Consider the following 576,716-nt stretch of genomic DNA (forward strand, 5'->3'; position numbering starts at 1 on the left):
AACTTTTTAGCTGGACATGTGCACCCAAAATAAAGACTACATTTCCCAGCCTTCCTTGCATCCACGGGTAACCATCCATTTAAATACTGGACAAATGGTATAGATACATTAACACTATATGGCAGCTTCTGGGAACATCAAGAGATATTGTACATGGACCTTTTGCCTTTTCTGCTTTGTCCTTTTTTCCATCCTGCTCCTAGGTAAGAGATGCCACTATGGACAATGTGGTTGAGGCCATGCATGGTGGTGATGGTGCTCAGGGCAAGCTACCCCAGGAGGCACCTCTCTGGTATGCGGATTATTTCGAGCTGAAGACAATAAGGACTCAGAGAACTCAGGAAGAATATTTGAGTTTCCCCTCCCAAACTGCCTAAAGAATTTAAAACAAAAGATCTGTTTCAAGAAAGAGTTGTTAATCATGATGGCTGTAAAGATAATGTAGGATAGAGGTTACAATAGGAAAGGCACCAAGCCTCTTTTATCAAAAACTCTGTCTCTCTCTGACCCACATTATCTATAGATGACCCTGAAAAGAAGTGTCTTCCTGCCCTCTGAAGTCCCAGGCCACTACCCACCCCCAACATGCTCCTCGCCTTTAGCTGCAATACTTAAGCAAGCAGCTTAGAGAGAGGGACGAGTTGCTCATTCCTGAGTTTCTCCCATGTATACATGTTAATAAACTTGGTATTATTTTCTCCTGCTAACCTGTCTTGTTGATTATTTGGCCAGCCATAAGAACCTTAAGGAAAAGGGCAGAGGGAGATTCTCCCTCTTCCCCCGACAATTTTGGCGTAGTCGCCAGGAGCCACACTGGCTGGCAAGTTGCCTTCTCTGGCTGGAAGACCTGCCTTCTCCCTGGACTACTGCAGATGATGAGATACGGGAACGCCTGACGAAAGCCGGCAAAAGGTAAGACTTCTTACCACGTCAGCCTCCCGGAATCTCTATCTGCGGAGTCTGGCGGAAGGAAGTGGTGCGAATTTTTTCTCTTTCCAAATTTAGATTGGCAGGAGACAATATTTGGGAAACTAGTTTCTTGTGATTTTAGTGACTCTTGGTTTGAATTTGGTAGAGTACTCTTGGTTTTGATCTTGATCCCTTTTCCTCCCAGAGTAATCTCTGTCTTGTTCTGTGTCCTGAGAAAACTTGGCTTTGTGACCAGTGAGAATCTTCTCCTTGGTCTCCACCATACGGAAGGTGCATTTACCAGAGTGCACCTTGGTGGACAGTCGAGTAGACTGGGGTTCCAAACTGTCTCTTTGTCCGGCTGTGCCAAGCTCTCAGGGGATTTTGTCATAAAGGGCCCAGTCTATAAGGGCTTTTGTCATCTTAACTTTTGTTGCTTGTTAGTGCTGGAAAAATCCCATTCCCGTTATCGCCTGCCCGGTGCCACAGATTAGCGGGTCTGTGACTGGAGGCGTCCCACACTATTGTGGGAGACCGGAGACACCATCCTTACCGCCTGTGCAACAAAGGTCTTTACTTTCTCTGAATACCTTTGGGAGTGAATTCTGTGGATCATGGGGGCTACATCATCTGCACCCTCACCAGGGACGCCTCTTGCGTCCACGGTAAAAATTTATTCTAAGCATGGAAAGTTACCTCCGGGTCTTTCCTTAAAAAGGCTTATTGGATTGAGTCACTATTGGAATAAATATACAAATGAAGATCCTACACGTCAATGGCCCGACGACAGATCCTTTGAATTGGGAAAATTTCTAAATTGGGGGAAAAAAATATTTTTGAGAGCTCTCACACAATTGTTTAATTGGTACCTAAAAAAAGGCCAGAAAAAGAAGGGAAAATTTTAAATAGCCTTAAGACCTTGACTCAGGTTACTATTGAATTGAGAACATGTAAAAGTGTAAGTGTTGATAAGATTATAAAGGTTAGAATGTTGGAGCTAATTTTATATAAAGAGGTTACATCAACTTTGCCTGAGTATGTTTTAAAATGTCTGACTGGGAACGCTTCCCTTGTCCAAAATTAGAAGACCAACACCTATTGATAAAAATCTTAATGATAACTGTGTTTAAAGGTATAAGAGGTGATGAAATTTACATGAACTTTTGTAGAAAAAAATGATGTTATTTCTATTACAGAACTGGTTAACAAAAATAGTAATTTAAATGATGGCTAATTTTATCTGAAGTCTCATGAAGTCTTGTAGGTAATCTAAATAATTATTGGGAATAAGTAACTAAATAGTTGTGAAAAAGATGAATGTTGGGTGAACTTTAAACAATAATTATGTGTTATGGTGGTTACAGCCTCCAAACTCTTTTTGGTGACTTAAAACTTTAGAGTTTTGCTAAATTTTATGATAAAAATTCAATTGAGTATCTAGATCATTTCCAAATAACATAAGATATTAGACATTGATTGCTAAATGTACATTTGTCTACTTTTCGCTTTTCATTACAGGAAAACTAAAAAGTGTTTTGGGTCTATTGGTAAACATGTGTTTTATTAAAATATTGTACTATAAAGTAACATATTTCTAGAAGTTATGAAGTGTTTATAAATTTTCCAAGCCACAAGATACTAATGTAAAAGAAAGTTTATAATTGTTTACTTAGTTTTTACTTACAAATTGGGGTTTCTAAGAGTTAAAATTTCTAACTAGTATATGTGATTGAAGCTACTAAATATTAAGAAAAATATGTCTGTGTACAAGGAAAGTAAGATGTATAAAGAAGGAACAAAGAATGGAAATATTTTGTTTGATTGATTAAGAAAGATAAATTTGTCCTCAAGTACTAGGAGGGAAAAGAAAGACATGGGACAAATTCTGAATGTAAAAAGAAAGTTATAGGTTTGTGGAAGAGAAATTCTGGAAAAGGAGTTTTTGCATGGTCAAGTTGGCTAAGATTGAAATGAATTTAATTAAGTAAATGAGTTTTAATATCAGAAGTAAGCTCGTACAAAATTATAATTTGGTCTTATTTCTCTTAAAAGGATAATTTTCTTGAACTTGATAAAGAGGTTATAAAAGATTTTTCTTTACCTTTGGGTAAGTCTACCTAAAAGACAGAAAAAAAAAACCAAAACTGTTAAAATAATTTCCTGTGTTCAAAAGACTGAGGTCTCTCTATTAAGGCTTTTTGGACTGTTAATGCTCTGTTTGCTTTAACTTTTTATATTTTTGACAAGCTCCCCAAAATTCATATCTTAAATAAAGTCTTTTTTTCACTTTTTTTCTTTGGGAATTTTCAAAGGGCCCTGAAACTTCTCAAAGAAATTTGCTCCCTTCCTATAAGGAGGAAGATACTAAACTTATTAGGCTTATTCAGTATGTTAAACTACATGGGAAGCATTGTCAGACAAGTGATGATAAACCTTCTTAGGTGGTATTATGTGGGCAAATGTTATTGACATAGGTGTTTTAAAATTGTATAACATTACTGAAATTCTGATCTGTCCTGGTTATCAGTCATAATTCTGGTTATTATTATTTTAAAGTGTTGTATGTCACAAAATTAACCAAATTTCTTTGTCAGTTGCCATTTTGAGGTCTTGTTGTTTACAGACTTATTTCTTTGCTCTAATGCTTTTGCAAAATATGTTTCAACTTCAGAAAAATTCATGGAAAGGACTCTGACATTTACACTGGAGTACAGGTTTCTGACAAACTTTCTGATCATAAAACTGAGCTTGGTAAGAAATTACAGAAATCTGGTGGAGAAACCAATGACTTCATGAAGCTGCTAACAAAAAGATTGGGATCAAGAATGGATTACACAGGACTAAATGAACTGATAAGGATGATTATAATTTTTATGATTTTTCATTTGAAGTATTGCTGAATTTTTAATGTTTTGTTTTTTCAGATTTAAGGAAAACTTTTTCTCTTTTCTCCAGAGCTAGCTATGACTTATAACAATTTGGCAAATGATGCTTTTGTAAGTAAAATTAAAATATTTATCTTTTTCTCTCTATCTGATCCCTCGAATTTGGAAACTCTTAGTGAGTGAGTATTGTTGTTTTCATGGCAATATAGTTATTTGCATAAGTTCAATAAGAATCTGTTCTCCTTATAACAGGACACAATTGGAAACACTGGTTATATTACCAAGGCTGTGACTGGAACATCATATTTGTGATATAACTATACAGCTTTTGAGGAATGAAGATTGGACATTATGGAATAAAGCCACGTGGAAATATTGGCCTGGTACCTTATGTTCCAAGCAGCACTTACCAGGATAAGTAAAGAATGTCACTTATCTGGCAAACACAAGGAACCTTGAAATATTTTGGGGGAACCTCGGAAAAGAGGAATTCACCCAAATCTGTAGGTATTGCAGGCAACGTCTGATGACAAAATCCTTGGCTTGGCTTTCCTGGCCTTGAGAGGCCTTTAAAGTTCAATGTGAGATTCCTTATAAAAAGTTCCAGCAAAGCAGATTTAAAAGAGCCTATGTGATCAATTGCTATTCTTGCTGTACTTATGTAAATAATTGGGCCAACTCTATTGGAACTAGACTTATTTTGCAAACTAGTTAGTTTTAACGTGGCTATCTTAATAAAAATGAGGGTGATTTTAGAGAGAAAAATTATATTTCAGTAAAAACTATAGTATACATTTGCGGATATTAGATCCTAGTTTTGTTAATTGTCTCTTGAGGTTTTTGTTTTATATCTGTTGACTGGACTGGATCCTGATTTCTTCTAGTCTCCTGAAATATCTGGCTACAGATGTCCAAACTAATGTTTTTGATTTTTTTTCCATCATTTTCATTTGGAATCACTGAAAACTGAACCTGCCCTTTTTCCTGAAGCCTTACAAACTGAAGCTGATGGACTTGATATAAACTTGAGATTACCCGATGACATCATCAGAGACATTTTAAACTGCAAAAGATGCTTTGACGCTGACATCTAAAAATCTTCTTAACTGGCTGTCCTCTGAACTCAGAAACTGCTTTACAACTTGCTCCAACCATTAACCTTGTTTTTCTTTTGTTTACATAGAAATGCTTCTATTAAATACTTGATTGCTTGCTTCCACAATATAGGCGTAACCTTGAGAGCCCACCTGCATCACCACCTTCTAAAATGAACTTAATTGAACTGATCTATTATCAGGACTAAGAAATGTGTTCAGTGAGATGAAACAATCTACCAACTCAGCTTCTGGACTATGAAACTTCTTTAAGTTTCAAAAGGACTGTGAAACTTCTAGGGAAGTTTCAGAGGAGGGAACTGATGGTGCTCAGGGCAAGCTACCCCAGGAGGCACCACTCTGGTATGCGGATTAATTCGAGCTGAAGACAATAAGGACTCAGAGAACTCAGGAAGAATATTTGAGTTTCCCCTCCCAAACTGCCTAAAGAATTTAAAACAAACGATCTGTTTCAAGAAAGAGTTGTTATCATGATGGCTGTAAAGATAATGTAGGATAGAGGTTACAGTAGGAAAGGCACCAAGCCTCTTTTATCAAAAACTCTCTCTCTCTGACCACATTATCTATAGATGACCCTGAAAAGAAGTGTCTTCCTGCCCTCTGAAGTCCCAGGCCACTACCCACCCCCAACATGCTCCTCGCCTTTAGCTGCAATACTTAAGCAAGCAGCTTAGAGAGAGGGACGAGTTGCTCATTCCTGAGTTTCTCCCATGTATACATGTTAATAAACATGGTATTATTTTCTCCTGCTAACCTGTCTTGTTGATTATTTGGCCAGCCATAAGAACCTTAAGGAAAAGGGCAGAGGGAGATTCTCCCTCTTCCCCCAACAGTGGAACAAGAAGATAGGAGGATCGTGGGTCCCAGCGACATATCCCTGGAAACCCTACTTAAACTTTCATGTAAGAGAGAAATAAACTTTCTTATTTAAGCCAGTTTTATTGGGCTTTCTGTCACACAGGAGACCTTAATTACAACTAACTAAATAAGCAATGACCTCGGGGAAGAGGAGAATATGGCATATAGCAGGAGCTGAAAGGAGATCAATATGGCTGGAGTAGAATAGGCTGGAGACTGTGGAAAGTGTTTCAAGATGAGGTAGGTATCATGTTATATAGAGCCCCCTAGGCTATGCTTAAAAATTGAACATGATCCTAGGAGCAATGTGAAGATATTAAAGAGTTTTAAGCACAGGAGGGACAGGATAAAAATGTATATTTTAAAAAGATCTCTCTAGCTATGGTGCAAAGAAAGGGTTGCCTGGGTGTCAGGAGTAAATGTAGTGAGCCTAGTTGGGAAGTCATTGAAGTCATCCATGAAAGAGATGTTTTAGCTTAGACTCAGGAGGTGGGAATGGAGATGGAGAGAAATAGGCTGATTTGAAGGCTATTTAGAGATTAGAAAGAAAAGCACTGGTAATGGATTGGGTATAGATGGCTGGTGAGAATGAGGAATCAAGCATGATGCTCATGTTTCTGACTTGAGTGACTGGGTAAATCACTATGTGCTAAATTAGGAAATCCTGAAGGAAGAGTAGATATGGAATATGTTGCCACTTTAGAATATGTTGACCTTCACAATCCCATGAAAGATAACAAGGGAAAATGTCAAGTAAATAATATTAAATTGGATACATTCTTTTGGAGACTTATAAAGGGGAAAATTGATGGAGGTTGTAAAGTTGGAAGTCATTGATTAAAGATAATGAGTGAAGTCATGAGAGAAAATGATGTGGACCTTCATTCTCTTAGTCCCAGTGACCTAGGAGTCTCCTCATTTCTTCAGGACAGCATAATAGGATGTTTATAAAAATATCACATTTTATATATAATTTATAATTGTGGTATATTCTTTTGCTTAGGCAAACCTCCTAATAAAATTTCTCTGAATTTAACTTATTTCATTGAGTTAAAGCTAAATCATTATCCACAAAAATTTTTGATATAAATTCCACTCTAGATATTTTATGAGATAGATTTTACCTTGCTACTGCAGTCAGATTTCTGGTGCCCGGAGTGGACAGCACCAGGCAAGCAAACCCCTTTCATAGAATTGTATGTTACATTTTACAGAAAATATAAAAATTTGGGAATTATCACTTGCTTTAAAAATATTTATAACTAAATCTAGTACATAACAATAAATATTCTGGCTGTTTGAAATAGAAAGAGTTTCATAAGTATAAAAAACAGATATTTATGATTTAAGCCCCCACGTTTTTGATTAATGTTTAATGCTCTGGAAAGATTTGGTTTGACAAGGGAAGTGGTAAATTGGAAAGAGTCTAGGATTTGGAATCAGAGAATTCTGAGTTTAAATCCTGGCTTTGTTACTTAATAATTCTATGACTGAATAATTTATTTAATTTCCCTGAACCTGTTTCTCATTAATATTTATTCTTATAAATATTGATACTTATCTCAAAGGAATATTGTAAAACTTATAAATCCAGTATGGTGCCTAGTATTTAATAGACGCTTAATAAAAGATAGCTAAAATTTTCATTTATTTGCTTCCTGGATAATTTTAAGAGTAAACATTATATTTTCCACAATATATCTTTTGTAGTTACTCTTAATCTGTTCATGGTGAGTCTCTAAAGTCAGACTAGATTCCATTATCAGCTTAATTAATCACAGAATCTCAGAATTGGAAAAAAACTTAACTATCTCATGAAGAACTCTTTCCCGAAATAAAACCACAGACAAATGTAATCTGAAAATTATGCTCTGTGTATTTGTCCAAATATGTAAACTGAATACAAAACAGCCTTAGATTAACATCAATAAGCAAAAAGGGATCATAGAAAGTCAAATAATTATTTCAGGTCTTAAGTGTAGTTCCATATGAAAGATAACTTTTTGTTATTTTAAATAAAAACCAGTGCGTAAATGTATCAGTAAGGGCCAGTCCTGTGGCTTAGCGGTTAAGTTCGCGCGCTCCGCTACTGGCCACCCCGTTCGACCCAGGGCGCGCACCTACGCACCGCTTCTCCGGCCATGCTGAGGCTGAATCCCACATACAGCAACTAGAAGGATGTGCAACTATGACATACAACTATCTACTGGAGCTTTGGGGGGAAAAAAAAAAGGAGGATTGGCAATAGATGTTAGCTCAGAGCCAGTCTTCCTCAGCAAAAAGAGGAGGATTAGCATGGATGTTAGCTCAGGGCTGATCTTCCTCACACACACACACACAAAAGAAATGTATCAGTAATTGTGCTGAAATGTTATTTTTTCAGCATTCTTGTGACAAATGTGGACTTTTACATGCAGAAGAGAGGACTGAGACGTAGTTACGTTCAAACCTCTTTTTTAACAGAGAGATAAACGGAGACCTTGAAAGTTAGGGGCTCAGACACAGGGGTGAAGTGTGTGGACTCTGGACCCAAATGGCTTGGGTTCATGTCTAGACTCCACTCTTGCAGGTGGCTGATCTTTGTCAAGTTACTCTACTCTGAGGTCCAGTTTCCTCATTTCTAAAATGGGAAAAATTAAAATACTTCACTAATGGTAGTTCTCTGAACACTAAACAAAGTAATATACATAAAGAACTTGGAGCAGTATCTGACACCTAAGTGCTTAATAAATGTCAGCTATTATTACTCGTTATGTTATCAGTTGTTGGTGTTATAAACAAAAATGAGAGACTCATCCTTTTATCATCACTCAAATCTTCCCCAAAGTGTGTTTCTCAGAACTCTGCTTCTATAGAATGGTAACAGGCATTACAGGACAAAAATATTCATATTAAAAAGAGATCCATAGACAAGTATGGCAGAGAAACAGCATTTAAGCAAAGTTAAACAGATTTTTCCTAAGCAGAAATTCTTGGAGCCTTTCATAAGTGGATGTATGTTACTCTCTAAGAGATGGAAACAGTATTTAGAAATTTCCAAACCAATTTGAAAAAGAAACCCTATTTTCACCGGAGAATCATACAGGACAAATATCTGATGAAACACACTCTGAAAATACTATAGGGTCCCACACCACTTCAGACCCTGAAGCACACACTCTCTCTCACTGATGTGTAGAATGGGCTTAAATACCCTTATTAAAACAAATGATGGTATGAATATTAATCTTACTCTACTTAATTAACATAGTAATAGAATAGCTCTTCACCTTTCCTCTTATACGTATATTACCCTCCAACCTGATCATTTTTCATTTCTCAAAAATGTAAAGAATGTTAATTACTTGTAGCAAAGATGTAGTCTTTTCTTTTTATATTAACTCCCACAATTGAAGTCACAGTTAAACCTCTGTATTTAAACAAAGTATATATTGTCTTCAGACAGAGTAAAACAGTAAGGACATATTTAAACGAAAGAAAAAAAGAATTTTGAAATTTAAAATTATAGAATATAGTGTGTGGATTTGTAGCTTTGAAGCTGTTCCTAGCCACAGAGAAACTCTTATTTGTTAAAACCACATTTAGATCAGATTTGATAGAATATGTTTGTTTCAAGTAACTTTCCTTAAAAAATTCCAACTTCAAGTATTTTTTTCAACACAGTGAAACGATAATTGAGAAAAATGGTTCCATTGCTGAGTTCAGTGTAGGAGGGAAGAGAGGAAACCTATATTGTAGATGCTTTGGGACATTTTCTAACTGAATTGTGATATGTAATCAGTAGAGGCAGTGCATTTGAAAAGTTAGATTTAATCTCATTACGTTCAAAGTTGATAGGAAGTAAAGACTGCTGCATTATTCTTGTAATTAGTAAATTAAAACTCTACCCAGGCTGTGTTTTGCTGATTATATGAGATAAGCTGGCTGATGAAATTATGGAGAAATAGCCCAGTTCCTTAGTTTATATCTAAAAATCAGACATTGCAGTCAAGCTACAAATAAAAACAGATTGTCTTCCATTTTTCCCTCTTGAGAGAGTTTAGTACTAAAACCATGGGTTTGTGAGAACCTGAAAAACTATTGCCCAGTTCAGAAGGACCTAAGTCATCTTTGCTTCATCCTTGAGCAGGTCCTCGTTAATAGAAAATTTAATATGTGGCTGCATCAAATGACCACCTCTTTACAAATACGAAAATCCATTTAATGGAACCAGCATATAATGGAACCTTGACCTGTATGCTTATGAAAACCCACATATCTGAACCAGTAATTTGAATTTACAAAATATCTCGATGAAAATTCCATTGTTTTGCAGAAAAATTTGTTTTGTATATGAACAGGCATATTGTTATTTACTAATGGTTTTAACAATTGTCAAATGGCCACAAGCAAGTTTGAAAATTTTTACACATATATATATATATTTCACTTACTCTGATAACTTCTTTACAAAAGTTGTCCCCAATTGGCCTTTATTTCATCCTATACTTTTAGAGTTAGAAGGAACCTTAGACAACATCTAATCCAACTCTATCTTTTATAATCGATAAAATCAAAGACAGAGAAAATTGCATAACTTGTCCACCCTAGAATGCAGGATGCCCAAATGTCAGTCCCATTTTCCACATCTGTAATTTAGACTAATTTGTCTCTTTTTTTAAAATCCCCTGCTACCCTCTATTGTACTTAAGCTGTTAGAGAAAGAGAAATACTGATGGGTTGCTCAAAAATATGTTTGCAACTTATACTTCACTATAAGCTCAGGGTCCTGTCCTTAGTTTCCAGATTTAAATAGTCAGGGTTTTAGACCACCCAGGGGCCACCTGTTCAGAGGGAGCTTCCTTTCTTCTAATGGAAAGCAGTCCTCCCCTACCAGCAATACCTCCCAAGACACTCTCTATCCTTTTGCCCGTACTTGTTTTTTTTTTTTTTTTAGATTTTATTTATTTATTTTTTTCCCCCCAAAGCCCCAGTAGATAGTTGTACGTCATAGCTGCACATCCTTCTAGCTGCTGTATGTGGGACGCAGCCTCAGCATGGCCGGAGAAGCGGTGCGTCGGTGCGCGCCCGGGATCCGAACCCGGGCCGCCAGCAGCGGAGCGCTCACACTTAACCGCTAAGCCACGGGGCCGGCCCCCTACTTGGTTTTTTTCAGAGCATTTATCAGTATGGAAATTTTATTACTCAAAAGGCTATTCTGAGCATTTTTGTAAATGTCTCTTGATGCACATGTTCATGAGTTTCTCTAGTTAAGAATCCCTAATATAAAGTATCATAATTACTGTTTTGTACAATGTTTGTTTAGATTCTCTCACAGCTTTATCATTTTCTTTGCTCACCATTCCTCTCTGCAGTTCAATGTTCCTTCCGAGATTAGTTTCCTTATTCTTGAAATACATTCTATAGATATTCTTTTAGGAAGGATCTCTTACAAATAAAGGTTCCCACTGTTTGAAAACATTATTTCATCTTCCTTTTTGAAAAAAAATTTACCAGGAATAGAATGCTAGAATGACAATTTTCTCTTAGCATTTTGAAGATAATTTGCCTGGCTTTCTCGATTACATTATTCTTTGTTGTTATTGAGAAATTACCCGTCAGTCTAATTGTAGTTTCCTTATAAATAAATTCATTTTCTCCCTATTTTTAATATTTGTTCTTTGTCTCTGGTATTCTCTATTTTCACTATGTTGGTTCTAGGTGTGGATTTCTGTTATTTATCCTACTTGAGATGTTTTCAGGGCATAGTGCTTCTTGAATCTGGGACTAGGTGTCTTTCATCATTTTTGGAAAATTTTTAGCCATTACTCTGTTTAACTACAACTCCTTCCATTGCCTCTCTTATCTTCTCCTGAAAATTTAAGTAGCTGTGTGGTGGTACATCTCTCTCCATGAAATGTTTCAGTTACATTTTCTCTAATTTCTTCAGATCTGTCTCCTGTTTACCACTTCTTCCGATTTTGTCTAATTGCTGTTTATGATGTCTCTATATTTTATTTCTAATACAAATCAGGCTTTTTTTAATTCTAAATGTTCCAGTTGGTTCTTTTTCAAACCAGACTTGTCAAATTGGACTATCAGAATTGATAGTTTAAAAAATTTCCCCTTTTACTCCAAGCAATAACCACTATGTAAATTTAATTTTAAAAAATTTATTAATAATTCAGATAGTGGTTATATTTAATAGCAAATATAAGTCTTTCCTTCTTCATAATTTCAATGTATCTCTATTTTTAGGATAGTAAATACTTCAAATTTTGTATGTGATAATTTCCACATCAGCAGTCTTGATAGTTTGATTCCACAGTTTATTGTTTCTAATGACTCTCATTGATAGTATTTATTTCCTTGTATGTTTGGTGACTTTTTTCTTTTTTTTTGTGAAGGAGATTGGCCATGAGCTAACACCTGTGCCCATCTTCCTCTATTTTGTATATGGGACACTGCCACAGCATGGCTTGATGACTGGTGCATAGGTCTGTGCCCAGGATCCAAAACTGTGAACCTGGGCTGCTGAAGCGGAACGCACGATCTTAACTGCTATCCCACCTGTCCAGTCCCTGTTTGGGGATTTTTGATGGTGAGCCCATATTCTTTAGAAATTTATCTGTGGGGCTGGCGCCGTGGCTTAGTGGTTAAGTGCGCGTGCTCCGCTGCTGGTGGCCCGGGTTCAGATCCCAGGCACACACCGACACACTGCTTCTCCGGCCATGCTGAGGCCACGTCCCACATACAGCAACTAGAAGGATGTGCAGCTATGACATACAACTATCTACTGGGGCGTTGGGGGGAAAATATATAAATAAAATCTTAAAAAAAAAAAACAGAAAGAAAGAAATTTATCTGTGGAAATTCTTTGCTTTTAAAGTGCATCCCTTCAGAGAGAGTTTGCTTTTCTTCTGCCAGTTTCCTCGCCCCATGACAAGACAAGACAGGCAAATATCTCTTCTATCTCTGAAAAAATATTTAATTCCTCTACAGATGGTGTCACTCTTTGAGTTTCCTGTCTTTTTACAAGGTTGTCTGTGCCAAGTGTCTACCTTCTTTGCTCCAAGATTTGTCCCCTGAACTTTGAATAATTAGCCCTTTAAATCTAGATTCTACAGATTCCAGAACATGGGAAACCCTACAAGACTAACAATCTGGTTTCTCCAACAAATAAATTACATGGAAAATAGAGTAAGATAATCTTCGTGGTTTATAAAAGATATATCAATCAATGATAATTTGGATTTTATTTGGATTCTAATTTAAAAACAGAAAACAAAAAAAGCTAGACCATTGAAAAAATTCGAACACTGACTGGATATTGTTGATAATGTTGTGTTCATTTTTCAAGTGTGAAAATGGTAATTATGGCTATGTTTAAATCACGAATCCTTATCTTTTAGAATAAAAAACTAAAATATTTACAGATGAAATAATATAATGTCTTGGATTTGCTTCCAAAAAATCCCATGTAGGGAGGGGGGATAGTGGATAGAGATATAAATAAAATCAAATGAATCATGAGTTGCTAATTGGTCATCCTGGATAATTGATTCATGGGGTTCATTATACCTTTCTCTCAACTTTTGTGTATGTTTGAAAGGTTTTGATTAAAAAGAAGAAAAGAAAGATAAAGAAAAAAAGGAAGCCAGGCTCTAAGCATCTAGGAATTGGCCAATATACCTAAATAGCCAAATCTCAAAAACTGGTTTACACCCTGTAGATTTATTCTTTCCTTTTGTTCATGGCCTCTGAAGAGCTTCTTTACTTTCAAACCAGATCATCCATAGGCTTAACCAAATATTTCTTGTATTATACCCAGCACTTCCAGGTATGATGTCCTTAGCAGCATCTCACTTACTGTCTGGTCTGCCTTATTTCAGGAAACAAATGTCTCAAAAACAGTTCTTGACAGCAACCATCTTCAGTTGCTTAACTAGAATCTTGAGACCCTGACTTGGCATCTTCTCTCTCTCATTCTTCCTTCTATCACCGACCATGTCCTGCAAATTCTACTTCCTAAATTTTTCCCTTGTTTGTGCCCTTCAATCTGGAGATGGACACTATCACCACTCTAGTCCAATTCCTTGTCTTCTCTCACTGCCACCATTGCAAGTCCTCTCACCAGTCTTCCCTCATCCATTCTGGTCCACTCTAATCCATTCTTTACGAAGCAACTTGATTCATCTTTTGGTGAAAGAAAATTACATCATATCACTCCCCTGCTTAAAACTATTTGCCTTTCGCTGACCTGATCATAAATTCTAAAATCCTTAAATGACCCCTGAGGCCCTGCATAAGCTCACCTCTAGCCAAAAACTCCAGTTTCATCCTGGACTACTCTCCCTATGTTTATTCTCTAAGATCCAGTCAGATGAGCTTTGGTTTTATTCTTTGTGCTAAGCTCCTCCAAGGCTCAGGAGGAGGCTGAGCCCCTGTAAGTTGAGCTCTTTGCATGTGCTATCTTATGCCTGGAACATCTCTTCCTTTTCCATATCAACAAGCTACCACCTTATTATTTTGGTCACAACTTAACATCACTTCCTTAAAGAAAGATTTCCCTAACCCCACATTCATAGCACACCTATAGCACATTTCTATAGCATTGGAGCCTCATCTCAAGTAAAATCATTTGATCAATATCCATCTTTCTCACTAATTTGTAAGATTCAAGAAGGTAGGGACTACAATTTTCTTGTTAACTACTCCATCTCTAGTATCTAGGACAACGATATCATATTACACATGCTCAACAAAGGTTTAGATTGAATAAATGTCAAGCATTATGCTACTTGCTACAAATAGAATGGTGACCAATATAAACACAATCCTACCTTCAGGGAGCTTACAATAAGTGTGGCAAGCAATATGATAAAGGGAATATAGTGTGCAATACTTTTTTTTTTTTAACTTTGTCAACTTCTTTCTGGGGCCAGTGAGGCAACTGGTTTGCATCACTGTATGAATTAACAGTAATGACAATCATTAGAGTTGACCCCAAAATGTTTGAACGTTAATATTATTAAATCACGTGTTACCTTTTCTATTTGAGATTGCTCTCACCTCCACACTCTATGCGAGTGTTGTATATGTGACACTCCAACCACACAATAGACAGAATTAACTGGTCTCACCATTGATGACATCTAGGCAATAACATTACTGATGGGGATGTTACAGAGGCAAGTTATAGAGCTTAAGAAAAGCCTGTGGTTGGTGTCCACATGGAAGATTAATATTCATTCAGTTGCTTCCATAGTTTTTATATCTTCAATTTGATTGAAAATTTGCTCACTTTGCCACGACTGGCATATATTAGTGACCTAATTAATATCTGTTGAATAGATGGATTGAAGTTCTATTAATTTCATAGTGTGACTACCTCCCAAGAACTGAATTCAGTTCTTCTCTGTTATTAATCTCTCCATCAACAAAGAGTGTGCTGCCTGAATAGCATAATTTGGAAAGTGTTTAATCCCATATTGTTGGCACACTACTTTGTGTTCCAGTACTTGTGTTCTTCAAGCAAGCTTAAAATCAATAGTAGGAGGGTTAATTCTGGAAACTTCTCAGTCTTTAAACCAAAGATGACTGCTCTGTGATGAAAAATGTCACCTTTGTCTATTTATTTACCTTTTAGGGAACAATGTTTGAGAGTTTGTATTTTGTGTGTACAATGTCTATAAAATTTAAAACCATAGGCTCAGGACTTTTGTTTTTCTTCCTTCGTGGCACTGTTTAGAATACTGAGGACGTTTCCCATGATAAGAGGATTCCAACAAGGACTTGTCATAAGCAATTGCATGCAATTTGGTTGAGTATGAGGTTGTGGGTGTGGATTTTCTCCTTGACATAGCGTCTCTGCTAAATTACTAACAGTAGTCTGTGGCTGTTCTGACTGTTCAAGAATATCAAACCCTGAAATCTATTATACTCTTCTTTTTGATGTCTAGGGCACCCACAGGAGATGCAGTATACACTTTCTAACTTATTCTTTCCCTTTCAGACCCATTTCTTGTCTCATGTCATCTCTGTTATTTCCTTTCTCATCTCTCTGTTTCTTATTTTCTGCCTTAACTGTACTTCCTTCCCCAAAAGGAAAGAAGATTTTTCCCTTCATGTTTTTCATTTGTGATTCCACAAAGAACAAGTACTATGAGATAATATTTTCCAAGAATGATCTAAGAATGATTCCATGGTTAAACTGATTTGAACCAGGTAGCCCCATCCCTCTTGTCTTCTTTTATGTGAGCTTCAATGGATGGTTTCCTCTGGAAATCTCGTATATTTTCCTGACATTTTTCTGGAACTCCTTCAGTGTTAAAATGAATATGTCTAATAATAATATACATAATAATTACAACTTATCTTTTTCCTAAAATTTTAACAGAAATTATCTGACTTAGGTAAGCACACGTGCATACATACCTTTGACACTTTAAACACAATTTGTATCTTTTCTTAGTTTTATGAATAACTGGCCTTTTAAAAATATTTGCATAGCTCTTTCCTAACTTCAGAATTAGTTTTCATAATACTTGCTAGACCAATACTTATCAAACTGTAAGGTGCATATGAATCACCTAGAGATCTTGTTAAAATACAGATTCTGATTCAGTAGGTCTGAGGAAGTCCTGAGATTTTGGATTTTTAACAAGATCCCAGGGATGCAGATGCTACTAGTATGTAGTGCTCCTTGAATGGCAGAGTGCTAGATAGTAACAGCTACAAAAGGGCAAAGCCTTTGACTTCCTGTTCACCATTACATCTGTTTTATCTACTGTAGTGTCTATTACATGCTTAATTTGCAAGAAATACTTATGAAGAGAATAATCAGCTCCCTGAATCATTCTCACAGCACTGTGAGAGATTCATGGCAAACTATTGTTCCCATTTTACAGAAGTTTCAAAAACTAAAGTGATTTACCTATGGATTATATAATAGCAGAAGTATGGCTTAATCTGATTCTCCAGTTTCCGTTAACGAAGGATAGTAACTGCTCCATTTCCCAATGTCTGCTCACTTATTTTTCTCTTGAAGATGCCAGAGGGTTCCAGTGATTTTCGTGTGTGTAACTGCGTTTGACTTCCAGGAGTTTCAGATGAAGTTGTCCAGGAGGAAGCAAATTTATCTTTGAAGTGCTTCTATATCCCCTCATGTGGTCATATATAAATGCCCTTCTAAAACTCTGTGCTTTTCCCAGAGACCAGTGGACCAATTGTTCTTTGGATAGTAAAATTTGGGAATATGGTTTAGGAGGAAAGAAAATTTAAGATTCCAAATAAAAAACAGCATCACCATATCACTCATCCTAAAAAAAATCACAAAGTACCAAAATTCAAGCATGTAATCACCTTGTTAAATTTGGAATCGCAAAGACAGTGTAATCAGGAAAGAACATGAAGCTGTTCTGTCAAGATTGTGAGTTAGGAGCTGCTATTAGTAGTTTCTTAAGTAGTGGGAGTAAATCATTTTCAGATGTTGGAAGCCAATTAACTGTAATGAAATATAGTTGAATAACAATTAGTAATTCTACTTCAAAGTATAGTGATGGATAGAAAATAAACTTTCCAAAGAAGCACATTCATTGTGCAATTTTTTAAAAAACCACTTTAATTGTCACGTCCCTTTTGAGTCAAGGTGTTCTAAATCATATTTTAGCAGGAATTCTGACAGCTAGGGAAAAGCCACCTGCTGAGTTACTACCTTTTAATTACCCAAATAAAGAAGAAAGCATGACAAACTTGAATAAAAAAGATGAATTTAAAGTTAAGAAAGATATTACTCATGCATTCTAAGATTAATTTAACTCTCCCATGGATGAGAGAAGTAAACACGTTTATTATTTAAAACTCTCTTTACCCCTTTTACTTAACTCTAAGGAGAATAGATCTTAAGGAAACTCATTTGCCCTGCTGAGTAGAGTGGCAAGTAAAGATAATTTTGGAGAATGCAGGGGAGAAGGGAGGCAAGAAGAGAAATTAGCCATTGCTAAATTGTTCCAAATAAGAAAAGGAAGTGTAGCCCAGAAGAGGAAGGGTGGGGCTGACTGGAGATTTAAGTTGTGGAAATAGACATGACAGCTGCCAGACAGAGAGTAGAGGTAATTAAAATGGATTTTAAGAAAGTTTTACAAGGCGATAGGTCTTGTAAGCCCGATTTTCACCCAATCCAGGGTTTCTCAACCTGAGCATATTGACATTTGGGACTGGATAGCTCTTCATTGCGGGACATTCCAATGCATTCCAGGAAGTTTAGAAGCAGGTGCTGGCCACTAGAGACAATAGCACTCCTCCCCTAACTGTGACAACCAAAAATGTCTCCGAACATTGCCAAATGTCTCCCTGGGGGCAAAAGCACCCTCACCTGAGAACTACTGATCTAATCTCAAAACTCATGATAAAGGTCTACGTTAGTTATCTGTGCTTTCTGAGTTCAGTAGGTATATGTGTGTAATGTTTTAATTTACTTCAGTGTTCTTATTTGTTTGTTTCCTTAAATGTGCAAATTGGTCTCAGTGCAACCCAAGGCAAGGGAAGAGGTTTCCAAGTGGGTCCAATTATATTCACATAACCCTTGAGGGTTTCTGTCTAGAATGTTTGCCCTAAAATACAGGTCCATCTGCACTCAGTTTGAATTATCAACTTAGAATTGAGTCAAAATGGCATCCCTCTAATGACTGTGAGGGGCAAGTCAGTAGACATTGAACTGACAAAAGGTGTGATGACAGACCTCATCAAATTAAAATAAGATTGTGGAAAATGCCCTCAATCACTCTTTCAGCTTTTGACAGGTAAAAGAGTTAAGGTAGTGTTTAAGACTGGCCATTTCTATTGAAAACACAGATGGTCACAATGCTATAAAAGCTTACTCTAATGAAATAATCCAACAGAATCCATGTGAAATCCTAGACTGGAAATTGCAGTTTAACTCAACCTTTCCATACATGATGTGTCTTAGTAAATCATGTTATTTTCTGGAAAAGAAAGATCAAAGAGAGATCAAGTATAAGCAGATGTGTGCTGGTAAGTATCTAACAAAGGCTATCAAAAGAAAAAAAAAGAAAAGCACTCATTTGTAACATACAATTGCGGATTTCTCTGGTGCAAATACTCCCACCATGGCCAATTTCAACACTGATGTTGTCACTGACATAATGTCACTGAAGGCAGGGCTGGAAATAGTTGCACACAATTGATTTTCTTGAGTCACTAGCTGCAGGCCCAGCACAACACTGGGTATGAAGCATACATGTTTGAACTGGTTCAGAGCCTCGCTCTGCTTCACCTGAGCAAAAGTTACCCTTTGGAGAGAAAAATGTGTGGAGGCTGTGGGTATACTACCAAGTAAGTTTTGAAAACACTGATCCACCAGCCTCCTTGCCATTTCAAACTCTTTCCCTTTCGTGTCTCTTATCTTTTATTTTGTAGAATATTTTAGCCACCTTTATCACTGAAATCTCTGGGGATGTTATTATCTGGCACAGACTGACTAGAAATGTCGGGGCTTGGGCAAATATTTATTTTAGGTATGCAACATTTATATTTACACACTTAAAACACTGAAACCTGAAAATACACACATCCATGGGATGTTGCCTTCTGAATCATGATTGGAACAGGCCCCTGAGTATTATGTTGGTGTATATCAAGCCTCACAAATAGACAAGTAACAGAGATGACCTAGGAGTTTATAGGATTGCAGTACTATAATTATATGGGAACTCAGAGCCTCAAAACTCTATGTCTCTAGAAGAACATTGCACTTCATTCAAAAGAGCTTAAGGAAAGATGGAGAGACGTGTAGATTCTTTTTATAAGTATATGTAAACATTAGAGAGAGATTTTTCCTGAAGGGTTTTTGTAGCGAGATTTGGAAGTTTGTGTGGAGTACAGTTTGAAGAATTGGAAATGACTGGAACAAGTCAAAATGAACAACGTATGAGCACATTGGCACAAGTAACTGAAAAAGCCTAGGATTCCCCAGAGCCCATACAACTCTTGCAAATGGGGGAAGTCAAATCAGAGAGAAGAGGGAGAAAAGGCGGCGTTTGCCCTGTCGGCCTGAAGAAATACGGACAGTGTGTGAAGCCCCGGGCAGCGAGCCGGTGTAGGCCTGCCTCTGCCACGGAGGAAGTTGGCTTCTTGACCACTGAGGTCTCCAGGAAGGAGACTCAGTTTCCAACCCCAACCCAAGGGCTCCTCAGAGCCAGCCAGGGCCCTCAAATCTGCATGAAATGTGGTGAAGTATGAGGCAACAAGATCACCACGATCACCGAGGCACTGTTCACCTAGAACCAGACCACAAGGCCGAAAGGAAGAGTTTAAGAGTAACCCGATATGCCCAACCTTTGGGAGATGGAAATCCTCCCAGGCTTCATTGTCAGAAAGTAACTCTGAGAAATATCATCGGATCCCTATTGAAGACATGGGTGGAGCTAAGAGCTCAAGCGGGCAGTTATTACACTCAGTCCCGTTGAAATTCTAATCCCAATGGATTTGCCTGAGTCCCAAGGTCAGTCTGTGCCACATAATAACATCCCCCGAGGTTGCAGTGATAAAGTGGGGAGCGGTTAGACCATTTGTCAGAGTAAATAGTGCAACCCAGTGTAAGGAAGATTAAGGAGTTTTTTTTCACTGAGGAAAATATGATGAAAAATATTTGTTTCACCCTTAAAATCAAAATACATTTTATGCAATTTAATATAAACACACACAATTGTAGCAACAGTTTTACAAAGCAAAACTTACTTATTTTTCTGATCTATTTTATTTCAATGCAAAAACACTGGTCTTACCCACTACATTAATTTCAAGATGCATTAATGGATGAATATCCACATTTTAGAAACTATATTGTATAAAACCTCCTGTTTCTAGACGAATTGACCTTAAGGCTAGATATTTCTACATAATAAAACATTAGAGATACCCAAATAGAAAGATTTTGAAAGGTCAAGGAGACTGGTGGATCAACACTAGAAATGGGGAGAAAGAATCAGGAAAATTGAATAGAGAGAGAGCAGAGAGGTGGATGATGTAACATCTACCAGATTAAGAGGCACTTTGAGAAAAGAACAGATTTTTAAAATGGATTTAAAGAAAGTTTTACCATATTAGGAGAACTTCAAAGCCATCCTTCCTCTAGAGAATAATATGGAGTAAAATTCCATCTTATTCTTTACTGCTTTTTAAATTAGATATTTTGCACCATAAAATCAATTTATTGGGCCACAGCCAACATTTTGAAAAATATAATAGAAGAGGGGCTGGCCTGGTGGTGTAGGGTTTAAGTTTGCATGCTTGGCTTCAGCAGCCTAGGGTTCGCGGGTTCAGATCCCAGGTGCAGACCTGCACATCGTTCATTAAGCCACACTGTGGCGGCATCCCACGTACAAAATGGAGGAAGACTGGCACAGATGTTAGCTCAGGGCTGATCTTCCTCAAGCAGAAAAAGAGGAAGATTGGCAAAAGATGTTAACTCAGGGCCAATCTTCCTTAAAAAGAAAAAAATTGAAAAGAAAATATCAGTGTACATTGCAGGTAATATTATTCTGTAAAAATATTTTTTACTTATGTGTGCATATATATGTGTGGGTGTTTGCATGTGTACTGTACTACAATGTAAAATGACTTCTTCTCTAGGGGTTGGAGTCAAGAGAGTTTGAAAGCCACTGCCCTAGAATATTCGAACATATATCCCAAGAGACGCAAATGTTGATAGTAGCATTATAACTTTAAAAAATTAGCAAAACTGAACATCCTTAGACAGAAAAATGGATAAACTGTGGTATTTTCATGTCATGGAATACTAAACTGCAGGGGAAATGAATGCATTACAGCAATGCAAAATAGCACGGATGAATCTCAAAAACATAATGTCAAATCAAAAAAATGCTCACGGAAGAGCATATACAGAATTATTCCACTTATATAAAGTTCCAAGATAGTCAAAATAAAGAATATACAGTTTGGAAATACACAAATGAGTGATAAATACAACAGAGTAATGATTATATCCTGGAGGAAGAAATTACACGAAGGGCATTCAGGAACTGTGCTTGTTCTGTTTCTTAAGCTGATGTGGAGTGTATGAGAGTTTGTTTTTTGTTTTACTTTAAACTATATATACAGGTTGCATGCACTCTTTTGTATGAATGATATATTTCATAATAAAAATTTTTATAATGAAATTAGTGCTATTGGAGCAACATCTTTCTAATTAATAATGGAAGAATTCTTGGTTTTGAATATTTATTTTATGTCCAAGATCTTAAAGAATACCACAAAATTGGAAGAGATTTTCAGCTAATTTGGGGTGGGATGTAATTCTAGTTATATAGTCGTATCATCTACAGATAATAATCTTGTTTCCTTCTTTTTGCTGTACTTCTTTTTGTTGTTGTTGTTTTATGTCAAATTGTTTTGTCTAGGAATTCCAGAAAAATTAAAAACAAAAGACATTTTTTGAAATAAAAAATAAAGTATTTTCTTTTATTCTACGTGTAAATGATATTTCACAACTAAGTGTAATGCAGGTTATTCCTCTAGGAAAATGTTATTTGTTATAGGATGGTGTTATGGGCTGAATTGTGTCTGTCCAAAATTCATATGTTGAAGTCCTTACTCTAGTACCTGAGAATGTAACTTCATTTGGAGATAGAGCCTGTAAAGAGATGATTAAGGTAAAATGAGGTCTTACGGGTGGGCCCTAATCCACTATTACTGGTGTCCTTATAAGAAGAGGAGATTAGGACACAGACATGCAGGCACAGAGGAAAGGCCATGTGAGGACACAGTGAGAAGGCAACCATCTGCAAGGCACGGAGAGATGCCTCAGAAGCCAAACTGCCAACACATTGATCTTGGATTTCCAGCCTCCAGGACTGTGAGAAAATACTTCTCTGTTGCCCAAGTCACCCAGTCTGTGGTATTTTGTTATGGCAGCTAAACAAACTAATACAGATGGTATATCCTTTTGTCATAAAAATCGAGGCTTGAAACTTGGTTCTAGAACAAACTGGCTATGTGACCTTGGCCGTGTTGCTTGAGTTCTCCGATACCTGAGTTTTACAGGATCAATAATAATACCTACTAAAAAGGAGTAATGAGAAAATATGCCTGAAGTACTCATAGGAAATTTAGCTGTTGAATAAAAGTTGTTATAAAAGTTGTTGAATTTTTTGAATGCTATTTCGAAATGTCTCAAAATGCTTAAAAGTATCTCTACGATGAGGTCCAGTAATTTTACCGAACAGAAAAAAAAATGCAGACAAAGATACATACCACAAGACATTGATCACTCTGTGGTTTATATTAACATCGAGTAGAAATAACCTAGGTATTTAAAAATAGGATCATAGTAAGTAAATTATGATATAACTATAGATGGAGTATTGTATAGTTACTAAGAAGCACTGTGATAATATTTATTATAGATTAAGTGAAAACAATAAAACTTTATATTATAGTATGACCTTAACAAAATAAAATATATCTAGGTAAAAGACTAAAAGGAAATGGAGTATGCCAAGATTTTAACAGAGGTTGCCTTTCCCTAAAAGTATAACGGGTGGGATTTTTTTCCATATTTTGGGGGTCTTCTCTATTCTCTAATATCTATACAATGAATACAAACTCCTGTAATATTAAAACATTAAAAAATAATTTCTGGGGCCAGCCTGGTGGCAGCAGTTAAGTTCACGCACTCCGCTTCAGTGGCCCGGGGTTCACGGGTTTGAATCCTGGGCACCAACCTACTCACCGCTCATCAAGCCATGCTGAGGCGGCATCCCACATAGAGCAACTAGAAGGATGTACAACTATGACATACAACTATCTACGGGGGCTTTGGGGAGAAAAAAGGAAAAAAGGAGGAAGATTGACAACAGATGTTAGCTCCGGTCCAATCTTCCTCAAAAAAAAAAAAAGAGTACCTCACTTTAAAAAAAATAATAATTTCTATTACTTTACCATTTTTCTCATTTTATGTATGTATATATAGATATGTATGTATGTAGATATAGATCTATTTATCTTTCTAATCTGTTTTAAAAGGAAATTCAGCGTTACAAACAAAATTCCCAATAAAGGCAATGACATGGTCTCTATGTCCTTCCAACATTTGAAGATGTCAACTTTCCAAAGATGAGCCATATATCTTCGATAATCTCTTTCAATCCTATAGGACTCAGCTCAGTGAAATATACTGAATGGTTGTTAATAAGTGATTGAATATATGAATACGAATATGACTGAATATACGAGTAAACAAGTATTTGTAGTACAGACAGGATAAAGCACTATTGTAAAGGATTCTTATAGCTTGCCTGCCACAGGGAACTGTTAATACAAAGGGGCATGTTTAGAAAAGGGATAGATTTGCATGTATTCCCTAGTCTTTTGAGATTTTAAATAGGACTGTACTAATACAAATTAAAATATTTTCTAAGATTTTTGTAAGATTTATTAATTAGTTCAATGCAGAATATATGTGCACATGTATGAACTTTTTCAAATGTTAAGCTTTTATTATTTTTTTATTTTTCATTTTTTAATTTTTTTTGAGGAAGCTTGGCTCTGAGCTAACATCTGTTGCCAATCTTCCTCTTTTTCTTTTTTTCTCCCCTGAGCCTCAGTATATAGCTGTATATCCTAGTTGTAGGTCCTTCTAGTTCCTCTATGTGGGATGCTGCCTCAGCATGGCTTGATGAGCGGTGAGTAGGTCCACACCCAGGATCCAAACTGGTGAACCCTGGGCCACTGAAGCAGAGCACAAAACTTAACTGCTCTGCCACCAGGCTGGCCCCTCAAATGTTCAGCTTTAAAATGACTGTTTAAGACAGAAATGTACCACTTAACTTTTCTATGTCAGCAACACATTATGCAGTGATAGCAAAGTAAATAGAAGAGAAAAATAAAATATGAAATGAACTGTCATTTTTAAGAAACTGGCACCATTTAGGGTGTGAATTTCATATTAAACTGGTAATAGTGACCAACATGTGATGCATTCTTTTAGTTGATGAGAATGTCATTCTAAAGAGATTGGGGGGGAAATGTATTAAATTCCTCCCTAGATTAGTCAGATTTTCTTTGTTCCATGGCCACAGATTTACTGAGCTCATACACTAACAAACATATGCCATTAGTCACAAGAGGAACTGGGTAAAAATATGTGATAGATATGCTCAGCATCTTTCCCACTACTGGAAAACAATTTAGATTATTAAGCAACCAATGTCTCAAGGAGTATGATAGATTTTAAGGGAAATTCAAAAGAAATCTACAAATTATTTCCTCTTGTTTCTGATTCATGTCTTCTTGCATTGGGTAGAAGGCTTAGATCAATGTCTAAAAAATAATGTTACTATTCAATTGGCAAAGTACCAAAATTTTGATCCACAATTTCTTGGTGATATGGAGAAAAAAGAATCCTTGTATATTGCTAGTCTATGTGTCAAGTGGTGGAATTAAACCTCTGTGGCACTGTGTTCAATTTAAAATGCACATAGCTTTCGACATAGCAATTTTACCTCAGACATTTTGTGTACAGATATATGTGCATGTGTGAAATTATACACACATGAAAACACACATAAATAATCAGGACAGCAGTACTATGGTCTGAATACGTCTCCCTGAAATTCATATTTTGAAACCTAACCCCCACAGTGATGGAATCAGAGGGGGCCTTTGGGAGGTGATTAGGTCAGGAGGATGGAGCCCTCACTAATGGGATTAGTTCCCTTATAAAAGAAGCTGAAGAGAGCTCCCTTGCCCCTTCTGCCATGTGAAGATACAAGGAGAATTCTGCAACCCGGAAGGGGGCCCTCATCCAACCATGCTGGCACCCTGATTTTGGACTTCCAGCCTCCAAAACTGTGAGAAATAAATTTTGTTGTTTATAAGCTACTCAGTCTGCAGTATTTTGTTATAGAAGCTGAGTGGACTAAGACAAGCAGTTTTATAATAAAATATGAAAAACCATTGAAATGTCTCTTAGTATGGGATTAGTTAATACAATATGGCATCCCCATTCAATGGGACACTATGCGGTCATTAAAAGGATGAGGGAACTCTCTATATATTATTATAGATGTAAGATATACTAAAAAAATGATGCAAGCAAAATCTCCTATTTGTATAAATAAAAAGAATACTCATGCTTGCCTGAATTCTGTAGAATAACTCTAAAGACATGCAAGAAACTGATGATAACAAGGATCTCTGGAGAGAGGAACAGAGCAGCTGGGGAGAGAGGTGAGACAGAAACTTGTTTTTCAATGCCTATTCTTTTATACTTTTGACTTCATATCATTTGCATGTATTACCTATCCAAAAACTAAATAAAATTTAACTGTAAATAACTAAAGATGTTAGTGATTATCCTATTTGTATAATATGAAATAGAATTCAGATCTGTTTTGATAAGTCACATGGCATAGAGTGTAAGCACTGTAGGACTTAATAATTTGGAGAAATATTTTACTTCGGGTCAACAAAATTTTATTAGGCACCTATTATGTGATAGACTCTGTTATATACTAAGAATGCTGGAGATGTAGTAGGACTTCATAGGAGAATTATGAATACTCCAGAAAGAGAGAATAGCACAAAAAAAGAGACTTCTCTGTATTAATAGAGTCTAAGAAGCCTACTGTATTATCTACTATGGAAAATATGCTCTATTTTATTACAAGATTCAAACTATCCATAGCCATATTTCTTAAATAATTTCATATGTATCACCCACAAGTTTTTATTAATTCCAATGACTATATAAATGAAAAAGTATTCCTTTATTATTTTTATATCCCCTTCCCTCTCATTACCAATTATTTATAAGATTTATTGTAAATCTTTACCAAGATTTATCATCATGATGTGATGTTAGATCTTATGTAAAAATAAATGAGATCACAATGTAATAGGAAAGACCAAAAGTAAGTAAATTATTTCACACTAAAATTCATGGCAATTTATTAGCATATTAGTACTGAGGCTTTTATGAGTGAGAAATTAATCAGGAGGAATAACATTATTGTTGTTTATTTTTTAAGAGTATAAGAGTAAAAGTTGAATGATGTGAAACTTGTTAGACAGTCATTAAGTACATTACTAATTAAAACTGTTCCACAACTTGTTATATGAATTGAACCAGAATAGAATTGGACTTGGTCCAATTAAGAATTTTTCTTTTTATGCTTCTTCATATATGCATGGTTTTAAAGAACAAAGAATGTGATATACCACAAATTACAAATTATTATTTTAATCATACCAATCTTTGCATAATTGTTAACTGTCTTAGACATATCATTGATAAGAAATGTCAAGGAATGCCTTTTGTTTCCATTTCCTCAATATTTTCAGGTTGCAAAATAGAAAAAGTCACAATAATTGGGATGATTTCTTTCAAGTAATATTTAATGAGTTATGCAGTAAGGACTATGCTAGATGTTAAGTGAATAAAAATAAAAAATTTCTTGCCCTGATGGAGGTGTCATTCTAGTGGGCAAGTCAAACAATATATAAGGGAATAAAAATATGATCAAATTAAAAGTTGTGGTAAGTATTGTAAAGGAAAAAGAGCAGGTGGTAGTGAAATAGAAAAAAGTGACGATAGGCAATCTGTTTAGATGGTAAGAGAAGTCATCTCTGAGAAGAGGATCTTTGAATTGAAACCTGAGGAATAAAAACTTGCCCCAGTGAGGCTGAAGCTTTATGGCCAAGACGTAAAGTACCATGACGAGCTGGCGATGTAGGGAGGGGCAGATCATGCCAGTACTTGGATTTCATCTGAGAGACAATAGGATGTCAATGAAGGCTCCAAGAATGGCGGTGCCGTGATAGAGTTTATATTTTTAATACATTGCTTTCAGCTGCTTTTTGGGAACAGGTTGGAATGGGACAAAAACTGAAGGTAGGGAGAGCAGTAAGGAGGTTCCTCCAGGCGTCCAGGCGAGGTATGATGGTGGCTTGCGTTAGAGTGACAGCCATGGGAATCGAAAGTTCTGAATGTAATATGATTTGAGTTTGCTGATGGATTAGATGTAGAGATAATGAAGAAGAGGCAGAAATCAGGCAAGACTCCACTTACTTAAGCAAGTGGGTAAACGGTGGTGTTAATTACAAAAATTAAGAGGAACAAGCTTTGAGAGCAGAGACTGGAATCAACTGCTCAATGTGAGACGTGTGAAGTTTGATGTGCTGTAAGACAGCCACATGAAGATTCTACATAGGAAGCTGGATACACTAAGAGGAGAAAGTTGAGATATAATTACAGGATCACTTATCATATTTATTCCAAATATCAGCTGACATATCTGTCTTCCTTGCTACCTTGTGAACCATCTGAGGACTGGTATATTTCTTGTTCATCATTGTTCCCCAAATTTCTGATACTCATTATTGAATAAAAGTAAGCATGGATGAATGAGTACTATAAACTTAAACCCCAAGCTTGAGCATACGCATTTCTAATTGTACCATATAAGAATTAATAACCTTAACAAAGTTTAGCCTTTTTTCATGCTGCCAAACAGCTGTGCCAACTCTTAAAATTGAGATTAAGATCTGGAAAATACTTTAGGAATCACCTAATAAAATTCCTCTTTTCACAGGTCAGGAAACTGGGTCGCAGACAAGGAGTTACTCAAGGTTATAGCTGTTACTATCAGAACCAGAACCCAAGTTTTCTTACTGCACAACTGGTGATCATTCTACTACACTACATCCTTTTGATCAAAATCCAGTAAAAATGCTTCAACTAGTTTGCATGGCATAGATACAACTAAAAGTTTCACAGAAGATCACAAACACTGTTTAAATTATAAACTTGCTTATGAAATAAATTCCCCTCAAAAATAAAAAACGTGGAATACTAACACACCACTTTTTAATTTACTCGCTCAAAGGAGTTCATAAATTAAAGAGAAAAACACCCACATACACACTAAATGACTAAATGTTTTTTGGTTTCCAAGGAATTCTCTCACCAGGCCTTAGAGCAGAGACATTTATGATGAAAGATGAAGTCACTGTTAAAAAGAAAACATTGGTTCCTTTGAATATATGGAAAAGCAAATGTGTGTCAATATGCTGCTGAGTCAATCAGACCACAGTAACCATACTAGAATACTCCTCGGTGTTCCCAGGCTTCTGAATACCTATTACATTTTCCCATATTAAGACTATGTCTAAATGATAACAATAAAAATTTGTACAATGTAAACATTGCCACGCTCAAGAGGCACACAACAGGTCCCTTACTTCCAGCAAAGGATTGATGAAACCTGTGTCACAGACTACACAAATTGTCCATGAAAAATGGAACTCTTTAGTCTCACATTGTCATTTATAGATAGCTTTAAAATACCCACTTCTTCCTTCAAGGCCTAAAAACACAACAAATTTGGAAGTCCATGAATGCTTAGAACACACTTAGAAATAGCTAAGCCTTAGAATATTGTCATCATATAGGGTTCTTTCAACAATGCTGGACGCAGTTTCAGAAAACAACATAGGCTCCCTGAAGCTGACCTATGCTTTATATCGACTGTAAATTCAGACATGTGTGGTACATCTGGAAGGGTAGTCCATCCATAGGAGGAAATGAGGAGACTCTCGTGAAAGAATTAATCCAAAGGGAATAGAGTATAGATACACAAGTGTGGTCCCAGAAGGTTAGCAACACCATAAATTCAGAATCTCCAACTTCGACTTGGACCTAAGTAGTGACAAAAATCCTACGTTGTTTCACTCCCCAGAATTCATTCCAATCCTCCACAACAACTGTCGCAAACTCTGCTTTCCTAAAACCTCTAAATCCCTCCCCTCTCCCGTTCTCTCCACAGATGGTTTCACCTCCCACCTCAAAGAGATAATAGAAGCAATCAGATATGAAAACCCTCAACTTCCCGTTACCAAAATCAGGAAACCTATTGAGTTCCAGAGCCATCCTTTTACCCTTTATTGCTGTTTCAGGAGAAATAACATCCTTCTTCCTATCCATTTATCAATTAATTCAACAATAAATCATTGTTGAATGATTTGGATTTCACCTTTCAAAGTTTTTGGAGAAACTCACCCACTGGTTATCTTCTTTATCCTGTATCTTCAGCCTCTCACTCTTTACTGAATCCCTCCCAGCAACATTTAAATAAGTTCAAATTTACCTCCTCTTAAAGGAACAAGTATACAAAAAAATAAAACAATTCACCCTTCACCCTAGCTCCCTCATCTCCCAGCTCCTATCTATTTTTGTCCCTTCTTGCCCAAGCTACTCAAACAAGATGTCTGCACATCTTGTTTATCTCCATTTTCACTCTTCAATTTACTTCTCAACCCACCCCAAATGGCTTTCAGGCCATTTGAAAATGTTCACTTTTATATTATGAACGACTTGTACATAACAGAATCCAAGAGATACTTTTCATTCCTCTCCTGCTTCAAGTATCATCAGCATTCAAAACTGACAGCCACTCCCTTTTCCTGGAAATAATTTGCTCCCTTGGATTCCCTAACTCCATATCCCTCACACACACCATTTTTTGCCTATTTTGATGGCCTCTCCTTCTCAGCCTCTGTTGACAGCACTGCATGGTAATGTCCCTCAGCCCTGAGTCCTAGGCCATCTTTTCTTTCCATCCTGTATACTCTACCTATCAATTTCACCTAATCTTACAAATTTAATTACCTTCCACAGTATATGCTGATGACTTTCAAATTTTATCTCCGTTTCAGAATTCTCTATCGACCATTAGACACATTTCCCATACATACCTGACTTCTCTAGTTAGAGAAAGCAACCCAAATTAGTTTTTCAAAATCTGGATTTATTACCTCCACCCATTCCCAAAGCTGTCACACAATCCTTGTTCCCCACATCAGTAAACAGAAGCACAAGTGACCACGTTACTCAAGCCAGACACTTGAAAGTCACTTGACTCCTTTCCACCCCTCACACTGTCATAGCCAAAGACCATATCCTAAAAATTCTTTCTAAATAGCTCTAGAATCTGTCTACTTTTTTCCCTAATCAAAGTTACAATCATTGTTCAACTACTCTACTGTAATAGCGTCCTAACTGGTCTACCCTTGTGATTGCATTCTCAATACTGTAGCCAGACTGAGCTATTAAAACACAATTTCTACTGCATATCTCCCTGCTTAGAAGCCTTCAATGTTTTTACATTTTTACTACATATATTTGCTTTCACAAATAATAGATACTATTTTACTCATCTTTTTAAATTTTTCATACATGAAATATATACTACATATTCCTTTAGATCTAGCCTTTTTAACTACACATCTTATTTTTAATGTTATCCTCATCAATTCACAAGCTCCAACGCATTTTTTCAGCTGACTAATGGGGTTCCATTGTATGACTAAACCAGGGTTTCTTTATTCATCCCTCTGCTGCGGGCTATTATGTTAGTCCCATTTTTTCACTGCAATGAGCAATGTTGTGATTAAGTTTCTTGAAAATGTCTCTTGTGCACATGTGTGAGAGTTTCTTTAAAATAGATACTTAGAAGACAAATTGCTAGGTCATAGGGATTGCACATTTTGAGCTTCACTAGATACTGCCTCATCACACAGGAATTATAGACTCCAACTTTAGGATAGTGGTTATCTGGAAAGAAAGGGAGGGAGGGAGGAAGAAGGTATGTGGGTCTGGGATTTTCGCTGAAACGAAACATTTTATTTCTTCAAAAAATGTGAATAAATGCAGACTACTAGGCTCAGTGATGACTACAGAGATGTCTAATGTATTATTTTTTACACTATTTTGTACTTCTAGAGTATTTCATACTTTAAAATATTTTTAATAAGGCTCTCAATGGTTTCTCATCATCTTAGAGTAAAGTCCAAATCTTTTACTGTGACTTACAATGCCCCCCTCAATCTGGTTTTCGTTGGTCTTTCCAGCCTCATTGAAGAAGGTTTACTGCTCTTGCCTGACCTCCTCAAACAGGGTTTGCCTTCCGGGAGTGTAGGGTCTTCACATACTTTCCCTTTGCTTGAGGCATCACTGCTTTTTCCCCAATTTCTCCCACAGCCATCTACTTATTTAATTCCTTCCCTTCTCTCAGATCTCAGCCTAGATGTTACTTCCTCAGGAGTCCTCCTTGACCGTCTGAGATTAATTTTCCCTCATTATGTCTTCCCATAGCACTCTTTACTTCCCATTTTGCAGCAACTCTTACATTTGTAATTATTTCTTCAACCTCTGTCTTTAAACAATAATTTATTGATTAATTTACTTATTTGTATCTATTACCCCCATTAGACTCTAAGCCCCTTTAGGGTAGAAACTGTGTCTGTCTTGTCCAAAACTATTTCCAGCACCCACCACAATGCCTAGCACATAGGTGTTCAATAGTCAGTGGAGAATGAAAGTGTCAGAGAAACATTTGTGAATAGTGCTAGGTAGGTTATGCTGGATCCTCGAGTCCAGCTCCCAACCTCCAATAGACCAGTGGAGATCTAGGAGCAGAGGCATGAAATTTTAAAAAATAACAATAAAATTAGGGTCACATTGCCACAGATCCATAAAATACTGAGAGCACAACGCAGCAAGTCGTTGTGGTCAATGTAAATACATTTGGTTCAGGATGATGCTGTCAACTTTCCACATCTGGTGTCACAGTTGGTACCGGATGGAACAGGGACAGGACACAAAATCGTCTGAGCCACAAGCAGGACCAAACAGATCTGGAATCAAACACTAGACTTTTGAGGGACAGGAGACATCACTGGGACAATCAGAGAAGTGACCAGCCTGGTAGAATATCATATCTTAATTAGGAGCTCCCCAATTACAAATTCTTATGAGAAAGTATCAATTTATCAGAGACTAGGTAGGGGCAGAGTCAGAAATGAAGAACTGTTAGTTTTATTGCTGCCCTATCATGCAAATACTTGAGTATTTTGTCACTGGATCACAAAATGAAGACTAGATAAATAAAATATTTTCACAATTCTATGTGAGGTGGCAGAGCTGGAAATCATAGGTATATGTTATTTGTTTCACCTAAAATGCAGAAATGTATGGTGTGTTAGATCTTCAAATTAGGACAGATCTAAGGCAAAGAGAGGTCAAGCTTTGCAAACAATCCATGACTTTTCATAAAAACATTTGTTTTCAACTTTGTCTATACCTTAGCAGCTGCTGCAAGTGTTCTACATCCTAGAAAAATAGTATTTATGCTATGTATATGTGCAGAGCTGAATAAACACATCTATAAATACCTCTCCCCAAAAAGTGTGATCTTAATGAAATGAGTTATTTTGTCTACCTAATCCTAAATCACTGAATTGATTGAATTCCCATATTTTGGCTAGTTGTTGTAGTAACTCTATTAATTACTTTACTGCCAGAACATCATTTTTTGACTATAAATCTGGTAAAGATAATGAAAACACAAGCAGTCTAAAGAGGCAGCTCTTCAAACCCACCAACTCTCTCACTTCCCTTGCTCTTACCCCAGTGCTGGTATAAAACATATTCCTTTCCTGCCCTCCTAAGAAATTTCTTGGGGCCAGTATCCAAGACCTTATAATTCACTCAAAAGCTAAAGTTATTGGCAAGGCAGCAGCTATATCCCCAAGAGTTTCAATAAATAATTCATTGAATTCATTCACTTCTAGAAGATCTGCTCAGCTCTGAACCTGGTTCTTCAAGACAGTGCAAATATTGCCTCAAAATTGAAGAGCTAGTTCAGCTAGGACCAACTGTTGGGAAAGCCAAGGCAGAAAGACAAATTTTAGTATATAAACACGGAAGTAGATTGTAAATGCCTGTTTGCTTGCAAATGTATTGCTGTCTTGCAGAGCACCTTTTGTAAACACAGGGTGGGAGAGGGAGGCAGAGCATCCCCAGACAGGGGAGGGAGTAGAAGTTTGTGGGCCTACAAGCAGGTCCTGGCAATGCCCCAGGGAAGAAGCAGATGACCGTTGCCTCTAGAGAGGTGAGGGAGGTCCAGAATCAGCGTTTCACCCATTTCCTCCTCTCCAGCTGATGTGCATTCACTTTTTCTCTGCAGAGCCTCACTGAATATGAAAGTATCAATTCCAGCGCCTTCTATTGAAACAAGCAGAACTGTAGTCAATTTAATGTTTGTTATGTGAGGAATACTATAACTTTCAGCAAAAATAATAGTCATTTGTGTGGCTTTGGCACACTGCCAGGTTTTCACCAAGCAGCTCCCTCTTCTTGCCACTCCTGCCCATCATCTAAGCTCCGGCATCCACCCTCCCCGGTTACCACAGAAACACACGCTGGACCAGCCCATGTCATCTCTTGGGTCTGGAGACTTCTGCCTCAGTGTCACTACTAGAGTGTGGGAGCCTTCATAAAGGCTAGGAGGCCACGTGCCTAGGATCCTATGTCACTAGGAGCAACACCTAAGCGAAATTTTTGCCTCTTCGTTGAACCTAACATGGTGTCTGTCAAAAGTATCTGATCGATCATTCTTTTCAATGTTCTGCATTTTCTATTTTGAATATAAGCCATATGTGGGAAGAAACTATATCTTTCTTGCTCACTATGTGCCTGAAACATGGTAGTGATTTAAGAAATATTTGTTGAATGAAGAAATGTTTAGGGGATGGATGGATGGATGGATAGACGGATTGATGGGTGATGGGCAGATACTTTCTCATAAGTGTTTGGCTTTCACAAAGCTCAATATTATTTGAAATGAATAATCCCAATATTCCTACAAAATGGCATTAAGGGTAGATGCTAATCACAGAAAGAGGAAGAAAGCCTTGTTAAACCTTCACTTTGACTCTACTAGGTGCAGTTAATGATATAAAAGGAAGGAAGGCCATTTAGGAGCTCTGTGTTTATTAAACTCACTAGGATTCCTAAACTGAGTATTATTCACATTATGTAATCTTAAAATTTTAAATTCTAGTAAATTAATATGTGAGCATGTTGCCAGAGTAAGAGATACTATTTGCGTCTTCACTGGGATCTGCCCTGTCAATCACATCTCTAAATACAATTACAGTAATTAGTGCTTGTAATCAATTTCCAGACCTCTTTGTTCCATAGACTGTAAAGGGCAGTTAAGGCATTTCATGAGTTAGACTATTGCAAAGACTCTTATAAATAATATCTTTTGCAGTGGTGGGCGTGTGCATAAGGAAGGGCAGGGAAGTCACCCTTTTATCAGGCTTTGATATTCTGTCAATGGGGCAGCAACATAATTAGAAGTATGTCTTTGAAAGTCAAAAATATAAAATAGTTCTCTCTCAGATGCCTTAGTGCCGCTACCATATTAGTTTTGTTGGCATTTGGACGGAAAAGAACTTCTGAGGCATTTTATTTTCTGTGAACTTGGGGCTACACATAAACACAATTCTTTTTCTTTTTTGATGAAGAGTCCCTGCTAACACTTAATAATGTGACCCTGTGCTATGAAAATACGTTCCCTGGCTGAAGAATGGACAAAGACAACATTCCAGGGCAGACAAGGCCAAAAAAATTATTATTATTATTATTGTTATTTTACCTCAGTAATACTAGTCTGAGGAAACTAGTTCCGTGGAAAATGTGTGTGGACCCGCACACACATATAAACAGCACCAGAAAACTGTAGAAACACCCACTCAGGGACCAAAGACGAAAACTTCTAGACTAATTAATAATACACCTCTTGGGGTTACTGGTACTCAGGAGACTGGCTATTCTAATGTGTTGGGTCTTGTTACATTTGTCAAAAGTTATACTGAAGATTCTTTCACCTGTATAGAGAAGGGCACAATAAAGAATTAAGAAACAAAATCTGCATTACCACCAGGAAAAAGAAAAAGAAAACTAGTGGTCTGATGAGACATGGTAAAAGAAATCATCTGTAAAACTGGTATTTTGATGAATTTTGGTGGCCACTTTTCCTAAAATGAAATAAAGACTTTAAGGAAATGTGATGTTGCACTTTGACCTTCACCACCCCGAAAGTTCCAGCACACTGAAAAATCTGTTCTCCTAATTTTGATCTTCATCTTTGAGATTGCAATCACCTCCCCGGACTTTCTTTTATGCATACAGTCATTATCCCCTTTTGTATCAGGTCTGTTGTAAATGTTCATTATAATCACTGCTGCTTAATTTAGCAGATGGTTGGAACTGAGCAACTCTTCTCAGAGAAATTAAATATGGTTATGTCATTTCTCAAGTTGATTTAAAAGAAGTAATTTGAGACCAAGGAATGTTTCAGTTTTAGTATTAGTTCAGAATCATTGCCATAGATGGTTTCTTTTCTTTGCTCCCATAATTTTGAATATCTGTGATGAACTGGGTTGGTCTTCCATTTTTTTTAGTTCTTGATGTTCTTCATTAAAGAAATAAAAATGAATAAATCATTGTACCCAAATCCCATGTTTTGCTACAGGATTCATCAGGAGCCCCAAAAGGGATTTTCCTATTATATTTGCACAGCACTGTTTCTCATCTGTTGTCAGCAAATACAAGGTGGATAGAAATTATTTCTTACACCAAACTGCTGGTACATGTTAATTCTACCTCCCATGAATACCTTACACTGCTCTCAAGATATGGGTGATCAAATACAATTAGCATGAAACAGAGAAGCTTCATCTAAAAAAATTCTCAGAATCTCCTACCTACTGAGAATGCCATCTATGGTTTTTGTTCAATGGATATTCAATCGGCAGAGGCCTGTCTTAGCAGGCTCACACATTTTGAAAGACCAGACACTGAAAAAGGAGAGATTGCTCGTAGTTTCAGATCTGTCTCTAAGTAACAGGGTCACTTCTCTCCACTCTAGGGGCTCTTCCAAAAAGGTAGTTATTCTAAACCAAGATGTCACCATTCATGAGGGCTTATTCTTATATGTTATTCAACCTTTTTGAACTTCGCATTTCCATGCTCTCCCAGTCTCTACTGTTCCTGTTGCTCTTGGGACTCCACAGGAAGGAAGGGAGGGGAATGTTTGAGAGTGTGCCTAGATGCTTGATTTAGTCAGGCGAGCTCATTGCTATGCCATTATGTTTTGTCTATAGAAGCTTTCTTCTGAGGAAGTAAAGGATCTTAATTTCAAATAGGAAGTAAGCTTTGCAATTCCCCTGTGAAACTGGAAAATTATATTAAACAGACAGGCATCTTCCAGGGAGTGTTGGGATTGTGATAGAAAGTCACTAGGACTTGGTTTGTGTTTGTGTCTGCCACTTGGCAGCACTTTAGATCCGTCTGTTTTATTATCCTCTTCATAACCACGAATTATGACCATGAAGATTAATGAAATAATGTATGTATATATATATTCATATAAATAAAATAAGGTGCATATATCCCACATATATTTGGAAGTTCTCTATGAATGATAAAAAAACTGTTTGTGTAAAAGATATTTTTAACACTATTATTGTCAGTAAGCTCTCCCCTCTCTGCAGAGAAGTTGAGAAAAAGGAACGATAAGATGCCATCAGCGGGCATCCTTGTGCCTTGCCTCAGACTGTTTTCTCTACTGCTGTTTCCCACTTTGGCAGCCCTCCTAAGGAGATAAAGGAACAGATGTACACACTCCTCCCTGCGCCTGGTCAGCTAAATGCCTTGTATCCCAATCACGAAGATGGCAGCAACCGTGGTGGTGATAAATAGCAGCTAAGCCTGGTGGAAATAGGTTTGCAGCAGGCTTCTCAAGAGAAATGTTCTCTCAGCCTGGCAGAGGGGAAAGAGCATAAGTTTTATAGTCAGACAAACTCATTTTCTAATCATGATTTATCTGCTTATCTATCAGCAGTTGAATCCTGGGCAGTTACTCAATCCTTGTAATTCTTGTAATCTGGGTTCCCTCCTGCTAAATAAGAAAGACTTAAACTATCTTTCAGGATGTGGTAAGGGTTAAGTGAGAAAACTAAGTGAAGTTTCTGACACAGTTTCGATCACGTAGTAGGTCTTTGATACACAGTATATCCTGTCTTTATCCCATCCCAAATGCTTCTATTCTTTTGGCGGCATCCAAGAAGCTATCAAAAACATTCATTGCAGACCCCACCTCTCTGGACTCCCCACCTCACCCCACCAAAACCGGCATCTCCCCTAGAAAAAGTATATTGTTTTTCTTCCTATGATCTTCAATGACATTCATTGGAAAAGTTATCCTTTTGTCATAATTTCATATGATCCAAAGTAGCTTTCCAATTAATTCTTTATTAGAATTATTTGTTTTGCAAAACAGAATGAGGGGATAAAAAGCTAGAGAGCTCCTGTCTTTTTCCTTTACACTGAAGTATTTCTGTTTAAGTTTTTATTTCAAACTTAGTTTCATTTGAAACCAAGGCAAAGCTTTTCATCTGTAACCCCTTCTTTTATAAGGATTTGCAAACTTTTATAGTCAGTTTTGCTGATGGTTTACATTTATTTTACTTTAGTTCCCTAGTGGTTATGCCCAGAATACGATTAGTTGTGTGATTCAGAGATAAAATCTTCGGGGAAACACTCATAGAAGACTAGTGGTTACTAAAATTTCACGTGATAAATGAGTCAATTTAAAGAATCAGAATTTTTGAACCATATGAGACTGTAAAAATCACTTACTTTGATACCTTATTTTTGAACAGCTCTCATTATAGAATATTTTCAAATGTGATGGAGTGTTCTGCTAAATGCATTACATATATTATTTAAATTCCACATTATCTCCATTTAACAGATACAAAAACTGAGGATATGAAAGGTTTAATAAATTTTCCAGGGTCAAGTGGCAGAGAACTACCTAGAGATTGCTGATTCTTAATCTTGGCTTTTTCATTAAGCAGTGATGTGTCGCTTTATGTGCGAGGAAACTGAGACTAAGGGTTCTTCATTGGTTGGAAGAGGGTGATGGAGTAGGAGTGAAACGTTTGGGCTCCCGAAAACCCAGTGCAGTCTTCCTTTTGACCTTATTGCCTGCTAAGATGTTATAAACGGGCTTCTGTCATATTTTTCTTGAGGGATTTCGTTTAATACTGAAGAATTAAACAAAAATACAGTTCCCTGTTTTTTTACTTTGTCTCAATTTTCCATTTGTATTCATGTTTTCTTTTTCAAAATTCTGCACTTCTATTTCCATTGTATCATTTCTTTTCATTACATAGGGCTTTTCAATCTTCCTTCCTTATGGAATAGGTAAGGGATGAATGAATGAATGAATGAATGAATGAATGAATGAATGAATGAAAATGTAAATAGCTCTATAGACAAATGGAAAAAGCACAAATAAAATGAAATAGTTTAGAGCTATGAAAAGTGTGTATCTTAAATACCAGGTGATGCTTCTTGTCCTCTCCACCCCATATGTAACTCTGTCTCGTACTCTGTAGCATCACAGTCCACTGTGTATCCTGGAGAGATACAGCCAGGCTGTGGCCCATGGGAAGTAACCAGGGACACTCTAGGTACTTTTACAGCAATTGTGTGAGCCACCTTGACTTGTTCTGCTGTTTTTACCCACTGTTTAGCTGGATTCAGGTCCTGATTCAGGGGTCTTTTCCCTGGCCTTTGAGTCTACCTCCAGTGCTTGGACTTGATGGCTGAGCAAGGTTGACTCTCTGAACTTGGGTCCTCCCAGCTTTTGACTGGAGCCTTCTGCTCCTTTCTTCTTCAGGATCCATTCTTCTCCTGATACCAAGCCTATCCCGCAGGTCTCAAAATCCTGCTCCCTACCTGATGGAGAACTGCTCAAGACAAGTCTGTACACCTGACTAATCAGACACATTTCCCCATGGCAGTGATGATTTTATCCATGTCTCTCCACCATCACATGGTCTCCTCATGGCAGCAAACATTAACGCACACAAAACACAATTTTAAAAATTCCAGGAGGTCAGAGGGTAAAGAATGTGGCAAAAAGTGAAATAAAAGTCTTGTTTGTATGAGCAGCAATGGTGACATGGGTACAATAGACATAGCTAATCACTTGATCACACAGCATCAGGGATCATCTTGAATTCAAAGGGAAAAGGAGTAGAAGGGTATTGCAACATTTATTTTATCTTCCAAATGCCTATGGTCCGCGCTCCTGCTACACTGCCTTCTCTCTTCCAGCCTACACCTACGGCCTCATGGGGAGTTCCCAATGCTCAGTTGACAGAGGAAGAGATTTGGGCCTGGTTTACAGATAGCTCTGCATGATATGCAGGAACTTCTCAAAAGTGGACAGCTACAGTTGTTACCACACCAGGTCAGTTTTTGCCCGCTGCCCAGAAAGCCAAACGCCAAGATGAAGAGATTGCAGCAGAGAGAGAGAGTTTATTAATCACAAGGCAGCCAAGTGAGGAAACAGGAGAATGAATCTCCAATCCACTTCCCCAAACTTAGGGACTCAGGGATATTTATGAGGTAGGGGACAAGGTGGTCTGAAATGATTGGAGGTGAGGAGAGGTGAGGTAATTGATGATCTGTGCAAGCGTAGTCAGGCTTCATGCCTCTTCGTAGGATGCATGTCCATAGAATAGCAGTGTTAGCATGCCCTGAGAGTGGAGTTTTAGCCTCTTTGACATCAAAAGGTCGCTTATCAGACATATGTCTGCATGGGCCCAGTTGGTGGGTTGGTGGTCTCAATGGGCCTGAAGTGGACAAGGGGTTCCAATTCCTGAAAAAAAATAGCTCAAATACCCATTACCATGGTGACCCAGGTTCCAGGGAGATGTTACCTATAGGAAGCTGGTGGGAGTCAGATAGCATATTGCCTAAACAGCACAGTTAACAATGCGTAAGTTTATCATGCAGATTTAAGTCCTCACCTTCTGTTCTGATAAGTTTCTAGGTAAGGCCATCCCCCACTTCTTCCTGGTACAGGGAAGAAGATACCTTTACAAATAGAGATTTCCTTTACAAATGTAAATGTCTCTTACAATGGGTAACCAGAACTAAGAATGGGTTTAGCAAAGATCCTCCCAGATACCTGGAGATGTCTACAGTGATGGCCTGTTCTGGGCGCAGGCCTCCCATCCCAAACTCTTTTGGTCAGTTAGTGGCGGTGGGGGTCAAAATGTCTTTCAGGCAGACACATATTTTGAGGTGGCCAATTCTGACCAGTTATTAGCTGGTAGTAATTAGCTGCTTAATCATCAGTAGTTATTAGCTGCTTAATCATCAATGGCTAACTGTTTGCCGGTTTCACAGCACTACAGCTCATCTCTGGGACCCCCATGAAGGACAGTCGTGAAGGGAAATCCTCCCAGTGGGCAGAACTTTGGGCAGTGTGCCTGGATGTTCACTTTACTTGGAAGGAGAAATGGTCAGATGTGCATGAATTACATACCAATTCATGGACTGTGGCCAATGGTTGGCTGGATGTTCAAGGACTTGGAAAGGATATGATTGGAAAAATTGATCACAAGGAAATTTGGGAAAGAGGTATGTGGATAGACCTCCCTGAGTGGGCAAAAAAAGTGAAGATATTTGTGTCCCGTATAAATGCTCACCAAAGGGTGACTTCAGCAGAGGAGTATTTTAATAATCAAGTGGAAGATATGACTTGTTCTATGGGTACCAGTCGGCCTCTTTCTCCAGCCACCCCTGTCATCACTCAATAGTCTCATAAACAAGATGGCCATGGTGGCAAGCATGAAGGTTATGCGTGGGCTCAGCAACATGGAATTCTACTTACCAAGGCCAACCTGGCTATGGCCACTGCTGAGTGGCCTATCTGCCAGTAGCAGAGACCAACACTGATTCTCTGACATGGCACCATTCCCCAGGGTGATCATCCAGCTACATTGGCAGGTTGATTACATTGGACTGCTTCCATCACAGAAGGGGCAGTATTTTGTCCTTATTGGAACAGACACTTACTTGGGCTATGGATTTGTCTTCCCTGAAATGCTTCTGCCAAAACTACCATGTGTGGACTTACAGAATGACTTATCCACTGTCACGCTTTACAGTGCTTCCGATCAAGAAAGTCACTTCACAGCAGATGAAGTGTGGCAATGGGACCATGCTCATAAAGTTCACTGGTCTTGCCATGTTTCCCACCATCCTGAGGCCACTGCTTGGATAGAATGGTAGAATGGCCTTTTGAAGACGGTCACAGCAACAGCTAGATGGTAATACCTTGCAGGGTTGGGGGTAGGTTCTCCAGAAGGCTGTATATGCTCAGAATCAGCATGCAATATATGGTGCTTTTTCTCTAATAGCCGGGATTCATGGGTCCAGGAATCAAGAGGTAGAAATGGGAAAGTCATCACGCATTACTACCCCTAACGAACCACTAGCAAAATTTTTGCTTCCTGTTCTCCTAACCTTATGCTCTACCAGCCTAGAGATCGTAGTTCCTGAGGAAGGAATGCTTCCACCAGGAGAAACAACGATTCCACTGAACTGGAAGTTAAACTGCCGCAGGACTACTTTATACTGCTCCTGCCTCTGAATAAACAAACTAAGACAGGAGTTACAGTGTTGACTGGGGTGACTGATCCCAACTACCAAGGGGAACTGGACTACTACTCCACAACAAAGGTAAGGAAGAGTATGTCTGGAATATAGGAGATCCCACAGGGTGTCTCTTGGTATTACCATGCCCTGTGATTCAGGTCAATGGAAACTACAACAGCCCGATCCAGGCAGGACTACTAATGGCCCAGACCCTTCAGGAATGATAGCTTGAGTCACCCCACCTGGTAAAGAATCAAGACCAGCCTAGGTACTCAATGAAGGCAAAGAGAATACAGAATGCGTAGTGGAAGAAGGTGGTTATAAATATCAGCTATGACCACGTGACCAGTTACAGAAACAAGGACTGTAATTGTCATGACTATTTCCTCCTTATTTTGTTATGAATATGTTTGTGTGTGTGTGTATCAAATATCATTATTTTCTTCCTTCTCTGATTCCCTTATCATGTAACATAAGACACATTGACTTTATATCATAGTATTTAAGTATTGTTAATTTACATCATTGTATTTAAGTTATGGGATAGCAAGAAGGAGAGTAAACATCACTTGAGGACTTTACCTCCTCTTCTGGAGAAGGTGCTTGTGCACTTGTGGTTATTTGCAGGATAGTTGTATGATGTTCAGCGGAATTATGACCTTTTTATGTGTCAACTTGACTGGGCCACAGGGTACCCAGACTTTTGGTTAAACACTATTCTGAGTGTGTTTCTGGATGAGATTAATATTTGAATTCATAGACTGAGTAAGCAGAGTGGGTAGGCCTCATCCAATCCATTGAAAGCCTGAACAGAACAAAAGGCTGAGTAAAGGAGAATTTGCTCTCTTGGCCTGTCTTCCAGCTGACACATCATCTTCTCCTGCCTTAGACTCAGACTAGACTGGAACTTGCACCATTGGCTCTCCTGGTTCTCCAGCAGATCCTGGGACTTCTCAGCCTCCATAACCTCATGAGCCAGTACCTTATAATAAATCTCTGTATCTCTCTGTATATATCTCCTACTGGTTCTGGTTCTATTTCCTGGAGAACCCCCTACTAATATACTTGCTTAACATTTCATCACTATTTGTCATTATACAATTATTTGTGACATCATTTATGGTCTGACTACATGTCCCCTGAGTGTGGGGATAGTAAGTAATATCTATTGTTATTATTATTGTATTGTAACAATTACAAAACCATCCACAACAAGAATAATAATATCCAACCCTTGTTTTATTCCAGGCACTGTTTTAAGTACTTTAAATGTACTAATTGATGCAATTCTTACAACAACTTTATGAGTTAGATATTATTATGATCCCAATTTACTAATAAGGAAACTGAGGCACAGAGAGGTTAGTTAATATACTGAAAGTTACATAGTACAACTGCAGCCAGGACTTGAAATCTAGCAGGCTGGACCTAGATCTCCATTATGCAAACTGCATCTTGTGTTATTATGTTTGGAATCCAAGAATGGAGGGCAGGGGTTTTCTTCATACTGTATTCCCTGCACCTAGTGCATCAGAGAAGCAGCTTGAAAGTATGATAGTAAGAAAGTAGGTAGTATCCTGAAACTAGACCTACTGGATAAGAATCCCAGTCCTAACTCAATCATTTTAACTGTGTGATTTGGGGCAACTTACTTAACTCCTCTGTGCCTCAGATTTTTCATTTGTGAAATGGGAATGACAATAGGATTATTGTTAGGATTAAATAAATCAATACTTGTAAAGTGCTTAGACTAGTATCTGGCATTTAGTAAGTACTCAATAAATGCTAACTTTTAGAATGATGCTGGTTTCACTTATCACTTTATCCCCACCCCCTAGAAAAAGCATATCATAGGCACTCAATAAATATCTGATAAACTAAAGAATATATTTGTTATGGTCCACGTTGTACTCTTTTATCTGCAACGGTGCTGCCTCCTTTCCTTCCCTGCATCCCTTCACAACCTATAATGTATGAGGCACTGTGCTAGAGGCTAGAGTGACAGGGGTGAATGAGACATGGTGTTGTCCTTAAGGCATCCAGAGATGAACACATACTCTGACATAACACACATAATATAGTGCATGAATGGAATAACATTCTAACCTCAACATTAGGGGAGAACAGAGAACATATGGAGCATCTAACTCAGGTGGAGGGGAGGTGGGGTGGAGGGGAGGAGGGCGCCACTACTAACAACAATGTAGATGACCTTCTGCTTGAGCTACTTGTAGTAACGAAGGGAAATAAACTATTCTCATAACCATTTCCCCAAATATCAAGATAATGATGCTGGGGACCCTAGATTGTTACAGGTGACTGAACTCAAGTGTGACTTTACCTGTGGAGAGGTTAGATGGCTACGTATTTATTGTGTATTGAAAGACTACCAGGAAGGGTCCTCCGGCCCCCACAACTCTTCTTATATAATTGAGACCAAATAGGTTCTGTGCCTATAGGAAAGAAAGAGGAGGGCATGTCAGTATGGAAGGCATTTGCCTGTAAGTGACTGAATGCCCAATGAAATGTGCTCTCCAGACAAAGATAGCTCTTCTCACATAACAGGAAGTCTGGCGGGTATTGGCCTTGGTTCTGCTGCTTAGCAATTTTATCAGGAACATAGATCCTTTCCTTTCCCCTAGGGTGCTGCCTTTTACTTTTATATTCATCACTCCATGGTTGCAAGATGGCTGCTCTCACATCCAGATTTCACTTTCATATTCAAGACCTGAAGGGGAGTTAAGATGCCAGTCTTTTAATGAAGAAAGCAAAGACTTTCCAGAATTTTTCCTAGCAGATCTCTGCTTGTGTTTCATTGTCACATGGGCAATGCCAGCTGGATTGGAGCCTGGAAAAGCAAGACACAGGAGTATCACGATTGGCTTAGACCAAGGGTCGGCAAACTTTTTCTGTAACAGGCCAGATAGTAAATATTTTAGGCTTTGCAGCCATACGGTCTCTGTTGTAATCACTCAATCCTGCCATTCTAGCACGAAAGCCACCATAGACAATACATAAATGATTGAGGGTTGCTGTATTCCAATAACACTTTATTTATAGACACTGAAATTTGATATAACTCTCATATTATGAAATATTATTCTTTTGATTTTTTCCAACTATTCAAAAATGTATAAACCCATCAGAGCTCTTAGGTCATACAAAAACAGATGGCAGGCCTGGTTTGGTCCATGAGCCCTTAGTTTGCTGACCTCTGGCATGGACCAATGACAACCCATCAACTGAATCTGGGCAACAAGCTATGACAAAGTCGGTGTTCTAGTAGTTTTAACAGTTGTCTCTAAGGGAGAAACAAATACCGGATAGGCAACTAACAATGCTGTGATAAAGGGTAGGTTTAATTTTCTACGTAAAATTGGACATATAAAGTTATTTGGCATATTATCAGGGCATAATATTTTAGTTCCTTTCTCTTTCTTCCACTTTAATCTAGAATCCTTTCTTATTCATAAAAGCCTCTTCTCTGCTTCATTAGAACAGCTGGTACCCAGACTCTGGTTTTTAAGTAATTAACTTAGGAAAGTATTTTGGGGGGTATCTATATTTCAATCAACATGAGATTGATTACCTCCTGATGCCACACTCTAAGAGAAAACTGGAGAGTCTAAAATTATGAATTAGCGACTCTATTCAAGTTTCATAAATGTTTCAAAGTATTCTTCCCGGGCTTCCAGTGGTGAGGGGAATGCAAATGGAATCCCAGCATTGAAAAAGATATTCTGCAGTCTGCTTTGACCTGATCTCATTATACATTCTCCACTTACAAGAGAGAGAAGGAAAAAAAAAGATTTGCAGCAAGCAAAAAACAGACTCCCACTTTATACATTTAATTACAAAGGCAATTTCCTTTATAGCCTCCTTACAGGAATACCTCTTAGCGTGTTGCCAACAGTATCACATCTTGTTTATTCAAAGGTTATGTGTGAATGAGAGCTTTTTGATATTAATCAAGCAATTTGCTAGCAATGCTGGGAAAAGGAAAATATTAGCTCTATCCTGAAAAATGAAATAGCCTATTAATCAAGTTCACTCTATTGAAGACAATTAAGGGGAGAGAGAGGGCAAACAGTCCCTTCAGATAAGAAATTCCTAAACTGATGAAGTTTTTAATAGGGTGTGGCATAGACTTCTGCACCGAAAGTGATTAAGTAAACTAACTTCAATCACCTTACAAATTATGTATATCAGGTATTTATGGATTCAAAGGTTACTGTTTATTATTAATTGAAAAAAATCCTACTGAATGTACCAAATTCAAAAGCAAAATTCTTGCATATGGACTATGCTATTGGTGTTCATTTATTATCTCCAGTTAGAGTTAAAAGGTGAAATAGAATGTGCATGTTCTTAAATATCTGTCTCACTTTTTGGTTCCCTCAGCAGCACACTCTTTGTTGATTTGAGATTGGGTCTCCATCAATCAAAATTAAATTCTGCAATAGGAGGCATTTAAAACTATTTGTATAAATGTAGATGAATGAGATAAGGTTGCAAGATAGGAGATATGAAAAATAACAGTTCTGAGGCAATCTGGTTCCTAAGGAGAGGGTCTTTTTTCTAGCATGATGAATTGCAAAAATCCATTAGTCAAACACCAACAAAGAGTTAAGTTTTATAAGCCAGGCATTATCTGAATTAGTGAATAACATTAAACCTGCATGAGAGAAAAGAGAAAAAAATGTTTCACAATATTGCCTCCTATTTCTCCAATTTATTTGCAAACTTTATTATTATTAAAATTAAAAAATGGTATGATGTTAGCCATCAGGGAAACGCAAATAAATACCACGTGAGATACCACTTCACATACTCTAGGATGGCTATAATAAGAAAAAACACAGGAAATATTAAGTGTTGGTGAGGATATGGAGAAATTGGAACTCTATACACTGCTGGTGGGAAAGTAAAATGGTGCAGCCACTGTGGAAAACAGTTTGGCAATTGCTCAAAAAATTAAACACAGAATTAACCTATGACCCAGCAATTCCACTCCTAGGTATATACCCAAAAGAACTGAAAACATATGTTTACACAAAAACTTGTACACAAATGTTCATAGCAGCACTAGTCAGAATATCCAGCAAGCGGAAAGAACTCAATAACAAAAGTGGTATGATGGAATTTTTAGTTCTAAAGAAATTTTCATATATTTTTGAAATTATAGGTAATCATCATCGAACATTTCTAATACATCTTTATAAGACCACGTAGTGGAGAAAAAAAATATATATATTAACAGCAGATGTCAGAGTCACCTATTAAGGGAGGAACTGTCTGATGAGAGTGGGAATCTTGTACTCAAATGCCTCTAGAGGCCAGGCAGAAGCAGGAGTGGTGGGGACAGTGACATTAAAGAGAGTGAAGTCCTATCTGAATGGAACAGCAACTGCCTATAGAGATGTGGCCCCCAGTTGCCAGATATTTTGTATTTCAAGAAAAGCCAGAAATCTAGTTGTGTGTTTTTTTTTTGGAAGACTCTAGATTCCTAAATATCTGTTCACATTTTTCAAATTCAGCCTGTAGGCTACCAGTTTAAAACTCTGTTTTAGGAAAACTCCTGGATAATCTGCTTTCCATACAGTAGGACAGATCTGGAGGCCTTTGCATAAGAAGGTAACAGGAGTTTTGAGATTGGGGTGAGTGCAGGAGAGAGCACTGCCCAGGAGGGGTCTAAGGCTTGTGGAAATGGGTAACCAGTGAGAAATTCCACTTGTCAGGGGTGGCTAGAGGAATTTTGAGAACAAGGATGATCAATATTCAATTTTAAGTTATTTGATTAAAACCACTCTGCCATCGCAAACCTTTAAAGCCAGCCAGACACACGAAGGCCTGTGGGATGGGTTTTGGGGGGAATCAGCAGATAGTCTGCGTTCTGTGACTGGTGAATGGTGGAGCAAAAGGAAGAAAAAGCCAAGAGAGAACAGCAGAAGCAGGGGCTCAGAGCCTCAGGATGTGAGAGGCAGGTATTCACAAAAGCTGGGGAACAGCACAAACATCCCACAGAAGATGGGGTGGCCAAACACTAGGCTGAGCTCTGCCGACACCTGGATTGCAAGGGAAAGCTTCAAAAGGTACAATATTTTAAATAGAAGCAATTAATACCAAATTCCTAGTACTGACAAAAAAAGAAAGATAACAACGTGGTTGGACAAAGGCTAAATTATTTTTGTGAGCCCATGTAGTCTTACAATTGAGTGATCCTCTCCTCCTTTCCCACTCTGCTCACCACGTAGGCATGTAGTTGGAATCAGTCACCAGTCAGGAGTGGAAGTCTTTCAGATGGAAACACTCATCCATCCTATCTGATCCGCAGAGACTAAAGGAATAAGAATGGGGAGCAGGATGCCCCTAGTGTCTTGATTGTGTCCATACCCCTCAATGCCGGCCCAGGGTTTAGATTAAAGTCATCAGATTAGGAGAAAGACCTGCTTTCCTAGTGAATGTGATCTTGGAGGAGTCACATGGCCATTCTGAGCTTCTCTTCCTCATCTGGAGTTTGGATTTGAGCATAATTATGTTTCTCCTGTCTACTTGCCAAATTGTTTTCAAGAGCTAAATATAAAAAGTATGAAGTCTTTTGAAAACTGTGGAATGCTCTGCATGCAAAAAAATATAATTACAACAGGAACAAAATCTTGAGAGTGAAAGAATGAAATAAAACTCTGTTCATTCAGATTTATATCTTTGGGAAGGGCCCCAATGCCCCGATATTCTAAGGAGCAAGTTGAATGGGGTTGCCAAGTAAAGGGATACAATGTCACCTGGGGAGCTAGGGCTGGAGAAGAAAGGTGATACAATTGGGTGTTCCAGGGGTCACCTCATTTTCATCAGTGCTCACAATCATTGAGTGTGCTGCCTCCAGCATTAGAGAATTTGTATTGCTTGATCATTTGGCTAATTCCTCCAAGACGAAATACATTTAAAACTAAGATATTTAAAGGGCAACTTGCCAATTTTTCTTATCCTGAAAATGGAGAGCTACACATCCACATTTGTCCTATCTTCTCTTTATCTGAGTGCTGTTTCTTTTCCAGAATAAGGAGGGGAATGTGCCCTATATAAGGAGTGATGTGATGAATCACAGTGGCAGCTTGATTGTGACAGGCACAGGAGAGTGTGAAAAGAGATGTGCCAAGGTGTTTATAACAATATCTTAAGAAATGTCTGCTCTCGTCTCCTTTTGACTCTTGCTTGTCTGGATTGAAATCATTCACCTAGGGACAAAAGCTTTGATCTCACTTTACTTCCTCTGCTAATCAAAAACATTTCAAATTATGTCTCATTCCTCTTAATGACTTCCTATCCTAGAGGATCAAATGTACAGATGCTTACGTTTGGACTCATGTTTAGTTCTAGACTTCCCAGCCACATAGTGTGTGTGTGTGTGTGTTTGTGTGTGTGTGTGTCTGCAGGTATGTGTGCGCACACATGTGTGTGTTTGTAACAGACAGAAGGTTGGTGAAAGGGACTCAAATAGATTAGTCAATAACCATAAAGGCCAGCAGCAAATATATTTACTGTTTTTACAATAGGAAAATGACATGCTATTCATACTTTACAATGTTTCTCTGGTCCATAAAGAGCTTTCATCTAGCTACCAAGCTCCAAAAACCTTTAATTTCACATAGAATAGCTTCAGGTAAAATAAAGGAAAAAAAGCTAGCCCATTTCTTCAGGAAAGATCACATCCAATTTGGTTATATCTACTGGAATCTTCTACATTGTACCTGCTGCAATAGGCAAATGAACATTTCATCACTGGTGCATCACAGCCAGGTGAGAAGAAATAACCAAGTAGTGTCATCAGACATCAGGAAAGGATCTTCGGAAATGGTTTAATCTACCCTAACGCTTCTGTATACCACTTTTACTTAAACCAATTGGGTTTGGTTAATATGATACATAAATTTATCCTGAAACTAAGATTTCATGTGTTAAACCAGGGACCAAAACTGAATTGTAGTGAGATAGGAGTTTCAAGTAGTAATATTTTCCACGTATGCAATCCATAAAGAATCCATGATCAAGTCTTTCCTGGTAAGCTTTTTTTTTTAGATATCTTCCCTCTACTCCAGAGAAGAGATGCTTTCACAAACTATGGCTGGTTGGTATTGAGCTGTGCAGGATGTGACCTGCAGCTAGTACTCAACATTTTACCCCCACACTGGATCCACTATGAATGTGTAAGCTTAGCTCCAAACCACAGCTTCTTCATTTGTAAAGCGCAGAAGTCGAATCTAATGTTCTCTCTTCCTCTGTGATGTTAAGATTATGATTTCTACGAGTATCACTTTGCAGCCACTTGAGAAATAGCAGCAGACTGATTCATTTTCTGCATCACCCACAGAGCAAACTTTTGGAGCAAATAAAGTCCAAACAATAATTAGTTTTATAAACAGAAGTGACAACAAATTAACCAATAAAGTTCCTTGACTCACTTTACAGAAAGAGATAAGCTTTGCTGGTATATCTACATTTTATAAATATCATCACCAGGGTAATTGGGAGAGTTAGACCCAATGGGATATAATAAAATATAACATTGATGTACTTTTCCGTATTATATAATGAAAAATTATTCAATTAAACTTTAATAGAATACTATGTAGTAACATCAAAATATTTGGTGACATAAGACAGTTTTTAAAAAAATAAACTTTGAAACATCATAATTCCAGTGAAATTTCCCAAACTGTCATCATCAGGAAGTACAGGAAAAGGCACTTTTACAGAACAGTCGTCTATAACAAAAGAAACAAGATATCCAGACATTAAGCACAACAACATATCTAAAATAACACAAAAAGGATTAAAAATATGAAAACCTATTAAGATTAATTGGTTCTATGTAATTTAATAAGTTGACTAATGCAGAATTAAAAAGCTCATTATTACTAGAGTCAATAGGGTCAGTACTTACTAAATGAGATTAGAAGAAGGGCCCACATTAAAACCAAAGTTAATCACTTGTTTCCACTCTCCACACACATACACTCACCCTTCTCTTCCCTCTCCAATTCTGATTTTATGGTAATAAACGACATTTTACCCTATACGAGAGGAGTGTCCTGTTGAAAAAAAGTATTTTAATTCTTTCACTATATTTTTAGTATTTTTGGAAACAAATTAAATTGCTTGATTTCCCTCTCAATACATTTTTGAAAACTTTCATTATAGTCTCTAGCTGCTCAATGATATTACCAAGAGAAAGTTCTCAGATGAGTTATTTCATTCTGAGTCTTCTGGGATGGAAAAGAAAGAGACATGATAGAAAATTATTAGAAAAAGTGTTTCTAGAAGTCTTGAGCTATTACTTGAAATATAGAACTCTATTCTCTCCATCTGACTGGAGAATGGCTGATCGCTTTGTCTTGAATGCGTGATATTACTGTCAAATCCAAAGGAGGTAGGAGAAAATTAAATATATTTCAGATCAGGATAGCCAGTTCTGGTCTAGACTTCAAATTGGTGAACATTTTTCCAGCCCTCCCATCCTCCTCTCCTGTGGTTGCATTTTCCATTCTCTTACGTGTACAGTTTTCTTCCCCTACATTACAGTGGCCCAATCTTGGCAGATTATTGTGCAAGCAAAAAGGACACAGTCTCAAACTGTTCTAATCAAATCTTCCGCGTCTACAACAGAAATTTAATTATTGCTAACGGCAATTAACAGTCACTTTCCCCTGTGTCTATCATTTCTCTTTCCACTCTGCCTTTCTCCTTTTGGAAATCTCAAGAAACTTCTCCTAAATATCATTGTAGATAATATATTAACTTCTTAGATTCCTATAGGTATTTTTTAATGACCTCATCAAGTTATCTCATATATTTGTAACTTTCTCATTTGATCCAATGATTTTTTCCCTAAACAAAAGCTTTCTTTCCACTCATTGGAAGTAGACAATTAAATAACACTAACATTGGGGAGCGATTTTAAGGAGTTCAGAGAACGTTCTGAGAAACTTAGAAGAAAAACTTCACAGAAATTTCAAGTAAACAAGAAACTTCAAATCCCAGCAGCACTCCAGGGGGAAAAAATACATCTCAAATCGCTATGGAATAACAACAACAGAAAAGGCCAATATGTGGTGAAGTGGCAGATGGAATAAAAGCCAACTCAAAGGCCTCTCTGCTTGCATCCTCCAGGAAGACCACCCAAAATGACACAGTGAGAAGGTTCAAGTCCTGGTACACGTGCACCTTTCTCTACTGCAAAACTCAGCGTAACGGAGTTAGCACAAATGCATTGCCACCTCAGCTTGCTCTCTTCCTACAGTGTGTGGCGGCTCCAGTGCTTAAGCCAAGGTTTCTAGCAGTGCTCCTTCGGTAAACTAAGTTGAGTTTTAAATAGTTGGAAGCAAATTCTATAATATTGAAAATAATATTTAAATTAGGTAATCATATTCCAAAGGTATATACAAATGAATTGGAATTAATATACTTTTGTGCGTGTGTGTGAGGAAGATCAGCCCTGAGCTAATATCCGATGCCAATCCCCCTCTTTTTGCTGAGGAAGATTGGCCCTGGGCCAACATCTGTGCCCGTCTTCCTCTACTTTATGTGGGACGCCGCCACAGCATGGCTCTACAAGCAGTGCGTCGGTCCGAGCCCGGGATCCAAACCTGCAGACCCCAGGCCGCAGAAGCGGAGCATACAAACTTAACTGCTACGCCACCAGGCTGGCCCTGGAATTATTATACTTTTTAAATTATCCACAGAAACCCAGGTACTTTCTTGTAAGGAAAGAATAACCAAGACTTAGGTGCATTTCCTTTCTTTGTACTGGATATTTATACTATGTCAAAACTGTTGTCACTGAGGTGAAAATATCAATGAAAAGAGTCACTGAGTCCACAAATCTCAACTTTTTAGAAAGTGATTTTTAAAAATACCAAGTTGATCGTGAGCAAATAACAGATGTAATTTTCATTTATAGTGTATTTTATGTTCTTGTACTCAATAACAGTGGGCCAGGCTGGAGAAACAATGTCAAAAAAGAAAGACGTGGCCTCTACCTCCACTGGTTTCAGAGTGTCGTGCTGCAACCCGAGTTAAAACTATACCTTGATTTATAAAGAGAATCAATTATGCAATTACTTTCTATAGCAAGACCTCTTAATAACTGACATTTCTATAGCCTATTGTCTAACTGCCACTAACTAGTCTTGCGATCTTGGTTAAATCACTTAACTTGGGGGCCTTACATTCCTACAACGGAAAGTAAATGGGGTTAGCTACAAGTTCACTGCAGTCTTTTTTGGCTCTCACAATCTAAATTTTTTGATGTTTTCCATGCATTACCTCTGTTTTAGTCTGTTCAGGTTGCTATAACAAAATACCACAGACTGGGTAGCTTATAAACAACAGAAATTTATTTCCTACAGTTCCAGAGGCTGGAGGTCTGAGATTAGAGTGCGAGCATGGTCAGATAAGGGCCCTCTTCTGAGTTGCAGACTTCTTATTGTTGCCTCACATGGTGAGGCTCTCTGGAGCCTCTTTCATAAAGGCATTAATCTGATTCATGGGGGCTCTGCCCACTTGACCTAACCACTCTCCTATTCCCCCACCTCCTAATATCATCACCTATGGGCAATTAGATTTTCAACATATGCATTTGGCGGGGACATAAACATTCAGACCACAGCAACCTCCCTTAATCTTCATGATCATCTGCAGTGAGAGAGGTAGAGAATGTGATCTGTGGAAGATAGACTCGCTGGAGAAATGCCAAGGGGGATGAGAAACCTCATCTCCAGACTCCAGTTCAGTGCCTGAGTGCTCACGTGACACAGGACATGTGAGCATAGGACAACATGGGGACAGGCTTGCTGCTTGCTAGCTTTGTGACCTGGACAAGTTATTTCATACCTCTGAGTTCCGGTTTCCCTAACTGTAAAGCTGGAACACAACCTCACACATCCCTAGGATGTTTAGCATAAAATAAAATCTTTATAGCTATATTTTATCCTGTAATAAAGAAATTAGGCCATACATAATCACGTTATAACAACAATTTTAACAGACTATCCAATTCTCCATCTGTCAATTTGCACCTTGTCTAGGATCCAAGGTTTTCTTATAACTGACTCTTGAATGTGCCGCATCCATGTCTCAGCAGAATAGGGTTGCAGCTTTCCTCCAGGACCAAAACTAGAGAATCAGGTCTTCTAACTATGTCCAATGAAGCAGGGAATTGGCCCTACTTAGGAAATTTTTTAACACTTCTCCATAGTTCGTCAATAGAACAAAACAAAAACTGTGTCATCTTTTCTAAACATGGCAAATCTGATGATATTGGCAACCTTTATTATTATAACTACTAAAAATTAATGATCAGTTAATTATTGATTATACATTAGCCAAGATGTGTCTCTATTTAACTCTGAAGCTCTATCTTGTTAAAACTTTCTCCTAGTTCTGTTCAAATCCAAGAGAGGGTAAGTGTTGTTACTGCAGAAGATTTAAAAAAGGCTTATACAACATATTTGTTATCAATGCTTTATTGTTGAAAACAAAATTGAAATTCTCTGGCACATAAAACAATTATTTCTACAAAAGGAAAGCCTACAAATCTTGATAATTTATACAAATAACAGTTTCTCAAAAAATAAAATTTTAATTTAGTAAACTTGTCTTGTGCTCTATATTTTTAGCACTGTCTGCAATAATTCACCATAAATCCCTGAGCAGAGACATTTTTGACGATGTTCTTTAGCGCCCCCAGCCCTCCCCACCCCGAGTTGGTCAGTTACTAAGCCCAGCCCTGTAGTAAAAGATGTCAGGGACATTTCGTTATTAAAGATCCATGCATTTTATGACACAGGCCCAATTATTAATGCTACTTGGGAACTGGGTCAACATGAAGTGCCTCTACTGTGCAATCAGTGAACCTATTAAGAACCAAGTGTTTGAAAGGAAGAACAATAACAATAAAGACATAAAATGTTAAGACTAGGAAGTCATCATAGGTCAATAACTATTTAAATAAATAAAAATGTTAGATATTGAATTCATCTCTATATCCTTATATTAAATTCCTTATTTATTTTTGCAATTGCCAATGCACTAGAAGATGAAAAATACACGTCAACCCATGTTTTTGGTTTGACCATGGGTTTGTTGTTGTTAAATGTTAAATATCATACTGCAAACACAGTGATTTAGTTATAATTTAACTTTTGGCCCTTCAGTGAAATGTTTACAAAATAATATACATATTAGGAAGACCTTCTTATTAATGCCATCAACAAATCTCTCTCACTACATTTGCCCTTCTGACAAAAACACTAATGACATAGGAACACTACTTTAAATTTTTTATCCCGCTGTATTCAGATATGCAGCAAAACATAAAATATGGAGAAAATATTATACGATGTATTTGCACATCCAGCTTCCCTTTAACGGGGACGCTGATCATATATACATGGAGTGTGAAAGGAAAGGAGAAAAAGCTAATTTTCAGTTTCAAAGAACTGGCTTAACGAATCAAGTTTTGTTTTGTTATTTTGCTATGGCAGAATAATAAATAAATAAATATGTAGAATATTGTATAGCTACTTTCTCTAAGAAGTTGAGAGCCAACTGCTGTTTTACAAAGTTAATATTTAGTAGCAAAGTTTGACTGCAAGTCAAAAAAATCTTCAATAAATGTTTTTCTCTACTTCATTTAGTCTGTTACTCGTGAAATGATCATTGAAGTGGTTACTAACAAGTAATGAAATAAAATACCAAATTTGCTAGTGAAAAATGGTTTTCAACTGTGAAAAGCACTTGGCAGAAGATCTAGAAACACACAGGCTAATGTTACACGCTATTGCAGCTTAAAATAATTCATTTTTGATGTCTTTTGGGAAGAGCAAAAAAACTTATCAGCATTGCTGTTTTGGTATCTATCAGAAAATGATTAGCATTTCACACCAACAGTTTCCAAAATATAAAGTCATTGGCAACCATCATTATACACTCCTTTGCGCAGATTTGACTTTTTTGAACAGTAACATCTGGGAAGCACAAGACACCTTCCCTTTTGTCTCACAGCTGCTGGTTAGTTATTAGAACTGGACCACTTTTAAGCTTCTTTTTGATTTAATCCTTACATATGTATGCCCATTAACCAGGAACAGCCATTTTAAAAGGAAATTTCAAAAGCCTAAGAACTAATACAATGAATTTTCCTAGGCAGTTTTGGTGGAAAATGTTGGTGACATTAAAATAAAAAATGCCTGCCTGACACATCTAAGGCCTCCCCAGCCCCTCCTACAACACCAGTGTGAAACATGGTTAGCACTACTCTGCATATCTGCTCCAGAACATGAAAAGCAAATGATGCTCAAAAGAGTGAAGACTGACATAACCAAATCATAAAACGTTACGTGCACTAGTCAGGAAACAACTGTCGATTCTGAAAAATCCTGACACAGTATTAAAAAAATTGTTCTTTCTAAGTTTCACAAATTGAGAAGCAGGCTGTCCGAAAGAGGGAAGACAGCAGCGTCAGGACAACGGCCAGCCCGCTGGGATTCACACCACACTCCCATCACTCCCCATGAACACCTGACCTTAATAGTTTACCATGGCTGAACAGACACTCTGACTTCCTCTCACAGTGTTTAAGGAACAATATAATTTCTAAATTAGCTTTCAAAAACGAACAAAATTTGTAACTTAGCCCCCTCCCCCCTTAAGAATGCCAAAAGATTCCATTTTAAGTGCTCTGGTTTACAGTCTATGGGTAACAATTACATCCTTCAGGAGGTTTCCAATGTTCCCCTTTTTGGTGTTAACGGCTGTGCCAACAGCAAAGTGGATACTCCCAGAAGTGGCAGTGACCTCTGCCTTGGTCTTGAAGTCCAGACTAGCTCGTGTCATAGCACTGCTGGGAAGTTCTGTTCGTTGATGAAGCCAACTTGGAAGTATGGAGGAGGAGGAGGAGGCGTTGCCCTCCTGTGTCAGGTCTTGGAAGTCTTTAAGCCTTGCTTTTCCATGATGTTCCACAGTTTGCGGAGATTGGACTGCGTGATGACGTCATCCGGCTTGAGCTGCAGCGCCCGCAGGTAGTTGGCCTCCGCCTTCTGGAGTCGGCCATTAAGGTGCAGAATGGCCCCCAGGTTCATCAGAGCCGCCGGATACTGGAACCAGAGAGAGGAAGGAAAACGATTAAGAGGCCATTACAAGCTTTCCTTCATGGAAGACAAAAATCTTCATCCACTTATGCAAATGATTCCCTTATGTCTGCAGGCATTTTATGGAAACAATTTAGCAATTTATACAAATAGACAAAGATAACTAGGAAGGAAAAAAGTTTTCAAACAGCTGCTGTGTACTTTGTGCTTTAAATAAGGCAGGCAGCTAGAGAAATAGTATTCTTCTTTAACGAGAAAGCATAGGTTACATACGAAGACCTAGTAACTTAGTCAGACTGTACTTTTGAGAGAAAAGTTAAAAGTGATACAATGTCAGGTGGAAAGTATTAAACTTTTTTTTTCAACTCAATGCCAAGAATTAAAAATTAAGTGGGAAAAGTTGACAAATCTATGTCTACCCACTCTTTTCTTCCTCTCCTTAGCAATATTCCAGGCCATTTATGCAAACATAAATAAATAAAATAGGGCCGGCCCTGTGGCTTAGCGGTTAAGTGCCCGCGCTCGGCTGCTGGTGGCCCGGGTTCGGATCCCGGGCGCGCACCAACGCACCACTTCTCCGGTCATGCGGAGGCCGCGTCCCACGTACAGCAACTAGAAGGATGTGCAGCTATGACATACAACTATCTACTGGGGCTTTGGGGGAAAAAAAATAAATAAATAAAATTTAAAAAAATAAATAAAATATATTGTAAAATTTTAGGGTAAAAACCCTGAAAAAAAATTCAAGTACAACCACTAAAGTCCTTTCCAAATCTAACCCAAGTAGTTTAATGAAACAAAGTCCTTATTTTTAAGTCAAACAGTTTTTAAACTTCTAATGGTGAACGTTTACTGTAAATATAGCAAAATAAAAACACATCAAAATAGGGCCGGCCCCGTGGCTTGGCGTTTAAGTGCGTGCGCTCTGATGCTGGCGGCCCGGGTTCGGATCCTGGGTGCGCACTGACGCACTGCTTCTCCAGCCACGCTGAGGCTGCGTCCCACATACAGCAACTAGAAGAATGTGCAACTATGACATACAACTATCTACTGGGGCTGTGGGGGAAAAATAAATAAATAAATTAATTAAAAAAAAAAAAACACATCAAAATAGATAAAATATGGTACAGAAAAATGTAACCTTCATAAATTTTATATTATTTGTTTAAAAGTAGTTGAGTAATCCTCAAACGGAATTTTCTGTAATGTGTGATAACTGCAATACAAAGTTATCATGTGAAAGGCAAAGTTAAAAAAAAGTATGTTATATATCATTAGTTTAATTACTACAAGGGTTTCCATCCCAAAATTCTCAGACATTAGTTAACAACAACATAAGTCCTTCCCAAAGGAAAAAATATTTTGCTTGCTATCTACAAATAAGAGCTGTTCTGTTCTTGTCTTGTCCCTAGAACTTTCTGGCTAACAGAAAGCAGCTAATATTTGGCAGTTACATAAATGCATACTTCAAGTATCAGATAAAACTAAAAGTGCTTATGCTAAGATTATGTTTTCATTTTATAGACGGTATCAACTATTCACTGTCCTGGCAACCTTATAATACAGCCTAATTCACAATTATTTTTACAATTTAGTAGTTCCACAATTCACACATTTTTTAGCTTAATTCATGTGACTCTACTCTTTACTGTAAAAGAATTATTTCTGAACCAAAAACAATGCTGGGGAGAGGGTTGAATAGTTCAGAATAAACCAACTTGGAAAAAATGATCAGACTAGGATTTTAAGAGATCTGGATTGAGTTCTTGCTCAACAACTGACTGTGACCTTGGTGAGGTCCCCTAACATATCTGTGCCCCAATTATTTCATTTATGAAATATTGAAATAATATCAACTTTTCTGTATGTTAGAAAGATAAAATGAGAAAATTAATAAATGTAGCACAGTACACACACATAGCAGACACTCTACAAACGTCAAGTTCCCTTTTCCTCGTTTCATTTTGCCTGAGGTCTAGCACATGCATGTTTGTGATTTTCATGTTGCTATACAGATTTTATAATTTTTCTTTCAATGGCTACATAATATGTCTCTGGATGCATACCAAAATTCTTCTAAGTCCTCAACTACTGGGCATTATTTTCCAACTTTTCTGCATCCTTTATTCTTTTCCAAAAATAATGTTGCAAATATAAGCTATTCCCGATTTTCAAAAACCTTTTGGTTAGGATGACTCCATAATTATCAAGAAAAATACAGATGGTCAGTTTCTAATTTTAAACACCAATCCAAATAAACATAGCTCTAAATTACATGTGCAGTGAATAGCTGCACACTGGAAACCTAAAATAACACCACCTACTCTGTCTTCCTAAAAGAACTTTTTTATCAGACTGTCCATTATCATCTTGAATTTCTTGATACCTGGACACATTTCTGAATTATGTCTCCTCACAGAGTTTAGCACAACTATCAATAAACAGCTACTAAACTGATGGTGAAGTGTGTTCACAGCCTGAATTACTAGAGATGTTAAGTAGATAAAATGTTCAGACTTCCTGCCATCCTGAGTGGGAAGAGAGGAAATGAGGAGGGAGAACCACAGTTGGAGACCATTCCTTACTAACCAGAAATAGAAGAGGCCCAGCGACGGGGCTGAGAGAAACCAGATGGCTCTGTGGGATAGTCGTTATTTCTTGAATCACTTCATTATCAAAGTGTCTGTATCTAACTATAATTGCAACTCCAGGGGATTATTAAAAACACTCAGAGGTTATGGAGTCACACGCCTAGGTTCCAATGCCAGCTCCACCAAGAGATGTGTGCACTTGAACAAGTTGAGAGAGCCCTCGAGACCCCAGTTTCTTCTAGAAATTGGATAACACTACTTGCTTCATAGGGCTGCTGTTGAGATTAAATTAGAATACAAAATTGTCTTTTTCTCTTCTTTTCCTTCAGTCTCCTCATCTCAAAAACACAAAGCAGAATCTCCTTGTCAGTGTGCCTGAATGACCCCTGAATCCAAATGCTGAGGATCTGTGAATTGGCTCTTATTTTTACGAGCTTTGTAGTCTGTCTTCGGTTAAACCTGGAAGTGATGGATGTGAAAATAGGTGGTGAAGTAGACCAAGCCTATAAATAGGCTTTATTATTGTTACTAAATTGCAGCCTGGGGTTCTTCAATCTTTCAAATACTTTGGAGTCACCTCCCTGCCATCAAATGATGAAAAAATTTTAATATTATTCTAAGAAAACGCAATTAGGAAGTTAAATCTGCCATCAAAATGAGTCTGAATGCTAATCATAATGGCGTTTTTGGAATAACTTTAATTTTGCATTATTCACGCTAGCATGTTATTCATTAAACAAAAATAATCAAAAATTGACATTATGAAGTTAATGTGGGATAATAGATCTCATGGAAGCTCACATAACTCATTAACTGTTCCCTAAAGACTAAAAATCCAACTACACTAAAAATGTGCATATTTAAGAACATCATTCAATATTTTTAAGCAGCTACAGATTTCCATGCTCAGATGTAACATTTTGGTTTAAATGTGTTTATCTTAATAGAGTAAAAAAAGTTTTTTACTTTAATACCTACAAACATACATTATGTAATGCTTTAAAAACATCACTGTAGCTTCTTATTTGAATGAATGGAAACTAATGAAATTTACATACCAGTATGCTCAAATGTGGCATAAGTAACAAATATCATTGCCTTAGGTAACTGCTTTGAAAGTGTCAACAGTTATTTTGACATAAACAATTTCATGTGTGTGTTAAAAATTTATGAATAAAACTAAATATAGATTATTTTTTCTATATGGTTGTTTTCTTTCTTCAAAGCCAAGGGCTTTATTTTTTAAGCCTGCTGTGTTTCCCCTCCACAGCAGTGACTGGGTAGCTTACTGGATGCCCAGTGGACTGAATGCCTTCAGGTCTGCCAGCCTCTACACAAATCGTAGTTCACGGAGTAGCATCAGCATCACTTGGGAGCTTGACAGAAATGCAGAATTTCAGGTGCCAACCACTGAATCAGAAAACGAATTTTAACAAGATCCCCAGGTGCTCTGTATACTCATTAAAATTTAAGAAGCATTGTTCTAGGGGCCATTTCCTGATCTTAGATTACACCGTTTTATATTGTGAGATGACGTTTCCTATAAGAGGATGAAGTTCCTACAGAACAAAGAATGTCAGATCAAATGTCTATCCTCCATAAAGTAGAATTCTCTTGGCCATGCAGTTATTTAAGGTTGAAATAAAACTTTATTAACAGAAGCCATAAATGACTAAATAGGGAATAAAAACCCTTTTCATAATCAAATAAGAGCATGGAAAGGTTTTTAAACAGACTTAAAGATTACCTAGCTATGTAATCAAAATGCAAGAAGTCCAGGTGACTGGCTGATTACATACTGGTGTCATTGCTCTCTGCCAGCTGTGATAATGGGCTGGGGAAGAGAAACCCAACCACAACAGCTGATGTCTTCCCTGACACACATCCTCTTTTATTAAAGACAGCCGATGAAATTTGCAGCATGTTAACAAGGCAGTCAGCAGCTTGTAACCCAGTACCACGGGGTTTGTGGCTCTGTACAACAAATGACACTGCTTCGTACTTCATAGACTAGAAAGGAGAACCAGACCTTTCCTGTTTCCTTGACAAGGACAGATGCTTTACATCAAAGGGGCTGACTGGCAGCCATACTGAGGCAACAAATGATGTCTTTTTCAAGTCTCTAGGGAATTATGCCTTTCTTGTTACTTGACTGTGGTTTTTGGCTTATTTCTCCAACATTGGAGGAAATAAGCAAAATTAAAATAATAGATAAATATTGGGATGGTGTAGAGCAAAAGCAAGATTATGCAGGTGTGAGTCTAGTCTAAGGCCCTTGAGGCTCCCAAAGAACGAAGCTGAGCTCACAGGGTCTTCTGAGCACACGATCGAAAGACAAAGTAATTTTCCTGGCCTTCGCCTATTGTGTAGTCTTGGAAAGATATCTATGGCGGACGAATAATAAGACAATATGGGAATTAGAATTGGGAATTCATGTTTTTATTGGGAAGAGGACTAAAATGTAGAACTTTGAACAGAGGACTTGGGTGAAGCCTAGAAAAAGGAAAAGAAGGTCTTGGTTGAAAGGTTCTTGATTAAGCAACAGCTGGAAACCCACAGAGTAATTGGGTTCTCTGTATCCCATTAGTCCCTGTGACCACTTCCCTTTTGTGAAGGTAAATCAACAGGCAAGAGAAGCTATGAAAGAGAAGATAGAAATAATTGACCACTATTTCTAATTTTATAAATATATTTATTTCTATTCAAAGCGTTCCTGAAATTATCCATATAGTTGTATATTTACTGTTGTATGAACTAAATAACTTTTAAGAGAGAATGTCTGAAGTTAGCCTTACTCAGCTATCACTCAATTAATACACTACACGTTTTTAGGATGTTTTCATGATAACCCCCTTTAACTTCCCTTCTGAATATAATTTGCAAACTTAAATGAGTTTGCACAGTCTGAAGTTTTTAATGGATTCTCACTCTTTTTCAAGTAGTTACCAAATAACTTAATGAAGGCTGCATACTGCCATTGAAATTGCTTACCGAATTTATCAGAGCAGTAACTGTACCATAATGCTTAAAAAATAATGGTATAAACTTTTAAGAAACGTATTCAGGAAAAAGTATTTATGCATAAGTTTAAGGGATCTCTTTATATTTATTGTGCCTTGTACACGGCAGATGTTTAATAAGTAATTACTGAATTAAAGTTTTTAAGATTATGTGCCAGGCTTAGGGAAAAAAGTGTAACGGACTGAGACAAAGTTAGATACCCTATTCCCCTTAGTTCCAATATCACTCCTCCTGCTTTGTCCCATTGGCATGCTGAATGCCAAGCTAGAAATCTGAATAAATTATCTTTGATTTCTTGTCTTCCTCCACACACACATATACAAGCACCCAATTGTTCAGTGTTGGCAACTTCACGCCAAAATCCCCCTTAAATCTGTCTTCTAACTATACACTGCCCTTTTCCCCAACTTGGTTTAAGCCTTAATCATCTTTTCTTGGATTATTTAAATAAAATTATTTTGACAAAAAAGGAGAATAAATGAATGGGTAGCTGAACAGATAGATGGGCACTAGATTAAATGAATGAATAAACACACAAGTAAAGCCATATGCAGGTTTTTTCTTTATTATAAATATCTGAGGCATACAAAAATTTCAGAGACTACAATAAAAACTGTGTGCTTGCCTAACAAATAAAACTTTATAAAGACAATTGAAGCTCCCAAATATCTCTTACTGTCCTACTCTGAACTCACTCCCATCCTCCCAAAACCACTATCCTGAAGTGGGTATTTATCATTCCAGTGTATGTTTTACACTTTATTTTTTGTGCACCCATAACAAATGTATAATCTTACACATCTATAAGTTTTAATTTTATAAACTTGTCATTATCCATCATAGGATGCCATCTTGCCAAGCACCCAGCTGGAATCTGAAGATTTGCTCATCATTTTGTTTTATAGGTTTATCCATGTTGACATATGTAAGGTTTAGTTCTTTCACATGAATTCCATTAAACGACTACCCTTTCTCTTAAGGATGGACTATACACTCTTTAAAACAGGGCTGCCATCAATATTATTGTGAATATCTCTACATATCCTTAAGGGAGAGTTTCTAGGAGTGGCAATGCAGGATCATAGGGGATCTTCAACTTTGCCAGATATTACCAAATTGCTCTTCAGTGCGGTTGTATCAAAATGCATTAGCATCAACATGTAACAGGGGTCCTTTTATTCCACAGCCTTTATAATGCTTGGTATTGTCTGACTTTTTAATTTTTGCAAATTGAAAGTTGTAAAATAGTACCCTATTCTGTTCTCAATTTCTTTTTCCTAATTACTAGAGAGGTTAATAACATTTTCACAGGATTTTTAGCTTTTTACGTTCCCTCCTCAGTGATCTAACTGCTCTTTAACACTTAGTCAGTATAAGTTTTCTAAGAGTTGTCACCTACATGGTGACATTTGAAAGGTAATTACACAGAGCTCACACTACCTCAAAACAACCCCTAACCAGGACCACCTGGCCTGGTGTTTTCCTGCTCAGTCACTTTCCCAAGACTGACAACCAGATAACCACTGTTTCTAAGATGAAAAATCTGTTATACACAAAATGGAAAGTCCTTGATAGAGGTTCACTTTCAATGTGGGTGAGAGGATGATAGAAATCTGGGCAGCCAGATGGTGGGCTGTACAGAGGGGCAGTGCGATCCACAAAAATGTCTCACTGTAACTATGGGGAACCCTGGACCACTGTATGTGGGAGAAGGATGGCAGCTCCTAGCTAGGCAGCAGGCAGAATAGACTTTTCTTTACAGCCTGCTTCTCTGTCTTTATCCAGATCCCTCACTTTCTAGCTTTCTTCTTAGTTCCTTTTCTCAGGAACAACAAGAAAACTTAAGATGAACAATGTGTTTCATATGCTCCCTCATTTTACCAGCCTCCATTTCTACTGGCACCGCCTACCTTAGCATCTCATCCCATTCCTAAACTCTATCAGCCCCCTACTGTTCTCCCCACCTTCAATTTCTTCCTTACTCCAATCTATCTCCCACTTGAACATCTGTCTTTTTTTAAACACAAATGGGATTTTACAGGGTCAACCTGTGCCTACAGAAAGGAATCCAGACGCTTCAGCCCAGTACTAAGAAACCCTTTACAACTTGGCACCCCAAATAAGCCCTCAATATACATTCTGCATGAACCCCATGAAAGCTCTCTTTCTGCTATGTGGTATTCTGAACATTCATTTCTTATCAAACTGCTCCTCTGACAAAGTCCTTCTTCAGAACAAAATTCTGCTCATTTTTAAAATGAGTTTAACAATCTCTTACTCATGGCTTACTTCTCTAGGTTCCCATAGTACTGTCTACATACATTAATTCCAACACTTACCACAAAGAATTATAGCTACTTGTTAGAAGTGTTGTGTTCTTTGCTGGAGGGTGAGAGAGACAGTGAATTTATTTTAACTGTCTTTATAGTGCTAGTGCCAGGCCTGGCGTATGTAAGAAGCTCTCAATGAATGCTTGCTCAAAGAAGAAAAATTTGTATGGTTTAGCAGAAAGAGCTGACCTAGGGGAGGTAAATTCTAGCCCAATCTCAGTTTAATTTAACAAACATTTATTAAGCACCTACTATATGTCAAAGTTGCTGCCAGATACTCTAGATAAGAGGTGAATGAGAACAATATATATTTTTAGTCTGTATGTGGCTTTAGCTAACTTAAATTGCATACTTGGCATTTACCACAAACTATGAGGAGGTATACATTCATCATCTCATTTATGCCCATCAAACTTAGGAGGCAGGTGAAACTGTTATCCATGCCTTGTTCTAAGCACTATAGGGGACTGCACAGATGAAGGGCTGACTGCCCTCAAGGAGTTTACAGTCCAGTGCATGAATACAAATGCTTCTACTCCCAAGAAGAATCAGGCACGTCTATGAGGGAGATACTAAGACCGAGCTGTGGGGCAGAAGGGAGACTACTTCCTTATGGGGATGAGGCTATTAGACAAGATGAATTATCAGGTTGCTTCAAGTCTCGTATTTTTCCAAAATGAGACTGGTATACAAACTTTTGAAATTGGTGGGTCACAGCAAAATGAATTTGTTACTTTTTAAAAGTGTTTTTACAAACTGCTGGGTGCAGAGCGAACAGTGGAGAGAAGCTCTAATAGACAAGAATCTGAATTTCAATTAGTTTGGAGATTAAGGTGTCACTAGTGATATCCATGATGTAACCCTTCTAAGACCAAATCAAAATGGGAAAAAAAATCCTTATTAAAAAATGAAATATTAATACAATAAACTAAAAGATCTTTCACAAAATTCTATGACAAAACAAAAACCCACAAGTAATGCAAAATGAAATGATAGTTCTTTGCAGTCATATTTTGACTACAATCATATTTTGAATAAAGTATCTTTGTGAAAAGATTTACCAAATGGTTCATATGGCAAGGGAAAACAACACAGGAAATCTAGCAATGGTAAGGCAAATTCTGACAGATAATAGAAATGATTCATTCTGATTTTCAGTTTCAACACAATATTTGTGTTCTTGAAATCACTTTGAATAAAACAAAACAGATATAGGTGACAAGCAAGACACAATGCTGTATTAAGGGGGTAGTTTCAATTTGTCAGTGACACATTTTATCCTGTGCACTCAATCCTTTCTCTTACATCTGCCCCATCCCAGCGGGTGCTACAAGAATGTTCATTTAACTTTTATGATGGGTGTGATTGCCACAATGTGGAGTGCTATCCATTTCTATGGCAATCAAAATGCCAACAGCTGTGGTTTGGGGGATAGCAAACAGTGATCATAACAGAGTCATTTCAAAGGTGGTAGTTATTTCTAACAGATTTTAAAGTGCATCTCCTAAATTAAGAATATGATCTCAGAAATTATTCTTCACTGAAGATCATTCTGTTTCAAAGATAGGCTTTCCTGATGTCGTTGATTTCACAGAAACAACTCTCATGTGACCCAAATGAAAAAACCTAGATCCCAGGCCATCTAAGTGTCACTCCTAGCTTTCATAAAATGCAATCAGTGCACAGTTTATCTTGATTTGTAATAAGCATGTAGCTCATCATTTAAAATAAAACTACTAAATAAAAGTTCTACATAAGTGAGAAAATACATGATGACCAAGTGCACGTATATTAGAAAAAGAATAAAAATAAAGAGAATTTATTGAAGGTTAAAAACCTAGAAAGAAAGAAATTTAGAAAAGAATCTGCACAACACACAAATATCATCTATTCTCTATAGCACCAAGCACTGTCTGCCCTTACTAATCTAGAAGCTACTACAAAAACCTGCAGCATCTTCTCCTTTTCTTTGAACCAAATTCCTTGCCTGTTTCTAGTCCAAATGTGATTTAAGCAACATAACTCGCTCTACACTTAATGCATTTCTTTTTAGCATGAAGGGAGGGAGGAACATGTGCATGCTTTCTCAATCATAATCATATTACACAGAAGGATTTCCAGCTGTGCAGGCCATCTAAGTGTGTATGTGTGAAGCGTGAGTTTGAATATATCTAATAAAATGACTGCTCATTCCAAGGAGTTGAAACATGTCACCAGAATAATAATGTTTTTATTTGTTGTTATTAAATGTATTTCAGAGATATATTGGAAGTTGAGATTTGGGCTTATAATATTTAAGAACTCAAATGGCATGGAAGATAGAAGCAAAGAGCTATTTTTATTTTTTGCTGGCCTTTTTTATTGAGCAAATTGATCATCTCATCAAAAAAATACAACACAGCAAGAGGTATAGACATATTACATTGACAAAATCAAAGTTATACTAAACACTCAACAGAACCACGACAATCAAATTCAGGACATTTTTTTAACCAATGTACGTCACTTCTCTAATTGATTTCTATGTTCGTCAATAAACAGCTTTGATCTGATGGAGGTCAACTGAGAGATACTAGTGTGCATATTGTAGAAACGACAGATTTGTCCCTAAATAGAACTTACTGAAAATATTCATTTTTTTAAATTATGGAAATCAGCATGTCAGAGACCTCAAAACAGTGGATTAAAATGAAATTTACATTAGGCATACACACTCTAAAGATGGGTAAGACAATTTTTTTTCTCTCTCACAAAGCAGATGGGGAGCACGGTGTGAACAAGCAGGATTAATGTGAGGGTGACAGTGTCATTCAGAGCAATCACATTTGACCATGACGTTAGAAGGTAACTGTCCACCCGCAGAATGAATATGAAGAAACACGTTTCACTGAGAGAATTCACCACAGGCTTCATGCGTGCAGCAAGTGGAAAGTTTTGCAAATACTCTGAGTTAGGAGGACCAGATCAAACATAACGAGCAGGAGCAAAGCAATTCCTCCAGAAACTATAAATCTTTCCAGGGACTAAAAATAAAATGTAAACACACTATCTGATGCATGACATTCTATTTGCACTTTTATAGGGCCAAGACTTGGTTGATACATGATTGGAAAAATAATGATGCAAGGTCTTCACACATCATTTCAGAACATATTCCATCAGGACACACCAATCAAGGTAAAGTTGTGCTGTACTCCAAGCCATTACACTTGCCAAAGTGTCACACCTGCTGCAAATGTAGAAATAAACACTGCTTGTGTGTATCTAAACTCACGGCAACTGCCACTCACATAGTATAAGCTCACATATCACCCTCAAGATCTCTACTTTCAATTGCACATTTTGCCTTTATTTCTGAAATGTTCATATCTGAAATCGCCACATTCAGACTGCATCAATCATCTCTTAACTTAAAGAGTGTATAGTCAGCACATTATAGGAAGGTTTTAAAGACTGGTTCGATGACATTTTTCTACATAATAGCTTCCAAAATTGTATATAATACAGATTTTGTATTGCCTTGACCTACTCTGCCAATGTCTTATCTCTTCTCTGGGCAACTCTATTTTTGAAAATGCTACACCCTTACTTTCTTGCCTCCCTTCCCTGGTCTACCCTGTTAATATAAAACAAGGAAACAAGCAAGCAAATATCAAGCAATCAATAAAGCAATCGCACAGACCCAGAGTCCAAGCAACTGCTAGCCTCAGATATATTGAATACTTATTCACCCAAACTCACAAATAACAACCAAAACGAGACTTGAAAAGGAAGACAGAACAAAATAAATTATTTCAGACCCAATGATTAATTCTTATATGCCAATTCTGATTTCTTTTAGACTCATCTTCAATACTGAGTTAGGGAACCAGAAAGATTATGTGATACATGTCAAATACGTTTACAAATCACAAAGTAACACATTTTCACTTACTCAAAAAACATAATTTTGTATTGGCAATGCAATAACCTTGAATAGTGATCTGATGTTTGACTACAGGAATTGGCCACATATCACCTCTACCTATGATTCATGTCTGAACATGTAAAACTAAAAGGACTTCTCTAGAAGTAAAAGAAAGGCATGTCTTTTCAATTCTTTCATCTAATAATCTAGAGGCAAGATTATTTTCTGTTATTACATATTAGTTTTTAGTAAAACAAAGTATCTTATAAATACTTCACTAACTAATTAAATTATAGGCCATTTGTCTCATAAATGCTTAATGTCCATTACATATAATAATTAAATCCAATTTCAGTATCTTGAAATGGCTCATAGAAATTAAGCTATGCTCTAATGCCTATAATTTAACACTTTTATTTCCTTCAGTCAAAGACAGAAGTTTAAGAACTGTGTTAACTTCTTTGGTTCATCCCAGAGAACTAAGAATTAAATGGTAATTATAAAGGCAATGTTTTTTGGAAATTAAGTCCTGGATGCTAAGTGAACATGATAACTTACAGTGGCCACAGGAAAGGGCAGCCTCCAGCAGAGAAAGAAGCAGGAATGCACGTGGCTATTCTACAGGACTATTTAACTCCAGAACCTGGAGAACCATGAGAACAGAAAGTATGACCATCCCAAGAAAAGAGGGATCAATGAATTAAGGTATCTCTTACTAAATAAATGAGATTTAGGGAGGATGAAAAGAAAATTTATAACAATTAAATAAAAATGAATATTTTAATAAGAACGTTACTGAAGGAGGCTTTTGTAGGCTGCAAATGGTTAAAATGGTATCTTTCTTGCAGTTCTCAGACTATAATTTCTAAAATAAATTTTGAGTTCTTCAATGATCTCATCCATTATAGCCAATTTTCTTTATCTCCTTTTGAAATGTAATTTGTTCATTCATTCATTCAACATCTAATTATCGAGCACCTACATTGGGGATTTCGCAGTACACAAAACAGTTAAAAGTTCCAGGCCTCATGAAGCTTATATTCTATTTGTAAGACATAGATAATAAACACAAAAAAATAAGTAAAATATATAGCATATTATATTGTGATACATATTAGCATAAAAAATATAGCAAAGGAAGCATTTAAGGACTGTACACGAGGAGAGAGGTCAACAAACTATAGTCTGTGGATCATACCCAGCCCATTGCTGGCCCATTGGGAAAGCTACATTTTTAAATGGTTGAAAACACTCAAACGGAAGAATACATCTAATTTCAATGCCCATAAATAAATTTTGATTGGCACATAGCCATACTCAATCAGGTATGTACCGTCTATGGCTGCTTTCATGCTACACTGGCATAGCTGAGTAGCTGCAACACAGGCCTTATGGCTACAAAGCCTAAAATATTTACCACCTGGCCCATTACAACCAAAGTTTGCTGAATCCTAGTTTACAATATTAAATAGGCAGATATGGAATACCATCTTAGGAGAAGATGGCATCTGAGTGAAGAACTAAAGAAGGTGAGGGAGTAAGCTACACATGGAGCGACATGATCTGACTTTTGTTTTGAATGCTGTGTTGAAAGCAGACTAATGAAGGAGCCAATTTCAGTATTACAGGTCAGCAGTGATGGTGATGTCTGACAATGATAGTAGCAGTGGAAGTTGGTTTATGCAACTAGACGCATGAAGCAATTTACTGCAGTGGGAAAGACCATGAAGGAGAAGGTGTGGGAGGAAGATCACAGCTCAGTTTTGGAGTAGCAGCTTGAGGAGTCTCTACAAGTGGAGATATTAAGTAGGCAGTGGACAGATTAGTCTGGAGTCCAAAGAAGAGATCTCAGCTGGAGCTATAAATTTGGGAGCCATCAGTGTATCAATACCATTTAAAGCTATGAGACAGGATGAGATCTCTGAGAAAGTGAGTATAGAGAGAAGAGAGAAGTGGGTCAAGTAAAAAGGAGAATTTCAAGGTTAAGAGATTGGATGGATAGGAAGGAACCAGCCAAGGGGATGAAGGATAAGAGGGACTAGAGGGAGGGTGTCCTGGAAACCAAGTGAAGAAAATGTTTCCAGAAGGAATGAGTCATCATCTGTACCAAATGCCACTGAAAGGACAAGCAAAATTAGAACTGAGAACAAATGGATTTAATGCTGTTGCGTGTTGTTGTAGCAGTTTTGACAAGAGCAGTTTTGGTGACCTCATTGGAGAAAAATCTTGTTTGGAGTAGGTCTAAATGAAAGTGGAAAGTTCTGTACATGTGGAAAGAGGGAAATGGAGTGGTAGCTAGAGGCAGAAACGGGCTTGAGAAGCTTTTTGTTTTTCAATTTTGGGAGAAATAATAGCATGTTTAAATGCTAATGGGAAAAATCTACTAGAGAGGAAAAATTTGTTAATATGGGAGAGATACAGGGAGACAGAGACAGAGAAACAGAAGGAGAGACAGAGGGAGAGGGGCAGCAACTGCGGGAAAATGTTCTTAAGCAATCAAGAACAGAGGCATCTAGTGAAGAAATAAAGAGGTTGGTTTGAGCTAGAAGTACGGACAGTTTAATCTATAATAACAGGAGAAAAGGTAGCATTTAAAAGCACAGAGGCTAATAGATGGTTAGATGTGATGGAAGCTTGTGGAAGTTCTCTCTGACTTCTATATTCTGAATGAAGGAGGAAGCAAGATCACCAGTTGAGTGTGGTGATGGGAGAATAGATGTTGGAAATTTTAGGTGAGAGAGTAAAGTATAAAGTTATCTAGAAAAATGTCAGAGAGAATGGACTAGAAAACGATAGTATGATTGCCATCCAGCACTGAGGGCTCACTTGAGGTTAGCGATATCGAGTTAAAGCCAGTCGTGTTTTTCTCTAGCTATGTTTAGCTTCAAGATAGACATGGAGTAGGCAGAGATGGATGTAACAATAAGTTGATTTGGCCAAACAAGCATGATGAGGCAAAAAGAAACAAAGGAGTTGAGCTATATGCAAGGAAGTGATTATAATGATTGACCTTGGAATTTAATCTAAATAAGGAGGGCTATGAGAACATTGAAACACTGGCGATTTCCATGCATTGTAGGTCCTGGGTGTGGCTGAAGCATTTGGGAAGTTGGTGCCAGAGCTGGGGAAGGAATCAGGTAGCGGAATGTTTGAAATGAGATCACGGAGGGAGAAAAAACAGCAACCAGGTAAGAAGGCTCTCCTGGGAGACCAAAGGTAGCAAAATATTTCAAGAGTTGGGGAGTGATAGGTGATGCAGGCAAAAGATGGATATACAGAGTTTTATGGGGATTAGATTCTGGGGATGAGGGATGACCCATGAGAAATGGGCCTTTTGAGGTGACTGAGATAGTCCTGATGGTACCAAGGAAGAAAACAACACAACAATTTTATTAACAAATACTAGTAAGAATGGGCTTTAGTTAGGATAACTTTTTTAGTAAAGTTAATGTTTTAAAGATAATCTCCACTTGTTAACACCTAACTTTAAGCACTAAAGCAGTTGTTACTTAAGCTACAGGAACATGTGCCAAGAAGGCAAGCATGGTACCCCAAACATGTCCTAAATGGTTTCTAATAAATAACACATTTCTTTTTCTTTTTTTTTGGTGAGGAAGATTCGCCCTGAGCTAACATCTGTTGCTAATCTTCCTCTTTTTTTGCTTGAGGAAGGTTAGCCCTGTGCAACATCTATGCCAATCTTCCTCTCTTTTGTATGTGGGTCGCCACCACAGTATGGCTTGATGAATGGGGTAGGTCCGCACCTGGGATCCGAACCCGCAAACCTGGGCTGCTGAAGTGGAGTGTGCCAGACTTAACCACTACGCCATGGGGCCAGCCCCCCTTAACACATTTCTTAATTTTATTATTAGATTGCTCTAGCAGCCTTGTAATTCATGTTTTATAATCCTAATTTTCCTTGTACTTCAATGGCTAGCTAAAAACAATATTGATCACGTTTTTATTTGGTGTCCACTCAATAGAATTTAATAAATGTATAAATGAAGCAAATTAAAGAACCATGTATTTAACTTGATAGCTAGTAGTATTATTTTACATATACAAACTAAACTTCAATATTCAGTGTGGTGATTCAAATAGTGATCATCTCTGGTGCGAGGTGGGGCATGGGGATGGGAAAGGGAAGAAGCACATAGGTAGATGAAAGTCACTGGCAAAGGAGTAGATGTTTTCCAGGGTTCTTTAATAAAGGTTGTTAATGGTAATATTTTTCAGTTTTTGATTACGTGTCTTTATTTCACTCTCATTGTTGAGAGATATTCTTAGATGCTGAGAGAGTACAGATTTTTTTCCTTAACACCTTAAAGAGATTATTTCGTTGTCTGTGTCTTTCATGGTTGCTGTTGATTTTATGCGCTCTTGGTCAAATCTGCCTTCCTTCATAGCTAAGTTTCCTTTTCTTTCTGGCTGCATTTAGATTATCATCTTGTCTCTGGTATTCTATAATATCCCCATGCCAGGCATAGGTATAGATTTCCGTTTATTCAGTTTGGGATATATTGTGCTGTGTAGCTTCTAACCATCCTAAAAAATTCTGGGATATTCACTATCCTCTACTTCTGGGGCTATGAATAGATATTAGATCTTCTCATTGTATTCTCCAGTTTTCTTAATTTCTCTTTCATAGTCTTTATTTTCATTTTCTTTGTGGCACCCTAGGTAATTTGCTCACATATATCTTCAATTTCACTGATACTCTCATTTGTAACTAATCTGCTGTTTAATCTAACTACTGAGTTTAGATTTCAATAATTCTTTTCCTTTCAAAATCATTCTATTATCTATTTCTTAAATATTTCATACAATATTCTGTTTCTGACAGATTCTTCTTTTTAATTTTATTGAGATCACATTGGTTTATAACATTCTATAAATTTCAGGTGTACATCATTATATTTTGACTTCTGTATAGACTGCATCGTGTTTACCACCAAAAGTCTAGTTTCTGACAGATTCTATATTCTGTTTCTGATAATCTCAATATTTGTAGTCTTTGAAGGTCTAAATATTTTGTTTCTGCTGACTCTCATTCATGGTGGTTACTTCCTTGTCGTCTTAGTGATCTTTGAGTTTTCTTTAACAACTTGCTTGATCTTAATCTGAGGAATCCGGCAGGCTTGAACTGGGGATGCTTTGCTTCAGAGAAGATTTGCATCTGCCTCTGCAAATTGCCAGAGAACTCTATCAACTTAAAACTACCATATTCGTCCTTGAGGGTCGTGACTCAATTATAGGCTTGGCTTCACCACAATGGCGCAGGCACTAGGTTCATCAGCTGGAAGGCAGGGCTGCTATTGGACTCCAGGCTCAGGATGACCCTGCTTCTACAGGTGACTCACCACTTAGAATCACACACTCCAGTTTGAAGTTGTTTTCTTTTTTTTCTTTCCCCAATCTCATCCCCTCTTTGGAAGAGGAGTTCCTAACTCCCTCTTGAAAGCCCAACAGCACTCTAGAAGGAGAGCATTATTCTACCCTCTACCAGGGGGGAGAATCTCTGTGCTCTGCTGTACCGACAGAAGGAGAAATCATTGTGATTATAAAAGCCATTGAAATTTTGACAGTTTTAAGAGTTGGCTTCAAAATTCAAGGGTGGCATATTACTGAAGAGCTGGTCAACAACAATTATGGAGCCTGCATCCTGTGTATTATGCCATTCCAAGTAACAGGAAGAGTTAAAGGAAAGTGGATCTGGCTCTCAAAATGTTTTCAAACTCAAGGGAAGACAGGACATAGCAAATACAGATAAGTAACAAATACAGATAAGTAACATAAATAAAAGCATACAGACAGCTAACGAGATACCTTGACATCCTCCTGGAATATTATCCACTTTTGGCGGTACTCCACTATGCTTAGCTTACAGCTGAGAACTACTACACAACCCACAGTTTATTTATCAGAAACGTGTAGTGCTTTTCCTATAAGAATACTTATCACATACATGACTGTTTTGCATTTTGACACAACCTCTTTCTTATATTTCAGGGAAATTTCAATTTAATATTATGTTGTCAGCAGAGCACTCCTACCTCTTGCCAAGATAAAGTCTAATTCCATCCCCACAAAATGAGAAGGAAGGAATTTGCTTTCCTTCATCTATTTTTCTCCCTTTATCATTAAGCAGCAAATTAGACTAGCAAGCACTGCTACTTCACAGACCAAAATATTTGTTTCTTTCTTCACTTATAGAAAGAGTAAAAAATAGCATGCTTTCCATGCTGCCAGGACTGATGTTCAGAGGATGGATAAGGGGCCTACTTTCCTTGCTGTCTATTCAAAATCCAACTTTTTCTCATGTGGGCACAAATGCACCCAGAGGCATATGCACCCTAAGGGCGTAAATGTGGCAAAGGTCTACCCAGTTGTAAGGAGCTAATGTCAATATGTAAGCTAGTCATGTATGGATTACTGCCTGTCAACTGCAATATTTTAGAATTATTGAATTATCTTTATAATATTAATTTGTTACCTGCTTTCTACATGTAATTTCCTGAGTGAAGCAGCCTTAGCTGGTTGTTAACCTTAACCATGAAAATCATTTCCATTCTCAGGGCAATCATTTGTTCAACATACATTGTAGGCAAAGCCCCTAGATCTTCTTTATTCTTTAGTCTTAGTATCTTAATGGGTCACAAAGTCTTTCTTGCATTAATTATACTACAGGTACCCTACATTCATTTGCTACTTTTAAAAATTTTTCAAGTATATATGCTTACATGGTCTCATTTGATCCCTGCAACTGACCAGAGAGATCTGGACCCTGAGTAAGTTGTTCAAGGTAACACAACCAGTAATCAGTGCTGCTGGTCCCAAATCAAATTCTCTCCACTCTATTTCCTCTCTCTTTCCACTCTACTATTCCATTTTATTAGGGTGGTAATACAGCGATTTGTTTATTTTGGTAAATACTGGTAGTAATTCACAATATTTGTCACAAGCATTTGGATACAATTGATTGACAATATCCTATTACTATAACTTAAGGGCATAAGGCTAACTGAAAGATGAAGAGAATGAGAGACAGAGGTATTGAGAGATACAGAAAATCTATTTGATCTAACATGAACTTTCTATGATTTTTCTGAAGCACACAAAAACTTATTTGGGGCCTATAAAATTATTCTTACTTTATCGTTTATTTCTTGCTTCATGTACTCTAAGAATGAAAATAAATATCTACTTGAAGAAACACAAAATTTATATTTTATTTATATCTTTATAATGGCCCATTGCTCACAAACAGTATAATACTTAGCTATTTAAAAACACTGCTGGGCCGGCCCCGTGGCTTAGCAGTTAAGTGTGCACGCTCAGCTGCTGGCGGCCCAGGTTCGGATCCCGGGTGTGCACCAACGCACCGGTTCTCCGGCCATGCTGAGGCCGCGTCCCACATACAGCAACTAGATGGATGTGCAGCTATGACATACAACTATCTACTGGGGCTTTGGGAGAAAAAGTAAATAAATCAAAATTTAAAAAAAAAAACATATAAAAAAAAATAAAAACACTGCTGTCCAAGACTACTTAATCACACCAAATATTCTACTGAAGTCTTATCTTTGAATGCAAAATAATGTCATAAGCAATCATGCTAAATGCCTGTTATTGTAATTTACTTGATTTATAAGTTTACTTTTCATTTATCAAGTCCTGTTGAATGAAGACTGATTAAAAATGTGATCAATATTGTTTTCAACTAGCTAAGGAAGTACAAAGAAAACTATGATTATAAAACATGAACTGCACTGCCACTAAAGCAATCCAATAATAAAATAATATGTTAATCAATCAGAAGCATCTAGTATGCGCTGGTAGTGGCACGCTTATTTTCTGGGAGAAAGTTCCAAAGGTTTAGTAATCGTTACTTCAGTGTTTATTAGGTATTATAAGTGTAAAGATTATCTTAATTGCAGCCCATTCTTGCTAGTATTTGTTAGTGGGGGGAAAAAAAAGTAAAATGTAGATTAGCCCCACACACATTATTTGGTTTAGGAAGCATTTCAGTAGTATTTTTTCTCCAAGCTGTTTTATCTATATAATTACATTTTGTTCAGACAGATCATTCTTACTGAAAATAACAATAAGACCTCAGATTATAAAGACCTCAGAAAATAACAGAAAGACCTCAGACCTTACTCCCAAATGAGGAGGAAATGTTTTCAGACAGATATACCAAAACCCTCTCCAAAATGGTACGTGGGAGGAAGTCTGGATTAGCAGTTCTGAATTAAGAAGACCAGGCCTTTAATCCTCACGTTAACATTTACTACCTGTATGCCTTTGGAAAAATTACTCAACATTGTAAAGTCAGTTTCCTAAATGAAAAAAAATTTGCAAAAATAGCTGTTGTTTTCTTTATTAGGTATTATGAGGACTAAGTAATAGAGTAGGTGTCCAAATAATTTGCAAAATTTTAAAACTCTACAGAAATGTAAGATACTATTTTACAGCATGTTACCTAAAGAAAAGCTGTAAAACTTCAGTGGTAATGTGCAAAATTCCAGGTGGTACTTGCTTAATGGAAAAAAAAAAAAAACTAGATCAAGGGTGAAAATACATTATTTATAAGAATAAGGTAGCCCAAAGCTGGAATAAAATCAATCCTTTTTTCCAGTTGAAGAAGAACAATAATAGGCCTTGGAGAATCTCTTAATCTGGCTTACTCTCAAGAGGCATCTGAGGAGACATAAATGTCTGGGCATAGAGCATATATACAAATACATTTCTTTTTCCTTCCAAATGCTGGAGGAATTTTGACTCTGGGAAAACGCAAACTATATTAATAGTAGCACAAGAAAATTCAAACAGCATATGCTTAAACTTTGGCTCTAAATTACAAGTGTACATTTAAAATCCAAAGTGAGGAGACTGAGTGGATATTGTGCACAGTGTGAATTTTATTAGAGAAAAAAATTAAATATACTCATTTGTTTGCCTATGGGGTTGTTTCTATTTAGTTTGGAAAATTTCATTACTATTATAAATCTCTACCATAAATGCCAAAGAATAACACCTACTGTGTAAGAAAAAAGAATGAAATTAAGCTTTTAATCAAGAAATTAGGAGCTCACTGGGAAATAGCTGGGAAAGAATACGTCCTATTTTATTCTTTTGCAAAGTAGAAACTATGAGAAAAGTATTGAACCTTTATAGGAGGATATTGGCATTCAGAAAATCTGATGATTATAAAGAAAAATCACTATATCTCAGCAATAGAAATGGATCTCTTAGTATTACATATTCATTAAGAAGGTTCATTAAAAGATATGACATACTCTAATTTACTCTAAATTCATTAAAAGGTATGACATACTCTAATCTATCCAGCAAGTCTTCTCAGTGGATATTTAGGTTGTTTCTACTTTCTTTACAATTAGAAACAATACTGCAGTACATAGAGGTGATATTTGATCTAGATTTTCCAGGATGAGTTCATGGGGCCAGGAAGATCAGAGCAGGATATTTGGGCAGAGGAATTTCAAAAGACTAGAAGGGCAAAGTGCATGGAATTTCAGAGTATGTTGAGATCATAGATGGCGAGTGGTGCTGGGAGGTTGGGGGGTAATAAGAAGTGACTTGGAGCACTCTGGTTGTATGTATTGAGGGGGGGATGGGCATCCTTGCTAAGAAGAGCTCATCTTTTACATATTTGGTCTCTGATAAAACTTTTTTTAGAAAAATGGTTTTGTTTTCAGCAAAAAAGTGTGAGAAAGGATTGTTATCAGCATGAGAAGTCAAAGTATTTATAATAGTAATCTGAAAGGAATGTGTTTTAGAAAGATGCAGCTCTTGTGACAGGATTGGAGAGTAGATTTGAGGGACCTGAGATTTGAGGCAGAGATAGCAGTTAGAAACCTCTTAAAAATTTCATGCAAGGAATTATGGAACCCTAAGCTAAGGCAGTAAAAAGAAAAATGAAGAAGAAATATAGCAAGCCATTTTTGGTCATTATCTGATAGGATTTGGTGATCTGTTAGTTGATGGTGAGAAAAAAGAAAAGAAAGGTGAAGATAACTCTGAAATTATTAGCTTGGCCACTTGAGTGGAGGGTAAATGTAATAACTATTATGAAGAATCCATGAGGAAGAGATGTTCCAGGATGGAAGGATAGAGTCCATTTTTTTCCAACTCTACCTAGGACCAAACCATCACCCTCTATAGCATGGACTACTGCCATGGCTGACTAAGGCTCTCTCTGCTTCCAGCTTGTCCCAATAATTCATTCTCCACACAGTAGCCCCAGACATCTTTAAAAAATTTAAATAAAATTATTTTACTCTCACACTTAAATCACCCAAGAGGTTTCCTTTAAAATAAAATCAAAGTCATTCCTGTCTACCCCTTCTTATCCCTCCAACCTCAGCTCAGGCCCCTCCCTCTGGCACTCATATGCTCCCTCCACATTGGCTTCCTTCTGTTTCAAGCTTCTTTCCATCTTGTCTTCAGGCCTTTACACAAGGTGTTCTTCTCCACATTTTTGCATGGCTGGCTCCTTGCTATTTCAGTCTCAGATTATATCTTACTTCTTAGAGAAGCTAAAAAGTGATTATCCAATCTAAAGTATGTGCCCCCCAAGCATGTCTTATTTTCTTATGGCTTATGCTTATTTTCCTCATAACATGCATCATTCAATAGTATTTCATATTTTTATGCACCTTCCACTGCCAGAATAAACATGCTTTTTCTAAAAAGAAGGGACTTTATTTACCTCGCTTACTGCTCGTTCCTAATGCATAGAACAGTGTTGACGCTGAACAGATATTCAATAAATATTTGTTAAGTGAACAAATACCGGCTGTCCTTGAAGTGCCCCATAGTACCACCATGTGTAGGTGGGTAGAAAGCAGTTGTGAGCCCAGGGGAAAGATAAAGCCTAGAGAAACAGTGGAGGGATTAGGAATAGTTGTACTACAATTGATTTATATCTTGTAGGCTTAGCTACCACTTGTGTGTGTGTGTGTGTGTGTGTGTGTGTGTGTTTGAGAAGAACAAATTTCCCATAAGAATTATTTGTAAATAACTTCATTATATCCCTTCCAGGACGTAGAAGCAAACTAAAACTCATCTCTCCCTGATTTCTCTTTAGATGATCAGTAGCTTGATTGAAACCTTGGCTCTGTCACTAGTTAGGTGCGTAACATCAGGAGGATCACCTAGCTTCATGTATTCACTCAATGACTATCGATCAAGCACCCAGCATGGACAGACACTGTGCTGGTGTAATGGATGCGATGTCGAACTACATAAACAGAGACTCTGTCCCCATGGAGACTATACTGTGCTGTGAGGGGAATGAACAATCAAATAATCACAGAAGTAAATAAAGATCAACTATGATAGGAACTATAAACATGAAGCAAAGTGTAGGGAGCAGATGCAGTTCAGAGAAGTTTTCCTTAGAAAAAGGATTGCCAAGCTGAGATCAGATGAATGAGCAAAAATTAATAGATGAGGGCAGCAGAGGTACAAGTTCAAAGTCCTGAGTTGGGATTTAAGCATGGCATATTCAAGACTCTGATAGAAAACCAGGTTGACAAGCTCTCAGAGAGTGAAGGAAAGAGAAATGTGAGATGTGATGGCAAAGACTGCCCAAGACCAGATCACGCAGGGCCTGAAGGCCATCTTAAGGACTTTAGTGAATGCAGGAGCCCCTACATGCTGCCTTTCACTGGTAGCTACATAACTCTCACGCTAACACCACACATCCTTTGGTGTATGTCTATGGTAAACTTTCTGAATGTGGCAGAGAACATTTTATTCCAAAGCGTGGCTCTAAAAACTACAACTGTACACTCTGCCAGACATGTACAAGGCATACTTGAACAATCTGGGGAGTACCTGCAAAGCAAATTGAATAAAGGCAACTTGTGCTTGCGTTGGTTCAAAGGGGCACATCTGTGACATCTGCAAGATTTTTCTCTCAGTCACATACATGCTCATGATGTGAAATTTTTATAACAGTAAGAAATCATCAGTTCTGACTTCAGATCTAGCGGCAATCTTCTTCATCTGAGTTTAAATTTCCATTTGTAATATCTAAGAAGAAAGAGCTTGTTAAAGCAAATTAATATTGTGAAGAGTGTTTCCTGGAGGCATATTTAACCTACTTGCAAGGCCAACTACTTTATAATACATGGCTTACATGCAAATGGGAAGCTACTAAATGTAAATTAGTTTGTTCATCACAGTGGTCTACTAAGGCTTAGAAACACATTATCATTAGTTAAGTCACTGTGATAAAGCTATAAAGCTGCATTTTTATTAAATGTCATTCATTCTTTCGTTCTTTCACTCACACACTCAATAAACCTGCTCCTTGAGGAGTCTTCCCCATCTCAGGATATGGCAACTCCATCCTTCTGAAATTTGCTCAGGCCAAAAACCATGGAGTCTTCTTGACTCTTCTTTCTCACACCCCACATCAAATCCATCAGCCAATACTGTAGGCTCCAGCTTAAACACACATGTACGCACAGACACAGACACCAAATACACACACACAATCATCCCACCTCTTGAAGAATTTCTTCTTAGTCACCTTTGTAAACTTCTTTTCTAACTGGCATGAATATGTCAGGTTTGGGAATCACAAAACCTCCTGATATCTTTTCAGAGTCTAGGATTAGAACAGCTATCGTATGTGTTCTCTCTGGGTTTTTTCAATGACTTCAAACCTGTATCTCCAGCCCTGACCTCTCCCCTAATCTTCAGGCTCATATTCAGTTGCCTGATAGGCATCTAGGATATCCAGTAGTCAACTTCAATGCATTATCTTGACCATCAGATACGCTCATCCTTCAGGATTCCCTATTTAAATAACAAGTGCCAGAATCCACTTGGCCATCCTAGCTGCAAACTCCTCTCTCTTCCTTACTTCCTTGCCCCTATTAAGGAATCACCAATACAGCCCATTTCATCTCCTAAATATTTCTCAAATACGTCTCTTCCTCCTTCCCCTACTTACTACTGCCCTAGTTCTGGCGAGCTTATTAGTGTTCTCTTCATTTCCTAGACCTTAATTTACCTCTTCCTTTGTTCAGGCAAGAGGAGCAGGGAGGATAGTTTCCTCTGCAGAGATTTAGCAAGTACAAGCTTAGCCTAAACTCATCTATTGCAATCCCTTGGTACCTTCTAGACCCTCACAGAAACAAACCCAACAATAAGCTGACAGCTTAGTTAATACACAGAAAAAAATTTGAAGCAAGAGTTATAAAAAATATTTTAGTGTCTTTTCTTCCCTGTTTTATATGATACATTTGGGAACTCATTGGGGGTGCTATTTCATTCACTCAACCTGGCAGTTTCAACTCTCAGACACAAAGGAAATGGAAAAGTCTGGAGATGTCTGGAGGGTTGTGTTTTACTTTTTCTTTTCCTTTTCTTCTTCTTTGGTCAAGTTCAGCTAGGGCCGGAAATATAAAAATGTAATATTTAAAATACTGACACTGGCTCAAGACAAGGTTGATGTAAGGGAAGCCACACTGTAGAAAAGAAACCCTATTATAACTTTGAATGACCTCTGACTAACTAACCCAGCTGCATATGCACCCTCCAGGAGATCTAGCTGCTCTGTAGATTTTACAGCCCCTGCTTGTGCATGTACCTCCCAGCTGTGATAAGATGATAACTTTGTTTTGAGTTCCTCAGGAATGTGATGACCCCTGAAGAGAGAGACTATGCTGATAGTCATCATCAATGAAAACTGAAAGATCTAGTGTGGGCACTCCCAGTCTGTAACACCAGAAGGTCAACATTCCTAACCCCCTCTCCCATAACCCACCGGCCTATACAACTGCTGTAAGATTTTGTGCCCCCTTAAGATGGTTCTTTGAGACATTAGTCAGTCATCTTCCCTCTTGCTAGCAAGCTGTAATAAAATGCCCTTTCTCTGCCACTATCTTGCCTCTTGATGATTGGCTTTTGTCTCACAGGGAGCAGATTGTGCCGTTTGTGCGGTAACAATACCACTTACAGACTTGATAACAAGAAATTTAGCTGTGCATCTTATGTTTGCAAGAATTGTCTTCTCTAATGTTTCATTATTGGTTATCTTGTTGAGCTGTTCCACATGCTTCTAAGGTAAAATAGACTCTAATGGAGGAATGTGTGTACACACACACACACACATACAGTGACATCCTAAAAAGGCCAGAGTCACTTGCATTTGTCCCAAGAGATAATGTGGGGATCTCTGAAGCATAGCAATACTTCAATACTGAACACACTATATCTTAAACATGTTGCCCCGCTACCACTATTACATTTCAAACCAGTTTGCAAATACCCATTTGCATAACCATAGAGGGAAGAATGTGTTATGCTTTTATTTAACTTTGCCACTTGTCTGTTTCTCAAGGCAAAGGAAACTCAAGTTTTGCTTCTCTCTTTACAGTTGTAGTAAATACAACTTGATACTATTTGATAGAGGATGACTGATAAAGGACCCATGATAAAAGGTTCATTTTATTCATGGGGACAGCAAGAACATGGATTCTATTTTTATTTCATTGAACTATGTAAAACAACTTATTATAAATAGAAACTTGAATTTAGAAAGATAAGAGTAAACAATGAAAACAATGTAAATAATATGGTGGAGACTGCTGATTGCTCCCCCAGTACAATCTGATTTTCCCTTCTTCCTGGGTGCATGGCTGCCAGCTAGATGCAATATTTCTCACTTTCTCTTGGGACTAGGTTTGGTCATGTAATAAAGTTCTCACGAATGAAATGTGAGCAGAATGGATGTGTGTATTTGGCATAAAAGGAAACCCTTACCCTGAGCTTCCTTTCTTTTGCTCTCCAACACATTAGGACAGAGCCAGGCCTGCAATCAGCTGTGACCATGCAGAAGAGGCTAATGCTCTAAGGGATGGCAGAACAACAGAATGGAAGGAGCCCCTCAAACTCCACTTGAGGCTGGGAGCAGCTGGGTCTGGCCTCGTGTGTAGGAGAGAATACAGCAAAAGTACACCCTTTGGGAGAAGGCAGGATTATCTCTAAAACATAGTGGCTGCCATAAAGACAGTAGGCCAGTTGGGGATGCCCCATGAAAGAAGCATGGCTCTTGAAGGAACACAAATGTAGTTTTCCAAAGAAGGTTCATAATTTCCATTTCTTCCTTCCCGTCCAAACCAATATGTGCATGTTGGTATTTATCCTCTCACACATATCCTTTCATGCCCCTTCCTCTTTGTGTGTATAAGCTGGCAGTGTTGAGCTATAGGGATCAATCTACAACTTGCATTTTCACTAATCACATATGTATTTCCAGACGATATCTTATAAACAGAGTGTGTTCTTAATGGCAGTGCAACATCTCTATACGGACTCCATCCTGACACCTTAAAAAAATTCCATATAAATTAAAGACTAACTTGAACATTAAAAACAAAACAAAACAAAACCTTAGTGTGAGAGCGGCCTTCTTAAGCAAGACAGGAAACTCACATACCATAGTAGAAAAGATAGACATCTTGATATGAAGAAGAAAACTCAGTAGAAAAATGAGGAAAAGATATGTGACAGGCAAGCCTTACAGAAGATGACAGACAAATGATTACTATATAAGCATATGAAAAGATGTGTTATTGCAGTCGTCGTAAGAAAGATGCAACTTGAAACAACAAGATCACAATTTTTATTCTTCAGGTTGATCATAACATAAAAGACGGATGTTATTCAGATCTGGCAATTGTGCTGGTGGGGATGTGAATTGCTATAACTTTTTTGAAAAATAATCTGGCAGCATAGCAACTATTAAAATTTAAAATATTCATCTTCTTTGACTCAGCAATCATATTTTTAGGAATTTATCTTAGAGAAGTAAAAACAAAATGTTTAAGGAAATATGTAAACAGAGCACTGCAGCCCTTTCTATAAGAGCTGTTTACAATAGCCGTTAGAGAGAAAAAACAAAAACAAAAAAGAAACAAGTGAAATGTTCATCAATAGGGTAAAATTTGACAAAATGATGGTAATCCTTCGGTTAAGTTTTTCTCTTCTTTAAAGTGACCTTTGGTTATACTCCAGCATCTTAAAACATTTAATTAAAAGCCAAAGACTAGTGTCACCTGTGCAAAAAGTAGTTGAGGAAGGGAATGTGGGGCAAAGCATGCTGGGAGAAGGGCAGTGAAGGGAGGGCAAACATGACGTGCTGGGCTTTACAACCATGTGAGCTTGGACAGGGAAAGGCTTCTTGCAGTGACTAGGAAACCACCCAGACACTTCTGTAGAACATGGAGCCATTCTTTGGGGGAAACCCTGAAACTATGCAAACGGTTAAGTTCAGTCAATGAAATCTGTATATTAAAGGAAATGTGACTTTATTTGGCCATCACAGTATGTTGAAGTCTTGGGGTATTTGGGTTATATCTGATGACTGAATGTTATTTGCTGATCTACGAACATTTCAATGCAGTAGAGTATAAGAGGAACTCTTGGAGTTCTTAAGCTCTTGCAGTGTTGGGTGCAAGAGGAATCTGACAAGTGTGAACTTCATTCAGGAGAGTCACATGACCAGATTTACATTTTAGAAATATCACTCTGCAGCAACCCAGGAAATGGATCTAAGAAGGAAGCAGATGACTCGTGCAGCGGTAGGATCACAATGAGGGCCTGCACAAGCGCGGTGTCTGCAGACATCGAGAGGGGGAGGACAGATGTGAGAAATGAGAGATGAAATCCCTAGCAAAATGGCAGACATGGGGCTGCTTTCTCTGTCTCTTGCTTCAGTGCCTGGGCAGATGATAGTACCATTCACAGACTCTGAGAATTCACAAGAAAGAGCTGACCTTAGAGAATCATCTTATCCAACAAGGTTAACTTTTTGCAGACACTTGTGATATGTCAGCTGCATGACTCCTTGATGCATAACAATGGAAACAAAATCTTCAATATTAAACTACAGCAAATGAGTTTTCTCTCTAAAGGGCATGAATATGACACTCTTAGCAGGGTATGATGTTAGAATAAAGTACTCTAGTAATTATATTTCATTTGATTTCTCCAACTGTAATTGGTTTCTTTCTTTTCTCCTTCACTCAGCACATGGATTTAAGTAATTTCTTCAAGGCACAGACTAAATCTAGGAAAGTATATCTACATCTAATCTTCTGCTTCTAATGCTTCTGAAAATCAGATATCTTAATGGCACACTTAAAACACCTAAACCATGGTAACAATCTTAAGGTAATTTATGACTGTGCATAGTCTTTCTGACTGAATGATTAAGAATTTGGTGTGAAAATGAAGACATAAAAAATGCTAAATATGGCGACAGGAAGATGCTTTTTCTTTCCACGTCTTCGATCACAGCTCAAGTTTGAACCCATGAGCCCACACTGACTGTAATCCTAGGGTATATGCATTGAACTCTGCAGAATGTAGGGGACAGAAAGAACATGTACAGAAGCACAAAAAATAACATAAAAATCTGCCTTTTAAATTTTACACTATAGGTCGAGCTAACCCTCTGTTTTGCCTTTATCAAGTCAGAGTACACGAATGAAAACCCTAAGAGTCAGCACTACCTATGGAAAGGGCATGACTTATGAGAGGGCAGCACCTAGAGCTCCAAGGAGCTTCTCTTGCTCACCACCATACAATACCTCAAACTGAGATGCTCAGGATGAGACCATAGATGTTAAAGATTTAAAATTTCAGGATTTTATGGCTTATGTTTTGTTCTTACACTTCCTACACAGGCATCATGCTGGCTAGAGAGCAGGCTATTACTATGTGTTTGATTTAGTTTCAGAGAGCTTATTGTGCCCAAGTGATTACTTAGTTTAGCTAAAAGGACATCAAAAATACAAAAATGTGTCTGCTGTGCTGTGAATTAGTTATCTTCTGAAACACTACAGCTAAACATAGCAAGAGTAAAGCTAACAAAAGCAATAATAATTATAGTGACATTAATTGAGTGCTTACCATGTGCCATTCAGGTTTTTCAATTAATTCTCACACCAACTCTATGCAACAGATACGATGAAGAAATCGAGTTAAGTTAATTTGTGCAAGGCAATACAACATTTAAGTGGCTCAATCAGAATAAAGACAAAAGTTTCATTGAATTTTATCATATAGTGAAACCACAAATGGGCAGATATTCCAGAAGAGCACAAGTTAGGAAGTATACATAAAGAAGTAATCTAAAGGCTCATTATTATTGCTTTTATTTTAAAAACTGAGTCGATAATGCTGATGACAGCTAACCTGTATTATGTTTCAGGGCCTATTTTAAATACTTAAAATCCATTAACTCCTTGAAGTCTCAAAACGATTTTATGATTTAAGTACTATTAATGCCCCATTTGACAGAAGAGGAAATTGAAAGACAGAGAGGTTAAGTAACATACCCAAGGTCACAGAGTAAGTGGTTTAGCTGGAACCGGCTGATGGAAGCAAAGCCAATCAAGAACAGAACACTAGCCTTTAAACTAGTGGTCCACAATCATGCTGCACATTAGAATCACCTGGGGAGCTTTAAAAACACGGATGATGGGCTCCCTCTTTTACCAATTAAAATCAGAGGGTCTGGTGAGAGAGACCCAGGGCTCAGTATGTTAGAAAAGCTCCCCAGGCGATTCTAATGCTGAGAGAGCTGAGAACCACTGTATTACACAAAGGAGAGACTATTTGTTTATTCTCAACAAATAACATTTGGGCTCAAGGTCAATGAGAGGAGATAGATTTAAAAATAAGTAGTAAATAAAAGAACCATACCACTAATCCCTTTGCTATGGTAGAAAATTTATTAGCCTTGATTATAAGCAAGAAAATTATAGATAACTTAAAAAGCCCCAGAGTGGATGTAGAATCTTGGGCTTCTTTAATGAATGTCAAAGCCGACTTTCCTATCAGTTTTAATTGGATAGTAAATTTACCCTATTGTTTCCAGAAACAGTTCAGGAATACCATGCAAAGACAGGCCTTGCAGGATCTTTTTTTTAATTGAGCTCAAACAGATGGTTAATTTCTAAAATGTTAATTTCTTTCTGTGGGTTCTATTTTTCATGGCGCTTTTTTTTTTTTTTTGTGAGGAAGATCAGCCCTGAGCTAACATCCATGCCAATCCTCCTCTTCTTGCTGAGGAAGCTAACATCCCTGCCCATCTTCCTCCACTTTATGTGGGATGCTGCCACAGCATGGATCGACAAGCGGTGCATCAGTGCACACCCTGGATCGGAACCGGGCCGCCAGCAGCGGAGGGCGCGCACTTAACCACTATGCCACGGGGCCGGCCCATGGCACTTTATTTTTGATAGACACAGAGGGCAATATTTTCAAGGCATAAAAAATATTCCTTTCAATTCAAGAGAATACACATCACTATTTTCCCACTGTTTAATGACTAGGATTTCAAAAAACAAATGAAGTCCCAAAGAAAATCTAGGACATAAAGTTGTTTATAGCATGATGAAAACTGTCTCTGACCTCAATTAAAAAAACTATAGAGGTTTGAGTTCAAGATGGCGATTTAGGAAGATCCTGAATTCACCTCCTTCTAAAACTACAACTATAGGTGGGAAAAATTTCATCTGAAAAAAAAAAAAACCCTAAAAGCTGGTGGAGTGACTTCTTTACATTGGGCAAATGAAGGGAAACCACCTTGAAACAGGCAGGAAAAGCTGAGACATAATCTCACCATAAACCCCACCCCTGGCGTGGCAACTCACAATCATGAAGGAATTCAAAACCAGAGCTTCTCCCTGAGAAGCAAAGGGTTCATACTCCACATTGGGCACCCCAACTTTTAAGACCAACAAGTGAGAGATAAGCCCCCAAAACATCTGACTTTGAACACCAACAGGGCTTATACCCACAAGACCCATGGAACTATGGTGAACTGAGGAACATCTCTGAAAAGGCCTGTGCACAGACTCACTCACCCCAGGGCCTAGCACAGAAGCGGTCCTTTGAAAGTGCCCAGACTTTATGTGAAAGATTCATTTCCTAATTTTCAAGTGTTGGTCTAACGGGCAGGGGTTTGCTGGGATACTTTCTGGGCATGGAGGCTGGTGGGCGCCATCTTCCTGGTCTCCTTCTGCCTTGCTCAAGCCAGTGGGCGCCATCCTTCTTTTTCTTTCCCTTTTCTCTCCTTCTTTTTTTTCATCCTTTTTCTTTTTTTCCTTTTTTGGGGAAGTACTATCTTTGCACTCCCTCTCTGTCTCTTTCCAGCCAATAGGCGCCATCTTCACACTCTCCCTCCACGCTCCAGAGTGCCAGTATCTCCCAGAGGGGAGCTTCTACACATGTCCAGTGCCCCTGTTTTTACATCTGGTGACCCAGTTTTTGCAGCTGTCACTCAGGGAATGCCCCTTGATTGCCTGGCTCAGGAGGCCAGGGGAGCTTGTGTTTCTGGGTGCCACAAGACTGTAACAATTGGAGAGACAGTTCTTGGCAGACTACCTCTCCCAGTGCATTGCACAGATAGTGGACTGAAACAACCCCATAGTCTTTCTAAGAAAGAGGCCTACTTGCTTGTCCAGGAACTTCGACCTGAGGGACAGGCATCTGGTTTGGCACACTTACAGGGAGCTATGGAGGGGCCCTCAGGGAACAGAGGCTGGTAAAAGCAATCTTTGTCCTCTCCCTCTGCCTCATGCCAGCTCACTGGTATCTCACAGAAAGTAGTTTATACCCTTCTCTGGTGTTCTGATTTTCGCGGCTGCTGCCAGGAGATATCTCTACGTCATCTGGTTCTAATGGCCAACGGGGCTTATACTTGCAGGTCCCACAGGACTGTATATATTTGCATTCTTTAAAAGCTGTTGCCTGAGGGTCTGGCTGCTAATCAGCTTTAATCTAGGTGCTTACTGAGATCCTCCCCATTGGGAAACCGACTTGTCTTAGCACACCCTAAACTATTAGGAGCTATTAATAATAAAATAGGCTGCTTGGACAATCACAAAGGTTTGAGAGACAAACAAGAGCTAGGGCAGGGTTGAACAATAAGTTTCATCTCCTACAGAAGGCCAACGCTTCGAGACTGGGAGAAGTGGCTGTTTCATCTAGTGATAGAAATCAACACAGAGAGTCAAACAAAATGAAAAAAAAAAAAAGACGAATATGTTCCAAATGAAAGAACAAAATAAAATCTCAGAAAAAAAACCTTAACGAAATAGAGATAAGTAAATTATCCGATAAAGAGGTGAAAGTATGGTCATAAAGATGCTCATCAAACTCAAGAGGAGAATGGATGAACACAGTGAAAACTTCAACAAAGAGAGAGAAAATATAAGAAAGTTTCAAACAAATCACAGAACTGAAGAATACCATAACTGAACTGAAAAATACATTAAATGGTTTCAAAAACAGACTAGATGTAGCAGAAGAAAGGGTCAGTGGACTTGAAGACAGAGCAGAGGAACTCACCCAATCAGAGCAGACAAAAAAAAAACAAAGAATGAAAAAAAGTGAAGATAGTTTAAGGGACTTATGGGACAACATCAAGCACACTAATATTCACATTATAGGAGTCCCAGAAGGAGAAAAGAGAGAGAGAGGGGCAGAAAAATTATTTGAAGAAATATGGCTGAAAACTTCCCTAACCTAGGGAAAGAAACAAACATCCAGATAAAGGAAGCCCAGAGAGTTCCAAAATAGATAAACCAAAAAGACCCATTCCAAGACACATTATAATTAAAATGTCAAAAGTTAAAGACAAGGAGAGAATCTTAAAAGCAACAAGAGAAAAACAACTTGTTACATACAAGGGAACCCCCCCATAAGACCATCAGCATATTTTTCAGCAGACACTTTGCAGAACAGAAAGGAATGGCACAATATATTCAAAGTGCTGAAAGAAAAAAATTTCCAACCAAGAATATTCTATCCAGTAAAGTTATCATTCAGAAGTGAAGAAGAGATAAAGATTTTTCCAGACAATCAAAAGCTAAAAGAGTTCATCACAAGAACATACAAGAACATCATAAGTTCATACAAGAAATGGTAAAGGGACTTCTTTAAGCTGAAAAGAAAGGGCACTAATTAATAACAAGAAAACATAAAAGTATACACCTCACTGGTAAAGGTAAAAATATTGTAAAGGTACTGGATTAATCACTTATAAAACTAGTATGAAGATTAAAAGACAAAAGTAGTAAAATTTCTGTAACTACAATAATTAGTTAAGGGAAACACAAGATAAAAAGATGTAAAATGTAACATCAAACACATAAAATGTGGGTGTACGTGAGTAAAAATGACGAGCTTTAGAATGCGTTCAAGCTTAAGTTGTTATCAACTTAAAATAGACTGTTATAAATATAAGTTGTTATATGTAAGCCCTATCATAACTATAAGCAAAAACCTGTAGTAGATACACAAAAGAATATGAGAAAGGAATCTAAGCATACCACTAAAGAAAGTCATCAAACCACAAAGGAAGAGAGCAAGAGAAGAAAGGAACAGAGGAACTACAAAACAGCCAGAAAACAATTAACAAAATGGCAAAAGTACAAATCTACCAATAATTACTTTATATGTAAATGGAATAAATTCTCCAATCAAAAGATACAGAGTAGCTGAACGAATGAAAAAACAAGACCCATCTATACACTGCCTAAAAGAAACTCATTACAGACATAAGGACATACACAGACTAAAAGTAAAGGGATGGAAAAAGATATTCCATGCAAATGGAAGCCAAAAGAAAGCTGGCATAGCTATACTTATATCAGGCAAAACAGACTTTAAAACAAAGACTGTAGTAAGAGACAAAGAAGGGCATTACCTATTGGTAAAGGTGTAAATCCAATAAGATATAACATCTGTAACTATATATGCACCCAACATAGGAGGATATAAATATATAAAGCAAATATTAACAGACCTAAAGGGAGAAATAGACAGCAATACAATAATAGTAGAGGACTTTAATACCCCACTTACATCAATCGATAGATCATCCAGACAGAAAACCAATAAGGAAACATTGGCTTTAAATAAAACATTAGACTAGATGGACTTAACAGATATATACAGAATATGTTATCGAAAGACAACAGAATACACAGTCTTCTCAAGTGCACATAGAACATTCTCCAAGATAGTTCACATGTTAGGCCACAAAACAAGTCTTAACAAATTTAAGAAGACTAAAATCATATCAAGCATCTTTTCTGATCACAATGGTATGAAACTAGAAATCAATAACAGGAAGAAAACTGGAAAATTCACAAATATGTGGAGACTGAACATCATGCTACCAAACAACCAATGGGTCAACAAAGAAATCAAAAGCTAAAAAAAAAAAAAAAAAACCTTGAGACAAACAAAAATGGAAATACATCATATCAAAACATATGGGATGCAGCAAAAGGAGTTTTAAGAGGAAAGTTCATAGCACTAATTGCCTACCTCAAAAAATAAGAAAAATGTCAAATAAAAATCCTAATTTTACACCTCAAAGAACTAGAAAAAGAAAAACAAACAAAACCCAAAGTTAGTAGAAGTAAAGAAATGACAAAGATGAGTGCAGAAATAAATGAAATACAGACTAAAAAGACAACAGAAAAGATCAATGAGGGGCCGGCCCCGTGGCTTAGCTGTTAAGTGCACGCGCTCCGCTGCTGGTGGCCTGGGTTCGGATCCCGGGCGCGCACTGACGCACCGCTTCTCTGGCCATGGTGAGGCCGCATCCCAGATACAGCAACTAGAAGGATGTGCAGCTATGACATACAACTATCTACTGGGGCTTTGGGGGAAAAAATAAATAAATAAATAAAATTATAAAAAAAAAAAAAGATCAATGAAACCAATATCTGGCTCTTTGAAAACATAAACAAAATTGACATTTGTACCTAAGCTCACCAAGAAAAAAAGAGAGAGGGCTCAAATAAATAAAATCAGAAATGAAAAAGGAGACATTACAATTGATATAACAGAAATACAAAAGATCATAAGAGACTACTACGAACAATTACATGCCAACAAATTGAACAACGTGGAAGAATGTATAAATTTCTGGAAACATACAACCTTCCAAAACTGAATCATGAAGAAATAGAAAACCTGAACAGACTGATTACTAGTAAGGAGTTGAATCAGTAATTTAAAAACTACCTACAAACAAAAATCCAGGACCAGATGGCTTCACTACTGAATTCTACCAAACATTCAAAGAAGAATTAATATTAATCCTTCTCAAACGCTTTCAAAAAACAGAAGAAGAGGGAACACTTCCAAACTCATTTTATGAGGTCAGCATTACCTTGATACCAAAATGAGAAAAGGATACCACAAGAAAAGAAAATTACAGGCCAATATCCCTGATGAACGTAGATGCAAAAATCCTCAACAAAATATGAGCAAACCAAAATCAACAACACATTAAAAGGATCACAGACCCTGATAAAGTGGGATTTATTCCAGGGATGCAAGGATGGTTCAACAGCCACAAATCAATCAAGGTGATACACCACGTTAACAAAATGAAGGATAAAAATCATATGATCATCTCCATAGATGAGGAAAAAGCATCTGACAAAATTCAACATCCATTTATGATAAATCTCTCAATAAAGTGGGTATAGAGGCAATGTACCTCAACATAATAAAGACCATATATGACAAGCCCACAGCTAACATACTCGATGGTGAAAAGCTGAAAACTTTTCCTCTAAGATCAGGAATATGACAAGGATGCCCACTATCACCACTTTTATTCAACATAGGATTGGAAGTCCTGGGGGCCGGCCCCGTGGCTTAGCGGTTAAGTGCACGTGCTCCGCTACTGGCGGCCCAGGTTCAGATCCCAGGTGCGCACCGACGCACTGCTTCTCCGGCCATGCTGAGGCGGCATCCCACGTACAGCAACTAGAAGGACGTGCAACTATGACATACAACTATCTACTGGGGCTTTGGGGGGAAAAAAAAAGGAGGAGGATTGGCAATAGATGTTAGCTCAGAGCCGGTCTTCCTCAGCAAAAAAAAGGAGGATTAGCATGGCTGTTAGCTCAGAGCTGATCTTCCTCACAAAAACAAAAAACAAAAAAAGGATTGGAAGTCCTAACCAGAGCAATTAGGCAAGAAAAATAAATAAAAGTCATGGAAATTGAAAAGGAAGAAGCAAAACTGTCACTATTTGCAGATGACATGACACTATATATAGAAAACCCTAAAGACTCCACTAAAAAACTGTTAGAGCTAATAAACAAATTCAGTAAAGTTGCAGGATACAAAATCAATATACAGAAACCTGTGGTGTTTCTATACACCAATAATGAACTATCAGAAAGAGAAATTAAGAAAACAATCCCATTTGCAATTGCATCAAAAAGAATAAAATACTCAGGAATAAATTTAACCAAGGAGGTGAAAGACCTATACACTGAAAATTATAAGACATTAATAAAAGAAACTGAAGAAGACAAAAATAAATGGAAGGATATTCTATGCTCATGCACTGTAAGAATTAATATTATTAAAATGTCCAAAGTAATCTACAGATTCAATGCAACCCCTATCAAAATTCCAATGGCATTTTTCACAGAAATAGAACAAACAATTCTAAAATTTGTATGGAACCATGAAACACTCCGAATAGCCAAAGCAATCTTGATAAAGAAGAACAAACTGGAGGCATCATGGTCCCTGATTTCAAACTCTATGACAAAGCTATAGTAATCAACATAGTAGGGTACTGGCATAAAAACAGACACATAGATCAATGGAACAGAATAGAGAGCCAAGAAATAAACCCATGCATATATGGTCTATTAATTTATGAAAAGGAGCCAAGAATATACAATGGGGAAACAACAGTCTCCTCAATAAATGGTATTGGGAAAACTGGACAGCCACATGCAAGAGAACGAAACTGGACCACTATCTTACACCATACACAAAAATCAACTCAAAATGGATTAAAGACTTGAATTTAAGATCTGAAACCAAAAAACTCCTAGAAGAAAACATAGGTAGTAAGCTCCTTAACAGCGGTCTTGGCGATGACTTTTTGGATTTGACAACAAAAGCAAAGGCAACAAAAGCAAAAATAAACAAGCTGGACGATATCAAAGCAAAAACCTTCTGTACAACAAAGAAAACCATCAATAAAATGAAAAGGCAACCTACCAAATGAGAGAAAATATTTACAAATCATATATCTGATAAGGGGTTAATATCCAAAATATATAAAGAACTCATAGAACTCAACAGCAAAAAAACCCAAACAATCCAATGAAAAAATGAACAGAAGATCTAAATAGACATTTTTCTAAAGAAAACATGCAGATGGGCAACAGACACATGAAAAGATGCTCAACATCACTAATCATTAGCGAAATGCATATCAAAACCACAATGGGATATGATCTCACACCTGTTAGAATGGCTATTTTCAAAAACATAAGAAATAACAAGTGCTGGAGAGGACGTGCAGAAAAGGCAACCCCTGTACACTGTTGGTGGGAATGTAAATTGATACAGCCACTACGGAAAACAGTATGGCTCCTCGTAAAATTAAAAATAGAACTACCACATCATCCAGCAATTCCACTTCTTGCTATTATCCAAAGAAAATGAAAACATGAACTCGAAAAGATATACAGATATACATACACTTATGCTCATTGCAGCGTTATTTACAACAGCCAAGAAATGGAAACAAAGTAAGTATCTATCAACAGATGAATGGATAAAGAAAATGTGCTACACACACACACACAGGAATATTATTCAGCCATAAAAAAGAACGAAATCTTGCCATTTATGACAACATGGATAGACCTTGAGGGCATTATGCTGAGTGAAATAAGTCAGACAGGGAAAGCCAAATACCACATGATATCACTTATATGTAGAAACTACAAAAAGTCAAAAACAAAAAAAATCAAGCTCATAGATACAGAGAATAGATTGGTGGTTGCTAGAGGTGGGGCTTGGGGGTGGGTAAAATGGGTGAAGGGGGTCAAAAGGTACAAATGTCCAGTTATAAAATAAATAAGTCATGGGGATGTAATGTACAGCACGGCAACTACAGTTAATAATACTGTATTGCATACTTGAAAGTTGCTAAGGAAGTAAATGTTAAAAGTTCTCATCACAAGAAAAAAAATTCTGTAAGTATGGATTGTGATGAATGTTAACTAGACTTATTGCGGTGATCATTTCACAACAGAAAAAAATATCGAATCATTATGTTGTACACCTGAAACTAATACAATGTTGTACGTCAGTTATACCTCAATAAAAACAAACAAGAAAACAACTATGCCATCTCTCTCTGGGGCAAATAAAAAGACTATGAGGAAAAGTAAGGTATAAAGGATGATGCTTGGTAAACCTAATCTGTTGAGGGAATGTGAGGAAAAATACTGACTGCATCAAGACATTTTCGCAAAAACATAGTTAAAAAAACGTAACCACATTCCCTGGTTTTTCTCCCCCTTATTTTAGTTTTCTTCAACCAATGGAACTCATGGAAGGACACCAAATGTAGATTGTGCAGGGGGCTAAAACTGAGTGCTCTTTTCCAATGATGGCATGTTGATTCAATGACCCCATTAAAACAAAATATCGCAACCAAACTCCCACATAGGAGGTGTAGTCACCACTCTGGCCCTTGCTTCCTTACCCAATGGACTCACTACTAGCCACACTAGGCAGGAAGAGTCTGGAAAAAGTTAGTCTCCCTGGAAAGCATGCATGCTAGTTTAGCCAATTTGTTGTTTTCATTTTTAAAATTATTTCTTAACCACAGTCAGGTTTCTTAAAGTGCAGGGTATTTCTCTTTTAGAGACTACGGCCTTTCCCTCATTCTTTTGGTTGACAGAAAACCACTGATTCGCAGGGCTGTGGCTTGTCATACTAGGTCTTTGGCACACTTTCCCTCTCAGTATAGGTGCGTCACCAGTTGTTTTTGTCCTCTCTCTCTTCGCTGGTGTTTTCCTCCTATTGTGGCTCCAAATATCAAAATAGGTCATCCACAGACAAGAGTACAGAAAAATAAACTACAAAATCTAGTAACTTTCTGGCTTATTGTTTATATCCTAAATGTTTTCACATACTCTTATTATTTTCAGCATTGAAATATCTGTCATTGTTTTTTAAAAAGAAATCTTATATAGGGTAAATTACCTGTTGAGAGGAGGATGTGCCCTTTAGGGGTTAATCTTTTCAAAACCACTGGCAAGTTTCGATAAAGTCCGAATGGATTTACAAAATCAGCTTCTACCTTATTATTTAGTTTGTGTTTTCCAGAGCAATATGAAGCCTGTAACGTACGCATAGCACATCAGGCCAACCAAAAAAGTTTAAGGGTTACACTGCGTTTCTAGATAATAATAAATGTACCTTCTTTGGAATATACAGCTCTATAGCAGGTGTCCCAAAGGTTTATTTTATTAGATTTGTTGTCACTTCTACCATGGACTGAGTTTCAGAATCTGAATATATGAACTTAGCAAGACACCCAACTATCTGAGTGATTCTGAATTTCATGAGAGTATGAATTCATTTAAAATTAGATAGAGCTCCCAGTTTACTGTGCTCACTGTCTCCTGATATTCAAGTAGACAGACTGAGAGAAGCGAAAGACCCAGGGGTATGCATGTCAGGGGCAGGGAGACAAGATTTCAAGCTTCTACATTCAGAGTTAAAAATCAACACTATCCTTGAAAATCTCTTAAAAATCACTCAAATCGCTCTTGAAGTAAACCACAGTACAGCCTCTCCATCTCCATGTGTTCTTGGCAGTCAGCCTGGCTGCGTTTTGGTTTTATTTCCAGCATTATAAAAGATCACCGTGTTTTGTGCTGAGCAGCCCATGTTGTGGTTGGCTTGCATTTAGAGGCCAAGTTTTACTGGGGAAGAGGAGGATCTACACAACATGTTTAAAACACTAGAGCCACACTCAGTGCTGCAAGATGTCCACACTCCGAAAGGACAGGAAGCTGGCACAGACGGAGGGGACAGAAGCTTCACGTGAATTCCCTCACAATATTGACTGAGCACCTACTGTCTTCCAGGCACCATTCTAGGTGCTAAGTACGGAAAACAAAGTCCCTGCCATCACAGAGCTCACGTCCTAGAGAGCAGAGGCAGATAATACAAATATACAAGGAAATCTGTCGGCTGTAGACAGTGATAAGGCCAAGGAGGAAAAGTACAGCAGGATAAAAGAGGGAGGCACCTTAGGGATTCCGGGCTGTCTCATGTGGGGCAGGAAGGGAAATCCTACTGATATAAGGTGCCATTGGAACAGGTATTTAAGACAGTGCCTAAGCAAGCCATGCTGCTCTCTGGGGTGGAAGCGCGGCAGCAGGAGGGAAGAGCAAGTATACACGCCCTGAGAAAGGAGGCTGCCTGAGCCTGTGACAGGCAACACCCATCTGCTGCTCATGTAACCTGGCAAGTGGACTTGACTACTTTATTTCAAATTATTCTCTCTGTGTTAAGAATATATAGACTGTAACGTAAATAATTCAGCACTGGCTATGGACCTGGCTATGAACCAGGCAGTATTCTAAGTGTTTTGTATGCATTGTTTAATTCCCATAATAAATCCTCTGAGGTAGTTATGATTACCTCCATGTCCAGAGTGAGCAAATGCTGCTCAGGGATGTAAGCAACATGCCCAAGATCTCAGAGACAGAGGTAGGTTAAGCTCGGTTTAGTATCCAAGCCAGTTGATTTCAGAGCCTAAATTGCTGAGCTGTATTGCCTATCAGGGCTTGTGAACGTGACATGATTCCACCGGGAGTTCACTGCATGGACTGCTCTTCCCAAATTGGTGACGTCATTAAAGAATGCTATTTATAGCAACACCTAGTCAACAGACAAATCCTATGTGCTACACATGTCTCTATATACTCAGGAAGGCAAAACCCAAAGTTTTATTGTGAAATACCATGCTGGAAGTAGACACTGTTTTTATTGCTGCTATTATCATGAATGGAATACAGTTTACGCCTAAACGTTTAATAAATTTCAATGCTATTAATGTATACAATATATATTTATGATTAAGATTTATAAATATTTGATATATAGCATATACAGGCTAAACTATAGCTATTCCTAAAAACATATTAAAATAAAAACTTGATATATATTTGAAGATGTTATCTTCACTATATCAAGGATCGTTTAGCATTATGTATTGTGATTTTATCATGACATTTAGTTCAAAATACGCTCTCAAAACTTGCAATAATAAATTGTCCTTTGATTCTCAAACTTCAGCGATGGCGTGTATCACGTTTTCTCAGTACTGCTGCCTTCACTAGGGACCTGACTTGTTCTCAGGCTATTGCCAACACCCATCTGGCAGAGCTTTGGTTATTCCCAGAGCCTAGCATGTTCTAGTACACTTTAAGTGCTACAGCACGCACATGTTTGAGGAGGTAATAAATTTCCATTAAAGCAGAGTTGGAAATTCAAATCAAGTTTTAAAAAGAATTGAGTCGTATAATATCTTCATGCTTTAGTTCCTACTACTTTAACATCTTCACCATACCTAGCAACTTCAGTTTAGATACGTAAGAAAAGTACCAAGATCAGATAAACTAATATTAAGAACTAAAAGATCAACTTGAATTATTCAATAAAAGCTTTTTGCTATAATATTCTACTAATAAAACTTCATTAAATAGTTTAAAAACCTACAATCAATTTAGCACATTTCTAAGTAGATTATTTTTTTTCAAGGAATTTTTTAAAGGAGAATGTATATTGCTTTATTTATATGTAGGGGAATTTTAGACTCCTGTGTATGTAAACATTTTGTACTGGAAGTGAAGTCACAATAGCTTTAATATATGAGCCCTTCCTCAAATTTATCTCCAGATCATAATAAACATATATAGCAGAAATAAAATAAAATCTGATATGATACACCCATATCATTCTACCATAACTCTCATTTAAAGAACACAAATTCAGAGGATGATGTCAGCATCATGACAGAGTGAGTTATTCCCTTCGCCTCTCCTCTCTAAGTTACAACCAGTAGGACATGCATAGACCATCAAAGGACTCTCTGCAGAGCACAGCAGAATGCCTAAGAGATCCATATATCCATCCATCTGAAAGTGAGTGGACTGGACCTCATGGAGGTGATGGCACCAAGGGAGCCATGGCAGCAGCTCCCAAGACCAGGGGTTTCAGGAACTGTGGCCATGCCTATAACCAGAAGCCCCACAAAGTGAGATAACGCCCATTAACAGAGGCCCCAGGAATCCAGACAGCCCACTCTCCCAGAGGTGCCAGGAATCACTGCGGGGCCAGCCACTGGAGGCTCCAGGAAGCACGATGATACCTGTAACCCAGCCCTCTTCCCTGATCCCAGGTGTCCCAGCAGCGGGCGCTAAATCAAAGACCCTGATATCCCCGGCAGCAGTGGCAGTACCTGTGACCTGAGGATCCAGGAGACGTGCCAGCGCCCAAGACCAGAGGCTACAGAAACTACAGCAGCACTTGTGCTTCAGGCCCTTGCTCTCCCCCAGCAGTGGCAGGTGATGCCTACAACCTGAGGCTTCAGGAACCACAGTGGTGCCCACCACCCAGCCCCCAGTGGTGGTGCCCCCACCACTAGCCCTGCCAGCAGCAGTGGCTGCATACAAGATCCTAGGTACACAGCAGTGGTGGTGGTGCTCATGACCTGAGGTTCCAGGAACTGCAGTCACCAAACACCAGAGGCGTCAGGAATCTGGCAGCACTTGTGACCCAGGTACCCCTCTAACTGTGGTGGTGGTGGTATTACCTACGATCCTGGTCAACGTGGCAGTGGTGGCACTCGCAAACCCAGCACCCCTGACAGTGGCACTGCCAGCACCCCCAGAAAACCTGAGAGCAACCGCACAGGTAATACACGGCAGCAGCGCCTGAGCCTGTGGAGAGCCCGCAGAGAGCCAGGTAACAGCAACAGTGGAGCCCATGACTCCTCTCAACTGCAGGGGTGCCTGAAACTTCAGCCACCCCACCAGTAGCAGCGGCATCTGCAGACCCAACAAATCTGGACATGGTGGAGGCGTCTGTGACCCCGGATCTTGCCCTACTCTTCCTTTCTCCACGCTGCAGTGGGGGAACCCAGAACACAGGCAACTGCAGAAGCAGCAGTGGTGCTTGCCAGCCTGGAGACCCAGTGGTGACACCCACGATTGCAGCAACAACATAAGCAGCAAGGCACCAGCAACCTTGAAAGCACAAGCAGCACAAGGAGGGCATTGATGACACCTGTGGCAGCAGCAGTGAAGGGTGGAAAGTGCAGCCTCTCAAACACAACCAGAAGCAGCTCAGAATCACAGGAAACAAAGCCTTACCCAAATAGAAAAGGTGTTTGCTACCACAAATGTGCCAGCAGAGGGACGACTCATCAAGCACCATGAAGAACTTCAGTAACATGGTATCACAAAAAGAAAATGAAAACTCTCAAGAAACCAAACTTGAAGTCATGGAAGACTGCTATTTAACTGACAGAGAATTCAAAACAGCTGTCATGAAGAAACTCAACAATTTACAAGAAAACTCAGAAAGAGAGTTCAAGGAGCTCAGGAATAAAATAAAGGAACAGAAGGGGTATTTCACCAAAGAGAATGGAACTCTACAAAAGAGCCAAACAGAAATTCCAGAGCTGAAGAACATAATAAACGAGATGAAGAACAAAGTAGAAAGCACTGGAAATAGGGCAAACTATATGGAAGAGAGAATTAGCAAGCTCAAACATAGAAATCTAGAAATGACTCAGGTGAGAGGAGAGAGAACTAAGATTTTAAAAAGATGGAGAAATTCTACAAAAATATCTGACTCAATTAGGAAAAGCAACATAAACATAATGGGTATCCCAGAAGGAGAAGAGAGGAAGAAGGATGCAGAGAGCTTTTTTAAAGAAATAATAGCTGAGAACTTCCAAAACTTGGGGAAGGAACTGGATGTACAAGTACATGAAGCTAATAGAACACCTAATTATCTCAATGCAAAAGACCTTCTCCAAGGCACATTATATTAAAACTGTCAAAAGTCAATGACAAAGAAAGAAAATTAAAGGCAGCCTTAGGGAAGAAAATAACTTACAAATGAACCGCCATTAGACTATCAGAGGATTTCTCAGCAGAAACTTTACAGGCCAGGAGAGAGTGGAATGACACACTTAAAATGTTGAAAAAGAAAAACTGTCAGCCACAAATACTCTATCCAGCAAAGTTATCTTTCAAATATGAAGGAGAAATAAAGGCTTTCCCAGACAAACAAAAGCTGAAGGAGTTCATCGCCACTAGACTTGCCTTACAAGAAACCTTGAAAAGAGCTCTCCTTCCTGAAACCAAAAGGCAAAGGTATAAAAAGCTTTAAGCAAGGTGATAAATAGACAGACAGAATCAGAAAATTGCAAGTCTATAACACAACAGGTTAGTAAACACTTAATTATAACATAAAGGATAAAGGGAAAGAAAGCATCAAAAATAACTATAACCACTTCAATTTGGTAACAAACTCACAATACTAAAAGGGATAATTTGACAACAAAACCACAGAGAAGGAAGAGAAAAAGTATGGAACCTGCATAGGGTAGTGGAGATAAGATGCCAGCAGCAGAGAAAAGACTATCTCATCACTGAGCACTTTTAAAAAAACCTCGTGGTAACCACAAAAATAAAATTCAGAGCAGAGTCACAAACATAAAAAAAGAGGAAACTGAGAAACACATCATAGAAAACTATCAAACTGGAATGGCAGACAGAAATACAAAGAAGGAACAATGGAAATACAGAACAACCAGAAAACAAAAGATAAAATGGCAGCATTAAGTCATCATATATCAATAATCACCTAAATGTAAATGGACTGAATTCACCAATCAAAAGACACAGAGTGGCTGGGTGGATTAAAAACAAGACCCAACAATACGTTGCCTCCAGGACGCAATATGCTGCATCTCTGCTCTTAAGACAAACAGGCTTATAATGAAGGGATGTAAGAGGATATTCCAAGCAAATGGTAACCAAAAGAAAGCAGGTATAGCCATACTTATATCAGACAAAATAGATTTCAAGCCAAAAAAGATAATAAGAGACAAAGATGGACATTATATAATGAAAAAGGGGACAATCCGCCAAGAAGACATAACATTTATTAATATATATGCACCTAACATAGGAGCACCAAAATATGTAAAGCAACTATTAACAGATCTAAAGGGAAAAACTGACAGCAAAACACTCATAGTAGGGGACTTTAATACCCCACTAATATCAGTGGATAGACCATCCAGAAACAGTCAACAAGGAAAAATTGGCTTTAAATGGAACACTAGACCAGATGGACTTAATAGAACATTCCATCCAAAAGGAGCAGAAAACATATTCTTCTTAAGTGCATGTGGAACATTCTCAAAAACAGACTATATGTTAGGAAACAAAACAACTCTCAATAAATTTAAGAAGACTGAAATCATATCAAGCATCTTCTCTGACTACCATGGTATGAAACTAGAAGTCAACTATAAGAAGAAGCTGGAAAAGTCATAAACATGTGGAGATTAAACAACATGCTACTGAACAACTATTGAATCAATGAAGAAATCAAAGAAGAAATAAAAAATACCTGGAGACAAATGAAAATGAAAACAAAACATAACAAAACCTATGGGATGCAGCAAAAGAGGTACTAAGAGGGAATTTTATAGGAATGCATGTCTACCTTAAGAAACAAGAAAAATCTCAAATAAATAATCTAACACTATACCTAAAAACACTAGGAAAAGAAGAAAAAATGAGGCCCAAAGTCAGTAGAGGGAAGGAAATAATAAAAATTAGAGCCGAAGTAAATGAAATAGACACTAAAAAGACAATAGAAAGGATCAATGAAACTAGGAGCTGGTTCTTTGAAAAGATAAACTTGACACACTCTTAGCTAGACTCACTAAGAAGAAAAGAGAGAAGGCCCAAATAAATAAAATCAGAGATGAAAGAAGAGAAAATACAATGAATATCACAGAAATACAAAGGATTATAAGAGAACACTATGAAAAGCTATACGCCAATAAATTGGATAACCTAGAAGAAATGGATAAATTCCTAGAATCACACAAACTTCCAAAACTGAATCAAGAAGAAATAGAGAATCTGAATAGACCAATCACAAGTAGAGAGATTGAAACAGTAATCAAAAACCTCACAAAAAATAAAAGCCCAGGACCAGACAACTTCCCTGGTGAATTCTACCAAACATTCAAAGAAGACTTAATACCTATCCTTTTCAAACTCTTCCAAAAAATTTAAGAGGATGGGATGCTTCCTAACTCATTCTATGAGGCCAGCATTACCCTGATACCAAAACCAGACAAGAACAACACAAAAAAGGAAAATTACAGGCCAATATCACTGATGAACATAGATGCAAAATTCCTTAACAAAATATTAGCAAATCGAATACAACAATACATTAAAAGGATCATACATCATGATCAAGTGGGATTTATAATAGGAACACAGGAATGGTTTGACATCCGTATATCAATCAATGTGATACACCGCATTAACAAAATGAAGAATAAAAATCACATGATCATCTCAATAGATGCAGAGAAAGCATTTGACAAGATTCAACATCCATTTATGATAAAAACTGTGAATAAAATGGGTACAGAAGGAAAGTACCTCAACATAATCGAGGTCATATATGACAAACCCACAGCCAACATCATACCCAATGGTGGAAAACTGAAAGCTATTTTTCTAAGGACAGGAAGACAACAAAGATGCCCACTCTTGCCACTCTTATTCACCATAGTATTAGAAGTCGTAGCCAGAGCAATCAGGCAAGAAAAAGAAATAAAAGGGATCCAAATTGGAAAGGAAGAAGTACAACTGTCACTATTAGCTGATGACAAATAGTATATATAACCCTAAAGAATCCACCAAAAAATTATTTGAAATAATGAATACAGTAAAGTTGCAGAGTACAAAATCAACATATAAAAATCAGTTGCAATTCCACATAGTAACAAGGAACTAGCAGAAAAAGAAATCAAGAATACAATCCCATTTACAATCACAGAATAAAATATCTAGGAATAAATCTAACCAAGGAGGTGAAAGACCTGTACACTGAAAACTTAAAGGCACTGTTGAAAGAAATTGAAGAAGACATAAAAAAAAGGAAAGATATTCCGTGCTCATGGATTAGAGAATTAACATAAATTAAAATGTCCATATTACCTAAAGCAATCTACAGATTCAACGTAATCTCAATCAGAATTCCAATGACATTTTTCACAGAAATAGAACAAACAATCCTCAACTTTATATGGAATAACAAAAGACCCCAAATAGCCAAAGCAATCCTGAAAAAAAAGAGCAAAGCTGGAGGAATCACACTCCTTAAACTCAAAATATACTACAAAGCTGTAGTAATCGAAACAGCATGGTCCTGGAACAAAAACAGACACACAGATCAATGGAACAGAATCGAGAGACCAGAAATAAACCCATACATCTACAGACAGCTAATTTTGACAAAAGAGGTGAGAACATACGATGGAGAAAGAAAAATCTCTTTAACAAATGGTGTTGGGAAAACTGGACAGCCAGATGCAAAACAATGAACGTAGACCACTATCTTACACCATACACAAAGATTAACTCAAAATAGATTAAAGACTTGAATGTAAGACCTGAAACCATAAAAATCCTAGAAGAAAACATAGGGAGTATGCTCTTTGACATCAGTCTTAGCAGTATCTTTTTGAATATCATATCTCCTCAGCTAAGAGAAACAGAAGAAAAAATAAACAGATGAGACTACATCAAACTAAAAAGCTTCGGCACAGCAAAGGAAACAATCAACAAAATGAAAACGCAACCTACCAACTGGGAGAAGCTATTTGCAAATCATATATGTGATAAGAGAATAATATCCAAAATATATAAAGAACTCATACAACATAGCAACAACAAAAAAAGCAAACAACCCAATCAAAAAATGGGCAGAGGATATGAACAGACAGTTTTCCAAAGAAGATATACAGATGGCCAACACGACATGAAAAGACGTTCAACATCACTAATTATTAGGGAAATGCAAATCAAAACTACAATGAGATATCACCTCACACCTATCAGAATGGCTACTATTAAAAAGACAAGAAATAACAAGTATTGAAGAGGATGTGGAGAAAAAGGAACCCTCATACACTGCTGGTGGGAATGAAAATTAGTTCAGCCACTATGGAAAACAGTATGGAGAGTCCTTAAAAATTAAAAATAGAACTACTATATGATCCAGTTATTCCACTTCTGGATATTTATCCAAAGACAATGAAAACACTAATTCAAAAAGATATATGCACCCCTATTTTCACTGCATCATTATTCTCAACAGCCAAAACTTGGAAGCAACCTAAGTGCCCATCAATGGATGAATGGATACAGAAGATGTGGTATATAGATACAATGGACTACTACTCAGCCATAAAAAGGATGAAATCTTGCAATTTGCGACAACTTTGGATGGACCTTGAAGATATTAAGTAAAAAAAAGGTCAGACGAAGACAATTACTATATGACTTCACTCATATGTAGAAGATAAACGGAGAACAGATTCGTGGTTACTAGAGGGGAAGGGGGTTGGGGGAGGGCAAAAGGGGTAAAGGAGACTAGACTAGACTAGACAATGCAGTCTATACAGAAGTCTAAATATAATGATGTACACCTGAAATTTATGTAATGTTATAAATCAATGTGACCTCAATAAAAAATAAAGAACACAAATTCAGTAATGGCAAAACTTCCCAAAGAAACTGCCAGGTAAGTAAGAAACTATTGTCCAAATCACGTGGCTTTCCAAATCCTAAACCAACATTTCACTAAATCATTTCGCTTGCTTCAGTTTTCCTAAGGGCTTATTAAAGAGAGGGAAATAAATCATCTTTATGAGAAAATGAGAAGCATGTTTACTGTGATTATATGGGTCAGTCCAGGGCAAAGTAATCAATACATTTCAAGAAATACAAAATAGTTTGCTATGTTTCCTGAAGTCCCTAAAGAGTCTTTGAAGACACAACATGGCAAAGTGATCAAGTTAGTTCATGCATTTTTAGGCATTGTTGTATAAGCTGTGGAAGATGCAAACCTTCAAGACTCACAACCTAGATAAACTGCTCATGAAAAAAATTAAGAAACAATTAAATGCTACGTCTACATCTGCTACACATCTTTGAGAGGGCAGGGATCACAACATCTTTGTTTCTCATTATATCCCCAGTGCCCATTTTAGAAACTGACATATAATAGGCACTCTGCTTCCCTAGCTTTAAAGTCTGTGCCATTTCACTTTTCCAGTGTTTCTCCAACTGGGATCTACAGACCACGGTGGGTAGGGTAGATATACACATATGTTCAAGGGTCTGTGAATCAACCTCAAGAATTTGTTAATCCTGCTAAACAGCTCTTCTCCACAAAATGATTAGTATAAAAACATTCTAGACAATTCAAAGCATCACATTTTAAACAACAACTGTCTCTTGATTTCAGTGCCTCGAGTTTTATTTGTGATCATTATTGATTTTTTGGTAGGTAATCTACAAGAAGCAGGGAGTTCTGAAACCAGACTGCCTGGATTTGCATTCTGGCTGTTCCACTCACTGTGAGATCCCGGACAAGCTACCTTGTCTCAGTTTCTCCATCTGCAAAAACGGAGTAGAATTTAACTTTTAATGTTTAACTAGTGTAGATGTTGTTAGACTGACATTTCCTAATTTTAAAAAAAGACAATTTTCTGGTGCCCAACATTATCCTGTTTATTATTCTACAAGTTATAACGACAAAAATTTGGGGGGGGGTAATAATTCATAATAGACACACACAGAAATGTGGATCTATAATAGTTTTTTGTTTTTGTGCTGAGGAAGACTGGCCCTGGGCTAACATCCATGCCCATCTTCCTCTACTTTGTATGTGGGATGCCTGCCACAGCATGGCTTGGTAAGTGGTGTGTAGGTCTGTGCCCAGGATCCGAACCTGCGAACCCCGGGCCACAGAAGCAGAGTGGATGAACTTAACCACCACGCCACCAGGCCGGCCCTCCATAATAGTTTTCGTCAACTTTCAACACTCTCAATATTATTATTCCCAATTAGGTGAATTCTTTCTTTTTTACACATTAAGTATGTGTGAAAAATGTTCCTAACTTCCAAACATGGAGGCACAATTTATACAAATTCAAACGTAAATAATGGGTTTAAAGCAATGATATGGTACTATAGTATGTAGCGTATAATCCATCATCTGTTTGTCATAAAAGTTCCCTAGAAGTAGGAAATGTTTGGGAGTTACTGTGTCAATCAGCATACTGGAAAATAAAATTATAATGTCATATTACTCAAGGAAGGGAAAACTAAGCATATGCACATGTCTCCAGTAAAGATTTCCGAGACTAAAGTACATAATCCTCCTTGGGTAGCAAAATAATTCCATTCTCAAGACCTGAGGAATCTGTTGCTCTCAATGTTAGCCTAAGAAAACCATATCAAAAATGAGATATTAGAGTGGAGAAAAGTAATTAAATATAAGTGAGAAATTATAAATTCAGAATAGGAATCTCTTTCTGCATAAAAACAATTCATAAATAAACATAGATGTCCATGTATTTTGGGTTTATCGTTTAAGTAAGGTGACCCACAGAAATGCATTTTAAAAATTCTTTGGTCTTTCAATATTTTCATAGGGACTCTTTTTCAGATACAGTTTTTCATAATTTCTGGTATTATTTTAATAATGGATCTAATCATAGATGAAGAAGTATCAATGCATATTATGGATTTATTTATTATTGCTGATAGTTTGATAGATTACTTGTGGTTACAAGTAAAAGCACAGCCAGTTGAAATAGATGAAACCTATGATTACAAAAATTTAACAAATAGTATGACTCTTTGCAAAAAGATAGTTGAACCTTGTTAAGAAAAACGGAAAACCACCATTGGTTTCTTGAATTATAGTGGAAAATGCACTATATATTTAACAGAAATAATTGGTCCCTCAGGAAAACTAAATTAATATATGTTGAAGATTTTTATTTGCTTGTTTTAGTGGGTTTTATTAGACTTTGTATATAAACAACCAGTGAAAATTACAAGTAGAATCAAGAAATAAACTTTAGTACAAGTAAGTAGATTCCATGGGGAAGATCAACTATCTCTTATATGGTTAAACACTTAAGAAGATGAGGACAGAGTAACTTAGATTGGGGAATATGAAAAACAAGTGATTGATAGCAGTAGCAATCTTCTACCTCTATCCATTCTAGAACTTGTTGAGATCTGTCATGTCACACTAAAAAACACAGTTGATTATTTCTACATGGAATTTAAGCAATTAATCTTTTTTAGTTATGAATTGTTGGAAGTAGCTTATATATACATTATTTGGTAAAACATTCTAACAAATCTTTTCAAAATTGCTTCCTTCTTTAAAATTCAGCATTCCTAAGTTGAGCAAGTTACTTTTCAAATGAAACTAATTTAGTGATTGACTGTTTCAAACTCTTTCTTGTCACAAGATCTCTAATGGCACCACATTTGCCCTCTTTAACTTGCCATTTCCTCTTCAAAAGGGCAATGTGCGTTATGTTGTAAAGCAGCATTTCTGGGAGTTATTTCAGTAGAGATTATTTAAGAAAGTGACACAACAAAAAATGAAGATTAAAACCACACAAGAATAATGAGAGTTAGTCGAATATAAATGTCCTATTCTCAAGAAATTAAATTCTCTATAGTTTTAATTTTTGATGTAACCATAATGCAGGTTCAGGATAACTGATAAAAGTCTGAATACCATACCACAGTAGCCATTTGTTAGCATGTGCTATCTAAGGAAATAACAGCTGATTATAAGACAAAGACTGAAAAATTTTGTAGCATACATTTTTTTTCCCTCTCTTAAAGATGTCACTCTTCTCAGCTCTTTTCTAGGGTGTGTTATCAAAGATAATATCTGAGCAATATATTTAAGCAAATTCTTCTCAATTTGATAAACAGCAACTCTTGATTCTGACATTATCTAGTGACAGGAAGTTTATCTAGTGACAAGAAGTTTAATAGTGTAACAATTCAGTCTGGAAAAATAACATCACCCAGGACGACAAAGACTCTCTTTGACCAAAGCAGACAGACTCCGCTGAGCCCTCTTTTTGAATGGGCCTCATTCTTGGGCCTTCTCTTAGGCCTGCCTTGCCCAGCTGGAGCAACAATTCTCCTTAGTCAATTTATGAGAATCCTCCCACCCTTGATATCTGATCACACTGGCCTGCCTTCAGCAAGACTCTTCCTACCCTTGATGTCTCCTCTTAGTAATTTTCCATCCACCAACCGTCCCCAGCTGTCTGCTCTATTCGAGGTTGAACCTGATCTCTCTCCCCTACTGTGACAGTCTTGACACTTATCACATAGTCCTCAATAAAGTCTTCCTTACCATTTTAAAAAGTGTCAGAATAATTTTTCTTTAACAAAAACATAGGACTTTCAAGATAAATTAATCTACCAATCTATTAATTTTTCAGGATCTGCCCAACTTTTACTTGTCTTTAGGGTAAAGAATAATTTTATCTGTTAATATAAGTGAGAGTTCAGATAGATATCAAGGAGTTAGGAATAGAGGAAAGATAAGGAAACAGAAAAAAAGGAGTGGAATGTTACAGGAAAATCAGAAGAGGGAGGAAATGAAGATTTATACATAAACACAGCTTTTGTTGTTTCCATGTATATTTAAAAAAACATGGCCCCATAAGACCAATCAAGGGTCAGAAACATAAATGCCTAAAAGGATACCAGAAATAGAGGAGATCAGCTGTGGAAATAACCAAAAATGACTATAAAGAATGTGGTGACTGCAGGTGGGGGATGGAGGCAGCTCCTAGTCCACCATCGCTGATCCTCCCAGGTAGGAATATGGGCCAGTGTGGTTAGATTAGCTGAGTTTTCAAAAAAGCAGAAACCTAGTCTCCGAGAAGAGACTAAATGTAATTTTAGTGTGTGGTCCCACAATTCAAACAATTATAGCTATAAATCCTTGCAAAGGATACCCCCACAAAGAAATGTGAGTAAAAATAAACACTCTTGGAATCAGAGAACATAATTAAGTGGAATTTCCCCAAAGTTTTGATGTTCCTCAACCTAAAGCACTCAAGCTGATTTTCCTTATAGCCAAGAGCCACTTAAGTTCCTGGCTATGCCTCACAACGGCCATCCTTTTCTGGTTGTGATTCTAAAACACAAACAGTGCATACACACATTTTCAAAACATAATGTTTAGAAATGATTGCATTTGTACTGTGCTATAACAATACTCCAAGAATGGAAAAACTGTAAATTCAGCTTAGTTCAGCCCAACTATCCAATCCTGGTCTAAGCGACAACTAGCCCACAGCAACGGTTAGTAAACAAGTGGATTGTACTAACCATCTTTGTCTTCTAAGCATGAAGCACTTATACAAGATGATAAACAGAAGAAAAACAGTACCCACTTCAGAAATACATTTTTTCTGGTTTATCTAACATTTTCAAAATAGAAGTACAACACAAAGCAACTACAATGTAAGCTGAGAGAAGTGAACGCACCAAAAACTAGACTTTGTAACTTGTTAGAAGAAAAGAGCTGCAACATCTAAATATTTGGAAAGAAGATCTACAGTGGAAAGGAGTTTGCGGACAGATACGGGTGAGATGAGACTAAAATTGATCCTGGAGTAACTGAAGCTTTCAGGGAAGTGAGCATCTATCTTGCTGAAATTAGATGAGAAGAATCAAATATCTGATTTCTACTGATGTGTGCATAAATATACTTATGATGCACACATACTTATATATATGATGAAGCCTATTTATGAACTAAAGTAGAATAAGGGTTTATTGACTTAATTTGGTTATACGTGAATAAGCAATAGTCTTGTTTCAATGATATTTCTGGGCCCATTTAATAAGACCAGGTAAAATGTGGGAGAAAACTCATGGCAATTTCTCTCTTGATTGAAACCTTTTTATTCTGGGTTTGTCAACTTACCTCACTCCATTTTCTAACTGTAAAACATATAGATGTATTTGAACCTAAAATAACCAGTGAGAATGAGAAATATACGTGCAATATTAAGACACATTTTGCTTGTAAAATCAATCTGGTAACTGTGGGATCCATTTACTGTTAATGCCCGAAAGTCAAGAGACACATGGTATGTAATTTTCCCACATCACAGAAGCTTGCGGAAAGTTTTGGAAAAGGCCATATGTTTCTTCCTTCATTTACAAGCAGAAATGTGGTTTAACTGCTTTCCAGACAAATTATTATTAACCCTGTCATTTTTTTCCAACAAAACAACAATCTCAGTAATTTCCCACCCCCCACCAAATCCCTTATATGGTCAAATCTGAATGTCCTATTTAACTTAATTTCATGGTCTCTTGTTCTAATTAAGGTTGAGGAATATCTTTCCCATCAGAAAACAAATATAATTTGGAATATATTCTATCTCTTCCATCAGAACAGCCCATAATTAATTTTTAACTTTTTCCCCCAGATCTCAGTCTTAGTGATTATTTGTACCCCACAGCCATCTCCCCACCCTCCCCTGCTCCATCACCACATTTACCATAAAAAGGATGGTCCACGTTGAAAGGAATACATTGTAGAATACATGTAGAATACATGTAGAATATCTCATAACACAGCTGCACTCTCTTAGAGTAAGCTCATTTCTTTGAATCCCTTATTTCTCATTTTGATCTTTTGCCATATAATCATTGCTAAAGAGCCCAAAGGGATAACATTGGCTTTGATTTTATAATAATGCTCTGAAATAATTTATGTTCTAAGTGCCTGGGAAAGGTATAATGCACATATATAATTTTCTATTGGATAATTTGATCCTTGGAACACATTCCCCTTTAATTCACATATAATCAATGCACATGGAAGAACATTTATAAAATATTATACATATTAGAAATATAAAGGGTGAATACATCTAGCATGAAAGTCAGTGAGCTAAATCAAAGCTAGAAGTAATCTACCAGTGATTTCAGAACTTCATTTAGAATTATCACAAAATGACTAACGGCTTAATGCCATATCCCACATACATACCTCTACTGGCATTTATTTATCACATACAGACACTAGGCCTATATCAAATATTACCTACTGTGTGCGTCAGCACATCCAGCTATTCACAGGTCTTTAACCTCAAATTCTGCCCTTCTTTCCACAGGATCAGCAGATAATCCAATAATTATGGTAGAAGTAATTTACTATCTAAGCTATGTTGCTTCCATTTCTAATTTTGTCTTTCCCTCGTATATTTTCATAGTCTACTTTTTCTTCTTGAGTCTCTGGAGGGGAAACAATCGTTTAAGATCTTCAGTATTTCCTTTGCTCTCTACTTGGACACAATCTTAGTCTCATATTTAAACACACACATTTCTTAATGCCTCTCTTTAATATTTAATAAATATAGACAATACTTCTTTGATATTTCCCTATCTCTTTCATTTACCTCCAAACTTATTTACAGAATATGTTTAGACTCTCTGCTCCCAATTCTCCTTCCTTAACACCTTAAAAACTTCTGCCCACACCACTTGCATGAAACTGAACTCCTAAAGTTAGTCAATATTGTCTTACTCTGAAGTCAGTGGACTTTCTCAGTCCTTGTTTTTCTTTACCCTTTTAGCAGCAGGGGAAACTGCTCGCCAATGTTGATTTCTATGTCCTGCCACTGTCTCATGTCTTCCTTTTCATACATTCCAAATGTAGATATCCCTAGGGGTTTGAAATTGGCTCTCTTCCCTCCCTTTGTGCATTCTCTCCCTCCGTGATCTTATCCATTCCTTTGGTAGTATCTCCTTTCTGCTAATAGACTCCCATATCTCTATCCCTAACTGTGGCCTTTCCCCCAACTGCCCATTTGATAGGAATGTCCCAAAGAAAATGAGAATAGCCCACCTCTCACTCAGACTACGCTCGGTCCAAACTTAACACTTTCTTCTTGAAATAAATACACCCCTCTGGCTGCCCTATTTCTGTTTAGGGTATTTCTTTCCAAGTTACCTAAATTCAGAATTTTGGAACACTCATGGGGCCAACTAATTTTCCTACACACACCTATCAAATAATCTGTTTATTACCCTTGTATATCCTTTTCCATTCCGCTGTGTATCTGTACTTTAGGATCTATTATGCTGTGTGCCTATACTATTACATTGACCTTTTATTTGGTTTTCCTAAGGCTGCATCTCTCATCTCTACTTTCCCAAACTCAAAACATCCTTCATTACATCATATAACAGCCATCCTAAACTACCACTTAACACAATTCTGGAATACAAACTCCTAATTCATAGTATGGTATTCAATGTCTTTCATCTGGTTTTGGCTTAGTTTCCAGTTCTATCTTTCCTTACTCTTCCTCTCTGCCCCCAGCCCTGGCAATATAAACCACATCTGCTTACTGTTTCTTGGGCATAGTTCATGCTTTCTGAGCTCCATGCCGTTGTTCACGCATATGCCTCTACCTGCCAGAATTCTCTCTCTTCTCCTCCTCCTGCTAAAATCTTCACCTATAAACATCCTATCATTTCAAGATTCTCTAAGTTTGCCAACTCTGACTCAGTGCCTTCTAGGATCACTCCAGTTGAAAGTCATTTCTATTCCTTGTGCACTTTTCTAGCACCTAGCTTATATCACTCACAAAGCACTTATTAGCTATTTACTGCTCTGAAGTGTGAAAATTTGGATCCATGTGTTTTCTCTTCCACTCCTTCCCCACATTAGCTAGTACCTTTCTCAAGGTCAAGGTTAATTTTTTATAACTTTGAAATCTCACTGCACTTGACAAAGAGTCCTACATAAAGCTGGAATTTCATAAAACATAAGTTGAACAAATTCAGACTAAAAACAACTACATCTAGTAAAATACAAGATATATAGACCTGATCATTAGTAACTACTCCCTTCTAACTCTAAAGTGTACTAAAAGCCAAGTAAAAGGGGGTGACTTTGTACTATGCAAATTCCCTATTCTTCACATTAAAAATAATTTTTAAGTCCATAAGTTAATGCAAAATTTGGCTTCATTCCCACAGGAGGAACAAAACAGTTTCATTTAAATGTTACCTCTAGTCCTCAAGAGTCAGCGTTTTTTGATGTGCACTAAGTGGGAGAAAAGATAGAGAAGAGTGTTGTCTTTTTAAAGTAACCTCCACAGAAAGATTAATTTTATTTATAAAAATGAAAAACTAAAAGTGGAAAACTTAAAACAGCAATTTTGGTAAAGAGTTTTCCCATTACAGAAATATGTTGTAATATAATATGAGGTTTACTTTTAGAGGAATCACCCCCAAAATCAAATAAATAGGATTAAAAATTTTAATGGTGCCATTTTTGTAATAAATATTTCTCTAATTGTGCACTTTAGTAAATGACAATGTATTGAATAACCCTGATGAAGAGACAATATCAGAATCTAAAACTTAAAATTATATGTGCCTGCTAATTTAGACTTCTTTTATTATTTTAGCATTTTATCAGTGGAATTCTTTGTATATAAAATAATACAGGAAGTTAACAATTTTAAAGTAAATTGTATAGAAAAATATGGCTTTTGTAGAATAGAAAAAATGCAGAAATTCATCATGGAAAATATTGAAGAAATGGAATAGGTACTTTATTAAGAGAGAAATATATCCTACAGAGAATCAACAATCTTTTTAACATGACGATAATAAGTGGTAGCATACAGGGTCGAGACATCTTTTACTGTGTATAGTCATGATCTGACATGAGCATTGCTAAAACATCCAGTGTCCCCCACATACAGCTGCAGACTATTACAGCTGAACATTTAAACAATAGAAAAAAATGCTTTATAAAAAATCAGACTAAGATTAGATTACCATGTAGACAAGAAAAATAGAAAAGAGAGTGAAACTACTTAAATAGGGAATGGGAATTGAGGTCTGTTTACTATTTTCTCATATAAGCAGGTAACTGAAATTTATTAAGTTAAAGCATAGAAATAACACAGAATGTTTTTATGACAGAGAATAAACAGCTATGAGCAAGATAAATGTTAGATGGATGCTCTAATTTAGATCAGGTGCTAACTGTTAATAAATCATTACAGGGGCTATGGTTTAACTAGGTCTCCGTTTCAGAAAAGAAACTTCTGTTATTGCCAAGGTTTGTATTTTATCAGGCATCTTACTTACCTAGATTAGGTACAGAAAACCAAAACACAATTCATAAAACAGACTAGGGAAAGACCACATCTGTTGATCCATCAACTGTAACATCATTTACTTATTGTTAAACACAAACTTTGTATATTATCCAAGTCCATAAAATACATAATTTATTGTTACCAGATAAGGGAAGTATCATTTGAATAAATGCATTTTTCAAAAGTAGTCCTCAGCATGTTTATGAAGAAACTTCTCTGGGGTTTCAGAAAAAAACCTGAGTTGGAGATTAAATATTGATTTTATGATCTGGCTAGTCATTTAAAATAAACAGTATCACAAGTCAGTTTTAAATCTTGTGGTGCCTCAGTGTCTTTTTCATTTTTTGGGTCAGGTCAGATAGCTCAGATAGCTTTTTTCTCACAGATCCATTACTGTGTGCTAAAGAACACCATTTGATCAACCACTTAATAAAAATAAAAGTGATGCTTCAGTAACTGATACTCAATGAATAAAAGTTGAACTTATCATTTATGAGGCATATTAAGAACATTATATTAATGTGAAGGGAACAGATAAAAGAAAAACATAAAACCCTGATTCCTGTCTTCAATGAAGTTAACTTTAAGGCCTCAAATTCAATCCTTTACGTAGAAATGCTATACAAAGATGCCCAACTGGGACATTTACAAAGCTGGGCCTCCTGCCCACCTCCTCGTGCACGTCCTAACTCCCTTTTCCTGCTCCAATATTTTTCTAAGCACTTATCACTGTCTGACATACTATACATACTTTGCTTATTTGCTTTGGCTCCATCTCCTCAGGCTAGATTGTAAGCTCCTAACAGGCAGGCATCTTGTCAATTTTATTCACTGCTGTATATCCAGTGCCTAGAATAGTGCCTGGCACTTAATAGGTACTCAGTAAATATTTATGAATAAATAAATGAGAGGACCATTTATAGACTTCTGGATTGCGTTTCCTCTCTAAGATACAATTGTATTTTTTCCATCAAGCTTTCTCTTATGCACACAGCAGCCTAGTTACAATGTGATTCCACTTACTAGCTGTGATACTGGATGAGTTATTCATTTCTCTGAGCTTCAGCAGAATGGGGATCACAGAAGTATCTGTGGGTTGTTGTGAGAAATGAACGAGGGAATTCACAGAAATACTTCACAGGATGCTTGACATATGATAAGTATTCAATAAATTTTAGCTGTTATTATTCTTACCATTATAACTATTAAATTGTTTTCTTCTGTTGCAAACAGCTCACTAATTCTTGAAGTACCTCATAATTAATGAAACAGGACATTTATATTTAAGGCTAAGGTTACATGTGGTTGAATCTCCTGAAAAAAAAGCTACTTCCTGTGTGAGTTGCTTTCAAGGAGTATTAATCCTCCCTTTGTGCTCCCACAGGACTGTGTATACCTCTGTATGGGAATCGCCACACTGTACTTCAATTAGTTGATTATGTTCAGTCTTCTCTGCTACACTGTGTGGTCTTTTAGGGTATGAAATCTCTGTATCCTATCACAAAGCAGGCAGTCTGTACATGCCTGCCCCATGGATGAGTTACTGTAAAGAATGAGACTGATCCCATTATTTGTAGTCACATCACACGTGCACTTTCATTACTGTTTCAAAATTACATTTCTCAATAGATGGTGTAGATCTAGAGAGCAGGGCAGAGGTTTTAGTGTTGGAGGGTGATGCAGAGAGTGTATGAGAATAAAAGCAACGCACTGGAATTCAGTGATGTGCTGCAAATAAAAAACTGCTTAGAAGACTGATACAAAACCAGTTCTTATTTTTTCATAAATGGTTACTCTATTTCAATAGTAATGATCTAATTTATATCCATCTTACTTTATGGAAGTGTGACTACCCAGGGAAAAATTCTAATAAAAACATACTTGATAAAGTTGAAAAGCACAGTTATTAGAAATGAGGATTGTGGGATAGGAAAGAAGCACACTGCTGAAGGTTTGACTACACGTAAGAATCAAAAAATACTTCCAATGTTAGAAAGTCCTTAGGTATTTAATACTGCAGCAAAAACACTTTCAAGGAACTAATTTTAAAAATCAACCAAATGCAAAGTATTTAATAATGCTAAAACCTGTATTCAAATGATAAAAATTTATGGTGCTCTATGGAGGATAGAAAACAGCCAAGAAGTCTGAGACTGGCAGATGTGATTGTTGAATGAGCCATTTAGTGGATATTCAGAATAAGAGATTGGAGAGAAAAAACCCAGGATCACGAGGCGTCTATGTCTGAAACTATCACGCACTGTGAGTCTACCTCTTTGAGCAACATTTCTCATTAGGAAAGTACTTACATTAGGCCTCAGCTTGGCCGCCAGATCATAATACTTCTCGGCTGCTTCATTGAGGCTAGCCTGTCTATTAAAGAGAAAAAAAAAAAAAATCAAACGGTATCATATTATTTTAAAATTGCAGATAGGTAAACCGAATCATTATGCAACAAAATAATACTAGCTTTTTAAAAATTACAATCACATCAATCAAACAATAAGCTGCCTAAGCAGGAAAAGATCATTAAAAATTGAATGCACGCAATGGGCTTGTCATTGTCTCTAAGGCATTATAAACAGTATTTCAACATAATCCTGTTCGGTAGGTATTATTATCTTATATTTACATATTAGGAATTAGAATGTTATTTTCCTGTTCCAAGCTACCCCAGATAATATGTTACAGGGTTGGGATTCTCCAGCTTCAACATGATGTCCCAGAATAACCTTAATATTTTCAAATACATTGTCAAAATTAATACTTAGTTGCTTTTGGTTTATGAAAATGGTGAACATTGCCATTTTTGCTTTTAATTCTGTATCTACCTAGAAAGCCACTTTCTTTCCGATTCAGGAGGGGAACCTTCCATTGTGTGTAGCCTATTGAAAAAACAAAGGTCAGCTTCTCCCCCTCCTTGCTTTCTGGCCACCAGAGTGGGCAAATGACATAGCCTCAGCTAACTGGATGCTCTTGCTTGGGACGTTCATTTCTAAGTGAGTGACAGAGAGATGAAGGAATGGCTAGAATTCACTCACAGTGGTGGGAGCAACGGGGCTATGTCCCAGCCAGATTTCTCCTGTAAAGAACTGCCATTGGAAATCCTGCTGCTTGATCTCTGGGGCTACCTTGTCTCCTGCTGATTCAAGCTATGTCTTCCAGCCCATAGTGAATTCTGTAGTTCCCACAGCCTTCAAATAGCTAGAGTCATTTTCTCCTGATTACCACCAAATACCGTGAGTGGCACAGTTGACCTATATAAATAAGATGCACACTGAATTTTAAGGCTAAGCATATGCATTGTCTATTCTCGCAATTCACAGCAAACCCCTAGGTTCAGCCAACTAGTTAGTAGAAGAAATAAAATTTCAGGGTCCTGAGGAAGCCCAATCAATTAGCCATCAAAACACAATACATTTTTCCATCATGCCATGCTGCTTCAGAAACCTTCAAATATGGTAGATAATAAGAGCTAGAAGCTCTTGCAGGTTGTGCTGTAATCTGGTAACTATATGTGAGAGGTACAGAATAAACACTACAGAAAAATGTCAAATTCAACTTCAAGATTACATATACAGCACAGTTATAATGTGAACGATAGTCGTAAATGGTTTGGGGTCCTACAGTTAAAATGGAGTAGTGTTCTCTTGAAACTGTGAAGTTAAGAAGCTTTTGAGATGAGAAGATGGCAGAGTGATCAGGAATAAAGAAGAGAAACAAAAATTAACTTTCTCAATTAGAAAATCATATTCAGGTTTTAAAAGAGAAGGCTAACTAGCCACACCTATAAAATTGAATTTGCACTTTGGTCAAGCCCAATAAAAACTATAAAGACATACCCTGTGCAACCATATAAATTATATGAATAACTGAAGATAACATCTCTCTGGAAAGCAGAACATATATTTTTTTTAATTTTTAAAGGAAGAATAATTAGAAACACTATTTTTAATAGGGTTATAGAGAAAGTAAAAACTCTTGACCTCAGGCTCTACTGGACTCACGACATGTTACAACGTGCTGTTGCAATTTATATTCTCATAAATGTTGAAGTTCAATTTCAGTATGTCAAGAAAAGTACTTTAGTCTGGTATGGAACAGTAAAAATTCCCTCGCTAGGGTATTTAATGAAGGTTTCCTCCACCAAATTATAGAATCACTTTGGTTCAGATTCATTTGGAAATATGAACCAGAATACATTAGGTCATGCCCTGGAAGGGTTTTCTCCAGAGAAAAATAAAAGGCCCGGAGGTAGGAAATTAGAGTAACTTAATACTACAAAGAAGTAAGTTACTTTGAAGAAAAGTCGACCAATATATGTCTAATACAGAAAGTATAGCTACCATTAATATTCATCTTTATGGAATTCAAATTCATGAGGTAGATAAGGATCAAAAGAGAAACTGAGGAACTCACTAGATGAAATGCTTTTAAAATAATAATCAACACAATTGAAAAAAGGTTTCTCCCCCTCAAAAATGGTTACTAGTTTTTAAAGTCTTCATTGTCTTCAGAGGTTTAATTCCTAAAGGAAATATCTAGTTTAGAAAACAGTTTCTTAAGCTAGAAGTAGAAGTGACAATATTCAAACGAAATAGAAAAAAGAAGTAGAATTTATTAGATTTGTCATGTAATTGTGAAAATTAATTTTCACTCTAGACTTTGCTTCTACCGTCTTTACTGACTACCAATCAGCAAGCGCTTATGAGAACACGTGGCAAACTGTAGGGAAAAGAGTATGCCACTTCTATCCACTGAATGTTCATTCATATCCTTGTTTTATTCTCTAGACAAGAGAGAAAACTCATGAGGAACTGTCCAACGTCCACTTCACGGTGTAAGCTGCATTTCATACGCCCTTCTGCAAGGAGGGTGCTGGGAGTGCTTAAAAAATCTTAATCGCAAAGATGATTGAATCATTAATAGACATTTGAAAACTGAGGAAATTAGCAATATTTTGCCAGTTGCTTAGGGGATTCTACTAAATATTGTCAAGAACCTCAACCACTGGATTGTTAGAGACTGATTGCAAGACTCAGGTTCCCAGGACTATTAGGACTGAATTACTTAAAGCAGCTGAGAAAATACACTTTTTCTGAATACCCATACCCTTTCTTTCTTCACTTTTTTTTTTTCCAAGAGAGAAAATTTCTAAATCATCTACCTATGTATCACTTATATAAAATACCAGGAATTGATTATTCCATGTTCCAGTTACAACACTACCATGAAGTAACTGCTATCATTAACCACATTTTAAAGATGATTAAAATGAGGCTTAGAGAAGTTGATAATTTACCCAAGGTTACATAGCTGCTAAGTGGTTGAGCTGGGGGTCAAGGATGCTACAGCTAAATAGCTGCACCACAGGATAATGCTGGTATCTTTGTGCATCAACATGTATCTGAGTGACGCGTGATATACTGTTCTGTGGTAGATGACCAGGAAAATTCCTACATCAAATACTAAGAAAGGAAGAAAACACGCTTTTTGATTATTATGTGTAAAAAGCCATGATTAAAATGTAAGAGACGAGATTCGAAAAGGGGAGAATACGGAGAACATTTGCAATTACAGGTTTTACTTCCTGCCCAACTCTACCTCCCAAACTTACAGAAGTGAACTTCACCAGCCCAAATTGTGCAGAGGATAGTTTTAAGAATAAACAGAGTGATGGGTTGTAATTAGTATTTTGGTGGTGAACATGATGTAATCTATGCAGAAATAGAAGTACAATGATGTACACCTGAAATTTTTACAATGTTATAAACCAATGTTACTGCAATAAACAAAAAATTTGAAAAAAATAAAAAAAATAAAAAAATAAAAAAAAAGAATAAACAGAGTGAAATGCACTACTGTGTTTTGCCCCATGTCTCTCACCCTCTCCCCAAAAGGAGGGAAAGGGAGGGACTCAAGGAAAAAGCAAAGAAAAAGGGAATGAGGAAAAGCAAGAACAGTGCTGGATACTCACTTTCTTACCCTTACAATCTCCCATTTTAGGGAGGGGGTCACAATCAGATATGGGCGGGAACCATAAGTTTCCCATATGTCCACATGGGGGACTTAGCAGGTGGGTAAAGGAGGAAGTAGTTGGCTCCGCCAAGAGATCTCCCAGGCCAGATGTTGATAACCTTGTGTTTTGCCCACGATACACTTCACAAAGCCAGGAATGAAATGGTGAGCAAGAAAAATCACTCATACCAGGAAGGTACAATGGGTCTAGACCCAACGACCCCCACCTCACTTACCACCCTGAGTCAACATTAAGTTATGTACCATATCTAGGGAATAAAGATTCAATCACTATGCCAACAACAGACTTATCCAGTGGAGACTTGACTGGAGGCTCCTTTCTCATTACCAACTCCTGCCCATCACATATGTAGGGCCTTCCCCCTTTTTTCACATTATCTGTGGCCTTTCAGGGCCAGGAAAGGTAAGAAGATAGAAAAAGCCTACATGATATTTATAAACTGGACTATGAAGTAAACCTTGAATTCCCAAGAAATCACTGGCTTGAGATGATTATCTTTTAAAAGTCTTTAGATTCAGTTTTTCTGCCATCAGTAGGCTCAGAGTGAAAACAAATAGTAACAAAAGTCACAAACATCATTATTTGATTATAGAATTCCATTTTTTCACATGGGACTACGAAACTTACAGCTGTTAAAAAATATAGAAACATATTTCATATATCTAATTCCTCTCTCTGGTGTTATTTTATGATAGAAAAGTGTCTTTTGGAACACAGGTTTACAGCCCAATATTCTTACAAGAAAAGATGTATAAAAGAAATTTGGGAATCAATTATGTTATGAAATAACAACCTAATACATCCCGTGAAATGTTTGAGGAGAATCTAATTAAAAGAATCACTTACAATTACCTATATTTTTATGTATTCTGTGAGAATTATAAAATTAAAGGTTACTAAATTTAAAACTGCTTCCTTGAAAACATAAAAATATAAAAACTGTAGTAGCATTTAGAAGACTCTCTTTAACTACAATTATTAATAGCCGTAAATTGTTAATTTTGAATTAAAAATTATTTAATATGGATAATAGCCATAGTTTGACTCATACAAAAGACAGTATTTTATTAAAGTCTTGGTGATTATTTTCAAGGATAACTTAGGAGCATTTTTTTTTAAATAGAGAGTTGTTTGTTCCTGTTTGTTCATGAAAATAAAGTGAAATAGTAGCTGAATTTCCCTGGGTTCTTGCCAACTGCTAAACTGACACTTAGCTTTAAGTTACTCAAAGCAGCACTAAATTTTAATTCTAATTGATAAGTTGTACAGTAAGAATAGAAGTAGAACTGAAATAAACAAGGATATAACCAGAGTCACACATATGTAAAAACAATGGAGCAGAAAAGATCCTTGTGATGAAACTCCTAGAATAAATTGTTTATGACCATCAAGCCTTCTTAAATGAAAATCCCTTCTCTGTCAAGACATCAAAAATGGCTTCATAACATATAGATATATGTCTCAGTTCTAAACATAAAGAATGGAGAGGTAAAGCAGAAATGTAGCAATAAGAGAAGAAAAGACTATGCTGATGGTGTAGTTTTACAAAAGATTCCTGAGTTAGAAATTTCTCGATGCCCCATGAGAGTTTGAGCCCATCCTTTCATGACCTCAGATTTCTCAGGACTGCTAAGGTCAGGTTAAGCCTATATTTAGAAAGATTACAAAATGAAATGTACTGAAAAAACTAAAAGGGAGGAAATGTGTATTGGCAATGCCAAACTATACTATTCATATATAGTAAATTACTCTTACGTTCAAGGTGTAATGCTTGGATGAGGAGGAGGAGTTGTGAGGAGTGGAAAGAGGAAATACAAGTTAGAACTTGCCTGCAGGGGTGGTCCAAGAACCAACATCATAAGCATCACTTGGGACTTGTTAAAAGTGTAAAATCTTGGGTACCACCCAAACACACCAAATCAGAATATGCATTTTAACAAGATCCCCAGGTGATTCTCACGCACATTAATGTCGGAGAGGTACTGGTTGGAAGATGCCTACCTTTCAACCTCATCGGCCACTCCCCTTTGCTTTACAATCCATTACAATCTAGTTGAAATAAGCCCTTCTTGACCAAAAGTTGGCAGTAAAGTACAATTTATAAGTGGAAAATCCAATGACTTTCTGAGTGGTCTTTGGTAATTTTGGAAGTGTTAAAGAAGAAAGTATATGGCCTAGAGGGCCTTGGAGATATATACATCTCCAACATCTGACTGCGTGTGTGTGTGTGTGTGTGTGTGTGTGTGTGTGTGTAGTGCCCAATCTGCATTGAGAAAATAATCTGATTTTGTTCCTTTCTTACTTAAGAATTTCAACTTTATATCACTCCCAGTGGAATTTATAAATAAATTAGTACATCTGAATTATATATTTTCAATATACTTAAATTACATAAGATTGTGTTATTTGAGTATAGAAACGAAAGATAATAATTCTTTCTCATATATTCACTCTGCTCTAGAAGTTAGGGAAACAATGGGGACCAGTTGGTACAGCTTTGCTTTCCTTACCTCCTTAGGGAGCAGTGACAACCTGTGCCCCCAGGTCTGGAAAAAAGGTAAGTGCACACCTATCTTACTTTAAGTATGTCCTTTGTCAGACACTACGCCATGACAGTATTTCTAAAACTTAGTATCCCTCTGAGAGTACAAACTTGGAGTTTTCTCTCCTATGACTATAAATTTACTTTCTAAAATTTACCATAAAGGAATACTTTAATAATATTGGAAGGGCTTACGATTTAGGATTTACATATTTGATAATCTGTTACTCTCTATAAGCCTTTTCTCCACCAAGAAATTCAAGAATCACAGCTTCTAGGTAGTCACCCAGTTATAAAGGCACAAGGGAGCCAATGTGACACAGTGAAACAGTATTATCTTGGCCAGAATCCAGTAAGTTTAAATCCCAGCTTTACCAACTGTGGGAAATATTGACTCTCTTTGAGCCTTAACATCTTCATCTGTAAAATGGGGATATTAGTGTCTACTTCATATATGCGCAATTATAACTATGAGGGTGACAGACACAAGATGCAAGATACAGTGCCAGGCAGATAGGAGATATTTGAATAAATGCTATTTTTGTTCCTCCCTTACTCTGTTAAGTGGATTAAAAAAAAAAAAAACTTTCCACCAGAGCCCATGAATGCTGTGAATCAGGTAAAGTTTGTTTTTAGTGCCTCTAGACCTCCTCTCAGGTATCAAATATCTTCATGCTCATTCTATCTTCCAGTTCTGGGAGAACATTGACGAAATCCCTTCACACAAAACGCTTCTAATAGAATAACTGACACAATACTTTCCTCTCATAACTCTATAGACATAACTTTACTGAGTTCTAGTATTTTAAAGTCCTGTGATATTATCTGTTTATGATAACCAACTGCTTTTTTTAATGTTCTCATCTGGAAGCATCCAGTACTTTTTCCATTTTATTTGAGTACTAAAAATGTCAACATGTATAGTTAATGTCCATTGTGTGAGGCCACTCAACATCTGTGATCACCCTATATTTGGTAATTAGCCACAATGTGGATCCCACCTTCCCAAGTAAGGTAGAAGCCAGAAATTCCCTCATCTTCCAACTTTCTTCCAGCCAAGTTTCCAGCACATGACTCAGGTTCCACCAATCAGCTGCAACCTCAAAAGAATCTAAGCCAGAAGGAAGGATAATGGGGAGGCAGCTGTACCCAGAAGAATCATCTTCTAATGAATGCGGCGCTTGCTCTGCGTGGTTCCTTGTGGGTAAAGGTGGCAGAACTCTGGACAGTAGAAACTGCTGAGCCCCAAGGAAAGCTAGGTGGTGGGGTATTGTTTCTGGCTGTGTAGAGCGCTCTCAAGCTCGTGGGCGAGTCTGTGGGCTACAGAATACTCTTTAACAAATCCCTGCTTAAACTGGCCACAGTAGATTCTTTAGTTTGAAACTAAAAACTGTGACCACACATGAAGACAAGTTTAGAAGCAGATCTATTTTCATGAATTTTGCTTTCAGTATAATGATTGAAGGCCTTCATCCTAGCTGGGAAATTTTCTCTATTTGTTGATAATTGCTTCTCTGCTATGTGCTCTCCTTCAGAAATTTTCTATTTATATTAACACACATATACAAAAACAAATATAACTATACATATGTATATATGGTATATATAACTACATACACATATATACAGCATATAATTATATACATATTTATATGTACACAGACAAATAAAACTATATATCACATACTACATATATGCTATATGTATATATATACATACTTACATACTATATATAATTATATAAACATATAATTATGAGTTTGTGTATAATGTTCTCAACCCCATGTCCTCCAATCTATTATCATTTTAGTCATCATTTTCATGTCTTTAGTATTTTCCACTAAGTTCTGGGAAAATACCTATAATTTCTACTTAAATTATCAGCCTATTAATTTTACATTGCCTCCATTGCCGTTATAAATTCAGAGATCCTATTAATCTCTTAGTAATTTTTTCTGATGTCATATTGTTCCTCTTTCCAACTCCCTATTTTATTTTCACAGATATATTTGCTATCAGTTAGGATAGCTTAGGTCACACTGTGCTGGAAAAACACATCCTAAATCTCACTGAATTAAGACAACAAAGTTTATTTCTTACTTATTCGACCTATCCAATGCAGGTGAGAAAGGAAGTTTATCTCCCTTTGGTCATTTCAGGTTCTATTTCCACAATTTCCAAGTCAGAAAAAGGGCAAAGCACTGACTCTTACAGCTTTGGCTCAAAAGTGACATACATCACATTCACACACATACAATGACCCAAATAAGACCCATGAAGGTCTTCAACTTCAAAGAGGGCAGGAAAATGCAATCCTATTGTGTTTCTCAGGGTGGAGAAGGCCAAACATATTTGGTGAATAGCAGTAATACTTCCATAGCACATAGTGTTCTTGTGAATCACCTTGATAACAGGAATTAGAGATGTTCTAAGTGGCTCTTACATTTTTGATGTAAATCTCCCTGCTTCAGTGAGGGCCCTTTACTTGGATACATCTGATTTGTCATTCTTAGCAGAACTTCCAACTTGAAATCATATATTTCAAAACTTTCTGGGTGCTTATTATACAGAGAAAGATATTTTTCCATATTGAGAGCTGAAATGGGTCTGTTAGAAATTTTTCAAATTTTAAGCCTCTTGAAAGGTCCCAATAAGATAAAGATTTGTCCCTTGATGCCTGGCCTCAGGCCTTCACTTCTTCCAATCTAGTCTCATCTAGAAGGAATGATTCTTTTTTTTTTTTTTTTTCCCTGTATTTGGAATGAGCAGTTATTTCCTCATTAATAGATTCTTTGGGTCATTTCATTGGGAATTAGCCAAGAAAAGGGAAGTTAAATGAGTGTGCTCAAACCATATCTTGAACTATAACATTTCCTAAATTGCTGATTTTGGATATTAGGTCAACTATTAATTCAGCTAACCAAGACACAACCAGGGAGACATCTGCCCTTTCCCTCACACCCAATTCATCACCAAAGCTTGCCAAGTTTGCCTCCTAAATATCTTGCAAAAGAACAGAGCTCTTGAAGGAAGAATTAATATCAAACTCAATTTATATCAATTTGACACCTCCAGGGGAAATGTTATATGTAACATTAAATAAGCAAAATCTTGATAGCTAATCATTTTGATAAGGCTGCATTCAAGGGAAACCAATAACCTTTCTTATTCTTTTCAGCAAACGAAGCCCTAAATGTTCTTGATTAATAAGGAAAGAGGTTAGTGTTCAGCTTGCACAGTAAGCACTCAAGAAATACTTGAATTTGACAGAGCCCAAAAACAGAAAAACTAAGTAAAAACATTCATGGGGACTGTCACCAAGTTGAGTACGATATGACCAGGCTGCTGTGGTCATACTTGCAATCAATATAGGAAGGCACTGACTGACTGCAACTTAATGAGGAATGCAGACTGCAGAAAGCTAGAAAGAAGGTTCTAAAAAATAAATCCTAAAGATCTCCACGTCGCCAATGTATAACGAAAACTTTCCACTGGTTTCTAGCACTATGGTAACTAAGGAAAAGTTACAAGTGATATATTTAATAAGGACATTTTTTGTAATGTTCTTATAATGGATTTCCATTGGTAGACCTTGAATTTCAGATACTGATTTCATATGTAGTAAAACGCCTTGTTGATGAAACATCTTATGATTAAGATGAATTATCCTGTAGAAACTTGTGCATTCCCATCCTTGCAAATGGTTTATTGTGACTAAAAGCAGAGTATTTTATTCATGAAGAATAAAAAGTCCTATCCCTATAATAACATCTAACCTTGTCATGCAAATAAAGGTGTCTTGTAAAAATTATCCTTCCATCGAAGATTCTTGCAGATTTATTTTATAAATATACCAATAGTCAATTGAATCCTGATTTCTGTTTGTAGGTATCAGCTTTAGGAAGGCTAAACATTAATGTGGAATGACAGCATTCAACTGAAACCTCACATACACTCTTTCATATCAAATAGACTTTGAATTTCTTATTTAAAACCTATAAAAAGCCAAGTAGAAAGCCACTAAGATACAGTTATAATAACAACCTCAAATTATAAATCCAAAGTAACCTACAAAACTTGCTTTAAATATTGGTTCCTGAGGGACAGAGGTAGGCAGGAGTATGTGGCTACAAAAGGACAACACGAGGGATGCTTGTGGTGATGGAAATAGTCTGTAGTTTGACTGTGGTGATGGATACACGAACCTGTACGTGTGATAAAAGTGTTTAGAACTAAATACACACACACTCACACACACACACACACACGGGTAAAGTAAAACTGGGAAAACCCAATAAGACCAGTGGATTGCATTGATGTCAACATCCTGGTTTTGATATTGCATGGTAGTACTACAAGATATTACCTATGGGGAAATTGAATAAATGATACAGGGGATCTCTTTGTATTATTTCTTACAACTGCATGCAACTCTACAATGATCTCAAAATAAAAAGTAAAAAATAAAGGTTCCTCTACTTTTTTCGAAAGTCCATGTTTTAAAATCATCCAAATGTAAACAATTCCTCTGTTATTTTTCTTCCTTTGTGAGAGTAATCTACATAATTACAAACCTATCCCTAGAAGCTGTGGGGGATCAGAATTGGCCACCCCCAAATATGTCTCTTTACCTTGATTATTTTCTCTGAAAGAAACTTTGACCTCCCCCCTGCCCCCCACTAACTACCTAAAAGAATTTTAAGACAGAAGGCCTCTCCTGGGGATATCTGTGGGGATAACCCACACCCATAGATAACTCTGGGTATAGATAGCCTGAGAGTGTCCTTGCTAAGCCCATTCTTACCAAAGCTCTGAAAACCAAGTAAAAGTAAAGTTACTCTTTGTAAGAAACATTTACCTTCATAAGGGAAATCTCCATTTGTAAAGGTATCTCCTTCTCTACACAGTGAAGAAGGGGGGATGACCTTATCTCTAGAAACTCTTATCCATGCGGAAGGCGAGGACTTAAATCTGCATACTTTTGTTTACTGTGCTTTTCTGGTAATCTCTCATAGCTGACTCTCCCCACCCCCAACATCCTCCTTTATCTTTATCTGAATATGCTATTTAGGATGAGAACCTTCGCCATTTTGTCGAGTTACTCAGTTTCCCTGGTCTCTCCTATGTATACATGTTATAAAGCTTTGTTTGATTTTCTCCTGCTATTCGGTCTCATGTCAAGTTAATTTGTAGCCCAGCCAGAAAGGACCCAGAGTGGGTAGAGGATAGTCTTCCTTCCCTTCAAAGCCAAGCCCAGAGCCCATAGCGTGGATGTCACCTAAGGAAGCATTTAGGTAGAGATTTAATAGAGTGCAATTCAGGTAAGAGTATGGGAGAAGGGGTATACATATTGCTAAAAGAAGAAATGATGCTTTTAAACAACTGTATAAATCATTTGAGTTTCTTAAAACTCAACCTAAAACATCACTTATAGATGCACTGACTTTCTGTTTATATTCACAACAAAAATTGTCGATCTGCCTTTTGTTTTGCTATTATCGTAATTAACCTTCCTAATAAACTTTCTAAAAATAGAAGCACTAAAGGTCTAAAAAGTACATTGTTTCAGGGGCTGGTCCAGTGGTGTAGTGGTTAAGTTCGTGTGCTCTGCTTTGGCGGCCCAGAGTTCACTGGTTTGGATCCCAGGCACAGACCTATGAACTGCTCATCACCCATGCTGTGGTGGCGTCCCAATAAAGTAGAAGATGATGGGAATGGATGTTAGGCCAGGGCCAGTCTTCCTCAGCAAAAAGACGAGGATTGGCAACAGAGTTAGCTCAGGGCTAATCTTCCTCACACACACACACACAAATACATTGTTTCAATACATAGCAATAGTGCTAATTATAAGACCATTCTAAGAATTTGATAGGCCTTAAGTATATTTGTATTTGACAATCTTCTCTACTACCAAACATAATGAAATGTATGCACATGTCACATTCAATATAATTAATATGAAGACACAAATATTGAGATGCAGTTGACTAACTGACACAATGTTTGGTTTTGGAAATATTTAATTAGACAGTTATTAATTTCAATTTTGCAATTTTCTTTTTGTATTTTATGGCCAATAATTTTTGAAGGGAAAGGAAAAGGGGTCTCAGTAATTTTCAGAGTACTGAAAGCTCATATGCCCCACATACTGTGCATATAAACTATAATGAAAAAAATAGTCCTGACTGATGTAGCATCGTTAAACAGCATAATTCACTTTAAGAAGGTGGAATAAGGTGGTACACTAGGGAAATTAGTGTAATTAATTGCTTTCCCAAAGCAACAGTGTTGCTCTTTTAAGGTACAGTAGCAAAAACTAACCTGAGCATGTGGGCAGCATTGAAGACCACATCAAACTCCATGCTGTCGCGTTCGGCCGCTTTTTTTGCCATCTCGGCTGCTTCTACGAGGCGAGCTTCTTCCAGAAGAAACTGACCTGCAAAGTATGAATGCAAGTGAGTTTCAACATGGAAGATAATAATCACATGGAACAATGAAAGCTGTTGTAGAGAAAAATATAAGAACAGCGGCAAAGCTGATATGAAGCTAAGATCTATGTGATTTAAGTAACATGAAAATTACTGAAAGAACATAGCTCAGTTTAGCCTTAACTCACTCTTATTAGATTGACTAATAAACGTGGAAGAAATATTAACATGTTCAGATTTCTGAGATTACTTTCATGTCAGTTTTGCAAGGTTGGAATTATCACAGATAGAGCAACACAACTCTTTAAAATTGCACCTCAAGAACTGTTATATAACGCGATCCCAGAATCATATTGTATTTTAGGCAAAGAAAACAACATAAAAGTTAGGCCTAATTTTAAGGCTGTAAATATGCAAACAGAGAGAATAGGCTGCTTTTTTATAGCTAGGGATTTATTAACAGCAAAAGTAATGATGTGAAGCCTTATTTGATATGGATATTTAAATAAAAACCAAGCCAAGGGATGACAAGATATGTAGAAACTATTCATGCAATTCACAGCCTTATAGACTTGTGGTCTAATGATTATTTCTTTCTGCTTTGGGTTTCCTGTTTGCGTAAAGTTCAAGACTTTAACAATGGAAAAAATGTTATAAAAATGATTTGTAAGTCCTGGGCTGCACATAGAAACAGAAAAACTTTAAAAATGGTAAGGCCTTCCCGGTGGCTGTTGGAAGAGCCCATTGTTTACTGCTTATCTAATAAATATTACAAGTTGTCTTCTAACCCAAAAGGATCAGTTCTTAAAATACAAGGGGAAATTTTCTGTTTTAAGGATTTATAATAAACCACAGCCACTGCTTGTAAACATTTCTAAACTTCAATTGGTAAAGAACGGTGTGTAAAGATAAGCCTAGGTATTCAAGCCTACTTTTCAAAAAGAAGTGACAAACTTTTAAGAGCAGGACTTGGAGACCCCTCAGCTATTTCTACAAAAAGTTTTACATCACTTCCTTAGTTTGTCACTTAACATTCTGCGCCTTTCTTATCTCCCAAAACAAACATAATTGTTGGCTCAGAAAATTATTAAGAAAACAGAGTTGTAAATAGTTACATTTATAGAGAAAAACACATTACTTATGAAATTTATGTATATGCTAACTCTACAAATATGTTGATATGAGATTCAGTTTAAAGTATATGTAGTTTTAAAAAACTAAAATAAGAATTAGACAATCTGTGGCATATTGAATAATTAATATCTCTTCATATATATCTTAGCAAAGGATATCAGGCTAAACCAATTCTTCAGTTAGTTAATGCTTATTACAGATTGTTTTTTAATTAAAACATAATGTTAATTGCTACCTGTCTTCAAGGCATGATATTTACCTAAGTAAATGCATTAATAAATATATTACTTAAGTGATATTTAAACAAAGGATAATGTAGGAATTTATTAATTGTTCTCTTTCCTTTCCAGATAGCTATTACCTCTGAAATGTATTCTGTATTAATAGTTAGGAAAATGCAACAATTAATTTAATAATGAAAGTTATTTTCTTAAAATGCATTACTCCAGACTGTAGAGGGAAAATGAGATATATTAGCTTTGGTAAAAAAAAGAAAGAGAAAAAAAGGAAGTGCTATCTATACTGCCCACATAGAGAGAGGGACAGTGACAAGAAGTCTCTGTGATGAAGATGATACTGATGGCATAGGAGGTCAGTTTATAAGCAATGCCCCAGGGCAAAGTCTTTCAAGTATTCTCAATGCTAAATACATCTTGAATGTTCGACAACAACAAAAAGAAATAACATTAGCTAATTGCGTAAAATCAAATATACAATTTTTATCATAATTTAAAAACATTGCTTATGCTTTAAGTAAGCTTTGCCATGCAACATGCACTTTGTATATAGCTTGCAAAGTCCCAAAACTACATGAAACATATAATTTTTATTATTGTAAATGGTGACAGAAAAATTCCCATATGATCATTTTATAACAGAATTTATTCATCATATTAACATTCAGAAAAACAATATCACAACATATTAGTTAATTATTTGCATAATTCCCCCTATTTTGTTCTTGACAGGCCATCTATCTCAATAGTCCAGCATTACTGTTCTACTATGATAAAGGCATAAAATATTATGGAGTATGAATCATTTGCTATCTTTTTTAACTGAATTAGAAAATCTGAACCAAATTTGAAAGTAAATTATTATACTGCTATGTTATACAATGATCGTTTGAAATATAGCCCAGAATTGATGGAAAATAGAGCAATAAGCATTTAAAATACATAGAACCAACATAAAAAAGGGAAACAAAGACATACTAGGTTTCTTCTTAATAACCATCCAAAGAACCTAAATTGGTATGTTATTGGAGGAATAATAAGGAACAAAATTTGTCCTTACTCCTCTGGAAGACCATCTCAAATCACTCCTCTTCCGTCAGCTTCATCTATTATTGCTCCCACCAGACCCAGCCTCCAGCCTCTCTGAACTACTCACACTTCCCTTAGTGTAACCTGCCGCCTCAGATCTTTATTTGTCCTGAACTCTCGGCCTCTAAGGTTTCTCTGCCTTGTCCCACCCCAATCTCCAGTCCTATTTCGCCTACCTGTTGTAACTGGACATCTTTCATTTTAATGACCTAAAACATTTTCTTCTTAGTGAATCCTCTGACTCCTTTCTAATAGTGTTAGAATTGCTTATGATCTAAATTCATTGTAATATAATTTACCATTTAAAACAGAGTACTTAAAAGAGTAAAAGGGAACGGTACCATTAATTAGGCTAGAGCAAGGGAATATAGACCAGAATTGTCCCAATATGACCACGCTACTTACAGCATATGTGGCAGGATGTGGCGCTCAATCCTCTCATCTTTATCACTATTGGGAAGTGAACCATTTACACAATAAGGCATTGAATCATTGCTAGGGAAAGAGATCAGTACTAGCAAGAGAGACACAGGTGCTCCTCACTGAAGAACGTAAAGGTCTATGGTTGCGCCCACCAACACTGAGCCAGAACCTCAGGCTCGGTGGGTAGGAGAAACTACTGGGGCTCCAAGAGTGAGGGTAGGCTACAAGACAGAGCCAGGACACTACGAGGAGTGAAGAGGCTTAGAAAACGAAAGCAAGAAAACTTGAGGAAGGCAGACACTTCGAGGAGTCCATCCACATTGGTGGATTCTACAAGGCCTGAAAGGTCACCTTTCTGGGTGGTTCTCAAGCTTTAGTGCACATCATAATCACCTGGAGGACTTGACAAAACAGAGAGCTGGGCCCCATCTCCAGAGTTTCAAATTTAGTGGATATAGGGCAGAGCCTGTGATTTGCATTTTTAACAAGTTCCTAGCTGATGCTGATGCTGCTAGTCCAGTGTTCACAGTTTGAAAACTAGTGTCTTAGGGGAAGAACAAAATAAATGTTTTGCACCATACTTGGGACTCCATGTCTGGGATTAGCTACCAGCTAGACTGAGCTCTTCTGGTTAATCAACATCATGTGGCATGCCATTCCTTATCTATGGGCATAATGACCAGGTTACAAATATATGTATAGATAGATACATGTGGATGAAAAAGACATACTCATTAAATATGTTTACTCTTTCAAACTCTTAAGGAGATTTAAGAGTTTTGTCCCTCCTATGCAGAATAAATTTCTGAGAAATCACTTCTCTTTCATATACAGTAGACAAACACATTCTTTGTGTTTGATAATTGAGTAGAATTTCAAATAAAGAAACCACAAAAATCTTAAGTAAAATATATTTTGTTCTCATGGGTGTATTGTGCTACCACATTTTATCATTATTTCTTTGCTTTGTAATTTGTCTTAACCAAGTTAATTATCATCATCTTATTTAATTGTCTCCAATCAGAGGAAGAAAAAAACAAAATGAAAAATTGTAAAGAAAAAAAGACATTTGAGTAGGGAAAAACAGAAGAGGCTATAATAAGAGGAAGCATTCTCTAGAGGTCCACATAAAAAGAGTGTAAGTCTCCCCACAGGCTAAAAGGGAAGAGGGAAAAAGCACTCGACAGTTCTGGATTCAACTGTTTCAGCATTAGAGTTACACCATTTCTTCTCTGGACATTTTTTTAACTGAATCATTTAAATTGCTCGGTAGATTTTCACTAACACTTCAATATGACAAGCCTGTAAAGATCAATCTTTCATTAGTTCCTGGATTTTAAAAGCTGTCTGAAAGGTAGAAATCCATAAAAACGTAAGCTGGCCTTAAGCCATAGGCTCAAATACTGCTTTGTAAAAATTCTACACATAAATTCCCTAGATTAGTTGGGACTGGCATTTCTTACTAAAATATTATGAAAAATTCACTCTTACTATCAATGCAACTAAATTAAGGAGCTAAAACAATCTGTAATAGGTGTCATGATGATACAGTTCTCTTTAGGAAAAGTCATTCACATGTAGCTTTAAAAAATGTTCAAAGGCAAATGAAACTCTTATTTATAAAATAACAACTAGAAAATAGCATTTGCATTAAAATAGTTTCCCTTGGAAGAGGACATCAGATTATCAACATGCATGCAGAATTGTCTTACTTCCTCTGACACTACCCTGTCTCAAGCCATCATCTCACCCTGGATTACAGCAATAACCTTCTAACTGTGTCCATACTTCTGCCCTTGACCCTATAGGGTGTTCTCAACATAGAAGTCAGAGTGATATTGTTAAAATGGAAGTCAGATCCTGTCATTCTACAGCTGACTTAGGGAAAGTGAAAGTCATTACACTGGACTACATAGTCTGATATGACCAGCATGGAGTTCCTCCTCCCACCTCCCTACCTCAGTTCTCTGACTTCATCTCCTTTGTCTCCAACTATTAGCCCTCTTGGTCACTTATTCAATCTATATTGGCCTCTTGCTGTTCATCTAGCATATTGGAGGAGCAAAGACTTCTGCTTCTGAGTCTTTTCATTTGCCATCCCTCCACCTAGAATGCTCTACCCCCAGATATCACAGTGGCTCACTCTCTTATGTCCCAGCACATTGTGGGGATTTAATAAATACATGCACAATGACAGGACTGAATTGACTAATCATATTCCTACCTGACTACTTGCTTCATCTTCAAGAGCAAGCTAGAATCTAGCCAGGAGAGGTCACCAGGCCTATATTGTCTATTCATATGCTCTCACCATACAATGATTTTAGCAGGCTGCAGTGAATGACCACATATCCTGGGCACCGCACAATTTCCAAGAGTGCCATTCACAACGAAGTCTCTGTGAATGGTGTCTCCTGGACTTGAGCAATACAGCAGCCCCCCCCCGGTTTTAGAGCTCTGAATTTCCCTTGGAATACAACCAATTACCCAGACATCAATCATACCTTCAAAGACATCTTAATTCCAGAACAGTTCAAACTAGGCAATTTAGCTAAAATCTATAATATTCCATTGTATTGTGGAATCAATTCAATAGTCTGGGAAAAGAAGAAACTACAGGTTAATGTATCCAATCCAAGATATGTATATTGTGCCTAGTATACACAAGATCTGGTGATAACTGTAGTGGGGAATACAAAGATAAATGCAATGTTTATCCTTGAAACAGTTCCAATCTAGTAGAGGAAGGAGAAAACTATGGAGATGGTTTACCCATAAAATGGGTATAAGTTTGAAAAGGGAAGACGTAAGGTATCACAGGCTAAGTGTATCATTTCTGGATGGAGGTGAATTTTTGTTTGGGTTTGTTCAACTTATAATTAAAGTTAAATATACATAGAGTAAAGGGCACGTGTAAGGGTACCACATGAATTTGTACAAAGTGGCTATGGTCATATAATCAGAAGCCAGATCATGCAAAAGAACATTACTAGCACCCAGAAGCAGGTGTCCATACCCGAGGACTTTTTCAAAGATTCAGATGATAGAACAGGGGAAAAGCCACAGTGGAAGCATTTTGGCTGACTAGTTTTGGTGACATCTCATGGTAACAAGAAGACTGGGTAAAGTGGAGTTGAGATCAGTTGTTCACGAGGTGTGTCTATTAGGGGAGGTGAGTAATGCATTCCTGATAAGACAGGGTAGGTGACAGAGCAACGGTCAGGATTTAGACTAGCTGTTGAAAGGAGATGCTGCTAAAGAGAGGCTACTTGTTAATGTATGCTAATTATGCCTGGGAGAAATAAAAATTTGGAGAGGAATATTCTCTTTTGCTTCTCTGAAGGGAGGCTCGCTAAGTGCCTCTCTTTGCGAGCGTTTCTTGCATTTTAGGTATGCACGCACTCCTTAAAACCAATTTCTCTCTCTTTCCCTTCTACTTGTTTTGTTGCCGTGTTTTTGTGCTCCTGGCAGCCTGAGTTAATAAAAACTCTGGTTTACTGAGACAGACCCAACGCGGTAAATGTACTGAGACAGACCCAACGCGGTAAATGTACCATAGCTCCTGGCCAAGAAAACAGGTGGACCAGGAGAACAAGGAAAGGACACCCAGGAGGTGAGTCTGGACTGCCCGCTTTGAGGTTGGGAGGCCCTGGATCTGCCCCTCAATGAATATGAGACCAGAATTTGCCCTGGATTGGACAGGAGGCATGAAGGTGTCCAGTGCAAAGAAGAGCAGAGGAAGAGCAGGCCAGGGCTCTGGACTCACCGGAAAGGAGTCGAGAAGGCTAGTGTTGCTTTATTGCATTTGTTTCTTCTCTGAATCTTTCCAAAAGGATTATGAGACGCCAGAAAACCATTGAGGGAGTTATGAATACTGTCAGATGGGGAGTGGGAATTAGAGGGGGGCAAGGAGGAGAAGAAGGGAGACTGGGGAGGACTCGAAGAGAAGAGAGAGAAGGGGTAGGGGAAGGGCAAGGAGGCAACACAGTCCCATGATACGTTTAAGTATTATATAGACTCAACAGGGACCAAGTGTGCTTCATCAAGGAAAATAAGTTCATGCTAGGCTTGAACAATCTGAGTTTTACCACCTAAAGATGAAGAGAAAGACCTAACTAGATGAGGGGTGCAACCTAATCAAAGACGCAGAGGTGAGGAGCCTCATTTTGTTCCAGGATATTGTGTCTTCGTAGACAAGAGAGTTGTACGGACAGAGACGAGGTTGACAGAAGGACTCAAACACAGGCGCTGAAGTCACTCAAGAAAGGAGCATGCCTCTGAGACTAAGTTACAGTGGGTGGTAATGAGAACGGAGAGAGGTGGCTCAAAGAGCTTACATCCTCTTCCTAAGAAGAGATCAGTCTTCCCATTGTGCTCCCATACCATCTCAATGGGCTTTTCTGCGGTATTCATTTACAGAGGTGTCCACTGAAGCACAGAGGAGTTAATGGCAGGATATACTAACTTTGGGAATAATGGCTTTAATTAAGGGGAAGGCAGAATGCAAACAAGAATCTCAAAGTGCAATTGCTAAATCAAAATAGCTAAGACAGGAAAAACAGTATCTACAGTCGCACCGCCCCCCCCACAGTTCCCAATTATTTGTTACTTATAATCCTCATTATTCTTGCAAGTAATTATTCCCTTTCTCGCTGTTCTTTCTGTCTGCATGCTGATAAATGAAGATTTCTCCTTTTTATTAATTCCCAGGTTTTTATTTTGTCTCCTTGTCCCCTAATTTCTGTCCATATTTATACACCTTATTCAAAAATTTTTCTATACAATTCATTCATTCTCCAGGATATCAGTATGGTTTCTATTATAATTTTAAAATAATAAATGGCCATTGTTGCAATTTACTGAGCATATATTACATGCTAGTTATTTTATGCAATTGTAAACGAAGCCTCACAACCTGAGGCAGTAGCAAGCATCTCCAGATTAGGAAACCGAGGAGCAGAGAGGCTAGCAGAAGGTAGATCATGCTCAAGGAGACAATCAGCAGTAGGGCTGGGTATGCCTCATTCCAAAATCCATGATCCACTGTCCAAAATCCACTGTACTCCCTACTCCCTAATCCAAAGTTTAATTCAGTTCTTATCATCTTGCTTTTGGAGTTTCTTGAGTCCTATACAAAGACAGATTCAAAAGAATATATGTAAATTGTTGCTATGGTCTGAATGTTTGTGCCTTCCTCCAGCTCATATGTTGAAATCCTAACCCCCATGGCAATGGTATTTGGAGGTGAGGCCTCTGAGATGTGCTTAGGTCATGAGGGTGGAACCCTCATGAATGGGATTAGTGCCCTCATAAAAGAGGCCCCAGAGAGCTCCCTCATTCCTTCCACCATGTGAAGGGGGCCCCCATCTGACCATGCTGGCACTCTGATCTTGGACTTCTGGCCTCCAGAACTGTGAGAAATAAATTTCTGTTGTTTATAAGCCACTCAGTCTGTGGTACTTTGTTTAGCAGCCTGAATGGACTAAGACAGCGGGTCAGAACTGATGTCATCTTAGAACCTCAGAAGCATGGTAATCAGCATTTTACATATGAGGAAATGTGAACTCTGAGAGGTTAAGACACCTGCTTGAAGCTGTATAACTAAAACCGCCATTTGCACGACCATGATGCCATGCTGGGTGACACCTGATTGTTATCACCACAATGAGTCAGTATTTAAATGTGTTTTATGAAAGATGCTTATAGGACTGAAAGTATACACTATATAGGTATTATACACTGACGTATTACATATAGTTACATATGTAAGAGTTTTAGTTTTACAGTGAAAACTAAAATTTTATATAAGGTATATTTATATTTTTTAATTAGTATTTTATATTATTTCATAAGAAGGGTTAGTGGAAATAACTTTCAAAAGGCCAGCAAGTAGCGGATACAAAATAACAAATATTATATGTAGATAATATCCTTTCCAATTCTCCCTTCTCAAAAGAAAATTCAAATAGAACTAAGAATGGAATGGTTATCATAAATGCATGAATTACATAAAGATTTCTCCCTCTTACTTTTAGGTTCTTTATGTCTTCATTACTTTTAGGTTCTTTATGTCTTCAGAATAAAGAGGGAAAAATTATCAGATGAACAAAGATTGCCCATCATTTGATGAACTTTGGACATTAAATGATTTGTCCATGTTTTACAAGATAAACAGAAATAGTCTTCGGCCTCTGAATGCCCCTAATGATAATAAAAGGTGAGTGATTCCCAACTTTCAGTGTATTTGATACATATCGTATTACCTACCAATAGAGCGTCCATGGATGTAAAATACCTGTTCATCTCTTATATTAACATAAGAGACAATGACAGTGCGGTGTAGCAGTCAGGGACGCCCTGGTTCAAATGCTGCCTCTGCTATTAACTGGCACTGAAACCTTGGGTTATTTACCTTACAGCTTGATGACTTCACTTTCCTCATCTGTAAAATGGAGACAGTCAGGTAACCTCCCCACTTGGCTTTTGCGGGGGTTAAATAAGATGCTACATGTGAATTTCTCAGGACACAAAAGTACTCAGTAAACATTTGTACTATTATATTTGATGAACTTGTCATGGAAAAATTGTACTTAATAGAGAAGTCAGGCAAGAAGCCTTTCTTTACTTTTTTTCCCTGTCTCAATTTTTTATTTTTATTTATTTTTTGGTGAGGAAGATTAGCCCTGAGCTAACATCCAATGCCAATCCTCCTCTTTTTGCTGAGGAAGATTGGCCCTGGGCTAACATCCGTGCCCATCTTCCTCTACGTTATATGGGACACCGCCACAGCATGGCTTGAGAAGCAGTGCATCCATCCGTACCCGGCATCCGAACCTGTGAACCCTGGGCCACTGAATCAGAGTGCACGAACTTAACCGCTACGCCACCAGGCTGGCCCCACTCTCACTTAATTTTTACATCTTAAATTTTACATGTTGAGTTCTGTTAAACAATTTGTGGATAATTATTTGGTTACTATAACAACTTTCCTACTATCTTTCCCCAAACTATCTGAACAATAGATTAAGATGCTTGTTCTTTCACATTTTTTAAAGTATATATTCCTTATAAAGTAATGTGCCCATTAAAGAAAATGCAAAATAAATAGAAAACATTAAGCCTGCCAAAAAAAAAAAAAAAAAAAAAATTGGCCACAAAAGTCCAAAAAGCTAATACATCCAATTCTAACATTGCTTTGCTTTGCTTTTTCTTTTTTTTGCAGGGACGGATTTGCCCTGAGCTAACATCTGTTGTAATCTTTCTCTCTTTTTTTTTTCTCTCCCCAAAGCCCCAGTGAATGGTTGTACATCCTAGTTGTAAGTCCTTCTAGTGCTTCTATGTGAGCTGCCGCCACAGCACGGCAACTGACAGGTGGTGTGGTTCTGCGACCGGGAAAGGAACCCAAGCTGCGCCGAAGCAGTGAGAGTGCCGAACTGCCGAACTTTAACCAGTATACCATCAGGGCTGGCTCTGCTTTGCTTTTTTTCCTCTTTTTTTTTTTTTTTTGGTGAGGAAGATTGGCCCTGAGCTAACATCTGTTGCCAATCTTCCTCTTTTTCTTTTTTGGCTTGAGGAAGATTGGCCCTGAGCTAACATCTGCACCAGTCTTCCTCTATTTTATATGTGGGATGCCTCCACAGCACGTCTTGATGAGCAGTGTGTAGGTCCGCGCCTGGGATCTGAACCTGCGAACCCTGGGCTGCCAAAGTGGAGTGTGTGAACTCAACCACTATGCCACCAGGCCGGCCCCTCTGCTTTGCTTTTTTAATGACACCATTATGTTGTAGAATTTAATCATTCTTTATGTACAATAACATAAGTGGTTGTCTCTGTTATTATATATTCTTTATAAATTACTTAAGATTTATAATATTTCATTAAATGGGAATAACCCTAATTTATTTAATCACGTCTCTTTTTCAGGCATTTAAATGCTTTCCCATTTCTGCCTCTAATAAATAGCAATGCTGTTCTCCAATTACTATCTTTGTTAATAATCTTAAACATAGAAAAAATAATATTTCTTAACATATATTATCAGGAGAAGAATTACTGAGAATAAACGCTAGAGCAGCTTAAGGGAATTCATTGTTATTTGAATTTGAATTTCTTTGATTTTTAATGAAATTGTATGTTTACCTATCTTTTAAAACCTGTTGTATTTCCTCTTTTGGAAATTATTTGTTCATATCCTGGGTCTTTGCATTCTGCCTATTTTCCTTGTAGTTTTACAGAGTTTCTCATGTCTTAGGTAGACTTATCTTTTATTTTTCGATTTTATGGAAATTATTTTCTATCACTTTACTGTTTGTTCTTAACTGTACTCCTTTTTTGAAATACAATAATCCTTTAATTTTTCCTTTCTTCTTTGTTTATAAGCTTAGAGAATCCCTTCCTGTTTCTTTCCATTTTATTCACAGGAAAGTTTAAATTCTAAAAGGCTTTGGAAAGTATCTCACATAAAATACACACAGGTATGACGATTAAATGATATTGACACATTGTAATAATAAGGAATTTAAAGAAAAATCGTAGGGAATAAATGAAATAGTTTGGAACAACATTTAGAAAAATCCTACTCTAATTGTGTATCTGTGAACTGCCTATGCTGTGCCTTGGAGCAATACAGGGATATTAAACACTGATATTTTAACAAACTGTGTTGGTCTTAAGCAGTAAACATAATTGTAATCTCAACATGATTTTGCAAGGACTCACCAAAAACGTATTTTCATTTTTAATCAAGAAAATACCATTATTTAGTTCATTATTTAATTTTGAAAATTACTCTTGCAGTTTCTGCAGTTTCTGAAGTGATTCAAAATGAAATGTTATAACACAACCAACTTCAGTTCACTGCTATCTTCTAACTAGTTTTAATTACAAATAATAAAAAATAACCACAGGCCTCTCACCAATTCAACCTTTTACATATTTTCAACCATCTTCTTTTAGCGTTCACTGATTAAAGATCAAACCTAATATTTTAACAATTTCCTTGAGTACCCACTTTTTAAAATGAAATTTAGTAGTTTTAACCATCCTGGAGAAAAACTGACTACAATATTAACGGTAGAAAGTTCTGGACTTGAAAGAGCTGGACTTTTCAAATTCCTCCCCCACTAGGTATGTTGAAATTTCTGATCCAGAGAGTCACTTGAAAATTCTGAAATTCTGAACTTCCATTACTTGAGTCAAATGTAGTTGTGATCCATTTCTACCTCACAGGGGTTAGATGATGATCCAAAAAGATCAGAGTCAAGAAAACACCGGGTAAGATGGTAAAGTGTTTCAAAAATGTAGTTAAGACATATTCAGGATTCTAAAATTGATAGTAGAGCCAAATAATAACAATCTAGATAATTATAGTTTAAAAAAATTCTATACTTCTCTGTGGGCCCAAGAGGAAGAATAATAGAATGACTGATCCTCAGTGTTAGATATGATTTCATGGTTGTCTATACCTTAATGCTTGAATTCTCTCTAATATTCTTATAAACCTACACTAGAAACATCTTCAATGGGTACTTATTTCATAACCTGGCAGCTCTCACTATTTGGATGTTCCTCCTTCTATGGAGCCAGAATGTGTTCCTCATAGCTTCTAGCTAGGGTCCTAGTTCTGTCCCTAAACTATTCCCCAGACAAATGCTGTGCCTCTTGCCTCAAGTATTTTCTCTGCTTTTTTTTCCTCCATCGCAGCCCTTCACTTCTATACTTTGCCTGGCAGGCTTCTACTCAACATTCAAAAACAGCTTACATGTGAGTTCATCAGGCACAGTTCTCCAGTTCCCCAGTCAGGGTCCCCTAATTATACTGTGTTTCCTTTTTAAAAATAATTGTAATTATAATTAAATCATTATTTTTACAATTTTTGCCTCCCTCCCCAGTTTGTAATCTCCATTAGAACCTGTCTTGGCCTTGCTGTGTCCCTACATCTACTATGGTGCTTACTAAATACTGAGCTGGAGGAAAAGGTTCAGGACTCGTCACTATCTAGCTGAACACTTGGAAATGAACGCTATTACCCAGAGACAGTATAATTAGGAAGAAAATGAGGCTAAAACTTTACTCTTAGAAGTCACAGTTAAGAAGTAGACGGGAAAAGAAGAAACCATCCAAGATCTACATAAAAGAATACTTCTCCATAGCACTTATCACAATCTGCTCCCTTTTAACTTTTTATGCTTTTGTCCTTAATATCTAGTGAATTTCCATCTGCCCAGATTTATACATAGTAGGTACCTTGTAACAAATGTGTATTGATTTAAGTTGTTTCCATATACATTAAATTTACTGCTATGCACATAAAGAAAAAATTTATAATACATTCTTTGTAGCAAAATGGTTTTTCTAGTAATTCTCTTAAAAAAAAAAAAATGAAGGGACTTCATGTCTTGGCTTTCATTTTTTTGGCAAAAGCTTCCTATTGGAGCCATAGGGAAAATCCATAGAGAATCCCTTGAATTATAAGCCCACAGGAGACACCAAGGCACCAAATCCTCACCTTTGACATTTATAAACCAAATTCCATCAAGACTTCACATGATTTGTTTCATATTGACATTGGAATACACTGTAAGCTTGATGACATATAAATACAACATTATACTATTACTAATACCACAGTTTGAAACCTATTTTCTACACATTCCTTAAAATTTGTGACGAAAGACCAGTGAGAAATTCAGTATATACTAGAAACAACATGAAATCTGAGTATTGGAAAACATTTTGGAAGCTCACATCAACCCTTTCACACTTTACAGATGAGAAATCTTAATCCCAGAGACTAGAGGTACCACAGAGCCCTACATTTAACCAACTTATCGAACCAATTTTATAAACCTGCCTAGCTTTACTTCTTGTGAGCCAATCTGAAGAAAAAAGGCCAGTCTGCCACGCAATCCCTTTCCCTCAGACATAAAACTAGTGGATTCAAAATACAAATAACTGGTAGTGCTTTTAACTACTGCCTTCTAATTGCCACTGTAGCCAATATAAATTCCCATAATTCCCTCTGTCTAGTCCCAACTGGAAGGTATTTTCCAAGTCACTTGTATCATAACAAGCAAATCAAAAGCACATAATCACCTAGGAGAGTGAATTTCCAATAGAACAAAACTCACCCACTCTGGCATTTTCATTGACATTTGCAAAAGCATTTAAAAAAAGACTCAAACAGCATGTTTATTTCATTTAAACATTTATTTTTAAGCTGACATTTATTATTCATTCAATCTATGGGTATAAATATCTTAAGAATTCCACAACCACGAAGTTGAAGAACTGATATGAGAATCACAGTATGTATTTTCTTGGACAAAAATTAATAAAAATTCTAACAGAACAACCTTTCAGTCAATTTTGGGACCTACATCCAATTCTAAAATGGAGAATATTCCTAACTGAGCTCAAGCAACATTTATTGCACATTACTGTGAGTACAGCAATATGCTAGATCTTGATGGTGCAAAAAAGGACAACAGGTCCTCCCTATTCTTAATTACCTTAGAATTTTATAAAGAAGGTCAATGTATAATTTCAATATAAATATTTTCATTCCCACAACCACTCCCAAGTCCAAGCCACCAACATTTCTTGCCTAAAACACAACAAGACAATTCCTCTAGTTCTACTCTGACCTTTCTCTAATCTTGTCTTCTCCACATGGTCCCTTTGCTCTTAGACTAAAAGGCAAACTCAGCTTGACCCACAAAGCCCCACGGGATCTCAAGCCTCCTCTCCAGTCTCATTTCCCTCCTCTTTCCCATCTGGTTCAACATGCTCCAGTCACATTAGCCTTCTTTCTCTGCTGTGAACACAGGCTTGGCCTTGCTTGTGACCTTTGAACTTTCTGTTTCTTTTGTCTGAAATGCTCTTATCTGGGTTTTGAAACAGCTGGCTTAAGCTTACAGATTTCAAATATCACCTCCTCAAAGATGCTTTATCTGCCTACTTGGTTTCAAGCAGTCCCTCTCTTCCCATCTTGTCACCTTCTAAAAAGGACACCATCCTGTTCATTTCCTACACAGCGCTACTTACTTTCTGAAAACAGAACAGTGCCTTGCACCTATAGATATATCTTATACATATTAAAGTTAATAAAGACCCTTCCCTAAGAAGTTTAAGCTAAGTCATGACTTATATGAATGTGACATTCTAAAACTGTGTACAGAAGGGCCTATTAATCAAAGATATCTATCTACCCACCCACCTACCTTCCTACCTGTCTGTGTATCTACCAATGTTGTGAAAAGAAATGGAATATATAGGAGAAAAAGCAATGACAGTCATCAAGGGACCCACAATTGAGTTACCTACAACTACTATCTACTTATTTGTACAACAGAGAGGTTATACTAGACAATTTTAAATGAACTTTCCAGTTCTAAGTTTTAGGCATTTAAAGTAGATTTCCCCCAAATGAAAAAGCATTAATATTCCTTTAAATGTACACTTGTTTTATAACCTGAGCACAGTGAGACAGAAATACAAGCATTCAATTATAGGCTTTCTGCCTGTTTGTAGATTATTTTGGCTTAACTACTCCTTTTTGATGTCTCATCTTGAGTCCTTTCCATTTCCTACTCCAGAGTGGGGAAAAAATATTGAAACTATTTCATAAAATTATATTGAATTACATAGCATTCCTCCTTTAGAAAACAAATGTACTTCTAATAATGTATGCATGCAAAAAATTTTAAATAACCCAGGGATACTAAGAAGAATCAGTTTTCACACATGCATTTACAGAACATGTGTTACCACTATTTTCCAAATAACACATGCAATAAAGAATTTGTTGCGCTTTCTGTTAAAACTAAATCCAAAAATTTCTCATGAGAGAAATACTCCCTACTCCCACCACTGGGAAAAAAAATGTCAGGGGTATGATGTAATATAAAAATAATAATTAATAAAAAGATAGAAGTGGGTAAAGACAGACAAACCAGAATAACGGGGGGGCTAACTATAATACAATAGTGATTTTTAAAATTTCAATTCCAATGACATAATGATGAAGTTTAAAGGAATTGATTGTGAAAAATCTGGAGAATATAATAAAATTATGGGAAACAAGCTTAGAAGATGCAGTAAGTAGAATTAGTTTGAGGCAAAGGAAATGCAGGCAACAAGATAGGAAAAAAATCCTATTTCATAAAATGCAATACCAAGAGGTCCTTTGGAGGTACTGAGAGGTCCACTCAGAGAAAATGACCAGGGAACTACTTTAATGCACAGTATTTTGGGTACTCCAAAATAGTATGCATGAGAAAATCCTAATTTAAAATACTTCATATAAGAAAACTTGTAAAGATAAAATAAATTCTGCAGCACACGTAAATTAGTTGACTGCTATCTTAATATGGCAATAAAACTGCATTGTGAAACAAAATCAGAAGTGTTTATGCAATAAGTTTTGTGACATTACATGCTGTGTTATGTTGGAAAGATAAAATGTCACAAACCTAGGTTTATAAACAAATACACTCAATGTAAATAACCAAATGGACTTGTGATTGGTGAAGTATCCTCTATTTCACTATTTCTATTCTTTCACACTCGTAGCTTGTCACTGATTTATTTTTACTAGTTGGAAAATGGAAGAAGGAATCACATATTACACAAGCTTATCAGCTTTATTTCCTCAAGATTTAATTTCCATCCACCTTTAAGTTTACTACTTGATAATAACTAACACATCAAAGCCAACAGTGTTCAAAAAACATTTTTTTCCAAGGGATCAGCAAAAGTAAATTCTTTTAGGCTCATTAAAAGCCATTCCAACTGCAAATCTTGTAGAAATAAGCACATTTTACCCAACACCAAACCAGCTACATTACTTTGCCTCGCTTAACACATGACACACTACTAATGACAGAGTGGAGTGTGACAGAGTTATACAAGTTCACTCTGGCCCGATTAAGGCCAAGGCTAAACTGAACGAGAGAGTCATCCCTTACATCCTTTACAGTTTATCCTTGACCCCAATCTCAGCATTTAGAGGCTGGTGTACATCCCTATCTTCCAGAAAGCAAGATTTTGAGGCCAAAATGTAAACCTCTAAAACTTCAAAATGAGCAATACATTATCTTTCAGAGTGAAAAGGGAGCTAATATTTTGATTATATACTATGCATCAGGCCAGGAGTGAGATGCTTTCCCGGATGAGACCTCATTTAAACTCCACATTGAACTTGAAAGAAAACAACTGTGAAAATGCCTTCCCCACTGAAGTCCTAAGAAAATTACTAAAGGAAAATATAATGCATAGCCCTCCTTAATGCGACTGTTTTAAATAAGAAGATAAGACTATAGAATGAGGCTAAATTTGCAACAACAAAGTCAACGTCCTCTCAAAATGTTCTCTGCCAGCAAAACCTAAATCTCACATCAACATTCATAGCAAATGTGGGCGACATGGAAAAAACTATCAACCACTCACCATAATGCATGTAACAGTTTCCTTTGGTGGGATCCAGCTCAATAGCCTTCAAGAAGAACTTTTCAGCCTCACTCTTACGACCCTTGAAAAACAGAGAAAATGGATGATTCAGCAGTGGATCATGAGGGATTCTTCACCTCCTGGGCCCAAATGGAGGAGACTAATGTCTACTTGGTAATCATCATCAAAAAAAGTGTTTTGTTTATATCTAAAGGAAGATGATCAAGGAGAGTAAGTTGAGAAAGAGAACTGAAGTTGGAACCCTGGGAACCACCAAGATTGGAAGAGCAGAGGGTGAGAGTGAGTTCATCCAAGAGATCAAAAAGAAGAGGCCAGGGAAGCAAGAGAAAAAAGGGAAAAAAATGGTTTCACAGAAACCTAAAGGATAAGACAGTTTTAAGGAATGGTGGGAAACATTATCATTTTCTATTTTATTTTCTACCGTCAATTTGTTTCTTCTTCATTCCTTCTTCTTCCTTGTAAAGAATTATGGCCATTTTAGCTTTTGAGATGATGTTGTCCTAATTGCTCACTTTATATATGAAGAAACTAAGTCACAATTTGTTGAATCTCAAAAAACCACTGCTTATCCTTGCTGCTGTCATTCAGGACTAAAACACTGCTAACCGAGGATTTAATCTAAAACTAGATCATCTTCCAAGCTATAGTTCTAAGTAAACATTACCATCACTGTAAGAAAATAAGCAAAAACGCAGGGGGAAAGGCTTACATGTAATAAACTGATTTTTCATGAAACAATATCATAATCCAGAGACAGATCCTAAAACTATACATTCTTCACCTGGTTATTGCTTCTGAACCAAAGCTGCCTACACAGTAACATAAAGGGAGGGCCCGAAGTAGGAGAACAGCCCGAGAAGAATATTCGTGGAGCAGTTCTGTCTCGTCTGGCATGGTCAGAATGAAGATCTATGCCGACCGTGGTGGCAGCAAGGCACTGTGGTGTCCAGAAGCTGTGGTCCACAGTGAAGAAAAATGATCTTATCTGCTTGTTCCTTCTAATTTATACACTATCTACCACATGAACTTCAGGTGATGTTTTTCCTTTCTTCACATATATTTTTAAAACCACTGTTATGGGGATAAATCTTCCAAAGGTAGAGGTGTATAATTAACCTATGAGGCAACTTTGACTCATTTCTCCATAAACCCCTTCCATTTTGTTCATTCATTCATTTAAAAAATTCACTCCATTGCTACCTCCTTTATTCATCCATTCTCCTAGCAGGTAGGACCCGGCCCCCAGCCTCTGCCACCTATAGCCAGTGTTAAGCAAATGACGAGACACTGACGTCCTCATTTCTTCTTTCATTTTAATGATGCCACTCCAGTCACTAACTCCTCTTTAACTCACAAGGCTCATCAAATATCCAATAATTAAAATTTTAACTCCCTGAAATATTTCTCACAGCATTTTACCTTCAAAGGAAAAAAGGAAAGCACAGGCAACATGCTTCCCACACACAGCACACTTTCATGAAGTTAGTAAGAGTTCACAAGAATCTCACGAAGTTAGTGCTCCTTAAATGATCAAATAACTGTAACAAATCAGGCAGTCGAACGTATGAGTTAAGAGCATAGATTCTAGGCAGGCAGAACAGCTCCCACGTTTGTGTAGCTATGTGACCCTTAGAAAACTATTTCATCTCTTAGCTATAATTTTCTCTATTATAAAAAAGAGGAGAGGTGGAGCACAGGGGATTTTTAGAGCAGTGAAATTATTCTGTGTGATATTGTAATAGTAGATACATGTCCTTAAATGTACATTTGTCAAAAACCTATAGACTACACAACACAGAGAGTCAACCCTAACGTAAACTATGGACTTTAATTAATAATAATGTATCAGTATTGGCTCATCAATTGTAACAAATGTTTAACAAATGTTTAATGCAAGTTGATAATAATAGGGAAACTGTGCAGGGTGGTAGGAGGGTGTGGTAGTATATGGGAATTCTCTGTACTTGCGGCTCATTTTTTTTGTAAAACTAATAAAACTGCTCTAAAAATAAAGTGTATTATTTTTTTAAAAAGATAATAAAACCTACTTCATAAGATTATTGAATTGTCTGAGATGATACACATAAAGTAGTTATGTATATATTAGTATATATTAAGTTTGTAATAAATGTTAACTATTATTTTACATACATAAATATACATATATAGTATACAATAGAATACAGAGTTTTGAATGACAAAGAATATGTTTTGTTATATGCACAGCCTCAAAAACACATGGTCAGTCTTTAAATCATCATTGGAAAATGATGCACAAAGAACTGTCAGAAGATGATCATAAAAGAAAGACGCAAAATAAAAACTATCATCGGTAAAAAGTCTGTACAAATGTTACATGCAAAGATAAAAAGGGTCTGTGAACTTCCTTCCGCTTAAGTTTTTCAGGATAGAAGAGAAGAAACTGGCTCATTTATCAATGTCACAGTAAACGGGGTAGTAAAATCCTTGCACATAGTCCATTGGCAAAACAGTAGTATGTAGCATCAAACATATGCATCAGAACTCAAAGGAGAGTGCTCTTTGGCTGCTCAGTAGACCACGTTATTAAAGGCAATGAGTCCCATGATCTCCTAGATGCAAAATAAACACACTGAAGGCCAGAATATTCTTTCTAGGGGGAAGCATCAAACCATCAAGCAAAAACCTATCTTTCTGCTTTGACTACTATTTATTTAGTCAAGAGCCCAATAACGAGGAAAGAAAAATCTTCACAAGAGTATATAAAATTAAGAGTCAACCAAATGAATAAGCCAACCAGAACACACATTACTGGGTCTTAGGAAGTGATTATGGTGGCTGAGAGCTAACACTCTGTTTAATCAAATTTGTTCTTTCACCAGTACTGTTTTAGAGGGATGGCAGTTAAGAAAGCAAAGAAGAAAAAGTCATTTCTCAGCAGGTTTTCTTGGTGTCTTAAATTATGTCAGCATTTTCTACAAACAAGCATTATGGAGTAGCCACCGGTTGCACAAACTCCTCACATCAAGCACCATTACTCATTCTGTATATTGGTTGGGATGTTTGGACACATGTGTGGTGGTTCAGAAACCCAAGAAAAAAAGGACTGTGGTCAGCTGTGACAAATAAGGGAAATGTGAGTGGAGAGGGTTGGTTTCCACTGCCAGCTCTGTGACTTATTTGCTTCTTTCTTTGTTTTTATAGGTTAAAAATTTTTTATTGAACACCTACTATTTACCTTGTACTGTAAGTACTGGGGATATAACCATGACCAACACAGAGGGCTTGGTCTCAAGTCTTGGTTGCAGGAGGCACATAATGAACATACAACACAATAAGTAGGAAATTAGTCAGCGAGCACTGTGGGCAAACAATTAATTTCTCCAATTCTCATTGAGAGAACTGGCCTAGAGACAGACAAGCCTGTGCTTGAATCTTGCTGCCTCTACTTATTTAACTGTGTGACTTTGAGTATCCTTTGTAATGTCTCTGAGTCTCTTTTTCCTCATTTGGAAAAATGAACATAATTAATACCAATTTTGAATGGTTGCTAAGAAATGCACAAATCAAATGGAAACAACCAGCTTCAGATCTGGCATATAAAGCTCTGACATTCTTTGATTTTTCTTCCTTCTAACTCCTCAAAAGAATTCTTCCCTCCAACTTCAATGCCACTATCTGGTTGCCAATTACCAAAATTCAAAAGTCCTTTTCAGAATTTCATGTCAAAGTAGACATTAAATTTCACAATTTCCCTATAAAATGTCTCTCAATCCTAACACTTTCCCCTCAGTCAAATAAAAGCCCTTTCATGTGTAGAGCGCTATAGCAGATTTCAGATTTCCTGACTCACTGAACTCGATTTCATCAGATTAATATTCCTTAAACAGAACTGTTTCTATGTTATGCCCTTGCTCAAAAATATTTTAACAGCTCCTTATTTCCACTCATTCTATTTAATAATCAATCTAATTTTCAAAATCTTCCACAACCTAGCTTCAATCTTCTTGGATAACTTCTATACCATATCAGACCACTTTCCTCACTCGCTTTAACCATGGCTCCAATGTCTTCCCTTAATTATTTCTTCTGGTCTGAAACATTCATTTTTTTTCACTCATTCATATGCATTTTATGCTTTAGACCTCGGTTGAAGTCCCACTTTTTGATAAAGCCCTCTCTGATGGCTCCAACTACCAGTAATTTCCCTTTCCTTTTAATTGTGATGATATGATTATTTTTTAAAGCGTCATTACTACCACACTAGAGTTATACAACTTGAACTCGGAGACACTAGACCAAGTCCTTTCATATATAAATGAAATAAGGTGGTTGGCAAGTGGAATTTTAACTTCTGCAAAAGTATAATTCTAGGTAAGTAGTTACAGTTTTACATGACCGTTCACTGTACCCATACACAAATCAGTTAAAACAGCAAAAACCCAGCATACCGAAGCAAAGAGCAACTGATGGTGCAAAAGATGAGGAGGTCAACAGCATAAAATAGAGCTAAGAAATACTTGGTAAATATTTTTTTTATTTTAACATCAGAACTTTGAGCAATTCTAGATTAGACATTCTCTGCAGTTCGTATGTTAGAGCTGATAAGAAGAATTAACCAGATAGATTTTAAGCAGCACAAATGACGATGGGATCAAGGGGGAGAGCAAGAAAGACGAGAAAAGAAAACTGGCCAGAACAAGGGCAGAAACATTTTCCTGGCCAAAGGCTGCACCAGAACCTAGGGATCGGGGATTTGAGATTATTGATATACTTATATTACACTTATATTAGTATATTATTTGCAGTACTATACTGAGTATTAAAAACATTTACACAAGATAATATTATTTAAACTCAGGAAAAAACTATCCCCAAGCAGGACTAGGCCTTGTCAGGTCCTCTTCTGACTGGCAGCAATAAAACATATACATGTAAGAAAAATATTCGATAAAGTTTATATAGATTGTTCCACATGTGGGATTAGTCTTCAACTAACTTATTTTATTTTCTAATTAAACTGGATGCTACTACCATTGTTCAGAAGCAGGTGCCCACCTGAGTGGGTGTGCAAGGCAAGCAGTATCTCTTCTGATGGCTGATCACACTTTTTTCAACTACAAAATATACAAATATAAAAATAGATACTTATATATTTTTATACACACACATACATTCCCCCCAAACATTCCTAGAGCTCCCACTTAAAAGCATTCAGGAATACTAAATATAAGAGAGAATTACTATTATGACTTCAGCTTGAATTGTTTTATTTTAAAAAGCAAACCATACACCAAATTTTGTACTTATTTTTATTTATTTATTTTTTTTAAAGATTTTATTTATTTTCCCCCAAAGCCCCAGTAGATAGTTGTATGTCCCAGCTGCACATCCTTCCAGTTGCTGTATGTGGGACGCGGCCTCAGCATGGCCAGAGAAGTGGTGCGTTGGTGCGCGCCCAGGATCTGAACCGCACCGCCAGCAGCGGAGCGCGCGCACTTAACCGCTCAGCCACCGGGGCCGGCCCTGTACTTATTTTTAGTAACAAATTACTGATTATAGCAACCATTATATCAACTCATAAGTGTGCCATAGCTCAGAACTGCTATTTTACTGAGTGACACCTGAAAAATCAAGGCTTTGCATTGTATTATGAATATATATAAATGTAATTAGTGTATTAATTGTTTCCTATAAACCAGATTATTCCCATAAGATTTTACCTTTTCTTCTATAGTCATCCAAGTGTTCTGTGTATATAATAACTAGTCAACAAATAAACAGGCTACCACTATTTTCTTTATATAACTTAATAGTTTACAGTTACTCCTTAGTTATTTAGTTCACATGTTCATAGGTTTTCAGTAAAGTACAGAGCTGTGAACAAAGTAGAAATTTCTTCATTTCACCTCTGGAAACTGTCACATGAACTAATAAAAGATTTTACCTTTTCTTCTCAACCAAGTATTTATATCCTAACCAGGGACCACCTGTGTCTTCAGCATTGGTAGGAATACCAATTAGGAATGCAAAGAACAAATGAGAGAATTTCTCTTCTGCAGCCTACTCCTTATTTAGAGGCTGCGGTAAGTTTGGTGTAGGAAGAGTCTCCTTCTGCAGTTGTGTATCTGGCAGCCACTTTCATACATTTAGTGTTTACTCTTTGGGAATGTGTGACAATTGTGAATGTCGGTCATTTTTCACAACCAAAGAAAATCACATCTTCATTTCACATTCAAGTGTATACCCACCCGGACAATAAGTAAGAAAGGGAGGCAGCCAATAAACCAGGTCCAAAAGCTTATGTGTTGTTTGGTAAATGTGTTGTTTAAACATGCGTTACAGTTTAACGAGTGCAAAAGGAAAAACAATTAAACAGATAGTCTTGAAAAATTAATTTGTGAGGACCACCATTTACAAATAAAAGGAATATTATTTGATAGTCTATTTTAACACCACAGTGTTTCTATGTGAAATGTCTTCAGGATATAAAAGTGTTTCCTCTTCAAAAGAAAAAAATCACTAAAAAAAAAACCCTAATAGTTCAACTAATTCTTACAAACCAAGATGATTTACATCAAACCACTTAATTCCAATCTCCCTCCTAGCCATTATATATTATTAACCAGGGTTGACCTTAATTAGAGGCAAAGTGAAGGAACAGGGGCAGTGGTAACTTTCATAATAAAATATTTTATCTCCATACTACCAAAATAATTCGCCTATCAAATTGTCACACTTAAAATTTGACCATGACATTCTTTTTTTTAGGGACAGAATAAAATGCTTCTGGAAAGCTTTAACATAGACTAGAATAAGGGTACCAGATACAAAGACAAATGTGGCCGAACAGTTTACCGATAGTAATTTGTGTTTTTCCTCCCTGAATTGTCCCCCAACTCCCACTTTCCATAAATGTCAGGGCTTCTGTGACCTCTTTTCCTAAACATCCCAAAGCAGAAGCTGCCTGAAAGATACCTGGAATCTACTGTCATAAGGCCTAAATTCATTGAAAAATTATGTCAAGTGACACTAGGGGCAACTACTGGTGACAGGGAGTGCCTCACACTGCTCAGGGGCAGCATCCAGAGTAGGTGTCAAGACCTCAACAGGGAAGGATGGCTCTGCCGTATGCCCAGGGCAAGGCTGAACCCCAGAACCAGGACTCCCCCCTCGGCAACACTTCCCTGAAACCCATCCCATGTGCTACTGCAGAGCCAGCAGACTTCAAGGGGAGGGTATCAGCTTAGACCAAGTTGACTAGGGCAGCCTCCTTCCCAGTTTCGAGCACCATTAAGTCTCCCAGGTTTAGGTGGACTTTTGGGAGGGGAGTGGCCCACAGAATTGGCTGAAATTAAATGGCTGACAAAGTGGGATGAAAGACTGCAGCACACTGGATTTCATTCGAAGGAGATAAAAAAGTAGACCATCCACATGCAGCTGAGTTTCTGGCCTGCAAGTCATATGTGTTACATGAGCAATGAGTACAAATAAGCAGTTTGCAAATACCAAAAAATAATGGCCAATATCCCTATAAAAACATGTTAAATGTATTCAATATTCGACTTACCTAAAATGCAAATAAATACATTGAGATGTTAATATTGATCTATCAATGAAGTTTCCCCCCAAATAAAAAAACTCAATATTACTGAAGCTTCATAAAAATAGGTGCTTAGGGCCGGCCCTGTGGCTTGGTGGTTAAGTGCGTGCGCTGTGATGCTGGTGGCCCGGGTTCGGATCCCGGGTGCGCATCGAGGCACCACTTCTCTGTCCATCCTGAGGCCGAGTCCCACATACAGCAACTATGAAGGGTGTGCAGCTATGACATACAACTATCTACTGGGGCTTTGGGGGCAAAAAATAAAATAAATAAAATCTTTAAAAAAAAAAAAAAAAAAAAATAGGTGCTTATAGGGGCCAGCCCATTGGCACAGTGGTTAAGTTCACGCATTCCGCTTCAGCGGCCTGGGGTTTGCAGGTTTGGATCCCAGGGGCGGACCTACGCACTACTCATCAAACCAGGCTATGGCAGGTGTCCCACGTATAAAGTAGAGGAAGATGGGCACAGATGTTAGCCCAGGGCCAATCTCCCTCAGCAAAAAGAGGAAGATTGGCAACAGATGTTAGCTCATGGCTAATCTTCCCCACCAAAAAAAACAAAAAACAAAAAAAACCAGATGCTTACATAACACATAGCTAAAATATAGTAAAATGTGATAAGATCTTCCTGAGGAGCAATTTGGCATATATCAAAAGCCTTAAATCACAGATACATTTTGGCCAAACAATTCTATTTCTAGGCATTTGTCTGCAGGAAATACCTATAAATATAAAAAGATGCTATTCATTTTCATTGCAGTGTTACTTATAGAAACTCAATGTCCACCAGCATAGACTTGGTTAACCAAATATAATTTCAATGAAATACTATGTATTGATTAGAATGATTTCGTAGAAAATGATTTAAACCACAGGCGATCTTCATGATCCACTGCTAAATGAAATAAGCATTGTAAATTGCAGTTTATGTTCCATAACATTTTTTAAAAACCTGAAAGAATATTTTTAAGAAGAAACTAGCACTAGTTGTATTATTGAATCATTTTACTGCTGGGGTTTGAAAGGTGAATGAGAGGGTTGGTCTCTCGGTATTTCAAGACTGTTGAGGAAAGAAGTACACATCTAGAGTAGATCGTTAAAAAATAGTGCTATGTTAGTGTCAAACTCAGTGTCTTGAGCACACAATATAACTTAGTCTAGTGAAAGGGTAAGAGTAAGCTTCAGAGATGTGACATTTCACTCCACAGAAATGGATCAAGCTTTTGCTACGTAACAGGCTGTGTTCCAGGTCTCTGTAATCAAGACAAAGTTCCCACCCTTCTGTGGTTCACATTCTAGTGGTGGAACGGATAACTTACACACAAGCAGGTGGCACTGTCAGTTAGTCTTAAGTACTTTCGGGAAAAATAGTACAGGCTAAGGGGAGAGAGCAATACACAACTGGGGGTGGGGTGGAGTGGAGTGATGTTTGACAAAGTGGTCAAGAAAGGCCTTTAGTGACATTTCAGAAGTGACCTAAGCAAAAGGAGTGAGCAGACCATTCAAAGATCCGGCATGTTTGGAGTGCTAGGGCCTAACAAGAAAACCAACTTGGCAGCAGTGGAGTAAATCCCACAAAGAAGCACAGGAAATGTGAGAGACTGAAGGGACCAGATAGTGTAGAGCCTAGTAGGCACTGTAAGGAGTTGGAATTAATTTTCCTTTTGTGGTAGTGAAAATCACAGTTTCAATATTGGATGCCACATGTTGCTCTGACTCATATTGCTTCCTTGGTGTTAACCAGCAAAGGGTTGAACTGCCTCTGGGAATTGCACAAAATATGAAAGGCTTCACAAATTTGCGTGTCATCCTTGCACAGGGGCCATGCAAATCCTCTCCGTGTCATTTCAATTTTAGTATATGCGCTGCTGAAGCAAGCACTGGAATTTCTTTTGACTAGGAAGGAACACCATGGAGGATTTTAAATGGAGGTATAACATGATCTCATTTATATTTTTGCAAAAACACTTTAGATTTTGGGTGGAAAACTGACTGTAGGGGGTGCAGAAGAGGAAACAGGGAAACCACTTCGGAGGTTACTAATACTCTACGGCTAAGACTAGAGTGGAAGTGGTAAGATGTGGTTAAATTTGGAATCTCTTGAAGATAGGTGGCTGCTGGACTGGGTATGGTTATAACATAAAAACAAGAGTCAGAGATGACTCCGCAGTTTATGGCTTGTGGTATCTAAGTGAATGCAGGTATCATTTATTCACATGAGAAAGATGTGTGGGAGCAAGTGTTGGTAAGAAGGTGCACGTGTAGTGGAGTAATCAAGTTCTGTTTGATTAACATGCTAGGGCAAGAGATATGGAGGGCTAATTCAGCAAGACTGGCCAAATGTGAGGCTACAGACCAAGCACTGGCAAGGAAGAAGAATACCAGATATCTGGTACCTTGCATGAGAAGAAAGGAAAAGGAAAAGACTGGCAAGAATGCCAAGAGGGGAGGAAAAAAAGTGAGAAAACAAAAAACACAAAAACTCTTACATTTTAATATTTTCAATAAAAGAGAAAAACATTAAAAAGCATTATAAAATATAAACATATAGGACCATTTTAAATAACTATTTAAAGTAAGTAATTTGCCTTTCAGGAGTATTTAAAATTTTGATAATTTAAAAAACTTCAATTATATATTGCTCTCTACATCTAGCTTTAACATTATGAGTAAAAAAGTTAGATTTTAAGATATAAATACAAAATAGCTAATTTCTAAATACTACATAACTGAAAGTGTTTAGCTTATTCACATTTCCTGTTATATTACAAGTTTTCATTTCCTTTCTACATCTGTTCACTTGTATATTTTTTCCTTCAAGCTTAAAGAGGTCGTCCACACATAGTGTAGTAACATTTCAGTGGGAGATAATTAATTGATAAGATACAACCACATCTTAAGCTCCATCTGGGCAAATTGCTTGGGCTGTTACATTGCGTTGCTATACTAAGCTCCAAGTCAAGTTAAAACCAACATCTTACCATAACTCTTCTCCATCCATAAATCAGTTGATGAGAACAGTATTCAGATATTTTATTAAAATGTGTGAGGAAGTTGTGAAGTAAGTAGAAATTTTGTTTGAATCAAACTTATAATTAAATTACAGATAAATATCCTAAAATTTTACTTTAAAATAGGCAAATCATTTTTAAATATTAAAAGTGGCTATTTTTAGACTTTAGAATAATGCAAATAATTTATCTTTGAATCACAAAGATTCAAACAGAAAAATATCTGTTTTTAATTAAAACACGAACTTTTAGTAATTCATTAAATTTATTCATTGATTTCCTTAATTCAACAAATATTTTATTGGGTACCTGTCATGTGCCTCGCACTGTGTTGTTAAGCACTAGGACGAAAACGGTGGAGAAGAACAGACACAACCCCTGCCCCACGATGCTTCGCAAACTGTAGCTGTTATGAGCACGACAGGAGGGCTGTGAGTTTCACTGAAAACAGTTGGTTTGACCTTGTTGAAGTACTCAAGGAAGGTTTCCAAAGGGATTGCTGCTCAATCTAAAAATCTGCAAGACGTGTATGATTAACCAGGTGAAGGGGAGAGAAAAGCATTCTAAGTAGAGGCACAGCAAAGGTTCCTGTGGCAGGAACACAGAAACCCTGCATGGAGCCCAGGGTGAGTGTGACAGAGAGAGGAGTAGAGGTGGGCCAGGGGGAAATGCAGGGACGAGTAGAGCACAACAGGCTCTACAATAGTAGAGCACAAGGTCATGTCTATTTTGTAAATATCACTCTGAGGGCAGTGTGGGTAACAGCTGGAATGGGAAAAGAAGGGATGGAGGTCGATTAGTCCAGGCTTTTAAAAAAGAGTGATGGGGCTGATAATGGAGATGAAGATTAGTGGATACTTAGGTAATAAAGACAGAATTACATGATGGATAGAAGAGTTAGGGGGTGTGATGAGAGAGAAAGAGGTAACAAAGATGACCCCTAGGTTCCTGGAATGTGAAATTGAAGGAAAGCTGGTAAATAATGGAAAAAGACCAGGTTTAGAGAGTAAGCTTATGAGCCTAGTTTTGAGAGTTGTAGAGACTGAGGCACCCATGAAACATCTGAGACGTCCAGAATGCGGTTTGTTAATCAGGCAGAATCAAGAGGCCGGAGGCAAGGTAGAACAGTATTTCAAGAAAATAGCAGCAGTCAATTATGTCAAACGCTGAAAAACATCCACTCAATTTAGTGACACCGAGATCACTGGCAACCTCAGTAAGGTGTGTTTCTATGCAAGTCCTGAAGCCAGAAGGAGTGGGGGGAAGTTTGTGGGGCTGGGGTGAGGAAATGGATACCAGGATTGCAGATAACTGTCAATATATCTGGCTGTGAAGGGGAAGGAGTGACAATGTCAGAGAAGGGGATGAGACACATTGAGTGTTTTGAAAAGAACATGGAAAATCAAAACATAAATCGCAACTGGGCATAAAATGCCTAGGTTTTTTTCTTAGTTTAATTGAAAATTAGAAGTGAAAATATCTCCAAAAATCTATTTTTAGAAGTCTTAAATAACTTTTCAATTGTGGCCATGGCCAAATTAAACCTGCCCAGAATTCTCTAAGCAAGTCTTTTCCTCCTGGGTGTTCTGACAACACTTGATTCCTACTTTTGTTGTGACACTTACCATATGTACTCTAATTACCATTTGTTCTCTTCTCTTCTAATTGTATACCACTTTAGGAGAATTGTTTAATCAACATCGAGCCAAGGGCCAGATGCATAGTAGGTGGTCATAAATGCATGAAAATGTTAAATATCTTGGAAAAGCAAACACTCAAAACACACTTCTTAAATGCATGCTCTCATTGGGAAGTATTGTTGTCTCAGTGATAAATAGCACAGGTTCCACTGGGTAAACCTGATTAAATCTTGAGGCCTGAATGATAGCCAGAACATCATCATCACCCCTACCGTCATTGCTGTCAACACCTACTTTATACAAGGAAAAAAAGAAACCACAATTTTTATCAGCATTCTGTGGGTCATAAGATGGCACCAAAAGTTCATAGAAAATGGTTTCCAATAGGAAACTTTAGTTTAGATGGATAAAGTGGTCAATGTGATCTTGGTTTAGGTAATTAGTGCAATCGGACAGCCCCCAAATCTTAGCTATTAGCAACAACTCCAACCATTCAGCTGGGCCGTTTGTGCAGTGGGTGCTTCCGGTTCATCATGGCCAGCTTCATCAGCGTTCGCTGGATCACTCCATCCCAAACTGTTCAGCAATAAATAGCACGGGAAGTGGCTACGCTGGCTGGCCCCCACAGAGCCAGCCTTGGCTCACAGAGCTCAGAGTTGACATTGGTGCTGTAGAAGTTTAAAGCCCATGGGGGTGGTTAGGAAAGCTGCGTTGTGTGAGTGGAAAAGCAAGAGCCTCAACAACAGCTGCTCTGCAGCTGGGTCACAAAGGAGAGCAAGAAATCCCTCGACACCATAAAAGGTAGCGGATGATGGGAAGGCAATCTCAGTGCCTCCATTTGTCACTGGCAGAGTGCCACCTGCTCTCAAATCCAAATGCTCTCACAAGAGGATAAAGCCAGATGTAAATAATTGTTTAATTTTATACTTTTTTGTAGAAAGTTTCAGCAGTAAAGGATATAGAGCGTTATTTAAGTCATTTAGACACAGAATTCTTTGATGATTTCACCAAGGCACTGAAGAGAGCACGGATTCAGTAACAGAAAGCTCAGTCTGGTCCCGGCACCAAGAGCGTGAACCACCAAGGAAAGCCACTCATCTGAAAGGGTGTCATTTTCCTCCGCTGTCAATCAAAGGACCTGGGTTAAGTGAACTCTACTGGTTATGATTCTCTGTTTTTAAAAAAAAGTAGAATTCAATTCAGGGGAAGTAATCATTGGTTAAAAATTCTGATGAAAGCAAAGTAAAATTCTTAATTCATGTCATCCTTTTTTGCTTCCATTGCTTTCCAGCCCATGATAAGGAAGAGGAATTGGCCCTTTGCCCCCAGATCCAGCCAGCGGACACTGAGATTGGGGAGAGTAGCTGAGACCTAAAATCAACTGTAGTTTATTTTATGTAGTAACACAGGAAACTAAACGAAGTTGGGATAAATGATCCATTCATCTTCTTCTGAAAGTACTTGCAAGGAAAGATGCCCATCAAAGGTAGAATATCCTAGAAAGGTTCGACACCAACCAGGCTACATATATATTGGAAGTGTATGCTGTGCTTGTAAGTAATTCTGGTTTGCCTGAAACTGCTTTGTCTATGCCCACTGTTCCAGGGCAAATATAATAGCACTCCCTCCTGATTTGGACAAATATTCTATAACTATCCTAATTCTCGTTTCTCTCTCACAAGTATTCACCTAAATCAGATGAGTCAAACAATGGCTTTTATGACCCTGCAATGTCCCACCAGATAAAACCACTAGGTTCCACTGGCAGCATCAGTGAGGTCTCACTGTGACCTCAGCTTTCCATCCACCCCCCAACTCCTAACAAAGAAGGCATTAACAAAGGAATCCTTTCACAGCACAAGACCATGTGAGATCTGTCAAGCATAATTAAGTTTCCACTCATCTCTGCTTCCCAAAACACATTTTTCAAGTAGTCTGTTGTTCTAGCACACTGCAATTCTGCTTTCCCTTTGTATGTTATATAACGAGAACAGAAACATTATAGGGCAGATCACTATGTGCCAGGCACTGTTCCAAGTACTTTATGTGTATTGTCACATTAAATCCTCATGACATACCCGAGATACTATTATTATCCATTTTACAAAATAAGAAACTAGGGCACAGAGAGGTAAGTACCTGGCCCAAGGAATATAAGCTTGATTTAGCAGAGCTGGGTTCAAACAGAGAATCTGGCTTCACAGTTTGTGCTATTAGGTTATAGTCTTGGTCCCGAAGTTTACTAAAAGAAATCATCACGCTGTTCAAAGATAAGCTTTATAGAGTAGGGGTCCACTCATAAACTCATGCATCCACCCATCCATCCATTCCTCATCAGACATTTAGAGACGACCTACCATATGCCTAGAACTGTGCCAGGCACTGGATAGATGAAGATAAAATAAGATGACTCCTGCTTTTATAGACTGAGTAATATTGTGGTGACTCTGGATGCAGGCCCTTACCAAATGCAAGATACTACTTAAAAGGGCTCTTTAACTACGTACATGAGGTAAAAACAGAGACCAAGGCATCTATTCTGCCTGAATGAGTCAGGGGAGGTCTCAAAAAGGAGGTGGCATACTTCAGATGGCTCACAGATGGAGGAAAAGTCTGCCAGGCATCAAGACAACTGCCTATCTAGTTAGTCCAAGCGCTGGTGGCTTAAAAGTTCTCTTTACAAGATCCAAATTAAGAAAACTATTTAGAAAGTTAGCCTAATGGAGAAATTTTTCACTGTTTTAACACCATTATAAGGACCTGCAGCTTACAAAGGTTAATTTGATACCAACCAACTCAAAACACATCTATTTGACAAAATAAGGCTATTTAACAACTAAAGTTACCAAATTTCTACCTTCTGTAAGGCCAATGATTCTTGAGCCATCTTCTGTGAATAATAATTATCTGTGACTTACAAGAAAGAAAGATCTATTGAAAACAGCATTGTCTGTTACCAACACTCATTGACTTTCACTTTGAGAGTGTGAATTGGCCAGAGATAGTATAGAAACTTTAAACTGGGTAGAAAGGGGGAAACACACACACATACACACACATGTAGCAAATGGTCAGAGGCTGGCACATTACCAGCAGAACGAGTTTTTATGTATAAATGCATATGACAAGCATATCGTTGAACTGGATCACTCCCAAGTTCTAGCAGTATACTGTGCTAGTTGAAGCACACACACACGAGTTTTGGCATTATTACAAAATAAAATTTTCTTTCTCACTCTCTTTCTTACAGTAAGAGAAAACGTGCAATATCACAAGAAATTGTGGGCCACTAATAGGAAAATTTGAGTACAGAGGTGACACGGAATTGGAGAATAGAAAGCCTGAACCTGTTTGCGTCTAGATAGACAATTTAATAGTAGTTCAGCTCAGGGCTAAATTATCTCTGTCAACATCTCATACCCTGTTGACCTTGGTAGGAAAAACATGCTGTGAAGCCTGCACAGAACGCACTAAATATCAACCTCCCAAACCGTCTTCGTCACATTCTGCAGTTTAATTGACACCTGAGTTGGCAGGTTTATCTGTGAGATCCAAGAGGGACTAAACTGACACTCCCAATCATAAGAGCATTTTTACCAAAGTAATGCAGAGGCATATAGAAGGGCAGTGTAGCCAACTTGACACCATTCCTTGCACAACTGCTACAAATACAGAGCAGGCTTTGGAAGAAACATATTGACTTACTCAACTTCTCAAAATGGAATGCATGTGCACTTTGGGGTATATGGTGTCGTGCCACGAAAAACACAAACATGGCTCTTTGAAGACTTGGGGGAAGATGTAAGCTATTACATTACTAAATCATTTAAAGCAGTTCTTATTTTAAAATAAGCACAGATATGTTATGAAAAGAGGAGCATGGGCATAAAGGAAAGAACACAGGCTTGGGAATCAGATGGATCTGAGTTTGCTCATCTCCTCAAGAACAATCCCTAAAATAGCTGGGCTACGTGGGCAAGTTGTTTAATGACTCCAGAATACATTACAGGGATAAGAATGACGTCTCCTGATAAGGTTTGTAACTGAGACAGTACATGCAAAGCTCTTACAACAGGAATGGCTCATAGTAAGTGCTCAACAAATGTTAGCTATTATGATGTTTGTGTATCGGGGTGGCAGTAACTACCGTGCAATATCTTAAAAGGATTAAATGAGGTAAAATATATCTAAAAAGCATAGCACAGCAACACACGGTGAGCACTCACAAAAACAGTCAGTTCTCTTCTTAACTAGACCTTTTATACCTCAATCCATTTATCGAAAGGTAAGTCATGGAGGCAGATGATTATTTTCATTGATTTAAAATAGCATTCTTGTAACACACCCATGTGAAGAACTTCCCAATCCCAAATACTCATTTATCAACCAAACTGTCTTCTTATTCTGGAATGTCTTAGACTACTGTAGGCAAAATTTGTTTCTGCCATCAGAGAACTTGAAGAAAAGAGAAATCAGGGAGAATACCAAAGCTCGAAACTGAAGTTTCAGTAAAAAGAACTTAGAATCACTTTTGATCAAACTGGAAAACCCATATAAATACTGGTGACAGTTTAAGAATACATTTCCCCCCTTCCAGAAATATGTATTTTCCAAAGGGTTCATTTTCTTTTGAAATGCTGACATGATTTCACAAGTTCAGGTTGAAGCAGTTAGCATGGTTCAAGCTGCTACCAATCTTAGAATAATAAGAAAGGAGGAGAATTATAGTTCACTCTCAATATTGCAACAGTCAGAGACCTGGTACTTCAGAGAAGCAAAACTTCAGTTAACCAAAATACAATTTTATTCAAATCTGCCATATTTCACACTTCCTTTTCAAAGTAAATGGCTATAGATGACCATGTGAATGTTTTTTCATTTTGTTTCTTAAAACATAATAATGAACTAAGAAGTACTGGATAGGCAGTGGAGGGAAAAATAAAAGGAAGTATAGAAAACAGCCACAGAAGACATTGTTTCCAGCAGATAGCTTCTGTATTGAAGGATAAGCAAGAAACAGTAAAAAAGTATGTTTATGATTAACATTAATCACAAATTAATGATCAAATAAAGTTAATAATCAAATGATCAGATTTGATTAATGATCAATAAATGATCAAATGAAGTTAGAAAACTATGAAGAGACTAAGCTATGTGCCTAAACAAGGGTCACTCATTATCTTTAAGAAAAATTTTATACAACAGAACATATTCATTCTTTCAGGAATAGTGACTGTTTTAGTTTTGGGTGGCTTACAATACTACTACTAATCCATTCATTTCACAAATACTTGGATATCTACAATGTCATGAAAAAAAATATTCCTCAGAGTTCCAAATAAAGATTTTTTAAATGTCTTTTAGTACAGTAGTTATTTTAATATTTGTTTCAAATAGAGTAGGTGATATTGTGCTCATTGAAAGTTAATATTTTCTAAGATCACAAATGAACTTCAGCAAAACTATAAAAAGAAAAGCTTGCTTCTTCTATAATCATCGGTGTGAATTCAACCTAATGACTTCCTGTAGAAAATATTTCATAGTGCTCTCCATCTCACCAAATTTATATATCAAATTGATTCTTCAAGTATAATATATAAATATTATGATAATTTCTATAAAAGATAATATTACTCCTGGCTGCCACATATCACATTTAATAAAAGAAAAGAACAGAGGATTATCTGTATTTTATTATACCTGTCAAAAGAACACATATTCATTATCATTACCACCACTGTTCATGAAATTCTACAAATTCCCTCTGAAATAAATGATTTATATTATGCACTCTTCTGAGATTACACTCCAAGGCTATTAGAGCAAAACAGATAGCCAGAAGATCATACTCTACTATGTTATCAAATGGAAAAAAAAATAAAGAAATATATTTAATTTTGTGTTTTTTCATTCCTATCTTTAAATAATGAACAGCATTTCTACATTTATAGGATTATCATATCATTTTTACTGAGACAAAAAGAAGAAATTATTTTACACTCAAAAATGTTGTTATCCAACTATTTGACCCTTTAAACTTACTCTTCAATCACTTTTCAATGCTGAGGATCTTTGACATTTTTAACCAACAGAATGAAACCAAAAATATATGTTCTCATATTTTTTACTTATTTTAACTGACTTAAAACATCATTTTCTTTTCTTTCTAATTACTTGTATAAACCTTCACCTTGAACATTGATCCTTTAAAACTTTTATTTTTCCTTCTCTCACTCTTTCCTTTCACCATGCAACACTTAAATAATTTATTTGTTCAACAAATAATTATTGCTGTACAAGAGTCTCTCTCAGCATCTAAAAAAATGAGTAAGACTGAGCTGATACCCTAGACTAGCTCTCAGTCTAGTGGGGAAGACAGACACAAAACTAGCCAACAATAATAGAAGGTGATGTACCTACTTTCATGGGAGCACAGATAACAGAAGAATTAATTCAGTGGGGAAGGGTAGCCCTGACAGAAAACTTTTATGTGAATGGGGTCAATCTCTGCTTCAGAGTCATTTCACTTACATTTGTTCAATAAATATTTATTGAATACCTACGTGATAAACACCAAGCTAGTAACAGTAGTGCAGAGACAGGGTCTCTATTCTCACCGCCCAAAAAAACAAAACCATAGTAATTAGTATTCAGCTATCATGTAGATATTCATGTGCAATAAGTACCCTGAAAGAGAAGCGCTAAGGCTGCCTGGAAGGATCAGTAACTATTTTATGAAAGAGAGTATTAGAGTTGAGACTGGATGGATGGGTAGAACTTTGCCAAGTGGAGAGACAGGAGAAAGATCTTCAGGCCGAGGCAGCAGCATGCGAGGCAGTAGCATGCTTAGAAAAGACAAATAAAGAACAGACATAACTTACTTAGGGAGCCATCAGAAATTTAATACTGTGGGGGATTATAGCTGCTGAGGCTGAACAAGGAAGGCTGTGGCCAAATAATAAACAATGTTCCATGTCATACAAAGACAAAAATTTTACTGAATAAGAATAACGATATTGTTCTTACTGCTAATGGTTAACATGTAGTGAGCCCTTACAATATGCATACCAGGCAGTGTTCTAAATGCTTTTATATACATGTACAGACTCATTTAACTTCTGAACAACCATCTCAACAAAAAAATATTTTTGCCCTCGTTATACACACAAGTAGAACGAGACAGAGAAAAGTTAAATAACTTGACCAAGATTACAGAGCTAATAAGTGGTGGAACGAGCCAAGCCATCCAGAGTCAGCGTTCCCATAGCTGCACCCCCTCTAAAGTGATAGAGTGCAAATGGAGAAGTGGGGTAAGCTACACAATCAAATACATTTTTCTAAATATCTGTTTCTATACTTTCGAAATACTAAGAAAATATCTACCGAGCTTTACTACATACAATACACCATGCTCTGAGCCATGAGCAAACAAAAATATATAGCACATCCCATCAGCACCTGTAATTTCCAATATATTCAGACATAGATATAGACACAGACAGGGACTGAGGTAAAGAAACAAAAATAGGAATAGAAATAGAGTTACAGCCAAGATCTGCTTATCTGACACAGAAGCCAATGGAGCCATGAACAGGTAGACACACTTAAATGGTAATTTTGACAGCTTGCTAGAGGCTGAGTGTGGGCTAGCTAGAGAGTGAGAAATTCTTGAAGGTCGCAGTCTTTGTAGGGGGCTCCCAACCTTTCATGGTCTTTACTTCTAGGAAACTGACCAGATTCTCACAGTGAAGAACCAAAAAAGATACTCTCCTGGTGAGGGCAGGGGAGAAGAGTAATGCTTGTGAAATATACCCAGAGCCTTCTCAATAGCACAGGCCTACTCTCCAGGATGAAAGATTTTACTAGAGCCTTGTCCTAGATCTGTGGTGGAAGGGCACTCTTCTTACTTCATCCTCTGTAGCCCTTTTGTCTCAGCTAAGGTAGTAGGAGAAGTGGAGCTATATAAGTAGAAAACCTTGTGAAGGTCACGGGACAGAAACACAGGCCAAATCAAAAACTGAGATTTAACTGAATGATTATAGAATGTTCTCCCTCCCTCATACCTTACCACCACCACAACAGGGCTTCACTATAATAACACTGGAGTATACCTAAAAGACATGCACGACATAGAGTCTCTCTCAGAAAGAATACTAAGGGAAACCTAACATCAAGACAGAAGATAAAAACAAGGGGGCCGGCTCCGTGGCTTGGCGGTTGAGTGCGCGCGCTCTGGTGCTGGCGGCCCGGGTTCGGATCCCGGGCACGCCCCAGGGCACCACTTCTCCGTCCAGCGCGAGGCCGAGTCCCACGTACAGCAACTGGAAGGATGTGAACCTATGACATACAACTGTCTACTGGGGCTTTGGGGGGAAAAAAAATGAATAAATAAATAAAAAACAAGGACACTAGATGAATTTGAAGCCTTTAGCACCAATAGCTACAAAAAAAAACTAAACAATGCTGAACTCCTAGCCAGATTAACATAAATCCTCACATTAGAGGCTTATTAATTTGAATTCCTATTACAAATTCAACATGTCCAGCATTCAACAAAAAATTACAAGGCATGCCAAAGGGAAAAAAAAACCATAGTCCAAAAAGACAAAGCAAGCATCAGAACGAGACTCAGATGTTGGAATATGAAATAGATGTTAGAACTGTTAGAAAGGGAACTTAAAATAACTATGATCAATACGTTAACAACTGTAATAGAAGAAGTAGACACCATGCAAGAACAGATGGGTAAGGTGACAAGAGAGAAATTCTAAAAAAGAATTAAAAGGAAAAGCTAGAAATCATAACAGAAATGAAGAATCCATTTGATGGGATCATCAGAAGACTCAACATGGCCAAGGAAAGAATCAATGAGCTTGATGATGGGTCAACATAAACTTCCCAAACTGAAATGCAATGAGAAAAATGAATAAAAAGTACAGAACATCCAAGAACTGTGGAAAAATTTCAAAACATGTAATACATGAGTAACTGGAATATCAGAGGAGGAAGAAAGAACAGAGCAGAAGAAATATTAATAGTAATAAAGATGGAGGACTTTCCAAAATTAATGACAGACATCAAATTATAGGTTCACAAAACTCAGAGAACATCACCAAGATAAATAGCCAAAATAATAAACCTAGCCATATTATATCCAAGCTGTAGAAAATCAAAGACAAAGAGAAAATCTTGAGTAAAGTCAGAGGGGGAAAAAAACACCTTATCTATGGAGGAACAAGGTTAAGAATTACATTGTACTTACCAGAAACCATCAAGCAAGAAGAAAGTAGAGTAAAACATTCAAAATGTTGAAAAAAAAAACCCCACAAATGTAGAATTTTATATTAAGCAAAATGATCCTCAAAAAGTGAAACAGAAATAGAGACTTTCTAGACAAATGAGAACTGAGGGAATTCACATGATCATCTAAATTGATGCAGGAAAAGCGTTTGCCAAAATTCAATATCCTTTCATGGTAAAAAAAAGTGAAAAAACTAGAAACAGGAGGAAATTATGTCAACATAATAAAGGCCATATATGAAAAACCCATAGCTAACATAATACTCAACAGTGAAAAACTGTAAGATTTTCCTCTACAAGATAAGGATGCCCACTCTCACCACTTTTATTCAACATAGTGCTGGAAGTTCTTACCAGAGCAATTAGGCAAGAAAAAGAAATAAAGGCATCCAAATTGTAAAGCAAGAAGTAAAATTATCTCTGTTCCCAGATGACATGATCTTATATGTAGAAAACCCTAAAGATTTCATCAAAAAACTGTGAGAACTAATAAACAAATTCATATAAGTTGCAGGATATAAAACCAACATGCAAAAATCAGGTGTCTTTCCATATGCTAATAATAAATAATCTGAAAAGGAAATTAAGAAAACAATCCCATTTACAATAGCATCAAAAGAATAAAATACTTGGGAATAAACTTAACCTAGGAGGTGAAATCCTTGGACACTGAAAACTATAAAAAATTGCTGAAAGAGATTGAAGAAGACACAAATAAATGTAAAGACATCATGTTCATGGACTGGAAGACTTAATATTGTTAAAATGTCCATACCACCCAACACAACCTACAGATTCAATACAATCCTGATCAAAACCTAAACGGCATTTTTTACAGAAACAACAACAAAAAAACTTACCAAAAAATTCATATGGAATTTCAAAGAACTCCAAATAACCAAAACAATCTTGAGAAAGAAAAACAAAGCTGGAGGTTTCACACTTCCTGATTTTAAAACATATTAAAAAGCTATAGTAGGGGCTGGCCTGGTGGCATAGTGGTTAAGTTCATGCACTCCGCTTCACTGGCCCAGGGTTCATGGCTTCAGATCCCAGGCACAGACCTATGCAGCCCTCAAGCCATGCTGTGGTGGCATCTCATATACAAAAATGGAGGAAGATGGGCACAGATGTTAGCTCAGGGCTAATCTTCTGCAGCAAAACAGAGGAAGATTGGCAATGGGTGTTAGTCAGGGCCGATCTTCCTCAACAACCACCACCACAACAAAAAAAAAAGCTACAGCAATCAAAACAGTGTGATACTGGCATGAAGACAGACATATAGACCAATGGGACAAAATTAAGATCCCAGAAATAAACCCTTATATATATGGCCAAGGCTATGTAATGAGAAAAGAATAAGCCTCTTCAATAAATAGTGCTGGGAAAACTGGATATCCACATGCAAAATAATAAAGTTAGACCCTTACTTTACACCATATACAAAAGTTAACTCAAAATGGATTAGAGACCTAAATGGAGGACCTGAAACTATAAAACTCCTAGAATAAAACATAAGGAAAGAGCTTCATGATAGTGAATTGGGCAATAATCTCTTGGATATGACACCAAAAGAAGAGGCAATAAAAGTAAAAATATACAAATGGGACTACATCAAACTTAAAAACTTCTGTGATGCATGATTCTACCTAAATGAGGTCTCTAAAGTAGTCAAACTCTTAGAGAAGGTAGAATGGTGGTTGCCAGGGGCCGCAGGAACGCAAACTATTGTTCAATGTGTACAGAGTTTCAGTTTTGCAAGATGAAAAAGTTCCAGAGATCAGTTGCACAACAATGTGCATGCACATAGGTAACATTACTGTACTACATACTTACAAAAGGTTATGATGAGAAGTTTTATGTTGTGTGTCTTTTTACTACAATAAAAAAATAAGCAAAATGGGGGAAAAAAAGAGAAGGAAGAAAAAAAAGCCTTTGGTAACAAATAGAAAACAGTTACAAACATGGCTGACATTAATTCAAATATACAAACAACCACTCTAAATGTGAATGGTCTAAAAATACCAATTAAAAGATAGAGATTGTGAGAGTCAATAATAATAATAATAATAATAATAATAATAATAATAATGGAAAGGCCTGATTATATGTGGTCTACAAGAAACCTACTTTAAATGTAAAGACTCTGAAAGGTAAAGCAAAGGGATGGATAAAGATAAACTATGTTAACAGTAATCAAAAGAAAGCTGGAATATTAATTTCAGACAAAGAAGACTTTAGTGCAAAGAAAACTAATACAGATAAACAGGGGCATTTAGGAGGTCAGGGGATACCAAGATAGAATACAGAATGTGACAAAAGAATCATAATACATTACAAATATATGAGACAAGCACACTGAATGGAAGGGAGAACAAGGTGTTGATCTACGTAAATTGGGAAATGAGCAGAATCTGTAAGACAGAAGGCAAAAGAAACTATATATGAGAACAGTCCTCTAGGTGATAAACCTTTTTCCCTTGGGGGTGCAGGTTAAGAATTCTAAAACAACTATACCCAACTACTGGAATATGAACAACTAAGAAACTGTATGGTGGATGGTGGAAGCCAGATTCCTCTCTTGTAACGGGAAACTACACATAAACAAAGGGAGGGGGCTAGAAAGATCCACACGGTAATAGATTAGAGCTGAAGACATCAGTATGAACTTATGGTTAGTTTAATATAGATACAGACAGCTACATAGAGAATATTTATAAATTATAGATACGTGTATATACATTGTTAGTATACAGACATATATGTCCTTGCTCTGTCATCTGAGAGAGCCTAGAAGTAACAGCACCCCAGTAGCAATAAGTACACCTAGAACCCAGATCTTTCTAAACCATTCTGCAATAAAAGGAACTAGGGCTCAATGGAAAACATGTCTGATTCTAGGACTTAGGCAGGAAATATACAAAATGAGCCTGGAGCATCTTACACTGACAGAAAGTAAGAAATTACTCAAAGGAAAACACACGCACACACAATAATGGGAAATATGTCAAGGAGACATAGAAGCCTATGAAAGGGCTCCCATTGGTAAAAGCTGGGCAACAAAACCAATTTGAGACAAAATAAATAAAGTAGTATGTGTTATAATCCAATGTATAAACTAATTATCCTTGAGTCCAAGCTAATATACATAAATTTTTGAATAAATAATTGGGGAGAAGAGATGCAGAAGAATTCCAAACAATTTATGCAGATACTCTGTTCTCAAGGAGAGGGAGCATAACTCCTCACTCCTTAAGTGTGGATGGCACATTGCGACTTCCTTGCAAAGAGTACAATTTGGGAGGGAAATTGTAGGGAGGGAAAAAAGAGTGTCTTCACAATGGAGAAATCTGACAAAAACTACCTCAAGCCAGGTCATCAAAGTTAACATAAATAGTGATAAGTCATATTGATAATATATAACCTTGATATGATGTGATGAGAAGGACACTTCATCGCTGTAGTCCTCCTCTTCAAAAACCCACAATCCCAGTCTAATCATGACAAAACATCAGCCAAACACCAACTGAGGAACATTCTACAAAATAACCAAAAAATTCTCAAAACTATCAAGGTCATCAAAAACAAGTGAAGCCTGAGAAACTGTTATAGCCAAGAGAAGTATAAGGAGAAAAGGTAACTACATTAAATGTGGTAACCTGGATGGGATCCCGGAACAACAACAAAAAACAGGGAAAACTGAAGATTCTGAATAAAATATGACTTTACTTAATAATAATATATCAATATTGGCTCATTAATCATGACAAATGTACCAGACAAAGGTATGTTGTTTATAATAATAGAGGAAACTGGCTGTAGGGCATACTGGAACTCTCTGTACTAATTTCGCGATAATTCTGTAATCTAAAACTAGTTTAAAAGAGAGTTAATTAGAAAATTAATTTCTTAAAAATCTAATGTAAATGCCACAAAATTTTAGCTTTTGTTTTATTTGAGTTAAAAATACATGGGTATCTGTTACCACATTTTCTCTTTTTCTATATGCTTGAAATAGTTCATAACAACAAGTTCATAAGATAACAATTTTTTAAAAACCTATTAGCACTCAAACTGCTTAACAGGAGGGTAAGAGTTTTCCAGGCAAAGGAAAAATCTCAAACAAAATCATAACTACTTCCTCTGATGTATTATTCTTTGTAGGTTATAAGTATTGGCATTTAGTACAGATATGTCACGAAAAGATTTTAAATACTGCAATAATCAAATTCTATTTCTATTTCAGGAATTAAAAAGAAAGATAATTTGCATCTGGTCACAATATAATAAAGTGAATTTCCTCTTTCCAAATTATGGCTGAAATTTAGTGAGCATGAAACAAAGGTGTTTTGTTCTACTAGTGTTCTGGAGATTGCAAACACATTCTCATCACATTATAACATTTTCAACTGTAGTTCAACTCACTTTGGTTTTGGACTAATTTAGAAAATAGCTATTTTTAGGGTAGCTCTAGCTCCAACGTGAATAATAATTTTTTTCTCCTAAAATGTTGACCTTCATGGTACCTCTCTCCTGATTTCCAAGAACTTTCCTCCTATCTCTGTTCACTCATAATAGAGGAAAGCAAGGAACTATACTCATTTTTACTAAATTCTTAGATGTTTAAAACTGAATGACTATTTAAGAAAGAAAGAAATTACTAGGTTAGCAATGGCTCAGATGTTCTGTCTCCAATCCATTTTTCACTTATGTATATTTCTAGAATTTCTGTACTCATTATGCCCCACCCTCTTCCAGTTTGGTATATTATAAAGTTCCTCAGAGTTCATTTGGCAGGACATTTTTTTCTCTGGATGATAAGAGGTGCAACTTGAGGGGCCAGCCTGGTGGCCGGCATGGTTAAGTTCGTGTGCTCCGCTTAGGCAGCCCGGGTTGGATCCCAGGCATGGACCTACACACCATTTATCAAGCCACGCTGTGGCAGGCATCCTACATATAAAAGTAGAGGAAAATGGGCACGGGTGCTAGCCCAGGGCCAATTTTCCTTAGCAAAAAGAGGAGGATTGGCAACAGATGTTAGCTCACAGCTAATCTGCCTCACCAAAGAAAAAAGAGAAGAGGTTTAACTTGAAAAAAGGGCTCCATGATAAATATACTAAATAGGGCTTTAAATGCAAAAAGACTTTCAGAGCCTTTAATAGGTAATATGTATATTAATATATTTTGAGAAGGAAATATAGTATGCAGCTTTCCCCACACTAATTTGACTACTTAATTTTCTTAAGGAACATCTAGACATATTAATGTTTATGGAATACATGTTGGGAATGTATTTTGTACCTATTGGAAATATTGCTTTAATAGAAACTATCAAAGCAACAATGGCAGTGGTAAAATCTTTCTGGCACCCTTAAATTTCACCATATTTGAAATTCCCCATTTTATTACCAAGTAAGAGCAATCCTTGCTATGTAACATTACCATCTGAGTCAGCTTTGTTAACATTTATAGTCAAAAGGTATCAAATTCAATAAGTGCATCACTACATGACCATACAGTTATGCATTGCTAAATGATGGGATATATTCTGAGATAGGTGTCATTAGACGATTTTGTTGTTGTACAAACATCACAGGGTGTACTTAAAAAAACCTAGATGGTCTAGCCTACTACACACGTAGGCTATATGGTACTAATCTTATGGGACCATCTTTGTATACACGGTCCATCATTGACTGAAACATCATTATGGCAGTCCCTGACTACATATGCAGTTATTTATATATATACATAGGTTGAGTACTGTTGAAGCAGTGAGGGGGAGAGGATCCCTCTTCCAGATAAGTGGAAACAGAATGGAGAAGATAATTACCACTTGTGGAGAATGTACACCCTAGATAGAAAAGACAAAAAGACACCTTCAGGAAACTATCTTGAGCCAAAGCAATAGATTTCAACTTAATCCTATACCTCTGCTGAGGTAATTTCTTTGGGATATGCAAAGATATCTTAAAACATGAGACTTCTGATCAGTCATTTTCTGCTTAGAGTGAGTAAATTTCTGATTCAGGCAGATAGAACTTTTGCTATTCTTCTAGCTGTTGCTGCTTCATCCCAAGAAATAGGAAATAGAGCTGTATCGTAGATAATACCTTCAAGTTCTATTTCTCAGGGACAAAAATTCCCCAGACTGACCACTACAACAACTACACTACCTATTTCCCCGTTATATGACATTATAATACACAGCTCTATACAACCATCAGCGCCATCTTAAACCTAACGCCACACGGCTAATGTCAAAGTGACCAAAGGGTCCTATTTATGTGTGAATCCTCCTGCATGTTGCTGTTTTCCACCTAAAGAATTGTCATTACAATGCACACTGAATTGCACTGTAGGCTCAAAAATGTACCTCATTCTGTCACTTTTTACAGAGTCTCAATTATACCTTAGAAATGAGACTCCTGCAATTTTAAGCCTTTTAAAAGAATTATGCTTTCCACTGTGAGAAGAAATAAATTTCTAGGCAGTTAAGTGCTCAGGTGCTCTGGCTCCAACTCAGTGTTTTACCAGTTAAATGTTAACAGGTAAAGGTCAGCGGTCACTTCACTCAGGCCTCTCACCTTGTCCTCCCTTTCAGTTTGGAATATCATGTTTCCTTCAAAACTTAAAATATGAGAGAAACTATATACCATATATGGTATACCATATACACCATATTTGAATTAAAAATTGAACTTCATTATTACTATTTCCTCGTTACTTTACATATATAGGTACCTAAATCCTTTTTAGAATTACCCATGTTAAAATTCCTTTTTTATTTAACAATATAGACAGAAATTGTCTTTTCACTTCAGAATGCATGACAAGAAAATCTAAAAACCGAATGAAGACTTACATTGAAAGTAAATTTTTATGCATTTTGAAGTTAGGCATTCATAAACATGAGGTACTGTTTATGCGTGTTTTGTCTTATAAATAAAAGGCTAGAGAGCAGTTTAAATAATACAGCTTTCAGAAAAACCAAGGGACAGTATAATGCAATAGGCTTTGCACACAGATCTGGATTTAACCTCTGTGAACCTCGGCTTCCTCATCTACAGAGTGGGTATCTAGATCATGGGATTGCGTGAGGAGGTATTGCAACAGCATATAGAAAATGTCTAGCTCATTGTATGATAAAGAGCATGAGCTAATCGTAGGAGGTACTGTGATTGATATGACCACTGAAGAGGCAGGGCAAGAGGCCACCCCATACGTAATATTTAATTCTTTATTGGGTAGGAGGGCAACAGATGAGGATTTATGTCAAAGAAGATAGGAAATGAATGAGAAGTTCAGATGGTCCTAGAAGCTCAGGACTTAGAGAAAAATGAAGTTGAGCTCAGAATTAACTGTTGTTTGGAGGAAGTATAATTTTAATAAAAAGCTAAGATTACAACCTACACCTCTGCAGGCTTCATGCTGCAGGCTGCTGAGGCTCATGGGCCTCAAATGTAACGTGGAAAAATAGAAATGACAATAACCTTATAGGCTCGTGCACATGTTCATGGCTGGGCTGGTTTTGAACCTATTTACAAGGCTGCAAAAATGAAAACTTTCACATCATAGAACAGATGTGGCTTCTTTATATATATGCATGTGTGTGTGTATGTGTATATGGACGTGTGTGTGTGTAAATATATATATCTATATTCAGATGCCACAGGAAAAAAAAAGGCAATCTCCTTTTGTAAGAGTGTTGGTCCAAACACTTAGGAGGAAAGATACTTGCTTTTGAAAACCGATGTCTTCTGTACCACCTTTCCTAAAGGCAAACACGGGCTTAGACCAGGATGCTGTTTTCATAAGGAGCGATACTCAAATTTTCTTCTATTTGATACATTAGAAAACAATTACCAAGCTAGGAAAATATAAAACAGAAATTAAAAACAGAGTTTGACTCATATTAAAATGTTTTCCTGTTCTATTACATGAAAGAAGAGTCAACATGATGTAGCAGAAAGAATAACAAGCTAGAAGTCATGAAGTTAAGTCATGTAGTCTAGTGTATCAATGGGGCTTATCTAACAAATTAAAGGACTCTAAAGCGGGAGGAAAATGCCTACTAACTGGTGTGGGATCTGATGGCTATAAAAAAAAATAAAGAGTAAAGAAATATGATTAAAGTACCTACATAATTGTTCTTTCTGAAACAAAAGTTATTTTCACCAGTCACAAACACGGTAGCCCACAGCTGAAGCTCACGGCTCTTGTTATAAATTTCTCTGAAACAGAATGCATTGAGCCTTCTTAAGGCCAAGGAAACGCCCTACTGGTCTTCGCATCACCACTGTTTATTATAGAGCATGAAGATGGAGTTCAGGCTCAGGAAACGTGTGTCAAATGCAGGTTTTTATAATGGATTGTTTTTCTCGAGTCTTACAGGAAAGCCAAGCTATGTTTAAGAAGCACACCACTTCTCCACTGCCATCCTTCCAATAACATGGAATATCAGAGATGGGGGATTACAAGACCTGAGCCTGCTGGGCTGTTTAAATTGCACTGAATGATCATTACAGACCAAATACAAAAACCAAACAAACAAAAAAACCCAATAAAATGTAAGTTAGTTTAAAAGCAATATAATTTTATTTACTCCTAATAAAAAGCCACCATTTCTTTTCAAACACAGCAGCATATATATGCAGATATAAAGCAGCCAGAATTATTTCATGCGACTTTTAATGCTGAGAATTTAAATATTTTAATTTTTATTATTTCTGAGACTATCTGGCAAAAGAAAATGTCTAACAATAACTTTTACTAAATGATATAAAAAAGCAGAATAAAAGTCTGGGATATTTTGGAGATATCTGGATTGCTATGTCACTTAGTGGCAACAAGTAATTATAAGATTGATGCTAGATAACAAAATGAGTATCTTGGAGTGAGGGGTTGGTTTCTAAAAAATGAACTATCAGATTTATTATGCTTCAGAGGGAAAATAATACAATCGTGACTATATTATCTCCTGAATCTAAATCATAAAATTTAGATGAGGCAACTTCATATAAAAGTGTAGCTGAAGACTGAATTAAACTTTCTTTTATATTTCATCCAATATTTCAGTAGCATGATATAAGTGATATTATCCCTTCTCTTTTCACAGAATAAATTTCACATCTTCAATTGGACATATCCATAATAATCACTCAGAGTCACAGGAAAAATTATTTTTTGTTCTTTCTGTCTTCATTCTGAACATGGCTGTGCAGTGATTATAATAAAACAAACCAATCCAAATATTAGTTAATATGCAAAACGGGAAGAACATTGTTCTACAGAGAACCAAATGAAAAAACAATCTCAGCCCAAAACTATTTATTATAATGATTGCAAAAGACCCAAGGAAACACACAGCACTTTACACTGCCAGATAGACTTCCCCGACACCATGTTAGCCTGGCGTATGGAAATTTTCTAGAGAACCTCAAGTAGTTTCACAACTGGAGTTTTATGTAGCCCAATTAACTTTGGCTAGACACACAAATCTGGCTCAGTGCTTCCAGGCAGTAGCCAAAATAAAGGTTTTTTGTATCAAGAATTACTGTCAGAGTCTCCTATAGCCTTCCTTCTCTCTTACTAACCTAAATCTGGAAAATAAGCTAACAGCCAAGTAGCTTCTACTACAATTTAAGTCAATATTAATTTTACTGGCTCACAAAAACTGCAAAATATTTGGCTTAACTAAATTGAACAGGACAAAAAAAAAAAGGGAGACCAAAAAAAAAAAATCAAAGTAAGGATGTGCACACAACTAGAGAACACACACAGCTTCAGGAACAACTATAAAATCATCTGAAATACCATAATAATGGAAATGTTATTTCTTTCTTTCTCTCTTAACGCATGCCCAATTTTAAATTCATGGCATTAGCCCTAGGTAACAAAGTTCAAACAAGGAATAAATCACGATATTAAAGAGAGCTCGTGTTTAGTATTTTAATTGGACATGACATTGGTATGAAAGTTCCACGTATTTTAAAGAGATATCAACTCTATTTAAGCATGGAGGCTACCAGTGATGCTACGGCAGAACTATTCTCTGTAATACCTTGGAAAACTTGAATTTGAGTTATAACGTAGGATCTAAAAGTGCCAATAGCCAAAAATAGAAGTCCTAAGTTCATGACTTAGGATACCTAATAATAAAAATGTGTTCAACCACTCAAACTAAACTAGTATTTAGAGGTAATGTGTAAAATAAGTTATAAAACACGGGGAGGGAGGAAGTACTGGCTTACTTTCAGATTTTCCAATCAAGTATAAGGAGAAAAAACTTCCACATTTAAAAAATATTTAATATAGAGTGAAAATTAATAATACTCAATTCAGAAAACCTTGAGGTTACATCCTATTCTACTATTTAGTAGCTAAGTAATTCTTGGGGATGTTCCTTAAATCTCTGAAGCTCAGTTTTCTCCTTTATAAAATGAGAATAATACTCATTGTAAGAATTCATGAAATAACACACGTCGAGCACAGGCACTCAAGAGATGTATGACCCTCTTGTGCCCATCTCCCCTTCCAGGGTCTGGGAAGATTACGCTGTATCCACTCTATAATCACACCACTCTCATTCATTTCTTCAGTACATATCATTAGATTAGAGTGAAGCCTAGCATGGCCTAACATCTCAATACATGTGTTGACCAAATGAAGGGATTAATGAGAAAATGAGAATCAGGCTAGGGAAACAAAAATATTAAAAAGTTTATACCCAGCCCTTAAATAACTCAAAAAGAGAAATGTACAAGGAGGGTGTTGGGATAGTCACCAAGATACTGAAATGCCATACAAAGAAGAGAGAAACAGATAAGATATAGTCCCTGCCCCATGTCTAGGATCAAAAGACAGACATAGACTTACGTCTGCCATTCAGTCTTGGAAGTGTTACTATAGAGATACTGAAGTCAGTGCTATGGAAGCTCAGAGAAAGGAAAAAATAACTGCTTGAAAGGCTCAGGCAAGACTTCACAGAGGAAATAAAATTTGAGTGGGGAGAGAGGAAAAGGACACTTTTGGCAGAGGAATAAAAAAGGATTTGATCTATGGAATTTGTCAAGGCATTCTGGGAAACTCTAAATCCCATTGAACTTTTCTAAATACTGTAAATACTACACAAATTCTTAAAGAAAAATTTGTACAAAAAAATGTATTGAGTGAATCATTCCACTGGCTGCAATAAAAGTACCAATAACCAGATTTTTTCTAATTTGTCTTATAAAAATATAATTCCTAAATGAAATCCTACTCTACAGTCTATGTCTAATATAGTTGCATGTCATTTTTACATATTTTTGCCTTTGGTCAGTTTTGACAAAACAGTAAAAACAACAGGCCATTTCTATTCTTCTCTTGAGACTAATAGCCAATTCCATTTTATAATATGTTATATTTAAAGCATTCAGAAGTCAAAATGTGTGGCATTTTCCACCTTGCCAATTCCACATTAAGTCAACGGCATATTACCAACTCAAGAAACCCAAAATTAGACAAAGGCGATCCATTGGGATCAGAAATTTGCCAAATCTCATAATTCAAAAAGAAACTGTTAAAGATGGTTTTGGGGTTTTTGGCACTGTGAGTTTAAACCATTCCATTATAGGGTTTGTATTTCATCTAATCAGCAAGTCGGAAACTGTAAAAGTTTTGCTGGTAGAGGGAGAGGTTAAAATTTGGATTGTAATATGTGAGTTTCTCCTTCCCTTCCATATGTTTCAGTAAACTAAAACTTCTAAATCTTGTTTTTAAAACAAGCTGCCTAAAAAAGTAAGTAGTCTGAAAATCATATTTTTGATACAGGAAACTTAAAATACTCAGGCTTTGAAAAGAAGAAAAAAAAGGGACACGGTTTCTATATCCAAAGTAGTGTCACGGTCTAAGTATATTCAGAATTAAGTACATTTAAGCTTTCAATTTTTTTCTTTTCTACGTGACTTTTTTTTTTGGTAAAATCAAGCATCTGAAACTTCTACAGATATTTTTTGAAGGTGGTCATTTATCAATCTAATTAAAAATGTTTCCATATGAATTCCATAAGAACATTTCAAAGATAATAGTTGGGGCGAGAGGTATATATGAATTCTACTCTTATGTGGGGCTGTGTGAATTATCATCCTATCAGAACAGGAAATGGAAAAGATTTTCATAAGGTAAAACAATTTTTTTCCAACTGATTAAACTCGACACATTATGATCCTATAAATGGCAGAAAGAACAACTTGAACCCTTCAATTCTGAGTAACATTCTCCTTTCCCTTTCTCTATCTGTCGAGCCCCCATCTTGATTTCTTTCATAATTTCTTCTGTCACATTCTTCACTTTCTCATCTTTTTGTTTGTGTATGGAAACATTTCCTCACCTTTATTCTCCTATCCTTCATAAGAAAATTGTTTTGCTACCATATTTTTAATTTCTAAAAGCTCTTTCTCATTTTTTCATTATGTTTTGATGGCGACCTGCTTCATGAAATGCTATGTTAGCATCTCTTTCCAAGGATTTTTTCTTTAATTTTCTTCTTTAATTTCCTTAATTTCTTCTTCAATTTCTTTCTTTAATTTTCTTCTGCTTTCTTTAATTTTCTTCCAGTTTCCTTCTCTTAGTAATTTGTTTCAGTTCCAATCTTTTACATTTGAAGCTTTCCTAATATGACTGATGAACCTGGATGCCCACTGATATTTAAGAGTGAGTGAATAAAAGCTGAATGAAGTCCTTTGGGCAAAGTAGGCTTTCTAAACTGGATAGCTTCACTTTTGTGTGCTGGTATGGGAGCTTGTCATTCATAAGGAACCCCCAAGTATAGGTATATGGAAGTCCTTTCTCTACAGTGATTCAATTTCTCTAGCTAAGAATTCAACAATTTCTTGGGAGGTGGGGCGTGTGTGTGTGTGTGCGCATGCATGTATCTATGTGTATGTGGTGCTGGAGGAGGATAAATTCTGTGTTGCTGGTATTCTGCTTGTGGTAGGCAGGGGTATTGAGAACCTGAGTACTCCACTGTAGGACATTCAAAATCAATCCTCTTTTCAGTCCTGTCTGCATTCCACCTTCAATCGTGCAAGCTGTACCCATGTCCCAGACCTCTTACTCAAGCGCTCCCCCACTATGAGCTTCGAGTGCCTAGCTGCTGGCATTGTATGCATGGGGGAGACACCTAACTGCTCCGTAAGTAGGTTACAACTGATAACCCCATTTTATGCTCTTTCACTCCTGCTCTTCTATGTCAGCTGCCTCCAGGTCTTAAGTCTCTTCAGGTTTCTTTTTGAGTATGCCACCTTTCTTTTCATTGCTATCCCTCCAAAGCTCCTTGAGAGGATGGTTTTCTCTGCTCTGGCAAATCAGTTACAATACATCCAATCCACTTTCTGACTTCCATAAAGCACTTTAAATATCATCTCCTCTCCCATTCTGACTGTTTCTGTGAGATCACTCCTTATTATTTTATTCAGTAAAAGTTTATTCTGATTTACCCACATGATCACCATTTCTTTGTTCACCATTCTTCTCGCAACTCAGTAACTTCTTCTAGATTTAACCGTGTCCTTTTGAAGGACATCTTCAGTACTTTCTTCAGTAAAAGTTTTTAGTGGACTGATTTTTATTTAATTTCTTACCCTAGGAATTCCCTGACTATGCTAGCAAAATAAATTCAAAACCCAAAGCCTGGTAAGGGGAGGATGGCAGTGACAAATTCCCAACACAGACTTCATTCATCCTACGTTCAGATCCCATCCTGAGACAGGCAACCTTCAAGCTGCTTTCACGTATGAGTATACAAACTTATTCTATATTAACCTTTCAATGAGGGTCTGAATTTCCCTGCTTTATTTAGGCATCTAATTCCTAGCCTTCCATTATTCCAAAGCTTTGTCTCTTATCACAGCAAGAATAAAAACAAACAAAAAACCCCTTCCCACTGGTTGCCACAAGAGGTAAAGGATCCCGAATCAGCGGCAGAGTCAGCCTACTGTTTACTGTCCTGGCGTTCAGTTACCATTTCATTCCTAGCCCCTGGGAAATTCTCTTACTACTTTTTGAGCTCAGGTAGGCATTAAGAGCATACCTGTTATATTTTATTAAGCATAGCCAGATGTTTTTTAGTGGGATGTTTTCTGGTTACCTAGTTTGCTTATATAATTTTTTAATAGCATTTTAGTCTTATCTTAGAATGGGTACATAATAATTTTAATTGTTTAGTCTACCATCTTCTGTGGAAAATAAAATGTTCTTACTTTTAAATAATTATAAGATATCTTTTTATGAATTCACTTAGTAATTATTTTCCTGACCATTTGCTCTACGTTTTTCTAGTATTCGTTTATTTTTATTAATATTGGAGAGAATTAGGTGGTATAACTAAAATAACACAGATAACAGATTCATATTAGGACTGAAGGCTAGCTCTACTACTTATTAGGTGAGTGAGCTCAGAAAATTTATTTAAATACTTTGGACAATTCCCTGTTGTGTAAAATAAAAACATTACTACTACTTTGAAACACATGAAATTACAATTTTTGTAAGTCACAATGGTAGGATGTCAGCAATTTCTTATGCTTCAAACTAACACCACTTTTATGGAAATGTTGCTTCCAAGAGTTCTTGTCACATAGTGGGTGGCCAAATGACAGCTTCACTTCTCTTATGTAATGATTTCCAATTAGAAGGAATTCTAGGTGACACTGATTCACACACATGCAAAGTTTTGGCTGTTTGGAAAGAATCATACTTAGTTCTATATTATAGCCAATTTGGGGTTAACATTGGCTTGCAGAACATAATCTTTATACACATATTGTTATTATGACAACTTCATTATGTAATCACATATTTGGGGTTCTCCATTTATATATTTTCATTGAATTATATGAAGGATCATAACATATCACATTTTATCTAAGGCAAACCCCATAGCCAAAGGAACACATTTTTCCATATTTTCTGTACAGGGTCCTAAATTAGTATTACCATCATTATGTCCTAACAATCTGAGTTAACTGGCTAAGAAAGAACCAGTACCTCAAACCCCATCTATGTCAGTCTGCATGGAGAGAACCAATTTCTAAAGGGTGCGGAAGGTAGTTACTCACTGTTAGAGCTAGCAGTTTCCCGTAGGTGAGATGGGCAGGGATGTGGTCAGTCTTGGATCTCAATGACTCCATATACCAATGCTCTGCTTCAGGGAGTTTGCTTAATCGCATGTACGCTTCACCTGGAAAGTGAACCACAAAGCTCAATCGGAGGACACAGGTTTCCAACAGCATTTGCAACAGTATCACATCATCATGTTTATATCCCATGAAATTTCAGACGTTGTGGCAAATAGTTTCATCCATTATCTCATTTGATTCCCCAAAAGTCGTCATCATTTCCATTTTACCGGTGAGGAAACTTGTGTTTGGAGAAATTAAGTGAAATGGCTACAGTTAAAAATTTAGTAAGTGGTAAAGCTCTGATTTTTAATCTAGGCACATCTGATTCCCAAACATAAGCCCTTTGTCACTATTTCTTTTTCTTTTTTTTTTTAAGATAAGTTTCTTCTTTCTTACGTACAATCATTGGTCCTTTTTATTCACATTCATTAATTCCTTTAGAAATTCAAGTATTTATAGAATAACTACTAAGTAGAGAGCATTATGCAGGACCCAGACGAAAGAAGTTTAAGGTCCTACCCTCCAAGGTTTACAACCTTGTTGAGAAAGTAAGATTAATTAAAGGAGTTAAAAATATTTTGGATTAAGCATTGTGCTAGATTTGTTTTTTCAGAAAGAATTTGCATTTTATATTTTAGTAAGTAAATAAAATTTACCAGTTTCATTTTGAAAATCCAGTGAATACATGTCAATTATTTAGCATGCCCAGCATCACGTAAAAAGCTAGTCTGAGGCCTTTCAGTCATCAGTGATTACTTTCAAGCTACACAAATTTTAACTACCAAATAGCATTTCTCTAACAGCCAAGCAAGAGGAAAAAAATTGGAAATAAAGCCAAAAGTATATCAGTTGCCTGCTGATTATCATCCCCCTTTCCCTTACATGCTTATAGTATGGAAGAATATTCACCTGATGGGAAAATTATATTTTAAGATGACTTGTGTACTTAAATTAAATATTGTAGGTTTAATAAGCAATGCAAATGTAGAAGCTACTCAATTTCTGAGACCAGACAACAGACTGGTAACCTGTATTATTTTTCAAGTGGACCTTTATGGCTGAACTAATCATCATTATGATAGCTTTTTCCATTTAGAGACATCACCAGGTTTTCCTAAATGTATAACCCACACTGGTTGTACATCCTTGCTTCAAAAGAAGAGCTAGCTTCCTTTTATTTTAATCATATTCTCCTTGTATTAGCACAGCATTGTCAAAACAAATGTTTGATGAATCGAATTGATTTGAGTCTCCTAACCTTTTGAGTGCCCTTTGCTCACTCAGTTAGGAAAAAATATTGGTGACAAATAACATGTAATATGCACAAAAATGTATGTATCCACTCACACACATCTATGTCTTCCTAGTTCTGAGAACAATCTTTAAACCATACTATCATAAAAATGATAGCTGGAAATTATTTTTTTTCCTAAAGCTTAAAATGTATTGAATTTAAGAAGAATTCATTCAGATTAAATTACATGTTCAGGGTAAGACGTAAGAAATTCTGGAGCAAAGACCAAAGACTGGAATGGAATACAAAAAATGCACAGAGTTGTTAGAATGGTAAGACTAGGCATAGATTTTTTTTAATATTCATAAGTTTCTATAATAACTGCATTGTTTTTATTATAATATCTCTGTAAAAACTGAAACACTGTCAGATGATTTTTTTTTCTTTTTTTTTTTGCTTTGTTGAACTAACAAATGTTTCCAAATAAAGTAAATAGTAATTTTTTGGGGGGAAAGTGAATCACTTCATACTAAAATAAAACTAGACATGATTGATATAACAGAAAAAATGCACAATCACTAAAGTATTGAAAATTTTAAACCAATCCATGATAAATTGTATCCAAATATTTTCTCTAAAATGGATTCTAAAGCCAATAGAAAACACATACTAACTTCAGAATTAGAGATGAAAGATAGGCCTGCATTACGAGTTCTGTTTGGAATCAACCTAAAATTCTTTTTTGGGGTCTTCAAGTGCTTATAGATAAGTTTTCAGAAGTCGTACAATCATTGCATTTAATATAGCTTCTACTTTTCATTTATAAAAAAATTCAACTAAGGGGCTGGCCTGGTGGCGCAAGTGCTTAAGTGCGCGTGCTCCGCTGCGGCGGCCCGGGATCCACCGTTTTGGATCCCGGGCATGCACCGATGCACCGCTTGTTAAGCCATGCTGTGGCAGCGTCCCATATAAAGTAGAGGAAGATGGGCACGGATGTTAGCCCAGGGCCAGTCTTCCTCAGCAAAAAAGAGGAGGATTGGCAGATGTTAGCTCAGGGCTGGTCCTCCTCACACACACACAAAAAATTCAACTAATTTGTAGGATAATAACAGTAGGTTTTCTGTACAGAACAGAGTGTGAGAGAATCCCAATTCCAGAGTGCTCTGGAGACTCAAATCTTCATTATGTTTAAGTTGTTGATGTCTGAAAATCATTTCAGGAAGTGTACTACTTTTTTCTGCCAGAAATCTATCATTATTAAAAGTTATTTTGAAATGAAATGTTGTTAATTTGCTAAATAATTAGTGGCTGGCCCATTTTCTTCTGTAAGAATTCATAAGCAACTTATTAATTTGTAAAGCTTGTGAGACGGGAAAATATCAAAGGGCTATAAATAAGAAATATAATGGAATAATGCATCTTGACAAGTATATGAAAAATGATAAATAACCAGCTTACTTGGGAACTATTCGTTACAACTTAGAAAAACTTCATGTAACCATTCATTGTATATAACAATAATGGCAATGACAATCATTCATTGAAAGTTTATAATTAATTAGGGCAGCAAGCTACCGGGAGCAAATGTCTGATTTATGAGCGCCCGCTCCTCTCATTCTATACCTTTGGGCATGTAGAATGTTTTCTCATTTAGCCCACAAGGAGCCTAACACATTCCCCCATTCAACCACTACCAACTAACTGTGCAGAGTAGGTTTGCAAGATGAACCATATTTTCAATCTCCATATGACTTGCTTTGTATATGTACCTCATTTTTTATTAGGAAATGTCATTACCTGGATTTTACACATGAGGAAATTTAGAAGCAGAGTGGCTAAATAAAACACACAAAGTCATAAATGTAGAAAGTGGTAAAGCTGCAATTCAAACCCGGGACGACCTGACCTCAACGCACATTGCTTTAACAGTTGGCAGAGACTAATCGCAAACTTGCCAACTTGCCAGCTCAGGTGAAAATGATACTCTCTTTCTCACTCCTGGAAAATTGTTTTCTAGCTGTAATACATTGGCCATCAAGTTCATTTCACCTTGCCTTAGGCTTATCTATTGAATTAAAAGAATAAGAAAGAGCAATAATAATCCATGGTTGACCTTTAAAAATGCTTCTGCTGCATACGTTACTAAATTATTAAGAGGGGAATATGTAGCATATAAGATGTACTTTAGTTCTAAGGTTAACCTTAACACAAAAACAATGTATAAAAGCAGTAATAAAATCAAGATGCAAAACCGAAAACGCAAGAAAATGATCATGGATGAATTGAAATGTGTTTAAAAGATAACTCAATAAAGATTTTGGCAATAAACAATACGAGAACAAGTACTTGCTACATCCCTGGCACTGACAAGGCAGGAGCTTCATAATTCTCATTTCTAACTCATAGTAGGGGTCAGAATACTCATGTTATGGATGAGGAGGAAGGCTCAGGAATGATAAGTGACTTGCACGCAAACAGTTAATAATCCTATCCTAGAAGTTTGAATGGCTCTAAAGCCCATGTCTTTTTCCATTGCATCAGACTGCCTAAAGTTTCTTATTTACTAAATACCTACTAAAGTCTTAAATATATTATCTTTACACTTCTACATTATTCCTACACTGTAATCAGTATCAGTCTCATTTTACAAATGAAGTGACTGTGGCTCTCTGAGCCTAACCAACTTGCTCAATGTTCTAAAACAAGCAAATGCCAGACTCAAGATTCAGATTAGAGTTCTCTCTAGCTCAAACTGTACCACATTGATATAAAAAATAATCAGAGAGGGGACACAATAACTGCAAAGAGTGACGTTGGTGGATTCAGTTTTTGGGTACATATATGTAATCCTTCAAGCTTGATTAAAATATTAAAATCATAAAAATTTCATGAAGGAAACGACCACAGGAAAAGAAAGTTCAGTGTGTTCAATAAGGAAGGAAATGAAGATCTTTGGTTGGCAATGGGGTGGAGGGAGGAGGGTTAAGTTAAGTCATCTTCTCTGGTACTGTAATTCTTCTTAACTTATAATAATAGGAAAAAATGTTTATAGTACCCAGGAGGAAAGAAGCAATGATGACAATTTTTCCTTCTCATCCTGCAAAAAATGACATAATAGAGGCACTTTCATAAGAATGAGAAGATTTGCTGTGCAATGATGTAGCGATCAGGTTCATCACCCAGATTTATTTCCGACTCACTCGCAGACAAAAGGGATTTAGATGTCTCCAGGCTGATTTCAGGCACATAGAAACCAGTTTCAGATGCAGAACAAATAATGTCACTCTTCCTCCTTAAAAAGCCCCAGGTCTAAATAACCCAGGCAAAGGCTAACTCCTTAAAGGAAAGAGTGCTGTATTATTGATGATGTAACAGTCCAGATTGCACTGACTCTCATGTTTCAAGTTACCAGCAACTCCAGCTTGCAGTTAAAGAACAGAGCACGTAGTGGGACACGCTACCTATATTTGCCAGTGTTACCTTTCGTTTCTGCTGACCTTGCTCAAGATAGTATATTTCTACATTAAGATTCAGTTTAGATTCCCTATGTTTTTCTTTCAGTTTTATTGAGATATAACGGGCATACACCACTGTATGAGTTTAAGGTGTACAGCATAATGACTTGACTTACATATATGTATTGTGAAATGATTACCTCATTAAGTTTAGTTAACATCCAATCATCTCATATAAATACAAAAAAACATGTGTTTTTCCCTTGTGATGAGAACTTTTAAGATCTACTCTCCTAGCAACTTTCAAATATACCATACAGCAGTGTTGACTAGAGTCATTATGCTCTACATTACATCCCCAGTACTTATTTATTTTATAATTAAAAGTTTGTACCTTTTGACCCCCTTCATCCAATTTCCCCTCCCCACAGATTCCCTTTTGTTTTTCTTTTTGGTTTTTTTTGCTGAGGAAGAGTCACCCTTAGCTTACACCTATGCCAATCTTTCTCTATTTTGTATGTGGGTCATCACCACAGCATGGTCACTGACGAGTGGTGTAGGTCCATGCCTGGGAACCGAACCAGGGGTGCTGAAGTAGAGCACGCCAAACTTAACCACTAGGTCACAGGGGCTGGCCTCTCGCTATTTTTTTTTTTTAAACTATTGTGATTCACCATACTAAAAGTGATCACCTCTTACCCAACTCTTACAGTAATTGTTAAAGGTCTTTTTTTAATTCTTGAATATATATCTTGCATATCAGTTAAGGTTAACCAACATGGATAATGCATATGATGGTTAACATAAAGGTTAATGAGATATCATTCATTCATTCCTTCAAGGTACTTACAATCTAGCGACAAAGAAATCTCTTTATCAGTTATTTTCCAAAGTTTGATTTTTAGGTGCACATGAAACAACATGAAAACTTTTTAAAAATTTAGTACTTATAAATTTCATTTAATCTGTGTTAAGAAATGTGATTTCATTGATCTCACGGTTTAGAATGAAGAAAAATATTAAGTTAACAATAATAATAGAGCAAAATCACCACAGCAGAACACAAGTGAATGTGGTGTGGACGACACCGAACTGTATATATCGACCTATAATTCAAGGAAGTATAAAAGTTTCAGGAGTGTGTAAAAAACTGCTACACCAGCACACTGGGGAGAAAACCTATCTTTGTAAAAGGGCTCACAGAAGTAATAGCATTCTTTCTGGCCTCTAAAGAATGGAGGCACTCACAAAATGACCCCACGTGATTTCCAGCATGCTTCCTGCTGCCAACACAGTGAAAGTGTCGCATTACCAATACTGTGAATTTTAGAATACTTCGCCTGAAGGACAGACATTCTATCATAATCTATCTAATTTCTAAATTTTCCAAGTTTGAGGATTTGGCTGGTCACAAGGGTAATTACCCATTTTTAAGAAATGCTTATCTTTCAGGTTTATCTTGGTGGTTTTTATACTTAGTGTTTCTTATGTGCTGGTCATTTTTCTTTTTATGAGCACTTTACCAATTTCCAAACTTGTTATGATTATTTACTTTTTATATGTTACTTTTAATTCTTTTCTTAGGAACTAATTTTGCCACATAATTTTAAAATGAAATAAATATATTTTAATTAATTAATTAATTGATTAATTTGATTTGTTTCATCTACCTGTTGAAATTATCTACAATTATGATGCAGCATTGAATTACGAATTATATACAAAAATAATAGTTAGAGGCTGGGTTTCAAATGTTACTTTGCCATTAAACAGTTGTATGGTTGTGGACAAGTAAGTTATTTGACAGGGCCTTACGTTTTATCATCTACAAAATGAGAGGCTAAGAATAAATAAGTCCTTAATCCCCAAAATGATATAGATAATCATTTGTAGATTCACTACTGTCTAGTAGTTTATACCTAGTCATTTCACAAACCAGTGATGATATCCTAGTTAGTATAAAAAGGAAGTATCCTATTCATGGATTCTCTAGATGGTCCATTCCATACTAACTATATCTAGACCAAGTCCTGATATTCCTTCTTTAAAATTTTTAATATTTATATATTTGTTATCTAATTATAAACATATCTTCTCATTGTAGAAAGTCTGAAAGATCTTAATTTTATTAAATTGAATGCATTCATCATCCATAGATAGCAACTACTAAAATTTTAGTGTTTTTCCAGAATTTATTTTACATACAGAAAACAAATCAATTAAAAATAATAAGTAAAATATTTTGCTTGTTTGAAGTATTTAGGTTCCTTCCAGTGTTCTACTATATTAAATAAAAATATGATGATTTTTCCAAAATTCAATTTTCTCATTCAAGATCAACATTCAATTTTTTGTTTATTCAAATTTCCCTCCAAACTTGTTATGCAAGTACTGCACCTACCTCAGCAATTCTCATCCTGTTTTGTAATTATCTTCTTTTTTCACATATCTCTTATTATTGCTTTAGAATACATATACAGCAGTGGAATTCTTGAACCAGAAAGCATTAGCAGATTTAATGTTCAGGATGCAGATTATCAAATTAGCCCATCTACTGGCCCTCATATACTACTTGCAGAAGTGAAGTTGGTACAGTAGAGTGAGTCTCACCCAATATTCTTCTCTAAACCTTCTTGATCTATTTTCTTGTCAAGTCTATCAGAAGAACTTTAGAATCATTTTGTCAAATTTTTGATAAAATTCTTTTTGGAATGTTTATTGCTATTGAATTATAATCTATGAATCGATTTAAGAAGGGAATTTTTACAAAACTGAGTTTCCCTATTCAAGATTCATTTATTCAAACTCCCCCTTTCTATGTACTTATAGGACCTACCTCACCAGTTACAATCTTCTTGATCTCAAACTAGACTATGAGTTATGTAGAGCCAGACATAAAATCCTTCATCTCGTTATCTGTCCTCCAACCTAAGTTCAGTAGCCTCTGGTTCCAATCTTGATAAATATCTGATAAATAATTGACCATATTATGCAGCAACTTGGATTTACATTTTTACCCAGAATGTCATTGCAAAGAAATTTCCAAGTAATTCCTTTTTCCAGAATCTGTTGTCTCACAGAAGCATATGACATCAGGAGCCTACTCTATCAAGAGTTTAACTCGCTGTGATTTTAATTCCCACTTTTTACTTCACAGTGTTAGTATCAACATACAAACATTAGGAGTCTGGCTTTCTTTCTTTCTTTATGCCATAAACTTGTTATAACTGCCGGCTGTCAAATTTTGTGAATCTCTTGTATTCCATCCTAACAATTTCCTCAGCCTTATCTTATCCTTATAAAAATAACACTGTCCAGTTGCCTCAGATATATCAGTTTTGGTTAGAAATCCTCAAGAGCTACTGTACAGAGCAGGAAGAGACAAAGGAAAAATAATATGATTAGAGAAATTAAATAAGCTACAGAGTATCTGATGACAGACTTCAACAATTATAACTTTTTTCATTGGGGAAGTAAAATGAAATATAATCCAAGTCTTAAATTGAGGAGGGTTAGGAAAAGGTTCAATATGTAACTCTTCATCTAGTCCTATAGAGTCAAACTTAATGGGAAACTCTTGAAGTCTGAAAGGGTAGTTTTAAAGCAAACAGAGGAAATGCAGGGGAAAAAAATGAATAAGTGTTTCACTAAGAAAAAACACTAATCATCAAGAAAGAGGTTAAACTTAAATATTCCTAATTTCTAGTGTGAAGTTATATACAGGAAACATCTGATGTGCCATCAAAATTTAACTTGGAAAAAAGCCAGGAGCCTGTGTCAGTTATTTCTGTACTTGCAACTGGGGATCCTGAAGTTCTCCAGACTAATCAATTCCCTTCATGTTTTCAAGGAAATGCATCACTAAAAAAAATCAATCAACAGGGGCCAGCCCCATGGCGTAGCAGTTAAGTGCACGCACTCTGCTGCTGGTGGCCCGGGGTTTGGATCCTGGGCGCGCACCGACGCACCGCTTGTCAGGCCATGCTGTGGCGGCATCCCACATAAAGTGAAGGAAGATCACCATCGATGTTAGATCAGGGCCAGTCTTCCTCAGCAAAAAGAGGAGGATTGGCACAGATGTTAGCTCAGGGCTGATCTTCCCCACAAAAATAGTAATAATAATAATCAATCAACAAATGCTGGAGTGAATCCTATTAAGTGCTCAGAATTTTCCAAAAAAGAGAAAGTGAGACCGTGTGTGTCTGTGTTCATGTGCATGTTGGAGGAGGTGATGATCGTCTCCCAAAAAATATAATACTGTCCTCAAGAGAATTACAATGGAGTATATAAAATGGCTTAATATAACTGAAATAATCAGGGAACACCAGAAATATGCAAGGAAGTGCTAAATTGTGTTAAAAAAAAAAAAAACAAGGTTTACACCAGAGAAAAAGAAAAAAAGAATGAGTAAATGTTGTACTAGCTTGAAAAGAATTAATGACAATAACAGTATTCAGAGAAATAGGACACGAATATTTGCAGGAAAATGTCAGAAGTGTTTAATAAAAGCATTTTCAGTTTTATACACTTCTTAGGAATACATTTCATATGTATCCCCAGATCAAGCAATATGCTTCTATAATATGCAATGAATAATTTATTTTACGCTATAAACTTTTATACTAAAGTTAATTACTAAAGTATATCAGAAATTTAAAAATACATCCTATTTTTAATGAATACTTGAAAATAAGATTCTACAAGAGCTCACAAAATCTCACGCCCATAATTAACATGTTGACAAAAAAGACATGTATTCTGGAACAAAACTTTGCATGCTCTATTTTAATTCTTTACTCAATTTGAATATGACAATAGCTTCTATCAGTGTAGATAAAATTAAAACTAAATAACAGCTCACTTGAGGAGTTAAATGGGATTATTATGTAGAAAACAACCTTTCCCTACCTATTAGGAAAAACAGATATAAATACACACAGAGCCAAGTACATACAATTAGTAATGTGTTTCATTTTTAACTTTATTCGTATTACTTGCCTATTTCAAATATGAGCAACAATAACTTATTTCCTTGATGCTGATTTTCAAGATTGTATCCTTCATACAAGATTTTCTTCTTCCTCATGATTATGTCCATGTCATCTAAATGTCATTGAAATTGGCATCTTTTAAGAATGCCAGATTTTGAAATCTAGTTAATTAATTTCCGAAGTACAACATAACATCATCTTAATTTTTTAAGAACAATCCAACCCATAAGTATTTACTACTGAGTAAAAGATTCACTCCATGGATACTGCCCATAAAAGAGTAAAATATATATTCTTTTCTCATTTATTTCTACTGAAGCCTCAGAAAACAGATTTTTCAAGCAGAACATATTGAAACTATTTGGGAACAAGAGAATAAGGATATAATTAGGTATTAATTTGAGTATATTCATTTCCTTATAACTCAATTTCAAAATAGTTTTTAAGCTTCGATCTTTTCCTTTACCACTAAACTGGCAAAATTATGAATTAATGTAACAGGTGGGCTCATGTGGTTTTAATAGCAATGAAATATAATCAACTGTCTCATATCATATTTCCAGGAAAGCAAGCGACATCTAGACCTAAGCATGATCCTTAGGCAACCCTACTATTGGCATAAGAGTATTCAAACTCCCCATAGGGACCATATATCCTCTGGTCCTGAGTTTAATTGAAACTTTAAACAAAATATATTACCTATTTAATGCAGCTGAACTGGATGCTGGCTTTTGTAGTATATAGACTAATGCCTAGCAAATTAATGTCTGTAACCATAGTACATAATGTAGGATTTATATCAAGCGTGAATGGTAAAAAGAAAAAAATTAAATCACTGCAGTTTTATAATGAGAAATGCAGTTTTAAAATGAGAAATTTTTAGGAGAAAATTTTATATATTTTGTGCATGAACTTTATATATTTATTCATTTTGATACACAGCCAAAAGTTCATATTTCCTTATCTTTTTGGCTCCATATATTACAAAGTGAACTTCTCACATCTCCCAAATTTATGTTTTACTTTTCTGGACTCGTGACCTACACACCTGGCACTGGTCTCCTGGTCTTGTCTTTTTTGATGACAGAAAAATGCAAGTGCAATGAATAGATTTATCTTAAAAATTGGAAGTTAACATTCTTTTTGGAGATACATCGATCAATGGCTAATCCGGTTACACGGTCATATTCATATTTGTAGGGCTGACTCACTGATTTTCAAGAGTACCATTGGAAGCAATCACAGGAAAATCACCAGAACTCAAAATACGGGAAGCAGGTGGTATGAAAAGCTTAACACTACTGGAGTGTTAATGCTTCCACACTTGAAAGATGTGAAGTTCAAATCTCACACAGTTAAAAGCCATCTCTTTCACAGTCAGTGTGGTAAATGCCTTCAGCAATCCACTTAAGAACCACCAATCAGAGGAGAAAACATTAAGCATGAAAACCATCAGGTCAAAAATTTACTCTGACAATCTCTCTTCTAAATATATTCTGGAACAAGGTGAGGTACACACACACACACACACACACAAGAATAATCCAACAAAAATAAATGATTTAGCTAAAAACCAGCCACACAGAAGGCTGAGAGAAAAACAGACTTCTTTTACATTCTACCAACTGAATTGAGCATATAGTGTACAAACTTCCAGTAGAGTTAGGATAAATTTACAAGTGAGAATTTCTGCATTTTGTTTTCAGGACGAGCAGTTGACATCTTGTTTGTCAGTTCTTCTACCTAAATAATAGTAAGGGATTTAGAGATCACTAGTAGCCATTTATGACTCTTAACTCTTTCATTCTATAAGTTTCTTTCTCAAAAATACAATTCTAAAATTTAGACAAGTTTTTTACTCTAAAAATTGCTCTAATAAATTCATTGTATTTCCTATTCATTAGTTCTTTCCCCATTCTCTCTGAATAACTCAGTAAAATTGTGGAACTCTCACAATTAAAGAGCTGTTTGCACGACACTGAAAATTAAATCAAAAGTTCCCTCCCTTCTTATTAGAGAATATGAGGAGAAAACATCTTTTTAGTTTCAAACCTGTGTCAGTAAAAGATTTGTTAGTTGCAGGCTAATGGAGGAAAATATATTTTCCAATACTGAGCTAGGATTTTATAAGTAATATGGATGTGTATAAAAAAACAAACTGGGAGGGCCGGCCCCGTGGCTTAGCGGTTAAGTGCGCGCGCTCCGCTGCTGGCGGCCCGGGTTCGGATCCCGGGCGCGCACTGACGCACTGCTTCTCCGGCCATGCTGAGGCCGCGTCCCACATACAGCAACTAGAAGGTTGTGCAGCTATGACATACAACTATCTGCTGGGGCTTTGGCGGGGAAAATAAATAAATAAAAAAAAAAAAAAAAAAAAAAACTTTAAAAAAACAAACTGGGAAGTATCAGGAATAAGAGAATCAAAGCAGTATGACCAAAATTAAGGCAAATAAGGCAATAAGTAGCAATGGATCATTATTATGCAGTTCCCCTGCAAGAAGAATCTAATCTCTCCCTAAAATAAGAGCATGTTACCCATTGTAAACACATATTTTTTAAAGAACAGGAAAATACGAATATGTTGCAAATAGTGACATTAGTGTCATATTAGAAATAAAAAAGTTTGAGATTTCTCCTGTTTTTTTTGGTTTGGTTTGTTTGGTCCATTCAACATAGCACAGCCTACATAGTTATAAAATATTCTCAAGGTTAGAGCAATAAAATTTTCCATTTTATTTATAGGCATTTACTCATTAAGGAAAGGTACTACAGAGCTCCAGACCAACTGTGAAATCACCTAGCAAGTTCCATGAAAGCAGGAAACCTATGGACTATTTCCATTTCACACCACCACCACCTCTATACCCGCTGCTGAGCACTTGTGACTTAAAAAAAACTTTTTTTGCCCCCAGAGGTTATTCTAAACACAGTCATGATAGGAGGCAATGACAAGACCGTAACTCCAGATTCTCTCTTACTTCATGTTCTCAAGATATATGACCAAGATGAAATGGACTAAATTGCTTACATAATTAAACTCAACAATTACTTTGTATTGAGAAAGCTGAGTAATTTTATTTTAAATAGCAAATAGGCTTAAAATGACCTTTGGGATTAGAAGGGCTCAAACTGATAAAAGTAATTGAAAGTTATGGGCTAATTTAGTTTCCTATAATCTCTTAGGATTATTCAAAAGCAATGCTTAAGTATACATAGTAAGGGAAATACAGAATTATAGAGAAAAAAGAGAAAAATTGAGGGTGGTTAAAGATTATCCTACATTAAAAAAAATTTTAATATCCTGCATATTTCATGCATCTGTGATGAAGCCACAATTTTCCAGGTGTTTTATTCTTTTTAGTTAAGATGAAGAGGTTTTTAATATATATTTGGACAAAAAATAAGATATAGGACAAAAGATAAGATATATATAGATATACGTAGATACATATATTGCTGATTTTTAAATGGGTAAAGAAAAGCTATCTTGACATAGTAAATATGCCAGTTTCAGTGACAGAAGAAGGCTAAAATAGAAAAAGCATTTGAATTTAAGTCAGAAAACTACACTTCTGGTTCTAACACAAACTGTGTAATCCTAAACAGATCAATTCAACTTTTTGGGTGTTAATTTCTATCTCATAAAATAAAAAAGATCACGTTAGGAGGATTTTTAAGATATGAATCTTCCATCTCTAACATTCTATGATTCTAAAATACACCTATTATTTGAGAAGAAAAGAAGAGAAATTGAGATTGAATAAAGGCCCATGAAGGACATCAGAATAAAGAATAATTTTGACTAAGTCTAGGGGGAAAACATGTCATGACAGGAAAAGGAGAAGAAACTCTAACCTAAATTGCCAATATGACAATTTTAACTTAGAGGGAGTGAACTGAGTATTAACTGAGCATGCTGCTTCATTTTTGGTTAACACAGTTAATGACAAAAGGATTTTGACTGCAGTTGCTGAGAGACAAGGGGAAATAGACTTCGAGAGAAAATACAGCAATTCTAGACGGGACAGAACTTAACAGAAACCCTGCTGAATGTCAGTGACTGCAAGGCGATCACTATGACAAAATCTTATTTATAGAGAAATCATATTTATATTGGTAAATACAAAAAAACTGATAAAGAATACAACCATTGACTTTTGGAGCTTAAAGGCCCACAGAAATGATAATGATCACAGTGAAAGGTAGTACTATGCAACACTTACTGGTTGGGCATATGGTCCAATATGCTTTACCTTCATCATCTCAATCAATTCTCAAACATACACTACTATTACAGCCATCTTATGGATGGGGAAATTGAGGCTTCAGTTAATTAATTTGCCCAAGACCACTCAGCTAGTAAGTGCCAAAGCCACAATTTGAACCTGGGCTACCTGACTTCATACTACACGGAATCTCCATTTAATACAACCTATTCTCTCAAGAGGAAACGGAGGCCCACAGAAATAAGTCATACAACTGGCTAGGAGCAATTTTGATAGTTATTTTTGTGATTTGGTCTCTTAATATATCATGTATTCTCATTCTTGCTAATTACAACCACCACTTAGATGAAAGTTTAATTTTTGTTTATAAAATAATTTTTAGAATCTGTCATATTATTTATATATGTTTGTAATTCACATAATTTTGGATGGAATGATACTCCTCAAGTGTTGTTACTCAATCATCTTGGTCCTATGAAACCAAAGAGAATAACGAGAGTATATTTTTAAAGTTTTTTTTTAAAGTTTACTTATGAAGTGCCAGAGTAAAAATTAACAGTCTTAGGGGGCCGGCCCGGTGGCGCACAGGTTAAGTGCGTGCGCTCCACTTCAGAGGCCCAGGGTTCGCAGGTTCGATCCCGAGTGCGCACTGACGCACCGCTCATCAAGCCATGCTGTGGCGGCGTCCCATATAAAGTAGAGGAAGATGGGCACAGATGTCAGCCCAGGGCCGATCTTCCTTGGCAAACGGAGGAGGATTGGCATCGGATGTTAGCTCAGGGCTGATCTTCCTCACACACACACACAAAATTAACAGGATAAAATATAGAAAAATTTAAGTTGGGAAGTAAATTAATAAAACATGTTATTTTCTATTAATACACAAATGGGAAAAATATGCTCATCTGGTGTTCAGGATAAGTCAACTACTAGCATGTAGCATCGAGTAATATAAGTTTTTCATAAAAGGTTCAAGGGAAGGGAAGATGCAAAGGACTAGAGTCTTTTATTAAAAAAAACAACTACAATGAATTGAGTTATTAAATAATAATAACATTAAAACACAACTGTATTTTTTTCACACATATTCCTTTATTTCTCCTAACTTCCAAATAAAAGAAAAAATAGGATGAAAAAAATAACGTTTGTATATATACACACAAGTGCTTGGGGGTAGTGGTCGTGAAGTAATAAATGAATGAGCCATGAGAAAAATGAATACTTACGAGCTAAATCTAGCCAGACATTATAATCCATCACTGATCCCTAAAGGGCACTAATAATATGTAAATGTGTGAATTAGAAAACACATTCAAGGCTGCTGATAAACTTGATAGGATAATCAGCACATGCTGACAGACTAATGAAACTGATGAACTGATAGGGCAGCTTATCTCCTGGGCCATTTTTTTTCTTGTCAAATGGAGGCTAATCAAAATGTATTAGGAGTTAAAGCAAACACTCAGAGGATTTCACCCATTTCATTAGAAGGTGAACTCACTCTCAGAAAATTATAGTTTCATGAACAATTGAAACTACAAAACCTGGTCAGCCTACAGACCTTCACATAAAATTAAACAGAAGGCAGCCACCATAATTATGAAAGAAATCTGGAATTTTAAATTATATTGGGATTCTCCCCCTCGCAAATTGTTAGCATGCTTTTCAGAGCCTGGGCAAAGCGACTACTTCCTTCTATAATGGAAAATAAGACAAAGGACTAAGCAATAACCCCAGGGACACACTTATCTTTTGCTGCCTGTGTGTGCTCAGCATCTGTGCAACCATATGAGACAGATCCCGAGGTACCAGCTGAATTTTCAATCAAATTTATTTACATAAAATAATTGAATGAACTTTCTGAAATCACTAACTATAGTGAATACCACATTCCTATTAACAATAAAGATGCCATATGCAGTCTGTTGCCCAGGGTCTTGGAGTCCTTTCCTAATTTAAAGAAAGATGTCTTATTTGATAATTGAGGAGAACTGGAAAGAATGCCTTCCCAGGCATCAGCATTACGAATAAAACCAGAAACTAAAATCATTGTGCCTCTTCAGACAAAGCTAGAAAACTGATCTTTTCGGTGTTCATTTTGACATGAATAACCATCCAGTATTGATATAGAAAAGTTATTCAACTGATAAATCTACATACTCTAGGCACACACTTTATGGACATGTACGTTTCACCTGGGTGGATAGATTGATGGTAAAACGCTGGATAGTAAAAGGCACTGTTTTAATTCATAGGAGTTTAAGAGCAAAAGTACATTCAGTGAAGGTAGATTTTATCTTTTAGCAATTATACCAAAAAGAAAAAGAAACAGAAAGTAAAAATACTCCAGTGTCCTCTTTAATATGCTCATTAATCATTCTACTGGGGCACAGGCTAACTGGGGGTGAGATTCCCAGAGACATGGAATGAATATATTAACCTCTTCCAAATCATAATTTTTTTCTGTTTACTGACTTGTGTCTCATTCTATCTCTAAACTATTTCTACAATTTCTGTCATTTAGAAAAAACAGAAAGTGAGTATCCTTGCCAGGTATGTATTCTCTAGTTTGGGAGGGTTTGGGATATTTTTAGGTGTGCCTGAGCCGTACTGCTAGTATCAAATTTCTCAAATCATAGAATATAGAAGCATAAAATAATCCTAGAGATCACATAAGTCTCATTTATTTTATATACACGAGGGAGGTCTAGAAATATTAAACAACTTAACCAAGTTTAATGAAAGGGAAAATTTTCATGATTTGTGTTTTGGAGAAAAAGAAATATTTGATTTGAGGACAAAAGCAACCCCTTCTCTTCTATCCCTTATCTTGAAACAGCAAAGTTAATCAATCAGCCAACCATCTTACACTTTAGGGATTCTTTTCCAAAAGCCACATATGAATAGGCAGTTTTCCGTTGTGTCCACCATCAAACAGCTGTGCCAACAATTTACTATAAGGCAGTCATGGATCAATGGCAGGTGATAGGTAAATATTTTATTAGAAATTCTAGTTCTTGACGTCTTGTACCTAGAAAAATCCATGTCCTGGTGTATGTACTTTCTTTTTTTTTTTTTTTTTTTTTTTTTAAGATTTTATTTATTTTTTTTTTATTTTTTCCCCCCAAAGCCCCATTGGATAGTTGTGTGTCGTAGCTGCACATCCTTCTAGTTGCTGTATGTGGGACTCGGCCTCAGGATGAACGGAGAAGTGGTGCCTCGATGCGCACCCGGGATCCGAACCCGGGCCACCAGCATCGCAGCGCGCGCACTTAACCACCAAGCCACAGGGCCGGCCCTGTACTTTCTGACTAATATGAGAATTAAGTAATTATTCCATGTAGAAAAAGGAATAACTGTAGTAGCACTTTTACACTCTTCACACTATCATTTTTACTCTAAAATACTACTCTGAAAAAAACTTGCTGCGATCCAAGGCCCAATGAAAACCATACAAGTTGGCTCAGTTATTCCCATCTTTTATAAACATCAAAATCACGAATCTCTACATCATAGCATGTTTACTTTTGAAGATCTTCTAACTAAGAAAAAAAATAATTAAAAATTATCATGAATTTGATAAATGCATTAAAATACACATGTACTTTATTCATCTTTTTCAAACTCTAGAGTCTAGCAATAGTCGATACCCAAATGGGTTTGGGAGCCCCTTGCAACAACTCTGGGATCTGGCCAATTTGTTGCGAATCACTATGCTAATGCACTTCATTGCTCTTGTCAGAATAAGTGTGCTTTGTGAAGATTTGAATGTGACACCCAATTGTGAAAGAGATTTTTTGTGTGTGTAAGGATAAATGATGGGATTTATTAGAATTTCATTTAACAGAAGCACAGGTTTTAATTTCTCCACAGATCCCTGAAACATCAATTAAAATACTAATATTTTACTCACCCATCATGTTGTACAAACTCTGTGGGGCAAACTGCCTGGGCATCTTCTGAATTGCTTCCTTATATACACTCAGGGCATCCTAATTTAAGAAACAAAAAAAAGTAAATAAAGTACAGGGATATTTACTGAAAATAAAATAATAACATCCTTCCAAAATTAAAACCTCCCATTGTTGTTTCTAAGTAGTTCGGTAGAGGAAAATAATTGAGCCATCCTTTGATGTCATACTCAATGTATGAATGAAAATATTCAACCCGACCAGTGAAGAAGGCCAGATAAAAATTTAGTTTAACAAGGAGTCGAATGTTACCTATGCTCTTTTATTTTAATATAAATTGTTCAGTTCACATAGATTATTCAATAAAAAAATTAGAAAAATTCATATTTGGAAGTCACCCATAGTCATCTAAAATCTCTACTTGCTTTTCAGGCAACCAAGTAGAATCTAAATAAAATATCAACTAGCAAATATTCTAGCTGACACTCACAGAGATTATTAAATGCAATTACTTTAAAGGTTGTATCTTTATCCTTATTTTGCAGTCTTTTATTTATTTATTTTTTGTGAGGAAGATCAGCCCTGATCTAACATCCATGCTAATCCTCTTCTTTTTGCTGAGGAAGACCAGCTCCGAGCTAACATCTATTGCCAATCCTCCTCCTTTTTTTCCCCAAAGCCCCAGTAGATAGTTGTATGTCATAGCTGCACATCCTTCTAGTACTGTATGTGGGACGTGGCCATGAAGCAGTGCGTTGGTGTGCGCTGGGATCTGAACCCGGGCCGCCAGTAGCAGAGCGCGTGCACTTAACTGCTAAGCCACGGGGCCGGCCCCTTGTTTTGCAGTCTTAATCCATCATGTAAGAGTAGGGGGGGTGCCGCTGCGAGAGAGCGAATGGGAGGAGCAATATTGAACGTCAGAGAAGAAACCCAGACAGGCATGCTTCGAGTGAGACAAAGCGGGGACAAGCCCAGGTAAACCTCCACTTGTTGTACAAGGCCTGTCTCCATCACTTTTCCTCTCTCCTCAATAAAAAAAAAACAAAATTAATTTTCATTTTTGTTTTAAAAAGAACTAAAAGAAATGAGTAGGATTTACATCAAATCACTTCTTCCATACTCAGGGCACAAACAATGTACTTTTTAACCTCAAACACTGGGTATATGACAAAAACTATAACGTGTCTTGGATCATAAAAGCAAAAAGATGGTGAGCAAATAAGCTAGAGAAGCAATGCACGTTATTTCCCTTTCTTGAAGAGTCACAATTGCTCTGAGAAATTCACAATAAAGAAATCTGTTAAGTTTTGTTTAGCAGAGGTTTTTCCAAACGCATTTAACCATAAAACTCTTTTAATAAAAACATGTATTAGCTTTTTCAATGATCCAGTGTCTCTGCAATGAGATCATTGGGTAGAAGGAAAGGGCAGAGCGGTGCTGGCTGACCTCGTAGTGGCCCTGCTCATGATAAAGTTTTCCCAGGTTGTACAGGCAGCTGGTGACCGAGCTCTTATGTGCATGAGGGTCCTTTAGGTTTTCATCAGGGATCTCGGAACACTTGAGGAACGTGCGCCGGGCTTCTTCAGTTTTTCCTTGGTTCATTAGAATAATACCGGTGTTTAGATAGGCAGCTGAGAGAAAAAAGTGGAAATATAAATGTGAGAAGATAATGTGCACTGTGGATACAATAAAGTTATCTTTACTTTAGTTTAGCTGATATGGATTATTTCTGATTTTAAAAGAAAACCAAGAAATAAATACTGAGGGAACAAATATATATGGGAACAATAATGTATTAAGAAGTACAGGTGTCACTGAAAAATATACAAAGTAGTCTCTGCCCTCAAGGAGCTCAAAATACTTTGAGCTTAAAATATAGATGAATAAAAATTATATTTATCTTAATATATTACAAAATGATAAACAGATATCAAAGTATGTCTAAATTGAGAGAGATGTCATTGTTAGAGGCTCATAATTTGATTGGCAAGTATTGAGAAATAGGAGTGCCATGGTTTTTTCTCTGTGAGACTATAAGTCACCAAGATAAGTTTCATAGATAAAGAAGGATGGAAAAAAAGTATTTTAAAAGAACTTGAATATTACTTACAAGCCAGTGTAGGCCTGCTCCCAATTGCCAATTTATAATAATGCAGTGCTTCTGCAAACCTGCTGTTCTCCTGTAGAAGCAAGCCTCTGCAAGAAGAAAACAGAAATTTGGAGACAGGACTGTATTACTATACATAAAACCACAAATTTTTATTTTATATTTCAAAAATAAAAATGGTTAACGGGGCCATAAAAATGCTGACCGGGTACTATAAAAATAAATTCTAAATGGAAGGAAATGATTCCTCAGGAGAGAAAATACTGGAGAGGTATCAGTTCCATTTATACTGCATTAGAAAGTATTAAGAAGTATTTTCAAAAAGCCCTTTCCCCCCACTGAACCTTCCCCCTTCCAGCTGTCTTTTCTCTCCCACTAGAATTACAAACCACCTGGATTTCTCCTTGGAGCATGTACATTTTTTCATCACTTCAGAAAGAAAACTTATCTAAGGCAGTGAGATATATATACTTAAATATGAGATGCCTCTCTCATTAGCCATATTGCTGGGGAAATATTGGTCCATGACTGCCCCAAAGGCAACAGTAATCTGAGTCAACAGGATAAAGAGAATCAGAATTTAATCAGATACAATAAAGGAACAAAGAAAAAGACTGAATGTTATTCACATTGTTATTTCCTTAATTTTTGGATTTGGTCAAATAACCTTGAACTCAGAACATTGGGCAAATTTCAGTTCACTCTTGTGAGACACGCTTTTGCCCACAGAACCTCAGATTCCATGGGGGCTCCTCAGGCAGTGGTCACATGGATTATCCCAGCCATTCTAGACCCCATACCTTGTGACCTAAATCCATTATAATCATGTTTATGAAAATATGGTGTCCGGGAATTGGACTCACAGAGAGCTGTTTGGTCTGTCCCTATTCTTTTGTAATCAGCAAGTATCTCACAAACATTTGGCACCTCTATTGGGCCTGACTACAGTAGTCTCCCCTTATCCGTGGGGGATACGTTCCAAGACCCCCAGCGGACGCCTGAAACTGTACCAAACCCTGCATATACTACGTTTTTTCCTATATTACACATACCAATGATAAAGTTTAATTTATAAATTAGGCACCAAGATTAACTAAAAGAGCTAATAATAAAATAGAACAATTATAACAATATACTACAATAAATAAAATATAAAATAAAATATAAAAAAATTATAACAATATACAATAAATAAAATATAAAATAAAATGTAATATAATAAAAGTTACCATAGATCTTAGCAATCTCAGCATACGATTTTTTTTTTTTCCCTTATTTAGTCGAGAACTTTTACCTTTTCACTTAAAGGAAGCACTTGACGGCTTCTCTTTGGCATACGCAAATTACCAGCACCACTACTCTCGCACTTTGAGGCCATTACTAAGTAAACTAAGGCTTACCTGAACCCAAGCACTGCCATACTGCGGACAGTCATCTGATAACTGAGATGGCTACTAAGTGACTAATGGGTGGGTAGGGTGTACTGGGTGATATGTTGGATAAAGGGATGCTTCACGTCCCGAGCAGGACGGAGTGGGACAGTGTGAGATTTCATCACACTACTCACAATGGTGCACAATTTAAAACTTATGAATTGTTTATTTCTGGAATTTTCCATTTAATATTTCTGAATCGCAGTTGACTGTGGGTAACTGAAATCTTGGAAAGCGAAACCTCAGAAAGGGGGGACTACTGTATTGCTATTATTAATCTCAAGTTGCAGATTCAACTTGCCAGCTCCTGAGGCCTCTGAAAGTCTGGTAAAACAGAGGTTTGTGAAACGAGAAGCCTACTAATAAAAACTTATCATTTTGTAGGGTATTTCAAAATACTCAGCTTATTATTTAACAAGCATTAGTGAAAAAATATCTGAAGAAAATCATTTTGACAAAATATGCTCACTTGTGTCACCAACATATATTAACCTTATTATTTCTAATATTTGTAAAAAAGTCATTTGAGGGCCAGCCCCGGTGGCCTAGTGGTTAAGTTCGGCGTGCTCTGCTTCAGTGGCCCAGGTTCGGTTCCCAGGCATAGACCTACACCACTCTGTTAACGGCCATGCTGTGCAGGCAGCCCATATACTAAAAAATAGAGAAAGATTGGCACGGATGGTAGCTCAGGGCAAATTTTCCTCAGCAAAGAAAAAAAGTCATTTGAATAGATCAAACAATTCCAAAACACATTAACATCACTTTCATATATACATAAATATATATTTCTATGAAAAATTTTGAGCAACAATTAATTTGATCATGAAATTGATACGCTTTGCTGGTAAATGTACTTTTCAGTTGCTGGGAACAAGGAAGAACAAAGTTTCCTGCAGTATTCAAGAGTTTGTGAAAATATTTAATTGTCTTTAAAAGTAGGTAAAACTGAGGTGCTGGCCTGGTGGTGTATTGGTTAAGTGTGCGCGCTCCACTTCGGCGGCCAGGCTTCTCAGGTTCGGATCCCGGGCGCGCACCGACGCACCACTTGTCAAGCCATGCTGTGGCGGCGTCCCATGGAAAGTAGAGGAAGATGGGCATGGATGTTAGCCCAGGGCCAATCTTCCTCAGCAAAAAAGAGGAGGATTTGCATCAGATGTTAGCTCAGGGCTAGTCTTCCTCACACACACACACAAAAAAAGTAGGTAAAACTGATCAAGAGAAAAAACACACACTTTTCAAAAAGGAAATATATTCCTTATAACAATAATTTTTTTGACAAAATGCTTCCCAGTCAACTAAGCTCATATACATAATCTCATTTCAGAAACTTTTCTACAACCTTAATTATCTTTATCACTTTCCTTTGTGATTCAAATAAAGAGGTGTTTCTCCTTTGATACAAGGCTAATGGCACCAGAGGAGAAATATCATCCAGATATTTAATCCTATTCTTTCTATCTTCTTTTTTTTTTTTAAAGATTTTATTTATTCAGTTTTTTCCCCCCAAAGCCCCAGTAGATAGCTGCATGTCATAGGTTCGCATCCTTCCAGTTGCTGTACGTGGGACTCGGCCTCGGGCTGGACGGAGAAGTGGTGCCTTGGGGCGCGCCCGGGATCCGAACCCGGGCCGCCAGCATCAGAGCGCGTGCACTTAACGGCCAAGCCACGGAGCCGGCCCATCTTTCTATCTTCTTTAGGAATTAAAATCCTTCCATAAGCCCATCTTTATCCAATATCTTCAATCTCTTTCCCCATTACAGTTTCCTTTCCCTTAAGACTTCAAAAATGTTCACGTGTCTCTTAGCATAGAGGGAAAGAAAAAACCCTTCAAACTGTATTCCTTCCTGCATGTGCCTCTAATCACTGCTTATTACTGTTCTTCCCTTCAAGGTCCAATTTCCTTTAAGAATGGCCCAAATCCCATTTACCCCTAAATCCAGTTTAGGCTTTTCCCCAGAATTCCCCTGAAATGTCATAATCAAATTTCTACTAATTATCCAATCCCCCAAATAGCGTGCTTATGTGAACCGCCCACGCCACTGCAGCACTCGTGACTTTTGAGCTCATCTTCCTTCCTGAAACTCTGTATTTCCTTGGCTTCTGGGAAACCAATCTTCCCTAGTTCTTTTCTCTTCCTGGGACCATCCTACAGAGAACGAAGAAAGTATCTCTTCATATACTCCTTTAAAGGAAGTTGATGTTTCACAGGACTGTCTTTTTCTCTTGTCTTGATTAAGTTCTCTCTCTGCATCCATGACATCATGCATACACAGAGCTCATGTATATGCTCACTGTTCTCAGTTCTGAAATAGTGATCTCTCTCCTGACATCCAGCTCTAATTTTCAACAGCTTAGTGAGCCACGTCAATCCAGGTGCTCCCCAAAATTTCAAAATCAACATATCCAAAAATTGAAAACAATATGTCTCACTCAAAAATAAATAACGAGATAAACAAAAGAAGAAGAAAAATCTCCTCAGCCATCAGCACCATCACTCACTGCAGTTGCTAAAATCAGAAGCCTGGTTATCATTGTTGACTTTTCACTTATTCTCCTGATTCCATGTTTTATAAAGTTGCCAAAGCCCACCAATTCTTATTTTCTAAGACTCTACTCTGCCCCTCAACGATCATCTTCATGGCTTTGTCAGTGCACTTACCTTTTCTGTCACCTAACTAATGCAATAGCCCGCTAACTAGTCTCCAGTAATTACATTTTTAAAGGGCAAACATGCTCTTAGGCTAGACAGAAAGAACCTGAGGGGATGAGCACACATCTTTGACAATGTTCCTAAAGCCCATAAACCTTGAAAACTGATGTATTCAGCCTCATGGGCTCCTCAATGCTTATGTATTCTATTCCTGTCATTTTTTAATTCATAAAAAATACAAAGAAGAGAAAATGACAAATAGCATGATAGCCACACCTAGACAATCCTGCCCGGCCTGCCTTATTTTTTGGAGGAATCTATTCACATGGAGTGATGCAGCAGGCAGGTCTCCAGGATTATATATAATGTGGCTCTTTGAATGAGACGGTATCACCTTCTGCATCATCTGAATAAAGTTAGCAATGGAGCAAGTCCAAGTTAGATGGCTATTGTCACGGATTTCTCATGGCTAAGGATTTAACTGAGCATCAACTATGCCCTAGTGTGCATGTTACAAATGTGAACAAGACAGAGATGCACTCGCCTGTGGATGCACCATCTACTGGGGGAGAAAAATAAGAAAATAAATGGTGTGGAAAATTACTACGATAGAGGACAGAGGACCAACACCACTCCAGCTCAGGAATGGACAAGGGAAGCTTTACAGAGTCAAAGTAACATTGGCAGGGGCTTGAAAATAAGCAGCAACAAAACATGTTATCATCAGCACCATGTTGCATAGGAAGACAGGGCCACAAAGAATTTACTGACTAACTGTAGGTTTTATGATTAATAAGAGGTAAAGCCAGGATTGAAACACAGTTTCTCTGATACTAAATACCATGCTCTTTCTAGAAGACAAAGAGAAGAGGAAAGACATAAAATAATTCAATTCTAGATACATGTGTACTAGGCTATATTTCCTTTTGCTCTAAAACTCTCTATATTTTGTATCACACTAAGAGCACTGACATTCTTAAAAGGAATCAAGGCCATTTTGGCAGCTCAGGATGAATTTGATTCGATTCTAGCACTGTAACAATCGAGCTTCTATTATTGCTGTTTTCCACATTCACAGAACCCATTCTTTATTTTACTGAAGATATGACAGAGGGATAGGAACCTCTCACATCGTAATACTTATGGTAATAATGATAGCTGAACTTATTCAGCACTTACATGTCAAGCACTTTACATATATTAACTTATTTATTACTCAACAATAATCTTATTAGCTTGGCTATTATTACTAGCTCCATTTTACACATGATGAATCTCGGGCAAGAAAAAGTTCAGCAAATGCCAAAGGTCATAGAACCAGTAAGAAGTGTGCTACGATTCAAGCTTGGCAGTCTGATTATAAAGGAGGATCTGTATTTTAATAAATCGTTCATATCAAAGGCTTTTCTATGATTATTCAAAACTGATGACATAGTTCGTTTACATGCTGATTATGTCAATAGAATCTTCAGGTTTCTATGTATATTAAAAACAAGAACACATTTTAATAGACCATCAAGCCAGAATCTAATGAGAAATGATTATATTTATATTATGTCAAGCTGTCTTACAATTAAGGAAAGTTGCCGATGCTATACATTAATACGAAGTTAATGTGCCTTTGGGGGATAAATTGAAAAAATGTTACTGATTTCTAAATAATGAGTGGTAGAGTCACTTTTATATATCTGTCTGTAGGTGGATATACAGTATTTTTGTGTGTGTGTGAGGAATATCAGCCCTGAGCTAACATCTGCCAATCCTCCTCTTTTTGCTGAGGAAGACTGGCGTTGGGCTAACATCCATGCCCATCTTCCTCCACTTTATGTGGGACACCGCCACAGCATGGCCTGACAAGCAGTGCCTCGGTGAGTGCCTGGGATCCGAACCTGGGCCGCCGGCAGCTGAGCGCGTGCACTTAACCGCTATGCCATGGGGCCGGCCCCCAGTATTTTTTAATAGAAGAAAATATTTTACTTCTCATATGCCTCCTCCAATAATTTATCTTTCAGAACAACAATCACTGAAATTAAGCAGCCAGTGAAAGAAGAATACAAATTGGGGAAACAGAAAGAATAAATACTTGCTTTAGTCCAAGGAAGAAAACACATCTGGATATATAAAGTACTATTTACTCTAACACTTACATTCTAGAAGGCCACTTCACTTCAAGAAAAAAACAACAAAATGCCCTCGCTTAAATCCTTTCAGCTTTTTCAACTGATTTTGATCATATGTTCTAGGAATTACCATTGAGTGTGTAGAATTTCCTTTTCCTATGAAAGTTTTGCCCATCTTTACCCCAGTCTCCCTGAACAACCCTGCCTTTGTCTAAAATACCATTTTTTTTTTTTTAATCACCATGATCTAGACACTTGATAAATGAAAACCAGTCAAACCCATGATAACAGCGGTTTGGACAGAGTTAAATGCAAACATTAAATGTACAGAGGCATACAAATCCCCAGCTGATTCTAAATATTGACAATGGCAGAAAGAGAACATTTATTTAGCAGACTGTTCCTTAACCAGGGTGACTTTGCCCCCCAGGAGACACTGGGCAATGTCTGGAGATATTTATGCTTGTCACAACGGAGTGGATGCTACTGGCATCTAGTGGGTGCAGGCCAGGGATGCCGTTAAATATGTAAACATGTTAGAAGACACAAGACAGCCCCACAATGCCAAGAATTATCTGCCCCGAAATGTCAATAGTGCTGAGGTTAAGAAATCACATTTAGTATTCCATATGTACTAATTGCAACACATTTCTTCAGAAAGTAAGATCCTCGTGTCCCTGCCAATCACATATATGAACTATGTAAAGAATAAGTAATATAAAAAAGCAAACTATAGGGATTAAATTATTTTTCAATAAAAATCTAATCTATCATCATTCCTACTGACTGTTTTCATTAAAAAAGGCAAAAGAGAAATGAAATTTTCTAAAAATTAAAAAGAAAAAGCATACCCTTCCCCACCTCTGTCAGTATATCTGAACAAATTGTCAGTGGCTATAATAAGATTGTTCTCTATACAGAACTGTCGAAAACATGCAAATCTTCAAGTAAACCTACTTTTTCCTCAGGTTCTAACAAAGATCTTTAAAAATGGTTGAAATCTGAGATATTCAAAAGTTAGTATTAATAAAGCATATTAGTAGATGAAAAGTATACTTTTCAAGAATACATATTGCAGTAACTAAGGTGACATTTACATAGAATGCAAGTGAAACAGGATGTGGTTTACATAGTCAGGCACCTTTAAAACTAGGGAAATACTAAAGGATAATAGCTTTCCTTCTTTTTTTGATTTCATTGAAGCTCCTACAACATATTAAACATTGAAAGTAAGATTACCAGACAATGAATAAACAGTTTTTGAATGAACTGTCTCATGATGAAGATAGTCAAGCAAGCAACCACAATACAGTGCAAATAAAGCATAAAGTATTTTGAGAACCCAGGAAAGGGATGCCTTCCCAAGATGACAGGTCTGGTGGGGTTCCTAGAGACGTCAAGAACACAGGATATGGAGTTCCAGACAGACCAAGCCGTGCACATGAAAAATCAAAGTTACAGAGGATAGCATTTTAATCTACCAATAGCAATAATGACAGGCTTCATGGGCATTAAATGACAATCTATGTAGGAAGCATTTTGGAAACTGAAAAGCTAAGACAACTTGAAATTAAGATTATTTTACTGAGAATATTTCAGTAATAAATAGTTTGGCTAGTCCCTGGGCAAAAATACTTAGTAACTAAAATAAATCAGATGACTTAATGTTTACAGGCAATGGTTCACAAAATAATATATAATCCCTAAGGCCCAATTATCAACAAAAATATCATGTTCATCTTAAATTGAGACATTTTTCTGAATTTCATTCTGTTTGATTATCTCGTAACACATGTAGGTGCTTTGAAACAGATTTTTTTTCCTCAGAGAAGAAATACTACGAATTTTAGATGTTAATTTTTTTCCTAAGGTATTTATACACTTGAAGTTTCCCAACTGGCATTAATTAGCATTGATTTGGAGTCATATTTGAACTTTGCATTAATCCAAAGTTCCTAATTGAATTTGCTAATTTAGCTAATGGCTCTAACAATGAGATTTTATATAATTTAACTGTGAAATGGCATTACAGTCTTCTGTTATTTCAAGATTTATGGTTAGTTTTAGACTATGGTTATAATAAGATACTTAGAAAAATAAATCTTTAATCTCTATTATCAAGCAGAATTAATAATAGCATATCATACTCACAACACACAAATGCTCCCAAATCTTTCTTGATAAAATAGATATCAAGCAAAAATCTCAAGTGATTATACCAGTAGTACATGGAATTAAACTCAAAGTCCTTTTTAAAAACAGACATTTCAAATAAAATGAGTAAGTTAGTACTACTTGAATCAATTGCAGTAATTCCAAGGTTTAGGTGACATAAGAGCTTAGAAATTAAAAACATAATATGCCACTGAACACATGAAAAGAACCATGATCCATCAGGCAGCCAGACCTGGTCATGTGATTAAACTCTGTCCAATGAGATGAAGGCACAGCAGCCTGTGTACCTCTAAGAAACGTCCTTGAAGTGGAAGGAGCATGTTCTCTCCTCCCCTCCTCTGTCCTGCTGGCTAGAAGGGGAAAGCTCTGTTCTGAGGATGGTGGAGAGCAACCTAAAAGAAGCCCAAGAAACTGAGCCCTTCAGGCAACTGCCCTACGACCCCAGGCCTGCACACCTCTGGACTTCTTTTTGTAAGACAGAGAATGAAATTGCAACTAGTTTAAACTAATGCTATTTTGGGTTTCCTATCACTTGCAAACCAGTCTTCCCAACTTATAAAATGTCACATGCATTGTTTTATTTTTGTTTGTTTTTTAACAATATAAGGCCATAAAATACGTAACATCAAGTATGGCTCTCATAGAGAATTTTAAGGAAAATTTCTTTTAACTACATTTGAATGAACACAAAGCATGAGTTGCCTGGTTTTGAGTGATAACCAGACTAGGCAATTGCCAAGTATAAAAACTGCAATTAAAATATTTCATTAAAATTATAAAATTTAAGAGCGTAATGGGTACATGAAATTATAACTCTTAAATTAAGCTCCTAGACATCAGAGTGGTTGGAGTTATTACTCTTTGCCCAAAAGGGTAATGATATTAGTAGTATTTTTTCTTAAAAGCATTTTAATTAATCCTCTCAATCCCCAAATAACTAGAAAGAAGGAAACTCATGGGAATTATCAAGGGAAATAGAAATAGGTAGGATTTTCATCTCAGAAAAAAGATTCAGTGAGATATAACTGATTGAATTCGAGCTCCAAGGGAGATATCAGAGACAAGGTTATATACATATTTTCAGGTCTCACTCGGCACCTCTGTGGCCTTCAGGTCACCCTAGGATAATAGACTTTGTATTTGAGGACCAAGCAAAATAATTCTCTCTACTCATATTTTTTTTTTCTCAAATCACCTACTCAACTTTCTTTCTCTTTCTTTTTTTAATTAAACTATTTCAATTTAATAGGTAAAAATGACATTTTTACGAAGATGGCTTTGGGCAGAAAAGCACTAATAGAGAAAGTGAATGTAAATGGTTAACTTTTTTACTTAAAACACATAACTTCAACTTACAAGAATAATACTTCACGTGCAACAAAAAGCATAATTTAATTGGATACTTATTTTAAACTACTGCTATGTTAGAATATACCATATAATATATGTACTATATATTCCATATGTACTGTGAACAAAATAAAAAGATGTCCCTTCTTGAAAAGGTTAAATTCTACTGGGAAGAATAACGAGCAGGTTGTTTCCCTGCTCTGTACTCTTACTGCATGAAGAAGAATGGAAACGGAAGTGGAGAAAAAGACAACAACCAGGTGATATGAACTAGACAGATGTGCACACATGATTCTATTACACAGCACCCAAAGCTGAAACCTGTTTCACAGGGTGCCACTTCTAAGTGTCACATAACTGCCAAGCAGGTTACAGAAAATACAGTTAAGCCTCCTCTCTGGTATCTTTCTTTTGACACAGACCTGTTTATTTGTTCTAAATTGGCTTTTGTTTAAACTTTGACAACTAAATAAAGTACAATAATGACATCCTATCTCATAAAAGAATTTTTTTATTCTAACCCGTCAAATATGGAGCAGTAGGCATCCAATCAAAATGATTTTTTTATGTGAGGAAGATTGCCCTGAGTTAGCATCTGTTGCCAATCTTCTTCTTTTTGCTGAGGAAGATTGGCTCTGAGCTAACATCTGTGCCCATCTTCCTCACTTTTGTATGAGGGACACCGCCACAGCATGGGTTGACAAGCGGTGCGTCAGTCTGCACATGGGATTCGAACCTGTGAACCTTGGGCTGCCAAAGTGGAGCATGCGAAATCAACCACTACGCCACTGGGCCAGCCCCCAAAATGATTTTTTTTTAATATTTCAAATCCATTACCAAAAACTTCATCAATTAATACTAGGGGAAAAAATGAACAAGTTGTAGCTATTTTTTTTTTAAATTTTAAAATTAGTTTTTGCTTAGAGTCTAAAGAAAGAGAAATGTATTCTCACTATAGTACCATGTCTTTAAAATATGTGAAGTCTCAATTAAATGGAACATTCATTACAAAGTTAGAATTTGGACTATGACATCTAAATAAGCCTTTATGGCCTATATAAGTTCATTTCTACTCTGTGACATGTTCTAAACAATTATTTCACAATTACTATCTTGTGTAATTCTCAAAAAACCCATAAAAGTATAACCCCCGTTTTACAAATAAGGACCCCCAAAATCAGAATGGTTACTCAACTTAAATCCACATAGCTAATTATTGTTGGATCTAGGATTCACAGAACTATATTGTACATTAATATATGCATAATTCGCTTTATACTTGTCTTCTGAATACATAATGAAGGCTATATTTTCCTCTACACATCAAAAAATAATAATAGGTGTGAATATACTATCCTAGTTAAAAAATATTACTTAATAGGAAGTAAGAAAGAGAATTAATACTAGATGGCTTTATGATAGTGTTTTCCATATTATTTCTTTTCACCCTTAAAATTAGCAGTATAAACTATCATTCCTCTTCTCACTTTAGAAATATGAAAACATCAGGGAAAGAAGTTAAACAACTTGCCCATGATAACACAACTGGAAAGTCTCAAGATGAGATTCAAATCCAGAGCTGCCAGTCTTTGAATCACACTGTCTTCCCATTACCCAACGGAACATGTGCCCATTGTCAGTTCAAGCATTAGTAATCACCCTCTCTCTCTGGCGCACACACCCAGTGCTTCTTCATTGTCTATATCAATAAATTTCTTTTCTTTATTTCCTTATTTATACATGCCCATCACAATACATAAACATCTTGGATTTGCTTCAAATGTGGGCAAACTACAGCCTCCAATACCAACCAACTTCTGTGTCATAACCAATATGCTTATGTGATAGCTAATTTTATGTGTCAACTTCACTGGATCATAGGATGCCCAGAAATCTGGTTAAACATTATTTCTGAGTGTGTCTGCGAGGATGTTTCAAGAAGAGATTAGCATTTTATTCAGTAGACTGAGTAAAGCAGATGCCTTCCCCAATGTGGGTGGGCATCATCCAATCTGTTGAGAGCCTGAATAGAACAAAAAGGAGAATGGGAAGATTTGCTTTCTCTCTATCTGAGCCGGGCCACTGATCTTCTTCCCTCAGACCTCCTGTTCTCAGGACTTCAGACTCGGTGGAATTTACACCAGGCTTTCAGGCCTTAGAACTACAGCACCATCCTTCCTGGGTCTCCAGCTCGCAGAAGGCAGATCTTGGGACTTCTCAACCTTCCTAATCATATGAGTCAATACTTTATAATAAATCTTTTTATTATATACAAATACTATTGGTTCCATTTCTCTGGGTAACCCTGACTAACACAACTTATAACAGGGTTTCCTTGAGTTACTCTTGTTCTCAGGACCAACTCCTCCTCATGGAAATGTTTACCAGTGAGTGTAGGCATAGCTCCACAAAGGCATAGCTGTGAACAGTTAGAAATAGAATAAAATTAACAGCTAACAAACTCTTTAGCCTTTATTATATAATTATATCAAGTTTCCAGGCACTTTAATCCTTGCGTCCACACTAGGAGATATCATAACCCATTTTTGCAGATGAAGAATGAGGATTAGCAATTTGACCAAGGGCAGTCACAAGACCAATAAAGGGGAGATTTGAATCCAAGTCTGTTTGATGCTAGAGCCCAGGCTGCCTCCATGATGCAAAAGTGGCAAAGAGTTAAATTTTTTAAAAAGGAAACTTTTCCCTCTCCCCCACTCCTTTCCTCCCATGAAAACAAATACTTTTCTGGTAGGCCTATATATATTTTCTGGGATCACAGTCAAATCTCTTTCAAATATTTCCTCATCCTCTAACAGAATTTTGTGATTTAAAACAAACAAAATTAAAAACTAAAAAGCACCTAACACGTTAAAGGCACTAACCACCAATGATTAAACTTGAAACCTACATACAGATTTGCTATTTATTCTTTGCTATTTACAGGGGCTATCCAACATGGATGACTAATTATTACATAATTTCTAAAAAAGAGAAACGTTTATCAGTTGGACGGGGTGCAATCACTGTGGAGGAACCCCTAAGCTGCATACAGGCATAGGCCACAGCCTGCCCTGCTCAGTAAAAGCCAGTGTAATTAGACTGCTGATTTTCCATTCATTCATTCAAAATATATTTTGAAAGTGCCATTATAAAGACTTAATGACTAGCAGAAAAGAGAGAGAATTTAAAAAGCAGTAACAAAGTTGTGTACAGGGCACTATGATACAGTATAATGCCCTGTGGAAGTCCATAGAAGAAAACCTAACTAACTAGTTTGTTCAGGCAAGGGGGGAAAAAACAAAAAGAACATTTGTGAATTCTACAGGAATCAACACACTCAAAAACATATTACCCAAAAAAAAAAAAAAAAGCTTCAGGGCCTGATTCCATCATAGATATGGTTATAATTTGGGTTACAGATGTTCCCATGGGCACGCAGTGATTTAGTGCAATGTACTCACTTTAAACATAAACGTTCAACAAAGTGGGTGTTTTCTTTGTCCCTTAGCAGCAGTGCTCTAACAAAAGTCTGCTGTTGAAGCAATAAATTATGAAAGAGGAAAAGGTATCATGTATCTCACAGACCACTAGGAATAGGTGTTAGGTCATACAAGCAGTTTCTAACTTAAGAACAAGCAAGATGCGTTCCAAAAATGAAAGTTTTGAGTCTCTCTTCTTTTTGCTTGGAATAGATTTTGCAACCTAAAAACAATTCACTCACAGGCTTATCCCAAAGTATTTGAAGAAATTAAGGAAAACATCATTTATAACAATGTTCCTAAAACCGCCCTTGCAGATTTAATTTTGGTGCTGAGAAGTGATGTCCCTTCACCCAACTCAGAGGTGAAAGAGAGCAAGGATCTCTTCGTGGCAGTAGTCATCATTTACAGGTCCTAGCAGTGAGAGCAGGAGGCAAATTGGTGGCTAAGGCTGGAGACAGGGAAGAAGAGCTGGAGGGGAGCCAAAAGATGTGAATGGAATGATGGAAGGTTGGGGATTAAGGGGCTAACTGAAGAGAAAATCGGAGAATACTTTCAGCAGCATTTGCTTCTATTTTCTTATCTTTTCTATTCACTCCATCCTCGTGTTTTACAAAGGTACTGGCCTTGCCCCAGAGAAACTTTTCAGCCCTGAATGTTTCCCATTACTGTTTTTTTTTTTTTTTTGTAGAACAGTGCCTAGAAATTGGCCAACTTGCTTGTCTTTGCTTGCTATCAGTCGCTGCTTTTGATTAAAGTTGCACTCTCTTCTCTAACCCTAAGTTTCAGGAGACTGAGGAGGACACGTTTTGCACCCCAGGTTTGCGCCCATGCCTAAATCTGGTCTTTGAAGATTTAGAGATTTTTCTAAAGATTTTTACTTCAAGCAGGCAAAGATACAGGGGATACACATACACACACACACAATCATTAAAACAAACTGAAGGCTATTCACAGGATATAAATGGTATTAAAAATCAGTCTAACTTTAGACTTCGGGATAACGCCCATCATTACCCGAACCTGGAATTTCTATTCTCTAAGAAAGTGCCTGCCTGTCATTTTGAGTCTGATGAGGAGATGTGGTCATACTGACCAGGCTGGATCTGGTTCTTCTCTAGATGATTGGCCAGCATTTCCTCACAGTGTTCTCCTTATTATCAAAACAGCAACAAAAAGATGGGATCACTCCTCCTCTTGCCTCTCATCCAAGCCCCATCTAGTCATCTCCAACTACAAGGGTCCCTAGGGGCAGAGTAAATTTGGGGGCCTCTAATGAAGAGCAATGAAGGAGTAAAGCAAAGGGGCATTCTTAGGTTTTTGATTCTGCAGAGGTAAACAGGAACAGAGGAAGAAAAAGAAAGTTTCTAAAATAAACCATGATCGGCCCGCCCCTTGGCGCAGCAGTTAAGTGCACTGGCTCCGCTGCTGGCAGCCCGGGTCGGATCCCGGACGCGCACTGATGTACCTCTTGTCAGGCCATGCTGTGGCAGCATCCCACATAAAGTGGAGGAAGATGGGCACAGGTGTTAGCCCAGCGCCAGTCTTCCTCAGCAAAAAGCGGAGGATTGGCAGATGTTAGCTCAGGGCTCATCTTCCTCACAAAAAATAAATAAATAAAATAAAATAAACCATGATATACCCTTCATGCACGAAGAGTTTAAGGACAATGTATGTACCTAAATCATGGGCAGCATGTATAAATACACATCCAACAAATGTTTATTGAGTTTGTACTGTGAGCTGAGCACTCTCGTAGCCATTTCGGATATCTACAAAATCTCTACCTTCATGGAGATTGCATTTTAGCAACATACTGAATAAACTATAAATCTGCATTTACTTTAATATGACTATATAGAGTTAGGAAATTATATGGTTTGCTAGAAGGTGATGAACGCAATGTAAAAAAAAGGAATCAAGTGGAGGAAGATAAGAGTGTGAGAGTAGGGGGTGGGCTGTAGTTTAAGTAGGGTCAGCTGGAAGGCCTCATGCACTTTGAAGCAAAGTATTAAAAGAAGTGACTGGTATGAGATAATTTAGCCACAGAAATAATTTAATATACTATTTATATAAATAACATATAAGAGAAAAATAAGCAGATGACAAGATGTTAATTTTTTAAATTCATCATCTTAATATCCAAATGTCCTCCACCTTCTATTACTTTAAGCAACTTCTCCAACATATAGGCAAATCTTGGTTAGGTTTTGTATAACAGAAAAAATAAATTAAATGGAAGACAATATTGCTATATTTCCTGGTGTGTCTAGGAAATAATTCTTAAGTCACAGTAATTGGAAATCTGCAGAGGACTGATTGGAACGACACAAATACCAAATTTACATCTGTTCATTTTTCTTCAGGAGCAGAAGAAACAAGACACTTCTTTTTCATAAGGCAAAACCTCCTTCTGAGAAAGCTGAAATTAATTTACTTGAAATTCTGCTGCATATCAGCCCACACTTTGCATGTGAGCATAATTTTAGGAACAACAACAAAAAATGCTTCTGGCCATTTAAGCAACTGTCAATCAACTTTAAAGTTAAACCAAACAAAAGGCATTAAAACAGGATGTGATTATGAACTTCTCTATAAACTTCTTTTATGGGCTTTCTAATACATGTCCTCAAATTTACCTACAGTGTTTTGGATAAAAGTGACTATAAAATTAAAGTCCATTTTAATGAGATTTCACAAAAATGCCTTTCATCATTTTTCCAACATGGAAAATAGTTTTACTCTCTCTACATAGCTAATCTTGAATGAATATTTCTTCATGGAAAAGCATGACCCACACAGTGCCATTTTAAAACTACATTTGTAATAGAAAACCTATAAAACAAATGACCACAGGAATGATTCAGTATTCTGCCTTCTCTTGCCAGCCTCCAATTTCTAAAAGAATTCAATCTCCCCCAATTTTACTTTGGGTTAGGGTGGGGAGGACAAGGCTTAACAGTTAGTTCCAGCAGGCAATCCTAGACACCAATACTACAATGTGTAGTTTCCATCGCTATAAAAGAAATGAGTGTGAAATAATAAGTGGTTTGATTCAGTTCTATTCAAAAGCATTTGTTGAGTACCAAGGAGGTGTCAAGAACTTCAAGACATGCTAAAAACAAAGACATAAATAATCTACATCTCCAGCCCCCAAGGAGTTCCTAGTGTGAATTTCAGTTCTTTGGTCATTGTGTATATGCATTTTATAGGATAAAATTATTCTCGGGGACAGCCTGATGCTATTCTCTACTACATTCAGAAGACGTGAATAATACTTCCAAGTTTCTAGACCATGATTGATGCTACTATCTTTTTTTTCCAGGGGGACATAAAAGCCCCACAGAAATATTTGACTTCTCTACAGTGTATGATCTTCTGACCATTTTCTCCCTTCTTACTGCCCTATCCATCAGCTTCAATGACATCAAACACTTCAGTCTTCTTTCCTCCTTGAGCATACTTTATGGTTCCACTTTCTCTACCAAGCTCCTCAAATGTTGATATTCCCCAGGATTAAATCCATGATCCTTCTTTCATTTATCCGTACACATATTACACACACACACACACACTATTTACAGTTATTTCAATTTACCTCCTTAGATAATTACAACTCCAAAATCTACACCTTCTATCTCAGAATGCTCTCATGAACTGTAGAAAGACATTCCAGGTGCCTAGTGGAAGCCCAATAGTCATCTGAAACCAAACAATTTTTCACCCAAACCACCTCATTCATTTGTCTTTCTAGTGTGACTCCTCTTTTCTTTTTCTTTATTATTTTTCCTTTTTCTCCAGGCTGAGTTAGGTCTCTTTGTCTACATTCTAATAACAATATAAGCATATCTCTTAGAAACGATATTACTTTATTACTTAGATATTTTAAATCCAAACTTCAAGCTACTTGAAGGCAGAAATTATACTCTTTGTCAGCTTGTTCCCACCATCAAATACAATAACTGTGACTCTGAAGGCACTCATTTGTTGAATGAATTAATGAATCCTTATTTCCAACACTTGAATTTGCAAATGTGTTGCTCGTATTTATAAATGTACTCAGAAGACATAATCAGTACTAATCAGACTTTAAAATTGCTCATTCTTTCTCAGAAATTATGTGAAAATTAGTGCTGTTTGACAGAAGTATTACAAGAATTGGGGATTTTACAGTGGCAAGAAAGGAGATTTCACTTTGAGAGCTAAACGGTAAAATCGACTCACAATGAATCAGAGAACAGGTGTGCAAAATGAACCATGGAAAGAAGATGGCTCCAAAACCAGCAGGTCTGGAGTGTTAACTTATCTAACTATATTAACACAACAACTGAGTATAAAATGTGCAAGTGTGCATGAAGAACAGGTGTTATGACTTTAAAGAAAGCTCTGTAAATTGGGACTTACAGAGGCAAACGACAACAGCACTTCTTTCAGCTCTTTCCAGGAAAGGAGGAGCTTTTGCTAAAGGATTTTATAGTATCAGGCTCTCTTAGACTAATGTCATTATAGGTTAATTCATCCAATACTCCTTAGCCTGATCCTCTTATAAAGTGAATGTTTTCAACACACGGATAGGTATGCTCACCAAACAAACTTGTGATTCCCATTTAGACTTGACTGGACTTTGATTCTTTCTAGTACTTACGACAACATGGTGAGGGAAATCCCATGAAAACACTAGCACCCAGGGTCTTTCTTATCTGTCTGTGTGTTTCTATTAAATAAGTAGGTCTCTCTGGGACGGATCACTCCAGGCAACTAAGTACCAGGCATCTGAACAGGTCTGGTTTCTTCCCTCTGACCCTTGCGGAAACTTACTGAATACTACTGAATGCTGCAAGATGAGCTTTCGTGTTACATACAATTTGTAATTTTAACTAATAATCACATATGATGCTTAACACCACAAAACCTACAGTAGAAAATGTTTCATCGTGTGCTTTTTTTTTTTATTGACCTGGATGTATTCTAACTGTAGCTTCTCCATGAAATCACTTCTGACTTCCTCTTTATCATCCTGCAGACGTCCAGGTCATTATACAGTAATTCTCTTGCCTCAATCTATTCTGGCATCTTGACAAGACAGAAATTGGCCAAATTTCTTTAATATAGTATATCATGGCCAAAACTCAAGAATAGATAATCTAATGCTAAAGTATATTCAAGAATTTACAGGCCTGCATGTAATAAGCATGGTTATTTGCCCTAGTTTCAAATAATCACTAATTTTTACTTTCAAAAATATTCTCAATAAAGGCTAGACTTATATTCTTAGCTGATTTATTTGTCCTACAGAGATGGCTAATATTACACTAAGTCTACAAAATTAGAACTGAAAATTACTGCAAGACAAATTTAAATAATGTGTTTCTATGAACAAAAGTTAATTGTACAGCCACTTGTATCTCAAGTAGGATTTTCAAGGGGCTATTAATATTTTAATAACCATGAAACATCTTACCCCATTTTTAATAAGTCAGAATAGAATTATATACTTCATTATTTACTATTTAATTTTTTCTGATTAACAAATGGAAATATCAGATTTTGTTTTGTTGAAATGTCCCTTGGCTGATTATTCAGTTAAGTAACACATCCATTATTTTCTCTACTGATTCTGAAAAAAAGTTTGTTTTCAATATGTTTGTAATAATGAAAATATTTCCAGGGTTTGGTGGGAGGAATAGAAAGAGAACTCAAGCCTTGACCCTAGATGATATATTCCAGAATCTTTATCTCACATCAGTACGTATACAATAACCATAGTCTCTGTGAGTAAATTTTACTACTCTTATGTGTTTTGGACAGTGACTATTTTCATAGATATATATGATAGAAAAAAAGTTGTGGAATAAATCAATATGAAGAGTCAGATAAGTGAACACGGCCAGTAACATGAGCTGGGAAAGAAGCAGATCAGCCAAGAATAAGGGGCAGGACATGGAATTGTTGTCCAATAAACTTAAACTTCATCGATTTATTTTCATTCATTAGTTTATTCATTAGTTTATTAACCAACCATTTATTAATTTATTCATTAGTGTATTAATCAATATATCCAAAATTTAACTCATTCATTAGCTTATTAGTCAACATATACATAATTTCAAGCCCATGTGCCTAGCACTATGCTCAGCAATGAGGATAGAATGGTACTTGAGCCTCCCCTGGATTTAAAGAGATGACACTGTAATTAAGGGGAACATAGTATCACAAATATAACTATGATCCAGACTAAAAAGAGACAAGCATTAGTTGCTCTGGTGAGATCTGGGAGGGATACCTATCTTCCAACTCTGAAAATAGGAGTAGTATCAAGAAATCTTCCCAGGGAAGTGTCACTTAAGCTCAAATAAAAAGAATGTATTGGTATCAGCCAGGAAAAAGTATGAGGAGTAGGGTGGAAAGAGGTCAGAAGGGGAGAAAACGGTGAAGAATTCTGCAGACAAACGAATAGTATGTGTAGAGGTCTCCTAGCAAGGAAGAATATGACATATTTGGGAAAACTCCAAGAAAGAAACTTCAACTAAAAATCAGATATCATAGAGCAAAAATAACAACAAAAGCTTGTAACCAGGCTTATTTAGAAAAAATAAAATCTGAACAATCAGGAATAACCAGTTTAAATGTAATGAGGGGAAAAAAAGGATCCAATTTGTATTAGCAAAAATATTTTTTTAGAAACATTAAGAATAAATCAACCTCGGGCCGGCCCCGTGGCTTAGCAGTTAGGTGCGCACGCTCCGCTACTGGCGGCCTGGGTTCGGATCCCGGGCGCGCACCGAGGCACCGCTTGTCTGGCCATGCTGAGGCCGCATCCCACATACAGCAACTAGAAGGATGTGCAACTATGACATACAACTATCTACTGGGGCTTTGGGGGGAAAAAAAGGAGGAGGATTGGCAATAGATGTTAGCTCAGAGCTGGTCTTCCTCAGCAAAAAGAGGAGGATTGGCATGGATGTTAGCTCAGGGCTGATCTGCCTCACAAAAAAAAAAAAAAAAAAAAGAATAAATCAACCTCAAATTTGTGAACAAAAATATAAAATTTTAATAAAGGGAAATTTAAAAATTGAAATGAATGTAGAAATACATATATCTGGAGGGGAAACTTCAGGAGCAGAACAACATAAGTTCCCCTCACTTTAATATATAATCACTGCATAACAACAAACAGCCCAACTGGACTTCTAAAGCTATTTAACAAGGCTATAATCAAGTTCACATTAAAGATAAAACACATAGCGGGCTGGCTCCGTGGCTTAGTGGTTAAGTGCGCGCGCTCTGATGCTGGCGGCCCGGGTTCGGATCCCGGGAGCGCCCCGAGGCACCACTTCTCCGTCCAACGTGAGGCCGGGTCCCACGTACAGCAACTAGAAGGATGTGAACCTATGACATACAACTATCTACTGGGGCTTTGGGGGGAAAAAACTGAATAAATAAAATCTTTAAAAAAAAAAAGAAAAAAAAAAAAAAGATAAAACACATAAAAATAATCAAGAAGTACCTGAAAACAAATAATAAGAACAGAAAACTTTCCCTTTGACTATAAAATATAGTAGAAGTTATAATAAATAAAACAGAAATAAAGTCCATAACATTGATCCATGTTTACATATGAATTTAGCCTAGGTGACAGGCAACTACTCAACAAATTATTATGGGGATATTAGTTTTCATTTGGGAAAAAAAAATTATGCCTTAATACAAAAAAATATATATATCCAGGGTAGATTAAGGACCTAAACAAAAAAATGAAAATAATTCTAAAAATATTCAAAAAATAAACAATAATTTTAAAAAAAATATTAGCCTGTGAATGGTCTTCATGGAGATACAAAATACAAAAGCTAGATATGAAAGGACTTGTGGATTATTTTTCCACATAGAAATTCAAGTTATGTACAATAAAGAATATCACAGTAAAGAAAAAAGACATGCAAAAACTAGGAGAAAATATTTGCAAAACAAATGTTTGTGTACATACATATAAGCCCATGGGGGCATTTTACCTAAACCTCAATAATCAATATGAAAAACTTCACCCAAGGAAAACTAGGCAAAAAATATAAATAATTAATTCCCAGGAAAATTACAAAAAGCCAATAAATATAAGAAAAATTACTCAACTCCACTTGTAATTAGGGAAATGGAGAACGATGCAACGTAGTTTTGAAACCATCCCATTGGACATTTATTAACGCTGTCTACGTAAGAGCCCCAATAGAAACAATTTGATGTTAATCAAAATGAGGGTGGTCATGCAAACTATGACACATCTGCACACACACATAAAAGTAAAAAATCAATGGTGATGCATATATGTGGGGAAAAAAGTTAAAAGTATGTCTGCATAACTACACGTCTAACTACATGTGTAAATGCTCACAAAAAACTGAAAGGACATGTGGTAGAGGAAGGGAACATGATGTAAGGCATGCAGTAAGAAGAACTTTGTGCAGGGCTGGCCCCGTGGCTTAGCGGTTAAGTGCTTGCCCTACGCTACTGGCGGCCCGGGTTCGGATCCCGGGCGCGCACCGACGCACCGCTTCTCCGGCCATGCTGAGGCCGCGTCCCACATACAGCAACTAGAAGGATGTGCAACTATGACATACAACTATCTACTGGGGCTTTGGGGAGAAAAAGGGAAAAAAAAGGAGGAGGATTGGCATGGATATTAGCTCAGGGCTGATCTCCTCACAAAAAAAAAAAAAAAAAAAGAACTTTGTGCTTTACTCTCTATTTTTCAGTACTGTTTGAATGTCTTACAAGATTATATTCGTGTATTAATTGTGTGGTGAAAATTATCAATTAATACAAAATAAAAGTATGTAATACGTGTTAGGCCCTGCTCTTACCATATGAACAGGTGGGTACCAGCACGCTGCCTCACCTCATTCCAGGAATCAGAAAAGGGCCAGGTGAGCCCTACTGACCCCAAGCCAGTGGACTTTCACCAAAATCTCTCAGTTCCATTCACTTTATATCAGACATGCCAAGCACTTCTGAGTACTACTCTTTGGTAGCCTTTCCTGAATTCTCTATTTTGGGAGACCAGTCTGCTTACCTGATATCCCCTGGACACCTCCCTCTGTCCCTACCACACACACACACACACACACACACACACACACATACATATCCAGAGAACCTGGCAGGAAACCCTGTCCTGAAGTAACTTGGCCAAAGGTTACTTTCCCCCTCGTTTCCACCAGTCTTCCCTTCTATGGGCTTCTCCTGCCTTGTTGTCAACGGAGCTCAAGGAAGGCCTCAGCTCCACGTCGGGTAGTAGCACTCTTCCATTCTGTAATCTCTGACGCTTCTAACCTCTCAAGGGTTCTCAAAACCTGGCCCTGAATAAACAAATAAATCTCTCATTAGAATTGGATCTACAGTGACCACATTTCCCCCACTGCTGTATCCTCCTAAGTTATTTCCTCCTAGGACAGAGTTCTTGGCATCATGAGATATATAAGCTTGCCGAAATTCTGTGCCAAATTTTGGCTTCATAAAGGAGTCTTTTACTCGACACCTTCCCTCATTAAAAACCACTGTCTGGGCTCTATCTCTCTTAAACTGAAGCTCCCAATAGGCAGCTGTTACTGGTTGAATTGTGTCTCTCTAAAAAAAGATATATTGAAGTCCTAACCCCAGTACCTCAGAATATGACCTATTAGGAAATAGGACCACTGCAGATATAATTTAAGTTAACATGGGTGGGCCCTTAATCCAATAAGACTGGTATTCTTATAAGCGGTTGTGAAGACAGAGACACACAGGGAGAACACCATGTGATGACAAAGACAGAGATTGGAGTCATACAGCTGCAAGCCAAGGAACCAAAGAATGCCAGCAAACCACAGGAAAGAGGCAAGGAAGGACTCCCATACAGGTTTCAGAGGGAGTATGGCCCTGGGGCATCTTGATTTCAGACTGCTTACCTCCAGAACTGTGACACAATAAATCCCTATTGTTTTCAGCCACCTAGTTTGTGGTACTTTGTTATGGCAGCCCTAGCAAATTAATACACAAACGAATCCTAATATAAATGTGTTTGTTTCTGAAATTGCAAGAAAATGCAACTCTAGATGTCAATAGCTTTAAGAAGGCTCTTTATAACCCAAAACTGTTTAGTGATAACGATCAAAATATACTTAACACAATTCAAAGAACGTGGTTTTTAATACCCATTACTAATCTTATCACTTACATCGATAAATGGGATCTTCTCTGCTCTGACATAGATTTCATAATTCATTTATAAAATCAAACACAGGTGGAACTCCTCTAAGTATGGGGAGATAAATGACCAATAAGAAATTGCCACTACCTCAAGAAGCTGAGTGTGAATGGAAATGACCACTGTGCGTCAATATTAAATATGGTATTGCTATTAAATTTAGACACATATTCTTTATCTTACAGAAGTATTTACTTATTCCTAGTTTATTTATAAGTCTTGTTCTCTGAGGTAGATGTGCATCAAAATCGTTCTTGGCATTTCCAGAGATGATCATATTCTTTTCCTCTTCTGATCTTTTAAATTGAAAGTGTATAGTAATTGAATTGTAATATTGAATACTCCACCACGAATCTTGGAATAAACCTCATCTGATAGTGGTGTTTTAATCTTTAATATGCTGCTGCATCCACTGTATTAATTTTAAGACATGTCTACATTTATATTCATAAGTCTAATTGGCCTCTTGTGGTTCTGTCACTTTCTTCTTGCTTGTTGGCTTAATGTTTTGTTTTTTGGGTTTTGGGTGCTTTTGATGCTGTTATTATTCTCTTTTGTTTTTTGGAATTAAATATAGTCAGACCTTTTGCTATCAGTTTTATCTAGCTGCACAAAAATGATAAGCATAACTAGTGCAAGAAATATCACTTTATTGAAGATTTGATAGAACTAATGAAATGACTTAATTTGGTTTCTTGTGGAGAAAACATTTTAATACGGTTTTCAAATCTTTTCCAAAGATTTTGATTCAGATTGCCTCCTCTTCTTGGGCCAATGTTGGTCACTTATATTTTCCCAGAAAAGCATTCATATATATATTTCATATCTATAACTAAGATTTTCATATACATAACTAATGTTTTCTTATTTTAAGCTTCCATCTATCTAGTTGAAGCCCCTTTCTCATTTCCAATGTTGTGTATTTGAGGTTTTCTATTTTGTCCTATATTGCCATTGCCAGAAATTGTTGATCTTTTAAAGAAGCAGCTCTTATATTTATTCATTACTTCCTACTGTTTCTCCATATTCTTCTTTATTGATATTTTCTTTTTACTTCCCCTAAATTAGCTTATTTTATTGCTTCTTTCTAGCTTCTCAGATTGGATGATTACTTAGATTCTTACAACACAGAACAAAAATGACAACTAACTTACGGTAGCAAAATCTCTATTATCCACAGAAATGATCCCCTCTATTATGTAAGATAATCAAGAATTGATTAAACCACATTAAATTTATGATCTGCATTCTGAAATCTAATGCCTAATGAAATATTCAATGTTCTATTGAATTACCTGTTTAAATACCTTTGGAACAGACTGACGGGGACAAATCTATAACAACAATGAAAGAACATCGACTGAGTATTTTTCAGCCTAGAAATCAATTATGTTTCAGATGGCAGTGAGTGGTGCAGTTAAAAGGTTGAAAGTCGACTATGTACTTATAAAATCTGACAGTGTGAATCACTGAACAATAGTCCATCTGCTTTGTCCTGGAAATTTATTATACTTGAAAAGAAAAACCAACATCATAATGCAGATCTGTTAAATCTGGTCTCAAAAAAGTTAACTAGTGTCAAGTACTGGATTTTAATAAACTTGGCAAGATAAATAAAAGGCTAAAATATAAGGCTATACAATAAGTATACTACATCTATTGCTATTAAGAGTAGAATTAAGTACTGTTTTAAATTTAACATTATATGACTATTACATAAGCATGGATTGAAGTGATATCAAAACAATATTATAATTAATGGATTTAGATAATTAAAAATGCTTTCTGCAGCACTTTCTTCTTGAAAGCGACTCAGCTCAGTTTTACAAATCCACTGATGATCTAACAAAATTCTACAGCATGAGTTCAGTAAATTCAGCAAATCTCATAAAAAAATTAACTTACAGTCTCTATTAGATTTAATTCCAACTATTTTATTTCTACATATAAAGGTGATTTCAATTAAATTTTTTTCTGAATTTGTAAGATATGTATTGAGGTTTTTTTTCCACACTCTTAGTTTATTTCTGCCAGCTTGAGCAGAAATACTATTGTTTCGTGGATGTAGCGTCAGAGCATCTTAAGTTCAAATACTGACTCCTCTACTATTTGTATGACCTTATACAAATTACCTCTGAGTTTCATTTTCCCCATTTTGTAGTCTTCATCTGAAGACAAACTGGGATAATATGTGTAAAGAACTAGGAAGAGTGCTTGGCATTTCGAAGTAATTCAAGTAATTTCTACCAAAGAATGAAAAAAAATTAAAATTATTCCATTATTTTATAAACAGGATATATAATTATTTGTATGTACCTCTCAGATATATTTGATATTAATCCTCCAAAAAATTATCCTCAAAGTTTTAAAATCTTGTAAGGCAATCTTCCCTAAACTTCAGATATAACCACATACCATTTGTACCATTGTTTACTTAGTGTTTTCCCAAATCATTCTTTTTTTCTCTATCTTCACCTAGAACAATAGATATGCTATTTAGATATGCCAGTTATATTTTTTAAATATATACATAAAAATAAAATTATCAGGATTAATTTAAGGATTATCTCTGACCTAGAATCATCCTGTATCTGGCCAGCGGTGGTGTACTTCACTTTTTAATGATTACTGTTTTGAAGTTACATAATAATGTATGCCTCCAGATTATTTTCCTAATAAAATGTCTAACAATATCAAATTTTTGCAATGATTTACAAAGCAAGTAGGTTTACCAACAGCGAATGTGTTCAAAAAATCTAGGTTATTGATTAAAAGTTAAGTAGAGGATCTAACAGGAGCTTATGCTCCCCCCAAGCTTCTAAAATTCATTAATAAATTAACGCCTGCTACTGCCACAAACGAGTGTTATCAGGTTCAGTTTACTGGTAAGACTGAGCAAGGAATATTCCTTTTCTTTCAGGATTTGAAATAGAACAAGGAACAATTTCTGTATATCACAGAAAATTACGTAATGAAAATAGAATCTACGTCTCAAAAGAAAAATTTTTTATTTGTCTAACAGTCTCTAACTGTTCATGAGAAAACTTGGCCTTTTTCCTACCTATGTAAATAAACAGAAAAAAAGTTTGTTCCTAAGGATATATGATACCAGATATATTTATAATATGTGTTGCAAAAGATCTATCTCGGTGTATTCTACTGATATTTGATTAAAAAATTATTGAAGAATTCACCTATTTTGAAATATAATTATTGAGTATCAGAATTCTGTCAACCACATGGGTTATATAATCCAATATTTCAAATCACTGCCAGTATTTTTTGTGGAATTTAAGTCTCTCCATTTGAGTTAACAGTTAAATGTAGTTTAAAAATCTATCATATTAGTAAAAATATTTTGGAGCTATATATGGCATTTATGACATATCCTATTTCCTACGATTAGGGGAAAAAAACTGAACTTGTTAATAACCACTTCTCCAGCAAGGATTTTTCTTTAGAGTTTGGGGAGGTCTATCCATATACTTTCATAGTGTATATATGCACCCACAGAGAAAGTTTTATAAGATGCAGCTTTTAAATTACATGTAAAGTGGATTTGTCTAATTGAATGAATTTCTCTTCTCAGCAAAGAGTAGGCCAGGATAGACACATTTCATTTTTCTTTCAACCTTGCCCAACAGCTTTCAGTAAGAAGTAGGTAACTTTTTAACCGGTGGCTGTGGGTAAGAGAGACAAAAACAAGTTTAATGAAGAGGTGTGGGTTGTTCAGCTTACTTTCTCCCCTGAAAATGTATGGAGAATGTGCACCAGAAGAAAACTGGCATCCCATATTCAAGGTAAGAAGCCCCTTTTACAATATTGTCAGACGCAAAAAAAATGAAGAACATTTACATAAATTTATCAAACTGATAAGGTTTTTATGAAATAAAAATACTATTAATTAATACTACAGTAACTTCACATTATTTACATGAAGAGGACATGAGGAAAATCCCTTTGTAGAAGTATCTAGATATATTCATTCGAGTAAAGAAAAAGATGCAAATTCAAATTATTTCAAGGTAAAGGATGGTAATATATATGGTGAAGCATGAAACACAGCAGATAGTATCAGGAATTGGGCAAACTGGAGAAAGTATGCTCCATCTGAAAGCATTCCACGTAAAAAAAGAGAAATAAACACTGTGCAGGTCAATACAAAACACAGGCTGACCTAATTTAGACCACAGGCCATGAGATAGGGATCCCAGTGTTAAACTCTAGGACGTTAAAGACAAGGTAAATGTACAAACAGGAAGTTTTCTTAAAAATCTAGAGTTTTTTCTGTGTATTTTTATTCATTTTTTGTATCTATGATTTTAGATTTAGCCAGTACAAAATATTTAGATGTAACCAGAGCACAAATATATATTAAAAATTAAGTATACAAATTAGTTTGAAACTGTCAATATTACATAGCATTCATTAAACACAAGCAGTAGACCACTTATTTTGCCTGGTCCCTTCTTACAGGGAATTGATCCTCCTTTCCATTCCAACTCTGGAGGCACTGTCAATGAAGGTGTCTTACAGCCCCTGCCACACTGCCCAATTTTCATTCAAGAAAGGACACAGGATCCCAGGAGGGTCAGTCAAAGATCTTTTTCCAGAATTAACAGAGACACCAAGACGTTTCCTTCTGAGATTGATAAGAGTCAGGATGCTATATGCATAAAGGTACAGAAGTCACCTTTCCCATTGATATAGACAGAGTCCCACCAAGAATGGAGTGAACCCAGAAGAAACCAGAGCCACAAAAATGGAAACAAATTCCTGCAACATAATAGAGCACCTGGATCTAATTGTGCTGACATCTAGTCAACCCCAGGGATTTTCAGTTACGGGAGTTAATAAATTCTCTTTTGTGTTGAAGCGAGTTTAGACTAGGTTTATATTACTTAAAAACAAAAAAGTGTCATAATATAAGAGACAAAGAAGGGATTTCAGTTTAATTTAAATTTATCCACTCAGATCTCATTGTATCTTCTAGGGCTTTCCATTCAAAGAACAGAAGCAATTTTCCCTCTATATATTTCTCTAACTCAACATATACAAATACTCTAAATTATCTTACTATCCCCACCTAATCATCAGTACCTTTGGAGAGGAGGGATAAAAGAAGAACTATTATCTTATTTGCTAAGTCCCCAGGTTTAGTACATATTCTATATATACTTGGATAAAAGCAATTTTTTAATAGAGGACAAAAATCTATCATTATTAATAATCAAGATATCAATTATATAAAGTATCATACATACCAGGCTTATTTTATGAACCCAACTAAGCATTAATGGAATAAACTTAAAAAAAAAAAACTGAAAGCATTTAAACTAATTTTTATGTTATATAGCATAGTACGTCTAAAAAATTCAGCCATACATCAATACACATGAATATCAATGTGGCCCAAAGCAAAGAAATCACAAATACCATCCACCTACTAGTCTCTAAGGCATGATTAGTGAAAAAACTATTTCAGAAAAACAGCCATCATCATCTCCATTTATAGCAGTTAATTCAATAGTCACTCTCACCACAGGTTTCAAAGATAAACCAAACTAGAGAAAGCAATGCATACTCACAAATTATAAAGCATGTCGGCCATGTTGCTACGGTAGTACAAAGCATTTCTATAGGCGCTTTCAGCTTCAGAAATTTTGCTCTGACTCTTCAGAACATTTCCAAGGTTACCCCATGCTGCCAAGAAGAGAAAGAAGTATTCAGGCTGAGCATCAAAACAATTATACAAGACATAATATCAGGCCGCCAGGAAGTACCCCAGGGAAAGAAAACCTTCATAAAATATTTTTAAGAAGGAAAATTTATTTTCTTTCTACTCCAACATTTCATCAAACCAGGAGATTTATTTAAATCTCAGCCTAAAAATCAAAGCCTAAAAAAAATTAATTATTATGTGTCAAGGCTGATCTACAGATACAGTTCATCACAAAGCCAAGAACAACAATATCTTAAGATCACCTTCAAAGACTTCATGCTCTTTCAAATTTCGGGAAGGGTCTGCATGGCCTGAAATTATTGTATACTTAGTGAACCAGACACTATAAGAAATCACCTTAAAATTAACATTTCATTCAAATATGAAAAAACTGATAAATGACATGGAAGAACTGGGGATAAAAAGCAAGATAACTAAGTAAGATCAAAGCTATAAAGAGGGTTAATAGTCATCAGAACATATCAGTAAAACATTATGCTTCTTAAAACAGTTAAGTTTATATGGTTTATTCATGTTTAATGTTCTTTTATATCCTTCTTGCTAATAAATTCATTTGTGGGGAAAATCACTATTTCAGTATTTCCATACATAATGTTAAAAAAAATCAGTATTTTTCTGTATGCCCTTTATTTTTCACCCCAAATAATCATGATTTCTCAGAATTAAAAATAACCAAAGGCACACCATCAACAGCTGCCCATGTAGCTTGGCTGTCAAGCAGACCTATCTCTCAAAGCTGGATGCTTCTCTCGTCTTCTTTCCTTCCCAAAGAGATAGGGTGTCAAGTCCTGAAACCAGAGTCTGTCTCAGCCAGAAGACAGGGATAAGAAGAAGGTTTCTGTGTGTCAAGATATTTTTATTTGGATAATTACTGACTGTATCTGAAGAATGAAAGGGGTTTGGGGGGGGTATCAATTTTTAATGCATAAAAAGTATAGAATCTTTCAGTCCCAAATGTGCCTATGTGCCCTGTAATTTAACACTCTGTGACTCAGTTTACTCATCTGTAAAATGGGAAAAATAATTAGTATCTCCTGTGTTTTGTGATGAGGATTAATCGACTTAATATACGTAGGATGTTTAAGACAGTGCCTGCCACATGGCAAACACTCAGCAAATACTTGCTATAATCATTAATATTATTGTGGTTGATGCTCTTTGCAATTTACCATGTCAAGTATTGCTTATAGAAATAATATCAAATATAATGTATTTTACGCCCTTATGTTATCTACAGAGAATAAAAATCTTTCATATTTGGAAAGTCATATACCTCCTTTTGCCTCTAATGGAAAACAGAGGAAAAGCACTGTACTTATAATTATCCAGCACCTAATAATGCCACATACCACATCACACACTTGAAATGTATCATCTCCCTAAGCTCTCAACACAGTCCCGTAAATAAATACCTCATCCACAGAGTGGATGAGGAAACAGACTCAGAGACACTTAAGAACTTGCCAAGTTAATACAGGAGTATTAGAGCTGGAATTTCAATCCAAGTCTGGCTGCTTCCAAACTTTTTCCACCCTCCACCGAGCATTTTCATATCACATTTCATTTTTCACTGCAAACCAACATTCACACACTACAATTAGGCCATGGCATTATAAGTCCATAGAAAGTTGAGTCCTTAAATTGAAAGATAAAAGTTAGTTTAAAATATTATCAAATTCAAATACTAAATTCAATAATATTAAATATAAAGTAGGAAAAACATATAATAAAACAAATTATAATTATCTGCAATTTAATAGGTATAACACCACATATATTTTATATCTAGCCCCCACGACCACCACCAAATTAATAAAGTATGGCTCTATGGAAACCTCTAATAGCCAGGCTGTTTTTCAACCCACCTCACCTCTCCCAAAGCTCAGCTTTGATTGTGACATTAGTAAATTAAAATATATTTACACTGGAATCACTCCAGAAAAATGCATCCTAATATTAATTTAAGCACCAAGAAAACATCATTATAATGCTATCTGATCTAACCCATAGTCTTAGAACACAGATCCTGAAAGAAACATTATAGCAAGGAATTATTTTGCATATTTTAGGGCATATTTCCAGAGGAACAGATTGACATTTTTTTCCAGGTACTTATACCTCAATTAAATAATAAACTAACAAGTGTTTCTCTTGTTAATCGTCACAGACATATAGTTAAGTCTAGGATATATGTTTACTCATTCAGTTGGTTGTTCATTTACTCATCCATAAATGTACTCATTTATTAAACAGATATTTGTTAAGCACCTATTTTGTGCCAGGAACTTTATTAGGGGCTGGGCACTTAGAATGGTACCTATATACAAGTTCCCACCTACTCGGAGATTATGTTTGAAGTGAGGGGTAAAGTGGAGGGAGGACGAGAGGACCACACAATAGAATAAATGAATTAACTTCAGAAAGTGATAAGTACTACAAACAACATAAAACAAAGTGAGGTGGAGTGGATGAGACAATTTATATAGCAATATCTCAGAAACAGGGAAATGGGTGTGACCTCTAAGGACTGAAGGATAAGGAGCCAGCCTTGCAGGGATCCGTGATTCCAGGTAACAGGAATAGTAAGAGCCAAGGAGCTAAGGTGGCTTCCTCCGGGACAGGCAGCAGAGAAGATGGTTTTTCAGAGTGAGATTACAATTTAGAAGTTAAAAATCATCGGCAAGGTTATCTGCGGCAAAGCCACAATGTGATACTAAGTTTCTTGGATTTTGTCCAAATGGAAATCTCTCACACCTTTTTGATGAAGTCACTGCCCTGGATGACTTGGGGGAAAAAAAAGAAAATTCCCAAATTAAGGATATATTTTTAAAACAACTTTAATTGCTCATAGATAAGAGAGGAAGGAAGGAAGGAAGGGAGGGAGGGGGGTAGGGGTAGGCTTTGATGTCCTGAGCTCATCTGACACTCACCACCAGGCTATTTTATTCTCCTATTGTACAAACACAGTCTTACAGAAGATCAGCTTGAGGGTTACTCTGAGATCACGATAAATGAGACAAAGCAAAATCACGTCAAAATTTTACTAAACATGAAAAAGAAAAGGCCACTGTACAACCCCCAAAATACAAACATCCCCCTTTCTTGCTAAATGAATGACTTCTTTATCCAGTCATAGAATTATCCCAGCATCCAATCTAGAGGACACACCTGCTTCCTTAGACCCTCTCCCAAATGACCCAACCAAAGTCCAAATCCTATGATAGGACATATAATGAGATACCCCAGGGTCCCCACAGTGTAGTGGTCTCTCAGCTCAAGGAGTAATTAAGCCAATTTCTTTCCTACCAGTGTGCTCCTGGTGGTCTTTGGCTGAAAGGCACTGACATAGAGGATTTCGTCTAACTCAGATATGAAAACAATTTCTTTACAAAATCCCTTCTTCCTTGGATAATTGTTCTTTAATACTGTTTTTAACAAAACAGATTCTAGGTTTTTTAAGTAAGAGCTGCCAAAACTAAGTGTAAAATTGTTACATACTTCTTTTTGGTGTGAAAACTGCTGTCACTATTTCCATACTTTCAAATTTAAATGTGATTGATTTTTGCATCAGTGCTACCAAAACTCAAGGCTAACATAAAGATCACTTCTAAAAATACAAAGCTATCCTATAGACTATGACTTAAAATAAAAAATCCTATTAGTAGTCACCTAAATAGTAATTCTTTTCATAAAAGCTGTTCATTTACCATGTTTCAATGATGAAACAAAAAGTGAAAAAAAATCATTGTTGAATTGAGAAATCATTTAAAATCTAGCTATGACAGATATATCATAGTTTAAAGGAAAATACATTAAAGTGAACTATAAAAAGTACATCTTAAAAGCACTAATGTGATGATTTCACATCTATATAATTAACCTATAGAATTAATCAGTGTAGCTATGGGTTACTTTTCTTATCTATTACTTGATAAATTTGATCACATTACCAAGTCAACTTTTTTATATCAGATCAATTTTTAAATCTAGCTGGTCTGACTACTTGAAAGTGTCCAAACCAAAACTTGAAAAATAAGGAATGTTGCAAGGCTCATGGACAGGACAATTTAACATTATAGAGATGTCAATTCTCCCAAAGTTAATCTTTAAATTCTATGTAATTCCAATCAATATTTTAGCCTCATTTATTAACGAACTCAAAAAAATGTATTCTAACCATAAGAGAAAAATGAAACTGGATTTTTATACAATATTCACCATATACAAGGGGAAACTACAAATAGTTTTAAAAGTTAAATGTGAAAAGGTAAAGCTAACAGAAGAATATGTAAAAGAATAGCTCTGTGGAAGGGAAGGGAAAGGGACTTCTTAAAAAAACCTCCAAATATAACTCTAAAGGTAAAAAGCTGATGAATTTGAGTATCTCAAAATGAAGGACTTCTATTTATTGAAGGACACTATGGACAAAGTTAAACATGCATTAAAACAGCAGAAGAAGAAATTTCAGACATCTAAACAAACCAGAGATGGTACTTAGAAAATAAAAAGAACTCCTAACAAAGCAACAAGCAAAAGACAAGAAATCTAACAGAGGGGGGAAGAAAATAGGATAAGGATATGAACAGGAATTTACAAAAAGGGAAACCAAAATAAATTAAAGCATTTTAACTAATACTCAAATTCCTTAGTAACCCAGAAAAATGCAAATTATAACAATAAAATTTGAGATTGGCAAAAATTAGAAAACTGGGTAAAGGCAAGTACTGGTGGGGATGTGGGGAAGGGCCCTGGGCACTGTGGGTAGCAGCATGGCCTGGGGCAGCCATTCTGTTACTCAGTCCAATTAACAAATGTCATTGACTAAGTCAAGGATAAACCCTGACCAACAACCCCACTCCCAGAGAAATTCTCACCTAAGAGCACATGTAAAAGGGTGTTTAATGCAAGCCTCTCAGTGTTGGCTGACAGTGGGAAGGAAGATCTGTCTATCATGGGGTACCATGTGGGACATAAACTTTATGGATTACCACGCAGCAGTGAGGACCAACAAATTCCATGCAAACACTGCAACATGAATGGACCTTAAAAAGCTCACAAAGAGTCAAAATATTGAATGCATTCTGTGTCACAACACCAGCTATAAATATTAAAAATTCATTCTCCCCAAAATACCACTACATATTTTACAAGGGTCTATTATAAATCTAAGGATGCAAATCAAGTATGTTAGAGCACTTGCCTATGGTGCAAAGAAAGAAGAAAGTTAGGAATAGAGATAAAAGAGAATAAATACACGAATAAAAGAGGAAACTTGCAGGGCTCATCCTGAAAACTGGCCATGAACTGAGGAATATAATTAATCTAACCCTCTGCAACTGGGTTCAGGGGAAAGGAGAAAAGAGAAACGGAGGGGAGGGGTGGAAAGAAAGAAGAAAAGGAAAATTATGGTCACATCCCACATTCTTTTAAAATAGAGATGAGCTTATCCTATATCCTACTTAAGGAATACAGGGTTTTAACATTCACTAAACTTTTTCTTGTACTAAGACAATTTGAAACAGATGTTTGGGATTATCTTCAAATTTTCACTTGGTAATTATACTTTGGACCAACAGAACTTAAACATCTTGTATTTTCATTAACATTTAATGTCATTTACATTTTTTACATTTTTAGCTCATACATTTTATTGATGCATTCATTTCATGTAGTGATTTTTTAAAGTACAGTTTTACTGAACTAGAATCCAGGAAATTCTTCCAAGAAATTGTGATGAAGCCTAAAAAAAATATATCCATGTTTTTAAAGTCTGTATTTTAACAGACAGTGTGCACAGATGAATCCAATTCACACTTTAAACTCTGGAGATAGCATAACAAAGCACTTATTTGAAGTTCAAAAAAATATAGTTAGTTTATTCTAACACGTCAATATAATTTTTAAAAGTTTTTCCCAATAGCGTTTCAAAACACTCAGAGTACTCATTTTACTCCTGTTGTTTTACAAAATGAATATTATAAGAGGCTGCGCTCATTTGGGTGGACTACTGTCCCATCTCATGGCCTTACCTTGCAGCCCTATGAGACTAGATGAAGGAAAAGAGCAGGAAAAGGTGAAGGGAGAGGAGGAGATGGAGAAGGAATAAAAAAAATATATTATAAAAATAAAAATAATAATCAAGTTTCATTTATTTAAAGCTTATTACATGCTTGACAGTGTCCAGAACTTATTTAACCTAATAAAAACCTCAGAGTATATTACTGTACCCATTTCATTGATGAGAAAACTGAGGTTAACTCCTGAAGTAGTGAACTTAATGATAAGAGAGATCCAGATCTGTTTCTAGGCATCAGAATCTACTTAGAGGTAAGGCTATCTTACTCTCTCAATATTGAGTTTGAATACAAAGTAGAACAGCATATTATATTACTCAGTGTTTTTACATATTTAATTGATGAAATGGAGTATAATATGAAAACAAAATAAATTATCCAAATGAGTCATCCCCTTAGAACTGATAGGGGCAAAAAACTCCAGAAACAACAAAATATAGCTATCTGGTACCCATATTTCATAATGTATTTTCCATACCATAGAAAAATTAATGCCAAACAACATATTGAGTGTTTTACATTTCTTTGGGAATGTAATTTTAAATGTTACATTTTCCAGTTAATGCACTGGAAATAAAATATACTCTACCTGTGTAAACAAATGGTTGTTGCTCCAAGATGCTAGGGACTTAGGTACGTTTATCAAGATCTAAGTGTTATGAAGATGCCTTACACAGGACAGAGATTTAAAAAGCATGTTTAACAAGTACAAGATTTATTTCCTAAGACTAAGCATATATGATGACTACATTAAGAGAAGGCAAACAGATGCTTCTAGATATCACTGGATAAGCTTTAGAAAATCTGATCTGTGAAGTTATTTTATTTTCAAAAAGAAAACAAAATTTTTCTGTTAAAAAAATCAGGAAGTGAAGCAGCAGAAATAACTCTTATATCTCAAGGGCCCTTCACATTGATATTCAACTGCCTCTCACAGGTATTCACTTACTAAGAAACTTGACCTTAATTCACAATGAAAGCTCGTCTTGTACTTAGCCCACAATCTGCCACAGTTTATTTTATGTTCTTTGAAAGGCAGAAGAACAATTAAATATTCCCATCTTGCTAAAGTTGTTCTAAAGAGAAAATCAAATGTGAGCTCCCTCTAGAAATGTTAAGTGATCTACAGCAATAAATACCTCCAAAATTTTTTCAGAGCCCTCATTCAAATACAGAGTAGTTATGAGCTCACAGAGTAAATTCAAACTTACGCTAAAGTAACTATTGCAATTTCATATCTCTTGATATATTTTACAAAATCAATACAGGGAGATTTAAACAATTTTTTCGAGGATATTTTTACTTCATATTAAAAGTCTGAAGATATGAATATTCATTTATTATAAAGAAGTTAAATTTATGATGATTTCGGAATACACTGCCCTTTTAAAAACTAGCTAATAAGATGAATGAATCTTTAATATTAATGTTTAAATTTCAGCTACTTAACATTCAGGTCTACATGAGCAATCATGCCTCAGGGTTATCATATCAACATTTTCATTTCACTGGTGCACTGAACACAGCCACCAAAATCAGTAAGGGTTCTCTCTCATTTTTGACTTCTACCTTCAGCTAAAATTCATTTTTACCTTAGAACTTTAATACATGTCTTTAATCCCTATATCAAAATTTGGAGTTCTATGTAAAGATCTGGCAAAATTGAAATATTTAACTGCATTAAATAAGGTGATAAATCCTAAATTTTGCTTCTTCCAACTCTGAGTTACTTGTTTGAACTTACTGCAGAATGCTACCCTAAAAAGGGTTAAAAACTGAAATCTTGCCAGTTAGCCAAGCCAGACCAGCTGTGAAAGAAAACAAATACAGGAGTGCCTAAAGTATCTGATAAGAATTGTTTCTATTGAGATTACAGGCCTATTTTTAGGCTAAATTTTGTGTATATATTTTCTCTTTTAATCCTCATAACAAAGGAGAATATCATCAGTTGACACTAGATGAGAAAACTGCCTCAGAGAAGTAGAATCTTTAAGAAGACACTTCAAAGCTAACTGAGCTAAAAGTTGGGTCTGTCTGGGCCCAAAGCCCTTGCTTTTAACCACTATGGAACATTGGACTTGAGATATGTTCCAAAAATGGTATTACCAAAGATATAATTTAAATAAATAGCATTTTAAAATATAAAGATTAACTATGTTAAACTTCCTAATCTCAATGGAGAGGGGAAAAAGAAAAAAGAAAGCAGAGGAGGGAGGAAAAAAGAGTCACTCAACTGCATAGAACTTAAGATAAATGTGAATACGTTTTTTAACCAAAAGGCTTTCTCACTCTATCCATTAGTAAAGATTGTAAAGGGGTCAACATTTGTAGGCTGGGCTTTTTACTAATTGTATAACAGTCACTTCATATGACTCTAGGGAAATAACAGCCCATATAATCCTGCAAGAATTTATTTTTCCTAAAGTAATTATACCTTGGATTATTACAAAAAAGATCATAATGTTAAGTGAGTAAAAGAAAAAAAGCTTGTCTAGTTAAAATGTTAAGTGGAAAAGTGGACATAATTTAAAGATTATGATTCATATGATATCAGAATACCAGAATATATATACCATATACTTATATATAATTCTAATTACTATAGCAATTTTATAATATGCAATTATTTCTCTTGTTTCCCTATCTTTGGTTACTTCAAATGGACCCGAAACTAAATTTATTCCTAATAAGGAAAAAAAGCATTAAAAATGAAAAGATTAAATTTAGTATTCCAATAATATGTTAACATTATTTGTTTTGACAACACTGTTAGTCACTATAATATCTATGTGCATATCGTAATACCCACATACACAATTCAGTACAGGTTTTTTTGTTTTAACAAATCTAGGGTTGTTCCTTAGCATTTTACCATCTGCAATCTCTACCATATTCCTGACTTTAACTATGAGCCACCCCCACATCTAATGTCTGCTACCAGTACCACTCATGGTCTGTGATGCGGGGTCCTACCTGTGACTGCGTTGACTCATTAATTTCCCATCTGTGCTCAGAATTTTTCCCACGGCCTCTCCACCAAAACAAAACAAAAAATCTGTTCTATGTCCCTTTCTAACAACAATGTGCTCTCTGCAAAGTTTCTGATTAACTAACCTACAGTATTCTATATTAAGACAGTAAATACAACTGCATTAACAAAGATAATGACTGGACAAGGGGGAAGAATTTGGAAGCACCTGAGCCTTGAGGCTCTCCTCCAATCTTACCAACAGACCCTTTTTTGCCTATCATGTTGTTGGAAGTAGTCAATAAAACACTTGGTGAATATATAATTGGCACGCCACCAATAATGACCTCTTTTATATAACAGATCTACCAATTCAGTAAAGGCTTTTTAGAAATTTATCATATCCGGCTGATCTCTCAGCCCAAGAAGTTGTTTAACAGGTACCTTTAAATAGACTGTAAATTCTAAAAAGTAGTAGAGTTGCTTCTGAGTTCTCATCAGGAACAGAATTGTCCCAAAGAACCCATTACAACTTGCTTCTATCATAATCGGTACCATTTGAGCCAGCTCTGAAAGAGGAAGAACACTCAGAAAGAAAGGCCAAGTTTTTGGATAACCATGTCAGGAGTTCTATACAACCCCGGGGGAGAAAAACGAATCCTTTTTTTTTTTTTTAATTCCCTCCTTTGTTCTTTTATAATCCTCTCATAATCTCCTTTATCTCACAGTGAATCCTGTCATCATTTGATGAGTCTCTGCCATCATGGCCTCAGGTTAGTATCCTACTATGTGTCACTAACAGGAACTTTGATGTGGAAACGTAAAACAAAATATCCAAAACCTAAGTTTTAGTACAAGTCCTGTTACCAATTAGATCTGGTACACTGAAGCAAATTACTTGACTCTTCTATTTCTTATTAGCAATAGTAAAAACAATAATGTAGTCAACACACAATGGGGGCCAAACCCTGGGCTAGGCATGCTACAGGTACTCAGTCCCACACAGTGGCAGTGCTGTACTCACTATACAGATCAACAACTGGAGGCTCAGAAGTTGTGATAACACTGTAAGGATGAGGATAACAGTTATGAAGGGCCTGGGCCAGGACTCGTACCCACATCTACCTTACTGCCAAGTCCACACTCTTTACCACGCTGTCTCTCCTTAGGCATTCTGCCTCTCCGTTTCTCATCTGTAAAATAGGTGTGACAATGCTTGCCCAAGATAAACTCCAGCATCACTGAGATGATTAAATAAGACCACAGATGTAGAACTCTCTGAAAAGTATATTATTAGAGAAAAAGAATGACATTTCATTAATAGATTATCATCCATAAAAAGCAGAGCCAATTAGAGATGCACTTTTATAGTACACTTCCTATATTCTGTATCTGTGAGCAGGCGACTGAGACTTTCCTGGCCCAGCAAATCCAGGCCAACAAAAACAAAACTCAAAGTAACACTAAATACTCTCAAAGCCAGTTTTAAGATTAAGAAAAATAATGAAAATCCTAAAGATTACGTTTTATTTTATTAAAAAAAAATTTGCTTCTAAGATAAAAATATAGTACATCTCAAATACAGTACATCAGGAACTATTTATACTGTATACTAACTTGTCTATATTAATTTCTGACAATCACTTTTACCAACTCAGCAGCTAGTGTTGAACATGGCAAAAGCAGAGGTAATACTAGAGAAAAAGAGATTTAAAAAAGAAGAAATGATCAGTAAAAATACAAATTTCAAGAATAAAATATTTGGGGCCAGCCCGGTGGCGCAAGCGGTTGGGTGTGCCGCTCCGCTGTGGAGGCCCGGGGTTCACCAGTTCGGATCCCGGGCGCACATCGACGCACTGCTTGGCAAGCCATGCTGTGGCGGCGTCCCATATAAAGTGGAGGAAGATGGGCACGGATGTTAGCCCAGGGCCAGTCTTCCTCAGCTAAAAGAGGAGGATTGGCAGATGTTAGCACAGGGCTGATCTCCTCACAAAAAAAAAAAAGAAAAAGAATAAAATATTGATGTGAGTAAAAAATATGTATGCATGCTGACAAGAATAAAAGAACAATTATCTGTTAAATAACTATATGAAATTTCTAAAACTAAATATCAATTACCTTTGCTATATGCACAAATCTTGCAAAACTATTTTTTTTAAGTATTTTCTGCTCTACTTTCAGCTATTAACAACAGAAAAAAGAGAGAGGTTAATTTTCTTTGTCTTTTTGTTGCCACAGGACAACCAGATAGAGTTCTTGAAAGGCTATGCAGCAAATACTTGAGTATGATGGCATTTTTGCATCACTTGAAAAACACGGCATGGAAACAAAGAATGCTCTTACTGACTTAACAATCTTAAATGTACAACTCAGAAAGTTCTACTCCCAAACAGCAAAATGAAGCTAGTACATAGGGGGGTAAAATAAATAGGAAGAATCAGAAGGGTCAATGTGCTAAAGTGACATTATCACATCAATTGAGCAGGTATCAGAAAGAGGAGGGCTGGCTCACTCTCCTGTAATCTTAACCAGACTGGATCCCAACAAGGAATTTTCAGAGGCCATTAAAGGATCTTTTGCACCAAACACATCTACTGGACACATATTAGTGATTAATGAATATTATCAACTAGAAATTATGACTAGATATGTGGTTTTAGAGGCATATATCTATATATTCCATTCATGAGTCCTAAAAAATGTTGACATTTAGACTATTTACATGTCAGGTTGATTAAACCCATAAAGAAGCTGTACTGTCTTATCAAATAATCAGGATGACATTAGGATACACTTCTTTAAGCCTAAACTTTTAATTTAAACCCTCAAAAGTAAATATCTACTCCAGGCTCAATTTGGGAATGAGCTGAGAACCAACAGCCACAAGCAAAGCATGGCAGGCCTCTGACCAAAGCTCCACATAGCCTCTCGCTTCTAGAATCCAACCACAGAGCACAGAGGCACGGCACAAGCAGGACTTTCAATGATTATATCACCAGCCCTCAAAAAGAATCTCGAAATCATAGTTCTAAAGTGTAATAGCAGAAGAGACTTTAAAATCCTGTACCATTGCTTCCAAATAATAGAATTTCAAGAGCAAAGAATTTCAAATATATCATTGTGATGGAAGATAAGAAAAATGCAGAATACATGGATTTGTACAACATCATTAATTAATATGCCATGTTTTCATTACATAAGCTCAGGAACTCATTTCTACTTTAAAATAGTTTTCTACACTCACATGAATATGGACAACACCATTCAATCTTAACCACTAGAGTGAACATGACTTGAAGCCATTCAGATTATTGCAAAACAGAGTAAGTAGAGAAATGAGGTATTCTATACCAGTATTGCAAACCACTAAAGTTTATTTGTAACACTCAAAGAGACTAAGATAAAGTAAAACCAGATAATACATATATCTCAAAATATCTCAGACCTTCTGGTCTTTGCTGGTAGTCTCATGATATATAATTTGAGAAATTTACTCTCTTCCCAAGGAAAGAGAAGAGAAGAAGAGAAGAAAAAAATGTTTATCACATTCCTTTATTATACAAACTCCCAGCCACAATCTGCAGAGCCCCAGACATCGTAAGACTGTAAGTTTCCTCTGCCATCCAGGGAAAGAACTGCACTTAAGAGAAAAAGTATGTTGACACCTCAGTAGTCTATTCCTGTCAAAATCTGACTCTCAGCTGTTGTATTGCATATCTAATCCAGTTCCTTCTTTCTACACTTACAGTTGCTAGAGAAGAAGTTTTCCTAATTAAAATGTATGCCTATACTACTTCCAAAAAAGTTATTAACATTAATACTTTAATATAACATCACATGGCGTTTTACATAAAGGAATTCCCAGAGGCCATTTACATGAAGGAAATGAATTATGCCTTTAAAGATTTTATTTATTCAGTTTTTTCCCCCCAAAGCCCCAGTAGACAGTTGTATGTCATAGGTTCACATCCTTCCAGTTGCTGTACGTGGGACTCGGCCTCACGTTGGACGGAGAAGTGGTGCCTCGGGGCGCTCCCGGGATCCGAACCCGGGCCGCCAGCATCAGAGCGCGCGCACTTAACCGCCAAGCCACGGAGCCGGCCCTGAATTATGCCTTTAAAGAAGACAGAATAAATGTTCAGAGTGGCAGCTAGTATTATTGGGAATTAGAATCCTAAATACAAGATACAATAAAGCCTCTAATATAGTTCTACCCTCAAGAAGGTTCGTTGTTATTTTTTTTTTAATTTGTTTCTACTATTTTTTTTTTTTTTGAGAGGAAGCTTAGCCCTGAGCTAACACCCATTGCCAATCCTCCTCTTTTTTGCTGAGGAAGATTGGCCCTGGGCTAGCACCTGTGCCAATCTTTCTCTACTTGTATGTGGGACGCCTGCCACAGTGTGGCTTGATGAGCAGTGCATAGGTCCACACGCAGGAAGTGAACCTGTGAACCCTGGGCCACCAAAAGTGGAGCGCACGAACTTAACCACTACGCCACAGGGCTGGCCCCTCTCTCTACTATTTAATCAAATTGGATTGTGGTTTCTTTTTTTTTTTGTGAGGAAGATCAGCCCTGAGCTAACATCCAGCCCAATCCTCCTCTTTTTGCTGAGGAAGACTGGCTCTGAGCTAACATCTATTGCCAATCCTCCTCCTTTTTTTTCCCCCAAAGCCCCAGTAGATAGTCGTATGTCATAGTTGCACATCCTTCTAGTTCCTGTATGTGGGACGCGGCCTCAGCATGGCCGGAGAAGTGTGCGCCCAGGATCCGAACCTGGGCTGCCAGTAGCGGAGTGCACGCACTTAACCGCTAAGCCACGGGGCCGGCCGCGGATTGTGGTTTCTTACTTGGAAAACAATATTATCATTTTTTTAAATCAAAACTTTTAATATGTTTGATCCTTATTTAATTTTTAGTAAGCACATAATATGTATGTGCCTGCTAGATCCCCATGAACGGTAAAAAATATCCATTATTTTTAAATTCCAAATAAATTGAACACTAATATGCAAAGCTAAAAGGATGAGATTTCTAATTTAACACCCATATGCATAAAAATAGGGATCACACTTTGTTTTAGCCATCTTCCCATAGAGTTATATATAAATAGTCTTCTACAGACAATCCTTTTTCCATAATTATATGACTTGGAACATCTCAGATTTTTCCATAATCCCTTGAGATTTAACTGGAATTTTCTTTTAAATCCATGATCACCAGTAATAGGTGTGCATGCATAATAAGGATAAAACTAAAAAACATATTGTGTTTGTTTTCTCGAAAATCTGCTGTATCTGTGATGTTATCTGTAATTTTATATAACATCAGGAAAGAAACGTATTTTACCCCTCTGTGTTTTTATAAGGGTCAAATACCTATAATTTGATTTTGTATAAGATAATGCTCTAATACACTTTTTAGCTTACACTAGCAGCTTGGTTTTCTTTTGTTGGAAGAGAACTTAAAATTTCAAAATTATCAGCAATGTCTTAAACAACTCTATTCTCAAATATAACTTCTAACATAGCTAACCATTCCTTAATAGATGCCAGATTTGAAGATATTTCTTAGGTTTCCCTTTCTGGTAGTATGGTGAAAATCAATGTCCAGAGATTCTCTCCTTGTACAGAACACATAAAAATGCTAGATAAAAAATATAAATATTTGGGGGCCAGCTCCACAGCCTAGTGGTTAAGTTCAGCGCTCTCTGCTTTGGCAGCCTGGGTTCAGTCCTTGGGTGCGGACCGACACCACTCATCACAGCCATGCTGTGGCAGCAACCCACATACAAAGTAGAGGAAGACTGGCACAGATGTTAGCTCAGGGCGAATCTTCCTCAGAAAAAAATAAATAAATAGATACATATATACATACATACATACATAAATAAAAATATTTGTTAATGAATGTATTAATTGGTAGGAAAGTAAAGGGAATCCCCAAGTCTAGAAACTGCTTGAAAGCAGGAATCTAGAAAGGTAAACAAGCTCTGAAGATGGAATTCACCTTGCATATATCTGTGAAACTATGACAAACCAGGGCTTTAACTGGCTTCACATAGGAGATCCCATTGCAGAAGCCACATAAACTCAAGCCCCCTGAAAGGAAACAACCTGAGTAGATGAACTAGAAACAATCAAACAAACAAACAAAAAAAAACAGACAAAAAACTCAGAGAAGTTCTGATAAGGTGGGTATATAGTCTGTCAAACATATCTGGATGAACAGAAAAAAGAACAAAAAATTCCCTGGGAACTCCTATACATAAATCCACCTTCAGAGAGTTTGGGGCAACATGACATCTGTTGCTCAAAGAGCCTCAAAGCGAAAATATCTTTTAAACTACAGTTGCCATCGAGATTTCAAACAGATATTGTGAGAATATTACATACAGCTTTGTGTAAATAAATTCGAAACTCTAGTTAAACTGAACAAAATCCAGAAAAAAAAAGTACCAAAATTGATCCAAAAGTAAATCTGAATGTTTCCAAAATCATGAAAGAAATTAAATCAAAAGAAAAAAGTATGTCGACTCATAAACAAAACATCAAGCTTAGAGAGTTTTGCAGGTAAATTCTACCAAATATAGAAGAAAAAGGTAACTCTAATGTTACACAAAATCTTTCAGGAAACAAAAAAAAGATTTAATACTCCCAAACTGATTCCATAAGGTTAATTGATTCTAAAACCAGAATATGACACCACAGGATCGGAACTGCCAAGCTCGCTCAGGAACATGGGTGAAAACAAATGTAGAAGAATATAAAAATGATAATGCATCATAAGTAATTCCTGGTTTTATTCCAGGAATGCGAAGTAGGTTCAACATTAGAAAATCTATTAATATAAACCATCAAATTAACAGATTGAGTAGGGGGAAATCCATGTCATTATCAACATTAATTCATGAAAAGAAATCAAACATGAAATAAGAGGAAAACTCCACCAATAAGTTATCTACAGCAAAACTTATAAAATGCACCTAATTGATGGTGAAACATTGCAACAGTCTTATTTAAACAAGAATGAGACAAAAAACCTGCTGTGATCCCTTCTGTTTAACATTGTAATAGAGATTCTAGCATAAAATAAGAGAAAACAAATGAATTGAAAAAAACAAAATTGTGAAATAAGGAAAGATATGGGAGGAGGTATTCAAAAATACTGCTAATACTTTGTCTTAAGTATAGTATATAAAATCGGTATTGTTTTGGTAGTATTCTTTAAACGGTACAAATATGATGTGTGTGTACATGTATATTTCTCAATGAATGAATATTTCATATATATTTATAAAAGAAAAGCAAGGAAATGTTAGAGCATTTTACAAATCAAACATAAAAACTAAAATGGAAATCAGAATAGTTTAACTTCACCCTTACTTTAATCATATGCTAGTTTCAATTCCTGTGAAATATAGCCTCTAGAAAATATATTCAATCGAGGGCAACATTAATTTTAGGTTTGAGGGTTTTCAAAAGCCCATAAAGATTCTGAAAGTTTTGTTATGGATAATCTCAAAGACAAGGTCAGCAGGATGTCACCTGCCTCATAGATAAATACACCACAGGACCATTTTCACTGAGTCTGTTGGGCTCTGGTTTCTTTCTCCCCACAACTGTACTTCTAGCGATTAGAGCTGGAACAAAAGACAAGATTTATGTGCCACTCCATTCTTAGAGGCAAGGAAACCATATGCTTTTGAACTTCTGTGACCACTCTATCACAACTAAAAAACAACCATAGTTGATTTCTTCAAGAATCATATGTTTAAAACCTTAATTTAACAATTTAACATATTTACTTTTTAAAATACTTTAGTCTCGTGAGCCAGTGAGACATTTTCATTTTATTCTTGTCAGCCCAACTATTTCATATTTCATTTTTCTACTCAGAAGAGATGAACTGAGAAGCAACACAGAATTTCTTTACCCTATGGAAGCCTGATTCAACTTTGTCTTTTTCTCTCAATCAACCTTTACTGGTATGTTAGCTAGCTCTCTCCTACCACATCTCTCTGCTAAAAATGAAAATCTGTGTTTCACAGCTTTTTACCTCAGGCCAGCCAGTCTTAATAAAATACTAGTCTCCCTTCCTGACTTAACTGCTAAATCTTACTTTTTATAAAAATCTGAACCTCTTTTGAAAGTTTTCATCTTACTTTAGAAGCAACATGACAGATTATCTGAGAAATACAATAAAATTTACTACATAATTTCAAAACTAGCTGGTTAATTGCAATTCACCATAGTTAAAGAAGACACTTAATTAGAGGGAAATAAAAACTTTAGACCATAAAATCCACAATGAATTAGTCAAAGTTTCATATGACTTAGAGGTTTAAATTTCACTTAGAGTTGTTTTCTACATAAAATGATATTCCTTCAACATACTTGTTTCTTGAAATCTGAAACTATGTGAAGTTGAAATAGAAATACCAATTTTACAGAAGTCCAGGAAGGAAGAAAAATTGCCAACTTTGCATGGCTGAAACAACTATTTAATCTTTGTTTTTCTGTATCTCAATGGGCAATATTTGTCATTTGCATAAGGAGGAGTTGAATATAGAATGCTTAGGCAATCACTTTTAGCGTTTCAAATATGTGCATCATTACATATACACCTTTTATATCTAGCATCTCACATATTTACATTAGAAACAAGCATCATTAAAATAAACTTTAGCTTGTTAAATTTTTCTTGGATTAACCCTGCTTCACTGTTTCTGATTATTTTTTAAGAAATTGTTTTGAAACAAAGAAAAATCATAGTCATATTTTTTTAAAGCAAATTGATATAGAGTTAATAAACCAAGCATTCTAAAGAATCATTTGTTTTTTAATGTATGGATTAAAAAATTTAAACGTCTTTTAGCATAGCAGATACGCCACCTACACGCTGTCATTCTTTTTCGTATGCGCTCACTGATCTGTTTATCTGTAATAACTTTGTTAGTCTACGCTTATGACTTTAATTAATAAAAAAGTCGGCAAGTAGTTGGTTTTAAGGAAGACTGGTGATGAGTTTGAGATGCTGGCAAATCACCCAGGCAGAGAAGTTCCACATACATATGAAGTCATAGGGAAAATAACTTAGAAATTCAATGACACATTTATTGACCCAATACTTATACTAGGTAGTGTTCTAGATTCTATACAGAAAGGAAAATGAAGGCAGGCTTGGGACAGAACCTTGAAGAATGAATCAATTTAGGGAGGAGGCAAAACCGTAGAAGAGAGAGCTGTGGAAAATGAGAGATGGTCAACATTGTGTAGTGTTTTGAAAGCCATAGTAGCAGAGATCAGTGGTGCCAAATTCTACAGAGAGCCAAAAACACATGGGGATTTAGATGAGGTCAGAGGCCAAGGAGAGGGTGATCATACATTTAACTACTTGGTAATAGACTAAGAAATGCTTTTTTCAAGCAAATACTAATCACTATAGTTTATAAAATATGTTGTTTTAAACATACACACACAAAAAACACTTTCAAATATTACGTGGCTGCTCATTAAAGCAATCATCAGAGAAAATTTCCTCTTTCCTAAGCACAAAAATGCAAAGAGTCATTGTGAAATCAGCAAGCTACAGTAATCAACTCTATCTAGTATTTTCCTGACATTATCAACCACATAATGAGACAGGACTTGTGGTTTACATAGTCCAAATCAGCTATCATTTCTCCACTATCCAGATTTAAACCATAAATTAGCAGCACAGTCACTCTGACAGGCTTTGCCCATCATCATTTGCATCCAATCAGTTAATGACTGGCAGCTGTCTATGGGACCCATTACTGAAGGCAGCAGCTTTAATGTATAATGCTCCACGAGGCTTGAAATCATATTCTTTTAAAGCACACGGTAGACTGAAGTACTCCAAAATTTGCAAAGGCTTTCAAAGAAGGAGAAAAAACCTAACGCGTGAAATAACTGTAATCTCAGACAACCTTAAGAAAGACTGGCTTTAAAGTGTTTCTAATCTTTTCCTAGGCTCAAGTAACACAATAGACTATGAAAAATCAGCCTTAAGGAAGATTACTACCAGTCTCATAAGTGCTAAGGAGGTAACTGTAGTCAGAATTATTATTAGCATGTGATAAATAGAAAAAATAAAGAACCTGGATTTGAAGAGGTTTGCCTTGTATCAAAATGGAAGCATATGTCACAGAAGGCAGTCATAGAACCCAAAAGAAACTCCATTCCCAATTCAATCCATCTTACTATTGATAGTAATTGGTAAATGAAAAGCAATTGTATATTGGAGTATATAAGGAAGCCATTGGTTTAAAACTAATTCTCCTTGACCTTGTTTTTCCAAAAGGGCCTGAGGTGGCCTGTTGAGCATGCATTGTACATCTCCTTGAAATATTTACTATGTCCCAAAGACAAGAATGATGCCCTTTAAGATACGGATGTAACTTCCCCCGATACCGGCATTTCTTTAAGGAAGAACATCTCTTCCTGGGAACTAAGGATTCATTACCGACCTGCTGTGCTCACCTTGTCACCACTGACCTGCTGACCATCCATCTGCTGTCCATCTAAGCACCTCACGACAATTATAAATGTAACATTCCTATCATATGTGATGTATGCTCTTTGTTCCTAGATGCTATATAACCACTCTGCACACTCCACTTCTTTGGTGCCCTTCCTTCCTTGGGGAAGGAAGGCCCCAGGCTAGTTCTCAGATCTGACTCATAATAAACTCACCCCAATTTTGATTTATAGATTGATTATGGAATATTTGCATTGACACCATGACGCATACCTCAGTACCTGGTATATCAACAGCATAATATTTTTTACTCTTTCTCCTTCTTTAATGCATGTACATCTTATCTCTAAACAGATTATAAACTCTTTAAGGAGAAGGATTATGACTAACTTTTATTATTCAATGTATTCATTACTGAATGCCTTCTCTCTACCAGGCACTGTCCTAGTCGCTACATATACGGCATTAAAAAAATGCAAAAATCCCTGCCTGCTTGTGTCCTACATTCTAGTGTATGCTGACAACACATTCAGACAATAAACACATAAACATGCAAAATACAGTACGTCAAATAGTAATAAGTGTTATGAGAAAAACATAGCGTGGAAACAGGATTGGGAATGCTGGATAAGGCAGAGGGGTAGTTGCAACTTTTTAAAGGGTAGCCAATTTTACATAAAGCACCTAAATGATAAGGCAACATTTGACCAAAGACCTGAGGGAGGTGAAGGAGACAGAGGTGAGAGTATCCCGGGAAACACATTCCTCGAAGAAGCAAGCACAAGAGCAAGAGCTCTGAGGCAGGAGCTTACATGGCGAATAGAAGGCCCGCCAAACGTGCCAGCGGGGCTGGAGCGGAGCGAGCGAAGGGAAGGCTGGCAGAAGCACAGGGTCGAGTCTGTGACTGCGTGCTTTGACTGAGAGAAATGGGGAGCCAGTGGAGGCCTGGGAGCAGTGAATGCCACACTCTGGCTGTGTTTCTAAGGGATCATTAAAGGCTTCCGGTTAAATATAGACTCGAAGGAGATAAAAATGAAAGCAGGAGCTCAGCACAGACATGAAAAGAGCTTGGAAGTCGTCACTCACATTCTTTCAACAAGAAAAAGCTAAACAAACTGAAAAATCAATGACTTTTCTTGGAACCATCAGTGAACTGAAGTCGCAGGGCAACCATCACCCTGACATCTGCAGAGACAGGCAGATCCCGAGTCACAGCAGAGATGAGATTACCTGGAGCAGAAGCTGTTGGAGATGGAAACTGATGGGAACAATTACCTGGTAATTTCAAGGAGATGCTGGAGGCTGAATGTGGACTAGCTTAATTAGGAGTGAGAAATTCCTGAGGGCCTCTACACTTCGGGGTTTTGCCTCCAGGGACCCCACCAGGTTCTCACAGCCAAGAAAGATGTCTTCCTGGCTCCACAGGAGGGGAAAATAAACCTTCTGAAACAGACCCTGATTCTTCTCCATAACAAAGGTCTACTCTCCAGGGGAAAGACCTTACCAAAGTCTTGTCACAGAGCTGGGGGGGTGGGGAGGGTGGGAATGACAGGCATTCCTCTCACTCCAGCCCCGACTAGCCTTCCTGTCTCACCTGGAAGGGGAGATAGGGAAAGCTAAGAAATACTCAAGAAAGTCACAGCCCAGAGACACCAGGATTTACTCAGAAAATAACAGAACACTTCCCCTCCCCTACATTTTACCAACACACCAAGGCTCTAGGATAAGAACAGTGGATCACAGCAGAAAGAGATGCAAAACAGGCTCTGAGTTCTCACAGAATCCCAAAGACAGCACGGGAGACAAGAACAAGAACACAGCAAATAGGAAGCCTCTGGTACCTACAGTGACAGCAAACATTAAACCCAGCCCTCTCCTAACCAGATGAACATTAAACCTACACTAAGCCTACTCACCTTAGTGCCTATTACGTGATACATCATGTCTGACTTTCAACACAACATTACAAGGTATGTTAAAAGGCGAGAAAATAAAAGCAGGGAGACCAGGGAAGAGGTGTTTAGTAATACAACCCGATGAAAGACGATGGTGGCTTGGGCTGTGGTGGCAGCAGTGAAGGTGGAAAAAGTGGTCACGTCCTGGATATATTTTTGAAAACAGAGCAGAGAGGATTTGCTGATGAAATGGACGTAAGGTGTGAAAGAAAAAGAAGAGGTATGAATGGCCCCAAAGTGTTGGTCAGAACTGCTGGGAAAATGGAGTTGCCATCAATTGAGATGGTCAAGGCTGTAAGTAAAGCAGTTAGCTGGGGTACAGGTGATGGTGGAGGGCTCAGGAATTCAATATCTGATGTCTCAGAGGACTTATAATATTGGTCGGTCACGTATTCATTTAACTAATAAAATTTGGAGTACTTAAATACTATAGCACTTCTTAAGTATTAGGAAGGAGATATGGAAATATATCGAAAACCAAGGAAATGCTTAATAATTGTTTTACTGAGTGAATGGATGAATGAAGAAATGATCAAGCATTTTAACCATGTCACCAAAATAACTTAATCAAAATCAGAATCATAACTGTCAACAGTATAGTAGCTAATGCTGGAAAATATCTAGGCGTTTATATGAAATGCTTTCGCCTACTCTGGAACAGAGACTGCTACTTATACTCCAGCATCTGAGAATCTGTCCTCCTCTTCTTTGGCTGGGTACTTGGCTGCCCAGAATAAAGACAACATTTCCCAGCCCTCCTTGTAGCTAGTGTGGCCCACAGTCTGCGAGCAAACATGGTGTCTGCCATTTCTGTGATATGCTCTTAAAGAGAATGGGAACACCCACCATTTGCCCTTTCTCTCCCTCTTCCTGTTAGCTGAAGTGCTGATGTGATAATGAGACATCTTGGACCACAGGGAGAGGGTGACACTACTGAGATGGCAAGGGAACAAAAGAGAAAGAGCACCGATCCTGAAAACCCACGGCGCCATCTTATCAGCTCTGGGCTGCACACACTTAGACTGTTACATGAAAGAATAAAGTTTCTATCTTATTTAAGCCACTATTATCTTGGTTCTTTGTTATAGTAGTTTAACCTGAAACTTAATCAATAAATTTAATGAATCCTCCGAACAACCCTGTGATGAAATTAATATGCTGGATTTTTTCTTTTAATTCCTTACCATGTATCTGTTTTAAACAGCAGGAAAATAAACTGGCAACATAACCTTGTTTTATATACTTATATCTACCAGTGAAGAAAAACTAGCTGAAGAGCAATCTGTGAGAACTGATTGCAACAATTTTTACAGCAAGATTTGGGTTCTAGCATTCAATAAACTGTGTAGCATTCACTACCTACAAAAGCCACATGGTAAAGATTTTTCCATGAGAGTTGAGGAATTTTATGCCATGCAGTAGCTAATTTTTAATGTTTCTACTCCCATTAAAATCCCTGTCATCTACGAAGCATTATAAGTACCAACAATTAGTTCCTTGGCTTAAAGAAATGTGTAGTTGCTCACTGAACTCTTGACTTAATTGGTAATCAGATAAGGATGTGAGAATTGCTTCTGGGATGTCTAGATCTTTGCATATATATCCTGATATGTATCAGCAGCCCACTCCATACATTTGGAACAGTTTCACACTTTCAGTATTTGAAAACTGGTACAGAATTGTGTTGGAAAAAGTAGAAAAAGAACAGTTCAAAAGCTATGCAAGCAACCATAGTTTAAATGATAACTAACTAAAAAATGGCTTATGAAGAACAAGACTATTTGGCACCATTTACTATGATATATTTCTGCACTTAAAACGTACCTTATTTTCATTCAATTGCTCTCTAGCTTCTACCACCAGTTCATTGCCTAAACCAGAGAAGTCACTGTAACAGTTTTTGACCATTTATGCTTCACAGGAGCTACCTTCCAGTCTGGCTATAGATTCTGAGATTTGCTAGAATAATTTTCTAAATCAAAAACAATCATGAAAAGTATGATCAATCTTCTCATTGTGGAGTGAAAAGTTTCTTTCCCTAAGTGACTTAAGAACTCTTAAATAAGAACATGCTAACTGCTTGGCAACACTCAGATTATTCAGCCTCTGCAGAGCCAAGGGTGACTCACACTTGCGTGCGTGCGCACACACTGACACCTAGAGACACAGTTCCAAGATTCAGAGGTAGCCTTCCCTCCAAATCTTTTAAAGACATCAGTGTAAATCTCGTGGTATTTCCTCAGGCGATGCTTGAAAAACAGAAGTGCTAAAGAATCCTTAAGTGGGATAACCTGACTTTTATTACATGATGAAAGAGTTGATGTCCATATCAGTATTTTAAAATGTGGAAACCAAGCATTTTTCTAAATTCTTATGATAGTCAATATTTTTAGAAACCAGGAGTTCTAATTCTTCTGGACAAATGTAGTCAGGAACATAGAAAAATACTTCCCTATTCCAAATATGGAATGCTGGATATGTCTCTAAATTGGTTGTAATGCTCATCTCTTTTTTTTTTTTTGAGGAAAATCTGCCCTGAGCTAACATCTGCCAATCCTCCTCTTTTTTTTCTTGCTGAGGAAGACTGGCCCTGGGCTAACATCCATGCCTATCTTCCTCTACTTTATATGGGACACCGCCACAGCATGGTTTCACAAGCAGTGTGTCAGTGGCCACCAGGATCCCAACCAGCGCCGCAGCAGCGAGCGTGCACACAACCGCTTGCGCGACCGGCCTGCCCCAGTAATGCTCATCTCTTAAAAAAATAAAAAGAAAGAGAGAGATGGGCATTGCATAAAAGGACCCCTTCTTCCTTAATACTGTGTTTTAAGGCAAGAAGCAAAGATACAAAAAGGCAGAAAGAGTAAACTATCCAGGCAAAAGCATAAAATAAAATATTACCTTTAGCTGGGTTTACTTTTATCCCTGACCTATACAGCATTTCCTCGTTCCGCCAGTCTCCGTTCCTGATTGCAGTCTTGAGTCCATAGAAAACAATTAACGTAGCTGTAGCATAAAAAATCAAGGTCTTGAGAAACCGCTTTTGGACTTTGACATACAGGGCTCTGGCACCCACCGTAATGAGGAGGCAGAAGCCCATACTAGGAATATACAACACTCGCTCTGCAATTACAAAGCCGACATAGAAAAACAGGTTCGTGGCAGGAACAAAGGGTATTATTAACAAAGATAAAGACAGAACGACAATGTTCTCGGTAGAAGGAAGTTGTGTTCTCTGTGATGCAGTATTTTTAATGCCATTTTCTACTTTGGAGGCAAAGCTGGGCTTAATCTCTGAGTTTCGGTACTCCACATCTGAATGGCAGCCATGTCCATTTGCATTCTGCTTGCCATTTGTTACAAATTTCCCGTTGCATTCTCTTTCTACGCTTGGGCTCTTCAGACCATAGTAGGCAAGGAAGAGGAGTCCAATATAGAAGGCCACAGTGTGTAGGTTCCTCCAATCACAAAATGTTTTGAGCAGAGGCACGGCATCCATTGACCAATCAAAACTGAGGGTATCTGGGCATAGCAACAGCCAGAGGTTCTTGGTTGGCAGGTAGAAGAAGGTGAGCGTGCGAGCCAGGAAGCTATCCGAATCAGCAGCTGGGTTGTCCGAGTTGGAGAAGCTTGGTGGTTTGTTTCCCATCCAGTATAAACGGGCACCCAAAAGAGAGGTCCCCCAGAAAGTTAACAAACTAATGCTGAGGAAAAGAGACAAGTTCTTCCTCTGAAACCAAAAGAAAGGGGAAAAAAAATTAAGATTATCGTCAATACAGCATGGAAACACTTCACTTAACATTTAGAGATGAAAAACATTTTTAAACGGACAGTTAAAAACACAGCATTAGTCAAATACATGACTTCATTTCCATCTCCTTTAAACATGCTTAGGGAAATTTTAACCTGAAAAAAAAGTGACTGTGGAATCCTACTTTGTATATAACTTTTGATGAGTATCTTTTCTTCTTGTTCCTCTCTCAAATACAATAACCAAAGCTTCAATTGCTTGACCTCTATAAAATGGGTTGAATATATTTCCCTCTCAGAATTGATGTCAGGTCAAAATGAGACCACAATGTAAACGTAGTACTTAGCACTCCGCATGGGATATAGTATATATATATATACACTATATACTATATAGATATATAGAGAGTCTATTAATATGTATATAGACTATATTCTTTCATTTTATAATTTAGATTCTGGGGAAAACAAAGAGCAGGCATGCCAAAAAATATGGAATATGAAGGATTCTGCTTTGCTCAAAGGAGAAACAGCATTTAACTACATCTAGGCCAGTCCTCATTTCATTGTCTTGAATCTCCTTGCAGAATTTACAAACCAGGCTTTCATCTGTGACCCCATGCTGTCACTGACACCAGAGACATCAAACATTTAATAACAGTCCTCATGAATCCCAAATTTTTCATGTTGATAGCAACTTTTTAAAAATAAAATGACTTTAATAATGGACTTATTTCAAGAGAAAGATGGAAAATTGTGATAGGAAGGCCAAAGGGCATTACAATTAATGAGAATTTTCTGACAAACTCCTTCAACTTGAATAAGAATTTAGTGACCTCAAACAATCTAAGCCCTGAAGAGGCAGTGGGGGAGGGGGAGGGATGGACACCATATCCCAACTTGAATGATTCACTGGTAATGTGATCTCTTACTGCACACATTCTGGAATTGTATAGAAGTATCTTACTCAATGACATTCAAAATGGTGCCTGAAACCTTACAAAGGATATCCCAAATATTAGTTTAAGAAACAATCCAAAAAAGGCAACAAAAGCAAAAACAAACAAGAGGGACTACATCAAACTAAAAAACTTCTACAAAGCAAAGTAAATCACCAACAAAACGAAAAGACAACATACTGAATGGGATAAAATATTTGCAAATCATATACCTGATAAGAGGTTAATATTCAAAATATATAAAAACCTCATACAGCTCAACAGAAAAAAAACAACAAACAATCTGATTAAAAAGTGGGCAGAGGATCTGAAGAGACATTTTTCCAGCGAAGACATATAAATGGCCAACAGGTACATGAAAAAGTGCTCAAGATCACTAATTATTAGGGAAATGCAAATCAAAATCATAATGAGATCTCACCTCACACCTGTTAGAATGGCTATTACCAAAAAGACAAGAAATAACAAGTGTTGGCGAGGATGTGGAGAAAAAGGAAATCCTTTTGCATTGTTGTTGGGAATATAAATTGGTGCAGCCACTATGAAAAACAGTATGGAGGTTCCTCACAAAATTAAAAATTGAACTATCATATGATCCAGCAATTCCACTTCTGGGTATTTATACAGAGAAAACAAAATCACTATCTCAAAAAGATATCTGCACCCCCATGTTCACTGCAGCATTATTTACAATAGGCAAGACATAGAAATGACCTAAGTGTCCATCAACAGATGAACGGATAAAGAAAATGTGCTATCTATCTATACACACAATGGAATATTATTTGGCCATAAGAAAGCAGAAAATCCTGCCATTTGCAACAACACGGATGGACCTTGAGGGTATTATGTTAAGTGAAATATGTAAGACAGAGAACGTCAAATACTGTATGATTCACTTATAAGTGGAATCTTAAAAAAAATAATAATAATAACTCATAGATAAAGAGAACAGATTGGTGGTTGCCAGCGGCAAGGGTGGGTGAAATGGATGAAGCAGTGAAGGGGGTCAAAAGGTACAAACTTCCAGTTCTAAGATAAATATGCCCTAGGGATATAATGTACAGCATGGTGACTATAGTTAACAACACTGTATTGCATATTTGAAAGTTGCTAAGAGAGCAGATTACTTAAATGTTGTCGTCACAAGGAAAAAAATTTTTTTGTAACTATTTGTGATGAAGGACATTAAACTTATTGTGGTGATCATTTTGCAATATATACCTATATCAAATCATGCTGCACACAAAACTATTACAAACTACAAGTTCTAGTTTTTATTATGCTGAAACATTACAATGTTTAATGTTGATTATATCTCAATAAAAAAATTCTACAAAGAAAAATATATCTTGTGTATGTACAACTTCTATGAAAACAGTCTCTATTTTATACAACTGCATGCACTCTCCTCCTCAGACTCTGTCTCAGTCACCCCACCCCTAATTGCTGGAAGCCACAGAACTGGTCATGGACCATCTGCTCCATCTCTACTCTGGACCTAACCATCTCAGCAAGGTTCATGATTTTAAAAATTATTCACATATGTTAACAACCCTACCTTAACTTTCCTTCATCTCCACAGTCACTTATTCAATTGCCTGTTGGGCATATTCACTTAGGTACCTCAAACTCAAAATGCCCAAAATAGAACATGACTTCATACCCTCCCGAAACTAAACAGTTCCTCCCCCAATCATCACCCCTCACAAAACGGTAATACTATGTAAACAACTCCTTCTTCACAGCCTCTCTCCTTCCCTCCACGTTCCATCCTTACCAAGTCCTCTCACTCACTTCAAAATATCTCCCAAATTTGACCATGTCTCTCCATCTCTTCTGTCATCACTCTTGTCCAAAATGCCAACACCTGGATTATCACAATGGTCTCCTCCTAACTGGTGACTCAGCTCTCTTAAACACAAGTTATGTTATTCCCAACTTTTAAAGGAATCAATGAGATCTTACTCTAAGATCTTGGAAGTTTTTATCTCTAGAAAACAAGAAGTTTGTAATTCATTGAGGAGTTTTTTTGGTGATATATCCACTTTTACATTTCAAAATTATTTTGAAAAACACTTTAAATATTTAAAGAGGGGTAAGTCTGGATATAAAAGAAGAGAAGTAAAGGAGAAGGAGGTTAGAAGTTAATAATTCAGAATAAGAAAAACAAAAAACAGCAAACAGAAGGAAATTATGGACAATTTTCAGAGGTGGGATTGTTCATTAATGTCAGATCACATAATGCTAAACTCGCAGAATGAACTGCCTCAGTGTGTTAAAAACCTCTGTGGCAGACTTTTGCTCAAAATTAATTCATGTAATGCTGTGTGGAATTTTTAATGGTATGGGGAGTAATATGTTTAGTCATCACCAATCTTCAACTTTCAGGTCTGTTCTGGCAAAATGAAATGGTCCAATGCCTCATTATCATCTAAGAATAACTTTTGCAAATCTTTCTTTTGCTCCTCTGAAATTCTACTCAGCAAAGTCCTAAAATTTCTTTATTTTAGAGAAAAAAACACAAAATCATATCTTAAAAGTTGTAATAACTTAATGGATCAATCACATAATTGAGTATTCTTAGACTACTCAAGAGAGAAACATATCACTTGGCAAAGATCAATGAGTGAAGACATCATGGCTAAGAAGACTGATCTTGAAAAGCAATTCAATTTTGAATGTATACCAAAAGTACATTTCGTAACTAAGTGTACTAAGTGTAACTAAGGCTATTCTATTACAATTATCTTCTGGTGGGAGTGAGTACAGAGGAGGAGAGGAAGAAGGCATTATAACAACAGGGGCTATCCGGCCAGAAGAAAGGCAAACGAGTAACAGAACCACATGGGGAGGGAAATGTAATCAGGTTTCTTTCTAGTCATGAAACTCCAGAAGAAGTGAGCCTTTATAATTACATAACTCCATTTTATTCCTAATGATAGAAATGTCATAAGACAAAACTACCTTATTCATTAATTTTTAATAAAATATCTTTAGTAATTTATTAAAATTTAATAAATTATTATCAAAATAAAACATTAAGATTGAAGATATGATAAAAATAGTTCTAGTTTTTATTATGCTGAAAGAATATTTAAATACAATAAACTACAAAATAAAGATGTAATAAAAACTTTTCAATGATAAATATTATGTAAGAGTCTAAACACTGAGAAAATCACCAAAATGGAAAAGCATAAGTAATAATAAAATGTTGGCATTAATTTATGACATATTCTACATTTTAAAACATTTTCATATATAGTCTCCCATTTAAACAATTGACATAACAACTACGATCAAGACACACTAAAGTTCAGATGAAAACATAGACAGTAAGCTCTTTGACATTGGTCTTAGCCATATTTTTTTGGATCTCTCTCCTCAGGCAAAGGCAACAAAAGTAAAAATAAACAAATGGGACTACATCAAACTAACAAGTTTTTGCACAGCGAAGGAAACCATCAACAAAACGAAAAGACAACCTTACAACTGGGAGAAGATATTTGCAAATGATATATCTGATAATCAGTTAATATCCAAAATATATAAAGAACTCATAGAACTCAATATTAAAAAAACAAACAATCCAATTAAAAAATGGTCAGAAGTCCTAAATAGATATTTTTCCAAAGAAGATATACAGATGGAAACAGATACATGAAAAGATGCTCAACATCACTAATAATCAGGGAAATGAAAATCAAAACCACAATGAGATATCACCTCATAGCTGTCAGAATGGCTATCACCAAAAAGACAACAAGTAGGAAGTATTGGCAAAAATGTGGAGAAAAGGGAACACTCATATACTGTTAGTGGGAATGTAAACTAGTACAGCCACTATGGAAAACAGTATGGAAGTTCCTCAAAAAATTAAAAATAGAACCACCATATGATCCAGCAATTTTACTTCTGGGTATTCATCCAAAGAAAACAAAAACACTAATTCAAAAAAATAAATGCACCCCTATATTACTGCACAATTATTTACAATAGCCAAGATATGGTAGCAACCTAAGCATCTATCAATAGATGAATGAATAAAAAAGAAGTGGTATATTTATACAATGGAATATTACTCAGCCATTAAAAATGAAATCTTGCCATTTACGACAACATGGATAGATGTTGAGAGTATTATGCTAAGTGAAATAAGTCAGACAGAGAAAGACAAGTGCTGTATGTTTCCACATATATGTGTGGAATCTAAAAAACAAAACAAATGAACCAACAAAACAAAACAAAAACAAACTCATAGGTACAAAGAAGAAACTGGTGGTCATTAGAGGGGAGGAGGTTGGGGGATGGGCAAAACAGGTGAAGAGGATTAAGAGGTACAAACTTCCAGTCATAAAACAAATAACTCACAGGGATGTAATGTATAGCATAGGGAATATAGTCAACAGTATTGTAATAACTTTGTATGGTGACGGATGGTTATTAGACTTGTCGTGGGATCATTTTGTACTGTATATAAACGTCAAATCACTGTGTTGTACATCTGAAACTAACACAATATCTTATGTCAACTATACTTCAATTAAAAAAAAAGAGACACTAAAGAAGTTCTGAAGTGAGATTCTCTCATACATTCATCCTAACTTAATAGTAAAGTCTGTAAGGGCTAAATAACTGACACTGTTAAAGGGAAAATGAACTAACAGCTAAAAAGAAATTGACATTAAAATGCTTCAAGCCGGAGAATTTCTAAGGCCTTGTGATTGGCTACCACTTTATAAGTATCAGCCTAAATTTGAAATCATAACTTCCAAGTCTCTTTAATGCTGTCTCATAGAATTTTGTTAAAAATTATCACCTATAAAAACGGATTCTGGGCCGGCCCCACGGTGTAGCGGTTAAGTGCCCGCGCTCTGCTGCTGGTGGCCCGGGTCTGGATCCCGGGCAGGCACCGATGCACGACTTGTCAGGCCATGCTGTGGCGGCGTCCCATATAAAGTAGAGGAAGATGGGCATGATGTTAGCCCAGGGCCAGTCTTCCGCAGCCAAAAAGAGGAGGATTGGCATGGATGTTAGCTCAGGGCTGATCTTCCTCAAAAAAAAAACAAAAAAAACAAAAAAAACACAGGATTCTGATAAAACCAAATCTCTTTTCTAACTTCACTTGCTGTTCCTTTAGGGATGCCCTTAAAAACAAGGTGAAAGAAAAGAAAGCATGGAAAAGGTTTTATTCTATGCTCTGATTTATGGATTAAATCAAATTAACAAATTTTTATTGAGCTACAACAAGGAGCCAAGTGACCATATAATTAGCCTCAGCATTGCTTTGTTCTTGGCTTGATGTATCAAATTGATTCAACACGGTTATTTACGAGATAAGGCATGAGGGTTCTGATGAGTTGCGACTATAAACTTGGAGGTTAAAACTAGTAAAATCCACACACAGACAATGCGAGTTCAAAATCTAGGAAACTTAAACATGATCTGAGGATGACCTTTGATTGGCAGTATTAGAAAATGATTGCAGGGCCGGCCCCGTGGCTTAGCAGTTAAGTGCACGCGCTCCGCTACTGGTGGCCTGGGTTCGGATCCCGGGCGCGCACCGACGCACCGCTTCTCCGGCCATGCTGAGGCCACGTCCCACATACAGCAACTAGAAGGATGTGCAACTATGACATACAACTATCTACTGGAGCTTTGGGGGAAAAAAAAGGAAGAGGATTGGCAACAGACGTTAGCTCAGAGCCGGTCTTCCTCAGCAAAAAGAGGAGGATTAGCACGGATGTTAGCTCAGGGCTGATCTTCCTCACAAAAAAAAAAAAAGAAAATGATTGTAATTTAATAGTGAAAACTTAATGAGTTCATTCAACATATCATTAAGGTTGCTGTATGTGACAGGTACTCTTCTACTAGGCCCTGGACGTACACATGTAAGAAGAGAGGCAAGAGATCCTGTGCTCTTGGAGATCTGCATATTCTATTTTGTCTAGAAAAACTCTTTGGGAGGAGAAGAATCGTAGTGCCTTAAATGGTAGTTTTCAAACCTAAGGGGCTATCAATATCAATTGTTAGCTTTAAAAAAATATCAATGCCGGGACTAAAATCTCCATGGAAGATTCTAATGCAGCTGAGGTTGAGAATCACTGCATATTTATACAAGTCTAATTCTTAGGACTGACACTAAAAATACTGTTGGACTCTGGCTTTCATTTCACAAAGTTTTAAGGCATATTTTCCTCATTCTAAATGAATAAACCATAATGAAACATAAATAACGCTTTCTCCCAGGCTCTGGGACAAATTGAATTCTTAGTATAATAAATGAGTGTCATGAAGGTCAGGCTACAAAGGAATTGAGATCCTTGTAATAAGTAGAATTCAGGGTTGAAATCTGCAAGTCTTGTTGCGATACAGAGAAGACAGAGGATTTGTTCCCAGAAAAAGAATTAGTCTCCTAAATATGAATCACAAAAGGCAAATAACCCAACAGAAAAAATAGATTTAAAAGTATAGACAGGAAATTCAGAGAAAAGACAACAACAAACACTTGAAAAGATGCTCAATCTCATTCGATAATCAAAATGAAAATTAAAGTGAAAAGAATATATTTCAAATGAATCTAAATAAAAAAAGAGAATTGGGGAAAAAAAGAATTGGATAGAAAAGTCACTGAAATTGTCTTGAAACAAGAACTATCACATATTGGGAAAATACAAATTATACAGTTTTGGTGGGAAATTTGTAAATATTTTGGAAAATTAATAATTTGTATCCCCTATTATTTGGTAATCTGGATTTAGTTACATACTCTCTAACAAAACCTCTTAGATCTAAATACAAGAACATCTAATGCAGCATTGTTTATAAAAGCCAAAATAAGAAAATAACTAATAATTCCAATAGAGCAATATGTAAATAAACCATGGTATACCCATAGATCTGAATCTATAAGGCAATTAAAAGGAATAAGCCATATATATAAACTATATATATCATATATAGATACATATATATGCATACAGATGTATTAACATGAAAACGACAATATAGCAACTAAACCAAATGAACCAAATTATTATATAGTAATAGGACCAGTGAAAAATCATGCGGCAAAAATGCATATTATAAAATCATATAGGACATTCAGGAAAAAATATCATATATTTTTCACAAATGTATACATATGTATGTGAAGTCTTTTTCTTTTTTTCAAGTCTAGAAATAATTATACCAAACATGAAATGATGAAATCTCTGGGGCAGAGGAAGGAGATGGATCAATGGATAACAGACAGGATGGCTTCAAATTTATGAGTGGTTGCTATTTATTCACAGCCCCAAAATTTTATTGGAAAAAACTAAAAGGTTTGACAATCTGATATGCCTAAACTTATGTTTTTTGGATTAAAAAAAATTTTTTGAAACAAATATACAAATAATGTTAACAAATCTAAATTCTGGTTATGGGCACATAACTATCTGATTGTTACTTCCTATACTTTTCTATATTTAGCATTTACTGTAGCTATATTTTTTATAATTATTGTTCTCAACATTAAAAAATACTTATCCATGCACCAGTTCAATCTACCTACAATTATTTTGTTATTCTTACCTTAATTTTGGTAGGAAATCTCTTAATTTCAGAAGAAAATTAGATAAAAACACAATGATTACCAGTTGGGATACAAAGTTATGCTAATATTACCCAAAAGCACTCTTTTAGATCTGGAATATCATAACTGACATCTTTGAATCCCCAAAGATTAATATAGAGACTGATATTTGTAGGCATTTAAATTAATGACACTTTAACTCTGACCCTCAAACTAAAATTCATTATCTCACACATTTTAAATCCTGTTATGATAAATTCTCACACCCAAAACCCCACAAAGGCTCATAAATTAAACAATATTGCACAACTCCAAGGCCATTTAAAAAAACTTGGTTGTCTCATATACAGAAACTTGGCCTTGTCACTTTTATATCACAACATTTTCTGTCTCTCTCCATGAAAAGTACACATAAAAGCAACGACTTACGTTCCAGAGGAACATTTTCCTGACTACAACTTCACTCCAAAAGTAGAATTAAAAATGGGAAAATTACTGCACCCCTAAAAAATTTTTATGAGACATATTTCATGTCAATTACTGAATGGACAAGGTTCCTTCATGTTTTAATTCACATATATTTACAAAATTATATAAATTATATAAATCTGCTTTATGAAAGTTTAATTTATCTAAAAGTTCAAATATGTTCATCTTTTTAAAAGTTCTCCTTTAACATAAATAGGGAAATCAGCTCTAATGTCCATTTTATGGAAAAAATAAAAATTATATATTGCTAATTACAAAATTTTAGAGGGATTTTTCCTGAACTGTCAGACATAGGAAATCAACTAATAATATAAAGTTCATGGTTGACAATTTTCTCTCCAGTCTTTGGAAACACTAATGGAATAAAAGAATGTAGCTATACCTTAATAAACAAATAATGTGAAATTTATCATAAAACATCAAAACCTTTCCCACACATCGCCTGAAATATGAAAGCAAAGCTGATGAGAAGACCCTGCCATATTAACTAGTGGTGATGCCTTTATAGAAGCCCTGTAGTGAATTATTTTCTTCTATGAGAGTCTTCAACCAAAGAAATAACATAAGAGAAAAGCAAAAATCAACTGTAATAGCTCCCCTCTCTATTATTCAAGGAAAACTGCCATTCATGATGGCAGCTTCAATATTCTCTTCTGATCTCAGATTTTGTGGGACATAAAGGGAAACTGAAAAGGAATATTTTAGACTCAATGAAAGAAAAATGTAAACATTCTGCCTTAGAGTATTAAAACCATCGTGAGACTCACTTTTTGGCAAACTAATGAAAATAAATTACTTAAGCACAAGGCTCATTTAATTCCAAATTAAACCCTTGGCAATGATAGTAGAGTTGTAATAATAAAGTAGATAAAAATCAGTATCTGAAAGTTATAAGAATAACTGAGAGAAAAGGCTATCCAGACATAACAAAAAATCTAACATCCTCTATTTTGTACCCACCATTCATCACGGAAGTCATAAGCTTTCCTTATATCAATAATATGGGATTTCTCCTAGCCATCCTCCTTTCTAAAATACTTCTCATGGGAGACTCACCCCAAAATATGAATATAAAAGCATATTTTTATGAACGTGACAGGAAGCATGGCTAAAAGTATAATTAGGAATTGTTTCTAAAATATATTTGTGTGATTAATCAAAGTTTTGCCATAATCAAGTTTTCAGGGTAGTTCTGTTTCCCTTCAAAGGAAAAATGGGTTTCCTTGTTAATAATTACCCTCTATACAGGATTAGAAACTTTCTGCCATAGCAACTAATAGACAATATGAAAGAATTTTAATGTTTGGTATTTCAAAAGATATAAAGAGGTTCAATGGATGGGCATATCAAATCTTTATAAGGAAAGAATTTAAAGATTAAGGGCATAAAAAAGTATGTTAGTGAGATATCCAGCATTTTAGATTATAAGGAATTCTTTCACTTATTCAAGATAGACTCTATAATACACCATAATACTTTCTATTGAGTTCAAACATTCATTAGAAAGTATTCACATATATCTAGATAAACACATAACACTTAATAACTCAGATAGATTGAAATTCACTGACGAAAACTTATAGTCTTTTTGTGGACCAGATTGTAACTTACAAACAAGGTTTTCACCAAAGGAGAGTATGGTTATATAAAAATCTAAAGAGTATCAAAGCATATTTCATGTACTGTCTGATATAATAAATGACACACGACATTTATCCAAAGCTTAAAATCAAACATCTTTGGGTTGATTTGGTAGTAGAAGGTCACCAAAGACAACAGTTTTTGTTTTTTTTTTTTCCTTATTTCAATTACAATCATAACTATTAACCTATTTTAAATTCCTCATAATCTTTGTTCAGACATATGATACCAGCTAACATTGGTAAAAATGGACATTTAGAATATTAAGAAAATGTAACAAAGAGAAGAAACCTAAGATGAACATCTATTCTTCTCTCATTTAGTCATACTTAAGAAATTCTTCCTAATTTTACTTAAAAATTTGTGGTTTTTTAATTCCTTAAATGATTTACCTAGTGTCCATATCTCAATTTCTAGTACCACTTTCCAATAAAAAGAACCAGGGCTCCTTGGAGAAATAGACTGATTTTAGGACTGGGGCAGGATATATACAGATGAGCCTGGAACATCTTGTAGTGCTAGAAAGTGAGGAAGCTCTCAAAACAGACGCGCGTGCGTGCACACACGCACACACACACATATACAGATGAGGATATTATGTCTAAGAGACACAGGAGCCTACTCAAAGAGCTCTCAATGGCCAAGCTGGAACAATTTGAGCAAGAAAATAAGTATAGTATTGGATTATAACCCAAAGTATAAAAATCCATGAGTCCATACGGATAAATAAATGATATAATAAATAAATAAATGAGGGAGAAGAGACAAATCTCCCTTGCAGAAGAATTCCAAATAATTTATGTATATACTCTGCCCTCAAGGAAGGGGAGCATAATTCCCCACACTCCATAAATGTGGGCTGTACATATAGGGACTTCCTTCCAAAGAGTACAGTATGGAAAGGAAGGAAGCAGAAGGGAGTAACTCTGCAATGGAGAAACCTGAAAAACACTATCTCAGCCAGATGATCGAGGTCAGCCTTGACAGTGATAAGTCATGTTGACAGCATGTACCCTTAACTCCTTGAAATTATGTGTCGAAAATGTCACTTTACCTGTGTTCCTCCTCTCAAAACCCATAAACTCTATTCATGAGAAAAATATCAGGCAAATTCCAGTGGAGAACATTGTACAAAATATCTGACTATGAATCCTCAAAACTGTCAAAGTCATCAAAAACAAAGTCTGAGGAACTGTCACAATCAAGAGGAGCTAAAGGAGACATGACAAATAAATGTAATATGCTATCCTAGACAGCATCCTGGAACAGAAAAAGGACATGAAGTAAAAATGAAGGCAATCTGAGTAACCTATAAACTTTAGTTAATAATAATGTATCAGCACTGGTTAATTAAATCACATAGATACTATACAAATCTAAGACACCAATAATAGGCGAAAGTGAGTGTGAAATATATGGAAACTCTGTCCACTCAATTTTTCTGTAAACCTAAAACTGTTCTAAAAAAGAAAGTCTAGGGCTGGCCCCGTGGCTTAGCAGTTAAGTGCACGCACTCCGGTGCCGGCGGCCCGGGTTCGGATCCCGGGTGTGCACCAACACACTGCTTCTCTGGCCATGCTGAGGCCGCGTCCCACATACAGCAACTAGAAGGATGTGCAGCTATGACATACAACTATCTACTGGGGCTTTGGGGGGGAAAAAAAAAAATTAAAAAAGAAAGTCTATTTAAAGAATGGTTGTTACTAGAATAAAAGCTTTTAGAAACTCAATGAAATTAAATAGATGGGCTTCGACATCAATATCTGAAAGCTGCAAGCAAAGAAATATTAACAACTGAAAATTAACACCAATGTAAGTGCATATTAACATTTTAACTGCCTTCAAAATTAGTATCAAAAGATGAACAATAGAAAGAAGTGAAATTCAGGTTAAATGACCACAATTGCTTATATACATATATATATAGTATGAGAGATGCCATATTGATTTCAAATCCTGTTTGGTTTTTGTCTGACATTCTATAGCATGTGTAGAATACTATAACCCCCCAAATGAGAAGCAAATATCAAGGGAAGGATGCTTCTAAACCCATTGCTATGGTGTTTTTGTTGGCATGGTGACCCATTCTTCCTCATTAAGCTAACATGGGGAAATCAAGCCGTTAGGATTGTCTTGCATACCCATGGCAGGCTCCTTCTGGAGCTAACTATTAGAAACTGAAGTACCCAAAGAGTTCAATTACTGGAACCGCAAGGGGTGTGCACAGCCCCTAACCCATTACACTAAAAGCAAGCCCCTGAATGCCAGCCTTCAGAGTAATCTTGTTTAGCTTAAAATAAGAGGTTTAACACTTCCCACCAGGCAGCGAGCTATGGTCAAATCAGGTTAGCCACAAAACAATCAAGCCTTTATGAAGAAAATATGTGAAGAAAATATCCTTTGTGACCTAAGAAACAAAAAATGCTTTAAACAAAAGAAGACACCTCTCTTTGAGTATCAAAACACTTTTGGTTTTTATTAAACTCCTTTCCTTGTACTTTAAGAATACACCATGGAGAGAAATTGCAATAAAAGAGCTCAAAATTAATTGAATTTGGAAAAGGAACTCTTTTCTATCGATCTCCCCTCAAGTGGGCAACTGCATTGCAAATGCATTTCCTGCGCCAATGGATTAAACTGCAACATTCTTTTAACTCTGTGTGGCTTTACTGGGACAAACCGCCATTATGAGATGCGTTCCAGTCTCATTAATGAGTTAAGCATCTGAGCCCAGCATTTTGGAAACATAAAGAGACAAATTATAATGAGACTTCACTCAGTGGGGAGGCCAAGATAACAGCCGTCTTCTCTCCAAGATATCATAATAGACAGCTATTTAATGAGTGTGGGAGTTTTCCTTTGAAGATACAAAAGACACCAATAAGAAAAAGAAGATTTTATATATACAAATAAAACTTAATATACATATTGTACAGGTAGGTGTTCATTAATAAGCATAATTTCATTGCTTAGTGTCTTAAAATGGAAATATGCTCCCGAACTATAATTACACTTGTCTTCTGCTTAACATAAAGAGTATATTCAACGTCAAAGTGGAAAAAATGATTATTTACTTTTTGTCACAGATAAAAATGCAGTCCTTTATCCATACATTTCTTATGCGGATTTTGTCTTTATTCTCAAAACGCCATACTGATTTATAAAATAACATTTGACTTTTTTTGACTGGGAAACTGAGGTAGAGTAATTAGAGTTTTTGAAAGAAAATATTCACTTGGGAAAATATCCATCAATTTTATAATTCTTCCTTCAATATCTGGTAATTACAACTACTCAGAAATTCCCAGACAACTCTGTGGCACATTACTTAGGCATTATAATTATTAGTCATTCAGAGCAGAATCAAACAGAACTAGAATCCTTACAAGATCAGCTGAGTAGAACATTCTGGGTTTACCAAGCAAGCAGAAGGGGTCACCACCTATCCTCCCCCTCACTCCTGCCTAAAAGAAAACAGAATAAATGAACTACCAGGCCAAATTTTCAAGTACATCAGAGTAGTAAAGGCAGTTATGGTTATTAGAATCTAATACAGAAAAAACAACTCTACTTCCAAATCTTTGTGGGGTAGACTATTTGGTTTAATATAGGAAGAGATGTAGGCAGCAGCAAGGACTGATACCATCAGTAACCTAAGGCTAGTTATTTGAAAGGACACTAAAAACAAAAATTGAGTCTAGGGATGGGTGATATGGGAAAAGACGGAAAATATAATTCGAGCTTTCATGAAGAGCCATCTTTCACACCTATGCATCTTATTATTCTGAAAATTAATTTATTTTTGAAAAGTACAATGGCAAACCTAGACGGCAATATTTATTATAAATAAATGGAGTAACTTTTCTAAGAGCACCAATTAATATCTGTACCATCAAATAAACATTTCTTAAATGCACACTTTTATTAGCTGGAATTAATCATCAAAAGGATGATCCTCAAATTATACTTACTTTACGAATAATCAACTAGTTGCATATTTCCTGTTACGCAGAAACAGAAATGATTGATATAGCTGCCAAGTGGCCATGAGCCAGATGTTTGGGAACAAACAAAAATACTAAAAAGTTTTCCAGTTCAGGTTCTGTTCTGATAGCCTGTCCAAGAGTGCCTTCCTGCCAGAAGCAACTTGGCAAAATGCAATTTTTGGAGACTAATGGTGGTGGCTACCAATCTAAACAGATGAAATCTTTGTGTAAATATCATCTACCTAATTTCTTTCTTTCCTTCTTTTAATGTGAGATTTGAAATTTTAATCATATACTAACTTTCAAAGATTATACATGGGAATTGAAGTGTTCCGAAAGTTTATGGGCAACTTCACAGGAAGATTCTGAAACAGAAAGGAACTTGAAAACTGTGAAAGCCATACAGTCACAGCAGTATTTGTCCTCTACTTGAGTAAGACTTCAATACAATACAAAAGTTTGATCTTATTTCAAATTAGTTAAAAAAAGAATTCTGCATATATTAAATATCTATTTTGAGGGCCATTAAAACTCTCCTCATTAATCTTCCTTTTTAAGCATGTCCAGCCTTTGTAGCTAACATTAAAGTACTACATTTCAAATTATTTCAGACTGGGTTAAAATCTGGTATTTTTTCATTAAAATGTGTATCTTTGATTTTTACCATTATCAATAAAAAAAAAAAAACCCTAGAGTGAAATAAGATTTACTGCAGAAATCTCTCGTCTTCAAAACATATTTAGATAATTCTTTCAGCCTGACACAGCTGCAATTAGCACTAATCATTGCCATGCCCTAATTATTTAAAATTAAATAACTTGAACTTACACGTGCAAACATTTTGCAATTCACCCCACATCCACTTCTCTTTTCAAGTTAACTCCTAAGATTAGACAACTTGTTTTAATAGAATATTATCATTGGATTAGGTCCAAAAAGCATTCGTCTAATGGGAATTCTGTCTGCTTTAAGAGTTGTGGTTTAGGGGACAGTCTCTGACTAAAGTGTCAATCATTTTTTGACTGGCTCCTGGTCCTTAGAACCCCGCTGGGAAACAGGCAAGAAGTGTTTTACAGATGCATGACTGGCATTCAGTAAGTCTGGACTAAGCAAAGGGGAAGTGGAAGGGATTGGTTAAAATACCCGACTAGGAGGCTCTGGCTTCTCGCCCGCTACTTAGCATGCCCTTGTTCAAGCACACTGGTCGTCGCTGTGCCCTCTTAGGCACCTTCAATACAGCAGTGAACACCAGCAACACTTAGAAGTGCAGAAAACTCATGCAGCCGATGCCACGGGCAAGTCTAACATTAATAAAATCAAAAGAGGAAAAATCTTAACACTGTGCTATAAATTTTGATAACCAGAAAATAATAAAAATTACAGGATGCGCTAGAGTCTTTATTTAGCCTCTGTAACTCAAACATTCCCTTTTAAGTAATATCAGGAAATTCCATTCTTGAACAGGTTCTGTAATAACTCCTAAACTAAACACACCAGAAATTTTAGTGAGGATCATACTTCTTAATAAATCCATTTCTGTTCTATTCTGCATCATATCGCAAATCAACCCACATATCTTGTTCCTTCAACAATCTAAACAAATGCAGGTCATCCAGGTGATATGCTAAAGTGAGTACAAATTAAGCTCCATTATATTTTTCCAAGAGAGACCAGATATTACGAGGAAAGAGAGAATTGTGTATAACTGCCTAATGAATTCAAACACCTGTTAAGTCATTTTATACCTCCCAGATGAGGTCCTGGCATCTAGTGAAGACAGCAGTGCCTGGAAAACAACATTCTCTTCTGTCATTATATTTCACTACGGAATGTGGGGGAAATCATTTATTAGGAGTAGCAACACTAATTATGAATGTTTATTAAACAGTTTACAGAATGTTTTTACATATATTATCTTAAGTAATTCTTTCTAAAACCTTATGTTTGCCAACTTTGTAAATGAGTATTTTACAAAAGGGCAGGTAGAACTCAGAGAGGTGAAATACGTAGCCCAGAATCCCACAGCTAAGGGGTAGAAGAACTAGGGCTCAAAGCCAAGTTCTTTATAAGTCCAGGCTGCTAAGTCCCTACCCCACCTTAAACCACACAGTACCCACTTCACAACCACCATCTCCAGGTCTTCACCAGCCAGGTTCCTTGACCTGCTCTCACCCTCTCCAACCTCAGTGATATCTGACATAAAAGACCATTAACTTCTACAGGAAAAGCTCATCAATTCACAGATGGGTAAATACTAGAAGAGATCTAGAGATCAGAAATCTATACTTGTAAAACCCTAGAACTTTGCAGAGCATCTCCTCAATGTTTATTTTGCAGTGAGGAAATTGATGTCCATAAAGCTTAAATGCGTTCCCCAAGGACACAGAACTATTTGGTCACGGTCAGGACCAGAAATTTCATCTTTCTTTGTGTTCATGGCATAGTACTTTATCCCTCTGTTTATATATATATATGTATATATATTTTTTATGTATATTTTATGTATATACATATCTATATATGTATATGTATATACGTACATATCGATATGTATATACATATTTTTTTTGGTGAGGAAGATTGGCCCTGAGCTAACATCTGTTGACAATCTTCCTCTTTTTGCTTGAGGAAGATGGTCCCTGAGCTAACATCTGTGCCAATCTTTCTCTACTCTGTATATGGGATGCCATCACAGCATGGCTTGATGAGCAGTGTGTAGGTCCACACCTGGGATCCAAACCTGCAAACTCCTGGGCTGCTGAAGCGGAGCCCACGAACTTAACCACTACGCCACTGGGCTGGCCCCACCTCTCCTTACATTTTCAGTTACTACTCTTCATCAAGAATCTACAGTATTTCTCTAAAACAAGAATAACTAGATTCCAATATCCTTGGCCTAGTATTCAAACCTGTCAAAAATTTGACCCATCTTTACTATCTAAACTTCAGAATCCTCTAGGTAATATTGATATCTTTATTGTTTGAAATTTCAAAATTCCCTTACTGGTATTGGTCTCATTATTCTAGGTATAAACCAAATTTGTATCCAACAACCTAATGTTGCCACTATCTGAAATGTTCTCCCTCACCTCCAGCTTAAATTCCAGTTCTTCCACAAGATAGCCCCAATTTCTCCAGGCTATATTAATCCCTGCCTTCTCAGAGCTCTCCAGTTTTATAACTTGTACCATATGTAAAAGATATCATATATTGTAAAAGGTCAGGTCTGAAGGTGTGAAGGCCCAAAGTGACACTAGGCATAAATCATCTTAATGACTATCACACTCTTCAGAAATGAGTCTCATTGTTCCCACACAAATACAAGGCTCCTCGATGGCAGGGATTTATCTGTTTTGTTCACTGAAGAATACTGTCCACAGTAACTAGACCAGCACTCGACACAGAGCAGGCACTCAATATTAGATGGATGAATGAGAACATGAATGATCGAGCAAATGCCTAAATGAAGGAACAAAAAAAAACAATGAACCAAGACAGCAGTCTAGAAGGAGTTGGAGGGTAGAATCCAAGGGCGGTTTTAGATACACCAGAATTTTGATATAGTGATCAAATAGTCCAATCTGATCCCTCTAGTCTATGCACCTATATAGGACAATATACAGAGAGAGTTCTTCACTCTGAGATTTTCTAAGGTCTACATGGCTAGGTGATACTAGGCGATGTACTGCTCATTTCTTAGACTTACATGTTTTATGCCAGTGTTCATAGTTTCTTTAACAATTTGGTTTTTTTTTCCCTGGTGGGCACCGCATTGATTTGAGAGTTAAAACAATGGTAAAGCATTCAAAGCTCCTGTAGCAAATAAAGTCTCTTCCTTACTGTAGAAAAAAATTCAAATGTATTTTAAATATACCTGAACTACAAAGCCAGGTCAAGTTCTTAATCCTTAGGGCTATTTTTAATCAATGATGAATAGGAGAAGAGTACGGTGTCTTAAGGAAGGAAAGAAGGAAAGGAGAGGGAGAGACAAAGAGAGAGAAGAAGGGAGGGAGAAAAGGAGTCAGGAAGACCAGACTTCTAATCAGTAGACTTGGAAGTTCTCCTGAACGAGATGTAAACAAATTATGTAATACCTCTGGGCATCCTCAGCTCTATATGAAGAGCCTTAAAATACCCACTTCACTCCTGAGGTCTTCAGGAGGTGATCTGCAGCATTAGGAAGATTTGTAAACAAAACACCACTAGACAAATGGAAGAGGTTACGGATCTGACGGAAAGAGCAACGTTAGTGCCTTCAAAAGGATGCTATTGTGGGATTTGAGAAACATCTATGTAATTGCATACTTCCCAGCTACTGAAGACTGTGATCCTGGGGAGGAAGCTATTTTTAATCTCATTTCTAAATATCCCTGTTAAAAATACAGTCACTGCCTAGCTTAGTGCTGCAGTGAATAACAAAATTGAACAATTGATGAATATAAAAATGGACTAATATCCTTGCAAAGTTACATAATAGTATCAGGGTATTCACATTTATTGCAATTCTCTAATGAACTCAGACTTCTAAAAAAAATAAAATAATAATAGAAACAACCAAACATATTATCCTTATGGCACATGTCTTAAAATTAGTCAATTTGCAGAGAAAGTAATATCTTAAAATAGATAAAAGTAAAAACAGCTCACATTAATTGAGTACTTCCTGTGTGCTAGGCACTCAGAGATTTCTACGTATTAACTAATTTAATCTTCAAAAAACCCTAGATTTGAGATGTACTGAGGTACAAAGAAATAACATCAGCATTCCCAGGCATGTCACTATTAAAGAAACAGGCATTATATTTCCTCATGCGACCAACTGCCTATTAAGAAAGGGAAGAAAATACTACAAATCATTGCAAAAAAATCTGAAATAACTTTGAACAGGGCCAAATATAAACTTGCACTCAAAAAGAACAATTAAACAACATATTAGAATATATTTACAGAACATTCAAGATTTGAGATTTGGGTTTAATGAGTTTGAAAAAAGGAAAATATATGCCAAATTCACAAATGATCTTTGCAGACTTAGCTCGGATTTTTAAAATTCTGAACCAATAATTCTAATGATGTTGATTGCCCTAAGTGCTCCTCATTCAGACAGAATGATATGGCTCATTTTCAAAGAGATGGAATAAAAGCTATAACAGTAAATATAACATTGTCAAACTACCAATGCATGGATCACCAAGATATTAAAAAAAAAAAAAAAAAAAAAGCCAAAGCCAATCACTCATACCTATTCAAGGGGTAAACATAATCAGAAACACACCATCACCCCACTACCACCAACAACTCTGGCTAAGAAAAAAAAAATTAAACTGGTATTTACTTCTCAAATTTTTTCCAGTGACAGCTTTCCTTCATGATAAAAGTGTTTGGCCTTTGTATTAAGAGCAATAAACAAACATCCTCAATATATCTTCCTAAATAATTTGCAAAAACCATCAAGGAAGATGAAGAAAAAGAAAAATTCAAGTACCCTTATATTACAAGTTAAATTTCAACTGAAGATATATTTTTACAGCTGCTATAAACTTCTAGAGCTGGTTATTCTTGGAAACCACCTTCTGCTTACTTGGGCTTCCTGTAGGGGGGAATTGTTACCAAAGTTTACTTTGTATGATTATTTTGAATGAATTCGGTATCCAGAGAATAGCCCTAGTGCTAAATCTGGACTTTAATTTACTTTCAAAATTCTAGGGTAAAGGAGATCCTACTAACACAAGAGATATCTGCTCATTGAGCTCACTACACCCTGATAAAATATAGAACAGGAAAACAGAGTAAAATCTTGTGCTCTCAGGGTCACCCCAGCAAATTATACCAGTCTAGGTTTCCTCAACTGTAAAACAGGAAGATTGATATCCTCTTGACAGAAGCATTAATGATCCAAATAAAAATAAAAATGAATGTGAACGTCTTTTGTAAAATGCATGCAACTTGTATGAAATTGAGTGATTCATACTACTATAAATACATTGTCCTAAACTTAATCTCTTTGGAGGGGCTGTACGACTTAATACACATGGGTGTATCAACTAAGTTACTAGATAGAGTCAACAAACCACAGCCTGTTGGCCAAATCTGGCACCCTCCTGTTTTTTAGATAAAGTTTTACTACAACAAAGCTACTCCCATTTGTTTGCAGTAGGCCAACAGAATTGAACAGTTGTCACGGCATCCACATGGCCTCAAAGCAGAAAACATTTACTTCTGGCTCTTTACACTGAATGTCTGCTGACCTCTGAGACAGATCATAAAGTATGGTGAGTTCTCAGTCCAGATCGCTGTTTGACACTTGACAATATTATTTCTTTTAGTTTTTTTGTTTTTTTAATTTCCCTATAGAGAATGGCAAATTCATTTTGGTATTTAAGGAAAACATGCTATTTTTCTAGCATAGAGAAAAGGATCCAAGTCAATTTCTAATTATATGCCTAAAATGATAGCACAGCTAATGTAAAATGACACAAAGAAATAATTATGTAGACTATAATAGGGAATTAAAAATTTTAAAGTATGATTGACTTTTGAGAGACTTCATTTCAGAAAATCAAGTGTTAACTGTATTTAAGTTTAAAAGATAATGAAAAAGATAACTTCAAGCCATCATGATTAAAAGGGAGATATGAAGATATTTTAATACAAATAGATTACTCTGAAAGGTGAAACAAAACACAGAGCCCACTTCAGTTTGCAGTAAATACTTGATCCTCAAAAAACAATCTTTTAAGTACTTTGAGATCTAATCTTTTGTTCCTGGGAATGAATGAAGAACTTAATATCTGCATAATAAACCCATCTTTCCAATCAGATTATTTCAAAGACAATAAAAGTTATGATTTTACAAAAAAAAAACAGCAATATAATTATTTTTAAAAATTATGATCAAAAATTGTATGATATAATTTGGTTTTTGAAGGATCCCCAGAAACTCCCACATTAGGAAAATAACCCCTGGAGAGGTTAAAATGACTTGTCCACAATTACACTACTAGGTAGTGGCAGAAACTGTGTGAGAACCCAAGCCTCCTGACTAGAACTGCAGGATTGCTGTCATTATGCCACACGGTCATACTTTTCACAGCGCGTTCCCTTTATCTCTGAAATCACAACTTCTCTCAAAGGTCTAACATTTTTCAGAGGCTCTCATGCAATTAACCCAGAAAAAGGCTACCAGTTGGACGCAAAGGTATAGGTTCAAACAACCTTTATATAAATCTGATGTAAATCAGCAAATATCTTAATGGCATATTAAATTTTTATAGAATCGTTCTCCATAATTAACTTTTATGTTATTGCTCTTTTAAAATTGCTCAGAGGTGAATTTGCCTTTAGGAAGCAAGCTGGGGCATATTTTAGGATGGTCATTTCTTGAAAGGGAAAAAGAAATACTCCAAATTCAGTCCTTGCTTTAAATATGTTTATTATATCCAAAAATACATTTCCTTTTTTTCAAAATGGTAACAGAATGACAGTTGGGTTTATCCTAGATTTTATAAGCACCTTTACACATTGATAAAACTCCTGGTGAAAGCTAAAAACAAGTCAATTATATGTATTTTAATATGACCTAATTACTTCTGCATTTGTAAGACAACACTGAGAGGCAAATACATGGGAAAGAATAAGAAGTACCAGATCCCTATTCACACTGTAAACCCTGTTACTCATTCAAGAATCAAGAGCTGCATGTACCGAACACACAGCCAAGAAAGCAATCAAATACTGATGTCAGATTCCTACCCTAGATAATCGCATTTACGTAGGGGCCTACAATTTATTATAGTTTTAAAAAAACAAAATAAGGATCCAAGCATTCTGACCTAAACATAACCCCAAAGAAGATACCCTGATTACCCAACTCCACTACCAATTTGTTAAACAGTAACAGCACAGGCAAGCATAGTAAAGACGCCAGTGAAAACATTCAGGGTTGCAGTAAGCCTCTAGCCAGGTTTACTGATACCCACATGCTGTGAGGTCACAACTTTTCTCTACAGATCTTGTTAAACTTGAAAAGTGAAAAAAAAAAAACAAAAAAAACACTGCATCTTTGAAAAACGGTAACTGCAGCTCCAAAGTCCCTTATCCGTAATTTTAAAATATGGAATTAAGATTACAGTGATAGTTGCATAAACTCGGTGAACACACTCAAGATCAATAAACTGCACATTTTAAATGAGTCAATTTTATGATATGTGAATTACATCTTATTAAAACTGTTAAAAAAAAAAAAAGCCTGACTTGAACGGACATGAAGCTATTTATAGTCTCTATTTATTCCATTTACTGTAAATATTCATATTTCCCTTCAGAAATAGTAAAAGTTTCTTACTACGAAATGTTGCCATGTTAGGGGTGTTAAATAATATGGAGTTTATGCACCCTATACCTTGAATGACTTTTTAAAAATCAGAATCACATCTGGCCCCACGGGTTTTGGGCATTCAATCAAAGAACCTGTAGCCCTTTTTTGTATAAATAGAGGAAAGCTCAGGTTAACCAAAAATAGTCTTTACAATCCACATCAAACATCCTGTGCAGTTTAGGACCCATTAAGACACACAGGCACTCCTTGGCATCACATCGTTGTTAATTATTCTTATATATTTTTAATGAAATTTGCAGGAGAAGGAGTTTTTATCTGAATTATAAAGTAAACTCTGTAGCAGAGACTCATCCTTTCCTTTATAAAGCCATTAGAAATGCACTGCCTGTGGAGGACACATAAATAAGTTAATATGGTTGATTAGCAGTGATGCAGCAATATGAAATTCAGAGCTGAACCAAATGCTTCAATGTGAACTGACTCCAGATAACTCTCCTTTGCATGCTTTTGAGAAACACCATGCATTTCAGAGGAGGTAGAGGAAGCCAATAGGAGCTTAAGAAACAAATCTAAGCCCAACCTCAAAGGATAGAAGTACAATGCCTGTATTTTAAATTTTTTCAGTGTAGGGCGAGGTCATGGTAGACATGATACGCCCCTGCAGGCCAATGGGATGTTGATGGTCAAGCTCGAAATACCAAGCTCTCAATGCCTGTTCCCATGTTGGGACAGGGGGGATGCAAAAGAAAAAGAGTACCCAGTCCTTGGTCTCAAGGAGGTTTCTAAACCAACTACACACATACACACACACATCAGTACTACTCATCTAATACCTTAAATAAATCATCAGACCATTTTTTACTTGAAGGAACTTAATTGAGAGACAGTGATCTGCACTGGATTTAGAATTAGCATTGCTTTGAAATTCAGTCTCACTGCCTGCCTACCAATTCAGCGGAGTTCACTAACCTCTTGTAAAATGGGATACAGAGTTATTGTGACAGTTAAATTAGAAAACAAATGTAAATTCCAAGAGTGCAGGAGTTTTGTCTGTTTTCTTCACTACTTTATCCTCAACATCTAGAACTGCACCTTGTACCTAGAAGACATTCAGTACGTATTCATTAAAGAATGAAAAAAGAAGAAAGCATCCAGCAAATTTCTTGTCACATGACGGATGCTGAGGGGGAAAAAATGGAAGTTGACTCTGAACCCAAATGAAGTACAGAAGCACGAAATGGTTTTAAAGTAAAAAACAGGGGCCGGCCCCGTGGCTTAGCGGTTAAGTGCATTCACTCCGCTACTGGCGGCCCGGGTTCAGATCCCAGGCACGCACCGACGCGCCACTTGTCCAGCCATGCTGAGGCGGCGTCCCACATACAGCAACTAGAAGAATGTGCAACTATGACGTACAACTATCTACTGGGGCTTTGGGGGAAAAAAAAGGAGGAGGATTGGCAATAGATGTTAGCTCAGAGCCTGTCTTCCTCAGCAAAAAGAGGAGGAATGGCATGGATGTTAGCTCAGGGCTGATCTTCCTCACAAAAAAAAAATAAAGTAAAAAACAAATTTTAAAAAATTAAGAAACAAAATAAAACAAAAATTCCTAGATGAGCTGAGCTATTGAGATGCCACTACTTTTCTGTCCCTCTCTTCTCTAACCAGGCTAAATTTATTTGTTGGACACTCGTGCTTCTCCAGCACTTTATATGGAATTCTATTAGCACTTAGTGCAGAGTGATATAATTATTGTATATATGTCTTACACTGCCTAGGGGCTAGGATAATATATTACCCATCTTCGTATTTTGAGCACCCATAAAACTAGCTGTTGCGTAATTATTTGTATTTAAAGCTATAGTAGGTAAATAGCATTGGCCCCAAGGCCCAGCAATATGAGAGGATGGTTGTTTCCTTCACAATCCTATTTGGATCTTCCATTTTAGCTGAAATTATACAAAAACAGTATAATGGGAAGACCATGAGCTTTGGAGTCAGACATTTGGAATGCAATCCCTTCTCCACTATGTACTATCTGTGAATCCTTGGGCAAATTATTTGACTTCTATAAACCTCAGTTTCCTTATCTGTAAATGAGGTTAATAATACCTGCTCTCACAGAATCAAACAAAATCATGCACAGAAGACATCGCTAGCACACAGTAAGCTGTGACAAACGGTGGTTGTTATCATTATTACCACCAGCTCTGTGTATATGCAAATGAAGGCTAATGAATTCAAATGGGTTATTTCTCTTCCTCTCTGAACAACATGGAAGTCAGCACAGCCATAGAGAAGATTACACTGCAGAGTGCAGGAGAATCAAAGACTACAAATTATCCTGTCCAAGGACCAGCAACTTTAGGCTGCTGCTTTGACAACATAAAGTCAGCCCTTTTCTCGCTCACCCAGCCCATTTTTCAATTGGCACCTCTACATTTTCTCCTTTTTTGCTATTTTACATCTGAAATATGTTCATTTTGGGAGTCATCCTCACTTTTGACATGAGGGTTGTTACCCATTCGAATATGCATCCAACAGTGAGAGACTAAAGTCATATTGTGTGGTCAAATGAAACCTTAAACATCTTTAACACGCTAATGGTGGCATTTTTAAAAATCCCACCACATTTCTGGAGTTAACAAGTAACAGGGTGAATGCATACACGCCCAGCTGATGTGTCTACTGCTAATGCCTAAAATTTCCCTTGTCTCCCCGTTTGTGCAGTGGTGCCTTGGAGAGCTGGAAGAGGGTGGTGAAGAAAGCTGCCCCGATATTTATTAATTCACCACTCTAGACCAATCACAGGCTCAGCATCATCAGAGAAGATCCCTCTATTGAGGGATAATCTATTTCAAGGAAATTAACCAAATTAGGAAGAAAAACACCCTGTGATTTTAGTCTCTTTGTGTTAAGCTTCTGGTAGCTACAAAAGTAAATATTCCATTTGAATGTGGACTTAAATCAAGCTGGAGCCTTAGCATGACAACATGCAAATACTTAAACCCCTAACTGAAGCTAGTTTGGGGGGGCAGGGACAGGAAAAGGAGGGGCCTGGGGGGAGGGAAACCAAAACCAACCACTCAATTTCAAAAGGCACCCTGGAATTAGTAACACAGCAAATGAGAATCTCGGGGGAAGTAAGAAGGGCAGAATCTTAATGATGCCCTTGAGGGCTGGGCACATGGACGCCCATTACTAGTCTCTAGTCTTAACCGGCAAGCAGAAAGTTATTTCCATAGTAACAAGTTGTTATAAATGAAAGGCCGGGAAGCAATGGGTGCAGTGATAAAAGCATTGCACTGGGAGGAGGAAGCCTAGCCTACAGTGCTGGCTCTACTCTCCAGGAAGCCTGTGCCTAACTTCTTGGGCCTCAAATTGTGTGAAGAGAGAGGAGGTAGCATATAGATAGATACATCACTTCTAATATCCCTCTCCAGCCACAAAATCTTGTTTTTATGAAAATTTTATAATGTTTAATAATATTGTATGAAGATATCAGATTCTCAATGTACAGCAGTGAGTCCCAAAACCTAGCTAGGCATCAAAATCACAGGGAGAACTTTTAAAAAGTAGTTTCTCTCCTACCACCTCTCTACCAGCTCCCTCTCCATGCCTCAGAAACAAACAAAAAGTAAGCAGACCAAAAGATTCTTATTCAGTAGCTTCCAGATCTGTGCTACAATCTCTGGTTTTTTCCCGATGAGAGGCTGATGATCCTCCCAATTTGGAATATTCAAAGGAAACCCATGATGAATCCTAAAATCTTTAAACAGTCACCATCTCCACTCCCTGTATCATCTGTCAATTAAATCAGATTTTTAAATATTGGGTTTTCTGAGATCAAAACCAATTTTACCTGTAGAGTTGTCTCAGCAAGCCAAAGTTACTAGGATTTAGGTGTCTGTAAAAATAATTTGGTCTGAATGGGACGAAGGCATCTAAAATATTTCATAAAATTTTTGGCAGCCAGAAAACAGTATTGCTTTTAACAAAACTGTTTGCCTTCTATTCTCTCTCTAGGAGGTGGGGAAATAAAAAAAACTAAACCTTTGAACAACAACAACAAAAACCAGCCTCAATGTTTCCCTGAAGAGGTTTGTGATAACAGAGATTCTGGAACTAGCTGCAACAACATTGCCTGCCAGGTTGGGGAAAAATTGGAGGAAAGAGATTAACATTCGCCTTTGGGTGATAACAGTACTTCCTCTTTCTCCAAAGAATGAGACTTGAATGCTGCAAGCTATTGCAGCTACTGGACTAATCTTCCCTCCTATAAACCTGGCTAAAAGGAAATATATAGAAAACAGGGTGGTGAGGGGAGAAGAGGAAAGTCCGGCTGCCCTCCACTTTCCGATATATAAGCAACAGCACCATCCTGAGCACGAAGGGGAAACGATCAGGCTATAAAAGTATGAGATGATGGCAAGATATTAGCAATGGAGAAAAATTAAGGAATGACTTACACTTGTCTTCAATCAATTAAACCAAAGGTAAATTATCAAATCGTGTTGTTCGGAAGCATTATCCTTGAAAAAGATTTTTCTTGATATTCTTTAAATTGTCAGCATTGGTGAACAGGAGAGCAAACATTTTCTGTTGATTGACATTTCACCCTGCATGCCCTTAGAAAAGCCTCAGCAATGCTAATTGAGTGCTCTGTAAAATGACTGGCAAAATGTTCGCTACTATTGAAATGTTGTGGTAACAGTAGAATGATGATGACCATGACGATATCTACTAGAGGAAAGGAATTTGGCAGAAGAGTGTATATTTACTGTATTCATACCTAACAACAACCCTGCAAGGCAAATATTATAATCCTATTTTACAGACCATGTAACTGACGTTCACGATGTTTAGTAATTTATCCAAGGTCACAGCAATTTAGCCAGCCCTGGTGGTCTAGTGGTTGAGATTCAGCACTCTCACCACCGCGGTCTGGGTTCATTTCCCGGTCAGGGAACCACACCACCCCTCTGTCAGCTGTCATACTGTGGCAGCTGCATGTTGTTGTGATGCTGGAAGCTATGCCATTGGGATTTCTAACACCAGCAGGATCAACCATGGTTTCAGGGGAGCTTCCAGACTAGATATACCAGGATGAAGGAGCCGGCCACCCACTTCCGAAAACATTGGCCACGACAATCCTATGAATAGCAACAGAGCATTGTCTGATACAGCACCAGAAGGTGAGAGGATGGAGCAAAAGACCTGGCACTGCTGTACACAGGGTTGCTAGGAGTCAAGATCCACTCAGGGCACTAACACAGCAATATACATCTAAATCTGCAGGCTCCACGCCTATGGCCTTTCCACAATAGCCTCACTTGCACCTGTGCATGAGAAGATTAGCCAAACACCAAATGGTTATTCAAAGTAAATAGCAGTTGTTTTCATAGTATTAGAGAGATTGAACTTTTTATCACACTATGTCATGAGATCTTAAGAAAAAAGAAACTACACTCAGTGGAACACCATGTAAACTGGCAAATTTTTGCCTGAATCTTCAAATCAGGAGAAATAAAAACTCTATGTAATTTGGAGTTTTCCATTTCAAAAAAGTTATGGAACTACAATCAAATCATTCATGTATAACATTGGCATAATCTGACTACGTTACATAAGCACGTATTCATGCAGTTTATTCTGCTGGCGTGCACACACACACACACACACACACTCCCATATAAATCCTTTTATAAGGGAAGGGGACTCTGTCTATACATTAAAAACTAAGATAATGCCCTCAAAAGGCTAGGTTGGGACTGCTAACAGGTATAACAACTCAAAATTCACAAAATTAAAATATTAAGGTTTTTTCTTTTTTTTTAGTTTTTAAATACACAAAATTTAATTATTTTTAAACACAATTGATATTACATACAATAAAGGACTCTATTCAACGTACGTGGTATGTACTTTTAATGGAAATTCTAGATATCTTTTCCATTTCTTCGCTTACCATAAACGAACAGTTATTTATTTGTTTTTAGATGTCCTTCATTTTTCTCATGCTGTCCCTGCTGTTTTCTTTGAATCTTACATTAATTATAAGCAAAATGATAACCACATACCAAAACGCAGGCACTGCAGATGCCCCTGTCATATCAAAGAGAAGTATTACGATCTCTGCATTTTATTTGATTTCCTAAAATTAAATGAATAAACATGTGGAGAAAGAAAGTGTCCTTTGGAACGGAAACATTGACTTCACTAATCAAGGCCATAATTACTGAGGAAACATGTATTAAATTCTGAATTCATGCTATTTCACTTGATGCAAGAGTTATAATCAGACCAACAGAGCATACAGGAGCCATCTGGGGGCTGCAGAGTTGTAGACAAGCCCAGAGAGAAGGGCACATCGACCTTCCTGGCACCAAATCCTCACAGACTTTGGCATTAGAAGGTGGCATTCTTCCCTTTTCATTTCTTATTATCCTTTTTGAAGAAAAGAATACTGTGATCAATAGGTAGGAAACTGGATATAAAAATATAAAACTTATCACACCATGCAACCTTACCATAGCATCACATTTCATAAATATTTTAACTATTAATGAATTTGATTGACTATTCACTTTTATTCACCTCACCTCCAACCCCGTTCGTGCCTTTTAGGGAATCTCTAATACACTCCTGGAATCGGCTTTCTATAGCTTAAATTTCATTTGAGAAATCAACACTAAATTAGCATTTCCATTGTTCCAGGCATCTAAGACTGGAATCTGACTTCTAGGCAATGACAATGGATTTTGAATTTGTGCAAACCATATCATTGTCTGTGAAACTGACAGTACCAAGTTGAAGAAGAGTAACCTGATCATCATGAGATCCCTGTCAGTCAGTCTGAATCCTCTGAGGCAGCAGCTTACTGAAAATCAAGCCGAGTGATGTAATACACATCCCAGACGGTGTTATGAGAACAGCATAGATGATTTCAACGAGACTCATTATTTATTCATCACAAGGTCCAATTTGCGTGTTATTTTCTCTGATGGTATACTGAGTTAACTGGTTGAAATTCATTGCTGATAGAGTATTTTATTCTGTGCCATAAAAAGGACCCTTTTTAAAAAACTTTCTGTCTTCCCTGTATGCAAGAGGGCCAAACAAAGAGGAATTCTGTACTTGTGGCCATTCATGGTAATATTTGAAGACTGTTCAGCAACGCTGGAAGAAGGGACACAGGAGAAAGCCCTTAAGGACTCCCTGTTTTTCTCATTAGGAGTGTATAATAATATGCCAGATATTATAGAGTAAAAAGTAAAATAATACTGGTCTTCAGAAAATAACTTTTTAAAAAAATGCTAAAGAATGATATAAATACTAATAGGAGACACATTCCCTGAATGAGATATAACCTCCACTCCTGCGTCTGATTCTTAGTCTCGTCACCAAAGGGATCTTCCCTCAGGTTTAGGGGAAGGACAGAGAAGAAAGTCCCCCCAGGTAGCATGATGCAGCTGGCCTGCATATTCCCAGGCTTCCCCCACGGACAAGTCAAAGCGCAAGCACATTTACAAACTACGCATTGCCTCCCAACATTGTTGGGGCCACAACCTATCTTAAAAGGCCCCTACATCATTGCACATACTAGCTGTTTCAGTCTCCCTTCCCAGACTTGTTTTCCTCCATAAATTCATGCACTCTATGTATCTGCCAAAAGGGCTGCTCAGTGGTCTCCAGTCACTTCCTGTGAGTTTCCCTCTGTGCATTGCACACGCTCTACTCTCCACTTCTCCTTGCCTCTCCAATTATACACACCTACATCCAAACTCTCCTTCGGGGCCCTGCTCAAATATCTCTGCTCCAGAAGGCACCTCCTGATCGCCTCAGCTGAAAGTAACCGCCCCTTCCTCTCATGTGCCCTAGGACTCCCAGGACCTCCCTTACAGCCCTCCTCACTTTCCAGCTTGAATTTCAGTTCCATATTTAACATGCACTGTTCTCAAATTCCTATGACTCTAAAATGTCCTTAAGGGTAGAATTCTGTCGATTCATCTTTAAATTCCCACTTCACCTAATGCAGTGCCTTGCACAAAGATGAATTTTTTTTTAATAATTTGTGAATAGATCGCTGTTCCAAGTATTAACACTTCAATGCAAGCATTACAGAAGCTTGCAAGGCTACCCGAATTTAAATTACTCAACTTGAACCTAAATTGCAACTAGAATACAGAATCAGCTTAAATCAGCTGAGCAAAGAAGCCAACCTACAGGAATAAAATATCTTATTAATCTTTGACTTTTTGAATTGTAAAATATTTTTGAACCTCGCCTTTATTTGTGGTATTACCTGGTTAGCAGTGTTCGCAGCTGTTCAAAGTTTTAAAGTACTACAGGTCATGAATATTAAATGCTACAACAAGTTTACTGGGAGGAAATCCAAATTCATTTGTAAGTGCATGACAAATAGCCCTCCAGTTTCAATAATGCTAGGAAATACTGTGATCAGAATAGGAGTATCTTGCTATATTTGGATTCTCACAAAATCAAGTGTAAGGCAAATGAAGGGAAAGAAAATCATAAGAAGGTGGGAACACTACTTGAAATAGGGTGGCACAGATGTTGAGTGAAGAAAATCAGAAATAGCAAATATAACATTTAATTCAGTGCTATCAATATGAGGGTCACATCTTGAGTAAAACCACAATCTAGTCTAGAAAGAAAAGAGACAAAGCCATAAATGATAACAGATTCCACCAATGCCATCCCCAGCAGCTAATCAAATGAAAAAGCACATGTGCATTCAATGTGCAAATACCTGCAGGCTAGGTGACTTGCTTTTCATGCTGTTCTATACAAGGGGCATCACACAAAATAGTCAGATGTACAGAAGCACCATGTTTAACATCTTCAGTGTTCAAATAGTAACGAACCAAAAACCTTAAACAGAACATAAACTCCCACCCTCGGAAACCATTCTCAAGATAAACCTTGTAAATGATTTGGAAATATGGGGCTGTTTGTTAGTTTGGGTCTGATCACTACATCCTGCTGTAGAACCAAGCTTACAAAATACCCAAGACGAAGGTAAACTGCATTCACCATAGGCAACCTCCATCATTCACATCCTGCTTAGCGTGAAAAAAAGTTATTTCTGGACAGAGATGACTCGTTTTGCAAAAGTGGCAAAGCTTCCCATTTCCCTCTCTAATAATATAGTTTCTTTATCTTGTTTACATGAAATAGAGCTAAAAAATTTTATTTTGAGAAAAGGAGGCTGTACAGTTGCAGCACATCTCGGAAGCAACTATAGCAAAACAACGGTAGTCATCTTTAGAAAAGTTCTCAGGAGATCTAACTAAAAGGGTTTCATTTTTCCAAATTATCTTAGGTTATTATTAGAATTGCTACACCAACTTTCAGATTTTTTTATTTTTTTATTTTCCACCTGTAACTGAATAAGTGATTATGAGGCTAAGAAAGGGAAAAAAAGATGTTTCCACATTAAAACAGTTAACAGATGTTAAATAAGCGCAGAAAATGACCACTAGGCAAGCAATGACTGATGTTGGGTAAGTAAGAAAAACGTTGCTTTTACTGATTTTATTACCCATGTACCTCCTGGGGTCATGGGAGACTTGTAAAAAATTTTGTGGGCAGATAAAAGTCTAGCCTGTATTTGCAAGGCTAGTTTAAGGGTATTTCAAGGGTTTTTTTCCTGCGCCTGATTTTTGGACCATATAAAACTAAGTAAGTGAAAGTCATCTAAGGAAAGCTAAAACAATCATTCAGTGAGAGGTCAAGAATACTTATTTTCAACTTTTTTCTGACATGAATTTCTTCCAATCCCACCTTCCAGACCCTACTAACCAGGAATGAAATCCTCATTGTATAAAGGGCAGAGTATAAGATTTCACGTTAACATTTCAAGCACATACTTTTGAAAGGTAAATCTTAAACAAGTGTGAATTCAATAATTTACTATACCTACTGTGTGCCTGATGGTATACCAGATGCCAAGGATAATGTAGGAAACACATTAAATAGAATCCCGAAGCTACGAACTAGGAATATTTTTAAATTTTGTTTATAATAGTTACAAACACTACTTTTGTTCATACACATTTCTTAAGATTTTATGTTTAGTGTTTTCTTATCTTACAAATCTTCCTAACTACTGACAACCATATTATTTCATGTCATATTCAACCATATTATTTCACAAGTCATATTACTCTCTCAAAAAGCATTTATGAAATGTTACTGTTTTTAGCATATTCAGAACAGTGCCTGGCAGATATAAACACTGTGTGTTTATTAAATATTAAATAAAATATCTATGATATGCCAGGTACTTACTATTTTTCCCACATTTCACCAAAGAAAAGTAAAACTTTCATATTTCCTTTGCAGAACTGCAAAAGCCTTATACAAAATATGGACGTGTGCATCATTTGCATGAGTCTTAGAAGTCAAAAGATGGCAGCAAAGAATTCTGGCCAGATTCAGCCATCCCAAGAATTTTGTCTGGCCTAAACAGGGTTTATTTTTAAAGTAGTAACCAATATTAAATAACAGAAGATGTCATAGAAAAATCCAGATGTCTATCTTCTTAGAAAAATCTTCAACTCTACCAAACTGAAACCAGCATTTTCTTATTGCCATCACGGGGTGGACAGGACCACCAGATGCAGGGCATAACCTCGTTCACCACCGTCCCTTCTGCCTGGCACCGGCACACATTTGAGTTGGGGGCCAGGATCCGATAAGAGGTACAGAACCAAAACCACCAGCACTGTGAGGAACGAAGCTGAGTGTGACCGCTATGAGAAAACCATTACTGACAAAACTATAAAAACAGAGAGCCTTGCCCCTCTGGTCCTAATAATTTCCAGCTTTAAGACAACCATCATTTTTAGGGTTTGAGTATTTGGTTGGTTCTCTAATTTGCATAATAGAGTTAATTTGTGCACTAGAGTTTTATGTTTATATATAAGTTATGTTTTACTAGGGCAGGGAAGTTTATTTCATCTGGCAAACCATGATAACTATGAAGCAGAGTTAATTGGTAAGATATTTAAAATGATTATTCTCTTAAGGTTGAAAAGGACTTTCTAAAGTCTTTTAATGCACTTCCTTCAGAGACTCTTCTAACTCACCCCAGGCATTGAAATCTATATATTTTAAAGACAGAATATGGAATTTTCTATAACTTCCATATGTAATCTATGCCAGTGTTTACAAGCCCCATAGTCATGAGATTCGAAGTGAAAGTTTGTGCTTAAATATGCATGCTTCAGCTCTAGTAGATTCCTAATTCACATGCTTTCAAACCACTGTATGTTTAAAGACAACTAGAAGTTTATCTTTTGGTCTGCTCTTTCTTAAGTTAAAGAATTACAATTTCCATTGATATTTCTTCTTTCCCTTCAACTAATATGCATTAGGTGCCTTCCAAATAGTGGGAACCCAGTTCGCAGTGAACAGCCCACCATTTCATATAATCTTCACAACATCTCGAGGACACACCATTAACTGTCTCTATTTCCAGATGAAGACACAGGTCATCAAACTAGCCCAAGGTTACTCAGCCAGTGGGAATTAAGATTCTAGCCCATATTATTTTCTTTTCTACTGTGCAGTCATTTGACTTTACGTCTGTTTATTCATCTTCACAACTTTAGAGGGCAATGAAAGATCACTAGACAGTCACAAACATGTGTTCAGGTCCTAGTGAGTCTACCGTTTTCTGGGTGACCTTCATGTCTCTGGTTCTCTACACCTCAGCTGGAAATCAGGGACTGGCATAGATGGTCTCCATGATTCCTTAAAATCTACAAAATCTGTTCTCCCAGTGTCCTCATTAAACACATTGGCCCAAAACCTGAGAATAAAAGAAAGACCTAACTTGAGATAAAACTATCAAACAAAGGGTTTTGCTCCCCCAACTACCTCCCTTGACCGCAAGCAGTGGTTCTCAGTAGTCTGGGCAAGTTTCCATTTGGAAACTTCTCAGGACACTGAACCTTTCAAGTATTCGGTCCTTTCCCATAGCACGGGGGACTTCACCCTCTCTACTCCTAGGAGTTCCTATGCTAGTGGCAGTACTCTCATGTTCTTAAGCAGCAGTTACATGAGCAATGTTGCCAGATAAAATACAGGATGCCCGGGGGGCCAGCCCAGTGGCATAGCGGTTAAGTTCCTGCGCTCCGCTTCAGCGGCCCCAGGTCCGCAGGTTTGGATCCTGGGTGCAGACCTACACACGGCTCATCAAGCTATGCTGTGGCAGCGTCTCACAAAGAGCAACTAGAAGGATGCACAACTATGACATACAACTATCTACTGGGGCTTTGGGGAGTAAAAAGGAAAAAAGGAGGAAGATTGGCAACAGATGTTAGCTCAGCGCCAGTCTTCCTCAAAAAAGAACAAAAAATTAAAAGCTTAACAAAAAAATACAGGATGCCCATTAAATTTTAATTTCAGATAGACAAAGAATAATTTTCTATTATAAGTATGTCCCACGTATTATATGGGACATAATAATAGTAAGGAGCTCTATCAGCAACTTTGCTCTTCAAAATATGCTCAGAGAACTGAAAATTCCTCAGAAGAAAACTTCAAAAGGTCCCTAAAAGCAAGTCCTGGATTGACAAATCAAAATAATTCCCTAATTCATGAGATGGTAAAATGGAAATTCAGTAGAAGAAACCGTAAGTTTCACAGGCTATCAACCCAAGGTGCTGAAGCAGTACAGAGTATACATCCTCAAACAGGTCTCACCCTCTACAGGACAAGGACCAGGATTTATATTTATTCTACACGTATTTCAGTAAAACTAGAAAGCTTGCTATTGTTGATGACATGGTTTGAAAAGAAAAGTATTCTCCCTAAATCTCCTTGAAGGAATAATTAAAATTGATTTGTGGGGCTGGCCCCGTGGCTTAGCGGTTAAGAGTGCGCGCTCCCCTACTGGCGGCCCGGGTTCGGATCCCGGGCGTGCACCAACGCACCGCTTCTCCGGCCATGCTGAGGCCGCGTCCCACATACAGCAACTAGTAGGATGTGCAGCTATGACATACAACTATCTACTGGGGCTTTGGGGGAAAAAAGGAGGAGGATTGGCAATAGATGTTAGCTCAGAGCCGGTCTTCCTCAGCAAAAAGAGGAGGATTAACATGGATGTTAGCTCAGGGCTGATCTTCCTCACAATAAATAAATAAATAAATAAATAAATAAACAAACAAATAAATAAATAATTGATTGATTGATTTGAAATTAAGGGTTTGACTTCCAAACCATACGTTGTTATCAAACTCTAACCAGAGTTTTCTTTTCAAGTTTCAGCATTTAACGGAAATTACAAAAGAACTTCATTAAGCACTTGATACTTGAGTTCTAACTAAAAAGGTTATGCTTCCCTGCTGAGCAGAAGCACAGCAGTAATTACTCAGCCTACTAAGTGAAAAAAAGTCATTAAAAAAAATAAATGTTTCTGTTTCCCTCAATTTTGTTCTTTATTTCAATTTCCTCCCAAGTTGATTTTAAGTAAAATTAAGAATTGAAAGAGCGGGGCCAACCCGGTGGCGCAAGTGGTTAAGTGCGCGCGCTCAGCTGCGGCGGCCCGGGGTTCGCCAGTTCCGATCCCGGGCGCGCACCGACTCACTGCTTGGCAAGCCATGCTGTGGCGGTGTCCCATATAAAGTGGAGGAAGATGAGCACAGAGGTTAGCCCAGGGCCAGTCTTCCTCAGCAAAAAAAGAGGAGGATTGGCAGATGTTAGCACAGGGCTGATCTTCCTCACAAAAAAGAAAAAAGAATTGAAAGAGAAAAGTAGTCTACAAAACCTGACAGCTTTCTCAGGGTAAATATCCAAAACTATAATTCCTCACTCAAGTGTCCAAAAGGACAAGGGAGCTGTCCTAAACCATGGCCGAAGTTTGCAAAGCTCGGCCAAGTTCAGTCCTTGTACTTAAAGTCAAAGCAAGAGGGAGTTTATTGTGAGGGAGGGAGGATGGGGAGATGGGAAGGCAGGCAGTTTCTCAAGTCGCCTTCCTCGAGTTCTCTGTAAGTGCATGGGATCCTAAAGGCTTGTGTGACCTTCAAACAAACACTGCATTTGAAACCACTAACGGAATACAGAAGAATAAATATTAAGCCCTGAGGCCAAGGTCTTAATTGGCCTCAGGGCAAAATTTACAATAACTATTTTCTGTTTTGACTCTCCTATTCTTATATACTACAACAAGGAAAAGGTGAATATGACTCATCCTTTAAGAATCCGAGTTCCCATGCGATGCAGAGAAGGGTTGCTTCCCAAAGTTAGCTCAGCAAAAGTAGTATTAACAAAAGACAGAAGATTCTCCCTCTGTAGAGTCTAGCATCTAGCTCTATCATCAGCTGTGATATTTTTACAAATACACATTATTGGCAATTTATTGGATTACAGAGAATTTGTGCTGAAATAAAGAAGGAATAAAAACAAATAAATAATAAAGATGCATATTCTTCCCAAGGCAAAACTGTCCTTCTATCCTCTTTGAAATCATAAAAATAAGAAATAAAACCATCAGTGACTGAAACCCAGGTTAGTAGGAAAAAGTCAAAAAGGATGCTTCCACTTACCGAAGATCAAACGTAACTTATTTTAAATTCTCTTTGAGGAGGAACAAATTTGCTTTTTAAATGGTGAAAAAGGACCAAGCAAGGAGATTACTCAATAATCCAATGCTCGAGCGCCAAGGATCACTTACTTTGTAAATGGTAGGTAAGATCTGTTTCATTTTCAGCCTGTGAAAGACAAAGACGTCATAAACGGCTGACACCGCCAGCACAGTCACTCCTTGTTCCTTCCACAACATGCTGCATCCTGCGCACAGCCCTGTCCCCAGGAACCAGCCCCAAGTCCTGGCTGAGTAGCCTCTGGTCGAACAGTGTTTAATGTAGCAGAGCAAGGAGAGGAGAAAGAAGAGACTGGCCCCGACATCGGCCCGTCCCACGATGCCCGCCACGGCCTCCGTGTGAATGGGGTGAGAGGCGAACATCAAGCCAGCCATGAAGGTCCAGTATCCATCCCCAAGGAGTATCTTGGAGAAGCTCGTGAAGAGACCAGTGACTGTCGCGTGCAGGAGGACGTTGACAAGATGGTAGCTCCAGGGATTCAGCCCTCCGATGGCATGGTTCAGGCGAAAAGAGAGAGTGCAGAGTGGCCGGTACGACTTGTGGCTGCCGCTGTGGGTTAGAAGAGTCCCCCAAAAGTCATTGTAGAAAATGTGCGTCCACGGAGTTTCTGGGAGAAGGTCCTGATTAGTCTTGATAGCACGGCTGAAAAACAAAATGTTACAAAAAAAAAAAAAGCAAATGTAAAATACAGAAAGGAAAAAAAAAGAAAATATATGACATTGCTGAGATATTGCCTTCCTGGGAAGCTTTATTTTCATGTGGTTTTATGATGAGATTGCAGGTATGCATGATTAATTACAGAAGGCTTTACATATAGATTGAATTCACATCCTCGCCTTAATGCTTACCAACACCACAATTAGGGCTGTATTTCTTTTTTTCAAAAGCTTTCTCCCTTGTTTGAATGCAAATACCTTTGAAGAATAAATGCAGAGTTTCTATCAGTGGTTTAAGCCTTACGGCAGCAATTGCCAAACGTCTGCCCTGAAAAATCATCTGGCATAGTGGCTGAAAATGCAGATTCCAGGCTGATGTGAGTCCTGAGAATCTGCATTTTAAGAAGCAGAGTCCAGGTGATACCGGTGCAGGAGATATGCTTAGAGTGAGGACTAGTCCCCTACTAGAAATAAATTTTAGGTAGAATATCTGTGTCAGAGCAATGCTTCTCAAACATACACACCACGTAGGGATCTTGATAAAAGACAAGTTCTGAATCGGTAGGTCTGGGGAGGAACCCAAGATTCCCCATTTCCAACAAGATCCCAGGTGATGCTTATGCTGTTGGTCCTGCTTCAAGCAGCAAGGGCCTACACTGCCGGAGAGGCAAGGAAGAAGGGCTCTCTACCTATCCAAATATTTCTCTCCCTCCTGCATTCTAGGAAACTTCAGCCTTTCCCTCTTCTGAGCTCTCACAGGACTTGTTGTCATCTATAGCAAACATTATGGCACTTCATTGTCTTCTGCTTTTGAGAATTAATCATTCTAGGTTTGCATGCCTGAAATTTCCAAACAGACTTCAAGAAGGAATGACCTAGTGTTTACAGAGCACTTGCTATCTGCCAAGCACTGTGCTGGTCATCTTAGCTGTATCTTCTCATTTAATCCTTACAATAACTGAGGAGGTAAGTATTATTATCTACATCTCGCAGGTGAGGAAATTATGGTGGAGAAACATTAATAATAACGGTTCCAGTCACACTCGTTGGAAAGAGCAGCGTAGAGTTTCATGGCCCATGCTCTTTTTCCACTATGATGGGCTTCCTAAAATGTGATCCACATACCACAGGGAGTATGTGAGAAGATACACAAACCTTGTAAAAATTTGTAATGGTTATATTTATTTTAATGTGTATTTGAAAGGAAATTTAATTATCACATCAGAGCTGGACTTCACAGATGTTTGCTGAGAATGAAACTGTTAAAAATTAAAAAATCAAGGCCGGCCCGGTGGCATAAGCAGTTAAGTGCGCACATTCTGCTGCGGCGGCCCAGGGTTGGCTGGTTCGTATCCTGGGCACACACCGACGCACAGCTTGTCAAGCCATGCTGTGGCAGCGTCCCGTGTAGAGTGGAGGAAGATGGGCATGGATGTTAGCCCAGGGCCAGTCTTCCTCAGCAAAAAGAGGAGGACTGGCAGATGTTGGCTCACGGCCGATCTTCTTCACCAAAAAAAAAAAAAAGAATTAAAAAGTCAATGTAAAGGCAAATATTAAGGAATCAACAGTACCGGTGTATGTGGATAAGGTACAGATGTTGATGGTGGCGTGCAAATGACTCAGTTTGGAGGATCCCTGCTCTAGGCCATTATAGCTCCCAGAGAACAGAGTGGCATCTTAAGTCTTATATCCCCAGTGTGCCTATCTCTGTACTTACAAAAGAGGCACATGAGTTAGAAGGAAGTAGGAATGAGATGCTCAAGACTCCTATTCCTTAACTAGAAACCTCTTGCCTAGTCTGACATCAGGGCTTTTTAAGGGAGCATGGGCATTCCTGTAGCTGAAGAATACCTGGTGGGAGCCTGCCCTGATGACCTTTACCTCTAGCCTCTTCACCAGTTCTACCTTCCACTGTGAGGCAGGAAAGATCAAAGGAATTTCCACATGAATGTTATCAAAAATCAGGTTGGAAAAGCCCTGGATCAAGGAGAAACATTCCTGAGTTCCAGCTCTGTAATTTACTGAGCGTCTTCAAAACCAAGAAAATGCAAGAGAGATTCAAACAGATTAAGAAAGCCATCCAAGGCGACACAGACCATGGAAACAGCAGTTAGTACTCCAGTTGGGATCAAATGACTGGGCAATGCTGGTTCTCAGCTGCTTCTCTCAACTGCTTCCCAGTTAACCCCTGTGAGCTTCAGTTTCTATGGTGGTAACAGTTTTTATTTTGAAATCATTTAACGAACACTTGTTACTGTTCATTTCTCTTCTAAGTAGAGAAGCAGAGAACACTGCTTTGCAGATACATGAGTGTTCTGGAGACCTAGTGCAAATGACATCTCGGCTCTGTCAGCTGCTGTTACTATTATCCTACAAAGACTGGGGTACATCTACTAAAAGTCTCTTATTCAAGTCTGCTTGACCTTCAGCCTCTGAAATTAGGTGCACTTAGGGGTTAGAATTAAAATAGACTGATCAGCAGTTGACGAGTGTCTACTCTGTACCAAACACCATGCTAGTACTTTTACACATATTATCTACTTATGAGAACTAGTTGACTCTTCTAGCGGCTCAGTAAAAAGACAGAAGGTCAATTAAAATCATGTCTTAAAAAACACTCATTGTGGCAGGGATAGTTGATTTTTCCCCAATGTCTCTTCTCCCCTTTTTCCATACTCATAGACCTTCACTGGGTACATTGTCACGTGGAAAAAAGACTTCATTTCCTACTGTCCCTTGTTGTTAAATATGGTCATGTGACTAATTTTTGACCTATAGCACATAAGCAGAATGCTATGCACTACTTCCAGAAAGTGTCCTTAAGAAGAAAAAGCTTAGCATTCTTCCCTTCTACCCCTACCTCCTTCCTACTGGAGCACAGATGTAATAGCTGGAGTTCCAGCAGCCATCTTGGCTCATAAGGTATCCTTAGGAACAGAAATCACGCCCAGCAGAGCAATAAGACAGAAGGAAATTGAGTCCCCTTCACAGTAGACCGTAACAGCCCTAGGCTAACTATATCCCCACTTTGTGAGTATGAGAAATAAATTGGTGTCTTGTTTAAACTGCGATATTTTGGTTGTTAGCTAGTGGCAGCTGAACCTATTCATAAGTGAAATCCTATGTTAACAGAAGACCTACTATATCACAGTGCTTTGATTTTCCATTTTGATTTTGATTTTTACAAGTCTCTGTGTATTGACTGTGCATTAAATGAATTTCCATATAAATTGGCTGTTAAAATATTAGAAACAGATGTTATTCTGGATCCATTAAATTAAAACACCCTGCTATGACATTCATCAAGAGTCTAACCCAGAAGTAATTGCTTAACACTTGATGGGTTCTAATTAAAATTTAAAAGAAATATGAAAAACTGCCAAAGAGTGTTGTCAGAGAGAGCTGATTTCAAGTATTCAGAATGAAAACCCAACTGGCCTCTCCTAAACATTAACCTAGACATTGATGTGACTTCCTCTAACATCAATGCAGAAACACTATACTACCAAAGTCAGGGTGGTGGAAAGTTGAATAGCAAAGCATTCTGGGACAAGGCTTTGCGATGCAGCGAGGAGAGCTGGGAAGCATGTTTTGTCCAGGACAATACGTCGCCCTTTCAGTGGCAGATCCATAATGGACGGAGAACCACAACCAAACCAAGTGTTCTACATGTCATTCGTTCAGCACTATAAACAACTCTGTAAAGACTTTTTGAGGAAAAATAAAACCCACACTTTTAAAAATGCGTTCAAAGCTGCCAGCATTTCTTATATTTATAGCAATAAATCTAGCAATCTGCAGCAGCCAACAAGATATACATCTAACTCTCACAAAGCAAGGGTTTCAAAACAAAGAACATAATTAACAAATCTCATAATTTCACTGTGAGAAAACACTTGCATGCAGCACAAGCTCTAAATTTACACTGTAGGAAAAAATGTAAAGGGTGAAACAGTGTTAATAAAAGAAAAGTGGAAGAGAGCAAAGGAAGGCCTGACCCGTGCGCAAAACACGCCACGCTAAGGGAGACGTTACTATGATAGAATCCTCTGACAGGTGTTATCTGCTTAGGCAGGTTTTTATTTAACCAATGAATATTATGGCAAAAGAACATGAAATAAGACGAAATCATACTGGGCTGTAGTATATAAGTCATGTCACGCAAGTGGGCGATAAGGGATGCATTACGCATCCCTCACACCGTATTAAGAAAGATATCGACCAAAGGGGCTTTAATAGAATCTGAATAATCTGCCGGCAAAATGAGAAGTAACGGTAGTCGTCCAACATTAACCATAACAGATTTTCACCCATTTGCATTTTCTTACACGAGTCCAAAATGGAAACAGTAAAACCTCTTCTGCTATTTCTCAGCTAATGGAAAACCTTAACTCAAAACAAAATTTCATGCTGATATAATTTCTGAGATTACTTCTGTGAATTGGTATTGAAAATTCAGAAAGACCCTAAGGAATTAGGAAATTTTCCACTCCAGGAAAGGTGAAGAACATCGGAGCAGCAGATGTGAAAAAGAAACAGTTGTAGGCAGAATTCTCCAGAGGGCACATGACTGAGAGACTGTCTTTGAAGCAAAAAGATCCAGTCTCTCAAGTCTTCAAGGAGGTCTTAACCTGCTCCCAGTTTTGTTCATTTCTGGCTCTTTGTTTTTGTTGCCTTCTGATTTTTCCTTTAAGAAATGTTGACAAAGGCCACTGCTATTGTAAAACTGATGAATGATGTGACAGCGCCATCTCAACTGCCCTTTTGTATATTTTTCTCACTGCTATTTTTTCTGTCCATTGACCTTTTCAGTCACAAGCATCCACAGAAATGATGACCATTTGTCCTTCAGAAGAGCAGGAATGATGCTTAGATTCTTCAAACATCAAATGGCACACTCTTCCACAGTGCTTTCCACTGTTCTACTGAGAGGTAAGTAAAGGCCAAAGTTTAAATTTAAAAAAAAGCAAAAAAAAAAATTTTTGTAAATGATGCATTGAAATTTATTCTGCAAGTGAGAGAAGAAAGAGAATGGCCTTTGATAACCTGCCCTGCTTCAGTGCTACCCAAGCATGCCTATCCATGCCCAGGAAGGGCAGTGAAATGCAGTGGTTAAGAAAACTGATTCTGGAGCCAAGTGGACTAGAGTCCAGGCTATGAGACGGTGGACACACAGGGTTACTTCACCTCTCCATACCTCAGTTTTCTCATCTGTAAAATGAGGATAATAACTGTACATGCCTTATAGGATCATTCTGAGGAGTAAATGAGTTATTAACCAAAAAGTACCTGGTTATATGTAATATACTATGTATATGTAATATAATTATGTCACATATGTTAGCTGCTGTCATATTAGTACTATTATTATTACCATGAACAGCAAACAACTGATGCTGGCCATCAATGCAAACACAGTGCTCCTTTATCACGTGTATGGCTTCAAAATCTATGGATCATGGTCATGAGTATTTCCCTTAAAATTCCTCTAAGCTTTAATAACACTCTCAGAACAAGATAATAAATAACGATAATTTACGAAGTCTTATGTTTGGTCTTTAACATATTGCTCTTCTCATTCTCCTCCTATCTTTCTAACTCTCCTTGGCTAGCATCTCCTTCACATTTTTCTCTCAAATGCAGGTGTTTCTCTCCTGATTCTGCCCCCTGACCTTTCTCCCTACACTTTCCACCTCTGTGGTCATCATTTCTGACACCTGCAACTCCAGAGACACCTTCTCCATCTATACCTCTAGCCTGGGTGTTGTGTTGCTAATGGGCCTACACTTCTAATTGCCCAGTTGATATACACACTTGAATGGAAGAAAGAGAAATGAAATCTTGCTTCCTCTGCTAACACCAGGTATGTTACCTTTGGCCAGTTAGCCTCTCTAAAGTTCATCTTCCTTACCTGTGGTTGGTAGATAATAATAATAATGCTTCTCACAAACTGTTGTGTTAAAGATCAAATGCGGCAACGTTAACTTAAAATGTTTGAAAATCACACAGCCTTGTGTAATGGACACTTGCTGTTTTTTTGGACCCCTTCTTCTTCTAGTTAACAGTGTCCTGTTTTTCCTTTTGAGAACAGCCCACATCCACTCTCAGTTCACATGGATAGGGTGAGGCTGCCCTCACCTCCTGATGAAAGGTTATCTATCATAGGATTTGGACAATTAGTCTACTATATCCCCCCATCCTCATTCCTGGCCACAACAATTGACTTAGCAGCAAGCCACATCAATTCGTGTCAATACAGCCCCAAAACCTACTGGGAAAGGACATCTTTTGAGAATGAGATGAAATCCTAGGGCTGCTAGAGGATTCCCTGAAGACAGAGCCTGCCTAAGAAGGACGTCAACACAAAAGAACTCTGATTAAGGAGACAAAGAGGCAATTCCTAGTGCAGCTGGATCACATCATGCCTGAAGCCAACCCTGTTAAATAAGCCAATAAATGCCCCTTGCTCATAAGTTAGCTTGAATTGTTATTCTGACATCTGCAACCAAAAGAGTGCTAAACAAAATAGCACTGTGTAAGTATCAAGTAATATTGTTAGTTGTCCGTTCAGTATCTTAAGCTTAGTTAAGACTGAATCCAAATAATTTTCCTCACAAACCGTCTCCTTTTCCATACAAGCCCCTCATTAAGTACCATCATTCTTCATCACCGAGATCAAGGTTATGCATGAGGGCTCCTCAAGCCAATCTATTTTTAAATTGGTTAAGGACATTTTAATGCTGTTCAGGACCTCAGAGAAAATCCAATTCAAAAGTTTCCCTTGAATCCATCTCTAACCTCCTCTTTCTTCTACCCTCTTTCAGGCTTTCACTGTTTCCTAACTGTACTGCTCCGCAGGCTCACTCAAGTTGCCTGTTCATTTTTCCCTTTCCTTCATTGGTCTGTAAGTCCCCGCAGGGAAGGAATCATGCCTTATGTTTCCTCCCAGTGCCCAACACATATGAGGCACATCATAAATATTTGTTAAACTAAATAGCAATCCCTGCCTGTTTTCATTCCCCCTTTGATCCATGACACATGCTGAGGACATAGAAACTTCCTGAAATATAACTCTACCACCACCACTCTACTCCATAAAAATCCCTCATCATGCCCTATTTCTTACCATAATAAACACCCTTCCCAGCCCAGCCTTCACAGCCATCCCCATTATGACTTCCAAGCCAATCTCCCGTTACTCCTCCATATATATCCTAATGTCAGCCAAAATTCCCAGCCTCTAGGCCTTTGCTCAAACCATCTCTTCCCTTCCTCTGCCTGGACTGCTGTTCTTCAACCAGTTACATCTCTCCAAAGACGCTTCAATCTCCAGTGCTCATTTGTGACACCAGTCTCCCCAAGTCTTTCCTAGTTATTGTTGCAAATATGCTTGATTTTGATGTTAAGCGCTGACCCATTCCCATTAACAACACTGACTCCTTACCATAATTATTAAGGATCTTAAATTGGATGATATGTGGAAGACATTTCAGAAGGAGGAGGAAATGCATGCTTTGAAAATGGGGCACAGGTGATTTTAATCTTCCCTCTTCCATCCCCTATTGAAAATCACTGCCCAATAAAATGGATTGATTCTGCCCTAAGAAAATGATTCACTCGTTTATTCACTCATTCAGTGATGAGGCTAGGCACTATAAAGGGCACTGCAGATAAAACAGTGAGCAAAATAGTCACTGACTTTGAGAAACAGTCAGCCTAGCAGAGGAGGCAAATAAGTGCACAGGTAATTTCACTTCCGTATGAAGAGAGATCTACAACATTCAGAGGGTCTTCAACTCTGGCCGTTGCAGAAATTTCACAAGACGACGGAACCGCACACTGAGAGTTGAGAACTCTACATCTGAAGGTCTTTGCCGTGCACTGATTGAACCCCTGTGCTCACTCCAGCAGGCACCTGCAGACTGGAGGTGTGGCAATCCTGACTGCTATGGGAGAATAGAATAGACTCCCGACAGTCTTAGAGTGAAAAGCTTCCTGGAAGAAAGCCTGCTACATACATGGAAGCAGTTAAATGAAGGAATAAGGGAGTTGTGGAGACATTGCCAGGCTGATAGTCAATATTTTCAAAGACCATGAGGCAGGAGAGAAGGTTGTAAGCTTGGCATCTGAAAAAATACAATAGGTTAGTTTGGCTGGAGTGAGGGGTAGAGCAGCAGGAATCACTGGCATCACTCTGTCTCGTACTATTGTCCTTCACGGCGTGGAAGGGAATTTGGCTGGACATCAACTTCCCCAATGGTTCTCCGGTTTGATTCAGCGATTGTCTTGTTGGAACTTGCTTTATCTCCCCTAATGTGTTATTAACTCCTAAAAAGCAGAAAATCATCTTATTTATTCTTGGGAGCCTAGCACACAGTAGGCATTCAATATATATTTGATGAATGAATTCTAACTAGAAATGATTGGTACTGATCAGCTGCACTCACCTCTTAGACAAATTCTACAGTGTTTTAAGTATATAGGGAATTATCACTTTCATCTAAAAGTAGTTCACTCACTCGGGGCACTAACCCCCGCTCACCCCATGATAATTAACTGTGAAAAACCATCAGGTTAATTGACTCACCCAAATGTCTTTGGCACTCATTTGCCACTTAACTTATAATTCCTTCATTAGAGTCCCTCTTTAGGGATAAGCCATTAGTATACTTAGACAGTTCCAGTTAATATGCAAATATTTGCCTAACAGGGGAGGCTGTAACATCTACAGCCTCTCAGTTTGGGGATAAGCAATGTATTTCATTTTCCTGGAGGAACTTAAGGTAGGGCAGGTAAATTTCAGTGTAGAGTGCTGGACTGGTGGGGCCAGTAGAAATGGAAGGCACTGTGCTTCAGGCATGAATTTATCATTACACATGTAACACATGCCTAAACTTGCTTGTTTCTGTCTTTTGATCTCCCTCAACTAAATTGTCAACCCTTCAGTGGCAGAGATGATGACATCCTAAGCAACAGGAACTTTAAAAAATTTTTTAAATTGTCACCCTACAGATGTTGTACGAAAAGAGGCGCAAGAGTAACAAAAGGCCTGTTGTCAGACATTTAAGGGACAGGGTCCCTGAGGAACTGCTTACCTTGTGAAAAGGTAAGTCTGAGGATGCTCAGCCTTATAACTAAAGGAGTATTCTTAGTGGACCCCTCTTCCATCCCTGTAGGAGTTTTTCCTATAAGCAATTAAGGACTTTTCGAGCTACATCTGACACAGCGAACTTCCCCTACCCCACCAAAAAACAGAAAAGTAAACTTCTGATTAACCGTGGCCCCAGCGGCCGCTGAACTCAGCCAGCCCCAGAGCTGTTGGAGATTCATGCTCATGGAGCTTCCTCGGATGAAGCAGCATCTTTCTCCTCTCAAGTCTTGAGTTTGCCCAGACTCTCTTCTCTTAGTGGGAGAAAATGAAAAGGAGGCACCTCAGCTAAATATTTTTAAAGCATCTTTAGTTCCCTGGATAAATCAATGCTATCACTTTGAGAATTTCTACAGGAAATATTCAAGAAAAATCTTTAAGTGACCCTGAGAGCTAATTAATAATCCATTTGAAAAGTTGATGATTTAAAATTAAAACATCAGTTTCCTAAAGATGTTTTTAAAAGTATTTATATAAAAAAGCATTTTGCAAGACTAAAGCAAAAACTAACAGCACGCAATTATTGGAAAAACCACACTCCAAGCATTTAATTTCACTGATTAAAAGCATCCTGTACCTTAATGTTAGCTCCTTAACAACTTGAAATATTTTTCATTGCCTTGCAATTTGCTTGATGAAAACTATTAATATTGTCTTCACAATTATTTGTTCAGTATATTCATACATGCCATCCTAACATAATAAAATATTACTGCACATCTCACCTCCTTCTCACAGTACTAAACTGAATCAGAGTCTCAACTCAAAAGCTTAATGAAAATATCTTTCTTCTTAATGTTCCAGACTTGAAATTAGCAACCACTAGAAGGGGTACTATGAAGCTTTTTTGTTCCCGCAAGTTAACTCAAGTATATGAACCACTTTGGTACACTATTTTATATAATTTATGAATTTCAGTTTGGTAGGTTTTCATCAATTCATAGGTCTATAAAGTTATTTTTTTTTTAATTTTTTACATATCATACTGTTTCCCTTACAATGGGATCTTGAACATTAGTGATATGTTGTAAAGTACAACTGGTTCCTTATAATTTTTCTGCTGTAAAAAAATTACAAATGTTTGACTAGCTTTTTAAGGGAACAAATGAATATCAGATTATACTTTTTTATGAAGTTCAAAGCTTTCAAAAATGAATGGGTTCTATCGGACCCTAGATTCTTTGTGCTTAAGGATTTGATTATCCAAATGCACTCTAAATGGGTAGGCATGGCAAGCTGAGAACACACCTCTTCAGTTAAAATACTTGTCTTCGTACAGAAATGTGTATAATTTATGCACACATTTATATGCAAATTTCAAAACAGATATACTACAGTACATGGTAGTTTTCCCAACCTTTTTAAGTATTACCTTGAAAAAAAAAATCACATTCTTGAGGAGGGGTCCTAATCCTCACTTAAGGTAAATAGAAAAAGTGCCTTCCAGCCCTGAACACTGCTTGGCAACCCACTAAGGGTCCTCAGCCTGAGCACTGCCAGACCATAACGTTAGGGAAAAAAAGTTTTAAACGAGAAACTAACATGCTCTAAGAAAAGAGGTGTTGGGGGTGGGAGGACAGTCATGTTGCATTATCCAGATGTTTGGCTTATCTGTTAGCCTAACCTGTCTACTCTGAATTAAGTCTTAACCAAATCACCTTTCTTTATCCACACCTCTCCTTCAGCCACACAGAAGAGCCAAGAAGCTCCTTTAGCCAAATGTCTGCAATGATCCTTGGTCTTGTCTACTTAAAATTTTCCACATGTTGCCAATGTGTCCCTCACAGGAATTCATGTTATAATACCACCTTGCATTTGCATCGTGCTTTTACATTTTACAAAATGTGCTCATGTTCCTGACTATCTTAACTCCTTGTCACCACCCTGTGAGTAAGCAGATGTGGACAGATGTGGATGTAAGAAATTAAGAGTCCTGCCTGAGACAATCGCATCAGTAAAGATGGGAGGCGCCCATGCTGGAAGCCAAATCTCAATTCCTCCTCTACTGCTCTCCTTATGTGAGGGGCTGAATTGTGTCCCCCCCACCAAATTCGTATGTTGAATCCCTAACCTCAGTACCTCAGAATGTGACTATATTTGGAGATCAGGCCTTTAAAGAAGTCATTAAGTTAAAATGAGGCCAACAGGGTAGGCCCTAATACAATCTTCTCAGAAGAGGAAATTTAGACAGAGACACTGGGGGCATGTGTGCACAGAAAAAAGACCACGTGAGGACACAGTGAGAAGGTGGCCATCTACAAGCCAAAGAAGAGGCCTCTTGGGGAAACCAAGCCTGCCTCCACCTTGATCTTAGACCTTTACCCTCCAAACTGTGAGAAAATACATTTCTGTTGTTTAAGCCACCTAGTCTGTGGTATTTTGTTATGGCAGCCCTAACAAACAAATACACCAGAGACCATCATATATAATTACATGTGCTATCCTGTTTATCTTTCAGAGTTTCAGGGAAACTAGATTTCACATAAAAACCATATTTCTCCAATACTATGTCTGGTATTCTGTTTTTGATGACAGGGGTTGAACTGCTTTGTGAGTATAAATAGGGTTTTATGTGGTATCTTATTCTTAGTTCTGCGAGGATTTATCTATGTTCTCTACCAGAGAAAAAAGATTCCCTGATCATGCCAACGGGGCATTAACGCTAACTAAACACATGTAATAAAACACTAGTGCTACTTCATATTTACACTGAGACTGACAAAGCTTACAAAGCACACACACGTTAATCTCATCTTATCCTCAAAAAACCGCTATAAAACAGGAACCTGAAGCTAGACAGGTTAAGTTAGTTAAAAAAGAGCACATACTTAATAAGAGGCAGAACAAGACCTTGAACACTGTTCTCCAAACTCCTCCGTTCAACCTTCAAAGCAGCTCTGTTCCTCCACATGTACAATAAATCTTCAGCGAGAAGTGTGTGCAAGACGATTTGAAAGTAAAATCCTAGTCTATTATTGCATTTTGTCTGGAATCCATATATCTGCCTTCAAGATTCAATAAAGCTATAAAAATGCTTTTGTACCATATTCTTTTAATTTCTGCATTTCAAAAAGAAAATCTTCTTTTAACACTAAGGAGTCTTGGAAAACGTGAGTCAAAGGAAGGTGTTAGTTATCTTCAGCGACGGGTGAAAGAGGCAGCTTGACGAAAGCCAAAAACTAACCTATAATTTCATATTACAAAATATAATAGAAAACATATTCTGGCAGAAATTTTGCTGCCTGCCTCCCTTTTCAGCTATAAAATAGTTACACACACACACACATCTGAGAAAGATCAGACTTTGAACATATTGCAGCAACATACAAGCACAACATGAGCAGTTTCAGCAGGGCTGCCTGTGATGACAGGAGACACAGACATCCCTACAATAAAATCAGCCTCACAGCTAAATCAGAGTCTTTTGGGACACAAGAATATACGATCCCTGATGAAAAACAGATAGGCAAAGAGGAAAACACTCTAATTTAAAACTAACATAGATGAGCCTACACAAAGTACCCAAACTTTTGGTCCACAAACCACCAGCAACTCTCTAATTTGTCATGGAGGCAAGAGATATTTCATCCAAGAATGAGGAGAGAAAGAGACATGAACTCCACCATTAAAATTTATCGGCATTTCAATACATAGTACTTTCTAATGTAGATGTCATTCATTGACCAAACTTTAATAATCAAGAAATAAATTAAATTAAACTTCAGGAAGCCCTGATACTTTTGCTCCGTAGCCCTTTAAATAAATCATATGGTAGGCACTCAACATACATATGCTGGATGTTAAATGGAAACTATCAGCTCTTTCAGATCTCATGTTACGAACAAATTATGAAGCAGCAACACATCCCTTTAAGAATCTTAAGCATGGTATATTTTACCCTTTAGCTAACCTCCAAATTCTCAAACTTGGAACAGCTGGATATGAGGAGTGTCTTCTTTAGCACTCTGTATCTAAGACAACTAAATCAGCTAACCTCCCCTCAGACTGGAAATCCCAAAACCAGACCACAAGATCATTTTTATTCAATCTTGACCATCACTGCCTTCACTAAACATAATTTCTGTCACTCTGGCTATTGCCAATAAAAGACATTTTTTTCAACACACAACTAACCATGCTAATTAAATAAATTCAAAAGGCATGAAATGTACAAGCAGAACCTAAGTATAACAATGGAAGACGATATTCAGTCAGAAGAATCTAAGCATAACAGACCTAATTTTTCCCTCCCATCTGTAAAAAAAATAAAACTACATTCAGTTTTTATCTGAGGCAACTCTTAAAACTGATGTTAGGTGTTAAACACACACACTCACACACTTTATAGTTAGCCAAATCTTGATTCAAATTCTTCCTCTTGAACTTACTAGCTTGTATGATTCAGCTTTCTCATCTATAATCTGCTGTTCCAGGTGAAGGTGAAATAAGATAAGGATTAAATAAGATAAGGAGGTTAACTCTTGACACATAGTAGGTGGTTAACAAATGACTTACTACAATGAATCACCTCCCTTGTCTTCCTGGACTCCATAAAAGAGCACTTTTTCCCCAAATGTTGGTCAATACCACTTCACCTAGCCTTCAGTTACTGGTGTCATTTTATCTTTTCTCTTAGCATATTCTTCGGGACTCTTGTTTCTCTCTCTCTCACCGCACCAATGTGAAATTGTGCCTGTATTAATCACAAGCCCATTAGCTAATCTAAGAGCACACGAATGATGTTCACAGCAGTCTAACTCATCTGGGAGAATGGATGACAGCAAGGTTAACTGATGGGATCAAAAAAGCATAACAGAAAAAATAAATAGTCACAGGACTTATGTCACAGTGCACAGCTAATTAGAATATTCTGGGAAGCAGCCTCCTTGGAAGGACAACAGTGGCGTAATACCACCAGAGAAGCTGGGCTTGGTATTTCTTTTTGACTAAAGATCATCAATTCTAACAAAACAACTATAATATGATCTTCAAACTATTTTTAGCTTCCCAAGCCCATATTTTCTTACACAAAGTAGGAAAAGAATTACCCCAGGCATTTCCAATCACACACACACACACATCACTATGTTTTCAAAGACGGCAACTTCTAAAAATCAGAACAATATACAATGAACCTCTTGTATCTTTGCTAACGAGAAAGACAAGTCAACATAATATTTGAAAATGTCCTCTTTACAGTCTTCATATAAGCCAACTCTAAGCAGGTGGGCAGTAAATAGGCTATAATTTATGATGGCCTGGAATACAATCTAGAACAGTTTAAGATCAGAAATGTGGTCACCTTGTCAAAAAAAGGCAATGTCACGCACTCTGTCATGGTTACTCCACTCAGAGTAGATGGATTTTCACACTAAAAAACTAACATTAAAAGTTGCCTTGGGTAGGATAACAGAATAAGCAAACCCAAATACTAAATCGGCCCTGTCTTTTAACGCCTTTCTGAGGGCGTCCTGGAGAGAAGTTCAATCTTTCTAATGGGAATATAACTGTACTACAACTCTCCAAGGGCATTTACCATTTTAAAAAGGAACTCCAAACTCTGCTGCCTTTAAAAGGCAGTAGGTCATTGGGAAAAGTCATTTTTCAAAGCTCCAGTGAACTGGCACTCTGCTTTTAGCCAGCCACAGAGATAAGGCGTGCAGCCTCGGTAACAGAATTGCCTTTCCTTAATTTTTAATGCCTGTCCATTTCAGGGCTCCCAAGAGGAATCAATGACCTACTCATGGCATCATAAATGGCTTGGACTGGGGGTAGGCATGGTTTTGACAGAGCAGGAAGGAAAATCATCCATCAACTATTCATTTTAGATGAACATTTCATAAAGGTTACAAAAGTACAACATAAAGGCATCTTGCTATCCATCCTAAAAGGAAAGAAAAAAATAATAACCTCATCATTGTCACCCCTCAGAATTTAAGTGAAAATAAATCTCCTAAAGGCAAAGGCATGTGTTTTTCATTTCCCATTCTGAAAGCACACACAGGTATAAGCATGTTCAAATGGCAGTGAATTCATCTGGAATGTGAAGGACCATGGGGTTCACACATATAAAAGATCAACAGTTGTTTTAGAAATTAACTACACCACATCTTAAACTTCTACATAAGTTCTAAACTGATCCAGGTGTTATCATCAGGGTAGAAACAGATGCAGTGTTAGCACATTAAACTGTGAATCCAGCTCCAACATTGCTTAATGGGCTCCACATGCTGAAAATGAGCAGCATGTAGAAAGTGCACTCAACCAAAAGCCTAACTTTCAAACAAAACGAGAGTTTCATCATCTACATTATGCTCACCAACAACTACTCTGAGACTAACACCATTTTTACACTGATTACGGTGCATTAGTAGTTTTGAGGGAGGGAAATGATGGTAGGAGAATAATGCAACATCGGAACAACAAAGCCATGCTTGTCATGGGGTGATGACATCGTGACACCAATGCTATCACCACAATAAAGTCAGCACTGGTTGCACCAGCCGGTGTCATCCTGTGATTCCATCTGGATCCCTAAAGTGGCAAGAGAGGGTGAGAAGAATGATGGGAAAGTTTATATAATAACCACCATTATTGAATGTATGTATAGAACTTTCTAGTTTTTAAAGTATATTTATATGCATCATGTGATGTCAGAAATGCTTTTCCTGTCTTTTTAGTGAAGAAAATAAAGACTCTCATCCAAGATCACATAGTGCATAAGGAGCAGAATCAGGCAAAAATCAGATCTTGGGACTGGTGTTCTAGTGCCACTTCTACTCCACTGTGTCTCCAGTCGTGAGATCTGTGCAGTGGGGAGGCCTTTGCCCCTGTTCCATTTATAATTTATGAAAAAAAAGAAAAAACTTGGGTTATTCTAGAAGAATAATGCACAATAAAAGAGCACAACTGTGTTTTAGTCAATTCCCTTTGGCCCACACCATTTCTTTTGCAACTAACAGCACTGACTAAAAGGTCTAAGTGATGCTAAATTAGTGCAGCATACTGGAAAGCTGTCTGGAACCGAAAGGATTTCACCATGGAGCGCTCTGCATTTATTGATTTTTCTATTGACCAAAAGCCTTACGGTCTTCAAATAACAACTTCAAAAACAGACAATTAAAATAATGCCAAACTACTCTTTACAGTTTTTCCACTTCCAGAATTCAACTCAGATGAAAATTAATTGAATTTTTTAACTGAGAAGTCCACATTATATATTTCTTGAATCATTTAATTTTTAAATCCATCCTTATTTCCCAAACTTCAGCCTTAGTACTTATTTTGCACCAAGCAGACCTCAGTAGATGGTTAAACCCGAGGCAAGCCAGCTGCCAGTAGGACTCATATTAAGAATAAAAGCGGCTGTTATGACAAGTAGGCAATATATTTCCAAATCAAATCTCAGGAGGGCTTCAAAAATAAGTATTACAGTTTTTGTCAAAACAGCCTTTTGAAAACTGGACTTCTATTTTTATTTTTAATCTAACATGGTCTTAATTTGTTCTTTTTGACTGATGTATATATTATATAGACTAGAAACTAAGTGAATTAGAGAATGAAAAGGAAAAGAAAAAATGATGGTAGAGTAGCAGGATGAAATTTTGAGCATTTGAGTAGGAAATCTGTGAGGAGACCAACCACACGAAGTCCCAAGCCTTCCTGTCTCAGCAATGATGGAGCAACGGAGGCAGGCAAGTGGTTGTGTTTCTGCCATCCTCTGGCTTGTACTTGTCATTACAAGAACTAAAGCTAGATAATCTTAATTATTGGCAAAAGGGGTGAATTACTATCATGGATAACCACAGATAATGAATTACAAACATAGATACTGGTGTCTGTGTCAGTTTCCTATTGTTACTGTAACGAATTAGCACATACTTAGTGGCAAAAAAACCCCACAAATTATCATCTTACAATTCTGGAGGCCTTAAGTACACAACGGGTTTCACTGGGCTAAAATCAAAGCATTAGCAGAACTGTGCTCTTAAGAGGAGTGAGGCTCTAGAGGAGAATCCAGTTCCCTGCTTTTTCCAGCTGTCAGGGCCCCTTTCTCTATCTTCAATACCAGCAATTAATTACATCATTCAACCTCTGCTTCCATAGTCTCTTCTTCTCTCTGACTCTCCTGCCTCCCTCTTTCCATAAAAAGAACCCTTGTGATTACAACAGGCCAACCCAGACAATCCAGGATAATCTCCCATTTTAAAATCCTTCATTTAATCACCTCTGTAAAATCCCTTTTACCATGTTAAGATAGCATATTCACAGGTTCTGAGGATTAGGATGTGGATATCTTTGGGAGGCCATCATTTTGCCTACCACAGTATATTAACAAGGTTATCAAAATCATTTCCTGACTAAAATATACAAGGTACAATCTCTTAGGCATGCAGAAGCAAGAGCCAACAGTTTATATAAGTATATAAATGAATAAAAATTACCATCGTTTCTTGTTTTTTACTATATTACCAAAAGAAAACATGACGCAAAGGGCTGGAGCAGCACGCAATTAAGACAAAGCAGAGTGGAGAATAAGTTGATACAGAGAACAGAGAAAGTCCAGAAGCTTTTCCTGATGTGAAGGAGAGGGACGATTTCCATAGCAGAGCTCCAGGCAGCTTTCATCGCTCAAAACTCCCTCCAAAATCCCTCCTGAACCTCAGATACATCTAGAGAACTAGAACTTGCATTTAAGGTAAGTGGTCAGTTCGTGACTATGGATTTCACACATATTATGTTATACCCAGGAGTGATAGTCAAAATATTAACAACTAACACAGAATGGGCACTGGCCACAGGACTGGAGCAGGATTTTCCAGGAGGGCCTCTGTTATGTTCAACATTCAACTTTATGTAGCTGGACCTTGGGGAGGTCCGGGTGATCTCAGGTAAGGGCACAGGATGGTCAAGGAAGAGGAGAGCCTCAGGGCGGGCAGGAGGCAGTAGCTGTCTACCAACTGCAATGGTCACACCAGAGAGAACTGGCTAAATATTAGTGTCCAAACATAACTGATACCGGTGGCCAATGACTGCCGCAGTGAGTACGCATCACATTCCTAATCAGTGAAATAAAGTTAGATTGCAAATGGGCCGGCTCCGTGGCTTGGCGGTTAAGTGCGCGCGCTCTGATGCTGGCGGCCCGGGTTCGGATCCCGGGCGCGCCCCAGGGCACCACTTCTCCGTCCAACCCGAGGCCGAGTCCCACGTGCGGCAACTAGAAGGATGCGAACCTATGACATACAGCTATCTACTGGGGCTTTGGGGGGAAAAAAATGAATAAATAAAATCTTTAAAAAAAAAAAAAAAAAAAAGTTAGATTGCAAAGAATGCGTAATTGAAAAAAGAAATGTGCTGACAACATTCTAATCGGAGGATGATTCTATTAGCAGAGCACAGTATCCAAACAGATCTTGACAGAATGGAACGACCATCTGAAGTAAGGAAAATTAAGTCTAATAAGGATAAGGATTAGATCCTAAGACCTAAAATTGGGTCCAAAGCCAGGAGCTACAGGATGGGAAGGTGTGAGTCAGCAATATATGCATGGAAAAATACTTGAGAGATTTTAGAAAAAAAGAAGACTCAATGAGTCAGTATGATGTGGCCATCAAAAAAAGAAACATCAAATGCAAACTTAGACTGCAATGAAAACAAATATAATACATAATCAAGAAGCTAGTGTTTACAATAAGGATATAATAACCACAAAACATTTTCTCAGTATTATTATGTATTATAGTTAGATATTAATTACAGTGACAAACTCTGTAACAGAAGAATTCTAATTCACCATCCACTTCATTTAAATTAATATCCTCATTTTCAGAATGATTAAGTAAATCATCCGAAGTCACCCCACTTTAGGGAAGTTGGGAACCATTTGGGGAGATACCTTAAAATTACAAAGCAGTCAAAGAAGCTACCAAGATGACATGAGAATCCTGGAACCATGTCACCTTGAGGACTTTTGAAGAAAACAGGCTTATTTAGCCAGTAAAAACTGACATAAAAGAGAGGATGATAAATTTCTTCAAAATATTGAAATTGCATCACACCAAAGAAGGATCAGACTTGTTCTATACTTACCATGAAGACAGACTGAGATCATGGAATTACTAGCAGCTAGATGATGAGCTACACAGAAGAATTTTAACTGTTAGATATATCTAGTGATGGAACACGCCACCTCAGGGGTTAATGATTCTCCATCACTGGAAAACAGAAGCTAGATAGTCATGATAGAATAATGGTAGATGAGGGCGACATTAGACAAATTTCAAGGGCACTCCAAGTCTTGAGACTCAATGATTCTATATCACTGTAGGATATCACTTCTAAAACAGGTACTCACAACTCAATGTTTCCCACACATTAGTCACTGATATAGAACCTCCATGATTTCTGCCACACACACGTACTAATTGAACTACTAATTTACTTAACATCTACCTTTAAATTACCTCACCTTTGTTTTCCTTATTATATTTTGCCTTGTTCTTAGCAATAATATCTATGAACTATCTGACATGCTAATTATATTTTTAATAATAACCCTAAAATATTAAAATAAAATGTTTATGTGTACAGCCCCTAAAATCAGTCACAAACGTACCATCCTCTAAACACACTGCTGTAACTTCTCAGTTACAAAAGTACATAAATTTTTTTAATTAGATTTTTTTCCCCCAAATCTCTAAGCTTTGAAAATCACCTCTAGGAGACCTAGTAGGTAATTACTCTTCTAGTATTATTGCTGTGTTTTTTTGTTTTGTTTAAGAGAAGACAGTGGAAAACCATTCTGCAGGCTTCCTACTTACTTGGCTGTATCTGCCTCACGTTTTGGAAACCAATTATTCATATAATGGATAACAGCCTTTAGTGTCAAGATAGAGTTCTGGTCAACGTTAAAGTTTCTTAAAGTTGAGCTCAAAAATCTTGAATACATTATTGAATTTGTCAATATTCCAATTAGCTAACAGATTACCAGCTGTATAGTTGGCACATTTGTTTGGGATTTCCATTTTCCTCACAGACTTATTTGGCAATATACCATACATTTTGTGAGACAGAAACAATTGAATGAATAGAGAAGCATTTTGAGGAAAAGAAATTGATGTGTCTACTTTTCTTCCACAACTTCCTCAAGAAAGAATCTCAACAAAGAGCAGAGACTTCTCAGAGACCAACTACTGAAATTTTAAAACACAGAAGCCTTTAGTTGACACTGCTTTGTAGCCTCACTAGTAATTTTGAAAATATCTGCTATAAACTGAAACAAGGCTCTTAACATATGATCAAGCTTCAGAAGGGTCTTCTCGCCTGGCTTTAGCACCTACTTTAGTTGATAAATGTTTGTCCAGCTGGTTTTATTGGTTTATTATGCTGTAGTGAAACAAAACATTTCCATCTTGCTACCTTAAAAAAGAAACAACTTTGTCATTAAAAAACACTCTAGAAAATATGGCAACATTATATGTTCTACTCCATAAAGTTTATTGACATTTTGGGAAAGACGACAAAAATGCAGAGAGGAGGAAACACTCCACTGAGAGAAAGCAGCCAGGTCTAACTACAATTAGACTGAATTTGGGGCTAGACTGAAGCCATCATGGACAGTCCTTTGATAGTACCAAATCTCTTGGATAGTGCCTTGACCATGGCCCAAACTCCACATTCAATTTCCGTGGTGGGTGGGAGGAGCAGGGAACTGGGACTGCAAATCTGGAACTACAACATTTGCTTCCCAAGACTGATCTATTACATCCCCTTCCGTCCTCTATCCCTCCTTCTAGAGCAGTTGTCTCATTTCTTTGGATGACAAATTAAGTTAAAGCTATAATTCATAGAATTTAAAAACTTGCTGCTCAGATTCAAAAGCTGCTTTGAATTAGTAGCTGCCACTGGCATGCAATTTATTTGTACTGAAGACTTGTGCCTTTCAGTAGTTTTTTTTTTTTGGCTAAGCCTTATAAATTAATAAGAGTTTAATAAAACTTCACCACTGCTTTGCAAAAGAAATTTTGTTGGGATTACAGAAGATATACCCCAGACAATAGTGTAGGACAAATTATCACTCAGGAAAAAACATAGAGGTGTTTTAAGCCCCTCACTAAGATAATATTTGTGATATAAATAACTGATGAAACAGTCCACAGTAGTATATTATTTATACAGCCTGAAAATTTGTAGTACAAGTTCCACTTATAAAAGAATTGCACACACAATTAAAAACAGCAACTATTTCTGTAATAAGATTTACTCAGGTCCGGCCATGGTAAGGAAGAGGGAATGATGAAGCAAGTTTAGCAAGAAATTTTGCTACATCACTACCCAGCTTGCAAAGTTATATTTTAGGATATTTTTCATTTTCACTTCACAGCCAAATGAATTCTGCTAGATGGCCAGTACAAGAAAATAAGGACAGCAAGTGTATTTGATTCCAGGAAAAGAAGTGATTATTAACCTACTTATCCAGCCTGAGAAGCTCACTCAGATCTTCAGATCACTTCAAAATGGTAGTGGTTGGGTATTTCACAGACAAAATATTATATAGAATCCATTTCGCATCAATTATAAAGGCAACAGTGAGCTATGAGTCCAATTATAGTGAAGTGATGACATAACAATACTAAGGGATGCCAAGAGGACTTCTACACGTCTCAAAAACTTTTCTTAACACATCTCTCAGCCTCAGCAACAGCTCTCAGTACAATCCTTGAGGAGATTCACGGTGCTGATCATATTCTTTGCGTGTACATAGAAAAAGAGAGCCCTGGAGCAGAAATCAAGGACCTGGAGCTCCAGTGTCAGTCCTGCGACAACCTGTTTCAACATCTACTTCCTCATCTGGGAAAAATTAAGAGACTGAGACCAATGAGCTCTCAAGCTCCCTCTAGTTCATTAAAGAAAAAAATAAATAAAAAACTATGAAAATTTCTACACTAAGCAACTCAGTAAAAGTACATCACCAATAAAGAGTTTGGCCTGAAGATAAAGATCACACACAAACCCAAACCTCACAGAATACTTGTGACAATCCCAGTCCCCTTTACTAAAGATACATCCATTCAACAAATATCTATTAAGCACCCACAATCTGCCAGGCCCCGTACTATGAGAGGACTTAGCCCTGGCTCTGGTCAATGAGACACAATAGACTCTACTGGGAAATATTTTCTCATTGATAAGAGAGAGAAGCGCTCCTCATTCCTTCCCCTTCCCACTTCGGTGACTTCCTATGAGAACGTGACATATAGAGCTACAGCCACCTTACAAATATTCGAGAAACTGCTGATATATGAGGATGGACAGACTATGAGTCCTTAATATCATGGTTAAGTCACCAAACCGATCCTGAAACTACCTTCCTCCAGACTACTTATTAAATAAATAAGAAATAGCCTTATTACAGTTTAAGCCACTTTTATTCAGCTGTTATTTGCCACCAAAGTCAAAGCAACTAATAATATCCTTATTTATCTATTTGTCTATTTATTTGATATTTTACATATATCTCTCACCATTCAGAACTAACAAATATTCGATTTTTGTAGTATTTATTCCAACTATGCTTTTCTTTTACAAACAAAAGTTCCGATTAAAGTCTACTTTTTAACCTATCTCTATCCTATTCCTCACCTTCCCTTTCAGAAGTTACCATCATCTTGAATTTGGTATGATTCTTCACCCTGTGTTTTTATATTTTTATTACTTAAATATTTTTCCATGTAAAATATATGGTATTGTTTTGTGTATATTTAAAACTTACTGAAATATATTATAAGCTAAGCCTCACTCTGCAACTTACATTTTTACTCAACAAGTTTCTGAGATTTATCCATATTTATACACCTTTTTCATTGTAACTACTATATAGTATTCCAATGAATGAAGATTCTACCATCAGGGGACTGAGACATTTCAATTGTTTCCAATTTTTTGCTTGACCTATTTTTTTTAACATATGAAACTAAAAGCTATTGCTTAGTCTTCCAAGTATACACTAAATAGGAAACATTTAAAACTGGAGACACATAGTACATTTCATGGGATACTATTAGGGCATGGAAAGAAAAAAAGGCTACAGGATATACTGTTCTTTAGGAAAACACCACTGTTATCTGATCTTCTACTAACATCATCTCCAGCTATTTGTAAATTAGTGTCAGTATCACCAATAAACTATTCTCAACCCGAAAGGGCAAGATATAATGTGCATCAATGGGGCCCTACACAGCTAGTTCCCCCAGACTGCAGAGACACTTATATTGGCTAAAGGAAGACTAGATCAATACACACTCTAAGGCCACTGTGCTGGGCAGAGACACAAATGTACAATTATAAAAACACAACATCATTCAACTTGAGACAATGCAGTTTAGCTTGTGAAAATGCTGCTTCGAACCTTCCAATCTTGCATTCAACATTTAGAAACCAAATAGATCTCCTTAGAGAGAGAGGAAAAAAAAAAAAAGCTGCCAGGTTGCTTTTACAGAAAATCTGCAAACCTCATCTGTAACTTCATTCCTTAAAATGTTTTTAAGTGCATCCCATTGCTCTCGGGACAAAAAAGAAAACCTTTAACATTGTCTACATAGTTCAGGATTATATGGCCTCTGCGCACCTTTTCAGCTACACCTGAGGCCAATTCTCCCTGAATATCAAACCTTCAGCCACATCTGACTTTTAGCCTGTCTCTTACTGAGCTCTTAATGCCCTCAGTATCTCTGTAAAGACCTTCTAAAGCTTTTCCTCCCATCTCCACCAGGTCCACCTTTACCTTGCTAACTCCCTCTCATCTGTCAAAGTTCAGCTTCAAAGTTGATTTCAGAAACCCTCCTAACCTTTCTGAGTAGATGAGGTCTCTTTGTTTTACCTTTATAACACCCATTACAATGGTAATTATTTGCTTAACGATTCTCCACTCCACTAGACTACAAGGGCTATAAGGGCAGGAATCATGCTTTGTTTTTCTATCATTATACTCCTAGATCCTGGAAGAGTGCCTAAAATATATTAGGTGCTCAAATAACTGCTCAAAACCAATGAAAATGCTGCAAGGGAAATTGTCATAGGTTTTGATGCAGAGTAGACATTCTGTAAATGCTGGCTGAATAAACAAATTTCAAATAATACCAAACACCAAATAGGAGACAATTTTAATTCCAAATGCAGGCTTGGCACCTCCATAGAGTATAAATACTGTGGGACACATTCTGGTCTTTTCTGCCTCAGAAACATGAATATAACATTATGACAATCACCACCATTAAATAAAATGACTCTTACAAATACTCTCATTCACAGACCTGAATGCTCTACAATTATTCTGTCCTCATATGTGCACAGTCTATATTTCCATTGACATTTACTTTTTATTCTTTTTTGTGTGTGTGAGGAAGATCAGCCCTGAGCTAACATCCATGCTAATCCTTCTCTCTTTTTTTTTTGCTGAGGAAGACCGGCTCTGAGCTAACATCTATTGCCAATCCTCCTCCCTTTTTTTCCCCAAAGCCCCAGTAGAAAGTTCTATGTCATAGTTGCACATCCTTCTAGTTGCTGTATGTGGGAAGCGGCCTCAACATGGCTGGAGAAGTGGTGCGTCGGTGCGCGCCCAGGATCCAAACCCGGACAGCCAGTAGCGGAGCGCGCGCACTTAACCGCTAAGCCACGGGGCCGGCCCCTACTTTTTATTCTATTTTCAAATGACACCAGTTGAATTAAAATAAATTAGGGCAGAATAAAGGTTAACGGCAACTACATTATAATAGATCAACCATTTAATATTTATAAATTAGATTTTTCAATTTGGCAATTCAGAATATGGAGATTTAAATTTTTTTTCTATCTCCTCTCTCTAAAGAACGAGAAAGCATAGATCATGTATCACCATCTAATATATATACATAATATTTATTTATCCATTTATATTGAGGTATAATTGACATATAACATGATATTAGTTTCAGGTGTTCAACATAATAATTGGATATTTGTATAGATTGCAAAATTATCACCACAATAAGTCTAATTAACAACCAGATTCACTTATTTATTTAACAAAGACTTTCATAGCCCTTGGTATGTACCAGGCACTGTTCCACCCTTACAAATATGAACTCATGTAATCTTCTTAGGTTTAAGAGGTTGAACAAAAAAAAACAAAAATAATTATATATAAACAGCACTAACCTGTTTACGTTTTTTAAACTAATATGGATCAATTAGGGGTGATATTTGCCAAAATTAGCTAAATGCTTATTAGTACTAATTTCTATCATCAAGCAAGGATTGCTTTGATGCCTCTTTTCTTAAAGTCAATGATCTCTTCACTTGTAAAATATTTTTTTAAATATTACAAAAACCCAAAACTTGTATGGCACAAATTCTCTTTTAAATGACAACAAAAAGCCACTCTAAAAACAAAATTCAAACAAACAAAAGCTTAGCAGATAATCCTTGGTTTGCTACTCACAAGTTTTGTAGGAAAAGTCCTTTTCTTACGTATAAACAAGGGATCAAGACAACCGATTTTTGAGTCTCCTTCAAATTCTAGCACTCTATGTTTTTATAATATAACCATGAAAATAACTCAAGCTCTAGGGAGTAGGTTTGATTCTGACTGTGGATTTATGTGAGAATCCTGAAAAGTTTTCTGGATCAATTATGTCTCTGGTTCCTCAACTGTAAACTAAACCAAACAAAACAACAAAAACTAAAGAAGGATGATAAAACCATGGCACAGTCAGGAAATTAAAAATGTTTAAGACTTACAGCCTAACATGGACAACGCTGATACCACCTAGAAAAGCATCATTGTCAAAATAACGTAACCCCTGGTCTGCACATTAAACACTTTATCGTCAAAGTACTCACATTGTTATAATCTGCTTCTATAACAAAGTCTAATTATACTCTTCCCATTTTTGTTTTCCCAAACATTACTGAGAACGCTAGTGCTTTTCAATAAATGATAATACTTCTGCATGTATTTTAATCATTATATTAGGCAGTATACAACTTCCCAAATTATTGCCCCTGAAAATAGGAACTTTCTAAATTTCAGTCTCTTGCTTGTTTTATCTTACTGTCTGGGTTTTTTCCTAAGTTGAAGCACCTATCATCTTGATGTGCATTAGCCAATTCAGCAATTGTTTGGACACTATGTATACGATCCAAGGGTTTTATGGGCACTAATAGTATACCCCAATTAAACTGCAAACATTTTGAGAACAGAAATCCTTTATTTCTTTTTTCCTCTAAACAACCTAGCAAAGTGTATCGCTCATAGTAAATGCTTAAATATTTGCCTATTTTACAAAGAATATTTCTCCCTAGAGAATATGAAGGCTCTACAAAATTGAAAGGAATTAAAATGGTCATCCTCACACTGTATCGACCAAGGATATGTTTACTAGTTGACCCTGTCCCATAAGAAGCTTCTTTACCTTGTCATAAAACTTGAGATCTTTGATTTAGTCTTTCATAATAAGGTAAAATTTAACCTGGGCTATTCAAACTAAATCGTTTCTTCAAACTGCACAGAAGTTGCATACACGTTTCCTTCTTATATTTAAAGGTGGTATCATTTGATGCAAGATCAATATAAGTTTTGAATGCCAGCAAGCATGAGACCTGCCCCGGCTTGGTCCCTTATTAATTGGGCAAACTTGGGTCATTTCCTTAACTTCTTTGAGCCCCATTTTCCTCAACTGGTAGACAAGGGGTAGGTGCTTAGTTAATATGACTGACCTTCTCTTGCTCTCCTCCTTACATAAGAGAGGAAAGAAGTACTGCATCTTTAAAGTTTTTAACTCTACACAAAACGAAACCAGCTTACCATGGTTACTTAATGGAGATACCATGGTTAGCTAATTTCCAATGTCTTTGATGTTTTACATCTTACTCCTAATATTCTTTTTTTTTTTTTTTTGGTGAGGAAGATCAGCCCTGAGCTAACATCCATGCCAATCCTCCTCTTTTTTTGCTGAGGAAGACCGGCTCTGAGCTAACATCTATTGCCGATTTTCCTCCTTTTTTTTCCCCAAAGCCCCAGTAGATAGTTGTATGTCATAGTTGCACATCCTTCTAGTTGCTGTATGTGGGATGCGGCCTCAGCATGGCCGGAGAAGCAGTGTGTCGGTGCGCGCCCGGGATCCGAACCCGGGCCGCCAGTAGCGGAGCACGCACACTTAACTGCTAAGCCACGGGGCCGGCCCACTCCTAATATTCTTTTTGACCATTTATTTATGTTATTAGCTATATTATAATTTCATCACATAATAAAATTATAGAGTGCTGGATTCAAGTGACAATGTCAGGAATTTCAAGGATTGCTTTATGCAAATCATTTAACATCATTACACTCTATTCTTTGCATCAGTAAAATAAGAGAATTAGAGCTCCCTAAAACCTCCTCTAGCTCTAACATGGATATATGATATTTAAGGTGAAATATATTGATCTAATAAATAAATTTTCAGAGAAAAGGAGGCCAAATTGCAGATACTAATACTGCACAAATATGGACAAGGCTGCAGGCATTAGGATTGAAAGCTTCTCACAGGTTTGGTCACCAAAAAGATATTCCAATCCCCAGTAAGCAAGAATGCATGTAACATGGCCACATAGGAGAGAATTTCAAACAGCTCATCAAGAAGGCCACATATATTCAACCAGAGAAAAAAATCAGTCCGTCTAGTAATTAAGAAATACTTTCTACTCCCACCAAAGATGTGCAATGATTTGAAGCAAATGTTGCTGCATAATTACAGATGAACATAATTGAGGCTCTCCATCTCTGCAAGTCCTTTTATGGGAGTAAATGATTCGAAATGGAATGCAAACTTAACAATATCTTTTTTAAGCAGACCATTAAAATTATACTTTGGACTCTAAAACTTAGCAGGGAAGAAGAAAAATCTTCAGAGGCATGGAGCAAAAAGATGAAAAGGTAGCACAAAGCTAAAAACCAGAAGATTATGTATTTAGTAAAGCCATTATTGGGGCAACATTACCATAGTATTCTAGGGTTATAAAGGATGAAAACAGAAAGCACGTCAATGCGTTCCCACATACGTTTCTATCATAATTACCCTTTTAATTTAACATCTTCATAAGAAGGAAGGACATACCATGATGAGTACAGGATATACAGGTCTGTCATCAAAGCTCAAACCACAAAGAAGCATGTTCCCATTTACCAATTGCTTTCATTGGATGAAAAGACATTTAAATTATATTTCAGGATAGATTAATAAATGTACTTAAACACTCTTTTTTTAAAATGAAGTTTGGAGGGCCGGCCCCGTGGCTTAGCGGTTAAGTGCTCGCGTTCTGCTGCTGGCGGCCCGGGTTCGGATCCCGGGCGCGCACCGACACGCCACTTCTTTGGCTATGCTTAGGCCGCGTCCCACATACAGCAACTAGAAGGATGTGCAGCTGTGACATACAACTATCTACTGGGGCTTTGGGGGGAAAAAAATAAATAAATAAAATCTTTAAAATGAAGTTTGGAGATCAATTTGATATATGTAAATTTATCCAAACCCAGGATCATCTGCCACTTCTCCTCAACTTACTACAATTATCACTGTGAAGTAAGTTTTTTTGAACCTTTGGTGAAATTTTCAATTAGTTTTCATTTATATGTGTGTACTCTGTCACTTACTAAAATTGAAGAAACTCCATCTCCAGCAACCTGGTGGTTTTTTTTTTCTCTAATACAGAGTGAACAAATTGGGAAGACATGTTAAGGAAAGGTAACAAAAATGTAAAATTTCACCTAAACAGAACAAACAAAATTTATTGTAAGAAAATTTCGAATTCTTAAAGTTAAGTCTTCCACAGAGTATCCCATTTGATTATTTGAATAATTATGTTGACAATAGCATATGTAAACACACACCTATTTAGGAGAGTTCTTTTCTGTTTTTGCTGTTTTTTTAAACATATAATAGATTTTTTTCATCCTACCAAGTTGAGGAGACAGTAGATAGACTGTCGGAAGAGAAGGAATTAGAAAAGGAAGCAATTATCTACAAAATGCATGAAAAACAGAAAAAGAAGGACCAGTGACAGGAGAAACCACCAGTGAAGAACTCAAAACACTTTATTGAACTGAGAAGTTGAAGTTACTTTAAAACAGCAGCACTGTTCCCGCCCTGTCTCTGGGTTCTACACCGACCGTGAATCTCTACTCCTGTGGCTGACTGACTCTCGGAGTCCTGCCTGCCCTTTCCATTCAGACTCAGCAGGAAAACAAAAAAAAGAGGACACCCCACCTCACATTTCCAACTGTTTTTTTCCCATTATAAATACCTTCTGTTTCCAGTGCTATTAATAGGTCAAAAATTTTCAAACAAAATTACTGTAGTTGTCAACTCTGAATCAATTTAAGAAAACAGTCCTCTGAGTTTCCTACCTCTTCTGTCAAAGGAAGGGTAAATCAGAAAGAAACATACACAGTGGCTTCTAAACTCCTTATATACCTACTTTAATAGATTATTTCCTGAAAATAATCTCATCGATAATGAGCTTTCCCCTTACTTAACTAGAAAGCTTAAAATTCAAATGCAAATTTCAACGATCACAAATCATAGAACCTACAGCATTCCTTTCTAACATCCTAGCGAAGAGCAGTTTCCCGGCTCATTTAATTTTACTAAATTTTTACAGGCATAAAATTTCTACTAATTTCTTTGTAATCCATTCTATAACTTTTCCTTATAGAATACTGGCATCACCCGTCCTCTGCATACACTGATATATATGTGATACAAGTTCATTTTCACCCAAACACCTAATTAGCATTGCACTTCAATTCGTTCAACACATTTTTATTGAGGGCCTGCTATATGCTAAAGACTCTGATTTGATAAGTGAGTTATAGAACAATTCTGAATCAAATTATTATAATTAATAATGTACATTTTTATTAGTGTATCAAGGTCACATTCTGACTTAGTCTGGCCACCAAACCTCATCAGCAAAGAGGGCTCTGGACTCTACTAATGGATTCAGCCTGTTGTTTAAATTATTATGTATTCTCTCTTTAAAGGTCAAGTCTCTGCAATATAAATTATAAGAGCCAGACAGAATACCTGCTATTTAAGAAATGGAATAATAATTAGCACCTAGACTAGGACTTAATACTTACACATTACTCTTCCTGACTCTCTTTTTCTTCGGGGGAGGTAGGTGGGAGACAGACACAGAGAGGAGGGATAAGGGAAGTACAAGAAGAGACTCAAGATTAGAACACAGGCCAAGATAAGAAATATCTACCCATCTCCTCCAGCACAAGAAGAAACTTAGGACTAGAACGTAAGCAAAGAAGAAATAGCTACCCATTCCCCTTCTCAGGACCAGGGCTACCTGGGGCTTCCCTGTGGAAATAATGAATGAGAGCCAACATTAGAACTACCAAAAGGTCCAAATTCTAAAATAACTATATATTCTCCCACTACAGACTTTTACCTATCCCTCTTTGAGCCAAGGAAAATATCTATGCTCATAATTATCCACTCACACTTACAAATACTAACTAAATACTTTTATTTTTCATTCCATAGCAAATTGGATTTAACAAATCAGGAAACGGGGAAAGCCTGGTACAGCACTTGTATGGAGAGCAAGAAGTAACACCTGGAACTGTAATTATGAAAGAAAAATAGTAAAGATATTTTTGAAAATATTGAAATCAAACTAACAGTCTGGGGCCATTTTGCGTAGGGAAAAATATGCCTATACATGTAACAAGCTCCTGAATATCTCTACAGTTTACAACAAAAAACAAAATTCAATGATCATAATGATGGTATGTGAGTCAGGTGAAAGGAAAAATCTGATATACTTCAGTTATAAAGGGAAGTATGGAATACATTTTAGAAAGATTTTCCACCAACTTATTAAATGAAACGTTTCAGAATATAAAATGCTAATATTATGTTAATAAGAAAACTAATTTATGGTCTATGTCATTTCCCAGAAACAACAATGTGGTAGAAAAGAAATTCCCAGAGGTTAATTTCAATTCCAGGAAAGAACGTTGAAGTAAAAGTTAAAAAACGCTCAGAATATTCTAGGCTTTCTTTTGACATCTTTGCAAAGAAGCCTTTGAAAATGGCTTTAGATGCCCCTCCATCCTCTTTCTTTCTTGTCTTTTTCTAGCACTTTCTCCCACACCTGCCTCCAGATTGTGGATCGGTCCCAGGCTGTGTAAGGATTATAAGGATAATTTGTTTGGACACGGTCAGACCACCATATGGAAGATGAAGAATACCACATACTGCACGTGCTCAGCTGTACCAAAGACAAAACAACTACATCACAGCAGGAGAGTCACAGGCATTTTTATACAAGTATTTCAGAAAAAGGTCACCTATTTTTAGTAACAGTGTCAAATTCTCCATTTGCTACTGGAATTTGAAGGAGATGATCACTGGAAATCAAGTCTGTCACAAAATCACCCAGAAACATTTTGCTTGCTATCACAGGCTAATAAGGTTACACTTGTATACCCAGGCAATACCTTGCTATGAGTGCATTTGAGTTTTAGTTTGGTATTTCATAAAGCCCTATTGATCTTTGTAGGCCCTCCCCCTAAAAAAGGAAGAAATATAGGCTATGTGCACTTTTTAAAACAGCACTTTTTTTTTACAGCAGTTTCAGGTTCACAGCAAAATTGAGCAAAAAGTCCAGAGTTCCCACATACCCACTGTCCCCCCCCACACACACTCTCCCCCACCATCAACATCCTGCACCAGAGGTATATTTGTTACAATCAATGAAACTACATTGACACATCATTATCACCTGAAGTCCACAGTTCACATCAGGGTCCACTCTTGGTGTTGTACATTCTATGGGTTTTGACAAATGTATAATGATTGTACCCACCATTATGGTATCAGACAGAATAGTTTCACTGCCCTAAAAATCCTCTGTGCTCTGCCTATTCATCCCTCTTTCCTCTCTAACCCCTGGCAACCAATGATCTTTTTACTGTCTCCATAGGTTTGCCTTTTCCAGAATGTCATATTGTTGGAATTATACAGTATGTAGCCTTTTCAGATTGTCTTCTTTCACTCAGTAATATGCATTTAAGTTTCCTCCATATCTTTTCATGGCTTGAGATCTCATTTCTTTTTAGCACTGAATAATATTCCACTGTATTAGAGTACCTTTGATGAAAATTTTACAGCACCTTGCAAAAGGTACAAGGTAGAGGCCATATCTATCTTTTTAACAACTTCCATGTTCCTATCACATAGCAGTGCCCAGTAAATGACTTGTTGAATGAATATATTATTGAATAAATGAACATGCAAATGAAGTTGCTTAATCTTTCTAAGCCTCATTTTCCTCATCTGTAAAATGAGGCTAATACCTTACTCATAACACTATCTGAGAACTAGAAGAACATATCTAAAAGAGAGCTATTATCAATAGTCACTCTTACTATGAATTGATTTAATTAAAACAGTAAATTCAACTTAAAACCATGAATCTTTTTAGTTCTAGGAAAATAGAAATGGTGAAGGAAGGAGGAAGGCAGGGCCCAGACTAGAGTGAGGTACCTAAGACACAAAATTTAAGGAGACACTCACTGTCCGGTTTACTGTGTCAAGATTCAAAACATTTTCAACAAACTAGAAAAAAGAATCAAAACAAGAAAAATTATATTTAATATACTTGAATATAAAAACCTAGAATCCAAGGCCAGCCCAGTGGCATAGTGGTTAAGTCTGCGCGTTCCGCTTCAGTGGCCCGGAGTTCGTAGGTTCAGATCCTGGGCATGGACATACACACCGCTTATCAAGCCATGCTATGGTGGTGTCCCACACATAAAGTAGAGGAACATGGGCACAGATGTTAGCCCAGGGCCAATTTTCCTCAGCAAAAAGAGGGATTGGCAACCGATGTTAGCTCGGGGCTAATCTTCCTCACCAGAAAAAAAAAAACAAAAATAAAACCTAGAATCCAAATCCACAAAGCAATTGTACCAATAAAGGGTGAGGGAGCAGAAAACATGAGTGTTTAATTATTCCCAAGGTTATTAAGAATCACTATTATGACTTGTTTGCAAGAATAATTAATACAAACATATTAATGAATTAATAAAAACACATAGTTTTCTTAGAAAGTAATATGAGGTCATCAGCAGTGTCTCGTTCTGAATCCCACTTCAAAAGGAACCAGGATAAACTGGAATTATCTAGAAGAATATCAGAAGAATAAAAGATCTAGGAACCATGTTATCTAAATGGTTAGAAAACGAAAGATGTTAAATCTGATAAAAGAGCCACCATGTTGTAAGAGAAAATAATGTTGAAAGTGATAAGGAAGATAATTAACCTTCAATTAAAATAAAAATTTTCTAATAATTGGAGTCGTTCAAGAACGGAAGAAATTGTTTCCTAAAGCAGTAGTCTTCCTTGCAAAGGAAGCATTCAAACCGGGGCTAGATGACCACTTCTAAGCAATATTGTACATGTTGTAATCCTAGCATTTTCTTCACATCTAGGATGAAATACAAATAATCCTAAAAACTTAGTGAAGCACTACTTAAACACTATAGAAGGCACATTAGATTCTTAGGAATTATTTAGAAAAAGTTAGATCTTAATGTTACCAAGCAAGGGCTTGCTACCCGATGCGCATAAAGGGCCAATCATTACGGCATCAGCCTCTGGGAAAAGAAAAGTAGCTTTATTTGCAAGATGGATCTGCAAGGAGATAGGAGGCATATATCCTCAGATCTGTCTCCCACATCCAGAGCTTGGGGCAAAATTTATGGGATGAAGGACAGGGCAGTCTGAAGTGTGGGGATAGATGACTGCAGCTAAGGAGAAGTGAGGTAATGGATGATCTGCACAAGCACAGTCAAGCTTCATAGCTCTTCATAGGACACATGTTCACAAAATGGTGGTGTTAGTACGATCTGAGGGTGGAGTTTTCAGCCCTTTGACATCAAAAGGGTCACTTATAGGGCATTTGCGCAGGCCCAGTTGATGGGTTTGTGGTCTCAACCAGCCTGAAGTGGACAAGAAGTCATTTCTCAGTTCTAGAAAAATCACTCTTAATTACTCTATTGATAAGATGGGGTCAGCTGAACTGGTCCTAGAGGGCCTGTGGTTACATTAACTGTGCCTACTGTAAATTTGGTCCATAAAGTTTATCTTTACACAGCACAATAAAAGTGGTAAGAAAGCTTATTTACTACAACTATTTCAGATTTGAGATGAAGTCCATGGCTCCACATTTCACCATCAAATGACCCACTTTCTATTTTCATATTAAATTAACTTAAATTAGCTTGCAGTTCATGAGGTTTAAAACAGATGTCTTTTCAGGACAAGCCTCTTGTCATCATAAAATTCTAATAGGCTGAACATGACACAGTAAATAAATGACGGCTGAAAAATGTTAGAAAACTATTTAACATCACAGAGTATTCATTAAGCAACTATTAGTGGGCACTGCCATACTAAGCTTTACAGGGATTCACAGAGCCCTAAAAATGTTAACAATCAAACCTGGGGATGCCTGTCTCTTGATAGATTTACACATGAAATAAACACAAATACTTCACCTACATCCATACTCATTGTTACCAATGACCTGGAGAACCTTGCAATTAACCTTTCTATTGGATCACGGTCTATGGCATGTGGCCAAGTGCATGTGAAGAGTTAGGCAAAATTTTGTTATAAGTTTGTTTGAGAAGAATGGAAGCATTAAAGTTAAGCCATTCATCATTTTTTAGACCTCCCCTGAGTAAGAAACAGTTTTAATTTTGCAAAGACTTACTGTGGAAAACTTATATTGAGAAGAAAAGACCACAACATGAGCAAAAACAAAAGAAATTACTTTTTTATAATATACATCATCTGGAAGTATTTGAAATTCTATTTTTTTTCATTGATTAACTTAAAATATAAAAAATGAACCAGTCAGAGTTCTATGGCAATGACAAAAATAAAGTAAAAACTAAAACATAGGTCTGGGAAGTCCAAAAGTTACGATTCCATGTCTAAGAATGCTAAAAACTATTTTCATGAAGAAAAGATAAGATACAAATACTAAACGATGAGACACAGGGGAGGAAATCAGTGATTTTGCTCCCATCTTAAAATCACAGCTCCAGCCCATTTCCTCCTTTAAGATGTAAATGTAAGTAAAATGTGCTGCCTGATGCAATACAGAAAATGCTACCAAAAACAGAGTTAGAAATCAGAGTCCTAAAATTTTCCATTGTCACAAAGGTCAACCCACACATCCAGGAATGACTGGCAGGTGCCACCAAGCTTGTGCCTACCAGTGAAGAAAAGAAGAAACTGGTACTTCAGTTCCTCCATAATGTGGACTTGCCTACTTCCAGGGAACCTGAGTTGATTAGATGATCTTGATAACTTATCTTTTGAAACTTCAGATGAATTGCCTTTTGCCTCTTTGCATTTTCTCACTGGCAGGCTCAAGCCTGGTGGCACACACCAGTGGTTTCTGGATGCATAGGTTGACCTTTGTGATAATGGAAAATTTTAGACTCGAATTTCTATCTTCTTTATTGCAGAGAGGCAAAAGGCAACTGATCCGGAGTTTAAAAGGATAACAGTTATCAGGGCCATCTAATCAACTCGGGTTCATTTGGAAGTAGGGAAGTCTATATCATGGAGTGACTGCATGAAGTGTCAATTTATTCTGTTATGGTCTCACTGTGTGCACTCTCACTGAGGAATGAGACAAAGTTTAATGACTAAAGGCACAAATGACCTAATGAAGAACACTGAAGAATCTGATTCAAACAAGTCACTGGTAGGAAATTGACACACACACAAAGTGATTCTTTTTTCCTTTGCCAAGGGCAATAGATTTTAACAGCACAAATGGCCTTTTGTCATTCCACTTACAGAGACTCACATTCAAGAATTATTACATGATATGGGCCAAATGGTATTATATAGAACTACTGAACTACAGGCTCAATTCCTGAAAGACTATTATGTAACAATAAAATAAACACAAAATGGTTTTAGGGAAAGTAGAAAACTTCTTAGATACCAGGTAAAATGTACAAAATAGACTTTTACAGAAGAAAGAAAAATTCTTGGTTCTCTGGCTTTTGTTCCTGTGTTCATACACTGTGCTACACTTATTTCAACAATTCAACCTCAACTATTTCTAGAGTGTGGATTGGAATAAGCAGAAGAAAAGTTTTACTTGCCTAGACAAATCTTATCTAATCTTTCTTCCAGGAGAAGATTCCAATTAAAATCTTCTTTAATTTTTCCAATCTCTACTAAATATTTCCAGTAATTGAAAATTTACTAACTTGCAAGCCTGCCCTTTCCATTTTTAGAGACAACTACAGGTCAAAAAAGTCCTCACGTCTGTTGAAATAAATTTCTAAGCCCCAGATGGAGTTGCTCCTGCTCAGGGTGCCACGTCAGCAAACAGCAGCACCGATAACTTTTGCGTTCCTGTCAAGGCTCCACGTGACCAGAAACGCAGTGAATCCAGTCAACCAATCCCCAAATGCCAAGCCAACTCGAGGCATTCTCACCCCAGTCAAGGTTGACTAGGTGGCCCCAGCCAATCAGATATTTTCTATTTTTCTCTTCTTTGTTGTTTTTATTCTACAAAAGCTACCTGCCTTCTGCCCCATTTTGCAGTTCTGTGAAAGGAGACTATCCACTTCATGAAGTGTTAAATTAAGTTTGTTTGTACCACCTAAACTGTCTTGTTTAATCATTTTTTTTTAACACAACTTAACCTCAACCTAATGTCATTTGAATTAAAAACAACAGATATTTGGTGGTCCTAAAGTAATGGAGCCACTATCCAAACACACACAGGGAGACAATGGAAGTCTACTGTGCTGGACACACACTCCTATCACAAACTTATACTAGGTCTCAGAGGGCACAACATTTTAAAAGCATCACACAACATTTTAAAAGCATCACCAGGACACCATCTAATCATGAGTTTTTTGGAGACTTCCTGGTAGTCTCTTAAAAACTCTGTGGCCCTCAAGGAATTAGAGTATTAAAGCAGCCCCAGGTTCTAGGGTGAGGCAAACAGAATATGCAGCATTGCGTATGGGCATCAAATGAATGCTTCAATTTTAAGCATTTAAATGCAGTCTTCACAAGTGAAGCTAAATTTCACAACAAGAATTTTAGCTGTGCTATGTTTAGTCATTTTGAAAGGATTTAGGTTTTCTTAATGTCCTGAGGTTTATACATTTTAGAGCAAGTAAAATGTTCTCTAAATGGAAAATTTCAGTGTTCATTTCTAAAATGAAGAATTAGAAAAAGAGCTAGCACATTCAACTCAACAAAAATTTTTAAATGGGCAAACTTCCTTTTAAACAAAATTTGTTCGTTCATACACTTACATACAATTATTTAATACATACCTACACACCTATTCTATTAAATATTATGCTCAGTTATGGAAATGCAAAGATGAGCACAATCTGCTTACAGAGGGGAGAGGTGTGAAGCTAAAATAGGTTTATTAGAATCCTTAGGAAGCAGAGGGAGTAAAAGACTTTCTCAAACTAAATCACTCCCACCCCAACCTCTACCCATGTACCCATGAAGAATCATCCTGTATAATGGTAGTTAATGAAGCCCATTATTCTCTCCTGGGAAAGGGCAGTATTATCTTTCAGACTGATTCAACACGTCAATCTGAAGCATATTGAGCTCTTTAAATTTGCTGGGTCACACCTTCATGGTGGAGTTAATTAAATGTTTTAGCCTACAAACTTTCACTCCTGCTTCTTCTTGGGATAGAGTGAGCAAAAATGTATTTATCTTCAGCAGAACAGTTGCCAACGTCAATAAAACTTGAAGGAGAGATTTCCCACAATAGGATTGACTGTTATGATCCCTTTAAAATGCAAGGATAATAGAGAATTCAATTCGTGACCCTAAATGTCAGAGGAGCTACCTTTTCCTCTCAAATGTTAAACGTAAGGTCAGATCAAGCCCCAAGGGAATTGTTATTTGTTTCTTTAAAGTCTATAAAACTAAAAGCATATTATTAAAAAGAGGATGATTTTAAACATTTTCAAATATTATCTTACCACTAATCAGTACAAATTTGATTGGTTGCCAGAGGCATGTTAGGCCATGAGTTTCTAAGACTTTGAAGACCACACAAGAAGTCCCAAAGAAGTCATCACCAAATAATATAAATCAAGCTACATTTTGCAATACAGATAAATTGCAATGCTTTACAGCAACCTCAACGAAATCAGTAGACACAGCCTACCTGATGGTGAAGCATACATAGGATTGTGGGCCACAAGATGCTAACCAGATAAGAAACATTAAGAATACGCAATCAGAGGAGACAGTAGAATTTACAGATTACAAAAGGAGAGAGTTCAGCGAAATGGCAAGAAGAATTTAAGCCAAGTGATGAAAGGAATGAAAATAATGCAAGCGTCTGGTTGTAAAATTTAAAGCAAAATCTGAAACTTTGGCAAGATAATGGAATTAGCATCTGGTCGTATTAATGAAGTGTTTGAGGTTGACCCACTCATGGAATAAAGCATAAAAATTCAGGAAATGCATGACCGAAGAGTCTTTAAGAAATTATATACAAAGTCCTTAAGAAAATGGGCAAGCTGAAGTCTGTCACACACTACTTTCAGAAAATTCCATTGTTCACCTTCAGGCCAGGAAGCAGCACCTGCAATTGTAGCCACGGGCCCACTAAGACCAGTTCTAACTGACCCCATCTTATCATCAGAGTGATTAAGAGGTGTTTTTCAGAAAATCTGCAAAGTCACATAGCCAGAGCATGCATGAAAGAGAAAATATTGACCTGAAATGACACTGGAACCAAAGATCCTCCCTCCCATGAAACCAAAGGACTGAGACATGATCAGAACTTGAAAGTTGGACTCTCATCAGAGGCAAGGGGTCCATTCTAGGAAGATCTGGTGTTAAAGACCCTTCCACATCTTAGCATAAATATTTAAGACTTTACCATAGATGTTTAAAACCCTCCAATCAAAACCTGCCCCACCAGTGTTTCTGCATACCAGCCTGTTCTCCCTAACCTCTTAAATTTTTTTTTTTTTGCAGGGAAGGAGTCGCCCTGAGCTAACATCTGTTGCCAATCTTCCTCTTTTTTTTTCTCCCCAAAACCCCAGTGCATGGTTGTATATCCTAGTTGTAAGTCCTTCTAGTTCTTCTGTGTGAGCCACTGCCACAGTATTGCAACTGACAGATGGGTGGTGTGGTTCCACGACCAGGAAACAAACCCAGGCCATCAAAGCGGTGAGAGCGCTGAACTTTAACCACTAGGCCATCAGGGCTGGCTCACTAACCTCTTAAATTTTGTCCTAAATCCTGAATCTGAGAGACAGATCTGAGAGCTTTTGCTTCCTGTCTCTTCGCAGGTAGACCTTGCAATAAAGCCTTTTCTTTACTCAAAAGCTGATGCCATAATAATTGGCTTTTTTTATGCACATCATGCAAAGAACTCCCTCTTCGTGCAGTAACACAATGTCCCCTCCCTCCTTCATGCACTCATGCACTATGTTTTACACCTACCCCTTTACAGCTAAAGGTGGTTTACATCTACCCCCTTTATCTTTTCCTCCACGTCACTGATTCTCAAATTGCCCACTAGATATTTCCATCTGGCTTTCACAGCAGGACTTCAAGCTCAACATTTTTAAAGGTCAACTACCCCTCATCTTCTTTAAAAAAAGTTCCTCAACCACAGCTATTTCTGTTAGTAGCATCTTCATTTTCAGTTAGCACTTCTTGCTTACTCCAATTTTCATTTGGTTTCAAAGTCAAACAGTGCAGGCAATGCTCTGTCTTTTTTATCTCTTCTTTACTTTATGGTCCTTCCACTAATAACTGGTATTTCTGGTTCTCATTACCGCTTAGTTTGATTACTAAAATAGCCCCTCATTTGTTTCCCACCTGATTGTTATCTATATGCTTCCTTTCTCATCCTCCCTGAAGACTATAGCAAGACTATAATTTTAAGGCATGAGATGACTATGGAACATCCCTGCTCAAAAACCATTCAGGATTTCCTATTACTTATCAACAAGATACACTTATTTAGTCATGACACTTAGGGTCCTCAATAGTCTGTCTCTGGTCTCTTTTTCCTATCTTATATTCTTCAGCATGCCTATATGTATGTTACATTATAGCCAAACTACACAAATAGGATTCCTCCTTAACACTTCGTACTCTCCCATCTCAGTACTTCTATCTGGTGATAGTTTCTCTACTAGAAACATCTCCCTCCAAAGCCCATTTCCTCAAAGAGGACTTTGTCATTCATACTGATAAAGTCCTTCCCTTACTTCAACTTCTATATCACCTTGTTTCTGTCCTAGCATAGTAGCTAAGACAACAGACTTTGCAAACCAATCATCTGAACTCTAATGCTAGCTCTGTCACCGACTAGCTGACTATGAATAAGTTACTTTATCTCCATAAGCCAAAGTGTCTTTATTTGTAAAATGGGAATAATACTAGTACCTGTACCTTACAGACTGCTGTGAGAGCTAAATCTACCAGCACCTGGAAAGCACTCAATAATTGCCAACTATCATCACCATCATCACCATGTTCAATATAATCAATGTAACATGACATCAGAGGAAATACACTTTGGTACTATATCTTGATCATCATGATCTACCAGCATCTACTAGATTATCTGGCACATATGAGCTCAATAAATATTTGTTGAAATTATATATAAATGAATGAATCTATAGATATGATAGATATGAAATCAATAAGGCAGACATGGTAAAAACATGACTTCATTCAGAAAAGATAACAGAAGGAAATATAGCTTAAAAGAATAGGGAGGGTAGGAAAAAAACTTACCAAGCCCAGTAATATAAACTGGCTCCCAGAAAACCTTATGAAACTGCACAAATATACTTGATAGATCAAGGGAGGGAGTAGTCTCATGGTAGTGCTCAGTCTAGGGCCATATATTAAATGTGGCATTGATCAAATGGTATGTGTCAAGAGAAGAATGACTAGAATGGTTAAGGATTCAGAAATAAAGCCAAATAGGAAACTTCTGAATGAAGGAAATGGAATATTTAAATGAAAAGAGAAAAGCTAAAGGGGAGCTAGGACCACTGTCTTAAAATATCTGAAAGGATGTCACTTGGTACAGAGAACAGTAGACTTCTGTGTGGCTTCACAGGCTTAATGACGGAAAATGTAAAGAAAAGAATATTTTGACTCAATATAACAGAACAACTATTAAAGATGCCCAAGAATATATCAGGCTCCTGTTACAAAGTAGTGAGTCCTCCATAAACATAAGCTTTCAAACAGAAACTAGATAGCATCTGCCAGAGATACAAAGAAATTTTAAAATATACATATTGCCCTAAGTACTAAGTAGCTGAATTCACATACATTAAAAGGAAAAGATATGGTAAACATAATTACAGTAAGGCTAGGGAATCTATGAATGTTCTGGTCTGCTATGTTTGTTAAAATTTGAGTTTCCACAGAACGATAAAAACTGGAGTACAGTATGATTTTAATCAAGTAAATTATATACACCAGTTAAATCTAATAATCAAAAAATGAAAACTGTTATTCTAGAGATAGAGGTTATAAGTGATTTTATTGTTTCTTAAAATTTGTTTTTAATCATAAAAAAATTAGATCAGTCACATTTCCGGCATGAAAGAAGCACCTACTTCTCAATATTTTTCTACAGGCTTACAAGATATTTATAAAAAGAAATAAGGAAGAATAAAAGAAAAGAAGAAAGGGAGGGAGGGAGACAGACCAAGCCTGTGAGGATTTACAACCTGATGTGTTCACTGATTTCAATAAGCCTAGACACAACCTTTTATCAAAATCTTCTAACATTTGACAATAATCACCATAAGCTTCATTTGACCACAGTAGAGAGAAGAAACACTCATTTTTACTCTGCTTTTAAAGAAATTGGTGTGTAAGAACAACTGATTATACTTTAGTCTTCTCTCTCTTTAAGCATGTATAGATTTTGATTCTGAGCGACATTTTCTCTTTGTATCCAAAACAAAAGTTAATATCATTACATATGACCAAAGCATTCCAAGTTTCTTCCGAAAAAGGCTCTGTATATAAACTCTCAGCATTTCAGCTCTTCCAAAATGGAAAAAGATTAAGGTGAAATACATGGAAAGGACTGGCCTAATTTATAGAATATTCCAATTATACAACCCATACCACAAGCATTTCTATCCAATATGAAAGATGGCTGCAATACTGTACATCCTGAGTATGGTACTCCTATGCTTCTTCTCAAAGTCACTAGTCCAGGGAAAATTTGTAACAAAGGATTATTTCTGGTATCTTAGTCACCCCTGACATGAATCCCCAACTCACCCTCATACCCTAGTTCCAGAACCACTGGGTTCCCGGAAACTGGCAAGTACTGATTACACGTACAGAATCTACTCCTGCCTCCAACCCCTATCTATGGCCAGAGACTGTAGGTTCAAAAAGCAAGAAAAAATGTAAATGAATAATTAATAAGTATTTGAAAGAATATCTAAAAGCAATAAGAACTTCAAAAAAACCTATGTCTAGCCTCATTTATATCCTGTATTTTTTATACTCTTTCTGTGCTTATTTGATTCTGTGGCATCATCTCAAGATGTCCATTTCAAATCTCATCCTTTAAAATGAGTTCCAATGCAACTCTCTCCTTAAACTGACCAAAACTGCATTGAGAGGATTTAGGCATTACTCTTTCTGTGCAGTGAAGGAAGTTTGTGGCACTGATTTTACTCCCCTTTATAATATACTTACGTAACAGATTATGAATCTCTTCCCAACAAGGTTACAATGACATTAAAAGCAAGATCTGAGGCTTCTTTTTGTTTATCTTGTAAAGTAGGTAGCATAATACTAAGTAGACACTCAACAAAAATTTATTGAACTGGATTTGAAATTTTCTTCCTTATGCCAATGTATATTACTGGTAACTAGTTGGAACATCCTTTATTTCTTTTCATGGATGCTTTCATTTACTATTTCTAAATACTGGCAAATTTATAAATAAATAATTTCTGAATCTTATTTTGTCTCACTCAAGACAGAAAGTCAATTGAGATATCTTCCTTTTTTCATTAAAAAAAAATCAGTCAGTATTGGACTAAAAAGAGTAAGAAATCTTGAAAGTGGGGGCTAATACCAAATGGAGAGGGAGAGTATATAAGAGTTTAAGTGTAATTTGATATACTAGTGGACAAAAATTTTAGCTTCTAAAAATTTACATTAAAAAATGGTGATTATAGAAAACTTGTACGCAAAAATGTTAACAGAAAAGAAAAATATATCTATTATTAAAAAAATTAAGAACTAATTCCAAATTCTGCTTAGTAAAACGGCTTATTATAATACCTGAACAAAACAGACAAGAAGAGATTGCTTAAATTATCATTTTGAACTGCACTTGAGATGCAGCAAACAGTAGTGGGAAAAACTCTGGGCTAGAAACTAAAAGACCTCATACAAGCTTTGCCTCCAGTACTTACAGAGGGTCTCCCGCGTATAAAGGGTGATCAATAAGTGTCTGAACAATAAATAAATTAACAAATGAAACAAGTGAGAGTCTACAATGCTTGATGATTTATTTATTTGATCTTTCAGCTCAGTTTTCGTTTCTACAAGCCGACAGCAATAATTCCTCCCTTACCTGGTGATTTTAAAGATTAAATAAGATTATAAACATAAAAGAGCTTTTAAAACTACAAGGCAACATACAAGTCTTTTTATTATAATTAACATATTATCTTATTATATATAGAAATAAAATTATATTGCCAACTACTTTTCAAGCAACCATAATAACGAAAATTTGGGGAAATTTTTTTAAAAAGGATATGTGTACGCTAATTATATTACTATCCACTTCTTTTTCTGAAATATTTCAAAAAACTTCATGCTGTTTTTAGGTAATTTAGTTACCTAAATTAATAATTTATTAAAATAAATTAGTTCAATTTATATTAATAGTTTCTACTTCTTTTCAATCCCCAGAGAAGGAGCCACAACCCATTTTTTAAAGACTAAATCTAGAGATGCCAATTTCTATATCAAATAAAAACTTATCCAAGTCTTTATTAAACAGTGTCAAATAAATTTCAGTCTTAAAATTTCTTAGAGCACATTATAAGTTATGAAAGGGCAACTTTCAGATAGCTCCAAATATAAATTGAATAATTCTGTTTTTAATGATCCATCTATATTTTATTTTATTTTATTTTATTTTTTGTGGGGAAGATCAGCCCTGTGCTAACATCTGCCAATCCTCCTCTTTTTTTGCTGAGGAAGACTGGCTCTGGGCAACATCCGTGCCCATCTTCCTCCACTTTATATGGGACGCCGCCACAGCATGGCTTGCCAAGCAGTGCGTCGGTGCATGCCCGGGATCCGAACCAGAGAACCCCGGGCCACCGCAGCGGAGCGCGCGCACTTCACTGCTTGCACCACGGGGCCAGCCCCCATCCATCTATATTTTAAATAGTTTTACTTTAATTTTACTCACTTGTATAGTCTCTTAAATGCAGACAAATCCTTTCCAGCCTAAAGCTCAATTTGAATAAATCTATTCGGATGACTCCATCAACTATTGTACTAATATTCTGTTATTGGTCTATTTATGCTGTCCCACGATAAAGAGTCTGGATATTTTGTATTTGCTAGTTATTTCAGTGAAGGTGGATTGTGCCTCATATGATGCTGCTCCACGTACCCTCATTCAATTTGGCCTCACATTCTGAGGCCATGTATAATTTATCTAAAGTCCAAGAACAGATCTATGGAATATTATTTACATCAGTGGCAGAAACAGTCATTGTCTCACAGATTACCCTTCCGCTGCATCTAAGGCTATATTTGGTGCATTACGTCACAGATGAAACTTACACTGCACTACTACTTCCCTTATGTCATAGAGGCAGCACTCACAGTGATATAGAAATCAAATGATACTTTCCCAACAACTGACATTGAACCAAAGGGAACTAGTTACCCTTCTTTTTGCTCCATTATGAACAATACAGTTTAGAGTCTTGTTCCTGACACTCTGGTTTAAGCTCTCTGCCCCTCCAGTCTTCTATCAAGGAGTTAATGGTCTGAAAGCTAACACTTAAATGCACTGGGTAAACTACCTAATTAAAGGAACCCTGGGTGAATCTTTTTATAAAGAGAAATATCGTTTCGCAATAAACACAATCACCTCCTTATATGTCTATTTCATTGGTTTAAAAATCATATGAGTGAGGCAGCACTTTTGTATCCAAGAATATTTCTGTTAATTATTTAGAATTTGAATGTCTACATTCCTCTTTCCATTTGCTTCAAACAACCTCAATCAATCATATGTATTACGAGCCTGTTCTGAACGGAAAGGAGCTCTGTGATAGGTGTCAAAAAGTCACGGGTAGATTTTCTAACAGTGGATAAAACATGTACACAATCCATGTATTTAAGAATGGTGTATATACATATCCAGACTCAATATTCTTCTCCCCCTGAGAAATAAAATAAATAGAAATGCAAAATACCAAGGATAAAATAAATAGAAATGTCAAATACTATCATTTGAATGTTTATTTGGCCTTTGTGGGCAAGCTGAAGAGGAATTGAACTGTAGTTACCATGGAAAATCATAATCATAACTTGACTTAAGTAATTTTAAGTGTTACTGTACTTGGATGACTAATTGAGTAATTTCTTCTTTAAAAAAAAATACCATTGGGGCCGGCCCGGTAGCGCAAGCGGTTAAGTGCGCGCGCTCCCCCGCGGGGGCCCGGGGTTCGCCGGTTCGGATCCTGGGCATGCACCAATGCACTGCTTGGCAAGCCATGCTGTGGCGGCGTCCCATATATAAAGTGGAGGAAGATGGGCACGGATGTTAGCCCAGGGCCAGTCTTCCTCAGCAAAAAAAAAAAAAAAAAAAAAAGAGGAGCATTGGCAGATGTCAGCACAGGGCTGATCTCCTCACCAAGAAAAAAAAAAAAATACGGTTGACAGAAATAGTAAAGGAAACAGAATTTTCAGAGTCCTTTATCATTTGTGAACCACTTAGGTTGATGCTATTCGCCAATGTTTAACTCAACTGCACAAAATAAAAGGCTTCCTTCCAATTTCCCTAGCTTTTCACTCCCCCTCTAGATGTCTTTGTTCAGATTCTCTGATGGCTGAATGGTAATTTATCTGTTTACATCTCTGTCTCCCTCACTATTACTGCATATGCCTCAAGGACAGGAACCATATCGTCCATCTCTATATGTCCGGAAGTAGCACAAAATAGACCCTCAATATAGGTTGGTGAGTTAACTAAAAAAAAAACAAAACAAAAAAACCTGTAGCATCATTGATGACAGCAATGAAAGGCAAGAGCTAAAAAAAAATAGTGGACAAGCAAATATACAAAACGGCAGCCTGCCCCTGTCAAGTCACAGATCTGGCTGACCTGTAGTATGCCGTTCTAAAGAATTCCAACTTTCAGTGTCTTCAAATGCAGGATTTCTCATGAAAACTGAGTTCCACTTAAAGAAATTTCTAGCAAAAAAAAGCCTCACTGCATTATCCGCTACTGGAATAAGTTACTCCTTCTGAAAATTAAGACTTCGCTTTTAAATTGATATCATTTGATCAATGGGCATCTAATGAGGCCTTACTTGTAAAAAGCCCTTTTATATTCCTGAAAGGATAAGGCAGGGCAGAAGGGAAATCTAAACAAATATTTATTTTAGCACCTATTATGTCCCAGGCAAAGCATACTCTTTGTTATTAAAACCAAAACCTAATTCATCATTGCTTTATAAAGTTCTCAGGGGCAAAGAAGTACCATTCTTTAATTATAAACCCCAAGATTTGTCTTTTAGAAACAGGTTCCAAGTAACAAAAATAACCTATCAAGATTTTTCAAACAAAGAAATTCTAGCAAATTTTAAGGCAAAAAGTCAATATAAGCAGTTTTTATTTTTTTAACATTTACAGACTCCTTAACTCCATATACTTTGATCTGGACTCCCCTCCTCTCACCCAAAACTATTTTCTGAAAGGTAGTCAACCTCCTTAATTTCACAAAAACATTTAATGCTGTCGACTCCTGCTTTCCATTTTTTTTTTTTTTTTTGTGAGGAAGATCAGCCCTGAGCTAACATCTGCCAATCCTCCTCTTTTTGCTGAGGAAGACTGACCCTGGGCTAACATCCTTGCCCATCTTCCTCTACTTTACACGGGACGCCGCCACAGCATGCTTTGACAAGCGGTGCATCGGTGCGTGCCCGGGATCCGAACCAGCGAACCCCGGGCCGCCGCAGCAGAGCGGGAGCACTTAACTGCTTGCGCCACCGGGCCGGCCCCCTGCTTTCCGTCTTAAAACTCTCTCCTCTACTATTCTGTGGCGCTGTACCACCCCACAGAACTCAAGTGCCTTGTCTTATCTTGTCAATGAGAATGAGTCCAATATTAGTTCCACCAACCAAGTCTCTTTCACATTTCCAATTGCCTTGTTAGGTGTATCCATCTGGATGTCATGATGTCATACTGACCACTCAAACTCAATATATTCAAAATTTAACATCTCCTTCCTGTATTCCTTACATTTGCTAATAGCACTCAGTCTTCCCAGAAACCCTGGATCAAAACATTGGGGCCATTTTTGATTCTCGCTCACATGCTAACCTGCATAAGTCCTGTTAATAAAACTTCTACAGTATTTCATACACCTTGTCATTTTCTCAACATTCCAGCTTCCATTAGCAACATTCAGGCCCTCATGGTGACAAACCAGGAATATGACAGAGGCTCCTTAAAGGATCTCCACGTCACCAGACCATCTGCTCTAAGTATCCTACACTATCAGACTAGCCTCCCTACTGCAGAGCCTGCTCAAAGTGGTTGCTCCTTATTTCCTTCCCACAGGGTCTAAACCCTTTGGCCTGCCACTCTAACCTTCTACAATCCATTCTCATTCTGCCTTTCCAACATTATCTCTAAACTTTATCAAACCAGGCAATTCACTTTTGTATATGCCATGCCTTTTTCTTGGTATTTTCTTCTTCTTCATCCTATTTTCTTTGTCAAAATCAGTTTCATCCTTTAAGGAGAGAAACTAAGAAAGTTTCTTTGAATTCCCCAATTGGGAATCAGTTCTGCAAATGCCTTCAGCCGACTGCTTTATGTCCCTATTACATTGGAAGCTTTCCTCATCCCCACCCCCATGCATACAGCCTTGAACATAAGAGATTCTTAAAAATGATGATCAGGGTGCTGACCCGGTGGCACAAGCAGTTAAGTGCACGCGCTCCGCTGAGGCGGCCCGGGGTATGCCGGTTCGGATCCCAGGCGTGCACCAACACACCCCTTGTTAGGCCATGCTGTGGCAGCATCCCATATAAAGTGGAGGAAGATTAGCATGGATGTTAGCCCAGGGCCAGTCTTCCTCAGCAAAAAGAGGAGGATTGGCAGATGTTAGCTCAGGGCCAATCTTCCTCAAAAAAAAAAAAAATGATGATCAAATATGCTGGAAGTTGTCAAAATTCTTGCCTCTCCTTTAAAAGGCTTAAAAATAAATACTTGATAAAAAAATACATAAAAGTTACAAAATACAGCCTGGTACCCTGAACTTCCATTAACATGCCTCCTAAGCATGCCAATGTGTGTTTCTGATTTAACCCCCTCTTTGTTGTTTAAAAATGATCTACAACCAACAGGGACAGCTCTAAGCCACACACAAACACATTCCATATTTCCAAGTAAATGCTAACAGGAAAAATGTGTTTGTATAGGATTCAACTATACCAGTTAAAAATCAACAAGGACAAACCCTGTTTTCTCCCTACCCCTGCAAAAAAGTGTGGATGTAACATTTTTATTATATCATCAGTGAGAATAAATCATACATTTCTAAGTTCACAAGTGTGGGAACACTAAAACTACTAAAATTTTGGTGGTTGGGGGAGGGGGTGTTAACTAGCATTTATTACTTCAGGAGCTAAAGTAAATTCTGATGTTTACACTTTTTTTCCCCTTTTCCTCGAATAATCTGCTTTAATGACAAAAATATGAACACTGCTCTGAAAACAACTTGAAAGAGAAGAAAGAAGGCTGATGACCAGCTGGGTACCAAGTGCTGAGCTCAAGTGCCCAGACCCTATAGTTGAAGGGCACAGAAACCATGGCAGAGTCGGGGTAGCATCAGACGCAGGTGAACCGAGCTGCAAGATAATGTGCCAGATGCTTCCCCATCTCTGGGAAATTCCTGCTTCCCCACATCCGCAGGGGCCATAGGACTTTTTGTTTGCCTTCTGATTAAGTATCACTTAGTGTGCTCATACTACAGGCCAGGCACCATATGGAAGGTTTTAAGAGCATTATCTCATCTAATTCACAAGCAATCGTCTGTAAGGAAGATACTATTATTACCTTTGGTTTACAGATGAAGAAATTGAGACTAGAGAGTTTAGGCAGCTTGCCCAAGGTCACACAGCTAGTAGAGCCAGGATCTGAAACCAGGTTAAATTCCTAACCTCTCTGCTTTACATCTCTAAACATACATTATAGTGGCTTTTGTTTGTTTATATTTATTTATTATTTATCATCATAATTTTATTATTTATTCCTATGTGTGTCTCACAAAAGGCCAGAGAATTTGACTTGGCCTAAGACTCCTTTTGTGTCTGGGTGTGTGCATGTGTGTGCGTGTGTGTGCATGCATTCCAAAGGTGTTCTATTTATTTAGTCATAAAAGCAATAAAGTAAGACATTTAAGCACAAATAACTGTTTAAGAATATTAATCACAGCAATGGAGCTGCCATTCTGATCACAATTGGTAGATCTATTAATGAGTTTGAAGAGTCAGGTATGTGCCTGTGGGCCTGGGCACTCTTGACAATACAAGAAGCCTAAATGCTGGCATGTATGCTGGTTAAACTCCCCATGATGCTTCTTCACGTTCCTTGTGGATACGCCGCCCCAGTAAGCAGCTAAGGGGTTCACCAGCAAGACCTCTGTTATGGGTTAAATTGCATTCTCTCATAAAAAATATGTTAGAGTCCTAACTACCTCAGCAAGTGACCTTATTTGAAGATAGGGTCTTTACAGAGATAATCAAGTTCAAATGAGGTCATTAGGGTGGCCCCTAATCCCGTATGACTGATGTTCTTACTAAAAGGGGAAGTTTGGGCGCAGTCACACAGAGAAAGAAAATGCCACGTGAAGATGAAGGCAGAGATTAGGGTGATGCTTTTGAAGCCAAGCAATGCTAGCAATTGTCAGCAAAACACCAGAAGCTGGGGGAGAGGCACGGACCAGATTCTCCCTCATAGCCCTAAGAAGGAACCAATCCTCTGACACCTTGATTTCAGACATCTACCTCCACAAACGGGAGACAATAAACTTCTGTTTTTTCATGCCACTCAGCTTATGGTACTTTGTTATGGCAGCTCTAAGAAACTAATACACTCTTCTTCCAAAAATTTAAAAGACATGTGGCCACAGTAGCAAGTAAGAGGCCGTATGTCTAGCATAGAAATATGGCATGTATTCCCTGGGAGACGCCTCTTACAATATCAAGCTCACTTCTCACCTGGGAAACAGCAGGGCACAACCTCTCTTCCTACAATAGGGGGTTTGGAAGCAAAAGAGCCAAGGAATTCCCCACCAAGGCAGGCCTTTGCACCATCAGTCTGTAACAGCCTCATCTCTGGTTTGCAGGACTGACTATATTTTTCATCACTGTTATCAAGAGTGTGATAATTCTAGGCAAGTTTCAAAATTATAAATAGCTACTACAGATAATTCTCTGGTAGTAATTCTCCCATGAAAATATTTTATAAGCTAGAATATCAGCTAGACTGATGCATAGGCTGGCAGGAAGTAGTCACCTTACGTTGTAGAGGGCAGGAATGATATTTTTTGCTGGAGTTAAGAATGCAACATGGGGGCCAGCCCCGTGGCTTAGCGGTTGGGTGCGCGCACTCTGCTGCTGGCGGCCCGAGTTCAGATCCCGGGCGCGCACCAACGCACCGCTTCTCCGGCCATGCTGAGGCCGCGTCCCACATACAGCAACTAGAAGGATGTGCAGCTGTGACATACAACTATCTACTGGGGCTTTGGGGGGAAAATAAATAAATAAATAAAATCTTTAAAAAAAAAAAGAATGCAACATGGGCTTTTCTGAGTGCATCAAGTAGAGATCATTGCTCTTGAAAGCAAAATTATTCCTGTAAATATCATCATTTCTTGGATTTGTTTCAAATGTATATTTTCTTTACCTCTGGCTGTTCATTAGTCACAATTTCTCTAAGTAGCAAGCCTTTAAATCTTTTATAATAAAAATTGGATCACTTATATCAAAAAGAATTACTCTTTTAAAAAAGCAGTTCTGCAAACAAAAATTTAGAGACATCCATAGTACCTAGGATTTCTAAGCGTCACAGTATTTCACATAAATCACATGATCCAATCACCCCACATCAGCCTAAAATGACTTAATACTGTCCTGGTTCTGTCTATACAAAACCCCCAAAAAACATGCATTAAATATATGAATAAGCCAGCACACCATTGTCAGATAATTTAAAGGCTGATGAACTACAGCCTATCATCTTAGGAACTGATTTACTGCATAATTTGCAGAATGTGGAAAACAGAGGTACTGTTTTTACATATGCTTTTGACATGATTTTTATTTTTTTGTCTGCCTAGACCTTATTTCACACAGCAACCCATATATGTTATGACACTTGAAAAAAATAATTAGTGATTCCCAAAAGACCACATATCAGTATACCACATGGTCATTTCTATGAGAAATTCAGCCAGGCTATTCACTTTAACAACAAGGAGGCCTATTTCTCCGAAGTACATAAGAGCAATTGTCTAATTTATTATACTATAGAAGTATAAAGACTGCCTTCGTGAATAAAACAATGAATGAGAAGACAGCCACTCACCCTTTTTATTGAAATTATAATTAGCAACACAGAGCCTCACAGTAGCACCTAGGCTATAGAGGAAGTAATACTTCAGCAAATTATTTTCCAATAGTATAAATAAAAACTCCAAAATCACTTGCAGAACATCCATAACGTTATGAAAAATGGCAATCAGTGTTGCAGAAAACAAGGCAGGGAAGATAATGAACAGTATAAAGTATGAACAGTATAGTGTAAATAGTTTGAGTTTGCGAGGCAACTAAAAACTATTATTTCAGATACTCTGTTGACATAAATCACAGCATGAACCAAGGGTTAGCCTTGTATTACACAGACATATCTTAAATAATATTTTTTATTACTATAGCTAACTTTCATTTCGAGCTGATTATTCCACTCATAAGATGATTTAAATAGGATTTCACAAAAACATGAGGTACGAACTGTTATATCCCCATTTTATAGGTGAGGAAACAGGGGCTTAAAGTAATCCGCCCAAGGTCATAACTGGTACTTGGCAAGTTGCAGAACCTGCACTTACATTCCAGACTCCCAAGATGCCCTGCTCTTGAGCTTCAGACCACTCCGCTCTTGAACAGAACCGGCCTGGGAAGAAAGGAGCTTGGGCAGAAGTTTCAGCCCAGGTTCAGCCAAAGAGGCTGCTGAGGAGGGTACTTCCAAACTCAGATAAGGCCTCTGAAGGAAAAGCTGAAACTGATCCCCGGTGGCCCTCTGGGCTTAGCTTGGCTCTGAGCAGCTGGGCACCCGCTGATTTAGCCTCCACATCCACACGTGGAGGAACCATCCTGAGGTCAGCCAGAGAACCCCTACCTCAGGGCAGAAGACCACAAGGCAAGCAGCCTCCCATGCCTTCCAGGTGCTTTCTATTTCTGGTAACAAAATCTCTGACAATCAAGTGAAATGCTTATTCTTGGTTAATATAGGTATTTAGCTGTATAGGGAGGTGGGGGGAAGAATGAGAGGAAAAGGTAAGAGACTAAATAAATTCAACATACACCTATATATCTACATCTATTAAGCTAGATGCTAAACACTGTGCAAAGTGCTTTCAAATACACTAACAGAGCAGAAATAAAGGGAAGTTTTCCAAGTGATTTCTTTATGCCAGGTATGTGAGGGACAGTTAACAAAGAAGAATACTGAGTTTCCAGAGGTTAATCATATTCGTCAGGGTCACGCGGCTACTAAGAAGTACAGGATCTAAACCCAGGCCTATTTGATTCCATTACACCGCTGTGCCATATTAAGGGAACACAAGGATGACTCGGGACATGAAATGGCTCTGTGAGATTTCAATTATCCCATGCGCTCCCCATCCCGTGGCTCTACCTCATGAAATGGCCATATTTTTCAAACAATACTGCATTATTCAAATATACTGCATTAACACGGTCCTATTAAAGAAAGGATGAAGAATGAAAGCTAATTCATGTGGTTAATATATATTCAAAATCAAACACAATAGAAGATTTATCACTTTTCCCTCACAAAATTAAGTTTACCTTATCAACTAAATGTATATTACTTTTCTAAAATTTTTTGCCACCTACTTTTTTCAAGTATACTCTCCAGTCATTGCATAGATTACAAATATCACTTCTTCTTAAAATAGTATTTTTAGGATATATAGGATTATGCCTAACTTCAAAAAGGCACATTAAATTCAACACATGTCTTACTTAGTACTTTATTAAATATGCTACGTGGAATACTTTTTTTCTCCTAAACTAACCATCCTAACAAAGTTATTCTTAGACCAACTACTTAAACTGCTGGAATAGCTGAAGTTATTTTTATCAATTCTTTTCACCAAAAGATAAAGGAGCCTGTTGAGTAAGTTAAAATATATGTAAAGGACCAGATATAATTAGTCATTTTATGTGTTAAAGTAAATCCCACTAGCTTTCCCTGAAATTTTTTCACTAGTAAAACCAGAAGCCAAAGAGTTCAATTTACCACCAGAGCCTTCAGCTGGTGCCAGTCTATTATAAAACTTATTTTTTTTACAGCAAATAAAATCATTCTTCAGCCTTGTTTCAAGATACCTTAGTAACCAGCTCTATTTTTTCCCCTTCTGTACTCCTCAATGCTTCTTTCACTGAAATACAAGGCTGCAAAGAATGTGGCCAGGTCACCTTGGCTACAAACACCCTCTCCTCCCAACAAAACTGCCCCCCACCCCACCCCATCTTAATGAAACCCAACAACTCAAAAGGCCCATACGAGGTTCTCATACTCATCTCAGATACACACACTGAGTGTCTTCTTTGCAGCCAGCACTGTTTTAAATTTCTGGTGTTCAGAACACATCTGGTATTCTAACATATCTAATTACCTCTGAAAGACCAAAATCGCTAATAACACATAAGCCTAGGCCTACCACGTAAGAGGGAAAAGCAGGAGAAATTATCTAATCATGCTTCCAATTATAAACCTGTGAAAACCAACATTTACGTAAGGCAACCCAATCTCTACCCCTCAGATTACCAGGCTGAATTCAGGACCAGGACATCAAGATGTAGGTGAGAATTTTCTATTGAAGATAGAATTTATGGAATGAACAGCCTGCCTTACCATATAGTTTTTTCAACTTCTGGGTCAAGAGATTCATTAATGAACAATTCCATGTTGCCTTGCATTTCTTAGGATCCCAGGCTCCTTTTCTATATTTTTCCAAAATGTTTCTATCGGCATCACTGCTACTTTTTCTTGAGTGTTTGTAAGACAGAGACTGTTACCAGGAGCTTTATATGAATATTCAAGAAGATCTGATTATTGTCTCTCTTTTTTTTCTGCTTAGAGTAGTTAAGTAGTGTGCCTAAAGTCAAACAGTCAATAACCAAGGCAAGTTTCTCTGGCTTCCTACTCCAATTTCTTAACAAATATACGGTCAAGGGGTGGTTAAATTCACCTCAAATTGGAATATCATATATTATGGTAATTGGAATATCATTTTCATATGTTTGTAAAGAAGCCTTTATGAAAAGTAGGAATATAAACATCTCTTTTGACCTAACACAAAATAAAATCATAAGATGCCTTTACTTAAAACGTAAAACAGCTAAATTCACAAGAGGTATAGTCTTCCACTTGTTTATAGAACCAACATTCTCTAGGTAAGCAAGGCAGGGCTTGGCCTGCTCTCTGAAATGTCACTAACAATATATCTCCATTTATTTCCCCCAACAGAAACTCTTTTTGTGCGTGAGGGGGTAGATGTAGTGGAAGAGGGGAAATGTGCATCATTTATACCTTTCAAGAACAAAAGAGGAACCAAAGCTGAAGGACAAGCAATAAAAAGAGAGAGGAGAAAGGCTAACGGGAGGAGTTAGAAGAAGGCGCGCGCCCCAGGAGTCGGCACTAGCTGAACAAACTGCAGGCCTGTGCCCTGTGCCCACGCCGGCTGACGGCAGCGAGTTGCCCCAGGACCAAGTCACATGTGCCCTCTTCTCACGCATCAACAGACCCTGTGCAAATAAGTGAATAGCTGCAAGTGAGTGACTACGGCCCCCTGGAGCCATCAAATTGTAAAGAAGGTTTTCTATCAGAAAGCTGAAAATCAAATATGTGAAGTTTACATTGTGGGTACAAAGCAGCTGATGCTGAAAAACTTCCCTAGAGATCAAGGAAGCATAAAAGTTAAGTCATTTTCCCAAGTCTCATATACAGTAGATAAACCTATTAAGAACATTGTAAGCTATGCTAATTGGTTCAGGGGTTATATATCTCTTTTGTTTGTTCCAACTGAGCCTTCACACACTGCAGTGAATTGAGGAGAAAGACAGTGTAATAAATCTATCTGAAACAAAACAGCATTAGGGTTTGAAAGATGCTAATGAGCCCAACTTGAAAAACCCCCATTCCCACCCCCACACCATATTACTAACTCCTAAGTCATTTCTAACTGGCAAGGGAAGAGGGCAAGCAAAAATTCTTCGAATCCTCATGCTGTTAATTCCTTATTACAATTAATACTTTTAAAGTGAAACCAAGTGTCATTTGAGATAGTACACTAATTTAGTCATTTAGAATAAAAGCATGTTCCTCTGCATAGAAAGTGTTAGGGATAAACTGGATTTGTATCATTTTATTGGAAAACTCAATCAACATTAATTAAATAATGCTTTTTAGAAGTAATTATTTTCAAAGAAAATCTGTACCTAAATTTAGACCAGAAGACATGTTTTAATCAAAAAAAAATTACGTCATTTTATTTCCTGGGATAAAGCGTAAATGAAACATGTAAATGAAAGAACTAAATAAAATACAAAGTCCTTTATAAATTTAAATACCATTTTGCGAGCTTAAGAACCAAAGACCTGGAAGGTGAAAGAGAGGGGTTCGTAAAAAAAAAAAAAATAATGTTCCTTCTTTACATCACCAACAGTTAGGTTTGTGTAAATATCTAGGTGGTGAGGACACCTCCCCGATATTTGTGTAAATATCTAGGTGGTGACACCTCCCCGGAAACTATTCAGAATAATTGACCATACCGCTATTGTGTAATTAAACACTGAAAGGCTTGTGTGTATATATGTATTTGTGTACCCATTCTGTCAAAAGGTGCCCTGCCAAAGTAAAGATAAAAATACAGCACACTTCAGGAAATTACAAAGGAATTATAATGACTGTACAACATACACTAATTTCATTTAGCAAAAAATTGACCATGTTTTATGGTCTGATTTAGATACTCAAGCACATTTTAATTTACCATAATAAAAACATGAATTATACACATACTACACGGCAAGCACTCTGTATCCGCAGAAAATCAAAGATGAATACAACAATATTCACCTTCTGACCCATCCATCTATCATGTGAAAAGAACATGTAAAAGTTACATTGAGGGGAGCAGGAGAACAGGGAGTGAGGGTTTAATGGGTACAGGGTCTCCTTTGGGGGTGTTGAAATGTTTTGAAACTAAATAGAGGTGATGGTTGCTCAACATCATGAATGTATTGAATGCCACTAAACTGTTCACTTTCAAGTGGTTAATTTTATGTTATGTGTATTTTCCCTGAAGAAAAATTGAAGTAATATTGAACTCTTTCTAGAACATATGATAGATGCTTTATACAGAACATCTCGTTCAGTCTTTACAATGTGCTAAGGTATCATTATCCCCATTTTTAGATAAGAAAAGCCAAGCTAAAAGGGGACACACATCTAGTAAATGCCAGTAAACAGACTTGAAATCAAGCCTGTTCATACTCTTTTCCCTCTATCTTTTCCCTCTTATCCCTCTATTCCCTTTGCATCTGTGGGAATTCACCAAGCATGGTGGGGGTGCAGGTGAGAAAGAACACTCGATCAAGTCAGAACAGCTTAGCAAAGCACGGGCATGGAAGTACCTGTCATGCTCTGAAAATGACAAAAAGTCTAGCACAGTGACAGTTGGGACAGGTGGGTGGTGAAAAGCAATGGCTATTACACTGAGGTATAAGCCTGTCAAAGGCCCTACAGGCCTGGTAAGGATTATGCACTTTGTCCCCTTACCTACAGCAGTAGCCCTCAAATTGTAGGGTCTATGAGAGTCACTAAAAGCCTTCATAAAACACAGATTTCTACTTTGTCTAGGAACCAAGTAGAATTTGCATTTCTAACAAGTTCCCAGGGATGTTGATGCTGCTGGTCTGGTGACCATAATCTAAGAATCCCTGGCCTAGAGAATAATCACAGGACTGTAAGCAGAGAGCAACATGATTTTATACAGGTATATAACATTTTATTTAAGACTGGTAGCAGAGAATAGACAAGAGGTTATTGCAATGTCCAAACGCAATGTACAATGAAAACTTGTACTGAGGTAACAGTGAAAGGGTTTGGAGGTAAAGATACTCATGACCTATAGTTATAGCAGTCAAAAATAAAACAGCCTAGCAACATGAAAAGTTCAAAAGCTCAAGAACTGGAATTACATAATATGGGAACAGACTTTTTACTGAAGTGACTAATTAGAGGGAAGTCATAGAGAAAGAACAGTCAAAGATGAGACACATTTTCCTACATAAATTACAAAGCTAATGGTTAAATTAAGACGTGCATCTACTCTCAGAAATAAGAATCAGACACAGTCCTAACACAAGTGGGAGCTATGCTCCTTACCATAAGAAAAGTGGTAAAAGCTTTTCTTCCCAATAAATTATCACCAACTTCAGAAGGGAAGGATTTAGTAACTCCACTGCAGGATAACTCTTCTAGGACAGCAGCTTCTCTCTACAGTAAAGGCCTGTGTCTCCTCCTGAAAGTGCTTTCTAATTAGAAAAATCTAACAATGTGTTAGCTTCTTTCATTGAATGTTGCTAAATCTGGGAAAGAACAGTCCTGTATTATTGAAGTTTAAAACATATATTCCTGAGTAGGTTTCCCTCCTCAGGGCAGAAACAAAACACACCCAAGATGACTTGTTCACTGGGCTGGATTTACAGAGTGCCTTCAGAAAGGAGCAGGTGGTTCTAAAATAGAGAAGCCCAGAGGTGATACCCACCTGCACCCACGTCATTCGAGTGGGATGGATGAGCTCATTCGACCAGCTCTCCTACACAGGGGTTAACTGGCACTATAATATGCCAGCAATGATCACATTTTGTTCCAAATATATTAAAAAGAGGGAAGAAAGTCAGAGAGGGAAGGAAAAGAAAGAATTTTTTCGAACACATTGAATCTGGTCCAGCAATTTACTTCTCCCCAGCAAAGTCCCTCTTCCAAATGGAATTCACAAAAGGAAAAAAAAAAAAAGTGTTATCAAATGACATTCCCAAACCAAAGCAAAACAAACTACTGACATCAGAGAAATTTCAAATCTTCAGTCTTTCAAACACACAGCCAGACAGAAAACCAACTCTTACCGGCCCAACCCAACCCTCCACTATTGTGACAAAGCCCTGGCTCAGCATCGAAAGCGCAGGACTCTGGCCCTGACAACATGACCTTGGGCAGTTGACTCATCTTTCTGAGCAGTTTCCTCCTCTGTAAAATGAAGGATCATATTAGTAAGACTTGCCTTGCCTACTCCACAGGTTAAATGTGAAAAGCAAATACAATGGAACACAGAAAGCAAATTGGAACCATAAGGTATCACAAACTCTCATTCTATGTATTCCTATCATGATCTTACAATAGACAAAGAGAAGACGAATCAAATGCCCATCAGTCAGGATTCTTTCTGTAGTATTAACAGCACAAATTTCTTTAGATCCCCTGGCTTCTTTCATCACTACTGTTTCCCCAGAGGTGATCAAGAACCGGAGTTTTTGCATATCCAGTAGAAAGCCTGACTGAGGCAATAATTCTACAGAAATTTACATCAGACAGGGCATCTTACTTCAAGTCAATATTGTTCATACTAGGTGGAAAGACAAACTTTGTTTAATGACTCTCTTCATTGCTCATGTTGCTAATGCCATTAATTCATCACAGTAATTTTTATAAAGCCCATGTGTCCCTGTGTCTATTTCTTATTTTAAATGTTTCTTGACCACATATATACTTAAACCTACTCATTCTTCCCTCTTTACTAACAACTTCTGGAATTCAGCATATGCATGAATATGGAAATTCAGTTCAGAAAATAAGTCCAATGACATTTCATAAATAATATCCTTTAGCCATCTCATTCTGCTCACATCATCCAAAATTAACTCTGGGAGGAAAAAACCACAGAAATATAGAAAATGACAAAAACCGCTTCACCTAGTAGATAGGGAAAATATAAAAATGAAAAAGATTTTGATCAGTTTCCACTGGGTATGATAATTAAAATATACATCCCCACCACCCAACCAAAACAGAACATGTGTTAGAAAGAAGCAGCCTGATGAAGCTCACTGAGCGAACAAAACAGTGTTAGTGTAAAATGCAAACTGTATTGTTATATAGGCTCCCACAGCATGATAAAGACAAATAAATTAAGCACTTTTCATCTTCTCCAGCCTGTAATAAGAAAATAGGTATGCAAACTGAAGAGTAAAAATGTTCTTGGAAAGAAAAAAACATCTACAACAAGATCTCTTGGAGTTGGAGTTGTTCAAGAGACTGAAGAAAATCTCTCAGTAAGAGCTCTAAGGGGCTGGAGACCTTTTACTCAAAGGTGCCAGGCTGTTCACTGCCAGAGACAAGAGGAAGAGATGTAACAAGCAACATTCTTTTTTTTTTTTTTTTTTTTTAAAGATTTTATTTATTTATTTTTCCCCCAAAGCCCCAGTACATAGTTGTCTGTCATAGCTGCACATCCTTCTAGTTGCTGTATGTGGGACGCGGCCTCAGCATGGCTGGAGGAGTGGTGCCTCGGTGCGCACCTGGGATCCGAACCCGGGCCGCCGGCAGCAGAGCGCACGCACTTAACCGCTAAGCCACGGGGCCGGCCCATTCTAATCAAGCAATTCCCAATAAATGAGTCTGCAAAGTCAACATTTAAATGCTAAGTCATCACTGCTAGTTCAAAATAATGGCAGATACTCATTTTTTTCCCCAAAACTTAATCAAAGATCTATTTCCCTATCAGAGATACCAACTAGAGGGGCCGGCCCGGTGGTGCAAGCGGTTAAGTGCGTGCGCTCCGAAGCGGCAGCGCAGGGTTCGCCGGTTCTGGTCCCGGGCGCGCACCGACACACCACTTGTCAAGCCATGCTGTGGTGGTGTCCCATATAGGGTAGAGGGAGATGGGCACGGATGTTAGCCCAGGGCCAGTCTTCCTCAGCAAAAGAAGAAGAGGATTGGCAGATGTTAGCTCAGGGCCAATCTTCCTCACAAAAAAAAGAAAAAGAAAAAGAAATACCAGCTGGTGAAAATCATTCTCCAAGTACAAACTGGAAGAAATTAATTCGGTACCACTGATCTCCGTGTCAACATGAATTAAATGAGTGCAATAAAAGGAATAAAATAATCCCCACTTATGAACTGTGAGAGCCACTACATTGATGAGGCAACATATAATGTACTATACCTTCTGACATCATTCCATTATTGCCTTACACTCCTATCTAAATTGGAGTGGGGTATGTTATTTACCTTTCCATGTGTGTATGTCATCATTTCTTGACTAGATTGTAATTCCTTTGAAGAAGGAAGGTAGAAGGTTAGATGCTTCTTTGTATTTTTTCTAACACTTTGTACCCATGAAGATAGATACATATTGGATGATCTGATATATTGCTTTTCAATGGAAAGGAAACCTCAGCAAACAGAACACAGGGAAGACAGGAAAAGAAAAAGATATCAGCAAAACAACCATCAGGTAATAAAGGGAAGCTGAACTTTCTGTATTGTTCTACAGGCAAAAAAATTTTTTTAAAGTTAAAAAACACTTAAAGACAGTAGTCACTCCAGTGACCAAAACTTGGGAAGAAATCTAAAAATCAGGACACAATACAAAGCCATCTTGCCTCATTCAGGATTTTAATACTTACTTAAATGGAGACAGGGACATAAACCCAGTGCCTTCCACCTATCGGATAGTTAACAAATATTTGCAGAAATGAACCAAATCCTCCAAGAGTCAGGGATCAGCTCTGAGTCCTGGTCTCTAGAATCACAAAGACTAGAGAATCCTAAAGTAACAAAGAGAACCAAGCTTCAGGTCTGCAAGTCAGCTTCAATGATGAGAGAGCATCATTTTTTTCTTCAATGTCACTATTTTCTTTAGGGCACTTGGGATATTAGAATGAATGTGGCAATAAACCACTCCTTTTCTTGCTGCCCTATCTTGTGAAATATGCTTAAATTATGTGGTCTAGCAATAAATAGATAGACAGACATAGATATATGTACGTGTATATATACACACAAACACATATATGCACATGCATATATATATACACACATGCATATGTATATGCATATATATATATATAAAAACAACTACACGTACAATCTCTTATAAAAACTTAAATTATGGGCCAGCCCTGGTGGCCTAGAGGTTAAGTTCAGCACGCTCTGCTTCAGCGGCCTGGGTTCAGTTCCAGGGCACAGACCCACCACTCTGTTAGCAGCCACGCTGCACTGGCAGCTCACATACTAAAAATTAGAGGACGAGTGGCACAGATGTTAGCTCAGGGCAAATCTTCCTTGGCAGAAAAAAAAAAACACTTTAAATTCTACATCTGAGAACCAACTCCCTTCTATCTGAAAAGAGTGAGGGTGGTGGGAGAGATAAAGGGAACAGTCTCTATGGCAATTTATCCATCCAAAAAACAATGAATAATACATTTTCTACAGTTTTAAATTTATTGGCAAAATTTGTAATTGGTTTAAAAAATTCCATCAATGGACAAACCATGTAGGAAATGATATTGATAAAAACAAACAATATATTTTCTTAATAAAGGGATTAATAAAATACTAGCACCATTTGAAAACATTGAAAAAATTCCTTCAATTCACAATATTTTTCATACACTTCAACTATATGGGGAAAAAAAGAAGAAAAACTCTCAGCCAAATAGTCTTTTTTTGCAAAATGTATTTCCCAGTTTGGAAACAAAGAGCTTTACTGCCAGCAACTTGGTAAACCATATAATATTCACAGGATATAAAGAAAAGAAAAAGTTAAATTCTCACATCCCACTGCAGGAAGAATATGCTCTGGTTTGTTTTGTTTTGTTTTTGGGGTTTTTGTTTTAGATTAAAAATTAAAATAGCTGATACCAAGAGAAAGAGTAAGAGGACTCAGGACTAAGCACAAGATAAGGAAATTCCTTTTCTAGCAGCATTTCCCAATTCTGACAAAAATCAAAGCAAAATGGAGTTTTCATCCCCCCCCCCCCAAAGCCCCAGTAGATAGTTGTATGTCATAGTTGCACATCCTTCTAGCTGCTGTATGTGGGACGTGGCCTCAGCATGGCCAGAGAAGCGGTGCGTCGGTGCGCGCCCGGGATCCAAACCCGGGCCGCCAGCAGCGGAGCGCGTGCACTTAACCACTAAGCCACGGGGCCAGCCCCAAAATGGAGTTTTGTCTCTATATCTTTCCCATGTAATGTTCTAGTGCTCAAGAAATTCCCCAGCAGCTTCTGGCCCTGAGGAGAGCCCACAAAGTAACAGTGAATCCTTTCTCATCACCTGGATCTTGATGAATCCTACATCACTGTATCTATAAGAGAGGCAAAAACCACAAGGAAGATAGGGCAAATCTCTTCCCTTCCGTGCCAGGTCATAGCCTTCAGTTATTCTCTCTTATCATTCCCAAATGGAAAGTTAAAAAAAAAGAGAGATAAAAATTATAACCTAGGCTATTTTCTGAAAAATCTAAAGTGACTGGAAAACACACACACACACACACACACACACACAGAAGACAAATGAATGATGCTTGGAAAGCTCCAGGGCAGAATTCTGCAATAAAGCTGATGCTCTCCACTAAGGAAATTAATGTGCTGCTAACTGCAGCTGAATATACACCGGGAAAATTAAAAACCAAAACCAAAAAATAAAGCATGGAATTACCCTGACAAAATGCTAGCCCTACATTTCCTAATCATTTCCAGACTTCCAGAGGGAAGTTAAAGGGAAGTCAGCCTTCACCTAGAGCTGAAGGGAGGAAAGAAGCAAGGCAGACCTAAGATGGGTGAGAAGGACAAAGGCTAGAGGACTGCTTCCCTTGAATGTCCATGACTTCAGCCTAGCCACTGGCAGAAAAGCAGGAGACCATGGCACAGTATCAAATTGTGGCCATCTATTAATTTCTGACAGAGTAGGAGGAAACACCAATTTTATCAAGCCATGGGAGCATAGCAATTACATTAGACCTAACACTCAACTCCACCAAGGAGATATACTTAACGATGACACACTGTGTCAACTTCATGTAGCAATTTCCACCTTCTAAATATGCAAGTTCTCCTACAACACAGCCACCTTCTCCAGAATACAGTCCCCTGGCCAATACCTTTAGAGCGGGTTTTCAAACTCCCAGAGAGGAGAGTTGGTACAAGGTAATCAACTAGGGTATGGGAGAAATAGACTGAAGCTTCTATTTGTATCTTTTTATTTTGGTTTCCATTTTTGTAGGCTCGTAATAAACAAAATATAGTACTACCGTATTATTTGTATATATTTTGTAGAAATACTTATATAATGTACATGTGTTCTTAAATTTTTTGGAATGATAGGGTGAACTGATCTGAAAAAAAAGACAATAGGGGCCGGCCTAGTGGCACAGTGATTAAGTTCACACGCTCCACTTCGGCGGCCCAGGGTTCACAGGTCTGGATCCCAGGTGCGGACCTACACACTGCTCATCAAACCATGCTGTGGCGGCATCCCACATATAAAATAGGAGAAGGTTGGCACAGATGTTAGCTCAGGGACAATCTTCCTCACCAAAAAAAAGAGAGAATAACTACCCAGTATACAGGCAGGCCTACTCTACATATTCGTGTCTGCCAAGGGTAATTAATGGATCAGAATTCTCATCATCCTTATGTATCCCACTCTATAACTTGCAGAGTACTGTTATACACATTATCTCATTTTGAATTATCACAACCCTATGACATAGCAGGTAGAGGAGGTACAATCCCAGTTTTTAATAGTTGAGAAAACCAAGAATTGGAAAGAACCATCTGAAGGCGATGGCTGCTTCGGTGTCCTCCCCAGCCTGCTCCTCCTCTCCATTTGCTGCAGAAGTTTGTGTCCTTGAGACAAAAATCACTCCCTTGAGGACCCTTCAGGTGGTGGAGAAAACCAATAAGATACATTCTTCATGAAATGACAACTTGGTATAGAGCCCTTTCTCCCAGATTTTCACAACCACTTACCCATTCTTCCAGTCAGATTAAAAACCCAGATGAAATTCTAAGTGCCAGTCTCCCAGTTAGAAGAATGTGAATTTAGGGAGAGAGGAAAATCAATGACCCACTAAAGAAAAATCCACAATCAGAATTCTACAGATGGAACACATTTCTACTCACTGGGCACAAATATCCTAGTGTCAGATCAATGCCAGTGAAAGAGAAGGTCTGTCTCCAGCCCTCCTCTTCTTGTTTGTATTTGAGAAGGAGACAAAGTTGAGGGACAAGAGGCAAGGAAGGATCTTTAAGTTGGCCTTAGGACCACTCAGAGTGTCTGCCTCTCTCTCTGACACACACATTCTCTCTCATATCCCCAACTTTTTGTAAAAAGAGATGCAAAAAAATTACTTAAATGCTGAAAACTTGCCCAAAAACAACAAGAAAATAGGTTCATCTTCCAATGCCATGAATTGTTCTAAGTAAGGACTTCTATATAAATGACCTGCCTTACTTGCTGCTTAGTACCTGTTAATTTTCCCCAAATCCAGAAAGTTATTCAAATCCATTTAGCGTCCAAGCTCATTTGCCCTTAATTGAAGCATTTCTAATCAAAAATTGTAATGTAACCCTATTTTCATTGCAAAGGAAACTGCATAAACAAGTTTATCAAGCCAAGCAGCCTGTCAACATGAGATTTATTATGCCCATGCAAGAACAAATGAAAGCATTTCCCCCCAATAAACTCGATACTCTTTCTGTGGAAAAAGAAACATTCAATAATTTTTGTTAATTTCATTGCAATAAATATGTCACATTATCAAAATTAGGAATAAAAAGGCTACTCAGAAGCAATTCAAAGCTACTGTGCATCACACAAGCCTTGAATCCTAACACTGTACACAGCCATCCACATTGTTCTTAGTCTAGGAAGGGTAGAGAATATCAGTGTTCACAGAACAGAGATTTCTTTCCATTGTGCTCTTTTCAGAAACAGTGTGGTTCAGTCACTACACCAAACACTGATCTCAGAGGTTCTGTTTCAATATGCGCCTTTGTAACCAGCTCTCAGAAGTGATCTGGTGAGGTCTTTGACTTAGACGGGCTTCAGTTAACACTTGCATAAGATGAGAATGACAGAAGGCAGTACTGGTCAGAGTCTGTAAAGCCTTCCTGATCCTTCCATTAGCCAAGCACCAGGAGGGCCAGCAGAGCTCTCACTTGAAATACAGATACAAAGTCTAACAAATAAAGTCTATAATAAATTCTGGGACATATTTACCAAGGTCAAACACGCATCATGCATGACGTCCACAGAATTTTTTCCTTTTGTTAATTAGTTTCATCAAACAGTAGATAACCATATGGCAAATATTTCCTAAACTTGGAGTCATTTAACCTGCACTCTCTTTTTCAGCCCTCCTATCATACCTTTATCCAACATTCACAGTGGGAGGGGAGGATGAGATGATCTATTTCTTAGCACTCTGGAGTTAGAGATTAAAGCAGCTTCCTCAAGAGCATCCAGCCATCATTAAGAAGCATTAAGGCCAAAAACTCAGTACTTCATTGTTTGTTTATTTATATTAATCATGTGATTGCTACATATTTCTAAATAAATAGAAATGTTCAGAGGCTTTTCTCTGGGGCTAGGAGGTGGTCTTCAATCCTACTAGTTCAGTTTAAGACCACCAATGTGGTCTTTGGAGAGGGCCCTGCTTTCTAAAGCACACGGTTGTAAACAGCAACTGGTTGAAGGCCTAATTAGCATTAAACAGGCCCCAGGAATGAACAGCAAGATGACAAGGATCATTAAACTGAGGAAGAGGTCAAGCTACCCCCGTCCCACAGGACAATGCCCAAGGTACCCATGCAAATTAGGGAAGCAGCCCAGGCATGTAGGGGATGAGCAGCAGCACTAAGACCTCCGATTCTGTCACTTTCCTCTCCTAAAAAAAGAAAAAAGAACAAGAAAGAAAGAAAACAAAAGAAACGAAAACCAAATGGCCCACTTCTGCAGTGCGGCATGATACATAATTAGCCATCACTTCTGTCCTGGAAACAACAAACAAAAGGCAGCTAAGAACACGGCAATGGCAACCAAGAAGAATTACAGAACACAATTAGCATCTGTGTTAGGGTGGGCAGCGGTTTTCTCCCACAACATCCCGGTATTTCCACCACAAAGAGGAAATCTGTACAACCAACTGCCAACTTGTTGATTTTTTTTTCCATTGAAAAAAATAATAAAGAGCAAATTCCACACACATACTCTATTCAAATATGACAAAGAAGCCCTTTCTCAAAATGTACTATAGGATTGTTGGTTTTTCCATTCTCCTAGCAATAAAAACTCTTCCTTCTTCAAATTACTGCATGATAACTGCAAAAATTTGATTTGGAAAAGTTTGAGAGAGATATTTTCAGCATTTTGAATCCTATTACCTTTGATCTGATCATCTACCAAAATCCCCTGCCCTGTTTTGATTTGGGGTTATTTTGTTTTTAATCCTGCTTTTGTTCATATCTAACTTGAGAAAAGTTTCAGCTACTCTGAACAAGAATAGACTTTATATCAGCCATCACTTAAGGTCAGAAAATATTTATAATTGCAAAGGCAAAATTTCCCCAAGTGCACTCAAAAAGAAACATAAGTTCAGAAAACTCAAAATGAAATCTAACATTCATTATTCTAGCCCTACTTGCTAAAATAGAAAGTTGTCTTTGTAACAAAAACAAATGAGAGACATAACCCTATTAAGAAACTCTTCCTCCAACGAGACTGCAACTTTTTTTTTTTTTTTTTTTTTTTTTTAAGATTTTATTTATTTATTTTTCCCCCAAAGCCCCAGTACATAGTTGTCTGTCATAGCTGCACATCCTTCTAGTTGCTGTATGTGGGACGCGGCCTCAGCATGGCTGGATGAGTGGTGCCTCAGTGCGCACCCGGGATCCGAACCCGGGCCGCCGGCAGCGGAGCGCACGCACTCAACCGCTAAGCCACGGGGCCGGCCCAAGACTGCAACTTAACAACAAGTGTTTGCAGCCAGAAAGCCCATTACGTCTACTTAAAAAAGGGAAAAAAAAAAAAAAAAAACCTTCTGATGTGCTGAGAATCAATAATAAAAATGGAAGATAAGATAGAATATTTTTAGTTAAATACATAAGTACATTTTGTGTCCCAAGCATTCTTTAAGATTTACTTCTGAAAATACAAATATATTTTTATTACAAAATTGAAAGTGGTAGTTCAAATTTCTCATGGGGCAAACAATACTCTTTTCTGTTCATATGTCCAAGAGACTTTTTAAAAGCACATTTCCTAATGGTTCTCAGTCATTCCATTTGACTGGTAAGGAGTGTGCGAACTAACTTTGCAAACTTCTCTGACATGACGCTACTTATGCTTTTTATATATTCATATCACAAGGTATCAGTACAGTACATAGAATTTATATCATGTCTTCACTAATATCTACAAAATAGAAACATTCAACAAAAGAGGTGGCAATTGCTGTCAAAAAGTACCACTGAGTCTGATATTTTGGAGAAATTTCTCACAAAAGAGAGAAAGCATTTTATTTCTCTTTGAAGCTACAGAAAACTGTTTTTCTTAGGTGTTAGAACAGTCAGTTAAAATTCATTTGATTAATGAAAATGAGCAAAATATTCTTATTCACGCTAAGATTATCCAAGGCACACAAGTAAGCAGCAGTTTTGCATCTAATACTTAACGTAAAAGTTTAAAAACCAGATATTGGCAAAAAGCTTATATTTTGCTTTGCTTAATACAGTAACAATCTTACAGTGGGTGTGGATGTGCTAAACGGCAAACAGAAGAGATTGAGAGCAGATAATTAGTAAAAATAATCTTTCCTGTAATTAAATATTTATAAATAAATGGTACAGAAAGGAACCTATAAAACATCCAACTTTAAAGAAACAACCCCTACTCTGGAAGTAGAAATCTAATCGATGAGACTCCATTAATGCTAGAACTCTGATATGTAACATCATAAGAATGTGGCTATTCTGTCTAATTGCTTATGCTAAGTGAAATTGCTAAAAGATCCCATTTATTATCACATCTTTACTATTCTTGATCACAGTCCAACTGATACTTGCTAGTATATACTTTCTGAGTAAGAAATATTAATCATAAGCTTATCCTGGTAGGTTTCACAATGTACAGCTGTGACCTGAATATCAAGTTTCTAAATTATAATAAATGTGAGTTACATCTCAAAGGCTTATCACATGAAACATTTTTATTTGCTATCTTCTATGAGTGACTATATTAGAATAATCTATTTAATAGATCCTATTTGATACTTGACATCCCCTGCCTAAATCCTTCAGCATCTCCGCTGGCATGGTTACAGTAAGCCCATCAGCATCAGGCCTTTGCCAACCTTTCCTACCTCAGCTCCCATCTCTACCAACATCATCACCCAGCCCTGCAACCATTTCAGACTTCCTTACACTTTCTACCTTGTCATTGAGACAGGAACCAACCTAACAAGACAGGGCCATCTGCAAAGCCCCTGGCCTAACAAGATAAGGCCCCTAACCAATCAGCAAACTAAGAGAATCAGATAGAGACCACCAAGATCCACATTCCGCAGTTTCTGCACTCTCTCTCTGGGCTTACGCATGGGCCCCAGCACCCAGGAGTCCACTAAGGTGACCCCAGCCCAATTAGCATAGTAAAAATCACACGCAGGGGTGGAGAGCTAGCATGCTAATGATACAGGCGTCGCATGTGGTGGCACGCTGAACAACAGTGCAGGCAGGCACAGCCCCACCTCTACATACCACAACAAGGCTCCTCCCCAGCCGTTGCCTAATAAAAGCCCCCCAATCCCGCTCCCTAATGAGCCCGTCACCTGCCCCTTTCCTTTCCGCACCAGCTCCCTGGTGCCTCTCCTGTGCACAAGCTAATAAACTTTTATTTTTCTACTCCCGTTTGTTGTCTCTCTTGATTTCCATCCTGGGGGACAGCAACGACCCAAAGCACACTGGTAACATCATGCCGTTAGGTGTCTCTGCCTTTGCTCACCACCTTAGGCTCTCTGTCTGCAACGTCCTTCTCTGCCACATTGTTTGCCCGGAGAGCTACTCAGCCCTAAGTGTCAGGCTGTGTAAGAATTCTTAATTGACTGACAGCCACAATGAAAGAACTCTCCAGTTTACAACTTAGCAAGCCTTATTTCAAACTTCTTCAGAAGAATGAAGCTGAAGAAGAGAGAAGACTCTGGATAGACCTAGAATGCTCAATATTTAATAATGTGCCCATCATAGCTTCTAGGCATGGCTGGGGGATAACGAAACACTGTAAGTTATCGTCTCTCCTCTTAAGCTACATAGAACATTGTTGGGGAGGTAAGACTATTGTACATTAAAAAATATAGTAGACACTGGGGCCGACCCCATGGCTTAGCGGTTGGGTGCGTGCGCTTCCACTACTGGCAGCCCGGGTGTGGATCCTGGGCGCGCACCGACGCACCGCTTGTCCAGCCATGCTGAGGCCGCGTCCCACATACAGCAACTAGAAGGATGTGCAACTATGACATACAACTATCTACTGGGGCTTTGGGGAGAAAAAGGAGGAGGATTGGCAATAGATGTTAGCTCAGGACCAGTCTTCCTCAGCAAAAAGAGGAAGATTGGCATGGATTTTAGCTCAGAGCTGATCTTCCTCACACACACACAAAATATATATATATAGTAGACGCTAATAAAATTTGACCAAAAACAAGAGACTAGAATAATAATAACGAAGATTTATATAGTATTTTACATTTTATAAAGTAATTTTCATATGTTACCAAATTTAATCCTTGTATCTGGATGAAGAAGTAATTTGTATTATACCCAACTTACTGAAAATAAAATTGAGTCACAAGGTTATACAAATCTTCCTAATGATGGATCTGGAACATGATTCTAGGACATTACTATAACTCATTATCACTTCACTTTCTCCTACATGGTAGAATCCCCATAGAGAAAGCAGGCAGAGGAAAGGGGCTTTGATATAAGCTTTGAAAAATGGGAAGGACCTCCACAGGTAGAAAGGGAGAAAACAGCTAAGTCATGATGAAAAATAATAGAAACAGTATGAACATCAACAATTTGAGAGCCAGTGAAGACACAGATCTGCAAGAGTAAAAAATTCAGCTGGGGAGTGGGAAATGGAGCTAGTATGTAAAGAGAGGCAAAGCCAAGAAAAGGCATTTGGAATAAGATTGTATATAAAAGTTTGCAAGTGGTAGTTTGTAAGCAAGGCAACATCCAATTTAAAGAATATAAGAAAGGCATGTTAAATGATACTCTCCAAAACATTTTACTGGGACAACCTCACTAGGATTCAATATAAGTTTAACAGTTTAACAACTGGAGAAATTTGGACTTCGACACATAAAAGAGAAGAACATTCTGAATCCTCAACAAAAATCCTCAAAACAAAAAATAAATGCATCCTCTAAAGATTTATTTTAGAAAATACACAATATGGGAAGAAGATATCATTCTTAGTATATTTCACTTTGATTCCTTGGTTTCACCGCCTTGCTGTATTAATAGAAATGTTTTAAACAGAAAAAAACTTACTTAACCTACCCCAATAACCAAGCAGGTTGTACACTGACTGCCAAAAGTTGGAGAACAATAAATACCCCTTTTCCCAGGAAAGTAGGAGTTCACGTGTGTTGTTCTGGTATAGTTATTAATCATGTCCCATTTCCCTCTCAAAAGGGTCTGGCTTGGACAATAAATGATAAAGTCATCCTAGCTATAACATACTACAACTAACAAAGCAATCTCAAGGCTGTGACCAGAGACTTCATGTTACACAACCCCAAGGGGCATCATTCACACTGAAATCTATGAATATGGCACCCCCTAGAGTTGTGCAACATAGCAGAATAGCGGACCATGGAGATGGCTGGCTCCCACTTTCAGGGCAGTTTAAGGTATACTTTTAAAGCTTGTTTAACATACAAATTTGTCCAGCAGATTTTAGTGTCCAAACTAAACCCCCAGAAGGAAATGAACAGAAATAAAATGTGCAGGTGACCCCAAACCCAGCACACACCCAGAGTGGAAACAGGATGCTGTGCTCCCACTCCCTGGGGACCAGTTATAGTACCCTACCATCTGGTAATGTCCAGGAATCTTCCAGAAGGCTTACATTAGCCCTTTCCTCTCTTTGCTCCATTCTATGCTGTGTTTAGCACACGTATGTTGAAAAAAAAATCTAAACGTAAAGCAGGCACTATTGCAAATGTTAACATGAACAAGCCAAGACATTCTAACATACGTTAGCTAATATTGATATTTATATATCACTAGAAACTCAGTAAAAGTTGGTTCAATTCAATAGGATACTCTGTACCTATACATACTTGATCTTCTTGGTAAATCCAGAAATTGGGTTTTATGCACACACTTCAGACAACCCATTTCCAGTTTTTCCCTAAATTATGTTTCCTCTTAAAAGGAAAGAACACAATCCTCTCAAAAAATGAAAATCTGCCAAGCCAACTAGAGACTAAAGAAACTGAAAGATTATAAATGTGTCAGAGAAAAATCAAACCAAGCATAAAAGGGAAACAGGCTGAATTTTGTCTCCTTTCACTAGATACGACTTGGTACATTTACATTCCCTACCACAGTGCTGTTGAAAAAGGAAGAAATACGAGCATCATTATATATCACAGGCTTTTATTGCTACTAGAGACTAAGGCTGGCCTCGAGCAGAACATTTTTATTCTCCAGTAAAAATATTTTTCTTTTTGAGATGGCAAAAATTTCAGTGACCATTATTAGTTACCTAGAACTCCATGTACTTCACGAGCTGAAATCAGCTATAATTACTTTACCCGTCCTCTCTCAACGTTCCTCTCACACGGCTTACTCTCACAGGCCCTGACCCATGGCTCCTGAGTATGGGAATCCCGATTCTACCTATTTCACGCAGGCCTTAAAAGCAGGCAGCCCTGGGGCCGGCCCAGTGGCACAGTGGTTAAGTTTGTGCACTCCACTCTGGAGGCCTGGGTTTCGCAGGTTCGGATCTGGGGCACGCACGTACACACTGCTCATCAACCCATGCTGTGGCGGAGTCCTATACACAAAATAGAGCAAGATTGGCAGAGACGTAAGCTCAGGGACCATCTTCCTCAAGCAATCTTCCTCAAGCAAAAAGAGGAAGATTGGCAACAGATGTTAGCTCAGGGCCAATCTTCCTCACCAAAAAAAAAAAAAAAAAAAGCAGGCAGCCCCTGCTTTATTTTTCCCTTGTGGTTAAAATTTTTAATTAGCAACAAAATAAACCCTAAAATAAAACATTTTTACTTTGGTGTCAGTCTTACCAATGCCAAGATTCACAATTTATTTGAAAGTTGAATGGAAATCAAGTAGTTGGTTTGTGGCAGAAGCGACTTCTTGTCCTGTGATATTTTTTCCCCTTATTTCTTTAAAAAACACTCAGTTTGGGAGGAGAATATGAATACTCAAAGACTTTTTCTCAGCACCTCTGGTAGCTGGCTGTGGCCATGTGATCAAATTCTAGCAAACGGGAGGCAGGAGAAGTGATGAGGACAATTCCCAGGCCCTGCCCTTGAAGGAAAGTGGCGCCATCCACTGCTTCCTCCACAGTACTGCCTGGAATGGAGACATAATGCTGGAAGGCGTGGCAGCCATCTGAGACATAAGAAGACAGCCCAGACTTGAAGATGGCTTGAAGGAGCTCTATAGCCTAGACAGGAATTTTTATGTGAGAGAAAAATAAACTTCCATCACACTGAGGCCACTGTTATTTTGGCATTTTTTTACAGCAGCATCAACCTACAAACTGAGGAATAAATCAATTTCTTCTCTTCATTGGTCTTCATTTCTGAGACAAAACAATAGCAGAAAAAGGAAAAGATATCTTGGATGAAAGAGGTATTCTTCCTAATCATTGGTAGGACAATATCAATTCTAAAAAATGTGCAATTCTTATGTTTAAAAAAGACATTTATGTAGCTCATACTGCAACAGGGGATTCCATTCTGACACAGAAAAATCTTCCCTAAAATTCTCATCTCTGAAACTGCCAAAAAAAAAAAAAAAGGTAACATCTGCTTTAAGAAAATGGGAGAAAAAAAAAGTTCTCCAGGGACTACTTTAGGACTCAAGCATTAATATCCTGGCTAAGGAAATAGCCCCCCTCATTTTGCTGTGGATAAATTACATGCTAGACAAATTGTCTTTAGTCCTCAGGACATAAACCACTACCTAGGAAACTCCAACAGTCCGAACAATATTAATTATTTATCACAAATCAACAGATAGTTTATCACAAACTGCAAATACAATCAAAAGAACATGAGGTTGAGCAGTAACAAATCATTGTCAAGCTTTTGACTGTATATAATTCGAAACAAGACTCTAAAACTGCCCAAAAGACATAGAAGCTAAGAGTCCCTGCTGACAACCAAAATAACTCACTCAGGAATAACTGTGAGGAGAAGAGAGGTGGGAGAAAGTTTATAAGCAGCTAAGCGACTCATAACATTTTCACGTGGGCTCACTTTTCCCATCAAAAAACAAGATGGCATATAAATTACACGAAGAAAAACTATAAACTACACAGACATCAAGATACCAACCCACATTTAAAAACAAACAAAAAAGAACTTCTTTCAAATCTTTGTCAATAAAGAAATACAAGGACAATTTTCTAAAGTAATTAGTAATTATCCTGCCTCTTTCTTTCATCCTAGGAAAGAGATATCTCTGTCTACCCCAACATTGCTTTCCAGTTTGTATCAACAGCTAAGTAATTCCACAAATCATTAACAAAAACAAGGACCCAGTATAGAATTTGAATAGATGTAAAATCCCAGAATTTCTTGAGAAGTTAGCATTATTTGGCTTAGCTTTTGATTCCAGGGGAAAAAAGAATTAATTTGGGGAAAGGGAGGTTGGAGGGAGACAAGAAATACTTTAAGTTAACTATTCACTTTCACCTTAACATAAGTCAAATTTTTTCTATCTCCTGCAATGATGCAGACTATTTCCTATGTCTATCTACCACCAGTAGAGAGTAGAAGTGTCAGTAGAACTTTCTGCAATGATGAAACGTTGTGTACTTGACAGCCACTAGTCAAAAGAGTTCACTGAGCTCTGGAAATGTAGCTAGTATCAGTGAGGACTGAATTCCTTATTTTGTTTTAATTAATTTTAATTGTCACGTGTGGCTAGTGGCTACCATACTGGATAACAGGAAGTCTAGATGGTGCTCCATTTCCACAATCTTTTGAGTCTCCACTCAAATGCTACTACTTTATGAAACATTTCCAGATCTTCTAGCCTAGAAGTCAGACCTCTTTCCTCTGGTATGCCACACCAATTTCAATATACATAGAGAAGCTGCATGGGGTTAGGTCAACACATAAGGCAAAAATTTAGTTTAATCAAAGTTACTCTTAAGAATCTCTTATAGGGCCGGCCCCGTGGCTTAGCGGTTAAGTGCGCGCGCTCTGCTACTGGCGGCCCGGGTTCGGATCCCGGGCGCGCACCAACGCACCGCTTTTCCGGCCATGCTGAGGCCGCGTCCCACATACAGCAACTAAAAGGATGTGCAGCTATGACATACAACTATCTACTGGAGCTTTGGGGAAAAAAAGGAGGAGGATTGGCAATGGATGTTAGCTCAGAGCCGTTCTTCCTCAGCAAAAAGAGGAGGATTAGCACGGATGTTAGCTCAGGTCTGACCTTCCTCACAAAAAAAAAAAAAAAAGACTCTCTTATAAAGAAGACCAGTAGTTCCTAAGTCAAGTCTAGCCAGTTTTTCTCCCAAGTTGGAAACAAATTCCTGTCAGTTAAACATCAAATGCAGTAGCAGATTTGCATTTAAAGAGCCAAAATTTAAGAAAAATTTACATCTAAATATCCAACTGACAGCAGCAGAGGGAGAGGCACAACGTAGATGAGACTAACATTGGGAATGGAAGATTCCCTCGCCACATCACACCTATTCTGGTGCAAACATGGATGCCTTACAGGTGGAACCTATGCAATAGCACCTCCTTCTCATTCCTTCTCCACTGCTCCCCCTTCCGCTTACCTACCTTTCTTCCTTAACTACCTACTTCCTTTCCGGCCTCCTCTCTCTCTCCTTTTGCAACCATCTTAGATATTTCAATTAATGTAAATTAAATGTAGGTATGATGGAATTCCACTAAAATAGCACCTATCAATTTCTACTGTTCATTACTTATTCATGCATAACCCCTCTGTCCTACTCAATTATTTATCTTTGTCTTACCCATACGTCAATAATTTGCATTGCAGTCAAATGCAAAAGCATTGCGTTTAAGCTACACCATTATTTGTTCCTATTTATAATAAAATTAAGGACTGGTTTGAAAGCAAGGGTACCAAACTCAAAGCCTTCAGTGGCCAAGCAGGTTTTTAAAAAAATGAAAGGTGCCCTGTCTACTATGTGACAGCCATTACCCAGTTTCTGCTGGTGACGCCACATGGTGACGTGAGGCCAGGGTTGCCAGCTCTTTCAAGTTTTCAAGGGAAGCCAGAAACTCAGGTGTTTATTTGAAATCCAATTTATAAATGTTTAATTTATTCAATTAAAAGAAAAGAAAAAGATACTGCATATATCAAACAAAAAATCTGGATTTCTGATTGCTGCCCTAAGGAATAAGTGCTCTAGGCAAATTCACTTTCCTGCTTCAACAACTCTTTCCTGTACACACCCAGCTAGGAATTCTCTGATGAACAAGACATTTAAGTTACTTGCTCTGGGCAACTTATGTTTTGATAGGGCAGACAGATAATAAACAAGAAATCAAATTAATGAGTTAATTAATTTTATTATCCAAAATTAATTAATTTTAGATAATCATAAAGGTTAATCTAAAGTAGAACAGAGTGATTCAGGAGTAATGGGCTCATTTTGATTAACTGCTTAGGGCAAATCAATCTGTCCCTTGGCTTTTCTTATACAAATGAAAGATAAAATTACCTCAAGGTTAAGGCTTAGGGGTGGCTATTTTCGAGGTCAGTGGTTGTGTCTATTTACCTTGCTTTGAGGATTAACATACCCTGTTTTGTATGCCAGACTCTGGAAGAAAGTTATTGAACCTTCAAACAAACAGAAAAATCCTGGTGAACTAAACTAGAGCACTCAGTTCCTCTAACATTCTGTAATAGAGTAAAACCTATCTGAGAAGCTGAAACCCTAAATCTTTCAGATACCCTTCTAAACAACGGGCCAAGAGCTACTTCAAGCAAAGCAATTCATCAAATGCATATGTTTAAGAAATTTAATTGCCTACCCATTTACTACAGTCATATTATATTAAATGGGATACTAAATTTTACAGACTGGAAGGTTTATTATTTCCTAGGTAAACTCAAGTACAAGTCACAATTTGACTTACATTTATGCATTTTATTAAGGGTATAATAATAAATTACTCAAGGATACTTAAATTCTAATGGGATTCACATCCACACACAAAATTAAACTCTAGTAGTAGAATTTTATACTTAGGGTAACATACATAATTTTCAATATAAAGTCAGAACATAGGCATCTTGGTTCATCAGATTTTGAGAGAACTATATTAACAGAAAACAAAACTCTGATATCCATGAAAAATAAGTGTTCTTACATCACTTCTCACTTTTATGCTCCAGAAACATCTAGGGAAGATGATGGCTTGAATATATGCAACTTCTAGGTCATCATCTTAATTGTTCAGGAGTTGCACTTAACCTCTACATCTCACGTTACGTTGCTATTAGACTAATACTGCCAGACTCTTGTGGCCCCTCAACTGGTCCTCCAGAGATAAAAGGGGAGACTCGCCGGATGGGTGAACTGGGGACTGAGCTGGGCATGGGTGGCTCGGTCCCTCCTTGGCACTCTTTGGGATCCACCTGCTTGCAGAGATTGCAGACTTGGGGATGCTCTCTAGGCCACACAGCAGCCAGGCCCACTCTGTCCTTGGAAGAAAAGGTCTCTGATTGCCCATGCTGCTTGTGGCTGGTTGTAGAAGCCTTGTTAAGAAAAAAGTATTTGCACTCTCAATTGTCACCATCTATGCCACTTTCAAAACAGCTTATCAGTAATTGAGAAGAGTGTGATCTCCATCTGATTCCTGTACTCTCTCTCACTTGGTTCTGATCCCAGACACACACAAAAAACTATAGGCTCTCAGAACCTCAACTGTAATGACCAATAAATATACAGCTGAAGAAAATTCTGCATCAACACTATAAACTAAGAAAGCATCACTACGAAGATGCCAGAAACTTTGAGGAATTTCTCCTGATATACTGCATACGGAACCTAATTAAAAAGACATTAAAGGCCTAAAAGACTGGCCACACCACCAGAAAACTACCCAGTGTTGAAGGAAGTAAACCAAGCATGTCTGGCAGAATTCCACTAATACATCTTAATTTGCAGGGTTGGGAGCTGGAAGCGTGGACAGGCCATGGGAGATGGCGCACGTACTATTTGGCATTACTCAGAGCAGCCGTGCTAGAAAGCCCACTAGCCACACAGCCTTACAACACACAGAAAAACAAGTGTGCTAAGGCCTTTTCTTTCTATAAAAAGCTGAAGTACCAGAAAGCGGTTAGGCACAGCCATCGCACAAACCTGGTGCCGAGGTCAAAGTAAAAACATAGACAGTGTGAATTCTGGCACTAACACTGACGAGGCGACTCGAGAAACTCAAAGGTGGGTTTGGAAGCAATTAACTGTTTTTCCAAGTTGTTTCTTTTCCTGTTGGTAAAGGAGGGTACCAAAGTTTGGTAACCACAAACCATCCTGAAACTGACCCAGTGAGAAACTCAAGGGAGATGGAACCACCAACCATTCTGAAATTGACCAAGCCTCACCACAAGAGCTACGCCCATGACCTTTGCCTTATTTTTAATGCAAAGATCTCTCCAGGAGGAGCTTAGGCCTCATTATGTGGAAGCATGTTCTCCAACTGAGCCTGTGCAAGGAATAACTCTCCCTTTTGAATATTCATTCCCCAATCGAAATAAAAGTTCCTGCGTCCCTTTGTTCGGGGATACCATGACTTTGGAAATGATTCCTCATGGCCTCCTATTTGCTGCAAATACACTTTACTTTGTGAGACAACGTCCACTGATGTAGAGTCTCATTTAACTCACCAGGAGCCGAGCCCACTTGGTTCAGTAATAGCACTACAGACACATCAAATGGCAGAGAGAAAGACAGCAGACACAAAACTCTTCTGCTGGACTTTGTAGAGCTCCATCTTCCTCTCTGCCTCCCCCTCTAACTTCTAGAACCTTCAACCTGTAGTGTTGATTTTTCTCAAGTAGCACTCCAGCACAAGTTCTGGGGGGAAGGAGCCTCATGGTAATCCTGCAGGACGGGGAAATAAACTCCAGTTTTGAACAGTCCTGTTCATTTGCAAAGATGACTTAGCAGAAAAAAAAATATGAAGTAACTTTAAAATATACAATAATAGGAAGAAAAACTTATTTTTAAAAAACAATTATTTCAGGAAACATTATTAAACTCACCATTGTATTTTCAATATAACTTGAGAAAACACAGTCTGGATGAAACAAGAGATCTGAGAGAATAGAATGAGATTTTGTAAAAAGCAGGGAAGGACTCGCTGAGAAAGAAGCAGTATTTAAAGGTAATTGTATTTCTTTAGGAAATAGTTTACTGAAACAGAGCATGCATATAGCAGCATTTAAATCCTCATAAGAAGAAAAAAACAGTAGAATCAATCAGTAGAAAACAAACTTCCTCCATCCCGAGGAAAAGACAGAGAAATATCACATGAAGAAGAAGGAAAGGCTAAGTAAGGAGTAGAAAGAGCAGAAACCAAACTACAGGTAACCTTACAAGGGCAGAACAAATGAAAAGGAAGAAAATATCAAATACTTACGGGGAAGAAACTTCCAGAGACATGAAAAGCTGAAGGCTCAGGACAAGGTAATCCTCAGTCCTGGGCAAAAGTAATGAAAATTGACCCAAGTCCAGCCATCTCCTAGTTCATCTTTAAAGGGTAATAATTTTTTAAAAACTCCAATAAGTTTTTAAAAACTCCTAAAATCAATCAAGACAGACAAGTTTAAAAAATACAAAGGAGGAAAATATCAAACTGGCTTCAAATTTTCCCAGCAGCCAAGGAAGCAATACTATAACTCAAGACTAACACCTCTCACAAGCTGTTCATTCATGATTGAAAACAGAAAACAACGACAGACATGGGAAAGCCTTACGTATTTGTATGTAAAGACGGTATTCAGACACACACAGAGCCAATATAACGACGAAAAAATAAGTAGCTATTGTAAATGCTGCCATAAAGGAGAATGCAAAAGGCCCAAGTAACTTCTAAAGAAAAAAATGTAAATTCATAAAAATACAAAAAGAAGCAATAAGAATATGCCAAAAGTAAATACAAAGAGAAGAGTAATAAAAGGAAGGTAAAACTGTGTAAATATTGTCAGCTTTACAAGAGGATATCCATGCATCTCTTCTTATATCAATAAATTAATGAATAGGAAAATATATGTTCATGTTCTTTAAAAACTTAAGGTAGGTATTATTGGAACTAAAAAAGATGTATTCCTCTCAAATAACTGAAAAAACAATTTCATCAACAGCATCAAACTACATGAGAGAAAAAGATACAAATATTTCAGTTAAGGCAATATATGTGACGTATACTCCCATATTTAAAGACAGTGTCTTAGAGTGAAAAGATAAAATACAAGTGAAGATACACACTCTGACATACACACAGAGACAGAATAGAGTGGAGTGTTTGTGTGTGTATGTATGTGTGTGTGTGTGTGTGTAGTGGGGAGGAAGAAAGTAAGGAGGGAGGGAGAAACATACCTAATACGATCTATTCTATGATCAAAGGTAAGGACTGTGACTAGAATGTCTACATATGACATTTGAGTGTTACTAAAATCTGCAGAGTAGGCATTATCCCTAAATTGTGAATGAAAAATCTGCAAATTAGAGCGGTTTCATGTAGCAAAAAATAAAGTATTAAAAATATATAATAAAAGAGAAATAAATGTAGAAACATACCAGGGTAGGAAATATTAACATATTCTTTTTTCCATTTAAACAGGCAAAAGGAATGAATATTCAGAGAATTTCAATATTACAATTGTTAAGGTTGCTTTAATGAATATATATTAAGTTCCATACTCTGTAGAAGGTATATCTTTGGTTGTTGGGAAATATTTTTAAAGCTAACCCTGTATTATAACAGGAAAAAACTTCAGCCCATTTTAAAAAGGAAGCCTTCCTTTTATCATAGTGAATTGAAACTATAAATTTTGAATGTATAAATAAAAAATTCATAAGTTAAATATTACTTTACTAAATAATAAAAATAAGTCAAAACTAAAAATAGAGAACATTAGAAAATAATGATAAAATTAACACTCATGCTTTGCTGCCAAGTAGTAACAAGAGGCAAATTTATAACAAAATGCTGTCATTTCTAAGCACTATGAAGAAGAAAAAGTTAAATAAGCATTCAACTACATAACTTAGAAATATAACAAGAAAAGTGAACAAAGAGATAAAAATCAAGTGAAAATTTATTAGTAGAAAAAACACTGTAGAACTGATTAATACATCTAGGAGCAAGTGTTATGAAATAAAAGTATATAAAAAGAGAACCCTCTAGATCAGTGGTTCTCAAAATTTATCGCACTCACAGATTACTTGCGGAAATTATTAAAAACAGATTACTTGCGGAAATTATTAAAAACATATTGAGTCAACTGAGGAGACAGTGTCAGGCATGTCCTCTTTGAAGGAGCACCCCAGTGGTCTGATTCCTGGGGTCTGAGGACAACACTGCGAGAACTTCGGGAAATGTTTTATACCCAGCTCAAGTCTATCAAAGATAAACACAAAAATAAAAGGACTCAATAATAAGAAGGGGACACAAAAATATGAAAAAAGGTTTTTCAAGTTATAAGAAAACACTATTCACCATTTTATCCTAATAAATTTTCAACACTCGAAGACATAATCTACTCTTCAGGGAAAAAAAAAAGAAAGAAAGAAAAAAATGAATGATTAAAGAAAAAAAATAAAGCTGAACAGATCAACAGCCACAAAAGCAATACATAAAAGGTTGTCAATGAAATATCTTCTAAAGAGAGCCAGGCCAATATGGTTACATAGAAAAAAAGTCATACAAACCCAAGGGACACATACTCGTGTCATATAAAATGTTTCAGAGAACATAAAAGCTTCCCAAATGATGTTGTGATGCCAGCATAATCCTGACAAATACAACTTAAAAAAAGAAAACTACAGCCAAATATCACTCACGAAAACAAGCACAAAAATAAACTACTTGCAAATAGACTCTAGCAGCATATTAACACATCACTCTGTACTTATGTTGATTTTATTCTCAGGTGCAATATTCATTTGGTTATAGGAGAATTATTAGCGTAATTCTTTCCATCAATATGTGAAGGCAGAAAAATGGGTAACTACACATATATATATATATTTTTTTTTCTTTTAATGGAGGCTGTCTGTTAAAGACAGCAGAGTGGAAATATTTTATTTACCTCTGCTCTGTCACAAAACTCCAGTGAAGCATCAATGAAGGGATTTTTTTGTGTGTGTGTGAGGAAAACTGGCCCTGAGCTAACATCCAAAGCCAATCCTCCTCTTTTTTTTTTTTTTGCTGAGGAAGACCGGCCCTGGGCTAACATCCATGCCCATCTTCCTCTACTTTATATGGGACGCTGCCACAGCATGGCTTGACAAGCGGTGCATCAGTGCGCACCCGGGATCCGAACCTGCGAACCCTGGGCCACTGAAGCAGATCGTGTGCACTTAATGGCTGTGCCACCGGGCTGGACCCAATGAAGGGATTTTTTAAGAGGTGTAAACGCTCAAGGACACTTTGTTGAAAGTGTCCTTGCCTATATACTCACAGCCCCTTTCCGTATCACAGTATTTAATCATTCACTCAATAAATATGTATTAAAATTTAGTCTGTGTCAGACAGTATGTTAGGTGTTCTTAAATTCTCTCCTTCCCCCACGTAGACAATTAGCTTCCTCAAATAGGTACCCTGTCATCATATTCGCCATTTTCTCATTCTGGTCATATCATAGGGGCTCAAAAAGTATTTGCCCAAAAAAGAAAAGAATGAAAGAAAAGTTAGAAGGTCTATTTATTAAAAGAGAAAACTCGGGCCAGCCCCAGTGGCCTAGCAGTTAAGTTCAGCGCACTCTGCTGTGATGGCCTGGGTTTGGTTCCTGGGTGCGGACCTACACTGCTCTACTAGCGGCCATGCCGTGCTGGCAGCTCACATTGTAAAAAACAGAGGAAGACTGGCACAGATGTTAGCTCAGGGCGAATCTTCCTCAGCAAAAAAAAGAGAGAGAAAGAAAACTCAAAAAAAGGGCTAGATTATCAAATAAGATTTTTAATCGAAAACACTTAAAAATGTTCAAGGACTCAGTCCGTCTCAACATGTTCAGCTGGCACTCCACAAGGATTCTTAGGGCTCAGACGTACTTGGGATGCACACTGGCACTATAAGCCAAGGAAAAAGAATTTCAGGTCCCAGCCCAGGCTCTGGGGGCCCAGAACTGTGTGACAGCTTTAGAGTTAAAAGCCTCTTGCTGCTTTGCATCATAAAAGCTTAGAAGTTTCTCTGTGTCTGGGCTTTCAGTGCTGATGCAGAAAATGCTACAGCCTTCTACCTATTTCCAACATCACAGGGCTGAGTACGCTTCCGAATGTAGCTGGCCTCTCCTTGTGCCTTCAGGCCGCACACTTCCGGCTGTCAGTTTCCTGGAACACCCTAACAAATGCCTTCTCTTATCTGTGACTACACTCTCCCATTCCTGGGAAGAATCCCAAGGAACTAAGTTACTACGTCTCTCCCAGCTTCCTGTTTTTCATCAACTAAACGCCCCAAGGAAAGAAGACGATGTTGACTTCCTGTGATGTGGCTTCCCTGTGACGATCTTCTCCGAGCCCGGAAGAGTGGACAAACATCTGCCCGGTGACTGATCACTGGCTGTATTGTTTTGACTTAGTTCCTACCTCATTTCCTCCTTCTTAAAGGAGCCACAATGAACAGTGAATGGATTTTGCTGCTATCTGCCCCTCCATAGTTGTATTTTTTAGCCTACTTCTTTATAATTATTCTAAATCTAGCCTGATGAAAATGTCAAATATGACAGATTTGCTGAACATTCAGATTATTATTCCCTTTATCACCGTGTCAACTTCCTTCACCAACTATCCCATTTACTATTATTCTAGACTGACAGTTTAGAAATTCTGGACTCGTTGGTTCTCTCTTTTTCATCTCTTATGTTCAATCTCTCAAGTCTTATCAAAGGAAATAATGCCTTGATTAACAGGGAGGGGAAAAGAGGCTAAGTGGCCATAGCATTCCTCTCAGGAAGAGAAGCGTTTGGGGATAAGGCTGGTGTTATGTATCTGGTGAAGACCAGGATGCTTCGGAACAAGACACTTAAACAGCTCTGAGTAGAACTGCACAAGCATTTGGGAGAATAAGGAGTGAGGTAAACAGGAGAGAGAGGATGCCCAACAATCGGCAGAAGGCCGGTACCCAAGTAGAGAGTAGAGAGGAGCCATCAGTGAACATTTCCCAGAGCACTAAGAGCTGTGGGGCTTTTACAGACAGATTTCTAAGGGTCTGTTTCAAGCTGTTGCTGTGTTGCTCTGTAAACCCCTCGCTTACATCAAACCTTCATTAAAGTCTGGGTACACGGCACTAACATCAGTGGGGCTCAGGGATATAAAGAGGTCACTTCAGACAAGTGGGATTCCGGGGAGTGGAAAGGAGATAATGTGTAACAGAGATCCATCCAGACCTCAGCAAAAACAGAAACCTAGAGTTTGCAGCGGCTAGGAAAACGAGAGTCTTCTATGAACCCCTACAGAGAGTAAGGTCACAGGGAATCCTACCACATGTGGGGCAAGAATAACACTTGCTTGAATCTCTAAGGATGGAGTGGCCATGGCTTGGATCACACACATCTCCCTGTTGAGCCGTCACCACTCCAACCAATACCACACTCACCCCAACTCACTGATCCGCAACTTCTACCTGATCAGGTGCTTGCCTCATAATAACAAAAACCCCTATCCACTACCAAGCATCATAACATGCCAGGCACACAGGTAAGCACCTTCTATTAGTATCTCCTTTAACATTTAGTACAGTAAAAAATATACTCCATTCTGTCAGAGGTAAGAAAATGGAGGCTCAGGGAAGTTAACAAACTTGATCAAGATCACACTGCTGCTGAGTGGCAAGGATAAAACTGAACTCATCTGCCTGGGACAAAACCCCACACTCCTTACTGTTCACTCTACTGCATCCACAAGCTAAAATGTCCCTTTCTATGGGTGAATTCTTAGCTTCTAACTGCCAACTCACCGTTGCAGGCTCTCCAAAGAAATCTTGAGCACAATGCGAGCTAAAGACACATAAGGAATAATTTTAGTAGATGATTTAATATTCTCCTAAAGGTAAGAAAATATAGTCTTGAATGAATAAAAACTTAAGAATGAAATGAAAACTTAAGAATATTTATGTATTTGTCTGGTTTTTTACACTGGGTATAAATAGAAAGATATAGCCAAATGACTGTCAGAAATCTTGCTAGGAAGATGCACAAATATGTGTGTAGAGATTCAACTAAATGAGAGCTCCTCAAAAAAGCTGACTAATCCTCTGAGACTCGACTTTGGACAAAAGTAATAGTATGACTGAAATAAAAAAGAAATTAAAAATGGGAAAGGACAAAACACAGGAGATAATCCAGGGGCATCACCATTCATCGGATCGTTATTTTAGATATACTTCTCTAGACATTACGTTATTGAGGTAATCCAAAATCTCTTAAAATAACGTTGTTTGCATTTAGTTTAGAGGAATACCAAAGGTTTAAACACACTCATATTTATCCAAGTTACTTTACACATCAACTCCCAGGTTTCTAACCCAGAGGCATTAATTCATCTAAGCATTAACTCAAGTGGATATTTATAATTTATTTACAGTTTGCAAACCAGCTTTTGGGCTGTCATCTATAAAAGGGCATGGTTTCTATTGCTACCAGAGGTTGGAAAAATTGTCGAATTTTTTTTAACCTTTCACATTTCCAGCTTTTCACAAAGCAAGATTTTAAAATTATTATTAATAAAGTTTCTAACATATCAATCAAGTACTGGAATTTTCCCAGGACTTGAGCTGGAACTCCATGACACAGAGGAGCAAGACCTCAATGTTATGGTGTATCCTCATCTCATAAAGCTGTTTTTGTAACATTCTTGGGGAATTTTCCATCAAGAGCAAAGGAAGTATTCAAAATTTACAAGGACAATCTTATCTGTCTTTTAAGATAAGTTTCACACAAGCCATGTGAAGGGGGGAAAGTTACTTTAAATTCTTAGGACAGCTTCTTCTTCATTTTATGTAACAAAATAAAAGCAACTTTGGGTAATAACCAGAGTTCAAGGTGTTCTTTAAAAAAGGCTATTTCAATATACACTAGGGCACTGAGAGCATTCCCTTGATATAACTGTTCAAGATGCGATCTGGATTTGCTTCCTAAAGCAGAGTTCTTCAAACAACAGTGATGGTAACAATAACAGTAAACACTCAGCTTATATAGCACTTTACAGTGGAAAAGAACTTTCCCATATTCTATTTCACTTATTGACGTACAGCCATGGAAGCACGTCTGATATCATCATCCCTATTTTATCAGTGATGAAACTAATGTGCAGAGGTTAGGAACAGATGAGGCTTGGGGGGTGGAGCTCTGGGTAGATCCCAATCCTTGACACCCGAACCAGGATTCTTCCCTTCTAGCTACACTGTCTCCTACAGTGACATCTCATACAGTGATCCACATTTCTCAGATCAAGTTCATGTTAAATGTTTAACAAATGGGAAGCTCTACTGGATATATATTTACATCAAATAATACTAAACTAACCTAAATTAGTATATGTTATCTTCAGCGTTTTTACTATTGTTAAAACCTATTCTTACTATAAGGGATACATATACATACATAGTTCATACATCTAACTTTCTATATTACCCTGATAAAATGAACACTGTCATGGATAATTTTATAAAACTTATAATTCAAATTTATCATTTTAGATCTAAGATCTATGCCCAGGAATGAAACTGTACAAACAGCTTTATAAGTTAATGCCAAACTGCTTTTCAACATTTCATACCAATTTATACTCATTCGCAATATATAAGAACATCTATGGATCCATATCAACTCTAGGTATTGTCAGTAATATTGCATAATATTATACAGCAGTATAAATGAATAAGATAGAGCTAAACACCACAACAAGGATGATTTCCTAAAACATTATACCGAGTTTTTAAAAAGTGAGTGTCAAGGGGCCGGCCAGGTGGTGCAAGCGGTTAAGTGCACGCGCTCCGCTGCGGCGGCCCAGGGTTTGCCGGTTCTGATCCCGGATGCGCACCGACGCACCACTTGGCAAGCCATTCTGTGGCGGCGTCCCATATAAAGTGGAGGAAGATGGGCACAGATGTTAGCCCAGGGCCAGTCTTCCTCAGCAAAAAAAATGAATAAATAAAAAGAGGAGGATTGGCAGATGTTAGCAGAGGGCTGATCTTCCTCACAAAAAAAAAAAGAAAAGAGAAAGGCCCTTGAGGCACAGGGCTCAGATGAGACATTTGTGTGAATCTCCTGTCGCAGTGTGCTGTTTGGATTGGTGGCTGCCCATCTGTGTGTACAACCAGTAGGGCCATCACTTCCACTATATGGTAGATTCCCTTGAAAAAAAGTAAGTGCTGCCAGGCCAAAGGAAAATGCTGTCAAAATCCACAAATGCCTCCACATTCAACAGAGCCGGTGATTATTGCTAAATAGTTCCCCAAAGCCAAATCTCTCAGGTTCTCTACCTGCTTGCTTTGTTTAGATCCGAACACTGTTCAGGATCCTATGCTGATGCTAATTATGCAAAGGCAGGAAGGAGGTCTGTATATCCCTTTGTCCCATGCTGTGACCAAATCTGGAAGCAGTAATACCTGCCAACACAGCGAGGCCACATCCGAGAGGTGAAATCCTCACGCAGAGGCACTGGCAGGATGATTGCTTCCAAGCACACCCAACCTCTTCTTTTGCAAAGAAAATGTATGCTTTCCCCTCGACTCTTTGACACAGACTATAATAACCCAGGTACTCCGCTCATCAAAGACCAAGGACGTATCCATCCTTGGAAGTGTTTCACGTACCTCCACGTCCTAATGTTCCTACATGGGAAAACTGTACATCATTATAGATGGAAGGGACATTGGGGCGCAAGGGTTATTAATATTTCCTCTATAATCTTACATGCTTTTATTAGTAAATAAAGAAAATACGCTAAGCATCCAACCCAAGAAGTTAGAAAAATAAAACAGAATATACCCAAAGAAAACACAAGGAAATAATAAAGCTATGGCTACATAGTTTTACATATAATTTTATCATACATTCAAAAAACAGATAATTCTATTCTTACACAAATTCTTTCGAAGGATAGAAAAAGAGGAAATGCTCCCTCAATTCATTTTATGAGCCACTGACTCCCAAACTAGAAAAGGGCCATCTAATGTCACTTATGAGCATGGATGTAAGGGTTTTGTTTGTTTTTTCTATTGTACCATTTTACATTTAGTAGTTATTTACTTTTTTTATTGTGGTAAAAAACACATTTCATTTTTTAAAAATTATATTACTGACAAAAAAATCAATGGTACACATACCACAAGTTAGCTTTGAGGGTAAAGGTGGATCCGACACTAAACTAATAAGAGTGTGTCCATCAGGTCTATTTCAGTTACACATGACAGAAACCCAACTCCAACTGATTACACAGAAAAGAATTCATTGGTCACACAACTGAGGAGGTATTCAGACTAGCTGGAAGGATATTTCCAGCTCAAGCTCTGCCTTCTGCTCAAGAATGATGAAGAGCTCCCACCAACTCCAGGCTATCTTGCTTACTACTAGCTAAGAAATTCCAGGGGACTTTCCAATAATTCCAACAAAAATTCCAAGAATTAATTGTCAATTGACTAACATTGGTCACTTAGCCATCAACTAGTCCCTGTGGGCAGGAGATGGGCCCCTTGTGTTGTACAGACAACACGGGGAGGGATGCAAGCAGCCCCTCCTGAACCACACAGACTGAAAATATAGGAGGAGCAGTTTCCCAGAGGAAATTCCAGATACCACAAGGAGAAGAAAAGCGGAACTGACACTAGAGAGGCACAAACAGACACCCACCGCAGTCAACTACTGCTCTACACCTGAAAAAAGCAAAGAAAAAACAGACATACGAGCAGATCAACTCATCTGCCCAAGGCCTCCTCCATAATAAGGCTCCCAGTCGTCAGAATTTAAATTACGCTCCCCTACAACACCCATGAAGCCGAAGAATTTTTCCTCCAAGTGACCGTGCGTTGGAATGTTGGCAGGCACTCCAAATACAATAGGATACAGATGAACTCTGATTGTAATCTCTATTTCGAGGAAGCTTTGATTTGTGAAAGCTGCTCACAGATTGTACTTGGAAAATAATTACACCTTACAAGACACCTTTTTCTGAGACGCTTTCTATATAGTTCATTTAACCCACCCTCATACATTCCTGTTCACAAGGAGATGAGTGCAGTTGTCCTGTGCTTTGGGAAAATCAGATATAAGAAAACCTAATTTCCAGGCCATGTAAATTCAGGAGTGCTCCTTCACTTTCCAAAATGATACAGTATTGCATGAACTGACTCAGCTGAAGTACTTTTTCAAAGCAAGTACCTCTAGTACAATCCAAATATTTACTTTACAAAGTTTTGTTCTACAAATACATTAGCAGAGCCGATCTATTATTTTCACTAAGGGCTTCTACTTCTCATAATGCAAAGTTGCTAAGCCCAACACTCCATGGCTTTCTTTTTTTATATTACAGTTTTCTTAACTAAGTGAATTAAACTACTGGTGAGAAAAATCAATAACAATATTTGTTTGTAGAAGCCACCAAGAAAGGAGTGCATTTAAAACTATGCAATTACTCTTGATTATTATTCTCTAAGAAATGCCTGAATTTCCTGATCTGCTCTCAACTTATTTCCGATAAACAAAGGCAGAATACTGGAAATATGAGCAGATGTCATTCCTTTGGGGTCTTTCCTGAAAAAACAGGTGGACTCTCAGGCATAAATCGCAATCTCCTGAATCTAGTGACATCTTCATTTGTCCTTTCACAGATGTAACTATGGGATCCCAGAATGTCCCAATGCCTGGCAAAACATGACCTACTAAGACTCCCTAGAGAATCTACTGAATGATGGCTCTAACTCTATCAAGCTTTTCTAATTAATATAGTACAATTTGCTCCTACCTTTATTTCCCTAGGAGGGCCAACCACCTTCATCACCATAAGACACAGGCTGACATTTGGAATCAATTAACTGTTGCATCAAAAACTAGAAATACATTTCAGAAGATTTTTGAAAATTTAAAAGCTTTACACAGTAATCAGTTGAGTCTCCCAGAGAATTTATTACGCCTTTGGCTGTCTCACAAGAGAGACCAAAATTTCAGAAGTTATGTGTAAAGTTTTTATACCTTCTTTGAAAGAAATGAGCTTTTGAATCTTTTTTAACAATTCTTCTCAATTCAGCAAACAGAAATGAATAACTATTCTCCTAGTCATGTTTCTCCAGTTAAAATTATTAAGCCACTTAATATATAAAACTGGTCAACATGAAAAACTAGTTATAAACTCTTGTTATAACATCATATTTACTTTTAAACTTCAGCCCTCCACACAATAAAGCCACAAATGAGGAAATCATTTAAAAATGTTTACACATGGTCAGTCATTTGCTTTTACAAAACTTCTTCCTTCATTAAAAAAAAAATGTCATGGGCCAGACTGGTGGCATAGCGGTTAAGTTCACGTGCTCCACTTCGGTGGCCCAGGGTTAGCAGATTCAGCTCCTGGGCACGGACCTATGCACCGCTCATCAAGCCATGCTGTGGCGGCATCGCACACATAAAGTAGAGGGAGATGGGCACGGATGTTAGCCCAGGGCTGATCTTCCTCACCAAAAAGAGGAAGACTGGCAGCAGATGTTAGCTCAGGGCCAATCTTCCTCACCAAAAAAAATGTCATTTTGTTTTCAGAGAGCAAACTGGCATGACAATATCAAAACTGCAGCAATAAATGATTTCTTCCTTGTACATTTTTTTAAAAAATAAACTTGACATAGTTAATCGATGGAGAACTACTTGGCTCCTGAGAGTGGGAGTGCAAGAGACATGAAGAGACACGATGAACAGCCTAAGGACCAACTGTGTATCTAGTATCTGCCAGAATGCTTCTTTACAGGAAAAGAAAAGCCACGAGGTCAACAAGGTACATACGTGCCTATCTTATTGGCTTAAGACAGCAGTGCTCATTCCAAAAGATGACGAAAAGACCCAGCGAGAGAAGCTCTCACAGCAGCAGCCCTCGAGGACAGCAGGAACAACTGATCTAGGTACCTGGAGCCTGGGTGTCTAATGACAGCAAGACGGTCACAGCTGATGTGGGGGATTTCCGAGCTAGCTGTGCCACCTCACGGCACAGCTACAAGTAGAGATGAAGAGAAGACAGAGGGGATGTGCCTTAATACATTGCTAATACTACCCCCAAAAGTCTTAGATTATTATTTATGAAGTTCATTGTTCCTATTTAAAGCAAAGTCCTGTTGTAGCATTTATTTTCTTCAAAGTTCTAAATCGTAGATGTTTACTAATGTCTACTAAAGTATATGATGATGTTATAGAGTCATACATCCCTAATTCAAAATTAATTTGCTGGAAGTAGTGGTTGTGTCTTTATGAGTTCTTTAAACCAATATTCAAAAGCGTGGCTAGCTGCTCCCTAGTTCACGCTCCCAAGAATACAAACAAGTCGTGTCCTAGTACCCCAGGATAACCCCAGCCATGCGACTCTGGTAACCAACTAGGGTGTTAAAAAAAAAAAGGAACTCCCAATAAATGAAAAAATTGACAGTCTATGAGGCAGTGTATCTAGTTAATAACCATTTGGAAAAACACTTAATTTCACCAAAAATACAGACTGCAAGTTAAAATGGAATGCCATTTTTCCCCATAAAAATTGCAATAATTTTGAAAACTAATAGCCGATAATATGGGTTAGAATAAAGTACATGTTCACAATGTTCTGGAGGCAGTGGAAATTGGTGCAATCCTTTTTGAAATATCTTGGAATTCTGTTCACTCCCCTTTAACACAAAACTCTTTAATTAGAAACACCCTAAATACATTAAGTATCAAAAACATAATTCAGAATCCATATGACATACATGTTCATAATTCCAGATATTTTTTCTAAAAGGGAAGGAAAAAAACATTAACAAATAGTAAGGGTAGAAGCTAACAGGAATAAATTTTGAAAACCCACATTTTAATTATGTATTATATTTTATGAAATAAACATTGGCAAATTTGCTAAAACTATACTTTCAATTTTTCCGTCTTTAAAGGACTAAAAACATTACTGAATGTGTCATAGATTCTTAATATATTCATATATTCACATACATATTAATATATTCATATACATTCATATTTTCCCATAAACAAGCAATATTCCCATTACCCATGATTTCTTCAAGATTAGCCACTCAAAACCTATAGCTTTTCCATTAAGTGATGATCTACAACAGTTTCCAAAATAACTTTGTACTTATTTCAGAAACCTAGGATTATGTATTATTCTGCCTCAGAATTTAACATCATCCCAGAAATTTGTTAGCAAAAAAATAACTCTCACAGCACATACGTAAAGATTATAGGCTCTGAAGTCATACTTGCCTGGGTGCAAATCCCAGCTGCACCCCTTGACTTTGGGCAGTTCCCTAACTCCTCTTTGTGTAACAGTTTTCTCATCCCAAAACTGGGAATTTGTTCATTCAGTAACTATTTGCTAAGCACCAGGCACTATAATAGCTGCTCTCCTGGGATTTCACCCAGAAGAAGAAAAGAAACAAATAAAATCATTGCCCTCATAGAGCTTAGATGCTAGTGGGATAATAGCTCAGAAGGCTGTGGAGAGAACTAGAAAAATAATACACATAAAGCACTCTGTGAGGTCTCGGAAACAAGGTCTCACTCAATAGACGAGAGCTATAATGTCACAGGATTGATAATAGTTATTATTATCTCACAGGACTAATGATAGCTATAATTATCTCCAGGATTGTTGTGAAAATTAAATGAGCTAATTCATACAAAGGACTTAGCCTTAGCTGAAAGTCTCTATACATATCAGCTAATATTGTAAAATAATTAATATCATGATTATTTCTGATGTAATCACTTCACTGGGGGTGGTAGGTAAGGAGAATGGAGTGAAGAATGCAATAAGATCTTTTAAGTCCTTTAATAAATGGTAAACCCAATCTGTTTCAGGTCACCTCTCAAAAAACATGAGGAAAAGATGTCAAGGGCCATCTCGTCCCTTCATCTTAATCATGCATGCTGGTTTCTAACAGAAACCTGCCTGATTGGGTCAGCATAATAGGAAGTATTTAAAGTCAATTATTTTTTGTTTAAAAAGTGGTTTTAACTTTTAGAGATCAATGACAACAAACTTAGGAAGCACCTCACAACTGGCTGAAGTAAATACAATGAAAGGGAAGAGGAGGAAAAAACCACAAATAAGTGTATGGTGTACCATCACACAAACATCTGAATCCGCCTACTGTATGTTTTTCTGTGAGAACTATTCCCTTTTCCATCAAAAACCGCTTTAAAATAAATGGTTTCTATCTGTTAACGCAATCTTAATCCTCTTTCTTGAAGCACTAGCCTTGCTACTGCTTATATCTGCTCCAAGAGGCAGAGCAAGTAAGGGTGCACAAGATCAAGAGAATTGGAGCCTGCTGGACCAAAAGGAACGGAAACAGTGGGTTCTTTGTGCTGAGGCTGGGCCTCCAAGTCAGGAGTTCAGCTGCTACACCAAAAAAGCATCAAGTCTACAAGGTGGAGCTGCACCCACATTTTTAGACTCAGGTGACAGGGGCCAAGCAGGTAGACTGTGATAAGTAAAAGAAAAAAATGGTTGTCGTCTGTCTCTCTCACTAGAATATAAATCGAGGAAGACAAGGATTTCATTTTTTCACTCTGTGAATACAAACGAACGAATGAATATTGGTTTCTAAAGGAGAAGCAAGTCTGAATTCAAAGAGTTTGGCACACTCAAGAGAAGCCAGAGTGACTCTGTGGTAACATGGGGCCTGTGGGCAGGAAAGGAAACCACCCACTCTTCCTCCTCCTCAAGTCAACAGACACACTCTGGGCCACGACCAAAGAGGCTCTACACAGATTTACCATGAAATAAGCAAAGAATGGAATTCACTGAGAATTCTGTTTCTTGGGTTCAAGTAAATCAAGAAGTTACCTTTATTCTTCAAACCTGAGCATATCGTTTAAACACCACTAAAAATAACATTTTAAAATACAAACTATGCTTAAGCACAAACTATGTACCAGGTTTATATGTAAGAGCTTTACACAACTAATATCATTTAATCCACTCATTTCATTCATTTATTGAGTACTTTCTATGTGACAGGCATGAAGTCAATGCTATTAGTCTCTTTTACACATTAAAAAACAGGGTCTGCAGAGGTTAAGTAACCTGCCCACAATCCCACAACTTGTTGTCAAGTCTGGATTTGATTCTCTCCAAAGCGTACATGCTGGTTAAGTCCTCACCAGAAAAGACGGGTGGAGACTTACTCCAGACACGCCAACATGGCTCCAGATGACTTCTAAACTTTTTAAAAGACTATGGCCGGTCATATTTAATTTAGGAAACAAATAGGAAAGTCCATCTTAATACCTGATAGCAATATTTTCTTTTTATTATACTACCCAGACCAATTTTCTTGTATATTACCCAGACTGAGTTTTATATATTGTTCAGACTGATCACCAAATCTGATTCCTCATATCAGAACTATCCAAAAGCTATTTGGAAACAATATCAAATTAACACATCAAGGTTCAAATAGTTGCTATCACTGAAGATGCTGAAAAGAAAAAGTCATAAATGTGTTTAAAGTAAAAATCTATTCCAAAAATACTCCAAATAACAGCAGCATCATTGGGAGAACTCAGCCACAGGTCAATTTAGAAAGGAACAATAATTCGTTAAATGCGTCAATGTTTTTATACTAGTTACCAAACTACTCACAGCAAGCAATGCACAACATACTTTATTTCGTGCTTTAGAATCTTAGGTAAAAAATAATAATGCTCTCCTGCAATTACCTTTTTTTTCGATTCCTTTCCTTGTTTACATTGGCATTGTGACACAGAAATGCGATTATTTGGCTTCTTTACATTTTAATTTCAATTTAAAGCTAGAATTCATTATGCACCACAGGAAGATACAATGGAAAAAACATTGAACCTTGAATCAGATTAAACCTCCTATCCCAGCTCTGCCACTAGCTAGCTTGCTCCAAAACTTTGGACAAAATCTTAACTTCTCTGGACTTCTATTTCCTCATGTGTAGAATTAGGGTATTGGTGGTAAATCTAAAATTCTGTTAATGTTATCGAACTTTTTTTTGGCACTGAAAACTGAAATTAATTCCGTGTCTCTAACATCCCCTGGTATAGAGGAAATGACCACCCCGTCTATCTGCACGTGTGTGCAGTCACACGCTGCATTAACGACGTTCTGGTCAAGGACGGACTACGTATACGACCGTGGTCCCATAAGATTAGTACCACAGAGCCTAGTGTGTAGGAGGCTATACCATCTAGGCTTGCATAAGTGCACTCTATGATGTCCGCACAATGACGAAATCGCCTAAGGAAGCATTTCTCAGAACGTTAGGCAAGGCATGACTGTATTAGTTTTCTATTGTTGCATAATAAATTACTTCAAACATACAGGCTTATGACAAGACAAATTTTTACTAGCTCACAATTCTACAGGTCAAAAGTTCAACATGACTCAGCTAGATTCCCTGCTTAGGATCTCACACAAAGCTGAAATCAAGGTGACGGCCATACTGATCTCTTATCTGGAGGTTTTCAGCAAGAATCCACTTCCATGCTCACTCGGGTTGTTGGACAAATTCTGTTTCCTTGCTACTCTAAGATTAATGTCACCATTTCCTTGCTGGCTGTCAGCTAGGAGTGCTCTCAGCTTCTAGAGGCTGTCCACATTCCTTCTCACTCGGCCCCTTCCACCTGCAAACCAGCACTGGCCAGGTGAGTAGAGTCCCTCTCGGGCTTTAAATCTCTCTGACTCCCTCTTCTGCCACTGCCAGAGAAAACGGCTTTTAAAGGGCTCCCCTATCGAGGTCAGGCCCATTTGGATAATCTCCACATCTTAAGGTCAATTGGTTTAAGACTTTAATTACATCTGCAAAATCCCTTCACAATAGTGCCTGGATTCATGTTTGACTGAATAGCCAGGGGACAGAAACCTAGGGGGGCCATTCTTAGAATTCTGCTTACAATGTATGTGTGTGTCCCTTCACAAAGCTGGAAGCCACAGTCATTTTTGTGTCCCCATTATACACACAAGTGCTGAAACATGTCGTGTCCCATAAATATCTGTTCAATTCAACAAAATACTACCCAGTAGACAAAAACACACATAGTGCCAAAAGCTACTATTAATTGAGCCCTGGCACTCAGGATGAGATAGAAATGCAATGTACCTACCTCAAAGCATATACTTTATTAGACAGATGGATAAAATGTTGATAATGTTAGTTGTTTCAATATGAAAACGCCCCCAGATATGAATCAAAAGCTAAATAAAATTAGCAAGTGAGGAAACAGGATTTTTAAAATGCACATAAGTTCTTGGTTATTCCAAAAACTCTCATGTCCAATCCCTTTTCCTAACAGCGATAAAAGCTCTTTGTATCACTAGAAGAAACTTTTAATACAAAGAAAGGCTTCCACATAAGAATTCTTAAATGTATTCCTTAATGCTTTCACTAGCATAGTAAGACAGGCAAACAATGCTGTCTCCAGCCAGGGCCAATGAGTATTACAATTTAGGCTCAGCACCCTGAATAGTGCCGACAAGCAAACAGACTGCCCCATGTAAAGAGTAGGACAAAAGAAACGAATCATTCTACCACAGTTCCTAATTCAGAAGGCTGAAGCATTTTGCAGCACCTCTTGAATTTAAAAAGCTGGGGGGGCGGGAGTGGGGGAGCAGGGGGTTAAAAAATGTGCACTATATTCCTAGATGCTCTGAATAAGCCACTGAACTAATATCAATTCAAACCATTTATTCTTTAGCAGCTATTTGCCTGCTCTGTACCTTCATAAAAACAAAATGATATTTTTTCCAAAGCACAAATAACCCCATTCTATTGCAGGCTGATGTGACACCTGCATAAAGTTAATTAATTCCCATCTTCCGCTATTATCTATTTGTCCATTACCAAAGGGTAAGTGGTGTTTTCTCTAGGCTCTTGTGTGCTAATGTACAATGTTTACTGGTAATAAGCGTTCTAAGCTACTGAAGAGCAGCTTCAAAAGAACATGAAATTAGCTAAACATACATCACAACACTGTGGTATTTACAACAGGCTCCGAGGATAATGAAACTTCACTTAGGACATTCTATTTCTGTTCAGCCAACACATCTCAAATACTCTTCAAGGGACTGCTACCTGCATAGGACCTCAGCTGATCTAATGTAACTTTATCTTATAACACAGGGGAGTTACACCATTCTTTGTGACAGCTGTCTTTTCAGATACTGCAGAAGGTTTTCTGCAACAACCGTTATCTGTCCATCTCCAGAACAGCCAGATAAGATTTAATCATCATGTGCCGCACAGCATGAACTGCTTTAATTTGGGGTTGCCTGAGCTCTGCTTGAAGAATGAAAAAATTAAAGAGCACACACACGAACACAGGAGAAAATAAATCCCTGTTGTGTCTTTCAAGCTGCTCACGGGTGCCTTATTCTTTTTTTTTCCATCCAGCAATAAAACAAGGATTTATATTCTGAGTCGTTCTTCAATCCAAACCTGAGATTGCAATATCTTTTCTATACAGTCTGACAACAAAAGGAAAGCGAATAAGCATCAGAATCCTCCTCAAAAAAGTAAAAATTTCCCTTCAGAAAGTCAAAAGAGTCATTTCATTAGCCTGGAAAGTCATTTTTTCTGAGAGATATATAGTAGAGGGAACTTTCAGAGTGGGGCTTCATTTAGGAAAATGGATATTTAAGCTGCTGCTTAATAGTTGTGTGGCATACTCTGGAGTCTGTCCCAAGCTCCCAGCCACCTTCCAGAGAGGGGTCACCATGTGACTCTATTCCATGCAAGGTGATGTAAGTGGAGGTTTGCTGACGAGAGTTCCATAAAAGTTTATGTTGTCTCTATAAATAAAAAGAACTTTTAAAGACCTGGCAGATGTGTCCCTCTCTACCCTTTGCCTCCCCCACTTCTCTCTGCCCAGAACAGGGACCTGACACTTAGAAGTGTAGTTGCCACCATGCAAGAATGAAGTGACACAAGTGAGGATGCAAGTTAACATGCCAAGGATGATGGAGGAGAAATGCAGGCCCTGGTCCGTGATATTAAGCAGCCCCAGACCACTGGCTTCTGAACTTCTTGTTACATGAGAAAAATAAACCCTTATTTGTTTCAAGTCTCCAGAAACAGGTTTCCTATTATTTGCAAACAAAAGCATTTCAAACTAAAACAGTACTCGACACTTATTCTCTTTGATGAAAGTACTAATAGTTCAAATTTCAGAAGATTTCCATAATATTTGCTAATATTTCTCTCAAACACAAATATTAAATACTTTTGATAGATATTGCCATAAGAAGTTTATGGAAGTTTAACACATGTAATTTAATAGTTATTACTAGTCAACAGTAGTGAAAGTTTTATATTTATGTAACAATTGGTTACTAAGCACTTAATATATGCTTGTTTAATTACAAAAAAGGGCAAAAAGACAACAAAACCTTTCTCTCCAGGAGCATACTATCTGGTTGAAGAAGCTAAGGAAATAATGGAAAAAATAGGAAAACAATGAGAAAAAATATAAAATGTATACTTGAAATACATAAGTCGCAATGCATTGTGACTAGGGACTCATATTTCCTATGGTGTTATGAGAGTTATATTTTCTATAGTGTTAAGGGAGTTAAACGGCAGATCAGTGAGAAATAAAGCTATCAGAAGGGCACCTGTAAAACAAATCAGGCTTGTGATGGATTCTAAAGGATGGGTAGGCCTTAAATAGGCACAGCACAGCGAGAAAGGAACGCAAAAACTGTAGTGTAAGAGCCAAATTTGGGAACCAAAATCAAAATTGGACATGCAATGTTTAGGAAAGTAAGGACACCATCCTGGCTGAAAGGGAAGGCTTGTGTTGGAAAACAATGAAAAAGAATAATAATAAAAACTACAATTTATTGAGTGACTGATAGTCCTTGCTTACCTAGCATGGTGCTCTATGTTATATATCTACTCTTTCATTTAATCCTCATAATGATCATATGAAGTATTATTATTTTTACTTCCCAATGGGTAAATCAAGGCTCAGAAAAGTAACCTGCCTAAAACCACACAGCTACTATCATAGCTGCAAGAGAAATTTCACAATAAAGATGGCAAATAGGTATAGACAGTCAAAACTGTTACAGAAAGGTAACTTCTACATACGAAGCAATCACAATGCACTAGAGTAGGTAAAAACTAGAGGCAAGGAGGTCACATGGTCTGGGTATGGAAGACGAAGAGGTGGAAATAAAAATGAACTAGATCCAGGGAATGAAGAATATACAGGACATAGTAGAAAGTCACCTTTAGAAGACACGTATTTCTAAATTCTTATTTCTTCTCATTTGAACACTATCCAGTTACTTCCTGTTCCAATCTATCATATAGTGGTGGAATATAATGTAAATATTGTAGATATCACAATATTTTTTTTTTTTTTTTTTTTTTTTAAGATTTTATTTATTCATTTTTTTCCCCCCAAAGCCCCAGTAGATAGTTGTACATCATAGGTCCACATCCTTCCAGTTGCTGTACGTGGGACCCGGCCCCGGGTTGGACGGAGAAGTGGTGCCCCGGGGCGCGCCCGGGATCCGAACCCGGGCCGCCAGCATCAGAGCGCGCGCACTTAACCGCCAAGCCACGGAGCCAGCCCTATCACAATATTTTTGAAAGACCTCCTGATTAAACTCCCTTGTCTCATTTAGTCTTAGCCATGAAGCTGAAGACGTGAAGGAAGATGACATGACATAAGGGAAGTTTCAAAAGAAATAAATTAAACCATGCTTCTGTCTGTCTTGAAGCATTTTGGTCGTAAGGATACAGAATGCAGTAGGGTTTGTGAAAGTCAAGTAGAGTGGTCCTGCACTTAATGGGGAAGGGATGTGCTTAGGAGGAGCCCCGAAACATTTAGGGTAATGACAACCATCTTTGGTCATACCTGGTTCACAATGGCCTCCACATGGCATGCAGTAGACTCAGAATTTTATGTGACCCAGAAGGGGAAATACCAATGCCAAAAAATATATGTAGACTGGAAGAAGAGAACTAGGATCCAACAAAGGGATTTGTCCAGATTCTCTCATTAGAAAGACAGAACTACTTGCATCTCAGCAATCACTTGTCCTGATCACATTAATAGCAGTCACAGGAAAAGATGAGAATTTCAAGGGCTCCATACAGACCAACGGACCCCATCTCCCCCTCTACCCAATGTCTCACTTTCTCCTCCACACACCCACATGACTTCCTGAAGGAGAACAGACAGGAAGACAAACCCTAGAGCCTCCCCATTTTACCTAAAGATATGATTTAATTGCTTTAAACTAAGTTTCTCCTATTTGACTATGTAGTGGTTCCTTTCCTCACTATCCAGGAGGCAAGGAAGGCCAGATCAGTTAATAGAGTAATAAAAAAGCTCCATTTTCGGGGCCAGCCCAGTGGCGCAAGCGGTTGAGTATGCGCACTCTCCTGCTGCGGCCCGGGGCTCGCCAGTTCGGATCCCAGGCGCACACGGACGCACCGCTTGTCAGGCCATGCTGTGGCAGCGTCCCATATAAAGTGGAGGAAGATGGGCATGGACGTTAGCCCAGGGCCGTCTTCCTCAGCAAAAAGAGAGGAAGATTGGCAGATGTTAGCTCAGGGCTGGTCTTCCTCACACACACACAAAAAAGCTCCATTTTCTCTGCACATCTGGGCCGAGATTAAGTAATTTAACAAAGCATTGATATTCAAAAAAATCAATGCTACCCCTAGGAAAGCCCTCTTGAGAAAATACAAATAAACCACTTTTATATTTGAAAAGCATGTGTCACTGGATATTAAAATAAGAGTTTTGGTATAGGCCTCAGATGATAAATATCAGATACACAGGGATGTGCAAATCGAAATACAAATTTCAAAGTAGGCATCACAGGTGGCCCTCGTTGATTTAGTGGGTACAAAAACGTCAGGTAACAGAGATTGAGGTGAACAGGAGTGAGAGCGCTACCTCCTTCAGCTCAAGAGAGAGGAATCTCAAGGCTACACTGAAAGTTTCCATTGTCCTGGAGGTAGAAGCCACCATTTACCTGTGTCCGTAACCTGAGAAATATCAGGCAGCCCGGAGCAGCACGACAGAGGGCTGTATCTGGGAAGCCCCTGATGTTTTCCCTTTCCAAGAGGAGGTCAAAGATGGGCAAATGGTCCCTGTGGATTAGCAGCAGATAGGGCAGAAGGAAGAGCCAAGTGGAGCCATTGTGAATCCTTCCTAAGAAGCCCATCGGGGAGGGGCGCCGACAGAGAAAAACTGTGACACAGATCCCCATAAAACAAGGGCTGAGGGAAAGTGTCAGCCAGAGGGAAAAACAAAACAATTCAGGGAAACTGCGGTCAGAGGATCCCAGCAGGGAAGGCTCTGATGGATTCAGAGACCCACCCACAAGAAAATGAGGCAGCTCTGAGCACCAGCTAGGTCCAGAGTATGCAAAGCCAGTGTCAACCCACAACACAAAAAGTGGACCCTTTACACTAGTCTTGTATTTCAGGAGAGCCTATGACAGCAGCTAGTAAATGGGAAAATAAATAGCAAGGAAGAAAGAAGCAGCCACTAGAAGCATGCTCTGAGAGGCAGGACGTTCCCTCTGTCTTGTTACTTTCTGTATTTCCCAGCCTAGAACTATGCCTGCTACATAGTAAGTGTTCAATAAAATATTTATTCAATGAAAGAAAGCCCATCACACACCCTCCATTCCAGAATGCAGATTCCCTTCTATAACAAAGTCCACCAGAGGCGAAGATTTATTTCCCAAATGAGACTATAACTGCAATTTAAAGGGATTATAAGGTGCTCTAGTACCAGAAAAGTCAGAGGACTTGATAGAATTTTCACTAGTAACAGGAGATAAACTTTCCCCTCTGAATATATTTTAAAGGGATAGTAGGAAGCACAATTTAAATTTGCACTATGATCTCATCTCAGGAGATGTACCTGTTCAATGTGCTAATTACCCAGGATATGGTTCACAAAGCAATGTACCATACATGTTCCATTTCATCTTTATAACAAGAACCACACTTTCACAGTTTAAGGAACTAAGGCTCACTGAACAGTAAGCGGTAATACTGGGTCTATGACACAGGTTGTGTAAAGTCAACTCTAGTACTCTTTCCAATAGACCTCCCTGTTTTCCTTTAAGTTTTTCTGAGTCAGTCTACCTGGATTCCTATTTAGCATCTCCTATCCACATAAAGATAGATAACCCTGGACTCTTGCCTTAATTACACCCCAGAAATTCATAACAGACGGCCCTTTCACCCATTATTCAATTCACTGAGGCTACCTGGCTTCCTGACCAATGATTACAAAATTTGTCTCATTAGATTTCAACACAGGATTAAGTTCAGCAAAAATAAATAGAAATTCCAAAATAATAGTGGTGCAAACAAGAGGGGATTTCATTCCATCTACGGAAATATATAGTCCAGTGCTGGAAATGGTAGATCCTTGATAATAGGGGACCTGGACAGACTCCTATCTTGTTGCTCTGCTATATTAAACTCATGGCATCTGCTTTTTGGCCCATCTTGGTCCCAGCATCACAACTGCATTCCAGCCAGCAGGAAAGAGGAAAGGAAATTATGCCTATCGAGTTACACACATCTCTTTTACTTACATCCCATTGGCCAGAACTAAATCTTATGGCCATACCTACCCATAAAGAGGCTAGGAAATCTGAGCTCTTACAGGGCAGGGATGTCTCTTATTCAACTTCAAGTGTTCAACATATATCTGGCACTGTTTAAAACACTGGCCACTATGATTCTTAAAATCACTGCCATATTTATTCACAAGATAAGCATTTATTAAACACCTTTCTATGTATCATTTTCAATTAAAAAAAAGTCTTACTAAGGATCATTTTGCTGATGTTTTTCACCACTGATCAAAATAGCTATCACTGACATTAAAATAAGTAACAATAGGGGGCCGGCCCGTGGCATAGTGGTTAAGTGCACGTGCTCCGCTGCTGGCAGCCCGGGTTCGGATCCTGGGCGCGCACCAAGGCACTGCTCCTCAGGCCATGCTGTGATGGTGTCCCATATAAAGTGGAGGAAGATGGGCACAGATGTTAGCCCGGGGCCAGTCTTCCTCCGCAAAAAGAGGAGGATTGGCATGGATGTTAGCTCAGGACTGATCTTCCTCACAAAAAAAAAAAAAAAAAAAATTAATAATAATAGCTGGTTCTGCTTTGCCATGGTAGCCTCAAAGTATTTAAATATTTCGTAAAATGATCTGCAATTCTCACTCCATAGAAATGAGAGCATTTTCAGCTATTATGTTCTACTAGGTCAATAGACAGTTTATTCCAAGTGACTCAGAGGAAGATGTTCCCTTGTCTTAAATAAAACTCGTCACACAGCATTAAAACTTGAAAAACACTATAAAAAAGGAACACAAGAGCCGACCTGTTGCTTGTGCCTATTTAAGAGGGAAAACAAGTAACTATTAACAAATCTTGCGCATTCATTTGGAACACAAATGTCTCTGTCACTCAGTAAGTGATCACAAAATTTAAAAGGCAACAGATCACTTTTCTTAATCAAAATCACAAGAAAGATCCTCATAAACTAACCGAAAAGTAGCAAGTCTGATAAAGTAGCTAAAACCATAGGATAAAAATCAATTCTTCCATGTCGTCCCCTCTAACAACTCACCACTGGTAAAGACGTAGTTTTATGAATAATAAAGTCACTTTTATCTGTGTATTAACAATAATATATGTTTGTCCCCTGGCAAACTAATTTAAAGGAACACAGTAATTTCTGCAATTTGTCCTTTTCAAACTTGCAAATGAATAGAAAAGAAAAGAAAACCTAATTATATTAGATCAAATGACTTATACTATTTTATTTAACTTGGAACTATTAGAAATTTCTAAAACAGGCAAAAATAAAAATACCACAGCAATTCAATAGCGCCTAGTAAATTACTACTGGGAAAGTTGAGAGAGAATTTAAAGCTTGCCTTCCACACCAATGGACATTCTTCCCTTCTCCCAACATATATTTATTATTCCACATCATTGCCTAAAATGCTTTCTTTTGAATATGATCCTCTGAAAATCATCAGGGAATTGTCTCCCTTTGGACGCTGTATTTAGGCATTAGAAAGGTAAAACATCCCCCTTTAAAAAGCATACAAAAAGCTCACTAGGGTGTTTGTGCCTTACTATCAGTAAGCTTGAGCATCACAGATTTAAATCAACTTCAAATTTCTTTACAAACAATCAAATCCATAGTTGGAGAGTTCCATGCTTTTTTAATCTCTAACTTCTATTTATCCATTTATATTTCCTGAACTATTTGCAATATGTATATAAACAAAACCAAGAAGCAAGCCTATTATGCTGCTTACAGTGGCATCTATCTCCTGCTCCTTTCCTGGGGTAGACAGAGCTGCTTGCCATTTTAAATAAATATATTAATAATGTGGCTATTTTTAAACGTTTCCCACAGAGCGGTTGCTTTAAAGCAGTAAACAGAACTGCCTAGTCTCACAGTGTGGATGCTCTGAGTGCAGGTTCAAATTCATTTCTAAACAGAGCTGCACATAACAATTGTAATTATTAACATTACTCTCCCAATAGTGTCATTTCAGACCTGACATAAAAAACACATGTTAAACTGTTCAGTTGAACATAATATAGGAAGAAATTATTTAGCTAAATTAGTGTTATATTTACTGTTATTTAAATTTATCATTACATGAATGTGATTTAAATTTCTCAAAAGGACAGATTAAACAATACCATAATTTTACAATTCTAGTCAAAATTTTACTAAGAAAAACACTCATGGCATTAGTCATTTAATGCTTATAACCACTCAGGTCAATTTCTAAATGGAAGTATCATTACCTCACATCAACTAATACTACCTCCCCTGATAGATTTTTTTTTTTTTAATGGTCATAAATTCTAACTGATCTTTAGTTGCTTACATTTTATATGATTTAACAATGTCTCAAATCCTGAGTATATTAGTGTATAAAAGTGGAGCACTGTTCATCTGTAAGGTAAAAGGGAGATTAATAAGTCTCCCTATTATATCTTAAAAGCTGTATCACTGGGACATTCACTAAAGTTAGACTTTGTTCTAGCTTGGATTAGCTAGAAGCAACCAATATTTTCCTTTACTACTGTCTATTCTTAGATAGTCTATTGTTTGGAATACGTTCAAAACAGCAAGTGGCAATCTTCGTTTGTACTTCTTAGAAATGTTAAAATGCTAGCAATGATACAGCAATCATGGGACTAAATATCCCTCATGGGAATTATGCCCAGACCATAGAGAATGGGAGCCTTTTCTGACAAGTCTGTGCAAGGAAAACACAATGGAGTAAAGATTTGAAATAAAAAAGTCATTCTGATATTATGTTGCAGTTACCCTAACCACTTACATTACTGGAAAGCACGCATAATAGAAGGCAATAGCTAAAAAGAATGATTATAAAGGCACTGAAATCAAAGAGGAATTAAACAAAAATAGTCAAAACTGACAGACTTGTTATTAAATGAACACTCTAATGAGACTTTATTGATACTGGAAGAGTTTAAAGCAACTTCAAAATAAAAAGGAATTCTGTACTTTATACATAGGACATGTTTGTTAAAAAATAAGTTAATCACTTTGACAATTGTTGATAATTATTTTAATAAATGAGGAAATGGAAGAACTACTGAGAAGAATGCCAGGATGCTAACCTAAAATAATATTTAAATGCAGCCAAAATAATATTCAAAGTGAAGTTTAACTTTGATTAAATTTTCTGTACTATTTATTTAACTTCTATGTTCTATTGCTCACTTCCAAGGTCCCTAAACGGAAAAGAAAACCTGACGCCAGGTGAGCAGGGCCAGGGCTAGGGTAAGGTGAAGGGGTGCTTTCACCTTGGGTGCAAAATTTAAAACTTAGTAATCAAGATAAAGAAATTAATACAATATATTTAAAAATCAAAGTTAATGCAAAAAAATATTTAAATAAAGACAGGATCAATATTACTGACTTCCTTTTGCCTCAGACTGGAATAGGGCTCAGCACAAGTGGTTACTGATTCTGTCTTTATTCTGATATTTGGTTCATTATGGATCTTTTTGCATTAATTTTATGTTTTAAAATACTACATTGGCATATAATGTATCGTATTGCTGAGTTTTTGGCACTACCCACCCCCCTGTAAAATGTTGTGCTCAAGGCAAGTATCTCCCTTACTTCATCCTAGTCTCAGCCCTGCTGTTTAGGATTCAATAAGTACCTGTTGAACGACAGACAGAATGTGTGAATTAACCTATGTCAATGTTTCCTTACCACCTGCAACAAATCTCAGACTATTTCCAATATACTCTCTTGATAGCTCCATGTATGAGCACCCCTCTTTGTCAGGTACTTTATTTATATTACCTCTAATTCTCACAAGAACCCTTCAAAGTAATATAATTCTCCCCATTTTATGACTGAGGAAAATGAGTCTGACAGTGCAGTGACTTGCTCCTAACACAGGCCCTCAGTAAATATTGGTTGGATGATGACAACAAAGCCAATATGTAGACACCTAGACTTTAATCCAGGACATGTCCCTCCCGCTCAATGATTGCCAAGTCCAGGAAGCCATGTTTAAACCTCTTTGGCTGGATTTTGGTGTTCCTCTTTTGTTTCCAGTAACAACTGCGGTGGGCAGAATTTTAAGATGACTCTCCTGATCTTTGCCCTCTGGTGTCACTCTTGTGATTAGAGCAAAAGGGTGATTGTATGGGTGGACCTAATCTAATCACAGGAGCCCTTCAAAAGCAAAGTTTTCTCTGGCTGGTGGCAGAAGGGGATGTCAGAGAGATTCAAAGCACAAGAATGACTTGACACACCACTGCTGGCTTTGAAGATGAAGGAACCACATGAGAAGGAATGTGAGTGCCCTCTAGGAACACAGAGTGACTCCCAGCTGACAACCAGCAGGGAAAAGGGAACCTCAGGCCCACAACCACAAGGAACTGGATTCAGCCAACAACCTGAACGAGCCTGGAAGTGAATCTTTCCCAGAGCCTCCTAATAAAAGCCCAGTTGATTCCGTGACTTGACCCTCATTAGACCCTGAGCAGAGAACACAGCTGAGCCTGCTCAGACTTAACGGTAATTGTTTACACAGCAATAGAAAACTTATATATCAACCCCTGCATAACTTCGTCATAATATCACAAAGCTTAACAATTACCTGTTCATCTTAACTCCTTATTATCAAGGCCTAGGGATTTACTCACACACCCTAGTGTGACTTGCCCAAGGCCAGACACATGATGTAGGTGCACAGTTGATGTTGAAGAGTCAAATGAATTCACACACTGGCTCTTCAATAAAGGTTTCAGGTATTGAGAGCAATGAGCAGGAGGAGGGAACTTGCATCTAACATGGGTCCTCTATTAATATTTGTGGGCTAAACTTTGCCATTTGTATCCTGGTAGCAAGTGGAGAGACGCACATTTTCAGAGACCAGCCCCACAACTATGTAAACTTGAGATATTTACTTGGATATATGCTCAGCTTCACTGTATAATCTATAAAGAACTACCCAAGTTTAGATACAGAATGGCTTTGGCATTGTGTCCCCTACAAAAAAGGCAGACAAAATATTCCTAATGTCCCATCATCCTGACTTGTCTTGACTCCAACTGCTCTGCCTTCCAGATTCTTCTATGCTGTTGGTGTAACAACCAAAATCATAATCTCTGGAAAAACTTCCCTCAAAACTACTACCATCTAAGAGGGCTATGTTCAAAAGGGCTATGCATGTTATTTACAAGAAAGAATATGAAGTAAAACTAATCACTTAGACTGACCGCCCATAAGGAGTTCCTACAGAAGTAAATGCCACCTCCACACACACATAAAAAAACTTGAAATCACTGAACTAGCTGCTTAATGTTGACTTCTATCCATAACCCTAAATTCTGCCTAAGGAGGGAGCTGGCATGCACACTGCGTATTTATTCTTCTTAGCATTTCACACACTTATCACAATACCTGGTAACACAGTAGGTACTGAATCAATGTTTACTGAACTGAAATAACACTAAAATCTATGATGATTTTTGGTATCCTTAAACACATACGCTACCCTCACCTCACAGCAATGAATTCATTATTTATCATTCAGCAGACTAAAAATAAATGATCTTTTCTAATATTCATCCTTTGTAACTGTATCATTTATATTATTCATCTTGCTTTCTTAACTGTATTTATATATACATAACGAATAGGGCAAGTGCTTCATAAATGGAAAATATTTTAAAGAAAATTAAGAGATGCTCTCTAAGAACAATTAAAATCAAAAATTTTTTAAGATTTCTTATTATTAGTCAATGCCTTTAATTGCTATAATTATGTGAATACAGCTCATTAACATCTCACAATGATGCTGGTATTAGCATCCATGCTTTGGAACTCCCTTACAAGGTCCTCTTAGAGCCATTAACCCTATTTGGATGGCTCCCAAGAAAAATCTATGTTTTATCATATTCTAAGCTCCGGCTAACAGTGTTTTAGGTAGGTGCTGGACTATTCCAAATTAGAACCATAATTTTACTTAATTGTGTGACCTACAGAAATACAGATAAATGATGCTTCCACAAAGCTGGGAACATAAATCAGTCCTCATCTGTCTGTCTGTAACTATCATGTTCAACTATTCACTCTTAAAGATCATGAGAATCAAAATGCAGAGAGGTTACAGCTGTTCTTCAATAAAACAGTAGCCTGAATAATAAAAAAAATAAGCCCCATTGAGATGCTTACTCTGACAAGAATCTGTATAAAAATCGATAGTAAAGCATCATATAGAATTTTAAACTTCCAGAACCAGTATGACACAGCCAGAGCCAACCTGAATCTGTCTCTGGTAAAGAAGGCCAAATAATTTTTTAAATACATTAAACTAATCCTGAAACTTAAGACCAGCCAAACATTTTAACAATTCTTAGCTTCCAAACATATCAGCAAAAATTGCTACCAAATAAATTCCCATCACTCTCACACCCAAACCTTTTGTAAGCATTACTCGTAGTTGACAGGAAAATGAGCAGGGGAAGGGATGAGGCAACGAACAAGAAGAAGGGAAAGCCCTCATGACTTACAAATTAGGCAAACTTCCTATTAATCAAGAATTGGCTCTATGTTGTTTTTGCATATATTAGCATGATCCAAGAACTAAAGCGGAGCCATTTAGTCATTTATTACACAAACCATTCCTTATAAAACAGAACTTTGCCAGCTAAACAAGGTTTTACTAGCTCCTGATTACACAGCAGCCTAATTGCAGAACACACACATAACTAAACTAAAACATTACTTTTTCTAAATCTCACAGTTGTTATCTTTCTTGACTTTGCCAAAAAAAAAATAAAGGTTATTATTCCTAGTTAAAGCCTAAAACTTTCAATAAATTGATAAGTAAACAAATTAATATACATATCAAGTATTTAAATGTAGGCTTCTGGTGCCTACAGTTTTGTTAAGAGCAAACAGCTATAAACGTCTAGCCAAAAATTCCCACTGTTCTAAAATTTGTATATGGCCTACTAAATACTTCTCATAAATTATGTCCTGAGAGCATGTTATTTCTACTTACTGAAAATATTACTGTACTCAGTAACATATAATTTTCTTTCTTTAAAAGATGAGAGAAAACTCTGAACTCATACATGCCAAGTCTTACCACCACACAGCCAGACACTCTGGAGCCCCACGTTGGCAACCTATGAAGACACATTTGCTCAGCTCGGCGATAAGCCTGTTAGATTACCCACCACAATCTTTTGTGCTACACATTACACAGCAAATTTAGGTGGTGACAACTATCAAGTGGTGTGCTTTGCAAACCCCAAAACAATGCACATTTGTAAATGTAGCAGCCAATATTAAATGTTTTTTTTTTCATTTGTTGAATATAGAAACACCGATAAATCTGGCACTTGACTCTAAATTCGCCAACTGTAATTACAAACACATGTGCACATTACATAGCTACAGATGCACTTAAAATAATTACCTTATTGAAGATGTCTGCTTCTCCACAAGCTACTGGAAATAACTGCTAGCTACTCTGAATGCAATAGTTTTCCATGTGCAAACACATTAATCAGAGCAACTCATATACTGGAAAAGGCAAAATAGATATCTATATGCCTCACTTCTTCATTTTACCTGCCTAGAAAATTTTATCCTACACTTTCCAGGTAGATCTCGCTTTGCAAGTGTGCACATTAGAATTTTAAAGGAGAAGGTGCCCACAATAATGTAAAGGGTGAGGACGTATGGCCACAGCTTTCTTTTCAGGATGGCTCCATTAAATTTATTTTCTCATTCTGTTGTCTTTGATTCAGAAACTACTTAACCACCTCATTCTTAACTAACGTCTTCACTAAAGAATATTTTTTGTGATACGGAACTGCACAAAACAATATGCTAAGGGTGTTAATCTCTGTAGTGGACATGGGTTAAAGAGAATGGTCAATAGTCACGAGCATTTACTGGAGACCCGAAAATCTGTCTCCACTAAAGTCAATGTCATTCAAAGTGGACAGAGAGTTGTAGGCTGGGTACCCACCACCCCTTCTTTTCCAAGGGCACACAGCTGTAAGTGGCCTTGAGGCCACTCTCTTATTATTCCAATAGACAGATACCCACAGCAGAAGAAAAGCTCAAAGAGATGAAAGTAGTTGTTTTGGGGAAACACAAGTCAAAGCAGGGAGTGAGTGAGGCAGGGTCTGTTTTTCATTAAAAGACTTACAGTACTTTTGACTTTTCAAATTAGAAGGATTACCTTAATAAAAACAAACTTTTTATAAAAATTAAGAAAGTTAAATAATCTCAAAACAATTTTAAGTAATAAAGTCCCTCCTGTATAACAGGCTGTGGGGGTACACAAAATAAAATACAGAATAGGACTTCATCTCTATTCCCAAAGTTCTCCAACCAGAGGGCCAGCAGAGAACCAGGCACTCCAATAAGGTAAGTGATGCTGGGGGCCATGGAGTGCAGGAGGGCCTGGTATTTCCAGCTATTCCAATGTGTGTGTTGCAAATGCTGGACACCGCCTGGTACCATGGGAAGAACAGTCATGAAGGAGACAAAGACCAGATCCTTAGTCATGGCTCTGCCACTATGTGAGGGATTTCACATCCTTGATTTAGGCTCTCAAAACTCTACTTCAGGAGTGTTAAAATGAGACTCCAAAATAACAGACATGAAAGTGCTTAACAGTTATAACTTGTACAGCAATTTGGTATTCTGCCATTTCACTTTCTTTCTTTTTTTTTTTTTTTTTGACATGTTGAAATACCCTGCCGGTATGCTTTCAAGTGGAGCTGTATTATGGAGTGACCTCTTCCCCCAACCCCTCAGATTTCAGAGTGAAGCCTTGAATTAAAAATGTTTTTTTTTTAAGTTGTGGATCTCCTGTCTTGGGAATGAGATGCTAGGCATCTCTGGAGAAGATTTGGTCACACCAATAAAAGAGAATCAAATTGAAAATCCAAAAGCCCAACAAGCAGAATGCAAATAGCTATGAATAAGTAGTGTGGTTTAATCTCAGTAGAAGAAATAAATCAATACATACACGGAAAAGGATCAGAAGAAAATATAACAAAGGGTTAAGCCTGATTATAAGTTTGAGGTGGTAGAATTACAGTTTAATTCCTCTAATTTTTTTTTTCTATTTTCTATAATGAGCATTATGATGGTGGAAAATAAAATAAATGTTACAAGTGTTTTTTTTTAATTATTTTAAGAAAGCCAACACAAAAGATCAGAATTAGAAGGAAACATCGAAAGAAAACATCAGACTTTCCTTACTTAACATGTCACTCAACTGTGTATCAGGAAAGAAAAGGGGCTTTCCTAACAATACACAGCAATTCAAAGGTGGTATAATGATTGGTTAAAAGTATGTTATTTGAGGTCAAATCCTGCCTTTGCCACTTTCTTGCTATGTGACCTTGGGCAAATTACATAACATCTGGGGGCTTCAGTTTCCTTACCTGTAAAATGCAGCTAACAACAGAACCTTCCTGCCAAGGTCGTTGTCAAGTCTACGGGGTAACAGTGTAGGTAGAATGCCTAGCCCAATACCTGGCACATATGAAAAACTCAAAGAATGTTTTTTTTGCTAGGAAAAAGAACCACAAGTGTCATTATCATCATCTCATTATCATCATCTGGTAGGTATGCTTCATGCACACTATTCAGTCATCTATGGTTTCCCCTGTGTTTTTAATCTCAATTTGTGTGCACTGTTAACAACTGGGAACCACATCCAGTCAATAGCAAAGAGACCCAGAACAATTTTTCTTGACATGATATTAAAATATTAATGGGAATAAAAATCTTGTGAACTACTCATCCCAAAAATGTGATCCATAAATCATAAATTCAATTTTTTAAAGCAATCTGTTCAAAAGAAAATTAATACATATTCGGAACAAATAAATTCACACTTAATGCAAACATCTCCATGTATTAGGAAGCTGACAGAAAATTAAAAAGTCAGTCTAGAAAAGTGGTAAAAAGAAAACTTACTTTGATTATACAGATTAGCAAGATCTTTTGAAAAAATAATCTCCCCTAACCCCACTTCCAATTCTGGATGCCTTCCAAAAATATTCTCTACTGATGGTTAAAAAAAATTGTTAAAAAGAAAAAGATATTTTATTAACTTTTTTTTGAAAAGGAAAGGCCTCTTGCTCTAAATCTAGTCTATAATTTCCCTTCCTGCTCTCCTACCACTAGAAAAGAACACTCTAAATTTTGGGTAATTATCAGTAAAAGCTCTAAAAAATTTGAGGTGATCAGCTTACAATCACCTTTACCTTCCCTGACTTATGATGCTCTATGGTTGGCACGTATCATCTCTTCCAAAACAGGGGCAGAGGTGTTTATTGTACAAGCATGAATACTGTCAAAGGTCATGACATCACTCAATATTTTTCCCAGGGAAGTATAAATGGATACTGCTATCTACAAGAAACAAAATATGAGACAAGAACATCACTCGATAATGGCCATATGTCCTCAGAGAGTCATACCAGCCTATCTCTAAAAGATTTATGATGGATATAAGCCTGACAATTGATTATCAGCCTCTTTCCAAGCTTCCATCCAATAATTTTATTTCCTTCAAGTCTAACGAGTGGCATAATTGTTGTGTTCCTCCTATTTAAGCCTGACAGATGAGAGGCTCTTACTAAACAGCCAATCTCCCTTCACTCCTCATAAAGTAATGATAGATTCTTAATGCACACCCTGGCACTTTCGTCGAGGACTCCAAAATTAATAAATGATTATTTCTGAATTTCCAGCCTAAATTGCAAGGTCTCGATGCCCAGTGCTCAAACTTGAGCTGTCAGAAGGAAACTGGACAAGACCTTCTTTCCCCAGGGCCTTTAAACTATACCACTAACATAGTTAGATCACTAATTCTTATAACAAATTATAAGAATAATAAATTCTTATAATAAGTCCAGAAGTTCTTTATATCCTCATTTTACTGATGAGGAAATCAGAGCTCAGAGAAATTATCTGACATATCCAGAGCCACTTAGCTATAAATGACAAAGTAAGGCTGGCACTCAGGTAGTTAATTGGGTAGAAAGCCTACCCTCTGCCTTTCATTGCACAGAGCAGGCGAGGTGTTTTTCAGAAGTCCTAGGATGCTTTATAATGTACTCTAGCCTATGCCTTGGTTTGGTAATGCAGAAAGGGCCATAGTGGACCCCATTTCTCAGAAGGCTTTGCACAACCATAGCTAATAGGGAGCAGAAAACTGCAGTGGGAGTTCCTGAATTGAAACAAATGGAAGCCTCTGCTCCTCAAGCTTTCCTCCCACAAGCAGAATCCCTGCTTCTGAGTAGGTTAACAGTACCAGCTACTCGCAGCCCCAAATACTCTCCTGCACCAAATTATTGAGACCTGAGATCTAACAATTATTATAAATTTCTCTTTAATCCTGTGGCTATTTTCCTCCACATCAAATGATGAACAACTGAATCCTAATTCAAGCCTTCAGCATATATTTAATGCATGCCTATTATGTGTCAGGCTCTGTATTAGGTACTATGAAGATGCAATGAATCAACACTTGCCATGAAAACCTACAGTCTTACAGATGAGTTAGATGGAGCATGTTAAATTCAAATGACTATAACATGAGGCAGAAAGTGAGGGCTGCTTGTCAAAATCTACTTTGTTTCTTAGGATGGATTTTATGGATACTCAATGAAATCAGGGGGAAAGAACTTGAATTTTTTTAATGCCACTGAAGTTAATTTTTCTTGAAAACTATCTCTATTCCACAGCTTAGTAAATCACATATTCTTGAGGTGGCAACATTTATATGAGGTTTCACATTAATATTTAAATCATTCTTTCACAACAATTTTAGGGGAAAAGAAAAGCATGTAAGAAGTAGTATGTTTCCATGTGAGAATACTACTTAAATCCACATCCTTTGATTTTTCTTTTTTAAGTCAAATGCTGATGCATTATTCATTAGGAGAGTCTTTATAATGGCAGGAGTGGGAGAGCTGGTGAACAATCTGCAAAATACACAAAGAAAAAACCTTACAGTTCTTCCAGAAGCAACCCAGCACAAGTGAAACAGCCACAGAACAGAAGAGGAAAAGCATTGGTGAAGTCAGGAGACCCAGATTCTAATCCTCACTCTATCCATAACCAAAAGACAGATTGGGGTAGGTCATTACCATCTCAAGACTTCAATTTCTTCATCTCTAAAATGAGGATGATACTGCTTGCCAATTTATACCACATAGTTCTCGTGAGGAGGCAAACACAATCCAGGATGGGAAAGCACTTTGAAAAAATATTACAGCCTACACAAATGGTCACACATATTAAAGAAATCTTAGAAATTTAGTCAGGGCAAGACACGGACTTTTCCATAAATGTTTAAATAGCCTGAATATTTTAATCTCTATTTCTGTCTTCTCTCACCAAAATTAACTTGGAATTTTTTTCAAGGAGTTTGCTAAAATCAGTCAGCTGTCCTCTTACTCCACTATTTTTAGAAATTCTCTCATAGCCAACTGTTGGATGCAGAGGGTCTTTATAGACAATAGGTCCACTGCATAATTGCAGCCATACTCCCTATTCAGTAGGAAACTATAATACAGAAGTCTTATTTCTTGGTTTTTTAAATGTTAATACAGAAAGTGAGCAAAATAGAATTTATTTAATTCAGAAAACAGAAAATAAAAAAACACAATTTAATGGGCTGGCCCCGTGGCTTAGCAGTTAAGTGTGCTCACTCCACTGCTGGCGGCCCGGGTTCGGATCCCAGGCGAGCACCGATGCACGGCTTCTCCGGCCATGCTGAGGCCACGTCCCACATACAGCAACTAGAAGGATGTGCGACTATGACATACAACTATCTACTGGGGCTTTGGAGGAATAAATAAATAAAATTATTAAAAAAAAAAACAACACAATTTAAGCTATTATGAGGGCAAAAGAAATAGAAAATCTTTTTTTACTTTCCCTTTTTTGTCAAAATGCCCATGTTTTCTGGTCCATATGAAAACCCAACTGTGAGTTTCGTCCCTAACCGAGCGGCATACACCAGTGAACCTACCCAGCAGCTGCCATTCACGGAGAGCATGGGATCCAGGGAGTAAAATGCGCTCTGAAGAGTAACTTTTATTTACCAGAAACTGGAGTGGGGAGGAGGGATTTTAGCTATTTTACTGGAAGGTACACAGATTAAACTCAATGACTTGTGTGTCCTTTCAAATTAACTGCATTTAGAAAACCTCTCATTAAATGTAATCTAATTTAAATGCGTATCGGAACCACTTATATTTGTTACTCCTCTCTTGATGAGCAATTAGCTCTATTCTTGCTTTCCTTTCCCGATCTACTTAAGCTAAAACACAGCAGAGGTGAGAAACATTCATTAAATCATTTTTGCTGAGCTTTCTAGATCTTTAAATCTTTCTTGTTTCCCCCACCCCCCCCAACCCCATCCCAACCATTGGGAGTTGGATAAGACAAATAAGACAAAAATTAGAGCCTTTTGCTTTATTCAAGAATTATAATTAAACGACAAGGAGACATATGAAAAGATGTTCAACAGCATTAGTCATCAAGTAAATCAAAACCACAATGACATAACCATTGCACACCCACTAGGCTGACAAGAATGAAAGAGACAGGTAGTAACAAGTGTTAATGAGGATGTGAGGAATATTCATAGACTGCTAGTGGGCAAGTAAAATGGTGCGGCCACTACGGAAAACCGTCTGGCAGTTCCTCAACTAGTCAAACACAGAGTTACGATATGACCAGCAATTCTACTCCTAGGTATATACCCAAAAAAACTGAAAAGAAGTATTCAAACAAAAACTTGTATAGAAATGTAAATAGCAGCACTATTCACAATAACCAAAAGGTGGAAACAACACCCATCAATGGATGAATGTCTAAACAAAATGTGACATGTAGCATATCCACACAATGTAATCTTATTTGGCCATAAAATGGGATGAAGTAATGATGCATCCTACAAAGTGATAAAACCTGAAAACATTTTGCTAAGTGAAAGAAGTCAGTCATAAAAGATTACATCTTATATAGATCCTTTTAAATGAATAGTCCAGAACTGGCAAATCTATATAAAAAGTTGTTATCGAAAAAAAATGGACAAGGAGAACAGAAAGTATGTAATTTTAGAGATCAGGTAAACCAATTGTTTTACTTCAAAATTGGAAACACTTTAACTGTAAATATTTCATTATAAAATTTATTTCAACAAACAACAAAAATAGTAACAGACACTATCATTTATGTAGGCTGTACCATTTGCCAGGAACTTTACCCACTTCATCTCAAACCCTCCTAACATGCAGACATTGGTATTTCCATTATGCAATTAAATAAGAGTCTAGGAGAATGCATAATTTGCCTGTGGTCACAAAAACCAATGGAACCAGAACACGCACCCAAAGCAAAGCTATGCTCTTTCCCTGACTATGACCTCACGATAAAAAAGAGACAGAATCATGTTTTTTCTATCAGACATACACTCAAAAGAAATTACTACATGACTAATTTAGGTATAAAGAAGGAAAAAGCATTTGCCCAATATTGTTGTACCTGTATTGCATGCTATTTCCACTCATCCCTTAAATAAATATTTCTCAAGAGTCTACTACCTGCAAAATAACGAGCTAGTGGATAAAAATTTTTAAGTGAATATTTTACTCATTTTCAATCTTTGCTTATTTATCTTGTTACCATATTTTGTGGTTCAGGTTTATTTAAAATATATCCTCAAAAAGCCATAGAAATGTAGTAAGCTCTACATACTAGCACTCAGTATTCTGAATATACATTCTAAAACAGAAAAGGGCTACTTCCTCTCTCTAACCAAGAAGACTAAACCATCCAGGATCCAGAATGGGCACAAATGTGGTATTTGCAGGTCTAAATCCTAGGTCTATATGCTTAATCTGCTCATTTGGATCCACAACTTCTATTTGGATCTTAACAAGCTTGCCCAAAACTTCTATTTCCATTTTCCAACGAAAGGTTAAGTGTCTATAAACATCAAGTAAAACATATCAAAACCAATGGTGAAGGGGTGGATCTGTTTAGAAGTACTCACTGAACCATATGAAATCGATAATCTTTATTCTTGACACACAAAAACAGCACTGCCATATGGTTCATCTTACACTTAAGAATTACACATTTTCTGAGCTTAGGCTTAATATTCAGATTGTTAGCCAACGCTTAATCTTCATGTTCTTCCAAAAGCTCCAGCACCAGAGGCCAGTGGACCAGGATTCTAGTTCGGACACTGTCACTTAGTAGATTTGTGACCACGAGTAAATTACGCTCTGAGCCTCCATAGCTTCCCTTTCTGAAACCTGGGAATTAAACCCCTGCCTGGATTTACAAATTTGTCGTTGGGATGTTCTGGTATAACAGAGCCTTCATAGATTTAAAGCATTTCCACATGTAGGAAATACCAGTTTATATCTTGCTTTGATTTGCAACCTCCACAATACTCTGCAACATGAAAGAGCAAAAGAAGTTTTTTGTTTTTTAATTGGATTACATGAAGTTTGAAATCTAACTCCACAACAACGGAGTGTTGGGTCCTTGGGGATGCTGCCTAACTGTGTTCCTTAAGTTGTCTCATCTATAAAACTGGTAATGAGGCGGCAGCCCCTCTTTTGCGTCTGCTAATTGGTTCCACGCCAGAATATGAGCCCATCGTTGTCAAATTCTGTTTAATATTTTTAAATTAAGAAAGCCGTAAATATGAATCGAGGAGTAAAGTGTCCTAATTTTTAGGCGTTGACTACTGTTTTTTGCTTTGTTCGGTTTTCCTTTGTTTTTTTATTTTTTTGCAACACAATTCAGGATGAATAAAAAAACTGGGCTGCCCATTTACAAGTTCAAACCAAGCAAAATGCCTGACACATTGTCAGTGCTAAACAACTTAGCGAATGAGTGCCCTCTAGATAACTGAGAGGTCCCTTGAAGATTTCAAAGTATTTTGTGTTGTTCATTTCTTGCTTTACATTTTCCAATTGTTTCCAATTTTTTAAAGAGCTGATGTTTATTTGTTCAATTTAGGTGCCTAAAATAAGCTTTTTAAAATACACAATATAAAAATTAACCTTCACCTATCACTCTTATGAGTAAAATCAGGGAACAGATAACAAATTTGTCTTGGGAGCAGGTTGACAATGTGGTGAGGAATTTTATCACTGAACTGCATGAAGGACCTCACCTCCAGGCACACCAGGATGGAGGAGATATACTACTCATGGGCACACACATCCCAGCAGTGCACCACTCTCTCATCTTCCACCCTCTAATTTGTGATGCTTTCAATGTAAAGATGTTTATTTCTGTTTTCCAGGACCAGCTAAGCATTGTCTCCTCTATATATGCATTTCCTTCCCTCTGCAGAGCCCTGTCTCTCAATAAATTGCACAAAGAGCAATGCTTGTATGTTAGAAGGAGAAAAGGCTCAACTATGTCTTGGTTATATGTGTCAACCTCACCATTTTCCATTTAATGAATGATGCAACATATGGTACTGTTGTGCACAGCCTTAAAGACACTCTACCTAGATTAGGTGATAAATCCAGGCACCTGACATATGTCTGCCCCCACACTCAACTGGCACTCACAGAAACAACTTAGCAAATATTCCAAAGTATCCAAATATGAATGCACCACTAACACTTGACAAGTGTCCACTAATTCTGATAACAGTATCATCATTTTTAATTCTACCACCAGCAATGTGTGCCATTCTCTGATGGCACAAATAACAATAGATGATTAGAAAGAAAAGCTTACTCCTTAGAACACAATATTTAAACTAATACATCAAGTTGACATTTTGCCCAAAGATGTACCAGATTTGCCAAAGATTTACTGGAAAAGTCTCTATTGCATTCAAAATTAGATTCATTTGACCAAAAAAAAGAAGAAAAACTTATTTAGACACCAAGTTTTCCAAAACAAAGCAAAAAAATCAAACATCTATTATCCTCTTTCTATTAAATTTTATATAACATTGGATAATCTAATATACTTCATAATGAAAAAAATTAAAGTAAATTACGATAATATGACAGGATTTGGGAGTGGGGGGGAGAGGAGGAAGTAATTGCTTTTGTTGCCCCATTGAGTTGTTTTTAATATCTAATTTTAGAATTCCAGTTATTTGAGAATATTTTAATTACTCTCTCTCTCTTTTTTTAAATTCCCAGACCCTAACACAATTCCTCAATATAGAAGGAAGAGAGGGAGCAATGGAGAGCTAGAGGCAGGCCAAAGCCAGCTAAGTTATCTCACATCTTACCGCAAAGGAGATTAGGGACAGCAAATTACAAGAGGCAACAGGAAAATGCTTCACAGATGGTCTTCAAGCAACATCTGAAAGATTGGCATGAAAAGAGAAGACCAAAACACCTTTATTTTAAAGGCACAATTTTCAGGGCACCATTTCTGAAGCCCTCTGACATGCCTTTATACCTTTAAGAGCATTTTTCCATCATAGTCTAGTGAAAACCACAGCTAAAATAAAACACTCATAATGATCTAAACCCCAACACTTTTTTTTTTTTTTACAACTTTGAGATTTATTTTATGATAAAAATTCATCCATTTCAAATGTACAACTGAATGATTTTTAGTAAATTTACTGAGTGGTGCAATCATCACCATAAGTCAGTTTTAGAATATGTTCATGACCCTAATAAGATCCCTGATGTTTATTTACACTAATCCCATTCCCACTCCCAGGCAACCACTAATCTACTTTCCCTTTTCTACAGAGATTTGCCTTTTCTGGGCATTTCATATAAACGGAATCATACGCTATTCCACCACTTTCTACACGTGTAACTTTCGCGAAGTCATTTAACTTGGTCGTGCTTCATTTTCCTCACAATAATGGTACCTACACCTCACAGAGCTATTGTAAGAGTCAGTGAGATAATCCATGTGAAGTGCTTAGATCACTGGCTGACACACACAGCAAGGGCACACCACACTAATTGTAAAGTAGTTAAGACCCTACCACCGTGTGCTTGTAACTCGACTACAGTTTCTACACCAGTGGAGCCTCAAATCGAACATGTCCAAAACGAACTGTAGATCTCTCCCCTCAAAACTGCTTTCCTCCTACGTCCCTTCACATAGGGGATACTATGAGCATTCAGAGAGTCAGCAGAAACTTCGACAAATTCTTAAACTCTCTCCTACCCATTCTCACATCCAGTCAGCAAGTTCTAGAGTCCTCTTTACTCCCCTGAACATGCCTCTTTCTCTTCATTCTCTCAGCTTTAGTTACAGCTCTCAAATTTTTTTTTCCTGATTTAGTGCAAAAGCTTCCTACCTGTTCGCTCCACCTCCAACTGGGTCTTCCTCTAATCTATCCCTCCTACTTCTGTCAGAGGATTTTCTCTTAAAATGCCAGTCTGTTCATGTCTCTCTCCTAGGCTCCCCCTAGCTTTCAATGTAGCTCCTTAGCTTGTTACCCAGGGCCTATCACAAACTGATCTCCCCCTGCTACTGTATTTCCACCTCTGGCCAGTCTCCAGAATACACCCTTGGCCCTGATGGTTCTGAACAACCTGCAATTTTCTGAATGTGTGAGCCAGTCTTAGGCCTGCAGGCAAGCTAGTCAACTCACAGCATCTCCAAGACTGCCATCTGCCTTTCCCAAATCTCTCCTCAAGTATCGCGTTGTTTATCAGATTGCCTGGATCACCTAGTGTGACTCCTCTGTCCAGAGTTGAATGAGATAATATAAAAAGAGAAGCTCCCACAGTGCCATCAACTCAACGAGTTGAGCCCTCTTCTTGAGCCCAAGTTCAGCATCACTTGAATTTGGCGCAGGACGGGAGTAGGGAAAGTATGGAGGGGGGAGGGAGGTGAGTGGGGAATGTAGGAGAAGCAGGGAGAAGAGATGTGGAGAGGAAGAAAAGAGACTACATAAAAGGACAGGAAGGGAAGAGGAAAATGGAAAAAGATAAAAGTAAACGGTGCTCCCGGAGGACAAAGGACAACAGAGGAGAGAGAGGAAGAAGAGCAGGTACCACTGTCTGAGGGGAGACATTTCTCTTGGGCATGAGCCTTTAATAAAATCGTGAACCCTTTCTTTTCCTCCTACCTGTGATGATAATCATACAATTTTTCTTTCTATTCTTCTGATTCTGAAACACTACCACTCACAGTGATTCTAGCTCTAAAGTGGAGGAAAAATGGATACACTTCCATCTGTTGGAGACAACATTTCATTTCCTTTCTAAAGCATTCTCCGCATTTACTGTCATTCAACCACGAGTTACTTTTCAGGTTTTCCATCTGTTTTCATTTTTTTTCTTTTCTTTCATCAGAATCCATGGAAAACTAGACCTATTTCAATATGCCATAAATATCAAGGATATTTGGGTCAAAGAATTAGAGTTAAAAGAGGTATTAGAGATTATCCAAATCAGTGATTTTCAACATTTTATCCACAGACCTTTTTAAGTATATCCACATGCATTCAACCCAAGGCCTGGCTTTCAAATAGTTTCTCTGCCTAACTTTGTCTTTTCACATGTATTTTCCCATTTTATTAACCCAAAGTCAAGGCTAACAATCAGATTTTCTAACCAATATAAGCTACCCAGTGCTAAGAATTTATATACTTATTGATCAAAACCCAAGACAAAACAAACAAAACCTCAACATTTTGTTAGCCTATACGATCCTGTATTGGATGACTGGGAGCTTTGGGGTTTCAATGAAAGTCGATGATGGACTCTGATCATGAACTTCCATGTTCCTTCCCAGGCTTCAAGCTACTGACTCCAGCAAAACTCCTCCAGTTTAGAGAGGTGAAAGCCCAAGAAATCTTGTATTTATACTCCTGATGACCCTTATTTTCTGCCTTGTTTCTTCACAGAATCTTAATAAACGTCTTCTTGTCCTACCAGGGGTTCTCATCCTGGAATGCACAGAGAGAATTTAAGGAGTCCGTGAACTTGGATGGAAAAAAAAGCCCATCACTAGTCCTAAAGAAACTCAGCATTGCCTTTAAGTATGAATAAAGGCAACAAACCATGGCAGTGACTCTATCACCAGTAGGAGTCACAGATGCTTTCCTATCACAGCACAGTTGTTGCAAATTTTTCAAAAAATCATTTACCCTCATCACTGCTTTGATATTATGGCAGTTAATGGATCTACCACTTGGTTTTGTTATTAAATGGATTAATAAAAAAGGATTTATATTACTACACAATGAAACGGGGGGTTAGTATTTCAATAAGTATATTTCAATTTTTTTGCTTCTATATGTTTTGTTTTATGCATCTAATACAATTTTTTGGGAGGATGTCCATAGGTTTCACAAGATGGCCAAAGGGACCTTTGACACAAAAAAAAGCTGCTTTGAAAGCAAAATTCACTCAGATTCATCTCTGTGTACCCTGCAACAACAAGATGAGGTAATACGAAGTAAATACTTGCTTGAATAAATGTGCAAGCTCACACAGTTAGCTGGAAAAAATAGAGTCAAACTAAGATCTCCTGAACTCTCATCTATTCCAATGCTTTAATGGAGTCAAGTCAGGAGCCTGAGCCCCAGAGATAGACATGGGTGGGTTCAAATCTGATTCATCATTTAATGGCCCAATCACCTTAGGCAAGTTACTCAACCTCACAGAGCCTGTTTTCTTGTTCATAATAACTGCCTTATTGGGTTGAGAGGATTAATGGAAATAAAATATGTAAAGAATTTACTAGGATACTTTGCACATAATTTAATTATTAAAAAGATACAATAATCTACTTCATGCCTAAATGTTTTTATGGGGTTTTTCATACTACTATTTATATTTCCACAAAGATTTACCATTCTCTAAAATTTCTTCACTGCCAATATGAGGCCATTCTCAAACCCTCAAAAATCAGAGCCTACTTTATTCTCAAAAAATCCTGTGGCCCAAGAAGATCTGAGGCTAGGAGCCAGAGCACCATCTCCCTGATCCTTGTTTCCATCTTCAGCTACTGCATTAGAAACTTCACTAATAAGTCCGTCTTTGAACCTCACAACATTAAGTCACACTACCCCTCCTGTCCTCATTATCTGCTAGGCCAAGGATCATCATCCTGGGCAACTTGCTTTTTTTCATCTCTCATTCTCTATACTGAGGATACATGTAAAACCCTGTAGTCACAGTTTAGAGGTTTCCACATAACAATCTGACATTTCCTCTATGAATCCTTTTCCAGTCTATCTAAATGTAATCAAGTCTTCTTTCAAAGCCCCCCCACTGTATATTCTCATACCTCAGCAAAGTGTTCATTCTGTAGGAAACCAAAATATGTGATGACTATCTAGCAGATTTTTGAGATCCTTGAGACTAGAGACCATATATGACTCAGCATTTGCATGCCATTCCACTAACACAATGCCTGTCAGATTAAATGGAAAATTAAAGTATATGAAGCTGGACTTCATGCTCACAACAACCCTATGAGATCAGGAATTACTGTCCTCTTCATAAGCGAGCAAACCTAGGTTCAGACAAGTCACTGACTTGCCCACTGTAATACTGCCAGAAAGTAAAATATCGAAGAATAAACCCAAGGACACCCGTTAGTCAACAATCCATGGCACTTGATTTTTCTTCTCTTCAACAGGAAACATTTAGCCCATTTTCTCAATTTCTTATTCCCCTGGAGAATTAAAATACACAACTCCTAAATATTTCTTTGTTTAATGCATTATTCATTTATCATGTTCATAATGATCATGAATCATTCAGATCTTGATTTAAGTACACAACAGATGAACTGGAAATGACTTGAGATGGAAATACTACGCTGCCTAGAAGAGAAGGAAGCATCCTCACAGAAGAAAGAATCCAAGTCTACATTCGTTTACAGCAGTCACCTTGGACTAGACAAAAGAGAGAAATTATGACAGCCAGAGTAACAAAAGGAAGATTGTAATGTACTTTGAACCTCTGTAGGAGAAAACAGGGCACCCATGTTGGAAGCCACATTTTCCTTGACATTAGCGCAAAATGATCACTGTGATTAGAACAGAGCTGATCTGATGTCTAGATTCAGAAATGAACCGCTGCCAGAGAGGAACTGTGTCTCAATTGATCACACAGCACCAAGCAAAACCTTTAAACCTGAAATGCGAGTTGGGAGGGAAACAACAACATAACATTGATTTTATGGATATGATTTCAACAGGACACATTTTCTTATTACTCCCATAAAGTATTTCACTGATATCAAAATACCTCCAAGCCTTACATAATGTAAGTGCTGCCTGGACACGTTCACATATCACCGTATCTTTGGCTCACAGCAACATCAGCAATTCACCACTTGCATATTGAAAAAACTACAGAATTACAACAGGCCTAGAACTGCCGCCAACAAATTTACTGCCCCTGTGTTATTTGTAAATTGATTGTTCCTTCTTTGGCTTATGGCAAGTAGAGAATTGCATATAATGCATATATATTATCTTTCTACTCATAAAATTTAACATCAGGATTGAACTTTCACCAAACTCAGAATATTGTGATACCCTTTAAACAAGTACTATAATATATGTTGGATTTAATGTGGCTCCCCTCAATTAATTTTTTTTAAATTTATTTCACTAGCTCCAGGTCAAAACCTCTCTACCTAAACGTCTCTTTTTACAGAAATTGTTTACTACCTGGCTTATGAATTAAAACTTTTTAATAGGCTTTTATTGAAAATCAAATTAAGAGTATTTAGGTGTTGTTTTCAAGTAGAACAGGTAGCTGTTGGCTAAAATGTATTCCATTTATTTGCCAGGTCTTACAACTTCATTTCATATGCATGCATAATTAGTTATTTTTCAAATTCACTATTGAAAATTATACCGAAGGCAGCATTTTCCACTCCATGAGGATTAATCTATGTATTATTTTGAATTTGCAAACCAATCTTTGAGCTACAAATTTTGAAAAGCCAGGTCCTACTGTTTTGTAAAACACACTTCTAGCCCCACAAGTTAACAACATTCCTGAAAAGTATAAGAATCAGATATAATTCTGCAGTAGGCAATCCTGGTCCTGACACCAATTTTTCTACCTGAGGACAACCATATCCAAACTACAACCATTCGACAAAATGAGGACTCAGAGAGTGTGGAAGATGGCAATCCAGTTCAAAGCAAAAACATAAGGCCCTTTTCCTTGCCAATAAAAAAAAAACTTCTATCACGGCAGTGCATTATTGAATACATTTTACCAAGGGTGCCCCCTGGGGAGCCCAAAGAACAAAAATGCATCAAGATGAGGCTGTCAACAACCAAGCAGTGGTGCAGAGTCACTTTGCAGGTGTCAAAACCTCAATCACAAAAAATCAGGACCAGTGGGCAGACCACATGAGAAAATGGATAGCAGAAGAATACCAAACAGCTGCTTAGCGCTGAGCTAAAGCAATGCAGATACCCACTGGGAGGTCACGCAAAACCCTTGGAGAGCACGTGGAAGCAGAGCCTGAAACAATGTAACAAAGCAGCAGACAGCTGGGCAACAACTGGTTGGAAACACAGGCTTGCGGCTACGGAGGCAGGAGGGGGCCAGGTTCACAAACAGCTACAGAAGCATCCTAGGGGCCACCACTCTGAGACGGAGCAGCAGGCGCTTCCTGCAGGCCAAACGGGACTGCCAGGGCCACATGGCAGGGGCTGACGCACCAGCACACAAAGACTTACTGTTGCAGGAAAACCATGATCACCAACACTGTCGGGATTGAGGGACAAGTGAGGACAAAACCTGTAACGACTGTAGTGGTGCAGATCCGTGCCATCTAGGCACTTACTGCTATCCTAGACTCGCAGACAGCACGTTTGCCAGAATCTACAAAAGTCACCGGATAGCACTCACTGTAGTATAGTCTGAGGGAAAGGGGTGTCAGCGAAATTTTACATTTCTAAGTCTGACGTTGAGCTTTAATTCCCAACAATTATATCTTAGACCCGCATTTCCTGACTAATGTTAGGGAACCCCTGAGAGTGCCCAGATGTGCTCTCGGGGATCAGTAAGACCGCTAGAAGAGTTTAAAAGGATGTGTTTCCATTTAGATATGGGGTGGCAAACTTTTTCGTTTAAAGGCCAGATAGCAAATATTTTACACTTTGCAAGCCCCAAGGTCCCAGCCACCAACTACTCAACTCTGCCATTGTAGAGAGAAAGCAGCCATAGACCGTACACACCCAAATGGGTATGGCTGTTCAACAAAGAGGATACATGGAGGATCTGGCTCCCAGGCCATAGTGCCCACTCCCAATTTAGATGATAATCTGAAATACACACACACCCCCCCCATATGAATGCTCTACCTCATATGGGTGACCACCTAACAACTGAGTAAGGTCACATGACTTCTGAGACTGCATTTATGATAGAGTTGGCACCAAAGAGTACTACTCAAATTGTAAAGGCTATTATGAATAGACTGGAAGTGGGTATTACGGGTTCCATGGACATGTGTGGTCTCTCCCTCTTCCCAGAATACCTTGCCCTTCCTTCTAACACAGCCCCTCTTTCCTGTAGTGAACCTACTGCACATGCCCTGGGACAGGCAAACCTGCCTCCTCTCCACTCATATCCAGGCAAGAGGTACAGGCACATGGCCTAGGCCTGGCCAAAGCATCCCACCATTCCAGTGGCCAGCCCTGTGTTTCATGGATGAGCTTGTAACCAAAGTCAGGACAATTCAGGTCCTCCCTGGACCATTTCTGGGAGAGATAGGGAAGAAATCTTAGGTTGCCACTGGCCACAATGACCATGATGGCCAGACCAAGAAATATGGAGAGAAATGAAGTCCTCATGACCTCGTCAGAGCTCTTGAGTTCAGAGAGCAAAAGGCTCTGCTTCCCCTGAATTGGGCTTCCATTGCTTACAACCAAGAGTCCTTATTATAAAAATAAATAATATGCTAACAGAAATTAAGGCCCAATGACAGTGTTTTAGCAACAGTTCAAAGCAGCAATACAGGCATACCAAACTCCAAAGCACCCACACCATGTACACGTTGGGAGCAGAGATGTTCTGACATCTCTCCTCTCCTCTTAATCACCAAGGAAAGTAGGCACATCCTTCCACCTTCCTTCACCCAAACTGATCTACCTGTGTGTCTCCTTTTTTACCCACTTGCACAAGACAGAACTCTGAGGATGGTCTCTCTCCTTCAACCCTCCACAATCAGCTAGTTATCAAGTAAGATCAACTTTCCTTCACTAATAGACCCAAATTTCTTTTTCATCACTGTTCCTACCCTATTTTAATCCTCATCACCACTGGGAATAGATATCCTCCAATATAATCCTATATAACCATATAATCCTATCTAGGCAATATAATCCTATAATGGACAACTTTCTGGTCTCTTTGCTTTGGCTTTCATGCTACTTCAGACAATTCTCCAAATGTTATCATGAAACACAAGGCCCTCACTGATATGGCTCCTGCTACCTTGTCAATTCATCTTTCTTCTCCCCCTCTCCCCACCCTCTCCTCTAGCTTTGTGCCCTGCTCTCTGGACATCATGCCTTTCTCTTTCTGCACATTTCTTCCAAATATTCCACCCTCTCTCTCATCTTAAGCTAATTCTTGTTCTTCAGGAGTCAGTTCTCCCCACTGTCTCCCTCACCCCTCCCTCCCAAGCTGGGTCAAGTGCCCCTCTTATGTACTCACTTACAAGTATGTCTCTATTTTAAGAGAAACTGTCTGTTTACTTAGTCTCCCCACGAGACTCTAGGCTCCTTGAGCTTATGGACTATATCTTCTTCTGGGTCGGTGCCCGCAATATTTAACATGATTCCTGACACAACTAAGCATTTATAAATGCTTAATAAAGGAATACAGGGATGACACAAGCTGAAAGCATCCCACGCTGATGCTTTCTTGGGAAACAACACATTTCTAGATAAGAATGACGTAACATTCTTAAATCAAAGGCAAATGCCTATTTGAGCTGATTTTCTGAATTTAAAATAAACCACATTCAAATCTTTCTCCCAAACTTTGAATAGAATTATCATATTTTTACACTATAGTTTGCAGAAATCAGACTACTTAAATGGTAAACATACCCTTACATTTCCCTTCTTTCCATCATCTCTAGTATCAACAACTATTTCTAGCCTCTGAGGTGAGTGCTTAGAACACACAACAAAACAATTTACAATGTCATTACTAAATATCGTTAAATCTTTCGGTTGATATGTGTATGAGGACAATTATCTCCTTATCGTTTCCGTTGCTTTCTTAATTTCCATTCATCTCCTTCTTTTTCTAATAACAATGTTGATATAGAATAGAAGTTTAGTTTGTGAAGAGTGCCAATGAATTAGCAGTAATTGATGTGATTTTCTGGAAAAAAAATCCTTATTAAAGTACAAATAATTTTCTTTCTGTTAATGAAAACCTATAATATTATACAAAAGAAATATTCATTAGTTTCCATTTACTTAAGATTTTGAGAGAGAACACCATCCCAGTTTTCATAAAATTATAGCTGCAGTGTTACTTTGGCCTATTTCTACCCATTTCAGTCTATTCTGGTAAACTCTTTCTGAACACACAAATAGTCTGCAGACATATACGCAAGATTTTCTTCAAGTGGAGTATGTAATGTGCATGTAAAGCATTTACTCTGTTTTCATACAGACTTCCACAGATGCTTTAAAAAAACATAATCTGAGCTAAATTCTAGTTTAAGTTTTTATTCAGGTTTTGAGAAAAAGTATAAAGTAAATAATGTTCTTGTCAAATCTTATAATTCACAGGAAATCTTTGAACTTCATTTTCAACCAGTTTTCGTAAATAATGATGACACAAAAAGAAATAAAAACAAAAATTTAAACTTAAGATTATGCTTAGTATTTAAAACAATTTTAACTTTTAAATATTATCCATGGTCTACCTTAAATCTACAAGGTTTGTGGTATATGAATAAACTGTCCAATTTAACATTAAATTTACCAATTCTTTTGGGATTCAGTTTGGGAAAAAAAAACCCACCCCCCTCCCCAAAAGAATAAATTCTCAGAATTCAAATTTCAAGTACACAAAGATGAGCAAGATGAGCATATGGGTATTTATTATGATGATAGCCTTTTTTTTTTTTAATACAAACAAGCTGCTATTTTATAACACACACCAAAAATTCAGCATGCAATCAAAATATATCACAGAATTTTAAAAAACATCAAAGAGCTACTTCCAAAAACACAGTTGAATTAGGAGGATTTCCATTCTAACAACTTGTCTTGATTTCACCACCAGAAGCTGACAACCATTTGCTGCTCTAGTTCCAACTCACAAAGATACCAATCAAAACTACCCATCTTCCATTGCAATGCCTCTGTTTTTCCCCCACAATGAAAGTTCATTCAGCCTGCTCCATAAGGATCCCTCTTCTATACCATGAAGGGAAGGTACTGTATCATAGGCAAGAAAGAAGCAAAATCCTCTTCAAGTCAACTTCTCTCAATCCCACCAAAGTTCATTTATAGGGATGTCATACTTAACCTTCTCCCTCACAATAGACAACCATGCCTTCCCATCCAACTCCTCACCCTGGAGAAGTCCGACTGCTAATCTTTTGTTTAGTCCTAAAATTCAACTGCTGAGGCATGCTTAACAAGGTCTTGAATTATTGGTTTCTTGTACCAATTTAAACTAATTCCAGAGAGTTGAGAGCCATCTTGCAAAAATCATTTGCTATTTTCCTTTAATAAATTAAAACAGTATGACTGATTTCTTTTTAACCCATCAGTAACAGAATCTGGTTTATTAGAATACTGGGTGCATTTTCACCTGAATATTCTAAAAATGTTCCAAGGAACAGATGTGCACTAGAGAAAACCAGGCTGCTATCCAACAAGAACCAAGAGTGTTCTCCTTTTTAGGAGCTTGCCACTTGCTGTTAGAATTTAGTTATCAATAGGAACAGAGTAAACATTCCAACTGAGAATAAGGGAACACATAAGAAATAAAATGATGATTATGGCTGAGGTAAAAACATCTTTGGTTGATATGGTTTGTTGTATTAATGTGCCTCATTTTCCACTGTCCATGAGGCAACATGGCCAATGTTTTACTTAAAACATTATTAATTGCCCCCAAATGGCCACTTTCAAATATATTTCTTGGGCAAACAAACCCAAACTCATAACACCAGGATTGTGACCTGCTTTAAGCTGGAAGGGACCCTGGGGAATCATTAGAGCCATACCCTGACTTTGAAGAGAAAGCCCTGTTATCAATATGGTAAACCTTCAACATACTTAGCTTACCTGTACTTTGGGGGGGAAAGTTTTTCTTTTTCTGGGGGGGTGGGGGGGAAGGAAAGCCAGAAATGTTAGTATTATAAGGTTATACATTCTCTTTATAGAGAGAATCCCTAGAAAAATGTTAGATAAACATGAGAAAGATCGGTTTTAATTAGGAAAGAAATCAATATTCTTAAACGCAGAACCATCCATAAATAAATTAATGCAAGTTGTAGGTCCTGGAGAAAGCAAGGCAGCGAGAGAGAGAATTACAAGCTTCGCAGAAAAGATTTCAAAGAACAAACAGAGCTTTTATATCCAGTTTTGCTCACTGTAAAACAAAAAGTAAATGAAAGTATTCCTGGGATTTGGGCTACCTCTTAATTCAACATAATCTTTCACAGTATAACTGAAAACAACCCCACATTTTCATTGTTCAAGATTTTTCATTGTCTAAGATACACATCATAGAGTGGAACAACTCATAAGATGCTAAGAAATCATAATTTTGCATATGTTCCTATGCACAGTATCTAATTTAAAGAAGAAAGTCAGTTATGGTGAAGGAGAAGGAAGACATCCTAGTCCTGTTTTTCATATGGACTTTTAATTGCGTATACACTGCAAACATTTTATTGGCAAAATTTGCGTGTGTGTGGATATGTGCGTGCATAATGGTTAAGCTTCAACGTTATTTCCCCAAACTTAAAACTCAAAATAAAAATTAAATTCCAAAATTAGTAGTTATTTAATATAGTTCACTGAACCCTTTCAGTTACTCTAAATCTATCTGAAATACTAAGCTAAATATTACTAGAAATAAGTTTAAATTTTTGAATACTGACTTTTAAGAAAAATCCTTAAATACTCTGTAATACTTTCCGATGTCATTATATAGTGAAGAAAGTATTATAAACTATCAGCAATAAAGTTAATGAATAATTTTGTGATTAAGAGAAATATTTAACAAGTATCCTAGACACCAGACACTGTACCATGCACTTTATATAACTTATCTCATTAAATTCTCCCAACAGCTCTAAAAAGTATGCGTTACTATCCTCATTCTTTTATTTATTTATTTTTCGCTGAGGAAAATTCACCCTGAGCTAACAGCTGTTCCCAATCTTGCTTGAGGAAGATTTGCCCTGAGCTAAAACTGTGCCAATCTTCCTCTATGCTGTATGTGGATCGCCACCACTGCATGGCCGCCGATGAGTGGTGTAGGTCCGTGCCCAGGAACCGAACCCAGGCCGCCAAAATGGAGCGCTCCAAACTTAACCTCTAGGTCACTGGGCCAGACATGTCCTCATTCTATAGAACAGGGAACAGAGGGTAAAAGAGTTTTAGTAACACAATCAAAATTATACAATTAGCGAGTAACTGTTCTGGGGTTAGATCCCTAGATTATCTGATATCCAAGTTCTTGTGGTCTTTTTACTTTTTGCCACCCTGTTGCTGGAAAAGGTCTAAAAGAAAGAAACATTTTCTAATGAGTTACAAACGTGTATCACCAGGTTTAGATATTAGATGTTCCCATCCAGTACATGTGCTAAACATACTTACTGCAAAGTCTCAGTACGCCACTGATTAACACAACACATCAATGCAGGAAAACTTCAGCTTATCTGACATAGTACAGCTTTCCTAATCACTGAGCCGCCAGAACTGCTCTGGGTCTGAACATATTCCAAAAAGAAAAAGGGTTGTCACTGCAAAGGGAGACCATGAGTATCTAGTAACAATACGCCCTGCCAAGCAGAACCGAAGTACCAAAGATTATTTACACCCGATGCACTGTAATTGGTCCTTTCACTCTGCAGAAGGAAAGAAGTGCTCAGATTGGCCAGAATGTCTATTCAAAATAAGCTTTCATGCACAGAGACCAGAAACACAGGAAAAGCAAGAACAAAAAAGAAACAGAGGAGAGCAAAAACTGCTTCTGTGGTGAGACAAGGGACTGCCAACCAAAAGGGTGGACAGAGATTAGAAGCAGAGATGGGGCGTGGGGGTGGCAATAGAAGCTGGGGCAGCAAGAGCTCACCCACGGACTCCAGGCGAAAAAGTCAGCAACAAGGTGAAGTAGAGCACAGCTCTGTCCTCACGGGAGAAGAGAGTGAGATGCTAATGAAGGGTGCTAATTGCGTCATTCATCCTCTGGTCCAACACCTCTGCTTCTAAGGGTATAACCACGGAGCTTGTTAAAACACACAGAGAACATTCATCGCACTATTTCATTTGATCCTCACTCTGTGGTCAGCAGTTGTTATTCTTATTTTCACTTCTTGACCGATTATAAGATTGAATTTTAGAGAGCTGAGTAACTCAAGTACTTAGCTAATAAAGTGGTAATTCCAAGACCAAAACTCTAGTCTTTTACCTTGGCCCAGTGTTCCTTCACGACACTGCCTCTAGTATACAGTACAGTATTTTAAAAAGAAAGGAATAATTATAACTCATTTTAGAAAGACTTCTTTAAAAAGATTTCTATTAGGTAGGGACTTAAAACTTCAGATACACAGGGCATTCACCCATTCAGAAATTGCCCCAAGTGCCCAAAAGCTATGGGCTCAACCATTTGTAATCCTGTTTGGATACCTTCATTTGAGAGCATCCCCCAGTGCTTAATATCATTAGTAAATCTTTATCTTTTCTCCTCTCAGCTGCCTAAATACCTATATTTTGCTGCCTGCTTCCATAAGTCTATAAAGTCTTTGTGCAATGTAAGCGAAGTTTCCTTACAAGGGATTGTTCAATGAAAGTGTAAACTAATAAAAGCAGTGACTACAGAGGTTCAGCTGAGGCATCAGCATCTATTCAAGTCATAAGGCTACGGCAACTGCGTATCAGTTGATTTGTCAAAATCGGGATCCAACGTCTGTCTCCACAGTAATGTTACAAAGAAGATGATCCTGTAATACAAGATGGTGACAGATATGACAATAGAGATCATCTCCTTGAATTTCAACAGGCTTTCTACCTTTTCAAAATCTACACAACACCTCAAACCCATATGATCAATTTAGAGAAGATGTCATGATTGAACAAAGACAAAAACAAAATGTAGAGAGATTAAATAAAATGGCTAAACTCATATGCAGAAGACAGGCACCTTATCCTCAATCTTTTTGAATCCAGGAATGTAGGCAGGCTTTTCCTATGCCTGTAAAACATGCTGAGCCGATGTGTACATTACAGGGACCAGCAGCATCTGCTGCACTGGGAATGACAGAAATGTAGGCTCAGGCCCACTCCACACAGAATCTGCATGTTAACAACCTGATTTGCAGGCAAATTGAAGTCTGGGAAGCATTGATCTGGAAATATACACATATACATAGATGGAAAGAGATCCAACAAAATGTCCAGCTCAAAAACGTCCCTTTAGGAGAGGCATAGAGAGCTCCACCTGGTTCAAAGAAACTGGGGATTTAAACTGCATTTTAAAAGATTTCTTAAAAAGCAATTGTCCATAGCAAAGGATGAAGGCAGGGGGCAAGTTATGAGAGGCCCAGGTCTAAAGCCCCCTTGCCTGCCACAGGCATCCTCACTATCCATCCTCAGTATCATTCAGGCATGAATTTAAAAGTAGCTACTAGCTACTAAATACTCTCTCATAGAAATGTTTACATTATTTACGATGATAACAAATGAGAGGTTTTAAAACAGTGAAATTTCATTTTTTGTTCAATATGGAACAAAAGCAAAATCACCACTGTTTTTAAAAGAAAAAATGCAAAGACTCTGAAAATATAGAGGTGGAAGAAGCAAACCTAAAGAGATCATTTTTAATGGGATATTTGTGTGTGTGTGTGTGTGAGGAAGACTGGCCCTGAGCTAATATCTGTGCCCATCTTCCTCTATTTTTTATGTGGAAGGGCGCCACAGCATGGCTTGATGAGTGCTGCATCGGTCTGCACCCAGGATTTGAACCTGCAAACCCCAGGCCACCGAAGTGGAATGTGCGAACTTAACCACTACGCCACCAGGCTGGCCCCTAATGGGATATTTTAAATAGAAGACTAGATATATGTGGCAAACTACAGTTGGTAATTTCAGGCTACACACAGGTCTCTTTAATAGATTTTTATTCAAATCTCAAATTCATTCTCTTTGGTTAAATCAGTACATATCCTTATAAGAGTAGGTTAAAGTGTAAAATCGTATTTCTTTAATATAAATTCACTGACACAATTCAGCACTATTTTTTTTCAATAGACTAACAAGAATAACCTTCCAATTTTAAATGAAGTTTACCAAATGAATTCAGGTATACCAGTTTTTCACATCAGCTATAAATAATTGCATCCCTCTAAAGGGCCTATTTCTGCAAATAAAAATGTCTTTTTGTCTGATTAAACTTCTTCATCATCTGAGAACTTTTCTTCTGCAAATTTGTAGTTGCAAAATTTGTCATTAGAAACTTGCTTTGTCAAAATTAGCTCTTTTCAATGGCTTTGGGAGAGCAGTCCTGTAGTTAATTATTTGGAAGAGGAGGGGAACATCCTATTCTAAAAGTACACTTGACAAAATATTTGGATCCTAAGTACTTAGAACCTAAGATATCTTTCACAATCCAAGGCAGCAGGCTCAGTGTTACAATATCTTTAAAAACCTGAAGATATGAAGGCAGAAGTAGCCAAAAGACAGTTGATAAAACAATGAGAAAGGTCCCCAGAGGAACATCACAGCTGCCAGTCCCACCTCAAGAAACCCTTCTCCGAAATGGCTCTGTAATGACAAGCATCCTCTCCAAACTGAAGAAAGTCATCAAGCCTAGGAACATAATCTCTATAGCCACCATCTAAGGTAACCCCTGATGAGGACACAATTTGCAGGGATGTCACTTCAAACATGCACTGACACTGTAAAGAGTTAAACTATTGACTCTCATTTTTAATCCAAGAGATACCGCTAACAGAAAAGAAAGCAGAGTAGACACGCTTTCATTGTGGAACAAATTAGAAATTAACAAAAACAATACGTTCACTTTTCCCAAAGTGTTTTCACTTATCTGCCTCTCTCAGAGACTAGTTTTATAATCTTAAGTTTATAAGAGAAGTTCAATAACTATATGCTTTATAACAATGTCCTAAACATAACCCAACTAAGAGATGAAAGCAAAAACAAAAAACAAGGCTATGGTCTGCATCCTTTCAGTCTCTTTATAGAATACTTACAAGCAATTGAAAAAAGAAAACAAAATTTCATAAGACACAGCTGTAAAAATTTTACTACCTTATTCATCTTTTTTTAAAAAAAAAAAACTTATTTGTAGAAAGCAAACTTGTGAACTGCATTTAAAATTAATACCCAAAGAATTCCAAGCATGTAGGGTTATATGGATTGCCATTCTTCCCACTGGATTTTTAAACAACGTTGAAACATGGCTGTTTGAAATACTTGAGTGCCATCATTTAACACTGTTCAAAATGTCAAGGGCCGTATTGCACCCCAGTGGCCACTCTTCAGCAAATAACACATCCTTTGAAGTTAAAACACTCCTAAATGATGCCAAGAGAGAATTTCTAGGCAAGTACAAAATTTTCTACTTTTAAAGAAATAAATAATCTCTGGAATCACAATTAGGAAAAAGACACTTTCATTACTGAGATTTGTGAACGTGTCAGTTTCAGGTCAGTAAATTCCTTTACCCCATGGCAATATTTACATACATTGTTTCCCAATTAAGCCATAATCATAAGCCTATAGAGAACTTGCTTCTTTTTTTTAACTGGATGCTCCTGAGGAATAATCACACATTTATTTTAATAAATTCCACAGAAATGAAGGGTAATCATCAAAGACAAAGGGATCTGACAGAAACATTTTATTTGGCTACAACACCTAGCACACAGCTGCTATTCTAAGGGCACTGATGTGTCTCATTTGACAAATGATGTAATTCAGTCAGCCTCCTTGACTATAGCTACATGCTGTGGCACACTTCATACTCTGCCTCACTCTGACATCTCAGAATGCCCTGGCCAAGAATTCAAGAAACAAAAGCTTACATCAAATTATCATAAGCAAATAGCATCTCCTCTGCCAGATACTAAGGTACTTTTAAAACAGATACAGTAGCACTGCCCTCAAGCAATGTGGCATGTGTACAGACTTGGAATAAGTAAATGTATATATAATTCCATTTAATTCCACAATAAAATGGAATCTAAAGATGAGTGAGAATTTTCAGTTCTAGTCTCTTTTGCATATTAATTTCTTAGACATGAGCAAATCAAAATCTCTCTCCATCTCATCTTAAAAACAATCATTTCTAGTTGTCTAAATTAACTGCATCTTATGAAATGTCCTTAAATAAAATAAACTACTCTAAAAACATGATAGCAACTTTTAATGCAGAATCTTGAAAACAAATCATTTCAGTGTTCCCGCCTTCTTCACAATTCTCCTGAGTAGACAGGCTTACTCAATTCTTTCCCATTTACCTGTAAAGAAAAAAGGTCACAGTTGAACCCAAAATTGTAATCCCCAAAAGTTTGTAAAGACTGAAACAAACATTTACACCTTTTACTCTAAGAAACCTTGAGTACCAGAGAAACTGACAAATGTGACCGAAAAGCTAAACTGTCAGAGAGAAAAAAAAAAGAGACGACGAGAGATCAATAGAAATTTGATAGCGCTGCATCATGTTAGAGTTAACTGCCTAGAAAATACAGCCAAAAAAATCTCTGAGGCAAAAGTCTTCCATCCTTACGGCCAGTCGAGGCAAATCTCGTTAACTCGAAGAGTTCAGCCGCTACAACCTCCCAGGAAAACAACTGACCTGGACAATTAGGAAGGAGACACCTGGGAGAGGCATTCTGAAGCTTCCATAAGTAAGAATAAAGCGCCAATGAGCACCAGACCAAGAACAAGGCCAGTTCACACCATCTACCATGCATCCTCAGCACCAATGTTCTGGGAGAGAAGCCAACAGAGTCCCAAAAAGTTTTAAAATATGAGTATCAATCAAAATAAACATGAGTAAATGCCAGTGAAATTCTGCTAAAGGATAAGCTATTAGCATTTTTATAAGTCTATCATCAAACTCCCAGATTCAAACACTTTACAGAACCTGCTAAAGTACAGGTGGGAAAGAAGAGACAGGTAAGATACTTGCTGACAAGAGTGAACAGCTGCTGTTTGTATTATGTACCATATATATGAGAAGCCCATGTCTAGTAGTATTCATAGTTAGCGAATAACTGAATGCAGTCATTTACTCCTCAAAAGCACATACGAATCAAATCTTCAAAGACACCATCTAGTATTGTGCATAATTACATCTATAATTATTTAAAATTTTATGCCTTTTTAATCCTATGAAAAACAGAAGGTATGCAATTCCTGGTGACAGGTCTCTCCACTTTTTTCCAACAAGGCTCTAAATGAGGACAGCTATTCATGGAGGAGAGGTCTATACGTTCAACAACCCACTTGCCCTTTCCATCAAGGCTGCCACACTTGTCACTTTTGTTGAAGCCATTAAAGTAAGTACCCAAAGCTGAAATAATACTTAGCTTCCAAGAGAGAATCAAAAAACTTAAAAGATGAATGTTACTAAGTTAAAAGCATGTTGGGTGAGAAAAATCAAGTTATAAGAAAGTAGGTTTGTCAGCCACAGATTTTTCAGAGTGTCTTAAGGGTAAACTCTGTCCTTGCCTAATATTATGAATGTGCGTGTTTTAGAGAAAATGTACCCTTTGCCTATGATAAACAGCTGCACTATCACGGGCATTTTAAACAAGTGCTTTTAGTGTGCTGAACAGCAACAAAGAGATTAGGAAGACAAACTGCTCCTAATTCATGTTGGAATGCAAGAAGTTGTAGCAATTTCAGAATTATAGCAGCGAGGAATTCAGCGTCACCATAGGGGCATATTAGCACTGAAAAACTAAGACAATGTGAATTAATAATGAAATATATATATATATATACATATATATAAAAACAACTAAGAGACAGATGGCTGGTAAGCCATTTTCCCTACAGCATTTGCACATGTCCTTCCAGTGCCTGTATGTGGGTCATCTGCTAGGACAAACTCCATGTGACAGGCTCAACGGCGGTAAGGCAAAGTGGTCCATACTAGCTTCATCTAATTTTAATTTACTGTTAAGAGATGTACTTGTTCAAACAGCAAAATGAGCCTTTTCCACATAGATTTGATGAAACAAGCAAAACTTAGCTAGAAAATAAAATGTCACATAAAATATTTCATAAACTATAAATTGCATTCACTTGCATTTTTTTCACTGTATTATAAATTGGGAAGGAACTCTGAGTAAACTAATACTCTTGTACACATTGGCTTCTTCCATTAAAGACCTGAGACAACCTTTGATACAAAGCAAACTTCTCCCTTATTTACTTTGATTTTATAATAATTCTTTCTAAACATGCTTTTACTAAATACCAGGCACGCCTTCAATGGTTGAACATACTAGAATTTTAAGATAACAATCCGAGATTGGTCCAAGGCAAGTCTTTAGAGATAACTTTTTAGAGGGAAGTTAACAGAGTGATCGATCATTTCACAAGGAATTCTCACCACATCAGGTCAAAAACCCAAACTGGCAATAACATTAAATGATCACATAGAAGGAAGAGTTGAATATCTTTAGGGAAAAAAACACGTTTCTAAAAAAATTTGTTAAATGCCTTAAATCCTCCTTTCCTTCATTTTAAATACTGTTAATCAAAATCTTTGAGTCTAAACAAAAAATCTTAACTAGTGTTTCTATAAAAGCTTAGATTTACATTTACATCCAAATGAACAACTAAACTAGAAATGTGCTCTTCAGAAGTTTGGGGGAGTTTTGATTGAAGAGTAGAAATTTCTGCTGTGGAGTTGTTTCTCCAAGTTGCACACAATTATTGCACAATGGAATAGCTAAGAAACCTAAAAGCAATGTTAATGACCATGACTGGGTTTAACAAATGCAAAATGGGCAATAGGGAAAAAAATTTTCAAAGCAGCCACAAACCCATTTCCCACTTCCAAAAACTCAAACTGTCTTTTTTTACTCACATGAGAATAAAAACATGTATTAGTTGCATTATGTTATTTACTTGTTATAAATCATAACGGACATCCCACCAATTGGATGCTTATGTACAAAATGAAATCAGACTATAAAACAACAGTTACGGTTTACTTTTGTTGCTTTGAAGTAAACTGACTCCTCTTTTAGTGTTATCGCCATGCAAAATTTACAACAGTATTTTTAAAAAGGATGAAGGAAAAATGATGCAATGTTATCCTCAACAAACAGATGAGAGCAGAGAATTTGGGGTCAGCAAGTTTTTTCCACTGACCTAAATATCAAAATTTCTCCAGAAAATGAGAGGGTCCTTCAAGAAGTCACAAGCAACATGACTTAAAATTTGGCTGAGTCTGCATATTTATAATTCCGATTTTACTCTAACCACAACTTAAGATTCAATCCAGTCATTACTAGATTGAAGGAGAGAGGGGAGGGAAGAAGCTGAAACCATATATGCTTTTTCATCAGATATGATGAATTCCACTCTTCGACTGCTTGCTTCAGCACATCATAGCCATATTCTTAAGTTTAGCACAAAAACACTTGTAAAATATTAAATTTTACCATAGGGAAATTGATTTTGCTATAAGAAAGTTTCAGATTACCACTTAATCTCAACCAAGCTACATCAAACACTGAAAGTAATTATATATATAGTTTATAAAGTAAACTCGATCACTATATTTAAAAGAAATGATAACTTTGAGAAGTACCACAGCAATAACGTTTCAGCTGAAGCAATATAAAGCCCTCCTACAGTAAATGCCAGATTCTACAGCTAAAATGCAGTCTTGATTTAGCTAAGCAAGTCAAGCACCAGAGCCATCTCCTCATGGAGAGCTGCTCATCCACTTCCGTCACTGGTCTCTCCTTACAGACTGTATTTCACAACCGTTCCTGGGGAATAGCAGAATCTACAGATGTAGTTTTAAACTTGAGTCTTTGTAGTCTGAAACGGAGTGGTGGAAATAAACACATTATCATCTTCCTACAGTTTCCACTTGACTCCCCAGCTCTCTTCCCCTTCACACACCAGTGATTTAGAGTAGCTAGACAGAAAAGTACATCTGAAAAGCCACAACTCACAGCGCACCTTGGCACAGAATCACCCGAACATGTTATGCAGACACCAATTAAGTGCCATGCTATCAATATGCATATCATAATTTCTAGGATCCATGAAAACCTAGTTTGATACTTTAAAGATTTCATACTCTTAAGAGTATGTGATTGCTTATGCAGTTATGCTACTAAGAAAATCAGAGTAAAATACACTTTTCAAATTGTAGCAAAGGGTAATTCATATTAACAGGCCCACAACATCATATCAGTATACAATGTCTATATATCATATATTGTATATATTCTATCAATTAGATGATATGGCCAAATCATCACCTTAAATTCCTCTATGTAGCTAGGAAGAAATCAGGAATCTTGACACTCCTTTCCACCTATAGCATGTAAAGAACTTATAACAATTGCCAACCATAAAAGCACAACTAATTTATCATCACACTCACCACTCTCCCCAAGTTACAAAGTCCTAACACTTCTGATGAATAAAGAATACAAAATAAGCATTAGACCTACAGCATTAGTCCTATAGTCCATGCAAATTTAGTTTAGTGCCAGCCTTAATCGTTACAGGATAGTTTTTCCTGACGTGTACTTTGTAAAGAACTGACAGCAATAAAGAACAGCATACATGAGGAATACCTGAATTATCACAGTGTTCTACAATAGTTACAGTATTACACTAAGTTACTTTTTTTCCTAAGTTCTACATCTTGGTTTAAATACTTTCTGTTGGAACTGTCCCCAACAGTAACTGCCCAGATTCATCCCGGGGCTCATTCAGTGAAAAGTCACCCATCTTTGCAAGCACAAGCTTTTTTGCCACTACCCTAGAAGCAGCAGATGCACAGTGACACAGAACTGGAGGGAACAGAAGCAGCTCACCCGACTCTTACACACAGATCATTTACTTCTCAAGGCATGTAGCGTAACTGCCAAAATCTGTACAATGCTTAAAAGCTGAGAAAAAGTTGATGTCTAACAGTGGCTTCCTATCAACTAGTCTCCGATAGACACTACATAAAATGTATTAAGAAAGGTTTGTTGGATGTTCCTGCACCTATTATCAGGGGACTTCATAACAGACATGTGGGTGTGAACCAACAGTCTCCGATTTGAGGCATACATCCACCAACATGCTTTTAGCCAGAGAGTGGGCACACCAGAGAACACAGAACACGGCTAATTACCACCAGGAGAAGATTCTGCCTTCACCTCCCCTCACTATCTACCCCTTTGCTTAAGTTCACTCAGTGCCTCGCCCTGACCCTAGGGATCCATTCACTTGCCGTAGCCCAGAGAGGCTGCTGAAAAGCTGTCAAAGTAAATCTGTGCTCACTTTTTGGATGGTTTAATTTCAATAGAGCATGAAACACCCCAGGCCGGTTAATAAGTTTAGGCAGGCGTGCTGTTCTCCCTAATATATTTTAATTATGCATCTGTTTTAATTGTAATCAGATTAAGACACCGCAAAGGCACAAATTGGAATTTTCCCTAATGGCTATTGGAGCTTTTCATCAGTTTCTAAACACTAACAACGTTTAAAAAATAGGTAGAGACAAGAGCACAACTGTGACATTTTCCAGAAATCGATGCAGTTTCTTTGACAACACAGTTCAGGTCTCATTAGCCACCCAAACTAGCCCAAATGCAGAAGACAACTTCAGTCTCTAGGGGCGTCTTCTTCCCCAATTAGCACAAAAGATCGCTAACGTCTAACGTAAAACTACCCAAAAGAAATGAAAGCCAGGCTTTTATAAAGCGCTACTCCATCGATTGGTGAGGGAGGCGGGGGGGGGGGGGGGGGGGCGCGGGAGCGACCATCAGCAGCATTGTCTTGGCTCAAAGTACAGTACAGTACAGTAAGCGTCAAAAGGCAAAGTTGAAACCGAGTACGATCTCTCTTTCTACTATTTTGGCAACTGTCAAACGTGTGTTTTAATGTCGGGAAATAAAAGTGTCCCATCAATAAAAGGAAACATTACAGGGAAGATCTATTAGGGGGCGGGGAGCAGCTTCCTTCCAGCCCAGACGTAAAATCGCTCAATGTGCTTTTGTTGCACCAAGGAATACGTAAGACTTTTTTTTAAAAATTACGTTCATTAAACAGTTTCCCAAATTGCTGCGATTTCCGGTAAGAAACTTAAGCTTCTGCCAACAGCGGAGTAGCAAGGGAGAGAACCTGCTGCAAACTAGGAACCCAAACTCCCTCAGCCCGCCCAGCGCGCTCGCGTCCCCGCTGTTTGCTTTAGGTGTTCATGTTTACGCGTCTCCTAAATCTTCAGGGGCTGGACCAGTTCCTCCAAGACGCACTTCGAGCCTTAAAGCGGGAAGCTTCAGAGCTACCGTGGAGTCCCCTCGCAGCCCGTCACCCCTTCCTCTCACCCCCTTACCTGTCATCATAGCAGAAATCCGCACTCAGGGTGTTGAGATACAAGGCGAGCCCCAGAGCGCTGCTCACCAACTCTGCAATCATCTCTCCACCGCCTTCCCTCCGGCTCGGCTCCCAGCGCGAGGGCAGCAGCGGCAACAAAAAACAGAAGCATCAATCCCCACCTTCCGCCGCCTTCTCCTCCCAGCTTCACTTTTCCCTCGCTTCCCCACCCTCCCGCCTCTCCCTCCCTTCCTCCCTCGGGTCCTTCCAATCCACCGCTCTCCACCTCCTCGCGCCCGTCTCCGCAGCTCCTGTGTCCTCCCCGGGTGCGGGCTCACACCGCGCTCCCCATGCCCGGCGCCCGCGAGCGGCGAGCGGCGTTCGGGCTCCGCGCCCCCCGGCGGATGCACAGGGCTGGTCCTTCGCGCGGCTCCTGGCCCCCACCCTAACCCATGGCAGTTCGGGGCGCCCTAGGTGAGAAGTGGGACTCGGAGGAGGTGGAAGAGTGCGGGATGGAGACAGAGGGACCGGACCGAGCCGGGCTCTGGGACCAGCTGGAGGAAGAGAGAGAAAGAGGGACGGATGGGAGGGACAAGGCGAACCGCCTCCCCTCGCCGCCTCCCGGGCGCACGGCCCCGGTGCCGCTCCGGCTGACTCCGGCCGCCACAGCGGCTGCAGCTCATTCACTCTTTATTAGCTCCCTCCTGGCCCCAGCCCCTTCTCCAGTGAAGCGAGAAGCGGTGGCCAGAGACTCCAGAAGCTCCCGCGTGGGGTTCTCGGCGCTGCCCCCCGCGCCTGCGTGGCCAACCCTCCATCCCGGGTTTGCCTAGCCGCTTTCTCCACCCAGATCCTCCTCCAAGGCTCCTCCCACACTGCCCCCCCGAGGCTCCTCCCACCCTCCCCGGGCCGGAGGCTCCTCCTCCCCACCTCCCGCCTTCCCCTTGTTTCTTTCACCTTCCATTTCCCTCTGGAAAGCCCCTGGGTCCCAAGGGCGACCTCTGGAAGAAAGCCCAAAGGGGTAGCTGGAGTGCGCCCTGGGAGAGGGAGCTAGAGGAGAAACGAAACCGAGGAGGACAAGTCGATCGCCCGGCTGCTGCCTGGCAGCGCCTGGCACCGGCTCCATCTCACCCCAGGGCTGTGTGTGCCAGGCGCAAGTCCGGTCAGCTGGAGAATTCTGGGGACCGGGAGACGAAGGACAGGTTTGGCGAGTGCTGCAGCCTCGGTTGCCACAAACATACACGCGACATCTCACACTTGCTCAGAGTGCGTAAGCCAAAATGGGGGTAGGGGGAGCTACTGGAGACCTGAGAGGCATTTTAGGAGGGACAGATTTCAGCTCCGAGCCTACCGTTGTCCCGACTGTCAATGGAAAGACGTGTGGAGAGGGAACAAGAGGAGACAGACACGCACACACACATACACACCCTGCAGCTGCGGGGGCCTTTCGTGTATTCAGGGAGACTGGCAGGCTGACCCTAAGAACATGGAGAAGAGACGCCTCTGCAGCCCAGTACAGCGCTGTCAAACCTAGGAAGGCGGGAAGCTAATGCCCTTTCCTTTCCGTCCGGATGCAGGGCTGCATGGAAGGCATCCAACATGATGAAATATAGTGTAGAAGAATGGTCTGTGTAGAACGAGCTCTGGGTACTAAAGTTGCAAGACCAAAGAGGACCGTGGGCTGCCTGCCACACCTCCTCCTGGCTCGGCCCTTTTCTGGCTGGACGAGTGGCTCCCTTGGACCACGATGAACACTGCTGCAGCGCCCCCTGCTGCATGGCCACCACAATGCATGGAAAACAGACCTGTAGAGGGCTGACTTCCCCCCACCCCCACTCCAGGGGCAGAACCTAACCAGCCAGCTCTCAAAACCTGCGGAAAGAAATTGAGCCCCCTGGATGTCTGGCAGAGGCCTGAAAAGCAAATACCGTGGTTTGGGCGTCTGCAAAACAAAGCTCCATCTTTTCCTGATTTCACAAGGAAATCTGTGTAGACACAGATGAAATGATGAATATTTATTAGACCTATTATGCCATGCACGATGGGCCCAGTTTTGTGCCCTGGAAAAACCCTACGTAAACATACATAAAAGGAAATTGTATCTTTAAAGGCAGAGACTGATCTTTTAGATTTTTTTTTTTTTTTACTCCATAACCTCTGCTCACGGTCAAAAAGTTTTAAAAATCCTATCAGTCGTCCCATCCAGGTCCTCTGTATCTGTGTTTCTCCACTGCACTTACATGCTGGTATTAGATCCCAGTACACTGGAGGAAGAGTGCCCTGCAGAGAGTGAGTCCCCACTCTGCTGTTATTATCTGGGCGACCTTTGGCCAGTCACTGAACCTCTTTGTGCCTCAGTTTTCTCACCTATAAAACAATGATGATAATAATACCTACCTATGGGTACTGTTACCTATGGGAAGTGTTAGCTATTATTATTATTATTATGCTTTCCAACTTCCTCCTTTCCTTTTAGTTGTTATCTAAAACCTAGATGTTTACTTCAAAAACATATCCCATCACATCCACACTGTTCAGTCCTAGTCCCAGGTGCCCTCATTTCCTGCATGGACTGTTGCAGGAGCCTTCTAAGTGGTCTCCTTGCTTCTGCTCCTGCAATTCTTCCCTCCCCGCCGTCTTAACTTCAGGCATTAGACAGAAGATTCTTTTGAAAACCTATAATCTCCCTACTTTAAAATGTTCTATGAGTTTCTGTTGCACATGAAGAAAGCTCTTCTTCTTACCACGGCCAGCCAGGCCCTCATTGGGTCAGGATCACTGCTCTCCCATCACATTGTGCTGCAGTGATCCAGCTGCACAGACATCCTTCTCCTCTGGAACTTACCACTTTCTCGTCCCCCCACATGGAATGCTTTCTCCCCAGACCTTCTGGAGCTCCTGCTCAGCATTCACGTCTTAGTTAAAATGCCGTGACCTCAGAAAGGCTTTCCCAGCCCACACTTTAGAAAGCAGCCTCTCCCATCACCTTGCGATCTTTTCTTCACGGTCTGCATGAGTATCTGGAATCTCCACTACAATGTCAGCTTCAAGAGGGCAGGGACCTTATCAGTCTTCTTTTCCATGTGGTACCCAGAGCCCATAACGTCTGGACAGATAGAAGAAACAAAAAAAAAAAGGTGACAATGAACAAGTGAACAAATAAATATGCTCAGCAGAAACTGTATAACAACTGAAAATCCACAAATTTCCATCATAAGAGAAGAAGGTAAACTGATGTGTTGTCAATGTTAAAGATGGTGAAGAATTAACGAAGGAGAGCAAGAGGAAGTAGGTCAAAAATTCTTAGGAATGCATCAAGTCTGCAGAAAAACCTGTGGTGGGAAGTCACACAGACAACTCTCTTCAATAATTAAAAGGACTCAGAGGCATGGAAGTATTAGAGAGGTTTGGGTTCAGCGTGCTAAAAGCTTGGAAGCATTTTCCAGAGCTGTCTCCATTTTCAAGGCCCCACTAGTTTTAAATAAATATTTTCTACACTCCTCCTCCACCTCCTCCTTTTCCCTCTCCCCACCCCCAAATCCTCTGAATTGGAAGCTGGAGAAACTGTGAGAAATGCTGCAAAGTGGCACATCTTGCCATTCCTGATGAATGGAAGGCTGAAAATCCAGCTGTGTTTGAGAAATCCAGCTGCTTTTAACAAATTTTCCTATTATAATTTAACGTGGGTCTCAATGTTCTTCCAGTGCATTAAGCCTCTGTCGCTTTCAGTCTTCTCTCCAAGGGCGAGAAGCAGCCAATGCCCGTAGCCGCTACCTTTCTTGAACATCTTTGGGGGGGAAATCAGATTAAAGATGTCATCACTGTCCTTGGAGATCATTTCAAATCTGGGGACATTGCTTTTTAGTTTATTAAGGTGTACTTACCCACTGTCAGATTGCTGCCTCAGTTCTGAATATAAATATATTCTATTTAAAGCTACTGTTGCTCTCCGCAGATGAAGGAAATTAGACTGGTTGGCTTGACTTTTCTACCTTAGACACAAGACTGGCCAAGAAAAGTGCTAAGTCCTTCTTTCCCTGAAGTAGGTTATGCACATCTGCTACCTCACCACTTCCTCAGTCAATTCTTTTTTATAGTCGCCCCAACCTACCCTGCATTGCCCGTCCTTTGTTGTATAATTCATACCTTTGCAGTGCCAGCTCCTCAGGGTAAAGATTTCCTTATTTGCCTAAGACATTTTTAGTTTATTGTGCAATACCATCTTCCCTTTGGGTGTTGCATAAATATTAACTAAAAATCCACATCTGGTCTTGGTCGTCATTTCTATTTGTCCTAATATAACTTCTCTTTGAACAATTCATTTGGAAAGTGTGCCAAGGGTGAAATGTGACACATAAATTCTCCTGCTGCACAAAATGCCTTTTCAAATACCCACAGATTTGGTTATTTATGAACAGAAGATTTGCACCTCTTCCGTGCTCTCTCAATTCTAAAATTGTACCAGGCCGAAGTAATTACAATCTCCCATATGTTTTGTGAAAAGGTATCCAAGACTCTACTGCTAAAATCTTAACAGATTGACTAGGAAGCAGAAAAACACTAGCCCTCAGGTGCAACTGCCTGTTTAGGGAAGTCAGAAGAGAGCTCTCTGCTGGGGGACTCATAAGCTCTGGACTTGACTCAGGAAATAACCCTGCAGGAGAAAAACAGCAGAGCGTGGATGAAATGTGGGTCAGGGAGCTGAAAGAGGCATACAGGCTGCTTGGTTAACTAATGACAGTAAATGTGTTGGCTACACATGTTACATTTCGATGTCTCCCAGCGAACCAGCAAATGCTGCCCTGCAGAGACTACAATATGTAACATCGCTTTATCCCCCAACTTGTGATCCATTAGGAGTATAATTAGGACAATGCGGCCGCGGAAACAGATCCTGTCACCTCTGTCACAAATTCCGGGCTGTTAAGAACCAGCTGCTACTAAAATAATGATCACTTTAAGAATCTCACAGTCTCCCAGCTTCCAATGATGTGGGGGTGGGGAGGAGGGGAGGAGGAGGAGGAGTGGAGAAATAACGTGTTAATAACCAGATATGGATAATTGCAGAGATGTTGAGGCTAATGATAGAATTCAGAAACTCAATCAAGAAAAGCAAGGACGGCCTCCTTCATAGAATCTCTCTGAATGCATTCACATGCACTGGTATAAACAGTGATCAAAAATATTCTAACAGCTTGACAAATTGCACAGAATCTTGGGTAACAGAGTTTTGATAAGCCTCAGATTCTGTGAAATAAAAGATAAGTGAAAAAGTAGAGAGAAGATCAGTTTTGATGTGGACGTTAGTTAAATTAACCAGTTATTCATGAATGTTGTCTTGCTGTTCGGCCCAATACGGTCCCTTTAAGGCAGCATTGTTCAGTAGAACTTTCTGCAAAGGTGGTTTTATATCTGTGCTCTCCAATGTAGTAGACTTCAGCTACATGTGGCTACTGAGCACTTAAAATGTGGCTAGTGTGACTGAGGAGCTAAATTTTAAATTTTGTTTAATTTTAATTCATTTGAATTTAAATAGCAACATTGGCTAGTGGCTACTATATTGGACAACACAGGTTAAACTGCCAGGGCCTCCTAGCCAACCCCCAGCCCCTGGGCCTTACAAGAGAGTTCCTATAAGAGCCAGTTGCCTCCTCCTCCCACCGATCAAAGCTTTCGTCCTCAACCTCTTGCTCTGACCTGCTCCTCACCACGCGTGACCTGCTTTTATTTATAAAATAGCTACCAGCTATTGAACACTTTCTAGGTATTGGGCATTTGACTGAGCACCTTATGTTCACGATCCCATTTAATCCTCACAGTAGCTCTGGGTGATCCATACCATTACTATCCCTATTTGACAGATAAGGAAACAGAGGCTCCGAGAAGTTTATTAAATTGTTCACAGTCTTAGAGCCTCTAAGTGGTGGAGCTGACATTTGAACTTACATCATTGAGCTCCAAAATTCTATGCTTTAACCACTACTCAGTAAGTCTTGTTGCACCTTCTCCCATTCAAAAGGACACATCCCCATTAGGATCTGCTTCAGGAGAGGGAATTCCTGGCTACTGCCAAGATGCTTTAATTAAATTCACATCCTACCTCCCCTACCCTCCCTCAGATGATTCGGGATAAAATACTGTAGAAGTCTTCATCTGTCTATCAATTTCACCTGATTTTTCCCAAATCTGGTGTAGAAACCTGCAAAGACTACATTCTAATTTGTAATAAAAACCCTCCCCCTAAAATACACACACACACATCATTTATTTTTAACAATAAATGTATTCAAATCATGCATAGGCTTTTTCCTAATATAATCCACACCATCTATTAGAAAAATAGTTGGGATAAGTAACATAACCTGAACTCCAACACAATAATGAAAGTATTAACGTAAATTACAATTTGGAAAACCAAATAAAGCATTCATACAAGTGTCTTATTATTATGTTAAAAACCCCACTACAAATTTGTACCTCATAAAGCATATTTAATCCATTTATTATTCCTATTAAATGATTAGGTAGTCTATTTGCATTTTGGCCTATTCATCCAATAATAAATGACAGAAAGTCAATGTATTTAAAACTTTTGCAATAGATTTAATTGTCCATTTGAATAAATAAATATCTTAAAATTTGTAATATTATTACTTAATTTAATAATTACACAGGAATAGCATATTTATGGCCTTACATACAGACTTCCACCACTCTGTATTTTTCTTTCCAAATGCTCTTTATCTCTTTCATCTTATTTTTGTCCTTTTCAATCTATTTCATTTTTGCATATTTTGCTCCTACAAAAGCATTTAAATCTTAATGTACAAAACAACAAAGTCACCTTCACACATGTGAAGATTTGTCCTGAGATATACAAACTAATGAGAAAATGGGTTGTCTGCAATGGTAGATTTGAAGCCAAGACATTTATTTACTTGGCAGTCAGTTCCAGAAAGTCAGTCCTTGGACTGAAGTGGACAAATGATAGAGACATTGAATTCATCAATTTCAAGCTGAGCACCAATGGGAACCTGGGTCAGGAACTTCTGGTTCCTCCCTACCTCTTCCCTGGAGTTAATGACATGCCACTGCTAGGCTGGAAGGTCATGATCATGATCCATTGTGTATGATAATTTTGGCCAAGTGTCTCCTGTGATTTATTTTGCAAACATGTGACGCAAGCAACCAGTGATCTGCTTTCTGTCACTACAGATGAATTTGCATTTTCTAGAATTTTCTATAAATGGAAATAACACTATGTACTTTTTGGGGAAGGGTTGACTTCTTTTGCAGCATAAATATTTTGAGATTCTTCCATGTTTTTGTGTGTAGTAATAGTTCATTTCTTTTTATCTCTGAGAAGTATTCTATTTGTATGGTTAAACCAAAATTTGTTTATCCATGTATCTGCTGACAACATGTGAATTGTTTCCAGTTTTTGGCTACTGCAAACAAAGCCACTATAAATATTCATGAGAAGTCTTGGTATGGACATTTGCTTTCATATCTCTTGGGTAAATACCTACAAGTGAGATATCTGTTATTCAGCTGGTAGTGTTCAATATTTTAAGAAACTGCCAAACTGTTTTCCAAAGTGGTTATACCATTTTACATTCCTGCAAGCAGCTTACGAGAGTTTCATTTACTCCACATCCTTGCCAACACTTGATAGGATCAATCTTTTTAATTTTAGACATCCAAGTAAGTGTGTAGTAGTATCTCATTATAGATTTAATTTGCATTTCCCTAATACTAATAATGTTGAGCATCTTTTCATATGTTTATTTTCAACCCATACATCTTTGGTGATACATCTGTTCACATCATTTGCCCCTCTTCTTTTGTTATTGTTGTTGTTAGCTGCTTAAAGCAACACAAATTTATTAGCTCATAGTTCCGTAGTCAGAATTCAGCATGGCTTAACTGAACTCTTAGCTCAAGGTCTCACTTGACGGAAATCAAGGGTTTAGACAGCTGGGCTCTCATCTGGCTCTAGAGAAGAATCCACTTCCAAACTCGTTCAAGTGTTGCCAGAATTCAGTTCTTTGCAGTTGTAGGACTGAGGTCTCCATATCTTTGCCTCTCAACTTTTAGAGGCTGCCCTCCTTCCTTCTCACCAGGCCCCCTCCATTTGCAAATCAGCAACTGATGCATGGAGTCCTTCTTGTACTTCAAATATCTCTGACTTTTTTTTTACTTATTTCAAAAATTGCACTGTTTGTTTTCTTCTTATTGAATTTTGAGAGTTCTTTATTCGACATACAAGTCCTTTGTTAGATATGTACTATTTGCAAACATTTTCTCTCAGCTTATGGCTTGTCGTTTCATGCTCTTAACAGTGTCTTTCAAAGAGCAGTTCTTAATTTTCAGTAAGTCCAATTTATTATTTATTAATTTTCTTAAATAAACTTTTGGTGTTGTATCTAAGAAATGTTTGCCTAATCCAAGGTCACAATGCGTTTCTCCTGTTTTCCTCTAGAAGTAATAGAGTTTTGGGTTTTAGAGGTAGATCTATGATCCATTTTGACTTAGTTTTTATATACAGGATGAGGTATGGCTCAAATTTCATTTTTTTTTTTTTTGTCTTTGGATAACCAATTGTTCAGCACAATTTGTTGAAAAGTCTATTTTCTCCACTGAATTGCCTTTGCTCCTTTGTCAGTGGACATATATATGTAGGTCTATTTCTGGACATATATTCTGTCTACTGATCCTTTTGTCTATTTTTATGCCAATATCAAACTGTCTTGATTACTGAAATTTTATAAGTCTTGAGGTTGGGTAGTGTAATTCTCACAATTTTATTCTTCTTCTTCAAAGTTGTTCCCTACCTCTATTTAGTTACAATATTTTTTATTGTATTTCCATTTGCTATTGTAATCCCCCATCACTTAGCACTTGTTTTCTTCCACCTCTTCTTGATTTATTTATTTATTAAGTGTATTTATATGTAAGGATGTGATTATGTATGTCTGGTCATTTAGGTATAAAAACATGACTGGGCCTGTTCTCTGAGTGAGTTTCTCTGTATGAGAAGTAGAGTGAACATTTATGGCCTAAGATAGCAGTTAGTAAAATGAGCAGGGTAGAATTAAGATGTGCAGGTGTCACCTCTTCTAACCAATATCCTTAAAATATTTCTATTTCTCTTTACGTATTTTTCTTTTTTCTTTTTTTTTTTTTTGTGAGGAAGATAGCCCTGAGCTAACATCTGTGCTGATCTTCCTCCACTCTATGCGGGACGCCGCCACAGCATGGCCTGACAAGCAGTGTGTAGGTGCACGCCCGGGATCCGAACCTGGGCTGCCAGCAGCAGAGTGCATGCACTTAACCGCTACACCACAGGGCTGGCCCCTCTTTATGTATTTTTCTTTATGTTCAAAATGAGAAATTTATTATATTCATTGAAAGTAACATAGCACTTTAACTTAGCTGGAACTATCACTCACATCTCTACTGTCATATGGACAGCACTGCTCGCTAGCATTCACAAGAGATAGTGATTTTAATGGATATAGTTGTAAGTTGCTCTCTAATATTTAAAATTTCTCCTCTCTCTCTCTCTCTGTCTCTCGTACATTCACGCCAGCAAAACATTTCCCATTTTTCTGTGGTTCCTGTTTTATTGTCAGTTTTACCTTTGTGATGTTTCAGAACTAGACAGCATCTTTGAAACATCTTACAGTGTTTAAACTTTGGTTGTAAATCACTGGTTCCCAGCATATAGTATATATCATGTGCTGTAGTCAATTTTAACATTTCAGCTGACAGCAGCTACAGACCTCGGTCTCAGGATTAGTAGCCCGGCCAGTTATTGCACCATGCCACCGACCTACAGAAACATGCCACAAAAATACCCAGTAGAGAAAGTTGATTCTGACCCCAAAGTGATTTTTGAGTTGTAATTTGAAGGATCAATCGTCTTTACATCTTGCCAGTTATGAAAGGAGTCAAATATGCACTACATTTCCAATTTATTTCTGTTGTGATTTTGTATCCCCAATGGATCAGAGCATTGGGCAACTGCCTGGCTGACCCATCCTCCAACCTGGCTCTGGGTACAGGGGCCAATTCCTTTGCCCAACTGAAACTACTAAAAGCCAAGCACTGTGGCTGCCCATGTGTATGCCCATACCTTGTTTGAGTACAATATTTGTCCTAATCTCCTCCGTGTCTCCCTTCCTGTCTCTCTAACTTGCTGTCAAATTAGGGAGAGTTTCTGATGTAGGGACATAGAAAGAAAGTTGTTTAGATTTGTTGAGCATCTACTATGTACCCACACTATGCTAGGTATTTACAATATGCTATGTAACTTAATTCTCATAGTAGTCTGGCCAGATGGATATTATTATTGTCTTTTCACAAATGGCAAAACTTAGGGTCAAAGATATTGAGTAACTTGTATGTGATGGCACAGCTGGTAAATGACAACCCAGAATTCTATACTGTGTCTGTCTTGTTCCAAAAGCCTTTTATTTTATTTTAAATCTTATACAGTGGCGGTTTTATTAACAATGTTAAGAACCATCTTCAGAACAAAGTGACTTTTTTATATTCTCTTCTTCTTCAAGCCCTTTGTAAAATGATGAAGGAATAGCTTTTGAGAGGACTTCACAGTGTCCTCTTCTTTACTCTGGTGACATTTTGTGAGATAATGGAATGAAAGGAGATAGACTCATGGGCCATACCAACACAACCATGTTTAGTTTTTGCATAAACAAAATGGAGGGAAAATCCAGACAGCTACTGAATCTTGGCAGGATATGAAGAATTTGGACTATAAAGGATAGAAATACTGGTGGCAATGAATTTCTTAGGAGAACACCGAGAAGCTAAGATTCAGGAACGGAATGGATTAACTCTTGCTGTTGGAAGTTTTATCTCCCAATCTAGTATTGAGAACCAAGCAAGTGGATGCCACTCTGCACAGATAGACATCAAGAAATATCTTTTTAAACTATTTTGTAGATAGAGAAAAATTAGCCTTTTACCTTGAGGCCAGATGCAGAGATTAAAGAATACAGTGTATACATAAAGATGTACAAATTACATTTCCTATCTCTTCGTCTTATTAAAAATACCTCTTAAAAATTATGTTTTAGAACAGAAACTAGATAACAAAAAAGTAAAAATTGGCTATCCATCCCTGGAAAGTGTTCAAAGATTCTGGAAACAATTATTCAGTAAAAGCAACTCAAAACAAAAAAGTTCCTTAATAATATGTGAAGATAATTTTAAAGAATTCTACCACTATATAATATTAAATAAAGGATCATTTATTAAAAGTAATGCTGGGAGTAGTTGCCAGGGGCTGGGAACAACGGGAGAGGGGAAGTTACGCTTCAATGGGTGTAGAGTTTCAGTCATGTGAGGTGAAAAAGTTCTAGATATGTTCTGTACAACAATGTGCATATACTTAACAACAACATTTAAAAATTGTTAAGAGGGTAGATTTCATGTTATGTGTTTTTTATCATAATTAAAAAAAAAGTAATGCTGGGAAATAAACTTTAAGTGTTAATTAATGAATACTTGCAGAGTACCCCATTTTATGCCATTTCACCTTGTCAGAATCATTGGAATTAGGAAATATTATTCATTTGTATATATATATATATATATATATATTTTGGTGAGGAAGGTTAGCCCTGAGCTAATGTCTGTTGCCAATCCTCCTCTTTTTGCTGAGAAAGATTGGTCCTGGGCTAACATCTGTGCCCATCTTCTGCTTTATATGGGAAATGCCTGCCACAGGATGGCTTGATAAGTGGTAGGTCCAGCCCCAGGATCCGAACTCACGAACCCCAGGCCACCGAAGCAGAGCACATGAACTTAACCACTATGCCACCAGGCCGGCCCCCTCATTTGTGTATGTTTTTTAAAGTTACTCTACTAAATATATTTTTAAAACACACATTACAATATATCTCCGTAACACCAACACTTATTTCAATAAGCTGACTGTTGTTAGAATCATTTCAGCAAAATAGGGGCGTTATTTAAAGGAAGATTGATCCGTTGGCTATTTTTCTAATGGATGTAAGCAGGATACAATATGAAGCTGTAGTTAAAATCAAAGTGTTTGCCTGAATATCCACAAAACAAATCTTCCACCCAAGTGTTTTCTTAGGAAAGGTTATTTCCTAACTCGGATCAGTCAGTGGAGCTAAAATATTATTTAAGATAGGACCTTTTTAGGAAAAGAGGCAATAAAAATGATTCCCACTTCCTACAATTCCCTGATTGCCATTTGTTATTAAAGTGTAGAGCCCCCAAATATCAGTGGCATTTGGCTCCTTGATTCTGCTTCTCCTGTGTCATATAAAAACAAAGTCTTTGAAGTATAAAACCCAGTGAGAGCAGGCAAATACTGCACCGTCCTTGCCAGTCCCTTGAAACTCAAATTCCAAACCCAAAACTTTTTTCTTTGAAATCTCACACCTTGTCAGTATTACTGACAGCATTGAAAGCCACCTTGAGAATGTAAAAGTAATCTAGAATTAATTAATAAAGAATTAATCTAGAATTACTTTTTAGGACTTGAAAGAATATGTGTATCTTATCTTTCTTTGAAGATCTTGTGTTCAGAAATTTTCATTTTCCTGGACAGAGGTGATCCATGGATCAGTTCACTCTCATAAGAGAGATATGTTTTTACACTTGATGCTAAAACACAATACACAATTTCAGCCGTTCAGCATTGTCACAAAAACTACCCCTGTGAAGGTAATTGCAGAGTCACATTGCCTCAGATTGACTCACAGGGAATAGCAGTTTCAAAGTCTTAAGATGTATAATAAAGATTTTCCAAAATTGATTTTATATATATAGCCACCTGAAATAAATTAATGAAAATTTGCATAATGTTTCATACAAAATTTACCTGTAAATATCAGGTCAAAATGTCATCATAGTTAAATTAAAATTCACCAATATACTGGACTGATAGGTTAAAACCATAATAAATTTCCCTGACATTCCCATATATGCACTTGAAAAAAATATGCCATGGAGACTGTCCCAGTGGCATAGCAGTTGAGTTCGGGCATTCCGCTTCAGCGGCCCAGGGTATGCTGGTTCGGATCCTGGGTGCGGACCTACTCACCGCTCATCAAGCCATGCTGAGGCAGCATCCCACATAGAAGAACTAGAAGGACCTACAACTAGGATATACAACTATGTACTGGGGCTTTGGGGAGAAAAAAGAAAAAAAAAAAGAGGAAGATTGGCAACAGATGTTAGCTCAGGGCCAATCTTCCTAAAAAAAAAAATGCCATTCCATGACACTGTTTTAAAATTATTCAGCCCATGTCTTCTTGAACTCCACTCAACTGTAATCACGAATGCCTTTTCCATTCAGATTCAGCCTCAACCAAGACCAGAAACAATTCTCACCATGGCTGAGAAAACATGTGCACCATCAGCAAGTTGGGGGGACCAGGGGTCCTCATGCTTCCTGTTTCACCTCTGCCATTTGCCTGCTGAATTGATGCTTTCCCCCTCACCCTGGTTGTTTTGGCTGAATCTATGTATATATCCAGACATCTGCTTCGGTTTTACCTCATCATTTCAAATCCCATCTGGATACAGAGCTTTTCCCTGCACCCAAGCCCACTTGGCTGGAGCCCTGACATCCTGCCTAGTTTTGACAGGCTTGTCAATGGAAGCTGAACTCTGTTACTGGACCCTCCTGCTACTCAGGGAGGTTCTGCTACATATCACTTGAAACCACAGTTCCATCTCATGACTTCTAGTACATCCTGATGACTATGGACTCCTCTGGCCATGTTCCCACCTAGCAGATTGAATCTCCTTGGATAGCCATCCCTGCGGGACTCAAGCCCAAGTTCATCAAAGATCTCTGGACTCTGTATGTTGGACTGCAAGAGAGTCCCCCCATGAAGTTTCCCAACAGCTGGGGTGGTTTTCATTCCACAGTAACTACTTTTTCATCACCTCAACCTTCTTGTGTTGCTTAGATCCCAGTGCATTTTGCTTTTTTTTAAAGCATTTATGATTCTGTTGATACTCACAAATTTAGTGTAGTATTCTCAACTGGTACACATGGCAGCTGAAGAACGTTGTGGAATATTAAACAGTTCATTTCTTTTAAATTTGTATTTGTAAGTCTAATAATAAAATCTGATACTGATTCTTTACCTTGGCAACTACGTAGACCTTGAACAGTAGAATTATAAACTGACTTATTTTTATAAAATTATTCAATAATATTTATTTAAATAATTTTGATTGAAAGTATTTAGTTATTAATCGTAATTTGTATTTTTCCTTTTAATGAATACTTTAGAAGAGATATAATTTAATTTGACAACAAAATAATTGAAGTGTTTATATTTTTTACATAAATATATATTTTTGATGAAAATATACTCAAATTTTGTACACTTTAAATATAACTACATATTTAGTTCTTTAGATCATTACTGTTATCAGAAAACAAATTATGTGAAAATCTTGATTTCAAAAAAATTAATGAGTTTGCTGAGATGAATGCAAGAAAATAAATTTTATAGAAAACATATTATAATGTATATATTATGCTTGTTTATTTTATGAGTTATCAAGACACCACTAGCCCATCAACTGAACACCCAACATGAGCAATAGTAATTAAATTCATTCACCTTTAGCATGTTGCCAAATTGAAGTCATATGAAAAAACCTAGCTACACATATTTTCTGATTTTGTTGTTATGAAAGTATATTTGTCACAGTAGAAGGAAAGAACTGTTTGCTTGATTTAAAAGGTAGATGTGAATAGGCCTCCATTTATACTCTTGCCTTGGGCTCTGCAAATGTGAGGGGTAGGCCTAAGTTCCATTTTTTATCACAACAGCTGAAAAAATAATGTGTATTTAAAATAGAGTAACAAAACTTTGCCTCTAATTTCTGTCAGCTTTGGTTGTTGTTATTTGTCTGTTTGTGTTGTTGGAGGTGAAAGTGAAATCCTGCTTTCTAGACCAGTGTTTATGTGAGCCTCTGATTACTGATGTTAAGAGGTGTTTTAAACTGCTTTCTAAAGAATGTCACAGAAATACTCCTTGGTTTTGCTTGATTCTTCTATGGGAGACAATATTTCATCGGAGAAGATGACTTCTCTTATGGGTAGATCTCCTGCATCTGAATCAAAGAAATGCTGTGACTTGTCGGGATGTGATGCAGGTGGAGGGGTTGTGTGTGTGTCATCATCTGTGTATCCTCATTTCTTGGCAGCTTTGTTGTCCAGTAGAGGAAAAACTCGAAGAACAGCTGAAATCTGTTTCTTATCATCATATTTTCCAGAGAATGGAGCAAGTCCTCTTGTCATCTGTTGGCTCAGTATCCATCGATGCCGTTCATTCTGTAAAATGTCCCTTGAGATAGAAATGTTGAAAGACAGCTTCATTCCTTTCGGGCTCTAGTCCTTTGCGTAACACCTGCTCCATAAACGCACAAACGCATTTGAGGAGCGTATGTCGTCCAACTCTCAAGTGATCTGTTTTAACATTTAATTTGTAAAATAAAAATACTTTATTTAATCCTTTCACCATACTATAACCCAACTGTTTTATCTGTCCTATTGAAACTGGCAAACAGCCATTGATGATTAAGCAGCTAGTAACTATGGGGGATTGGAATTTGCCAACTAAAAATATGTCTCTGCCTGAATGACATTTTGACCCCCACCCCCACTAACTGACCAATGGAGTTTGGGATGGGAGGCCTGCCCCCAGAACACGCCATTACCATAGATATCTCCAGGTATCTGCGTGGGTCGTGCTAAACCCATTCTTAGTTCTGGCTACCCTTTATAGGAGATATTTACATTTGTAAAGAAAATCTCCATTTGTAAAGGTATCTTCTTCCCTGTGCCAGGAAGAAGGAGGGGTATGGCCTTACCTAGAAACTTATCAGAATGGAAGGCGAGGACTTAAATCTGCATGATAAACTTACTCATTGTTAACTGTGCTGTTTGGGCAATATGCTCTCTGGCTCCCACTAGGTTCCTATAGATGACATCTCCCTAGAACCTGGGTTACCATGGTAATGGGTGTTTGAGCTATTTTTTTCAGGAACTGAACCCCTTGTCCACTTCAGGCCGGGCTGAGACCACCAACCCATCAACTGGGCCCTTTTGACGGCAAGAGGTTGGAACCCCACCCTCAGGGCATGCTAATGCTGCCATTCTGTGAACATGTGTCCTAGGAAGAGACATGAAGCCTGACTACGCTTGCGCAGATCATCAATTACCTCACCTCTCCTCACCACCAATCATTTCAGACCACCTTGCCCCCTTCTCCGTAAATACCCCTGAGTCCCTATTTTCAGGGAGGCGGATTTGAGACTTGTTCTCCCGTTTTCCTCACTTGGCTACCTTGTGATTAAACCCTCTCTCTCTGCAATCTCGTTGTCTCGGTGATTGGCTTTCTGGGTGGTGGGCAAAAACAGACCTGGTGCGGTAACACTATTATTTATCTTTCCCTTTGTATTCTCTATAAGTCTGGTTTTATAAACTATGAAAAGTGCTGTTTGCAAAACATACATTTACAGAAGATGGCATTCATATATCATGTGGACACTCGAAAGAGCATCTGGAGACGCCAGAGGACTGCCTGGGAGAGAAGGACTTCAGTCGAATTGATGTTATATAACTTTGAGTAGTAATGTGTCCCTTTCTCTGAAAAGTGTTAGCTATAATATTCTGGCCACCTTCCCAGTTGGTCAAGGGTATGCTGCCTCCCGAAATTCTGCAGCTTCAATAACCTTCACTGTTTCACTGTCCTAACACACTTCCCTGTCAGGAATGGTTGTGTTGATGTGCCAGTTAAGACAGCTGTTGCATCTGATGTGTGAGAAGCCGTGATCAGGAGAGCAAAGAGATTCTCCTACACGTTGCCAATGTAGAAGTTAGAGATTTGCCAAATAAATAAATAAATAAATAAATAAATAAATAAATAATATTCTTTTGAAGTATTCCCAACTGCTTCTCATTTATTTTAATATATTCCTTCACTCCACCACAACTTCTTTATTAATTTTCAAAAGACAACCTGGTTATAGTTATTTTGAGCTTTTAAGATTTCCCAGACATTCCAATTAGAGTAGACAGACTGACTCCTCTTGGTGATTACACTAAAGACTGATTGCTTTTGTCAGTTGCATTGTGTATATAAAAACAGTACCACAACGGCTATACACTGAACGCTTTTTGTTAGCATGATTAAATTTTAGCTAATACACGGCTCCTGCCTTTAAGAACACCAAAAATTTTGCTTCCAAATAGGTATTTTGATCACAAAATAATCTTTACTTTTTTTCTTTAAATAATAAGATGGTCTATCTATTTAATCCAAGCAGAGAAGAAATCAGACCCATGTTCTGCCCACAGTTAAGCCAGGCATATTGTTTGACCTTCTCCTTCACTTCCACACTGAGCGTAAATATTTTTAAAAATTCAAATAGCCTGAAAATATTCAAAGAGATTGAAAACACCCAGAAATTTGCCCCTCTTGTAATGGTTAAAGGCAAATTTGCAAAATAGTACTGGCATCCAGTGGTTGCATAGTAAGTGTTTGCTGGACTGAGTTAATGCACCCTTTCCCTGCTTTTATCTCTACAAGAGGCGATTTAAAATGAAGTATAAACTTGCTTTAAAGTCAAGATGGCGGCGTAGGCAGACTCTGAGCTCACCTCCTCCCACAGACACAGCCAATTTACAACTACTTGTGGAAAAATTACCCCTGAGACAGAACTTAAAACTGGATAAGAGGAACTCCTGCAACAAAGGACAATCCTAATTGAGGTGGAAGAGGCAGAAACTCCCTTCTGGAGAGAAAAAAACGCCGCCTTCACAAGCCACCAGCTTCAAAGCCGCCAGGGAGCAGCCCACAGGTACGCAGCCTCCATGGAGGCGCGGGGCCCTGAGCCGGGGAGCGCCCCCACTGTAGGCATTTTGTGGACCCAGCACACTCGAGACGAGTGGCATAATATCTGTTTTGCCTGCTACTAAAACACTGGGGAGTACCCCCAGAAAAGCTGGTTCACAAAGAAATTAAAACCGGCTCTTAAAGGGCCCATGCGCAAACTCACCCATTTCAGAAAGCGTCCTAAAATCACTAGAAAGAAAGGTGCATAGTGCTTTGGTGAAAAGAGACTCACCTGATAGGCCCTGAGTGCATCTCGGTGAGAGGTGAGACCTCTCCAGGGACTGGGACATTGGTGGCAGCCATTGTTGTGGCCTGGTGTGGGCGTGCTGACACAGACACCATTGGAGTTCTCCCTGGGGCCAGCTCTGCCCCACCCACTAGAGCACTGATTTAATCCAGCTCAGCCAGGGCAGGCAGCCCACCCTAGAGACTGGCCCCACCCAACAACAAGCCCTCAGGCAACTTGTGGGCCTGCATAGATTGGTGATTGGATTCTCTGCAGCCTGGCAACTGAGCCCACTTAAGTGGGGCAGGGTGTGCACAAGGAGCGGGTGGAGAGTGTGGGGCAGTGGTGGAGTGTGTGGGGATTCCGCCATGGAGAGACTGGGTCTGCTTCGGGAGGTCGGGGTGCGCACACGGGGCAGGACTGTGTTGACTGTGTGTGTGGACCTGTGGGTGGCAGGGCTTGTCAGCTGCAGAAGACTTGTGCTTCTCAAAGACCCACATAGGGGGTTTGCCCCACCTTCCAAAGTCTGAAACAATTGGGTGCACCCGTGCCTGAGGCCACCCCCACCCAGCTGCAATCCTCAGAGAGCTGACGAGAGACCTAAAGGCTGGAGGCTTATAGCAATTGTAAGGCCCTGAGCCTAACAACCTGCCACGCTGGGGGCCTACTCACTTAAAAGAAATACTGAAACACAAATGTGGTATTAGAACTTGCAGCCAACTGTGCTGGGGCTCTCCACACCTGATAAAGAGACTGAAGGGCCCACAACAACTACAAACAGCTAAGCATTACAACAGCTGGCCAGGAGCATAACTCGGCCTACCTGGGCACCTACAGGGAGAGCAAACAGACCACAACAGAAGGACACACGTAGCCCACATAGGGGTCACCCCTGGAACATTGAGAACTGAGGGAAGCACACTGGAAACCTCCTAAGGCATCACTTACATAAGGTCACCTATCCAAGAGCAGGAGACGTAGCTGACCTACCTAATACGTAGACACAAGCACAGGGAAAGAGGCAAAATGAGGAGGCAAAAGAATACATTCCAAGTAAGGGAATAGGACAAAACCCCAGAAAAGGAACTAAGTGAAACAGAAATGAGCAACCTACCCAACAGAGAGTTCAAACTAAGAGTGTTAAGGATACTTACTGATGTGGGGAGAAGAATAGATGAACTCAGTGAGAATGTCAACAAAGAAATGAAAGATATAAAAAAGAACCAATCAGAAATAAAGAATACAATACTGGAAATGAAAAATTCACTAGAAGGACTCAAAAGCAGAGTAGAGGATACAGAAGAACGGATCTGTGAGCTGGACGAAAGACTAGAAGAAATTACCCAAGCTGAACAGGTAAAAGAGAAAAGAATTAAAAAGAGTGAGTACAGTCTAAGGGACCTCTGGGACAACATCAAGCGCACTAACATCCGTGTTATAGGTGTCCCGGAAGGAGAAGAGCGAGACAAAGGGGCAGAGAATCTATTTCAAGAAATAATAGATGAAAACTTCCCTAATCTAAGGAAGGAAACAGACATCCAGGTACAGGAAGCACAGAGAGCCCCAAACAAGATAAACCCAAAGAGGCCCACACCAAGACACATCATAATCAAAATGTCTAGAATTAAAGATAAAGAGAGAATCCTAAAAGCCACAAGAGAAAGACAAGTTACATACAAAGGAAACCCCATAAGGCTATCATCTGACTTCTCAGCAGAAAGCTAACAGGCTAGAAGAGAGTGGCACGATATATTTAAAGTGCTAAAAGGAAAAAACTTACAGCCAAGAATACTCTACCCAGTAAGGTTATCATTCAAAATGGAAGGAGAGATCAAAAATTTCCCAGACAAGCAAAAATTAAAGGACTTTGTCACCAAGAAACCAGTGCTACAAGAAATGTTAAAGGGACTGATTTAAGGGGAAAAGAGAAGACCACAAATAGGAAAAATTATCTATTTCCACGATTAGAACGTAATGGACACAAATGCACAAAAAAGAGGTTAGATATGATATCAAAAACATAAAAGGAGGGAAGAGGGTAGTTAAAGAGTACAGCTTTCAGACAGAGGTCAAACTAAAGTGACCATCAATTCTGTATAGAAGAAGTAAGGAATAGAGAAGGACTACTAAAACACTGAGAAAAAAAAAAAAAAAGTTAAAAAATGGTAGTAAGTACATACTTATCAATAGCTACTTTAAATGTCAATGGACTAAATGCTCCAATTAAAAGGCATAGGGTGGGTGATTGGATAAAACAACAAAACCCATACATATGCTGCATACAAGAGACACACTTCAGACCTAAAGACACTCACAAACTGAGTGTGAAGGGATGGAAAAAGATACTCCACGCAAATGGCAATGAAAAGAAAGCTGGGGTAGCAGTACTCATTTCAGACAAAATAGACTTTAAAACAAAAACTGTAAAAAGAGACAAAGAAGGGCATTACGTAATGATCAAGGGAACAATCCAACAAGAGGATATAACACTTGTAAATATCTACGCACCCAATGTAGGTGCACCTAAATATATAAAACAACTATTAACAGACATAAAAACAGAAATAGACAGTAACACAATAATAGTAGGGGACTTTAACACTCCACTTACACCAACGGATAGATCATCCAAACAGAAGATCAATAAGGAAACATTGGCCTTAAATGACACACTAGAACAGATGGACCTAGTAGATATATACAGAGCATTCCATCCAAAAACCAAAGAATACACGTTCTTTTCAAATGCACATGGAACATTCTCCAGGATTGATCACATATTAGGCCACAAAACAAGTCTCCATAAATTTAAGAAGATTGAAATAATACCAAGCATCTTTTCTGACCACAACGGTATGAAACTAGAAATCAACTATAGGAAGAAAATCAGAAAAGCCACAAATACATGGAGATTAAACAAAATGCTACTGAACAACGACTGGGTTAACGAAGAAATCAAAGAAGAAATCAAAAATACCTGGAGACAAATGAAAATGAAAATACGACATGCCAGAATTTATGGGATACAGCAAAAGCGGTTCTAAGAGGGAAGTTTATAGCGATACAGGCCTATCTCAACAAACAAGAAAAATCTCAAATAAACAATCTAACAATGCACCTAAAGGAACTGGAAAAAGAAGAACAAACAAAGCCCAAAATCAGTAGAAGAAGGGAAATAATAAAAATCAGAGCAGAAATAAATGAAATAGAGACCAAAAAATAATAGAAAAATTAATAAACCAAGAGCTGGTTCATTAAAAAGCACAACAAAATAAACAAACCTTTGGCTAGACTAAAAAAAAAAAAAAGAGAGAGGGCACAAATAAGTAAAATCAGAAATGAAAGAGGAGAGGTTACAACAGACACCTCAGAAATACAAAAGATTATAAGAGAATACTATGAAAAACTATATGCCAACCAATTCGACAATCTGGAAGAAATGGATAAATTCTTAGAATCATACAACCTTCCAAAACTGGATCAAGAAGAAGTAGAGAATTTGAATAGACCAATCACCAGTAAGGAGATCGAAACAGTAATCAAAAACCTCCCCAAAAATAAAAGTCCAGGACCAGACGGCTTCCCTGTTGAATTCTACCAAACATTCAAAGAAGACTTAATACCTATCCTTCTCAAACTCTTCCAAAAAATTGAGGAGGGTGGGAAGTTCCCTAATTCATTCTACGAAGCCAACATTACCCTGATATCAAAACCAGACAAGGACAACACAAAAAAAGAAAATTACAGGCCAATATCACTGATGAACATTGATGCAAAAATCCTCAACAAAATACTAGCAAATCACATACAACAATATGTTAAAAAGATTATACACCATGATCAAGTGGGATTTATTCCAGGTATGCAGGGATGGTTCAACATTCGCAAATCAATCAACGTAATACAACACATTAATAAAATGAAGAATAAAAATCACATGATCATCTCAATAGATGCAGAAAAAGCATTTGACAAGATACAGCATCCATTTATGATAAAAACTCTGAATAAAATGGGTATAGAAGGAAAGTACCTCAACATAATAAAGGCCATATATGAGAATCCCACAGCTAATATCATCCTCAATGGTGAAAAACTGAAAGCTATCCCTCTAAGAACAGGAACCAGACATGGATGCCCACTCTCCCCACTCCTATTTAACATAGTACTGGAAGTCCTAGCCAGAGCAATCAGGCAAGAGAAAGAAATAAAAGGGATCCAAATTGGAAAGGAAGAAGTGAAACTGTCACTATTTGCAGATGACATGATTTTATATATAGAAAACCCTAAAGAATCCACCAGAAAACTTTTAGAAGTAATAAACGAATATGGTAAAGTTGCAGGATACAAAATCAACATACAAAAATCAGTTGCATTTCTATACACTAACAATGAAGTAGCATAAAGAGAAATTAAGAATACAACTCCATTTACAATTGCAACAAAAAAATAAAATACCTAGGAGTAAACTTAACCAAAGACGTGAAAGATCTGTATACCGAAAACTATAAAACATTGCTGTAAGAAATTGAAGTAGACACAAAGAAATAGAAAAATATTCCATGCTCTTGGATTGGAAGAATTACCATAGTTAAGATGTCCATACTTCCTAAAGCAATCTATAGATTCAATGCAATCCCTATCAAAGCTCCAACAACATTCTTCACAGAAATAGAACAAAGGATCCTAAAATTTACATGGAACAACAAAAGACCCCGAATAGCTAAAGGAATCCTGAGAAAAAAGAACAAAGCTGGAGGTATCACACTACATGATTTCAAAATATACTACAAAGCCATAGTAACCAAAACAGCATGGTACTGGCACAAAAACAGACACACAGATCAATGGAATAGAATTGAAAGCCCAGAAATAAAACCACACATCTGTGGACAGCTAAGATTTGGCAAAGGAGCCAAGAACATACAATGGAGAAAAGAAAGTCTCTTCAACAAATGGTGTTGGGAAAACTGGATAGCCACATGCAAAAAAATGAAAGTAGACCCTTACCTTACACCATACACAAAAATTAACTCCACATGGATTAAAGACTTGAATGTAAGACCTGAAACTTTGAAACTTCTAGTAGAAAACATAGGCAGTACGCTCTTTGACATCGGTCTTAGCAACATATTTTCAAGCACCGTGTCTGACCGGGCAAGAGAAACAATAGAAAAAATAAACAAATGGGACTACATCAGACTAAAAAGCTTCTGCACAGCAAAGGAAACCATCAACAAAACGAAAAGACAACCTAACAATTGGGAGAAGATATTTGCAAACCATACATCTGACAAGGGCTTAATCTCCAAAATATATAAAGAACTCATGCATCTCACCAACAAAAAACCTAACTACCCAATTAAAAAATGGGCAAAGGACCTGAACAGACATTTCTCCAAAGAAGATATACAGATGGCCAACAGACACATGAAAAGATGTTCAAAATCATTAACTATCAGGGAAATGCAAATCAAAACTTCAATGAGATATCACCTCACACCCGTCAGAATGGCTATAATTAACAAGACAGGAAACAACACGTGTTGGAGAGGATGTGGAGAGAAGGGAACTCTCATACACTGCTGGTGGGAGTGCAAACTGGTGCAGCCACTATTGAAAACAGTATGGAGATTCCTCAAAAAATCAAGGATAGAACTACCATATGATCCAGCTATTCCACTGCTGGGTATTTATCCAAAGAACTTGAAAACACCAATGCGTAAAGGTACATGCACCCCTGTGTTCATTGCAGCGCTATTCACAATAGCCAAGACTTGCAAGCAACCTAAGTGCCCATCAAGGGACGAATGGATAAAGAAGATGTGGTATATATACACAATGGAATACTACTCAGCCATAAGAAATGATGAAATCCAGCCATTTGTGACAACATGAATGGACACTGGGGGTATTATGCAAAGTGACATAAGTCAGAGGGAGAAGGTCAAATACTGTATGATCTCCCTCATTAAGTAGTAGATAATAACACCAACAAACAAACACATAGAGACAGAGATTGGATTGATGGTTACCAGAGGGGAAGGGGGGAGGGAGGGGGGTGAAAGGGATAATTGGGTACATGTGTGTGGTGATGGTTTGTAGTTAGTATTTGGGTGGTGAACATGATGTAATCTATGCAGAAATAGAAGTATAATGATGTACACCTGAAATTTATACAATGTTATAAACCAATGTTACTGCAATAAACAAAAAATTAAAAAAATAAATAAAATAAAATGAAGTATCAATTTGAACATTGATTTTTTTTTTTAAAGAAACTTGGCTTCTACGATCAAGTCCAACTTAGCATATGTTAAATTGTTAATTCTATTAGAAAGTGATGAGTACCAACAGTGGAGAGAAATATGCTACAGTTACTTATTTATACACACAGTCTTCCTATTTTTATATATTTTTTTCAGTTACTAAAATGAAACCATAAACCAGAGGGCAACACATTCCTTTTTTCTACCACCAGATGCACATAATAGAACTATTGCTCACAAGAAGGATGCTTGTTATTTCCTATGTGATCATCAAGGAACAGATGGAGAGTGATCTGTTCGTGGTCTGTGTCCTGCCGACTGTTTTAAAGCAAATAAAGGTTAATCTGTATTCTCCAAGTTTTGATTAGTAAACAACGATCGCTTAGAATGAGTAAGATGCAGGTTCAGAAAGGTATAGTTATCATAGATATAAAAAGACATTGGGGGCCTGGCCTGGTGGTGTAGTGGTTAAGTTTGCATGCTCCGCTTCTGCAGCCCAGGGTTCATGGGTTCGGATCCTTGGTGCAGACCTACACACTGCTCATCATGCCATGCTGTGGTGGTGTCCCACATACAAAATGGAGGAAGATTGGCACAGATGTTAGCTCAGGGACAATCTTCCTCACCAAAAAAAAAAAAAAAAATATTGGGAGGTTAGGCCCTCTTAGTTCTTTATACAAATCTTGGTGGAAGTAATTGGATCACTGTTTAGTGAATATTGCAAGTATCTTTAGGAGACATCCCAAAGTTTTTGTATGCAGTGGAATTTTTTAACATTATTCAGTCCACCATGTGTTTAGGGAAGTTTTGTTTGAGTACTTTCTATTTACAAGATGCTGGGCATGTAAAGATGAGAAAGACATTGCATGGTTCCTAACATCAAGGAACGCAAAAATGAGATGGCTATCATGCCTCTCTGGTATTTTGCCATGGATGGCACGGCTTAAGCCAAGCTTCTACGAACAAAGGCACTTGGTCAATAGTTGTCCAATAGGTGACTATTACACGGAAGTTATGATGACTCTCCTCAGGAGAGTTAGCAAGATTAATGGAAATTCATGACTCTTGTCCTTTGCTCCTCTTACTCTCAGTCATATTCTGGCCTTCTCTCCTCTCACGTGCAGACTTCTCTCTTTTTCTAATGATTTCTCAAATTTGGCATAAATCTCTCTTCTCTCTGTCCTATCTCTCCCTCTAATGCTATTCTAATGGATGTGAATCTTAGTCCCCCAAACAAGGTATGCAAGGAACATCACATTAATTAATTTAAGTAACAAAGAAATCTAACTGGAGTCCTTTTGCAGTGGGTTGTTTGTAGATGAAAACTCAATCATTTGGTGGGCAACCGCTCTCTTTCTCTGGGCTTTCTTGAGTATCCTGTCACTTATGCGGCTGACTAAAATGGAAGAGGAGGCCTTCATGCTCAGCCTTTCATGGTCTCATTGCCTAAACCCATATAAACCCTGGAGGTTGCAGCCTTTCTGCCATGCTTGGGGACCCAAGAATCTCCTTGGTGCCAAAATCTCAGAGCCAACTATTCAGCCTTCCAGGGTCTTCCAAGCTTTTTTTAAGATCTTGTCACTTCCTTCAGGTACACCAAGGGAGTGGGCTGAAAATGACCGAGAATCCTCACTAATCCCATGAGCCTTTAATCTTAGATACCAAGCATAATTTAATCTATGAGTTTAGACAGGAACAGGGAGCTGTCTTCAGATACTTTTGTTTTTAGCTGTGTCCCACAAACTCCTCTTAAGACAAGCCACCCCAAAGGCCCTGGATAACTTCTTAGATCTAGGGAGGGGATAGAAAATTATAAAGGACAAAACAAGATAATATCTTATAGTCATTTTGTTTCTCTTTCTCTGAGGACTTAACCTTCTGCTTCAGGTTTGTTTTTCTTTCTTTTAACATGATGATTGAATGCTTGCTGGGGGCTAGCCTCACAGAAACCTGAGAGGTCAATATTATTAATCCCATCTGAGAGCTGAAGAAACTGGAAGGCAGAAAAGATAAAGGAAGTAGCAAGGCTGAAATTTGAAATTGCATCTGTTCACCAATTTCAAAGGATGTGTGGCTTAAATGGAAAGAAATATCCAATATTAGAACTCTTGTGCTGCTGCCCAAGCTCCTACAAAGTGGGTGATCTTGACAAAGTTGCTTAACCTCTTAGAGCCCTAGTTTGCTTATCCAGAAATTGAGCTACTTGCTCACAGAGTTTATTTGGATATTAAATGAGATGATGGATCAAAAACTACTTTGTGAAGTTAGGAGCACTGTACAAATATAAGACAAAGAGCATTCTATAACATTACGACTCCACGAGTTACACATCTCAGCTGATAAATGTTTAGTGGTGATTAGTTAGCCAATGAGCTGATTGAGATATCCCCCTGATATCAGCAAAAGAGAATCTGTGTGTGGAATAACAGGGATCTGGTTCTAAGTAGGGAGGAGATTAGGTAGACTGTCCAGAGCATCAGAAGGGTTGACGCAGAAGAAGGTACTAGGCTTCTCGGGAAGATCAAAAGATATGATAATTCTTAACAGAGTGAGCAGAGCATTAAAAACCATATTCAGTGATCCCAGGCCACTAAAGATACAAGAGAGTCTCCAAGCACGGCTAGACATCAATTAAGAAGTAAACAGAGACCAAGTGAAGAGTCATCTGTGAAGAATCTATGTACATTAAACTCAAATTTAAAACTCTAAGCAGCCTGACAGAGCAAGTTACAGACTACGAATGAGAATAGAACGGCAGCATGTGTTATGACTAAGGACAAAACAAAACACAAACAAAAAATTAAGGCCCCAAACTGAGGACAGTAACTAGAAAACTTGTAATGTTTTCTATTTGTGTCATGTCTCTAGCATGGACCAGTCAGGTGCTACTTGAAGGTAAGTGTCAGAGTCCTGGGACGATCATTAAGGCGCCTCTATTCTCTTTGAATTCCAATCCAACCGAGAAATTGCAGACAGAAGTCAGAGAGAGACTGAAACAAGCCTTTTTTTTTTAACAGTAATAATAACTGTTAATTTTTATTGAGAATTTACTAAGTGTTTTACAGGGATTCATTAAACTAATCTCCTAATAATACTTCGAGGTATGCTCTTTGTTGTTATAGCCAGCTCTGGTGATCTGGTGGTTAAGATTCAGCACTCTCACTGCCACAGACCAGGTTTGTTTCCAGTCAGGGAACCATACCGCTGTCTGTCGGTTGTCACACTGTGGCGGCTGCATGTTGCTGTGATGCTGAAAGCTATGCCACTGGTATTCTAAACACCAGCAGGGTCACCCATGGTGGACAGGTTGCAGTGGAGCTTCCAGACTAAGACAGATTAGGAAGGACTGGCCATCCACTTCCAAAAAAATTTGCCATGAAAACCCTATGAACGGCAGCGGAGATTGTCTGATATAAGGAAAATGGCACAAAAAGACTGGTTCAGAGTTCCATTCTGTTGCACACAGGGTCACTAGGAGTCAGAATTGACCAGAGGGCACTAACACCAAAGGCTCTATTGTTATCCCTATTTCACAGAGAGGAAACAGAGAGAGACGGACAGAGTGGTATTGTGTAAGCAAATGAACAGGGACACATAGTAAGTGGCAGACCAGTATTTGAACCCAAGAAGTCTGGCTCCAGGACATGGCACTTAACCAGTATGCTCTGGTGCTGGACTGGAGAATTTAATTTATCCCTGAAGCCGGAAGAGACCTCCTAATATAACAGCCCAGATATGGATCTCTGGATCCACACTTTGTGAATTTGGGCGTATAGAACATCATGGAGAATTATCTCCTGCCTCAAACCCCATCAAGCACAGAGAGACCAAAAGGCCAAAAGCCTGAGAAACTACTGGATTTTCACCCAAATCTCTGATGAGTGCCATTCTGAACCAAGACTTTTAAGAAAGGGTTTTGTCCCTGCACACTGTCTTTCCCTTTCTTCCAGGGGGATGCAGATAACTACAAGCTAGGGGACAGCAGAACCACAGATGAAAGGATTTTCAGCCTCTGAATCACCAAGGAAATGCACCCACCAACGAGGAACACCTGTCTTGGACAGTTATAGAAAGAGAAATAATTCTTTATTGTAATTGAATGATAACACACATTAGGGGTCTATTTGTTATAGCAGCCAGTCTTACCCTGACCAAAATAGAGGTGTAGAGAGAGAAAGAGCCAAGCTTCAACACATCATCTCTGCCCAACAGAGAAACATGGATTAATGGATGTCAGACTCTCTTCATTTCACCAATTATATAAATTGCTTCTCATTCTGTGGGGACAAGTCAGTGAGAAAGATAAAAAGAAAAAGCAGAAAGCTTTAATTCAATATCTCCAAGAGGGAGAAGTTTCTATTTTGAGACAGAATTGTGAGGAGAATGAGAAAATCGTTTTCCCCATTCTGTAAGGTATTATTGTCCTTGTTTGAGAGAGAGAAAATTGAGGTACAAGAGGTTAAGTAACTTGTCTACATTTGCTTCTGTTTATACTTTTATTTGTAAGACATAATTTGATTACATGACAGCAAAACAAAAGGTCTGAAAAGCAAAATGTGTCAAATGTGAACATAATTATGGAGACATGAACATACATTTACCAAGACCAAAATTAGGGGAGAACCTTTTTAAACAAATGCCTTTGACAATAAAAGTATAAACCAAAATACAATAGATTTGCCCATTATACTTCCCTACTGTAAACATTCATCCCTGTAAAATGTTTATGAATTGCTTTTCTCTCAAAAAGAGCATCTAGAGACCTCAATAAGAAATTAAGGCTAGGCTACCAGCTACCAGGTTTTGAGGAAGAAAATCATGTAAGAGTGCGGCCCAGGTTTTTTACAAATTCAGAATCTCTACCTTAAATTGGGTCTTTACTTCCAGGCAGTTATTAACTCATACCATGTTGATTCCCTAGAACTTCACATCATGCTTATTCCCACCATTTTCATCTTCCTCAGGGTCTGGGTCTCTTCAGAATCTCTAGATGGCAGGACCTTGCTTTCAGCTCCATGGAGATTGAATGTTGGGATGTAAAAATAATTAAGCAGTATGGAGGCTGGAAGGGGGGTCTGTAGAAGGGAGAGTCTGCCTGGATGTGGCCCTGTGAAAGTGACAAAGGCTCTGATACTCTCTCCTGTGGGTTCCTGAGAGACTAACTCACCATGCATATCTGAAATGCATGGAAGCGAGGTAGCAGCCGAATGCCAATGTATTAACTTAAAATACAAAATATCACTGTCTCATTCACATGATCTGCACATTCTCTCCTCATGCCTATCTGTACATGAGAATCTACGTTATTATCAGAAACAACAGTTGGATTTATTTTGTGAAAGGGCTGGCATAGGAATGAGGACACTTGGTACCCCCAGGATGAGTGCTTTCTCTTCCTATGGTCAGATCATCCCAAACCTGAAGGTTGCTTGAAAGACAGGAACCAGAGATAGAGAGTTTGGAATAAATGTTGAAGCTTCTCCAGCTTTCCTCCTTGGCCCTCTTCTTCTCCCTCTACATCCTTTCTCCGGGCTATCTCACCCACACACATAATTTACATCAGTGAAGAGAAGCAGATGACTCACGAATTTGTATCTCCCAGCTTCAACCTCTTCTCTGAATTCCAACCCGTATATCTAACTGCCTACTTGACATTTCCACTTGAATGTCTCAAAGGCATCTCAAAATAAACATCTTCCCCAAACCAACTCATAAGCTTCTCCCTCAAAACTGTCTCTCCTACTGTTCTGTCTCAGTGAATGGCACTGCATTCATCTGGCTGCATGAGATAGAATAAAAGGAGACATCCTGATAACGTCCTCTCTCTTACCACCCCCATAACCAATTCTTTTCCAAGTCCTGTTGATTCTGGCTTCTAAAAAAATCTCACCAACCTCTGCACTTCAATCCATCACCATCCACAAAACTGTGTTCAAATTATCCTCATCTCTCACCTGGCCAACTACAATAGCCTCCAACTGGCATCCATGCTTCCATTCTCCAATTCATCCTTGATATTATAACTATAATGGTTTATTTAAAACATTTATCACTACCCTCAGCCTCCACCAGCACTGATTTCCCACTACTATTAGGATAAATAAACACAAATCTCCTAAATGCATTTGAGGTTCTGCATGGTCTCAGTGCCCCTCTCCAACTTCATCTTCCTCCACATTTCTCCACCCCACAGCTCCAACTACCCTGGTCTTTCAGTTTCTCATATTTACTATACCTCCCCTAGCCACTGCGTCTTGGCACATAATGTTCCTCCACTCTCGTACCCATGCCCTCTTCATGGAGTGACTGCCGCTCATCTTTCAGATCTTGGTTCAAATAGCACGTCCTCAAGGAACACTTCACTGGCCTCACTGACTTGGACAAATTGCCCCGGTCTAGGCTCTCATGGCCCCATTAACCTCCTTCACAGCGTCTATCGTTGTCATTTTACATTTGTAAGCTCCATGATGGAAAGAATTGCATCTGTTCTTTCTCATGATTTTGTATCTCAACGCATTGCACAGTTTTGCCCGTAGTAGGTATTCAATAGTATTTGCCAAATAAGTAAATTAAAAAATGATGAGTGGAACATATAGCGGTGGCACCAGGATGAGATTCTCTGATGCATCTCTCTCACCCTAACAATGGGCACGCTTTAAGAACTGAACACCTGAAGTCAGAGATGTGTGTCCTTTGTCCCGAGATACCCTGCCACTACCTGTGTGGGCCCTGGAGCCAGTCTGTCTGGATTAGAGCTCATACTCCACCACTTCGTTGTGAGACCAGGACAAGTTATTTAACTGTGAAAGCCTCTGCCTTCTCCTCCATAAAATAGGAATAATTTGGTACTTAAATAATTGGATAACTACTAAAATTAAATAGTACTGAGGCTACACACACTAAGTTCTCAGTAAATGTTAGTTATTATTAATATTAGAGGTTTCTCTCTTTTTTCTTCTGTACTTCTAAGTCTAATCAGTGGCTTCATAATCTGACCGACTTAGTCTCTTTGTACTGACGTTAGTATTTAAAGTCAGTATCCTCTGTCTTTTGACAGATAGAGGCTGGTATCTGGTATAATGTAAAAGGATAAAGACCCCATGCCCACCCTCCTAAAAGGCAGAATCGTGCTTCTCACATACAGGAGTACAAACCTGTGATCTCTGTAACTTACAATCTGATCTTCCTTACTACCCTTCCTCTGAAGGGACAGTCCTCCTCCAGAGGGATGTGATGACTTCCCAAATCTTCTCTTCTCCAACTTAGTAACTCCAGTTCTTACCCATATAACACTATTTCTAAAATATTCATAACCCCATTCACATCCTAGTTCAGTTACATTCCCTTTCAAGGATGGTGTGCCCAGAATTGAGCACAATGCATGAAATGTGGTCTAATGAAGTGCCTTGTTCACCATTAGCCAGTAGTAAATAATTTGTGGGTGTGTTTATATATGTAGTTCCCTGTAGCCTATTTTAAATTGAGAGTCAGGGAGGGTGTATTGGGTTGAACAGTGTCCCCCCAAAATTCATGTCCTTCCCAGAATGTCAAAATGTGATCTTGTTTGGAAAAGCAGTCATTGCAGATGTAATAGTTAATATGAGGTCATGCTGGAGTAGGGTGCACCTTAATCCAGTATAACTGGTGTTCTTATAAAAGAGAAGAGACACAGAGACAGATGCAGATAGGAGAATGCCATGTGGAGACACAGATGTACAAAAGAAAGACGGCCATGTGACGACAGAAGAAGACATTGGAATTATGCACCTGCAAGCCAAGGAAGGCCAAGGATTGCCAGCAACCACCCGAAGCTAGGAGAGAGGCATGGAACGGATTCTTCCTCTGAGCCCCCAAAAAGAGACCAATCCTGCCGACACCTTGATTTTTTTTGTGTGTGTGTGAGGAAGACCAGCAGTGAGCTAACATCTGATGCCAATCCTCCTCTTTTTTGCTGAGGAAGACTGGCCCTGGGCTAACATCCATGCCCATCTTCCTCTGCTTTATGTGGGACGCCGCCACAGCATGGCCTAACAAGCGGTGCATCAGTGCGCGCCCAGGATCTGAACCTGCAAACCCTGGGCCGCCGCAGCGTAGTATGTGCACTTAACCGCTTGCACCACTGGGCTGGCCCCTGACACCTTGATTTTGAACTTCTGGCCTCCAGGTCTGTAAGAAAATATGTTTCTGTTGTTTTAAGGCTAAAAAAAAAAAATTAAATTAAAAAATAAAGTCAGTATCCCCTGTAGGTATTCTACTCCCTCCTCCTCACCACTCTACAGGTACCTTGAAGCAATGACTACTTTTGTGACTTTGCATATCTATGCTTGGATCTATCAGGTGTTGATCTCAAAATTCCCCAGTACACATTCAAATTCTCCGCACCACCTTGTGTTTAGTCCTCGAACTAACCACAAAGGAAAATGTTGCTGGATCTATATTTGATTCTTGCCACAGGTACTTGCCTTAACACTGCACTTGTCTTGATGACAAATCTAAAGACTTTTAAAAAATGAAACAAGAGGCCGGCCCTGTGGCGTAGCGGTTAAGTGCGCATGCTCCGCTGCTGCAGCCCGGGGTTCACAGGTTCGGATCCCGGGCGCACCAACGCACCACTTGTAAGCCATGCTGTGGCGGCATCCCATATAACGTAGAGGAAGATGGGCACGGATGTTAGCTCAGGGCCATTCTTCCTCAAGGAAAAAGGGGAGGATTGGCATCAGATGTTAGCTCAGGGCTAGTCCTCCTCACAAAAAAAAAAAAAAAAAAAGAAACAACTTGGTTATGCTCCTCTTATACTATTCCAAAAACAGATGCTCAAGGAAAACTTAAAATATGGACAGATTTGACAGTCTTCTACCTATCCCTCCTCTTGGGTCATCACAGTTAGGTAGTATACATAAAATTTGGCACATTCTTTGCATGTTGTCAAGAGCACAACATTCAGCTTACTGTGTTTTTCTTTGACTCTGTGAATCACTATCTCCCTTGCTGTTATCATGAGCTCTCTGCTTGTCAACTCTGATAGCCTCTCCCCTCCTTGCTACACAGGTTGAGCCTAGAAATAGTGCGGTCTTCAATTTCGTTTCAAATACAAGCCTATCTCCCTAAGGAAATGTTTTTGCAAAGCACACCGGTCTCACCAACTGGATGCTTCTCAGAAGGCTGGCCTTCAAACTGCATAAGAGCAGGGCTGCTGCTGGGATGCTGAGTTAAATTTTCTACCATCAGTAAGTCACACTTGGCTTGGTTAATGGCAGCAATTACTTATTGAGGGCTTGCTGTGTGCCAGATGTGGGTCATGGTAACAGAATTCTCCTTTACTCGGGGCTTGGGACCACTGGCCAGAACAGTACTGACCGTGAATAAAGCAATTCTCACTACATGCGTATCTTGAAGAATCGTCTACAACTACAGTAACGTTGCAGCTAGAAAGCCAATATATTGCAATAAAATGGGATGCTGAAAAATAAAACCTATAGTAAAAACCACTGGCTTTTCAGTCTCAGTAAGGGACTGTCAGAAGGAAGAATTGTTGCCATTAAAAAATTATGGGAAAAGCAGAGACATTAATTTTGCATGTCTTACGTTACTGTGTTTACAATCTGTTATGTTGTAGATAAAGACCTAGAAAAGATTTTTCATTCTTTGTATGCACCTTAGTTTCAATGCACTCCTCCAGGGGAAAAGAACAAGAAAAAAATCAAATAAATATGTTTGTGCATAAGGAAAAAATAATTTGGTTGCCATAGGGAAAATTTATCAGGTTGAAAGTTACTCTCTAGAGAGAATTTTTGTGAAATCAAGGTTTGCTTTTTTTCTCCTTCAAAATTTTTTTGATCTTCCATTTTGTCATTTGTGGAGAAGCTAAGTGTCATGAAAAGTATCAAAATATACAATCATTAAAAGCCACGAGTTCTGAAACAAAACATATGTAAAATCAGAAATTCAAGTCCTTAAAAAAATACTTAATGTATCGAAAATCATATCAGTTTGTTATATCATTAAAATTAAGATAAAAAGAGCAAAACACTCTTATTGTGTTCCTTTAGAGCAGAAGGATTTAATTTCCCATCTCGAGGGAATCTGTGGTTGGATGAGGGACTACGGAGAGCCCCTGACGCTCATAAATATGATTACAAAATTTTAAATGTGGACAATTCACTTTCTTCTGAGACAAGAGTCTACTATTTCATCAGATTCTCAAAGGCCTGTGACATCTCAAAATTAAGATCTACTGTAAAGGAAACTCCGTTCCAAAGTTTTTAAAATAAAAATTTGCATTTTTAGTACTAAAGTAATCATTAAATACTAGAAAATTGAAATATTTATTTCCTTTGGAATATGAGAAAAAAATAAGTTTTGGGGGGCTTATTTTCTTTCAACAAGGTAAGGAACAGAAAAAGAGAAGTAGAATATTTCTTTTTAGAAAAGGGTAGTATAGCTACAGTATAGTATACTATACAGTATAGTACATATACAGTATAGCATAGCCTCTTAAGTAAAAGAATGAGGGGCAGAGAGTCAAGGAATCCCGAAACCTTCAGTAAATTTTCCTAAGGGATATGACATATTTCACCCAGTTCCTCCTGGATTAATCACAATGCTCATTTCCGCTAAACTCTAAACTTCTTGAAAATCATCTTCTATTCTCATTCTATTCTCTCTCCTCCTTACTCAGTCTGTCCGCCACAATCTGTTTTCTAATGATCCTCATATTTCTCCTGCTCAGCTCTCTCTTCGAAGAGGCAGGAACTTTGTGTATCTCTACTTCGTGATTCAATTATTTGGGTGCCTAGTCTAAAAGTCATGTCATTCTTTTGCATGTGGATATCTGGTTTTCCCAGTGCCATTTGTTAAAGAGACTATCTATTCCCTATTGTGTATTCTTGGCTCCCTTGTCAAAGATTAGTTGACTATATATATGTGGGTTTATTTCTGGGCTTTCTATTCTGTTCCATTGGTCTGTATATCTGTTTTTATGCCAGTATCATAGTATTTTTTTATTATTGTAGCTTTGTAATATATCTTCAAATCAGGAAATGTGATGCTTTCAACTTTCTTCTCTTTCTCAGGATTGTTTTGGCTATGCATGGTCTTTGTGGTTCCATATGAATTTTAGGATTGTTTTTTCTGTATAACATAGTGCGTATAGTTAACGATACTGTATTGTACGTTTAAAAATTTAAGAGGATAGACCTCACGTTAAGTGTTCTTACCACAATAAAAAAATAAAATAAAAATGAAAGTCGTATCAAAGCAGCATGTCGTGAACTAAACATATGCTGTTCCTCCCTCTAAACTGGACTTTCTCCAATGGTCCCTGTCTCATGAAAAGCCTCATCCAGGTGCACAAACTGGAAATTGAGCACCCATTCTTGATACTTCCCTCTCCTTTATCCTCATATCCTATTTTTCCTGTCAGTTTTAAACATCTCTCAAATTTGTCCCCTTTACTCTGTCTCGACTATCTCCATCCTGGTTCAGGCTACCCTCATCGCTTGCCTGGATGAGAAATCTTCCATCCACATATCCTGTTGTCTTACAAACCATCTTTCTGTGGCAGCCAGCGTTGATACTTAGAAACACAAACCTTGTCATCACTCGTCTGCTTAAAACCATTCAATAGCCTCCAATAGCTCTTAAGATGATGACCAAATGTTTAACATGGATGCTAAATCCTGAGTAATGTGGCCCCTAACTTGCTCCCCATATAAACTTTTACCATTCTCCTTGCTCTCTACAATCCAGTTTCACTGATTTCTAGATTTCTCAAAACTGTGAAGCGCTACGTCTGCGGAAGGCCTTTGTACATTTTGTGTTCTGCTTGAGGCTTTCGTACAACCACACTACACGTTTTCTCTATCCTCACTTCCACTCCCTTCCTTCAAACCTCAGCACAAACATCACTTCACGAGGAAGCTTCCAGTGGTCCTTGTCTGAGATCAGTTAGCCCTCCCACTTCCACGCTCACAGTCCCCTCTATTTTTCCTTTATAACAGGTAAGATGGTTCGTAATTTTATATCTGTGTGTATTTGACAACTGTCTCCCTCCACCTCCCCCTACTTAGCTATAAGCTCCAGCAGTGTCTGTTTTGCACATCAATGTAATAAAACCACTATTTTATTCCAAAGAAATATTGAATAATGAATGAATGAGTGAGTGATTCTGATCTCCAGGAGGAAACTACACAATACGAGGGTGAGAGCTATAAAATATAAAAGAGAGAGAGTGCAGAAAGACCCCAGTGGCCACATCCTTTCCTTTCTTCATGGCTGTTTTTATATGCCATCAAACAGAACTGACAGATCCATTGAGCTGGAGATCTGTTTGTTTGACCATTAATAAAAGATAAAAATGAGCTTTCTGAAAAATTTGCTTGGGGATACTGCGTCAGAGTTCTAGCAGAAAATAGTATTCATTTCAGATGAAAAGACTTGTTGAAAAACTACTTATAGAAGTATGGGCAAATGAAGGAAACCAACAAGGGATGGTGAAGTTCCAGAGACCAGTATCAGTGGGAAACTATTATTATCCTTAGTACCAAAGGGAAAAAGAGGAGGAAATAGTGACAGCAAGGCTCAGTGGGAGCTGGGGCTGTGGACCAGGCGCTTCCCAGTGGAAGCTGTGGTGGGGGAGGAACGTGGAACACGGCCCTCTATAAATACGGCACCAAAGCAGGGACGGTGCAGGGGAGAAAGACTACGCTCACTCCTTCCCAAACTTGTCTCCCATTGGTTGAACCCATTTAGAAGCCACATGTAAGCAGTGCTGGGGTGTGTAGTCCACAGGGGCCAGCCCCTTGCGCGAACAATGCACGACAGAGACGAGCGGAGAGTGAATCTGTGGTAGAGTGTGGACGCAGGCACATATTTTGTATTTATGCTGTGGGGGAGGAAGTGTCTCCATTAGGAACGGAGAATTTTATTTTACTACGAGAAAGAAGCGCTTAAAATGTCAAAAGTTCCGAATGCCTAGAGAAACATAGTTGATAGTATCTGAAACGTACTAACCAAATCTGGGTCACAAAGAGGGGTTAGCCACATAGCAAGACTGTAATAAAAATTCAAATTCTTTTAAAGTGAAAAAGTCTTTGCCTAAAACAAAAGATTTATCTTGGCTAAAAGAGATAGATGAATGAATTTAATCAGCAATGAGGCGCTAAAGGGTAGGTAGCAAAGATACAAATATAAAGTCACGGAATGAATCTAAACACTGGTAGTGCCAACTTGACATCCCTAAGTCCTGGTTTCTGTGGCAGGTGGAATAATGGCCCCCAAAGATGTCCAAATCCCAGTCCTTGGAGCCTGTGAGTGTGTTGGGCTATATGGCAAATGGGAATTAAGTTCACAGATGGAATTAAATTTGCTAATTAGCTGACTTGAAAATAGAGAGATTATCCTAGATTATCACTGTGGGCCCAATATAAACACGAGGTTCCTTAAAAATGGAAGAGGAAGGCAGAGGAGAAGGTCAGAGTGATGCTATGTAAGAAGGACTTCAAAGTTGCTATTACTGGATTTAAAAATGGAGGAAGAGGGTGGCAAGACAAGGAATGTGGCAGCCTCTAGGAGCTGGAAAAGGAAAGGGAACAGATTCTCGCCTAGAGCCTTTAGAAAGGAATGCAGGCCTGTGGACACCTTGATTTAGCCAAACGAGACCCATGTCAGACTTATGACCTACAGAACTGTTAAGATCATAAATTTCTGCTGTGTTAAGCCACTAAGTATGTGGCAATTTTTTACAGCACCAACAGAAAACTAGTCCAGTCTCCTCGTGAAATCGGGGTTAATAATACTGCTATTGAGAAGAGATTTAAAATATGACTGAGCTCCTCCCATAACAAATATTTTAAGGGTAAGAATTGAGGCTTATGAGGTAGGCTGCTTCGTAAAGACACTTCATTTCTAGTGCAGAAGATTCCTCTAAAAGCCTAGCTGGCTGCATTACAGAAAAGTCAGTGAAGATTTTTTTCCCTGCTTGTGGAGCACAACTGCTCTAAATCAATCAGCCAGCCAGACACGACCCAGTTTTTAAATTAATTAGTTAATTAATTATTATTTCTTTATTGCTAGTGACAAGAATAAAAACTGCATATGTTTATAAAATTAACTAAAAAATATAAGGTAACTCTCTAATGTGTTCTATCAGTTAGGATAGAGAAGTCGGTAGTAACATAGATTTTGAAATCTCATGTTATGGTCCAGGGCAGCTGCTCAAGTAGCCGGAATAACTCTCCCTGGGCTCTGTCCTTCTGTGGTCCTCCTCCTGCTGTGCCTTGTCACTGTCTGCATCCAGCCAGTGGAAGAGGAAAGAGCTTGGAGGAGCACAGGGGTAGGTCTGCAGGCAGGGTCTAGAAGACGCGCATGTCCCTTACCATAGATTAAAACTCAACCACTTAGACACATCTTCAACAAGGACACTTGGAAATGTAGTCTAGCTGCATGTGAGTCCATAAAGAACAGAGACTAGATTTGGGAATAGCCAGACGTCTTCACCTCATCATGCATAATATAACAAAAGCTAAAATCTTGGCTCTGCCTATATATAAAAATTGTGTCTCATCAGCTCAACTTTGAGACTTCAACAATGATTGATTTAGGTTTTAGTAGTGAAGCCATTATTTGATGATAATAACCAGTGGAAACTGGTTACTTTCCAGTTTCACTCTAAGGCTATCTCATAGTTGTTTGAGAAGTAAAAGTGGTTATATATATATAACCACTTTTGGTTATATATGTCACTTTGGTTATATATGTCACTTATCTTAGAGTTTGTCACTTATCATAGAATTTGACACACAGTAAGCATTCAAAGTTAGATCTAAAATATTATTAAAATTATGACAACCATTATATTGTCATTATTTAATTTGTGATAGAGAAGGGAACAACAGTTTGGTAAATTGAGATCAGAAGTAATATTAAAAAGAAATTACTAATAAGAATAAAGGGAAACTGCCCCAATAATATCTGATTTGTAACAAGGCTGGGAATGAGAAGGTAACCCAGCCTAAATCAGAAAGTTGTCCCTCCCAAGATTTTCTAAGTGGATCTTATGGGAAAAGTTTCCTTTCCTCTGTGGTCATGGAACCTTAAGGATGTGACCCTAAAGTTGCTACAATCATGTCCTTTGTCCAGGGAGAAAGCCTGAAAGAATAAGGCCAACATCCAGAGAGAAGCAAAAAGAGAGAGAGATGCTACAGGAGAGTCTCCATTTCTAGCCCCCAATAACCCTGTAGCTGCCTTGTATGTTTTAGTTACTTTCATTTTGGGAGATACTTCAGTATCTTTCCAATAAATCAACCTTTGCGCCTTAACTGGCTCAGGTTGAGTTTTGTCACTTGCAACTAAAAAGTTTAAACTGGGGCCGGCCCCACGGCATAGTGGCTATGTTTGGTGCACTTTGCTTTGGTGGCCTGGGTTCATGGGTTCAAATCCCAGGCATGGACATACACCATGCCGTGCTGTGGCAACCACCCACATACAAAATAGAGGAAGACTGGCACAGATGTTAGCTCAGGGCTAATCTTCCTCAAGCAAAAAAAGAAGGATTGGCAACAGATGTTAGCTCAATAGATGTTAGCTAATCTTCCTCAGCAAAAAAATTAAATAAATAAATAAATAAATAAAAGGTCCAAACTAATACAATATAGATGCAAGTTTTGTGAGGTCTTTGTAAAAAGTTTAAGAGAAATACTAAAAATCTTTTCTACATAAGAATGAAGTTCTACTCTCCTGAAAGAGGGGAAAATGCAAGATAAATAACTAAATAAGCGTATCACTACAGAAGAGAATTACTTATAAAAAAAGAACCAGAAAATTGAAAATTGCCTCAGGACAATTCTAAACTGCTGGGTTGCTTCTCAGTGTTGAGATAACTCTTGATTCTCCATGCTAATGATGTGGAAGCATCACATAGAAAAATCTTATTTAGCCATTGGTTTCAGTCGTAACTTTATGAGAATTCCTAATAAGCAGCAGAATTGATTTCATTTTTTTCCCCACTTCCCACTACATCTTTGAAAGCATTAATCAATTAAGGAAATGGCAAAGGACACAAAGTAGAGGAGAAAAATAAAAAGAACAGATAATCCTCAATTTGGAAAATCCATCCCAGGTAGCTAAGAGATGACTGATAATGAATAGATGGAATTATTTAGGTCTCATGAAATAGTAGTCTGGAGAGAAAAAAAGAAAAGGAGAAGTGGAGGCTAACATTATGGGCATAATTGAGAGTAAGGGAGGAAAAAGTTTTCCTCCACCTTCTTAGGGTCCCTGGCTGGGTCTGAAAATTAAACTGACAAAGACAGATTAACAGAAGAAAAGCAATAAAAACTTATATAAGTTTTATGAGACATAGGAACCTTCCTAGGAAATGAAGACCCAGAGAAATAGTTAGAACTGAGTATTTTTATGCTAGGTTTGATGAAGAGCGGACAGTCATGGAGGAATAAGACAGGTTAAAGAGTATGAGGAGTGGCATAGTGGTTAAGTTCTTGCGCTCCGCTTCAGCGGCCCGGGGTTCATGGGTTCAGATCCAGGACACAGATCTACCCACCGTTCATCAAGCCATGCTGTGGCAGTGTCCCACATACAAAAAAATTGAGGAAGATTGTCACACATGTTAGTTCAGGGACAATCTTCCTCAAGCAAAAAGAGGAAGATTGGCAACAGATGTTAGCTCAGGGCCAATCTTCCTTATTAAAAAAAACAAAAAAAAAGAGTATGAAGTAAGTATGGTAAACTGGGGAAACTTAGCAAGGCCTGTTTGTTTGAATTCTTCTCAGTGTCCCTTAGTCTTTGGAGATAAGGATGCTTCTTTCTTTGGGATATAGGGAGAGCAACTCTCATGAAGGTTTTATGACCTGTTTCAGGGGAGAAGTAGTGGGGAAGGTCAGAGTGACCTTCCTGCTTCTGCTGTTTTCTCAAACTCCTTCAGGTTAAAATCTTCAATATGCCAAGGTGCTACGTTTTGGGGTAGCAGGTCCTGAACCCTGTAGAGGAGGAAAACTTTTCCCTTCTTCCCTTCTAGGTTCTTTGGCTGGTCCAATAATTAAATTGACATGACACAGATTGATAGGAGAAAAAAATTATTTCACGCATACAGGAGCTCATAAAAATATGATGCTCAGAGAAGTGACCAAAGCAGGCAGCTTTTATACCTTTTAGGCAAAGAAACAATACATTTGTGAAGAATTGACAGGACAAAGGGGTTTGGGCTTGGGGTAGTAAATTAGTAAAGAAGTAACAAGTTTTGTTTATACAGTCTTCTCAGCCAAAAATTCCCTATCTCTGGTGATAAGGATGCCTCTACTCTCCTGGTGCAGGGAGGGTACCTTTCACATGGGAGATTTATTTCCTGCATTCGGGGTGACAAAGGAGGGTCTGAGTGTTCTGCTTGCACTGGCTGTTTCTTAAGTAACTTTAATTCAAAATAATCAATATGCCAAAATGGCATACTTTGGGGCAGCCTGCCCTGAACCCCATCAACCCCATCTCAGGTACTGGAACGTGTAATTAAAATAACAACAATGAAGAACATTCTAGAGCATTCTAAAATTATTGTGCCAGTGGTTTCTGTAAGTGAAAATGGTACCTCATTTTTAAATGTTACCCAGTCATAGAGACAATCAACATATAATTTGTTGCCAGCATAAGGCTTTTTGAAGCTGACTTCAGAATAAAGCTTCTCTTGCCATCACTGTTTGCAAATACGTCATGACTGGGGAGGTTGTTGCCCTGTGCTGGTCTTCTATGTGAAATGTTGATCTGCATGCCCGAAGACAGAAATGCACAGGTCAGGGCAGCAGTCACTACATGTGCTCAGGGCTTGATGAAATGCCAGGTCAGGCGACTCACCTCAAGTTAGGTGCATCTGTTCACCTGCCTTTTCTCCTGTGATAATATTCAGTTGTGTAAATTACAATGACTCCTCTACCATGCTGTGAAATGTGTCAGAAATATATTCCAGTGGTTATTTTAGTTTTGGGCAGTTTCAAGGGAAGGGAAGAATTTTATCGCCCAAAGTGGGGTCATCTGCTCCTCACAAGACATGCCAGTAGTCAAGAGGCAAGGTGGTGGGAGAGAAAGAACATTTGATTACAACTTGCTAGCAAGAGGGAAGATGGCCAACTCATGTCCAAAAGAAACATCTTCCAGAGCAAAGACTTCAGGCCAGTTATATGGGGGCTGGTCTCTGGGTCGGGGAGGCAGTTGGTCTCTGGGTGAGGGCACCCATCTGATCTCCCGTTGGGGGCAGACCTCTGGTCTTAGTTCCTGATAGTCTTTTGTTTTACTGGATATGCATCAGAGACCAGAGCAACGCCCTATACCCTGATCTTTCAGTTGTCATTAATGATGGCTATCAGCATAGACTCTCTGCCCAGGGGTCATCACATTCCTAAGGGACTCAAAAGAATAAAGTTATCGACTTATAGAAGCTGAGAGGGGCCATAAAATCCACAGACATTGTCTGAGTTAGTTAATCAGAAGTCATTCAAAGTTACAATATGGTTTCTTTTCTATAATATGGCTTCCCTTATGTCAACCTTGTGTTGAGCCAGTATCAGAATTGGTATTCATAGGAAGTTATTAAATTCTGAAATAAACAGACATTGTGTATTAAATTCTGAATTAAAATGACTGAGTGAAACAGGACTTTAAGATTTTTTTAAACTGTTAGTGAGTAGAGATTAGGAAAAAAAGCAGTAAACGGTGTTAGATGTTTTTGTCTTCTACATTTTGGACACTTGTATTTACCTTTGAGGTAGACCACCTATTCGTTTTTTAGGAAAAACAAAACACCCCAGTGGGCTTTTTAGTGACGACATTGTAAAACTAGATTCTTCACATTGTCCTGAAGAAAGACAGGGAAATTACTTGAACACAGATGTTTCGGGTCTAAGAAGTCATTTGTTCTGTTTGGAAATGTAAATTGAGTACCTTTTAGCAGAACCTGGCCCTCTGTGGATTTGGTTGTCTCTGGGAGAAATGTTAATTTTTAAAAACTTCCCAGTGCTATGAATTATTGCTTTTTCCCAGAGAGTTGTGGGTGTTCTCCTTCAGGCAACTGTTTACAGGAAATCTGTAACTGAGATCACCGGGAGTTCTGGAAACACCAGCAGGCATAAAGCTCACTCTGGAGGACACCCTGACTGAGAAATCGGATGCTTCACTTGTGGCTTATCTAACATCAAATAACTTGATTCGGGGACAGTGGACAATTTCCCTCCGCTGAGTCATAGGACCACACCCTTGTGGGTGGGGTTTCCTTAATAATTCCTTAAGGAACGTTCCCACTGTCCTTCACATGGAGAAAGCTTAGACTGGAGACAGGAAATGAGACAAGCCTTAGTGTGAAATGGTGTCTGAGAAAAGCATTTCTCTCTCGGGCCCTTGGCAGTTTGGTCCAGATTCCTCAAGTGTGGAAGGAAGTCTTCCTGCTTAAGAGCTCAGAACAAAAACTTGGAGTCAAAAGAATCTTGATCTGCTACTTGGGAACAAGTTGCTGAACAGCACTACTCAAAGGATGGTCTGTGCATCAGAGCTGGTCAGAAGGTGGATGTTATCAGTCAACGATGAGAAAAGACAGAAATATAGAATTAAAAACCTTTAGAGCAGATTGATAGAGCGATTTTGTGTCTATTTAACCCAATAATAAATAAATTGGGGTGTGTATTTTTATAGCTTTTTTCATTTCATGTTTTTAGTTATTTATTTTTACTATATTTTATAAAAGTTTTGGTCAATGATAGATTGGAAATGAAAATAAAATAGTTCTTTATGGGCCGGCTCTGTGGCTTGGCGGTTGAGTGCGCGCGCTCTGATGCTGGCGACCCGGGTTCGGATCCCGGGAGCGCCCCGAGGCACCACTTCTCTGTCCAACGCGAGGCCGAGTCCCACGTACAGCAACTAGAAGGATGTGAACCTATGACATACAACTATCTACTGGGGCTTTGGGGGGAAAAAACTGAATAAATAAAATCTTTAAAAAAAAAAAAATAGTTCTTTACCACAGATAGTTTGAGAGCACTTGCATGAAATTCTCTATTAAATTTTCTTATCTGGGAAATATCACAGATTTATTATAACTAATAAATGAGATATTTAGAAAGTGTTTAGCCTGATACCTGGCACTCAGTAGTCATTCAATTGACAGGAGCTAGTTTTAACATACATAATTTGTTGCTATTTAAGCTGGGACTTAAACAATGAGGAGGAATTCTCCAGGTGAAGGAGTTACAGGGGAAGGTTTGAGCAGGACCAGGACAGAAAAAATATGAATTTATGAAAGGGTATGTCAACCTGGTTGAAAACTTGAATGTGCAGGTCTAAACCTAAAAATTAAAATATATGTGTGGTCATTACATGTCCTGAGGTTTGATGAATAGTCTTTATCAATGGTCAGACCTATTTTTAAAAATTATTTTCAAGGTCCTCAAAATTCCAATATTTATGACTCTTGTATTTGTCCTAATTTTACTTCTGGAAATATGGCCTCTAAAAATATTGGTGGTGTCTGACATTCTTATAGTGGTGAGATTCAAAATTATGACATATTGGCATTGGAGTTTATTTTTGTATGATGCTAAATGCATCCAATGAAAAACCAAATTTGTTAAAAGATTGTAAAGGGAATATTATATGCATTTAAGAAGATTAAATGTCTATAAGTACTCTCTATACTTTTCATATAATCAATGCTCTTAATTACAAACACTCCTAAATTATAGACCCTTGTATAACCTCTGCTTGGAAGAACTTTGTCATTCATTATATGAAGTGAGAATGTGCCCTTGAAAGTAATAAATCTATGTCTTTACAGGTATTCCTTAATTACTTTTCGTTAATGGAACCATTCAGAATTATTGAGGTGTAAATGCAGATGCTCTCACCTTTTAGGAAGTGGCTCAATAGCATTTTACTTTTCATTATTTGTGTGTCACAACACACCTATGATGGAGAAAATACACTCTAATTCTCTGCAGTCATAATACTGTTGAATGAGAAGTACAAACAACACTGAGTTAATAGCAGAAACTGCATCACAACTTTTGATTCTTCATTCTTTGTTGTTTTCCCTTTTTCCTGCTGAGATAGCCTGCCTAAAATTTTTGAAGGCAGGTTTCAATTGTTATTTGCATTTTCCCTCCTCCAATTTAGACTTTCATCCCTTCAAAACACATTCTCATCTCGTTTTTAACTAAAAACAAATGAGTCTCTCATTCTTGTTAATGAGTTACGGTCTCTGGCTTAATGTAAGAAAGTGATCTTTCTGAAGAAAAATTCCAACAGCAGCACGAAGGATCTATTAGCCATTGTTGGGGGTATGGTCTCTCTTCCATGACTGTCACGGTTGTGTTGTTTGATGTTGCAGAATTGGCATTGTTTTCCTGACAAAATGCATGCTACAGATGGTGGGCAGCCAAATCTTGTTGAAATGGGCAATTGTAAGATGGACGGAGTCCTGAAAAGCCCTCAGCCAGCGCAGTGAAGTGGTTATATTATTTTATTGGGGGAAGAAAAGAGATTGTGATTTGGGCCTTGAATGATGTGAATGATAAATCAGAAGCTTTCCGTCATCTGTATACTACTTTTTTTTTTTTTTTTAAAGATTTTATTTATTTATTTTTTCCCCCAAAGCCCCAGCGGATAGTTGTATGTCATAGCTGCACATCCTTCTAGTTGCTGTATGTGGGACACGGCCTCAGCATGGCCGGAGAAGCGGTGCGTCGGTGCACGCCCGGGATCCGAACCCGGGCCGCCAGCAGCGGAGCGCGTGCACTTAACCGCTAAGCCACCGGGCCGGCCCCTGTATACTACTTTTGACAGGGAGATTTTGCTGGACACAAAATTGCAAATTGTCTGCTGAATTAAAGGCTATGAAAATTAAAGTGGCCAATTAAATGCAAATCATCACTGTTCTCAGAACAGGTACTGACTGACCTAGTAGGTAAGTCATACTTTGATGATTATAGCAGCCATTTCCCTTTTAATTCAAAATGGAATTTAGAGGTCGTAAACAATGATTTGTGCGGTGAATCGGCCAGCTCCCTGCAGGCCCTGACACTCGCTCTTCCCCCACTTGAAGCAAGCTGCCTTTGTAGCTTTGCACGGCCAGCTCCTTCTCAACCTTCTAATTTCTGCCCAAATGATTCCTCTCCACCTTATCTAAAATAGCATTCCTCTGCCCATCACTCTATGCTTTTCTTTTGGTTGTAACGCCTACCAGTGTGTGATATGATCTCATTTATAAATTGACTGCTTGCCTATTTTCCATCTCCTCTAGGTAGAACACATATGTGTGAGAGCAGGGATCACATTTGTGATCTCCCTGTCTCCAATCCCTGGCTCAGTAAGTGCTCAATAAATTTGTGTGAATAAATGAAACAAAACTAAAAAATGGGGTGTCTGTGATCTCTTTAAAACAAAAACAATCCCATGTTATTTTTAGCCAGGTATAAGAAAAGCCATTGATTATCCTATAAAGCTTTTTCTTAGAACCATAGGAGTTCTAAGGCCATGCCCTCTTTCTATCAGTTTTTGAAATGTGAAGAAATATATATACTTCTTTGTAGGAATTTGGTTTAAAAGGATAATTTTCAGAAAAAAAATTTCCATAAACAGGCACACAGAAATAAACCCATTAACCATAATGCATAACCACGTAATTGTTTTTCATTTGTTGTTTTGCTCTAGTTGGGAATTTAAACACAGAACAATATCATTAATGCCAAGCTATGGGGGCGCAGTTGGGGATACCATTATCACATTATACAGCTCGCTATCCAACATTCCTTTTCTCAGTAGCTAGTATTTGTTCTGAGTCAAATCTCATTATTCAATCTATTTAGCCTGTACTTAATCTTTATTGATCCTTTTTTCATAAAAAAGAGAAAAATCAATTTTCTATTATGTTTGTTAAAAGGTAAGGTAAGATTGCAGTGGGCACGGCAAATAGAGCAATGGATAATTATTTGCTGAGATGTTCAATTAAACGTATTAAAGGGAAACTATGGAAAAGATGATAAATCACCACTTGATCTCTATCAGTACTTCTGTTTATCCTGAATATCCCCAAATGTGTGTGGATTCAAATGTAAAAAAAATTTTTTAAAGAGGAAATGTACATCTTTAAAAATGTTTACAATTTAAATTTCTAATTTTAATATCTCTCCAGTGTACACGAGTTGGAAAACAGAATGAGTATGGACACTAAAAGATATTAAATTAGCCCAAGGAATCTGGCCTACAAGCTGAGGTTAACTACCTCTGCCCACCATTTAAATATAGCTCTCCCAAGGCAGCCACATTTGAGGTTCTGTCATTCTCATGATTTTGGCTTATCTAGAAGCTGAAGCTTATATAATTTTAATGTTCAAGGATTTATACTGTTCATACCCCTGAATTCTGGAAAATGACACAATGCAGAAAAGGATCTGTTATATACTCTTGCCATTCTACAACCAGACTTTTCTTTTTCTAACAAAGAAAAACTATCCATCCATGAGGGGAAATTAGGCAGAGGAGATTTGCATGTGTTTGTTGGATGCACCTGTGAAACATCCGTTGTGGGCAGATTGCTGTAATAGTCACTCGAATACAAAGAGTTATGAAAAACAGATCACTACTTTCAGAGCTTAAAGTCAAAGGGGATGATGACATATCTGTGAACCCTTTGATAACATATGCGACGATTAGAAAAAAGATCCTAAAGCCTTTCTCACAGGAGAGGAAACTTGATGAGAATGTGGAATTTTTGTAAGCAAGTGATCCATACAGGCATATAAGAGTCTGCCAGGATTAAGTAAGTAGGAGGGGGCAAGAGCTTGCACATGGGAGCCATTTTAGAGCAACAATGAACTTCGTTTATAATGATCTCCTGCCTATTATTAAAACATGGGCAGCATTAAACACAATTACGTCTAAAATGTGGCTACAACTAACACAGGCTGGGCTATTACCGTCATTGTCCTCAGCCTGTTAAATATGATATACTGTGTCCTCTTGTAACTTGACCCACAAGAGCTGGGGGGAAATGAAGGCAAAGAGAGCCAGTAAAATGTGTACAGTGTCCTGAAATTTAAGATCAAGCTTTGTCGGATCAAGGTAGAAAACATAAACCCCTGGTGTCTTGCTCAGTACTGGCCCTACCGTGACGCATACCTAGGAGACTGACCTGGTCATTTCCAACTCTGGTGCCTCTTGCTGCCAGAAGCAGATCATCACCAGAAAGCCAGCTGGTGGGGAAAATGAGAAGGTTCTGGTTGTCTTCAGTCAACCCCAAAACCATACTTATCGCTGGTGCTCTGTACCCTGGCTGTATGTTGGAAATTGTTATGAACTGGTTCAAAAGACTGATGCCTGAGCTCCATCCCAAAGCTCCCGAATTAATGTAATTGTTTTGAGGTAGGACCTGGGATGTTGGGTGGCGGTGGTTTCCCCAGGTGATTCTAATTTGCAGGTAAGGTGGTTACCACCATTCTAGGCAAAGAAATGAGACTGACCCTCCCAAGTAAATGGGTTGGGCCAAGCCTTGCTCTTTTATAAATCCTTTCAAGCTATCATTTCATGACTTTTCCTCCTGAATGCTACCCTTGATATGTATTTGAATATGATTTTCCTATAAGTAAAGGTGTTCAAGGCACTGGGAGAAGAGGCAGCAGGGTACGTGTCATTCACACTGGACTTCATAACCTAGTGGGAAGTCCACTTTTGACCAAAGTGCCCAACCTGGAACAAATCAGGACATTAGTTATTTAATACTGGAAAGTGATAAAGGACGTAGAAATAAGTGTATTTCAGGGATTGCAAAATTTCATTTTTATGAAATGAATAATTAGCAAAAAATCTAGGTGTGCACATTTGTTTTGGCCTGTCAGAGAAAAAGAATGTCTTTGTTATCAATTAGGCCTTGGTGTTAAGTGTCTTGGATTCTGTGGGACTGTTCTAGATATTAGAAGTCTTCAGTAAAATCACAAATGAGAAATACATTGTAACAGAGTCTGGACATTCTGAGCACATGTGTCTATAATCTTGACCAAATCCTTGAAAGAGAAAAGCTAGATTTTCAAGATGCCTAGATTCGGGGGTCTGGAAAGTATTAGTAGACAGGGGGGAACGAACAAGAGTAGATGTATGTCGTAACAGCCAGAGCTCACTCCTGCCTAGCTGGCCGCCATAGTTCAGCTCCACAGCTGTGTGTCGGGTTGTCATTGATTCTTTACTTGCAAAGGTGGATCAGCCAGCTACACACATTCTAAATTTTGAGGATCTTCAGAAAGTCCCAACTCTAAGTCTCTATCTTTGCCTTGCTGTAGTGCTGAAAATCCCCAGCAACATACAACAGAAGGGATTGGATTGAAAAATGTAGGTTTGGATCCAGGATCTGCTCCTAATCAGCTGAGGAAGTGTGGGCAACTTGTTTAAACTCTGAGTGTCAGTTTCCTCAAATGTAAGATGAAATTAATTCAAAAGCCCTGCCACGCCTAATTCCCAAGCTTATCATAAGAAAGAATATAATCTGTTTGGAAGAAATTTAGTGTGCAAAGGACTGTGAGATGGGGGAATATCAGCATTATCAATGCATCAACTTTACAAACTCCCCTTTGAATAACTGTCATGGAAATAGAACTAAGTCACCAGTTGTCTAATGCTGCCGAACAAATTATCCTAAAACTTTATTACGCTTATAAAATCTCAGGATAAGGAATTTGGGAAGGGCTCAGCCAGGCACGTCTTGCTTATGATTTCTCAGGGTTGCAATCAGAATTCTGCTGGAGTTTCTTCAGCCATTCAAAGGTATGACTGGGTCTGGGGAATTTATTATCAATGTGATTCATTCCACGAATCACAGGCAAATTGGTTCCTACTGTGGGCCTCAGCCCCTCTCAATAGAGGCCATGGGGCTGCTTGAATGTCCTGACAACATGACTTGGCATCCACCACAACAAGGAATTCAACAGACCATGGTGAAGTCGCATTACCATTTATGACCTAACCTTGGAAGCGACACACAATCACTTCCACTTTGAGCTCTGATTCAAAGAAGGTACCACACAAGAGTGTGAATCTCAGTGGGTGAGAATCATTGGGGGCCATCTAGGAGGCTCACTACCAACACTTAGCTGTTTATATTCTTCTACAAGTAGATTATCAATGCTTTCAGATGGAGTTTGATAGGAAATAAGAAAACTCTGTGATCTGCCCAAAGACAGGCAGACCTGTATGTAGTGCCACAGCAAGTAATCCACGACACGGGGATACCTAAAAGAGAGAACAAACCAAAGTGTGGAAAATCTTGAAAAAGAAGATGCAGAAAGAGCAGAATTAACCAACACTACATTGCATGATATTTTGACTAGTCTAGCTCACAAATAGCTCAAAAGTGGTCCATGTTCAAAGGTCTTGTAATTAAATTAGGCTTCTAATTGAAGATAAAAATTACAATTAGTTATCATTTGAAGATAGCATACATAGTAAATTTTTGATTAAGCAGGCTGTGCTGATGATTTGACTGTTTGCTCCCAGATCAGTTATCCACCATTCCCTAGCTTCGCTCTGTATTGCAGGTAACTGAACTCTGCCAACTATATTTCTCAGACTCCCTTGCCAATGGATGCTTTCAACCAAGGGGAGACATTGGCTGGAAATTGGACCATGGGACAAAGAAGCCAGGGTATTTTTTTCCTTTCCTCTCTTCTCCGGGTAGTGTCTCCAGCAATTAACTGCATCTTCTCTCTATTTCCAGCTCCCACCGGACAGCTGCTCCCTCTATGGTCCTAGTCCTGTTGCACAGCTCTCTCAAGGTCGGTTCTCATCGGGAGGCATCGACTCTTGGGCTCGGTTAACCCCACCTCCTCCCTTGGTGTTCTTGCTATTGCTATTTTCTGGATTGCCTCACTATCTCCTGTGGACCTTTTAGCTCTTCCAACACCTGGTATTACACTATCTGAAGTGGGCTCTGTTTTTCTGACTGATAATGGTAAAGAATAGGCCATAAATGGCCCCAAATCTTGCTCAAACTATGGCACAAAGTGTTAATCTAATTAAAATTATGTAGAATAGTTATGTGGTCTAGGATCTAGACTGATGTGTAAAGTTTATACTATACCTACCAAAAGAATGGGACAACCCCTATTGAGTCCCAGTAGTCACTTGTATGTGGGTTTGTTGGATGTTTGGGAGGGTAGGAAGGAGAGAAGGGTGATAGGGGATATATGAATAAATATAACTTACCTAGAATATGTCTAAACAGGTTGCTGTAACAGCTCCGAGGAAGAAGAACACACGTTATCCTCAGGGATTGGGATGGCGGACATAGAGTAGGGACTTTCGAATAGGACCTTGATGGATGAGTAGATCTTGAAAATCCAAAGATGAGGATGACATTATTCCAGAAGTAAGGAGGAGTAGGTACAAAAATGCAACGGTAGGGGCTGGCCCCACAGCCGAGTGGTTAAAGTTCCATGTCCTCCGCTTCGGCGGCCCGGGATGGCGGGTTTGGATCCCGGGCACGGACCTACTCTGCTCATCAGCCATGCTGTGGAGGCATCCCACATACAAAAAAGAGGAAGATTGCCAACAGATGTTAGCTCAGGGCGAATCTTCCTCATCAAAAAAAAAAAAAAAAAAGCAACAGTATAAAAAGATGAGAAATTTACTTTTAGTGATAAAATGTCCTAATTTGACTGGAATACTAGAAGAAAAATGGAATAATAGGCTGGGTCCAAAGAATTGAAGAGCTTGAGTGAAATGTTAAGAGTCCCAGTTCCTTTTTCTCATATAGCTATGGCTTGTGACCAGTGTAGAAGTGACAATTCTGGTTTATGTGTAACAATATGATAGTAGAGGCTTGTTTTGTTTACCATCCAATCTAAAGTGCCTAAAAATATACTAGGCTTAGTAGGTGCTCAATAAATATTTGTTGAATGAATTAATGAGGCACAGTCTTCATATCACAGTTCACAGGAACTATAAAACTATTTACTCATTCATATAAGGATCAGGCACATACGAAGTGAAGGGCATTATTTTAAATGTCCTCTCCAAACATTTTACAGAACAAAGCACAGTGTTACTAAACCGTTCTAACTACATTAACAAGATAACTGCCAACACCTCTCAAAATGTGAGCTTCGAAGCACATGAGTCTGTGAGAGCTTGAAGATTATTTAGTGCAATTCTTTTTAAGCACAGTCTGGGCTTGTGTTCAACAGGATTCAACACTTATTTATCCCTTAAAAAATGTTCATACTAGAATGTGGCCCTAAGCAGAGGTTAATGGATCTTCAAACTGGAATGTCTTTCCAAACTTACACAGCTGCTTTGAGTGAAAACACCAGACTCCCAGATGCCAGGCATGTGTGACAGAGCCCTGGCACCAGCGGAGTTTGATATTCATTATTCCATTGTCTCACAACACACCGGGAAAACAAAGCCCTATAGATGGCTGGTCGTTTTCCTGGCTCGTGCAAGAGCCAGGGCCCAAAGGGTAGTGCTTGGAAGAAACCCACCTGTGGGTAGAGACTCTTAACTGAAATCTCAAATACACTTTAGAGCCCTGGAATGCCACTTCTTGGAGCTACGGCCCTTCTTTCCCAGTGGGCACATCTTTACTCTGGTTTTTGTAGGGATGGGAAGCCGCTCCCCACAGGCTGCAGCCTGGTAAATGTGGCCACAGACGTTAACAAACCCTGCCTTTGGGAAAACTGTTTCTGACCGTGGACGCTTGCTCTGAGCCCATCCATTTCAATCAGTGAGATTTAGTTGTGACTTCTTTAGTTTCTAACTTGGTTTGTTTTTAACAAGCAGCTAAAAACTCCATAACAATGAATATGAAGAAAGTTTGCATTCTTTGCAATGGGAATGTCCATTTATCAAATGTTGTTTCAAACAAATGTTTTGTGTGTGGTTTTCTTTTACAGAAGTTTTCATCATAAGGGAATTCGATCTTTAGATTGTCCTTGACGTTCCGGAAGGAAAGAAAAAAAGGTTACATTGGTAATAGTGTCTGTGAAGGAAGGGAGAAAGAAAATTTTATATGGTGTTTGCTTATTAAACTATTGCTGGAGTTTTGTGTTATAGCACTTGGAAAACAAAGATTTTTTTTCTATTAATGAGTGGATACCATAGATGGAAAATAGTAACGGTCCAGGGATAGAACTGAGGAGATAGTTTTACTTCTTACTCTTATCTATGACCCAAGGATTTTATTTGCCAATGGCAACGTTTGGCTTAGCAGTGAAGAAAGCACTCAAAAGATGTCACACTGAGAATGGGACCTGGTGGGATTGAGACGAGAGCAATTGGCTAAGATTCTGGAAATCCAGAATGTTGTGTAAACCATGATCACAGTCACGAGGTCCCTGTCACCATCACTTATCACATATGATATTAATTAAAACTTTAAACACCTGAGATTTGTCTGAGGCATACTTTTACATTATATAATCCCCATATCTATTTCTGTTCAACTTCTTTCCATAGTACATGGAGATAAGTAGAGTCTCAACTATTTTGCCTGTTCAAAATAATAGACACTCCCAAGCACACTAGGTAGAATATGCCTTTTATCAACCTGAGGCCTCTCAAAGCATGGGTGAAATTTGATTTATAAATAGAAGGAAGAAGGTGTACTTTGTCAGACTTTAGAATTTTAAAATCCATAACAACACTGTGTGTCGGATTATTTTATATCTTGGTAAATTGTTTCAGTGTATGTAATTTTTCAAAGTATCTTTGGTATTAATTTCTATAAGGAGACTAACATGAGATAAAAATATTGGGAAGAGTTTACAGCAATCTTAAAAAGTTTCCAGTTGTACTAATAGTCATAAATAAACACAGCTTAATTCTGATTTAAATCTACTGCTGATTCTCTTTTTATGTACCCATCCCTTACCTCCCTTGTCCCATTATGCTATCAATACTATATTTGTTTATTATTCTTGTTTTACAATGATTTCATTTTTTGGTAAAAATTACGTTTGTTCATCATTTTGAAAAATTGAAGAAGTACAGACAAGTATAAAAAAAACCATTAAACCTAGAAATACCATTAATAATATTGAAATGGACATTAATCCCCTCATCTCTCATGTGTGACAAAGACAAATATATGAATGTATTATTTCTAAATTAATTACAGGTGTCCAAGCTGGGTTCCACGGAAGCAGATGCTAAGATGGAGCTTGGGGAGCAAGATAGTTATAAGGGATCAACACACGTGAAAGGAAAGGGAAGAAGCAGCCTTGGGCAGAGGGGGAAGTCAAACTGTGATGCAGGCCCAGAAAAAGCCTTGGCCAAACCAGCGGGGAGCCCTGGGGCAATAGTGCCTATGGAGGGTCCTGTATGGAGCCCCTATATGCCCACTCCGTCATGGAATGCAGGCTGACCTCAGAAGAAGTGTGACACAACAAGGTGTCTTGGTGCAGCCATGGCTGTCCTTGAAGGAGCTGGCACCCTCAGGCTGTGTGCTGACCCATTCCCCTCAGCTGGGTAGCAAGCCTTTCTTGGAGGGGGTATCTGCACAGTGCATCTCCACGCTCTCTGCAGCAAGAGTCTATGTCAGTCTTTATCTGCAGAAACGTGGCCAAGAAACCAATTCCTCTAGTGGTGTTATCAAGCCCAGGAATTAAAACATTTCCCAGAAGTAGCATATGTAACATACAGCAAAGTAAATTTAGACTTGCTCTCACATTTTTCCTCTACTTAAACACTTGCTTTAATAACTTGATTGCCTTGTAGTTTAAGAAAGTAACCCCTGTCACTATTGCATATGGAAATTTTTTATTAATCACTTGCTAATTCCTTCTTGTAACTACTGCTTACATTACATAAAAGCATAGATTCAAATTTGGAAAAGACCCAAGAGCTCATATTGTCTAATTCCCACATTTTACATCTGAAAACACTGGCTCACAGAGGGAAAGTCTCTCCTCCAGCTTTACCCAGTGGCAGAACCAGAGCAACAACTTGTCCCTTAACTCCTGTTTTATAAAAAATAATGTGTGGTTTTTAAAACCCCATTAAAAAGAGTAAGTTATCGGGGGCCGGCCTGGTGACACAAGCGGTTAAGTGCGCGTGCTCTGCTGCTGTGGTCTGGGGTTCGCCGGTTCGGATCCCGGGCACGCACCGACGCACAGCTTGGTAAGCCATGCTGTGGCGGCGTCCCATATAATGTAGAGGAAGATGGGCACGGATGTTAGCCCAGGGCCAATCTTCCTCAGCAAAACCGAGGAGGATTGGCATTGGATGTTAGCTCAGGGTTGGTCCTCCTCACAAAAAAAAAAAAAAAAAAAAAGGGTAAGTTATGAAAATGTACCCCAAAATCTTAATCTCATGAAATTTACCCCCCAAGTGTATGACATTTCAGAGTTTATCATGATAATTTTTGTGATAAATACTATCGTTTGAATAGGTGATTACTGAAGAACTAAACCATCTGAGATGTGATCTTACATGAAAGAGATGAGCTGTCAGTTTGCTCTCAGAAATTTAGCAACATCTAAACCCTATAGAAACTCAGAATTTTTACAAATGATATTTCGTATTCAGTTCAGGGTATCATTGTTGGGAAATTTTAGAAAACTGGGAATCAACTTGAATCTGTCTTTTGGATTGTTAAATAAGTGTTCTGTAGCTACCTTTGTGAAAGTTAAAATCTTGGAAAAGAAAAAAACCCTATAGAAAAGCCTCGTTCTATTGCATATGTATTACGTCTTTTCATAATTTCATGGTTACAAAGCGGAGGTAAAACCCTGAAGTGTATGTGTGGTGATCTAAAGGGTTGAGGGGGTACCCAATTTGACATTCAGCACTGTCAGCAAAGACACAGGACTGGGTATGCCTGTCATTCCCTTTACAATAGTGTTGCCCCCTTCAACTCCTTGAGCAACACAGAGAAGCCAAGACCAGTGGATCTCAGAGAATCTAAGGAGATTCTTCCAATGCCATGATGTTCACAGCACTCTCAGTGCTGGGTTAGATATGTCCCCACCCAGCCCAGATTTTGTGTGAAAATATTTTAGAATCCCCTCTTAGTATCTGCACCCTTCCATCACCATGACAACCAAGGGTATTTTCAGGGAAGTCGGCCAGTCACTAACATCTTCTCAGCAAATTCTGAGACATGGGATTTCAGAAGCCTCAACTATTCTCATGAGTTTTTGGAATCCTGTGACAGCTGACACTAACCTGTAAGCATTGACATCTTGGTGTCAATGTACGGTTAGTCAAGGTTTTGATTCCATGTGTCAAAAACCCAACCTAAACTGGTTTAAGGCAAAGAAAGGGAATTTGTTTGCTCATGTGACTGGAAAATCTAAGCAATGATGGCTTTAGGCATTGGGATATCCAAGTTCAAAGATGTCTTCATTAAACTACTCCCCTTTCTTCATCTCTAAGTTCTGCTTTCCTCCGTGATAGCCTCAATCTCCTTTAGGCGTTGAGTGTTCCCAAAATACCCACTGGCAGCTTTATACTTACATGTACTTACAACCAGCAATCCTGGAGAATGAGGTAATTCTTTTTCTAGATAACTCCAGCAAAAGTCCCAGGAAATCTCTAATCAGCCTGGTCTGCATTTTGTTCCCCGCAAACCTGGAGCTTGGGGTACAATCAGTACCATCCAAACCAACTGGGCTAAGAATGAAGGAAGAATGATTCCACAAGGAGACATTGGGCATCAGTAAAATGTTCACTAAACACGCGTGTAGTCTGGATTCTCTCATGAATAGCATAGCATCAAAACAAACAATATGCAAATTTTACATATCAACAGAGAAAGGAAGAAACATTCTAATCCAAAAGAGTGCAGGCAGGGCCGGCTCCGTGGCTTGGCGGTTAAGTGCGCGCGCTCTGATGCTGGCGGCGGGTTCAGCGCTCTGATGCTGGCGGCCCGGGTTCGGATCCCGGGCGCGCCCCGAGGCACCACATCTCCGTCCAACCCGAGGCCGAGTCCCCCGTACAGCGACTAGAAGGATGTGAACCTACGACATACAGCTATCTGCTGGGGCTTTGGGGGCAAAAAATGAATAAATAAAATCTTTAAAAAAAAAAAAAAAAAGCAAAAGAGTGCAGGCAGAATGACAGAGGGTTGAACATTATATAATCTTGAATAATCACAGAAACACAATATTATCTGAAGTGACTGTGACTCTAGACATCCCCTGAAGCCACATGATTGTTTACTAGGATTGTACCACATTTTAATTTCTATTAGTCAGATCACTTTCTATTTCAAGTTAAGTAAATCCAATTAAAACTTGCTTAAACAAAAAAGAGAAATTGTTGGCTCATGTAACAGAAAAGACAGGGCTTAGTTTCAGGCAGAACTAGGTCTAGGGCACAAACATTGTCATTTGGATCCTGTTTCTCTCTATATCTCAGCTCTACTTTCTCTATATTGGCTTTAAAATAGTCTCGAGGCAACGTTCATCATCTCTGACTGGCATAACTTGAGTCATGCATCATCTTTGAACCAGTCACTGGAGCAGAGGGATGTGGTACTTTGATTGCCAGACTCGAGTTATGTGCTTATCCTGGGAGCCAGGAGCTGAGGTCAATTTTGTTCAGACCACATGGACAGGGGTTGGGGGTTAGGCAAAGGAAAATTAGGATGCAGTAACAAAAGGAGGAAAGGAAGATACCCCCTATGTAAGTATCCTTTTAAAATTTGCAAATATACACAGCATAGCATCCTGGAAACTGCAGGAGAGGATGAGATCAAAGGTTTAGATAGAAAGATTTTGTAAGACTTAAGTAACTCGTCGGCACGTAAGGACAGGAACTTTTAAAAATCAAAAAGAGTGAAGCAACAACCTCTGGATCACTAATGACAGAAAAAGGCTCTCAGCGCAATTTACACTTAGAATCTTTGATCCCTGTGGCTGCTCTGACCATATCCATCTCCATCCTTGATTTTTAATGTCTTTCCACTTGGCTATGAATTCAGCTACTGCAGCTCTGTTCTCATTCCATCGCTTCAAGTTTGGTGTCTCCTCCCTTGGTCTTTCAAATCCTAACGCACTCTATCTTGTGTTGTGATTCCTCCTTGTCTCCAGGTATCTTGTCATCCACACCTGTCCCTCCAGCTGTACTTCTTTGATATCTCAACCCTCCCACCCCACAATTATTCCCAGAACTCTCTATTGCCTCTCTCTTGCCTCCATCTGCCCATGGGCAGCAGGAATCATTCTTCCTCCTGAAACCTATATGTTATTATCTCTTTAAAGTCAGAAAGGACTTCAAGTTTTAGGATTTTGGCAGGATTATCCTTAGGAAAGAAAGAAGACGTTTGTTTTTCATGCACTCAAGGTGCAGAGGCAATATGATGATATAGAGAAATGTTGGGGTAGAGAGAGGGAAGTTGGACGCACGAAGGTAGTACAGCCTCCGTCTTTGCAGACACATAGGAGTGAGAAACAGATGCTCAGAGAGATGGAGGAATAGTCTACAGAAACAGCTGTGGAGAAGTGGTAGGTAATCCTTCAGATGACTGAAAATATCGCTGAGCTGCTGTGAGATCCCAGCTGAGGTCACAGCATGAAAGTATGTTGCAGAAGGAAATATATTGCATTTTCCTCCTTTTGGTATTTGAAGATATTTTAAATATTTGTACATTTGGGCATAAATTCTATTAATATTTATATCAGTTGAATGTAGAATCATCAATGAGTCAATGATGAATTGAGTCTAAAAATAAGTTGGTGATCTTCAAACATTTTTAATCAAAAAGCTGTGTAGAAAAACCATAGACCTTTAACACAGTTTTTTTTTTTTTTTTTTTTTAACTTTAGAGCCTGTAAGCTTATAATCCTTTACCAATGATTCTTCAACCTCTGTGTTCACAAGAGAGATTCTGGTTCAGTAGGTCAGTGTGAGAGATCCTAAATGTACATTATTAAAACCACCCTATGATTCTGTGATAATTGATCCCTTGATGAGGCTTTAGAAACACTGGTCTCTGTGGAGGGACAAGCATAATATCCATCAGTCTGTACAGTTTCTGTGCTGGAATTGGCCCATTGAGTCATCTTTCCCACCAATTTCATCCTGATGCTGAAGGGTCAAATTTACTCTTCTTCCATTTCAGTGAAGCACTGTATATTTCACTGGCTTATGGGAATGGAATATGGTTTCCAGTAATTAGCAAAGCAGTTCAAATGGCAAACTGTATTTACAAAGGAATCAAAATATGATAACAAGCAAAGCGAAAAGCCTCAGGCATCACATTTTAATGGTTGGATGACAGCGGCTTCTAACTGATTGCATTTTATAACCACAGTCTAATAAGGAAATTCATCTTGAAGGAGTGCCCAGATTCCTACACATGAATTTCCTAACTAAAGTGGTAGTAGAGATAATGGCACATTTTACATACAGGAGCTTATTGTGGTAGACATGACTCTTAAAATACGCAGCTGAAGACTCTGAGCTATAATTTAACAATCTAAGAAGGGGAAAGTTGCCACTGTGATGAAACATTTTTTATGAACTTAGAATAGTAACGCAAATCACCTATCTAATGTCTCCAGCTGAAAGAAATGTAGCCTGGATCAGGGGGACTTTTGTTAGCTTACTTTTTGGAGCAGAGAATGACCAGTAGAAAGCTGTGTATGTTCCCTGCAGTGAGAATGTAATGGAGTTTAGATTTCATGTAGGAGGAAAGAGAAGAGACATGATGTGGTTCATTTTTTAAGGGGATGGACAACATTCATTTTACTTCATCGTTTCTGAGTGCGTGCATACTGCTCTGGAGGGTTCCTCTTTGATCTAAAATCCAAAATGTAGACAGAAGGCAGAGGTTGGCGCAGAGATGGATGGCGACAAGTGATGGGACAGAGTTACGGATGTGATGGAGTTGAGATGGAAATAATGGACCTGTGCTGATATGGCATTCTTCTCCTAATGTCCTAATTCAGTTAAAACCCAATAGGAATTTCCAGTTATATTCATTAATTCAGTTCTTTATTCTACAATCTTTAGTGAACTCTTATTATGTGCTGAGGCTCATTAAGCTCTTGTCTAAGGGGACACATCCTTCCCTTCACATTTTGCAAGTGAGAAAACCAAAATGCAGACAACAGAAACAGCCCAAAATTCTATTCTTAATACCAATAATGAGAGAGAAAAAGAGAGAGAGAGAGAGAGAATGTCATCTTAACATCAAACATATGTAACTTAAAGAACTCAGGCTTATGGAGTGCTAAAGACTACTTGTGCTAATAGCTGTGCAATCTGTGACATATCAACTAAATGGAATATTATTCAACCATTAAAATGTGATGAGAAGCATAAATAATGTGAAAAATGCTTATAATATTATAGAATATAAAAAAACAAGATGTAACAAAGTACAAATATGTATTAAAAACACTGTGACTATAAATGCAAAGGAAATTAATCAAAATATTAACTTTAGTGGTGCTTATGTTGGTAGGGCTATGAACCTCCCTCTTTTCTTTTTCTTCCTATTTTTATGTATTTCCACATTTCCTTTTATGAAAACAAAACGTCATATAAAAGAAAAATATGTATGACCTACTAGAGAAGTATAAATTTGGCTATGTATTTTAAGCACGTACCATTGCATGTTCCTTTTGAATTTTTGTTGCTGATATTTATAAACACCAGTTTCATATCCTAGCTTTAGGTTTCCTCTAGCCTTTGAACCCAAGCGTACACAACGTATCCATTTATTGCTTGTACACTTGTATGTCAATGAATTGTAATCCCGTAGTTATTACCTAACAGGAGACAAAGGCACAGATCAGCGGAGGTTATGAGGATGTGGTGCAGCAATCCGCTTTCTCTATCTGGTGCTACCCTATTTTATTTTGAAATTATAATTTTAAAAAAGATTACCTAAGAGCGCAACGTAAATGCTTTCAGTGATTTTGGGGTTCTTGAATTAACCAGTGTCCATGTGTGTTAATGTGCAGGTTTCAAGACATGAATGAAATATGCAGAAACATGCTTTCCAATAAATATTTAGAAATGTGACATCACAGTAGAAGTTAAGATAATCATATTTGGCTCAAGGCCTGTCAACTCTCAGTCTTTCATTTATTGTTCTGTGCACTAATTTTAACGTATTAAATCAGTGAAAACTCATTTGCTTATTCCAAATTGAGAATTTGTAGTCAGTAAAATGGTGACTTGAGCTATCTATCAATAAAATATTTTGTAATTGGCAGAGATATATATTTTTTAAACTTAATAGAACAAAAACATTCTAAATACTTGAGAAATGGTCATTCGTATATCTTTTGGGGACTCTATTTTTATCTCCATCCCACCGTGGCTGGGGCCTGGTAAACATCTTTAAAGTAGACAAACTAATTTATACTGCTTTAATCTTAATTAGATCAAATCAGCAGAGTTTTATTAACAAAGCAGAATAAAAAATATTCAGGATAAAGTTGATTATACTCCGTCGTATGTGCACGAGTGTGTACATGTGTGAGTGTGAGTGTGTTTGAGAATGTGTGTACACCTTTCCCTGATGTAGAACAGAGGATTGAAGGCACCAAGGGTGGCTGGAGAGAACTTTAACCTCCCTTCCCCATTTCCATCAAACTGTTTTCTCAATTTTTAATATGTGTGATAGATGTTTCCTTAATCTTATGAGAAATTCTGTGCAAATACAGCTTTGTGATTCATTTCACCTCCTTCTCTAACTAGATGGCCAACCCTAAGACTCATATATATTATGTAAGTCAAGATTCTGGAGCTGCCATCCAGGGAGATCGATGATCTGGAGACTCTTCCTGCAGTGAGCCCTTGCTTCTCCTACCTTCTCCTGGACACCAAGTAGAATTTAGTATCCCATGGATATATTTTTGTACCGGTACGTGTCCCACTCCAAAACTGTAGCTGTGAAAGAAATCAAATTAAATCTGATGCTGAACCTCTGTCTTGCCAGAATGGTAAGAAGTACAATATAAATCACTGTTGATTTTTTTTGAGGGGGAGTGGGGCTTGTTAGTGCTTAGATTCCCATAAAAATTCAAGAAACTAAAAAATGAGAGGGTCCACTTCAGGTCGTAATGTTCTCCACTGATTTCATTCATTCAACAAGTATTGAGAACTTCCCTATTGACAGGCATTGTTCTAGGCACTAAGGATACATCAGTGAGCTAGATGTCACCATCCAGACCCACTTGGCCCTTCACAGGCAGGCTGCTGTGTGCCTCCAATGCTAAGTTTGAACACTGGTGGGTTTGCTGATACTGGATGGCCTGAGCCCAAGGTCCTGCTTCTCTAAGTTGGCTCCGCAACCCTTCCCCACTGAGGTCTCGCTTCTCCAGACATCACTGCTGCTCTCTCCCTTGCTCTCTCTGCACGTCTCTACTCTCTTCCTTCTCCCCACTCTATACAAAATGCACTCTCTGCTTCTCCCTTACTCCAATATGTTTTCCTCCTGAGAACTAACGCCCAGAAAGCAGGTTATCCCTAAGCAACTTTTGCTTTTTGTCCTCTACCACAAACCTGCTCTCTGGCAAGCTGGCACAAAGGTCTGGCTTGGAAGAAAGGGTGTGCGGGAAAGGGCGTGGAAGGAGAACAAAACATAAGTTTTTTGACAGTAAAAAAACCTTCAGGGAAGTGTGGTGAAGGCCTGGGGAGTCTCTGCTTTCCCAAAGCCAGTTCACCTTTGGTTTCCCAGGGATTTTTTTGCAAACTCAGCCTGACCCTTTATGAAATTGAATTGAAGTGTATTTTTGCAATAGATCAAAGGATTTAAGGTTAGATCTCATGAAATTTATCTGGTTTCTAACATTTGTGTGATGCTGGGTCTTATTTCTATAATCTGATCCAAAGTAAAAATAGATGAACCAGAAATATTCTAGGCTTTTAAGAGTCTATTTTTCCTATTAAATCTTCCTATATCCTTTATTCTTTGCTAATTCTCTAGCCTGAACATATTTAATACAGTTATCTAAGGATCAAAGCAATTGAATGCAGGAGAATAACAATTATAGTTACTCCTGCGAAAGAAAAATTTATCTACTTCATTTATATCTCAGGTAAGGAAAGAATATTCGGTCACTGAGCTAGAGGAAAAACAGACATATCACAGGGAATTTTAGGAAGACATGATGCTCAAGACATTCTGTGATAGATTGGCTCCTTTAGAATCAAAAGCTAAACTTTGGGGTTTTGAAGCCAGCACTTATTTGAGAGTCTAGACATCAATGAGCTGATGTGAGAAGGAATATAATTTGGTCTTGGAATGGAATACAAATAATAGTGTGGGTACATGAGTGGTACAAAGTCTATGATTTGCCCAATTTTCTAAATCATCTTCACAGCTAGGTTCATGGAACATGGCATTTAACTCTGACTTTGGACAACTTTGGCATTTTTATACTGAGGGTGACTAGCGATTACTTGAATCCTAAACCATATATACTCTTTTTTCTATTTCTTTTTTTTTTGCCTGTTTCTGGTTCAGAAGAAACTTGGGGATGGGGAAGAGATCCCTTTCTGGTAAACAACGTATTCTTGCCCTTTATCCAGTCCCTGCCATCCTCACCCCAAACACTTCCTTGTCCCATTACCTGTGTGTGCCCCATACAATCGCCTTCCTTACAATCCTTGGTAGGAATCCAGTTTTCATTTCAAGTCCTAGACATTTCAAAAGTAATATATGAAAACAAAACAAAAATGCTTTTAATGCATGCTGGCTAAGAGTTTTGGTAAGTTTAAAGATTTATTACCCTCAAAGGCAAATGTTTAAGAGGTCTCTTTTAAAATAGAGTTTCTATGGAAATCTTATATTTGCTTTGGAATTATTTGTATATTAATAATTTACATCCAGCTGGATAAGTGCCCAAGAAGAAAATCCACAACTCTATCTCTGCCATGGTGGTAGGTAGGAAAGGTGGGGTGGCATTGCTGATTTGGTCTTCTGTAAATCTAGCAGTGGAATAGGTGTTCCAGATCAGTAGTGGTAAACTTACTACCAAGGAAGTATTTTTGAGGGTCAATTTTTTCTGTAATCTGGCCTGCAGAGTGTTACTTAAGTTTTAGTAATACTACTTGAAATTTCTTACATTTCTGAACAATGTAACTGATATTTACTGCATCTTTCATGTGCCAGGACTGCTTCTTCAGATCCCTTGTAGAAAGGAAGAAAGAAGAAAGTAGAAGATGAGAGGAGAGGAATAAATGCCATTACATGTATACAGTATAATGAACTTTTCTAGGAATTTTCATATGGCATCAATGCATAGATCTATATTATTTGGGGTTAGATTTATGATATTACTTATATTTTTGGAAATGTATTTTGAATCTTAGAGCCTACAATTTCACATAAGAGCCTGAAATATTAATTTACATGAATAAGCACATTAATCAGCCTCAATGTCAAAATGACCTAGAGTGAGTGGATACAATGAAGCTGAAATGGATCAGACTTTCCTTTTCGAATCATTCATAATAACTAAAAAATATCCATTTCTCAAATCAAAACAAAATTCTATTCTTTACCAAATTTTAAATGCATGCCATAAGCTTTTTGCATCTAAAACATAAAGAAGCCAGGTTTTGTCTTCTTAAAAAAACAAAACGAAATATTCTATGTACCAGTGATTACGCTAAGGTCTGTAGCAATCTTCCCTTCACTGTTACATCCTAAGATAGATACAGTTTCCTTCACTTTACAAGGAGGAGTCTAAGTATCTAAGGTCTCGTCAGCATTATGTGGTGGTTCAGGATTCCAGCCTAGGGCTGCCTAACTCCAAAGTCCACACTCTTACATTAGGTGTCTCATAGCTTTGACATGAATACAGCATTGGGACCAGAAATGAAAGAATGATGTTTGAAAGAGAAAGAATCGAGAGCCTTGTGCCTATGTCAATAAGGTTGAACTAATCACAGATCAAGTTCAAGCAAAGGGAGGGCTTCAGAGCTGGTCAGCTCCCCAAGCCCACACAAAACCACTGAAGTAGGATAAATGGTGACGTGAAGGCAATGAGGGAGAGGAACTTCAGGAGATGGGACATTTACATCTGACTTCTAAGTTGGTGCGGAACATAAGAAGGTAAAATTAATTTATTTCAAAAACATTTATTGAGTGTACTTCATGTGCCAGGGAGAGAAGCACTTGCCAGGGATACACACATGAGTCTTACAGCGAAAAGTAGATGGTGTGTCTGATGGTTAGTACTTCTTTGGTTGCAAGTGATGGAATACCTGACCCAAACTGGTTCAAGCAAAAAGAGATAATATTGAGATCTTAATTGAGATTATTGAGATGTTCAAGGAGCCACTGGTTTCAGGCATGGCTTAGTTTGGGGTTCAAACAATGTCACCAGATGTTTCCCTACCTCATAGGAGGACAAAAGTCCTGGAACTGAATCTTACTGGTTCTGATTTGCCTGGCTTGGGTGTACTCATCCGTGAAGCAGTCACTGTGGCTGGGGCTGGTGGGTCAGTTCTGTGGTGGAAATACAGGGTGTGCTAGGACCTCGGGGCCAGTGTTGTGGACAGCTCCGCAGATGGTTAGGGTCAGTGATTGAGCTTGGCACCCAAGGAATGGATGCTATTAGGGGAGGAATTTGTTTTCATCTGGTCTCCAGGGGATTGGAAAAGAATCTCAATGGTGACCATTAAGGACTGAGTACCAAAAGTCTTCCTGTTCTCTCTTATAAACCCTTGTGTTCTTTAATAATTTTAAGAGAAGAGGAAGTGTCTTTTGGAAATAGACTGAGTTGGGCTTTCTCCTATCTGGGTGGGTAGATCCTGAGCCAGATTAAACTTCAGGAAATGTGGTATTTTTTGAACTCTAACGTTGTGGGAAAATTCACACCAATGACCAATAGGATATTTTAATTTTTGCTAAAAACATTTTAACTGAAAGATTCCACTGCATCTCTGCTTATCGATTCTAGTTAGTTGAAATATGCTATAGGGTAGGCAGATTTCATCCTTAACCAAGTCAAAAATTCCAGCTACATATAGCAGCAAAGAAGCATTCCTGCCATCTTGAAAATTTAGTCACGGAGTATAAAGTGAGAAAGTGAAGATCACTTGATATAAACATCACCCTTCCTGGGAAAAGAAACTCTGAGCCTGGGTCCTTCACCCTTTGAATCAAAACAGAATCCACCCACGTGAAGTATAGTCTGTAACTGAAGCATTCATATATGAAGCACAGCATGCGCTACAATGAATGTAGAGTTTCTTTGGAAGATAATTTATCACATAGAAAAGAATTTATAGACATAATGTAAGAGAACGCTTGCTGTAGTACATTTGGAACTTTCATTCGATTTGTAGTATTCATTATATTAAAGTTAAATTCAGTAGGCTTTATATGAATAAATTCTTTCTGAGATTTTTTTCAAAGGGCCTATTCAATGAAGTATTGCTAATGGCCCCTTAATCATCCAACTAATGCACAGATATAGTACCATGGAAAGTAGAGTGGTTTTTTCAAGTCTACTGTATCCATGTAAGCACTAGGAAGCAATAGAAATCTTAAGATATCTAACTTAGCTCTCATCTCTACCATTATTATTGTCTCTCTCTGTCTTTTTTTTCTCCCACAGTTTATACTAACATATGCACCTTTATCATTTTGGGTAATTTCTGATGAAGAGGAGAAACAAAATCATTCTGTGTAATATATTTATTTCCCCTGTACTTGAAGTTTTTTCATTCCTTCATTCTTTTATTTGAGAATAGTTAATGAGTACCTGTTCAATAACAGCCATGGGACTAGATGTTTGGGAAACAAAGATAAATAATAAGTAAGCCAAAATCAAAGTCTAAAGCAGCAGTCTTCATAGTGTGGCCAAGGATAAGTATCATTAGCATCAGCCCGGAACTTGCTAGAAATGCAAAGTCAGACCCCCAACTTCACCCAACAATTTGTGCTTTAACAACCCCTCCAAGTGATTTTGATTTACTCTCAGGTTTGAGAACCACTGGTCTAAGGAAAGTAAGACAAGCAAATAGATTTACACAACATTTTTTTTTGTGTGTGAAGAAGATCGGCCCTGAGCTAACATCTGTTGCAATCTTCCTCTATTTTGTATGTGGGATGCCACCACAGCATGGCTTGATGAGCAGTGTGTAGCTCCGTGCCCGGGATCTGAATCCATGAACCCTGGGCTGCCAAAGCAGAGCACATGAACTTAACGACTATGCCACCAGGCCAGCCCCTACACTACATTTTGATAAGGTGAATAAGAGTTATGTATAAATTCCTATTGGAGCAGAAGCGAGGAAGTTTTTAATCTCTCCCACATTTGGTTTAGAAAATGCCTGCTCTATCTAAAATGCATAGATGTTCTTGGCACTTCTCCCTTGCATAAAACAATTCACTGTTCCCTATTGCTTTCAGGATAAAGTCCAAGATTCCTATCATGCTATTTGAGGGGTTCCAGGATTTGGCCCCTGTCTTCTCTTCAGTCTCATCTCTTGCCTCTCCATCAACGTTGTACACCTTGTAGTACACATACCCGTGCCATACCATTTTCATCTCCCCTCTGTCCATAATGTCTTTCCCTCACGCCCTTCCATGACAATGGACAACGTTAGGACTCCACTAAGGAGAAATTTCCCAAGGGAAATCTTTCCTAACTTCCCTGTGGCCATCACAGTTCCAGCTGTGTCTAACTCTATTATTGAATTTATCTCATTGCATTGTTTCTGAGTTTATCTGTCCATCTCTGCCACATAACTGTTAGTTTCTGCAAACAAGAGTATTTTGTGTTCATTTTTGTTTTCTTACTGCCGATGCAGTGCCTGGGACCAAATGGAAGTATAAAAAGTGTTTAATGAATACATTTCAAGAAAGAAATATATTTATTTTGTAACAAGTTTCTTTTATTTATTTATTTTATTCTTTTTTTTGTGTGAAGAAGATCAGCCCTGAGCTAACATCCGTGCTAATCCTCCTCTTTTTTGTTGAGGAAGACCGGCTCTGAGCTAACATCTATTGCCAAACCTCCTCCTTCCCCCCGCTGCCACAAAGCCCCAGTAGATAGTTGTATGTCATAGTTGCACATCCTTCTAGTTGCTGTATGTGGGATGCAGCCTCAGCATGGCCAGAGAAGCGGTGCGTCAGTGCGCGCCCGGGATCCGAACCCGGGCCGCCGGTAGCGGAGCACGTGCACTTAACCGCTAAGCCACGGGGCCAGCCCACAAGTTTCTATATTATACGGTTAGCCTCTCAGGTAAGTGTATTCTTATCCTTCAACTCCGAAATTATTAGAGCAGTCCATGAGTTTGAAAGTTCCTATGATTTTCAAACTTTTTGAATCAAAAGATGATTGTTGGAAAATTACTGGAAAACATTTTAAAATAAGAATTTCAAATATTCCATTGATATTAGTGGCAAGAATGTTTATAACTTTGGTTGGAAATTTTTCTGTGGATAGCTGATAAAATGCTTTACTCTCAGTTGTCAGAAGATATTACCCAGACTAGAGGATTGTCCCTGTCTGAAAAGGACATTGTTCAGTGACTCCCTTCTTATCTTGTCATGTTATACCAATTTTAGGGTTCTGTACAAGTCAACTCTGTCTCTATGATCTTTACTTAACATTTATTCAAGATTTAATGGATACCTATTATGTGCCAGGTGCTAGAGGGAGAAAGTAGAGTGCTACAATATAAATACTATGTACTGGGAACTTATGAGATCGGCATTGAGAGTATTATATACAAACTATGGATGTTAATTCTACCCATAACCTATTAGGTAGGGACCACAATATCCTTGTTAATAGAGAGATTAAATAATTTGCTTAAGGTCACATGCCTAGTAAATTACAGAGCCCCAGACATGAACTCGGTTTGCTCTGATAATATTATGCTCTAATAACTATTTATTGCCCTTCTTGGCCCCTTCTAAGTTTCATGACAGCTGTTGGTTAGATCTGTTTAACTCATTTTCATAGCTGCCTTTGTCATCTTGTACAAAATTCTGGAATGCCTAGCAATCAGATTCACTTTAGAGGGTAAACCTCTGGAGGTAACCATCATTCATTCCTGGGTCCCTTGTTCAATGAGTGTATATTCCTCTGCTTTGTCAGGTACCGACCGTGACTTTGAAAGAAGATTTACAGAAGACACCACAAATTGCTTCAATTCAATTTTCATACCATTAATTCATTCCACAGACGTTGATCAAGCACTTGTTATGTATGATGTATGTCTAGGCACTGGAGCCATATAGAGAAGGAGATAAGGTTTCTCTCCTTGGAGAGATTACATCAAATTGATAAGGACAGACAGATAAACAGGTCATTACTACACACAGTGGTAAGTGTCTTGGGAGCAACAAGTGCAGAGTGCTGTGAGTGCACAATGGAACACGACCTAGACTTGGGGCTGGAGGAAGAGTTCAAATGGATTCCTGGAAAGACAATACAGCCGACACCTTCCACTGAAGGACCAGTAGAAGTTATGCTAAGGGAGGAGAAGATTATTTCTATGTAGATGGAATTGCATGGACAAAAATCTGGAGGCCAAAATTCACATTCATAGTGCACGTGGGAAAAGATAATGCAGAAGTGTGTGCTGGAGGTCTTTCATTTCACAATGAGTTTGGACCCTGTCCTAAGAAACATGGGAAATTGGTGAAGGGATTTAAGCAGAAGAATGGCAGATGTGAGTTTTATAAAAGTTCCTTTAGTTGCTGTATGGAAAATCAACATAAATACTGAAAGCCAGGCAGTCCAGTAAGTGGTTGTGGGCCTAATCCAGCAGCACATGATGGTGACCTAGGGTAGAGGCATTGGTGCTAAGACAAGTGGGTAGATTGAAAAGATATCTAAGAGTTACAATGGACAAGACTTGGCGGTGGATTGTAGGTGGGACAGGGATTTGAGGGTAGAATTGGAGGTAGCAGCTTTCACCAGGCTAAGGACTCAGATGATGAATTCTTTTTAGAGAGGAAGATGGCGGGTCCTTCTTTTGAAAGGTTGAGTCTGTGAAGCCAGTAGAACACCTTATGGGAGATTTGGACCCTGCTGGTCACAAAGAGATTTATAGATAACATAAAGAAGATAAGAATCAGGAATGAAATGTCTGTAGTGTGTCAAATGGTTTTTAAAGGTTAAATTATTATCAGAAGTTAACTCCGAGTTTAGTGTAACCCTGAAGTCCAAAATTTCCCTATAAACTTAAAAATATTAAATGCATACCTTGATATGATGGTTAGTACCCACTTAAACTTAGTTTTTTGGTTTTTTTTTTTTTTCTGAGGAAGATTCGTTCTAAGCTAACATCTGTGGCCAATCTTCCTCTATTTTGTATGTGGGCCGTGGTGACAGCATGGTGACTGAAGAGTGGTGTAGGTCTGTGCCTGGGAACTGAACCCAGACCACCGATGCGGAGTGTGCCAAACTTAACCACTAGGCTGCTGGGGCTGGCCCTAAACTTAATTTTGATTGGCATGATTCTAGCAACTAAGATTATATAATTGAAAATAGATATCCCCAAATGTCTTCAATAATTAGCCATCTCATCGGCACCACTGAACAGATATGTACTTAAAATTTCAGAATTCCTGAGTTCAAATTATAATTTCCATTGGAGATCAGATTACTGGAATGATTCCTAGCATAGCCTAAATTCAAGAAGAAGATTTTTGGGGTATTTTCATTAATTGAAACATAATTTATTGAGGAAAAAATGATAAATATGCTCACAATATTTCAGAAGCTAATATTTTTTTGCTTACCTTCACAAAGCCTTAATCTCAGTGGGATCCCTCCTCATTTTATTAACCTTGATAAAACTAGTGAAGAAATAGCTCATCACCAGTAAATGGAAAAATGTCACTGAATCATCGGTATCTAGCAAGTCATATTGTAATTGACTTTAGTCAGCCCTGATTATTAGGCATTTTCTTCTGTAAACTGACTGATGATAAATGCTGCTTCTAAATGTTGAAGTTGATTCTTCATTTTGTACCATTTTGAATACATGAGTGTTGTCCTAGGTATGTGAAGAACCTGCACCAGGTCACATGGTGAATCAGCACGCCCGACCATGCACCCAGAGGGGTCTGCTATTGTTAGAACGTTGACCCTGGTTTCTATGGCCATACAATAGTCCTCCTAGAGAACACATCAGCATGCATGGTATCAAATAGTGAAACATGAACAGACTCAAATAATCTGAGTCATAAATACAATTGGTCTGATGAAAATGATTTGACTCAAATCCCTGAACAAAGACTGTGCCACTGATAAATTCAATTGAAGCATATGCTTTGCAGGTCTCAAATAAAATTTGATTTACTCCACAGTAAAAAATAACACTTGAGGGACTTTTATGTTCCTCGGGCAGAGTCATTTAGATTAAAGCCAGTCAAAGTGAAAAGCACAGGCCGCAAATGCCATTGAATTTGACGTCTCTCTGGGTTTCATCAGAGTCTTCTAAAGCCCTTTTTCAGGGCTGTATCAACCTGATACTCAAAAACGCAGCAGAGAAACAAAGTAACATAATCAGAGAGAGTATTATAAGGTCTATTAACAAAGGAACTCAGCCACATCAGCTGAAGGGAAACAGCTGTAGATACTGAAACTCTTAATAAATTAACCCTCTTGTGCTATTTACAAGAACTCTCTGTGATCATGCCTGTTGTGTCTGTCATTTGCACCTGGTATGAGGACATTTTGGAGCAATCACATAGCATTTACACGCACTAAAGTGCCATTGCATTGTAGAATCATTATTTCTAAATGCTGGCTCCTTTGAATTTAAGACTTGGGTACATATTTAAATAGATAACACACTGTATTGAAATTTATTAACTGGAAGATATGCATAACCTTAAAATTTTTTTGAGTTCCTTATTTTTTTTGACTGGTGATGCTTAATTAATCCTGGTCCTTGTCATATCTAACTGTGATTTAGGATGTCACTCAAATGTATGCCTCTGCTCAGAATGAATACTGCCAATCAACTGTGTGTATATATGTTTTTCTTTTCTTTTCTTTTCTTTTCTTGTTTTACTTTTCTCCATGATGATCTTAGTTTACTTAGAAAAAGTAAAGTAGGTTCCTTTGTTCCTTTTTCAGATCTTCTCCTTCAGCAAGGCAATTACCTGATGGAAGAGTTGCAAAGCTCTTTGGACAATGTGGAACTTTTCAACTCAGCTACAGATGATTACAAGAAATAGACACTGATCAAACATATGCTTTTGCATCTGATTATCCAAACTTCTGGAGCAAGAGGAAGCTGATGAAGAAGGACGCTGGAAGGAAAGGAAGATAACTAGGGCTAGGGAAGAAGGAAAATAGCCAACACACACCAATAGTACCTTCCGTGTTCATGGCTCCCTTAGACACATTCTTGTTCTTGGCTGGACTCCCCAAAAGATTTATTGCTTTCCAATTATCCCCCAACTCAGCCCTTGCTTTGCAGACTTGGTGCTGCACCCCAAAGGCCGCTTCATTTCACATCACGCTCCTCTAATCTACAAATAGAAAACACTGCTCATCGCTGAGGTCTCTGACTTCTGTATGAGGTTTCTGCTATTGGCAACAAGCCTCTAAGCACCTCCTGCCTCTGGAAATAACCCCATAAAGGTCTGATGCTATATCCCTCAAACATTAATTTCTCTTTAATTTGAAATCCTTCTGGGTAATAATTTCTGCTGAGGGGAACAGCATGAATGTATGTTGTAGATAAGGCCATTTTCGTCAGTGGAGTGGCCAAGATGATCATGCCGAGGAAAGCCAAATAAACAGTTTTCAGTGACATGCTTTACAGTCTCTTTTCTTGAGTTCGTGTTTACCATTGGCAAATGTCTGTTGTTACCGAGAATGTGTGATTTGTTCCCAGAAGGCCCTGAGCTCTACCTTGCTCCTAATTTTGGATTTGAAATACCCAAAACACTAAATATTGAGGAGGAAAGACCATCAGAGAAGTCACCAAATCCATATCACAGGAGAATTTCACCTCCTGATACTCCCCACAAGTCATGAGTACACACTAGCACAGTGCAAAAAATTTATTTTAGCTTGTTCTTAGCATAAAAGTCTCTCTTATGTAAACAAAGTGAGCCAAGGATTGTATTATCTAGAAATGGGTCTTCTCAAATTCCAATGCATGGTTATAAGTGTATTTGCCCATTTGTAAAATCGAAGGAAAGTGCATTACTCAGGGTTCTCCAAAGAAACAGAGCCAATCGGATATATAGATATATATATATAAAAGAAGATTTATTATTGGAATTGGCTCATGTGATTATGGAGGCAGAGAAGTCCCAAGCCGGAGAAGCAGAACAACTGGTAGTGTAATTCAGTCCAACTTCTAAGGCCTAAGAACTAGGGGAGTCAATGGTGTAAGTCCCAATCCAGGTCCAAAGGCTTGAAAGTTGGGAAGCTGATGGTGTAATCCCCACTCTGAATCCCAAGGCCGGAGAACCAAGAGCACCGTTGTCCAAGGGCAGGAGAAGATGGATGTTCTAATCAAGGAAAGAGAACAACTTCACCATTCCTCTGCCTTGTTCTATTCAGTTCCTCAATGGATTGGATGATACCCACCAATGTTGGTGAGGACAATCTTTTTTACTTAGACTACTCCTAATATCAAATGCTAATATCTTCCAGAATCATCCTCACAGTTACACTCAGAAATATTGTTTTACTGGCTATCCGAGAATCCTTTAGCCAAGTCAAGTTGACATAAAATTGACCATCACATAAAGGTAGTGGTGGAAGCTATGGATTGGCTCAATCAAAATCGTTTCCAACCCCTAACAGCATGCAGAAACACATACATTGCTTAGACGACCTTGCAGCTAGGGCTCCTAGTACAACTTAAGTTTCACCAACTAGATGCTCTCATTGAAGACTGAGTCAGGATTGAATGCTCTATGAAGAGAGGCAGGATGTGAGACAGCCAATTTGCAGGTATGGATCATGACAGAGGGGGCTGGTTCTGGACCCAACAGCTGGATCCCAGAAGTAGGGGCAACTTCCTGATTTAGCAGACAATGTGCTACTTTAGTCTTCCTACTGGCGTGGAGGTGGCTTTCCTGATGATGGCAGAAGGAGAATGGTTCTGCAGATTGGGGATCTCCCCTGTGTGCTCAGCATGGAGCCTGCCCTTCCAGCCCAGCTAAAGATTCTGTGAGCACCCAATTCCCTGAAATAAATCCCCTTCTGTTTATACAGTCATGTGTTGCTTAATGACGGGGATATGTTCTAAGAAATGTGTCATTAGGTGATTTCATCGCTGTGCAAACATCATAGAGTGCACTTACACAAACTTAGATGGTATTGCCTACTACATACCTAGGCTGTATGGTACTAATCTTATTGGACCACTGTTGTATAAGCAGTCCATCATTATGCAACATGTGACTGTAGTAGGTTGAGGGGTTCTGTTATCTGTGGTGAAAACCTGACTTAAAGAAGGGCCAAGAGAAAAGTAGACTAAACAAGAGAGACATTAATATGTGTTGACTACTCATTTCTCATTTACTGTTCTAATTTAATTTAAATTTTTACAACAACACTTTGGAGTAGGTATTATAATTTTACAGAACAGGAAATTAATGCACAGAGAGGTTAAGAAATTTACCTTGGGTCTGTCCGGGAAGAGGGGGAATCCCTCTCCGCCCTTCCCTTTAAGGTTCTTATGGCTGGTCAAATAATTAAAAGACAGGTTAGCAGGAGAAAATAATACCAAGTTTAATAACATGCATACATGGGAGAAACCAGGGAAACTGAATTTCTCAACAAAATGGTGGCGATTTTCATCTTAAATACTGTCTTCAGCTAAAGACAAAGGAGGATGTTGGAGGTGGGGGGTTTGGGATTTCAGAGGGGAAGACAATTGACATGGAGAGGGAAATGTAAATGTTTGTCAGACAATTCTTGGTAGGGCCACCTATAGAGAATGTGGCCGGAGAGACAGAAATTATAGTAATCAAGAGTATGTAGATTACACTCCTCTTCTTCCGTCCTGATAAGAGTTTCCAGAGATAAGGTCATCCCCCCACCTCTTCCCAGCACACAGAGGGAGACACCTTGACAAATGTAAATGTTTGGTAAGCAGAACTTCGTTAAGAATGGGCTTAGCGAGAAACCTGCCAATCTGTCTATACCCAGAGTTAAATTCCTTTAGGCAGTTAGTGGGGGAGGTCAAATGTCCATCAGAAAAAATAATCAAGGTAAAGAGACATAGTACAGGGTGGCCAATGTTGATCTCCCACAGGTCACACAGTGTGTAAGCAATAAAGCCATGATTTGAAGCCAGATCTGTCTTATATCAAGTTCCATGATCACAATCACCATGTTCACCCTCCTCAGGAAAAATGAAAACTGAGTCACTCTCAGTTTGGCAGGCTGTGATTGAGGGCAATTTTGTCAAGACCGAGAAACAACAATATATTATGTTCCTGAATACTATCTCAGATTTGAGATTATTGATCAATATTTGTATTTGTTAAATATCACTTTGCTCCTTATTCATGTGCGTGAAGCAACCAGCGACTTGGGAGGGACTATTTATGATTTTACACATTGATGGCTCATGGTGTAGGTGCTGGGTTGGCGCATCACCTCTGTGCTCTGCTGGTACTTCTATGTTCACCACAGAACTATATATGGTCTTTAGTCTGCCCAGAAAATAAGGCTGGATTTATTTGTATTTAGGGTGACCAACCAACCCAATTTGCCCAGGGCTTTTCTAGTGCTAAAACTGAAAGTCCCACATCCTGGCAAACCCATTAGGCCCAGGCAAATGAGGATGGTCAGTCACCCTATTTGTACCCTCCTTCTCACTCTGCTCCCTCTTCCCTCTCTTTCCTGCACTAACAGCTTTTATGTACTGGAAATCCACTACAGCTGAGTTTCTCTATAGCTAATAGTCTTCAGAGAGCAAACACCTGTTACTTTTGTCACCTAATGAGCCCGCTTCCTCTGGCCAGTGATCTGTTCTTTTCTTTTTTTCCCAGAGGACCAAACAGCCCAGCCCAGCCTGGACTGCCTGGTTCTTCTTTGAGGCACAAATGGCACAAAATACCCCTCGAAGCAGAAATCACTGAAGACAGGCATAGAGCTTACATTTGGTAGCGTGGCAACCACTGCCGGTTGCTTTTGAAGCTGCTTGTTAGTGGGAAAGTTATTTTGCATAAAGTCATTTGCTAACTGGGCTAGAAACTTCCAGCTTCTTGCAAGTCTTGCTTTCTTACAGATTGCTTTCCCCCTCAGAAACCTTTAGGATCTAAAAGAGATTTGAAGATATCACACAAATAATATGAAATATCTGCCAACACCCTTCCAAATGGTTGAGAGTGTCCCTGCCTCCTTGGCCTAAATTACTTCAGGTTTTCTCTTATTCCTTTGACTACAAAATGATAGAGAACAAAACTGTACTCAAATATTCTTTTCCTTGAATTCAACATAATAGCTTACTCTCCATCGCCTTTAGCCAGGTACATTAAGCACAATGACAACTGATAATTATTAGGGGAATCTGTTTGGTGATTACTCACCCACTCTCACCCCCAACAATGAAAAAATTATAAGTCTTAATAATTTGCAATCTATCCTTAATTTACTTATACAGTTTTATTTCTCACTACTCTTCAATTGTTTGTACACTTTAGGTAATCCCACTGATCTAAAAATAAACACTCATAATCATTTCCTAATCTCTGTCCATCCTGTTCCCACCATTAGAGTATTCTCTCCTCTCCTCTTAGCTGGTACCCACACCTCAGCTCAGGTCATTACTGTTGTGACCACCACTACTACTGCTGCTGCTGCTGCTACTTCTAGGACTGTGACTATGACAACTAACTACCTCAACACCATTAATAAGTGCCTTGGATGAGCCTGACCCTGCATTGAGCACTTTGCAGGGATTGTCTTATTTGTGTCTTTACCACAACTCAATGAGTAACTATTATTTATGTTTTATGGGTGAGGAAATTGAGACATGCAATTAAATAATTTTGTCCAAAGTCACAAAGAAAATAGGTGGTGGGAATTGATTTGAACCCAGGTCTTTTTGGCTCTAAAACTCATTTGCTTAAAAACTCTCCAGTGTTGCTCTGCCCAGGGAAATCTTCCTTGCTAATTTCAGTCATACTACATTGACACTCTTTCCTCTATGGCCCTTATTTTCTGTATCATTCATATAAGCAGTAATGGCACATTGTTTAACATTGTTATTTTACTAAGTGGCATGTACATAGATTTTCACTCATTGGAATAGTAAGAGATGTATTTTCCCACTTATGGGCCAATGATAAGCACATAGTTGAAGCTTAATAAATATGTCTTGAATTGATTTAACTATTGAATCTCTACAGCTCCCTTAACAAAGTAACCAAATTATTTCTAACGCTTTCCTTTGAATTCAAAATATATAGGATGTGGTTTCAAATAAATGAAAAGACAATGACCTGCTATAACTTTTTGTGGGCTTAATGAAACACTTATAATTGATATAATACAATTATGGAGTTAAATTTCAGTATTTTACAAATAATATAAATTTTAAAGCATGTGACAATAAAATGTTAGGGATATATGACCTCTTACAGATGTTGATTATAATCATCTGCCTGTCAGTCAACTCTTTTGGAATTATCTGTTCCCTTTTTTGAAGTTGTCTAGGAAAATATTCAATGCAACTCTCTCTTTGAATTTGTAAGTTTGATTTTGGAGCCTGAAGTCTCAGCCATTGCCTCTATAACCCCAGTCCTCCCTATTACTGCACAGTTAACTAACTGGCCATTCCCCTAGTGCACTTCCCTCCTCCAAATACCAGCCGTGGTTAATCCTCAGATGAACTGAGCCATGTCCTTAGCAAATGACTCTGTTTTAAGTTCTTCTCTCTTCCTTTGCCACGCTTCATTTTGACTCTGTTAAACCCTTACTGAGTGCCTGTGTAAGGCATTTGACTACTTCTGACAGTCTAGAGAGGGAGACAGGTGCGTAAGGAATAAAAGCATGATGTGATAAGGGAGTAGTGTTGTTTTACTTAATAGTCACTATGAGAACAGCACAAGGGGTCTATACACTTTTTTAAAGGGACTATGAAATATCATGACGCTTGGAAAAAATACACTGGCTCCAAAATATGAAAAGACAATGGCAAAACTAAAATAAATTTTTACATAAATACTTATAGAACACACCATTATGTCACTATATTTTAATGATAAGTTCATGGTGTTTTGAACAGTACCACCCTGGGCTTAAATCCTAGTTCTGTTATTTACTAGTTATGTGACCCTGGGCCAATTTTTTAGCCATTTATTCCTTGTTGGTGGAATATAGGTAATCATAACACCTGTAGGATGGTTGTGACAATTAAATAGGCATTAAGTGTTCTGACTGTGCCTGTCAACAAGCAAATGCTCCAAAAATGTAGCTATTATTAAATTATGTCCACTTTGCAGGATGTGGTTGTGTTTTAACGTTTGATATAATGTAGGGTGAGACCACCAAATACAAGAGCGCCCAAGGCCTTGGTGGTCTTAGAACGTCTCTTGGCAATTGTAGAGTTGTGCATATCTTCGATAGGAGGAAGCTGGGGTATGGGTTCTGCTTAGGGAGGTCAGAAAAGGATTGAAAGGGAAGGAGAAGCTTGAGCTGAGCCTTAGTCTTCCATCATTTGCCTTTTGGATACTTGTGTGATCTCTCGTTCTCAGGTCAGAAAAATAAAATTGAGGATAGGGCACTGGACAAACTATTGCTTTTCTCTTTTTTCAGTGGGATAAATTTGCCTTTCCAGCATGCTTTTGGACCTGCACGTGACTTTTTAAAACTTTTTCCCAGACTTTCTGTTTTGTTTTGTTTTTTTTCCTTAGCTGCATTATTTTTTGTCTTCTTGGGTTCTTTTTTGAGAATGTAGGCTAGTAACCATAATTTTTTTAAAAAAAATCAAGTTAATTTACTTAAACTTAAAAAGAACTCAAATGTTCTTGTTTTTGCTTAAACAATTCAGTAAAATGAAATGGAAAACTTCTTGTAGAATGAAAGCCTCTTCTAGAAGGGCAAACAAGTTTATAATGTAGCCAGAGATAGCTCTAGTTACTGTTACAATTCAATTTATTTTCTTTCTATGGCGGGAAAAGCACAAGGTCGTACAGTGACATTAATTCTTGAGTTATTCTTAACACATGAAAGCATTTTCAGAAAAGTATCTTGCATTCACCGTCTCTCGTTAATGGCAGTGTGAAATCTTGACAGCTAGAAATGAGCTGTATAAACTAGCATTTTGGTTGTCTAGAAATATTAAGAATTTTGGAGATGTTATTTATGTGCTCAGGCTCTTTGCTCATGCTAAAGACTGAAAACTTCCCAATGTGCTTCCCTGGCATGAGATTTTTATTTTTAGAACCTGAAAATAATTACATAGTATGCTAAGCCCAGACTCCTGCATATGAAAACAATCCCATGCCATGGGAATCCCAGCTTTATCAAAAACTTATTTGGTATTGCAATTTGAGGATAGAGAAAGGAAAAGATACTTTCCTTTGTAATGAATCCGTGTGGGATTTTTTTTTTTTCAATAGGGAAACAGTCACACTAATACCTGTTTAATGTCCCTATATAAGATATAATGAACTTTTGAAAATACAGATTTGGAGTCAAACAATATTAATTTAATTTCAATGTTTCATCTCTTATTAAGTGTTCCAATTTCTCCTGGTATAAGATTCCCCATTTGTAAAATTAAGTTGATAATACACAGTTTTAGTGTAAGGATTAAAGGAGAAAATTTGTAAGGATTAAAGGAGAAACACTTAATATTATTCTTGAAACATATTAGGCCAAGAAATATTTGTGACTTTCCTCCCTTCTTTCTAAAGCATAATTCTGAGTTTATTCCCTTAATCCAGAAATTCTGACCACTCATTGACTATCAAATGTCTGTAATTTATTTTAAAGTTGGTGACAGAGAAACAGATGGGAAGAACCCGAGACCCTGAATACCCCATCCTATCCTTCCACAAATCTTCCTTTTCCTAGAGGTCACCAAGAAGACAAGCCCGTGCTGATGCCTGTCCCTTATCACTCCAAGGCTTTGGTCCTAAACCGCGGTGCAGTGCCCTAGGGGTGAGCTGGACTGAGCCACACGGGTGACTTCTGTTCACAGTCCAGGGGCATAGGTGGGGCCTCCTGTGCTTCCTTTTTCCTAACTCCTATGTGAAGCTTGCCTTCCTTTGGGCACTAATCAAATGGTGGAGAAAGTCCTGAACAAGAATAATACTCTGCTAGAAAGGAATGCTTCTTCCCCACTCCTGAAGAAAGTACCACTAGTGAAACCGGCAAACAGTTAGCCATTGATGATTAAGCAGCTAGTAACTATGGGGGATTGGAATTGGCCACCTCAAAATATGTCTCAGCCTGAAAGACACTTTGACCCCCACCCCCACTAACTGACCAAAGGAGTTTGGGATGGGAGGCCTGACCCCAGAACAGGCCATCACCATAGACATCTCTGGGTATCTGGGAGGGTCCTTGCTAAGCCTATTCTTAGTTCTGGTTACCCGTTGTAAGAGACATTTACATTTGTAAAGGAAATCTCCATTTGTAAAGGTATCTTCTTCCCTGTACCAGGAAGAAGTGGGGGATGGCCTTACCTAGAAGATTATCAGAACAGAAGGCAAGGACTTATATCTGCATGATAAACTTACCCATTGGTACCTGTGCTGTTTAGGCAATATGCTATCTGACTCCCACTAGCTTCCTATAGGTAACATCTCCCTGGAGCCTGGGTCACCATGGTAATGGGTGTTTGAGCTATTTTTTTCAGGAATTGGAACCCCTTGTCCACTTCAGGCCCATTGTGACCACCAACCCATCAACTGGGCTCACGCAGACATATGTCTGATAAGCGACCTTTTGATGTCAAAGAGGTTAAAAATCCACCCTCAGGGCATGCTAACATTGCCATTCTGTGAACATGCATCCTATGAAGAGGCATAAAGCTTGACTACGCTTGCGCAGATCATCAATTACCTCATCTCTCCTCACCTCCAATCATTTCAGACCATCTTGCCTCCTATCCCATAAATATCCCTGAGTCCCTATTTTCAGGGAAGTGGATTTGAGATTCATTCTCCCGTTTCCTAACTTGGCTGCCTTGTGATTAATAAACCCTCTCTCTCTGCTGCAATCTCATCGTCTTGGTGTTTGGCTTTCTGGGTGGCAGGTAAAAATGGACCTGGCGTGGTAACACTAGCAGAATCCTTCTGCCTCTCTCCACCTCCTAACCCCCTCTTCTCCAGGGGGATTTGGGACAAAGGACAGAGCATGCACAGCTTAGTCAACTCCTACCTCTCACTCTTCCTTTGGGAGCCAGCTGCCTGCAGGAAGCATACACTCTCCTCTCTTCCTTCATGCTGCAAGTTTCGTAGGGGTGGGAAGTTCAGTGGGGGCCAATGTCGCCTATGATTAAGTCTATCTAAATCTGAGGTTCAAGATAAGGACGTACACTGTTGCTGTGCACCTAAGTCATATTTTCCAATATCACCTTTAATATTAATAAGGTGGTATTTTTTCCCCATCTGCTACTTTGTCTAATCTCCCTCTTGGTTTAGAGCTTTAGCAGTGAATCAAATACCTCTTGTGGTTGGTCTCATATCCTTTTGGCCCCCCTTTTACTCTAGCCATGCTGTAGTACACTTGCATAAGTGTACGCTGACAGCAGGTCACCTCAGCTGGACTTGTCTCTCACTCTCTGCCCCAGGGCTTCTCAAACTCTACAGCTTTGAATGCCTAAGAAAACTTTCCCAGTACTCAAGTTTGTGTGGCACTCACGTATGCCTGGCACTCGTGCATGCACAACCCAGAAGTGCAAGCGAGTTAACACTCTTTGACCAATGGGGGGACAGGAGCAAGTGGAGAAACACTTCCTTCTCTCCAGTGCACAGTTCTCAGGTGTATGTTACATGGACACACATAAGGTCCCATCGAAATCAAGTCCCATTTGCTCAGAGTCATGACCTTCAAGAATGCACTGTTGTATTGGCTTTCTTTCTTTCATAGTTTCAGTCTCCATCCTTCACTACCATCCCCTGGAATCACTTCCCAGAAACAAATTATCTGCCTGCAAGCCCATGTCTCAGGCTCCTCTGTCAGGGGCTGACCTAGGCTAAGAGAGGCTGGAAAGCAGAAAACTCTTTATGCCTTTCCTTCCCACAATATCTCTGATAATCAGAGAGCTTGAGAAACAGAATTTAATGGAATTTAAGGATCAAAATAATACTGGGAATGAAAATGTTGGTGAGGATTTTTCCCCCACCTTGGCTGGACACTGAACCTTGGTTGTTTTATCCATGAGCAAAGGCAGTTTTAATACTGGCCAAGCCAGTCTTAGGAGAGCACACTCAAGTCTCAGGTTGCTGTGGTTTACCCTTGAAATTTGCAGGTACAGATTTTCCTAAACTGGTATGCGCTGAACAGAGTTTTGATGAATAAGTTTTGGATAACAAAGGCCAAAAGAATGTTTTCTATTTAACTATATTATTAAATAAATTAGGTAACCCAGGGCTTTAACCAGCAACTAAGTTTTCTGTGGGCTACAAGAGCTGTTTTATGTAAGCTTCTAGCTTTAAGTCATTTGTGCCAGACCTGGGTAGGGAGAAGAGATACGCTGCCCTAAATTCTGTGCCATTTTCCTGTGCTTTCAACTGCATTTAGTACCCCGGGAGGAAACGATAGAGGATAGAGGCATATTTATCCTGAAGCTAATTAAACTGTTGCTTCAGGGCCCCCCCACTGCATGAGGCCCTTTCAATATGCTCATATGATTATGTTTTCATGAAATCTGAGAATTAAGATATTTTCACTGCAATTGCTTAAAGACTGCCTCTTGGAACAAACGGCTGCAGGCTGTTTGGGAATCTTGCTTAGAGTAATGGATTTGGAGATATACTGGAGTTGGTTTTACTGAGATATATTTATGTGGTTACAGTCACTTTCAAAGACGTTATTGCTTGTCATCCCTGAGTAGGAATAGCTTCTGGGAATTCTTCAATACCCACTGTCCCGACTCACCAAGCCATGATAAACAAAGGTGCAGACCCAAAGTTCATGTCATGTCATGAACAGAAACGTGTGGGAGAGAAACAGGGTTTGACATGTGAACCACACTTCCATGTATGAACACAGAAAATCATACACGATTGTTCCTTTCTCATCAATGCCTGGCCAACATGGAAGTCCCTATTCATCAGAAATATATTTCATGAAGCCATATATATAATCATAAACATACTAATTATTTTTCTTTTATTGATGGTATTCAGGTAGAAAATAATATAACATTCCTCTTTGTAGACCACAACTCTGTAGCAGTGTGATGAACAGTAAATACGTCTGTGAAAGAAGTAAAAATTTGATGAGTCCTGACTATCAATAAGAAAAAAAATTTGATCAACCTAGAGAAAATCCTGGATTATCTTCCTATACTCTCTATAGAAAATCCTGTGACAGTATCATTATAGTATAATCAAAGAGCTATAGTGTAATCAAGGAGCAGCTAAAAATGTAGGAGAAAATTATTACCAAGATATTTTAAACAATTAACAAAATATCAAATTATTTTTCTGGATTTGGTGACGTTTGTCAGATTTTAAAATTTTGTAATTTACTGCGATTTTTCTCTCATTCTAAATAACTATGTAGTTTTCATATCTAATTTTGTATTCAAAATTTTGTGTTTTCTTAAAAGGGGGCCCAGAAAATTATGTTAAGCTTCAAACCGGTAAAACTTGATTTCTGCCCCAGGTTGATGGCCTAATTCCTTGCATTTAAGCCACGTGTTTACAGACTCTTAAGTGTTTCTCCAGTTATACGGTGCCATGTTGGCTTTGGACTTGATCATTCTATGTTTTCTGACTATGTCTTTAGATTTTGGAGATACAAAGTGCTAATTCACACCTGGAGGGGTACTCAGTGTCCATACTAAATGAGTAAATAAAAGGAAACAACAGCTTCTCTTAGAAAGAGATATGTCATCTTCTTGTGTGAAGCAGAGAAGCAACCCAATAAAAGGACTGAAACACCTAAGAGTCTTGTACCTAGAGTGTTCTGGTTCCAGGAATTAGTTTTGCTCAGGAAATCAAGGAGAAACCAGATTAGTTTGAAAAATATCCTTCAGTCTTATTATCAGAAGAGGAGCAGCAGGATAAGAATAAAGAATTAAGCTAGAGGGAGAATTCTTCCTTCCTTAGGAGGAAGTTGAAATTGTAGCGGCAGACTAGAGAGATGTGAATGGAAAAATGAGATCATGAAGGTTAGGATAGAAGAGATAAAAGCACAAAGGAGAGAGATCTAGCTCTAACTGTTCTTAACACATGTTTTAGAAATGGGGCTGATATATTACTCATTGTTTGACTGAAAACCGTGCTGTGTTCTGGTAGAATTTAGCAGAGAATGGGAGACGAGGTCTCAGAAGGCTTCCTGGGATAAAATTCCCCAGAAGGGATAGAGATCCAGGAAAATACAGTATAGAAGGAAACCCTGTTAAAGTCACAGCGTCCGTAGTAAGAGTTATCTGGGAATTACCCCTTAAAGATTGTGACAGCTGTTTGAAGTGGTTAAAATAAATTGGACAGGTCTGCAAAAGGAAGACCAGAGGATCATCATAAAATATTCGATGCATTACAGAGGATCAAAGTGAAATGAAACTCTTACCGTGTGTGGGGAAGCAACAGTTATTGTGTGTGTCCTGGGGAAAACTGATTAAGAAATTTATGTAATTGAGATTCCAAGAGAAGGTGCAACAAAGTTATTCAAGTGGAGCCCAGCGGGAGAAGAACAGAGCAAGGTCAGGCCTTGGACAGATGGTGGTCTGATGGGAGAATTCCTCCTGAGTGAGCTTATCCAATTCATAGACACGGAGGTGGCCAAGATTTATTTGAAAAATAGTTGCTTTGGCAGGTCCACAGCTCACTCATTTCCTATTTCTTATTATGAAAGATCCTCACTGAACCAAATTTATGAAAAATGGTTAGACAAATAAATGTCCTTCCAGAAAGCAAAGTAAAAGTGAAAGAAAACAAGATCTTGAGATCCTGTAAAGAGCACTAATTTTACATTGGTTAGAGAAGGAAAGGATCCATTTAAGAAGCAGATTCAACTTTCTGAAAAGAATTGAGAGATATTTGAGGCAGAAAAACATGTAATAACAAGAGAAATGCTCTTCATGTCTAGCACGTTAAAAATGTGCAAAATTTCCGTGTCTTAGGAGCACATAGCAGGGGTATGAGTCCACCCCAGACCCCCAGAAGTACAGACCAAGAAAACTCAAGAGAAGCTTCAGTATTTGAATCTGTTGAGGATGACTCTTCTGCGAAACAAATGTGGAGGTGAAGGAGCAATCTTCCCAGGAGGCAGGTTTCTTTGACTTAAGCAATTCCACAGCAAGAAGCACTGTCAAAGGCTTCTGTCACAGGACTGGAAAAGCTGGAATGTAATGTATAGTGGAATCTGTGTCAGTACATACAGCTTCCACTCAACTCAGCATTGGAGGGCCAGAAACACCAGAATCAATGAGCAAATGGAAATTAAGAAGTATTAAATATGCAGAAAAGATATCTCAATTTAACACTTGATAACTGGGGCTACCACCACAAGAAATTTCTAAACTTTGCAAAAGGCAGTGATGTCAAAAATGTTACTCTCTGGGAGAGAAAACCATATGCATAGGTGGACTTCCTGCCAGTTGTGGTATAATCGTAGTGCCAAAATTAATCTCTCTCTTTTTTTTTTTTGTTGAGATTCACCCTAAGCTAACATCCACTGCCAAACCTCCACTTTTTTTTTTGCTTGAGGAAGATTAGCCCTGAGCTAACATCTGTGCCAGTCTTCCTCTATTTTGTATGTGGGTCACCACCACAGTATGGCTGGTGAGTGGGGTAGGTCCTCGCCTGGGATCTGAACCTGTGAACCCAGGCCGCTGAAGCAGAGCGCGGAACTTTAACCACTCCGCCACGGGGCGGGCACAAAACTAATCTCTTGATGGGAAATTTCTTCCTACTAAGTTTAAGAACCCTAAGCATAGACTCTGGACAGCTGAACATAGATTGACTAGCACCCAAGTCAGGCTGCAATTCACAAGGTATTCTTTGTCTCTTTTTTCCTCATAAGTGCTTGAGTTTTTGCTGTGGCCTTTGATAAAGCTGAAGACTGGGTTTGGGGAACTGTGTCAAGCCTGGGAATTGGTTTATTTTCTAAATTTATCAAGTCCAGAACTGTTGGAATACTCTGTGTCCTATTAACTTTTTGGACTCTCTCTTCTGAGGCCCTGAAGGAATTTCGCCAATTCTGGTGAGAGAATGAGTTAGTTTTGGCTGCTCAACAATCACCATGAGAACTTGACTGGCTGACACTGAGTAGAAAAAGAAGTTGTGGAGGATGCATTCTGGACTTTAATTTATTTGAACTTTAATTCATAAGGACAAGTACATTTGATCGTAAATTTTAATTCCCTTGGATTTTAAATTACGGGTTTTTTTTTTCTTTGTGAGGAAGATCGACCCTGAGCTAACATCTGCCAATTCTCCTCTTTTTGCTGAGGAAGACTGGCCCTGGGCTAACATCCATGCCCATCTTCCTCCACTTTACACGGGACGCCGCCACAGCATGGCCTGACAAGCGGTGAGTTGGTGTGCGTCCGGGATCCGAACAGGTGAACCCTGGGCCACCACAGCGGAGCACGCACAATTAACCGCTTGCGCCACGGGGCCAGCCCCTAACTTACGGGTTTTATACTTCCATTTCTTTGGAAATTTAGCTCACAACAGCAAGACAATTTGATTTCTGAATTTATGTCTTTATAACTTTCAGTGGGATTTAATCTTTGAAACAATTTTTTCCCAGGAAATTCTTAATAAGAGAGGTTTATATTGAAGTTCTGGTTATCTCTATGTTGTTAGCAATTTTATTTTAAGCTGTCTCTTTATCTCATTGTAGAACCTTGATTGGTTCATTGGAAAGCATAGTTTGGGACAGACTCTTGAGTAGAGAATGGCCTTAGAGTTATTGAACTAATTTATTGTTCTGGCAAATTTCAGAACATCCAAGGGCCAAACATACCCTGGCCGTCAGAATTTTTGGTGGTCAGTCAGAAAGGAGGAGTGGTGCTATTGGGGCCCTTGAGGTTGGGAGCAAGACTTTCTGGATAAATTCCTCCCCTGAGGGGAAAGTCGCACCCCTGGTTGGTCATAGGCTCAAGCCAAATGGGTTAAGAAAACAGAATTCTGAGCAATATTACAAGGGAAACACTTCTTGCTACTTGCTTTATGTATCCATCTTAGAGGAAGGACATCCAGTAGAGTAACTAGAATGACAACTCTCCACTTGGTTGTTTACCCTTCCACAGTGGAGGTGGAGTGACTTGGCAATTGGATAATTTGGAATAAGGATCTGTAGCTCACATGTTCTTTCTCTTCTTCTTAGGAGCTAGCTGCTCTTCTGCTTGCTTCTACACACATTAAGTTCCCAGAGGCACCCCCCCACCCAAACCCCCACAATCTCCCTAAAGGTGGTTAGCAAGTGTTCTAGTACTGCCAGTGACTGGGTGGCTAAGTTTGTCTAAGTATGGTGTTCCCATGTAAGGAAAGCCATTGTTGCAACACACCTAAGCTATATTCTGCAGTGTCACCTTTATCAGTAAGAAAAACTGGGTAGGTATTTAGCAGGAACACACTAGTAGGAATATAAAAGTTGTTAAAATATCAAAATATTACTGTACATGTTTTATAGATAGTATAGTGGTAACTGCAATAGGTTGTGATATTAATTAATAATATAAACTAAACTCAAAATAAAATAATTCAAGCTAACGAGGGATGCTTCTCTCATCGTGATAGCTGAAAATCTTTTGCAGCCAGTTCAGCCCAAGTCAGGGTAGCCATCGCAGCTGTGTTGCAAAATCTTTGCAAAGTACTCTGCACTAGTTTACCATTATCTCAGTGTTAGTTGCTATTGCTTCTAAATAGTCTAATTTTGACTTTATTGTTAGTGTGTTGCAACTCTTATATAAGTAGAAAGTGTGTAGCATTTTGATATACTGAAATTCAAGTATTTATGATAATTTAAGTGAACACCGAAATTTAAAAGACCCCAACATTTAGATAAACTTCTTAATGTGATTTCAGATTTTATAGAAGCCTCTGAATCTACAGGGTAATCAAGATGGAGTGATATTAGCATTAAACCATAGCCTGAAATTATAACAATCAAAACAATCTGGAATGACTATGTAAGAAGTAGCACAACTTAAGCAAATAATGTGTATATATGAATTTAAAAAAAAACTTGGTTTTGACTTTTGTTAGTGACATAAATATTGATGCAAATAGTACCCAAGGTTGTATTATTCTATTAAAAGTGTTCAACAATATATTTCTTAAGAATCACACTTAACATTTGGTTCAAGCTCATGATCCGAATAAAGAAAACTTGCAGTTATCAATAAGGACAACATTGAAAAGAACATGGTTTTCACATAATAAAACATCTGAAAATCTGAAAAATAAATTGTAGAAAAGAATTTTTATCAGAGTGTCAGTAAAGCAAATTGAAAAATCTTAGTCATAAGAATTTTTAACACCATCTACCAGACAGAAACAATCAAGCATTTCAGATATAAATGATTTAATAGACCTTCAAGGAAAAAATCATATCAAAATGAGCATAAGATTACATCTAGATTTATGGTCCCTCTGGGTGCAAAACATTTTGTCTACAGAAATGAGATAACACTTTTCAGAAAACTCATATATCAAGGCAATAAAATTTCAAAATTTTAAATTATTAATAAAATGTCAACTGTTTCACATAAAAATGTTTAATAATTTACTTAAAATCTGAAGTTTATGATTTAAAATATAGTTTAGTACTTTTGCTGATCTCGTAGACCTAGAAAGAAAAATAGCTAAAATAACATCTAATTTTATTACTTGAGAAAAACAGTTTTGATGAGAAAAATCTCACTGAATTTTATACAGATGATGTTAGAGAAATGCTAGGAAGAAAGTTGAGAGTTCCAGGAAAAATTCTAGAAAAATTTCCAGATGTTTTAATTCAGCACTGTGTTAGTCACTGGGCTCAATTATCACGGGATGATGTAAATCACTTTAAATATTTTCTTGATAACCTTTTATTTACTTCCATACATTAAGCAAATTTTAGACACAATCAAATAATGTATCATAAGATCTTGGAGTAAAATAATGAAAATTGGAAGAATATTTGGACTTCAATGGTTCCAAGACTGCAAAAATCTTGTTTATGCATTTAATAAAAATTGTGAAATGGGATATTTAAATATTTGTAAAATGAAATGTTTATATAGATTTGGCTTTAATAACTGATGGTCTAACAGAGATTCAATAGAGTCTTTAGCTTTACAACAAAAAAGTTATCTTGGTTTCAAAAACTGACAGTAATAAACAAATGACAAAAATGATTGAACATATAAAATTAAATAAAGGAAAATATGAAAGTGAAGCAAATGATATTATAGTAATAAAAAAATCATATCATTTTAAATAAGGCGAAACAAAATATCATTTCAATAGAGATTAGTAGACTGTCCACTAACTATACAAAATGCAATTGTTTTGATAACTAAAGAAAAAGAAAATTTTCACTTTATTGAATCCTGAAAATTTTCCAAATAAATTTTGCTAAACTTTGTTCACTGAAGTGGAAAAAGAATCAATGAAATTAAGCCGATTAAATAAATATTTCAATAAATTATTTTGTGATTCAGTCAATAATAGAGATACTGAGTACATAAAAATTTCAGACAGAATTTTGATGACAAAGGGAATATATTTTAAAATTGGTTTATATATTAATTTATATTCCTATAAAGATTGTTTAAAATTTTTCACAGTATTAAAAAGGTTAAATTTTTAAAAAGTTTGATCAGTATTGTTTAAATAAAAGCATAATCTGAGAGAGTAGCACCATGACAAAATAATGAATGATAAGAAATAGTCTCTACTTATTAAATTACATGTCATCTAATGAACATAACTTTAATTGGGAAGACAAAGAGGTTGATAGAACTCCAAGATCATGGCTTAGACAAGTGTGTTACTTAGCTGTCTGCAACTTTGTCAAATAAAAGATTACATCAACAATTTATACAAATCGACAAATGATTTATAAATTATTAGAATTATTTGATCAATGATTTGTATTACAGGTTATGATTATTTCGCATTTTATAATATATTGTGTATTTAGAAATATAAGGAACTCTGTTTTAAATATTGATTTATATTTTAACTTATATTACTATAGAGATTATTAAGTATTCTGAAAATGACCCCTGAATAAAGGAGACATTTATTCTCTCCATCTGCTGATTCCTTACCTCATTTCTTAAGAGGCTCATAACTTGGGTAGAGAAAGAGAGCACTGACATCTTTGCACATTCCAGCCATCAGGAAGCAAAAAGGGGAAGAGGATGTGTCCCAATGCCTAGCACCCCCGAGGTCTGGGCAGCTCGTCTCAGGTCATCTCAGGACCTTTTAGAATGGAATAAGCTACGTCCCATTCATCTTTTGTCAGGCACGTGGAGAGACTAGGCAGAGGAAACTGAAGCAAGACTTCCAAAGTAGGAGCAGAGAGAGGGGACCTGGCCTTCTCGAAGCAGGTGGAACCTGCACAGTCTGTAGGAGGAGAGAGACTCCCACAAAACAGAGGCTGAGAGACCCTGAGCTCTGCCCCATAGAATGTCCTTAAAGTTGGCTCTACTCGTTTTCTATTGCTACCATAACAAATCACCACAAATTTAGAGAGGCTTAAAATTTCACCCCTTTATTAGCTCACAGTTCTTTCTGCAGGTCAGAAGTCAAGGTGGACTTCACTGGGTTCTCTGCTCAGGGTCTCACAGGTCAAAACCGAGGTGTGGGTGGGGTTATGCTCTTCTCTGGAGGCTCTGGAGAAGAGTATGCTTCCAGTCTCATTCAGATCATTGGCAGAATTCAGGTCCTTGAAGTTGTAGGACTGAGGTTCCCATCTCCTTCCTGGTGTTAGCCAGAGGTCACTCTCAGCTCCTCTCACTCAGCTCAGTTCACTTTCAGCTCCTGGAGACCACTCTCCAGTCCTTTTACATGGCCCCCATCATCTTCAAAGCCAGAAACAGCACATAAAATCCTTCTTGTGCTTCGAATCTCTTTGACTTCCCCTTCTACTACCAACTGGAAAAAACTCTCAGCTTTAAAAAAGCTCGTTGATTAGATTAGGCCCACCCAGGTAATCTCCCTATGGTCAATTGATTATTAACCTTAAATACCTCTACATAATCCCTTTTGCCATGTAATCAAACATAATTGTGGTCATGGTATCTCAACATATTCATAATCCTGGAAATTAGGAGGGGATATCATAGGGCACCATCATGGAATTCTGCCTGCTTCACGGGCCAATCCTTAGCAACTACGCTTTCCCTTTGAGGGTACAAAAGGGGAATAGAACAGGAGTCTAGGGTCTAGAATCCAGCATCTGTGGTCATTAGTAGCAGCAGTGTAAGGTACGGCCACCTGTGCCCAATTGCAGTGTTAGGGGTGGGAAAGGGATCATTTCTTCTTGAGATCAGTTCCATGTGTGATGTCATGGCTTCCAAGTCCAGTTCTCAGTTTTCCCAGAGATGGTGTGAAGTACTTAACATCCTTTCATAAATTTATTTTCTGATCAAATCATACAGTGTTTGTGTTGCTTTCAGTGAAAAAACCTACACTAATCTACTTGATTGATCACATTTTTCTCTTTTCAGCTTCCAAAGCTTTGTTCATGTATTTTTTCTTGCCTGGAATGCACTCTATCACATCTACCTGTTGGAAATGCCACTTCCCCATGACACTTTCTCTCATTTCCTCAAAAAAGCGTGCCTACCCTTTCCATCCTGGCCCCAGCTCTTTTTTTTTTCTTTCTTTTTAAAAAATGTTATTTGGTACTTATCATAATTTACCTTGATTTATAGTTATACATCATCCCTGGCATTTATTATATAGCTTCAAAAGTCTTTAAGGATATTGTAGTAGGTTGAATGGTGGCCCCCAAAAGATAAGTCCATGTCCTCATCCCTGGAAACTGTGAACGTGACCTTGTTTGGAAAAAGAACCTTTCTAATGTAATTAAATTAAGAATCTTGAAATGAGATCATTCCAGAATTAGAGTTCATCCTAAACCTAATAACAAGCATCCTTGTAAGGGAAAAGCAAAGGGAGATTTGAGATAGAGATACAACGAGACACAGGGGAGATGGCCCTGTGAAGATGGGGTCAGAGATTGGAGTTATGCAGCCACAAGGCGAAGAATGCCTGGGGCCACTAAAAGCTGGAAGGGGTACAGAAAGATTCTACCATACAACCTTCAGAGGAAGCACAGCTCCACCTACACTTTGATTTCAGACTTCTGGCCTCCTAAACTGTGAGAGAGTAACTTTCTATTGTTTAAGCAACCCAATTTGTGGTGATTTGTTACGGCAGCCCTGGGAAGCCAATGCAGATATCACCATTAAATCTTCAATGGTAGACTTTCTAGGCATGTGGTTTTCACTACTTCATCTGAGTTACCTGGGCACTGTGATGGACAACTGTGGTTTTGCCTTCTTATTATCGAGTCTTCACTCTTCTAGTAATAGCTCCTACTTTTGTTTAGGGGACCTACTTTTCCCCTTTGATGGCCCATCAAAGCATCTTGGCTTCCTCTGGCCAAGTGGAGGACATAGACCCAAACTTGGCCTATCAGATGCTCTCTTCCTGGAGTTTGAATCTGAAAACTGAAGCAGAGGGGCCGGCCTGGTGGCGCAGTGGTTAAGGGTGCGTGCTCCGCTTCAGTTCCGCTGTGGTTCCCAGGTTTGGATCCCTGGCGCGCACTGACACACCGCTTGTCAAGCCATGTTGTGGCGGCATCTCATATAAAGTAGAGGAAGATGGGCACGGATGTTAGCCCAGGGCCAGTCTTCCTCAGCAAAAAGAGGAGGATTGGCATTGGATGTTAGCTCAGGGCTGATCTTCCTTGCAAAAAAAAAAAAAAAAATCAAAAAACTGAATCAGAGACTAAATAGGAGAGTAATTCATTTCTTTGGAGGGAAGCACCCCAAGAAACTTTTTACTAATTACTGTTACTTACATTACCTGAGCTTCCTAATGCCTGTCCTTTGCAAAGCCTGCTTCTTCAGCTTATTGTAAATTCTGCAAACTACCCCAAATCTGTCTAAGACCATTGTTGTGCTTAGATTGGCAACGTGGGTTCCTGTATTTGCAAGATTACTATCCGGAACAGCTACTTGTTGATACGAACATTCCTGAGACTCATCCTCGACCAGAATCTGAATCAGGATCTTCGAGGATGAGTTCCAGAAATCTGTATTTTTATAAACTCCATAGGTGATTCTTTTTTCCTTTACTTCTTTCTCTTAAAAATGTCTAATATTTGTGGTATGTATTATCGGACAGCACTTATCTTGGGTTCAGACTAAAATATTTAGAATAGAGACATACTAAATTTCACTTTGGTCTCTCATCTTCAGATGCTGATGGAAATATCAAAACTGGGTGGAGAAAACTGTCGCCCCAACAAGTATGTGTGGGTTCTATATATTCATATGAAAGAATACAGCCCCCTGGCAATTGGTAATCCCATAGACAAACTAAGGATGTATTTTGGTGGTCTCAGACTGCACTATTTTTCTTAAGTAGACTTCATGGTAGAAAATGGGGCAAGGAATACCTAGGCTTTACATCTCAAATCCTCTGATCCCTGTCCCTAAACCTAAACTGGACCAGAAATTTTCAGTGGGAAGTAGTTATAAAGATTATTTTGGAAGAATCTCAGGTGTGAAAAAGGTAACTTGAAGTTTCTCTATACACAACACAACACATCTATGTTCACAAGGCCTGTGTCTACCGAAGGTAGATAAAATTTCACCAATTCAAGAGAACTCAGTCACTTGCACTGTGAAATGTAGTCACCTTGAGGTCACCCTGTCAATCTAGACTTTGTTTCTCACCCCCTTCTCTTTCTCTGTTCTCTGTAGAGGCACTGAGTTCCTAGGAGCTTATTTACAAGGGCAATGCCATTACTGGCAAGTTGGTACGTCTTATGCAATAGCTTCTACTATTCATCTTCTGCTCTTCCTGGCCTCTGCGAGGGGTAATTCAACACATGTGGAAATGGGCAGTTGGTCTTTGTTGCCTTCATGGCCAGAGTCCCCAGTGCTGCAATTGTCTCTAGTTAATATGAATGTAAATGCTGCATCCTTTCCCCCCTACTATTAGGCTTCTTCAGTCTGCTGGCCTCAGCATTTCTCTTCTCCTTGGGGCTTGGGGAATCTAGGAGGTTGCCTTTAGATCCAGGCACACCCTCCTCTGTCTTTCTACATTACTGCTCACGCACCATGTTGGTAATTTGCGGTCGTACCTTGCAGAAACTTGCTGTCTTTTATATTCTGGGACACTCTCAAATATGTTTTGGGTTTTTATCACAATTTTCATTGTGTTGTTACCCACTCACCCCCATTCCAGAAATGTGGAACCCTTGAGCACCCTGCAGGGATCCACAATCTAAGGTATGGCCAATCCTTAATGATTCTCCCTTATTATCCGTTAGTCTAACTTTCCTATCTCTTTGAGACAGGAAATTGCTCTTACATTGCCATATATTCCCCTCATTGTCTGATGTATGCATAACTGTGCTCTGAGAACTCTGAGGATCTCAGGCTCTGGAGATCATCAAAATGTTTTATCACTCAAAAAAGTGCAGCTTCTATAATAGAAAGGTTTGCTTTCAAGACTACTTCTTATACCATGGACTTTTTAAAAAGCCTATTTGAACCTTGAAGATGAGCAATGCCTTCTCCTCAGTTATATTCTCCACGGCCCTGAGGGCATTCATAAGCAAAGCTCTGTCGGCTGCCTGGATGGCAGGAGGATAATCAGTATGAGCAATCATGAAGAAAAGAAACTGAAGTTACTTTGCATGAAAATATTAACCACAATACATTACACAAGGCATCATTAAAAAGGAAGTACTATTAAAGACTTCTTTTATGTATTTTTGTTTTTCTTCTACCTTTAAAATTGTAGTGAGAGCCAACTCCTACTAAAACAGTTACCTATGTTATAAATGGCCAAAATCCAATATGAGTTAGCTTATGTATAACAGAGAGAGAGAGAGAGATTTATTGTAAGGGCACTGAGCTATCTCAAGTAATCCAGGGACAAGAATGAGGTTGCTGGACTTAGGAGGCACTGAAACCAGGCATCTATCAGGACCATTGGTGTTCCAGAACCAGACCTACAAGCTCAATTATAGAGTCAATTATTAATTGCAGGAATTTTGTAAGCTGACTGTAAAACACAGCCATTATTAAAATTAAATTAAACAAACTTGCAGTTAAGTAAATTATATTATGTAGATACTAAATAATCGTCTCACCATTTCCTTTTTTTTTTACTATTATTGATTTTAATATTATCGATTAGATGTTTTACTATTATTTATGCTCTTGAAATTATTTACACTTATTGTATCTGTAGGTTGGAAATACCATATGATGGTGTGCTACTGGGAATATCTCTCCAACTCATGGTTGGTGACATCCCACCAACTGGAGTAGTTTGTGATCAGCCGTTAATAGGCAAATTTACACCACAGAAATAGCAAATGCTACAATCAGTTCTTTTGTTTTAAACTAGGGAACTGGCTGTTAAACATTTTCCGGCATACCAATGTTCTGGAATCTCTCTCTATTTCCCAGGACTTTTCTCTCATCCTTTTACTCCTGTACTTCATTATTCCTCCTTTCTCCCTGTCAGCCAGCTCTCTCTGTGTTTTTACACATGTGGCAAGAAACGTGAAGTTTTAAGATTCACAATTTACGATCAAGGCCCTCAACAATAGTACTATCATAATAGTCTGAGCGGACAGACTGAGATAAGAGGAAATTCCCAGAACAGGGATGGTGGGAGATAATCTTAAGATTATCCACTACATTACCATAGTCACATCTCCTGTTTAGAGCTCTCTTGAAAGAGTCTCCCACACAGTTGCTCAGAGTATCTCCTGTAACTCCGTCTCTTAGTGTCCTAATTGTCTTCTCTTCATTCTAGCTTCTTGCCACTGTCCTCAATGCAAGTTAAAGAGTTCTTTTTGCCAGATTCAAATGGCTAGATTGGTCTCTTCTTCTGAAAGTGGGACTTTGACGCAAGTTTAAGTGCAGAAGTAGGCTTTCAAGCTGCCCATAAAGGGCCAATAAAACAAGTTAAACTCTCACTAACCCCAGGAAGTTCAGAGGACCTATTTTCCCAAACTCTCATAACTCCAGTTAATTTGATGAGAAATGTATTCTATAAAATATGAAGAGTTCTTTTTCAAAATGATTTCCAAGACTAGGGACTCTTCTGAGCTTTCTTCCTAGCCAAAGTGATAGAAAAATGCTTACTGGACAGAAGGATGCAGCTAAAGTCTGTCTATAAACGTGATGTATTATTCCAATTACATGACAAACCTGCACATAATCTCTTTTCTTGATATAGGAAAAGCAACCACTGCAGGGGTTACTTGTTGGATTCTGCCACATAAGAATGAAATTCCATTCTTCTCTTTAAAATTTTAAGAATCAGCTGACTGTCCGAGAAATCCATTTGTGACTAATGACACAAAATATATATTGCTCTTCTGATTGAATTGCATTCCGAAAACTATTTATCTGCAATAGCGTTATTTTTTTAAACATATCTGTAAATGAAATGAAATACCTGCCAACCAATTCAAAAAGTTCGTGTTCAAATGCTAAGGGTTTTTTAATTTTTCTTTTAATTCTAACAGTTCTATATAAACTTGACTGTCAGATCAAAGAAACTATGAACAAACTGAGAATAAACCATGCTTTGATGAAACACACAAAAAAGTACATTTTAATTTCCAAAATTAAATCTCTTAACATTCTCATTAATATGGCCCTGGATCATAGCTAATATCTACTTTACCAGCTATCAGATATTTAGATGACTAGTTCGGAGCTCTTTCCACTACTCCCTTCCAAGTATCTCTGCACAGTTAATTATCTATAAGAATGGAGTCCTAGCTTTTGAGGGCATTGTGATCAAATCCAGAACAGAGATTCTAAAGTGCATTTCTGAATCAATAAAACTTAATGCAGTTGCTACACCTACAGTAGATAGCCAATAAATCTTGGTTGAATAAGTAAATAAATGAAGATCAGATACCCTTCTTGAGATCACTTTGGACTTCAATGACAATGAGAAGTATTTGCAATCATTGAGAATAAGAATTATATAGTTTTCATGGTAGTTCAAACTAGCAGTTTTTCCTCATATGAAGAAAGAGAAAACAGAAATACGGAATAGCTGAACGGAGGGTGTCACGTCCTAGTGCTGTTTAACGTGTGGTTCTTCAAATGCTTTCTATTAAACTGGTAGTTAGACCTAGAAGCTTAATTATACTCATATTATTTTGTTTTAAAAAACTTTTTTTTGCAATAATATGCCATGAATGGTGCTATGTCCTTCCTGTAGCTCCACGTTAGAATAAGAGGCATCAGGTCTGGTTGCTCCACTTTGAGTGATGGGAAGATTAATCAGAGGGTTCAAGGAATGTCAGCCTAATCAATTGATCATAAAGTTCCCCATTGACATTGCCTAATGGTTTTAGCAGCCACTTATGATCTTTGACCAGATCTATTATTTCATTAAGGATTGCAAAATGTTTAGTTTCCTAATTTTCTTATGTCTTCTGAATTATCAGTTCTGCTATAAGAATTTTTCCATGTTAACTATTTGTTACCTTGAAACATTGTTTGCATAGGAAAGGCAGGATAAGTGCTTGATTTACTTGCATTATTTGCCCATTTGCAGAATAATAAGGTGGTGCTCTAGCAAACCAGAAAGGCTGCCTTTTTTGTTTTTAGTGCAAGAAGAATTCATGGATTTTTACATATTTGATCTATTTTATACAGTGCAGTCATTATTCTTTTTGGTGCTAAATTTTTCCATTTTACGCCAGTGAGAACTTCAAGTTGGCTCCTGACACCTTTTGACATGATCCCTGTGGTCTTGGATAATTTCTTTGCTTTTAGTCTAACAAGATATCCCAGGAACATACGTATTTCCTGTCGTGGATCTGGAATCAGTTTTAAAAGGATTTCTGGATCTTTTTACTGGGAAATGATATTTAGAGACCAAAATTTGGGAACCAGGGTTGCACATTTATCCCAGGTTCATTGTTACTAGGCCTTTTCAATATAAACAGGTATGAAATAAGGGGCTATATTTTGTTATTTTTAGCAAAATAAAAATAAATAAGCTATATTGACATTTCGATAAAAACATTACATGACTTTTACTTAATTTCACTGATTTTGTATTTCTCTTTCTTATTTCACAAACCTTGGTTCCTAAAGACAGTACAATTATTTGCTCTATCCTCCAACATATATTAATAGTTTCAATATAACAATACCGATATTATTACAAAAATATCATTACAAAATGCTGTTCAATGTTTTCTACGATTTTCTTTTTTTCTTAGGCTAAATCCTGTTAGGAATGTACACATTACTATGTTTTAAAGTCACGTGAAATAATTCTTCTCAATGCCCATTCATTTCATAGTTTTTGATTATCAGTATCTCAAATCCCCACTTTGTAAGGTGAAAATACGAGTGTCCCTAGCTTTTCTTTTATTTCTTCAAATCTTTATCTTTTCCTAACTTCTAACAATTATACTTTTCAATCTCAGATTTTCAAGGTTATTAGCATGTATAATTGGCTCTATAACAAATTATTGGAATTTGTTGTTTGGTTTGGTTTTGCTTTCTGGGTTTTCTAATTGCCTTTTTTTTCTTGAACAACTTGATTTTATCATATCTTAAACTATTTTTAAATGTATCAAACATATCACTTTTTACAAACATCTTTCATACAAAGGCTTCCATTTTTCTGCTCCAGTATGCATTGTTTGCTCCCAGCCTTGCTCGATGGTGTCCTTCCTTTCATTGATCTTCAATTTTGCTTCTCTAGTTCCTGCCTCTCACATTTATTCCTTTGTTCTGCTGGGCTAAATTCCTGAAAAAGGGCGTTTGGGAGGTACACTGGACTCAGTTGAGGTGCTGCTCCAGATGCATGTAGCCGCCTGCTCTTCCTGTGTGCTTCAGTCATCTGCTTGGATTCTTGCCCAGAGCAAGCCTAGCAGCGGCTCGTCCAGGCCCGGTCATAGAGCCAGGTCTCTGCTGCAGCAGCTGCCACAGCTACCGTATGAAGAGGCGCAAGCACGGTGCCACTCAGCAAGAAGAACCTGACCAGGTGTCTGACCATGTGGTTTTACTGAACCTGCAAGGGTTCCAGAACCTGCCCAGAGAGGTGGGTGACACAGTCTCGCAGTGCTGTGATGTGGAGTGGACTTGAACAATGGAAGACCTGGGACAGGAAGAAGCTAACAATAATTCTGCTCTGTTCCCTGATTATGGACTGTTCTGGGACATAGTAGTTCATACGGCCTCTCTGAAGATCTCTCTGAAGTCAAGAAACCAGTTGCCTAAGTTAAAAAGTTTTGGCTAGTTCAATGATGCTCCACTTTAGTTTTCTCCTCTTCCTTCCCTTTACTTGACTTCTTTCTCCCTCGTTCTTGCCTTCATGGAAGTGACTTCTAACAAAGTGTTGATAACTTACCTTTATTGCTATGAGTTTATTCCCATTTTTGTTTTATATTTCTATAATTTTACTTCAGTGATGTAAAATTACAGGCCTCCAGAAAGATAGTAGGCAAAATTTTGTAACTAGTTTGCCATACTGAACAGCATCTAAATTTCACAATTTTAGAAGATATGAGCATCACACTGGGCAAGTGTATGCATTTGGGCCAAGCAAGAGTAATTTTCATACATTCATTTATTTAACAAATATTTGTGATAAACCTATGCTAGGTGCATGGGATGCAAAAATAAAAGATATATTCTCATCCTCAAAGGGATTATTTCTAATTGAAATACATGTATTTTCTGAACAAATACTTTGGTAATTTCTCAGTCATGGTACACTTTGCTTGCACTTTAATTTTTGTCAAAAGTCTTCCCAGACCCTCTGTTCTGTCCTTATTTCTAGGAGCTGCATAACCAGAAGGCTGGCCTTTGAAGCTGGCAGCAGAGTCACAATCTCCTTTTCTTTAGCTAACTGTTTTTTTAAAAACTTCTCTCTCTGCCACGGCTGAGAAATGGCTGTTCATAACAAAGGCTGGAAACGATGCCGAAGGGAAAGTAACATTTTTCTTTTGATCTTTTTTCTCAGTTTACTAAGCTATTGCATCCGTTTTCTCATGTGTTTCTCACAACTCAGGAGGTAAACAGAGTGGGTGTTGTTTCTTCATGGTATGGAAGAGGAAATTGAGGCCCGGCAAGATTTACTGTCTGGCTCAGGGGTACTAAATGCAAAATCAGGCAAGGATCCCAGTCACATCTCCTGGGCCATTTTTTCCAGTGACATTTTAATAGAGCTACAAGGCCCAGGTGAGAGATGGAAAGACGGTATAGTAATCTCGCTGTGCTTTTTCTTCTTGGCGCTACCTATGAACTCAGCTGTGCCCTATATTCAGAGATCAATTTGAGAATTTGCAGAATTAAAGAAAGAGTGAAAGAACCAGGCTCAGGAGTAAGAATGAGGTGGCTCCAGGGAACCAGTCATTTGGTCTTCTTGTAGATCCTGTTCTGACAGCTCTCTACCCCAATCTATTAGTCCTCACTCTCGGGTTACACTTTCTCTGCTTCTGGCCACCACCTCCCCTACTGAGTCCCTGACATGTATTGTGGTATCTCCTTAAACTTCCATTCATTTGGATCCCCACCAATTGTGATCTCACCTCTGCCTGACACAGAATAGATCTTTAATACAAATGTATTAATCAGTACATGAAGGAATAGATGTATACCCCTAATCTGAAATCCTGCTTCAGTCTTATTTTTTTTGGTGAGGAAGATCAGCCCTGAGCTAACACCTGTTGCCAATCCACCTCTTTTGCTTGAGGAAGAGTCGCCCTGAGCTAACATCTGTGCTAATCTTCCCCTATTTTGTATGTGGGTCACCGCCACAGCATGGCATGACAGTGGTGTATGCCCACCCGGGATCCAAACCTGTGAACCTGGGCCACCGAAGTGGAGCGCACTGAACTTAACCACTATGCCACCAGGCCAGCCCCTTCAGTCTTATTTATAAAACTTCACTTCTATTATTTCCTTTATTTTTTTACTATTTCTTTAATTTCTTGTCTCATGTCCCAACCTGTTTGTGTTCCTAGGAGCAGAGTAGCAATTAGCGTTTTTTGGTTGTAAGCAAAAGAAATGGACTCTGCTGTGCTAAGCAAAAAGATAAAAAATATAACAACAAAATAAATTAATGTAAATAACATGGGATAATTTGAAAATGGAAGGAAAAGTGAAAGAACCAGGCTCACTAGGAGAAAGAATGAGGTGGCTCCAGGAATCCAAGTAGCTGAATTGACAGGCTTGTCAGCTTGCCACTGTTGCAATGATTCCGCTCCATCTCTTTTCCTGTCCTAGAATCACTGTATTCAGGACTCAAAGTCCCAGAGAGAGTCTGATTTGTCTAGCATTTGGTCATATGCTCAAGCCCTAGCTGGAAGATAACTTGACCAACAGTCCTCCAAGGCTGCAGACAACTGGCAAGAATGAACTCCCCCAAAAGAATTTAGAGCACAATGACAAAAACAAGGGGGAAACATTAATGTAATCATCCAATTTGCAGAGTATACTGGCAAGAGCAATGAACTGGAATTAGGAAACCTTGGTTCAATTTTCAGTGTTTCCGTTACTTAGCTGTGCTGCCTCAGCCTGCTGTTTCTATTTCTGCAGTTCAATTTCCTCATCTACAAAATAAAAAGCTTGGGTAGATGATAACTGATGCTCCTCTTGTTTTTGTTTGCCCTACAACTGTTTTTCTAACTTCATGGAGTTCTCCCCAGGTAGGTGAAGCCATGCCAACAAGCTTATACCTTAGTGGTTTTATAGACCCAAATCACGTCTGCTGATTCTGTTAGGAAGCACCACTAATGGATCAGCAGATCTCATGTCATACACCTTTGCAGTCTTTCTAGTTTCTCAGCCCTACTCACCCTTCCGTGCTGACCCCAGTACATCTCTTAGTGCTGGCCTCCCCTTGTACAGTTGACTCTCTCCTGATATATGATCTTCTGTCCCCTCAATACTGTCCATAAAGTTCTATCCTTGTTTGTTTTTCACAAACAAACAATACAGAAGCTATCTGGTTCTTTCTTCATTTTTTTGCTAAGGAATTTTAATTGTCAGTCAAAATGACAGCAACGTTTTCAATCCTATTTTTCCCGTGCAGATTAATTAAATCCTTAAAATTTTTTGAACAGGTCTATTTTCTCTCTTCTGCCCAGAACAGACATTGAATTTGTCCTGAATAAAAAATTGAGACAGCCTTTTTTCCCACCTTCTTCACACTTTGTTAATGTCGATAGCAACAGTCATTTATTTTTTAATTCTTTCAATACTTACACAGGCTGTAGCTGAATTGATTCTATGTATTGCCACTGAACAAAATAAATTCTTACTCTTTCATCTGCATATAATATTCATTTTGCATTAGCCACTGAGTTAAGCTCTGATACAAATGCAAAGACATACAAGATATAATCCCTACCCTGTTACATCTTGCATCCTAAGATTTTCAAGGGAAAATGAGACATAATAGGAACAGAAGACTGAATATAATGAATATCATAAGACAGTAGCAACACAGTGTTACCAAGTGTGAGGAAGAGAGAAATGATCTCCATTCATGTGAGCAGGGAAGTCTTCATGGGGCAAGGGAGCATTTGAACTAGGATCCAGCTAAAGAGAGGACTGGTCTCCCTTTTCACTCTTGCTCCCCAACAATCTATTCCCCAAATAGGAGCAGTGACAAACAAGTTAATTGAATCCTGATTCCTTTGCGGTCAACCCTCCAGTGACTTTTCACTGTGCTAGGAATAAAATCTCCACTTCTTACTGTGGCTTGCAAGGCCCTACATAGTCTGGTCTTTTCTCCTACCATTCTTACACCACCCCTATCATTTTCCAGCTGTGCTGGCCTTCTAAGTCTTGATACACAATGGAATACTACTCAGCCACAAGAAATGATGAAATCCAGCCATTTGTGACAACATGGATGGATATTGAGGGTATTATGTGAAGTGAAATAAGTCAGAGGGAGAAGGTCAAATACCATATGATCTCACTCATAAAGTAGTAGATAAAAACAACAACAAACAAACACATAGAGACAGAGATTGGATTGGCAGTTACCAGAGGGGAAGGGGGGAGGGTAGAGGGTGAAAGGGTTAATTAGGCACATGTGTGTGGTGATGGACTGTAATTAGTATTTGGGTGGTGAACATGAGAGCATGATGTAATCTATGCAGAAATAGAAGTATAATGATGTACACCTGAAATTTATACAATGTTATAAACCAATGTTATCACAATAAACAAATAAACAAACAAAATATAGCAAAGGATATTTGCTGTAGGACTCTTGTTCTTGCTGGTTTTTGCCCAGAACTCTCTGCCTCCAGATCTTTACCTGACTGGTGTTTTCTTGTGATTTATATCTCACCCGGAAACATCACAGCTTCACTGAGGCCTTCCAGGAACCCAGTCTAAATTAATGCTCTATTGCATTACTCGACTTTGCTTCTTTCAAACTACCTGAAATTTTCTTCCTTATTCACTTGTTTATTTTTAAATTTCTGCTTTCTCCTGACTAGAATTTTATCAATAGTTTTATTATATGATGGGTTTCTGTGTGAGAGAGTAACACTCACTAATATTTGACTTTATTAGTATCTAGTTAATTTTATGATTTTATTAAATAATTAGTTTAAAATGCCTCTAAATATCACTTACAGAAATTAATAAAACAAAATTTATGAATTTAGCAAAGTAAATCCCCAAACTTTTAAATATTGTTTATAAAAAAAGACTTCTAAACACTTTATATTTTAGATTGCTTTCAATGTTTCAAACAACTTTTAAAAATAGACAACACACTAATTATTGCAATGATTACAAAATTGAAGGAATAAGGTATTTTAAAACCAGGAATAAAAGTGCCCTATGTTACTCTTATCCTTATTTTTATTATATCTTGGCTTGTTTTCCTAGGTTTCCATTAAAACCCCTCCATGGAGTTTTAATAGTCTTACCAGATCTTTAATAAAATGGTATCATTTCAGACTAACCAGGTTTCTGATATAGGTTACGAAGAGTTTAATTCTTGGTTGGGACATGGCCCTGGTTGAGCAATCTAAGTTGATTTCTAGGCTACTAATCAAATTGTAAAATCCTTTTTATAGTAAAATTCTAATCATTACGTGTGAGACTTTTAATTTTTTTTCTCTATAAAAGTTTAACTTTTTTGAGAGTTGGTAGCTTTCCAAGAAGTAAGGAATTCTTTTAATTTTTACCTTATCCATTGCCCTGTCATGTTGATGTATTAGTGTGGTTTGTTGGTACTATTAAAACGTTATATATTTATTAGTAGTATTTTATTATAATTAGTTGGACCAGCAAGAATGGTCAACTCCTAGGAGATGAGGGATCATGTCTGCACAGTCTGCTCTACTCTTTTGTACATTTGGTTAATTTATCATTTTAGAACACGCTGTTGAACCATCCTTTTACTTGATTATTGTGTGTGACCACTGAAGCTGCTTAGCTGTGGACACTATTTGAATCTGATTAATTATATGTGCTGTTCGGGCCTTTCTTTTATTCCTACTGAATCTACTTTTGCTGGGATAACTTAGCTTTCTTATGTACTCTGTTGATCAAAGACAGTACACGCCTAAAATTTATAGACAGATATTTAATTAGTACTTTTGTATATTAACAATTCCTTATATATTAGCATCAATAAAATATTAAACATATTCAATTATATTCACTCTTCTTGTATATTATAATACCTTTAGGTGATCTTGTATAAACTTTTCTTGTTTGAGTATTATTAGGAACTTATAGACTTCTTAGATTCAACCTGTTTAGTTAATTACTATAATCGTCATAATAATTATCATTAATCTTATTTTAATGCTCAAACTGTATAAATTTCCCTAAAAAGGACCCCTGTAATTTGTATCCCTTTATTCTAGCACTTTTGCTGACATTTTTAAAAGCATGCTTGTAAATAGCAACAACCCCTTTGGAGTTCAATTTCCTTATCTATAAAATTAGTAGCAAGATATAGACGTTCCAGGTCCATGCTGATTTTTTTCTGCCCTAAAATTTGGGATCATCTACCTTTCAAGGAGTCCTCAATGTGTGTGTGTGTGTGTGTGTGTGTGTAGATTAGAGACCAAAATATGAATGCTAGGGAGTAGTAATGAGATTTGAGTCACTGACAATACTTACAAAGTTGCAATGCATGTCATGAATTTACACTGCTTTTTCCACTAAATACATCACACGACTGCATTGATACACACATACACATATGTGAATATATACAACTGTATATGATAAAGTATATACATAAGAAAGAATAAAAATGTATAAAAGCATAAAACCAAGAAAGTAGATTTTCAAACATTCAGAGCTGGAGGACTCTGGGAAGATTGTGGCAGAGTTTTTTAATTTCCCCAAATCTTTCATATAAACAGGTACAAGAACTAGGATAGCAAAACCCAAAACACATGGACAGCATCTACACTAAACTAAAACTAGGGTAACTACAAACCCCAAAATATGAGCAGGTGAAGACCAACTATCACCACCAAGAAGAACCACATGGTGTCAGTAATAATGTGAGAGAAAGCAGAGGAAAGACAAAGAATGTTCTGATGGCCCCAGAGATGAATACTCAAATACCAGCAGACCTCATTGCTGGTAATATACACTTGATATAAACGCTTGATAGCAATCAGCTAAAATTCTCTTCCAGTGTCAAATCCTGCATAAAGTAAAAAGTACTCAGAGTAGAATCCCAATCAGAAAAAAGAAAGAAAATGTTCAGAGAAATATTAGGGATAAGGAACCAGAGTTAGCAGATCTTAGGAAAACATCAACTTTTGTTTTTGAACATATTTTGAAAATTACAGAAGAAGGAGATCTAGAGCCACGAAGTTAAGAAAGCTATCTTGATCCCTCCGTTTCTAACACAGGAAAATGCATAAGATCTGAAAATCACAACAGAAAAGGATCTTTATAATAAGAAAACTTTTATAATAAGAAAGAAAATAAAGAGTAAAATAATATCTTACAGACAACGAAGGCATGCCAGGACAATCTGAACACAAAAGTAGATGAAAACTGTAACCAAATTTTTCAAAGTGAGATAAAATGATTTAAGAAAATGTTAATAGCTATAAAACAACATAAATCTTAATTCTAAAAATTCAATAATGAGATAATTGGAGAAGAGAGAAAGGAAGATATGGAATTTGAGTTCACAGAATGTAGCAAATTATTAACAAAACAAAAGTCATTTCAGAATTAGAGAATAAACCAGGAAGAACAACAGAGGGAATCAGTGCACATAATGAATGCCTTAAGAAAATACAAAGTAAAACATAAAAAAGAAATAAAGTGTTAAAAAGTATTTCAGACACAGTGATAGATAGGCAAAGAAGACTCAACACACACACAAAAGGAGATCCAGAGGATGAAAACTAAAGCAATGGATGAGAACAAATACTAGAAAATATAAATCAAGAAAACTTTTCTGAAACAAAAGATGGCTTGAAATTACATGTTGAAAGGACAACTGTATTCCTGCTTATGAAACAGCTAATTCTGTTCTGAGTTTATCTCTTTCTTGTAATACTTTGCCACATGCAGTCAATAGAAACTAACAGTTGCTACTAACATTTCGTCTTTCAACTTCTTCCCCAAAGGCTTCAATTCTAATAGCTACATCAACTGCCTTACGATTTTTTTCTGTGGACAACTGTACCACGTGTTTTGCTACTGCGTGATATGGATCCCCATCCTTTCACCCTAAGATAAAAGCTTTCTCACTGACCACTACCCAACCTTTAGCCCAATGCCACATATTCTTTTTATTGTAGTACTTTAATTCTGTAGTACTTTAATATAGTCACGCATTGCATAACAACAAGTTTTGGTCAACGACAGTGGTCCCATGAGACTAGTACCATATAGCCTAGGTGTATAGTAGGCTATACCATCCAGGTTTGCGTTAAGTACACTCTATGAGGTTTGAACAAAGACAAAATTGCTGAATGATGCATTTCTCAGAACCTGTCCCCTTTGTTAAGTGACACGTGACTGTACTGTATTAGCCAAGACTTATAGACTAGCTTATGCTGTGGTTACTAACAAGCCCCAAATTTCAGTGGCTTAAACAATAGGCTTTTTTCTCAGGCTGTGGCTCTATTGAAGGTTGGCTTGAGGCTCTACTTCATGGTTTTCTTATTCTAGGACACAGACCGGCATCTGAATCATTGTCAGTAGCCATGACAAAGGGAAAGAGAGTTCAAGATGACCTTTAATCAACAATTAACTGTAACAATCCAGAAGTGACTCATGTCTTATTGATAATTTATTTATAAGAACTAGTAACATGGCCCTGTCTGAACACAAAGGGGTGAGGAAATGTATTTCCTGGAGCTGGAAGGGGGATGAAACAGAAGCATTTACCAAACAGTAACTTTCAACATGAATGGGAACAAATGCTATTTTATATTTTGCTTTTATCACCTAACAATATTTTAGAATTCTTCCTATCAGCACATGTTTACATCATTTTTCACAGCCACATAGGAGTCCACTGTACAGCTATAATCACAATTTATTTAGCCTTTCTGCCATTGGTGAATACTTAGAAAGTTTTGCTGTAAATATTGCCATATTGAACATCTTTGTACATAAATCTCTTTGTGTAAGTGAAGATATATCTTTATGATATGAGAAAGAACAAGGCAGCCCCTGACATCACTTACAGATAGGCTCCAGTGCTGTTTGACAGTGGTGTGGCACTCACAGCCACATTGTTCCCCTGTGGGCATAAACAATCTCATAGAACACCAGCATCATACAGGGTCACTCGGAGATCATGATAAAATTAGTCAAAACAAAACCACTTCGTAATTTTGTCTAAGCACAGACAAAAACAAGGTCACTATAGAAACACCAAAAAATACCAATCATTTCCTCTTCTACTAAGTAAGACTGAATGCTGTTTCTCTACTAATTACAGCTTTAGCCTCGTTCTAGTCTGCCCTTGCTCTAGGTAAGATTAATTGAGATACTCAGTCATAGACTTGTCCCAACTTTCTGAAGGCATCCAATCCAGAACAAAACCCCTCTTCCTTGGACTCTCCCCCAAATCATCCAATCAAAGCTGAAATCCCATAATAGGGAGTTAGAAATGACACCCTTTTACTGAGGCACCTCACAGTTCCCTGTGGTATGCATTCTATCTTCCTGTAATGAGTAATCAATCCAACTAGTTCAACTACAGGTGCATTCCTGGTGCTCTGACTGAAGGGCATTGACTTAAATTCTTGAAGTCAAATTGTGCAGCCATAAGGTAGTACATTTTAATTTTGAGTGATACTGCCAATTGTCCTTCAAGATGATTGCACTAATTTATATTCCCATCAAGGGTACATGAAAAGGTCTGTTTCCTCACAGCGTTGCCACATTATATAACACTAACTTTTTTGATCTTTGTTAATATAATATGTGAAAAATAATGTCTGCTTCTTTTGATTTACATGTCTTTAATTATAAATGAAGTTAAGTATCTTCTCATATTTTTAAGCCATTTTTTCCTATTAATAACACATACTCAGATTCCTATTTGGTTTATCTTTCCTTCTGATTTGTAAGAGCTCTTTAAACATTAAGGATATTATTTCTTTGTGTGTTGTATGAGTCACAAATATGTTACCAGTTTGTTACTTGTCTTATTTTTAATAAAATTATATTGTTGTGGACATACAGAATTTTTAAGTTCTATGTAGTCAAATTTATCAAGCTTCTCCTTTATGGAGTCTGAGTTTTGTATGTTAACTAGAAAGACCTTACTCACTTTAAAATTATAAAAATAAAAATTCTCCCATGTTTTCTTCTAGTACTTTTACAGTGGACATTTTCTGTTCTTGTACTTTTTGGTCTCTGCAGCAGTGGCCTGTGATCTCCACACCTTCCACGGTGGAAATTTCACATTTGTTGACACTATCTTTTCTTACGTTTTCTCCTGCTGATTGGGTGTTTTACTTTCATTTTTCTTAATGGTTTTCCCCTAATCTAGTGGATAACTATTGTTTGTGACTCTGAGTCCATTTCCCTTTTCCTACCCTAGCAGTAATCCCTAAAGAAAATATTGCAATACTACGCTTTGCCACTCTCAGCTATGCGTTATTGGGTGGGGTTGTTCCAAAGGAGCCCCTGAAACTCTGAATGGCTTAAGTCTCCTGGCCATAGTGGTCCAAGGTGGGGCCCACAACCTCATTGGAGGTAGTTACAAACGAAGAGACACTTTTTTGCCTTTTTTGGAAAAAAACATATATTCTCTCTTCTGCAGGAGCTAAAGAACTTCTTTCTTCTCTTAGTAGGTATAATGTGAAGATGTGAAGTCTGGAACATGGCAGCTACTTTCAACCCTAAGGGACAAGCCTGAATCTACTGAGTGTCACCCTGTGGATCCTGAGGATGAAGTAGACACCATGGAAGGTTGAGGGAAGGAATGGAAAGAAATGATGCTGCTGACATCATTTGAATTGCTAGATCCAGCCCTGACTGAATCTCATCTAATGTCTATTTTTCACTGACGTAAGATAGTAAATATCTCCCCCGAAAAAAGCCAATTAGAGTTGAATTTTATGTCACTTGCAACTAAAGGATTCCTGACATTTATTACTTTTTCCTTCTGTCTGTTATCTTTTGATGTTTCTAACAGTTCTGTTGTCTAATTTCATTTCTCTCTAAGTCAGATGTTGCGCCTGGCGGGCTATGACCTGATTCTGGCTCATAGCTACTTTCCTTTTGGTTCACACAGAAGAGACGTACAGAATATATTTTTGTCTTTAATTTGAATTAGTTGCCAACATTTAAAGACTGAAAAGAATTTCCATAAATACACAGATGTGTCAATACTGAGCCTGTAATTCCAATTGTCTGGAACTAAATAGCAACTGTGATACTGAGATGAGTCACACTGGCTCCAGTTTTCCAGTCTCCATACCTCTCTTGCCTTCCACCCGGCACATGCCCCTTGTTCATTCACCCATCTGGTCTCCCTGGGCCTTTGAGTTTGTGATCCTGACCTACAGCCTGGTAGATAATGGGGATGAAGAAAAAGAGGGGGTCGAGGCTTACATCCAAGTAGAATAAGAGAACAATGACCCCTATAGGACATCTTTACTACTTTGACTAATCTCTATTCGTCTTTCTCAAAGTATTCAGTGAATTGCAAATTCCTACAGGGAATACTTAATAAAAAAATTAATTGAAAAATTAAGAATTACTTTTCCAAAACCTGTGAAATGGAAAAGCAGTTAAAATAAGAAGGCTTAAAGTTATTTTCTTCTGCTTAATTTGATACATTACATATGCATAAAAACCCATCTCATAATTGAATGCTACTTTAATGAATGTGCTAATGGTGGCATAAAGATTTTTAAATTTAAAAAGATCTAAAAATATCACTCCATTCTTACCTCCAACACATTCTTTTTTATATAAATCCAGCTTGACTGAGTCTAAAAGAGATTCAGTGGCACATTTCGGTTCTTTGTAAAAGGCTGCACTAACAAGCAAATGTAATCGCAAGATGTTATCAGCCCTTCCAAACAAGAGAATGAAATCAGTCCTGGGCTGGTGACCTGTCTGGGAGGACTGTTTGCCCTTTCTAAGTCAAAGGTGACAGGCATGTTTTCTAAGAGAGTCTGAATTCTGTCCTGGTAAATGACCAGGCACCCTGACTCCTGGCAGATTACACCCGGCAGTTGTAAGGAGCTGCATTATACAGATAAGAGCTTTCTTTTTTAAAAATCTATCACACTTAAAACTTTGTTTTGGTATGATATAGACATTTGAATAACATGTATATTTAGTAAGTATTTTTAATACATACACGCTAACATTAAATGTGAAAATGCACTTGAATAAATTCTATAAATATTTTGTAAATATTGTTTATGCATTATTTTCTTAGAAGAAAGTCAGATGTTTATTTCTTTGTATTAAGATTCAAGTCAAAGACCTGTAAATCTTGTTTAGTGTTCAAAATTTAATCCTTTCATCGATGAATTTAAAAATGGAGTTGGGAATGATGAAGAGGAAAGTGAAGACAAAGCTACTGAATCAGCTGCCAATACTGAGGACTTAACTATGTGCCAGGCACAGTGTTAAAAACTCTGTATGCATTTCTCGTGGAGTCTTTACAACACATCCTATTATTATTATTTTACTTGCCCAAGGACTCTAGAAGGGTTTCAAGTGTCCTTCTGTTGTAGGGGCAAGTGGTCACTGTCACAGGGATCCTGGCCCAGAGATCACAGGAAGATATTTATGAGCAGATTGCAAGGAGGAGATGTATTTATGCACTAAATTTTTCAGTAGAATATTACTTTTTCTAGTATTTCCCTTTGGTTATCCATTTAGTCAAATCTCTCAAAAGACCTAGATAACCACCAAAGTAACCTGCTGATCAAGCAAAGCTGGGTCATTACTTACTGTTGTTATATTATTATATCTCTGCTGTTAGAGAGAATACCACCTGTCAGAGTCTTAACAGTCTCTCTTCAGGAAAAGGTCAGAGGTAGATATTGTAGGGTTTTGAGGTCTGGGCTCCAGCGGTTTAATCCTAGTCTTTTGAGGCAGAGATCTGCTTGGGATTGAGAAAAGGTTCGTGATATAAATAGTTTTAAGATTGGTGGCCACAGAGAGGTGAGGATATTGAAGTGATTCTTTATGAGTAAACAATTACTTCACCAGCAAGCAGCTTGCCCAGATGAGCAACCTATTGTCTTGAGAAAGGGACTGGTTGAATAGTTTATTTTTCCAAATGAATTTTCTGGAAGTTTCTGAAGTAAGCTGAAAGAGTAGCAGAACGTGCCACCCCAAAATATGCCTCTTTGGAGTAAGGATTACTTTGAGCTGATTTTTTTAAGACACTGCATACACAGGAGAAGCTCTGAAAACAGAGTAGAAGTTACCCTTTTCCAAGAAAAATCTACATTTATAAAGGAAATTTATATGGGGGGCAGAGGGGAGTGGCCTGTGCCAGGAAGAGAGCTATACCCAGGGATCACCTTCTTACCGGAGACTTATCTGCATAGCAGGACAACCTTTGTTGACCAAATATTTGCTCCTTTGTGAATTGCCTTCCCCTCTTTGAAGTCCCAGGCCCCATCCCTTTCCTTAGCTCAGGATGGTATATAATCCTCCATCATCTGGCTGCCTTTTGAGTCTCATATCTTTGTGGGGCTCCTGTATGTGTGTACATAATTACATTCTTTGTCTCCTGTTAATCTGTCTTTTATTACAGGGGATTCTCAGCCAAGAACTCAGAGGGGAAGAGGGAAAATTAATTTTCCTCTCCTACAAAGCAATGAAGTAATTTACTGGTTTATAGTCTAATCTTCTTGAAGAAAAATAATCAAGTCATATCGATGCAGACAAACTTAGTTCTGTGGAAGGATGGAACACTCCTGCCCTGAGTGTCACCTCAGCAAACCAAAATTTAAGTTACTTTTGTGTCCCTGTAAATGCTCCACTTGACCAGAAACACAGTATATTCAGTCAGCCAACCTCCATATGCCAAGCCAACTCTGGGCTCTGTACCTACTTCCTTGTTTCTTATCCACTTTCTATTTTGCTCTTCCTTGCTACTTATTCTTTCCTCTATGAAGGCTGCTTTCTCCCCTGCCTCTCAGTTCTCAGGTGGGAGACTGTCCACTTCATGACATGTTAAATAAAGTTTGTTTGTATCACCTAAATTGTCTTCTTTAATCATTTTTTTTTAACAGTTCTTAGTCTTGGTAGTGAAATTATGTGGCTAGGTGTAGTCTTATTTTCAGGGATGTATAAAGATATTTAGAGAGAAAGCCAGGTGCTGTGGAATAAGCCAGGTTCTAGGTGGAATTCTAGGTGGAGTCCTTGGGAAATTAGTAAATTTCCTCATTTTTGAGAATTGAGGCTAACTGTGTCAATATGACTTAACTATTTATTTCAGGTAGTTCTTGCTGAGAAAGATAAGAAGGTAAACTAAGATAATTTCACTTTTTGCTTTAGGAAATTCTTGCAAACTAGTTTTTCTGGGCAAAGAGTTTGCTCATTTTGGCCAGCAGTTCTTCTGTCAGAACAATAGATTACTCATCTGGACAAATGACTCATTCAAAAACTGTACTATCAAGATTCTTTTAGAATTTTCACCTTGCTGTGTCCTCCAATTTTGAACTATTATGTCACAAACTTTGTCCAATCCCGGTAAGTTTCCTGCTAGGAAAGACCACACTACCCCACTTAATCTCAAACTCCAGACCCTATAAATACTCTTCTCTACCCTTTTAAGATGGTACTAAGATTGTGTCAAAGTGGTGTCTTCCCTTACTGCAGTAAGTCTACTAACTTAGCTTTGCTTGATCAACAGGTTTTTATGGAGGTTTTTCTTGGGAGTCAATAAATGACATCTTAAAAAAGGGAATGATAAACAAATGCCTTCCAGTTTGGTTATAAAAATCAGAATATGTACATATAAAAGCACTGAGCACAGGGTCTGGCGTATGGCAGGGACTCCTTAAATGGTGGTCATCATTATTATAGGTAAGTTTCAGAAAGATTATATTCTGCTCGGCAGCCTAAGACCAATAAAGATGTCTTTTCCTGAATATAAGGGTTATATTTCTGAAAATCCCTTTGGTAGAATTAAAGGATTTAAGAATATAAGATATTAATAAAAGGAGGATATGGTCTTGGGAGATTATATATGAACATATGAAGGTCCTTTTTTAATATTTGCAAAAATAAAACAACGATAATATATAATTCATACACTAAATTAAGAGAGTAATACTTGTATTTGCACATTCTAAATACAATTAATTTCCAAGTAGCATCCCCAGCTGCCTAGAAGAAAAATCAGATTTTCTGTCTCAGTTTCAAAGAGGTAATATTCACTTTACTTGTTTGGATATAATATGCTACGCAGAGTTAGCCAGACTCAAGGTTAAGGACACAGTCCTCAGATTGCCAAGTTGGTCCAAGACTTTAGACACCAACTATTAAGTTTGTGGGTTTCCCAAAACTACCATTAGTTTTGATAATTCACTAGAACAATTCACACAATTCAGGAAAGGGCATACTTATGACTATAGTTTTATTATAGCCAAAGGATACAAGTCAAAACCAGGCAAATGAAGAGACACATAGAGCAGAATCTGAGATTGGGAGGGCTTTGAATGTGAAGCTCCTGTGTCCTCAGGGATGTGTTACCCTTCTGACATTATGTGGCAATACGGGCGTGAAGTATTGCCAATCCAGGAAGATCACCTGAGCTTCAGTTTCCAGAGTTTTTATTGAGACTTCATTACATAGGCATGATTGAGTGAATCATTGCCCATGTGGTGAAGTCAATGTCCACCCCACGTGCCTCTTGCCCCCATGCCCCATGGTGAGGTCAGGCTGAGGACACGTGGCTCAAAGCCTCAATCCTCTGACTGCATGGTTGATTTTTTGGTGTGGCCAGTCGCTGTTCTGAGTCATCTTGCACCATAAACTATCTAGGGGCCTACCACGAGTCACCTTCTTACCATAAACTACCAGGATCAGTCTGAGGGACCCACCACGAATAACAAAGACGTTCCTATCACTTGGGAAATTCCAAGGGTTTAGAGGTTACCTCCCAGGAGTAAGGACAAAGGCCAGACCTCTCTTTGGGTAGTTAATTCTTCACTACTTATATGCTTAATAATATTTATAAATTATTGAGCATCTACAATGTGACAAGCACTTTATATATTATCTCTAACGCTCACTAGGATGGTATGATAAAATGTTATAATCACATTTTAATGGTTAAGAAACTGAGTGCTTTACCCAAGACTAAAATCTAGTATGTAGCTGATCTGTAATTAGAATCCTGATCTGTCTAGCATCAAAGATCACACCCTTTCTACTACCTCTAGTCTCTTTTTACTATCAACAAATATAAACAAATACTATATGTTCCATTATGATTCCCACTCCGACACCTCCAATGGCTGGTCATCCATCTAAATACTCAATATTTTTCTGCTTTTTTTTTGAGTAAAAATACCTAAGTTACAGCCTTAGGTAAGAACTTGGAGTGACAATAATATATTCTGAAAATTTTTTCAGGTAAAGAGAAGTACACATGTAGTAAAATTTAAGGGATATATCTTTTAGTGTTCTCTGATTGTAAGGAAGAGAAAACACTTCTGGATAATTTTCCAAAAGAGATTCTTGGAAAGCTATGAGGTAATTCATAGAATTAAAGGAGAAGCCAAGGGATCAAGTATTAAAATTCCCCGAGCAGAAGGGCCATCGACATAATTTTAGCTACATCTCTAAATCTTGATAGTCATCACCAGTCTTCATGGAAAGGAGTGGGGGGTGATTCCCCACAGAAAAATCAAAGTGCTGCTCTTGTAAGAAGGAGGAATGTACGCATAAGGGGAGAAAAAACAAGAAAGAGAGATTTCCACACCAAGGGAATTAGTGATGGGGGATGTGCATATAGACAGATATGTATAATAGGGACATTAGTCACAATTTCCATGGAAAGTTAAAAAAAAAAAAAAAGCCCTCCCTTTTATGTACACAAAACCAATTGAGGGAAGACTTCACAATATTAGGTTAGTGGTAGTGGAGAAGTTTAGATAAATGAAGTTCTGAGTCATTAAAGTATACCAAAAACTTGAAATGGTTTATTTGATTTTTCCACTGTGATTTATGATATAAAACAGTGTCAGCATTGATAAGTCCAAAAAGGAGACGGCGTCATACCTCTTAATAAATATACCATCTACTTAAAAGCAGATGCTTGCTGTGGAAAATACAGCCTTAAGATATCGCCTCTCAGTTTCCATTTTCACCAAGATTCTTGTCCTCTGTGGTGGATTTGTTGCTAAAATGTCCCTTTTTCCACCCCTCTCGATGTCTATGCTATTTGAGATGTGACTTTGCAGTTCCTTCCATGAAGACTTGGAGTCTGTTTCCCAGCCTTTGTCCATAAGAATGTGGCACAAGGAAAAGAATTCCAATTCTGAGCTTAGGCTTCAAGTGGCCTTGTACACTTCTGCTTGCTCTCTTGGATTCCTGCCACCATTGTGAGAACAAGTCCCGTTAGCCTGCTAAACAGAAGTGAGAAAAATTTGGAGGTGACAAGAGTTGTGTCTGCTGAGGCCATCCTAGAACAGCTGGCCACTAGCTGGTCTTCCAGCTGGCTGCAGGAGCATCAGCAAACCCAGCTGAGATTAGCTGAGCCCAGCCCAGATCTGCAGCACGCCAGCCAACCCAGCCGTGTACTCACAAGTAAAAATAAATGTTTATTGTTGTGTGTTCCTCTGAAGTGTTGTGTTTGTTTTCTATACAGCATTGTCTTGGCCATGGGTAACTGATTTGCCCTCCTGCTTTATAACATGACTGAGATGAAAGACTCAGAGACCTGCTCTGGATCCTCCAGGTATCCTCTTGCCAATATCCACAAATAAATAAGGAATGAGAACTAAATTATACTATTTGACCATTCTGTTTTCATGAAGCTTTAAGAGGAATACAAACAAGCCACAGGAACTAAATTTTATGAAACCAACTTTCCTGTACAAACACATAATCAACCACAGCCTAAATTTACTTGATCACCGTAACTTTCCTTTTCACTTTGTAGCTTCCTAGACCCAGACATAGTGTCCACTTAAAATAAAAATACTCATTAGTAGGTATTTTAAAACCATATATCTATAATAAAATTTTTAAAAATAGGTTTTCATTAAAAATTATCTGTTTATATGATAAGTATAAAAACTGTTCCTTTCTAACCCAGACAATAAGCCAAAAGGATCTCCTCAAGCTTGGAAATTACTTTTCCTGAAATCAAAAAACCATATGAAGTATATAACTTGAAATCAGAGCTGAGAATTAACACTTTACATTTCCAGGTGATATTTATTCCTATATACTGCACACCCATGGGACATTCAGAACTGTGCAATATACCCATACACTTCTGTCTCATTTTCGTCCATCTTGGACTCAGCTCCTTTTTTAGGTTCCTTCTGGAGCAGAAGTTGCTCAGCACCTGTGTCCATGGCAGAATCAAATTGCATCCTCACTTATAGATCTTTTCTATTTTTCTTTGCCGCAACTAAAATCTCGACAGAGATTTTGAGTCTCTTCCTTCCCAAATTTCCCCATGCCTCCAGCTTTTTTTTAAATGTCAAGATAATTTTAAAAGAAAATGAATAACCACTCCTAAAGAAAGTGACAAGAGTGTACACTTTCCAAATGTCTTTAACCTGAGTGCTTCATGGAATGCTTTTTTTTCTCTTTACTCCACATTATAGCAACTTTGTATAACAGGTTAATACATAATCATTTGAACCCAGATTGTATTCCTGATAGGCTGTAAGGACAGGAGCCAATTTCTTGAATACAAATAGATGACTTTTTTCTCTTTGAATACTATGATAGCAAGCTTTTTAATTATAGACTTTTTGTCATAGTTTAGCACCCTTATCAAATAATTATTTTCTAGCCCTTTCACAGAACAGCATTCCCAAAGGACTGGATTTGTTAATCCACATTTGATAGTCTGCCATTTTGTTCTGATCACTTATATGTTTCAAAGAAGGGACAGGGTTGCAAAATAGACCCTCTGCCCTAGTATAATGATGAAACTGAGGGGCTGCTCCAGGTGTGAGTGAGGGTAGAAGGCTGGTGTGCTGAAATAGAACAGACAGGTGTTGCCAAGAGGCAACTATGGGGAGTTCCAAGAACAAACTGATAATTTGTCTTTTAAGGTGTAAATATGCCTCATGAATACCTGAAGGGGGGCTTGGAGATTGATGATATGAAAAGGAGATACGCAGATTTTTCTTTGAAAAGGAGCTCTTGGGCTGAGGAGGTCTTGCCTTGAGATAACTGATACCATACCCAAAGGTGTAGAATTATGGAATGGTAAAGGATGTTTTTGAAGAACTCCTAAAACAGGAAAAAGGCAAAGAAAAGATATCTAGGCTTAGTCAAAGAAATCAGCATCTTGGGGACAGCTGGAGAGCTGGACCTAAAAAGAGGAGAAAAAGGAAAAACAGACTGTCCCCGGGCCTGCCTAGGGGGAGAATGGCAAACATGGTCAAGTGTGTGTGTGTTATAGAGGCAGAGAAGAGAAGGCAGTGGAGGACGTACCTGTGGCCTTATCTGGGTAGGATCAGGCACCCATAGAAACCCAGAGGCAGGCTAATACGTCATTATCTGGACCCAGAACAGGAATTAGAAGTTGAATGGACTGTGCAAAATCTCTGCACTTGCAGAGTAACAGCAGATACATAGCATATGAAATGATTTAATTATGTGTCAAGAAACATGACATTAACCAGCCTTGTGGCCTTGCATAACCCTTTGGGTGTACTTTCTTCCTGTATAAAATGAAAAGGTTGCACAAACTCATCCCTTAGATTTCAGCTCCCATATTCAAAAAATCAGACCCTGGTGCTAAATCCTGGTTGCATTTAACCTGTGTTAAATGGGGAGAATATTTGGCAATACCTGGAGATATTTATGGTCGTCATGACTAGGGGAATGCTATTAACATACAGCAGGCACAGGTCAGGGATGCTGCTAAATATTCTACAGTGAACAGGGCAGGCCCCCACAGCAAAGAATTATATAGCCCACAATGTCAATAGTGCTGAGGTCGAGAAATTCTGTTCCAGGACCAAATTCCTTTGCATCCAATTCTTATTTACTAGTCAGGTAGTTCTACAGCTCCTCTAAGTAGAAAATATTGGGATAGGCATTCCGTGAGAGAGAATAGGCATAAACTGGGATGAGAGATTTCCGAAGGAAAAAAGCTTACCTTCAAAAATATCTGTTAATGAGTTAAGAATGTCACGACATTATTTGTCATAGAATAGCAATGGAAAAAGAGTTGTGCCCTTAATTCCCTAATGAAGGCCTATTCAGCAATGGGAGCAGATTTTGGGAGCCAGGAGATATGGATTCCAGTGCGTTTAGTCTTCTTCTGTCATTAACCAGTTGTCACTGGGGCAAGTTACTCAGTCACTGAAAGATAGTGGTCAGTAATACAGAGTTAATATCTGTTTTACCTTCTCTCAGGGTTGCTGTGAAAATCAAATGAAAGGAGATCTGAAAGTGATTTGAGAAATTAAAAGTGCTATAACTATATAAAAAGTGATTTATGCTTATGTTTGACATTATTTAAAGCATCTTCTCTAGCTAAATCTTGCTATATATTAAATTGAGGTCCAGAAAAATTTGAATTCCAATTTGGGAAAGCATAGTATTAGATATTATGCAAACTACAGCCAAAAAACCCAAAACAAAACCAGTATGTTTCTGTTCACTAAAAGTTGATAGTCTAGTTTGGGAAATTTATCAGTTATCTGTCATCACAATAAAACTTCAAAATAAATAATTACAAAAACCCAAGTGTCATACAGCATTAAGCATTTATTGCTCATGTGGCTAGGATCAGCTGGGGTTTAGCCAGGTGAATCTGTCTTGGTTTAGCTCACTCATCTAACTGGAGGTTGGCTAGCTGTCAACTAATCTTGGATGCCTCTACTGGGCAAATGGTTCTGCTCAATGTGTCTCATCCTTCTGTAGACTAGCCCTGAGCATGTTCTCATGTTGATAGTGAAGGGCAAACTTCTGCTTACATTTTGTCTGCTAGCATCCCAGTGGTCAAAGCAAGTCATGTGGCTGAGTTCAGAGTCAAAGGATGGGCACAACATTTCAACCACAGTGAGTGGGCACTGCAAAGTTACATGGCAAAGGATGTGGATACAAGGAGCGGTCAAGATTTGGGCTAATGATGCAATCTATATCAGGAAACAAACATAGTCACTGGACTATGAGGAGTCACATCCATACATGACGGAGAGGATTATGTATCCCCCAGATTTTCTAGACTTAGAGTTGGTTGGAATTACTGAATGTAATTTTTTTTTTTTAAGATTTTATTTATTTATTTTTCCCCCAAAGCCCCAGTACATAGTTGTCTGTCATAGCTGCACATCCTTCTAGTTGCTGTATGTGGGATGCGGCCTCAGCATGGCTGGAGGAGTGGTGCCTCGGTGCGCACCCGGGATCCGAACCCGGGCCGCCGGCAGTGAAGCGCACGCACTTAACCGCTAAGCCACGGGGCCGGCCCCTGAATGTAATTTTGAATTGACTGCCTTGAACAGGTAATGAGTTTGTTTAACATGTAAGAAGAAGAGTATTCACAAATATTTAGTGGTCAGAGGAATGAACAGCGGAAAAGACAGTTAACTGTGTAAAGTTTGTGCTTCCCTTTCCCCCTAAATCTATATGGGATCATAATACTTATTATCTCCAATGAAATATAAGCAGAAGTAACTGTGTCATTTCCAGGATAAGGCAGTTAAGAAGTAGGTGTGCATTCCCTGTTCTTTCTTTCCCCCTCTCTTGGCTGGAGGCAAAGTACTTCAAGGCCCTAGGAGATGGTGGAACCACAAGATGGATAGAAGCTGAGTCCCTGAATCTCCACACGGAGGAAAGTCACTTGCCAACCATCAATAACAGCCTGCGACCAGTACTTGAGTTTGAAACAAATGGTTGTGCTAAGCCACTAAAATTTTTGGACTCATTTGTCATAGAAGCTAGCATTATCCTAATACAACATAATTTTAATATAACATTGTTGTCAATTTAAATTTTAAAAAAAGAATTAAAATTGGTGTTTCTTAGAAGTTTAGTACAGCTTCTCACCCAAACCTGAGAATTTAAATTTCTAACACATTCTCACCGAGCGAGTATCTAATCAATTTGAATATTTCCAGTGATGGTAAGCTTACTAACTTCTGAAGCAACCATTTCTCTTTAAAAAAGTTCTGTTTCTAGGAAAAGCTTTCCCTATTAGAGTTGCATATCCTTATATATCTACCCATTTGTCCATTCTAGAATTACCAAGCTTAAACTTATTCCCTCTTCTAAAGGGCAGATCTTTTATTATTTCAAGATACCTATACATTCTACCTCCAAACTATAATGTTTTTTCTTCTCAGCTTAATAAACATGCCTTAAAGAAAATAAATTAAACTTTAAACCATCTTTGGGAAACCCAGCAGGAGTAATTACCTATCAGAGTTTCAATATTCTTTGTAAACTATGATTGCCACTAGCTACACTATGACAGGTTGACTTTTATTGTGTAGTTGAGAAAACTAATATATTAAAAAAAAATCTAATATACAGAATAAAGCCACAGAATAAGTCTGGGCAAAAACAAACATTTGAGATTTTTAAGGGTTTCAAACATAGCAGTAGAAAGAGACCTCAAAGCCATTTTACAAATATATGGATTTTACTGTGTTGGGATTTGATAACTTTTTGAGGTTTTTGTTCCAACATTTTGACATGAAGAAGGATTTGTATTAACTAAGTCAACTAGGAGAATTTTTATGTAATTTCTAAGAAATTCTGTTTTTTGAAGTTCTATAACACCAACATCTTGTATCCATTATTTTTATTTATACTTTTTTCCCTGACTTGAATATTGGTTCAATTATGCAAAGCTTCCAAGAGGAAAGCTTCATACTGAAAACTTCTGACCCCTTCGTGCATTTTTACTAACCAAACGTGCAGGATTTTTTCCTCCCCTAAAACGCTAGAACGTGGTAGATAGCGACCTCTACTGGTTCTCAGGTAAGGCAGCCAAAGTCACTGACAATTATGGGCAAACAGCAGCTGCCGCTTTGCGATGCATAGGGAAAAATTACCAGCATGAATTGAAAAGTAAATGTTTAAGAAAGATAATAGATTTCTGTTGGTTTTAATGCAGTTTCAAGTTCTATATTCAATAAGTTCTTTAGTTCAAGAAATGCGTTTTGGGTTTTTACCTTGACCTCCCATCTGTGTCTTATTTATTTTCTGAGAATAAAAGCATAGTTGCTAGAGAGAGTCAGTAAAACATGTATTTCAGATTTCAAAAACAATGCTTGATAGGTTTTTTTTTCTCATTATAAAAGGAATAAAATCTTGCTGTAAAAAAAAAAAATTCAAACACTCTTGAAGCAATACCAGTAAAGAGTGAAATTCCCTACATCAGCTCTTCCCCTAGTCCTATTTTCCAGGATTCGGATGAATTTACCATGAACACATTTATTTTTGGTGTGTGGATTACCTGGTTTGGGATTTTAGGCTTTATTTGGGTGGATGGAGTTTAAGCATGCATTGGCTTTTAGAGAAACAGAGCAAGGAGGAAAAAAAAAGACACTCTCATTCCATGCCCTCAAAGAACTTAATACTCAAGAAGATTGCCTGCTCATCTTGCCAGAGGGGAGTCTTATCCACTTCTTTCTCCTAAAAGTGTTAGAGTTCTAATATTCATTTTCAAACAGCTAGGGAAAAGAACAAAGTGTCCTTGAATGTAAGTATGCCAAATCTAGGTTTTCAAAATTTAGTACAGGGTACGGCTCAATTTTCAGACTTGTCTTCACTTTCAGTGGAAAGCTACTCTACCAGTGTTAATAAAATTAAGTTCTTTTTTTTTTTTATAATAGGCCAAATCTCATTTAAAAATATTACAACATCAAAAATCACTGAATAACAGGATTCTTAATTCTCCTCTTATAGACCGTTTATTACTAGACATTCAATGCAAGACAATGCCAAAAAAACAAGCAATCTTAGTAGTTTCATAGAGTTCATGGTTTGATTTAACCTTTAAGAAAGAATGAGTATTAAAAGAGCTTTCTTATTCAGGATGAAAAAAGGAAAGCTAGAATTAAGAGTGTTCTGTACATGTCAATTAGAAGTTCACTAGTGTTTCAAGATATAGTAATAGTTTTGATGGAAACTCTTCAAAGATGGGTAAAATCCTACCTATATCAGGTCCTTGCAAACGGGGAATAAAAAAATAATAAATTGTATTCCAAGGAATTTATTGAATGAGTATAGAATAAAACACCCTTCTCCAATAAATGTAAACATTCTCTAGAGGATTTCATCATTTTGTCCTAAGTTACAGGAGTTTGCTTTTGAGTTAGACGGAATTTTTTGAGGAAGATTTTAATGGTCGCTTAGGGTAGAGAACAGCTCATACTAACGAAGTGAATCAGGCCAGTGGTTTTCAATTGCGGGTGTGCAGACCAGCTCTGGTGTGCCACAATATTTTCACTGGTCCACAATGAAATTAGAATGCTAAGATAAACCAAAATGATTTTTCATGAAGCTAAGTACATTAAATTTAAAGACATGTGCTTTAAACTGTGTTTGTGCTGTCAATTATTTTTTATGAAAAAGATAATAGAATAAAATTAATAAAAGTTAATAAAAATAAAATTAAAACTGATCTTATTTGACAAAAGAAAAAGTTGACAATGCTCTGGTTCCCCCTTCTCCATACTTTTGAAATTGTACTTATGTTTAAAACACCAAAGACTGTAGTCATTGCCTACCAGCTCTCCACTTTAGGTTTTTCAATACAGCCATCTAACCTTAACATCTCAGGGATGAATCTTCTGAACCAAGCTTCCTCAGGTCAGAGTTGGTACAATACTCATGAAATCCCCTATTTAACAGTGAGAATACTGCCAAAATAACATGTGGCTTATCATAATTCCAAAATAGTTACAGGACTTTTGCATTTTGTGGAAAGGATTTTTTTGCCTTATGGTTTTTGAGAAACACTTGTGAAATCCACATGTATTTCAGTGGGATTTATCTTTCAGAATTGGGAAGATATGTTTTGCCAGTCATAAATGAACTGTAATCCCTATAGATTCAAGTTTAATTCAAAAACACTCTCTCCAGAGCTGCCAAATTTGGCAATCCACATTCTCTCCTCCATATGCTGTCCTTGGGGGATTCTCCATACATTGTCCATAATGGTTTCTACTTAGGATGTCTGGAGAAGCAGATATTATGGTCACAGAAGGGCCATTAAAGGGAATTTGAAAACAGATCCATTAAGTTGAAGTATTCAATTGTAAGAGTCTTCAAGCTGGATGGACTATGCTAATTGATATTCAAGAAATAACTCCATCCACCCTCTGCTCATATCATAGCCTCTAACGACTCAGGCTTGTGTCACTGAACAACCTGGTTTGATGATCTCCGTGGAGAGAGAAATATTAGCGGAACATGGTGTGCATAAAAAGTACAGCAGATAAATAATGAATTGTCCCTAAATGTGGACCTCATTTCCATTCTATTCTGTTGCTCAGTGCCTTCACTGTTTCAAATAGCCATCTTTTTTTCATTAATTACATCAGCTCTGCTTTTGTTATGTCTTGTTGGAAAAGAGAAAAGAAAGTTTCCATTATTTCTCTTCTAGACTGTGGAATGCAGCAGCTGTTGTGTTTTGCAAACACCCAGTCTCGTATCTTAGAATCTCTGGTCAATTTTTGAGTGGATTTAAAAATAATTTTCTGTATTGTTATGCTCGCTTTCCCCAAATTTGTGAGTTTGTGCTTCTTTTCTCTCTCTGCTGGTCTTTTGTGGCCTTACTCTCTTTTCCTCCACCTGGCTCTCATTTTCAAGCCTTATAATAGTTCTCAAGAGCAGCAAAAGTATCCCCAAGGTTTCGCAGCTTGGCCCTGTCTCAGCAATACAACACTATTTTTGATTTTTTTTTTTTTAATTCTAAGTTTCCTTTCCTTCTGTTTAAATGATTTTCAGGACACAGCCTGTCGTCTGCCGTGCATGCTAGCTGCTCTCTGTCGGATAGCATCTCTGTGGTCCTTGTCATGTGACAGTTGGAAGAGGATGAACTTGAAGTTTTACCTACTGCAGTTGCCTTCTTGGGAGGAGAACAACATAGTCACAATGATTCCCTGAATGTGGACAGGACCTTGTGAGTTTTAAAAATTCTTACCTATCCATTGTCTCATTTGACCTCACAAGGACCCTGCAAAGCAAATAGGAGAGATGTTATTCTCCCCATTTGATGGACGAAGAGAAATATGGCGATGAGGAGATATAGAACTGGTCCAGGAAACTCCGACTACTAGTAAATGGTGGAACAGAAACAAGAAGGCTGGGCTTCTGCGTTCAGTGTTTTCTCCCCGTGTTTTTCCTGGGTCTCTCTTTCTTCATCGGTAAAATGGGAAAACTACCAACTTTGTGTTGTTATGAGGAAAGAATGAAAGAATCTGGGTAAAGCACTTAGGATAGTCCCCAGCATTTACTAAGTGCTCAATAAATGTTTATTATCCTTTATTTATCATATAACAGGTAAATAACACACAAGCAGCAGCTACGTTTCTGCAGGTGTCAGGGCAGATTGGTCTACAAAGGAGAGCCTTTGAGTAGCCACTGACTGAAACAGAATGGTTGGAAATTGATGTTTGGTTTCAGCTGTTCAGCAGCAACAACCTCCTCCCCATGCTCCCACAAGGAAACGTACACACGTAGGTTGATTCTTCTATACAACGAAACCAGCTAATTCAATCACAGCATGGTGCACACGTGGATAACAGATTCTGGATTCATATCCTGTCTCACAATTTAAAGCTATCTGATTATTTAATGTCTCTCTGCCTCAGTTTTCCTATTTGTAAAATGTGGATATTGAAGCCTATCAAACAGGTTTGCTGAGGGTCCTAAATGAGTATAATAGGAATGTGTAATTGGAATTTTTGACCAAGACACCAAGATATGATAGATATCAGATATAATAGACCCCTAAAATGCAAATATACAAAGAAAATACTTGAGTCCGTTGAGATTATGAATCCTTTATCCAGGAGTCCTTCACTCAGAGCACAGATATAAAAGGACCCAAAGAGTGGGGATTTGGGGGGAATTTTTCAGGAGAGTCCTAGGTAAGAGCCACACTCTTACCTCCCCTTCGGGGAGGGGTATGGTGTGCTGCCTCCCAGTGCCATGTCAGTGAGAGGGGCTTCACTGGGACCACTCAGGGAGGGTGACAGGTGTTTCTGGGCCTCATGGACTGTGGCCTACCTCATGCCTGAGCAAGTGAAAGCAGCTGATGACAACAGAGCAGAGAGCTGCCCCTGGGGAGTAACTGCACCTGCCATGTCCTAGAGCAAGTTCAAGGTGTATGGACCCCCGGGACTAGGTGTGGCAACTACGGTTGTGATGTCAACCTGGGGTTGTTTTTAAAGGGATTCCGTTCAAGTACATGGCCTACCAGGGAAAGGAGAGGGTAGACACATGTGGCTAAACTATCTGGGGTGGGGACAAAGAGCAGGACGGTGGGGCCCAGCCAGTGACAAGGGAGCTGCAGTTGGAGAGTTCTGGGAGGGAGTCCTCAGAGATCGAAAGTTTTCCATGAGAGAACCAGTCAGCATCAACCCCCACCCCCACAACCTCCTGAGGACATGCATCCATCTTACAAAAGTATCTGTTGAGGAAAGCTTTTCCTCTGCCCCCAGTCTCTCTTTCCATGAGCCTTCTTGTACCACAAATGGCCAAGAAAGGCAGACTCAACGGGAACGTGGAGGCTGGAGTGTTTTCACTTTAAATCAAGTTCAAACTTTGATTATCACACAATAATGGATGTTTTAAATCATAACTTAGATTGTGTTTGTGATTTGAAATGACTATAGGATTATTATCTAAATATAACTTGTGAAGTCATAGGCTGGCCTGAGACATCATCCAAACAGGGAAATGAATAGTCCCACTGAGCAGGATTGAAAGGAGAGAGACAAAAATAAGGTTATTTTGTAATTATATCCCTGGCTTCTGACTAAGATCAGTTAGGTAAAGGATCTTGAATATAGTATATTCTCCAAGCCATTAGTATCCTTTTTCCTTTGCTCTGCAGACTTATTTTCTTATCTGAAAAGAAAAAATTATGAATACAAAAGAATATTAAGAAGAAAAGTTAAAATATTTAAAATCTCTCAGCCAATAGAATAATAAGATAGCCATCAAGTTTCTGCTTGATTACTTCCAGTCATAAGGAACTCACTACCTCATTAAACTGACAAGTGGAAACGCACAGATGTTAGAAACCTTGTTCTTATACCAAAACAAAATCCACATTCATGTAATTTCTATCCATTTGTTCATGTTTTATCCCCTAGAGGAATACAGATCATGTTTAGCTAAAATTCTGTAGTTTTAAGGATTTTTTCTCTCTTCTACATAATATTAGAAGACAGTTACATCTTCACTTATTCTTTATTTTCAGCCTAAATGTTACCGTTTCCTTCAACTATTTTTCATATAATGTAGCACACTTATCATCTTGATCTCGTTCCTCTGCGGGTTTTCCGGTTTGTCAATTTTCCTCTTCCTGAATTGAACACGAGGCCCAGATGTAACCAAGAGTAGAGCTAATTGAGCAGTTTAGGAGCTAAAACTAGCATAGCTAGTTTAGGTTTGCAGTCAGCTCAAACCCCTCAAGTTATTTTCGTAGGAAATACCCCCACAAGTCAGGTCTTCCTCGTTGGTACTCATACAGTTGGTTAATAAAAGTGAGGAAAAAAATATACCTTTGTTTTACTCCATTTTGTCAGTTTTACTCTAGTGCTCCGGCTTTTGCGCATATTTGGAATCTCTCTTCTAATTCAGATCGATTTTTTAGAAATTATTTTTTCGCTTTTCCAGCTTTGGCCATTTGATAGTTCATAAGATTCTTTAAAAGCTCTCTTAAGCCACTGGTAAAAGAATTGAAGAGAACCATTATTTTTCATTGAACATCTTTTGATATGTAGATCCTTGTGCAGACCGAGTGAGTGTCGCCAGGCCATATACTCCAAAGGGGAATTACTGGGTGATAAAATATAGGTATTTTCATTTTATTAGATGTTGATAAATTGCATTCTTTAGACAAGTTAGATACAAACAATGGGGTTACAGTTAACTTTCTTTATATGAGAGATTTGCTGTTCGGGAAATCACTTTTTACACAAATATGTGTAAACCAGGCTATGGAGTGCACGTGGCACTGACACCTAGGTGCAGGGCTGGGCGAGTGAATCCAGACTCCCATGGTGGCAGCAGAGGTGATCTCAACAGACTGGCCTGTAGCATGATTTTGGCTCTGGTCTGACCTTGTTTCTGCCCACGTTCTAAGCCTTGTTTTCTGGCTTTTTGGTGCTTCTCTGAGCTAAACTCGATTCTTTTAACAAACTCCATTTCTGTTTAGCATAAGACCAGAATGACTTTCTGTTGCTTACAGGTAAGAGAATATCCCAACTGTTTTCCCACTGCTACTTAAACACTCATTTGCATTTCTTCCCCCAACAGTTGCAGAGCAAGATTTCACACCTCTGTTAATATGCATATTCATAGATGCTTAGGAACTCCTGCAAACTGAACATCTGCTTATCCCAAATGAGATTCACTCAGTTCCTTTTTCTTTGAATGTTCATGCTGCTTCTCCAGCTAGAAAATTCAGCAGAATGGGGTCTCACAGCCTTCCCACGCTCTGTCTTCTTTCTTCTTACTCTGCTCTCCATTTCATTTAGATTTTTGTTTCTGTGTTTACTTCTCACACAGGCAAAAAACAAAACAAACCCCAGAAATAAAGGAATATAATGTCAATGGCAGTTAAAATTAGCAAATTTGGCAGTGATCAATACTTGGAGGAAAGTTGCATATGGATGAAAAATACACTGTACTTCTTTTTCTGTTGGAAGTGAACATTTTCAGCACCATGTATACATGATAAGTCACAAAGATAAAATAATAAGAACGCATTGCACAACTTGTCCTGCTGGACTTAAGCTCCCTTCTGGCTCCTTTAGTTTGCTTTGCATATTTATACTCTAATCCATTGATTGTATATCTTATAATTTGTTTCTCAAAGGATAATTTTATTTCTTTTACTTACTAGTTTTTAGGGAAAGAAATGTCATTTTTGGTACACAGCTGCATTTTACTAGCAATATTTTACACAAACATTAAAAAGTGGTTGAATGGGAGTCTCTAAAAATTTTGGTCACCAATTCCAGTGTGTGTGTGTGGGGGGGAGGGGAGTTGTTTCCACACCACCAACAAGCAATTCTCTTACGCCAGCTGGGTGTCCTACAATTCAACTCAATTCTGACACGGTCTACCTCGAGAATAGCATCAGATCCCACAGATTAAAAGCTCAGTCCCACAAGATGCCCCCTCACCTCTCCCCCCCCACTTCGGGCACCAATTGAAAACCCAGGTTGTCACTTGTTCTTCTGACCCACCAGCTACAGACTGGAGGTTCCAAAGACACCTCACCTCCCCACCTCCCCCACTGGGTTCTATTAATTTGCTAGAGCAGCTCACAGAACTCGGAGAAACAATACACTTACTACACTACCGGTTTATTATTAAAAGATATAACTCAGGAACAGCCGGATGTAAGAGATGCATAGGGCAAAACACAGGGAAAGTGTGCAGAGCTTCCATGCCCTCTGCATGCTCAGCACTCTCCCCAACCTCCATGTGTTCACCACCCGGAAGCTCTCTGAACTCCGTCCCTTTGAGTTTTTATGGAGGCTTCATTACATAGGAATGATTGATTAAATCATTGGCCATTGGTGATTGATTCAACCTCCAGCCACTCTCCCCTCCTCAGAAGTGAGGGAGGTGGGTGGGGATTCCAACCCTCTAATTACACAGTTGGTTCCCCTGGCAACCAGTCCCCCATCCTCAAGTGCTTACAAAAGTCACCTTATTAACATAAACTCAGATGTGGTTGAAAGGGGCTTGTTATAAATATTAAGACATCTTTATCACTCTTATTTAGGAAATTCCCAGGGTTTTACGACTCTGTGCCAGAAATGAGGATGATGACCAAGTATATAATCACAATATCATACTCTCGTTAGTTTCCAATAACTTACACCTGAAAGGCTGAATCTCAGCATTAAGCTACCAAATAAAAAAGAAAAGTATCTTAAACTAGAGCCCCTGCCTCTAGAAAAGCTTCTGAGCACAGCATCTAATCAAAATCGCTGAAGGTAAGCCTCTGGCATCTAGTTTTAAAAATTCTCAAGTCATTTCAATGCAAAGCCTGTGTTGAGAATTAGTGGTCTAGTAGAAGCTGGTAACATTGTGGTGGACATACTGGTATTGCCTGCCTGGCATCCCTTCTCTCCTCAGGTGCAGCCATCCTGATTTCCTTTTAGGGAGCCACCCTCCTCCACTCAGGCAATAGTTCAAAAGGGAATGACCCAAGGCTGCCTGCTCCAGGGGGAGACAAGGAACCCCAGCTTAGCAAATCCCTAGTGATTGGTTCAGGGATAGGTATCTGACCCAAGCAAGCCCAGTAAGCTCAACTGCAAATCTTTTGTTAGAACTGCAGGGGGGGCTCGCCCCGTGGCTTAGCGGTTAAGTGCACGCGCTCCGCCACTGGCGGCCTGGGTTCGGATCCCGGGCGCGCACCGACGCACCACTTCTCCGGCCATGCTGAGGCTGCGTCCCACATACAGCAACTAGAAGGATGTGCAACTATGGCATACAACTATCTACTGGGGCTTTGGGGGAAAAAAAGGAGGAGGATTGGCAATAGATGTTAGCTCAGAGCCAGTCTTCCTCAGCAAAAAGAGGAGGATTAGCACAGATGTTAGCTCAGGGCTGATCTTCCTCACAAAAAAAAAAAAAAAAAAAAAAAAGAACTGCAGGGGAAGAGATATATCTTCCCCCGGGATTTGACTAGAATCATGCACTAGAATCACTAGGATCAGCTAGTGATGGAGAATCACTAGGTCAGCCTGGAAGGGGTGGGGTGGGGGAACACATAGAGGATGCTGACCTGAGACGAAGTCAATTCAGAGGAAAGCAGAAGAGAGGAGGGGAGAGGGAAAGGGAGACAGAGAGGGGGAGGGGGAGGGAGAGGGAGAGAGATTTCTGGTGTCTCTTATTATAATGACACCAATCCTATTGTTTCAGGGTCCCGCCTTTATGATCTTATTTAACCTAATTACCTCCTTATAGGCCCTGTCTCCAAATACAGTCACATTGGGGGTGAGGCCTTCAACATATGAACTTTAGAGGGGACACAATTCAGCCCATAGCATGATACAATGAATTCCCTCTCCTTTTTTTCTGAAGGCATTGGGTTGGATTTTCAGTCACCTACTATGACGGAGTTCCAAATGCTATGTAGCCACTGCTGTTGACTTCAGCACTCAACTCAGTCTGTTCCTGTCCTTAAGTGTCTGTCTGCCTTCCCAAGCAGACCAGTGCTGAGGACAGCAAAGCCTTGAGGATGAAAAAGGCCATCTAGTGGGTGGTTCAGAGCAAGGCCCCTGGAGTCAGCTGTCCTGGGTTTGGATTCCAGCTCTGTCCTTTACTTAACCTCCCTTTGTCTGAATGATCTCCCCTGTATAATGGGATGGACAAAAGTCCTTGCCTCTGGAGTTATCATGAGGATTCGATGCACTAGTATTTTTCAGATACCTAGAACAACGCCTGGCCCTGTGCTACTATAATGTTTGCTACATACATACATAGACCACGTTAAATCTCTGCTTGTGCATTTATTGGTGCATGACTGCATGTTACCTGACTTTTCTGAGCTTCTTTTTTCTAATGAGGAAAGGAAGATAAACTGTTCCCTTTGGATGATAGCACATAAATTTACTAGCACAGGTCCTGACATAGTAAACACTCAATAAATGGGCTGTGAACAAATAAACAAATTGCAATTAGAGAAAGAAGTTCTCCTGTTTGTCTTGAAGTTTTCACTTTAGAGTATATTTAATTTTGAACTACTGCATAAATTTATTAGATCCATCTATTTTCCTCTCTTAAGAAAGCATCAGTTATCTAATGCTCAAATGTAATTACATGGAAACGACAGTTGGGCCCAAATGAGAGAATAATTGGGTGAGCATTTGGTAATGGTGCTCGCCACAATTCTTACAAAATCTGTGGCTGAAAAAATACTAGGGCAAAGTGGAAGTCTAACGGGAGCTGTGGGATTAGCAATTATTTAGATGGATTACTTTTCTAAGAAACTTTCTGTAATGAAACAAACCATAGGCTGCCTGTTAAAATTATACTCTATGTATTGAAAATAAAGACCTGAGAAGCAGAATGGATTGCCTCTTTCTGACTAGTTTAGTCAGAGGAGAGGCTTATTCAAAGTCAGGGTTCTGCCTGACTTTAGATGAGACATATATCACAGAATTCCACTTCAAAGAGTCTCTTGAACTACTGACTTGAGTTATGAAAAAAGATGATAATTGTGTGATTTAGCAGCCAGATTCACATTATAAATTAGATTTTTCCACTTTGCCTGAATTGGTGAGTCTCAGAAGCAGACTTCTCTTTTTCATCAGGGAAATGTATTCTTGTTCCAAATAGACTATGAAGGTTATTAGAGTTTTTGTTTCCATTTTGCACTTTAAAATTTTCCTATTTTAAAATTATTCCTATAAAAAGTCAAGCAATAAATGTCTGTTAAAAGAGAAACTTAAATAATCTTTCATTCTTTGCTTCCCCCTACCAGCCTGAGGTAACCAATGTCATCACTGTATTTCCTTTTTTTAATAAAAATGGAATCACGTAATACACATTACTCTGCATTTTGCTTTTTTCTAGGTTATTGTATGTGATGGCCATCTCCCCTCCAGGGCACTACATGTAGCTCAAAAACATTCTTTTCATAGCAGCATAATACTTCATGTGAGCATACACTAGAATTTATTCACCAGGCTATTTAATTGTTTTCAGATTTTGTTTTATTATTTTTTTGTTATCACAAAGAATGTGTCAATAAATATGCACATATTCTTACGTTGACAAAAATACAAAATGAGATTTCTCTAATATACAGTTATTTGAGGGTAATTTCAAGGTGCTACCATATTCCTTCAACACAATCAAATAAAATAATGACCTTTGTAGCCAGGAGACTTTGATAATAAAAATAAAAGAATGTAAAGAATAAATTTAAATAATTTAGGTCACGAGTGATCCCATTCACTTTTGCAATGTGGTACTTGTTATACTCAACCTTCATGAGTTATTTCTAGATCTAGAAAGAAGGCCATAAAGTTTCCATACTCATTTGACAGTCTTGGTAGTTTCTCAAGTGCAGTTCCTAGAGCCACACTGGTGGGGGTCACACGCATGTTCTCAGTAAAGGTTCCACTGCCCACCACTCAGAGACTTTCATTGGCTTTGGAGTGGGGCCCAGGTAGCTTCACTTTTCAACAAAAAGTTCCCAAGTGGAATTCTTGGGTGAAAGCATTGGAGTTTGCAAGCTTTGGACTAGATCACGGGTCAGCCAAATTTGGCCCTCCACCTGTTTTTTGTGGCCTGTGAGCTAAGAATGGTTTTTACATTTTTAAATGGTTGAAAAAAAATCAGAAGAAGAACATTTCATGATATGTGAAAATTACATGCAATTCAAATTTCAGTGTCCATAAATAAAGTGTTATTGGAATACAGCCACACCCATTCATTCCATATCGTCTATGGCTGCTTTTGCTCTGCAATAGCAGAGGTGAGTAGTTGCCACAGAAATGGTACGGCTGCAAAGCCAAAATATTTACAATCTGGCCCTTTACAGAAAAATTTTGCCAACTCTAAGATCCCTGTAATTTCTGAATGCATTTTCTTCATCCTAGTTACAGTATTTACCTCGTGGGGGATCAGAATTGGCCACCTCAAAATATGTCTCTTTACCTTGATTTTTTTCAAGAACAAAAGACTCTGAAAGAAACTTTGACCTCCCCCCCTACTAACTGCCTAAAAGAATTTAAGGTAAAAGGCCTGTCCCCAGGATAAGCCATCACCATAGATAACTCTGGGTATGGATAGACTGGGAGGGTCCTTGCTAAGCCCATTCTTATCAAAGCTCTGAAAACCAAGTAAATGTAGAAGTTACCCTTTGTAAGAGACATTTATATTTATAAGGGAAATCTCCATTTGTAAAGGTGTCTCCCTCTCTATACCAAGAAGAAGGGGGGCTCACCTTATCTCTAGAAACTCTTATCAATGCGGAAGGCAGGGACTTAAATCTATATGCTCTTATTTACTGTGCTTTTCTGCTAATCTCCCATAGCTGACTCCCCCACCCTCAGCATCCTCCTTTGTCTTTACCTGAATATGCTATTTAAGATGAGAACCT

At 37.7% G+C, this 576,716-nt stretch overlaps 1 protein-coding gene and 1 non-coding gene across 2 annotated transcripts; both read right to left on the reverse strand.

Annotated features, from left to right (window-relative positions):
- Positions 1-54,910: 54,910 nt before the first annotated feature.
- Positions 54,911-442,261, reverse strand: TMTC2 (transmembrane O-mannosyltransferase targeting cadherins 2). Its single transcript, XM_004417918.3, has 12 exons — positions 442,069-442,261; positions 297,502-298,072; positions 258,960-259,788; positions 234,406-234,520; positions 205,374-205,459; positions 204,710-204,894; positions 203,266-203,344; positions 185,384-185,505; positions 148,730-148,811; positions 131,293-131,407; positions 118,699-118,762; positions 54,911-57,310 (listed from the first exon to the last, which is right to left on the reverse strand). The coding sequence occupies exons 1-12, from the start codon at positions 442,149-442,151 to the stop codon at positions 57,131-57,133; spliced, it is 2,511 nt and encodes an 836-aa protein (XP_004417975.2). The 5' UTR covers positions 442,152-442,261; the 3' UTR covers positions 54,911-57,130.
- On the reverse strand, positions 158,106-158,212 carry LOC147913777 (U6 spliceosomal RNA). The gene has a single exon (XR_015556432.1). It is a non-coding gene; the product is annotated as a U6 spliceosomal RNA (small nuclear RNA).
- Positions 442,262-576,716: the final 134,455 nt, after the last annotated feature.

Source organism: Ceratotherium simum, chromosome 25, assembly GCF_057802395.1.
Source record: "Ceratotherium simum simum isolate JZ-2026a chromosome 25, ASM5780239v1, whole genome shotgun sequence".
In the NCBI taxonomy this organism is placed as follows: Eukaryota; Metazoa; Chordata; class Mammalia; order Perissodactyla; family Rhinocerotidae; genus Ceratotherium; species Ceratotherium simum.

Excerpts from the sequence above, each read along its gene's own strand:
- TMTC2 (XM_004417918.3), bottom strand. The coding sequence starts at position 442,151 with ATGATTGCAGAGTTGGTGAGCAGCGCTCTGGGGCTCGCCTTGTATCTC. Across the intron at positions 204,895-205,373 it reads GAGCAGGCCTACACTGGCTT|CTGCCTATCTAAACACCGGT; the intron begins GTAAGTAATATT and ends TTTTTCTCTCAG. Across the intron at positions 203,345-204,709 it reads ATGAGCAGGGCCACTACGAG|GATGCCCTGAGTGTATATAA; the intron begins GTCAGCCAGCAC and ends TTCTTAAATTAG.